The sequence below is a fragment of the Coregonus lavaretus genome (assembly GCF_964263955.1).
Source record: "Coregonus lavaretus genome assembly, chromosome: 15".
Classification (NCBI taxonomy): Eukaryota; Metazoa; Chordata; class Actinopteri; order Salmoniformes; family Salmonidae; genus Coregonus; species Coregonus lavaretus.
In genome coordinates, this window is record NC_140002.1 from 49,141,255 (window position 1) to 49,717,970 (window position 576,716).

General features: G+C 43.0%; 4 protein-coding genes across 5 annotated transcripts; 2 read left to right on the top strand and 2 right to left on the bottom strand.

Annotated features, from left to right (window-relative positions):
• Positions 1-63,057: 63,057 nt before the first annotated feature.
• alcama (activated leukocyte cell adhesion molecule a) lies at positions 63,058-139,295 on the top strand. Of its 2 annotated transcripts, XM_084178227.1 has the most exons (16): positions 63,058-63,323; positions 107,354-107,460; positions 113,174-113,393; positions 114,183-114,247; positions 119,056-119,143; positions 120,388-120,558; positions 126,284-126,408; positions 126,711-126,843; positions 127,664-127,776; positions 128,244-128,370; positions 128,730-128,851; positions 135,270-135,399; positions 136,698-136,727; positions 137,353-137,467; positions 137,781-137,898; positions 138,112-139,295. In XM_084178227.1, exons 1-15 carry the CDS (start codon positions 63,266-63,268, stop codon positions 137,863-137,865), a joined length of 1,689 nt encoding a protein of 562 aa, XP_084034353.1. In that variant the 5' UTR covers positions 63,058-63,265; the 3' UTR covers positions 137,866-137,898; positions 138,112-139,295. The 2 variants fall into 2 exon arrangements, with proteins under 2 accessions (XP_084034353.1, XP_084034354.1); XM_084178228.1 differs by lacking the exon at positions 136,698-136,727.
• Positions 139,296-144,047: 4,752 nt separating this feature from the next.
• Positions 144,048-345,904, bottom strand: cblb (Cbl proto-oncogene B, E3 ubiquitin protein ligase). Its single transcript, XM_084178229.1, has 19 exons — positions 345,777-345,904; positions 343,982-344,159; positions 343,369-343,619; positions 280,775-280,921; positions 232,960-233,116; positions 231,502-231,623; positions 225,233-225,370; positions 219,029-219,122; positions 207,428-207,553; positions 203,483-203,686; positions 181,330-181,518; positions 172,836-173,201; positions 165,542-165,633; positions 158,827-158,970; positions 158,366-158,430; positions 157,801-157,908; positions 153,575-153,724; positions 152,740-152,868; positions 144,048-146,270 (listed from the first exon to the last, which is right to left on the bottom strand). Exons 2-19 carry the CDS (start codon positions 344,147-344,149, stop codon positions 146,011-146,013), a joined length of 2,910 nt encoding a protein of 969 aa, XP_084034355.1. The 5' UTR covers positions 344,150-344,159; positions 345,777-345,904; the 3' UTR covers positions 144,048-146,010.
• Positions 345,905-400,075: 54,171 nt separating this feature from the next.
• On the top strand, positions 400,076-538,477 carry cfap54 (cilia and flagella associated 54; the record flags this gene model as incomplete). The annotated part of the gene is made up of 67 exons (XM_084178040.1): positions 400,076-400,224; positions 400,628-400,733; positions 400,950-401,093; positions 401,323-401,491; positions 401,659-401,717; positions 401,801-402,058; positions 404,521-404,622; positions 416,649-416,841; positions 418,751-418,849; positions 430,831-430,946; positions 431,220-431,337; positions 431,451-431,539; positions 431,640-431,777; positions 432,069-432,219; positions 432,412-432,611; positions 450,953-451,118; positions 451,365-451,460; positions 451,680-451,801; positions 452,329-452,520; positions 452,880-452,972; positions 455,896-456,081; positions 456,333-456,457; positions 456,622-456,769; positions 457,039-457,194; positions 457,500-457,622; positions 466,068-466,193; positions 469,212-469,344; positions 469,494-469,589; positions 470,381-470,507; positions 471,808-471,907; positions 472,025-472,119; positions 472,235-472,435; positions 474,444-474,628; positions 474,772-474,974; positions 475,226-475,435; positions 481,305-481,498; positions 481,753-481,888; positions 483,779-483,902; positions 487,665-487,820; positions 495,300-495,506; positions 496,177-496,264; positions 496,399-496,575; positions 497,775-497,841; positions 498,034-498,219; positions 498,402-498,488; positions 498,581-498,700; positions 498,818-498,871; positions 513,843-513,987; positions 515,465-515,661; positions 516,092-516,249; positions 516,368-516,497; positions 518,353-518,518; positions 521,448-521,608; positions 527,475-527,621; positions 527,890-528,016; positions 528,162-528,338; positions 528,467-528,575; positions 528,683-528,809; positions 528,907-529,008; positions 529,111-529,237; positions 529,501-529,653; positions 529,776-529,945; positions 530,153-530,278; positions 530,480-530,586; positions 530,925-531,087; positions 537,465-537,548; positions 538,162-538,477. 67 exons carry the CDS (start codon positions 400,076-400,078, stop codon positions 538,279-538,281), a joined length of 9,366 nt encoding a protein of 3,121 aa, XP_084034166.1. The 3' UTR covers positions 538,282-538,477.
• Positions 538,478-546,011: 7,534 nt separating this feature from the next.
• LOC311142799 (protein NipSnap homolog 2-like) lies at positions 546,012-572,326 on the bottom strand. Its single transcript, XM_084178480.1, has 10 exons — positions 571,817-572,326; positions 550,984-551,123; positions 550,754-550,799; positions 550,449-550,543; positions 550,294-550,364; positions 549,917-550,057; positions 549,804-549,835; positions 549,098-549,192; positions 546,647-546,730; positions 546,012-546,521 (listed from the first exon to the last, which is right to left on the bottom strand). The coding sequence occupies exons 1-10, from the start codon at positions 571,906-571,908 to the stop codon at positions 546,457-546,459; spliced, it is 861 nt and encodes a 286-aa protein (XP_084034606.1). The 5' UTR covers positions 571,909-572,326; the 3' UTR covers positions 546,012-546,456.
• Between the last annotated feature and the right edge of the window lie 4,390 nt (positions 572,327-576,716).

Genomic DNA, 576,716 nt, shown 5'->3' on the forward strand with positions numbered 1-576,716 from the left:
TGTTTGTTGGGCTCTCAACTAATCACCTACGGGTGGTTCGTTGACCAGCTCCATTATTGCAATAATTAATCGATATCAAATTTACATTTACATTTACGTCATTTAGCAGACGCTCTTATCCAGAGCGACTTACAAATAGGTGCATTCACCTTATAGCCAGTGGGATAACCACTTTACAATGTTTTTTTATTTTTTTGGGGGGGGGGGGGGGGGGTGGAGTAAGGGGGGGGGGGGGGGGGGGTAGAAGGATTACTTTATCCTATCCCAGGTATTCCTTACAGAAGTGGGGTTTCAAATGTGTCAAGATGGTGGTGAGTGACTCCGCTGTCCTGGCGTCGTGAGGGAGCTTGTTCCACCATTGGGGTGCCAGAGCAGCGAACAGTTTTGACTGGGCTGAGCGGGAACTATGCTTCCGCAGAGGTAGGGGAGCCAGCAGGCCAGAGGTGGATGAACGCAGTGCCCTCGTTTGGGTGTAGGGACTGATCAGAGCCTGAAGGTACGGAGGTGCCGTTCCCCTCACAGCTCCGTAGGCAAGCACCATGGTCTTGTAGGATCTGATGGTTCACAGCATCAAAGGCAGCAGACAGGTCTAGAAGGACAAGAGCAGAGGAGAGAGAGTTAGCTTTAGCAGTGCGGAGAGCCTCCGTGACACAGAGAAGAGCAGTCTCAGTTGAATGACCAGTCTTGAAACCTGACTGGTTTAGATCAAGAAGGTCATTCTGAGAGAGATAGCAAGAGAGTTGGCTAAAGACGGCACGCTCAATAGTTTTGGAGAGAAAAGAAAGAAGGGATACTGGTCTGTAGTTGTTGACATCAGAGGGATCGAGTGTTGGTTTTTTGAGAAGGGGTGCAACTGATGGAGATGGTCTGGAGAAGAGAGGAGGGGATAGGGTCAAGCGGGCAGGTTGTTGGGCGGCCTGCCGTCACAAGTTGCAAGATTTTATCTGGAGAGAGAGGGGAGAAAGAAGTCAAAGCATAGGGTAGGGCAGTGTGAGCAGGACCAGCAGTGTCATTTGACTTAACAAACGAGGATCGGATGTCGTCAACCTTCTTTTCAAAATGGTTGACGAAGTCATCCATAGAGAGGGAGGGGGGGGGGGGGGGGGGGATTCAGCAGGGAGGAGAATGTGGCAAAGAGCTTCCTAGGGTTAGAGGCAGATGCTTGGAATTTAGAGTGGTAGAGAGTGGCCTTAGCAGCAGAAACAGATGAAGAAAATGTAGAGAGGAGGGAGTGAAAAGACGCCAGGTCCGCAGGGAGTCAAGTTTTCTTCCATTTCCGCTCAGCTGCCCGGAGCTCTGTTCTGTGAGCTCGCAATGCGTCATCAAGCCACGGAGCTGGAGGGGAGGACCGAGCCGGCCGGGAGGATAGGGGACATAGAGAGTCAAAGGATGCAGAAAGGGAGGAGAGGAGGGTTGAGGAGGCAGAATCAGGAGATTGGAGGGAGAAGGATTGAGCAGAGGGAAGAGATGATAGGATGGAAGAGGAGAGAGTAGCGGGAGAGAGAGAGCGAAGGTTGCGACGGCGCATTACCATCTGTGTAGGGGCAGATGAGTAGTGAGTAGTGTTGGAGGAGAGGGAGAGAGAAAAGGATACAAAGTAGTGGTCGGAGACTTGGAGGGGAGTTGCAGTGAGATTAGTAGAACAACAGCATCTAGTAAAGATGAGGTCAAGCGTATTGCCTGCCTTGTGACTAGGGGGGGACGGTGAGAGGGTGAGGTCAAAAGAGGAGAGGAGTGGAAAGAAGGAGGCAGAGAGAAATGAGTCAAATGTAGACGTAGGGAGGTTGAAATCCCCCAGAACTGTGAGGGGTGAGCCATCCTCAGGAAAGGAACTTATCAAGGCGTCAAGCTCATTGATGAACTCTCCAAGGGAACCTGGAGGGCGATAGATGACAAGGATATTAAGCTTAAATGGCTAGTGACTGTGACAGCATGGAATTCAAATGAGGAGATAGACAGATGGGTCAGGGGAAAAATTGAGAATGTCCACTTGGGAGAGATGAGGATTCCTGTGCCACCACCCCGCTGACCAGATGCTCTCGGGGTATGCGAGAACACATGGTCAGACGAGGAGAGAGCAGCAGGAGTAGCAGTGTTTTCAGTGGTAATCCATGTTTCCGTCAGCGCCAAGAAGTCGAGGGACTGGAGGGTAGCATAGGCTGAGATGAACTCTGCCTTGTTGGCAGCAGAACGGCAGTTCCAGAGGCTGCCTGAGACCTGGAACTCCACGTGGGTCGTGCGTGGATAAAGATTGATTGTTTGAAGAAATGACAAAGTCTCTCTCACTTGATTAGAATTTCTTCGACAATATTTGGCAACCCAGATGGGATCCCAAACTCCATCTGCCGACGGCTCCTGAGGACCTAGGTTAACCGTGCACAGGGGCCACACCAAGTGGCTCAAGGAGCCCGCACTAATCAGGGACCTGCCTAAGATCAGAAGGAGGGTGTCGGCGGGTTGGATAAGGTGTCCCGAACAGAGACAGATAAATAGGGGGAGACTGACATTTCTTAAGGGAACTGCAATCTAATATTAACATCCAAATATGTGTGTACCGGATGAAAACTCTAATCTGTGTGAACTAGTTAAGATCATTTAACGTTAGCATCCAAACCTGTGGGAACTAGTTAAGATAATTTAACGTGAACATCCAAAGCTGTGTGTACCAGATGTATAACTAGACCCTGTGAGGGCTAGTTAAGGCCTAAAAGAGAAAGTCCTACATGGACTAGAGAAAGTGCTATAGAAATAAAAGACATCCAAAGCTGTGTGTATCGGATGTATAACTAGACCCTGTGAGGACTAGTTAAGGCCTAAAAAATATATTTTAGTAATGGATCAATTGGACAATAATGTCTGTAAGAAAAGGGGAAGGATAACTGAACTCTTAGAATACGAAGCCTGAAAACTACTGGACAAATGAAAAAATAATGACTGATGATACGCGGAAATTGGTTGAAGGACATTCTAAAAGTACTGACTTAAATTGCGCCTAAGATAAATCTAAAACTACTCTGGGAATGGAACGCGCGGAACGAGAAAATAATAGACGGTATGGATTTGCCTACAATAAAATAGAGAGAAAGATGGACTTTGAATTATTAACAACACAAGGACATTAGGCTGAAAGCTGAAGACGGATATCTCATTAACTGGGCTTGCGCGTGAAGTTCCATTTACAATTACAAGATGACAGACTGAATTGGCTGAACTGAGTGACGTTTATGGCGAAGGTATGTAGAAAATTACAATTAACAGCTTGGTGCAGTAGTGACTGCGGTGGGAAAATGATTTGTGGGTGAAATTAGCGGGTTATAGTTGTTTAAGGTTGTTTTAGATTTGTAAGGGAAATGTACTGCTTGAAAAGCATTTACTGCTGTTGTTTTTATTTAAGAGTGATGGAAAGTTTTTTTTTTTTAAATTGTTTTGAAATTATAAGTTTGAAGACTATTAGAAAATTAGCGTTGAAGTATATGACATTTGTTTAAGGGGAATTAATTTGGTATTGGAATGATTACGAGTACTGTTGTAACTCAGTGGACTCCTTTAGGCCTTCCTACATTTTATATGATCTAAAGTTACAATTGCTGTAGACTCTAGTTTTACAAAAGTATAACTAAGCTACTGACTGAAGGAGTTATGACTGATTTCCAACAATACCATTTTCTGTGCGCTGCTAGTTGTAGCAGTATAGTAACCGCTAACCTTTGCTTTCACAGCACTACAGGTGAAGACTTTAGAATTCTAAGTTAATAATATGCCATTTAGCAGACGCTTTTATCCAAAGCGACTTACAGTCATGCGTGGATACATTTTATTTTTTTGTGTATGGGTGGTCCCGGGGATCGAACCCACTACCTTGGCGTTACAAGCGCCGTGCTCTACCAGCTGAGCTACAGAGGACCACGTGATCCTGTATAAAGAGGACAGAGGACCACCAAGTTAAAAAATGTTAAGCTTTGAGCCTTGTGTAGAGGAGGCCTGTGTAGCACATTTGAAAAGGTGTTCTTGATGTAACTGATTCCTGGTTTTCAAGTGAGTTGACACGTGTAGTAAGAATACCTTAACTCTCGGGAACTGAATTTAAGTAGTGAGAATTGTGTTGACTGACCTTCGGAATTGAATTTAAGTGAACCAAATTTAATTAAAAATAGGCCTGGAATTAGTTAACTGATTGATCTAAGAGTTGACGGTTGTTAAGAAATTTAGATACCGTTAAAGAACTAAACAAATAAGGTACCCCATTAATTAATGTGTGGACGCACACAATAACAGAATGATTGTGAATGAATGAGTGCATAATGGAACTGTTAAACACTCTGATGGCCACAAGATGGCAATGAAGGACAAGTTAAAGTGGACTCCTGAGGGTTTGCAGACACTTGAGAAATTGAAACAGTTGTTAACCTCTTCTCCTTGTTTAGGTTGCCGGATCATTCTAAACCATTTAATCTATTTGTGTGTAAAGAAAATGGTTTTATGTAACCTGTCTTTATACAGGATCACAGTGGGAAGCAGTGGCCCGTTGCATACTACTCTAAGAGACTTGACAGTGTGGTGAGAGGGTTGGTGTGTTGCCTCAGAGCTGTAGCAATGTCAAGGTGCCATGTTCCTACCAACTGACGATGATGGTGAGCCCCATGATTGTGCTGTCCTAGTTGACCAGGTCTGTAAGCCATGCCCCGATTTATCTGATATGCTTTAATGAATGCAGATTTGGAACTATTTGTTGATGGTTCTGCTCAAAAATCACCTCAAGGCGAACCATTAGTGACTTATGCAGTAACTATGGCTGCCGCTACCTTAGAAAGTGCTATGCTACCACCCCATCTGTCAGCTCAGGCTGCAAAATAGTTTGCTCTTACTAGAGCATTTATTTTGGCTAAGAATAAAACTGTTACGATTTATACTGACAGCAGGTATGCATTTGGGGTTGTGCATGACTTCGGTACGCTCTGGAAGCAACGTGGGTTCCTCACCTCATCTGGTAAGACAATTTCACATTCTAAATTGGTTGAAAACTTGTTGGAGGCTGTCTCTGTTAAAAACATGTTTTCTTTACAGGATGTGTCTGACCTGCAGTTTACTGCAGGGCCAGTGGAATTTCATCTCTGGAACACAAAATGTATATGCGATTCACAGACTCAGCTGTGGATGGGCCCAAATGTTCTGCCGGGCCTTGCCTAGTAACTGTTTTCCCTATGTTGCTAAATTGGCAAATGGTCAAGACCATGTGTCAAAGAGAGGAGTAGTGGGAATTGTAAGTGGGAATTGTAAGAGTAGTGGGAATTGTAAATCATTTTTGGTTTGCTCCAGGTTTCTTCTGTATTTGCGGAGCAATTTTGTGCAAAATGTGTAAACCCCTTTTCCACAGAACAGATTGACACTGATGGGTGGCAAGGATCAAATGGTAAGCTACTGTGCTGCACAACAATGTTCTGAAGTCTATTTTCCCCAGGATAAAAGTGGCTTTGCCTGAACCAAAGGGAGGAGAGCTCACACAAATTGCAGCCAGGAGATTGGGTGGTCATCAAGGACCTCCGCAGAAAGACTTGACACCAACAGCGCTGGACTGGTCCATTCCAGGTGCTCCTGACGGTTGCAGAAAGGTCGACGTGGGTTCATGCTAGCCAATGCAGGAAGGTGCCCCACAACCCAGACGATGATGTACCAGCCGATGAATCATCATAGGCGACCCCAGTGGCCATGGAAGGACCAGAACCGGACTCTACGCATCATGTTTGTTGCTTTCGTGGTGAGTCTTCTCATTGCAGCTGTGGTATGGGCCCTGGGAGAAGTGGCCACAATGCAACTGAAGAATACGAGCATAGTCCCATGGCGGGACTTAAATAACAGCCACTCCAGCTCGAGCCAACGGCAGGCTCAGGACAGGAGTCCAGCAAACAATAGCCACCCCATTGTTTAAGAAGACGGAGATCGATGCATCAATGCGATGATTGTCCACTTTATACAGATGAAGAGTTTACTTCTGTATACATTTTTTATTGTTTAAATGATTCCCTTAAGAAGGTTTTGCAACATGTGAAGGTGAAGTTAATTGGAAAGTTAATTGGAAAGTAAGAATTCAAATGTTTTATTGTTTGGACTGATTATGTGTTTAAAAAATACTGGTAACAAATTCAAGACCAAATGTAATGTTAACTGTTGCCATGACCAGGGCCAGAATGCAGGTTGTGAAGGATTAGCTGAGCTACCCTTTACTGCTGAAGACAGTGATGTTTGACCTGTTACATACTTAGAGATGCACCTGTTGTAGACAGAGGTTTGCTCTGGGAGTGGAATATTGGCTGGACGCCCAGATTCTGTGGTTGTTATCTCCTAAGCAGGTGTTCTCTCCTAAGCATCCACACTCTGGGAGCAAACGCTTTTCTGAGAAAGGACAGTTAGAACTGTATATGATATGTGTAGAAGGTTAAAGGTTTTAAACTCCGTGGCACAACAGAAGCCATTTACAAATATAATGTACTAGTGTAAGAAAGCCCTCTCCTACAATGTTTAATATTCTGCTTGGTTGAAGTTTTGCTTCGATTATGACATAATTGGCTTACATTATGCATTATTACTTACATGCTTACTTGTAATTTAATATTAGGTTGAGATTAATCTCAAAAGGGAGGAATGTCGTGGCAAAATTACAACTTTTGTTATGCATATGTGCTGCTGTATGAGCCTTATATAGTTATTTACAATTTCCAACTGTCTGTTTGAATGTCTTGTAAGAGGAAGCTGGTGTTTTTCCACTCTGCTTCTGTTCAACTTGGTCACACAGCAGAAGATAAAGAGCCTCTGAGATTGACCACAGTGTCTCAGTCTATCCTGTTCTTCTCATATATTTCAAGGGCACAGCCGATACACAAAGCCACAAGAAGAAAACAAGGTAGCTTATGATGCCCTGATCTGCCGGGGAGGGGTGGAACCAGCCATGACTAAGCATTTTTAGTTCTACTATATAAGACATCAGCATTTCCTGTTTGTTGGGCTCTCAACGAATCACCTACGGGTGGTTCGTTGACCAGCTCCATTATTGCAATAATTAATCAATATCAAATAAAGATTGATTGTTTGAAGAAATGACAAAGTCTCTCTCATTAGAATTTCCACGACACTACTCTCCGGGGAAGTGGATATCACTACCTTGGAAAATTGTTAAAATTGACATATATTAGAGCCGTGAGTGAGGAACTCTAAACACTCTGGACACAGTCGAAAGAGGCACAGAAATAACCACCAATGAAATGTCATCCGTGGTTTCTAACACTACCGTAAAAGGGGGAATAGAAGAGGTAAACTATAGTAAAGCCATATAGGCACTAAAAGAAGCGCAAGGGCATTCTACCAATTCGGCTCAAATATGGGAAATTGGGCAGCATTTCCCTGCTGACGGAGAATTCCAATCTAATAAAGAATTCAGAGATGCTATTGTGAGTTGGCACAATGACATAAAAGAAAGATCAAAAGCTCAATACACCAGCATTTTTATGTTAGCGTTCTATCAACAGAAAAACAAAACCGATAAAACCAAAATTTGTAGCTGTACTCAGCATAAAAAAGACTGGGTATGTGAGTATGTTGATAGAATGTGTACGTATGCTTTGATGGTATGTTTGAAACCTGTTATCAAAACGGATATTGCGGGGGTAGTGGACCGGCATTTTTGATTGGGATGAAATAGTAAAGGGGGCTTTGAGAGTGGAATCCAATTCCGCTCACTTTGCAGCCTTGCATGTGGTTTTAACGGCCAAGAAAGACAAAGAACCAGGGAGGAAGGAGCAGTGAATCTATCCCCAGGTACAGAGCATCAGAGCCCTGTTTTAGGTGAGGGGCCGTTGGTCATTGGAAGAGTGAGTGTAGCAGGGCAAGGGAGCTTGAAATAGGCTACATTTACCCCAAGGGGAAAGTATTACATTCAGCAGGGTAACAGGGGCAGAATCAAAAGTGATACGACTACTACCCATGTCTCTGACCATAGGACCAGTAACAATACCCGGATAATGTTACATAGCGACGGGTGTGGAACTAATTTTGGGGTTGGAAGAATCTATGCGAAATGCCAGGGGAATGGATTCTAAAAAGGTAAGAAGTTAAAATTACCAGGCAAAACACTCCTTGCAAGCTTGTGAGACACTTTATTCCATCTTATTCTGAAATAGATTTATAGAATTGACGAAAGGGAGGAGGGGTCACGAGAAATTAGAGTGGAGTTAATATTGTGAGTAAATGTTTTGAAAAAGCAATCAGTTGTGTCAGGTGCCATCATTGGGGTTGCCAAACTTAAAATTACCTTTTTAAATGTTTGTTCATGAACATGAAGGACATTGTAGTGCGGTGGTTACGTAAACTCATGGGGGAAAAGAGAGACCAGTCATATACGGGAGTAAATCGTTAGACTCGGTGGCGAGAGAAAAGCCGCCGTGTCTAAGTGTAGTATAGACTACCTAAAGGGTACATAAATGTTGGGATGGATTAAAACACAAACGATGTATGAGTGGAGGGAGGACAGTGGACTTCCGGTGAACAGAGGTTATCATGTTTTGTTTTGTCTGTAATTAAAACTTTTGTGTTGCTGATTAAGATTTAGCATAGTTACTAACGAAATGTACAATTTCTCTTCTAGGAGAGGATGGGGTGTCTCTATCTCTCTCTTTGAAATGTTACCCGAGGCTGTTGTCTTGGGAGAGCAGTTAGTGAAATTCTGCAGTTTTATAAAGTATAAAGGTATCCAGATCCGGCCGTAGAGGGAGCTCCCAAATAAGTAAGACCTGGCCATTTGTTTGTTGTTGCTGTCCACTTTCTGGAGGACCGAGTTTTGAAATCAGTGGAATTAGAGTATGATAGCTAAGGAGATGGAGAAAACACCTGTCTCCGGATTACATGTGGTCCTCTGTAGCTCAATTGGTAGAGCATGGCGCTTGTAAAGCCAGAGTAGTGGGTTCGATCCCCGGGACCACCCATACGTAAAAATTTATGCACACATGACTGTAAGTCGCTTTGGATAAAAGCGTCTGCTAAATGGCATATTATTATTACATCTTCAGACTAAGGGCAACCTTGGCATTTGTGAGAGAGCGAGAAGCGTCCATCCATGTGTATGGGTAAGAGAGTCTAGCTAACTACATTTTCAGATATTACACGTTTCTAATTTTGTCAGAAAATAGGGCGAGTAAAATGGTCAGAGTGAGCGGTTTTCTCATTTATGTCTGGAAATAGCTAGCAAGCTAGCCAACGTTAGCCAGTTAGCTTGGGTGCTTGACTGCTGTTGTTAGGTCAGCTAGCTAACATTACGTGTTTGATCTGTGTAGTAATATTATTTGTATCTCAGCGCCATTTGCTTTGCTAGTTATAGCCTAACAGTAGCTAGCTAACATTGAACCTGGTTGGTTAGCTACCTTCAGATTCATGCAGGGTAGTAACATCATGAGTTGGGATTATGGTTCATTGTTTAGCTAGCTAGCTAGCAAGTTACATGTCTTAACAAAAGACTCCACTATGCAAGTAACCATTTCAATAGAATGTTAATTATGTCACTGCGACAACTGTTGATAGACGTAGATGGTAAATTTGCTCTGGCTATCTACTCCGATTTCAGAGCACTCTCGTCTGAGTGTGCCAGAGCGCAGAATAACAAATTTACGAATGCTTAACACCCGTTGAATATGGCCGGTGTCAGTAAACATTGGCAAAAAAGCGTAAATTGTTGCCAGTAGCAAAGTTGCAGTCACCAACTCTCTGGATAAGATAAAAACAGCCTAACCAGCTCTGCTAGGGCGAGTAAAATGGTCAGAGTGAGCTGTTCTCTTATTTGTGTCTGGAAGTAGCTAGCAAGCTAGCCAACGTTAGCCAGTTAGCTTGGGTGTTTGATTACTGTTATTGGGACAGAACGCTCGGATCAACCCTTAAAGAGATGGGTGGGGCTAAAGCTTAAGAGGGTGTGAACGATGCTGAATGAGTGTATGATATATCATTTTCTAGCTCTGAGTCTCTACTTTTATCCAATGTAAAAAACACAATTTCAAATTTTGCTACATAAGACCGAATCGAGCCAGTCGGTCACAATAGACAACAGACTTTCAGTACGCTTATAGGGAAGGACATTCAAAAAGCACGGCACTTACACAAATGACTGATGATTGGCCGAAAGAAATTGATTATAAAAAGATTGTGGGAGCTGTTTTGTTAGACTTCAGTGCGGCGTTTGACATTATTGATCATAGTCTGCTAATGGAAAAACGTATGTGTTATGGCTTTACACCCCCTGCTATAGTGTGGACAAAGAGTTACCTGTCGAACAGAACATTAAGGGTGTTCTTTAATGGAAGCCTCGCCAACATAATCAAGGTAGAATCAGGAATTCCCCAGGGCAGCTGTCTAGGCCCCTTACTTTTTTCAATCTTTACTAATGAAATGACACTGGTGTGTCTATGTATGCGGATGACTCAACACTTTACACGTCAGCTACTACAGTGAGTGAAATCACTGCAACACTTAACAAAGAGCTGCAGTTAGTTTCAGAATGGGTGGCAAGGAATAAGTTAGTCCTAAATATTTCAAAAACTAAAAGCATTGTATTTGGGACAAATCATTCACTAAACCCTAAACCTCAACTAAATCTTGTAATAAATAATGTGGAAATTGAGCAAGTTGAGGTGACTAAACTGCTTGGAGTAACCCTGGATTGTAAACTGTCATGGTCAAAACATGTTGATACAACAGTAGCTAAGATGGGGAGAAGTCTGTCCATAATAAAGCACTGCTCTGCCTTTTTATTAAACACTGTCAACAAGGCAGGTCCTACAGGATCTAGTTTTGTTTCACCTGGACTACTGTTCAGTCGTGTGGTCAGGTGCCACAAAGAGAGAACTCTGAAAATTGCAATTGGCTCAGAACAGGGCAGCACGGCTGGCCCTTAAATGTACAGCTAACATCAATAAAGAGAGCTAACATTAATAAAATGCATGTAAATCCATCATGGCTCAAAGTGGAGGAGAGATTGACTTCATCACTACTTGTTTTTGTAAGAAGTGTTGACATGCTGAATGCACCGATGTGTCTGTTTAAACTACTAGCACACAGCTTGGACACCCATGTATACCCCACAAGACATGCTACCAAAGGTCTCTTCACAATCCCCAAGTCAAGGCCAGACTATGCGAGGCGCACAGTACTACATAGCGCCATGGCTACATTGAACTCTATTCCACATCAGGTAACTGATGCAAGCACTAGAATCAGATTTAATAAACAGATAAAAATACACCTTATGGAACAGCGGGGACTGTGAAGAGACACACACACAGGCACAGACACACATACACATGATAAGACACACACTCTACACACACGTACACATGGATGTTGTATTGTAAATATATGATAGTGGAGTAGTGGCCTGAGGGAACACAGTAAATGTATTGGGTAAAGTGTTCTGAAATGTAATGTCATGTAATATTTGAAATTGTATACAACTACCTTAATGTTGCTGGACCACAGGAAGGGGTAGCTAGCTAGTAGCGCACCAGGCTGCAGAAGTTGTTTTTGTGAGCGCATAGCATGGTTTATCCTAACGGTACACCATGGGACTGTATGGGCGTGCATGTTCTGTAGGGAGTTCAAAGCGAGTCGAGGAGCCATTTACTGTGTACGCAGAGGGGACTTCTGCGGTCTTCCTCAGCCATAACCTGATGCTGCTTGGGCAGTATCACTGGGGGCAGACATTTCTAGTCATTGGGACTGTCTTTAGTTCACAAAGGCCTGTTTAATTGCTTGCGTATTTGAAAGACTTGATAATAATTGCATTATACTGACCTTAACACTGCTATGCATTGTCTATTCATTGTATAGGCTATAATGTTGTTACTTCTGCATACATTTTGATATGGTTAGACACACTGCTGTATATTTTTTTCTTATTTAGATATACATGGAAACGTGACGTTTCTTTTTCCGGGTGTGTCTTCTGTGGGGCTGGAATGTGATGCAATATATATAGGACTTTTGATGGGATGGTGATGGTGAGCTGGTGGTGAACTTTCGTTGGGGGTCGAGGGAATCGATTGGGTTAAAATTGACATTTGCAAAGGTCATTGTGGTTGGAAGTAGTTGCAGCTACATAATAGAAAGGGATGCCCATGTGGATACACCGTAGTGCTGTGATTAAGGTAAGGGTTGCATTTTTAGGGAAGTGAAATCAATTGCCTGTGCAAATACATACGGTCCTGTTCATTCAAAACCTCAAACTATAATTCCAAGATAAGACAAAAACAATGTTCTTCCCAAAGCACATTTTGTGTATTTTGGCACACACTGGTCACATTGCTTCACTGATTGAAATAAATCTAAATGTACAATCTCTCTGCAGAAGAGGCAGTCGTCAGGCATAACAATAGACCGGTAGAAACATTGTTCAAGTTTCAAGTTCCAAGTTTTAATGTCACATGCACAAATAACGTAAAATGCCTTTCTTGCAAGCTCTAAACCCAACAATGCAGTAATCTATATCAATGTAGTACTAAAAATAACATAAGGTAGAACAAAAACACACAACAAATAAGAATAAGAAATAAGAAGAACACGATAAGTAAGCGATATACAGGGTCAGTTCCAATCCCATATTTACAATGTGCAGGGATACTGCAGTGATAGAGGTAGATATGTATAGGGGTAAGGTGACTATGCATCAGGATATATGATAAACAGAGTAGCAGCAGCGTATATGATGATTGAGTGTGTGTGAGTCAGTATAAATGTGTGTGCATGTTATGTTTGTGTGAGCAAATGAAGTGTGTGTGTGTGTGTGTGTGTGTGTGTGTGTGTGTGTGTGTGTGTGTGTGTGTGTGTGTGTGTGTGTGTGTGTGTGTGTGTGTGTGTGTGTGTGTGTGTGTGTGTGTGTGTGTGTGTGTGTGTGTGTCTGTGTGTGTTGGAGTGTCAGTGTCAATGTTCGTGAGTGTATAGAGTCCCCACAGAGACAGTGCAAAAATAAAATACAAGGGTCAACACAGCCATTTTGTTAGCTATTTAGTTGTCTTATGGCTTGGGGGTAGAAGCTGTTAAGGACCTTCTACCCCCAGTACCGCTTGCCGTGCGGAAGCAGAGAGAACAGTCTATGACTTGGGTGGCTGGAGTCTATAACAATTTTCTGGCCCTTCCTTTCCATTGATCATCCTTGAGATGTTTCTCCACTTGATTGGAGTCCACGTGTGGGAAAGTCAATTGAGTGGACATGATTTGGAAAGGCACACACCTGTCTATATAAGGTCTCACAGTTGACAGTGCATGTCAGAGCAAAAACCAACCCATGAGGTCGAAGGAATTGTCCGGAGAGCTCGGAGACAGGATTGTGTCGAGGCACAGATCTGGGGAAGGGTACCAAAAAATGTCTGCAGCATTGAAGGTCACCAAGAACACAATGGCCTCCATCATTCTTAAATGAAAGAAGTTTGGAACCACCAAGACTCTTCCTAGAGCTGGCCGCCCGGCCAAACTGAGCAATCTGAGGAGAAGGGCCTTGGTCAGGGAGGTGACCAAGAACCCGATGGTCACTCTGACAGAGCTCCAGAGTTCCTCTGTGGAGATGGGAGAACCTTCCAGAAGGAACCTGCAGCACTTCACCAATCAGGCCTTTATGGTAGAGTGGCCAGACGGTAGCCACTCCTCAGTAAAAGGCACATGACATCCCGCTTGGAGTTTGTCAAAAAACTCTCAGACCATGAGAAACAAGATTCTATGGTCTGATGAAACCAAGATTGAACTCTTAGGCCTCAATGCCAAGCGTGTCATCTGGCACCATCCCTACGGTGAAGCATGGTAGTGGCAGCATCATGCTGTGGGGATGTTTTTCAGTGGCAAGGACTGGGAGACTTGTCAGGATCGAGGGAAAGATGAACAGAGCAAAGTACAGAGAGATCTTTGATGAAAACCTACTCCAGAGCGCTCAGGACCTCAGACTGGAGCGAAGGTTCACCTTCCAACAGGACAACGACCCTAAGCACACAGCCAAGACAACGCAGGAGTGGCTTCGGGACAAGTCTCTGAATGTCCTTGAGTGGCCCAGCCTGAGCCCAGACTTGTACCCGATCTAACATCTGTGGAGAAACCTGAAAATATCTGTGCAGCGAGGCTCCCCATCCAACCTGAAAGAGCTTGAGAGGATCTGCAGAGAAGAATGGGAGAAACTCCCCAAATACAGGTGTGCCAAGCTTGTAGCGTCATACCCAAGAAGACTCGAGGCTGTAATCGCTGCCAAAGGCGCTTCAACAAAGTACTGAGTAAAGTGTCTGAATACTTATGTAAATGTCATATTTCAGTTTTTTACATTTGCAAAATAATCTAAAAACCTGTTTTTGCTTAGTCATTATGGGGTATTGTGTGTAGATTGATGAGGGGGGAAAAACTGTTTAATACATTTTAGAATAAGGCTGTGACGTAACAAAATGTGGAAAAAGTCAAGGGGTCTGAACACTTTCCGAATGCACTGTAGGCATTTATCTTATCTAGGTGGGTGAGGGCAGTGTGGAGTGCAATTGAGATTGCATCGTCTATGGATCTGTTGGGGCAGAATGCAAATTGAAGTGGGTTCAGGGTGTCTGGGATGATGGAGTTGATGTGTGCCATAACCAGCCTTATAGTATTACTTTATACTATTCCAGGTATTCCTTAAAGAGGTAGGGTTTCAAGTGTCTCCGAAAGGTGGTCAGTGACTCCGCTGTCCTGGCGTCGTGGGGGAGCTTGTTCCACCATTGGGGTGCCAGAGCAGCAAATAGCTTTGACTGGGCTGAGCGGGAACTGTGCTTCCGTAGAGGTAGGGAAGCTAGCAGGCCAGAGGTGGATGAACGTAGTGCCCTCGTTTGGGTGTAGGGTCTGATCAGAGCCTGAAGGTAAGGAGGTGCTGATCCCCTCACAGCTCCGTAGGCAAGCACCATGGTCTTGTAGTAGATGCAAGCCTCAACTGGAAGCCAGTGGAGTGTGCGGAGGAGCGGGGTGACATGAGAGAACTTGGGAAGGCAGAACACCAGACGGGCTGCAGCGTTCTGGATAGGTTGTAGGGGTTTAATGGCACAGGTAGGGAGCCCAGCCAACAGCGAGTTGCAGTAATCCAGACGGGAGATGACAAGTGCCTGGATTAGGACCTGTGCCGCTTTCTGTGTAAGGTAGGGTCTACTCTGCGAATGTTGTAGAGCATGAACCTGCAGGATCGGGTCACCGCTTTGATGTTAGCGGAGAACGACAGGGTGTTGTCCAGGGTCACGCCAAGGTTCTTTGCACTCTGGGAGGAGGACACAATGGAGTTGTCAACCGTTCACCTTCCCAACCGTGATGGCGAGATCATGGAGTGAGATCAACCGTGATGGCGAGATCATGGAGTGGGCAGTCCTTCCCCTGGAGGAAGAGCAGCTCCGTCTTGCCGAGGTTCAGCTTGAGGTGGTGATCCGACATCCACTCTGATATGTCTGCCAGACATGCAGAGATGCGATTCGCCACCTGGTTATCAGAAGTGGGAAAGGAGAAAAAAGATGTCATTGTTTTCAATGAAGCATCTATGGAGAATTCTGCTGAGGCCGATGGAAAATACCATCCACTGCGGTGGCAGAAGGAATTTGCGGCGAGAGTTGAAATGTTAACTTTACCCATGTACTGCAGCATTAAAGGAAAACCAAATGCTGGCCCTCAAACAAGTCTTGACAAAAACAATTAAACTGTAACTAATGTTGATGGTTTATTCTCAGGATATATTTAGCAACATCACCTACAGTCTAGCTAAAATATTTTAAAGGCTCAAAGGGCTGTGTTTATTCAGCTTGGAAATTCTGACGTAAGCTAGCATGGTCTTCAAACTAGGTTGCCAGACAAACCGACAAGCAACATGTAGGGTTGTCCACAAATTATTGCCGTCATACTGTCCTGCACCCTCAGGTGAATGGAAATATGACAAGTCATAACAGGAAATAGGTGGTTGGTTGAGGGTGGCAGGGGGGCATGACATGACATGAAGGACATGTGGCAGCAGTTTGAACCCAGCAATGGTTTTGTTGTCTCATCTTACGCTAACCCTTACCTTAACCTCTAATAGTCTAAGTCATTTATCCTATTGATTTAGAATTTTAGGAACCCTTTAGGTATAAAACAATCTTTGATAAAATATTGAATTTGTCCTTTACTACTATAGCCCATAGAAACACATTGAATAACACATTCATAAATAGCAAAGAATAGCAAAGAAAGACTGTATACAAAAAATGTATGATAAGGAATAAGGTTTTGAAGTGTCTGTCCTATATCTAGGATATATAAGAAAGCTCAGGAAATATTTGTGTTTTTTTGGACACATATTTAACCCCTTATTTTTGTTGGCACAAAACTACCTCCATACTTCCATTTGTTTGTATGGGTTACCTTCAGACGAGTCCCGTGACACTTGTGGAGGTCGTAGAGCAAAACGGAGAACACCATCGTGAGAGTCTCCCCTTTCCATAGTGGTCATAATAGTTAATGTAGGCCAGTCTGTTCAGATGCTACAGACGTTTTAGTGAGAAGACCGATTTTCGGGATGTCTCACGGTCTGACAAACACCACTGTAGCTCAGCCACCTTCCACCGCAGATGCGGAAGGCCGACATAGGCGGGTGTGGTGGATTGAGACGCAGACCATGCTGATATCTCTAGCTTAACCTTTACCACTCGCTAGAATGCCTCAACCTGCTGCGCTTGCATGTAAATGTTGGAAGGTTTGTGATTCTGATAATATGAGCGTTTCTGAGGCTGTTTGAAATTGTTGGTTGTTAGATCAAGTTGACTCTTTACTTACAGCCAGAGAAGAATGTGCCAAGGCTCTGAGTTTGGTTCCTCTCAAGGGTTTTTATAGAGTTGTTCCTTTCCACTATGCTTGTGGGGTTCTAGGCAGGGTTACTTTAAAGCACTTTGTGATAACTGTTTGTGTAAAAAGGGCTTTATAATCAAATTTGATCAAATTTGATTGTATCAGGAAGGAAAGTACATGCGTACATATGCCATTGTTAATTCAGTTTTTCATGAAATTAAGAAGTTAAAAGTGCTAAATGCTTCATAATTGCATAGCTTATTCCACCGGTATTTAGTCTGGTATGATTTTAAGTGTAGCCAAAACAGCAGTCTGACTTTTTCCAGGGAACACCTTGACATGAGCAATTTGTTTTAGTAACCACGTTTCCATCTACAGATCTTATGGGGACATGATGATCGATGCTTGACTGCCGTTTGACAAATACTAATATTCTCACTTTTATCTATAATAATCTCATCATGTAGACTAGCCTACCCGCACAGCCTACCCACACTGTATCTGGGAGCTGTTGACTAGAGAGCACATTCCAAGACCAGAGTAGGCACATTTGCTATTTAACGTTTTGTGGCAAAACTATTGGTAGACTTAAAAATGCGGTACATGAAAATGTAAGCGAAAAAGTATCTCATCACACACTGATTTTTATTCGCAACAAGTCAGTTTGGTGGAAACACACCACTGGTGGGAAAATGCACATATTTTCTTCATGCAGATTTTTCAATATTCTAAAATCTGTCGCCAATTGGATGGAAACCTAGCTAGTGACTTTTTTAAGTCTATTTGCACCCATTATGAATACCATAGTAGAAGACACTCCAAAATATATGCATACTTGATTGCACATCTCCCTTACAAGTCACAGACAATACAGATCACTCCATAAACGCCTTAAGCTATTTTAAAATGCATGGCGAAATGAGATGAGATCATACTAAAGCTACGGTCAACCTCAAAGCCGTTCAGTAAAACGCCAACCAAGATCTGGGTGACCTTCCAATTTTCACGATAAACAGAGCCAAGGCTATATAAAATAACAATAAAACAACAATGGCAAAGCTGCAATTAATGCAAAGAGCTCAGATTAAATGTAAATTGCACATCACAAATAAATCGGCTTTCGCCAGGAATGGCAGCACTATTATGTAGCCCAGTGGAGGCTCCATCCTCCTCAGTGAATTTTTTTTTTTTTTTTTTATAGTGAAACATTAAAAAAGTTATCCTTTTTAGAAAAAACTAAACTAAATATATTCAGGTCACCAAATAATTGATTAAAACACACTGTTTTGCAATGAAGGTCTACAGTAGCCTCAACAGCACTGTAGGATAGCACCATGGTGTAGCCAGAGGACAGCTAGCTTCCGTCCTACTCTGGGTACATTAACTTCAATACAAAACCTAGGAGGCTCATGGTTCTCATCCCCTTACATAGACTTACACAGTAATTATGACAACTTCCGAAGGACGTCATCCAACCTATCAGAGCTCTTACAGCATGAACCGACATGTTGTCCACCCAATCAAAGGATCAGAGAATGAATCTAGTAGCATAAGCTACAGCTAGCTAGCACTGCAGTGCATAAAATGTGGTGAGTAATTTGTATTTGTATTTATTAAGGATCCCAATTAGCAGCTACTTTTCCTGGGGTCCAGCAAAGACAGAGAAAGACAAAAGTTGAACAGTTTTGAACAAATTAATTTATTCAAAAATGAAGGAGAATCAAGAGAGAGAGAGAGAGAGAGAGAGAGAGAGAGAGAGAGAGAGAGAGAGAGAGAGAGAGAGAGCGCTATATATATATATTTTTTAAAACTTTCACTTACCTAGCTAGCAAATGCGGCTAGCTAGTTTAGCCTACTCAAACACCTGGCCCAAACAGAGGGATGCTATGTGAGCTAGCTGGCTATGACTATCCAACACAACACTGGAACTCTTCCAAGTAAAGTTAAACTTTTTGGTTTTACTAATGTATTGCCACCGGGGCCCGCCGGTGTAACTGCTAAACTGCTTACTGCATGATTGTAGCAGGTTTACTAATGCATTAGTTATATTAGCTATGTTGACTATGATGTTACTTTAGCTAATATGGTGACAACGATGTAGGCTGTGTGTAGCGTTTATGATATGGTTTAGCTTGGAAAGGTTTTTTCGCCTGGTCACATGCAGCTGATGTGTTGTGCATTGAAGTCCACAAGCGAAGGGAAAAGGTGAGAGGAGAGCGCTTAGATGCGAAAAGGATTCCAACGTGGCTGCTATGAAAGTGAACTGTGTTCACATGTAATCAGGGGTGTATTCATTCCGCCGATGCTGTTGAAAAATTTTATTTAAACGGAAGCAAACAGAACGACACGGGGCTAAACATACCTGAATTTGTCCAAAAGAAACTCTCATTTGCAACTGTTCGACTAATGATTACACCCTAGATCAGCTAGATGCAGGCAAGAGTATGCAAGGCGGTATTGAATGTGTCACTGTCTGTCCATGTGTTACTGTCCGTCACCTCAAATCTTTCTCTCGACCTGTGTGCAATTACAGTGCCTTGCAAAAGTATTCATCCCCCTTGGCGTTTTCCTATTTGTTGCATTACAACCTGTAATTTAAATAGATTTTTCTTTGGATTTCATGTAATGGACATACACAAAATAGTCAAAATTGGTGAAGTGAAATGAAAAACATTAATAACGGAAAAGTGGTGCGTGCATATGTATTCACCCCCTTTGCTATGAAGCCCCTAAATAAGATCTGGTGCAACCAATTACCTTCAGAAGTCACATAATTAGTTAAATAAAGTCCACCTGTGTGCAATCTAAGTGTCACATGATCTGTCACATGTTCTCAGTATATATACACCTGTTCTGAAAGGCCCAAGAGTCTGCAACACCACTAAGCAAGGGGCACCACCAAGCAAGCGGCACCATGAAGACCAAGGAGCTCTCCAAACTGGTAAGGGACAAAGTTGTGGAGAAGTACAGATCAGGGTTGGGTTATAAAAAAAATATCAGAAACTTTGAACATCCCACGGAGCACCATTAAATCCATTATTAAAAAATGGAAAGAATATGGCACCACAACAAACCTGCCAAAAGAGGGCCGCCCACCAAAACTCACGGACCAAGCAAGGAGGGCATTAATCAGAGAGGCAACAAAGAGACCAAAGATAACCCTGAAGGAGCTGCAAAGCTCCACAGAAGAGATTGGAGTATCTGTCCATAGGACCACTTTAAGCCGTACACTCCACAGAGCTGGGCTTTACGGAAGAGTGGCTAGAAAAAAGCCATTGCTTAAAGAAAAAAATAAGGAAACATGTTTGGTGTTCGCCAAAAGGCATGTGGGAGACTCCCCAAACATATGGAAGAAGGTACTCTGGTCAGATGAGACTAAAATTGAGCTTTTTGACCACCAAGGAAAATGCTATGTCTGGAGTAAACCCAACATCTCTCATCACTCCGAGAACACCATCCCCACAGTGAAGCATGATGGTGGCAGCATCATGCTGTGGTGATGTTTTTCATCGGCAGGGACTGGGAAACTGGTCAGAATTGAAGGAATGATGGATGGCGCTAAATACAGGGAAAATCTTGAGGGAAACCTGTTTCAGTCTTCCAGAGATTTAAGACTGGGACGGAGATTCACCTTCCAGCAGGACAATCACCCTAAGCATACTGCTAAAGCAACACTCGAGTGGTTTAAGGGGAAACATTTAAATGTCTTGGAATGGCCTAGTCAAAGCCCAGACCTCAATCCAATTGAGAATCTGTGGTATGACTTAAAGATTGATGTACACCAGCGGAACCCATCCAACTTGAAGGAGCTGGAGCAGTTTTGCCTTGAAGAATGGGCAAAAATCACAGTGGCTAGATGTGCCAAGCTTATAGAGACATACCCCAAGAGACTTGCAGCTGTAATTGCTGCAAAAAGTGGCTCTACAAAGTATTGACTTTGGGGGGGTGAATAGTTATGCACGCTCAAGTTCTTGTTTGTTTCACAATATAAAATATTTTGCATCATCAAAATGGTAGGCATGTACAAACCCCCAAAAAAATCAAATTTAATTCCAGGTTGTAAGACAACAAAATAGGAAAAATGCCAAGGGGGGTGAATACTTTCACAAGCCACTGTACATTGTAAACTTTCATTCATAGGCTAGGTTGTAGCAACCTCATGATGGGTATAGCCTAAACCTATCGATGTTACATTGAACTGGGTGAATGGAATATGAATGACAGTCATCCAATATGCTGTAATAGAAATAAGGCCAAGTTCAATCATCTTAAACGACACCGACCGCCACTGATGTAGCCAATGAAGGGATGCATAGCAGCATTCTGACCCTGTCATTGGCGCTTGACTCGAAACAGTTATATTTTCATTATACGTGTGCCTTATCTAAATTATCACTCTCCCTGCAGTGTGTGAATGTTTGTTTGTGTGTGTGTATCTCCTGAGTGGCGCAGTGGTCTAAGGCACTGCATCGCAGTGCTAGCTGTGCCACTAGAGATCCTGGTTCGAATCCAGGCTCTGTCGCAGCCGGCTGTGACCGGGAGACTCATGGGCAGTGCACAGTTGTCCAGGGTAGGGGAGGGAATGGCCGGCAGGGATGTAGCTCAGTTGATAGAGCATGGCGTTTGCAACGCCAGGGTTGTGGGTTCGATTCCCATGGGGGACCAGTATGAAAAAAATAAAAAATAAATATATGTATTCACTAACTGTAAGTCGCTCTGGATAAGAGCGTCTGCTAAATGACTAAAATGTGTGTTTGTTGGTTGTTTGAGTGTATGTGTGTCTGTACGTTATATCCCCTTACTAATTTTGCTCAGACCAGGAAGTTGAAGATGGCGCTCATAAGATGTTACCGGGATGATGATCGGTTTACCCTGCAGTTCTTTCCTGATAAGTAAGAATCAGTCGAGTAGACGAGGTCTGGTCAGGAGCGGGGAAGCCCCCTGGGTTCTGGAGGGGGGGCTGATTACATGGAGCCCTGTCTTAGGCTGAGGGCTATTGGATGGGAGGAGATTTGTGCCCCCACAGGGTCTCTCTCTCGCCCAGAACCCATTTTTTGGTAGCTGCCAGGATGTTAACACCCTCTTCCCTCCCCCACCCTCCCTCTCCATCGAGGAGAGCAGAGATATCCATCAGCATGTTTAGACATCCACCCCATTTCTCTGTGCCATCTGCGTTCATTCCAGATGTGGCAGATGGCTTAAAGGATCACCAGAAATGCTGATGTCTACATACCTGGGACTTTCGCAAAGGAGTACTGGCACAACTCAATAGTTGTGTTTCAAGGTGATGCTCAGTCCATGGAAATACATGTCTCTAAGAGAAATACAGTGAGGATTCAGGGATACAGTGAGCTCCAAAAGTATTTCAGCGCTGTACGCCAGCACTGAATATGAGGTTAAAGTGCAGACTGTCAGCTTTAATTTGAGGGTATATGTTTCTAAACACTTCTACATTAATGTGGATGCTACCATGATTGCGGACAATCCTGAATTAATCGTGAATAAGGATGACTGAGAAAGTTAGACGCACAAATATCATACCCCCCCCAGAAAATGCTAACCTCCCCTGTTATTGTAATGGTGAGAGGTTAACATGTTTTGGAGGTATGATATTTGTGTGTCTGTAACTTTCTCACTCATCAATATTCACGATTAATTCAGGACTATCCGTAATCAGGGTAGCATCCACATTAATGTAGAAGTGATCAGAAGCATATTCTATTCTTATTTACAATAAAAGTGATTCCAAAATGACACTACATTATTTACCATTCATTTCTACTTGGCACTAAATAATCTGAAACACAACCAAAACAAACAGCTAATGAATCCAACAAGTTTGTAGTGTCATAAGCTTGAAGTAATAATTGTGTGCTAGGAATATGGAACCAAATACTAAACTTTTGACTACTTTAATACACATATAGCTGGATTTTAAAGAACTGATTGGGTCACTACTTGACACCAACAAACACCCCATAATATCTGGCCCTCTGCCCTCCCTTAATCGAGGCATTGAACGGTTCAGCAGACTTTTAGCCTTCCGTAACTGGCTACGAGACTATTGCAGGTCTGTGGGTGTTACATGTATTGACAATTTGGATACCTTCTGGAAACAAAGCTTGTTTCATAAGGAGGATGGGACCCACCCAAATCATTTGGTTTCCTGGATCCTTTCACAGCATTATAAGGCTGCATTGAGACAATGACTTATCAATGACCCAAGCCCAGCTCAGTTAATCCCTACAATTGTGTCGCTGAGTTGTCATAATGCTTCAGCAAATGTACATTATCAAATCAAATTAAATTGTATTTGTCACATGCACCGAATAAAACTGGTGTAGACCTTACAGTGAAATGCTTACTTACAAGCCCTTAACCAACAATGCAGTTTTAAGAAAAATAAGTGTTAAGAAAGTATTTACTAAAATAAACTGAAGTAAAAAGAAAAGGGAAAAAATGACAAAAAAAGAAGAAGATAAATAACAAATAATTAAAGAGCAACAATAAAATAAAAATAGCGAGGCTATATACAGGGGGTACCGGTACAGAGTCAATGTGCGGGGGCACAGGTTAGTCAACGTAATTGAGTTAATATGTACATGTAGGTAGTGGTAAAGTGACTATGCATAGATAATAAACAGAGAGTAGCAGCAGCGTAAAAATGGGGGGGGGAGGGGAGTCAATGCAAATAGTCCGAGTAGGACTTTGACTAGCTGTTCAGGAGTCTTATGGCTTGGGGGTAGAAGCTGTTAAGAAGCCTTTTAAACCTAGACTTGGCACTCCGGTACCGCTTGCCGTGTGGTAGCAGAGAGAACAGTCTATGACTAGGGTGGCTGGAGTCTTAGGAAAATGTTAGGGCCTTCATCTGACACCGCCTGGTATAGAGGTCATGGATGGCAGGAAGCTTGGCCCCAGTGATGTACTGGGCTGTATGCACTACCCTCTGTAGCGCCTTGCGGTTGGAGGCCGAGTAGTTGCCATACCAGGCGATGATGCAACCAGTCAGGTTGCTCTCGATGGTTTAGCTGTATAACTTTTTGAGGATCTGAGGACCCATGCCAAATCTTTTCAGTCTCCTGAGGGGGAATAGGCGTTGTCGTGCCCTCTTCACGACTCTCTTGGTGTGTTTGAACCATGAGAAATTAGTTTGTTGGTGATGTGGACACCAAGGAACTTGAAGCTCTCAACCTGCTCCAGTACAGCCCCTTCAATGAGAATGGGGGCGTGCTCGGCCCTCCTTTTCCTGTAGTCCACGATCATCTCCTTTGTCTTGATCACGTTGAGGGAGAGGTTGTTATCCTGGCACCACACTGCCAAGTCTCTGACCTCCTCCCTATAGGCTGTCTCATCGTTGTCGGTGTTCAGGCCTACCACTGTTGTGTCGTCGGGAAACTTAATGATGGTGTTGGAGTCGTGCTTGGCCATGCAGTCATGGGTGAACAGGGAGTAAAGGAGGGGACTGAGCACGCACCCCTGAGGGGCCCCCGTGTTAAGGATCAGTGTGGCAGATGTGTTGTTACCTACCTTACCACCTGGGGGCGACCCGTCAGGAAGTCCAGGATCCAGTTGCAGAGGGAGGTGTATAGTCCCAGGGTCCTTAGCTTAGTGATGAGCTTTGATGGCACTATGGTGTTGAACACTGAGCTGTAGTAAATGAATAGCATTCTCACATAGGTGTTCCTTTTGTCTAGGTGGGAAAGGGCAGTGTGGAGTGCAATAGAGATTGCGTCATCTGTGGATCTGTTGGGCGGTATGCAAATTGGGGTGGGTCTAGGGTTTCTGGGATGATGTGTTGATGTGAGCCATGACCAGCCTTTCAAAGCACTTCATGGCTACAGACGTAAGTGCTATGGGTCGGTAGTCATTTAGGCAGGTTACCTTGGTGTTCTTGAGCACAGGGACTATGGTTGTATGCTTGAAACATGTTGGTATTACAGACTCAGTCAGGGAGAGGTTGAAAATGTCAGTGAAGACACTTGCCAGTTGGTCAGTGCATGCTCTGAGTACACGTCCTGGTAATCCGTCTGGCCCTGCGGCCTTCTGAATGTTGACCTGTTTAAAGGTCTTACTCACATCGGCTACGGAGAGCGTGATCACAGTCATCCGGAACAGCTGATGCTCTCATGCATGCTTCAGTGTTGCTCGCCTCGAAACGATTATAGAAGTGATTTAGTTAGTCTGGTAGGCTTGTGTCACTGGGCAGCTCGCGGCTGTGCTTCCCTTTGTATAGTTTGCAAGCCCTGCCACATCCGACGAGCGTCGGAGCCGGTGTTGTAGGATTCAATCTTAGTCTGGAATTTACGCTTTGCCTGTTTGATGGTTCGCCTGAGGGCATAGCTGATTTCTTATAAGCGTCCGGGTTAGATTCCCGCTCCTTGAAAGCGGCAGCTCTACCCTTTAGCTCAGTGCAGATGTTGCCTGTAATCCATGGCTTCTGGTTGGTGTATGTACGTACGGTCACTGTGGGGACAATGTCATCGATGCACTTATTGATGAAGCCGGTTACTGATGTGGTATACTCCTCAATGTCATCGGATGAGTCCCGGAACATATTCCAGTCTGTGCTAGCAAAACAGTCCTGTAGCTTAGCATCTGTGTCATCTGACCACTTCCGCATTGAGCGAGTCACTGGCTTCCTGCTTTAGTTTTTGCTTGTAAGCAGGAATCAGGAGGATAGAATCATGGTCAGATTTGCCAAATGGAGGGTGAGGGAGAGCTTTGTACACTTCTCTCTTGTGTGGAGTAAAGGTGGTCCAGAGTTTTTTTTCATCTTGTTGCACATGTAACATGCTGGTAGATAAAACGTATTTAAGTTTCCCTGCATTAAAGTCCCCGGCCACTAGGAGCGGCGCCTCTGGATGAGCATATTGTTGTTTGCTTATGACCTTATACAGCTCGTTGAGTGTGGTCTTAGTGCCAGCATCGGTTTGTGGTGGTAAATACACAGCTACGAAAAATATAGAGGAAAACTCTCTTGGTAAATAGTGTGGTCTACAGCTTATCATGAGATACTCTACCTCAGGCGAGCAAAACCTCAAGACTACCTTAATATTTGATTTTGCGCACAAGCTGTTATTGACAAATAGAAACAGACCACCACCCCTTGTCTTACCGGAGGCAGCTGTTCTGTCTTGCCGATGCACGGAAAAACCAGCCAACTGTATATTATCCATGTCGTCGTTCAGCCACGACTCGGTGAAACATAAGATATTACATTTACATTTTAGTCATTTAGCAGACGCTCTTATCCAGAGTGACTTACAGTTAGTGCATACATTTTCATACTGGCCCCCCGTTGGAAACGAACCCACAACCCTGGCGTTGCAAGCGCCATGCTCTACCAACTGAGCTACAGGGGATTATTACAGTTTTTAATGTCCTGTTGGTAGGATAGTCTTGAACGGAGCTCATCCAGTTTATTCTCGAATGATTCACGTTGGCCAATAGGACGGATTGTAGAGGCGGGTTACCCACTCGCCGACAAATTCTTATAAGGCACCCAGACCTGCGTCCCCTGTATCTGCGTCTTCTGTTCACGCGAACAATGGGGATTTGGGCCTTGTCGGGTATCTGGAGTAACTCCTTTGCGTCCAACTCGTTAAAGAAAAAATCTTTGTCCAGTTCGAGGTGAGTAATCGCTGTTCTGATATGCTTAAGTGCTGCATTCGACACTGTTGACCATGATGTCCTTCTGGACAGACTTGAGAGGTGGGTTTGCCTGTCTGATCTAGTTCTAAATTGCTTTAGGACCTACTGAACCGGTCGAGAGTTTGTCACCCTTGTTTGTAGTTGTATTTGTATTTATTATGGATCCCCATTAGCTGCTGCCAAGGCAGCAGCTATTCTTCCTGGGGTCCAGCAAAATGAAGGCAGTTCATAAAATTTTAAAAACATTACAATACATTCACTGATTTCACAACACACTGTGTGCCCTCAGGCATGGGTGACCGAGCTGTGCGCCAGTAGCTCAAATAGACAGCTCGGTGCACCCAACATGTCAACACCTCTCATAAACACAAGTAGTGATGAAGTCAATCTCTCCTCCACTTTGCTGCCCTGTTCTGAACCAATTGCAATTTTCCTTTTTTGTGGCACCTGACCACATGACTGAACAGTGGTCCAGGTGTGACAAAACTAGGGCTTGTACGACCTGCCTTGTTGATAGTGCAGTTAAGAAGGCAGAGCAGCACTTTATGATGGACATACTTCTTCCCATCTTTGTTACTGTTGTATCAATATGTTTTGACCATGACAGTTTACAATCCAGGGTTACTCCAAGCACCTCAACTTGCTCAATTTCCACATTATTTATTACAATATTTAGTTGAACATAACTCAAAGATAATAGATAAACGTGGCATTCTAAAAGGTTTGATTTTGGGTCCGGTACTGTTCAGTTTATTTACAGTATGTTACAACTTGGCAGCGTTATCAGAAAGCACAGCATTGATTTTCTCTGCTACGCAGATGATACACAACTTTACATATCTGTGTCACCTGAGGATTTTAGCTCCACGGATAAATTATTAGACTGTATTAGTGATTTAAATACTCAGATGGCTCACAACTTCTTTCAGCTCAAGACAAGACTGAGGTACGTATTGTTGGAGCCAAAGCACAGAGAGAGAATCTTGCTGCACATTTTAATGCACGGGCAATAAAGATAAAAAACCAGGTTAAAAACCTAAGTGTCATTTTCGATTCTGAACTCAACTTCGAATCACACATTAGGAATTTGACCAAAATACTTTTTTACCACTTGAGGAACATTGCCAAGATGCGTCCGTTTCTCTCTCAGGCTGATACAGAGAGACTTATCCATGCTTTTATTACAAGCAGGATTGACTACTGTAATGCTCTCCTGTCTGGTCTACCCAAGAAAGCCATTGTTCAACTGCAAAATATACAGAATGCTGCAGCACAGTTATTGACCAAGACCACACATTACAACAGTTTTAAAGTTTCTGCACTGGCTGCCTGTGAGTTTTATAATTAATTTAAAGATTATATTGGTTTTTAAATCAATCCACGATTGTGCACCCCTATACATGTCAGACATGCTTTTAAGTTATGTACCCAGTAGGTCCCCCAGGTCCTCTGGCACTGGCCTTTTAACTATCCCAAAGCCTAAGACCAAGAGGCATGGAGAGACAGCCCCCAGCCTATGGAATAGTTTGCCAGGGAACCTGAGGGGGAACGAAACTGATCTTAAAACACAACTTTTTAGCTTTGCTTTTCCTTAGGGTGATTTTTAGTTGTTCAGTTTTTATTGTTATTCTTTAGTTTTTTATCCTCATGTTTGTTGAGTAGTAATTTTTAACTTTTTTGATTGTTTTTCATTGTTTTTTCCTGTGAAGCACATTGCATTAATTTCCATGGCTGAAATGTGCTGAATAAATAAAGCTTGATTTGATGACTACACAAGCTTCCAACTTACCAAACTTAATTGTTAAAGTATATTTTTTAAACCCGCTCACAGGGTTGGTTAACTCTTGAGGTTCCTCGGGTCTCCACCGAATGAGGTAAATCCACTTTTAATTTTAATGCACCTCATTGCTGGAACCAACTGCAAAACACTGCAATTGGATGCTCTGATGCCGCTTGGGATGTTAAAAATATTGATTGGGGAACTATTTGCAAATTAAATGTGGCTGTTTTTCTTGATTGTTTGTTGTGGTGTATTCTATACTGAACAAAAATATAAATGCAAGGTGCAACAATTTCAAAGATTTTACAGAGTTACAGTTTATAGAAGGAAATCAGTCAATTAAAATAAATAAATTAGGCCCTAATCTATGGAATTCACATGACTGGGCAGGGGCGCAGCCATGGGTGGATGTGGGAGGGCAAAGGCCCATCCCCTTGGGAGCCCGGCTCCGCTGGTCTGCTGAGGCTGACAGGGCCTTCAGTAACCTGAGGGTTCTGTTCACCTCAGCCCCGGTACTGGCCCATCCCGATCCATCACTACTGTTCGTAGTGGAAGGCACTGGCTCGAGGGTGTGAAACACCCTTTCCTCGTCTGGACGGACCACCGTAACCTGGAGTACATCTGGGCAGCGAGGAGGCTGGCCAGGCCAGGTGGGCCCTATTCTTCACCAATGTCACGGCTGTACGACACAGAGGAGAGGCCCATAGACAACACCCCCATACTCCCGGCCTCCTGCATTGTGGCGCCGGTAGTATGGGCGATGGACGCAGACATAGAGCAGGCGTTTCGCACAGAGCCATCTCCACCTCAGTGTCCAGCTGGGCTGCAGTACGTGCCGTCTCTTGTCCGTGACCGTCTGATCTATTGGGCACACACATCCCCCTCCTCTCGTCACCCAGGTATCGGTCGTACACTGCGTTGCCTGACCAGAAAGTACTGATGGCCTACCTTGGCTAAGGACGTGAGGGTGTATGTCTCCTCCTGCTCTGTGTGCGCCCAGAGTAAGGCACCTAGGCACCTCCCAGCGGGTAAGTTACAGCCCTTACCAGTTCCACAACGGCCATGGTCCCACCTGTGTATTGACTTTCTCACTGATCTTCCCCTCTCTCAGGGTAACACCACCATCCTGGTCGTTGTGGACCACTTTTCAAAATCCTTCCTCTGCCCGGTCTCCCCACGACCCTGCAGACTGCGGAGGCCCTGTTTACTCACGTCTTCCGGCACTACGGGGTGCCAGAGGACATAGTGTCTGACCGGGGTCCCCAGTTTACATCCAGTGTCTGGAAGGCGTTCATGGAACGTCTGGGGGTCTCGTCAGCCTGACCTCTGGGTTTCACCCTGAGAGTAATGGGCAGGTGGAACGGGTTAATCAGGATGTGGGTAGGTTCCTGCGATCCTACTGCCAGGACCAGCCAGAGGAGTGGTCGGTGTTCTTGCCATGGGCAGAAAATGCCCAGAACTCTCTCTATCACTCCTCCACTAACCTATCGCCCTTTCAATGTGTTTTAGGTTATCAGCCGGTTCTGGCACCGTGGCATCTGAGCCAGACCGAAGCTCCTGCGGTGGATGACTGCTCACGTTCACCTCCAGCGTACTGTGCGTCGCCAGAAGGCCAACGCTGACCGCCACCGCAGTGAGGCCCCGGTCTTGGTACCGGGTGATCGGGTCTGGCTCTCGACCCGGAAACTGCCCCTCCGCCTACCCTGCCGGAAGCTGAGCCCACGGTTTGTGGGGCCATTCAAAGTCCTGAGGAGGATAAACAAGGTTACATATAGGTTATTACTCCCTCCAGATTATCGTATTAACCCCTCGTTCCATGTGTCTCTCCTCAGGCCGGTGGTGGCTGGTCCGCTCTAGGAGTCTGAGGTGCGGGAGGTTCGAATAACCATGTCTGATTTATAGAAATGTATGTTCCAGGTGACACCCATCTGAATTTTTATTGTTATTTTAGGTAGTAGTCTGGAAAATGTTGTGTTGAAAGACATTGGTCCATAGATGCTATATATCAAGTTTTGCGCAGATCGGTCATTCTGGGCCAGTTTTAAGTGTTTTTCATAAAATGGCGGAAAATCCATCATGGCGGACCTTATGGATTCTTGAGGCAAATTTGTTCCTTGTGAGGACAGGGACCTATGTAAAACATTGTAGGACTCAAGTTTACGCAGGGGGAGGGGCATGACCTTGCAAAAATGTGCATGTTAAATCGATTGTTATATCCACCATGTAGCCAATTGGCATGGCATTACTTGGGTGGGTGTGGCCCATGGCCTTTTACCATCTTGCAAGGTTGCACTTTAATTTGCATTTTAATTTTGTCTCATGGAAGAAGAGGAATAATAATAACAATAATGAACGCCAACAATTAAAGCTGCTTTGCCAGGGTTCAAGCTGTACGTTGTTTCAGAAATATCAAGGACGTATAGTCCGTATTCACAGTTTTTCAGTAATTGCTTTAATTGTATTTTATAATGGTTCGGTACTAGAATTTTTGTTACATTCGGTACTTCTGTCAAATGTGTCTCGTGATTGAGAGGATCAAGTCTGTATCAGCACAGTCCCTTTATAGTACAAAGAGCCTGCTCCACCTACTCATTCATTGCTAGAGCTGTCTGGCCTGCATTAGCTCCCCAATCATGCTGCACAAACGTTAACAGACTTGAACAGTGCAACATGGCATGTAGAAATGTTGAAACTGTTAATTACTGTTCCCAAAAACAATGTCCATACAGGCTAGAACACTTTTACAATGCAAGATGATACCGGTAGCTTCTGGCATTAATTGTAGGCTAACTTTCCTTGCTAGCTTACAGCTGAATTCACTACCCTAGTACTTTGTTTGTGATATATTGCAAACCATAACGCAATATATGCTGATTTCAAAGCTGACTGTCACCAAAAACTTTATTAATTCACTTTATCTCCCTTGCCACCAAAAACTCATTCACTTCTTCGTCTTCCTTTGCCTCCCGTCTGGTTTCCACTAGATTCCACAGCCACAAATGCAGATTCCCCAGCCACATTCTGCCTTGCCAATGATGTCATTCATCTCTTAAAAAGACAGCGCACATTTTTCGAAAAGAAGATATTCCATCTTATATGTTGTCAATCAGTACAATAAAATATGTTCTCTTAGCAGTTGCCAATAAAATAAGTACTTGAATGAAAGGGAGTGTTTGTCATCTGTAGCCCCATGAAATCAGCTAAAACAAGATCAATAACTCAATGGACACACTCCTATTGAATAATATGCATTCACCTGTATTGTGAATAGACCTAGGCTACATTTTGATTCACCCAGTTTATCAATAGAGATTTACCATTCAAATAAATTATTACCATTATGTTGTTTTGTAATTAGATTGGTAAAAACAAAGTGAAATTGGTTGTATAATTGTTTCAATTAATGCATACATGGCTGTCTCAAAAAAAAGGAGATAAAGATGTTCAAATGTGACCGACCGGCTCGATTCGGTCTTATGTAGCAACATTTGAAATTGTGTTTTTTACATTGGATAAAAGTAGAGACTCAGAGCTAGAAACGTGAATATCATACACTATAGTTGAGGAACAATGGGAAAGTAATTATGCTTTGAAAGTTGATAAACTTTTAACAACACTTTTGAGAAAATGGCCTTTGAATGTTTTGGTACCTACTGGAGAGCTCTTTGTCTACACCCATTCAGCATCGTTCACACCATTTTAAGCTTTAGCCCCACCCATCTCTTTAAGGATTCACATGTGAGGCTATGTACTAAACAACCAAAGATTTCAAGACTAAAGGCTGGTTTATACTACGGGTGTGTTCGTAAATTTAATCTGGAGTGCCAGAGTGTGCTCTGGGCATTCCTAACCTTGTTGTCAGATTGGCCGTTCGTAAATTCAGAGCATTTTGGAGCACACACTGGACGTTCTGGCCGAAAAGTAGGGTTGATCCGAGTGTTCTGACCTAACAACAGCAGTCAAGCTGACCATTTTACTCGCCCTAGCAGAGCTGGTTAGGCTGTTTTTATGTTATCCAGAGCATTGGTGACTGCAACTGTGCTGCTGGCAACAATTAAATTACGCTTTTTTGCCAACGTTATTCTGCGCTCTGGCACACTCCGACGAGAGTGCTCTGAAATCAGAGTAGAGCGAATTTACCAGCTACGTCTATCGACAGTTGTCGCATTTACATCATAAACATTCTATTGAAATAGTTACTTGCATAGTGGAGTCTTTTGTTTAGACATGTAGCTAGCTAGCTAAACAATGAACCATAATCCCAACTCATAACGTTACTACCCTGCATGAATCTGCAGGTAGCTAACCAACCAGGCTATAACTAGCAATGCAAATGCTCTGAGATACGAATAATATTACTACACAGATCATACACGTAACATTAGCTAGCTAGCCATCCAGCTAACTTTAGCTAGCTAGCTAACAGTACACTTTAACTTGAAATGAAAACGACTTTCTGACCAAATAAGAAACGTGTAATATCTGAAAATGTAGCTAGCTAGACTCTCTTACCCTTATACATGGATGGACACTTCTCAGTCTCTGTCACAGATGCCATGGTTGCCCTTAGTTTGAAGATGTAATCCGGAGCCTTCTGTGTTCTCTTTTCTACTCCATCTGCATATTTGCAATCAAATACCAGAATTTTCTACATCTCCTTGGCTATCATACTCTAATTCCACTGATTTCAAAACTTGGTCCTCCAGAAAGTGGAGAGCAACACTTATGCAGTTCTCCTACGTGATATCTTTCAAAAAAGCTGATTACCTACACATACTGACCAGCTCATATTATAGACAGAAGCGTGCTACATGGCAGACCAATCCAAACTAATCTCTCGGCATGTCCAGCCCACTCATTATCTCAGTCAATCATGGCTAGCGGGAAGGTTGCTGTCTTTTTCCATGGCTAAACCAACTAGGCTCGTAATTTAACAATTGTATTCATATTTACAGATGGCATACATGTTTGTTATTAAGGCACATGAAAGTTCACATGTTCCAGAAGGCATTTCTGCCAAAAAACACATTTTGATAAAAATAAAAATTTTACGTTCAAATGCTGCTCCTGTGAAGTAGTGACGCGCGACATACGCCTAGTTTCCCGAAATGAGTCACAAATGTTATGATATTGAACGCAAAGATGCCCAACGATTGAACAGAGCAGCAGCTGAGTTAATCTGTCTGGATCAAGTGCATTCTGTGACTTTGGCTAATATCTCTTTTTTTGTGGTATTGTTTTGGTATTGAGTATCGTGATGGTATCGAGTATTGTGATACTAAACCTGGTATTGGTATCGAAGTCAAAGTTCTGGTATCGTGACAACACTACTTGGCGGGTAGCCCAACTCTTCTTAATGGCCTTTGATCGCTGTTTTCCTCGTTTATGCGGCATATAAGAAGAAATTCACCATAATTAGTCCACTGTCATTCAATACTGACAAGAAAAACAACAGAAGGAAATAGGATATTCAGCAACTCTTGGAGGACAGTGGAATTTGATAGAAGATATTATTTATAGCAAAAACTAAAATCAGCTATTGCTGCTCTTGGCATTCATCAAGGTATTTCAGAAACAGATGTTCACATTAGACTTCACACTGTCACGTTCGTTGAATGACGGGTCAGACCAAGGCGCAGCGTGACATGGTGGCCTCCTCTCCTAACCTGCAGATCCGCCCTTTCACGGCCTCCTGCTGCCTCGTCGTCCACACCGTGTGCCCCCCCCCAAATGTTTTCTTGGGGTTGCCTCTCGGGTCTCCGTTGTCGGCACTGTTGGTGCCGTTTCTCCTCTCCTACCCGGGCTTCCTCCTTCATCGCCTTCCGATAACGGACGGCCTCCTCCTCTGTAATTCTCCCCCAACCGAGGAGGACATCTACTAATGTTACCTCCTGTTGAGTCCCAGGCGTTTGCTCCTTCTCGGCACGCTGCTTGGTCCTTGTTTGGTGGGATCTTCTGTCACGTTCGTTGAATGACGGGTCAGACCAAGGCGCATCGTGATATGCGTACATGTTTATTAAACTTTAAACACACGACAAAACAACAAAGGAAACGAAACGTGAAGTCCAAGGTAGAACACACAACATACCTTACAAGGAACAAGATCCCACAACTAGACAGTGCCAATAGGCTGCCTAAGTATGGTCCTCAATCAGAGACAACGAGCGACAGCTGCCTCTGATTGGGAACCACACCGGCCAACATAGAACTATACATACTAGACAAGCCACATAGAAAAAGCACAACAAGGAATATATACACCCTGACTCAACATATAAGCGTCCCCTGAGTCAGGGCGTGACACACACGTGGAACTTATCAATGACTGTAATTGTATTGATGAATAAAATATGAAGTGTCACAGTTCACACATTAATATTCCATTCTAACATTCACTACACATATGAGTACCCAAGTAAAACATGTAAGTTAACATGCACATTATGGGCAAATGTTGGTGTATTTGTGTGTGGGTGTGTGAAAGTGTGTGAGTATTTTTTTTGTATTTATTAAGGAACCCCATTAGCTGCTGTCAAGGCAGAAGCTAATCTTCCTAGGGTCTAACAAAATTAAGGCAATTACATACACTTTAAAATAATACATGACATTACATTTCATAACACTTTACCAATACATTTAGTGTGTTCCCTCAGTCCACTACTCCACTATCACATATTTGCAGTACAGAGTGTGTGTCTTATCATGTGTATCTGTGCCTGTGTGTGTGTCTGTTCACAGTCCCCGCTGTTCTATAAGGTGTATTTGTATCTGTTTTTTTACCTGATGTGGAATAGCGTTCCATGTAGCCATGGCTCTATGTAGTAATGTGCTCCTCCCATAGTCTGTTCTGGACTTGGGGATTGTGAAGAGACCTTTGGTGGCATGTCTTGTGGTGTATGCATGGGTGTCCGAGCTGTGTGCTATTAGTTTAAACAGACACCTCGGTGCATTCAGCATGTCAATACTTCATTCAAAAACAAGTAGTGATGAAGTCAATCTCTCCTCCACTTTGAGCCATGAGAGATTTACATGCACATGATTAATTTTAGCCCTCCATGTAAATTTAAAGGCCAGCAGTGCTGCCCTGTTCTGAGCAAATTGTTATTTTCCAAGGTCCGTCTTTGTGGCACCTGACCACACGACTGAACAGTAGTCCAGGTGCGACAAAACTAGAGCCTGTAGGACCTGCCTTGTTGATAGTGCTGTTAAGAATGCAGAGGAGCGCTATATTATGGACAGACTTCTCCCCATCTTAGCTACTGTTGTATCAAAATGTTTTGACCATGACAGTTTACAATCCAGGGTTACTCCAAGCAGTCTAGTCACCTTAACTTGCTCAATATCCACATTATTTATTACACTATTTAGTCAAGGTTTAGGGGTTAGTGAATGATTTGTCCCAAATACAATGCATTTTGTTTTTGAAATATTTTGGAATAACTTATTCCTTGCCACCCATTCTGAAACTAACTGCAGCACTTTTTTAAGTGTTGCAGTGATTTCAGTCACTGTAGTAGCTGACGTGTATAGTGTTGAGTTGTCCGCATACATACACACACTGGCTTTACTCAAGGCCAGTGGCATGTCATTAGTAAAGATTGAACAAAGTATGGGGCCTAGAAAGCTGCCCTGGGGAATTCCTGATTTTACCTGGATTATGTTGGAGAGGCTTCCATTAAAGAACACCCTCTGTGTTCTGTTAGACAGGTAACTCTTTATCCACAATATAGCAGGGGGTGTAAAGCCATAACACATGCAGTCCCAGTCAAATGTTTGGACACCCCTACTCATTCAAGAGTTTTCCTTTATTTTTACTATTTTCTACATTGTAGAATTATAGTGAAGACATCAAAACTATGAAATAACAAATATGGAATCATGTAGTAGCCAAAAAAGTGTTAAACAAATCAAAATATATTTTATATTTGAGATTCTTCAAAGTAGCCACCCTTTGCCTTAATGACAGCTTTTCACACTCTTGGGATTCTCTCAACCAGCTTCATGAAGAATGCTTTTCCAACAGTCTTGAAGGAGTTCCCACATATGCTGAGCACTTGTTGGCTGCTTTTCCTTCACTCTGCGGTCCAACTCATCCCAAACCATTCCAATTGGGTTGAGGTCGGGTGATTGTGGAGGCCAAGTCATCTGATGCAGCTCTCCATCACTCTCCTTGGTCAAATAGCCCTTACACTGCCTGGAGGTGTGTTTTGGGTCATTGTACTGTTGAAAAAGAAATGATAGTCCCACTAAGTGCAAACCATATGGGATGGCGTATCGCTGCATCCCATATGGTTTGCGCTTAGTTTGACTATCATGCTGTTTAAGTATGCCTTGAAATCTAAATAAATCACTGACAGTGTCACCAGCAAAGCACCCCCACACCATTACACCTCCTCCTCCATGCTTCACAGTGGGACCATACATGCAGAGATCATCTGTTCACCTACTCTGCATCTCACAAAGACACGGCGGTTGGACCCAACCGTTGGACCCAAAAATCGCAAATTTGGACTCATCATACCAAAGGACAGATTTCCACCGGTCTAATGTCCATTGCTCGTGTCTCTTGGCCCAAGCAAGTCTCTTCTTATTATTGGTGTCCTTTAGTATTGGTGTCTTTGCAGCAATTCGACCATGAAGGCCTGATTCACGCAGTCTCCTCTGAACAGTTGATGTTGAGGTATGTCTGTTACTTGAACTTTGTGAAGCATTTATTTGGGCTGCAATCTGAGGTGCAGTTAACTCTAATGAACATATCCTCTGCAGCAGAGGTAACTCTGAGTCTTCCTTTCCTGTGGCGGTCCTCATGAGAGCTAGTTTCATCATAGCGCTTGGTGGTTTTTGCGACTGTACTTGAAGAAACGTTCAAAGTTCTTGAAATTTTCTGGATTGACTGATCTTCAATTCTTTAAGTAAAGATGGACTGTTGTTTCTCTTTGCTTATTTGAGCTGTTCTTGCCATAATATGGACTTGGTCTTTTACCAAATAGGGCTATCTTCTGTATATCACCCCTACCTTGTCACAACACAACTGATTGGCTCAAACGCATTAAGAAGGAAATAAATTCCACAAATTAACTTTTAACAAGGCACACCTGTTAATTGAAATGCATTCCAGGTGACTACCTCATGAAGCTGGTTGAGAGAATGCCAAGAGTGTGCAAAGCTGTCATCAAGGCAAAGGGTGGCTATTTGAAGAATCTCAAATATAAAATATATTTTGATTTGTTTAACACTTTTTTGGTTACTACATGATTCCATATGTGTTATTTCATAGTTTTGATGTCTTCACTGTCAGACCCCAGTGGCTTGTCATTGTTGATAGACAACAACAAAAAAATGCACTTCTTCCACACTCACTTTACTGAATTCAAAATTACAATGCTTGTCTTTCATAATTTTATAAATTAAACTTGGATGTGTAGTGTCAGTGTTTGTTGCTGGCATGTCATGCCTAAATTTGCTATTCTTGCCAATTTAAAAAATCATTAAAGTAATTGGCAATATCAGTGGGTTTTGTGATGAATGAGCCATCTTATTCAATGAATGATGGAGCTGAGTTTGCCTTTTTGGCCAAAATTTCATTTAAGGTGCTCCAAAGCTTTTTACTATAATTCTTTATGTCATTTATCTTTGTTTCATAGTATAGTTTCTTATTTTTATTCAGTTTAGTCACATGATTTCTCAATTTGCTATACGTTTGCCAATCGGTTGTGCAGCCATACGTATTTGCCATTCATTTTGCTTCATCTGTCACGGTTTAGGCCGAGGCTGCCTCTCTTCCTTGCTCGGGCAGGCTTCGGCGTTCGTCGTCTCCGGAATACTAGCTGCCACCGTTGCATGTTTCTATGTTCGTTTGCTTTTGTCTGATTGTCGTTACACCTGTTATCGTTTAGTGTAATTAGTGTCCTATAAGTTCTCGTTGTGTTTGTCTAGTGTTGTGTGTGATTGTTTTCACTGTCGTGCGCTTAGCTTTTGTATGTACAGTTTGCTCGGTTGAGCTGCTCTCCATTCTGTGTTTTGGAGTATTTTGTCGCACATATTTTGTGCGCCCGCTTTATTTCGCCTGTGTGCGGAGTTTCTCGCCTCAGGGCATTTGTTTTCGTGCTGTGTTTTGTTTCCAAACAACTAAAGTCTTTTGGACTTACTTTGTGCGTCCTGCGCCTGATTCCACCACCACACCCACCTACAGCTACACTGACATCATCCCTCTCAACCACACAATTTTGCAATTCCTTGTCAATCCACTGGGATTTTAACGTTTTTACAGTCATTTTCTTAATGGGTGCATGCTTATTAGTAACTGGAATAAGCTATTTCATAAATGTGTCAAGTGCAGTGTCTGGTTGCTCCTCATTACACACCACAGACCAACAAATATTCTTTACATCAACAACATTGGAATCACAACAAAACTTATTGTTTGACCTCTTATACACTATATTAGGCCTTTGGAACTTTGATTTTCCTAAATATGGCTACTATATTGTGATCACTACATCCGATGAATTTGGATGCTGCTTTAAGCAAATTTCTGCAGCATTAGTAAATATCAATGCATGTTGATGATTTCATTCCTGTGCTGTTTGTAACTACCCTGGTATGTTGCTTTTTCTTGAGTGGGCAGCTTGATGAAAGCCAGTCAATATTTAAATCACCCTGAACATATAACTCTCTTTTGATATCACATACATTATCAAGCATTTCACACATGTTATCCAAATACTGTCTGTTAGCACTTGCTGGTCTATATCAGCTTCCCACCAGAATGGGCTTTAGGTGAGGCAGATGAACCTGTAGCCATATTACTTCAACAGTGTTTGACATGAGATCCTCTCCAAGCTTTACAGGAATGTGTTTCTGAATATAAAACGGCAACACCTCCACCATTTGCATTTCTGTCTTTGCTGAATATGTTATAACCATGTATTGCTACCACTGTATCATCAAAGGTATTATCTAAGTGAGTTTCAGAGATTGTCAGAACAAGAATGTTATCTGTTACAAGCAAATTATTGATTTCATGAACCTTGTTTCTTAAGCTACATATGTTGACGTGGGCTATTTGTTTCACTTTTCTGGGATGCTTGATTCTTTTCATTGCTTTACTGGGAAGCTTAGCAGAAGTAGACATGCTCATGTTATTTATGTTAGTCAGGGTGAGCTGCACACAGCGTATTTCTTACTAGGGCACACTGCCTCAGTGCTAACAGTATAACTCTGCTTCATAGGCACATGATTACTGTATACAAAGCGGTAGGATCAGCAGAGGCATTCAGGGCAGTTAGAGGGACATACATTTGTGATGCGTGATTTGAAGGAGTCAGGCGCAGGAGGGTAAATCACAGTATACAGAGTTTATTCCCTAATCCAGCGTAACCAGTCCAGTGCGTAAAACAGGCGCACTGGAACAAACATGCACACTGGGAAAATACCCCGGCAATACAAAATACTAAGCTCAACCGAGCTACTAATCCTCACAATGAACAATCACCCACAAGAACAAGGGGGCAGAAGGAACACTTAAACATGTACTAATGAGGGGAATATGAACCAGGTGTGTGTAATTGACAAGACAAGACAAATGGAATGATGAGATATGGAGCGGCAGTGGCTAGAAGGCCGGTGACGACGAATGCCGAAGCCTGCCCGAACAAGGAGGGGAGGCAGCTTCGGAGGAAGTCGTGACAAAATTAGGTTACTTACATTGTGTCTTCCAACGCCGCTGGGATAATGTACATTTGCTGAAGCATTATGAGAACTCAGCCTTATAATGCTGTGAAAGGATCCAGGAACCCAAATGATTTGGGTGGATCCCATCTTCCTTATAATACGAGCTTTTTTTCCAGAAGGTATAAAAATTATAAATAAATGTTTCACCCACAGAGCTGCAATAGTCACGTAGCCAGTTATGGAGAGCTAAAAGTCTGCAGAAACGTTCAATGCCACGATTTAGGGAGGGCACAGGGCCAGATATTATGGGGCGTTTGTTGGTGTCAAGCAGAGACCCAATCAGTTCTTTAAAATCCTCACTGTTCTGAGCTGCCCTTCATAATGTCATGGAATCCCACATGAACTATGATAGACTCAATTTCCTGATGCAGGTTTAAAATGTTTTGGAGCAGCTTATTGATGTCCTGTACTCGTGCTCCTGGATAGCACAACATTTTTGCTCAAGGGACTGAGACATTTCTCCCCATTGAACTGCCCAATACAACGGCTGGAGAAGGGGATGGAGAAATCTGCCCATTCCTACGTCTCACACAATTCGTAGAACTTTTCACGGGCCCACGAGAAGCAGGATAGCATATGCCCGCAGCTCCCGGCGATTGGTCCAGACATCCCACAGCAGGCAGTGCCCCGTCAGATCCAGAGAGAGGGAAAGGAGCCGAACTCGACGACCAAGTCGCTGCTGGAGTCAGAGTAGTTGGAGTCAGCACAGCGGTCGCAGACACAGGCAGTCCCAGCGATGAAGGCGCAGGTAGATCAGGCACCAGGGCAGCGAAGCTATTCCTCATGTCAATCTGCTCCGGACCTCTCTCAGACACTCCAGTCCGCCTAGTAGCATGCCGCTGCCTTCGGTTTCCACGACTTGTGACATGGGACCAGCGCTGACAGGAAAAATCCTCTTGCTATTTTCCATCTTCTCCACTACAAGATGGAGAAGGAGAAGCAGAAGGAGACGACTTCCTTGGCAGGCAAGTTCCAGGTAGCACAGGCCATTCGGATAGGGCCAGATGAGAAGGTGGGGATACAGTACCAGTCAAATGTTTGGACTCACCTACTCTTTCAAGAGTTTTTCTTTATTTTCTACTATTTTCTACATTGTAGAATAATAGTGAAGAAATCAAAACTATGAAATAACATATATGGAATCATGTAGTAACCAAAAAAGTGTAAAACAAATCAAAATACATTTTATATAGCCACCCTTTGCCTTGATGACAGCTTTGCACACTCTTGGCATTCTCTCAACCAGCTTCACCTGGAATGCTTTCCAACAGTCTTGAAGGAGTTCCCACATATGCTGAGCACTTGTTGGCTCCAACCCAAGGTGTTACTAACCTGATTCATCTTATCAACCTGCTAATTATTAGAATCAGGTGTGCTAGATTAGGGTTGGAGCAAACACCTATAGTACGGTAGCTCTCTAGGAACAGGGTTGGGCAGTCCTGCTATAGACCAAAGCATGGCCGTTGCTGTGGTGAGAGAGAGAAGTGCCTTTATCTCTCACAGAACTATATAAGATTCACTTTCTATGATCTCTATCCCTCTCCCTGCAACTCATCTCTCCAGCGTTGCACTTCATCAGTTATTTCCTTATATAATCATAGCAGCGGGAAGGGTGCTGGAGGTGCTGATAAATACATTTAAATAAATTTGCTAAAGTTATAAAATTACCTCTGTCTGTACAGAAATAAATTAAATAATTCAGTATAGGCTACTACACCAGGAGTAGGCCTATAATTTAGCCACAGAGGATCAATAGTTGTAAAAATATATATATAGCCTAACTGTGGATTGTGTGTTGCCCAATCACAATGCATAGCCTGCAGTCGGGAACACGCAGCAAAATGGTCAGTCAAAACAGGCCTTTCGCAATATTTCAAATACAATCCGTGAAAACACAGGTTGGAAAGCAAATGGATCCTGATGAAACGCGAAGACTCTAATCTCTCTATAGGCTACCAAAATATTTGATCAATTTCCTAATTGAGCGAAAAGCATTATTTTACAAAGTAAAGCAAAAGAGATATAGGCTTTTGGCATAAGCGCATCGGCCATTGGCGGGAGTGAGCTGTGCATGATTGGGTGAGTCAGTTAAACTGGAAAGCTTTTTTAGGACTATACTTTCCTCCTCATATTGTACAATATGTACAGTCTCTTTGTACTCCTAGGCCTAGGCTATTGATGGATTCAAGACGAGGTCATTTTTATTGATCTCAGATTCTCAGTTTGTCAGTGTCATTTGTGCGGTATTAAAAAAGATTCTGCTGAAGTCTCCAGTCATGTAAAATGAAGTAGAATTGCATCAAATTAGGTTATAAAAGGCCACATTTTTCCAGGAGCCTAAGCAAAAAAGTTACAATCCCATGTGTGCAACTTCTGCAAGCGCCTCTACTCTACTGCTCTATGCCACTAAGCAAATTAGATAATATGCATGCAATGCTTTATTATAAAAGGTGTTTATTTTTTTTATGAGTCAATAGCAGATGCGCTCTGGTACCTCAGAGCCTTCTAGGTCATCCCCCTCATGTTCACTTTTTGTTCCGGCACCTCCTAACATACAAATTACAGTTTTTATGTCTCTGTGTCCAGTATGAAGGAAGTTAAAGGTAGGTTTGCGAGCCAATGCTAACTAGCGTTAGCGCAATGACTAGAAGTCTATGTGGGGGGAAAAAGTATTTAGTCAGCCACCAATTGTGCAAGTTCTCCCACTTAAAAAGATGAGAGAGGCCTGTAATTTTCATCATAGGTACACGTCAACTATGACAGACAAAATGAGGAGAAAAAATCCAGAAAATCACATTGTAGGATCTTTAATGAATTTATTTGCAAATTATGGTGGAAAATAAGTATTTGGTCAATAACAAAAGTTTCTCAATACTTTGTTTTATACCCTTTGTTGGCAATGACACAGGTCAAACGTTTTCTGTAAGTCTTCATAAGGTTTTCACACACTGTTGCTAGTATTTTGGCCCATTCCTCCATGCAGATCTCCTCTAGAGCAGTGATGTTTTGGGGCTGTCGCTGGGCAACACGGACTTTCAACTCCCTCCAAAGATTTTCTATGGGGTTGAGATCTGGAGACTGGCTAGGCCACTCCAGGACCTTGAAATGCTTCTTACGAAGCCACTCCGTTGCCCGGGCGGTGTGTTTGGGATCATTGTCATGCTGAAAGACCCAGCCACGTTTCATCTTCAATGCCCTTGCTGATGGAAGGAGGTTTTCACTCAAAATCTCACGATACATGGCCCCATTCATTCTTTCCTTTACACGGATCAGTCGTCCTGGTCCCTTTGCAGAAAAACAGCCCCAAAGCATGATGTTTCCACCCCCATGCTTCACAGTAGGTATGGTGTTCTTTGGATGCAACTCAGCATTCTTTGTCCTCCAAACACGACAAGTTGAGTTTTTACCAAAAAGTTCTATTTTGGTTTCATCTGACCATATGACATTCTCCCAATCCTCTTTTGGATCATCCAAATGCACTCTAGCAAACTTCAGATGGGCCTGGACATGTACTGGCTTAAGCAGGGGGACACGTCTGGCACTGCAGGATTTGAGTCCCTGGCGGCGTAGTGTGTTACTGATGGTAGGCTTTGTTACTTTGGTCCCAGCTCTCTGCAGGTCATTCACTAGGTTCCCCCGTGTGGTTCTGGGATTTTTGCTCACCGTTCTTGTGATCATTTTGACCCCATGGGGTGAGATCTTGCGTGGAGCCCCAGATCGAGGGAGATTATCAGTGGTCTTGTATGTCTTCCATTTCCTAATAATTGCTCCCACAGTTGATTTCTTCAAACCAAGCTGCTTACCTATTGCAGATTCAGTCTTCCCAGCCTGGTGCAGGTCTACAATTTTGTTTCTGGTGTCCTTTGACAGCTCTTTGGTCTTGGCCATAGTGGAGTTTGGAGTGTGACTGTTTGAGGTTGTGGACAGGTGTCTTTTATACTGATAACAAGTTCAAACAGGTGCCATTAATACAGGTAACGAGTGGAGGACAGAGGAGCCTCTTAAAGAAGAAGTAACAGGTCTGTGAGAGCCAGAAATCTTGCTTGTTTGTAGGTGACCAAATACTTATTTTCCACCATAATTTGCAAATAAATTCATTAAAAATCCTACAATGTGATTTTCTGGAGAAAAATAATCTCAATTTGTCTGTCATAGTTGACGTGTACCTATGATGAAAATTACAGGCCTCTCTCATCTTTTTAAGTGGGAGAACTTGCACAATTGGTGGCTGACTAAATACTTTTTTTCCTCACTGTATACCAATAGACTTCCAGTCATTGCGCTAACGCTAGTTAGCATTGGATCGAGAAACTACCTCTAACTTCCTTCATACTGGAAAGAGACATATAAATGGTATCCACAAGTTAATCTGACTCTGGGGAAGTAGATAAAGGGCCTCATTGCCCCAATCGCAAAGTATCCCTTGCTCATGGGCACAGACAGATTTTTCACCTTGTCAGCTCAGGGATTCAAACCAACAACCTTTCAGTTACTGCCCCAAATCTCTAACCGAACGGCTACCTGCCACAATACTATTGACTGCTCTGTTGGTCTTGTATAGTTGAAGACTGTATAGCCAACTCAGTGTTCAAAGGATGTGAGTGGGCAAGTGTGAGGCTGTTTTTCTTCCTCTTGTGTGTGGGTTTGCAGGCTAATTAGGAGATTAATGGTATAAAAGCTAGACTGGCAATTGCAAGCAACATGTTCTTCTCTACTACCACTATTGACTTTATACTTCTTACACTGTTTGGTAATATAAATTCTTGTTTATGTAGACCAGTGTGAAGTGTGCATCCCATACATTATATTTATATGGTGCTGCATCCACTCGTTCTAGACACTGTTTACCTAGCCAGCATGTCATCATTGTCAGACAAACTTGAAGGGGAGACTACAGTAGCCTGTTACATTATGGAGTGTAGGCAGGTTACTCAAAAATACAGTACGAAGGCTATTTATTTGCATCTTAGAGAGTAATATTATAAATATCCTGTGAGTAATATTAGCTTCAGAGAGCTTGTGTAACCGGTGTGAAATGGCTAGCTAGTTAGCGGTGCGCACTAATAGCATTTCAATCGGTGACGTCACTCGCTCTGAGACCTTGAAGTAGTTGTTTCCCTTGCTCTGCAAGAGCCGTGGCTTTTGTGGAGCGACGGGTAACGGTGCTTCGAGGGTGACTGTTGTCGATGTGTGCAGAGGGTCCCTGGTTCAAGCCCAGGTACGGGCGAGGAGAGGGATGGAAGCAACACTGTTACACTTGGACCGTCAGGTGTGGCAAGTCGTTTCCAGTTGATCCTGGGCATTGTGAAAAGTCTCCAACACACCCGGATTGATGAGTGACAAGAGATCGGAGTGTTTAGTTACACACACGCCATCTTCTGCCCCATTGTCAGTCTGATATTCTACCTTAGGGTTTCCCAAACTCAGTGCACATTTTGGTTTTTGCCATAGCTCTACACAGCTGATTCAAATAATCAACTTATCATCAAGCTTTGATAATTTGAATCAGCTGTGTAGTGCAAATATGAAAAGTTTCTAAACCCAGAGGTGCAACATCGCAAGACTTCCGGGAACGCTTGCGAAACAGACCAAGCTGACAAGTTGTTAATTTTCTCAAAATCTAAAGGCAAAACCTAGATTCGAGCCAATGTCTTAAGTAGTTGAACATTTTATTACTCCAACCTCATGAAAGTGACAAACTAACACGTTTTCATTTTTGTCAAAAACAACTTTATATCAAAGGAGTGCCTTTGATTTGTCGGCCCGGTGACGTGTTTCTGCGCATGAGCTTAGCTAGCCAATGTCGCAATGACATCGCCTACAAGCATTATCTGGGAATTCTATTGGAGAAGCAGTTTCTGCCGATCTTCACACTTTACTTTCTTTGGTATCACTTTATCAGAAGTATGTCAGCAGTAGTCTCCAGAGTGGCGCAGCGGTCTAAGGCACTACATCGTAGTGCTTGAGGCGTCACTACAGACCCGGGTTCGATCCCAGGCTGTGTCACAGCCGGCTTTGACCATGAGGCGGTGCACAATTGTCCCATCACGCTCTAGCAACTCCTTGTGGCGGGCAGGGTGCCTGCAAGCTGACTTCTGTCGCCAGTTGTATGGCATTTCCTCCGACACATTGGTGCGGCTGGCTTCAGCGAGCAGTGCGGCTTGGCAGGGTCGTGTTTCGGAGGACGCATGGCTCTCGAACTTCGCCTCACGGGAGTTGCAGTGATGGGATGAGACTGTAACTACCAATTGGGGAGAAAAAAGGGTAAAAGTATGGAAATTAAATAAAAAATATGCAGTTCATAAATACTTTCCCAAGGATAATCTGAAAAAGACACACAAGTGATAGTGGAGTTTTCTTTCGAAGCAGTTGCTTTGGGAATTCTGCACATTGTGCATCCTTGTACAACTGAGCTCATATTTGTATATGGTCTATGTTTTACATACAGTAGGATTCCTTTCCAATCATGAAGATAACTATTGATAATTGAAGAGAGTAGGATGCACATTAGTTACAGGGCTGCTCAGCTGTATACCAAAACAGTGTTTGGGTAACGGCTTTGTTATTGTTCCAACTGCAGATTGCCCCTTTAATAAAACAGTTCAGATACTACGTTCCATGAATTTCAATATCTGCCAGACCCATATGAGGCAGCAGGAGTGACTCTCCTTTTCTCTTTCTCTCCTGCCATTCCCCCGCCCCCTCTCACTGGGGATCACTCACTACGTACTGTTCTGGAGAAGCTTCTTATTAAAACACCCTTTTAGAGGCCATGGGTCCATCTGCATGAGCACCACGCACACGCTTTATGGCAGGTCACTTCACTCCATAAAGACAGCGAGAGCACCATCTAGATGCTGTCATAGCATTTTATGGACACATTAAAAAACTTGCCTTCTGTGCAGATGGAATAAATGTTATAAGAAAGGCCAGCGTGTGGGGGGGAAATATTAAAATATATTATCATCTCTTAAAGATCCCATCTTGACAGGGAAGGACAGACAGGTAAGCCTTATTTCTAGAATGCCCCTGACATGAGTACTTGAACGCAACATCCTTGGCCAGTGGCCGAGGATCCTATTTTACCTCTAAGCAACACATCTTTGGATAATAAATTGGTTAGAACATTCACACCAAATTGAAGTTAGATGATAGTGTAACTATTGCACTTTGCGTTCAAAGGCCTCTCAAATTGTGGGCGCCTGCAAGCTGACTTCGGTCGCCAGCTGGATGATGTTTCCTCTGACACATTGGTGTGGCTGGCTTCCGGGTTAAGCGAGCAGTGTGTCAAGAGGCTTGGCAGGATCATGTTTCGGGGGACGCATGGCTCTCGACCTTTGCCTCTCCCGAGTCCGTAGGGGAGTTGCAGCGATGGGACAAGACTGTAACTACCAATTGGATATCACAAAATTGTGGAGAAAAAGGGGTAAAAGTACAAAAAAATAAGTACGTCATCAATGATCAAGCTTCGTTTGATCTGCATGTGTGGCAAAATGCGAGATCCCACTGATTTCGCCGTGGTTCAGGTGCCTTCTTCATTTCCAAACTGCTTTAAAATACCGACCTCTACTGGACACCGTACTTACAAATATAGTTAGGATTTTGTACAAAAAGTTTCACTTGACCGGTAGCTTAGCAGGTAGAGTAGGGAACTATAAGGTCGAATCCTGTTGAAAGCACACTTCTTTCGAAAATTGTTTGACGTGAAACCACACTTTCTGCACTGTTGTTCAAATAATTTGTTTTATTTAGTATAGCTTCTGTTGTAAGCATCCTAAATAATGCCATATATTCAGTTTTAGAAAAATAGTAAACTTGAAGGCAAAAAAGGGAAGCATGGCGTAAGATGCAAAGCTGTTATTCCAACTGATTATATGCTGCATTCAAAACAACTGGGAGCTCGGAACTCTGAAAACTTTGACTTCAGACTTCAGTGCGTTCAAATCAACTGGGAATGCTTAAAAAAACGAGCTCTGACTGGGAAAATCGATTTTGAGCGGTCATCGTACTTGGAATTCCAACTCAGGAACTCAGGCCATTTTCTAGAACCTCGTATTTTTCCCAGTTCCCATGCTGCGTTCAAAACAACTCAAAATGTTTTTTTACATTTGTATTATTATTTTGTACCCCTTTTTCTCCCAAATGTTGTGAAATCCAATTGGTAGTTACAGTCTTGTCCCATCGCTGTAACTCCCGTAAGGACTCGTATTTTTCTGAATTCACAGTTGCACCATAAAGCCAACAACTTACCGCTGATAGATTGTAACTTCCATCAATGTAATTGTCTGCATCACTTCCAATCCAATGTTTTTATATATATATTCCCCTTTATTACTTTTCAACCCCGCCATCCTTTCCCTACTTGGGGTAAATTAGTGAACAACAATGCTTAGGCCTCTACTTCCAGCTTATACTTACTATCTATATTTTATGGACACAGTCAATTTTACAATAATTATATTTTGTTAGTTTTTTTTCCTGAACTTCTTCTACTTTCAACCTCTCCGATCATTTTCATGATGTCCATCCGGTTTGCTTCTATATGCCATATCATCACCAATTATGTTCTTTAATGCAAGGCCGACAGACAAGTTCCTTACTTTCTCCCCCTTCCACTTTCCTCTTCCATTTTTGCGGTAAGGCTGCAATTATTTGGTTGTAATTTTGGGTAGAGCAGACATTTCCACATGTTTTTGTTAGCTGCATGTGCGACATAACTCCACCAGTCCTACCGATGATATAATTTACGAAGATTATACCTTTTTTAAACATTTTGTCAAAAAATAAAGGTTTTTTGTCAATTAGTATATTTGAATTTAACCACAATATTTGTTGCATTATTTGTTCTGTCGTTTCTGGAGGATTACATTGAAATTGCAACCAACTTTCTATGGCTTGTTTTAGAAATAGTGATATTTGGGAGATGATTTCATTTTCAAATAACTGAAAGTGAGAGGTTGTAATCTGAATAAAGGGGAAAAGGCCATTCTTGAACATTGGGTGAGACAATCTGACTAATTTGCTAGAGAACCAGTTATGATTTAAGTATAACTTTTGTTTGACTGAAGCTTTTAGTGATAGGTCTAATGCTTTAATATTTAATAATTTCTGTCCTCCGAAATCATATTCATTATATAAATAGGCCCGTTTAATTTTGTCTGGCTTGCCGTTCCAAATAAAATGGAATATTTTTTTCTCATATAATTTAAAAAACTGTTCGCTAGGCGTAGGCAAGACCATAAGCAAATAGGTAAACTGGGATAATACTAAAGAGTTAATCAGGGTAATTTTTCCACAAATTGACAGGTATTTACCTTTCCATGGTAGCAAGATCTTATCTATTTTTGCCTACTTTCTATTACAATGTATTAGGATATGTATTCCGAGTATATCCACATCACCATCAGACCATTTTATTGATAAACTACATGGTAATGTAACATTTTTATTTTTTAGTATCCAATACGTAATATAGTACATTTGTCATAATTTGGTTGTAATCCAGAGAGGTTAGAAAATGTATCTAGATCCTCTATGAGGCTGTGGAGGGATTCTAGTTGTGGATTTAAAAGAAAACATGAATCATCAGCGTACAATGACACTTTGTTTTTAAGCCCTGGATTTCTAATCCTCTGATATTATTATTGGATCTGATTTTAATAGCTAACATCTCGATGGCCACAATAAATAGATATGCCGATAGTGGACAACCTTGTTTCACTTCTCTTGACAGTTTAAAACTTTCTGAGAAATAGCCATTATTTACTATTTTACACCTAGGGTTACTATACATGATTTTGACCCATTTTATAAGAGATTCTCCAAAATTGGAATGCTGATCTACCCCCCAAAAAAAATTAATAATAATAATAATAATAAAAATAAAAAATACAAATAAAAAACTTACCGCTGCGCCACAGAATTCTAATGCACAAGTGGAGATAAAAAAAAGTTTTTCTGATAATCACACGCTGCTATTTATTGCTGACCAGCAGATGTCACTAATGTGCATTGTGAACAGTTAATGAAGCTAAGAGTAATTAACCGTTTTTCGTCTCGTGCTGAAGCCTTCAGAAAACCTTGGTTTCCAATCACTACCTAGGTCGTCAATAGATACCACAGCCACAAAGTCAGAAGGCCCTCCTACTCGACCAATCAGACAAGGGAGTGTGATGACGTGTATGCCGGCTCAGAAGGTCCATCTAAGGGATAGGGTAACGACTGAGTTATGCTTCAGTAAGGTTGGCTTCTTAGCATTCAAGGCAATAGTTATCAACTGTACCGCAGAAGTGGAAAGTAAATCACAGAAAATAGATGTTGTGGTGGCAGCTGCAGAGAAGTACACTACATGGCGAAAGTATGTGTATACCTGCTCGTCGAACATCTCATTCCAAAATCATGGGCATTAACATGGAGTTGATCCCCTCTTTGCTGCTATAACAGCCTCCACTCTTCTGGAAAGGCTTTCCACTAGATGTTGGAACATTGCTGCGGGGACTTGCTTCCATTCAGCCACAAGAGCGTTATTGAGGTCGGGCATTGATGTTGTGTTATTAGGTCTGGCTCGCAGTCGCCGTTCCATTTCAAGGTGTTCAATGGATTTGAGGTCATGGCTTTGTGCAGGCCAGTCAACTTCTTCCACACCGATCTCAACAAATCATTTCTGTATGGACCTCGCTTTGTCATGCTGAAACAGGAAAGGGCCTTCCCCAAACATTTTTACATTTTAGTCATTTAGCAGACTCTCTTATCCAAAGCGACTTACAGTTAGTGAGTGCATACATTTTTCATACTGCCCCCCCGTGGGAATCAAACCCACAACCCAGGCGTTGCAAGCGCCATGCTCTACCAACTGAGCTAGCAAAGTTGGAAGCACAGAATCGTCTAGAATGTACACTGTAGCGTTAAGATTTCCCTTCACTGGAACTAAGGGGCCTAGCCCGAACCATGAAAAACAGCCCCAGACCATTATTCCTCCTCTACCAAACTTTACAGTTGGCACTATGTATGCAGTCGGGCAGGCAGCGTTCTCCTTGCATCCGCCAAACCCAGATTCATCTGTCGGACTGCCAGATGGTGAAGCGTGATTTATCACTCCAGAGAACGTGTTTCCATTGTTGCAGAGTCCAATGGCGGCGAGCTTTACACCACTCCAGCCGACGCTTGGCATTGCGCATGATGATCTTAGGCTTGTGTGCGGCTGATCGGCCATGGAAACCCATTTCATGAAGCTTCCGGCAAACAGTTATTGTGCTGACGTTGCTTCCAGAGGCGGTTTGGAACTTGGTAGTGAGTGTTGCAACAGAGGATAGACGATTTTAACGCGCTACGCGCTTCAGCACTCAGCGGTCACGTTCTGTGAGCTTCTGTGGCCTACTACTTCGCGGCTAAACCGTTGTTGCTCCTAGATGTTCCCAATTCACAATAACAGCACTTACAGTTGACCGTGACAGCTCTAGCAGGGCAGAAATTTGATGAACTGACTTGTTGGAGAGGTGGCATCCTATGACGGTGCCTCGTTGAAAGTCACTGAGCTCTTCAGTGTGGACCATTCTACTGCCAATGTTTGTCTATGGAGATTGCATGGCTACGTGCTCAATTTTAAACACCTGTCAGCAATGGGTGTGGCTGAAATAACAGAATCCACTCATTTGAAGGGGTGTCCACATACTTTTGGCCATGTAGTGTATTTGGTTATACGAGATTTGACTTCAGAAGAGTTACATGGTGTGTTGAGGGGTGCTGATCCCAGGCTGTTGGCATGGGCAGGAGCATGAGCAGATGGGGTCAAAGTAGTGGAATGGTAGTGGAATAGGGTAGGTGGCAACTGTTGAGAACTACCTGGGTGCATGAGATGTGACTGAAGAAGAGTTAAAGGGGTGGTGATTTATATTTTCATGAAATAGTGGTATATAAACTCAACAAAAAAAGAAATGTCCTCTCACTGTCAACTGCGTTTATTTTCAGCAAACTTAACATGTGTAAATATTTGTATGAACATAACAAGATTCAACAACTGAGACATAAACTGAACATGTGCCACAGACATGTGACTAACAAAAATTGAATAATGTGTCCCTGAACAAAGGGGAGATCAAAATCAAAAGAAACAGTCCGTATCTGGTGTGGCCACCAGCTGCATTAAGTACTGCAGTGCATCTCCTACTCATGGACTGCACCAGATTTGCCAGTTCTTGCTGTGAGATGTTACCCCACTCTTCCACCAAGGCACCTGCAAGTTACCGGACATTTCTGGGAGGAATGGCCCTAGCCCTCACCCTCTGATCCAACAGATCCCAGACGAGCTCAATAGGATTGAGATCCGGGCTCTTCGCTGGCCATGGCAGAACACTGACATTCCTGTCTTGCAGGAAATCACGCACAGAACGAGCAGTATGGCTGGTGGCATTGTCATGCTGGAGGGTCATGTCAGGATGAGCCTGCAGGAAGGGTACCATATGAGGGAGAAGGATGTCTTCCCTGTAACGCACAGTGTTGAGATTGCCTGCAATGACAACAACCTCAGTCCGATGATGCTGTGACACAACGCCCCAGACCATGACGGACCCTCCACCTCCAAATCGATCCCGCTCCAGTGTACAGGCCTTGGTGTAACGCTCATTCCTTCGGCGATAAACGCGAATCCAACCATCACCCCTGGTGAGACAAAACCGCGACTTGTCAGTGAAGAAAACTTTTTGCCAGTCCTGTCTGGTCCAGTGACGGTGGGTTTGTGCCCATAGGCGACATTGTTGCCGGTGATGTCTGGTGAGGACCTGCCTTACAACAGGCCTACAAGCCCTCAGTCCAGCCTATTGCGGACAGTCTGAGCACTGATGGAGGGATTGTGCGTTCCTGGTGTAACTCGGGCAGTTGTTGATGCCATCCTGTACCTGTCCCGCAGGTGTGATGTTCGGATGTACCGATCCTGTGCAGGTGTTGTTACACGTGGTGTGCCACTGCGAGGACGATCAGCTGTCCGTCCTGTCTCCCTGTAGCGCTGTCTTAGGCTTCTCACAGTACAGACATTGCAATTTATTGCCCTGGCCACATCTGCAGTCCTCATGCCTCCTTGCAGCATGCCTAAGGCACATTCACGCAGATGAACAGGGACCCTGGGCATCTTTCTTTTGGTGTTTTTCAGAGTCAGTAGAAAGGCCTCTTTAGTGTCCTAAGTTTTCATAACTGTGACCTTAATTGCCTAACGTCTATAAGCTGTTAGTGTCTTAACGACCGTTCCACAGGTGCATGTTCATTAATTGTTTATGGTTCATTTAACAAGCATGGGAAACAGTGTTTAAACCCTTTACAATGAAGATCTGTGAAGTTATTTGGAATTTTACGAATTATCTTTGAAAGACAGGGTCCTGAAAAGGGACGTTTCTTTTTTTGCTGAGTTTATGTGTAGGGTTAGTTGGTCGTGCATTTTTATTCCCTTTTAGGAACAGGAATAATGAAGACAATTTTACGTAGGTAGGCCGTGACTGGCCTCACATGTTAGTACAGTAGGTGGCGGTGTATGCACCTTTAAGTTGGATGCGATCCGCCAACCCAATCCCAAAGAAAAAGAAGAAGAATAAGGCCCGCCCTCCCAACCAATAAGATGAGGGAGTGTGATGACATGTTTTCTGGTACGTGGGAAACGCTTCATTTTCAAAATGGCATATCTCGAATTCAAGTTTGAGGACCAAACTAAATACATTCGGGTGTCACAGTGCGCAGCAGTTGTGTGAGAAACATGTGGGAGGTCGTAGGAGGAGTCATGGAACAAGAACAGGAATATTGGGACTAGGCCACAGAAACTTGGATTTCTGAGGAGGAATGGAGGTGGAAAAAGAGGAAGAGGAGGTTGAAGAGAATGAGGAAAGCAGAGGTTGGATTTGAATCTGAGGAAGATGGCAACAAAAATGGAGATGGGGTGTTGAAGAGATTGGTGTCAAGTGCAAACAGAGTGAGCCGTGCGCCAGACCAAGTTCTGGAGGGGAAATGGAGGTGAATGAGGGCAAGTTAAGTCAACAGTGAAGAGGCGTCTCCGGGATGCTGACCTTCTAGGCAGAAATGCAAAGAAAAAGCCATATCTCACTGGCCAATAAAAATAAATGATTAAGATGGGAAAAAGAACACAGACACTGGACTTTTTCTTTGCAATTCTGCCTAGAAGGTCAGCATCCCGGAGTTGCCTCTTCACTGTTGACGTTGAGACTGGTGTTTTGCGGGTACTATTTAATGAAGCTGCCAGTTGCGGACCTGTGAGGCATCTGTTTCTCAAACTAGACACTCTAATGTATTTGTCCTCTTCCTCAGTTGTGCACCGGGGCCTCCCACTCCTCTTTCTATTCAGGTTAGAACCAGTTTGCGCTGTTCTGTGAAGGGAGTAGTACACAGCGTTGTACGAGATCTTCAGTTTCTTGGCAATTTCTCGCATGGAATAGCCTTCATTTCCAGAACAAGAATAGACTGACGAGTTTCAGAAGAAAGTTATTTGTTTCTGGCCATTTTGAGCCTGTAATCGAACCCACAATTGCTGATACTCCAGATACTCAACTAGTCTCAAGAAGGCCAGTTTTATTGCTTCTTTAATTAGCACAACATTTTTCAGCTGTGCTAACATAATTGCAAAAGGGTTTTCTAATGATCAATTATCCTTTTAAAATGATAAACTTGGATTTGCAAACACAACGTGCCTATTGGAACACACGCCTATGTAGATATTCCATTAAAAATCAGCCGTTTCCAGCTACAATAGCCATTTTCAACATTAACAATGTCTACACTGTATTTCTGAGCAATTTGATGTTATTTTAATGGATAAAATAATTGCTTTTCTTTCAAAAACAAGGACATTTCTAAGTGACCCCAAACTTTTGAACGGTAGTGTAAGTAATTATAACGTCATAACGAGTCATGCAAAAAATTTACAGTTGAGAGGAATATGTTAGTTAATGTAGAGACAAACGATTCTGCATATTTCTTTTGTCATAAAGTTAATTTAGGAAACTCGCTATTTAACAAGCTAGGTGACTAGCTAACATTAGCCATCTAGCTAGCTTTATGGGTGTTGTGACATGAGCAGTGGTGGAAAAGTACCCAATGGTAATACTTTAGTAAAAGTAAAGATACCTTAATAGAAAATGACTCAAGTAAAAGTGAAAGTCATCCAATAAAAATCTACTTGAGTAAAAGTCTAAAAGTATTTGGTTTAAAATATCAAAAGTAAATGTAATTACTAAAATATACTTATCAAAAGTAAAAGTAAAAGTATAAATCATTTCAAATTACTTATAATATGCAAACCAGACGGCACCATTTTCTTATTTTTTTTAATTGACAGATAGCCAGAGGCACACTCCAACATTCCAACATCATTTACAAACGAAGCATGTGTGTTTAGTGAGTCCGCCAGATTAGAGGCAGTAGGGATGACCAGGGATGTTCTGTTGATAAGTGCGTGAATTTGACCATTTTCCTGTCCTGCTAAACATTCAAAATTTAATGAGTACTGTTGGGTGTCAAGGAAAATGTATGGAGTAAAAAGTAATAATATAATAATATAATATGCCATTTAGCAGACGCTTTTATCCAAAGCGACTTACAGTCATGCGTGCATACATTTTTTTGTGTATGGGTGGTCCCGGGGATCGAACCCACTACCCTGGCGTTACAAGCGCCGTGCTCTACCAGCTGAGCTACAGAGGACAAAAAGTACATTATTTTCTTCAAAAATATAAGTACAGATACCCCTAAAAAGTACTTAAGTAGTACTTTCAAGTATTTTTACTTAAGTACTTTACACAACTGGACATGAGTATGAAATTGTAATTCGTGTTGTTTAACCTCTTAAGGATCGGAGCCTTTTTTTCTATTTTCGCCTAAAATGACACCCAAATCTAACTGCCTGTAGCTCAGGACCTGAAGCAAGGATATGCATATTCTTGATACCATTTGAAATGAAACACTTTGAAGTTTGTGGAAATGTGAAATTAATGTAGGAGAATATAACACATTAGATCTGGTAAAATATCCTACAAACAAAAAAACATGCATTTCTATTATTTTTTTGGTTCCATCATCTTGAATGATGTTGTGTCTGCATGTATGTATTACAATTATACACTTCAACAGTGTTTACCAATCCTGGTCCTGGGACATCAATGGTTACACATTGTAACTATGCAATAAACTACAAACATGATTTAAGTAGTTAAAGGCTGATTTGTAATTCCTATATACAGAAACATAATTTTAAAAACAGTACACTACACTTCCTATACATCATGTAAATACTCTAAAACCGGTTCATCTCAATATCTAACTCCCTTCATCTGCATTGATCTGACACAGGATAGGTCAAATGAGAGACTTAATTTCAACCAGTAGAGAATGTGAAACGCTTTATTGAAAGAAGTTCATTATCCAAGTGTTATAAATACATAATATATGCATTATAAATATTATAATTGTAATATATTATAAATACAAGTTCAATCTGTACTTCACTGCACATCTGGTGTGCATTATAAAAACAGAGGTAGAAAGAGGAGGCGGGTAGAGAGGTGTAAGAAAGAGTGTAAAAGACAGAAAGGGAAAGAGGGAAGAACAGATGAGCAGGGAAGACAGAATATGATTAATGAATTACAGTGCTACCCTAATATTCTCTCAGTTCATCACAATTACATAATAGTGTCTCTAGCGGTGTCTCCTAACCAGCCTTGGGCCCTCAGTTGGCCCGAAGGTTATCTTAAGAGCGGGTGAGATGGTGATGACGGGACTGGGGGTTGGCATCCTCTCTCACATCAAAACATACCTGATGGAGAGAGAGATAGAATTAAAAAAACACAAGTCTTAATCATGCCAACACTGTCAAACATCAGGAGGTGAAATGCAAAACGGACCTTGGATCATTAACTCTGGGACTACTACATCTCTATCTGTATTTCAATTAATAATTCACTTTAATAATACTTCCTGTTGAACCGACCAAGTGACCTCTCACCTCTGATCATGTTGTGCCCTCTATGTGTCAGCCAGTTCAGATGCGGAAGGGTTCACCGACACATATATATATATATATAAGGTCCCGTGTAGCTCAGTTGGTAGAGCATGGCGCTTGCAACGCCAGGGTTGTGGGTTCGATTCCCACGGGGGACCGGTATGAAAAATGTATGCACTCACTAACTGTAAGTCACTCTGGATAGGAGTGTCTACGTAAATGTAAATATAGTTTTTCCGAGCCACGGCCTGTTCACCCCGCTATCATGCAGAAGGCGAGGTCAGTGCAGGTGCATCAAAGCTGGGACCAAGAGACTGAAAAACAGCTTCTATCTCAAGGCCATCAGACTGTTAAATAGCTATCACTAGCCGGCTACCACCCGGTTACTCAACCCTGCACCTTAGAGGCTTCTGCCCAATATACATAGACATGGAATCATTTTCCATTTTAATAATGGAACACTATTCACTTGAATAATGTTTACATACTACTTTACTCATCTCATACGTACAGTGCCTTGCAAAAGTATTCATCCCCCTTGGCGTATTTTAATTCCAGGTTGTAAAGCAACAAAATAGGAAAAATGCCAAGGGGGGTGAATACCTATTCTACTGTATTTTAGTCAATGCCTCTCCGACATTGCTCGTCCTTATATTTATAGATTTCTTAATTCCATTATTTTACTTTTAGATTTGTGTGTATTGTTGTGAACTGTTAGATACTACCACACTGTTGGAGCTTGGAACACAAGCATTTTGCTACACCCGCAATAACATCTGCTAAAAATGTGTATGTGACCAATAACATTTGATTTGATAACCTAGAGGATTTAGGGATGAAGTGAAGGAGAGAGACTGTTATTGAGAAAATAAGGTAGTTAAAGAGATAGTGTTCAACAGGAATCTTGTGTGGTCTCACCTGGTGTCCACACTAAGTGGCTGCAGAGTTATAAAAACAACAACAACACAGAGTTACATATGGAATAAACAAAACATACAGTCAATAACACAATAGAAAATCTATATACAGTCTGTGCAAATGTAGTAAGTTATGGAGGTAAGGCAATAAATAGGCCATAGTGCAAAATAATTACAATTTAGTATTAACACTGGAGTGATAGATGTGCAGAAGATGATAGGCAAATAGAGATACTGGGGTGCAAATTAGCAAAATAAATAACAATATGGGGATGAGGTAGTTGGGTGGGCTAATTACAGATGGGCTGTGTACAGGTGCAGTGATCGGTAAGCTGCTCTGACAACTGATGCTTAAAGTTAGTGAGGGAGATAAGTGTCTCCAGCTTCAGAGATTTTTGCAGAGGTGAAGATTTCCCGCACACGGATTGCCTCCCGTGCTGCGTTGTTGGCCCCCATTCTTGAAACATCCTGCAGAGTAGCAGACCTCTCCTCTGGCACACGGCGACGAGCTGCAGATCCCCTTCTGGTCCTCGTGTCCATCCTCATGAAGTTATGCAGGACACAGATAGCCTTCACACACCTGAATTCCCCCAGGAGGTAGTCCAGATGGCCCTGGTCACCCAACCTTGCAGTGCCCTACACAGTAACTGTAGGCAATCGTTTTGAAGGAATCTCCAGTTACAAGGTATCTATAGAAATATGGAAGATAATGTCATTATTATACTTTTACATCAACAGGTCATTGTGGATTACTAAAGTATAATATCCCTTATAACAAATAATGATAACATTGGATAGAAAGATGCATGTGCACACAAATGTGCATGTGTAGCATGTGACAACAGCAGGATCATACCAAGGATAGCATCAGAAATGAATACATAAATACCACTTGAAGCTTGGTGATGATGAGTTGATCATTTTAATCAGCTGTGTAGTGCTAAGGAAAAAACTAAAATGTGCACCCCTTTGAGTCCTCAGGACCAGGACATCTTCATCTGCAGACAGGCTTTCACAGCTCTCTGTATCTGAGGACAGAAAACATCAGAAGAAACAGACTTCATTATACTCAAATTAGACAGCACTGAATATTATGTTACTATTATCTCCGTCCTCACTTCTAAGGACTGGAACTACACAAAAGTACCTGCCCTATCCAGAACAGCCTACTCTCTCACTTTGACAGTTGGTGATGCTCTCCTTTCACCCTCCTCCATGGCTGTTAGCTAGCCAATTTTCCCCCAACATCGGACACCCCCTAACTTCGGACACTCTCTAGCGGTTGGAGGACTAAATCACCTCGAGCTCAACATTTAAATGGACTGGAAAATAACGGTAAGTTTTGCGACTAATGACACCCTTCTAGCTAGCTGACCACCAATTTTCAGTGCAATTTATGTAAGTTAAGTTAGGTTTTGAGAGTTTTCAAAAAAGTTATACAGTGGGGAAAAAAAGTATTTAGTCAGCCACCAATTGTGCAAGTTCTCCCACTTAAAAAGATGAGAGAGGCCTGTAATTTTCATCATAGGTACACGTCAACTATGACAGACAAATTGAGAAAAGAAATTCCAGAAAATCACATTGTAGGATCTCACCCCGTGGGGTCAAAATGATCACAAGAACGGTGAGCAAAAATCCCAGAACCACACGGGGGGACCTAGTGAATGACCTGCAGAGAGCTGGGACCAAAGTAACAAAGCCTACCATCAGTAACACACTACGCTGCCAGGGACTCAAATCCTGCAGTGCCAGACGTGTCCCCCTGCTTAAGCCAGTACATGTCCAGGCCCGTCTGAAGTTTGCTAGAGTGCATTTGGATGATCCAGAAGAGGATTGGGAGAATGTCATATGGTCAGATGAAACCAAAATAGAACTTTTTGGTAAAAACTCAACTCATCGTGTTTGGAGGACAAAGAATGCTGAGTTGCATCCAAAGAACACCATACCTACTGTGAAGCATGGGGGTGGAAACATCATGCTTTGGGGCTGTTTTTCTGCAAAGGGACCAGGACGACTGATCCGTGTAAAGGAAAGAAAGAATGGGGCCATGTATCGTGAGATTTTGAGTGAAAACCTCCTTCCATCAGCAAGGGCATTGAAGATGAAACATGGCTGGGTCTTTCAGCATGACAATGATCCCAAACACACCGCCCGGGCAACGAAGGAGTGGCTTCGTAAGAAGCATTTCAAGGTCCTGGAGTGGCCTAGCCAGTCTCCAGATCTCAACCCCATAGAAAATCTTTGGAGGGAGTTGAAAGTCTGTGTTGCCCAGCGACAGCCCCAAAACATCACTGCTCTAGAGGAGATATGCATGGAGGAATGGGCCAAAATACCAGCAACAGTGTGTGAAAACCTTGTGAAGACTTACAGAAAACGTTTGACCTGTGTCATTGCCAACAAAGGGTATATAACAAAGTATTGAGAAACTTTTGTTATTGACCAAATTCTTATTTTCCACCATAATTTGCAAATAAATTCATAAAAAATCCTACAATGTGATTTTCTGGATTTATTTTTCTCATTTTGTCTGTCATAGTTGACGTGTACCTATGATGAAAATTACAGGCCTCTCTCATCTTTTTAAGTGGGAGAACTTGCACAATTGGTGGCTGACTAAATACTTTTTTTCCCCACTGTATATGTACACATTTTGTGGAACTGCATATTGTAAAATTCGATTGCGCGACAGACCACACATCATTTAACATCCAACTAAATTGAAATAAATTGTAAGCGATAATTCATATCACGAAAACAGCTGAATGTTGTCAAGCTTTACCGTATCAAAATTGGAGTCCTCTGACGGAGGCGTTTTGCACAATCTGCAAAAATGTATTTGGAACTTTGAACCATTCACTTTTTGACACCTATCACTGTTGGCTATGTTTCAACAGCTACATAGAGGCAGTATTTAGTCAAATGTTACAATGTATGCATCAATATTAAACTAATTGGGACACACATTTTCATTACAGATAACATCAAACAAAAAACGTGGGTACACTTTCAGTTATTGTGAAAACTTTCATCACCTTTCAATGCCTTAGCTTTGAAATGTAAATGTTTATACATATTCAGATTGAGTTATCTTTCTTAAATGTGTATAGTATGCCAAGTTATTTAGCTACATGTATTAACACCACAGCATGAAGAAAGTCAAGAGGAAGCAGTGGAGTGAGGTGGACATGTTCCATGCCATGGAGGACTGCGGGGCAGGGATGGCTATCTGCCAGGCTGCCAAGGTTAGGCATCTTTTGTTTTTATGAATGTGTATGTGAATTTTATCTGCTAGTAACGGTTTTCTTTTCTTATCTACCAAGGTGCATGGTGTACCTCGGCAGACCCTGGCAGACAGGCTGAGCGGCCAGGTGACCCATGGTTGTCGCAGTGGACCACCCACATTGCTTGCACCAGAGGATGAAAATTATCTGGTGCAGTACTGTATCTACTGCGCCAGCCATGGGTTCCCCTTCACCAGACAGAGGCTGATGAAATACGCCGACAAAATACGCAGGTATTTAGGTGTTCTATGTATTTATGTATGTAGATTGGTGGACTGACTGTTCTCAATGTGTGTGATGTAAATGTTCTCAATGTGTGTATGGTGATGCCAAAACAAACATTTTCATCCTGGATGGACAATTATATATTCTATTCTATTGTAGGTTTCGGCACCCAGGGAAAACAATCCCGGTGGTGGGAAATGTTCAGGAGGAGGCACAAGAACCTGAGCATGAGGAGGCCGGAAACCCTGGACAGGGGGAGAGCTGAGTGTGCCACACGTCCGACGATGGACACCTTCACTTCTTATGAGAAGCACTTGGAGGAGAGTGGGTTGAGGGAGAAACCCAGACAAATCTATAACTGCGATGAGTCTGGGATTCGTATCGAACAGAGCAGGCACAAAGTGCTGGCTCCCCGGGGCGCAAAACACGTGTACCAGCAGGCTCCGGGGACCAAGGAGCACATCACAGTGCTGGCCTGCTTCAAATGCAGCTGGGAAGGACGTCCCCCCGTTTATCATCTACCCCAAGTGTTTCCCCGGTGGCCACTACACACTGGGAGGCCCCCCCCCCCAAGCCTTGTATGGACGGTCTAGCAGTGGCTACATTGACGGGGACCTGTTCAGGAAGTGGTTTCAGCACTTCATTAAGCATGCAGTGAAAGAGCGCCCTCTCCTTCTCCTGTTCGATGGGCACAAGAGCCACATGGACCCGGAGGTGCTCGCGGCGGCACTAAGGGAAGGGGTTATACTTCTTTGTCTTCCACCACACTGCACCCATGTCCTGCAGCTGCTGGACGTGGCATACTTTGGCCCTTTAAAGGTAGCTGGAGACCTTAGCCATTTTGACCACTCCTACATGGTAAACAAATCAGAATTTGCCAGAGTATTCCACTACCTGTACCAGCGATGCAAGGACATGCACTATGTGGTGGAAGGGTTTAAGAAGTGTGGCCTCTTCCCTTTTGACCCTTCAGCCATTGAAGGGTCCTGTTTGATGCCGTCTTGGACCCTACTGGGTCCCACCACCGCCTCTCCTGGAACCAGCAGCACTGTGCCGTCCATCAGCACCTCCTCCCCAGCGACCACAGGAAGACCCTCAGCCCCTGCTCCAGTCCCAGACCTAGCTCTAGAAGAGCACCCCCTAATAGAGGTAGCTGGTGATATTTAATTCACTTAGCTAGCTATACAGTACAGTATATAAAGTTGGCTAGCTAGCTACGTTAGCAGCTCATTTGAGATAGCCTGCACTGAAGATCGTGTTAGCTAATAATACATCGTTTTTTTTACATTTTCAGAATGTATTTACTTACTTGATTAGGTTCTCCCAGCCATGTGAACGATTGGAAACAGGGCAGCAACGTTTGTTGGTCACCAGAGCGTTTTAGAGCATATTACTATTTACCTGTGAATAAATTCATGAAATGGAGAATGGATTAAACTATTTACCCATTTAATAACCACACCTTCGTACAAACTTGCTATGCTAAATTCTTGACGCTCAATCAAACTGCTGCCATATGCTGTCAGCACGCCCACAAGTCACGTAGCTTGTGGCGAGCCACTCTGGGCGGCCTAAGCTTCACAGCTCCCCTCCCCTACACACACACACAAACACACAAACACACACACACACACAGCCCTCTAGCGAGATATCGCTCCGCTTCGTACTTTTACCTGCTCATTCATACGGATACACAGCGCTTCACTTGTTCCGGCTTTCCTGCGTCCGAGAAAACAATTCATAAGCGAGGAAAAATATATTATTATAGCGTCAAGCTATCCTACGAACTACACCATCCTCACGTTTTATTGAGTATCACAGGTAAATTCGAGAGGAAGAAATCTTGATATTTCGAAGGATGGATTCGACTGGCCACTTCTTGCTTTCTCTCGTCACTGCTGCGACGGTTCTACAAGGTATGTCGAGATTTATAAGCGATTTACAGATACAGAAGTTTCATCTTTGATATAGCCTATTATTAGACTATCAGAGCACAAACAACATTGTGTAATACGTTTTTGTCCAGGTGACACATTACATGTTTAATTAAAGTTCTGTAGTCAGATCATAAAATAATATTGCAATATAAAGTTTAAGTGCCATTGACATTCGTTTCTGAACTTTTAAATGAAACATTATTGATATGGCCTAATGATGATTAAAATGACGCTACGATGACTAGACAAAGTGATACATAGAAGAAGGTCAACCACCATTGAACACCAGCGGGAGTGCGTGTGTGTAGCCTGTATTGGAAGCTTATGTAGACTCGGCTACAGTCGACTAATGAAATGAACTTCTGAAACGAGACACACTCGTCACATGTGAGAGTTCACAACAATGAACAGTACCTAGTAATGCCTAATGCGACTTATTTCCTGGTGGACTGCTCTCATTCATTGTTGTCTATCCCCATGTGAACGTACCAGAGTTGGCTAGCGAATCTATTGATTCGTCACGATCTCAGCTTTCGTCTAATATAAAGTTTGACCCTCTGTAATGAACACAAAGTGGTTTTGTTTCACATCTTCAAATTGTGTTAAAGTTTTTTTTATTAACATTCGAAATAAATCGGTGTGTGTTTGTCATAGAACGATGGGACGACTTCCATATCGCTGTGTTGACTCTCTCGCCTTTGCATCTTGTTTGAGTAATATGTACTGTTCCGCCACAGATGGACTCCCGAGCCTCCAATGGCTGTACATATGTAACCCTATACCCCAGAGTCATTCGAGGCCAACTGAATTGAAGCAGGGATTGGCCCAACAGAAATCGATTTATAAACGAATTACCTTGATATGCCTTGATAAAACAATTACATTATAATGAATGAATCAACATTTAAGAGGTTTTAAAAGGAGACTTGTGTATAGGCACACTCCGATTTTAACAGCAAACAATATGATGAGGCATGTGATGTAATTGAAATTCAATGCTTAAGAATATAAATTACTACAGCAACCTAGTGTGTCATGGGGAAGAACCCATTCGAATTCGGTAGGCCTAACTCAGTGGCATTATCTGTCATTCCACACTCCTGCTGTTAACAGCACTGCTCTTTGTTAAAGGGACAGGGGGCTGTCTGGACATTGACTTATCTGGTTAATCATCTGACATGGGCACCGGAATTCTTTTGGTTTGATTTAAACCATGCTGAAAGCCACACCAGACCACTGATGACATGATGGATGATGTTTGTAGTTGGTATGTTGCATCCCAGAGAGTAGTTGCTCAGCCGAGCCTCTCAATAATAATAGAAAAATTGTCAAGTCATTGTACTTTTTTAAAAACTGAAGTTTCATGGCATACTGATCTGTTAAGTTAGAGTTGCATAGTGCCTTACAGTATGTATAAGTTCAAATGGATATTGGCTGTTACACTGAGGTGGTTGCATTTTCCATTGAAATTGAAAAAAGTATAAATCTACAATTCCTTTGGGATGTGTGTCAGTGGAAATATGTTCTATAACAGTCACAGGTGTCTCTTTCAATGTAATGGAATAAAACTATTCACTCGACAAGGCTGCTGGTGATATGTTGTAGCTGACAAGATAATGGGTGTGGTATCCAGCTGCGTTGTGCTGTACCTCCAATTGCTTTAGCCTCAGGTGGATGCTATCCACCTCGCCCAGACATGTAAAATGGCTTTTGTTTTCTGTTCCCGGAGGGAAATACCTCAGTATTAATGCCAAGCAGGACAGTGGGGGAGTTTCCATCAATCACAGGGGCAGTTCTTGTGATGGTGTGCTGGGTATTTTACCTTAAACTCCCAGCACCTCTTGGAAAGTTTAGTTTCTTTTTGAAGCACCCTCCTAAAGCGCTGTCTGTCATGGACCTTAGGTTGAGCTCCCTCCTGTATGGAGAAAGGCTGCTTGCAGTTAGTCCAAGTGCAGCAGGATTCAGCAGGCAGCCTTGTAAGCTAAGAGGTTGAGTGTTCAATTAATTCAACCTTTCCCTCACACTCATGATGTAAATACAAAAAGAGCGGTGCTCACTACCAAGCTTTTGCAGATTGTCTTTCCCAGCCACATTTATTTTGTCAGACTGTAAAATACCATGACTAATTGACAGGCATCTTTGTACCTTTCTGGCTAGGGCAGTGACCCTGACCCCTTGTGCTGCCGTTTTTAACAACAGCCTTCATGCAAGAAATAATCGTTTCTGGCCTCTCAAAGTTGTTCTATGTTATTAAACAATTGGGGAACCATAACCAACATGATCACTATCTTGTCGAAACACCACTATTGTCGTCATGCTCCTGGTAAGAAAGGGGAATAACTAAAGGAAACCCTCCCTCTTTCCTTCCCTTCATGTGAGCTAATGTATGATTCACCAGTAGCAGACTAGCAATGCACTTTGGTCTTTCATTCAGAGCGACAGTGATGTCATGGGTAAAAAGTCATTTGACTGCCTGGGAACGTGTGATGGTATCAAAGTGGGGAAGTGAAACACTGTTTGCTCAAGTTTCTCAGGAGACTAAGCGTTGCTTTGCTTAAGTCCACCATGCGAAGAAGCGACTCCGTGGGGAAATACAGACTCCAGGAGCAGAATGGAGGCAGTGGAATGTGCTCATGTTTTCATTCCACCTCATTTTGGTTTGAGGATTGAATTGCTTATGGGCAAAAAGGGACCTGCACTGTGTCAGACTCTTCTCAATACCCATTAGATTTTTAACTAGAAAGTGTGTGCATGGTTAAAATGGGGTTGGCAATTTCAATTTGCATATTCAATGCATTGTCTGAAGCACTGTTCAGGAAGACTGCAGGTGTTCGGAGTAAATGCTGGTTCTGATGACACGTCAAGCTCATGAATGGGTTAATTTATCTGTAATGTAAACTTAGAGACAGCAAACTTGATGTGGCTCAGTAACAATGAAAACAGTAATCGATTTGAAGCGAAGTCATTTGCCTGAGATGTTTCTACACGATTTAGCAATTACTCTCTTATTATCTAAGCAGCCATCGCTTGGGACCTGGCTGCCATTGATGGGGATCAGGGGAGGGGAGGGGAGAGAACCCCCTGGCCATCAGGGGAGGTGATGGGAGATAAACCCCTGGCCATCAGGGGAGGGGATGGGAGAGAAACCCCTGGCCATCAGGGGAGGGGATGGGAGAGAAACCCCTGGCCATCAGGCTTTTACAGCGAATTGCCTAGGACATGTCACGCACTCCTCCTGTTTGCCTCATCTGCGGTGATGCTCAACCGGTGCCCCCCTTCATCTGCGAATGGACTAATCTCAGCTCTGGTGAGAAGGGACCTCCTATCAGCATTGCCTTAAAACGACTTCTGGAAGATTCACTGAAACACAACTGTTTTTTTTTTATCCCTTTGAATGTTTGCAGTACACCCACCCTACCCATCAACGGCATATCTGGCAATTAAAACAATGTTTTCAGGGAGTTTATTATTATTTTTCTTCACAGAATGTTAGTCCAATGCTGTTCTATGGAAGAGGCTTAGAAATTGTTTTTTTGGGAGATTGGGTTAATAGTGCTTCTTGGTGGAGGATTTTAACCGAGAGTCAGCATTTGGATATGAAGAGTATTGTTCTCGAACTCTGAAGACGCAAGGTTGTTCATCCACACCTCCTCAAATCACACAATGGAGAGCAGTGTGTTGAAATATTCGAAAAGATAAATGGGAGACTCACTTGAGTCCTACACACGCAGTGCTTATCAGGTATTGTGGCCATCAATTACGGAAGTTTATAAAGTTTACTGCCTTCCTACTTGCAGCTGTCACCACACACCTTCTCGGACTGCTGTTATTAGAATTGGATTGTGAAAACCTCTGGGCGACCTGTCAGAACACACTTAAAAGGAAATCAATAGCTATCAACGACATCTTAACTGGACATGGACTCCCGTGCTGTCGGTGAGGGAAAAGGTGCTTACTTCTTCCTGGAGAGAAAAAAGTGGCGATTATCCCAGTCTTAGACGTCAATCAACGGGTGAGCTTGCTTTGAGCTGTTCTTGAAATGAGTGGGATTAATGAGGCACCTGATCCTAATGAGACTCTGACAGGCAGTCAACAGTATTGCTCTCTCTGTGTTCCATGTCATGTTGTCACAGTCTCAGCTGGCTAGCGAAGCACACGTTTCCAGCCTCAGGGCTGGAGTTCAGTTGAAAGCTTCCTACATGGAAGCTTCTAGTCAGTGGCTACATGCTTAAAGTGTCCTGCATCCAGGCTTTTAAAATTATATTTTAGCTTATTACAGGCTAGGTAATATACATGTATTGATGTTGCAGTCAATGCTGGGGTTGGAGGATTAGCATTGATCACTAAAGCACCCAATTACTTTGAACATACATTTATGGGGCTATAGCTGCTCAACTTAATGGCCCACTGGCACCGGCTGTTTGCTATTTTAGGTTGAATATGGTTCCACAAGGCTCGTGAATGAAGGGGACAATGCTTAGTCTGATTCATTTCAAAGGAATGGCTATAACACTGGTATTCATATCTCCTGCGTTTTCATATAGAGGAACTGTTGTTGCCTGCGACATTGCAAGACTCTTTTATCAGAAAATCGTGTTAAATGCTTGTCTTGGCATTTGCTGCATGTCTGACTTTAAGGAAAAAGGTCACAAATTGAATTAGATCCTTTTTTATCCAATCTAATGAATGATCTAATACTTTGAGCACATCAAAACAGTTTGCCATTCAAAGGCACACAGCCTTACTGCCCACTATGGAGATCTTGGAATAACTTTATTTCCCCCATTTGAAATGTCTTACTTTGATGTGTAGAAGACATGATCTGAATGATGATCAGACATACAGTGGGTATGAAATTATTGAAACCCTTGATAAAGATGAGCAAAAATGACTGTATAAAATACATAATTCAAATACTGAGCTATATTGTATGCCCCCTCAAAATTGGGAAATTATTTTATACTAATACAATTGCTCAGAGAAATATTTGGTTTAACAAGTATTTTTTTTCTCTCAAGGTAGGGGTCAAAATGATTGACACCCCTGTTTTCAATAACTTTCAATACCTCACCTTGCGAGGATAACTGCACTGAACCTCTTTCTAAAATGTTTTATGAGTTGGAGAACACATTGGGAGGGATCTTAGACCATACCTCCACACAGAATCCTTCTAGATTCTTGATATCCTTCATCTGCGATTATGGACTGCCCTCTTCAATTCAAGCCACAGGTTTTCAATGGGTTTCAAGTCTGGAGACTTAGATGGCCATTGCATTTTAAAAAATGTTTGTGTCCAATTAACAATTTATTTGTGGATTTTGATGTTTGCTTTGGGTTATTGTCTTGTAGGAAGATCCACTTGCAGCCAAGTTTCAGCCTTCTGGCAGAGGCAACCAGGTTTTTTGATAAAATGTCCTGGTGCTGTGTAAAGTTCATGATTCCGTTGAACTTAACAGTGGTCTTAGGACAAGTGGAAGCAAAATAGCCACATAACATCAATGATCTACCACCATATTTTACAGTAGGTATGGGGTTCTTTTCTGCTCATGCATTCTCATTTCGACTCCAAACCCACCACTGGTGTGCGTGCCAAAGAGCTCTATTTTCATGTCGTCCATCAAATGTAAATGCCTGGAGTTTGCTAAATGGCATTGGCTCTTGAATTGGAACCGGTGCTTTGTTCAGGTGACATGGAAATAGAGCTCTTTGGCCACGCCAGTGGTGGGTTTGATGTTGAAATTAGAATATCTAATACCTTTTTCCTTAACGTTAGACAAAGGATATCAAGGATCTGGAAGGATTCTGTATGGAGGAATGGTCTAAGATTCCTCCCAATGTGTTCTCCAACTCATAAAACATTTTAGAAAAAGGCTCCATGCAGTTATCCTTGCACGGTGAGGTATTGAAAACAGGGGTGTCAATAATTTTGACCCCTACCTTTTTGAGGAAAAAAAGTATTACTTGTTAAACAATCTCTTTCTCTGAGCAATTGTATTAGTATAAAATAATATCGTTTTCAAATTGTTTTGAACAGCTCAGTATTCTTTCATAGTCATTTCTGTTAATCTTTATCAAGGGTGTCAATCATTTCGAACCCCAGTCCACATTTCTTGATACTATCCTTAAAGCAGCAATATGTAATAGGGATGGGCATGAGTACTCAAACTGATGTCAAAACTCAGTCTTTGACGAGAGATCACTTTTTTTTCCAAATACTGTGTGACGACAAAGCTCTAGGCATGTCTTTCTCCATGCACACTCTCCCCCCAATTCGTGCTCTGTCATTGTTTTCATGGTGAGAATTGTTTGTGAATGTTGATGAATTCCCCGCTATACACTGAGTATACAAAACATTAAGAACACCTGCTCTTTCCATGTCGTAGACTGAGCAGGTGAATCCAGGTGAAAGCTATGATCTCTTATTGATGTCACTTGTTAAATCCAATCAGTGTAGATGAAGGGAAGGAGACAGATTTTAAAGAAGGATTTTTAAACCATGACAATTGAGACATTGCTTGTGTATGTGTGCCATTCAGATGGTGAATGGGCAAGACAAATATTTAAGTCTTTGAACGGGGTATAATAGGTGCCAGCTCATTATTAGGAAGGTGTTCCTAATGTTTGGTATACTCTGTGTATATCAAAGTATAACCAGTAGTAAATGTAGGCCACCGTTAATCATTGCCATTTCCCGATTTAATCTAGAATGTTTGGTTATGGTCATTTCTGTTCATTCAATATATTAATTCTGCATACCGTTCTCATTCTTGTAGTGAATTTGTATTTCTATTTATTAAGGATCCCCAAGGCAGCAGCTACAGTGCCTTGCAAAAGTATTTAGCCCCCTTGGCGTTTTCCCTATTTTGTTGCATTACAACCTGTAATTTAAATGGAATTTTATTTGGATTTCATGTAATGGACATACACAAAATAGTCCAAGTTGGTGAAGTGAAATGAAAAAAATAACTTGTTTCAAAAAAATTATACAAAATAAATAATGGAAAAGTGGTGCGTGCATATGTATTCACCCCCTTTGCTATGAAGCCCCTAAATAATATCTGGTGCAACCATTTACCTTCAGAAGTCACATATTTATTTAGATTGCACACAGGTGGACTTTATTTAAGTGTCACGTGATCTCAGTGTATATACACCTGTTCTGAAAGGCCCCAGAAGCGGCACCATGAAGACCAAGGAGCTCTCCAAACACAAAGTTGTGTAGGAATACAGATCAGGGTTGGGTTATAAAAAAATATCCGAAACTTTGAACATCCCACGGAGCACCATTTAAAATCCATTATAAAAAAATGGAAATAATATGGCACCACAACAAACCTGCCAAGAGGTGGCCGCCCACCAAAATTCACGGTCCAGGCAAGGAGGGCATTAATCAGAGAGGCAACAGACACCAAAGATAACCCTGAAGGAGCTGCAAAGCTCCACAGCGGAGATTGGAGTATCTGTCCATAGGACCACTTTAAACCGTACACTCCACAGAGCTGGGCTTTACGGAAAAGTGGCCAGAAAAAAGCCATTGCTTAAAGAAAAAAATAAGCAAACACGTTTGGTGTTCGCCAAAAGGCATGTGGGAGACTCCCCAAACATATGGAAGAAGGTACTCTGGTCAGATGAGACTAAAATTGAGCTTTTTGGCCATCAAGGAAAACGCTATGTCTGGCGCAAACCCAACACCTCTCATCACCCCGAGAACACCATGCCCACAGTGAAGCATGGTGGTGGGCAGCATCATGCTGTGGGGATGTTTTTCATCGGCAGGGACTGGGAAACTGGTCAGAATACAGGGAAATTCTTGAGGGAAACCTGTTTCAGTCTTCCAGAGATTTGAGACTGGGACGGAGGTTAATCTTCCAGCAGGACAATGACCCTAAGCATACTGCTAAAGCAACACTTGAGTGGTTTAAGGGGAAACATTTAAATGACTTGGAATGGCCTAGTCAAAGCCCAGACCTCAATCCAATTGAGAATGTGTGGTATGACTTAAAGATTGATGTACACCAGCGGAACCAATCCAACTTGAAGGAGCTGGAGCAGTTTTGCCTTGAAGAATGGGCAAAAATCCCAGTGGCTAGATGTGCCAAGCTTATAGAGACATAGCCCAAGAGACTTGCAGCAGTAATTGCTGCAAAAGGTGGCTTTACAAAGTATTGACTTTGGGGGCTGAATCGTTTTTTTGTCTTATTTCTTGTTTGTTACACAATAAAACATATTTTGCATCTTCAAAGTGGTAGGCATGTTGTGTAAATCAAATGATACAAACCCCCCAAAAATCAATTTTAATTCCAGGTTGTAAGGCAACAAAATAGGAAAAATGCCAAGGGGGATGAATACTTTTGCAAGGCCACTGTACTCTTCCTGGGTCCAGCAACATTAAGGCAGTTATGTACAATTTAAAATATTACAGGACATTACATTTCATAACACTTTTCACAACACAGTAAGTGTGTTCCCTCAGGCCACTACTCCACTATTGCATATCTACAATACAAAATCCATGTGTACGTGTGTGTATAGTGCATGTCTTATCATTTGTATGTGTACCTTTGCCTGTGTTCACAGTCCCCGCTGTTCCATAAGGTGTATTTTTATCTGTTTTTTAAATCTGATTCTACTGCTTGCATCAGTTACCTGTTGTGGAATAGAGTTCAATGTAGCCATGGCTCAATGTAGTACTGTGCACCTCCCATAGTCTGTTCTTGACTTGGGGATTGTGAAGAGACCTTTTGTTGGCATGTCTTGTGGGGTATGCATGGGTGTCCGAGCTGTGTGCTAGTAGTTTAAACAGATACCTCGGTGCATTCAGCATGTCAACACTTATTACAAAAATAAGTAGTGATGAAGTCAGTCTCTCCTCCACTTTGAGCCATGAGAGATTTACATGCACATTATTAATGTTAGCTCTCTGTGTACATTTTAAGGGCCAGCCGTGCTGCCCGGTTCTGAGCCAATTGACATTTTCTGAGGTCTGTCTTTGTGGCACCTGACCACATGACTGAACAGTAGTCCAGGTGCGATAAAACTAGGGCCTGTAGGACCTGCCTTGTTGATAGTGCTGTTAAGAAGGAAAAGCAGCGCTTTATTATAGATAGACTTCTCCCCATCTTAGCTACGGTTGTATCAACATGTTTTGACCATGACAGTTTACAATCCATGGTTACTATAAGCAGTTTAGTCTCCTCAACTTGCTCAATTTCCACATTATTTATTGCAAGATTTAGTTGAGGTTTAGGGTTTAGTGAATGATTTGTCCCAAATACAATGCTTTTAGTTTTGGAAATATTTATGACTAATTTACTCCTTGCCACCGATTCTGAAACTAACTGCAGCTCTTTAAGTGTTGCAGTGATTTCACTCGCTCTAGTAGCTGACGTGTATAGTGTTGAGTCATCCATATACATAGACACACTTTACGCAAAGCCAGTGGCATGTCATTAGTAAAGATTTTACTACACCCTCTGTGTTCTGTTACACAGGTAACTCTTTATCCACAATATAGCAGGGGGTGTAAAGCCATAGCACAAGTGTTTCCATCAGCAGACTATGATCGATAATGTCAAATGCAGCAGTGAAGTCTAACAAAACAGCTCCCACAATCTTTTTATCATAAATTTCTCTCAGCCATTCATCAGTCATTTGTGTAAGTGTCGTTTTTGTTGAATGTCCTTCCCTATAAGCGTGCTGAAAGTCTGTCAATTTGTTTATAATAAAATAGCATATCTGGTCAAACACCATTTTTTTGGCCAGAGGGCACACACTTTCTAGTAGGTTTAGATTGAAGATATCGCAAATAGGAGTGTCAATATCGTCCACTATTATCCTCAGTAATTTTCCATCCAAGTTGTCAGACCTCGTGGCTTGTCATTGTTGATAGACAACAATACTTTTTTCACCTCTTCCACACTCACTTTACAGAATTCAAAATAACAATGCTTGTCTTTCATAATTTGATCAGTTATAATTGGATGTGTAGTGTAAGAGTTTGTTGCTGGCATGTCATGCCTAAATTTGCTAATCTAAATTATTAAAGTAATTGGCAATATCAGTGGGTTTTGTGATGAATGAGACCTCTGATTCAATGAATTATGGTTTGCCATTTTGCCCAACATTTCATTTAAGGTGCTCCAAAGCTTTTTACTATCATTCTACACTGCTCAAAAAAATAAAGGGAACACTTAAACAACACAATGTAACTCCAAGTCAATCACACTTCTGTGAAATCAAACTGTCCACTTAGGAAGCAACACTGATTGACAATAAATGTCACATGTTGTGCAAATGGTATAGACAACAGGTGGAAATTATAGGCAATTAGCAAGACACCCCCAATAAAGAAGTGGTTCTGCAGGTGGTGACCACAGACCACTTCTCAGTTCCTATGCTTCCTGGCTGATGTTTTGGTCACTTTTGAATGCTGGCGGTGCTTTCACTCTAGTGGTAGCATGAGACGGAGTCTACAACCCACACAAGTGGCTCAGGTAGTGCAGCTCATCCAGGATGGCACATCAATGCGAGCTGTGGCAAGAAGGTTTGCTGTGTCTGTGAGCGTAGTGTCCAGAGCATGGAGGCGCTACCAGGAGACAGGCCAGTACATCAGGAGACGTGGATGAGGCCGTAGGAGGGCAACAACCCAGCAGCAGGACCGCTACCTTCGCCTTTGTGCAAGGAGGAGCACTGCCAGAGCCCTGCAAAATGACCTCCAGCAGGCCACAAATGTGCATGTGTCTGCTCAAACGGTCAGAAACAGACTCCATGAGGGTGGTATGAGGGCCCGACGTCCACAGGTGGGGGTTGTGCTTACAGCCCAACACCGTGCAGGACGTTTGGCATTTGCCAGAGAACACCAAGGTTGGCAAATTCGCCACAGGCGCCCTGTGCTCTTCACAGATGAAAGCAGGTTCACACTGAGCACATGTGGCAGACGTGACAGAGTCTGGAGACGCCGTGGAGAACGTTCTGCTGCCTGCAACATCCTCCAGCATGACCGGTTTGGCAGTGGGTCAGTCATGGTGTGGGGTGGCATTTCTTTGGGGGGCCGCACAGCCCTCCATGTGCTCGCCAGAGGTAGCCTGACTGCCATTAGGTACCGAGATGAGATCCTCAGACCCCTTGTGAGACCATATGCTGGTGCGGTTGGCCCTGGGTTCCTCCTAATGCAAGACAATGCTAGACCTCATGTGGCTGAAGTGTGTCAGCAGTTCAGGCTGGCCCGCCCGTTCCCCAGACCTGAATCCAATTGAGCACATCTGGGACATCATGTCTCGCTCCATCCACCAACGGAGTTGGCGGATGCTTTAGTCCAGGTCTGGGAGGAGATCCCTCAGGAGACCATCCGCCACCTCATCAGGAGCATGCCCAGGCGTTGTAGGGAGGTCATACAGGCACGTGGTGGCCACACACACTACTGAGCCTCATTTTGACTTGTTTTAAGGACATTACATCAAAGTTGGATCAGCCTGTAGTGTGGTTTTCCACTTTAATTTTGAGGGTGACTCCAAATCCAGACTTCCATGGGTTGATAAATTTGATTTCCATTGATAATTTCTGTGTGATTTTGTTGTCAGCACATTCAACTATGTAAAGAAAAAAGTATTTAATATGATTATTTCATTCATTCAGATCTAGGATGTGTTGTTTAAGTGTTCCCTTTATTTTTTGAGCAGTGTATATAATCATTTATCTTTGTTTTATAGTATAGTTTCTTCTTGTTTTTATTCTGTTTAGTCACATGATTTCTCAATTTGCAGTACGTTTGCCAATCGGTTGTGCAGCCAGACTTATTTGCCATTACCTTTGCCTCATACCTCTCAAACTTGCAATTTTTCAATTCCTCATCAATCCACAGGGATTTAAGTTTTTAGTCATTTTCTTAATGGTGCATGCTTATTAGTAACTGGAATAAGCAATTTCATAAATGTGTCAAGTGCAGCGTCTGGTTGCTCATCATTACACACCACAGACCAACAAATATTCTTAACATCAACAACATAGGAATCACTACAAAACGTATTGTATGACCTCTTATACACTATATTAAAACCTGAACCGGGTTTCAGGAACTGGTGACAGTTTTAAAGCTTTTTTTTTGAGTGGGCAGCTTGGGCTCCCGAGTGGCGCAGCGGTCTAAGGCACTGCATCTCAGTGCTTGAGGCGTCACTACAAACCCCCTGGTTTGATTCTAGACTGTATCACAACCGGCCGTGATTGGGAGTCCCATAGGGCGGTGCACAATTGGCCCAGCGTCGTCCGGGTTTGGCCGGTGTAGGCCGTCATTGTAAATAAGAATTTGTTCTTAACTGACTTGCCTAGTTAATAAAGGTAAAATAAATAAAAAATATACCTCTCTGTTGATATCACATACATTATCAAGCATTTCACACGTTATCCAGATACAGACTGTTAGCACTTCGTCTATAGCAGCTTCCCACCAGAATGGGCTTTAGGTGAGGAAATATCCTGTAGCCATATTACTTCGACCATATTTAACATGAGATCGTCTCTAAGCTTTACAGGAATGTGGTTCTGAATATAAAACTGCAACACCTCCACCAATTGCATTTGTCTTTTCTGTGTTTTTCTACCACTGTATAATCAAAGGTATGATCTAAATGAGTTTCTGAATATGAATGTCATCTGTTACTAGCAAATTATTGATTTCATGAACCTTGTTTCTTAAGCTACATATGTTAACGTGGGCTATTTTTAGCACTTTTCTGGGATGCTTGATTGTTTTCATCGCTTTACTGAAAAGCTTAGCAGAAGTAGAAATTCTCATGTTATTTATGTTAGTGCAGGGTGAGCTGCACACAGTGGACTTCCTACTAGGGCACACCGCCTCAGTGCTAACAGTATAACTCTGGTTCATAGGCACATGATTACTGCATACAATAGCTGTAGGATCAGTAGAGGCATTCAGGGCAGTTAGAGGGACATAAATTAGGTTAATTATATTGTGTGTACCAACGCCCCTGGGATAATGTACATTTGCTGACGCAATATGACAACTCAGCGAAATGTTCAATTAATGTTACACCCACAGAGCTGCATTAGTCACTTAACCAGTTATGGAGAGCTAAAAGTCTGCTGAAACATTCAACGCCACGATTTAGGGAGGGCACAGGGCCAGATATTATGGGGAGTTTGTTGGTGTCAAGCAGAGACCCAATCAGTTCTTTAAAACCCATCTTCAGCTGTTCTGAGCTGCCCTTCATAATGTCATGGAATCCCACATGAACTATGATGGACTCAATTTCCTGATGCAGGTTTTAAATGTTTGGCAGCAGCTTATTGATGTCCTGTACTCGTGCTCCTGGATAGCACAACAGTTTTGCTCCAGGGACTGAGACATTGCTCACCATTGACCTGCCCAATACAACGGCTGGAGAAGGGGATGGAGAAATCTGCCTATTCCTACATCTCACACAATTCGTGGAACCTTTCACGGGCCCACGCGACGCAGGATAGCATATGCTCGCAGCTCCCGGTGATAGGTCCAGACCTCCTACAGCAGGCAGAGCCCCGTCAGATCCAGTGGACATGTCACATTGTTTGGAGAGCTCACAAACTGTGCAGTAATAATGAAGTTATATTTACCAGTTTTATTTCAATTTCTTCATAGTTTTTTGTTTGGCGCACGTCTGGTTTCTCCATCTTGTCACTTGTGTGAACGTGCGCGCTTGAGTGTGCACAGATGTAGGCAACCTGGCCTGAGCGCCAGGATAGGTGGCAGTGTTAGAATTCAGAAATCTGCATTTTCAAAACGCAGACCAATAAACATTTTGTGTTTTTAAACCCTTTCATCTGCATTTCATATTGAAAGTCAAGTGTTTTTAAATTTGTATTTATTGAATATAGTGATCAGGGGCATGCAACTATAGTATTCCTTCAAAGAAAATACATTAGTGCAACACATTCATCAGAAAATTGCTTCATTTTAATCAGATGACAACAGAAGTGCAACGTAATTTGGCTAGGAGCCACACAAGTAAATTAGCTTATAATGAAAAAGCAAGTGGTGCGTTTCTATTGAACTGTCTCGTGTTGCTAAAAACAGCTGGACGTAATGACGTCACACCAAAAAAATAAAGAAATAGTGTGAAATAAAAATGAAGTGGTTGAAGTGTTTCCATTATCCATTTAGGCAAATTTCTCATTAATAAATTGGCGACAGCCTGTATACCCTCCCACCTATCTGTTTCATGTCTCAGGTAGCCCGCAAAAGCCTGCATGGATAGAATGCAAGAATTGATTTGCCATATTCTAATAATTCTCATATGCCAACGTATCGCCACGGTCCGTGCCTTGGCCACTTGCACTCCTGGGCCTAGTTTTTCAAAAATTATCTATCCAGATTTCAGCTATCGGATAGGATTAAATGCATATAACTATTTCTATTAGGGCTGTCATACGATTAAAATAATTAATGATGATTAATCGCATGATTTTCTGTAGTTCTTTAGATTAATCTTTTTTTTTTTTTTTTTTGTCAAATTTGGCCTGTAACAAGAAGTTGGTCCCATCTATCCTGCTAATTGGGCAAGTTTTGGAAAAGTTTTATTGTCTGAGAGAGGAAAATGCTGTAAATTACGAGGACTCTATGTATTTTGAAAGATGAGACGTTGAGGATTATAATAATTATATTAATAATAAATACCGCTTTGATGTCATACAAGCAAGCCAAATACCTGTGCATGGGGGCATTGTCATGCAAAAACAGGAAAGGGCCTTCCCCAAACTGTTGCCACAAAGTTGGAAACACAGAATCGTCTAGAATGTATGCTGTAGCGTTAAGATTTCCCTTCACTGGAACTAAGGGGCCTAGCCCGAACCGTGAAAAGCAGCCCATATTCCTCCTCCACCAAACTTTACAGCACTATGCATTGGGGCAGGTAGTGTTCTCCTGGCATCCACCAAACACATATTTGTCCGTCAGACTCCCTGATGGTGAAGCGTGATTCATCACTCCAGAGAACGTGTTTCCACTGCTCCAGAGTCCGATGGCGGCGAGCTTTACACCACTCCAGCCGATGCTTGACATTGCGCATCGTGATCTTAGGCTTGTGTGCTGCTTCTCGGCCTTGGAAACCCATTTCATGAAGCTCCCGACAAACAGTTATTGTGCTGACGTTGCTTCCAGAGGCAGTTTGGAACTCAGTAGGTAGTGTTGTAACTGAGGACAGACAATTTCTACGCGCTTCAGCACTCGGCAGTCCCGTTCTGTGAGCTTCGGTGGCCTACCAATTCGCGGCTGTGCCATTGTTGCTCCTAGACGTTTCCATTTCACAATAACATCACTTTTAGTTGACCGGGGCAGCTCTAGCAGGGCAGAAATTTGTCGAACTGACTTTTTTGGAAAGATGGCATCCTTTGACAGTGCCACGTTGAAAGTCACTGAGCTCTTCAGTAAGTCCATTCTACTGCCAATGTTTGTTTATGGAGATTGCATGGGTGTGTGCTCGATTTTATACACCTGTCCGCAACGGGTGTGGCTGAACTAGCCGAATCCACAAATTTGAAGGGGTGTCCAGATACTTTTGTATATATAATGTACCTGACGATAACTGACAACTGCGAGCGACAGCTGATGTCTGTGGTTTCTCAACGTGCCCCCTAAAAGCCAACTCTTACATGGCCAAAAATGCAGTAGTGTCGATTAGCTACTTGAGAACATCCCTGTTGCACAGTTTTAATACGCAGACCTTTGTCCATTACATGATTGATTGAGTTTTTTTCCTGGAAGCTTGAATCTGATATGGCAATGAAAAGGGTTCTTCAACAAAAAATCCACTACATTGTCGTTAGAGTTAGCTAGCCATTCTGGCGGAGAAAACTCCACTCTGGTAGCTAGCTACTTGCTACTAAAGTTAGCAATGCAAATTGAAATTAATTGAAATAACTTGACACAAAAGTAAAGTTCTAAAACCAAGAAAACAATTTATAATCTACTTCCTCCGTCTCCTGTAGTTTGAAGAAACTAATTTGAATTGAATAATATCCTATCTCCCTCTTTCCCCCCCAGTCGCCTTCCCTTTTTGTGATTGCACTCACATAGGCCCAAATTGATTTATTTACCAGCCAGAGGGGTCAAGTACAAAAGCTACATTGTTAGAAGTGCTGTGAATGCATAAACCCAGCATTGCAAATACGTGAGTTGTATGTTATTTTTATTTTACGGTGGAACCACAGGGAGGCATAAAGACGGTGGAGAAAGCAAAGAACCTCCCCTCGAGATGATCTTTATTGACTACTATGAGGCCTCCTGTAGGGCTTGGAGGGATAAGGTCCCAACCTAACCCCCTTGGCTTTGGAGGTTCCTCCAGAATCTTGTTGTTGATCAGCCTTTGACCACAAAACAGAAAATCAGATAAGTTCTTTGTCATGGCCATTAGCCTCTCCTGCTCTGATGTATTTCCAGGCTAGCTTAATCTTTGTATATCAAGCTGTGGCCTTCCGGACTTCTCCCCTTATTCAGGCCCCATTATGGATAAGTGAATGTAATTGAGCCCATAAAGGAGCTACACTGGCACTGTGGTGCTGGCCTATTGTGTGGGAGTGGAAATGACCCTTCAGACAAAAGACCTAAAGCATGTTCTCTGTGGTGCCTAACTGATGTGGTGGCAGAGAAAATGAAATGTGTTAGGTCTGGATGTCTTGCAATTTAACTGGGAGAGTGAGGTTAACGCACTACTGTGTGTGATTACCCTCTAGATTCAAATGAGTTGTGTGTGTGTGTGTGTGTGTTTTCTCAAACACACACCACACACACTCATATCCGACAAACAAGTTTAAGTACTGAAAATGGCACTCATTAATTTTCCTATTTTTCAGTGACGATTCATAATTGCCTTCCAGAGTGAACCTTTCGGTTATTGGCCCAATGGTCTTAACTGCTGGGCTACCTGCCGCCTGCCATAGCCTGGCATACATGTAGGTGCATTTTGAAAGCAGGGAGGAGATAATGCCCTCCCCTGGGGCAAATGTTTACCTCTAGGTGGACTGGAAGTACTTATTTTGGCCTTATTGGGGAAATACTGGAGATCATCTGTGTACCAGCCAAGATAACGCCAAGCTTTCGGAGAATAGCTTCACGGCTTAGGTATTTTAAACAGAAAGTCCTTCCTTCAGGAGCCAACCTTCTATTTTACTCACGGGAAAGACGTGTTAGCAGGAATGATGCTTACGAATCTCTTCCCTGGACGTGCACAAATGTTTCTTGAGGCACACCTTCCCCCTACAAAAGAAAACAGAGCGAAAATATTTTTCCAAGTGTGTTTTTCCGGAGATAAGAGAGACAAGTGTATTTTCATGGCAGTGCTATTGGGGGGGATATATCTCTCCCACCAGTTCGAGAGAGACACAATGGTTGTATTTGTTACAGTGAGCTCACACATGGCTCTTATGAGAGCAGTTTGGTCAACAGATAATGACATTGATCATCACAGCAACAGCGACACTTCCGCTGTAGCCTGAGTAAAAATACCTTTACAATGTGAGGTAAAGAAAAGGCTCTCTGAAAGGCCCCCATGCAGCCTTCATTTAGAAATGTGAAACAAAGGCTCCATAGTGAAGGTGGCAATTTTCTCTTTTGGTCTTTTAAACTTTTGGTTTTATGATCATAACATGGATGTAATGTTCCAGTTAATGTTTGTGTTTAGTTTATTTTTTATAAAAAGGTTGCTGCATTGGCCTTTGTAGCCCAAGGCTTAAGTTTGATATGTTGGAGTATCAGATGCCCTTCTTTAGCATAATGTATGGCTCTTTGAAGTCAGGGGCATATCAGGATGCAGGGGTCTGTCAAGATCATCAACTGGCCTCTTGATTTTAATGACCCAGAAATGGATCCACATTTCATATTCTTTTGAAGGAGCTCATTTCAGTGACACATTTCCCAACTCAGAGAAAATTATATAAGAAGAAGTGGTGTAAAATGCTATTCTCAAAGTCAACCCTCCCCTGCCATGTGAGTTAATTCACTTGTTCGCTCAATAATAATGGTGTTTTCTTGTGCTCTGTAAGTGAAAAATCAGTTGTCAGAACTGCCAACTATATCTTTGCTGTGTGTAAACATAGCAAATAATTGGACCTCCCATCAGACTAGGAGTCTACAGTCGTGATCAAATGTTTTGAGAATGACACAAGTATTGGTCTTCACAAAGTTCGCTGCTTCAGTGTTGTGATATATTTTTGTCAGATGTTACTATGGTATGCTGAAGTATAATTACAAGAATTCCATAAGTGTCAAAGGCTTTTATTGACAATTACATTAAGTTTATGCAAAGAGTCAATATTTGCTGTGTTGACCCTTCTTTTTCAAGACCTCTGCAATCCGCCCTGGCATGCTGTCAATTAACTTCTGGGCCACATCCTGACTGATGGCAGCCCATTCTTGCATAATCAATGCTTGGAGTTTGTCAGAATTTGTGGGGTTTTGTTTGTCCACCCGCCTCTTGAGGATCGACCACAAGTTCTCAATGGGATTAAGGTCTGGGGAGTTTCCTGGCCATGGACCCAAAATGTCGATGTTTTGTTCCCCGAGCCACTTAGTTATCACTTTTGCCTTATGGCAAGGTGCTCCATCATGCTGGAAAAGGCATTGTTCGTCACCAAACTGTTCTTGGATGGTTGGGAGAAGTTGCTCTCGGAGGATGTGTTGGTACCATTCTTTATTCATGGCTGTGTTCTTAGGCAAAATTGTGAGTGAGCCCACTCCCTTGGCTGAGAAGCAACCCCACAAATGAATGGTCTCAGGATGCTTTACTGTTGGCATGACACAGGACTGATGGTAGCGCTCACCTCATCTTCTCCGGACAAGGTGTTTTCCGGATGCCCCAAACAATCGGAAAGGGGATTCATCAGAGAAAATTACTTTACCCCAGTCCTCAGCAGTCCAATCCCTGTACATTTTGCAGAATATCAGTCTATCCCTGATGTTTATCCTGGAGAAAAGTGGCTTCTTTGCTGCCTTTCTTGACACCAGGCCATCCTCAAAAAGTATTCGCCTCACTGTGCGTGCAGATGCACTCACACCTGCCTGCTGCCATTCCTGAGCAAGCTCTGCACTGGTGGTGCCCCGATCCCGCAGCCGAATCAACTTTAGGAGACGGTCCTGGCACTTGCTGGACTTTCTTGGGCGCCCTGACGCCTTCTTCACAACAATTGAACCTCTCTCCTTGAAGTTGTTGATGATCTGATAAATGGTTGATTTAGGTGCAATCTTACTAGCAGCAATATCCTTGCCTGTGAAGCCCTTTTTGTGCAAAGCAATGATGACGGCACGTGTTGCCTTGCAGGTAACCATGGTTAACAGAGGAAGAACAATGATTTCAAGCACCACCCTCCTTTTAAAGCTTCCAGTCTGTTATTCTAACTCAATCAGCATGACAGAGTGATCTCCAGCCTTGTCCTCGTCAACACTCTCACCTGTGTTAACGAGAGAATCACTGACATGATGGCAGCTGGTCCTTTTGTGGCAGGGCTGAAATGCAGTGGAAATGATTTTGGGGGATTAAGTTCATATTCATGGCAAAGAGGGTCTTTGCAATTAATTGAAATTCATCTGATCACTTTTCATGACATTCTGGAGTATATGCAAATTGCCATCATCAAAACTGAGGCAGCAGACTTTGTGAAAATTTGTATTTCTGTCATTCTCAACTTTTGACCACGACTGTACTTGAATGGGAGGAATGGCTCCTCAGAATACCATGGCTCTCTACTTTCATTCAACTAATATTGGCATTCTCTCAACCAGCTTCATGAGGAATGCTTTTCCAACAGTCTTGAAGGAGTTCCCCCACATGCTGAGCACTTGTTGGCTGCTTTTCCTTCACTCTGTGGTCCCACTCATCCCAAACCATCTCAATTGGGTTGTTGGATGATTGTTGAGGCCAGGTCATCTGACGCAGCACTCCATCACTCTCCTTCTTGGTCAAATAGCCCTTACACAGCCTGGAGGTGTGTTTTGGGTCATTGTCCTGTTGAAAAACAAATGATATTCCCACTAAGCGCAAACCAGATGGGATGGCGTTTCGCTGCAGAATGCTGTGATAGCCATGCTGGTTAAGTGTGCCTTGAATTCTAAATAAATCACAGACAGTGTAACCAGCAAAGCACAATCACACCACCTCCTCCATGCTTCATGGTGGGAACCACACATGCAGAGTACCTACTCTGCGTCTCACAAATACACGGCGGTTGGAAGGAAAAATCTCAAATTTGGACTCATCAGACCGAAGGACAGATTTCCATTGGTCTAACGTCCATTGGGAAAGGAACAATGGGAAAGTAATTGATCTGAGTGTTCTGACCTAACAACAGCAGTCAAGCTCCCAAGCTAACTGGCTAACGTTGGCTAGCTTGCTAGCTACTTCCAGACACATGAGAGATTAGCTCACTCTGACCATTTTACTCATCCTAGCAGAGCTGGTTAGGCTGTTTTTTATGTTATCCAGAGCGTTGGTGACAGTAACTGTGCTGCTGGCAACAATTTAATTACACTTTTTTGCCGACGTTTACTGACACCGGCCATATTCAACAGGTGTTGAGCGTTCGTAAATTTGTCAGTTATTCTGCGCTCTGGCACACTCAGACGAGAGTGCTCTGAAATTGGAGTAGATAGCCAGAGCGAATTTACCAGCTACATCGCAGTAACATCATGAACATTCTATTGAAGTGGTTACTTGCATAGTGGAGTCTTTTGTTTAGACATGTAGCTAGAGCTAGCTAGCTAAGCAATTAACCATAATCCCAACTCATAACGTTACTACCCTGCATGAATCTGTAGGTAGCTAACCAACCAGGTTCAATGTTAGCTAGCTAACATTAGGCTATAATTAGCAATGCAAATGGCTCTGAGAAACGAATAATATTACTACACAGATCATACTCGTAATGTTAGCTAGCGAGCCAGCCAGCTAACGTTAGCTAGCTATCTAACAGTACGCTTTAACTTGAAATGAAAACCACTGACAAAATTAGAAACATATATATAATATCTGAAAATGTAGCTAGCTAGACTATCTTACCCGTATAAATGGATGGACGCTTCTCCCTCTCTATCACGGATGCCATGGTTGCCTTTAGTTTGAAGATGTAATCCGGTGACAGGTGTTTTATACAGCATAGTTGCAATCAAAGGCCAGAATTTTCTCCATGTCCTTAGCTATCATACTCTAATTTCACCGGGCCTTCCACTGATTGCAAAACTCTGTCCTTCAGAAAGTGGAGAGCAACACTTTGATATCTTTCAAAAAAAGCCACCTTAGAAAGGATTACCTACAAATACTGACCAGCTCATGTCATAGAAAGAAGCGTGCTACATGGCAGACCAATCCGAACTCATCTCTCGGCATGTCCAGCCCATCCATTATCTCAGCCAATCATGCCTAGCGGAAAGGTTGTTGTTTTCTTCCATGGCTAAACCAACTAGACTCGTAATTTAACAATTTTATTCATATTTACAGATGGCATACAAGTTTGTTTATTAAGGCAGATGAAAGTTCACATGGTCCAGAAGGCATTTCTGCCAAAAAAAAGCATTTGATTTTTAAAGAAAGTTTACATTCAAATGGCTCTCCTGTGAAGTAGTGACGCACTGCATCCCGAGTGGCGCAGCGGTAAGCAGTGCCTCACTACAGAGCCGGGTTCGATCCCGGGCTGTGTCGCAGCCGGCCTCGACCGGGAGACCCATGAGGCGACACAATTGTCCCAGTGTCGTCCAGGTTAGGGGAGGGTTTGGCCGGCCGAGATGTCCTTGTCCCATCGCGTTCTAACGACTCCTGTGGCGAGCCAGGCGCATGCACGCTGACACGGTCGCCAGTTGTACGGTGTTTCCTCCGACACATTGGTGCGGCTGGCTTCCGGTTTAAGCGAGCACTGTTTCAAGAAGCGGTGTGGCTTTGCAGGGTCGTGTTTTGGAGGATGCATGGCTCTCGACCTTCGCCTCTCCCGAGTCCGTACGGGAGTTGCAGCGATGGGACAAGACTGTAACTACCAATTGGATATCACGAAAAAGCGGTAAAAAGTACTGTATTTAAAAAAGTACGCGTGACCTACGCCTAGTTTCCTGAAACTAGTCACATTAGGAAGGTGTTCTTAATGTTTTGTACACTCAGTGTACGTGTACATGTCAGAGTGAGAGCATGTGTTGAGGTGACATCATTTGGGACAATGATATAAAGATGATAACAATGATGTGTTTATTCTACTGTTTTCAAATTAAATAATGTTTTGGTAAAATGTGGGGATTGCAATGCAAAACCAAGAAATTGCACTTTGATCTCAATTTATCGCACTCTTTCTGAAGGTGAGAATTATCACGTTTTCTTTGGGTTTTTTAAAGAAAATGTATTTACATAGGAGTGCTAGTTTGTCATGGTGCGATTGGACTAGGCATAGTACAATTCAGCATGCCTGAAGTCACCTTAGAACACGATTGTGTTTTTCATCCTCTGATTATTAAAATGATATTACTTTTGATTCCTTGATTTTTACACGGTCGGACACACTGTGCCAACATCATAAATTATACACAATGTCCACACCCGCTTTTTATGAGCAAGAGACCTTACATCTGTAAGACATGGAAAGCCAAAGAAGTGGGCCCCTTTCAAACCACATGCTTGTTACGGCCTCATTATGAGTGTGTTGCACCAAAGTCAGAGAAATTTCTCCTTGTCAATTATTCAAGAAATTTGATGAATCATTGCTGCATAATTTTCTCAGAGAACTCCTGTCTCAGTCCTGTCTCTGTAAATAGCTGGACTGAAACAAGAGCTTTATTGGAGGCTGTGTGTGGTTATAATCATCCTGTCACATTACTGTTGCGAAAGTCCCTTCAGCGTTTCAGCCACAAGCCTTGAACCATGTCTACATTGTAAACCTGTCACGCAGAAGAGGCATTTCGAAATAAGCGCCGTCACCTTTAGGATCCTTCTGGAAGTACCTTGGTTTACCCCATTGTCATCACCTTCCTGTCATGAGGCATGCCTTAAATGTGTCATCTAACCAGAAATACTTGTACTGCTACATTCTTGCCACCGTAGTCATGCAATCCTATCTTGTTGCTCATTTGACATGCCACTGGTCGATGTCCTCTTTCACTTTCCGCCTAAAACGGTATGTTAGAATGTGTAAGTACCAGTGCCGTTAGTGAAATTACTGACAGTGTTATTAAATGCAGGGCCAAAAGGGCCATGTTTTGGATGCGATGCATTGCACCTTATTTGCAATGTGAAAATTTGAGGTGCCTTTTGCAGATCTCAATCCCTCTTCGGGACTTGGCAGCCATAAATTTTTTTACATTTACATTTTTAGTCATTTAGCAGACGCTCTTATCCAGAGCGACCTTACAGTTAGTGAGTGCATACATTATTTTTTATATACTACAAAGCAGCACTAATGCGTTAGCCAGCTAATTTGCCAAAATATTATGAAATAACTAACATTTTTAAAAAGATAAGCTTGAACTGGGGATGGTCTAATTGACTCAACAACCAAAACGCATATCAAAGTTTAGCTTTCTTAATTAACCAGAAAATCTATTGTTATTTCTGTTGGTTTATCAAAGTTAGCTGGCTAACTCCTTGATCCTGCTTTGTAGTATACCCCTCTGGCCTGTCTTCCCAAGCTAGTTTGCTTATAATTAGTCCTGGCAGAGGCAATACATAAAACTATAAAGGGTTGCAGCGTGTGTGTGCATGTTTGTGTGTGGCTGGGTGCTATTAGTAATCACACATTGGAAAGCCAAAGACTCATGCTTTCAAGGCAAGACGTTTTGTTCGGCTCGCTTCCCTCTGAATCCTCCAATTTGGCCAAGAGACGATATGCTTGTTTTGCTAATGCTGGCCGTTTGTTTCTTGGGCTCCTTCTTAACAACTGAAGTGGTGCCACTGCTTTACATGGAGACTGCTCGTCCAAAGGTGGTTCAAGCTGGTAGAATAGTACTTCAAACACTCTGCATCCAACATGGAGAAAATGATGCTGTATTCTTAAGTTTGTAATTATCATCAGCAATTCTTCCCTAGAACATTGTGTGGCACAAAGTAATCTAGCGCTGCAGGCATTCATATTTTCATTTGCAATTGATACCAATTGAAGCCAAATTGATACCAATTGAAGCCAAATTGATTGATTGTGGGAGGCCCAGCTTTGTCGTGGAATAATATTCTGGTCAGCGTAAGAAGGTTTAGGTTTGAGTCCCATATCAAAGGCCGAGGCGCTCCTGTTATTTTTACACCTTATTATCTGTGACCTAATCCTTTTGTTGCACCAAATCGACATGGCCTTGTTTTTGTTGGGAGATACTGCAATCAGTTTGAGGACACGCATGAATGAAGAACTGGGTCTGGGATGAGATAAGAATGTGATTGATGGTCAAATGGGGATTATTAGTGAATGTGTGCCTGTGTGTGTGCGTGCATGGTTCTAAAGTAAGAATGAACTACTGCTAGTGAAGGCTCATATTTCCTCTCAAAATGTTAGCAACAATTAATTAACGCCATTAGTACCTTTTTTTTTTATCCAGCACAAATCTCAGTGTCTTCATATCAAATATAGCTCTACCTTGAATCTAACTCAAGGCCACTTCACAACTCATGTTATCCCACTCCGAGCATATCTTCCTCGCATTGTAAGATTCCAGGGAGTTTTGCTCAGTACAGAAATCAATGTGAATTTGTCACTCTCTCCTCTCTCTGCTTGTCTGAATGCATGGTGATGTCGTGAAAAGTTGAAGAGGATGAATCTATATGACTGGTGTGACAGACGGTGCAATCCCTTTTGAGCTTTTTCCTCACTGTTAGGTCAGCAGCAGACTCTGCCTGGTGCTCCGTCACTGAATCCTGTTTGCAAACCTAGAATTTAAAACTTGTTCCTGTCGACTAACAATGACTAGTGTTTCCACAGCTTCCAAGGGTTGATTCATATGTGTCGCTTCTCACTTTCAAAATCTTTCATTGGGAATGACACTTACCTGTATCAGTTTTTGGTATAGGTGTCTTTAGGATTGTATCGTAGACTCTCAATGAGCACGGTTACATGCACACAATAATGTGATTATTGTGGATAGTCAGGTTAATATAATAGTTTGTTTAAAACGTTCACATGCTTTGCAAGAAGAACGATTTCCCTAATAATCCTGTTTACATGGACACAGACTACTGATGGGACTTTTGATAAAAACAGAAAATCGCCTAATCAAAATAAACATTCTACCAGAGTGACCATGTTATTTTTGCGAATACTATTTGATTCAGAGTTTGGACATTTTTAAAGTTTGTGAAAACTATTTATAAGATGCATACTTTCAGTTTTTCCGAACTTACTTCACTGGCGCATAGGAGGGTAGCTTGAGTTACCCGGTGCTGGCACATGGGCAGAATAAATACACCACTGGAACGCCGATTAAGCTGTTTACATGTCCAAAAAATGTGTACGATTGCTCAGAAAACCTGGTGTTTTAATCGGTGTATGCTTACTTTGATTATGACCTTAACTCCAATTAAGATAAGCAGAGGAAGGTGTTTACATGACTAATGCCATACTCGGCTTTCTGCCATAATCAATTTAATATCTAATTATTAGTCTGCATGTAAACGTAGTCAATGCATCCGTTTGTCAAATATTTCAATAAAACTCTAAATTTGAGAGTCAAAAAGTCAAATGACAAAAGCCCCATAATGAACACTGTTTAGGCACATTCTATTTTGAATGTGCACTCGTGAAACACCTTGCGTCTGATTTTAAATTGAATAGATGCAGCACTTTTGAGTGATTCCCGTTGCAATTTATCGCAGACTGTTGGGGAATATGGAGGACTAAAAGTGCCACAATTAAATAAATAAATACACCATTAAATAATTACTTAAATGTGTCATTAATTAATTCAAATTAGAATTAAATACATAAATGTGTAATTAAATGTATCATTAATTAATTCAAATACCGATTCATTTTATGTAAAATACATATATAATTATTTCACTATTTACATTTACATTTCATGATCCTGCATTGCAGTGATTCATGAATTACTTAAAACTGTCAAACTGACCCATCAAAGTCAGTGGGCGGGGCTAACGCGAATCTAGTCTGATCCATTGCTTTGGTCTGAAGTAGAGTAGGCCAACCTGGATAGAGACAATGGAGGATCTCCGTGAACTTTCCAGGGAGTTGGTTAGAGACATTTTAAACTTAGCAGAGGATGTAGAAGCAGGACCTGCTGACATTATCCGGAATTGATTTGTCTTGGCTTGATGCAGAGGGTAACCAATCAGGCGTTAGGTTCCGCCTACCAACTTTTGATGGGTCAGTTTGACAGTTTTAAGTAATTCAGGAAGCACTCCAACGCAGGACCATGAAATGTAAATGTAAATAGTGAAATTATTATATATGTATTTTACATAAAATGAATCGGTATTTGAATTAATTAATGACACATTTAATAACACATTTATGTATTTAATTCTAATTTTAATTAATTAATGACACATTTAAGTAATTATTTAATGGTGTATTTATTTATTTAATTGTGGCACTTTTAGTCCTCCATAGGGGAAAACAGTCCTTCCTTTTAATTGACTCAGGCTTGTTTGACATAAACATACACATCTCATTAGCATATTTTCATGATATTGGGAGAGTGCCTTTGCATATAGCCTGAGTCACTGAAGAGTGGGAGCTAGAATATAAACCCACTCCTCATTACCAGAAACACCAACTCTCTCAACTTTGCTTCAACGTAATTTCATGGGGCGTTGGCAGAGCTTTTTCTCCCCATGTTCTCTTGTACGGTCCCGTGTGGCTCGGTTGGTAGAGCATGGCGCTTGCAACGCCATGGTTGCGGGTTCGATTCCCATGGGGAACCCAGTACGAAAAAAGTAAATCGCTCTGGATATGAGCCTTTGCTAAATGACTAAAATGTAAATGTATGATGTGAGGTTTGCATTGGGTGGTAACAGAGGCTCGGACCTAAGGGCTCTGGCAGAGCGGCTGGCCCTTTTCCCAGGGTCACTGTAGCTACACAGCGGGGGCCGGCTGCCATGACGAGGCCTCCACGGGTTTATCTCTGTCATTGTGAGCAGATGGCCCATTCCGACTGACCTCTGTTCCCTGATAAGGTATCGTCCGTGGGACTGGGGTAGGGGAAAATTTGGGGTGGTTGTGAGGTTATGGGGATTCACAGAGGTGGTTGTGGTGAGGTGGGTGCCGGTACTTTGGAGATTGGATGACCTCTGTCATGAACATGTGCGTGCGCACACACACACACACACACACACACACACACACACACACACACACACACACACACACACACACACACACACACACACAGGGCCTCTTTGGCTAGTGTCAGTCACACCTGTCCCCTCAATGCCCCTTGTCCAGACAGAGGTGGGCAGCTCAATTTAGAACTGAGGCCTGGACCACTATCAGCCAGACCTGACAACCCTGCTCACCTCCCCATACTGATTTCATTCATTGCGTCCAGGCAAGACATCCAGTCAGTCACACACCTCTCGTTGTTCCATCCTTGTCTTATCCGCTCCTTTATGGGCCTCAGTGACAGCATTGTCTGGGGCAGGGGTCATATTCCCCTCGTCATAACACCCTCCCTCTCTGCTCCCATTTGACCTCCCACTGTAAGCATGCCCTTGCTTTTGGATTGAGGCGTGAACAGACAAACACTCCCTGAAAATAGATTGAGATTGCATTTCTGGGTATAGATACTAATATTGTCTGCTTTTTCCCCAGCGCCGTTAGTTAATTTGATACGGAGAGTCATCGGATTAATCTGTGTCTGGATGACATTGGTTCTCATCTCAACGTTGGTGTGAAACCTGATTTTTGACCTTGGCCGCATGATCATAGGGGTTGGCTTTTGGAATCGTTAACTGTGGGGACTGAGTGATATCCCTGCTCAGACATTTGTCAGGGTGGGAACTCATTCTGGCATGGTCATCAATGTTAATCTTCTACCTGGGAAGCAGGGGAAAAAGACGTAGAGCTGTTCTCTCTACAGGACGTTTAATTCCATTTTCATTCCGCTAAGATTGATGTGGTCTCCAGGGGAAGATTTCTCAAAGTGACCCTCTCCACTCCCATTGGTAAAAAAATTCAAAATAAATAAAAGATAAACCAACAGACCCCCCCAAAAATCCCTAGTCTTTCAATTCTGGTTTTAGACCCTTGTTTGTTATCGGTTGTCAGGTCTTAAGGGCTGGAGATTCTTGCCGAGTTGATTTGAAGTCTGAGTGGGAGTTCTGAGGAGAACCATCCACAGTCCTGCCCACAATGACAAGTGCTTGTTCCTCAACATTTAGGCTCTGTTTAGGCTCTGTATCAACAGCACACAGCTCAAATAGGTAAAATAGACTGTGTTTGAACTCCCCCACCCATATCTCCCTCCTTCCGGCAAAGGGCCAAGTGTCTGTTTGACGATGAACATGTCAGCGGCTTGAGCACTCAGCCAGTGCAGGAAGCACTTTCACGTTTGCTGGAAAGCATCACTTGGCAGCCCATGCCCATTTAATATCCACTCATATAAACATGGAGCGCTAGCATGAGTGCTTTGGCCATCTCGATGCTCTCTCCCCTTCCCGTAATGGCCCCTCCCTGGGCGGATGCCCATGCGCACACATATACACACACACACACACGCGCGCGCGCGCACGCACGCACGCACCCACACACCAACAAACCCTAGTGTTCCCTGAGGAGAAGTTCCAGAGGAGAAGTTCCCAGGGTGTATGTGACTAATTAGAAGTCACCAACGAGACTGTATATATGGCTCTCCATAGAGACTGTTTGGGTAGCTTCTGAGGTAGATCGGAGGAAGGTTATGTAGCTAGCTATAGAGTTGTTCATAATTATAGCTCCAGATCAAGGCACTCACAACTTTCTCTACACCTCCTCCGCGGTATATATTAATCACATCCTGATATAGGCCCCTCTACTTCAAACTATCCTGACAAATCTGCGAACTGCGTGGTGCCGTGAGTGCATGCCACTGTGTCTCGAGGTGATAAATCAAAAGAAATGCTCAGAGTGTGTTCAACTTTGTTTTCCCCTCTCCTGTCTCCTCCTCTCTCTCCTGTCCTCCTCTGCGTCAGTTTCAAACACTCGCTGAAGAATTAGAGGCCTTCTCATCTCTCCGAATGGTAATTAGAGAGCATTCAGGTTTCTTATTTAATTTATAGGAAGTGAAGTGCAGAATGTGTCCCATTTTTGCATTTTGGTGCCTAGACATTTGAAGGCAACTTGCACTCCACAGAGTATGAATTAACGTGACATCTCCTGGGTATTCTACTACTCCTCATGGCGGGGGGGGGGGTGGGGGGGGGAGGAGCGAGGAGGTCACATCAGTGTGGGTTCTCTTAAGGTGTGTTTGACATGTTTGTGTGCACATATCCTGTTCAGGTGTGCTTGTGTGTATGCCCGTTGTGTGTGTGTGTGTGTGTGTGTGTGTATGTGTGTGTAGCTAACAAACCAAAAAATGATTCAGGAGCCATTGTGGTCCTGGTAATGGGGGAGGCTGACATTAGTTCACCATTATCCAGATTTAAGGTGCCAGGTAGAGACAGAGTGGCGCTGACGCAGCGGCCCTATGTGACTCAGCCCCAGCCCTTCCTAGTGCTTGGTACCAGTCTACAGCAAACACCAAGTGTTTTTTTAATCACTATCCTTCCCCCACCCTTGTCCTCCTGCTCCTCCGCCTCGGCTTCTAATTGCCTTTCTACCTCAGAATCTCCCACAGTAAGAAGAAAATACTATCTTGCCAATTTAGCAGAACGGGGAAGCAGCTAGGCCACAGGCGTTTTGATTAATGGTGGTGGATGCAGGCTGCCAGGGGTGCTGAGGTGTGTGTGCGTGAGAGTGCGTGAGCGACAGTTTATTTTGAGAGAGGAAGCAAAAGGAACTACCACAACAAGTCCATTGAAAGGGGATTATAAAAGCTGTGGATCAATTGCTCTTCCAAGTGCCGATTCATACCAGCAAAGCATGGGATTAGGGGAGGATCAAAGCGTTTAGTTTGGATTTAGGATTTGGTTATGAATGGACATGAGAGAGAGAGAGAGGCGAACCAATGGGAGGGCAGCGAAATGCACTCCACACTGTGGCCCCCACCGAGACAGAGCTAGCTTGGTGCTAAAAGAACCGCAAGCTCTCTCACCATTACTAACGGCACAGTCTTGACAATGCACTTATAAACCTAACCACTCTTTTTAACATTCAGAGCACCGGAACTACTAGAATGGCCATGACGGTCATTCTGAATGTTAATATTTCAATTGTGTAAATATTCCACAATAATAAATTACAAGATTAATGCATTTGTTATGTTAAAATATGTCATAAGAAACATCAGGACACCAAATGTAAATTCGAATCAGTCTGAAAATGTATTGATTGATCCAGAATCGCATAGATTGTAAATACTAAAATAAGACGATAGTGTATTTTCCGATTGTATAAGACAACAGTTGCCTGCCCAGCTAATGGCCCATCCAACTCCAATCTATACCTAAACTATAGCCTATTGAAACTAATTTCACACATATAATATTAATAATAATAATAATAATACAATAATAATAATAATAGATGTGGCCTAAAGAAAATATTAAATTGATAATAGTCTGATGGGTGACTTATCAATTGAGAATGAAGAGACTAATGACCAGCATTGACAAAGAAGGGAACGGAGCTTACCAAAAAGCATCCTACAGAGGTCCATGGAGGCCAGACGTTTTGATTGCAGGCTAGAAGGTTTCTAATGAACCTAGTTTTGCCAATGAACCAGAAAGAATTTGCGGCTGGTCTCTGTTTCAAAATAAAACTTTTTCCTAGAATAACTGTGGCTCCACGTGTTCCTCATGTGAGTACTGGTGATTTTATATTCCATTGTATTCTTCCTGTAAAATACTGTAGGCCTATTGTAAATGTGTATTTTAATGTAGCATCACCATCTTTATTGCAAAAACAAATACAAACATAACTTTAGACTACATATTAATTTGACATAGGCAATGAACTGTCAATTGATCAGCACAGCAATTGATAAAACAGGACCATGTTTGCAAAACAAGTGGTTCTGAGCTTATGTCAGTATTACACAGGTAAGCTAATGGTTACAGAAATAAGCAATGCAGACAGGCTCTATAGGCCTCTATATTATCTATGTGAGTGACAGTGTCCAACACACCACCACCTGTTGCTATGTTGGGCACCTACTGGCACAAAACGTTTTTTATGAGATTTTTTTTTTGTCTCAATAACTAAGTTTCCATCCACAGTTTTTATGCGAGAAAAGTCATACCGAAATTGAAAAAAATAAAAATAATATGACATCTGTGATAGAAACAGGAAGTTTCGGTACAATTTTATAAATGCAGACAGATCATTTGTTCGTTCGACATGGTAGGATCTTTTTGTGTTGGTAAAATTAATTATGCAAGAAATGGCGGCGAAAACGCCTTTATGCACAAATATTGATATAAAAACCATTATATCGAAGTAAACTTGGAGTCACGCGATGATATAGTGTGTGGTCCTACTACTACAACTCAGGAAACCATGCAGTTTATTAGGCTACAAATTAAATAAGTTATGATGGGGTGGTGAACGGGGTTATGATGGGGTGGTGAAAGTGCACGGTGATGAGCTTGATGCTCCTTTCCAATAAATATCGATGGTCTTATTCTGGTGACATGATGATCGATGCTTAACAGCCGTTTAACAAATAAAAATATTCTCGCTCTTATCCATACTAATCTCATGTAGAATAGCCTACCCGCACTTTATCTGCGAGTTGTTTGCTAGAGCACACATGCCAAGACCAGAGTAGGCACATTAGCTATTTAACGCAACAGTTTTTGTGACCAGAAAATCGGTAGAGTTGAAAATGCGATGGAAACACATTGAACTTTAGATATGTTCTTCATGTAGATTTTAGAATATACAGTTGAAGTCGGAAGTTTATATACACTTAGGTTGGAGTCATTATAACTTGTTTTTCAACCACTCCACACATTTCTTGTTAACAAACCATAGTTTTGGCAAGTCGGTTAGGACATCTACTTTGTGCATGACACAAGTAATTTTTCCAACAATTGTTTACAGACAGATTATTTCACTTATAATTCACTGTATCACAATTCCAGTGGGTCAGAAGTTTACATACACTAAGTTGACTGTGCCTTTAAACAGCTTGGAAAATTCCAGAAAATGATGTCATGGCTTTAGAAGCTTCTGATAAGCTAATTGACATCATTTGAGTCAATTGGAGGTGTATCTGTGGATGTATTTCAAGGCCTACCTTCAAACTCAGTGCCTCTTTGCTTGACATCATGGGAAAATCATAAGAAATCATCCAAGACCTCAGAAAAAAATGTTAGACCTCCACAAGTCTGGTTCATCCTTGGGAGCAATTTCCAAACGCCTGAAGGTACCACGTTCATCTGTACAAACAATAGTACGCAAGTATAAACACCATGGGACCATGCAGCCTTCATACCGCTCAGGAAGGAGATGCGTTCTGTCTCCTAGAGATGAATGTACTTTGATGCGAAAAGTGCAAATCAATCCCAGAACACCAGCAAAAGGACCTTGTGAAGATGCTGGAGGAAACTGGTACAAAATTATCTATATCCACAGTAAAACAAGTCCTATATCGACATAACCTGAAAGGCCGCTCAGCAAGGAAGAAGCCACTGCTCCAAAACCGCCATAAAAAATCCAGACTACAGTTTGCAACTGCACATGGGGACAAAGATCGTACTTTTTGGAGAAATGTCCTCTGGTCTGATGAAACAAAAATAGAACTGTTTGGCCTTAATGACCATCGTTATATTTGGAGGAAAAAGGGGGATGCTTGCAAGTCGAAGAGCACCATCCCAGCCGTGAAGTACGGGGGTGGCAGCATCATGCTGTGGGGGTGCTTTGCTGCAGGAGGGTCTGGTGCACTTCACAAAATAGATGGCATCATGAGGAAGGAAAATTATGTGGATATATTGAAGCAACATCTCAAGACATCAGTCAGGAAGTTAAAGCTTGGTCGCAAATGGTTCTTCCAAATGGACAAGACCCCAAGCATACTTCCAAAGTTGTGGCAATATGGCTTAAGGACAACAAAGTCAAGGTATTGGAGTGGCCATCACAAAGCCCTGACGTCAATCCTATAGAACATTGGTGGGCAGAACTAAAAAAGCGTGTGCGAGCAAGGAGGCCTAGAAACCTGACTCAGTTACATCAGCCCTGTCAGGAGGAATTGGCCAACATTCACCCAACTTATTGTGGGAAGCTTGTAGAAGGCTACCTGAAATGTTTGCCCCAAGTTAAACAATTTAAAGGCAATGCTACCAAATACTAATTGAGTGTATGTAAACTTCTGACCCACTGGGAATGTGATGAAATAAATAAAAGCTGAAATAAATAATTATCTTTATTATTATTCTGACATTTCACATTCTTAAAATAAGTGGTGATCCTATCTGACCTAAGACAGGGAATTTGTACTAGGATTAAATGTCAGGAATTGTGAAAAACTGAGTTTAAATGTATTTGGCTAAGGTGTATGTAAACTTCCGACTTCAATTGTATTTTAGAATAATATCTGTTGCCAATTGGATGGAAACCTAGCTAATGACATTTATTGCTACAATCAAGGTTTAAGGAAATACAGGCAGGCACCACATTACTACAAGACAAAACAGCACACTCAATGAAGCCCAAAGTTCTTGTAAGTATAAAGGCAAACCTTTCATATAATAATAAAAAAGCTTATGGATTGGGATAATGTCTTAGTGTGGTGTGTGACGAGTCCAATACTTGACCTTGTATGCAGTACAAATGGGAGCAGCTCCTCTAAGACTATGAATTAGCCTGTTTGAGGAGGTGTGAATCCTAAGCAACCTGCCTACACATTGTTTGAAGTACAGTAGATCAACATAGCTACTGTAGTAGGTCAAAGCAGCGAGCTGCCCAATGACGCGAGCCTACCAGACTAGCTAAATGCCTTCTATACTTGCTTCGAGGCAAGCAACACTGAACCATGCGTGAGAGCACCAACATTTCCGGACAACTGTGTGATCACGCTCTCAGTAGCCGATGTGAGTAAGACCGTTTAAACATTCACAAGGCCGCAGGGCCAGGTGGACTACCAGGACGCGTACTCAGAGCATGTGCTCACTAGCTGGCAAGTGTCTTCACTGACATTGTCAACCTCTCCCTGACCCAGTCTGTAATACCTACACTACCGGGTTAAAAGTTTTAGAACACCTACTCTTTATTTTTACTATTTTCTACATTGTAGAATAATAGTGAAGACATCAAAACTATGAAATAACACACATGGAATCATGTAGTAACCAATGGTATTTATATAAATAGTGAATATAACTGGTCCCAAAATCGAACCCTGTGGTACACCTTTATGTACGTCAAGAAATTCAGACTTAACCCTATCAATCACGATGGCCACAGTTCTGTCACTAAGATAATCATGAAACCATGAACAGGCATCAGAGCTCAGGCCTATCTAGGACAACTTATTCAATAAAATAGCATGATCAACAGTATCAAAAGCTTTTGGCAGGTCCACAAACAAACCAGCACAATTCGTTGTAGTGTCTAAAGCATCAATCATGCAGGTAAGATGTTCTGATTTGCTATATTCACTGAACAAAAATATAAATGCAACATGTTTTATGAGCTGAAATAAAAGATCCCAGAAATTTTCCATACACACAAAAAGCTTATTTTTCTCAAATGTTGTGCACAAATTTGTTTATATCCCTGTCAGTGAGCATTTATTATTTGCCAAGATAATGCATCCAATAAAAGGTCTCTCTAAAATGTGCAGTTTTGTCACATAACACAATGCCACAGATGTCTTAAGTTTTGAGGAAACGTGCAATTGGCATGCTGACTACAGGAATGTCCAGCAGAGCTGTTGCCAGAGAATTGAATGTTCATTTCTCTACCATAAGCTGCCTCCTATGTCGTTTTAGAGAATTTGGTAGTATGTCCAACCGGCTTCACAAACGCAGACCACGTGTAACCACGCCAGCCCAGGACCTCCACATCTGGCTTCTTAACCTGCGGGATCGTCTGAGACCAGCCACCCGGACAGCTGATGAAACTGTGGGTTTGCACAACCGAATAATTTCTGCACAAACTGTCAGAAACCGTCTCAGGGAAGCTCATCTGCGTGCTCGTCATCCTCACCAGGGTCTTCACCGGGCTGCAGTTCAGCGTCGTAACCGACTTCAGTGGACAAATGATCACCTTCGATGGCCACTGGCAAGCTTGAGAAGTGTGCTCTTCATGGATGGTTTCAACTATACCGGGCAGATGGCATTATGGCATTGTGTGGGCAAAGGTTTGCTAATGTCAACGTTGTGAACAGAGTGGCCCATGGTGTCGGTGGGGTTATTGTATGGGCAGGCATAAGCTATGGACAATGAACAAAATTGCATTTTATTGATGGCAATTTGAATGCACAGAGATACCGTGATGAGATCCTGAGGCCCATTATGGTGCTATTCATCCAACATAATGCACGGCCCCATGTCGCAGGGTTCTGTACACATTTCCTGCAAGATGAAAATGTCCCAGTTCTTTGATGGCCTGCATACTCACCAGACATGTCACCCATTGAGCATGTTTGGGATGCTCTGGATCTATGTGTACGACAGCATGTTCCAGTTCTCGACAGTGTCTGCGACGGCAGTGCTGACTCCAACTACTCTGACTCCAGCAGCGACTTGGTCGTCGAGTTCGGCTCCTTTCCCTCTCTCTGGATCTGAAGGGGCACTGCCAGCTGTGGGAGGTCTGGACCTATTGCCGGGAGCAGCTGGTGTATGCTATCATGCTTCTCGTGGGCCTGTGAAAGGCTCAACGAATTGTGTGAGACGTAGGAATGGGTCAGTTCAATGGTAAGAAATGTGTCAGTCCCTGGAGCAAAAACGTTGTGCTATCCAGGAGCACAGGACATCAATAAGCTGCTCCCAAACATTTTAAACCAGCATCAGGAAATTGAGTCTGTAGGATTCAATGACATTATGAAGGGCAGCTCAGAACAGCTGAAGATGGATTTTAAAGAACTGATTGGGTCACTACTTGACAACCACCAACGCCCCATAATATCTGGCCCTCTGCCCTCCCTAAATCGTGGCATTGAACGGTTCAGCAGACTTTTAGCTCTCCATAACTGGCTACGAGACTATTGCAGCTCTGTGGGTGTAATATTTATTTAAAATGTTGGCAGCAGCTAATGGGGATCCATAATAAATACAAAGACAAATATCCAGCAACTTCGCACAGCCATTGAGGAGGAGTGGGACAACATTCCACAGGCCACAATCAACAGCCTGATCAACATTATGTGAAGGAGATGTGTTGCGCTGCATGAGGCAAATGGTGGTCACACCAGATACTGATTTTGTTTTCTGATCCAAGCCCCTACCTTTTTTTAAAGGTATCTGTGACCAACAGATGCATATCTGTATTCCCAGTCATGTGAAATCCATAGATTAGGACCTAATGAATTTACTTCAATTGACTGATTTCCTTATATGAACTGAAACTCAGTAAAATCTTTGAAATTGTTGCATGTTTATTTTATAATTTTGTTCAGTGTAGTATCACAAAGAGCAGATTTCGAGGTCTCCAAAACGTTTATCTTTGCCAAATAACTCTCAAAATTGAAGAGATTAGCTCTATTTCAAAATATCACAACCACTGTTCCTTTGCGCTCCACACGTGAGCAGCAGCAGATCACCTACAGTAACATAAACTAATGAAAATACTATTGTGTTCTTTGAAAGCAATTTTTTTTCGTATTCTAATGTTACCCAAGTCTTTCATAAACACAACCAAAGGATAATTTTTCCGATAGCAGATATTAAATATTTATTTAACTTTTTAGAATGTTGCAGTCAAAATGGCTTCCAATTGGCGTAGTAACGGGGGAAGCGAGGCCCGGCAGTTTAAGTGTTAAAGCCTACATTTTGAATTCAGAAAATCCATAGCCCAATAAGTTAAGTAGACATGCAGGAAATTAGTCTTTCTTAACGCATGTTCATTTTGTGTGTATGTTTGTGCATAAACATCCACATTGCTAAGGGCAATTATCAAAAGCCAAATATCAGACACTATGCAGGGCACCGGGCAGGTTCTGTGCATTTGGAGGGAGGACATTTAGCATTCTTACTCTTGTGGTATAGACCTAGTTATTTTTCCTCCCATCTGTCTCTGGTTATGAGTAAACAAAACAGTGGGGATAATTACCTTCTGTGCCATTCGGCTACCAGCAATAAGTCTCAGGGCTTGATCACTCGCAAGGCAGTCATTTTCTGATGGCGCACACACACACACACTCTGCTATGGAAAGATGTGGGAAAGCGTTGATTTCCCCATTGGCGATACATTTCCAGCTCCATCTCGGGTGGGAGAAGCTCTTGCTCATTATGTGCGTCTGCTGCAATGCAAGGGGTGAGGACATTTCCAACAGCTCTGTTGTGCTTGTTGCTGTCGCTATGCCAATGGTCCAATGGGGGCCAGAGGAGGATTTTCAGATCTGCTGAAGTTAATTTGGATTGAGTGTTAGATATGAGTAATTACAGAGAGGACTGCAGGTTGGCTGGCTGACTGACTTGCTAGGGTCTCTCCGAGCTATGGGGAAATACAGGTAACTGCCAAAATAAAGGAAACATCAACATAAAGTGTCTTAAGGGCGTTGGGCCAGAACAGCTTCAATGCATCTTGGCATAGATTCTACAAGTGTCTGGAACTCTATTGGAGAGATGCAACAGCATTCTTCCATGAGAAATTCCATAATTTGGTGTTTTGTTGATGGTGGTGGAAAACTCTGTCTCAGGCGCCGCTCCATAATCTCCCATAAGTGTTCAATTGGGTTGAGATCTGGTGACTGAGACACACACACACACACACCATTTAAACCCCATGTGCTCCTTTGAGATCCCTCTTTCAACGTCACTGAGATCTCTTCTTCTAGCCATGGTAGCCAAAATAATGGGCAACTGGGCATTTTTATAAATGACCCTTTTGTTGATGAGATGTTAATTGCTTAATTAACTCAGGATCACATGTGTGGAAGCACTTGCTTTCAATATACTTTGTATCCCTCATTTACTCAAGTTTCTTTTATTTTGTGACCAACCTTAGCAATCCTCCTCTCTCTTAGTTTGATCTCAGCATCGAAAGCATGGCAGGGAAGAGGGTCTTTATGTCAGTAATGGTCTTGCAACCTTTGCTGAAAGATTTCTCTTTGTGGAACGGTTTGACCCTGCAGTATAGAGTGGATTATGTGAGTCTATTGGCAGCATGCAAATGAAAGTGGTTGAAACTACTTTGAATGTTGGAGGACCTGGAAAAACCCTAACCCTTAGAAATGTACATTGCAATGAAGTAGCCATAGTCTGACTACTTGGCACAGTTTGGTAATGTTGACCACCTTTGAAGATTCCTTACTGAAGACTAAATGTATTATAGTGCCATTATAACCATTCATGACTCCTGCCTGTTGTTTCAAATAAGATGCTTCTATAATTGTTTTGTGATAGTGTTTGGTAGAACAATATTCATGTTTTTTATATGTAATTTACTTCTGTAGCTAATCCCTTATTCCACATTGAGACAAAAACATTTTCTGACAGGTGAAGTTATTGTAAATGTTAGTCTCACACAAAGGATTTAGCTGTTGATATATTTTTTCACACTCCTTGAACACTTGAAGGCAGACTTTTATCTTCATTAGTGTTTTTAGTTATTTACACATCTGTACAACCACATGAAGGCTAACTTCCATCATATTTTGAGCCTGTAATTAAATTATTCAAAAGCTGTCAAAGGACATTTCTCAGTATCATCATTCTGAATAAGTTCTAAGAAATCACGAAACACGAATATTAGATGTGCATGGAATGAGTTAAACCCTTTAGTACTTTATACACATCCATATAGTTTACTTCTAATTTGACAGTAAAGAAAGATTGTCCACCAACACTTTCCTCATAGTACAAGTATAGTATGCGCTTGAGCGAATAGTTTAAAGGGTGTAGGCCATGCAAATAAACATCTGTTCCCTGGTCAAAAGCATTAATTTGTTAGGTTGTACAATCACCTGTACAAGATAAGACCATAGCACTTCTCAGCCAGAGCAAACCCACTGGGCACAGACGTCAGTTCAACGTCTAGTTTTGATTTACATTTGGTTGAGTTGTCAACTAATGTGAATTCAGCGTGAAATCAACAAAACATTTCACCATGTCATTGGATTTAGTTAAAAGTTAGGTAAAGAAATGACAAATGCCTTTAGGTTTATGACTTTTTACAAATCCTATTAGTTTTCCACGTTGATTTAACGTCATCACAGATTATTTTTGGTGGAAACATTTGATTAAACCAGTTTTAAACCAGTGGGAACAACTCTTGTTGCTGCAGGTCAGAAACAGTTGCCAGGGTTTGTTTGAAGAAGGGCGGTTACCAGTCGGAGAGCATTTTATTTTTATTTGAAGAGGCACACATTCATGGGTCACATGGGGCAGTAGGCTGACTGCACATACTGCTCAGATCATACTTGGAGGTTTTCCCTCCAATTCCAGACGGCTCAGCAGTGTGTTATCAGAGGCAGCTTCATTTAATTAAAGCAATATAACACACTGGAACATCTTAAATGCCTCACCCTTTGTGAATAATGCTTTGTTATTAGCTTCCCTCTGTCTAAAAATTGGCTATGCAGGGCATCTGATAACAGACTCCCACAGTTCCATACTAGACTTGCTCGAGGGATTGAGGGATCGTTAGTTTACATTGGTCAAGAACAATATAAGATAGGAGTTTCCCTGTGTTTTTGTGTCTTTCTCATGCCTAAGTAAACATAGCTTGTTGGTGGTGGATAAGAAGGAAGCGGTTCAGGCAAGCCTAGGTCCTTGGAGGGACTTGAGCCTGGTAAGATTGTGATGAAAAGGCCCTAGCGTAGGATTGCTTTTTCCGTCTCATTGCTAAAGGCAGGAGAGCATTGCCCTATCAATCCCACTGTGGAGAATGTTTGCCTTAAGCCGTCTCTGACTTTGCTGAAGGAAAGGCCCCCCCCCTGCATCCCCCTCTGCCATCTCCCCCTCCTTTCCTTCCTTCCGGGTGATTAGCTGTTGTCATGGTGTCCCTTACATGCCGCAGTAGAAGGCTATAAAGCTGTGCTACTGTTTTGTTTACCCAAACTGTCTGCTTCTAAAGCAAACAGCGTGCAAACAGCGTTCTCTAGACACAATACAGGCTAGTGTGTGTACACAGGGAGGCTCACACCTGGACTGTCAATAATAATTTTGGGGGTGCTTATACACTGAGTGTACAAAACATTAAATCTGCTCTTTCCATGACATAGACTGACCAGGTGAATCCAGGTGAAGCTATGATCCCTTATTGATGTCACTTGTTAAATCCACTTCAATCGGTGTAAATGAAGGGGAGGAGACAGGTTAAAGAAGGATGTTTAAGCCATGAGACATTTGAGACATGGATTGTGTATGTGTATATGTGCCATTCAGAGGGTGATGGCCAAGACAAAATATTTAAGTGCCTTTGAACGGGGTATGGTAGTAGGTGCCAGGCGCACCAGTTTGAGTGTGCCAAGAACTGCAACACTGCTGGGTTTGTCACGCTCAACAGTTTCCCGTGTGTATCAAGAATGGTCCACCACCCAAAGGACATCCAGCCAACTTGACACAACTGTGGGAAGCATTGGAGTCAACATGGGCCAGCATCCCTGTGGCTGTTCTGAGGGCAAAACACCTTCCTCAATATTAGGAAGGTGTTCCTAATGTTTTGTACACACACGTGGGTAATGGAAATGTGTTTCTTCCATATCCCAACTCCCCCTGAGACACCCAGGGTCACCATTACACAGCGCCACTGGAGCAAATAGGGTTAAGTGCATTGCTCCAGGGCACAGTGACAGATTTTTCAATTATCATCTCCGGTATTCAAACCAGCGATCTTTTGGTTACTGGCCCAACGCTTTAACCTCGAGGCTACCTGCCGCCCCTTTAATAGGGAATCCCCGGGTCTTGGATGAGACTGGGCTGTTCAAACCAGACCAGCATTCCCGGTTCACTACCTTCATCAAGTGCACCTAAAGTATTTGAAAGAAAACAACATAATAATAATAATAATAATAATAATAATATGCCATTTAGCAGACATTTGACCCAGGTCTGTAAAAATGTCAAGGTCTTCCATTTTGTGAAATAAATATAGTATTTTATTTTGTGTAAATGGAATTAGGAGAAAAACAATTGGTCAAGTTCCATTTGAGTCCCTCTCACATACACTCACTTTCAAAGGTTAGCGTCTTCTCAAATTCCAAGCAATAAAGTTTGATGTATATCTTTGACCCAAACAATGAACTTATTGAAGGGACCTTGAGTCAGACACTCAAACCACTTCCTCAAATGACTCTTGTGCTTTTTAGCAGTTATATTTAGAATACTCTTAACTCTATAAGCTCTGTGCTGAATTGTCTTGTACCTCGTGTCTTATATTAAGTGACCAAAATCACATGCGGCTATTTTTCAACAGCACCGTAATACACTTACGCATGGGATATTGAGGGTGTAAATAGAATGGGAACATGAGGCTACTTAGGCAAGTGCAAATGCCACTTTGTCTGTGTGCTGTTCATTTGTGTTGGTTGCCAATAGCTCACTGCTTTGGTATGACCAGAATTTGAACTCTGCCTCGCTCTGCTTCTTTGGCATAAAAGCTCAAAGACAGTAAGGGACCTATGGAAGTGGTTGGAGCGTGAAGATCCCTCCAGTCCTGCTCCCTCTGACCTGTCCCGTTCATCTCCTCTCCTAAAGCTGTCCTTCTCGCTGCCTGGCTGGGCCTCATTGTCACCATGGCAACCTCTACCATAGGTTCCGCTCTGTTTTCCTGGAAATAAATGGTTAGTGAAGGCAGTGTGACTCAGCTGCCTCGTCGGGGTGTTGGACCCTAGCTTACCACTGTCATATATTACTCACAGAGAAGCACTTTGAAAAGGAAAACATATGATCCACTGTTTGGTCAGGAAGTTCGTCACCGAAAGTGCAGCACTCCATCAAATACCCATATCCTTAGAATTCTTTAAAAAAAATTGTAAACCTCTTTATGTTACTCAGTTGCAGGACCCCTGCTTGCATTGTTCACCTTCCCAAACCTTTTCCAAGTGGCTTTGTTTTGCATGACCTTGTCCAGTTACCCCACAGAGATCTAAACCTATGAGATCCCCATAGAGCTCTAAAGAGTCTATTTATACTGAATTTAAAGGTGCTAGGATTTACACACATAATTTTTGCATTGAATTATATTGTTTCACAGATTGACTGATATTCGCCTATTGATTTCTATCGCTGGAGTGGCATCTGTTGTCAATCTGGGAGCAAAACAAAAGTTACAGGTCCACCCGCTTCAAACAGCAATAAAAACTATATTTGTTGTTATTGGAAAGATATTTCACAGGGATTTAGATGGTACAATGATTCCCTACACTATTCAGTGCATGTTTGCTCACATAAACTGAAATTGAGCAAACAGGGTAGAATGTTTGCAACCAGGAAATGAGCGATTTCCACTAGATAACACAGCCCCAAAGTCAGAACAGCTTTCCCAGTTTGACAACAGATGCCGCTCCGGCGGCGGGAGAAATCAATAGGCGAATATCACAGCCAATCACAACACTGGCGGGTAAGTAATACTGTGAAACACTATCATTCCACTATTAGCGCCAGATACACTACATGATCAAAAGTATGTGGACACCTGCTCGTCGAACATCTCGTTCCAAAATCATGGGCATTAATATAAAGTTGGTCCCCCTTTTGCTGCTATAACAGACTCCACTCTTCTGGGAAGGCTTTCCACTAGATGTTGGAACATTGCTGCGGGGACTTGCTTCCATTCAGCCACAAGAGCATTAGTGAGGTCGGGCACTGATGTTGGGCGATTAGGCCTGGCTTGCAGTCGGTGTTCCAATTCATCCCAAAGGTGTTCGATGGGGTTGAGGTCAGGGCTCTGCAGACCAGTCAAGTTCTTCCACACCAATCTCTACAAACCATTTTTGCACACGGGGGCATTGTCATGCTGAAAAAGGAAAGGGCTTTCCCCAAACTGTTGCCACAAAGTTGGATGCACAGAATCGTCTAGAATGTAATTGTATGCTGTAGCGTTAAGATTTCCTTTAACTGGAACTAAGGGGCCTAGCCCGAACCATGAAAAACAGCCCCAGACCATTATTCCTCCTCCTCCAAACTTTACAATTGGCATTATGCAAAACCCAGATTCTTCCGTCAGGCTGCCAGCTGACGAAGCACGATTCATCACTCCAGAGTCCAATGGCGGTGAGCTCTACACCACCCCAGCCAACGCTTGGCATTGCACATAGTGATCTTAGCCCCCTACGAACAGTTATTGTGCTGACGTTGCTTCCGGAGAAAGTTTTGAACTCGGTAGTGAGTGTTGCATCCGAGGACAGATTATGTTTTACGCGCTTCAGCACTTGGCGGTCCCATTCTGTGAGTTTGTGTGGCTTACCACTTCACGGCTGAGCCGTTGTTGCTCCTAGATGTTTCCACTTCTCAATAACAGCACTTAGAGTTGACCGGGGCAGCTCTAGCATGACAGAAATGTTATTAACTAACTTGTTGGAATGGTGGCGTCCTATGATGGTGCCACGTTGAAAGTCACTGAGCTCTTCAGTAAGGCAATTCTATTGCCAATGTTTGTCTATGGAGATTACATGGCTGTGTGCTCGGTTTTATACAGCTGTCAGCAACGGGTGTGGCTGAAATAGCAGAATCAGCTAATTTGAAAGGGTGTCCACATACCTTTGTGTATATATAGTGTATATTATGGACATTTTCTGAAATTACAATGCAATTTTCTCTGGAAAATACTATGTGTAGCACTTTCAACATATTCTTTCATTTTTTGTTTTTCAGTTTGTAGCACAGTAACTGTGATAGGCTTGTACGGAGCGACGATCGAAGTGCCATGCAATAATGGAGCTGCCAAGCCAGAGGATCTTATCTTCACTAAATGGAAATATGTAAGTAGTCTTTTTACTGTCCTTTGTCTCCCATTGACTGTTCCAGATACAGATGTAGGTGGAGGCATGACTACTCATCCAAACAAACGGATTTTAAATCAGCACATTTAACACACACATTCCACATGATTATCATACAAGAGAACGTGACAACAACAGTAATTCATAATTAATGAGGCGTAATTAATGAGGCGGTCTAGACAGCACAGGTAGGCCTAGAGACGGAACAGGTTTTTGGTGGTTGAAGCCCTGTTCCACCCCTTTGTATTGCAGTATTGTGGTCCTCTGTAGCTCAGCTGGTAGAGCACGGCGCTTGTAACGCCAAGGTAGTGGGTTCGATCCCCGGGACCACCCATACACAAAAATGTATGCACGCATAACTGTAAGTCGCTTTGGATAAAAGCGTCTGCTAAATGGCATATCATTATCATTATCATATCAGTCCCCCCCCCCCCCCCCAAAAAAAAAATATATATTTAAAAATACAAAAAAGTTACGTCTCATGATATGTTGTAATTCAATCCAAGACAATAACATACATATTGTTTTAAAAAATGTAGTCCAAAGTCAGTTTTATACACCTATTTCTATTAAGAAGTGGCTATCCCAAACCCTAACTCCTAAAATTCATGCTTGAAAATAAAGCAATTCATTATTTTTGTAATTTCTTAACACTATTATTTCAATAGAACATCTTGAGTTCTTCTATTATTACATTGAATGATAATGATCTAATTATTAGTTTTATTTTTAAACATTGAGTATTGAGATGCATAGCTAACAGGGGGGCTCCAACCTCTCCAACATCGACTTGGCCAAAACATAATGTCTATAATGTGCTATTCTGTACAGGACTGTACTCACCTGTTCTGTATTATACTCAAGTTTACTCTACTTGAGTTTCTTACAATTGAAGAAAGGGCCATTGGACTCTTGATCTAGTGGTCTTGGTCTTGAGACCACTCAAGACCACATCAATTTGGTCTTTAACTTGTCATGGTCTCAACTCACTGAGTCTGGGTCTGGATTCTGGGACCAATGCCCTAGTATAAATCTTGGTCTTGGCTACTGGATATTACCTTAGGGCTCAATTCAATCTGTAAAGCTGAAGAGTTACAGATTCCGTTATAGAAATGTGAAGGTAATTTCCGATTGAGCCGACATATGCAGTGTTTACCGTGAATGCAGTCTGCCTTTAAATTTCATTCAGCTGCAAAGCTGAACTTCCGCGATGTGGATTAAATAGAGCCCTTAGTCTTTTTTTTTTACCAACCATAGGCAACCCAATTTGAAGAAGATTATGCTCTCTGAGCGCATTGTCTGAGCAGTTCCAGCCCATAGGAATCCCCACCCAGTTTACTTTTAAATGGTGGAAGCCCTCAATGTCAGTCTGTACTAAAAGTAATTATATCCATCTAAAGTCCTCCATTTATCTCTGATTGAAACTTGACATAAGAAAAGCCTGTTATGTTGACAAAATAAAGTTGGGTAAAGTGAGAATTTAAACATCTAATAACATAATTTAATTAGATGCATAAGTAATTCAATCTATCAACAAGTTTCATATTCCTACAATCAACATTGAACATTTTACAGAGAACAATAGAGATTATATTTCTCTTAATTAAAGTCGAAGGTTTTTGAAAATCATTAAAACAATTATGTTTAGACTATGTTGTTAATTTGGTATGCAAAGATGTTTTTATTTATTAATCTGTAATGGAAGTTTTAATCAAATGATCGCTACGCACTGGGCACAGACGTCAGTTCAACGTCTAGTTTTGATTTACATTTGATTGAGTTGTCAATTACTGTGAATTCAACGTGAAATCAACAAAGAATGTCACCATGTCATTGGATTTAGGTTAAAAGTTAGTTAGATGAAAAAAAAGTCAAAATGCTATTACGTTGATGACTTTTTGCAAATCCAATGAGTTTTCCACTTTGATTCAACGTCATCACATAGATTTAGATTCAACCAGTTTTTGCCCAGTTGGTACTGTGCATGGTTCTGTCTTTATTGCTACTTTTTCACTATGTTTCGGAAGTGACAAATTTAGTGGGTTGGTAAGGAATTCAAGTAAATATTTCAAATATGCAATACAAACTAAGTGTGTGAGTAGTATATATGTCTACCGGACATAGTGTATGTTGGAAGGCATTTGTGCTGAAAGTTTGGGGAAAATACGTTTTTTTTAAATCAAACCCCCAATTTTCTTTATTTTATCACGAAGTATTTATGAAATACTTGAAATACTAAGAAAATGTATATATGAGTGCATTATAAGAAAAAATTATTTGCATTTTACCATGAATGTAATATCTGAATTCCCACCAAAATGCCAGAATGTGCCAGTAAAATGTTTTATGTGCTATAATAATAATTCAGTCAATATCTGATTTGATTTTCACTTGACAATTGAGGATCTTCTTTTATAAACATATACAGTACCAGTGAAAAGTTTGGACACACCTACTCATTCAAGGGTTTTTATTGTATTTTTACTATTTTCTACATTGTAGAATAATAGTGAAGACATCAAAACTATGAAATAACACGTATGTAATCATGTAGTTACCAGAAAAGTGTTAAACTAATCAAAATATATTTTATATTTGAGATTCTTCAAAGTAGCCACTCTTTGCCTTGATGACAACTTTGCACACTCTTGGCATTATCTCAACCAGCTTCATGAGGAATGCTTTTCCAAAAGTCTTGAAGGAGTTCCCACATACAGTGGTTTGCGAAAGTATTCACCCCCCTTGGTATTTTTCCTATTTTGCTGCCTTACAACCTGGAATTAAAATGGATTTTTGGGGGGTTTGTATCATTTGATTTACACAACATGCCTACCACTTTGAAGATGCAAAATTACAGCTGCAAGTCTCTTGGGGTATGTCTGGATTTTTGCCCATTCTTCAAGGCAAAACTGCTCCAGCTCCTTCAAGTCTGATGGGTTCCACTGGTGTACAGCAATCTTTAAGTCATACCACATATTCTCAATTGGATTGAGGTCTGGGCTTTGACTAGGCCATTCCAAGACATTTAAATGTTTCCCCTTAAACCACTAAAGTGTTGCTTTACCAGTATGCTTAGGGTCATTGTCCTGCTGGAAGGTGAACCTCCGTCCCAGTCTCAAATCTCTGGAAGACTGAAACAGGTTTCCCTCAAGAATTTCCCTGTATTTAGCGGCATTCATCATTCTTTCAATTCTGACCAGTTTCCCAGTCCCTGCTGATGTAAAACATCCCCACAGCATGATGCTGCCACCACCATGGTGTTCTCGGGGTGATGAGAGGTGTTGGGTTTGTGCCAGACATAGTGTTTTCCTTGATGGCCAACAAGCTCAATTTTAGTCTCATCTGACCAGAGTACATTCTTCCATATGTTTGGGGAGTCTCCCACATGCCTTTTGGTGAAAACCAAACGTGTTTGCTTATTTTTTTCTTTAAGCAATGGCTTTTTTCTGGTCACTCTTCCGTAAAGCCCAGCTCTGTGGAGTGTACGGCTTAAATTGGTCCTGTGGACAGATACTCCAATCTCCGCTGTGGAGCTTTGCAGCTCCTTCAGGGTTATCTTTGGTCTCTGTTTTGCCTCTCTGATTAATTCCCTCCTTGCCTGGTCCGTGAGTTTTGGTGGGCGGCCCTCTCTTGGAAGGTTTGTTGTGGTGCCATAGTCATTCAATTTTTTAATAATGGATTTAATGGTGCTCTGTGGGATGTTCAAAGTTTCTGAGAATTTTTTAAAACCCTGATCTTTACTTCTCCACAACTTTGCCCCTGCCCTGTTTCGAGAGCTCCTTGGTCTTCATGGTGCCGCTTGCTTGGTTGTGCCCCTTGCTTAGTGGTGTTGCAGACTCTGGGGCCTTTCAGAACAGGTGTGTGTATATATACTGAGATCATGTGGCACTTAGATTGCACACAGGTGGACTTTATTTAACTCATTATGTGACTTCTGAAGGTAATTGGTTGCACCATATCTTATTTAGGGGCTTCATAACAAAGGGGTTGAATACATATGCATGCACCACTTTTCCGTTATTCATTTTAAATATTTTTTTGAAACAAGTAATTTTTTTTATTTCACTTCACCAATTTTGACTATGTCCATTACATGAAATCCAAATAAAAATCAATTTAAATTACAGGTTGTAATGCAACAAAATAGAAAAAAGGCCAAGGGGAATGAATACTTTTGCAAGGCACTGTATGCTGAGCACTTGTTGGCTGCTTTTCCTTCACTCTGCGGTCCAACTCATCCCAAACCATCTCAATTGGGTTGAGGTCGGGTGATTGTGGAGGCCAGGTGATCGGATATAGCACTCCATCACTCTCCTTCTTGGTCAAATAGCCCTTACACAGCCTGGAGGTGTGTTGGGTCATTGTCCTGTTGAAAAACAAATGATAGTCTGACGAAGCGCAAACTAGATGGGATGGCGTATCGTTGCAGAATGCTGTGGTAGCCATGCTGGTTAAGTTTGCCTTGAATTCTAAATAAATCACTGACAGTGTCACCAGCAAAGCACCCCCACACCATCACTCCACACCATCACTCCCCCCACACATGCAGAGATCATCCGTGACCTACTATGCGTTTCACAAAGACACGGCAGTTGGAACCAACAATCTCAAATTTGGACTCATCAGACCAAAGGACAGATTTCCAACAGTGTAATGTCCATTGCTCGTGTTTCTTGACCCAAGCAAGTCTCTTCTTATTATTAGTGTCCTTTAGTAGTGGTTTATTTGCAGCAATTCGACCATGAAGGCCTGATTCACGCAGTCTCCTCTGAAAAGTTGATGTTGATGTGTCTGTTACTAGAACTCTGTGAAACATTTATTTGGGCTGCCATCTGAAGTGCAGTTAACTCTAATGATCTCATCCTCTGCAGCAGAGGTAACTCTGGGTCTTCTTTTCCTGTGGTCGGTCCTCATGAGATCCAGTTTCATCAACTGATGGTTTTTGCGACTGCACTTGAATAAACTTTCAAAGTTCTTGAAATGTTCTGTATTGACTGACCTTCATGTCTTAAAGTAATGATGGACTGTCGTTTCTCTTTGCTTATTTGAGCTGTTCTTGCCATAATATGGACTTGGTCTTTTACCAAATAGGGCTATCTTCTGTATACCACCCCTACCTTGTCACAACACAGCTGATTGGCTGAAGCGCATTAAGAAGGAAAGAAATTCCACAAATTAACTTTTAAGAAGGCACACCTGTTAATTGAAATGCATTCCAGGTGACCACCTCATGAAGCTGGTTGAGAGAATGCCAAGAGTGTGCAAAGCTGTCATCAAGGCAAATGGTGGCTATTTAAAGAATCTCAAATATAAAATATATTTTCCATATGTGTTATTTCATAGCTTTGAGGTCTTCACTATTATTCTACAATGTAGAAAATAGTTTTAAAAAATCAAGAAAAACCCTTGAATGAGTAAGTGTGTCCAATCTTTTGACTGGTACTGTACATAAAATACATTAACACAATTACTGTGAAGGCTACTCCTTCTCAAGGTCAACAGACCCCTTTCTGATTATGTTGTGGAAGTGCCAGCTCTGCCCCTTCAAAAGCTGTTCCATCTTATTTTATTAATGCACTGACTCGTGTACAAGTCTGTACAAATCTGGCTCAAGATTAAAGTGTCTGATGAATTACTGAAGTCTGACCGTGAAACTTAACGTGACTGTCCCCTGTGGCTTTGCTCAAATCAGGAGATGGACGACCACACTTCCGGAGACCTCCTGGTCAAGCAGGCGCACAAGGAGGAGGCCCAGATCAAGGCCATGGATGGCTACAAGGACCGAGTGAGCATCGCGGCCAACTCCAGCCTCATGATCCAGGGGGGTTCCCTGGTGGACCAGAGGACCTTCACCTGCATGGTTGTGTACGGCTCCAACCTGGACGAGCACCCCGTCGACGTCTTGGTCCACAGTAAGTAGTAGCTACATCTGGGTTATGTTCATTCTGTACAGAACTTAAGAAAATGGAATGGTAGCAACAAGATCTATCTCAAAGCTTCCCCTTGTTGTCAGAGTGCTCGTGGCGAGCTTGAGAAGCCTTTGAAAAGATCAAAATGAAAAATAGTGGGTGGATTGAAATCAACATTTAATCTCAGACCTAAAGTGGAAGCTGTGATGACACTTAATGTAAAAACATGCCTTCCTAGGCACTGGATGACAAAGTCTAGAAAAGTTACAAACTTTTGGATGGAGACACACAGGGAAAAGGTTTCACTTCACTGCTATAACAAACTTGTTCTCCCCTGGGTGGTCACTTCCGCCCCTGGGATAACCTATAGCTCATCAGCGTTGGGATGGGAAGAAGACCTTCAGCAGAAATTGAACAAACATTTCAATTGTCAGGTACTGGGCAGAAAAAGCAAATTCATGATCCTGATCGAAACATTGTCTTATGTGTGGGTCTCATTGAATCACAGAGGAGCATAACAGAGTTGCGGACATGACCTCTTTCAAAGTAACCTTCAGGCCTGGTTTCATGGGGTATGTCAGACACCACCCTGGAGGCAGGATGAATGTACAGATGGATTTATTGCCAATAGCACTAATTCTATGCAACTTGTTGTCATGCCGCCATATTGTCAACCAACCATAAGTCTACGTCATCCTCTCATTAGACTATGTAGTAGTATTACTGGTTAAATTTGAGCATTTTGAGTATAGCATTTACATTATTCATGGGGTTTGTTGTTTGTCTTTGCAGAGAAGCCGTTGCTACCACAGATAAAAGACAAAGCCAAAGAGCTGGAGAACGGCAAACTGACATCGGTGAGTAGAACACATTTAACACAGAACATAGTGGACTTCTGCCTCAACTCACCAACTATAAATACTGAACAAAAATATAAACGCAACATGTAAAGTGTTGGTCTCATGTTTCATGAGCTGAAATAAAAGATCCCCGAAATGTTCCATACGCACAAAAAGCTTATTTCCCTAAAATGTTGTGCACAAATTTGCTTACATCCCTGTTAGTGAGCATTTCTCCTTTGCCAAGATAATCCATCCATTTCAAGAAGCTGATTAAACAGTATGATCATTACACAGGTGCACCTTGTGCTGGGGACAATAAAAGGGCTCTCTAAAAGGTGCAGTTTTGTTACACAACACAATGCCACAGATGTCTCAAGTTTTGAGGGAGCGTGCAATTGGCATGCTGACTGCAGGAATGTCCACCAGAGCTGTTACCAGATAATTGAATGTTTATTTCTCTATTATAAGCTGCCTCCTACGTCATTTTATTGAATTTGGCAGTACGTCCAACCGGCTTCACAAGCGCAGACCACGTGTAACCACACCAGCCCAGCGACCTCCACATCCAGCTTCTTCACCTGCGGGATAGTCTGAGACGAGCCACCTGGACAGCTGATGAAACCGTGGGTTTGCACAACCGAATAATTTCTGCACAAACTGTCAGAAACCTTCTCAAGGAAGCTCATCTGCATGCTTGTCGTCCTCACCAGGGTCTTGATCTGACTGCAGTTCAGCGTCCTAACCGACTTCAGTAGGCAAATCCTCACCTTCAATGGCCACTGGCACGCTGGAGAAGTGTGTTCTTGACGGATTAATCCCGGTTTCAACTGTACCGGGCAGATGGCAGACAGCGTGTATGGTGTCGTGTGGGCGAGTGGTTTGCTGATGTCAACGTTGTGAACAGAGTGCCCCATTGTGGGGTTATGGTATGGGCAGGCATAAGCTACGGACAACAAACACAATTGCATTTTATCAATGGCAATTTGAATGAAATGAGCTACCGTGACGAGATCCTGAGGCCCATCAAATCAAGCTTTATTTATATAGCACATTTCAGACATGGAATGCAACACAGTGTGCTTCACAGGAAAAAAACAATGAAAATAAAAATGTTATATTTACTACACAACAAACATAAGAGGATAAAAAAAACAAAAGAATATGAACTAAAGGCTGCCTCGATGCTTCTTGATCCTAGGCTTTGGGATAGTTAAAATGCCAGTGCCAGAGTACATGAGGGACCTACTGGGTACATAACTTAAAAGCATGTCTGACATGTATTAGATATGTATTGGGGTGCACAATCGTGAATTGATTTTAAAAAAAACAATAGAAGAATCTTAAAATGTGTTCTAAAACTCAGAGGAAGCCAGTGCAGAGACCTTAAAATCGGTGTAATGTGTGCTCTCCATCTGGTCTTGGTCAGTACCCTTGCTGCAGTATTCTGTATGTTTTGCAGTTGACCAATGGCTTTCTTGAGTAGACCAGACAGGAGCGCATTACAGTAGTCAAGCCTGCTTGTAATAAAAGCATGGATGAGTTTCACTGTAACAAAATCGAACCTTGTGGAACACCACATGTGAAATGTATTTTCTTTGAGTTATGTTCACCAAGGGTGACAAAAAACTCTTGACCGGTTAAATAGGTCCTAAACCAATGTAGAACTGGACCGGAGAGGCCAACCTACCTCTCTAGTCTGTCCAGAAGGACATCATGGTCAACAGTGTCGAATGCAGCACTTAAATCCAAGAGTACAAGGACAGAGAGCTGTTTGGCATCTGTGTTGGCGCTAAGATCATTTACCAGGTTAACTAAGGCTGTCTCTGTGCTGTGGTGGGCCCGAAATCCAAATTGGGAGTTTTTCCAAAATATTTTAATTGACCGATTTTCTTGTATGAACTGTAACTCAGTAAAGTCATTGAAACTGTTGCAAGTTGCGTTTATTTTTGTTCAGTGTAGATGGAAACTGTTGGAGTCAGTCCACCAGAATGCAATGTACATTTAATATGGATCTAGAGTCACCTTTTTTATGACTATTCTCGCCTAACAATTGAAACATTATTGAAGAGCTTGAGGAAGTTTTGGTCTCTGTGTGTGAGAGAGAGGGAGAGCGAGAAGGACGTCTGCAATGATACCTCGTGAAAGGAATGAGGTGAGGCATGCGTGGTTCATACACCAATCTAATTACAGAAGTTAGAGTAAACATATGACCTCTGGCAAATTCTTGGAATGTGGAAGCTTTGAATGATGTGGAAATAGGTACTGTACTTCGCAACAACTGTATAAAAGAGGTTGTCCTTTTGTCTGAGAAACTTGGGTGCCAGAAGAATGGAATGAAATTCTAGTGCCTAGTTAGTATGACTGATAATAATATGGACTCTGTTTTGAGAGAACGCCCACTGAGGTATGTCATGTTCAAAGGGCTCTCTCTCACGGTCTCTGTCTCACTCTCTCTCTCTCTCTCACGCTCTCTCTCTTTCACTCTCTTTCACACTATCTCTCTCTCTCTCTCGCTCTCGCTCTCGCTCTCGCTCTCGCTCTCGCTCTCGCTCTCTCTCTCACGCTCTCTCTCACGCTCTCTCTCTTTCACTCTCTTTCACACTATCTTTCTCTCTCTCTCTCTCTCTCTCACTCTCACTCTCACTCACTCACTCACTCACTCACTCACTCACTCGCGCACACACACACACATGCACACACATACGGAATGCAGCGCCTTCTCAGACAGCTTACTTTGAGAGCAGTCCCTTCAAAGCCAAAACATTCCAGTTTCAGACTTGATATACAGTGTCACCAAGTGTGTGTCATCAAAAGATGACTGCCAAGTGAGGGATCACAGCCTCGACTTATTGCTGTCTAAAAATGGTATCCGCGTGGCACAGAAGATCGAGATCCCCACTGCCCTGTATAATGTCTGTTTTTTGTTATGGTCGGGTTTGTGTGAGTGTGGGTTTCTTTAGGACAGACAGTCACATTAATGACGCTGTGACCAGCAGCTCTGCCAGGTACAGCTAGCTCCTGTCTAACCGTGAAGGATCTAAAAAGTTCCACCGTGAGAGAAAAGTGAACCACTTAAGGGCACCCATGGGAAGACTAGCCCCTGTACCGGGCAGCACTGTAGGAGTGTGGCATGATGTATTGTAGCGGGATTCTTTTGGAGGGCCTTGTCCATTATCTGATGCAGGCGGCCCGCCCAGTGGGCCCCCCGCTTCCATCCTTTTGCCTCGCTCCTCTGGCGGAGGGTTCGCTTTCTCATGCCACCCCACACGCCCGAACCCATGCACCATCCGACATACCTACACTGCCGGTGGCTCACACAGCCTGCAAATACTCCTCAACCCACTTTGAGCTCTCTATCCCCCTGCCATGATATGTCCTTAGAGCAGTCTGACATTCCACTTTCTTACAAATTGAAATGTAATAGTAGGGGTGTTGATCAAAAAGGTAATCACAGCCTTACGTTGTGATAATAAAGAAAAGGATTGTTATTATAGACATATAGTGTGCTCCAGAAGTATTGGGACAGTGACAATTTGTTTTTGTTTTGGCTGTACTCCGGCATTTTGGATTTGAAATTATGCAATGACTATGAGGTTCAAGTGCAGACTGTCAGCTTTAATTTGAAGTTTTTGTCATCCATATCTGGTGAACCGTTTAGAAATTACAGCACCTTTTACACATAGTCCCCCCATTTTAGGGGACCACTTATATGTGTAGTAAAAAGTTAATATATCATAAGTACAAAATGCCAATCACCCCTGTTATTGTAATCGTGAGAGGTTAGCATGTCTTGGGGGTATGATATTTGTGCGTCTGTAACTTTCTCACTCATCATTATTCACGATTCATTCAGGATTATCCGTAATCATGGTAGCATCCACATTAATGTGGAAGTGTTTAGAAACATATTCTTATTTACAATTAAAGTGACTCCAAAATGGCACAATACATTATTTACTATTCAATTCTATTGGGCACAAATAATCTGAAACACAACCTAAACAAACAGCGAAGGCATCCAACAAATGTTTAGAGTCACAAGCTTGATGCGTGCTATCAATATGGGATCAAATACTTCACTTTTTACTATACATGTAAGTGAATTTGTTCCAATACTCTAAAAGAGCTGTAATTTATAAATGGTTCACCTGATATGGATGAAAGTACCCTCAAATTAAAGCTGACAGTCTGCACTTTAACCTCATAGTCATTATACTCACTGTATAAATGCATAAAGTCATAATCCACATTCCTACCGTGGTAGATTACCAGGAAATGGTCCAAAGTCATCTCAATGGGCAGATACACAGGTTCTACTCAAGTATGTGCAGATTATAGACTCTTCATATTGCCTGGAGAAGTGTTGAGCAGTCTCAGGAACTACATCAACATGATATAACAACCATATAACGTGGAAAGAATCTGGGTGTCTGAAACTATGACTCATCTTTTATCAGTGCGGTAGAAACTGTGTTATATGAAATGACACATGGAACAAGTATTTAAAGGACACTAAATGCGGTTCCTTTGTTCTCTCTGTTTCTCTAGTCATGACCCTGAATACTGTTTACTCTGACACGTATACAGTAACCACTGGGCTCCAGGAAAAGAGATTCAGCAATGAACTCTCAGTGCACCCATAAATAAACTGTACACTTTCACTTTAGTCTCTTCGGGCTGGTTACACGGACACAAATTTAGCCTTGTCCTCGATTAAAAAACGGAGAATCTACAATAAAACAGCTTAATCTGTGTCCAGGGGACCAGTTCTTAATGTAGCTGCTTTTGGTTTGATTTGTTATGTTGTTTTTTGTGTCTTTCAGCTAGGCGTGTGTATGGCCGCAGATGCAAACCCCGCCGCCGAAATCGTGTGGTCCAAAAATGGCAAGCTGCTGGTGGCTGATGGAAAGAGTATGTCATCACATCTTGTCCCACCAACAGCCGCACAAACAGTTACACAACAGTCAGACAACAATCTTTGAATCGTTGTTTTCATTTCAACAACTTCCTACTTGTGACACCTTTTGCAAGATTTATGTGAAAAAATCCACTTTGAATCTTTGTTTTCATATCTGTATTCCCAGTCATGTGAAATCCTTAGATTAGGACCTAATGAATTTATTTCAGTTGACTGATTTCCTTATATGAATTGTAACTCAGTAAAATCTTTGAAATTGGCCACTGGCTACTTTTGTAATACAGTAAATAGACTAAAGTTAAGGCTGTTTTACAAACTAATGTAACAGTATTTATTCAACTTTAAAATTAGTAACACATCCCTGGCCACATTTGGAGGTTACTGTAACAATAAATGTCTTATGTAATCATATGTTCAAGATAGCATGCAAATGTCGCAGGTCTGTGGAGATCTTCACAATTGCTATAATAATCTGTGCAGAATCTCAAATGGAATTACCCAATTGCACATGTACTTAAATAATCTAAATTGGTTGTGCTAGTAAATTAAGCACAGTGATGACACATTACGTTTTTGTATAAATAAACAAAATATCTAACATTGTAGAGGCGTCACTACAGACCCGGGTTCGATCCCGGGCTGTATCACAACCGGCTGTGATTGGGGAGTCCCATAGGGTGGCGCACAAATGGCCCAGTGTCATCCGGGTTAGGGGAGGGTTTGGCCGGTGTAGGCCTTCATTGTAAATAAGAATTTGTTCTTAACTGACTTGCCTAGTTAAATAAAGGTTACATAAAATAAATAAACAAAAAATCTGACATTGATTTTCCATTGGAATTTGGTTATGCTTTTAGATGGTTGAAAGCATAGTGATAACACTTCAGAAATTCAACACACTTTTAACTGTATTTTTGAGTGGGTGAAAATAGGTTGTAGTCTCATTGATCAACGTATCAACCAAATATTACCCAATTCTCCTTGTTGAAATGAGGTGGAAAAAGTCAAGGGGTCTGAATACTTTTCCGAAGGCACTGTACATAAAAAATAATAGGATAAAATATTCATCACATTTACTGACAGAGTCATAAATCTCAGTCTAGATTCAGGCTATCCCATCTTGTTACACTTCACCTTCAGACTGTCATTTGATTAATCTGTCAACTCTTCTGACCGTGGCAATTCTTACTACCAGTGACTCATCCTCTTATTTGTTTGCTCTGTTTGTTTGCACTCACAGCCATCATCATTACGCCCAGTGTGAAGGTGGATCCGTCGACGGGCCTGTCCACTACCACGTCTGGTCTGCAGTACACAGCGGTGAAAAGCGACATGGAAGCCAAATTCACCTGCACCGCCAAACACAGCCTGGAAACACAGATGTCCGCTCCCGAGATCTTCACCATTCACTGTGAGTGGACCGCACCGCCCCCTGGAGGTCTTTGACCTGCAGTACATGTACATAAATCTGTCACAGAATGATTGATAATCATGTATTAATATAGTCTGTCTTAGTTAGGATATTCAGCCCATGCTTTAATCAAACCTACAGCCCTGGGACGTGTCCAGTAGGCACAAAATTGAAGAAAATTGAGTATAATGGGAAAAGACCCATACGGGAGAAAAAATATAAAGTACCAGTCAAAAGTTTGGACACACCTACTCATTCAAGGGTTTTTCTTTATTTTTACTATTTTTTTTACAGAATAATAGTAAAGACATCAGAACTATGACATAACACATATGGAATCCTGTAGTAACCAAACAATTGTTAAACAAATCAAAATAAATATATTTTATATTTGAGATTCTTCAAAATAGCCACCCTTTGCCTTGATGTCAGCTTTGACCACTCTTGGCATTCTCTCAACCAGCTTCATGAGGTAGTCACCTGGAATGCATTTCAATTAACAGGTGTGCCTTCTTAAAAGTTAATTTGTGGAATTTATTTCCTTCTTAATGCGTTTGAGCCAATCAGTTGTGTTGTGACAAGGTAGGGGGGGGGTATACAGAAGAAAGCCCTATTTGGTAAAAGACCAAGTCCATATCATGGCAAGAACAGCTCAAATAAGCAAAGAGAAACGACAGTCCATCATTACTTTAAGACATGAAGGTCCGTCAATACGGAACATTTCAAGAACTTTGAAAGTTTCTTCAAGTGCAGTCGCAAAAACCATCAAGCGCTATGATGAAACTGGCTCTCATGAGGACCGCCACAGGAATGGAAGACCCAGAGTTACCTCTGCTGCAGAGGATAAGTTCAGAAGAGTTACCAGCCTCAGAAATTGTAGCCCAAATAAATGCTTCACAGAGTTCAAGTAACAGACACATCTAAACATCAACTGTTCAGAGGGGACTGTGTGAATCAGGCCTTCATGGTCGAATTGCTGCAAAGAAACCACTACTAAAGGACACCAATAAGAAGAAGAGACCTGCTTGGGTCAAGAAACACAAGCAATGGACATTCGACTGGTGGAAATGTGTCCTTTGGTCTGGAGTCCAAATTGGAGATTTTTGGTCCCATGAGATGTCTTCATGAGATGCGGTGTGGGTGAACGGATGATCTATGTATGTGTAGTTCCCACCGTAAAGCATGGAGGAGGAGGTGTTATGGTGTGGGGGTGCTTTGCTGGTGACACTGTCTGTGATGTATTTAGAATTCAAGGCACACTTACCCAGCATGGCTACCACAGCATTCTGCAGCGATATGCCATCCCATCTGGTTTGGGCTTAGTGGGACTATCATTTGTTTTTCAACAGGACAATGACCCAACACACCTCCAGGCTGTGTAAGGGCTATTTGACCAAGAAGGAGAGTGATGTAGTGCTGCATCAGAAGACCTGGCCTCCACAATCCCCCAACCTCAACCCAATTGAGATGGTTTGGGATGAGTTGGATGGCAGAGTGAAGGAAAAGCAGCCAACAAGTGCTCAGCATATGTGGGGACTCCTTCAAGACTGTTGGAAAAGCATTCCAGGTGAAGCTAGTTGAGAGAATGCCAAGAGTGTGCAAAGCTGTCATTAAGGCAAATGGTGGCTATTTGAAGAATCTCAAATATAAAATATATTTGGATTTGTTTAACACTTTTTTTGGTTACTACATTATTGCATACGTGTTAATTCATAGTGTTGATGTCTTCACTATTATTCTACAATGTAGAAAATAGTAAAAATAAAGAAAACTCTTGAATGAGTAGGTGTGTCCAAACTTTTGACTGGTAGTGTACAGTGGGGAAAAAAAGTATTTAGTCAGCCACCAATTGTGCAAGTTCTCCCACTTAAAAAGATGAGAGAGGCCTGTAATTTTCATCATAGGTACACGTCAACTATGACAGACAAATTAAGGGAAAAAAATCCAGAAAATCACATTGTAGGATTTTTAATGAATTTATTTGCAAATTATGGTGGAAAATAAGTATTTGGTCACCGACAAACAAGCAAGATTTCTGGCTCTCACAGACCTGTAACTTCTTCTTTAAGAGGCTCCTCTGTCCTCCACTCGTTACCTGTATTAATGGCACCTGTTTGAACTTGTTATCAGTATAAAAGACACCTGTCCACAACCTCAAACAGTCACACTCCAAACTCCACTATGGCCAAGACCAAAGAGCTGTCAAAGGACACCAGAAACAAAATTGTAGACCTGCACCAGGCTGGGAAGACTGAATCTGCAATAGGTAAGCAGCTTGGTTTGAAGAAATCAACTGTGGGAGCAATTATTAGGAAATGGAAGACATACAAGACCACTGATAATCTCCCACGATCTGGGGCTCCACGCAAGATCTCACCCCGTGGGGTCAAAATGATCACAAGAACGGTGAGCAAAAATCCCGAACCACACAGGGGGACCTAGTGAATGACCTGCAGAGAGCTGGGACCAAAGTAACAAAGCCTACCATTAGTAACACACTACGCCGCCAGGGACTAAAATCCTGCAGTGCCAGACGTGTCCCCCTGCTTAAGCCAGTACATGTCCAGGCCCGTCTGAAGTTTGCTCGAGTGCATTTGGATGATCCAGAAGAGGATTGGGAGAATGTCATATGAAACCAAAATATAACTTTTTGGTAAAAACTCAACTCGTCGTGTTTGGAGGACAAAGAATGCTGAGTTGCATCCAAAGAACACCATACCTACTGTGAAGCATTGGGGTGGAAACATCATGCTTTGGGGCTGTTTTTCTGCAAATGGACCAGGACGACTGATCCGTGTAAAGGAAAGAATGAATGGGACCATGTATCGTGAGATTTTGAGTGAAAACCTCCTTCCATCAGCAAGGGCATTGAAGATGAAACGTGGCTGGGTCTTTCAGCATGACAATGATCCCAAACACACCGCCCGGGCAACGTAGGAGTGGCTTCGTAAGAAGCATTTCAAGGTCCTGGAGTGGCCTAGCCAGTCTCCAGATCTCAACCCCATAGAAAATCTTTGGAGGGAGTTGAAAGTCCGTGTTGCCCAGCGACAGCCCCAAAACATCACTGCTCTAGAGGAGATCTGCATGGAGGAATGGGCCAAAATACCAGCAACAGTGTGTGAAAACCTTGTGAAGACTTACAGAAAACGTTTGACCTGTGTCATTGCCAACAAAGGGTATATAACAAAGTATTGAGAAACTTTTGTTATTGACCAAATACTTATTTTCCACCATAATTTGCAAATAAATTCATAAAAAATCCTACAATGTGATTTTCTGAATTATTTTTTCTCATTTTGTCTGTCATAGTTGACGTGTACCTATGATGAAAATTACAGGCCTCTCTCATCTTTTTAAGTGGGGGAACTTGCACAATTGGTGGCTGACTAAATACTTATTTTCCCCACTGTATATATTTTTAGAGAAACGTTTTTAGGTTACATGTGAAATATTTAAAATTGGCCAAATAATGTATGTTTTTTAAAAACAATTTAATACATGAATGAATGTATTTAAAATGTATATTACAGTATATGTTAAATGCATCCGAAAATGTATTTAATTTATTTCAAAGATTAATTCTGAAATGCGTTAAAGAATATATTTTCACATGTATTTATAAGACATATTTGTTTATTTTAATGTATGGCCATTATAAAAAAATTGGCCAAATCATACTGTAAGAAATTGACACTTTCTTAACAATGAAACTTTAGTACAATATCTCATGCACTTATGTCAGTCTCATTAACACTGCAGAACTGTCAGTGTACAACCTTGAACTTTAACCTCAGAACACAACATTACACATTAATTGGCGGGACAATCCGTCTCATGGGATGCCCAACAAGCCACACCTCCAAGTCTTTTAATATGCTGCCGCCGTACCAAAAGCACTAACATGCACTTAAATGACTAAAAAAATGACTACAAACATGATACATTATCAGTCATGTAGTGACCCCATGTCTTTCATGTGCATGCTCTCGTCAAGTGTGTTTATTTGTCATATTATGAGCCTTGCTACAAACGTCCGACGGGCAGAACTTAACGTGTACTGGGTTGTTCCATGAAATGAGTGCCTTTGCGTCCCTTTGATATGTTAAGTACAAATTATGCACCAATATTGAATTTTAAAATCCTGTTATATGAAGTGATGTGCCCTTTAATATAGACCACATGGACATTTCAATAAATCAGATTTTCAATATGAATAAAGATTTGCTAAAGTGCCAAAATTCTGCATTTTGAAATGTACCTCCGTAAATCCTCTGTGACTTCTAGGAAGATTTTGTACCACTAACCCCCCAAAATACTCCATGTTATCACCATCATTGTAAAGCCCTAGTTATTTCATTGCTTTGACATAGTTAGTTCTCAAGATAATTATTTATTAGTGATTCATGTACGTCTGTCCCTCATTTTAAGGTCAACCCATTACGTGAACTTAACTATTGTTTTAATATGGTGAAACTATTCCTTCTTAAATATTTATTTCAAAAGAAACATTGAACATCTAATAGTAAAATCATAGTGCAAAAGCAGGTGAGCTGGTTCTACTCTTTTTGGCCATTTTCTGGTGTTTTGTGGTGAAAAACTGAGTGGGTCGAGCATAATACGTCACAACACACCCTGTATACCTATAGATAGACAGACTAGAAATGTTTTAAGAATAAAATAAAAAAATGTGTGCGAAAAGTACAGTAAATGTAAAATGCACATACAATCAACAGTGTAATGTTTGGATTCAATCTTGTATCAGGTGAACTGTTGTCCTCAAATTTGGTCTAATAATTTTTCCATAATCTCCAAACCTTTCCCTTTCAATTGCTACCATGCTTATGCATTTCATATTTCTTCTGTAAGAAACATTTCAATTTAGCCTTATCCATATAGGCCAATGCCCAGGAGTGTAAAGGGTTAAAACTATTGAAATGATTTTTTTTCTAGTATGGGGACTGTCTATCTGGACATAAGAAATTCTCATTTTAGTTTTCACTTCCGACGAAATGGGAGTGTGTTTTTGTTAACTTGGATAGAACAGCTGTACTTGCTGTATGTAGTTTTAGAAGGTTATTAAAGCTCTTCAGTTATACCTTGAGCCCGTGGGAATCTCCTTCATGAGGTTAGTTTGAGGGGTTGATGGATCATTTGGGTGTAAGTTAAGCAGTGTGTATGTGTCGGTGCAAACTATCTTCTATTACGGTATGTGTGTTCTCACTCGTACAGTATTTGGACTGTACATGTTTGATATTTATTGCATGTGATCCAGGGTCACATAAGACCATCAGTAACTATTTTTGATGTATGGAATTTGAAACGCAACTCTTCGGGAATGCACTGTTGCGGCAGTTTGCTTATTTACAGTGTCCTGTAAGACACTACGCCGATAATTCAGTCTTTCTGGAGCATTGCACTCTGGGCACTGAGAGCGGAAAGCAGATGTGAGCTGCGCCTCAGGGTGCAGATTCAATACGACCCGCTTCGCCACCCCATCCAGTGACCAACGCCAGACTGACAGTCTGCCCGCCATCGCAAATGACTCGAGGCCCCCTGGGGGCCTTTTCAGATGACGCTGTCCTCTCTCTTTCTCTCTCTCGGCACTTGATCTCTCTTTCTCTTTCCCTCTCTCTTTCTCTGTCTCTCTATCCTTACTCTGTCTATCTCTCTCTTTCTCTCTCTGGACTCTCCACTCCCTTTATCCCTCTCTCCATCTGTCTTTTAGATCCAACAGAGAAGTTGAGCCTCCAGGTGCTGGCGAAGGCTCCCATCAGAGAGGGCGACAACGTGACGTTGAAGTGCAAGGCGGACGGCAACCCTCCTCCAACCAGCTTCAACTTCAGCATCAAGGCAGGTTTCCCTCTGTAATGTCTGGGGGATCAAGGATTGAGATACCAATATTTATATAGAGGATCTCTGGGTTCAATTGAATTGTTTGGGGTCAAGCCATGTGGACAGTACCCCACCGTTCGTGACAGAATCTGTCACCGTTTCCTTAACCATCCTTCACCCACCTCTCCCTGTTTCTCTCCCCTCTTTCTCCCTCGTTGCCTCATCACTCCTTGTCCCTTTACTTTCTTTCACTAGTGGCTGTCTGCCTGTCAATTTTGGGATGGTAACACAATGCAACCCTTTCCCCCTTCCCTCAACAGGGCCAGAAAGTGACGGTGAAAGACTCCGACACCTTCACTCTGACTGCCGTTACGCGTGACAACACCGGAGACTACAAGTGCTCACTGGTCGACGACGGCAAAATGGAGGCCTCGGAAAAGATCGTTGTGAGCTGTGAGTATAGACAACATATTTGTTGCGCTGTGGATTTAAACAAAGCTTCAAGGATAGTGTTGTGAGCACTCGCTGAGCCTTGAAAGGAGCGAGCAGACATCTTCAGTGTTTAAATCTCAGCAAATCTTTATTTTGCACTTCCTTAACAAGCTCCTTTATCCACTGTAAATGAAGTCACAGGAGCAAGGGAAGGTAATCAAATACATATTCAAGAGGATTAGCTGGGAGGGGAGTGCAGTTTGGGGGGGCAGTGGGAAGAACTAATTAGAATTTCTGACATCCATTGACCAGGCCTAACCGTTGGAAGGGAAGAGCCTAGGCAAAACACTGATAAGGCCACTTTCCAAAGCCCCCGCCTTCCTCCACACACACACACACACACATTTAATTACTCCCTTCTTCTGAGGTGTGTGGTTCTGCTCCTTAGATCAAAAGAGCCTGGCTAAGACTGTTATGTGAATATAGCCACATCCCCCGTCTCGCCACTCCAATGCATTTCATGCATCTTTAGCAAAAGCTTATTTCCCGCTCCTAACAACCTAAATTGAGTGTGTGAGGGGAAAGACAATAACTTTGCGGGAAGGAATCCTGGGAGAAGAGGGTTCTGAGGGAACGTGTCCTCCCTGAATCACAAAGTCACCAAGCTGTGGGACTGATCGTGGCACTGGGATGTCAACCCATACCCCCTGAGGTTTTGTGGCGGCTTTGTTACCAGTGATAAGCACTACAAATGAGTGTACAGGAATAGGAACTCTGAAAAATCCTTCCCCCTCTCCTCTCCGTTCTCTCCTCTCCGTTCTCTCCACCCCCCTTTCCCTAGACTTGGATCTCAGTCTCAGCCCAACAGGAAAGGTCGTTAAGATGGTCAGGGAAACCTTGGTGGTGAAAATGGAGCAGAACGCCTCCGGCGACGCTAAAGTGTCATGGACCAAGGTAAAAACATTTTATTTGCTAGAAGGCTGCATCGTTACTGAAATCCCATAACATCATACTAACAGTGACATCTTCAGTCGACAAAACAGCCTTTGCAGTATTCAAATTGCCCCAAAAAAGGGCTTGATTAAATCCGTATCGCGTAAGATCTGCGGTATAGTGCGATTGAAATGAAAAGGTAATTTCCGATTGAGCCGACATATACAGCGTTACCGTGAATACAGTCTCCGGGAACTCGGGAACATTGCCTTTCAATTTCAATCACCCTATACCACGGATCTTCCGCGATACGGATTGAATCGAGCCCTAAGTAACATTTTATAACAAAAGGACAACGCAGCGAGTTTGGAATACTACCCATGATTGCTGCCAGCGATACACAGCATAGATTAAGCAAATGTGTATGTATAAGCCAGGGTTTGACTGTTGCTTGATCTAATGAGTCTGGGTTCACTTCACTCTTCCAGGACAACAGAAAGCTGGACAAAGAGCCTAGGTTTGAACATGTGTCGTACGCTGATGCAGGGTTCTACGTTTGTGAGGTGTCCGTTGCAGGCATCAAGCGCAACCAGTCCTTCCAGCTGGTAGTAGAAGGTGCTTATCCCTTTTCTCTTCCTCTTTGACATTGGTTCCCAGGTTGACTCCAGTTTCAAAGGTAGCCGAATCTCAATCTGTTATGTATGCCTCAGTGCCAAATGAAATGGAAAGATAGGCACCATAGCATTTTTAGCATTTTCAATTGTGTCTATCTTTCCCATTCATTTGATTTAGTCTTGCACTCTGGATAAAAGCGTCTGCTGTCTAAAATGTTCATATATGTAAATGAGCCATATACTGTAAGTCAATTTATACACCAGATCTTGTGTGACATGGACTAATCTCAACATTAAACCACTTTCTGGGACTGAACTGAAAGCAAGTCATTCAGTAAGCTGGTGATGTGTGTCCAACAGGCACACCAGTCATCAAGAAGATGACTAAGCAGCGCAGCGAGGATGGCAGACACAAGGTTCTGACCTGCGAGGCAGAGGGCGTGCCCCGGCCCAGTGTCCAGTGGAGCGTCAACGGCACAAATGTAAGTCTGCCGTGTGTGTTTGTGATATCCAGACGAGTTTGTGCCACTGTAGTGATGTCCCACTAAGTGAAGCCTGTGAGTAAGCCTTGTCTGAGACAAACCGGCCCATAGTGGCAGGAGCCTATCTCTTGTTTCTGTAGCATGAGGCAGCTTGATGTACAGGACCGCTAGTGCCAAGCAAAGAGGCATCAGGTCGCATTTTTAAAGTCTTTGTAATGACTTGGCCGGGGATCGAACCCCCAACTTTTCAATCTCTGCCTATCATATCATTTAACTATACTGAACAAAAATATGAATTAAACATGCAACAATTTCAAAGATTTTACTGAGTTACAGTTCATATAAGGAAATCCGTCAATTGAAATAAATTCAATAGATCCTAATCTATGGATTTCACATGACTGGGAATACAGATATGCATCTGTTGGTCACAGATACCTTTACAAAAAAATGGGCCTCACAATGGGCCTCAGGATCTCATCACGGTATCTCTGTGCATTCAAATTGCCATCGATAAAATGTAAATGTATTCGTTGTCCATAGCTTATGCCTGCCCATAACATAACCCCACCACCACCATGGGGCACTCTGTTCACAACGTTGACATCAGCAAACCGCTCGCCCACACAAAGCCATACACGTGGTCTGCGGCTTATGGTAGAGAAATGAACATTACATTCTCTGGCAACAGCTCTGGTGGACATTCCTGCAGTCAACATGCCAACTGCACGCTCCCTCAAAACATGAGACATCTGTGGCATTGTGTTGTGACAAAACTGCACATTTTAGAGTGGCCTTTTATTGTCCCCAGCACAAGGTGCACCTGTGTAATTATCAGCTTCTTGATATGCCACACCTGTCAGGTGGATGGATCATCTTGGCAAAGGAGAAATGCTCACTAACAGGGATGTAAACAAATTTGTGCACAACATTTGAGAGAAATAATCATTTTGTGCATATGGACAATTTCTGGGATCTTTTATTTCAGCTCATGAAACATGGGACCAACACTTTACATGTTGCGTTTATATTTTTGTTCAGTGTATATGATATGATAAGCAAGTCGTGTCAGACACTGGCATCATTACTGACAAAAATGAGATGCAGTGCCCTCAGAAGTATTCACACACCTTGACTTTTCCACATTTTGTTGTGTTACAGCATAAATTTAAAATGAATTAAATTGAGTTTTTTGTCACTGGCCTACACACAAAACCCTGTAATGTCAAAGTAGAATATTATATTTCCTGAATTTTTTACAAATTAATAAAAAACGAAAAGCTGAATTGTCTTGAGTCAATAAGTATTCAACCCCTTAGCATAAATAAGTTCAGGAGTACAAATGTGCTTAACAAGTCACATAATAAGTTGCATGGACTCACTCTGTGCAATAGTGTTTTACATGGTTTTTGAATGACTACCTCATCTCTCTACCCCACACATACAATGATCTGTAAGGTCCCTCAGTCGAGCAGTGAATTTGAAACATAGATTCAACCACAAAGACCAGGGAGGTTTTCCAATGCCTCCCAAAGAAGGGCACCTATTGGTAGATGGGAAGTTGTTAATTACACTTTGGATGGTGTATCAATACACCCAGTCACTACAAAGATACAGGCGTCCTTCCTAACTCAGTTGCCGGAGAGGATGGAAACCGCTCAGGGATTTACAGAGTTTAAAGGCTGTGATAGGAGAAAACTGATGATGGTTCAACAACATTGTAGTTACTGCACAATACTAACCTAAATGACAGAGTGAAAAGAAGGAAGCCTGTACAGAATATAAATATTCCAAAACATGCATCCTGTTTGCAACAAGGTACGAATGTAATACATAAAGAAATGTGGCAAAGCAATTCACTTTTTTGTCCAGAATACAAAGTGTTATGTTTGGTGCAAATCCAATACAACACATTACTGAGTACCACTCCTCATATTTTCATGCATAGTGGTGGCTGCATCATGTTATGGGTATGCTTGTAATCGTTAAGGACTGGGGAGTTTTTCAAGATAAAAAAGAAATGGAATGGAGTGAAGCACAGACAAAATCCTAGAAGAAAACCAGTTTCAGTCTGCTTTCCACCAGACACTGGGAGAGGAATTCACCATTCAGCAGGACAATAACCTAAAACACAAGGCCAAATATACACTGGAGTTCCTTACCAAGAAGACAAAAATATCATAATTAAGTGATCTACGGAATCATCAACAGAGCCATCCATAATCCATCACTGAAGACAGCTGTGGAAGAGGTCAAATGGACCACAGACACACCCATGTCCAAAATGATACAAGGCTTAAACTGACCCAACACATTCCCCTATCCACAGCATAGACATACACAACTGACTTCAGTCACACATGACCATATTTTGCAGTTTTCTTAATTTTTTATTTTTATTTACTCAATAAAAAAAAAAAAGTTAATTAACTTCTTATATACCTTTTGAGTTTTATGAAATGGAAATGTGAAGTGCACATTTGGACTCACAGGTGTATTGGCTTACTTGTATGGCATCAAAGCAGTATTTATGGTAATCCTCAACGTCTCATCTTTCAAAATACATAGTCATCTTAATTTACAGCATTTCCCTCACAAACATAACATTTGCAAAAGTTGCCCAATTAGCGGGAGGGATGGGGGCTACTTCTTGTCGCATGCTCAGAATGGCTGTCAGTCAAAACCCATACAGCGCTGTGAAGCGCAGAGCCTGTGCTCTGATGTAATTTATAGCATCTTACTGTACAGCCACTGGGTTCCAATGTAGACGCTTGTAAGTCGCTCTGGATAAGAGCGTCTGCTAAATGACGTAAATGTAAATGTATTAGTGCCGAAATATGCTATGTTTAACCCGTACATAGCACATTGCTAGACAACCACTTTCAGGTCTTAGATTTTCAACTAGATTTATGTCAAAACGGTAACTCAGCCACTCAGGAACATGAACTATCTTCTTGGTAAGCAACTCCAGTATAGATTTGGCCTTGTGTTTCAGGTTATTGTCCTGCTGAAAAGTGAATAAATCTCCCAGTGTCTGGTGGAAAGCAGACTGAACCAGGTTTTCCTCTAAGATTTTGCCTGTGCTCCAATACGTTTATTTTTATCATGAAAAACTCCCCAGTTGTTAACAATTACAAGCATAACATGATGCAGCCACCACTATGCTTGAAAATATAGAGAGTGGTACTCTGTAATGTGTTGTATTGGATTTGCCCCAACAAGCCTACCAGACGAGCTAAATTACTTCTATGCGCGCTTCGAAGCATGCAACACTGAATCATGCATGAGAGCACCAGCTGTTCCGGACGACTGTGTGATCATGCTCTCCGTAGCCGATGTGAGTAAGGCCTTTAAACAGGTCAACATTTACAAGGCTGCAGGGCCAGACGGATTACCAGGATGTGTACTCAGAGCATGCGCTGATCAAATGGCAAGTGTCTTCACTGACATTTTCAACCTGTCCTGACCGAGTGTGTAATACATACATGTTTCAAACAGACCACCATAGTCCCTGTGCCCAAGAACACCAAGGTAACCTGCCTAAATTACTACCCACCCGTAGCACTCACGTCTGTAGCCATGAAGTGCTTTGAAAGGCTGGTCATGGCTCACATCAACACCATCATCCCAGAAACCCTAGACCCACTCCAATTCGCATACCACCCCAACAGATCGGCAGATGACGCGATCTCTATTGCACTCCACACTGCCCTTTCCCACCTGGACAAAAGGAACACCTACGTGAGAATGCTGTTCATTGACTACAGCTCAGCATTCAACACCATAGTGCCCTCAAAGCTCATCACTAAGCTAAGGACCCTAGGACTAAACACCTCCCTCTACAACTGGATCCTGGGCTTCCTGACTAGCCGCCCCCAGTTGGTAAGGGTAGGCAACAACACCTCTGCCACGCTGATCCTCAACACGGGGGCCCCTCAGGGGTGCGTACTTAGTCCCCTCCTTTACTCCCTGTTCACCCATGACTGTGTGACCAAGCACAACTCCAACACCATCATTAAGTTTGCCGACGACACAACAGTGGTAGGCTTGATCACCGACAACGATGAGACAGCCTATAGGGAGGAGGTCAGAGACCTGGCAGTGTGGTGCCAGGACAACATCCTCTCCCTCAACGTGATCAAGACAAATGAGATGATCGTGGACTCCTGGAAAAAGAGGGCCGAGCACTTCAAGTTCCTTGGTGTCCACATCACCAACAAACTATCATGGTCCAAGCACACCAAGACAGTTTAGAAGAGGGCACAACAACGCCTATTCCCCCTCAGGAGACTGAAAAGATTTGGCATGGGTTCTCAGATCCTCAAAGTTATACAGCTGCACCATCGAGAGCATCCTGACTGGTTCCATCACCGCCTGGTATGGCAACTGCTCGGCCTCCGACTGCAAGGCGCTACAGAGGGTAGTGCGTACGGCCCAGTACATCACTGGGGCCAAGCTTCCTGCCATCCAGGACCTCTATACCAGGCGATGTCAGAGGAAGGCCCTAAACATTGCCAAAGACTCCAGCCACCCTAGTCATAGACTGTTCTCTCTGCTAACGCACGGCAAGTGGTACCTGAGTGCCAAGTCTAGGTCCAAAAGGCTTCTTAACAGCTTATACCCCCAAGCCATAAGATTGCTGAACAGCTAATCAAATGGCTACCCGGACTCTTTGCAATAACCCCCCCCCCCCCCCCCTCCTTTTTACGCTGCTGCTACTCTGTCTATTAGCTATGCATAGTCACTTTACCCCTATCTTCATGTACATATTACCTTGACTAACCTGTACCCCCGCACATTGACCCGGTACCGGTACCCCCTTTATATAGCCTCGTTATTTTATTGTTATTCTTTTATTTTTTTACTTTAGTTTATTTAGTAAACATTTTCTCAACTCTTATTTTTCTCAAAACTGCATGGTTGGGTAAGGGCTTGTAAGTAAGCGCATGTGACAAATCAAATTTAATTTGAACATGTTATCAGGACAAAAAGTGAATTGCTTTACCACATTTTGTGCTGTATTTAGTACCTTGTTGCAAACAGTATGCATGATTTTGAATATTTTTGTTCTATACAAGCTTCCTTCTTTTCACTCTGTCAATTAGGTTAATATTTTGGAGTACTACAATGTTGTTGATCCATCCTTTGTTTTCGCCTATTACAGCCGTTAAACTCTGTAACTAAAGTCACCATTGGCCTCATGGTGAAATCCCAGAGCGGTTTCGTTCCTCTCCGGCAACTGAGTTAGTAAGGACGCCTGTAACTTTGTAGTGACTGGGTGTATTGATACACCATGCAGTGTAATTAATAACTTCACCATGCTCAAATAGATATTCAATATCTTTTTTTATTTTTTATCCCATCTACCAATAGGTGGCCTTCTTGGTTGAAAATGTGTTTGAAAATCATTGCTCGACTGAGGGACCTTACAGATAATTGTATGTGTGGGGTACAGAGATGAGGTAGTCATGCAACTTATTATGTGACTTGTTAAGCACATTTTTTTCTCCACTTATTTAGGCTTGTCCTACCTACCTACAGGTTATGGAACATTTGCTCTTTTAGTATTTGTCCAGTAGGTTTTACAGTCATGTCTGCAAAAACACTACAGTAAATACTACAGTAAAGTCTGCAAAAACACTACAGTGAATACTATAGTATATCAATATAGTCATACTATAGTATTTATACTCTAGTATACTATAGTATTTTTTCATGTGGGACATCCAAGAGAAGTTGGGCTAGACAATGACCTTTCCCATTGCAGATGTGAGGCGTTTTTCCTCTTCTTGCAGTTCCCTTTCCTAACTCTCTGGCAGAAATAGAAGCCGGTGACAGAATTCAGTAGTTGCAGACAGACAGCAGATTGTCCGCACTGTGCTTTCAGAAGTCTGATTGATTTGCACTGTAGTGTAGATACACTACAGTGCAAATCAATCAGACTTCTGAAAGCACAGTGCGGACAATCTGCAAGGATGGAGGGAGTTGTATGATTGCATTGAAGATGTCAACCATGGTATAGACAGTACAAGCTGTGTGGTGGTTTGAACATCTGGTGAATTTTCATAATCTTTCACTTCAGTTTAGTTAAGAATATTAAATAATATATTTCCCAGCATGAATTTAATAAAGTACTGCTGACTGGTAAGCAACATTTACCCCTAAAGTAAACCGTAATTTTAGAAGAAATTGTGAATTGTGCAAGGGTGCCAATATATTTGACCGCGTCTGTAGATTTAGACATTTGTTAAAAGTTTTAATATGTATGTTTTAATGTGGTGTTTTCAATAACAAAATAGTGTGTGTAGGCATACGTGCGTACCTGTTAGAAAAAGCGTGGCCGAAGTCTATTGTGGACTTTTGTTCATACGCCTGTGTGTGCTCCTTCTAAACGCCCCCCATGGCTTTGTTCCATCAGGAGGAGAGTTCCTATATCAATGGCAAGGCAACTCACAAGATCACGGTGGTGCCCACGGGAAACCTGACCATCACCTGCATCGCGACCAACAAGCTGGGAGATGACTTCATGGCCATCAACGTCTCCTCCTGTGAGTGCACCTGTGGCGACTGCAGCTAACAAGTGCCAAAAGCTAACCTAGAGTAGCCTACCTACACTAACTCCTGGTCACTTCTCTCTAATTGCTTCTCTCTAACACTAAATCATTGCCCTCTTCCCTCTTACATTGCTAACTTACAGTAGCCTACACCACATTCTTCCCACTTGACTAGTGCTAGCCTACAGATGAATGAACATATCAACTTTCCCAGTAGCTACTTCTCTTTCAAAAGAGTATAATACATCAGTTAATGAAATGTCTGTATACAGTTCATGGTTCTTATTGATATGCTTTATTATTTTGACTTTATCCGTAATGAAGGCTATAAAGGGACATGCTGGAGTAATAATAAAATAACAGATTTTCTATAGTAATACAAATCCTTTGTAAACAGGGCTTTATGGGGCCCTATTATGTATGATATTTGGGGATGGTATGCGGAAAGTCACTTACAGACTTTCCACTTACCTTGGTTGTCAGTTTTTGTAGATGCATTAGCCTATACAGTAGGTAAATAAGTAAAAACAAATCAACAACCGCCAAGGAAAGTGAAGGATCATTAATAATATTTTTATGAACTGCTCTTTAAACATAGATGATTAGATTCATGTCACCATGGTAGGTATGCTGAAGGCTAATGCTGGACTTTACAGATTATTTTAATCCACTGGACATTGTGCCATTGGCAGTTCCTTTCTCTCTCTTTCCCTCACTGTCTCTCTCTCTCTCTCTGCTCTGCATCGGTTTGGTTTGGTTGGGTTTGTCTTTGTCGAGCATAGAGTATGACAGAGGCCTCTAGTGGCAAAAGGCAGTTTTAGCATAGTCAAAGTAGTCAACTGGGTGAGGATTCCTATGGGTTGTAACCTCAATGGCGCTGCCCATGCTGTCACAGATGTTTAAATGGCACATACTGTCTATAAAGATGAGTCCTCTATCTATCTCTATGGTGTCAAGGTGCTAGACTGTCCCCCCTCATCTCTTCCTCTCGGGGTCAAGATGCATTACATTTCCTTCTCACTACTTCTGACAAAATGGAGTATTGTTGCTACAGTATTCAAAGCAAAATAAAAGTGCCTAATTTTCACTTGCTTGCTCGCTGAATCTACACGCTTCTCTCTGGCTGATATTTGGAATGGTTAGGGTTTGTTAGACTTTTTTCATCGCAATTTCAGCTCTTACAGTTTTTCTGCTTTTGAACTCATGGAAACAGTACACAGTTTAATTTCTATATGTAATTAATAATGTATAGTATTCATTGGAAGTTAATTTCATTTTAAATGTGATTTCAGTAATTAAGGAGGAAAGAATGCCAGGAAAAGGTAAGATGTCGTTATTTGGTTCCTTTGACTTTCTAGTGACTTGAAAATGGCTGGACAACTAATAAAATAATAAATAATTATAATAGATACCATTTAGCAGACACTTTTATCCAAAGTGCATACATACATTTTACAAATGGGTGGCCCTGGGAATCAAACCCACAATCCTGCCGTTGCAAGTCCAATGTTCTACAGACTGAGCCAACTACCAGGGTTGGTGTGAATTATATACTTTTTTTCCTTTTAAAGCAGATCATTTTCTATGAGTATTACTTCATTTGAAGTTAAGTTGACCCTGTTGACTATTGTGTAGAGGTGAAAGCATCTGGTATTGGATTACACTGTATCTGCTGATACCTAAACTCCTGAGAGCCTTGGTTGGCTTTGTTGACGCTCTTGGGGATTGAACAGCCTGGCATGACAAACCCTTCTCAAATGTCATCCCCAAAAACAACCAAACTAACAGCAGTAGTGCTCATTCAAACATGGCTCACACATCCTCATTTAGTTTTGCTTGCCCACTCATACAGTACTATTCATCTTTGTGTGTGTGTGTGTGAGATAAAGACAGAGAGTAGACAGTGTTTTTGGTGGTGCAGTATTTGACATGTTGTTTTGTTTGTAGGGGCACAGGATGATAGTTCGGACCAGGCTCTACTGATTGTGTTCATTGTTGTTGGGCTCCTCGTAACCGCCGCTGTTGTGGGGCTGGCCTATTGGCTCTACATTAAGAAATCAAGGTACACACTCACACACACGTATCATTATATTTTAGTTGTATAGTAAGATCATATTCCTGCCCAAAACAAAAAAGAACAGATTTGCATATGCACTTATCTTTTACAAACCTAAACATTGAGGGATGTAAATGTTGAGGACATAATGAAAAGGTATACTAAAGATTGAGAAAGTATAAGACATTGAAGTAAATGCAAACTTTGCACCTGGTGCATAGGCTTGGTAAGTCTAGGCCAAAGTGTAATGAAGTATATTACAATGAAGGAAGAATTACATAAAAATAGGAGTTTTAAGTAAAGTGAATCTCTTCTTCAGACAAGGGACCTGGAAAACAGGAGAGAAGGAAGCCGGAACGTCCGAAGAGAGCAAGAAACTGGAGGAGTACAACGCTAAGGTGTAGAGACAGCCTGGCTGTACTCGAGGGACGAAGAAGGTATGGACTGCATCACATTGACAATTCACTGAATTGATAATTTTTTGTAATATAATTTGACATTTACCTTGCCTTGATGGTGGCGAGACGACAAGTTTTTCTGTTGATCTTATTTTTATAGGACTCAAACAGACAGTTTGATGCTTGATTATTTTCTCATATAAAATGGTGAAAAGTCCTGTTAATAATGAGTGTATTGATTTCTATTTTCAGGAAATAAGTAGTTGAGAGAGGCCTTGACCTATTGGATGACACCGAAACGAAGACATTTGATTGGCTTCCAAATGAGCAGCATGTATTGCAGAATACTTTCTAATTCAGATTAACAGTCCCACCCACCGACCCACAGTCTCCGAGGGAAAAAAGCAAAACATTTTGTGTTGTGCATTGATTTTCAGTCTGCTTCTCATTGTCTTTTTGTGTTCCTGGTGAATGCTCAATTGTCTGGCGCGCAGTGATGGTGTGGTGGGCCTTCTCTTTTTTTCCAATTTTCATTTAGTAAAATAATGTCAAATTCACTGTACACTTTTTAGGGGAGCTAGCTGCTCAACACTGGACTACTGGTTGTGAGTGAGAGAAGAGACTTCACTGCTGTTACCCCTCTGTTCCTCGAGGTTACATTTCAAATCTTTGCATTTGATTCTTTTGAAGCTGTACCTTTTTTTGTTACTCCCGTAAATGTTCTTTGTTATCCCTCTGGGGGAAATTGGCAAATTGAAATGTTCGGAAATGTTGTATTTTCCATTTGGTGTGGCTGCCAATTGCAAGTCTCACCAATGAAATTAATAGGGGTTACACTTTCTGTTGTGCTGGACGATCAGGAATTGTCTGAATCACAAATACGAGTTTTATTTTAGTGCAACTTGTCTTAGCGTAAGGCATTGAGTCTCACTTACTAGCTACAAACTAAATAAGATGAGGAAAATGCCTCATCTCAATTTATAAGATACAGAATAACATTATTATTATTATTATTTATATATATATATATATATAGTACCAGTCAAAAGTTTGGACACACCTACTCATTCAAGGGTTTTTCTTTATTTGTACTATTTTTTTACATTGTAGAATAATAGTGAAGACATCAAAACTATGAAATAACACACATGGAATCATGTAGTAACCAAAAAAGTGTTAAACAAATCAATATATATTTTATATGTGGCTATATTTATATTCCTGTGGCTGTCCTCATGAGAGCCAGTTTCATCATAGCGCTTGATGGTTTTTGCGACTGCACTTGAAGAAACGTTCAAAGTTCTTGAGGTTTTCCGTATTGACTGGCCAAGAGTGTGCAAAGCTGTGATCAAGGCAAAGGGTGGCTACTTTGAAGAATCTCAAAGATAAAATATATTTTGATTTGTTTAACACTTTTTGGGTTACTACATGATTCCATATGTGTTATTTCATAGTTTTGATGTCTTCACTATTATTCTAGAATGTAGAAAATTGTAAAAATAAAGAAAAACCCTTCAATGAGCAGGTGTTCTAAAACTTTTGACCGGTAGTGTGTGTGTGTGTGTGTATTTATATGTATATACACAGTTGAAGTCGGAAGTTTACATACACTTAGGTTGGAGTCATTAAAATTTGTTTTTCAACCATTCCACAAATTTCTTGTTAACAAACTATAGTTTTGGCAAGTCGGTTAGGACATCTACTTTGTGCATGACAAAAGTACTTTTCCCAACAATTGTTTACAGACAGATTATTTCACTTATAATTCACTGTATCACAATTCCAGTGGGTCAGAAGTTTACATACACTAAGTTTACTGTGCCTTTAAACAGCTTGGAAAATTCCAGAAAATGATGTCATGGCTTTTGAAGCTTCTGATAGGCTGATTGACATCATTTGAGTCAATTGGAGGTGTACCTTTGGATGTATTTCAAGGCTTACCTTCAAACTCAGTGCCTCTTTGCTTGACATCATGGGAAAATCAAAAGAAATCAGCCAAGACCTCAGAAAAAGATTTTTAGACCTCCACAAGTCTGGTTCATCCTTGGGAGCAATTTCCAAACGCCTGAAGGTACCACGTTCATCTGTACAAACAATAGTACGCAAGTATAAACACCATGGGACCACGCAGCCGTCATACCGCTCAGGAAGGAGACGCGTTCTGTCTCCTAGTGATGAACGTACTTTGGTAAAAAAAGTGCAAATCAATCCCAGAACAACAGCAAAGGAACTTGTGAAGATGCTGGAGGAAACAGGTACAAAAGTATACACAGTAAAACGAGTCCTATATCGACATAACCTGAAAGGCCACTCGGCAAGGAAGAAGCCACTCCTCCAAAACCGCCATAAAAAAGCCAGACTACGGTTTGCAACTGCACATGGGGACAATATTGTACTTTTTGGAGAAATGTCCTCTAGTCTGATGACCATCGTTATGTTTGGAGGAAAAAGGGGTGGCTTGCAAGCCGAAGAACACCATCCCAACCGTGAAGCACGGGGGTCGTAGCATCATGCTGTGGGGGTGCTTTGCTGCAGGAGGGACTGGTGCACTTCGCAAAATAGATGGCATCATGAGGAAGGAAAATTATGTGGATATATTGAAGCAACATCTCAAGACATCATACAGGATGTTAAAGCTTGGTCACAAATGGGTCTTCCAAGTGGACAATGACCCCAAGCATACTTCCAAAATTGTGGCAAAATGTCTTAAGGACAACAAAGTGAAGGTATTGGAGTGACCATCACTAAGCCCTGACCTCAATCCTATAGAAAATGTGTGGGCAGAACTGAAAAGGCGTGTGCGATCAAGGAGGCCTACAAACTTGACTCCTTATTGTGGGAAGCTGGTGGAAGGCTACCCGAAAGGTTTGACCCAAGTTAAACAATTTAAAGGCAATGCTACCAAATACTAATTGAGTGTATGTAAACTTCTGACCCACTGGGAATGTGATGAAATAAATAAAAGCTCAAATAAATCACTCTCTACTATTATTCTGACATTTCATGTTCTTAAAATAAAGTGGTGATCCTAACTGACCTAAGACAGGGAATTTTTACTAGGATTAAATGTCAGGAATTGTGAAAATCTGCGTTTAAATGTATTTGGCTAAGGTGTATATAAACTTACGACTTCAACTATATATATATATATATATATATATATATATATATATATATATATATATATATATATAAATAATGACTCCGTTGGTTGTGGGTGTAAGTTTGGAACCAACAAACTGAATGCCACTAGCCTCAAATATGTCCACAAAATGCAAATCAGCTCACTATTACCTAATTGGTTGATGGAGTAATTATGCAAGACATTTGCAGGTCAGATTTGCCAACCAACCGTTCTGCACAAAAATGTAGCCACCTTTTTGTTTTTCTGAAAAGTTAAATTAGCCAGAGCCTTCATTTTGCCTGACTTGATGTTGTGAACTGATGTGAGAAATGGAGCATTTCATATGAATGTGCTGACATTTCCACCTCTGTTAAATCAGATATAGGCATGACACTAATATATGTTTTATTGTGCATCTCTCCCAGATTTCAGTTCAAACTGTGTTGTTGTCATCTCTGTTTTTGTTTCCCTCTCCTGTGTCATACTGTATTGAACGGCCATTTACTGTTGTATTTATTCATGGTTCTGTTTTGGCGTTTGAGGAGGTTTACTGTAAATACGTTGGGTGTGAATGCCCAGCTTGTGTTTTGCTCTATTTATACTGTGTGAGACATGTCAGGTTAGCTGCACTTCGGCATGTTTACTATATTCACCCATAATACATTTTGATTTCAACCTCGAATGTGCATCATTTAAACTGTTGAAAAGTACTGTATGGTGGATATGAGTTACATGAAGAGAGGCGTATAAAACAGTACAGATTTATGGTGTTTTATTTTTAGGGTCTGAAGGACTGTAATTTAAATGGTGAGGATGATGGTAAAAGTATAATAATAATATGCCATTTAGCAGACGCTTTTATCCAAAGCGACTTAGTCATGCGTGCATAGGGAAGTTGTGTTTTCATGCATTTTTTTCATTTCAAATAATCAGGTCAGCAGTGAAACCAAAGTGGGTAAGATGAGAAGGCCATAAAAGTATTGTAAATACTGACTTTTGTTTTTGTACTTTGTTGAGAATAAAGTGTACATTTTAATGATTGTTATTTTTCAAGGTATTTCAGCACCAATTTAAACAAAAACATTTCCATGTTTTGTTGTTTGAGATTCTTGCTGTAATTAAATGCGCTATACAAATTAAATGTTGTATTATTATTATGTCCAGTCACTGTTTGAACAAATAGCATTTGACAAGCAGATCACTTAGGAATATTTGAGAATTCCGGGTGTCTTTCTGGTCTATACAGTGAGGGGAAAAAAGTATTTGATCCCCTGCTGATTTTGTATGTTTGCCCACTGACAAAGACATGATCGGTCTATAATTTTGATGGTAGGTTTATTTGAACAGAGAGAGACAGAATAACAACAAAAAAATCCAGAAAAACGCATGTCAAAAATGTTATAAATTTATTTGCATTTTAATGAGGGAAATAAGTATTTGACCCCCTCTCAATCAGAAAGATTTCTGGCTCCCAGGTGTCTTTTATACAGGTAACGAGCTGAGATTAGGAGCACACTCTTAAAGGGAGCCAGAACAACATTATGCTTTGGGGATGTTTTTTGCTAAGGGGACAGGACAACTTCACCGCATCAAAGGGACGATGGACGGGGCCATGTACCGTCAAATCTTGGGTGAGAACCTCCTTCCCCCATTCTTGAGCCACTCCTTTGTTGCCTTGGCCGTGTGTTTTGGGTCATTGTCATGCTGGAATACCCATCCACGACCCATTTTCAATGCCCTGGCTAAGGGAAGGAGGTTCTCACCCAAGATTTGACGGTACATGGCCCCGTCCATCGTCCCTTTGATGCGGCGAAGTTGTCCTGTCCCCTTAGCAGAAAAACATCCCCAAAGCATAATGTTTCCACCTCCATGTTTGACGGTGGGGATGGTGTTCTTGGGGTCATAGGCAGCATTCCTCCTCCTCCAAACACGGCGAGTTGAGTTGATGCCAAAGAGCTCCATTTTGGTCTCATCTGACCACAACACTTTCACCCAGTTCTCCTCTGAATCATTCAGATGTTCATTGGCAAACTTCAGACGGGCCTGTATATGTGCTTTCTTGAGCAGGGGGACCTTGCGGGCGCTGCAGGATTTCAGTCCTTCACGGCGTAGTGTGTTACCAATTGTTTTCTTGGTGACTATGGTCCCAGCTGCCTTGAGATCATTGACAAGATCCTCCCGTGTAGTGCTGGGCTGATTCCTCACCGTTCTCATGATCATTGCAACTCCATGAGGTGAGATCTTGCATGGAGCCCCAGGCCGAGGGAGATTGACAGTTATTTAGTGTTTCTTCCATTTGCGAATAATCACACCAACTGTTGTCACCTTCTCACCAAGCTGCTTAAGGATGGTCTTGTAACCCATTCCAGCCTTGTGTAGGTCTACAATCTTGTCCCTGACATCCTTGGAGAGCTCTTTGGTCTTGGCCATGGTGGAGAGTTTGGAATCTGATTGCTTCTGTGGACAGGTGTCTTTTATACAGGTAACAAGCTGAGATTAGGACCACTCCCTTTCAGAGTGTGCTCCTAATCTCAGCTCGTTACCTGTATAAAAGACACCTGGGAGCCAGAAATCTTTCTGATTGAGAGGAGGTCAAATACTTATTTCCCTCATTAAAATGCAAATCAATTTATAACATTTTTGACATGCGTTTTTCTGGATTTTTTTGTTGTTATTCTGTCTCTCTCTCTGTTCAAATAAACCTACCATTAAAATTATAGACTGATCATTTCTTTGTCAGTGGGCAAACGTACAAAATCAGCAGGGGCAAATACTTTTTTCCCTCACTGTAGATATCTTTGCACCCTTCCATATTGTGGAACTAACACGTTTACAGAATTTAAAAAATGGTGTCTATGATCTATATACATTTTTTCATTTGGAATGTATCTACAAATATAGTTAGATTAAATTCATGACTAACGGAATTTGTGAAACATCACCACACTCTTGACTTTGCACTACTGACATTTATAAACCTACACTGGTTACAAGTGTTTTGTGGAAAAATCCTCCACCCTATAAATTTGTTTGCATACATCATGAAAGACCACAGACAACCCATGTTTATTACTGGCTTTTATAAAAACAAAAGAAATATAAACATGAACAAATCACTGGTTACTTTAATTACTGAACAATGAAAATAATATATCAAGTGAAGGCTTTCATAATGTATAAGTTAATTGCACACATCACAATGCTGAACACGTTCCACAACGCATTTTCGTCAAACAAAATTCATGGCAGGAGAGAGAGAAACAGAACAAGAAAACCTCACCTTCCAACCTAATGAAGGCCACTTCACTTCCCCCCTCCCTTTTTACGGGCCAGATTGATTAAAACAAAATCAGTTTGAGACTTTCAAGTTTAAAGATGAAAAATAATCAGACCAGTGCAAAATGAAGCTTCAAATTAAAATAGGTGAGGAGAAATAATGCAGTTATTGTATTGAAACTGACAAAGCCAGGGTTGGTAATAGACACAGGGGAGCACTAGGCCTCCTTTTTTATTAACAGCTTGTTGGGCTTTGTGTGGCATTCCTCTTGATATCGACTTGAAGCACTTTAAAATTCCTGATTGTGGCTAATGACGCAAGGGTCATATCAGGAGCAGCGTAGTTGCTCAGAGCTTTTCTCTGAACGACACCCATGTCAAAGCAATGCACTCTGGAAATCGAACGCACAGTTTGTCTCAGGTTGTGTGGGAATGCGTCTACATATTTCAGCATACAATAACTAGGCAACAACAGGATTTCAAAATGATTGTGTACTGTGTAATAGTGGTTGTCCTCTCCATTTGCGATCCACAAGAGTAGTCCTCCCAGGATTTAAATGCTTGACAAGAACCCCACTACTAACACAATGTATATTAATTAGTAGAACCAGTCAACACAAAGGTATTGGCTCTGTGGTGTTATTAGTACCTATCCTCCTCATTTTTGCACATCAGAAAATTAATATGTTTTTCTATAATGATCTGAGAGCAAAAGTGTACTAATAATGGTTTGGGCCTTGAGATGAATGTCTCGAATGCATGTGCCTCCTCAAGTTAACAAATACATTCAGTGGGGTTGTTGTCTTTCACTGAAGAAATCAAAACACACAAGTATGCACATGCACACACATACACACACAAACAAGGCTGCATCTGGTTTCATCTGTGGTTCTGAGACAAGAGGAACCGTTAAGGGCCATTTTACTGTCCCACCCCATTCCTTATTGTACATTCACCAGGTTGCTGCTGGAGGAAGGAAGTGGAGAAAGCATTAGTGGACCTCCAGAGTGGCCTAATGGTGCCTCTAAGAGCCTCTGCAATCAACCTGGGAGCCACTGGGAGTCAATAACACCACTCAAAAGCCTCTGTCTCTCCCAGTCTCTTCATACAACAACAACAACAACAGCAACAGTTCATTAAGACAGAATTCAGCTAGGGAACCAGCAGCACCATCTTAACTGGACTGCACACTAGTATACCTCTGAGAGATAGAGAATGATGGGATTGAGAGAGTCTGGTGGACGGGTCTTTAGGTGTGTTTGAGACAGATGGGATAAGGACCATAGGCAACAATGTCATTAAACATAGAAGAACTTGAGCCAAGGCCAGTTTGTTACAAACCCCCCACCCCTTATTGGCTGATTATGAAAGGCTGGGGGGCAGGGGGAAGGGGGATCAGCAGTAGTGGCAGGAGCAGAAGGGTAACGCAGGAGCCAGAAGCCAGCACTGGCAAAGCTTGCCTGAATGGCCGTTGACTGTAAACAACAAGCTTCTTTCTTTCACAGGATTAACAACCTGGTGACAGACGCTGTTCTCTGTCTCTGATTCGATTTAGCTTCGAACAAATAGTTGTGGATGGACTCACGATCTGTGGTAAAATGCAGTCCACGGATCAGCGTTTTCCAAGCTTACCATATTTTTTTGGTCAGAACGAACTAGCAAGGGAAAACTAGATAAAATAAGCCCTTTTCCTTCTACCCCAGCGCACACAGAGATACAAGATGTCTACTATTTGGGTCCCCTGCTCACAGCTATAGGTTGAGTCTAGGGGCCACTAAGGCAAACTCTCTGAGAATGTTCCGTGCCACGTCCACTTTGTTCTGAGCGATCATGAGTGCCCTCTTCACATCCTCGAAAGAATAGCCCTCTCCCATTAGTTTGGCGATTTTGGCGTCCGTACTCTCACTGGCCGAGTCCAGCCCATGATTCTTCCTCTGATGGATGTCTGGAGGGGTCTTCCGAGGGAGCGGCTTAGGCGGCCTGGCAGGTGCCTGCAAATAATCTATGGCCACTGCAAAAAAAAAATGAATGGATAAGTCAATGGATGATGGGTAGGTAAAAAGCTTATTTCAAGTGGCTTTTACCATAAGTAGCTTTAAGAGCTATTAGAAAAAGTTGAATGAATTATCAATAATGGATTCATGCATTTGTATTTGTATGTATTATTTATTATGCCAAGGCAGCAGCTACTCTTCCTGGGGTCCAGCAAAAATGAAGGCAGTAATATACACTATAATACAATTTTTAAACATTAAAATACATTTTACAACAGATGTTACAATAATTTAAGTGTGTGCCCTCCGGCCACTACAACACACAATTCAGGTGTACATGTGTGTAGTGTGTGTATGTTATGTGTGTTTGAACCTGTGTGTGTGACTTCACAGTCCTTGCTGTTCCATAAGGTGTATTTTTAGGTTTTTAAAATCTCTTTGTGGCACCTGACCACACGAGCAACAAAACTAGGGCCTGTAAGACCTGCCTTGTTGATATTTTTGTTAAGGCAGAGCAGCACTTAATAATTCACAGACTTCTCCCCATCTTAGCTACTGTTGCATCAATATGTTTTGACCATAACAGTTTACAATCCAGGGTTACTCCAAGCAGTTTAGTCTCCTGAACTTGCTCAATTTCCACATTATTATAGCTGACGTGTATAGTGTTGAGTCATCCGCATACATAGACACACAGGCTTTACTCAGAGCCAGTTGCAGGTAATTAGTAAAGATTGAAAAAAAATAAGGGGCCTAAACAGCTGCCCTGGGGAATGCCTGATTCTACCTGGATTATGTTGGAGAGGCTACCATTAAAGAACACCCTCTGTGTTCTGTTAGACAGATAACTCTAAATCCACAATATAGCTGGTAGTGTAAAGCCATGACATCAAATCAAATTGTATTTGTCACATGCACGAATATAATACAACAGTGAACATGCTTACTTACAAGCCCTTAACCAACAATGCAGTTTTAAGAAAAATAAGTGTTAAGTTAACAATAAATAAGTAAAAAATTAAAGCAGTAAAATAACAGTAAAGTAACAGCAGCATACTATGATCAATAATGTAAAAAGCTGCACTGAAGTCTAACAAAACAGCTCCCATAATCTTTTTATCATCAATTTCTCTCAGCCAATCATCAGTCATTTGTGTAAGTGCCATGCATGCTGAATGCCCTTCCCTATAAGCGTGCTGAAAGTCTGTTGTTAATTTATTTAATGTACATTTTATTGTATCTGGTCAAAGACCATTTTTTCTAAAAGTTTACTAAGATTTGGTAACATGCTGATTGGTCATCTATTTGAGCCTATAAAGGGTGCTTATATTGAAGAGACAGCAAATAGGATCGTCCGCTATCATCCTCAGTAATTTTCCATCCAAGTTGTCAGACCCCAGTGGCTTGTCATTGTTGACAGACAACAATAATTATTTCACCTCTTCCACACTCACCTTACAGTATTCAAAATTACAGTTCTTTCATTATCTGGTCAGTTATACTTGGAATTGTAGGTTCGGCATTTGTTGCTGGCATATCATGCCTAAGTTAGCTAATCTTGCCAATGAAAAAATAATTAAAGTAGTTGGCAATATCAGTGGGTTTTGTGATGAATGAGCTATCTGATTCAATGAATTATGGAGCTGAGTTTGCCTTTTTGCCCATAATTTCATTTAAGGTGCTCCAAAGATTTTTACTATCATTCTTTATATCATTTACCTTTGTTTCAAGGTATAGTTTCTTCTTATTTTTCTTCTGTTTAGTCACTTGATTAAAAAATGTGCAGTAGGTTATGCAGCCAGACGTACAGTGGCTTGCGAAAGTATTCAACCCCTTGGCATTTTTCCTATTTTGTTGCCTTACAACCTGGAATTAAAATGCATTTTTGGGGGTTTGTATCATTTGATTTACACAACATGCCTACCACTTTGAAGATGCAAAATATTTTTTCTTGTGAAACAAACAACAAATAACACAAAAAAACTTGAGCGTGCATAACTATTCACCCCCCAAAGTCAATACTTTGTAGAGCCACCTTTTGCAGCAATTACAGCTGCAAGTCTCTTGGAGTATCTATAAGTCTCTATAAGCTTGGAACATCTAGCCACTGGGATTTTTGCCCATTCTTCAAGGCAAAACTGCTCCAGCTCCTTCAAGTTGGATGGGTTCAGCTGGTGTACAGCAATCTTTAAGTCATACCACAGATTCTCAATTGGATTGAGGTCTGGGCTTTGACTAGGCCATTCCAAGACATTTAAATGTTTCCCCTTAAACCACTCGAGTGTTGCTTTAGCTGTATGCTTAGGGTCATTGTCCTGCTGGAAGGTGAACCTCCGTCCCAGTCTCAAATCTCTGGAAGACAAAACAGGTTTCCCTCAAGAATTTCCCTGTATTTAGTGCCATCCATCATTCCTTCAATTCTGACCAGTTTCCCAGTCCCTGCCGATGTAAAACATCCCCACAGCATGATGCTGCCACCACCATAATTCACTGTGAGGATGGTGTTCTCGGGGTGATGAGAGATGTTGGGTTTGCGCCAGACATAGCGCCAGACATAGCGTTTTCCTTGATGGCCAAAAAGCTCAATTTTAGTCTCATCTGACCAGAGTACCTTCTTCCATATGTTTGGGGAGTCTCCCACATGCTGCCTTTTGGCGAACACCAAACGTGTTTGCTTATTCATTTTTTTTAAGCAATGGCTTTTTTCTGGCCACTCTTCCGTAAAGCCCAGCTCTGTGGAGTGTACGGCTTAAAGTGGTCCTATGGACAGATACTCCAATCATTGCTGTGGAGCTTTGCAGCTCCTTCAGGGTTATCTTTGGTCTCTTTGTTGCCTCTCTGATTAATGCCCTCCTTACCTGGTCTGTGAGTTTTGGTGGGCGGCCCTCTCTTGGCAGGTTTGTTGTGGTGCCATATTCTTTCCATTTTTTAATAATGGATTTAATGGTGCTCTGTGGGATGTTAAAGGTTTCTGATCTTTTTTTATAACCCAACTCTGATCTGTACTTCTCCACAACTTTGTCCCTGAGCTGTTTGGAGAGCTCCTTGGTCTTCATGGTGCCGCTTGCTTGGTGGTGCCCCTTGCTTAGTGGTGTTGCAGACTCTGGGGCCTTTCAGAACAGGTGTATACAGTTGAAGTAGGAAGTTTACAAAAACCTTAGCCAAATACTTTAAACTCAGTTTTTCACAATTCCTGATATTTAATCCTAGTAAAGATTCGCTGTCTTAGGTCAGTTAGGATCACCACTTTATTTTAAGAATGTGAAATGTCAGAATAATAGTAGAGAGAATTATTTATTTCAGCTTTTATTTATTTCATCACATTCCCAGTGGGTCAGAAGTTTACATGCACTCAATTAGTATTTGGTAGCATTGCCTTTAAATTGTTTAACTTGGGTCAAACGTTTCGGGTAGCCTTCTACAAACTTCCAACAATAAGTTGGGTGAATTTTGGCCCATTCCTCCTGACAGAGCTGGTGTAACTGAGTCAGGTTTGTAGGCCTCCTCGCTCGCACACACTTTTTCAGTTCTGCCCACACATTTTCTATAGGATTGAGGTCAGGGCTTTGTGATGGCCACTCCAATACCTTCACTTTGTTGTCCTTAAGCCATTTTGCCACAATTCTGGAAGTATGCTTGGGGTCATTGTCCATTTGGAAGACCCATTTGCGACCAAGCTTTAACTTCCGGCCTTTCAGGTTATGTCGATATAGGACTCGTTTTACTGTGGATATATATACTTTTGTACCTATTTCCTCCAGCATCTTCACAAGGTCCTTTGCTGTTTTTCTGGGATTGATTTGCACTTTTCGCACCAAAGTACGTTCATCTCTAGGAGACAGAACGCGTCTCCTTCCTGAGCAGTATGACGGCTGCGTGGTCCCATGGTGTTTATACTTGCGTACTATTGTTTGTACAGATGAATGTGGTACCTTCAGGCGTTTGGAAATTGCTCCCAAGGATGAACCAGACTTGTGGAGGTCAACAATTCTTTTTCTGAGGTCTTGGCCGATTTCTTTTGATTTTCCCATGATGTCAAGCAAAGAGGCACTGAGTTTGAAGATAGGCCTTGAAATACATCCACAGGTACACCTCCAATTGACTCAAATTATGTCAATTAGCCTATGAGAAGCTTCTAAAGCCATGACATCATTTTCTGGAATTTTCCAAGCTGTTTAAAGGCACAGTCAACTTAGTGTATGTAAACTTCTGACCCACTGGAATTGTGATACAGTGAATTATAAGTGAAATAATCTGTCTGTAAACAATTGTTGGAAAAATTACTTGTGTCATGCACAAAGTAGATGTCCTAACCGACTTGCCAAAACTATAGTTTGTTAACAAGACATTTGTGGAGTGGTTGAAAAACTAGTTTTAATGACTCCAACCTAAGTGTATGTAAACTTCCCGAGTTCAACTGTATATACTGAGATCATATGACAGATTTGGACTTTATTTAACTAATTATGTGACTTCTGAAGGTAATTGGTTGCACCATATCTTATTTAGGGGCTTCATAACAAAGGGGGTCAATACAAGTTATTTTTTTCATTTCACTTCACCAATTTTGACTATTTTGTGTATGTCCATTACATGAAATCCGAATAAAAATCCATATACAGTGGGGAGAACAAGTATTTGATACACTGCTGATTTTGCAGGTTTTCCTACTTACAAAGCATGTAGAGGTCTGTAATTTATATCATAGGTACACTTTAACTGTGAGAGACGGAATCTAAAACAAAAATCCAGAAAATCACATTGTATGATTTTTAAGTAATTAATTTGCATTTTATTGCATGACATAAGTATTTGATCACCTACCAACCAGTAAGAATTCCGGCTCTCACAGACCTGTTAGTTTTTCTTTAAGAAGCCCTCCTGTTCTCCACTCATTACCTGTATTAACTGCACCTGTTTGAACTAGTTACCTGTATAAAAGACACCTGTCCACACACTCAATCAAACAGACTCCAACCTCTCCACAATGGCAAAGACCAGAGAGCTGTGTAAGGACATCAGGGATAAAATTGTAGACCTGCACAAGGCTGGGATGGGCTACAGGACAATAGGCAAGCAGCTTGGTGAGAAGGCAACAACTGTTGGCGCAATTATTAGAAAATGGAAGAAGTTCAAGATGACGGTCAATCACCCTCGATCTGGGGCTCCATGCAAGATCTCACCTCGTGGGGCATCAATGATCATGAGGAAGGTGGGGGATCAGCCCAGAACTACACGGCAGGACCTGGTCAATGACCTGAAGAGAGCTGGTCATAGTCTCAAAGAAAACCATTAGTAACACACTACGCCGTCATGGATTAAAATCCTGCAGCGCACGCAAGGTCCCCCTGCTCAAGCCAGCGCATGTCCAGGCCCGTTTGAAGTTTACCAATGACCATCTGGATGATCCAGAGGAGGAATGGGAGAAGGTCATGTGGTCTGATGAGACAAAAATCTATATTTTTGGTCTAAACTCCACTCGCCGTGTTTGGAGGAAGAAGAAGGATGAGTACAACCCCAAGAACACCATCCCAACCGTGAAGCATGGAGGTGGAAACATCATTCTTTGGGGATGCTTTTCTGCAAAGGGGACAGGACGACTGCACCATATTGAGGGGAGGATGGATGGGGCCATGTATCGCGAGATCTTGGCCAACAACCTCCTTCCCTCAGTAAGAGCATTGAAGATGGGTCGTGGCTGGGTCTTCCAGCATGACAACGACCCGAAACACACAGCCAGGGCAACAAAGGAGTAGCTCCGTAAGAAGCATCTCAAGGTCCTGGAGTGGCCTAGCCAGTCTCCAGACCTGAACCCAATAGAACATCTTTGGAGGGAGCTGAAAGTCCGTATTGCCCAGCGACAGCCCCGAAACCTGAAGGACCTTGAGAAGGTCTGTATGGAGGAGTGGGCCAAAATCCCTGCTGCAGTGTGTGCAAACCTGGTCAAGACCTACAGGAAACGTATGATCTCTGTAATTGCAAACAAAGGTTTCTGTACCAAATATTAAGTTCTGCTTTTCTGATGTATCAAATACTTATGTCATGCAATAAAATGCAAATTAATTACTTAAAAATCATTCAATGTGATTTTCTGAATTTTTGTTTTAGATTCCGTCTCTCACAGTTGAATTGTACCTATGATAAAAATTACAGACCTCTGCATGCTTTGTAAGTAGGAAAACCTGCAAAATCGGCAGTGTATCAAATACTTGTTCTCCCCACTGTAAATTACAGGTTGTAATGCAACAAAATAGGAATATCGCCAAGGGGGATGAATACTTTTGCAAGGCACTGTATTTGCCATTCCTTTTGCCTCATCCCTCTCAACCATAAACATTTTCAATTCCTCATCTATCCACAGAGATTTAACCGTTTTTTTGCATGCATTATTGTTGATTGTCTTTTAAATCATTCAAAAAGCAAAACTATTAAATCATTTAAAATCCTACAGCATGAAATGGCCCAAGGAGGTTGGGGTTGTTGTACCTTGGGTGGGGGGTAACTGGTCGTACTCCTGGGACTGCGATGTCCTGAACAGGCCATCCATGTTGTCCCCCATTTGTCTCCTCACAGGGGGCAGAGGGGCCACAGCGCTCAGCATATCAAACACAGTATCTGAAACCAAACCATTTACAACTGTGAGAGGAAAAGATTGGCTACACTTCAAACAATAACTGCATGTTTATCATCTATCCACGTAGAATTGTGGCCTTTTACTTTTTTTTTATTACAGTGGATGAGAGTGATAGATGCACAGACCTGGCAGATGTGCAGACAACGTGACACAGCGAGAGGAGCTGTGACCCACTGGTCTGGACATGCTGTCGCTATAATTCCATATTCCGTTCTCCTCCAAAGCGAATGCATTGATTGGTCTCAAATGTTTGTTTTTTCTGCAGGGTTGAGAACCCTTGTTGTTTGGATTTGAAAATCTAACAGTTGTAATGAATGGGGTGGCTGTGTGTGGGTGTTTGAGTGAGAAAGACAGAGGAGAACCAACCAGTAAAATCACAGCCCCATTCATTATCGAGGCTTCGTGCCGACAACATCAAAACTAACTCCCCAGACTCTGAAGTCAGGAGAACTTTGAGTTTAGTATCAGCCAGACTAAGTGATATGCATTTAATAGGATCAAGCTTTTTTAAAGGACAGTTGAATAGGGATAGGGAGACGGTAGATTTGTGGCCATTTGATGGATCTAACCCCTGCCACTGGGGGTATATGTGGTTCAGAGTCGGCAGTGTTATCACTAGACCAGATTCTGGCACTCAAACTGATTTTCTATTGGTATTCTCGAGTTTGGAGGGAAGAAACAGCTAACCTGGGGTTAACAGGATGTGGTCATGTCTGGAGGCAGGCCGGGGAGCTCGTGAGCAGGAGGGTGACGAGGAGAGGCCTGTGAAGCTGTGTCTGACGGGCGCAGGGGGGTGGGGCTGTGAGGGAGGCCGGTTGTTGAACAGCTCCTCTGGTGCTGAGACACAATAGAGAGAGGACAAGCAGATAATGACTGAGCACAATTGAGCTCTAGGACCAAATCTACCAGGGGGTAATTTATAAGCAATCCCCACTAAGGGGAGACAAACACCATTCCTAATCTAACAACCTCATACAGTTGAAGTCGGAAGTTTACATACACTTACAGTGAAGGAAAAAATAATTTGATCCCTTGCTGATTTTGTACGTTTGCCCACTGACAAAGAAATTATCAGTCTATAATTTTAATGGTAGGTTTATTTGAACAGTGAGAGACAGAATAACAACAACAAAAATCCAGAAAAACGCATGTGAAATCTTTTTTATAAATTGATTTGCATTTTAATGAGGGAAATAAGTATTTGACCCCTCTGCAAAACATGACTTAGTACTTGGTGGCAAAACCCTTGTTGGCAATCACAGAGGTCAGACGTTTCTTGTAGTTGGCCACCAGGTTTGCACACATCTCAGGAGGGATTTTGTCCCACTCCTCTTTGCAGATCTTCTCCAAGTCATTAAGGTTTCGAGGCTGACGTTTGCCAACTCGAACCTTCAGCTCCCTCCACAGATTTTCTATGGGATTAAGGTCTGGAGACTGGCTAGGCCACTCCAGGACCTTAATGTGCTTCTTCTTGAGCCACTCCTTTGTTGCCTTGGCCGTGTGTTTTGGGTCATTGTCATGCTGGAATACTCATCCACAACCCATTTTCAATGCCCTGGCTGAGGGAAGGAGGTTCTCACCCAAGATTTGACGGTACATGGCCCCGTCCATCGTCCCTTTGATGCGGTGAAGTTGTCCTGTCCCCTTAGCAGAAAAACACCCCCAAAGCATAATGTTTCCACCTCCATGTTTGACGGTGGGGATGGTGTTCTTGGGGTCATAGGCAGCATTCCTCCTCCTTAAAACACGGTGAGTTGCTGCCTTGAGATCATTGACAAGATCCTCCCGTGTAGTTCTGGGCTGATTCTTCATCGTTCTCATGATCATTGTAACTCCACGAGGTGAGATCTTGCATGGAGCCCCAGGCCGAGGGAGATTGACAGTTATTTTGTGTTTCTTCCATTTGTGAATAATCGCATCAACTGTTGTCACCTCCTCACCAAGCTGCTTGGCGATGGTCTTGTAGCCCATTCCAGCCTTGTGTAGGTCTACAATCTTGTCGCTGACATCCTTGGAGAGCTCTTTGGTCTTGGCTATGGTGGAGTGTTTGGTATCTGATTGATTGATTGCTTCTGTGGACAGGTGTCTTTTATACAGGTAACAAACTGAGAGAGTGTGCTCCCTTTAAGAGTGTGCTCCTTATCTCAGCTCGTTACCTGTATAAAAGACACCTGGGAGCCAGAAATCTTTCTGATTGAGAGGGGGTCAAATACTAATTTCCCTCATTAAAATGCAAATCAATTTATAACATTTTTTACATACATTGTCAAAGATTCCATTCACCCAAGTCATAGACTGTTCTCTCTGCTACCGCACGGCAAGTGGTACCGGAGCGCCAAGTCTAGCACCAAAAGGCTCCTTAACAGCTTCTACCTCCAAGCCATAAGACTGCTGAACCATTAATGTGTTTACACTGCTGCTACTTGCTGTTTATTATCTATGCATAGTCACTTTGCCCCTACTTACATGTACAAATGACCTCGACTAACCTGTACCCCCACACATTGACTCGGTACCGGTACCCCCAGTATATAGTGGGTTCGATCCCCGGGACCACCCATACACAAAAAATGTATGCACACATGACTGTAAGTCGCTTTGGATACAGTGGGGAAAAAAAGTATTTAGTCAGCCACCAATTGTGCAAGTTCTCCCACTTAAAAAGATGAGAGAGGCCTGTAATTTTCATCATAGGTACACGTCAACTATGACAGACAAAATGAGAAAAGAAAATCCAGAAAATCACATTGTAGGATTTTTTATGAATTTATTTGCAAATTATGGTGGAAAATAAGTATTTGGTCAATAACAAAAGTTTCTCAATACTTTGTTATATACTCTTTGTTGGCAATGACACAGGTCAAACGTTTTCTGTAAGTCTTCACAAGGTTTTCACACACTGTTGCTGGTATTTTGGCCCATTCCTCCATGCAGATCTCCTCTAGAGCAGTGATGTTTTGGGGCTGTCGCTGGGCAACACGGACTTTCAACTCCCTCCAAAGATTTTCTATGGGGTTGAGATCTGGAGACTGGCTAGGCCACTCCAGGACCTTGAAATGCTTCTTACGAAGCCACTCCTTCGTTGCCCGGGCGGTGTGTTTGGGATCATTGTCATGCTGAAAGACCCAGCCACGTTTCATCTTCAATGCCCTTGCTGATGGAAGGAGGTTTTCACTCAAAATCTCACGATACATGGCCCCATTCATTCTTTCCTTTAAACGGATCAGTCGTCCTGGTCCCTTTGCAGAAAAACAGCCCCAAAGCATGATGTTTCCACCCCCATGCTTCACAGTAGGTATGGTGTTCTTTGGATGCAACTCAGCATTCTTTGTCCTCCAAACACGACGAGTTGAGTTTTTACCAAAAAGTTCTATTTTGGTTTCATCTGACCATATGACATTCTCCCAATCCTCTTCTGGATCATCCAAATGCACTCTAGCAAACTTCAGACGGGCCTGGACATGTACTGGCTTAAGCAGTGGGACACGTCTGACACTGCAGGATTTGAGTCCCTGGCGGCGTAGTGTGTTACTGATGGTAGGCTTTGTTACTTTGGTCCCAGCTCTCTGCAGGTCATTCACTAGGTTCCCCCGTGTGGTTCTGGGATTTTTGCTCACCGTTCTTGTGATCATTTTGACCCCACGGGGTGAGATCTTGCGTGGAGCCCCAGATCGACGGAGATTATCAGTGGTCTTGTATGTCTTCCATTTCCTAATAATTACTCCCACTGTTGATTTCTTCAAACCAAGCTGCTTACCTATTGCAGATTCAGTCTTCCCAGCCTGGTGCAGGTCTACAATTTTGTTTCTGGTGTCCTTTGACAGCTCTTTTGTCTTGGCCATAGTGGAGTTTGGAGTGTGACTGTTTGAGGTTGTGGACAGGTGTCTTTTTTATACTGATAACAAGTTCAAACAGGTGCCATTAATACAGGTAACGAGTGGAGGACAGAGGAGCCTCTTAAAGAAGAAGTTACAGGTCTGTGAGAGCCAGAAATCTTGCTTGTTTGTAGGTGACCAAATACTTATTTTCCACCATAATTTGCAAATAAATTCATTAAAAATCCTACAATGTGATTTTCTGGAATTCTTTTTCTCAATTTGTCTGTCATAGTTGACGTGTACCTATGATGAAAATTACAGGCCTCTCTCATCTTTTTAAGTGGGAGAACTTGCACAATTGGTGGCTGACTAAATACTTTTTTCCCCCACTGTATATATATAATTTTTTGTGGTTTCTTGCATCAAACAACACAACATTTTCAGTCGCCTCCTTGTCTGAAGGACAAGTGGATAAACAGGTTAATGTCAAGCCCTGCATGTTTTTTTCAAAAGTCTCATGGAATGTAGGCCTACATTGAACACCACACATTGGCTGCTCCTGTAGGCTGAGTGATAGAACAGCTGTTTCCATGTTAAAATGTTATGGGATGCATTTTCTCTATTGTTTTTGATGGTAGGCCACTCTGGTAGGCCTACATTATGATCAAATAGCCACAGTAGCCTACTTGGCCACTGTTAAAACTGTAACTTAAAGTGGGTACAGCCTCAGTGTTTATAGTAAACGCGCGCTGGAAGTTGCACAGAATTTTCACAACGTTCAAGTTTGTGCTCAGCAGACCTGAAATGTGCTCAGTGCTGAAAAACATTTGAGGGAATATTGATTGTGATATACATTTTACTTACATTCATATATACATTTTAAATACCTTCCATGATATATATAATATTTCACATGTATCCTAAAATGTGTATCTAAAAATATATTTTAAATGTATTTTTTTCCCGTATGGGCTTCTATGTGTGTTTTTAAAGTTGTCTGAAAAACGTACCAAAAACCAAAGCTTACACAGCCCTGAGACAGACAGACAGACAGGCAGGGGTTAAAGGGTGGGGAGTGGTGGGGTGAGGGGCTACCTTGAGGGGGAAGTAGAATGTCGTAGTCTGAGGGCGTCCTGTTGTGGAAGGGACAGAGGGCGGCACGAGCTGCCCCAGAGAGCAACGCCTCCGATTCAAAATTCCCACCTGAGAATCACAAGGACAGGTTAACATGATCGGGAATGGCAGGCTAGGCACCCACTTCCCTATCCTCATAGAAACTCTATTTTAGGCCGGTACCTCCTCTTTCTATGTTTAAGATATTACTCTGTGGTCGTATTGGCCAAAGGACGGACACAAGAACACATTTGGGATGATAAGATAATGAAGATGACAATGAGCCCTAAGCATTAACAACACCATCAGCTTTGTTTTCCTTTACACAGAACACTTCCAGTAATATGCAGAGCCAACTACTGGTAGATCAGGTGTAGAACTTGACTCTGTCTACAGGTACTGTATCATGTATCATGATTTATTTTTTTGGCAGGGGGGTGGTAGATCAGCTTTAATATTGCAGATAGATTGTGGCTTCCGTCAATGTAATTGTCTGCATAATTTCCAATCATGTATTATGTATTGCTAAATGGGTCTTCAGCCTTACCATGCTCATAGGGCTTGTGCTTCTTTTCCCCTGCTGAGGACTCCGAGGAGCCATTCTCTAGATTTCTGGGGGGGGGGGAAAGGAAAGAAATAGAGGGATATTAAATTTTTTCCCCATTAACATTTGTCCATACATTGATTTTGGGGTTTTTACCAACTCAAGACTGTTTATACTGCACAGCACCCTAGGTGGTGGTTGTGCAACACAGCAGGTCGATCTTTGCTGAGTAATAGTTGAAATCCAGCTTGATCCAGGCATTCATTCTTCCCTTTCATGCTACTCCTACAAGTTCGACCAAATCTACATTTGGCAGCTTTTTCACTTATTTATTGTATCTCTATTCCAGATTAAAAGTATGTTTGCATCCCAAATGGCACACTATTCCCTATGGGCCCTGGCCAAAAGAAGTACACTATTAAGAGAATAGGGTGCCATTTGGGATGCATCCTCTGTGTTGGTACCTGTTAGGGATCCGGACGGAGATGCAGACTGGGGAATGGGGTAAGCACACCGGGTGGGATGAAGGGATCTGATACTCGTCTTCAACACGCTCTGTTGTTCCTCTCACTCTCCCAACGCCAGGTGCGGTGAAAGGATTGAGGTGTCTGGAAGACAAAGCAAACATTTTACATTTTAAGACCATACAGGTTTTAACAATAAAATATAGATTTTTCCTAGCAAACTTCCATTGTGCTACTAATAGTTTCTGAATATGTCTTCATCTTCAGTCATACCATTTAGGACAGTTAGTGAATGGACACCTATGGCAAGTAATGGTGCAATTCATATCCCATTTCATACAATGATGTATATATAAATTATGAATAGTGAATTCTAATTCAGCCAGCCACAAATATGGGAAGACTATGGCACTAACATCAATTTATAAGCAAATGCAGAATAGCTATATTCTGAAAGTGTCAACTAGAGAGCACTGACACAACAAATCTACCAGAAAACGATTAAATGGCTCTCACCTTGCAATCTAACCTTCACTACTTAAACCTGCTGTGATTAGTCCCAGTCAAGAGGAGAAATGTCTATTAGCGCTAACAGATTTTATTGGTGCTTATTTGGGAAATGACCTCAACAGTTCCATGGCTGTGTGTGTGTGTGTGAGAGAGAGTGTTTTGTGTGCACAGACGTGGAGGGAGACAGAGGGCTTCACCCTGTGGCCTTACTGTTCAGTGTCCAGCAGCTGCCATGATAGCTCCACTGCACTATTTGCCATAACATCCACTGTGCAACACAATAGAGAAATACCAAATCAAATGTGTTTGTCAGCTAAAGGGGAATTAGATATTCTGCAGCCAACATTCACAGAACCACTCTCAATCATTATATTTTACATTTAAGTCATTTAGCAGACGCTCTTATCCAGAGCGACTTACAAATTGGATGAACAGTGTCTGTCCCTTAGCTCCTCAGGGTTAATGGGAATAGCAGCAGACATTCATAAGCTTCACGTTGACCTTCCAGCAGAACTCAATAATACCACAGAAAAAAATAACATCATACACAATAGAATTCAACCACCTGGAGAGAGACAGCCAGCCTAGCGTTACCAACAGGAAATTAGATCAAGTGGCCAAGCAGTACCACAGGGAAAGGGGATACCTAGTCAGTTGCACAACTCAATGCATTCAACCAAAATGTGTCTTCCGCATTTAACCCAACCCCTGCCGCACCTAGGTCAGTAGGACACACGGTGTCCCAATTAGGCTTGGGCGGTATACCGTATATTCCGTATAATGGGTTATTTGGAAATAGCCACGGGATGGTTTTTCAATACTGTTAATACTATTTCTTTGAAGTTTTTAAAATAAATGTGAATATTTCTTGCTACTTTTTAAGTAAATCCCTCAAGTCAACTTATACGTTAGGAGATAAAGAAGATCGCATTCTTCATTTCACCTGTCACATAATGTTTAATCATGAAGCTTACCGGTAGTCCCCAGCCACGTGGTGTTTGTTCACAAGCACACAACGACGAAAGACCAGAGCCTTGTGAGTCACTCACTGTTGTTCAGCACAAGTCAGGTGATCTAGTTACAGTAGGGAATTTACAACTAAATGTTTGCCAGCGAGATATCTTATAACTATTAAGTTTACTGTCTAAAATGTGGCAAATGATTTGGTTTGCTAATTTAGTAGCTAGTTAGCTATCTAGCTAAGTGGCTAACTTCTTCCAAAATAAAGCTTTGCTTGGTAACAGCAGAAAATCCCTTCCCGGATCAAGAGCCTTGCTGGCTAATATTTGTTTTGTGCGGGCAGCAAACTGTGAGTAGCATTTTTTTGTTACTTGTATAACTTTTGCATTTAGTTAGCATTCTATATTGGTTTTTACATGTACTTGTTAGCATTGCTAACCTTCGGATTACAGAGGCAGAGTGGGGTTTGAAAATAGCGCTCCTTGTGTTCAGTGCCGGTATTACCGAATACGGCACAAGGTCGGTATGAAGGTATGATAATCTGGATACCGCCCAAGCCTAGTCTCAATACTCAACAGTGGCTTCCTCTCACTGGCTAGAACCTATCCTACTAGTGTCGGATCAAGCCGGGTGAAGAAAAGGAAAGAAGGAAAGGAGACAAGTAAAGGAGGCCACTGTAGAGTATTGAGATAAAGCCATTGCCTCATTTTCAGTTCTGGCTTGAAAGCATTTTAAACATGTGAGGTGGTGGTAGAAGGGGTTACATGATTTATCTTCAAATATTTTGATGTGCTACAAGTCCTGTATAACATGTTTCAAAGCTGTTGATAGACTGCTGCAGACAGATTGACTGAAATTCTGAATATAATAATAATAGTAAGTCTGACTATAGTATATAATATGAAATGTAACCATACTGGTAGTGGTCACCAACTGGTCGATCTTCAAGGCATTCCTAGTCGATCACCAACGATAAAGGCCTGTTGCCCTGTTGGTGGTAGGTGCACTTGATTCAGAAGCCCTGTTGGTGGTAGGTGCACTTGATTCAGAAGTCCTGTGCACCGGGCAGGCAAAGTATTCCCAGTTTGAACCATTTCATATGTCTAAAAATACAAACTCCGCCTACCTGGCAGACCGGGAGATCTGTGGCTAAATCGAGTGTGCCTACTGTGCTGGCCAATCAGATAGCTCAAATCACTGTGCAATCATAACTGGACCCTACAGCAACCATATCACAGTATTGGTACGAGGCCATTTGTATCAACTGCAAAGCACTGCAAGAGTGGAGGGGAAGAGGATGTAAGAGAAAAGGCCTTGGATTGGATGGATTTCCTGACTCCCTGATTAGGATAACATTTTCCCAGCATACACTACATGACCAAAGTATGTGGACATCTACTTGTCGAACATCTCATTCCAAAATCATGGTAATTAATATGGAGTTGGTCCCCCCTTTGCTGTTATTACAGACTCCACTCTTCTGGGAAGGCTTTCCACTAGATGTTGGAACATTGCTGCGGGGACTTGCTTCCATTCAGCCACAAGAGCATTAGTGAGGTCGGGGACTGATGTTGGGCGATTAGGCCTGGCTCGCAGTCGGCGTTCCAATTCATCACAAAGGTGTTCGATGGGGTTGAGGTTAGAGCTCTGTGCAGGCCAGTCAAGTTCTTCCACACCGATCTTGACAAACCATTTCTGTATGGACCTCGCTTTGTGCACAGGGGCATTGTCATGATGAAACAGGAAAGGTCCTTCCTCAAAGTTGGTAGCACAGAATCGTCTAGAATGTCATTGTATGCTGTAGCGTTAAGATTTCCCTTCACTGGAACTAAGGGGCCTAGCCCGAACCATGAAAATCAGCCCCAGACCATTATTCCTCCTCCACTAAGCTTTACAGTTGGCACTATGCATTCGGGCATGTAGCGTTCTCCTGGCATCCGCCAAACCCAGATTTGTCCGTTGGACTACAAGATGAGGAAGCGTGATTCATCACTCCAGAGAATGCGCTTCCACTGCTTCGAGGCTCGCAACACTGAACTGTGCATGAGAGCACCAGCTCTTCCGGACCATCACGCTCTCCATAGCCGATGTGAGTAAGATCTTTAAATAGGTTAACATTCACAAGGTTGCATGGCCAGACAGATTACCAGGACGCGTACTCAGAGCATGCGCTGACCAGCTGGCAAGTGTCTTCACTAACATTTTCTACCTCTCCCTGACCCAGTCTGTAATACATACATGTTTCAAGCAGACCATCATAGTCCCTGTGCCCAAGAACGCCATGGTAACCTTTCTAAATGACTATCGCCCCGTAGCACTCACATCTTCAGCCATGAAATGCTTTGAAAGGCTGGTCATGGCTCACATCAACACCATCATTCCAGTCATCCTGGACCCACTCCAATTTGCATACCGCCCCAACAGATCCACAGATAACGCTATCTCTATTGCACTCCACACTGCCCTTTCACACTTGGACTAAAGGAACACCTACGTGAGAATGCTGTTCATTGATAAAAGCTCAGTGTTCAACACCATTGAGCCCACAAAGCTCATCACTAAGCTAAGGTCCCTGGTATTAAACACCTCCCTCTGCAACTGGATCCTGGACTTCCTGATGGGACGCCCCCAGGTGGTGAGGGTAGGCAACAACGTAGAGCTCAGAGACAGGATTGTCTTGAGGCACAGATCTGGGGAAGGGTACCAAAACATTTCTGCAGCATTGAAGTTCCCCAAGAACACAGTGGCCTCCATCATTCTTGACTGGAAGAAGTTTGGAACCACCAAGACTCTTCCTAGAGCTGGCCGCCCGGCCAAACTTAGCAATCGGGGGAGAAGGGCCTTGGTCAGGGAGGTGACCAAGAACACGATGGTCACTCTGACAGAGCTCCAGAGTTCCTCTGTGGAGATGGGAGAACCTTCCAGAAGGACAACAATCTCTGCAGAAGTCCACCAATCAGGCCTTTATGGTAGAGTGGCCAGAAGGAAGCCACTCCTCAGTAAAAGGTACATGACAGCCCGCTTGGACTCTCAGACCATGAAAAACAAGATTCTCTGGTCTGATGAAACCAAGATTGAACTCTTTGGCCAGAATGCCAAGCGTCACATCTGGGGGAAACCTGGCACCATCCCTACGGTGAAGCATGGTGGTGGCAGCATCATGCTGTGGGGATGTTTTTCAGTGGCAGGGACTGGGAGACTAGTCAGGATTGAGGGAAGATGAATGGAGCAAAGTACAGAGAAATCCTTGATGAGAACCTGCTCCAGAGCACTCAGGATCTCAGATTGGGGTTCACCTTCCAACAGGACAACGACCCTAAGCACACAGCCAAGACAACGCAGGAGTGGCATCGGGACACGTCTCTGAATGTCCTTGAGTGGCCCAGCCAAAGGCCAGACTTGAATTCGATCTAACATCTCTGGAGAGACCTGAAAATAGCTGTGCAGCGACGCTCCCCATCCAACCTGACAGAGCTTGAGAGGATCTGCAGAGAAAAATGGGAGAAACTCCCCAAATACAGGTGTGCCAAGCTTGTAGCGTCATACCCAAGAAGACTCAAGGCTGTAATCGCTTCCAAAGGTGCTTCAACAAAGTACTGAGTAAAGGGTCTGAATACTTATGTAAATGTAATATTTCAGCTTTTTTTCTTCTAATAAATTTGCCAAAGAATTTTAAAAAAAAATGTTTTGCTTTGTCATTATTGGGTATTGTGTGTTGATTGATGAGGAAAAAAATATTTAATACATTTTAGAATAAGGCTGTAACGTAACAAAATGTGGAAAAAGTCAAGGGGTGTGAATACTTTCCGAATGCATATCTACCTCAATTATCTAAACTTTAAATATTGTTAATCATCAGTTATACTAGAGACATGAGAAGTGCCATAGTCTGGTTTATACACCAGAAGTTAATGGTTATCTGTAGGAGGAATGTATATGGTGGGGTCAATGAAGGTTGGATAGGAGCCAGGGGGCTTTGGAATGTACTGAGTAGAGGAGAGGCAATCACATGATTGCCGTCGCTGATACGGGTGGAGAGTTTTGGATTAGAGAGGAATGGGGTTGAGGTTAGGTCAGGTCACATTAAGGGAGAAGGAGCAGTTTATTACCCACATCACTTAACTTCCTGCCTAGCAATTAAGATGTAATGTATAGAGGAAAGGAGGAGTTCACCTAAATTGGAGTATATTTGTTTGGAACATGTTCTGTTGTCTTATGCAGCTGTGGGACCCAGTGGGTGAATAAAATTGGTTGAGCTTTACTAATCGTCCGTGAGTTTTACTCGGTTTGTTTAGAACCTAACACATCGACTCGGTACTGGTACCCCGTGTATATAGCCAAGTTATCGTTACTCATTGTGTATTTATTCCTTGTGGTATTATTTTCACTTTTCTTTCAATTTGTTCTACTTTTCTATTTTTCTCTCTCTCTGCATTGTTGGGAAGATCCTGTAAGTAAGCATTTCACTGTTAGTCTACACCTGTTGTTTATGAAGCATGTGATAAATACAATTTGATTTGAAGGTTAAAAGGTCCAATGCAGCCGTTTTTATCTCAATATCAAATTATTTCTGGGTAACAATTAAGTACTTTACTGTGATTGTTTTAAATTAAAATGGTCAAAAGGATTTAAAAAAAGAGTCTTAGCAAAGAGCAATTTCTCAACTAAGAATTTTGCTAGAACTGTCTGGGAGTGGTCTAGGAGGGGAAAACTGAAAACTAGCTGTTATTGGCAGAGGTTTGGAACTCTATTTCTTGTTGGTCTAGTAACTAATTTACCACCTGGTGATGTCAGCAGGCAGGCCAAAACTCCATCCCACCAATACAGGCAGAAATTTCAGGCAGTGTTTTCAAACAGCTCTTACACTAAAAGGGCATTATCATAATTTTCACAATTTTACAGTATTATTCCAACCTAGTGTGGAAATCTATATAAAACACAGGAAAATCACGTTTTTGACTGCAGTGGGCCTTTAAGATTTGTGGAGGGTAAGCTGAGCCTAGACCTGTGCCTATGTGTCACAGGGCCCCAGATTCACAAAACGAGACCATGCTTCTTGTACACAATGCACTGTAGACTGCCCTCAAATTGGGAAACGTAAATGGGTAGCCTATATTGTACACCCAAGATCAAGCTAGCCCTCAACACCACCAAAATATTTACAGACTACAGATTTTCTTAATTGTATATGTGTGTGTGTGTGTGTGTGTGTGTGTGTGTGACAGTATTGCAGGGAGAGACTCACTTGTGGCTGCTGGTGAGAGCGGGCAAGGGAGTGGAGTGTCGGAGAGGAGGGATGTCGTACTCATCACTGACATGGAGACCATTTGAGTAAGGCTGCAGACAGACATACAGACCAAGAGAGACACACAGACAGACAAGGAGGACACATCAGTATACAAAAGTACACAATAACAAAATCTAAGGTAATCCACTTATTTTCATTCATACATGCAATCTCCATGGACAAACATTGGCATTAGAATGGCCTTACTGAAGAGCTCAGTGACTTTCAACGTGGCACCGTCCAACAAGTCAGTTCGTCAAATTTCTGCCCTGCTAGAGCTACCCCGGTCAACTGTAAGTGCTGTTATTGTGAAGTGGAAACGTCTAGGAGCAACAATGGCTCAGCCACGAAGTGGTAGGCCACACAAGCTCACAGAACAGGGCCACACAAGCTCACAGAATGGGACCACCGAGTGCTGAAGCGCGTAGCGAGTAAAAATCATCTGTCCTCGGTTGCAACACTCACTACCGAGTTCCAAACTGCCTCTGGAAGCGACGTCAGCACAATAACTGTTCGTCCGGAGCTTCATGAAATGGGTTTCCATGGCCGAGCAGCCGCGCACAAGCCTAAGTTCACCATGCGCAATGCCAAGCGTCGGCTGGAGTGGTGAAAAGCTCACCGCCATTGGAGTTTGGAGCAGTGGAAACGCGTTCTCTGGAGTGATGAATCATCCTTCACCATTTGGCAGTCCGACGGACAAATCAGGGTTTGGCGGATGCCAGGAGAACACTACCTGCCCCAGTGCATAGTGCCAACTGTAAAGTTTTGTGGAGGAGGAATAATGGTCTGGATAATGCCCATGATTCTGGAATGAGATGTTCGACGAGCAGGTGTCTACATACTTTTGGTCATGTAGAGTAGATACCACTTTAGCTTCCAAACCTACTCAGCCAGGATTCAATCCCATTGCAGGTTATAGCAATTGCGCTTTTAAAGACAATTTCCGATTGAGAATTTACCAGGAATGAGATCTCCACGAACGTGGGAATATTATCTTTAAATGCCACAATGCCTATAACCCGCAATCAAATTGAATCCCGGCCTTAAACTGCAGGCCACAGTTTTTTCAATTGATGAATTTATCATAGTTCAAATAGAATTGACCTAGATGTCTTCTCGGGTCTAAAAAGTTGGAGTCTAACCCGAACGGACCAGAGGACAATCAGACCCGGACCAAAACGGACCTGAGAACAATCAGACCCGAACCCAAATGGACCCGACGACAACCAGACCTAGACCCGACCCGTACCCTAACAGGTCCGAGTCTAGACCAGACCCAATTGGACCCAAGTGACAAAAAATGCATGTTTATCAGCCTAGATAGAATTTTGGACCTGGTTCGGGTCTCAGGTATTCAGGTGAGGGGAAACCCATGAAGAGCTCTAAATTGACCAACCCTGGTGGAAATGTTACCAGAACTCTACACTGCAAAATTGGCTGGAGGTGGACTTCAGTCACAAAGCCTATGCAACATGCATGGGTCAGGCAGTATCTGGCTGCCATCCACACCAGGTCAGTTAGGGAAAGGCTAGCAGAGCGGGGCTATGAGGGCAGTAAATAGAGATAATATATGAGTGAGTGAGTGAGTGAGTGCAGTGTTTGGTTTTCGCCAGGCATTACTGGAACCATGTCGTCCAAAAAGTTATACTTTTGAATCATCTGTCCATAGAACGTTCTTCCAAGAGTCTTGATAATCATCCAGGTGCTTTTTGGCAAACTTGAGTCAACTTTTTGGACGAGATGGGTCCCATTATGCCTGGCGAAAACCAAACACTGCATTCCACAGTAAGAACATCATACCAAAGGTCAAGCATGGTGGTGGTGGTATGATGGTTTGAGGATGCTTTGCTGCCTCAGGACCTGGACGACTTGCCTTAATAGAAGGAACCATGAATTCTGCTCTGTATCATAGAATTCTACAGGAGAATGTCAGACTATCCATCTGTGAGCTGAAGCTGAAGTGCAGCTGGGTCATGCAGCAAGACAATAATCCAAACCACACATCAAGTCTACATGAAAATTCCTAAAAAGCAACACATTTGAAGTTTTGGAATGGCCAGACCTAATCCCAATTGAGATGTTGTGGCAAGACTTGAAACGAGCAGTTCATGCTTGAAAACCCACACGTCACTGAGTTAAAGCAGGTCTGCATGGAAGAGTGGGTCAAAATTCCTCCACAGCGACGTGAGAGACTGATCAACAACTACAGGAAGCATTTGGTTGGAGTCATTGCAGCTAAAGGTGGCACAACCAGTTATTGAGTGTAAGGGGGCAATTACTTTTTCACACAGGGGAATTGGGTGTTGCATAACTTTGTTTATGAAATAAAATGTAATTGTTGTGTTATGAATCAGTTATAGAACCCATTTCCCTTTATGGTTGTGAGGCCTGGGGTCCGCTCACCAACCAAGAATTCATAAAATGGGACAAACACCAAATTGAGACTCTGCATGCAGAATTCTGCAAAAATATCCTCAGTGTACACCAAATAATGCATACAGAGCAGAATTAGGCCGATATCCACTAATTATCAAAATCCAGAAAATTGCAGTTAAATTCTATAACCACATAAAAGGAAGCGATTCCCAAACCATCACCTAGAGAGATGAACTTGGAGAAGGGTCCCCTAAGCAAGCTGGTCCTGGGGCTCTGTTCACAAACACAAACAGACCCCACACAAATCATGAGAAAACAAAAAGAGAATTACTTGACACATTGGAAAGAATTCACAAAAAAACTGAGCAAATTTGGCCCAAAACAGAGAGTACGCAGTGGCAGAATACCTGACCACTGTGACCCAAACTTAAGGAAAGCTTTGACTATGTACAGACTCAGTGAGCATAGCCTTGCTATTGAGAAAGGCCGCCGTAGGCAGACCTGGCTCTCAAGAGAAGACATGCTATGTGCACACTGCCCATAAAATGAGGTGGAAACTGAGCTGCACTTCCTAACCTCCTGCCAAATGTATGACCATATTAGAGACACATATTTCCCTCAGATTACACAGATAAAAAAAGAATTTGAAAAACAAACCCAATTTTGATAAACTCCCATATCTACTGGGTGAAATACCACAGTGAGCCCTCACAGCAGCAATATTTGAGAAAAGGGCTACCAGTGAAGAACAAACACCACTGTAAATACAACCCATATTTATGTTCATTTATTTTCCCATTTGTACTTTAACTATTTGCACATTGTTACAACACTGTATATATACATAATATGACATTTCACGTATTTATTATTTTGGAACTTCTGAGTGTAACGTTTACTGTTAATATGGATTGTTTATTTCACTTTTGTTTACTATCTACATCACTTGCTTTGGAAATGTTAACATATGTTTCCCATGCCAATAAAGCCCTTATATTGAATTTTGAGAGAGAGAGAGAGAGAGAGAGATAATGGTGTTCCAAAAAAGGTCCAGTTGCCAGGACCACAAATACTAATTCCATCTAGTGAAATCAGTCTATATTAAAGCAGTGGAAAGTATAGGGGAAAGGTTTGGGGTAAATTTCATCTCAATTCCAATCACTGCATGAAGTAAATAGAAAAACAATCTATTTTGAGGGTTTTTGCCTCCAGTTTATCCTGTATTTCAATTGAAAAATTGTCTCCCGTAAAATGCTCTATCAATGGACAGTAGCTTACCCTAGCCCTCTCCTTGGGGAAGGGAAGAGCATCTCTCTCTCTCCCTCCCTCCCAGATGGAGCTTAGCTGACCCTTCCTCTCTTTGAGGAAGGGAAGGGAAGAGCATCTCTCCCTCCCTCCCAGATGGAGCGTAGCTGACCCTTCCTCTCCTTGAGGAAGGGAAGGGAAGAGCATCTCTCCCTCCCTCCCAGATGGAGCGTAGCTGACCCTTCCTCTCCTTGAGGAAGGGAAGGGAAGAGCATCTTTGTACTACTGCCACTCATCTATATACAGTTGAAGTCGGAAGTTTACATACACCTTAGCCAAATACATTTAAACTCAGTTTTTTACAATTCCTGACATTTAATCCTAGTAAAAAATCCCTGTTTTAGGTCAGTTAGGATCACCACTTTATTTTAAGAATGTGAAATGTCAGAATAATAGTAGAGATAATTATTTATTTCAGCTTTTATTTATTTCATCACATTCCAAGTGGGTCAGAAGTACACTCAATTAGTATTTGGTAGCATTGACTTTAAATTGTTAAACTTGGGTCAAACGTTTTCGGGTAGCCTTCCACAAGCTTCCCACAATAAGTTGGGTGAATTTTGGCCTGTTCCTCCTGACAGAGCTGGTGTAACTGAGTCAGGTTTGTAGGCCTCCTTGCTCGCACACACTTTTCAGTTCTGCCCACACATTATCTATAGGATTGAGGTCAGGGCTTTGTGATGGCCACTCCAATACCTTGACTATGTTGTCCTTAAGCCATTTTGCCACAACTTTGGAAGTATGCTTGGGGTCATTGTCCATTTGGAAGAACCATTTGCGACCAAGCTTTAACTTCCTGACTGATGTCTTGAGATGTTGCTTCAATATATCCATGTAATTTTCCTTCCTCATGATGCCATCTATTTTGTGAAGTGCACCAGTCCCTCCTGCAGCAAAGCACCCCCACTGCATGATGCTGCCACCCCCGTGCTTCACGGTTGGGATGGTATTCTTCGGCCTCCAAGCTCCCTCTTTTTCCTCCAAACATAACGATGGTCATTATGGCCAAACAGTTCTATTTTTGTTTAATCAGACCAGAGGACATTTCTCCAAAAAGTACGATCTTTGTCCCCATGTGCAGTTGCAAACCGTAGTCTGGCGTTTTTATGGCGGTTTTGGAGCAGTTGCTTCTTCCTTGCTGAGTTTTAATGACTCCAACCTAAGTGTATGTAAACTTCCGACTTCAACTGTATATTAGCCCCACCTGATAGAACCCAGGTCTTATTTCTCTATCAGCACTAGCCTAGTTAAAGTCATAACAAAGCTGCCTGAAGAACGAGGGGTCACACAAACTAGCCATTATCACTCCAATAAAGTCAGGACGGTGTCTCTTGCTGTGAGTCTTGGACATTTAACATGATTTGAACTCCAAGGACCTGCATATCAAACCCATTCAGAACAGTGGGTGTGATATTTAAACCCTGGTGTGAAGTCCCACCCCCTCATAAATCACAAGATTAGGCAACTAAGCATTTTTAGAGTTGAACTGTCCAGACCCACATCACCAGCCCCTCCCCACCAATACACATAGACACACAACCCCCCCTCCTGACTAGCCCATCACAACTTCAAGCATTCTCACTGGTTAAGGAATTTGGACAATGGGGGTATAGGCGTCATGCCCAGACGTCTCTGACCTGACAACCCCAGAGGCTCTAGCACTAGCCCTTGACCAGCACCCACACATAAACACAAACACTGATAGACACACACACGCAGAGAGACAGACAGATGCAAACTGGGGTGAAAACGTGTGGGTAAATAAAACATTCATGTTTTGTTTTATGTTGTATTATGTTTTAATCACCAAACAATTCTCAGGTTAGAATTAAATTGACCCTGCTCGTTTTAAATTCACAGCTCTGGTTATTAATAAATTGTCCAGACCCACATCAGTAGCCCTCCCCACCAATACAGGGGCTGCATGTAGCCCTGCGGTTAAGAGCATTGGGCCAGTAACTGAAAGGTCACTGGTTCGATCCCCGAGCCAATGTGCCCTTGAGCAAGGCATTCAACCCTAATTGCTCCAGTAACTCGCTCTGGATAAGAGCTTCTGCAAACATATGCACTATTTTTTTATTTTTTATTTCACCTTCATTTAACCAGGTAAGCCAGTTGAGAACAGGTTCTCATTTACAACTGCGACCTGGCCAAGATAAAGCAAAGCAGTGCGATAAAAACAACAACACAGAGTTACATATGGGGTAAAAAAACATAAAGTCAAAAAAATACAACAGAAAATATATATACAGTGTGTGCAAATGTAGCAAGTTATGGAGGTAAGGCAATAAATAGGCTATAGTGCAAAATAATTACAATTAGTATTAACACTGGAATGCTAGATGTGCAAGAGATTATGTGCAAATAGAGATACTGGGGTGCAAAAGAGCAAAATAAATAACAATATAGGGATGAGGTAGTTGGGTGGGCTAATTTCAGATGGGCTGTGTACAGGTGCAGTGATCGGTAAGGTGCTCTGACAACTGATGCTTAAAGTTAGTGAGGGAGATAAGAGTCTCTAGCTTCAGAGATTTTTGCAATTCATTGGCAGCAGAGAACTGGAAGGAATTGCGGCCAAAGGAGGTGTTGGCTTTGGGGATGACCAGTGAGATATACCTGCTGGAGCGCAGACTACGGGTGGGTGCTGCTATGGTGACCAATGAGCTAAGATAAGGCGGGGATTTGCCTAGCAGTGATTTATAGATAGCCTGGAGCCAGTGGGTTTGACGACGAACATGTAGTGAGGACCAGCCAACAAGAGCGTACAGGTCACAGTGGTGGGTAGTGTATGGGGCTTTGGAGACAAGACGGATGGCACTGTGATAGACTACATCCAATTTGCTGAGTAGAGTGTTGGAGGCTATTTTGTAAATGACATCGGCGAAATCAAGGATCGGTAGGATAGTCAGTTTTACGAGGGCATATTTGGCAGCATGAGTGAAGGAGGCTTTGTTGCGAAATAGGAAGCCGATTCTAGATTTAACTTTGGATTGGAGATTCTTAATGTGAGTCTGGAAGGAGAGTTTACAGTCTAACCAGACACCTAGGTATTTGTAGTTGTCCACATACTCTAGGTCAGACCCGTCGAGAGTGGTGATTCTAGTCAGGTGGGCGGGTGTCAGCAGCGTTCGATTGAAGAGCATGCATTTAGTTTTACTAGTGTTTAAGAGCAGTTGGAGGCTACTGAAGGAGTGTTGTATGGCATTGAAGCTCGTTTGGAGGTTTGTTAACACAGTGTCGATTGAAGGGCCAGATGTATACAAAATGGTGTCGTCTGCGTAGAGGTGGATCTGAGAGTCACCAGCAGCAAGAGCGACATTATTGGATTTTTTATACACACACATGGATTTTGTGTTGTAGATATGTGGTAGTAGAGTAGTGGCCTGAGGGCACACACTTAATGTGTTGTGAATGTTTTTTAAATTATATAACTGCCCTAATTTTGCTGGACCCCAGGAAGAGTAGCTGCTGCCTTGGCAGGATACAAATACAAATACAAATAATGATCATATAAAGCATGGCACTCTTGTGAATACACAACATGTGCTAACAGAACCCTAGTGACTCTTACCTTGGGGCTCTCCATGAGGGTCTCTATTCTGGGATGCAAGCCGCCAATGCCTGCATCCACCAAGGGGCAGCTGAGTGGTCTACCATTGACATCAGATGGGGCAGAGTGGGCCAGCTTGGGGGAGCGGTCAGCCCCTGTCCCCGTTTTGTGGGGGTCTACCTGGGGGCTCTCTTTGGGGCACCAGGCCTCAGGGGGTAGCACGGGGTCACAGGGCACGCCGTTGGTGGAGGAGGGGACCAAGGAGACACGTCCATCTGGTGGGATGGGTGGCGGGCGCTCGGGAGGTGGTGGGGCCGGAGGGTCCCTCTTGGGGGGCGGGGGAGCGGGCAAAGGCTTGTCTTGCTTTCTGGCCATCCCTGGAGAGGACTGGGGAAGGAGGGCATGTGTTCATTTTACACTACACAGAAATAAACAATGTTAAAGCAGGCTGACATATCAATCAAATGTATTTTATGAAGGAAGCATGTTGTTTTACTTCACACACACCACACACGCCTGCACGCACACACACACATCCTTTGTTTGTTTGCTGTTGTATTTGTGCTGTTGCTAGTGTCTTCTGTCTGTGTTATTTTTGTCTCACATTTTTTATTTTATTTTATCCCAGCCCGTCCCCACAGGAGGCCTTTTGCCTCTTGACAGGTTTTATTGTAAATGTGTTCTTAATTGACTTGCCTGGATAAATAAAGGTTAAGTAAACATTTTAAATAAAGCCCTTTTTATATCAGCAGTAATAATAAAGTGCTAACCTCAAAAGGTCTGGATTGAGACGCAGCCCATGCAAAAAACCCCAGATATCTCTAGTTTTAAAAGACGGATTTTGATGGGGATTTTTTTATTATGCTAATTCAATTTCTGCCCGGGCGCAAACATCGATTCTAGGGGTTACCCAGCCTGAAACCCCAAAGAGCAAGCAATGCAGAGGCAGAAGCTCAGTGGCAAGGAAAAACTCCCTAGAAGGCAGGAACCTAGGAAGAAACCTAGAGATGGCTCCGAGAGATGGCATCAACCAGCCATCTGAACTTCCCTAGCAGCACCAAAACATCCAAGTTGCAAAAAAACTTAACGGAGATCTACCTAACTCAGTGGAGACCGAAGGGATCTCCAGAATTAGCCATCCCTATGGTCTGGTGACTCGTATGTCTGTCATTTAACAATGAAGTAATGTATGGCGGAAGCTTTTTTGTATTTATTAAGGATCCCCTGTAGTGATAAAGTCAATCTCTCCTCCACTTTGAGCAATGAGAGATTTACATGCATATTATTAATATTAGCGCTCTGTGTACATTTAAGGGCCAGCCGTGCTGCCCTGTTCTGAGCCAGTTGTAATTTTCCTAAGTCCCTCTGTGTGGCACCTGACCACATGACTGAACAGTAGTCTAGGTGCGACAAAACTAGAGCCTGTAGGACCTGCCTTGTTGATAGTGCTGTTAAAAAGGCAGAGCAGCGCTATATTATGGACATACTTCTCCCCATCTTAGCTACTGTTGTATCAACATGTTTTGACCATGACAGTTTACAATCCAGGGTTACTCCAATCAGTTTAGTCACATTAACTTGCTCAATTTCCACATTATTTATTACATGATTTAGTTGAGGTTTAGGGTTTAGTGAATGATTTGTCCCAAATACAATGCTTTTAGTTTTAGAAATATTTAGTACTAACTTATTCCTTGCCACCCATTCTGAAACTAACTGCAGCTCTTTGTTAAGTGTTGCAGTGATTTCACTCGCTGTAGTAGCTGACGTGTATAGTGTTGAGTCATCCACATACATAGACACACTGGCTTTACTCAAGGCCAGTGGCATGTCATTAGTAAAGATTGAAAAAAGTAAGGGGCCTAGCTGCCCTGGTGAATTCCTGATTCTACCTGCATTGATCTATGAGATTTAAGAGAGGGCCAGCATAATTTCTGATACAGAATGCAGTGATGTGTAATGAACCTATCGCATGTAATAAAGCGTGATAAACTTTTCCTATAAAGGAAGCCCACTTCTTAACCAACTCATCAATACGTTTTTTGAAAGATAGCTTTTCGTCAATCCAGATCCCCAGATATTTATAAGCAGGGACACGATCAATCCAATAAGCATAAATCATTAGATAAATGTTTAAGCTTTTTGAAAAATAACATACACTTAGTTTACCTGCAGCACTTAACCCTTTACACTCGTGGGAATTGGCCTATCTGGATAGGACTAAATTGAAATGTTTCTTACAGAAGAAATATGAAACGCATACACATAACCGTGATAGCAATTGAAAGGAACAATTTGGAGATAATGGGAAAATGATTAGACCAAAAGGTGAGTACACAACAGTTCACCTGACACAAGACTGAATCCAAACATTACACTGTTGATTTTATGTCATTTGACATTTACTGTACTTTTCTCTGCATTTGTTGATAACGAAATCTGAAAATACTCTGGATACATTCAGTAACATGATAAGACTATTCCTGGAAAATGTGGGGTAGGTGCAACATAAGACAAAAACATTACAAGGGTTTGAGTAAGAGAACAAACTACTTTTTTCAATCTACTTTTTTGAGCGCTTCTAACTGTGCCATTGAGAAAATAGAGCAAGCACACTTGTAGTTGTTTTGTTTGGAACACAACCCTGCATCCCCGCCATCACACAATTACTGTTTTTGTTTACTTAATCCAAAAACAGGCCGTTATAAATCGCAATTTGGGTCAGGTAATGGTTGCATAATTGCAAAGCTTGTTCTATTGCCAACATCACTGGCTAAGTTAGAAAATATGATATTACAGTCACAAGTCAATTCAGAAAAACAGATCGTAATTTTTGCGTGCACAGAAAGGAGTCATGAGTACATTCAGGTGAATTTTCTTCACAATAAACAAACATAGGCTCATTCTGTTCAAAACAACCCAGGGTGTGATGCCATGCTCTACCCCTGTAGCTCAGTTGGTGGAGCATGGCGCTTGTAACGCCAGGGTTGTGGGTTCGTTTCCCACGGGGGTCCAGTATGAAAATGTATGTACTCACTAACTGTAAGTCGCTCTGGATAAGAGCGTCTGCCAAATGACAAAAAAATGTCAAATGTAAAAATGTAATCTTGTAACTGTACATCAAACATAGTGATAATAAACCTTAACACTGTATATGACATGAGTTTTATGATTTGGAAATGTGAAGTGCACATTTGGACTCACGGGTGTTTGGCTTGCTTGTATGTATTACATCAAATAAGTATTTATTATAATCCTCAACGTCTCATCTTTTAAAATACATAATGTAATCTTAATTTACAGCATTTCCATCATTCAGACAACAAACATTTTTCAAAATGTCCCCAATTACCGGGAGGGGTGGGAGCAACTTCTTGTTGCGCTCTGTGCTCAAGCTCAGAACGGCTGTCAGTCAAAACCCATACAGCGCTGTGAAGCGGAGAACCTGAGCTCTGACGTCATGTATAGCATGTGTCTGTACAGCCACTGCGTTCCAATTTAGGCGCTTAGTAGTGCCCAAATCTGCAATTTTCAATGCGTATACAGGTACGAGTGTAAAGGGTTAATGCAGGTAAAACTAAAACTAAGTACATGTTATTTTTCGAAAAGCTTAAAAATGTATCTGATGATTTATGCATATGTACATTGGATGCTGAAACCTTACCAATTTCAGTGCAACAAAGGCTTTCTGCAAAGTAAAAAAGGCAGATTGTAGTTCTGAAATAGCCTTGTCAACAGAAGAGGCAACAGAATACACAACAGTATTGTCCGCATACAAATAGAAGTTACCATTTCAGTAACACTTTTCTTGACACCAAGGGTCATAACACATGTTTATTTTCAATGTACAATCTGTAGAAACAATGAGAATAGAAAGGTTCAGAACTTTTGTAAAACATCACAGTACAGTTGAAAAATATATGGCAAATATAAATCCTATATGGATGGTGTTAAGAGATAGATGGGTGGTGTTGAATGGAGTTGAAGGATGGGACTAATAACAACTAACAACAACTAATAACAAGATAACTAATAATGTAAGCATACTGTGTCCATAATAAGTATATAGGCTGTAGGTTGGGAGCTTTTGTGAAAGAACACAGTTAGAAAGATATGGCATATAGAAGCAAACCGGAAGGAAATCATGAAGTTCAGGAGAAAAAACTAACAAAATATAATTATTGTAAAATTGACTGTGTCCATAAAATGTAGATAGTAAGTATAAGCTGGAAGTAGAGGCCTAAGCATTGTTGTTCACTAGTTTACTCCAATTAGGGAAAGGGTGGTGGGGTTGGAAAGTAATAAAGGGGAATATATATATATTTTTTAAGGATATGTACAGTGGGGAAAAAAAGTATTTAGTCAGCCACCAATTGTGCAAGTTCTACCACTTAAAAAGATGAGAGAGGCCTGTAATTTTCATCATAGGTACACGTCAACTATGACAGACAAAATGAGAAAAAAAAATCCAGAAAATCACATTGTAGGATTTTTAATGAATTTATTTGCAAATTATGGTGGAAAATAAGTATTTGGTCAATAACAAAAGTTTCTCAATACTTTGTTATATACCCTTTGTTGGCAATGACACAGGTCAAACGTTTTCTGTAAGTCTTCACAAGGTTTTCACACACTGTTGCTGGTATTTTGGCCCATTCCTCCATGCAGATCTCCTCTAGAGCAGTGATGTTTTGGGGCTGTCGCTGGGCAACACAGACTTTCAACTCCCTCCAAAGATTTTCTATGGGGTTAAGATCTGGAGACTGGCTAGGCCACTCCAGGACCTTGAAATGCTTCTTACGAAGGGCTAGGCCACTCCAGGACCTTGAAATGCTTCTTACGAAGCCACTCCTTTGTTGCCCGGGCGGTGTGTTTGGGATCATTGTCATGCTGAAAGACCCAGCCACGTTTCACCTTCAATGCCCTTGCTGATGGAAGGAGGTTTTCACTCAAAATCTCACGATACATGGCCCCATTCATTCTTTCCTTTACACGGATCAGTCGTCCTGGTCCCTTTGCAGAAAAACAGCCCCAAAGCATGATGTTTCCACTCCCATGCTTCACAGTAGGTATGGTGTTCTTTGGATGCAACTCAGCATTCTTTGTCCTCCAAACACGACAAGTTGAGTTTTTACCAAAAAGTTATATTTTGGTTTCATCTGACCATATGACATTCTCCCAATCCTCTTCTGGATCATCCAAATGCACTCTAGCAAACTTCAGACGGGCCTGGACATGTACTGGCTTAAGCAGGGGGACACGTCTGGCACTGCAGGATTTGAGTCCCTGGCGGCGTAGTGTGTTACTGATGGTAGGCTTTGTTACTTTGGTCCCAGCTCTCTGCAGGTCATTCACTAGCTCCCCCCGTGTGGTTCTGGGATTTTTGCTCACCGTTCTTGTGATCATTTTGACCCCACGGGGTGAGATCTTGCGTGGAGCCCCAGATCGAGGGAGATTATCAGTGGTCTTGTATGTCTTCCATTTCCTAATAATTGCTCCCACAGTTGATTTCTTCAACCCAAGCTGCTTACCTATTGCAGATTCAGTCTTCCCAGCCTGGTGCAGGTCTACAATTTTGTTTCTGGTGTCCTTTGACAGCTCTTTGGTCTTGGCCATAGTGGAGTTTGGAGTGTGACTGTTTGAGGTTGTGGACAGGTGTCTTTTATACTGATAACAAGTTCAAACAGGTGCCATTAATATAGGTAACGAGTGGAGGACAGAGGAGCCTCTTAAAGAAGAAGTTACAGGTCTGTGAGAGCCAGAAATCTTGCTTGTTTGTAGGTGACCAAATACTTATTTTCCACCATAATTTGCAAATAAATTCATTAAAAATCCTACAATGTGATTTTCTGGAAAAATAAATCTCAATTTGTCTGTCATAGTTGACGTGTACCTATGATGAAAATTACAGGCCTCTCTCATATTTTTAAGTGGGAGAACTTGCACAGTTGATGGCTGACTAAATGCTTTTTTCCCCCACTGTATGTAAGTGTATGTATGTATGTATGTATGTATGTATGTATGTATGTATGTATGTATGGGTATGTGTGTATGTATGTGGGTATATATGTGTATGTATATATGAATGTATATATATATATATGTATATATATATATATATATATGTATATATATATATATATATATATATATAACATGGGGGATTGGAAGTGATGCAGACTATTACATTGATGGAAGTTACAATCTATCTGTAATATTAAGCTGATCTACCCCCTAAAAAAAACCATCATACCATGTCATAATATGTCATAACAGCTGACAATGTGTCATAACCTGTTATAATATGGTCATAACACTGTCATGACCCATTTATTTACACCTGTTGTGACATATATTGCGTTATTTTATGGCTGGTTATGACACCTACATAAGAGTGTCAAAACTCGCATTGACCCAAATGGTCCCACTTTAAATTACGTTCAGCTTATAAAGGCTTCATAAAGCCTTCATAAGCATTACATAAATGTGTTACAAAACATAAATTACCATATGTCATTGTCATGATTTGCCCTCATGGGCTGAGGATCAAAGATGCCGGCTAGGCAAAGGTTTGAACACCCAGGAAAGTCCAGTTTTAAGACCGGTCGTAAATTCCTTGCAGAAACTTTCTTTTCCGTGCCATGCAGTATTGGGAGAGGGAATTTCCCTGTGAGACAAAGGAAGTCTTCCCGCCAAGACTCCAACATCCAAAAGTGGGATAATGAAACAATATTCCTAATTAAAAGAATGTGGGAAATGGTCGGTGGGGACTTAAAGAACAATCATGTCACCTTCATAGGATGCCACCTTTCCAATATGTCAGTTCGTCAAATTTCTGCCCTGCTAGAGCTGCCCCGGTCAACTGTAAGTGCTGTTATTGTGAAGTGGAAATGTCTAGGAGCAACAACGGCTCGTCTGTCCTCGGTTGCAACACTTCCAAACTGCCCCTGGAAGCAACGTCAGCACAATAACTGTTCGTGGTGAGCTTCATGAAATGGGTTTTCATGGCCGAGCAGCCGCAGACAAGCCTAAGATCCCCATGCACAATGTCAAGTGTCGGCTAGAGTGGTGAAAAGCTTGGACTCTGGAGCAGTGGAAATGCGTTCTCTGGAGTGATGAATCACGCTTCAGCATCTGGCAGTCCGACGGACAATTCTGAGTTTGGTGGATGCCAGGAGAACGCTACCTGCCCGAATGCATAGTGCCAACTGTAAAGTTTGGTGGAGGACGAATAATGGTCTGGGGATTTTTCATGGTTCAGGCTAGGTCCCAGAGTTCCAGTGAAGGGAAATCTTAATGCTACAGCATACAATGTAATTCTCAACGATTCTGTGCTTCCAACCTTGTGGCAACAGTTTGGCAAGGTATCTCAAGGTTCGATTTTGGGTCCAGTACTGTTCAGTTTATATATATTTCCCCTTGGCAGGTGTTATCAGAGAGCATTACATTGATTTTCACTGCTACACCACTTTACATTTCTGTGTCACCAGAGGATTTTAGCTCCACAGATAAATTATTAGACTTTATTAGTGATTTAAATACTTGGATGGCTCACAACTTCCTCCAGCTAAATCAAGACAAGACCGAGGTACTTATTATTGGAGCCAAAGCAGAGAGAGAATCTGGCAGCACATTTTAATAAAGATTAAACGGGAAATAAAGATAAAACACCAGGTAAAAAACCTAGGTGTCATTTTAGATTCTGAAATCAATTTAGAATCACACATCAGGAATGTGACCAAAATAGCTTTTTACCACCTGAGGAACATTGCCAAGAGACTCATCCATGCTTTTATTGCAAGAAGGCTTGACTACTGTAATGCTCTCCTGTCTGGTAAACATACAGAATGCTGCAGCACGGGTACTGACCAAGACCACCAGAGAACCTGAGGGATCCCAAAACTGTGTACATATTTAAAAGAGATTTTAAAACAATCATTTTTTAGCCTTTCAGTTTTATTGTTATTCTTTTGTTTTTTGTGTAGTAAATATTTCTGTTTTTATTTTTATTTATGTGTTTTCCTGTGAAGGGCATTGCGTTGCATTCATGTCTGAAATGTCCTATATAAATAAACCTTGAACTGAAAAAGTATAAAAACTGAAGCACTGTATCGCCAGTCAAAACTTTCTGCTTCCTACTTCCTGGTCGAATTCTGTTGATAGAGTGAGCTCGAAGGTGAGCCAAAAGACTTTGGGTCAGCACAATAGTATGAAAAGGGTTTCGGTGTGGAGTGCAAACATGCAGTTTCAGATTTTCACAGTATCCTGCAATCACACCTGCAACCCTGTAATAATAATAATATGCCATTTAGCAGACGCTTTTATCCAAAACTTTTATCCAAAGCGACTTACAGTCATGTGTGTATACATGACTGTACATGTGACTATTAAACAATCTGAATCTGAATCAATACCTCTTTGGTATGCTGAACGAGAAACAATAGGTCACACCAAACCAGTTTGAAAGGGGGTTTAGGCTGTACACCCCATAGACATATGGTACACCCTGACCCACCTTTGGGGAGCTGGAGGGGCTGGCGGAGGGGGATCGGATGACGCCCTTCTGGATGAGGTCCAGGCGAGGGGGGACGGGGGGCAGGCTGAGGTGCTGGATGCTCAGGGTCTCAGCGTGGGCTTTCCTCCTCTGGGCCACCGGGGAGGAGTTTGGTGACATCACAGGGGAGTTCTGCTGTTCGGCACACTGCTGATATGGAAAGAACAAAACAACAAGTTCAAGTTTTTAATAATACCCATGTGGCAGTCATAGACACTGAAATACAGTGGGGGAAAAAAGTATTTAGTCAGCCACCAATTGTGCAAGTTCTCCCACTTAAAAAGATGAGAGAGGCCTGTAATTTACATTTACATTTTAGTCATTTAGCAGACGCTCTTATCCAGAGCGACTTCCAGGAGCAATTAGGGTTAAGTGCCTTGCTTAAGGGCACATCGATAGATTTTTCACCTAGTCGGCTCGGGGATTAGAACCAGCGACCTTTCAGTTACTAGCACAACGCTCTTACCCACTAAGCTACCTGCCGCCCCTAATCATAGGTACACGTCAACTGTGACAGACAAATTGAGAATTATTTGCAAATTATGGTGGAAAATAAGTATTTGGTCACCTACAAACAAGCAAGATTTCTGGCTCTCACAGACCTGTAACTTCTTCTTTAAGAGGCTCCTCTGTCCTCCACTCGTTACCTGTATTAATGGCACCTGTTTGAACTTGTTATCAGTATAAAATACACCTGTCCACAACCTCAAACAGTCACACTCCAAACTCCACTATGGCCAAGACCAAAGAGCTGTCAAAGGACACCAGAAACAAAATTGTAGACCTGCACCAGGCTGGGAAGACTGAATCTGCAATAGGTAAGCAGCTTGGTTTGAAGAAATCAACTGTGGGAGCAATTATTAGGAAATGGAAGACATACAAGACCCACTGATAATCTCCCTCGAGCTGGGGCTCCACGCAAGATCTCACCCTGTGGGATCAAAATGATCACAAGAACGGTGAGCAAAAATCCCAGAACCACACGGGAGGACCTAGTGAATGACCTGCAGAGAGCTGGGACCAAAGTAACAAAGCCTACCATCAGTAACACACTACGCCGCCAGGGACTCAAATCCTGCAATGCCAGACGTGTCCCCCTGCTTAAGCCAGTACATGTCCTGGCCCGTCTGAAGTTTGCTAGAGTGCATTTGGATGATCCAGAAGAGGATTGGGAGAATGTCATATGGTCAGATGAAACCAAAATATAACTTTTTGGTAAAAACTCAACTCGTCGTGTTTGGAGGACAAAGAATGCTGAGTTGCATCCAAAGAACACCATACCTACTGTGAAGCATGGGGGTGGAAACATCATGCTTTGGGGCTGTTTTTCTGCAAAGGGACCAGGACAACTGATATGTGTAAAGGAAAGAATGAATGGGGCCATGTATCGTGAGATTTTGAGTGAAAACCTCCTTCCATCAGCAAGGGCATTGAAGATGAAACGTGGCTGGGTCTTTCAGCATGACAATGATCCCAAACACACCGCCCGGGCAATGAAGGAGTGGCTTCGTAAGAAGCATTTCAAGGTCCTGGAGTGGCCTAGCCAGTCTCCAGATCTCAACCCCATAGAAAATCTTTGGAGGGAGTTGAAAGTCCGTGTTGCCCAGCGACAGCCCCAAAACATCACTGCTCTAGAGGAGATCTGCATGGAGGAATGGGCCAAAATACCAGCAACAGTGTGTGAAAACCTTGTGAAGACTTACAGAAAACGTTTGACCTGTGTCATTGCCAACAAAGGGTATATAACAAAGTATTGAGAAACTTTTGTTATTGACCAAATACTTATTTTCCACCATAATTTGCAAATAAAGTCATTAAAAATCCTACAATGTGATTTTCTGGATATTTTTTTCTCATTTTGTCTGTCATAGTTGACGTGTACCTATGATGAAAATTACAGGCCTCTCTCATCTTTTTAAGTGGGAGAACTTGCACAATTGGTGGCTGACTAAATACTTTTTTCCCCACTGTACATGGATGTAACATTCATAACAGGGTTTTCGTTAGCCGGCCTTTGGCCTATAAAAATTATGAAACGCCAATAAATAAAACTGCCGCCGGTCAATTGTCCCAAAAAATCATAATAATCCCATTATAAAATATTTTGTTGCAGACGGGAGAACACAAGTGCCTGGATTAGGACCTGCACTGCTTCCTGTGTGAGGTAGGGTTGTACTATACGGATGTTTTAGAGCATGAACCTGCAGGAGCCGGTTACTGCTTTTATGTTTGCAGAGAACGACAGGGTGTTGTCCAGGGTCACGTCAAGGTTCTTTGCACTCTGGGAGGGCGACACTGTGGAGTTGTCAAACGTGATGGAGAGGTCTTTGAGCGGGCAGGCCTTCCCTGGGAAGAAGAGCTACATCTTGTTGAGGTTGAGGTGGTGGCCGACATCCAAGTTGAGATATCTGCCAGGCAAGCAGAGATGCGTGTTGCCACCTTGGTGTCAGAAGGGGGGAAGGAGAAAAGTAGTTGAGTGTCATCTGCATAACATTGATAGGAGAGACCATGTGAGGATATAACGGAGCTAAGTGACTTGGTGTATAGAGAGAAGAGGAGAGGGCCTAGAACCGAGCCCTGAGGGACACCAGTAGTGAGAGTATGTGGTGCAGACACAGATCCTCTCCACGTCAGCTGGTAGGAGTGGCCTGCCAGGTAGGATGCAATCCAAGAGTGTTCTCATCCTCCTAGATCTACCTGCTGCCTTCGACACTGTGAACCATCAAATCCTCCTCTCCACCCTATCATGGCTGGGAGTCTCAGGCTATGCACAGAGGAGAGAGTCAGCTTTGGCAGTGTGGAGAGCCTCTGTGACACACAGAAGAGCAGTCTCGGTTGAGTGACCCGTCTTGAAGCCTGACTGGTTAGGGTCAAGAAGATTGTTCTGAGAGAGATAACGAGAAAGTTGATCAGAGACAGCACGCTCAAGTGTTTTGGAAAGAAAAGAAAGAAGGGATACACGTCTACAGTCGAGTGTTGGTTTCTTGAGGAGGGGAGCGACTCGGGCCATTTTGAAGTTAGAGGGGATGCAGCCAGTGGTCAGGGATGAGTTGATGAGGTAAGTGAGGAATGGGAGAAGGTCTCCAGAGATGGTCTGGAGAAGGGAGGAGGGGATGGGGTCGAGCTGGCAGGTTATCGGGCGACCAGACCTCACTAGTTGCAGGATGTCGGGAGAAAGATGTCAAGGCGTAGGGTAGTTCTGAATAACCATAATCATAATGTGATTTCTGTCATTCTGAGCACTGTGGGTGGATGCCCTAATCAGGTTACGCACGCAATGCATATGGGACCGGTAATATTCTCAAATGTCCGTTAAATCAAAAGGCTGCCGGTCAAATGTCCGGCGCCACATTTTCCTAACAGAAACCCTGACTCATACACATAAAACAAGTTTTAAACAAGTGAAAGCTATGACATTACATTTACAGTTGGGTAGATGGACAGAAATGTGTTGATTGAGTGGCAAGGTATGGGTGACTTTTTCTAACTCTCAGTCCTGACCTGTGGAACACAGAGCAGCTGAGTACTGCAGGTTTACCTGCCTGTCACTTGTCCTCGACAGGCAGGTAACCAGTTTCCGAAGGGGGACTTGAACAACCATGAGTGAGGCACACCATCCTCAGAAGTAGACAACAGGGCGAGTCACAACCATACAGCCATGGTGTTAATGCTTCAGAAGACATGTCTGGTTTTTAAACAACCACCCAGATGTGCCTTAGGCAATAATGTTTTGCCAAATTGCAGTGTATGTGAATGTCAACATCTAAGATTAGCTATATTTGCTTAATAAACTTAAAAGCTTTCATTTCACAATTCATGCAAAGGTAACAATCTCTACTCATTCTGTCACTGTCACTCCACATTATTGTCCAGCAAAAAGTATAGTTTTTTTCTCTACTACAAAATGGGAAATCGAGAGAGGAATCAAGAAACCTTTACATTTCTAAATAGCACTAAATGCAGCAGTTAAGTGCTGAGGCAAACTCGGCCTTCAGGGGTTGGACGACACTTACTCTGTGGCTAATCAGCTAATTGTAGCATTAGCTATTCAATCACCAGAGTCTGTAGCATTGAACAGGATTCTTTCTCTTCCTGGCACAGCATGATGTTTCATGACATGACTAGTACTGATTAGAATCCTGAAATGTGGCATTTGTGAGATTGCGCTGACACTACATTTGTTTTTATACCAGACAGCAATTGAACTAACAGAATGCTTAGTAACCTGCATAAAAAAAATAACTATCCTCTGATTCAACGTCCTGCATATCTAGTTAGTAGATAAGTAGATAAATGGCAGTAGCCCATTTAATTAACTGCTGGGTCATTCTACTTGACAGCTCGTGAGTTAAGGTGAGTGAGCACTGAGGCCATAGCAGTGACAGTCACACTTTGTCCAAGATGACACATTAAGACCGTTCCACATTGGCGATAGCAAAGGGACATTTGAGAGGTTCTCGAGAGTTCTCGATTCTCGAGAGACAATACTGTTGTGTAAACTTGCGAAATTATCACATCTCGAGCTCCCCCCTCCAGTGTAAACAGAATTGTCTCGAACTCAATACTCCTACAGTATAAATAGTAATAGCAGAGCAATGTTTTCGAAACAGCTAAAAAAATTTACCTGAAAGTGTAGTAACATTCTGAAATTGTCGCAGCAGCTGCTGTCAGACGGCTGCACTGAGCCACTTAAAACTATGGAAGCCCATATCAGCCACCATGTTTTTTTATGCCGATATTATCTCAACATTTTTAGATATGTAAGTCAAAATGCTGAGATAGTAGATCATACAAATATAATGTTTTTTTCATTTGTAACATTGTCTGGTAATTTCAGAGGTGGCACCACAGGTCCCAGAGTGGTGGGGGGAAATTGTTTTCCTGGGGCCCAGAGTTTTTCCTTATCTGGTAGCCTAACCTAACCAGGTAAAACTCCAGGTATGACATAGTAATAAATCAGCTGTAAAAAACAGTTTTATATAGGCTGATGGGACCAGATTTCTTCTAATGGTTAAAAAAATGTAACTCCTGGAAAAAAACCCGGCCCTAGGGAGGATGAAAACATTAAAATCCTGTCAAACAAATCATGAGGCGACTCAGTCTAAACAACATTACTTTGTCCCTCTTTTCAACGCTTTTGTGTCAATATTTTTTATTAAACCAAGTCAAAAGTGCTGGGACAAATGCCGGCTCGCCACACGTTTGCTGGCAGCCCTGCTGTGCTGATTACTTTAACCCTAAAAAATGTAAGCAACTTTTGTGACGGTTTGGTGTGGTTTATTATTAGGCTTTGCTACTGCAGGCCTATGAAGGCAGTGCACACTGGCACTCCAACTGACTCTGATAGTTGAACTTAGCCACCTGTACAGCAGTAGTAGCCTATCTGACAAGTATAAAGAAATCCATGTCGATGTTGGGAATATGGCGCCAGCATATCTATATATTTCTCTTGGTCTCTCTAGGGCTAGGAATATCATTCAGTGGACGCCTAGGCCTATATGCATTCAATGCCCTGATGCACTTAGCGCTCAAATCTTTGGCAGCTGAACCATTATGGAGACAATTATTGTTTTAGGAAAGTAAAAAGCAATAAAACAATAGACTGTAATGTTGTTAATATGCTACACATCGAAAAAGTTTTGTTGTAATTTGTTATAGGTCGTTTTTAAGGACATGAAACTGTGGAACATTTGGCTAATATCACTTATTACATTTTGGCACTGGCAGCGCCCAGTTTGAGGTTTCTCTCTCTCTTTCTACTTTCGGATCTGAACGGGTCTCTCGGATCTGAACCAGCACAGGTCTGTTTGGGTCCTTTTCGGAACGGGTCTGACTGTCCTCGGGTCCATTCGGAATAGTTCTCTGTTTTTGAAAATGTATTTATGCATATTGGGTCGTGTGGGAAAGCCATGGATCCATTTCAGAACGGATCTAACTTTTCGGACCCGTGAAGACCTCTACTGCGAAGCAAGAACATCAACCGAACCCTTTCTCGGCTCGTGACATTCCCGCCGCTAATGTGAATTCAAAAGTGTTTATACATATTATGTCAATTGAATTTTCGTCCCAATAACTCTATTCAGTGAGAATAAGCCTTAACTAATTTAATGGGAGGGCATAGAGGAGGAGATGATGACTTTATCACTCAACTGATCTGAAATGTAATTATTGGGGGTAACAAATTATTTCAATACATTAACATAAGGTCAAAACCAGATCGAATCAACTGTGGAGGGCTGAAGGTCCTGACAGAGATCATTGCGGCACGGTAGGCATTTGTCATGCTGCGGGTGGGAGCGGGCGGTCAGACAGACGACTTTGGGATGAAAATATTTTTGTTGTCCCACAGATTATTTGGAAACGGTCCTCTTTCTGCTTTGTATATGTTAGCCTACCTATTGTATTAAAAACACATATTTTTTGCATTATTCACACACTCAGAATTCGCTGCTTCAACTTCAGTAGCCTACCTCTCCTCTCCTAGTTGGGCGTGCGAGTTAAAGTGGGCCTAGTATGTGTGGTCTCATTGAAATAGAGTAGGCTGCCTACATGGGCGGAGAATCACGTGCCAGTTAACTTGAATGTGAAATTAACTTAAATATGATTAGACTGTAGTTTACTACAGTGGCTGTAAATAAATATTGATAATGGAAAGAAGTGGAGGGCGCTCAACCAACGTGAGTCGAGGTGCAGTCAAATTGTTTTATCCTAATTGAAAAGGAAAAGGCACAACACGCGCATAGGTTGGGTTATACTGTTAGCACTGTGGCGGTGTGCCCTAGTAGGAAGTCCGCTGTGTGCAGCTCACCCTGCACTAACAAAATAACATGAGCATGTCTACTTCTGCTAAGCTTCCCAGTAAAGCAATGAAAACAATCAAGCATCCCAGAAAAGTGCTAAACATAGCCCACGTTAACATATGTAGCTTAAGAAACAAGGTTCATGAAATCAATAATTTGCTAGTAATAGATTACATTCATATTCTGACAATCTCTGAAACTCACTTAGATAATACCTTTGATGATTCAGTGGTAGCCATATATGGTTATAACGTCTACAGAAAAGACAGAAATGCCAAAGGTGGAGGTATTGCCGTTTATATTCAGAACCACATTCCTGTAAAGCTTAGAGAGGATCTCATGTTAAATACTGTTGAAGTAATATGGCTACAGGTTCATCTGCCTCACCTAAAGCCCATTCTGGTGGAAAGCTGCTATACAGTGAGGGAATTACGTATTTGATCCCCTGCTGATTTTGTATGTTTGCCCACTGACAAAGACATGATCAGTCTATAATTGTAATAGTAGGTTTATTTGAACAGTGAGAGACAGAATAACAATAACAAAAAATCCAGAAAAACGCATGTCAAAAATGTTATGAATTGATTTGCATTTTAATGAGGGAAATAAGTATTTGACCCCTCTGCAAAACATGACTTAGTACTTGGTGGCAAAACCATTGTTGGCAATCACAGAGGTCAGACGTTTCTTGTAGTTGGCCACCAGGTTTGCACACATCTCAGGAGGGATTTTGTCTCACTCCTCTTTGCAGATCTTCTCCAATTCATTAAGGTTTCGAGGCTGACGTTTGCCAACTTGAACCTTCAGCTCCCTCCACAGATTTTCTATGGGATTAAGGTCTGGAGACTGGCTAGGCCACTCCAGGACCTTAATGTGCTTCTTCTTGAGCCACTCCTTTGTTGCCTTGGCTGTGTGTTTTGGGTCATTGTCATGCTGGAATACCCATCCACAACCCATTTTCAATGCCCTGGCTGAGGGAAGGAGGTTCTCACCCTAGATTTGACGGTACATGGCCCCGTCCATCGTCCCTTTGATGGGGTGAAGTTGTCCTGTCCCCTTAGCAGAAAAACACCCCCAAAGCATAATGTTTCCACCTCCATGTTTGACGGTGGGGATGGTGTTCTTGGGGTCATAGGCAGCATTCCTCCTCCTCCAAACACGGCGAGTTGAGTTGATGCCAAAGAGCTTGATTTTGGTCTCATCTGACCACAACACTTTCACCCAGTTCTCCTCTGAATCATTCAGATGTTCATTGGCGCTGCAGGATTACAGTCCTTCACAGCATAGTGTTACCAATTGTTTTCTTGGTGACTATGGTCCCAGCTGCCTTGAGATCATTGACAAGGTCCTCCCGTGTAGTTCTGTGCTGATTCCTCACCGTCCTCATGTTCATTGCAACTCCACGATGTGAGATCTTGCATGGAGCCCCAGGCCGAGGAAGATTGACAGTTATTTTGTGTTTCTTCCATTTGCGAATAATCGCACCAACTGTTGTCACCTTCTCACCAAGCTGCTTGGCGATGGTCTTGTAGCCCATTCCAGCCTTGTGTAGGTCTACAATCTTGTCCCTGACATCCTTGGAGAGCTCTTTGGTCTTGGCCATGGTGGAGAGTTTGGAATCTGATTGATTGATTGCTTCTGTGGACAGGTATCTTTTATACAGGTAACAAACTGAGATTAGGAGCACTCCCTTTAAGAGTGTGCTCCTAATCTCAGCACATTACCTGTATAAAAGACACCTGGGAGCCAGAAATCTTTCTGATTGAGAGGGGGTCAAATACTTATTCCCCTCTTTAAAATGTGATCAATTTAAAAAAAAATTTACATGGATTTTTCAGGATTTTTTTGTTGTTATTCTGTCTCTCACTGTTCAAATAAACCTACCATTAAAATTATAGACTGATCATGTCTTTGTCAGTGGGCAAACGTACAAAATCAGCAGGGTATCAAATACTTTTTTCCCTCACTGTAGACCACCAAGTGCTACCAGTCAGCATCTGGATAACATGTGCGACATGCTTGATAATTTATGTGATATCAACAGATAGGTATATTTTCTGGGTGATTTAAATATTGACCGGCTTTTAGCAAGCTGACCACTCTAGAAAAAGCTTTAAACTGTAATGAGTGCCTGCAACCTGGTTCAGGTTATCAGTCAACCTACCAGGGTAGTTACAAACAGCACAGGAATGAAATCATCAACATGTATTGATAACATCTTTACTAATGCTGTAGAAATGTGTTTTAAAGCAGTATCCAAATCCATAGGATATAGTGATCACATTATAGTAGCCATATCTAGGAAAACCAAAGTTCCAAAGGCTGGGCCTAATATAATGTATAAGTGGTGATACAATAAGTTTTGTCTTGATTTCTATGTTGTTGATGTAAATAATATTTGTTGGCCTGTGGTGTGTAATGAGGAGCAACCAGATGCTGCACTTGACACATTTATGAAATTGCTTATTCCAGTTACTAATAAGCATGCACCCATTAATAAAATGACTGTAAAAACGGTTAAATCCCCGTGGATTGATGAGGAATTGAACATTGTTATGGTTGAGGGGGATGAGGCAAAAGGAATGGCAAATAAGTCTGGCTGCACAACCGATAGGCAAACGTATAGCAAATTGAGAAATCATGTGACTAAACTGAATAAAAATAAGAAACTATACTATGAAACAAAGATAAATGACATAAAGAATGATAGTAAAAAGCTTTGGAGCAACTTCACTGAAATTTTGGGCAAAAACGCTAACTCAGCTCCAGCATTCATTGAGATGGCTCATTCATCACAAAACCCAGTGATATTGCAAATTACCTTAATTATTTTTTCATTGGCAAGATTAGCAAACTTAAACATGACATGCCAGCAACAAATGCTGACATCCAAGTATAACTGATGAAATTATGAAAGACAACCATTGTAATTTTGAATTCCGTAAAGTGAGTGTGGAAGAAGTGAAAAAAAGATTGTTGTCTATCAACAATGACAAGCCACCAGGGTCTGACAACTTGGATGGAAAATTACTGAGGATAATAGTGGACGATATTGCTACTCCTATTTGCCATATCTTCAATCTAAGCCTACTAAAAAGGAGGGAAGCAAAAGTAATTCTGCTACCCAAGAATAGTAAAGCCCCCTTTACTGGTTCAAATAGCCGACCAATCAACCTGTTACCAACCCTTAGTAAACCTTTGGAAAAAATTGTGTTTGAGCAGATACAATGCTATTTTACTGTAAACAAATTGACAACAGACTTTCAGTGATACAAATGACTGATGATTGGCTGAGAGAAATGTATGATAAAAAGATTGTGGGAGCTGTTTTGTTAGACTTCAGCGCGGCTTTTGACATTATCGATCATAGTCTGCTGATGGAAAAACGTATGGGACAAATCATTCACTAAACCTTAAACCTCAACTAAATCTTGTAATAAATAATGTGGAAATTGAGCAAGTTGAGGTGACTAAACTGCTTGGAGTAACCCTGGATTGTAAACTGTCATGGTCAAAACATGTTGATACAATAGTAGCTAAGATGGGGAGAAGTCTGTCCATAATATAGCGCTGCTCTGCCTTTTTAACAACACTATCAACAAGGCAGGTTCTACAGGCTCTAGTTTTGTCGCACCTGGACTACTGTTCAGTTGTGTGGTCAGGTGCCACAAAGAGGGACCTCGGAAAATTACAATTGGCTCAGAACAGGGCAGCACGGCTGGCCCTTAAATGTACACGGAGAGATAACATTAATAATGACTCAAAGTGGAGGAGAGATTGACTTCATCACTACTTGTTTTGACTTCATCACTAAGTGTTGACATGCTGAATGCACCGAGGTGTCTGTTTAAACTACTAGCACACAGCTCGGACACCCATGCATACCCCACAAGACATGCCACCATCTCTTCAAAATCTCTTCAAAATCCCCAAGTTAAGAACAGACTATGGGAGGCGCACAGTACTACATAAAGCCATGGCTACATGGAACTCTATTCCACATCAGAAAAGCAGTAGAATCAGAATAAAAAAACGGATTAAAATACACCTTATGGAACAGCGGGGACTGTGAAGAGACACACACACAGGCACAGACACACATACACATGATAAGACACACACACATACACATGGATGTTGTATTGTAAATATGTGATAGTGGAGTAGTGGCCTGATGGAACACACTAAATGTATTGGGTAAAGTGTTATGAAATGTAATATCAAGTAATATTTAAAATAGTATATAACTACCTTAATGTTACTTGACCCCAGGAAGAGTAGCTGCTGCAATGGGGATCCTTAATAAATACAATGCAAATACTATGGTGAGCGATCGTTGCACCTTTTCATTTTCAGTAAGTATTGACTACCCATTTATTTGTCTCTGCCTTTAAATCCTCCTCCTAAAAGTTAGGCTATATCCTATAAGACTATGCTAAACGTAGCAAGTGTTGCTGTCGTCATTCTTGCTGCTTCATGTTCAGTAGCCATACGTGCGAGATCAGGTGCGTGAGGGGTCTAAATTAAATTAAAACATTATTTTCTTTAGGAATGTAGTGGAGTAAAAGTAAAAGTTGTCAAAAATATAAATAGTAAAGTAAAGTACAGATACCCCAAAAAACTACTTAAGTAATACTTTAGAGTATTTTTACTTAAGTACTTTACACCACTGCCTATATGGTGCAAAATTGCTGGGGCCATGGCTGGCAAGTGAGCTGCGCCACATACTCCTAAAATAACATTGCTGGACTGCGGTTGGGTTTGGGACCAGTTCTTGCGGTAGCGGGTGGGAGTAGGACAGAAAGCCAGCAGGTGCGGGCGGGGTGCGGTATGAAAAGCTGTGGGTGTGGGCGGCAGCAGGATGAAGAAATCAGTCCCGCGCAGACCTCTATCTCATTGTTCTTACATCATTAAAAAAACAGTTATAACACATTAGTATGTCATTGATGCCTAAAATTAGTCTTTAATGCTACATAATTTTGCAATAATCAAACTAGAAATAACAAAACAAGCAGTAACAGCTTGATATTCACCACAGCAGGTGCCCCCTCAGAATGGTTTTCAATTTAAAAAAACAGAAAGTCTCTCCACTTCCTTTTGTAGGCTGCTGGCTGGATGTCCTTTGGGTGGTGGACCATTCTTGATACACACGGGAAACTGTTGAGCGTGAAAAACGCAGAAGCGTTGCAGTTCTTGACACACTCAAACCGGTGCGCCATACTACCATACCCTGTTCAAAGGCACTTAAATATTTTGTCTTGCCCATTCACCCTCTGAATGGCACACATACACAATCCATGTCTCAATTGTCTCAAGGCTTAAAAATCCTTCTTTAACCTGTCTCCTCCCCTTCATCCAGACTGATTGAAGTGGATTTAACATCAATAAGGGATCATAGCTTTCACCTGGATTCACCTGGTCAGTCTGTCATGTAAAGAGCAGGTGTTCCTAATGATTTGTGTATATTATCCATGTCCTTGTTCAGCCATGACTCTGTGAAAGATAGGATATTACAGTTCTTTACGTCCCGTTGATAGGATAGTCTCGAACAGAGCTCGTCCAGTTTGTTCTCCAATTACTGTACGTTCGCCAATAATCGTTTCATCAGGAAGTCGGCCTCTCTTACGCAGCCTGTTTCTTTTCCGTGTCTCTGGGATTAGGGCCTGGTCCAGGGTGTGCAGTACGTCCTGCGCCTCCGACTCGTTGAAGTAGAAAGCTTTGCCAAAAATGGAGGTTAGTGAACGCTGTTCTGATGTCCACAAGCTCTTTTCGGGCATATGAAATTATGGTGGATACATCATGTACAAAATAAGTTACGATCAGCGCAAAAAAAACACACAAAATAGAAGAATTGGTCAGGAGCCTGTAAAACGGCTTCTATCCAATGCAGCGCCATTACTCAAAACAGCTCTTTCATTTCCTTTTTCTCTGATATAAAACTAAATCATATTTCAGCAAATGGAAAGAAAAGTGTGCCTTCAGATGGAGTCGGTAAAGATCATAAAGTGGTACCTCACAGTGTCTTTCAAGGTCTGTTTCTTGGAACATTGTTACGAAATTAGACCTTCATCAGACCACAGTGAAAAGGTCAGCTGCTGAGAATAAGATGGATGAGCTTCGTTCGAGAGTCTCCTATCAGAGAGACTGCAATATTTATTCTTTGGAGAGACGTGGCTGGATGACTATGTATGTATAACTCAGTGGTTTCTCCAAGCAGCGACACGATCGGATGAAGGTGGATTCGGGCAAGTCCAAAGGGGGATGGGTGTGCCTCTTCAAAAACAACAAATTGTGCTCTGCTTCCAGTGTGAAGGAGATCTCTAGCTTTTGCTTAACTGATATAGAATACCTCATGGTAAGCTGCAGAAAGTTTTATCTACCAAGAGAGTTCTCAACCGTATTCATCACCGGCTGTCTACATCCCTCCACAAGCCAACACCACTATGGCACTTAATGAACTGTACGGGGCCATAAACAAACAAGAAACCACTCACCCAGAGGCAGTGTTTCTGGTGGGAAGAGACTTTAACGCGGGGAGACTAAAAACCATTCTACCACACTTTTACCAACGTCTTCTGCGCCACTAGGGACGCTAAAACTCTAGACCACTTTTATTCTACCCACATAAACGCATGCAAGGCCCTTCCTCATCCTCCCTTTGGCAAATCTGAACACAACTCTATTCTCCTGCTTCCTGTTTACAAACAAAAGCTCAAACAGGAAGTACCAGTTACACGCTTAATATGGCAGTGGTCTGATGAAGCAGACGCGAGGATACGAGACTGTTTCGCTAGTACACACTGGGATATGTTCCAGGATTCATCCGATAGCATTGAGGAGTTTACCACATCAGTCGCAGGTTTAATCAATATGTGCAGTGACTATACGAATGTATCGAACCAAAAAACCATGGATTACAGGCAATATCCGAGCTGGGCTAAAGGCTAGAGCTACCGCTTACAATGAACGTGACACGGACATGATACAAGAAAGACCGCTACGACCTCCAACGAGACATCAAACATGAAAAAGTACAATATAGGAGGAATTTGGAATCCTATTACTTCGGCTCTGTCGCTCATCGTATGTGGCAGGGCTTGAAGATGATAACGGATTACAAAGGGAAACCCAGTCATAAGATGCCTAGTGATGCAGGAATACACCACTGAGTCTTGCGTGAAAGCCCCTGTTGTTCCGAATGACTGTGTGATCTTGCTCTCTGTGGCCGATGTGAGTAAAACTTTTAAACAGGTCACTCGCAAGGTCGCCGGGCCAGACCGAATACCAGGGCGCATTCTCAAAGCATGTGCAGACCAGCTAGTAAGTGTCTTCTGTGACATTTTTCATCTCTCCTTGTCCCAGTCTGTAATCCCAACATGTTTCAAGCTGACCACCATTGTCCCTGATCCCAAGAATTCCAAGGTAACCTGCCTAAATCACTATCACCCTGTAGCTGAACACCTCCCTCTGCAACTGGATCCTGGACTTCCTGACGGGCTGGCCCTAGGTGGTGAGGGTATGCCTCCGCCACGCTGACCCCTCAACATGTGTGCTTAGTATTCCCTGTCTACCCACGACTGCGTAGCCACGCACGACTCCAAAACCATCATCAAGTTTGCTGAAAACACGACGGTGGTAGGCCTGTTTACTGACGCCGATGAGACAGCCTACAGGGAGGAGGTCAGAGACTTGACAGTGTGGTGCCACAACAACAATCTCTCCCTCTATGTCAGTAAGACCAAGGAGCTGATCCTGGACTACAGGAGAAAGAGGGGAGAGCACGCCCCCATCCACATTGACGGGGCGGTAGTGGAGCAGGTACAGAGCGTCAAGTTCCTTGGCATCCACATCATTAAGGACTTAACATGGTCCACACACACCTGCACAGTAGTGAAGAGGGCACGACAGCGCCTCTTACCCCTCAGGAGGCTGAAAAGATTTGCTATGGTCCCTCAGATCCTCAAAAAGTTCTACAACTGCACCATCGAGAGCATCTTGACTGGCTGCATCACCGCTTGATATGGCAAATGCACTTCCCTCGAACGCAAAGTGCTACTGAGGGTGGTGCGGACAGCCCAGTATGTCACTGGGGCCGAGCTCCCTGCCATCCAGGACTTCCATATCAGGCGTGTCAGAGGAAGGCCCAAAAAATTGCCTTTTTGCACCAACTCTTTTATCTCATCACAGACGCTGCTGCTACTGTTTATTATCTATCCTGTTGCCTAGTCGCTTTATCCCTACCTATATGTACATATCTACCTCAATTACCTCGTACCCCTGCACATCGACTCGTTATGGGTACCCTGTGTATATAGGCAAGTTGTCGTTACTCATTGTGCATTTATTCCTCGTGTTATAATTTCTCTCTGCATTGTTAGGAAATCCTACATGTTGCTTACGAAGCATGTGACAAATACCATTTTATTTGATTCTTGTGTATTTTATTCCTTGTGTTACTATTTTTATTTGTATTATTATATTTTAACTTATTTCTGTCCCTCTAATCAGGGGAATGGGACCACAGGTGTTTGTGTGGACTCTCTGGCCAAATTCTCTGCCTAAAATGTAATTCCTGAAGAATGTGTCTCAACTCCTGAAGTAGTTGTGAAACAAAGATATTGTAAGTCATGCACAAATGGCAGATCGAAGGAATGCAGCCTAAGAGGCATGTCGGACCGCAACGTAAGTTGTCTGACTTTAGGTTTTTGGTAGCACTTTATAATAACTCCACGTAATAAAGCATTTATAATGGATTAGTAAATTGTTTATTTATAATTTATGAATCATTACTCCATTCATAAGATATAGGTCCTTATAAATCATTCACTAATCATTATTCAAGTATTTTTGTGGGGCCTCATCTAACGTGTGGACTATTTATACTTTATAAATAGTGACCAGTGTCATTTCTGACAAAAGATGGACATGCCATTCGTAGCAGTACCTGATGCTCCTTAAGATCTGAAAATAGTGTGAGGGAAAATGTTATGTTTGTGCTTTTCTAATAACCAATTCGACTGGGTTCATGCAAGTGACTGATTGATCGTGCATGAGAGGGATCCTCACTATCAGTATAAGCAATTTGGCAGTACACCCAGAACATTGCTGTATTGGAACCGAAAGGGGTATCTCAGTTTCAAGGTCTCAGCTTGGAGAGAAGAAGCCTTGTGAGGTATTGTTCAGTCACGTGCAGGAACCAAAGATAATTATGAACAATGAATCATGTAAATCATGCTAATATAACTTTTATGTATAGCCGTGTATAAACTAACTAACGGGACTGCCCCGGCAGAGCTCCCGACCGACGTGTACTATGGTGCATTAAGTTTGTTGGAACCTCTCCAGCTTGCTGATAATAAAGAATGATTCATTTAATATTGACTTCAGGTGTCCCTGGTGGTAATTTCGACGACAATAGCCTAAAACATATCAATGGTAAAAGAATAAGCACACAACATAATATGTTAAAGGATGCGTGCTGGGCAGATATCTCAGCTTGGATGTTGGCCCACCCCCTCAAGCTCAACAAGACAGAGCTGCTCTTCCTCCCGGGAAGGCCTGCCCGCTCAAAGACCTCTCCATCATTGTTGACAACTCCATGGTGTCCCTCTCCCAGAGTGCAAATAACCTTGACGTGACCCTGGACAACACCCTGTCATTCTCTGCAAACATAAAAGCAGTGACCCACTCCTGCAGGTTCATGCTCTACAACATCCGTAGAGTACGACCCTACCTCACACAGGAAGCGGCGCAGGTCCTAATCCAGGCACTTGTCATCTCCTGTCTGGACTACTGCAACTCGCTGTTGGCTGGGCTCCCCGCTTGTGCCATCAAACCCCTGCAATTTATCCAGAACGCTGCAGCCCGCCTGGTGTTCAACCTTCCCAAGTTCTCCCATGTCATCCCACTCCTCCACACACTCCACTGGCTACCAGTTGAAGTTTGCATCCACTACAAGACCATTGTACTTCCTCTTCAAAGAGTCTCTTAAATAATCCCACAGCACCCCACCCCCTTCCCCCATTTTATGAACTAACACTCACACTTGACTTTTATTTCCCCTTACTAGCTCCGATTTTGCTGTTAGCTACGTTATTGAGGAAAACTGTACTTACTATACCTGTGATATGTGGTTGTCCCACCTAGCTATCTTAAGATTAATGGTCTAACTGTAAGTCGCTCTGGATAAGACCGTCTGCTAAATTACTAAAATGTAAAATGTAAATATTAAACATTGTATTCACAAAAACTGCTTACCTTAAAATGTTTTGATAATTATCACAGAGTGATAAGAGGAGGGAATGTGAGGGAAAATGTTATGTTTATGCTTTTCTAATAACCAATTCGACTGGGTTCATGCAAGTGACTGATTGATTGTGCATGACAGGGATTCTCACTATCAATTTGGCAGTATGCCCAGAACATTGCTGTATGGGAACCGAAAGGGGTATCTCAGTTTCAAGGTCTCAGCTTGGAGAGAAGAAGCCTTGTGAGGTATTCGTCAGTCACGTGCAGGAACCAAAGATAATGATGAATAATGAATAATGTAAATCATGCTTATATTACTTTTTTGTATAGCCGTATATAAGAGAACTAAGGGGACTGCCCCGGCAGAGCTCCCGACCAATGTGTACTATGGTGCATTATGTTTGTTGGAACCTCTCCAGCTTGCTGATAATAAAGAATGATTCATTTAATATTGACTGCAAGGATTTGAGGAAGAGTTATAAATGTGACTGTTTTGCTAATGTTGTCAAGCTCGCGAATGCCAACTAATTATAAAATGGAGAAAGGAGATGGAGCCTACACACAACAGCTGGCCATACTTGACAGTTTTTGTCTCTAGTGGATTTTTATTCCTTCATTACTACTGATATGTGATTGAGGTAGGGGGGGGCTGAGAGTTTCCATTTGCGAGGGTGGAGACTTCGCAAACCAGAACTCCCAATTTCTAACATGTATGGACCCAGAACGTAATCACGCAGCTGACCAAATTATGCAAGATTTTAGTTCTGGGTTAACCAAGATTAGACTCATCTAAAGAGTGACTGCAATCCACACTTTGGTTTTGGTAGAAAAGTCACTGTCAAGAAACACTTATGTTAGCATTTTTGGACTAAAACATTATTTTACTCAGCATCGAACGTGTCTGAAGTCACACATCACACTATTACAACAGCTTGACTGTTTTGGAATAAAATATATTTTCTAAAACATCCTCTTTATTGTATGCTTCTTGTTTAACCATTGATATGTTCAAGGGGCCATTTTGAGACCTTAAGGAGCATCAGTTACTGCTGGAATGTCTACCAATGGCATATCCATATTTTTGTGAGAAATTACACTGGTCATTGAAAACATTTATAAACTAAAAATATCCCACACTTTAAATGAGACTAGGGCTGTTGCGGTGACCGTATTACCGCCACACCGGCAGTCACTAGTCATGAGGGCAGTCAAATTCCGTTTAGTCACGGTAATTAGGCTTCTCCAAGCTAAACAATTGTGCTATTGTGTGTGGGTTTTTTTCCGCATTATTTGTAACTTATTTTGTACATAATGTTTCTGCCAGAGCTTCTGGATATCAGGACAGCGATTACTCACATCACTTCAATGAGTCGGACGCGGAGGATTTTCTTCAGACACCCGACCAGGCCCAAATCCTCGTCATTTGCATGAGAAAGAGACAGAGATATCGGGTGCCTAGTAAGGATCCGACGGTGAGTGTGTAATCTGACTCTACCATTAGTCCTATTAGCCAACGTACAATCATTGGATTAGAAAATAGACAAACTAAGATCACGGATATCCTACCAACGGGACATTAATAACTGCAATATGTTATGTTTCACCGAGTCGTGGCTGAACGACGACATGGATAACATACAGCTGGCGGGTATACGCCACATCGGCATGATTAAACAGACCCACTCCAATTTGCATACCGCCCCAACAGATCCACAGATGATGCAATCTCTATTGCACTCATCACTGCCCTTTTCCACCTGGACAAATGAAACACCTACGTGAGAATGCTATTCATTGACTACAACTCAGCTAAGGACCCTGGGACTAAACACCTCCCACTGCAACTGGATCCTGGACTTCCTGACGGGCCGCCCCCAGGTGGTAAGGGTAGGTAACAACACATCTGCCACGCTGATCCTCAACACGGGGGCCCCTCAGGGGTGCGTGCTCAGTCCCCTCCTGTACTCCCTGTTCACCCATGACTGCATGGCCAGGAACGACTACAACACCATCAATAAGTTTGCCGACGACACAACAGTGGTAGGCCTGATCACTGACAACAATGAGACAGCCTATAGGGAGGAGATCAGAGACCTGGCCGTGTGGTTCCAGGATAACAACCTCTCCCTCAACGTGATCAAGACAAAGGAGATGATCACTAGTCTACTCCAATTAGGGAAGGGATGGTGGGGTTGGAAAGTAATAAAGAGAAATATATATATATTTTAAAAGGATATGTATGTATATATATATATATGTATATATATGTGTATATGTATGTATGTGTATGTATGTGTATATATATATATATATACAGTGGGGAAAAAAAGTATTTAGTCAGCCACTATTTGTGCAACTTCTCCCACTTAAAAAGATGAGAGAGGCCTGTAATTTTCATCATAGGTACACGTCAACTATGAAAGACATATTGAGGAAAAAAATCCAGAAAATCACATTGTAGGATTTTTTATGAATTTATTTGCAAATTATGGTGGAAAATAAGTATTTGGTCACCTACAAACAAGCAAGATTTCTGGCTCTCACAGACCTGTAACTTCTTCATTAAGAGGCTCCTCTGTCCTCCACTCGTTACCTGTATTAATGGCATCTGTTTGAACTTGTTATCAGTATAAAAGACACCTGTCCACAACCTCAAACAGTCACACTCCAAACTCCACTATGGCCAAGACCAAAGAGCTGACAAAGGACACCAGAAACAAAATTGTAGACCTGCACCAGGCTGGGAATACTGAATCTGCAATAGGTAAGCAGCTTGGTTTGAAGAAATCAACTGTGGGAGCAATTATTAGGAAATGGAAGACATACAAGACCACTGATAATCTCCCTCGATCTGGGGCTCCACGCAAGATCTCACCCCGTAGGGTCAAAATGATCACAAGAACGGTGAGCAAAAATCCCAGAACCACACGGGGGGACCTAGTGAATGACCTGCAGAGAGCTGGGACCAAAGTAACAAAGCCTACCATCAGTAACACACTACGCCGCCAGGGACTCAAATCCTGCAGTGCCAGACGTGTCCGCCTGCTTAAGCCAGTACATGTCCAGGCCTGTCTGAAGTTTGCTAGAGTGCATTTGGATGATCCAGAAGAGTATTGGGAGAATGTCATATGGTCAGATGAAACCAAAATAGAACTTTTTGGTAAAAACTCAACTCGTCGTGTTTGGAGGACAAAGAATGCTGAGTTGCATCCAAAGAACACCATACCTACTGTGAAGTATGGGGGTGGAAACATCATGCTTTGGGGCTGTTTTTCTGCAAAGGGACCAGGACGACTGATCCGTGTAAAGGAATGAATGAATGGGGCCATGTATCGTGAGATTTTGAGTGAAAACCTCCTTCCATCAGCAAGGGCATTGAAGATGAAACGTGGCTGGGTCTTTCAGCATGACAATGATCCCAAACACACCGCCCGGGCAATGAAGGAGTGGCTTCGTAAGAAGCATTTCAAGGTCCTGGAGTGGCCTAGCCAGTCTCCAGATCTCAACCCCATAGAAAATCTTTGGAGGGAGTTGAAAGTCTGTGTTGCCCAGCGACAGCCCCAAAACATCACTGCTCTAGAGGAGATCTGCATTGAGGAATGGGCCAAAATACCAGCAACAGTGTGTGAAAACCTTGTGAAGACTTACAGAAAACGTTTGACCTGTGTCATTGCCAACAAAGGGTATATAACAAAGTATTGAGAAACTTTTGTTATTGACCAAATACTTATTTTCCACCATAATTTGCAAATAAATTCATTAAAAATCCTACAATGTGATTTTCTTGATTTTTTTTTTCTAATTTTGTCTGTCATAGTTGACATATACATATGATGAAAATTACAGGCCTCTCTCATCTTTTTAAGTGGGAGAACTTGCACAATTGGTGGCTGACTAAATACTTTTTTTCCCCACTGTATATATATATGCGAGAAAGAAAAGAAAAAAAAAACATATGGGGGATTGGAAGTGATGCAGACAATTACATTGATGGAAGTTACAATCTATCTGCAATATTAAAGCTGATCTACCCCCTAAAAAAAAAGGAAAAAAAAGAAAAAAGGAGAAGATTGTGGTCCACAGGAAAAAGAAGTGGACCAAGCACGCCCCAATTCTCAGCGACGGGGCTGTAGTGGAGCAGGTTGAGAGCTTCAAGTTCCTTGGTATCCACATCACCAACAAACTATCGTGGTCCAAACACACCAAGACAGTCGTGAAGAGGGCACGACAAAGCTTATTCCCCCTCAGGAGACTGAAAAGATTTGGCATGGGTCCTCAGATCCTCAAAACGTTATACAGCTGCACCATCGAGAGCATCCTGACCGGTTGCATCAATGCCTGGTATGGCAATTGCTCGGCCTCCAACCGTAAGGCACTACAGAGGGTAGTGCATACGGCCCAGTACATCACTGGGGCCAAGCTTCCTGCCATCCAGGACCTCTATACCAGGCTGTGTCAGAGGAAGGCCCTAAAAATTGTCAAAGACTCCAGCCACCCTAGTCATAGACTGTTCTCTCTGCTACCGCACGGCAAGCGGTACCGGAGCGCCAAGTCTAGGTCCAAAAGGCTTCTTAACAGCTTCTACCCCCCCAAGCCAAAGGACTCCTGAACAGCTAATCAAATGTCCCCCTCACCCCATCCCCTCTTTTTCGCTGCTGCTACTCTCTGTTTATTATCTATGCATAGTCACTTTAACTCTACCTACATGTACATATTACCTCAATTACCTCGACTAACCTGTGTCCCTGCACATTGACTCTGTTTAAAGGTTGTTTATAAATGTGTGAATAACTAGGTTCCTAGCATTTACAAATCTGGGAGTAATGATTAATAAAAGATAAAGAAACAATTTACTTATCCATTATAAATGCTTTATTACGTGGAATTATTATAACGCGCTACCATGATTTTTAAATCCTCTATAATGTTTTATGTGTGTATTTTGTTGTACTCACATGGCTGAGGCAACTCTATATGTATTTTACATTTCTCAAATAAATTAATTAATTCATACAATTACGTATTATAATAATTTAATAAAAGTGATAGTAAATGGTGTGATGTACCTTCCTGATGGAGGCCAGTCCATTCATGACCAGACAGTCCTCTTTGTCCTCATCCAGGTCTTCCAGGTCCAGTATAGGCGAGCTAAAGTGATCCAAGAAGAAGCACTTAGCCCCCGTGTTGCGCGGGTCAAAAGGGTCCACGATGATAGGCTCTGTGCCTTTGATCTCACACCGGCAGAAAGGACACCCTTGTCCGTCCGACTCCTGTCGAGAAACGCACATCAAGCTTTACTACATTTGCAGCTAAAAGATGCATTGCAGCATATAGGCCTACATACATAAGTAAGTAAGTAAATTAATCAAATATTCAAATAAATGCAATCCCACATGCATGTGCCCAGTGCCAGTGGAGACTATACACACTCAGGCATACAACACACATGCACGGACACACACACACACACAAACGCACACTTGCTTGGACCATGCGATTGGCACTAAAAATACAATTAATAAAAGGCTTCCATCTTTCATGATGAGGTTTCCCTCTGCTTCAACTTTCGTGAATCAAAGGGAGGCGATATTTACAAGAACAAAAGCCTGATTGTGGCAGCCATCTATCTGGTTGGGAACTTGCGAAAGGCATCAAAGCATTTTTGGAAACCTAATCCAAATTAGAGTGGGAGGCCGCTCAGGCACATTCAGCATCGGCTGACAATGAGAACCATTGTTTCTGGTAGTATAGATTCCCTGGTTTTCCCGAAATACTGGTTGGAAGATTCCCAGAATCAGGCGTGAATAAGCAGGAATTCCGGAATCCTCCAATCAGGATTTCTGGAAAACCAGGGAATTTATTGAAAGTTCCTGGAATTTTGCAACCCTAGGTATAGTAAATGCAGATGATCCCAGAGTCATATGACATTTAAGTTTTGGTCCTAGGTTAGATATCAATCTGATCAATCAAATCAGAAGATTCAGAGTTGCAGAGCCATGTATGTACATACTGTACATTATGGTAAATGTGTAAAATCGTATGCATCACTGCTCTCGGCCAAAAACACCCACATCTGATCACAAACACGTCCTTTCCAAAAACAGAATGGCCATTCAAACCCTACAGGGCCCACCCCTTCTGCCTTAAGAAACTTTCTTAAGTTAAAATACCAGGATGTGTTCAAGAATCTTTGAGTAATGGCAGATGTTTTCAATTTCTTTTTATAAGAAGTAGTACCACAAGTCCTTGTTGAGTAGGCTAATGTAACGAGGGAACCCCACGTATTTGACTCAACTGGAACATATCCGGGGTTGTTAGTTAGTCATACAATAGCGAGAATGGAAGTTCCCTCTGTGACTTCCACGGCCCACACATGACATCACTGCGCTGACACACATCCCGGCAACCGTAGATAGGAAAGGTAGGGCTCGGTCACATGACACATCACATCATCATAACAGGAAATGTGACAAAGACACACACACACACAGACACGTGCCCTTAGGCCCACCTCAGATGGAGCCATGGGAATCACTGGTAGAGCCATAGACATAGAGAAACAGAAAGGGACAGGCTAAGCCATTCTACCATTCTAAAACCATCACCAACTTGACATCAACCATACATAGGGCCCTATAAAAATCGGTTGAATTTGTCTGATTCTGTTTATTTTCTCCCAAATTTCGATTTCTCTGTTTTTCTCTGTTTTTTCAGATTTCCAGTCTCAAAATCACACTTTTTTAATAGAAAAACAAAATAGGATGTTCTAAGTCCACAACAATGCTTAAACTACTTCCGGAGACCACTTTTGAGGTCTGTGAAAAATCTAATACATTTGTGTAGTTACCCTTTAATTCAACTGTGCACCAGCCAGAGACTGTTGTTTGGTTAGCGATGGAAAATACGAATCACTGATGTATTTTGTTAATGTCTTATGATAATATTTGGCAAATTAAAGAATGTTCTAATAAGTCAATACATTTAGTTAATTTCCTACTAAAAGTGAAATACATTTTTCAATATTGTTGAATTCCATTTTAATGTCTGGATTCCGTGATTCCGTTCGCATTCTTTGTAAAGCAGATTTTATAGGGCCCTACATACAGGGAGGAGATGGGTAAGGCTTGTGTTCTGAAACAGAACAAAACTAACTGTGTCCAAGATCCTTTCTTATGTATCTCCTGCATTACCAACTTCATATGTTCATATTACAGTATGCACACATGATATATAGCTGTCTGTTTGTGATGTGTATAGTATCTATAGATGTGTATCTGTAGTTACTGTATATCAGGACCACCTCCATTATGAAAGGGTTCTTAACACACGTCCCTGAAAGAAATAAACAAATGAATCCACCATGAATATATGACACCCAACAGTGCAAAAAAGTGCCTCCTGTAAGCAAGTTTGTGTTTCTGCTGAAGATCAATAAGATGACACAATAGATAGATCTGTTGACTTGAGAAAAGCAGCACAGATGTCCCACTATGGGAGGAGGCCAATAGTGACTCATTAGGACAGTAATTACAAACATACACACATTGCCATCCCATCTGACACACACACACACACACCAATGTTCCATCCAAACAGGGTTGTGCCTTCTCTGCAGATGTACCACCTACTAGGGATGAATATTTTCAAGAACATCTACCAAGTTTCAATACTGGGAATAATTCCTATTTATCCTGGAAATGCCCATTTAAAGCGTTTAAAATCAAGATATGGTCACTATGCCAAGGTTCTCTCCAAATAAGAGGGGCGCTGCGCCACCTTGTCGGCTTGGCTACACCACTATGTCAAGATTTCAGAGCAAATTAAACTGATATTTACTAATGATAGTAACTATCTTTGATCGGCAGCGCATTTCAGCAGTAGGCTCTCAATGCACAAGAGCGCACTCCGAGTATAGTGCTGTCTAATCATTCTTACTCAGCCAAACAAAAGTGAAATGACCAAAGTTGCTAAACTTGCTAGATAACCTCCTTCAACGAATTACAGAATCGCTCCTATATTTGGCTAAATCGAGTTGATGATTATACAGATAGCAGATCAGCTCATGAATAACGTGGAGATGAAGAGTGGAAATAGTTATAGCAGTATTTTGACAGGCATACACAAGAGACGTGCTCTGATAATGCAACCTATGGATTACAGAATAGTTAGGAATTTTCATGCGAGACAGGAGTCAAGATTTTGGGTTTCAGTGGGATTGGGATTGGGACTGGAAAGGAAAATAGCCTAGGCTCTAGGACAGGAGAAGATAGAATATTCCCTCATGACTCTCAGAATTTTTAACAGACTTCATGTGACAGTGAATTGTGCATAGGCCTATCAAATGTGTGACTGCCTGAAGATTCACAATGACAGCTCAAAGAGGCACACATTATTTTATAGGCTATACTGTAGGGGTTTCCTGTAGGGTTTATTACCGGCATTCAGGTCGCGTGTGCAGTCCGGCAGTATCAATTATGCATGCACTTTGAATTTATGCCGACTTTGTGTGATGTGAAAGGTTTCCATGCGAAAAGCTGTTTGGATAATGTAATATTTTATTTGTTGCTAATCTGATGCTGCAAATGTTGTGAAGGGCCTGCATTAGTGCCTACATTGGATATTTTTTTTGTGATTTCAAAGGTCTTTATTTTTTCGGGAAATGTAAAGAGTGTTCCCGGGACAGTCCCGGGATTCCGGTTACCCATGTTAATCCCTACCACCTACTGTATTCAAAAGCAAATAACACTAAGTAGGCATACAGAAAACTGTTAGCAAAGCATTAACAGTAGAAACACAGAAATGCCTTGTTTGTATCACAGATGCTCAAATAAATTCAGCCTCAATCGGATAAATAAGGCAAAGGCTGTTTGGTTTTTTGTGCACTAGCAATTGGCATACATGCAATGCCAAGAGAGATGGTGTTAGTTTAACATGATCCATCCCTGTCATGCAAACCTGAGATTCAAACCCTAGTCACACTGCAATGCACCGTTAACATTTGATTTGATTACCTGCCAGGCAGTCAGGCAGGAGGTGCACATGAGGTGTCCGCAGGGCTCGATCTTTACATCCTTGTCGTTCTCGGCGCAGATCTTGCACAGCTGGAAGGTGGAGCCCATCTCGCAGTAGAGCTCGTACTGCTCCTTTAGGACCAGAGAGGGATCAGTTATAAGGCAGCACACACAACTCATGAATTCAAATTAGACATGAAGCAGAATGTGAATTGAATTTGAATTAAAGGAAGTTAATTTGAATCAAGTGAGACATTCAGTGCATTCGGAAAGTTTTCAGACCCCTAGACTTGTTCCACATTTTGTTACGTTACAGCCTTATACTAAAATTGATTAAATCGTTTTTTTCCCTCATCAATCTACACACAATACCCCATAATGACAAAGCAAAAACTGGTTTTTATAATTTTTTGCAAATTTATCATTAAAAAAAACTACGGAAATATCACACTTACATAAGTATTCAGACCCTATACTCAGTACTTTGTTGAAGCACCTTTGGCAGCGATTACAGCCTCAAGTCTTCTTGGGTATGACGCTACAAGCTTGGCACACCTGTATTTGGGGAGTTTCTTCCTTTCTTCTCTGCAGATCCTCTCAGGCTCTGTTAGGTTGGATGGGGAGCGTCGCTAAACAGCTATTTTCAGTTCTCTCCAGAGATGTTCGATCGGGTTCAAGTCCGGGCTCTGGCTGGACCCCTCAAGGACATTCAGAGACTTGTCTCGAAGCCACTCCTGCGTTGTCTTAGCTGTGTGCTAAGACAACCCCAGTCTGAGGTCCTGAGCGCTCTGGAGCAGGTTTTCATCAAGGATCTCTCTGTACTTTGCTCCGTTCATCTTTCCCTTGATCCTGACTAGTCTCCCAGTCCCTGCCGCTGAAAAACATCCCCCACAGCATGATGCTGCCACCACCATGCTTCACCGTAGGGATGGTGCCAGGTTTCCTCCAGACGTGACGCTTGGCATTCAGGCCAAATAGTTAAATCTTGGTTTCATCAGACCAGAGAATCTTGTTCAGCTGGAAGGTTCTCCCATCTACACAGCGGAACTCTGGAGCTCTGTCCGAGTTACCATCGGGTTCTTGGTCAACTCCCTGACCAAGGCCCTTCTCGCTCGATTGCTCAGTTTGGCCCGGTGGCCAGGTATAGGAAGAGTCTAGGTGGTTCCAAACTTCTTCCATTTAAGAATGATGGAGGCCACTGTGTTCTTGGGGACATTCAATGCTGCAGAAATGTTTTGGTACCCTTCCCCAGATCTGTGCCTCGACACAATCCTGTCTCGGAGCTCTACGGACAATTCCTTCGACCTCATGGCTTGGTTTTTGCTCTGAAATGCATTGTCAACTGTGGGACCTTATATAGACAGGTCTGTGCCTTTCCAAATCATGTCCAATCAATTGAATTTACCACAGGTGGACTCCAATCTCAAGGATGATCAATGGAAACAGGATGCACCGGAGCTCAATTTCGAGTCTCATAGCAAAGGGTCTGAATACTTAAATAAGGTATTTCTGTTTTTTATTTGTAATAAATGAGCAAAAATGTCTAAAAACCTGTTTTCACTTTGTCATTATGGGGTATTGTATATAGATTTGTTTTTGTTCGTTTTTTTATCAATTTATGAATATGGCTGTAACGTAACAAAATGTTGAAAAAGGGAAGGGGTCTGAAAACTTTCCGAATGCACTGTATAGCTCAGCGAGTGAGACATGAAGCTGAAGGTCTCATTCCTTAGACAAATATTTTATTAAAATTATCTGCCACTTGTTACTGCAAAGAATACAGATACCATTTCAAATATTAGCTTGATTACAACTCAAACATGTCACACAGTATTTTTTGTTGTTGTCATGAGATTGGGTTAATCCCTTCCATTCTGTAGTGTTTGATCTATTCTGGGAAATGTATTTTATTTTATATTCAATAACATGGAAGTGAGTTATGAATTATTATAACCTACAAAAGGATCGTAGAATATTTCCAGCCTACTGTAATTATTGAAAATTCATGGGAGAATGAGTCTTTAAAAATCTAATGTTTCATCCATATGTTTTACATAGTATAGGTCACCATGTGACCAATTTCATAGAATATCGTCAAATTAAATTCTACTGCCTTTAATTTTTTCCTACACAGTTTAACATAAAATCAAATCCAATTTTGTTTGTCACAAGCACCGAATACAACAGGTGTAGACCTTACCGTGAAATGCTTACTTACGAGCCCTTAACCAACAATGCAGTTCAAGAAATAGAGTTAAGAAAATATTTACTAAATAAACTAAAGTAAAAAATATACAATAAAATCAAAAAGTAACACAAGAACATTCCTAACCATAACGAGACTATATACAGAGGGTACCGGTACCAAGTCAATGTGCGGGGGTACAGGTTAGTCGAGGTAATTTGTAAAGTGACTATGCACAGATAATAAACAGCGAGTAGCAGCAGTGTAAAAACAAAGGTGGGGGGGAGGGGGTCAATGTAAATAGTCCGGGTGGCCATTTGATTAAATGTTCAGCAGTCTTATCAAATCAAACTTTGTCACATGCGCCGAATAAAACAGGTGTAGACCTTACCGTGAACTGCTTACTTACAAGCACTTAACCAACAATGCAGTACAAGAAAGGGTTAAGAAAATATTTGACAAATAAACTAAATAAAAAGATAAGTAACAATAAAATAAAAATATAGAGGCTATATACAGGGGTTACCGGTACCGATTCAATGTGCGAGGGTACAGGTTAGTCGAGGTCATTTGTACATGTAGGTAGGGGTAAAGTGACTATGCTTAGATAATAGACAGTGGGTAGAAGCAGTGTAAAAACAAATGGGGGGGGGGGGGGGTCAATGTAAATAATCTGGGTGGCCATTTGATTAATTGTTCAGCAGACTTCTGGCTTGGGGGTAGAAGCTGTTCAGTAGCCTTTTGGTACTAGACTAGGCGCTCCGGTACCGCTTGCCGTGCGGTAGCAGAGAACAGTCTATGACTTGGGTAACTGGAGTCTTTGACAATTTTGTGGGCTTTCCTCTGACACCGGCTAGTATATACAGTTGAAGTCAGAAGTTTACATACACCTTAGCCAAACACATTTAAACTCAATTTTTTTTTACAATTCCTGACATTTAAACCCAGTAAAAATTCCCTGTTTTAGGTCAGTTAGGATCACCACTTTATTTTAAGAATGTGAAATGTCACAATAATACTAGAGAGAATGATTTATTTCAGCTTTTATTTCTTTCATCACATTCCCAGTGGGTCAGAAGTTTACATACACTCAATTAGTATTTGGTAGCATTGCCTTTAAATTGTTTAACTTGGTCAAACGTTTCGGGTAGCCCTCCACAAGCTTCCCACAATAAGTTGGGTGAATTTTGGCCCATTCCACCTGACAGTGCCGGTATAACTGAGTCAGGTTTGTAGACCTCCTTGCTAGTACACGCTTTTTCAGTTCTGCCCACACATTTTCTATAGGATTGAGGTCAGGGCTTTGTGGTGGCCACTCCAATACCTTGACTTTGTTGTCCTTAAGCCATTTTGCCACAACTTTGGAAGTATGCTTGGGGTCATTGTCCATTTGGAAGACCTATTTGCGACCAAGCTTTAACTTCCTGACTGATGTCTTAAGATGTTGCTTCAATATATCCACATAATTTTCCTTCCTTATGATACCATCTATTTTGTGAAGTGCACCAGTCCCTCCTGGAGCAAAGCACTCCCACTGCATGATGCTGCCACCCCCGTGCTTCACGGATGGGATGGTGTTCTTCAGCTTGCAAGCACCCCCTTTTTCCTCCAAACATAACGATGGTCATTATGGCCAAACGGTTCTATTTTTGTTTCATCAGATCAGAGGAAATTTCTCAAAAAAGTATGATCTTTGTCCCCATGTGCAGTTGCAAACCGTAGGCTGGCTTTTTTATGGCGGTTTTGGAGCAGTGGCTTCTTCCTTGCTGAGCGGCCTTTCAGGTTATGTCGATATAGGACTTGTTTTACTGTGGATATAGATACTTTTGTACCTGTTTCCTCCAGCATCTTCACAAGGTCCTTTGCTGTTGTTCTGGGATTGATTTGCACTTTTTGCACCAAAGTACGTTCATCTCTAGGAGACAGAACGTGTCTCCTTCCTGAGCGGTATGACGGCTGCGTGGTCCCATGGTGTTTATACTTGCGTACTATTGTTTGTCCATATGAACGTGGTACCTTCAGGCGTTTGGAAATTGCTCCCAAGGATGAACCAGACTTGTGGAGGTCTACAATTTTTTTTCTGAGGTCTTGGCTGATTTCTTTTGATTTTCCCATGATGTCAAGCAAAGAGGCACTGAGTTTGAAGGTAGGCCTTGAAATACATCCACAGGTACACCTCCAATTGACTCAAATGACATCAATTAGCCTATCAGAAGCTTCTAAAGCCATGACATCATTTTCTGGAATTTTCCAAGCTGTTTAAAGGCACAGTCAACTTACTGTACTTAAACTTCTGACCCACTGGAATTGTGATACAGTGAATTATAAGTGAAATAATCTGTCTGTAAACAATTGTTTGTGTCATGCACAAAGTAGATGTCCTAACCGACTTGCCAAAACTATAGTTTGTTAACAGGAAATTTGTTTAGTGGTTGAAAAACGAGTTGTAATGACTCCAACCTAAGTGTATGTAAACTTCCGACTTCAACTGTAGGTCCTGGATGGCAGGAAGCTTGGCCCCAGTGATGTACTGGGCCGTACGCATTACCCTCGGTAGCGCCTTACGGTCAGATGCTGAGCAGTTGCTATACCAGGCGGTGATGCAACCGGTCAGGATGCTCTCGATGGTGCAGCTGTATAACTTTTTGAGGATCTGGGGACCCATGCCAAATCTTTTCAGTCTCCTGAGGGGGAAAAGGTTTTGTTGTGCCCTCTTCACGACTGTCTTGGTGTGTTTGGACCATGATCATTGGTGATGTGGACACCAAGGAACTTGAAACTCTCGACCCGCTCCACTATAGCCCTGTCGATGTGAATGTAGTCCATTATCAGCTGCTGTGTCTTGCTCACATTGAGGGAGAGGTTGTTGTCCTGATACCACACTGCCAGGTCTCTAACCTCCCTATAGGCTGTAATCATTTAGGCAGGTTACCTTCGCTTCCTTGGGCACAGGGACTATGGTGGTCTGCTTGAAACATGTAGGTATTACGGACTCGGTCAGGGAGAGGTTGAAAATGTCAGTGAAGACACTTGCCAGTTGGTCCGTGCATGCTTTGAGTACAAGTCCTGGTAATCCGTCTGGCCCCGCGGCTTTGTAAAGGTTGACCTGTTTAAAGGTCTTGCTCACATCGGCTACGGAGTGCGTTATCACACAGTCGTCCGGAACAGCTGGTGCTTTCATGCATGCTTCAGTGCTGCTTGCCTCGAAGCGAGCATAAAATACATTTAGCTCGTCTGGTAGGCTTACGTCACTGGGTAGCTCGCGGCTGGGTTTCCATTTGTAGTCCGTAATAGTTTTCATGCCCTGCCACGTCTGACGAGCGTCAGAGCCGATGTAGTTGGATTCAATCTTAATCCTGTATTGACGCTTTGCCTGTTTGATGGCTCGTCTGAGGGCGTAGCGGGATTTCTTATAAGCGTCCAGATTAGTGTCCCGCTCCTTGAAAGCGGCAGCTCTAGCCTTTAGCTCAATGCAGATGTTGCCTGTAATCCATGGCTTCTGGTTGGGATATGTCACTGTGGGGATGACATCGTCAATGCACTTACTGATGAAGCAAATGACTGAGGTGGTATATTCCTCAATGCCATTGGATGAATCCCGGAACATATTCCAGTCTGTGCTAGCAAAACAGTCCTGTAGCATAGCATCTACGTCATCTGACCACTTCCGTATTGAGAGAGTCACTGGTAGGTATCCCGAGTGGCGCAGTGGTCTAAGGCACTGCATCGCAGTGCTAGCTGTGCCACTAGAGATCCTGGTTCGAATCCAGGCTGTGTTGTAGCCGGCCGCGACCGGGAGACCAATGGGGCGGCGCGCAATTGGCCCAGCGTCGTCCAGGGTAGGGGAGGGAATGGCCGGCAGGGATGTAGCTCAGTTGATAGAGCATGGCGTTTGCAACGCCAGGGTTGTGGGTTCGATTCCCACAGGGGGTATGAAAAAATAAAAAATAATGTATGCACTAACTGTAAGTCGCTCTGGATAAGAGCGTCTGCTAAATGACTTAAATGTACTTCCTTCTTTATTTTTTGCTTGTAAGCAGGAATCAGGAGGATAGAATTATGGTCAGATTTGCCAAATGGAGGGTCGAGGGAGAGCTTTGTATGCGTCTCTGTGTGTGGATTAAAGGTGGTCTAGAGTTTATATTCCCTCTGGTTGCACATGTGACATGCTGGTAGAAATGAGGTAAAACTGAAGTAAGTTTGCCTTCATTAAAGTCCCCGGCCACTAGGAGAGCCGCTTCTGTATGAGCATCTTCTTGTTTGCTTATGGCCTTATACAGCTCATTGAATGCGGTCTTAGTGCCAGCATCGGTTTGTGGTGGTAAATAGACTGTTATGAATAATATAGATGAGAAGTCTCTTGGTAGATAGTGTGGTCTACAGCTTATCATAAGGCACTCTACCTCAGGCGAGCAATACCTCGAGACGTATTTAATATTAGACATCGCGCACCAGCTGTTATTGACAAATAGACACACACCCCGCCCCTCGTCTTATCAGACGTAGCTTATCTGTCCTGCCGATGAATGGAAAAACCCGCCAGCTCTATATTATCTGTGTCGTCGTTCAGCCACGACTCAGTAAAACATAAGATATTACAGTTTTTTATTACATTTACATTTTAGTCATTTAGCAGACGCTCTTATCCAGAGCGACTTACAGGAGCAATTAGGGTTAAGTGCCTCCCGTTGGTAGGATATTCTTATGGCTTGGGGGTAGAAGCTGTTAAGGAGCCATTGACCCATGGCCCTTCTTACCAGTTCTTATTAGAACTGCAAATTAAGCAAAAATTACCACAGTCATCAAGCTAGGTAAGAGATCATTATTAAAAATGTTTAATTGACAGATAAAAGACCGAACTAGAGCAAAGGTAATTGAACTCCTATAAAAAGCAAGACTTTATGTTTTTTTTATGTAGACTTTCTCTATATAAAACATCATCAAACTTAGTTAGCCAGACAATATTTCAAGTTTCTATGAATATATAGTTAGATATCTTAACCTTTTCAGCTTTAATATTGCATATAGATTGTGGCTTCATTGTCTGCATCATTTCCAATCTCCCATATATACAACATTTTATAAATATAAATATATATATATATATATATATATATATATATATATATATATATATATAGTACCAGTCAAAAGTTAGGACACACCTACTCATTAAAGGGGTTTCTTTATTTTTACTATTTTCTACATTGTAGAATAATAGTGAAGACATCAAAACTATGAAATAACACATATGGAATAATGTAGTAACAAAAAAGTGTTAAACAAATGAAAATATATTTTATATTTGAGATTCTTCAAAGAAGCCACTCTTTGCCTTGATGACAGCTTTGCACACTCTTGGCATTCTCTCAACCAGCTTCACCTGGAATGCTTTTCCAACAGACTTGAAGGAGTTCCCACATATGCTGAGCACTTGTTGGCTGTTTTTCCTTCACTCTGCCGTCCGACACATCCTAAACAATCAAAATTGGGTTGAGGTCGGGGGATTGTGGAGGCCAGGTCATCTGATGCAGCACTCCATCACTCTCAAATGATAGTCCCACTAAGCCCAAACCAGATGGGATGGTGTATCGCTGCAGAATGCTGTGGTAGCCATGCTGGTTAAGTATGCTTTGAATTTTAAATAAATCACAGACAGTGTCACCAGAAAAGCACCCCCACACTATAACACCTCCTCCTCCATGCTTTATGGTGGGAAATACACATGCGGAAATCATCCGTTCACCCACACCGCGTCTCACAAAGCCATGGCGATTGGAACCAAAAATCTCAAATTTGGACTCCAGACCAAAGGACAAATTTCCACCGGTCTAATGTCCATTGCTCGTGTTTCTTGGCCCAAGCAGGTCTCTTCTTATTATTGGTGTCCTTTAGTAGTGGTTTCTTTGCAGCAATTCGACCATGAAGGCCTGATTCACACAGTCCCCTCTGAACAGTTGATGTTGAGATGTGTCTGTGACTTGAACTCTGTGAAGCATTTATTTGGGCTACAATTTTTGATGCTGCTAACGCTAATGAACGTATCCTCTGCAGCAGAGGTAACTATGGGTCTTCCATTCCTGTGGCGGTCCTCATGGGAGCCAGTTTGATCATAGCGCTTGATGGTTTTTGCGACTGCACTTGAAGAAACTTTCAAAGTTCTTTAAATGGTCCGTATTGACTGACCTTCATGTCTTAAAGTATTGATGGACTGTCGTTTCTCTTTGCTTATTTGAGCTGTTCTTGCCATAATATGGACTTGGTCTTTTACCACATAGGGCTATTTTCTGTATAACCCCCTACCTTGTCACAACACAACTGATTGGCTCAAACGCATTAAGAAGTAAAGAAATTCCACACATTAACTTTTAACAAGGCACACCTGTTAATTGAAATGCATTCCAGGTGACTACCTCATGCAGCTGGTTGAGAGAATGCCAAGAGTGTGCAAAGCTGTCATCAAGGCAAAGGGTGGCTACTTTGAAGAATCTCAAATATAAAATATATTTTGATTTCTTTAACACTTTTTTGGTGTTATTTCATAGTGTTGATGTCTACCCTCAACCTCTCCCATCTATCTCTGAAGACCATCCAGTTTTGATTTTTATTTGCCATATATTTTTCAACTGTGCTGTGATGTTTCACAAAAGTTTAGACCCTTTTGTATTCTCATAGTTTCCACAGATTGTAAATTAAAGATAAACATTTTTGCTAAGAGTATTATTATATTATTGATCGATTGAATATGACTTTTCAGATCACCCAACAGTGCTATTTGCAGAGTTAACTCCAGGTAAATGTTGCAATTCTTCAGCCATTCCTGAACCTGCGACCAAAAACAAGCTACATATAGACAGTACCAACACAAATGATCTAATGATTCTGTCTCTTCGCAGGTAAAATCTGCAGAGCTGAGATGGTTGTATCCTTGATTTAACATTCTGTTGGTTGCAAGAATTTTGTAGAATAATCTAAATTGAAAAACTCAAAGTTTTGAATCCGGCGTTGTTTTGTGTATCTGTTCATAAACCATGTGCCATGGAATCGGTACATCGAAAATCTCTTCCCAACTATTTTGCAATCTGTATGGCACAGCTGTCAATTTTTGGTCCTTAAATTAAAAACTGGTATACTTTTTTATTTATCACAATCTTCTTTAACGCAGGACCGACAGACAAGTTCCTTACTTTCTCCCCATTTTTTCATTTACCCAGAAAGTCATCTATGGGGCCAGGATAGACAGTCATCCATGGTTCAGATTTGTTTCAAACGCCACTGCCAACTTGAGTGAACTGTAGCCAAAATAACCAAAAAACTAAGGGTGATAGGGGCAAGCTCACCACGTTCAAAAGTTGTGGCCTAATCACGTCCAAGTAACTTCAAACCAAGTCCTTGAGTTGATTTTGGTCATGTAATTTTGAACATGGTGAGTTTGCCCCCCCCATAGTTTTTTGGTTACGTTAGCTCAAATTGAACAAGATATAGTTTCATAACCTCAGCATATTATCGATCAAATGATGTGCTCAGAACAGAAGTTACATAGGCCTTTATCTGAAGGAGGAGTTATTGATGTTGGTCTATCAGATTTGACAAGCTCTGATTGATAACCACTTTTTAAGGGATGATGAGAGCCAGAAGTAGATGTGGTAGACCTTTACAATGTTGAAGTACAGTGAATTCCTCGGAATACTAAGTGTTTTCTTTATTATATTACTTCCTTGTTTTAAGATAGTGATAACATGGACCATCAGACTAATCTTCTTCTCTATTTTAGGACTCTTGGGGGTATCCGAAACGAATGTGTAAAAAGTATTTTATGAACATTTTGAATCTGGCCTTATGTCAAATCAGGTAATGCCAAATGAAGTATGCTTTGAAGTGATTGAAATGCATCAGACAATAATTGGAAAGTTCAGGAAACCCATAAATGTCACCGAGTTAAAGCAGTTCTGCATGGAAGAGTGGGCCAAAATTCCTCCACAGCGATGTGAGAGACTGATCAACAACTACAGGAAGCATTTGGCTGCAGTCATTGCAGTTAAAGGTGACATAACCAGTTATTGAGTGTAAGGGGGCAATTACTTACTCACACAGGGGTATTGGGTGTTGCATACTTTTGTTAATTAAAAAAATGAAATAAGTATCAATATTTTGTGTTATTTGTTCACTCAGTTTCTCTTTATCTAATATTAGGTTTGGGTTGAAGATCTGATAACATTCAGTGTCAAAAATATGCACAAATCTGAAAGGGATCAAATACTTTTTCACGGCACTGTATGTTCCTGAGAGTCTTAGCTTTCAGGGTTGGGATCATAATTGCCATTATAAAACTGGTTGTTTGGATCGTGGATGCTGATTGGAGGAGCAACGTTCCAAGCTGAGCTGTATTGTCCGTCACAGGCGCACTATGCCTACTAACAGTTCCATCTGAATTATCACTGCACCTCCATAAGAATTTGACCTCCATAAGTGTGCAGCTAGTGGACTGTCATTCCAGGTGGAATGTTTGACGTGACGGAGTTAGCTGAAGTTGACAAGCTAGCTAGGAAGTGAAAAGAACGTTTGTCAGCCTGCATAGCAACCACTTTCGTTAGAATGGACGACCAGTCCTTTAACATGCAAAAATAATTAATGACTGGAGTGTGTCTGTAGCAACATGACCAAACAAACTAAATACCAGATTCTGTCCGGACTATGTCCTCTGGTGGAATAATTAAATTGTATGAATTTACTTATCAAAATAAAGTTTTTAATGAACATGTGTCATTCATTGTTGTTTTAATATGGTGGTAAATGTTTTATAAAAGCAATAAGGCACGTGAGTCAGTGCTGTTTCATGAATACAGTCACAGGTAAATTGGTTTACTGGCCCTCCGCTTTCACATCGGGCTGGACAATGCCATTTACCTGTAACTGTATTCAGGATAAAGCACTCCATCTTGTGCCTTATTGCTTAAATAGCCCGTTCCAACGCTACAGCCAAATTCATAGGAAGAAGATCACAATTGCATTCAATTTATTTCCCCCAGTCATTGTGTGCGATTTTGTCAAAAAAAGTGTTAGCTTCAGTGATGGGTTCATAATATATAAATAGCCCAAACCATTCAAACGCTAGAGACAAATTCATCGGAAGAAAACAAATTCAACATGCCACACTGGCTTTAGAAAACAATGGTCCTAAAGCACATCGGCGCCACTTTTTGTATCACAGTGAAATTATAAAACTGGGGGGGGGGGACAAAAATGCAATTTCAGAATGTGGGGGGGACATGACCCCCCCGTCCCGTCCCCCTGTCCCTAGTGAAAGTTGCGCCCCTGCATACACACAGACTGCAGTTGCAGACATAACCATATTTTTTTTTTCTTTCTCTCTCTCTCTCTCTCTCTCTCTCTCTCTCTCTCTCACACACACACACACTGACCTGTGTGACTTTAATGTGATCATGGGTAGTGGGTTCACACAAGCCTGTGAGGTCAGGGTTGTAGCTGCGTCCGTCAGGAAACAAGTAACTGAGGACAGAAGAGAGACAGCTTAGATATTACAGCATTCCTCACAGATTGCTGACAAAAACTAAGAATGACACAGAGATGTCACAGAAGGCACAACAAGCTAAATTTAGTTACACTTTAACATCCATTGTCAAACATCTTCATAACACAGTCATACAAATGACATTGCATGGCATCTCAAATTAGGACCACTTTAAAAGAGACTGGGCATTGTCATGACACAGAATACTTTTTCAATACGTTTCATGGAGCATGGCACATGAATGCATTTGTAGGTCATTTGTTTCTGCAATTTGTATTTTACCCCGATAGCTTTCTTATGACAGCACTAGGAAGAGTGTAATGGCTGTGCACTTCAAATTAAGTGCTACCTCCAAATTGAGTCCCCATGGTCTGACTGCCTTGTCCACCGACAGACAGGCATTGAGCCTAATGTGCTTTCATGCATAACTGTATCCCAGGAATCCTCCATTAGAATATTTGCAGAAGTGGGCCACCTTTGCTCGTCTCCCAATGGCGCTCTGAACCGAAACCACGCAAGTGTGGAGAGAGAGATCAAACGACATTTACAGAGGTAATCATCCCTTGTCGCTTGAGCAGTCAAGACAGAGAGGAAATAAGAAAGTGAGTAAATTGCTACATCTCAGTTCTCCTCCCTATTAAAACAGAGACGAGAGAGGATCGAGGGATTACAGCCTGGATTATTGATCCGTTAAACTGCCTTCATTAGTGTGACTTGCTTTAGCAGTCACATTAAATCTTTCACTTATTTCTGACATTTTAGGGCGGCAGGTAGCTTAGTGGGTAAGAGCGTTGTGCCAATAACCGAAAGGTCGCTGGTTCTAATCCCCGAGCCGACTAGGTGAAAAATCTGTAGATGTGCCCTTAAGCAAGGCACTTAACCCTAATTGCTCATGTAAGTCTCTCTGGATAAGACCGTCTGCTAAATGACTAAAATGTAAAATGTTATAGGTCGTTATCAATAAAACTTCACAATAAGGTGCAGAGCAATCGATTTACCTGCTGGGAGGCAAGGAGACTCCCTGCTCCACTAAAACCATTGACAACTGCGTGCTGTTTTCAAGGGATTGTTAAATAAATGTTAACTATTCGTTTGTAATATCATCACATCTTGAAGAGCATAGTCAGAACTACAAAATGCAGATTATTCCATGCAAAACAATTGCACACATTTAGCTCTATCAGAGTTATACAGTAAACTCCAAAAGTATTGGGACAGTGACAATTTTTGTTGTTGTTTTGTCTCTGTACTGCAGCACGTTGGATTTGAAATGATACAATGACTATGAGGTTAAAGTGCAGACTATCAGCTTTAATCTTAGGTTATTATCATCCATATCGGGTGAACCGGTTAGAAATTACAGCACCAGTGGCCGGCAGTGGAAGAAGATGGAAGGAGATGGATTTTGACCGACATTCTGCAAGTTTTCTCATCGATCAAACATTTGATCTCAATACAGTTTTCTGTTCCCAAAACTAGAATATGCTAGAACAGAGTGGACTAAGTTTTGTACCCTTTACCCTTTGCCAAAGTTGTAAAAAAAATGTTGTTGTTTAGAAGGAGTGCAAAGGCGAATTGAGTTATTGCACACGCGCACTTCACAGAGTAGGCGTTCTCTAACGGAAATATGCAGATGCATGCTAGAATGGGCCAATAGGATCTCACTAGCTTGTGCTTGGCTCTGCCAACCTCCTTGCTTGATCACGTCTGCCATACTGATCCTCAACACTGGGGCACCTCAGGAGTGTGTGCTTAGTCCCCTCATGTACTCACTGTTCACCCACGACTGCGTGGCCAAACACGACTCCAACACCATCATTAAGTTTGCTGACGACACAACAGTGTTAGGCCTGATCACCGACAACGATGAGACAGCCTATATGGAGGAGGTCAGTGATCTGGCAGTGTGGTGCCAGGACAACAACCTCTCCCTCAATGTGAGCAAGACAAAGGAGCTGATCGTGGACTATAGGAAAAGTCGGGCCGAACAGGCCCCCATTAACATTGACGGGGCTGTAGTGGAGCGGGTTGAGAGTTTGAAGTTCCTTGGTGTCCACATCACCAACAATCTATCATGGTCCAAACACACCAAGACAGTCGTGAAAAGGGCACGACAACACCTTTTCCCCCTCAGGAGACTGAAAAGATTTGGCATGGGTCCCCAGATCCTCAAAAGGTTATACAGCTGCACCATCGAGAGCATCCTGACCGGTTGCATCACCGCCTGGTATGACAACTGCTCTGCGCTACAGAGGGTAGTGCGTACGGCCCAGTACATCACTGGGGCCAAGCTTCCTGCCATCCAGGACCTAATATACACTAGACGGTGTCAGAGGAAACCCCAAAAAATTGTCAAAGACTTCAGTCGCCCAAGTCATAGACTGTTCTCTCTGCTATCGCACGGCAAGCGGTACCGGAGCGCCAAGTCTAGGGCCTAAACACTTCTTAACAGCTCCCGAGTGGCGCAGCGTTCTAAAGCACTGCATCTCAGTGCTTTGAGGTGTCACTACAGACCCCCTGGTTCGATTCCAGGCTGTATCACAGCCGGCCGTGATTGGGAGTCCCATAGGGCGGCGCACAATTGGCCCAGCGTCGTCCGGGTTTGGCCGGTGTAGGCCGTCATTGTAAATAAGAATTTGTTCTTAACTGACTTGCCTAGTTAAATAAAGGTAAAATAAAAATAAATAAATAACCCCAAGCCATAAGACTGCTGAACAATTAATCAAATGGCCAGCCAGACTATTTACATTGACACCCCCCCCTCCTGCTGCTACCCGCTGTCTATTATCTCTGAACATTCAGAGACTGAACGCAAGTGTATCGTGGTCCGAGGAACAACAAATGCGGTCCTTGAGTGACAGGGGGCGGGGCTAGGTCTGTGTGGAAAGTGTCATGGAGAAAGAGAGAGAGAGAGAGAGGAGAGAGATGACTCAAGTAGCAAAATAAACTATAAAAATTGACGTTACACACGGCGTATCACATTTAACAAACCAAACCGGTCCGTGCATCAATACCGGTATATCGTAAAATACTGTATACCACCCAGCCCTAGTCGCTTGTTTGTATCAATTGCAAAGACATTGGCAACTTTTTATTTGTAGTCACCTTTGCTCAGAAGTTATTGTGGTCACATAGAGACAGATAAACCATGTGATTCTATGTTTTGCGGAGATCTTATGTGTATAAAGTGACGAGGGAGCACAGAAAAGCATCTAATGACGCACTTAGCTGGTCAGAGGCAAGCGTTAGATTACGAACGTTTTCAAGTGCAACATTAATAACAATGGTTTTGGGAAACAGCTTGGAGATTTAACAATGCTCCTAAGAAGGATCTAACGATGAACTTAGCCTTTAGATGATTTTGGGAAACCGGACCCACGTAAATATGGCTAGTTAACAAGCTAACTTTCAGGGGAGAAACTACATGGCTATATAGAAATATTGTTTGATTTGCTTGCCATATATAGTGGTGATGACAGAAGTCCGACTGACAACTTTACCAGGACAAAGGCCTTGCCAATGTCAAGCTCTTTAAATCTCTGATGAAGCAAGCTAAATTACACGTTGTTTGCTTTGCTAGCTAGCTACAAGCCAAATGGATAGGCTAACCTACACGTATTTGAAATTACACTGATGTTTACTGATCAACAAAAGCATGCAGTTATAATAATATGCCATTTAGCAGACGCTTTTATCCAAAGCGACTTACAGTCATGTGTGCATACATTTTTCTGTATGGGTGGTCCCGGGGATCGAACCCACTACCCTGGCGTTACAAGCGCCGTGCTCTACCAGCTGAGCTACAGTTACAGTTATACAGTTACTAGCTGTATAAATCTGATGATAGAGCTAAATGTGTAATAATCGGAAATGTGTTGTTCTGACTATGCTCTTCAAGAGGTGATGATATTAAAACCAAATAGTTACAACATTTATTTAACAATCCCTTGAAATACGTGTCAATGGTTTTAGCAGAGCTGGGGGTCTCCTTGCCCCCTAGCAGCCAAATCGAATGGTCTGCACCTTATTGTGACGTTTTATCGATAACGACCTATAGTTAGTGAGTGTGATTTGTAATTTCCTACTGTTGAATAATAACTGCCATGGAACTTCTAAGTAGATATGTAAAAAAATATGAAAAATGCAAGTAGTTGAATCTACACACAATACCCCTTAATGACTAAGATTATTATTATTTTTTTAAAATATTTTTACTAATGTATTTTTTTTACTGAAATATGACATTTACATAAGTATTCAGACCCTTTACTCAGTACTTTGTTGAAGCACCTTTGGCAGCGATTACAGCCTCGAGTCCTCTTGGGTATGACGCTAGAAGCTTGGCACACCTGTATTTGGGGAGTTTCTCCCATTCTTCTCTGCAGATCCTCTCAAGCTCTGTCAGGTTGGATGGGGAGTGTCGGCGGCACAACTATTTTCAGGTCTCTCCAGAGATGTTCGATCGGGTTCAAGTCTGGGCTCTGGCTGGGCCACTCAAGGACATTCAGAGACTTGTCTCAAAGCCAGGTGAACCTTCGCCCCAGTCTGAAGTCCTGAGCGCTCTGGAGCAGGTTTTCATCAAGCATCTCGCTGTACTGCTCCGTTCATCTTTCCCTCGATCTTGACTAGTCTCCCAGTCCTTGCCACTGAAAAACATCCCCACAGCTTGATGCTGCCACCACCATGCTTCACCATAGGGATGGTATTTGCCAGGTGATGTACGGTGCCTGGTTTCTTCCAGATGTGATGCTTGGCATTCAGGCCAAAAATGTTTCGCATGGTCTGAGAGTCCTTTAGGACTCCAAGCGGGCTGTCATGTGCCTTTTACTGAGGAGTGGCTTCCGGCTGGCCACTCAACCATAAAGGCCTGATTGGGGGAGTGCTGCAGGGATGGTTGTCCTTCTGGAAGGTTCTCCCATCTTCACAGAGGAACTCTGGAGCTCTGTCAGAGTGACCATCAGGTTCTTGGTCACCTCCCTGACCAAGGCCCTTATCCCCCGACTGCTCAGTTTGGCCAGGCGGTCAGCTCTAGGAAGAGTCTTGGTGGTTAGAAATTTCTTCCATTTAAGTATGATCAAGGCCACTGTTTTCTTGGGGACCTTCAATGCTGCAGAAATGTTTTGATATCCTTCCCCAGATCTGTTCCTCGACACAATCCTGTCTTGGAGCTCTATGGACATTTCCTTCGACATCATGTCCAATTAATTGAATTTACCACAGGTGGACTCTAATAAAGTTGTAGAAACATCTCAAGGATGATCAATGGAAACAGGATGCAACTGAGCTAAATTTAGAGTCTCATACAAAAGGGTCTGAATACTGATGTAAATAAGGTATTTTGTTTTTTATTTGTAATAAATTAGCTAAAATGTCTAAAAACCTACTTTCACTTTGTCATTATGGTGTATTGTGTGTATATTGATGAGGAAAAAAATTAATGTAATCCATTTTAGAATAAGGCTGTAACGTAACAAAATGTGGAAAAAGTGAAGGGGTCTGAATACTTTCCGAATGCACTGTACACTGTGAAATCTGTTGTAAAATGTATTTATAGTTAAAGAATTGTATTATAATGCACTGTATATTACTGCCATAATTTTTACTGGACCCGAAAAGCTACTGGGGATCCATAATAAATACAAATACTAAAATATATGTGAAAATACTAAAATACACAGAAAATAAGTATTTAAAATAAAATTATTAAATATGCATGTATTTCAATTAGGGCTGTCAAATGATAAAAACATTTAATCAATTTAATCGCAGGATTTGCTGTGTTTAATCACAAATAATCGCAAATTCAAATTTATCTCAAATTGAGCTGTAATTTAAGCTTTTTTATACAAAAAGCCTTACAAGAATATTCACGTCTTGATTTTGTCCAAAATAACGGTTATCAAAATCAGGTAATTTGATAAATCAACTTGTTTTGACATTGCATTGTTGTTTTTAGCTGTATAGATTATGTATTTTGGATGTTTTCAGTATATCTTGAACGCTTCTAGATGTATTTTATTAGAATTTAGATGGAATGCAACTTGTGCTACAGAAAAATACAATGCTTAATTCCCAGGTTTTTACGTACAAGCCTTCCCTGCAGCCGTCGATGAGGGCCTGGAAGAGGGGCTTGTTGTGGGGGATGGTCTGCAGGATTTTCCCGTCGTTGGTGACGTAGCCAATGGCCCACTGGCCCAGTCGTGTGCAGCTTTGTCTGAAGATGTAGCTAGAATGAGAGATGGGGAACAGGGAGGTCAGACAAATCAAACATTTAGCAGTAATATTGTCGCTGTCGGATGGAAGCCGTTTTTCAAGAACTGAAAAAATATACTTTATTATTTCAACATGAACACAGCATCACAAAAGTTAATAATTTGACAACATTCTGGGTCAGATATTCACACGTCACTAAATAATTGCTGTTTTACCAACAACAAAAAATATGTTCAATTGGAATTACACGTTTTGAGCACATTCTATTTGGTGATATATGATTTGATTATCATTGATTAGAACAGTGAACGCGTCGCCATTTTTTGCGTTAATTCTCCATGAATTGAAATATTATTTTATATGTGTATTTATCTTTTATTAGTAAAGAAGAAGGTAAACACTTTATCTGAATTAAAACCAGCCTGTCCGCTTACTTTACCCTGCTGCTTCACTCGTTCTCCCAAATGACTACCGCATACGGTGGTGTATAGCCTAATTACACAGTCCCTTCTTGGCACAGGATTAATTAAATATATCAACTGATCTGTTTGTGTGTGAACAAACAGAATGAAACAGCTTGACATAAAAGATAGAGGATGAATAACTCTGATCAATGGTTGAACTGTCTCCATCAGGCTACATTATGTGATAAACCCCATTATGTGATACAGCCCAATCACCTTCAGCTGACTTGTCTTCCAGCAAAGGTAGTGTCCAATGAAACCTGACATCAAACAAAGTCCATAGGCTGTACAGTTTCAATTACGGTCTTATTCAAAGTTAACTTACAGTGGGGGAAAAAAGTATTTAGTCAGCCACCAATTGTGCAAGTTCTCCCACTTAAAAAGATGAGAGAGGCCTGTAATTTTCATCATAGGTACACGTCAACTTTGACAGACAAAATGAGATTTTTTTTCTCCAGAAAATCACATTGTAGGAATTTTAATGAATTTATTTGCAAATTATGGTGGAAAATAAGTATTTAGTCAATAACAAAAGTTTCTCAATATTTTGTTATATACCCTTTGTTGGCAATGACACAGGTCAAACGTTTTCTGTAAGTCTTCACAAGGTTTTCACACACTGTTGCTGGTATTTTGGCCCATTCCTCCATGCAGATCTCCTCTAGAGCAGTGATGTTTTGGGGCTGTCGCTGGGCAACACGGACTTTAAACTCACTCCAAAGATTTTCTATGGAGTTGAGATCTGGAGACTGGCTAGGCCACTCCAGGACCTTGAAATGCTTCTTACGAAGCCACTCCTTCGTTGCCCGGGCGGTGTGTTTGGGATCATTGTCATGCTGAAAAACCCAGCCACGTTTCATCTTCAATGCCCTTGCTGATGGAAGGAGGTTTTCACTCAAAATCTCACGATACATGGCCCCATTCATTATTTCCTTTACACGGATCAGTTGTCCTGGTCCCTTTGCAGAAAAACAGCCCCAAAGCATGATGTTTCCACCCCCATGCTTCACAGTAGGTATGGTGTTCTTTGGATGCAACTCAGCATTCTTTGTCCTCCAAACACGACGAGTTGAGTTTTTACCAAAAAGTTCTATTTTGGTTTCAACTGACCGTATGACATTCTCCCAATCCTCTTCTGGATCATCCAAATGCACTCTAGCAAACTTCAGATGGGCCTGGACATGTACTGGCTTAAGCAGGGGGACACGTCTGGCACTGCAGGATTTGAGTCCCTGGCGGCGTAGTGTGTTACTGATGGTAGGCTTTGTTACTTTGGTCCCAGCTCTCTGCAGGTCATTCACTAGGTCCCCCCGTGTGGTTCTGGGATTTTTGCTCACCGTTCTTGTGATCATTTTGACCCCACGGGGTGAGATCTTGCGTGGAGCCCCAGATCGAGGGAGATTATCAGTGGTCTTGTATGTCTTCCATTTCCTAATAATTGCTCCCACAGTTAATTTCTTCAAACCAAGCTGCTTACCTATTGCAGATTCAGTCTTCCCAGCCTGGTGCAGGTCTACAATTTTGTTTCTGGTGTCCTTTGACAGCTCTTTGGTCTTGGCCATAGTGGAGTTTGGAGTGTGACTGTTTGAGGTTGTGGACAGGTGTCTTTTATACTGATAACAAGTTCAAACAGATGCCATTAATACAGGTAACGAGTGGAGGACAGAGGAGCCTCTTAAAGAAGAAGTTACAGGTCTGTGAAAGCCAGAAATCTTGCTTGTTTGTAGGTGACCAAATACTTACTTTCCACCATAATTTGCAAATAAATTCATAAAAAATCCTACAATGTGATTTTCTGGAGAAAAAAATTCTCAATTTGTCTGTCATAGTTGACGTGTACCTATGATGAAAATTACAGGCCTCTCTCATCTTTTTAAGTGGGAGAACTTGCACAATTGGTGGCTGACTAAATACTTTTTCCCCCACTATATTTACAAAAATATATATGGGGGATTGGAAATGATGCAGACAATTCCATTGATGGAAGCCACAACCTATTTGCAATATCAAAGCTGATAAAAAAAAGAAGACCCTATTCACTTCCAGTCATTCTTACCGCACAATCACCAGATGACCTTCGGACGAGTCCTGCAAAGCTTGTGGGTGTCGTAGACCAAAACGGATGACATGTTCATGAGAGTTTTTTTATTATAGCTCAAACCGTTCAGACTTTACAGACATTTTCATGAGAAGACCTGTGAAGAGTTAAGCACACCGAAGGGACCGACTTCAGATGGTAGACTAAACCATTCCAACGTTTCTGCAACTTCCTCCCCCTAACAAGCAACGTTTGAAATATGTTCTACCCTCTTGTGGCTTTGAGTCAGTGACTGGCAAAAAAGGTAGTTCTATAATTGTGGTCCTCTGTAGCTCAGCTGGAAGAGCACGGCGCTTGTAACGCCAGGGTAGTGGGTTCGATCCCCGGGACCACACATACACAAAAAAAATTATGCACGCATGACTGTAAGTCGCTTTGGATAAAAGCGTCTGCTAAATGGCATATTATTATTATATTACATAATTAAGAACAGTATCTTGCAGGATTCGTAGTTGGAATTGTAAGAGTTCGGACGACACGTTCGGGTTCGTGAGAGTCTCAGCTTTTCAGAACCGGTTTTGTGAGAAGATCTCTTTTCGGGGCGTTTGCAAATAGTCCGGGTAGCCATGATTAGCTGTTCAGAAGTCTTATGGCTTGGGGGTAGAAGCGGTTAAGAAACCTTTTGGAACTAGACTTGGCGCTCCGGTACCGCTTGCCGTGCGGTAGCAGAGAGAACAGTCTATGACTAGGGTGGCTGGAGTCTTTGACCATTTGTAGGGCCTTCCTCTGACTCTGCCTGGTATAGAGGTCCTGGATGGCAGGAAGCTTGGCCCCAGTGATGTACTGAGCCGTATGCACTACCCTCTGTAGTGCCTTGCGGTCGGAGGCCGAGCAGTTGCAACCAGTCAGGATGTTCTCGATGGTGTAGCTGTAGAACTTCTTGAGGATCTGAGGAGGTGTTTAGTCCCAGGGTCCTTAGCTTAGTGATGAGCTTTGAGGGCACTATGGTGTTGAACGCTGAGCTATAGTCAATGAATAGCATTCTCATGTAGGTGTTCCTCTTGTCCAGGTGGGAAAGGGCAGTGTGGAGTGCAAAATATATTGCATAATCTGTGGATCTGTTGGGGTGGTATGCAAATTGGAGTGGGTCTAGGGTTTCTGGGATAATGGTATTGATGTGAGCCATGACCAGCCTTTCAAAGCACTTCATGGCTACAGACGTGAGTGCTACGGGTTGGTAGTCATTTAGGCAGGTTATCTTAGTGTTCTTGGGACTATGGTGGTCTGCTTGAAACATGTTGGTATTACAGACTCAGTCAGGGACATGTTGAAAATGTCAGTGAAGACACTTGCCAGTTGGTCAGCGCTTGCTCGGAGTACACGTCCTGGTAATCTGTCTGACCCTGCGGCCTTGTGAATGTTGACCTGCTTAAAAGTCTTACTCACATCAGCTATGGAGAGTGTGATCACATAGTCATCCGGAACAGCTGATGCTCTCATGCATGCTTCAGTGTTGCTTGCCTCGAAGCGAGCATAGAAGTGATTTAGCTCGTCTTGTAGGCTTGTCTCACTGGGCAGCTCGCGGCTGTGCTTCCCTTTGTAGTCTGTAATAGTTTTCAAGCCCTGCCACATCCGACGAACGTCAGAGCCGGTGTAGTACGATTAAATCTTAGTCCTGTATTGACTCTTTGCCTGTTTGATGGTTCGTCGGAGGGCATAGCGGGATTTCTTATAAGCGTCCGGGTTAGAGTCCCGCTCCTTGAAAGCGGCAGCTCTACCCTTTAGCTCAGTGCGGATGTTGCCTGTAATCCATGGCTTCTGGTTGGGGTATGTACGTACGGTCACTGTGGGGACAATGTCATCAATGCACTTATTGATGAAGCCAGTGACTGATGTGGTGTACTCCTCAATGCTCTCGGAAGAATCCCGGAACATATTCCAGTCTGTGCTAGCAAAACAGTCCTGTAGCTTAGCATCTGCGTCAACTGACCACTTCCTTATTAACCGAGTCATTGGTGCTGCCTGCTTTAGTTTTTGCTTATAAGCAGGAATCAGGAGGATAGAGTTATGGTCAGATTTGCCAAATGGAGGCCAAGTAGAGCTTTGTACGCGTCTCTGTGTTTGGAGTAAAGGTGGTCTAGAGTTTTTCTTCCTCTGGTTGCACATTTAACATGCTGGTAGAAATTAGGTAGAACGGATTTAAGATTCCCTGCATTAAAGTCCCCGGCCACTAGGAGTGCTGCCTCTGGATGAGCGTTTTCCTGTTTACTTATGGCCTTATACAACTAATTGAGTGCAATCTTAGTGCGTGCATCGGTTTGTGGTGTTAAATAGACAGCTACGAAAAATATAGATGAAAACTCTCTTGGTAAATAGTGTGGTCTACAGTTTATCATGAGATACTCTACCCTCAGGCGAGCAAAACCTCGAGACTTCCTTAGTATTAGAATCTATGCACCAGCTGTTGTTTACAAATATACACAGACCGCCACCCCTTGTTTTACCAGAGTCAGCCGTTCTATCTTGCCGATGTAGCGTATATCCTGCCAGCTGTATGTTATCCATGTTGTCGTTCAGCCACGACTTGGTGAAACATAAGATATTACAGTTTTTAATGTCCTGTTGGTAGGATAACCGTAATCTTAGGTCGTCCAATTTATTTTCAAAAGTTTGAACATTGGCTAATAGGATTGATAGAAGAGGCAGTTTACACGCTCGCCGTCGGATCCTTACAAGGCACCCCGACCTACGTCCACGATATCTCCGTCTCTTTCTCATGCGAATGACGGGGATTTGGGCCTTGTCGGGTGTCTGTAGTATATCCTTCGCGTCCGACTCGTTAAAGAAAAAATCTTTGTCCAATACGAGGTGAGTAATCGCTGTCCTGATATCCAGAAGCTATTTTTGGTCATAAGAGACGGTGGCAGAAACATTATGTACAGAATAAATTACAAATAACGCGAAAAAACACACATAATAGTACAATTGGTTAGAGGGCTGTAAAACGGCAGCCATCTTCTCCGGCGCCATCTTCTGTACTGTTCTGTACTGTACTGCACAGTACAGTACAGTACAGTACAATAGCCTTGTTGTTATCAGCTACCTGGGCGTAGATTTATATCTTCCTGCAATTGTAATGTAACCACCAAGTGGGACAGCAGACAGACAATGCAGCAAGTGACAAGAGGAGATTCATTCGTTAATTAACTGCACAGAACAATTGGCCCTTCTAGAATCATTTGCATCAGTTGGTCCTACTCCAATGCAAAGCAATGTTGAATGATGTTGATGCAAGGTATTCTGCAATACATTGGGCTAGATTCAGAATTAGCTAATTTACTAACATAGTACTATTATAAAAGATAAACAGAAACACAATTATCCATATCTAGACTGCCCACATGCCAGGGGCTTTAAAAAAAGAAAATGTTTCCTTGTCACAGCCAAAAATTCAGGCAGAAGTAGTCCGTCTGAGAGTAAATCAAGAGGCCCGGAGAATCAATCACAGATAAACAGATGGACAGGAGTGTAAACCTGTTTCCGGTAAGACCCCAACATACCCTAACCACATATACGAACGCACACACATGCACACACGTTTACACATGCACACCAACACTCCTTCCTGTGGCATGTACATACCTGCCGGGTTTGTTGATGTACTTCTGTAGCCGTGCCTTAACCTCATCGTAGGTCAAGAAAGCCATGTAGCCAGGGTGAGTCACAGCAAGGAAGTTCCAGTTTCTCAGGATGGAGCCCCATGGCTGATAGGGAGGAGAGAAGAAGGAGAGGAGTCACACACACACACACACACACACACACACATACTTCATTTGGATCAACAATGAAACATTGTGCATGCAAGGACTCCTAATTCTTGGAGGTCACAGATGTGTGGATCCACTTGAATAACACAATAATTTAAGTGACGCACACACACACACACACACTTTATTACATCACAAGATGAGGAAACATCAGATTCCATCCTGTCTTCCATTCTTACAGTGTCCTAAACCAGGGTCACTTGTACAGAGTATGAATCTACTCAGAACTTCAAGGGCACTATTTCTTGGAGCCGGGAGAAAACCCAATTACTGATAGTATAGTGCACATAGAAGGGCCTCCCGAGTGGCGCAGCGATGAGATAAGATCATAATTGGATATGACAAAAAAGCACAAAACAATTGTGCAAAAGAGTCAGAGAGAACCCAATCCTTTGCTGTACATCAAAATGCCCTTCAAGGTCGGATGAAAAGTATCTTAACAGTTGAAATAATTCCCAGAATAGTACTGGTCAGGTGTTGCATATGCTAGAAATTGCAGATCAAGGACGTTAAGGGGGGGGGGGGAGTGGGGAGTGGGGAGTGGGGGGGACAAAAGCAATAAAAGAAAAATCAGTGAGGTTCAAGTTCTAGGTGCAGTCAAATTATTTTTTCTGAGTCTCTTCAGTGTGATGTGCCAAATGGCCACTGTGTAAATTTTTTTTTGTGAGCTAGGTAAATAAACATCTAATGACTCTGCATGCTTTCTGTTACTTTACTGTTCATTTCCATCTCACTGTGAAACTGCATTGAGTTTCCATGACTTGCTGGACCTTATTTATAAAGCACTGTGGCCTTTTTGTCTCAGTTGTGGTCACTCCTCATGGCTAGTTAGTGTGCCAGCTCCCCGTGGATTCACAGCCAATGAATCAGCTGAACACGGCCAAACCACGGGGGCGGGGGGGGGTTTAGCCTAACTGAGTGAGACTCACTCAACGACAACCCCCCCCCCCCACCCGTCATGAAGTCATATCTATTCAAAACAATGCTACATTTTTCAATAGTCCCTGGCTTTGGTGGCCCAATGGAAGTACATCAAGCTGATGGAAGCTCTAGGGGTTACAACATTAGCACGTGATAAAATAAATAATACGAGTGTGTTCCACAGACATGGGTTACATGTTTGAGTTTGAGCTATATCCATTCTCGTTTTGCTTGATGAAATGAGGCGAGGGAGAGTTTTCCTGTAAATGAGACAATACACCCACGCCAGAATTCTACTAAAAGAGAAAAATAGATGTAAAAAAGCCGGAGAAAATGAACAAATGAAATTTACCTGGAAGAGCCTGGTGAAGATGTCGAACTCAAAGACAGATATGTAGTCGTTGCAGGTGAGGTCGATGGTGGACTTAAGGGCCATGGCCTCCAGGCCAGAGCTGATGTGATGCACTTCGTGAAGGCACTGTCGGAACACTTTCCAAGGCACGATGGTCCTGGAGGGCACAACCAGACCACAAGCCAAAAGTCAGTGGTGCTAAACAACTGTCTAAAGTCACCAAAGTAACCCTGGTGGTAGCTCATAATAAGAATCACATTTTGTTATGTTACAGCATGAATTCAAAATGGATTAAATATATTACATTTTCCTACCTACACACAATAACACATAATGACAAAGTAAAAAACATGTTTTTAGACATTTTCGCAAATTCATTGAAAATTAAATACAGAAATATCTCATTTACATAAGTTTCAGCACCTTTGGCAGAGATTAATGCTGTGAGTCTTTCTGGGTACGTCTCTGAGTTTTCCACACCAGAATTGTGCAACATTTGCCTATTAATATTTTCAAAATTCTTCAAGCTCAGTCAAATTGGTTGTTGATCATTGCTAGACAACCATGTTCAGGTCTTGCCCTAGATTTTCTAGTAGATTTAAGTCAAAACTCTAACTCAGCCACATTCACCGGCTTCTTGGTAAGCAACTCCAGTATAGATTTGACCTTGTGTTGTAGGTTATTGTCCTGCTGAAAGGTGAAGTAATCTCCCAGTATCTGGTGGAAAGCAGACTGAACCAGGTTTTCCTCTAGGAATTTGCCTGTGCTTAGCTCCATTCCGTTTATTTTTTATCCTGAAAAACTCCCCAGTCCTTAACGATTACAAGCATACCCATAACATGATGCAGCCACCACTATGCTTGAAAGTATGGAGAGTGGTACTAAGTAATGTGTTGTATTGGATTTGCACCAAACATAACACTTTGCATTCAGGACAAAAAGTTAATTGCTTTGCCATACATTGCTTTTGCAGTATTACTATAGTTCCTTGTTGCAAACAGGATGCATGTTCTGTACAGGCTTCCTTCTTTTCACTCTGTCATTTAGGTTGGTATTGTGGAGTAACTACAATGTTGTTGATCCATCCTCAGTTTTCTCCTATCACAGCCATTAAACTCTGTAACTGTTTTAAAGTTACCATTGGCCTCATGGTGAAATCCCTGAGCGTTTTCCTTTCTCTCCGGCAACTGAGTTAGGAAGGACGCCTGTCTCTTTGTAGTAACTGGGTGTATTGATACACCATCCAAAGTGTAATTAATAACTTCACCATGCTCAAAAGGATATTCAATATATATTTTTTTACCCATCTACCAATAGGTGCCCTTCTTTGCAATGCATTGGAAAACCACCCTGGTCTTTGTGGTTGAACCTGTTTGAAATTCACTGCTCGACTGAAGGACCTTACAGATAATTGTGTGTGTGGGGTAGAGAGATGAGGTAGTCATTCAAAAATCATGTTAAACACTATTATTGCACAGAGTGAGTCCAACTTGTTAAGCACATTTTTACTCCTGAACTTATTTAGGCTTGCCATAACAAAGGAGTTGAATACTTCATTTCTTATTAATTTGCAAACATTTTGAAAAGCATAATTCCACTTTGGCATTATGGACTATTGTGTGAGACAACAAATCTCAATTGAATCAATTTTAAATTCAGGCTGTAACACAACAAAATGTGGAAACGGTCAATGTGGAAAAAGTGAATACTTTCTGAAGGCACTGTATCAATAAATCCAGAACAGATGAAGGATGTATATCTGCTTGACCACTTTAAAAGAGTAGGAAGCAGGGCCCTCATTTATCAATCATGCGTAGGCACAAATCTGTTCATAAACCATGCGTGGGATCATTTTCACGCAAAGTTTGAAATGTATCAATATGAATGTTTGCTTGAAAGTGTGCGTAAATTTACGCACAGCCATGACAATGCGTACACACAGTACCAAGTGGTGGAATAAAGGAACTGCTTGTCAAGTGTAGAATGGGGAAAATATGCTGTGTGAATGTGTAATGTGGGAGTAGCAATTAAAAAACAAAAGATTTGCCAGTAGATTGTCGACTTGATTCATGATGATGTTGTTTTGAGCCCCACCTGTTTAGCGGGGGAAAAAAACCCCACCTTTAATATGTGTCGCATATCAGTTTGCAAACAATGTAAAAAAATATATATAATTGTTAATAAAGCTGCATACAAACTTGGTCTCTTTATTGCTTTCTTGAGTAAGGCAGCTCCAAAATGCAGGTGTTTCAGCCTAGCTCAGTGCTTTCTGTGGTAGGGGCAGCCAGCGGAAAATACGGCGCATAGGGCTTGATAATGTTCTCTAGTTGCGCCGTGATTGGGTAATGTTCTCTAGTTGCGTCGTGATTGGCTCAGTGTTCTGTCACTCATGGGGACACTACTTCACCGCCAAATCTAAGGGTAGAGCTAGAAAATTCTAGCCCCTTGGGTGCTGCCATAGCGTTACATTAGAAGTGCCCATCCAAGAAGGCTCAAGGTCATTGACCACAGATAGAATGACGTCAAATCACATTATATCTACAGTACCTTTGATTGGACTGATCATGTCAACATCATACTTTCAAAATCTTAGCTAGCAAGCTAGCAATCATCATCATGAATCAAGTTGACAATCTACAGGCAAATATTTTTCAATCCTTGACATATGAAGATAAATAATGAAGAGAAACTACAGATAAAACGTATTGGTGCTCAACGTACATGTCTCTCCATCACGTGATAGGGTCTTTCTCACAGGCTACAAGTGAAGACAGACACATCGGGGACGGAACTGCATGCGTCCAATTCGAGGTGCATATTGAAGATATTGGAAGAACTGACCACATTTACTTTTCATCAGCGAACAAGATGAGTAGGCCTAACGAACAGCAAAAGCACTAGCTTATGTCAATCTACTATCCTCCATAGTACAAAAGTCGACCTATTCTATTCTGTGCGAGAAATACATATTCCAAACATAGTCTGGGACAGTTGTGGGATGCGATAGATCACAAATTAATACAACCACTTGCATCAAAAACATTTTTTCCGCAATGTGGCTGAGGCAACAGATCAGAACGTTTAGCTTAAAATGTTGATAAACTATTAGGCTATTTCTTCACATCATAAGAGCAGCAATGTGCACGTGGTAGTAGGCTATAAGCGTGAATGTTCCATTTGCAGAAAACACCAATATCAAAAATGACCGCAAATGCAATTATGCATGTAATGCTTTTATTATAAAGGTACATTTTTATGGTGAAAATTATCTTCCCCAAACTTGAAACTCACGTGCTGCTTATGTATGCCAGTTAGGCTCTACACCCCTTGTAAAGTGGATTCATGTGCTTAATTTTAGGAAGTTATTTGGCCACTTTAGTTGTGACACAAACCTTATCAAAACATATAGGCCTATGGGCTAGACTACATGCAGTGGTCTAAGGCATTGCATCGCAGTGCTAACTGTGCCACTAGAGATCCTGGTTCGAATCCAGGCTCTGTCGCCGCCGGCCGCGACCGGGAGACTCATGGGCGGCGCACAATTGGCCCAGCGTCGTCCAGGGTAGGGGAGGGAATGGCCGGCAGGGATGTAGCTCAGTTGATAGAGCATGGTGTTTGCAACGCCAGGGTTGTGGGTTCGATTCCCACGGGGGGCCAATATAAAAAAATAAAAAAATAAATATGTATTCACTAACTGTAAGTCGCTCTGGATAAGAGCGTCTGCTAAATGACTAAAATGTAAAATGTAAATGTAATGTGTGTGACTATGATTAGAAACATTTGCAAAAAAAGGCATTGTTTCTTATGCTGGGCATCATTCACAAGTGATAATATATAATTCACAAGTGATAGGCTAATATTGTCACCCATCAGACTATTCTTGATTTCATCTTGCCTTTACTAACACTCGTCCGCTGCCTCCGCATAACCATTCCCTGCCACGGCGCTAAGGATTCTAGCTACTAGAGGAAACCAATCACGTTGTGATGGAGGAGCTAAGACAGCTGTTGGAGGAACGGATCAACCGCTTAGAAGATTTAGTCACCAGAGCGCTCCTCCGGTCGGACTGTGGGTCTTGTCCGGTAGGTGAATCAACAAATGCTAAGGCTAATATAGCAAAACAAGCTAACCTAAGGCTAGAGAGCTCTAAAGATTTCCCTATACTTGATAGAACGCAGTCAAAACTGGTGAACAGATCAGAGCAATTTCAGAGCAAACGGCTGAATGAGACGATAACACAGCTTGAAAAACGTGAGAGTGAACAATTCATTGACTCTGTAGCAGCTACTCTAGGGGTCGAGCTACCAAATGCTAACGGACAGACACAGATTGGTATACAAGGGATTACTTAAAATTTTGACCACTTGGTCACGGACCTGGCTGACACTCTCCCCTGGACATGTGCTAATGCCACTGGAATAACCGCAGAGGCTTTCAAACCAGCCTTTCCCAATGACACATCTTATTGGCATAGCACCGGGGCTAGACCGAAGGCATCAACTCCAGCGGGGACTTGGTCTGAAGTTGTGCGCTGCAGAGGCAAATCCAGCGAGAAATCAAATTAGAGAGCACCAACCCTCAATCCACCACCTGAATTTACACTGCAAAACAGGTACGAACCACTGACTCGGATCGAAATGTGTGTAAATGAACCTAGGGAAGCTAATTACAACACTAGCATTAGGGCTAATCAAAATCTAAGAAATAGCCCTAAAACCACTGATAGGATGAGGGAAAGAAGAAACTTTGCTAACTCCACGTTTGATAAGCCAGATACTACATTGATTGGGGATGACATAACCATGCATATCAGAATGGCAAAGACTGAAAATCTAACCATGGCTGACACATCGGTCAGAGAGCTAACAGAAATGTTGCCAGTTATTCTCTCTACACATCCAAGCAACATGCAGATTATTATCCACACTGGGTCTTTTGACATTCTACAAAGGAAAACTGGCTCTGAGATCCTGAAAAATGATTTTTCTATGCTACTGAAGAAAATAAACAACTTTCAACAACATGTTTTCATCTCAGGCCCCATTCCAACCTTGGGGAAAATAATTTAATATTTTAGCAGACTCCTTGGGCTAAATACATGGTTGACATCGGCATGCCTCAATCATGGGATAGGGTTTATTGACAATTTCAATATTTTTTGAACTGTCAAGACCGCTTTAGACCTGATGGGGTTCATCCAAACATCATGGGATGCCGGCTGCTTGGTGCCAACATACGTCATGCTCTTGGAATGCCATTCACAAACAAGATCAGCATGAAGGACATTTCTCATAGGCAGAGTATCCACCCCCCCTCTCTTGTCCCTTTAACTAAAATCACCCAGTGCTTTCAGAAGTTGTCCTTGTCCCAAACAGGGGCACAACAACTCCCCTCCCCCCCAAATAACTTTTTGCACTACTTTACACTTTTGATCTCACTCAACATGTGAAAGAGCCCACACACACTCAAGGCCACATTTTAGATCTGGTTATCTCTAAAGGTCTCGATATTTCCTCTGTTATGGTTAAAGACATGGCCCTGTCTGATCATTTCTGTGTCTTTTTTGAATCACTTATCACCCCGAATATTCCAGTAAACTCAGTTTCTGTTAAGAAAAGGTATATTAATGAGAGTACCAATGCTCAGTTTATGGAAGCCATAGCTATCTCTCCAATAATAAGTGCTGAGTCAGTTGATGTACTCCTGGATAATTTTTATGCCAAAATATTGAATGTCATGGATCGTGTTGCACCGGTAAAGGTAAAGAAAACTATGAGCAAACAGAAAACACCATGGAGAACCACCATGATGGTAAGCGCCCTGAAAAGAGAATGTAGGAAAGCGGAACGTAAGTGGAGGAAAACTAAACTTCAAATTCACTATGACATCTATAAACAAAGCCTTGGTAGCTTCAACAATGAGTTACGCAGGGCCAGACAGCAACATTTATCGGGAATGATCAACAAGAATATCAACAATACCCGCACTCTATTTGTCATGGTCGACAAGCTTACAAACCCAATAAAGCAGATACCATCAGAACTCATGTCCACTGTGAAATGTAATGAATTTGCGTGTTTCTTTAGTGAAAAAATTATAAGTATACAGTGGGGAAAAAAAGTATTTAGTCAGCCACCAATTGTGCAAGTTCTCCCACTTAAAAAGATGAGAGAGGCCTGTAATTTTCATCATAGGTACACGTCAACTATGACAGACAAAATGAGGAAAAAAAATCCAGAAAATCACATTGTAGGATTTTTAATGAATTTATTTGCAAATTATGGTGGAAAATAAGTATTTGGTCAATAACAAAAGTTTCTCAATACTTTGTTATATACCCTTTGTTGGCAATGACACAGGTCAAACGTTTTCTGTAAGTCTTCACAAGGTTTTCACACACTGTTGCTGGTATTTTGGCCCATTCCTCCATGCAGATCTCCTCTAGAGCAGTGATGTTTTGGGGCTGTCGCTGGGCAACACAGACTTTCAACTCCCTCCAAAGATTTTCTATGGGGTTGAGATCTGGAGACTGGCTAGGCCACTCCAGGACCTTGAAATGCTTCTTACGAAGCTACTCCTTCGTTGCCCGGGCGGTGTGTTTGGGATCATTGTCATGCTGAAAGACCCAGCCACGTTTCATCTTCAATGCCCTTGCTGATGGAAGGAGGTTTTCACTCAAAATCTCACGATACATGGCTCCATTCATTCTTTCCTTTTCACGGATCAGTCGTCCTGGTCCCTTTGCAGAAAAACAGCCCCAAAGCATGATGTTTCCACCCCCATGCTTCACAGTAGGTATGGTGTTCTTAGGATGCAACTCAGCATTCTTTGTCCTCCAAACACGACAAGTTCTATTTTGGTTTCATCTGACCATATGACATATGACATTCTCCCAATCCTCTTCTGGATCATCCAAATGCACTCTAGCAAACTTCAGACGGGCCTGGACATGTACTGGCTTAAGCAGGGGGACACGTCTGGCACTGCAGGATTTGAGTCCCTGGCGGCGTAGTGTGTTACTGATGGTAGGCTTTGTTACTTTGGTCCCAGCTCTCTGCAGGTCATTCACTAGGTCCCCCCGTGTGGTTCTGTGATCATTTTGGGTGAGATCTTGCGTGGAGCCCCAGATCGAGGGAGATTATCAGTGGTCTTGTATGTCTTCCATTTCCTAATAATTGCTCCCACAGTTGATTTCTTCAAACCAAGCTGCTTACCTATTGCAGATTCAGTCTTCCCTGCCTGGTGCAGGTCTATAATTTTGTTTCTGGTGTCCTTTGACAGCTCTTTGTTCTTGGCCATAGTGGAGTTTGGAGTGTGACTGTTTGAGGTTGTGGACAGGTGTCTTTTATACTGATAACAAGTTCAAACAGGTGCCATTAATACAGGTAACGAGTGGAGGACAGAGGAGCCTCTTAAAGAAGAAGTTACAGGTCTGTGAGAGCCAGAAATCTTGCTTGTTTGTAGGTGACCAAATACTTATTTTCCACCATCATTTGCAAATAAATTCATTAAAAATCCTACAATGTGATTTTCGGGATTTTTTTTCCTCAATTTGTCTGTCATAGTTGACGTGTACCTATGATGAAAATTACAGGCCTCTCTCATCTTTTTAAGTGGGAGAACTTGCACAATTGGTGGCTGACTAAATAATTTTTTTCTCCACTGTAAGACGGACCATCAAAACCGCTCAGTCTAAAAAGGACTCTGTACCGTCACCACGACCACCAAGACGTAACTTGGTAATTATGTCGCATTTTAATACAATTGATCAAAAATCCCTAGAAGAAACAGTTCGACATCTTAAAGCTTCCACTTGCTGTCTCGACACATTGCCATCAGACTTTTTTTAAACAATTTTTAACTCTATAACAATGGACTTACAGAAAATAGTTAATAGCTCTCTGCAATCAGGCATTTTCCCAACGTCTCTAAAAACAGCTGCCATTAAGCCCCTATTAAAAAAAGAGAACACTGGATGCATCTATAATGAACAACTATAGACCTGTATCAAATCTCCCTTTTATAGCCAAGATCATTGAGAAGGTTGTCTTCAATCAACTCAGCAATTTTGTGACCTCATGCGGTCTCTTAGACCAATTTCAGTCAGGTTTCTGACCTCACCACAGTACTGATTAAAGTTTTAAATGATATACGGCTGAATACTGATTCTGATAAAGTAACAGTTCTGGTTCTATTAGATCTCAGTGCAGCATTTGACACTGTCGATCATGGAACACTTATAGATAGGCTGGAAAAGTGGGTAGGACTCTCCGGGACAGTCCTTGATTGGTTCAGATCTTATCTAGATGGCCGGAGTTACTTTGTCACCATTGGTAATCATGAATCTGATAGGGTGGCTATGACATGCGGAGTTCCACAGGGATCAGTTCTCGGACCGATTCTGTTTAATCTCTATATGCTACCTCTGGGCCAAATTTTACAGAACAACAACATTAGCTACCACAGCTATGCTGATGATACTCAAATATATATGGCTCTCGAACCGTATGACAACAGCTCAATAGACTCTCTGTGTCACTGTATAGAGCACATAAATACCTGGATGAACCAAAATTGTCTACAATTAAACCAAGATAAAACTGAGATTATTGTGTTTGGCAACAAAAATAAAAGAACAAGTATTAGTACAGAGCTGGATTCTCGGGTCCTTAAAACCATCGATCAAGTGCGTAATCTTGGTGTTCTGATAGACTCAGACATCACATTTAACAGTCATATCAAAGCGGTCACCAAAACAGCATTCTATCATCTAAAAAATATAGCCAGAATCAAAGGCTTGGTGTCCCAAAAAGATCAAGAGAAGCTCATCCATGCTTTTATCTCTAGTAGGGTTGACTACTGTAATGGCCTCTTAACAGGACTCCAGAAAAAGACTGTAAAAAAGCTGCAGCTAATTCAGAATACAGCTGCTAGAATGTTAACCAGGACCAAGAGAACGGAGCACATCACTCCGGTTCTTAAATCTTTACATTGGCTTCCAGTCAGTTACAGAATTGATTTCAAAGTGGTGCTTTTAGTTTATAAATCTTTGAATGGTTTAGGACCCGAGTACATGTCTGATATGTTTGAAGAATATAAACCGAGCAGGGCTCTTAGATCCATGAACACAGGTCAGCTAGTAGAGCCCAGAGCCCAAACTAAACATGGAGAAGCTGCGTTTAGCACTGATGCTGTACACAACTGGAATAAACTACCAAAAGATCTTAGATGTGCCCCAAACTTATCCATTTTTAAATCCAGGTTAAAAACGCTTCTCTTTTCACGTGCCTACGACTGAGCACTTAAACTTAACCACACTGTTTAGCCTTATAGCTTCCTATGTTCTTATACCATTTTTAATTTTTAATTTTTATATGTTTGTTTTTTTATTGTATTTTTATTATTATGATGTTTTCATTATTTTTGATAAACATCTTTGTAAAGCACATTGAATTGCTTCGATGTATGAATTGTGCTATATAAATACACTTGCTTGCTTGCTTTACATATACTAAATAACATATGTGTGAAATTTGTTTTGATTTAGAATGGACCATTATCATGCACCTGTCTCGAAACAGGGGCAGCGAGAAAACATACTTGTCATCTATAAATAGCGAATGAAGGACGCTTTTCCCGTGGTTCATTTTCATGCCAGCCAGGTAGGCTATACTCTTGTTGTGGTCCTCTGTAGCTCAGCTGGTAGAGCACGGTGCTTGTAACGCCAAGGTAGTGGGTTCGATCCCCGGGACCACCCATACACAAAAATGTATGCTCGCATGACTGTAAGTCGCTTTGGATAAAAGCGTCTGCTAAATGGCATATTATTATTATTATTACTATTTGAAAAGAGAAGCAATGTGCTTAATATTAGGAAATAAATATAGTAGGCCTAGCCTATCGAAAGCTGATGGGATCCCCCTCTTTTTAATAGAGGCCATCACTCTTTTCTCACGCAATTGCATAGCCTATAGAAATGTTGCGCAACATGAGCACATGGACTCTCATGAAGTGTTTGATTTTCAATTAAATTTGCATTGATGTCAGAGTGATTAGAACAGGGGTGTCAAACGTCCGGCCCGCGGGCCGGATCAGGCCCGCAAACGGGTTTAATCCGGCCCGCGAGATTTTGTAAAGTATAAAAATGCGCTGCAATTTTTCAATAAAATAAACTGCTGTTCCAATTGCGTCCACTGGATGGCGCAATAGCAATTGTGTTAAGCAAGCAAACTGTTTATACCGGGGCAGAGCAAGTAGGTCAAGCACGTGCAGCCAGTCCGGATGAGCTACTTTGTTTTGCCCGCGATATTTATTACGGCTTCTACTTTTAACATTATGTGCTTTGGCACCCTCATTGCCCCAATATGTCTCTGTCAAAAAAGAGAAAAGTGGACGCAGAGTGCAGAGTGTTCCAAGAAAAATGGTCATCCTCCTATTTATTCACGGAATTGAATGGGAAAGCTGTATGTTTGGTGTGTTCACAGCATGTTGCAGTGCTGAAAGAATATAACCTTCGTCGCTACTATGTGAGTCTTCATGCCGACAAATATGACAACTTTCAAGGACAGCGGAGAAGAGAGAAGGTGAATGAACTGTTGGCGGGTCTGAAGAAACAGCAGTCTGTGTTTACTTACAGCCGAGACATCAGTGACGCTGCAGTGAAAGCTAGCTACCTCATTGCTAATGAAATCGCAGTGGCTTCAAAACCATTTAGTGAGGGTGAATTTGTAAAAACATGCATGATGAAGGCAGCGGAGATTGTGTGCCCTGAAAAGCGTCAGGCTTTGTAAATATCAGCCTGACAAGAAATACAGTTGCAGACAGGATTTCCGATCTTTCAGTGGATTTGGACAGCCAGTTGAAGCAAAAAGTAAAGTCATTTATTGTGTTTTCGGTTGCAATTGATGAAAGCACGGACATTACAGATGTTGCACAACTGGCCATTTTCATCCGCGGAGTTGATGACACATTGACCGTCACCGAGGAGTTCGTGGAGTTGGTGCCGATGACAGATACAACGACAGCAGCTGATATTTTCACCGCACTCGTCGGCGCGCTGGACAGGGTCGGAGTGGACTGGTCCCACGCTGTCAGCCTGGCTACAGATGGTGCGCCCTCAATGATCGGGAAAAAAGCAGGCGTTGTGACAAAGTTCAGAGAGAAAGTGCAATCCGCAAATGGAGGACGTGATTTTTTTACTTTTCACTGTATTTTGCACCAGGAGGCTTTGTGTTGCAAGTCATTAAAGATGGATAACGTCATGAAGGTGGTCATCCAAACTGTTAATTTCATCCGATCCAGAAGCCTGAATCACCGTCAGTTTGACAGCCTTCTCAGAGAGAAAGACCACATCTATGGCCTGCCATACCACACTGAGGTAAGATGGTTAAGCCGAGGTGCTGTGCTGAGGCGTTTCTTTGATTTACGAGAAGAAATTGAACAGTTCATGGAAGAAAAGGGCAAACCAGTGTTAGAATTTCATTCCGCAGAATGGATGCAGGACCTTGCATTTATGGTGGATGTTACAGAGCACCTGAATAACTTGAACAAACAGCTGCAAGGGCGCAACAAAGTTGTCACGCAGTATTATGACAGCATACGTTCTTTCAAGTTGAAGCTGTCATTGTGGGAGACGCAACTCGCCGGTGGTGATGCAGCTCACTTCCCCTGTCTGAAAAATGTGTGCGCGACCCAACATGTGGCAGACATGAAGAGGTTCAAAGATAAAATAACGGGACTGTTACGGGAGTTTGTGCAACGCTTTCAGATTTTTGGTGAACTGGAGAAAGACATCAACGTTTTTTGCTCGCCATTCACCGTGAATCCCTCTGATCTGCCCGTCAGCATCCAACTTGAAATAATAGACTTGCAGTGTGACTCGGATTTGAAGGGCAAATTTGCCGCAGCTGGCTTGGACACATTTTATCAGAATCTCTTGCCAGGTTACCCCAACTTGACAGCCCTCGCTGCAAAACTGTTGTGCATGTTTGGAACCACATATCTTTGTGAGCAAGTTTTCTCTGTAATGAGCATAAATAAAACAAAGCTGCGCTCAAGGCTCACGCACAAGCACTTGAATCACATCCTGAAGTTGGCTGCCACTCAGGATGTGACGCCTGATATTGATGCGCTGGTGAAAGCTAAAAGATGCCAGGTATCAGGAGTCAAATAAACTATGCAACCCCACTTAAAGTGCTGCATGAGACACCCTGATATAGTTCTGTGATCTGTGATATACTTCTGTGAATCACTGAGGCATTGTGTGTTTGTGTTCTTTGTCCTCAGAACTTTCAAATAACTTGAGGTGTTTTATGATTAATAGTGATGTTGTGCTTTTGGACACACTGTCCTCAGGCTCCAGCTTTATGTTTATATGTTTTTATGTTGATGTGCTATTGTTTTTAATTGATTTTATTTTATTTGTATATTTAACCTATTCTTGACTCTGTGGTTCTTACACTTGTTTGGGGAACAGGATTTCATTATTTGTATCTACATTTCTGCCTGAGAAATGACACCCTTATATAGTTCTGTGATCTGTGAAACAGTTCTGTTAATCACTGAGGCATTGTGTGTTTGTGTGTTCTTTTTCTTTAGAATTTTCAAATAAACTTGAGGTGTTTTATGATTAATAGTTATGTTGTGCTTGTACTATTTTGGACACACTGTCCTCAGGCTCCAGCTTTATGTTTTATGTTGATCGTATTAAAACAAAGAAAACAATCTGAAGTTGTTGTTTTTAAGTTATATATACCATGATTTTACCGGTCCAGCCCACTTGGGAATAGATTTTCCTCCATGTGGCCCCTGAGCTAAAATGAGTTTGACACCCCTGGATTAGAGGGACAATAGAGTGCTGAGTACCAGGCAGTTTGCAAGTTTCGTAGGCTAGTAATGACCATCAGCAGCAGCAGAGCTTGCAGAAGCCTAATTACCGTGACTCAACGGTCACGTGGAACTTGACTGCCGTCATGACCCGTGACCGCCAGTGTGGCGGTAATACGGTCACCGTAACAGCCCTAGTGGAGACCCGAGGAACCTCAAGATTTAACCCTGTGAGCGGGTTTGGTAACTCATGTTTTTATACTTCAACAACGAAGTTAGGTAAGTCGGAAGCTTGTGTAGTAGAGCTTTGTAAACAAAAAGGGAATAGTGAAGTGATCTACGGGACTTTAATGAGGACCAGCCAACCTTCTGATACAGGATGCAGTGATGAGGATTACAACTGTCACATGTGATAAAGCGAAGGGCGCTATGGTAGATGCCATCAAAAGGTTTAAAAGTAGTGGCTGCTGAATTCTGGTAAATTGTGTCACCATAATCAAGAACTGGCAGGAAAGTTGACTGTACAATCTGCTTCCTGCTGTTTAGGGAGAGGCAAGTACGATTTCTAAAAAAGAAGCCCACTTTAAATCGTAACTTTTTAACTAGGTCATTGGTATGTTTTTTAAACGTTAAATCCTTGTCAATCCAAAAGCCCAGATATTTATAGACGCGAACCCGATCATTAGCTGGCTGGCTATCTTGCTGGCTAAGATAACTGCATGTAACTGTTGAGATGGGGTTATGTATTTCCAAAACTTTGGTTTACTTTATTGTTGCTCAATTCACTATTAAAGCTGTAAATTAGCTAACTAGGTGTTTATAGCCACTGGCTGACTCATGCAGCGCTAACGTGGTAGGGCTGGAAGGGCTAAGGTGTTTATAGCCACTGGCTGACTCAGGCACTGCTAACGATTTGGTTTAATTTGAAGTTATACATTGAAAATATTTCTGTCAGAGTTTACATTGTAGGGTCATCTTAATGTTATATCGCCCCTAAAAAAAAATCTGAATTCTGATCGGTGTAATAACTCGAAAAATTTAAAATTGGGATGTAACTTTGTAACTTTGGGTCTTTTGATGCGTATACTAATGCAAATCCATATGTTACATGTGGTAACATTTTTGACACCTTCACCTTAAACTTTTACTGCAGTAGGAGAAATCAGGGTCACACAGAGTGTTTCTACGTAGTCTTAAACAAATCTACTTTGAAACAAAAGTATACACCTCACACACATGATTATGGGCTTAACAAAAAGAAGACACCTGTACCATTTCAGATATAGAGTTCAAACGTATTCAAGTTTGAGTTTGCATCCCAATATTACACTTTATATACAGTACCAGTCAAAAGTTTGGAAACACCTACTCATTCCAGGGTTTTTCTTTATTTTTACTATTTTCTACATTGTAGAATTAATAGTGAAGACATCAAAACTATGAAATAACACATATAGAATCATGTAGTAACCCAAAAAGTGTTAAACAAAATCAAAATATTTTATATTTGAGATTCTTCAAAGTAGCTACCCTTTGCCTTGATGACAGCTTTGTACTCTTGGCATTCTCTCAACCAGCTTCATGAGGTAGTCACCTGGAATGCATTTCAATTAACAGGTGTGCCTTGTTAAAAGTTAATTTGTGGAATTTCTTTCCTTCTTCGTGCGTTTGAGCCAATCAGTTGTGTTGTGACTAGGGGTGGTATACAGAGATAGCCCTATTTGGTAAAATACCAAGTCCATATTATGCCAAGAACAGCTCAAATAAGCAAAAAGAAACGACAGTCCATCATTACTTTAAGACATGAAGGTCAGTCAATACGGAACATTTCAATAACTTTGAAGGTTTCTTCAAGTGCAGTCGCAAAAACCATCAAACGCTATGATGAAACTGGCTCTCATGAGGACCGCCACAGGAAAGGAAGACCCAGAGGATAAGTTCATTAGAGTTAACGGCACCTAAGATTGCAGCCCAAATAAATGCTTCACAGAGTTCAAGTAACAGACACATCTCAACATCAACTGTTTAGAAGAGACTGTGTGAATCGAATTGCTGCAAAGAAACCACTACTAAAGGACACCAATAAGAAGAAGAGACTTTCTTGGGCCAAGAAACACGAGCAATAGAAATTAGACCAGTGGAAATCTGTCCTTTGGCCTGATGAGTCCAAATTTGAGATCTTTGGTTCCAACCGTCGTGTCTTTGTGAGACGCAGAGTAGGTGAATGGATGATCTATGCATGTGTGGTTTCCACCGTGAAGCATGGAGGAGGAGATGTGATGGTGTGGGGGTGCTTTGCTGGTGACACCGTCAGTGATTTATTTAGAATTCAAGGCACACTTAACCAGCATGGCTACCACAGCATTCTGCAGTGATATGCCATCCCATCTGGTTTATGCTTAGTGGGACTATCATGTGTTCTTCAACAGGACAATGACCCAAAACACACCTCCAGGCTGTGTAAGGGCTATTTGACCAAGGAGAGTGATGGAGTGCTGCATCAGATGACCTGGCCTCCACAATCACCCAACCTCAACCCAATTGAGATGGTTTGGGATGAGTTGGACCGCAGAGTGAAGGAAAAGCAGCCAACAAGTGCTCAACATATGTGGGAACTCATTCAAGACTGTTGGAAAAGCATTCCTCATGAAGCTGGTTGAGAGAATGCCAAGAGTGTGCAAAGCTGTCATCAAGGCAAAAGGTGGCCATTTGAAGATTCTCAAATATAAAATATATTTTGATTAGTTTAACACTTTTTTAAATACTTAACTCAGCAAAAAAAGAAACATCCTCTCACTGTCATCTGCGTTTATTTTCAGCAAACTTAACATGTGTAAATATTTGTATGAACATAACAAGATTCAACAACTGAGACATAAACTGAAGAAGTTCCACAGATTTGTGACTAACAGAAATTGAATAATGTGTCCCTGAACAAAGGGGGGGTCAAAATCAAAAGTAGCAGTCAGTATCTGGTGTGGCCACCAGCTGCATTAAGTACTGCAGTGCATCTCCTCCTCATGGACTGCACCAGATTTGCCAGTTCTTGCTATGAGATGTTACCCCACTCTTCCACCAAGGCACCTGCAAGTTCCCGAACATTTCTGGGGGAATGGCCCTAGCCCTCACCCTCCGACCCAACAGGTCCCAGACGTGCTCAATGGGATTGAGATCCGGGCTCTTCGCTGGCCATGGCAGAACACTGACATTCCTGTCTTGCAGGAAATCATGCACAGAACGAGCAGTATGGCTGGTGGCATTGTCATGCTGGAGGTTCATGTCAAGATGAGCCTGCAGGAAGGGTACCACATGAGGGAGGAGGATGTCTTCCCTGTAATGCACAGTGTTGAGATTGCCTGCAATGACAACAAGCTCAGTCCGATGATGCTGTGACACACCGCCCCAGACCATGACGAACCCTCCACCTCCAAATCGATCCCGCTCCAGAGTACAGGCCTCGGTGTAATTCTCATTCCTTCGACGATTAATGCGAATCCAACCATCACCCTTGGTGTGACAAAACCGCGACTCGTCAGTGAAGAGCACTTTTTGCCAGTCCTGTCTGGTCCAGCGATGGGGGGTTTGTGCCCATAAGCAACGTTGTTGCCGGTGATGTCAGGTGAGGACCTGCCTTACAACAGGCCTACAAGCCCTCAGTCCAGCCTCTCTCAGCCTATTGCGGACAGTCTGAGCACTGATGGAGGGATTGTGCGTTCCTGGTGTAACTCGGGAAGTTGTTGTTGCCATCCTGTACCTGTCCCACAGGTGTGATGTTCGGATTTACCGATCCTGTGCAGGTGTTGTTACACGTGGTCTGCCACTGCGAGGACGATCAGTTGTCCGTCCTGTCTCCCTGTAACGCTGTCTTAGGCGTCTCACAGTACGGACATTGCAATTTATTGCCCTGGCCACATCTGCAGTGCTCATGCCTCCTTGCAGCATGCCTAAGGCACGTTCACGCAGATGAGCAGGGACCCTGTGCATCTTTCTTTTGGTGTTTTTCAGAGTCAGTAGAAAGGCCTCTTTAGTGTCCTAAGTTTTCATAACTGTGACCTTAATTGCCTACCGTCTGTAAGCTGTTAGTGTCTTAACGACCATTCCACAGGTGCATGTTCATTAATTGTTTATGGTTCATTGAACAAGCATGGGAAACAGTGTTTAAACCCTTTACAATGAAGATCTGTGAAGTTATTTAGATTTTTACGAATTATCTTTGAAAGACATTGTCCTGAAAAAGGGACGTTTCTTTTTTTGTTGAGTTTCCATGATTCCATATGTGTTATTTCATAGTTTTGATGTCTTCACTATTATTCTACAATGTAGAAAATAGTAAAAATAAAGAAAAAACATTGAATGAGTAGGTGTGTCCAAACGTTTGGTACTGTACGTCACAGAAGACTGAAATATAACAAAACCATTTGACATAGAAACACTGGAGTTTTGGCTGGGTTTTTGAATGAATGTGAATTATGAATTATTAAAAATATTAATAATATTCCACTCATGAAGCCACTAGAGGGCGATTTGGTAATTTGCCTGCAGTAATGGACTACGTCGTCATCTCACTAAACATACTATGTGAGGAGAGGGTTACCATAATCAGGGGTGAAAGTAAAGCGGTACGGTCCGGTACGGCGTCCTGGCAAAATATATAGTGGGGGTACGCCGTACCGGTAAAATGTGAGCCTATCACAATTAATACAACTGCCCAATAAACTATAGGCTATTACACCATAATTTAACATTACTGCATGCCAGCCACATGGAAAATCTGAGAATTGACTGGAAACCGGGAGGTATACGCTCCAAATTGCGTTGTGGTTTGAGGAGAACACTTACATTTTGTCAAGGCGGAGACGCTCGCGGACAAGGCAGAGATGAGTGGCCGAGACGAGACGCTGGTCGTGGACAAGAGTGGATGAATCAATTCAGGCTACAAGTGTAAGCCTAATGACAATCGCAGAATGTCATTACAATACACATAGGTGTTTTGTAACAGATGTCTCTTTCCATTCATTAGATGGATGTCATATTGTATGTGTCTCCCCTTTTCGTAGGCCAATTATATGGATCAGACAACATCGTTTTTATTGATCTGTTTGTCAGTGTCAGCAGAGTAGGCTATCCTTTAATTGTTGTAGTACAGAAGAAATGCATGCACACACATGGGTGTCCCCCACCTGTAAGAAATGAAATCTACTTTCACCCCTGACCATAATAAATTGATTGATACATCCATTTTTTGACTTTTAAATTAATGGTATAGCCATTGAACTGATAAATAAATGCCTCACGAGCTTAGTTCAACTGCCTTGCTCCATCACCACCATAGCTTGTTTTACTTTACCAATGTCGTTGTAAACAAACAGTGTATACGGTCAGTCCTTGCATCCAAAGTTCCATCAATGAATTTGAGAGGGATTTTTTTCTCCAGCACCACCCCTCACTGCTTACCAAAAACAAAATGAGGGGAATGTGGTCATCCTAAAAAACTAAAAGTAAAATTCTGCATGCTGAACACTATGGCTGTCTCTTTAGAACAACATAATGGAAAAACACCAGTCACCTATGACCTTTCTAAATCAGCCAGCAATAAAACAAAGGGAAACAAAACTGTGAGGTAAAACGGCTGCGTGCTGTGAGACAGACAGAAAGGTGCACTTCCTGTCACAAGACAAATAACTCTGAGTGTAATAGATACAGAGTTGTGTGAGCATGGAAAAGATAGTTCACAATATACCCTATAAAACCCTCAAGGGAAGCCAAGCATTAATTTAATCGCACACAAGATAGTAATGCTCACTCCTTTTGAGAGCGTTTACACCACAAACAAATGTAGGTTTCGGTGGTTGGCCCCTTCAGTTAAGCGTCTAGGGGAATTGGAAGCTAACTAGACAACGTCACACCTACACTGAGCCTTTTGTCACGAGTAGCCCTGTTTATAGCACTGTTACATGGTGGATTATAAAATATCAGATCGCTGTCATTCAATACAATGGCTTGCGAAAGTATTCACCCCCCTTGGCATTTTTCCTTTATTGTTTCCTTACAACCTGGAATTAAAATTGATTTTTAGGGGGTTTGTATCATTTGATTTACACAACATGCCTACCACTTTGAAGATACAAAATATTTTTTAATTGTGACACAAACAAGAAATAATACAAAAAAACTGAAAACTTGAGCGTGCATAACTATTCACCCCCCCAAAGTCAATACTTTGTAGAGCCACCTTTTGCAGCAATTACAGCTGCAAGTCTCTTGGGGTATGTTTCTAAAAGCTTGGCACATCTAGCCACTGGGATTTTCGCCCATTCATCAAGGCAAAACTGCTCCAGCTCCTTCAAGTTGGATGGGTTCCGCTGGTGTACAGCAATCTTTATGTCATACCACAGATTCTCAATTGGATTGAGGACTGGGCTTTGACTAGGCCATTCCAATACATTTAAATGTTTCCCCCTAAACCACTCGAGTGTTGCTTTATCAGTATGCTTAGGGTCATTGTCCTGCTGGAAGGTGAACCTCCATCCCAGTCTCAAATCTCTGGAAGACTGAAACAGGTTACCCTCAAGAATTTCCATGTATTTAGCGCCATCTATCATCCCTTCAATTCTGACCAGTTTCCCAGTCCCTGCCGATGAAAAACATCCCCACAGCATGATGCTGCCACCACCATGCTTCACTGTGGGGATGGTGTTCTTGGGGTGATGAGAGGTGTTGGGTTAGCACCAGATGTAGCGTTTTCCTTGATGACCAGAAAGCTCAATTTTAGTCTCATCTGACCAGAGTACCTTCTTCCATATGTTTGGGGAGTCTCCCACATGGCTTTTGGCGAACACCAAACGTGTTTGCTTATTTTTTTCTTTAAGTAATGGCTTTTTTCTGGCCACTCTTCCGTAAAGCCCAGCTCTGTGGAGTGTACGGCTTAAAGTGGTCCTATGGACAGATACTCCAATCTCCGCTGTGGAGCTTTGCAGCTCCTTCAGGGTTATCTTTGGTCTTTGTTGCCTCTGATTAATGCCTTCCTTGCCTGGACCATGAGTTTTGGTCAGCGGGCCTCTCTTGGCAGGTTTGTTGTGGTGCCATATTCATTAAATTTTTTAATAATGGATTTTAATGATGCTCCGTGGGATGTTCAAAGTTTCGGATATGTTTTTATAACCCAACCCTGATCTGTACTTATCCACATTTTGTCTTTGACCTGTTTGGAGAGCTCCTTGGTCTTCATGGTGCCGCTTGCTTGGTGGTGCCCCTTGCTTAGTGGTGTTGCAGATTCTGGGGCCTTTCAGAATAGGTGTATATATACTGAGATCATGTGACAGATCATGTGACACTTAGATTGCACACAGGTGGACTTTATTTAACTAATTATGTGACTTCTGAAGGTAATTGGTTGCACCAGATCTTATATAGGGGCTTCAAAACAAAGGGGGTGAATATATATGCACGCACCACTTTTTCGTTATTTATTTTTTAGAATTCTTTGAAACAATTTGGATTTGGACTATTTTCTGTATGTCCATTACATGAAATCTAAATAGAAATCCATTTAAATTACAGGTTGTAATGGAACAAAATAGGAAAAACGACAAGGGGGATGAATACTTTTGCAAGGCACTGTATCTATTACATTTTTTATAGGTGGTAGGCTATTCAACTTCAACGGTCGGTGGAAACTTGATTATGCTGCAGGAACCCATTTGGATAACAAAGGGTGTTATCAAATAACACATACACTACCGTTCAAATGTTTGCGGTCACTTAGAAATGTCCTTGTTTTCGAAAGAAAAGCAATTTTTTTGTCCATTCAAATAACATCAAATTGATCAGAAATACAGTGTAGACATGGTTAATGTTGTAAATGGCTATTGTAGCTGTAAACGGCTGATTTTTAATGGAATATCTACATAGGCGTACAGAGGCCCATTATACATTTACATTTACATTTTAGTCATTTAGCAGACGCTCTTATCCAGAGCGACTTACAGGAGCAATTAGGGTTAAGTGCCTTGCTTAAGGGCACATCGACAGATTTTTCACCTAGTTGGCTCGGGGATTAGAACCAGCGACCTTTCGGTTACTGGCACAACGCTCTTACCCACTAAGCTACACAGCAACCATCAGTCCTGTGTTCCAATGGCACGTTGTGTTTGCTAATTCAAGTTTATCATTTTAAAAGACTAATTGATCATTAGAAACCCCTTTTGCAATTATGTTAGCACAGCTGAAAACTGTTGTGCTGATTAAAAAAGCAATAAAACTGGCCTTTTTGCGACTAGTTGAGTATCTGGAGCATCAACAATTGTGGGTTCGATTACAGGCTAAAAATGGCCAGAAACAAATAACCTTCTTCTGAAACTCGTCAGTCTATTCTTGTTCTGCGAAATGAAGGCTATTCCACGCGAGAAATTGCCAAGAAACTGAAGATCTCGTACAACACTGTGTACTACTCCCTTCACAGAACAGCGCAAACTAGAAAGCCATATCTCAGACTGGCCAATAAAAATAAAAGATTAAGATGGGCAGTCTGAGATATTGCTTTTTCTTTGCAACTCTGCCTAGAAGGTCAGCATCCCGGAGTCGCCTCTTCACTGTTGACGTTGAGACTGGTGTTTTGCGGGTACTATTTAATGAAGTTGCCAGTTGAGGACCTGTGAGGCATCTGTTTCTCAAACTAGACACTCTAATGAATTTGTCCTCTTGCTCAGTTATGCACCGGGGCCTCCCACTCCTCTTTCTATTCTGGTTAGAGCCAGTTTGCGCTGTTCTGTGAAGGGAGTAGTACACAGTGTTGTACGAGATCTTCAGTTTCTTGGCAATTTCTCGCATGGAATAGCCTTCATTTCTCAGAACAAGAATAGGCTGACGAGTTTCAGAAGAAAGTTATTTTTGAACCTGTAATCGAACCCACAATTGCTGATGTTCCAGATACTCAACTAGTCTCAAGAAGGCCAGTTTTATTGCTTCTTTAATCAGCACAACAGTTTTCAGCTGTGCTAACATAATTGCAAAAGGGGTTTCTAATGATCAACTAGCCTTTTAAAATGATAAACTTGGATTAGCAAACACAACGTGCCATCGGAACACAGGATTGATGGTTGCTGATAATGGGCCTCTGTACGCCTACGTAGATATTCCATAAAAAAATCAGCCGTTTACAGCTACAATAGCCATTTACAACATTAACAATGTCTACACTGTATTTCTGATCAATTTGATGTTTTTTAATAGCAAAAAAATGTGTTTTTCTTTCGAAAACAAGGACATTTCTAAGTGACCCCAAACTTTTGAACGGTAGTGTACAATTCTAAACCCCAACTCCCACACTTCACCACTCCCCCGCAAATAATAATAATAATAATAATAATAACTAATTAATTTTTTAAATAAATAAGCCAGGGATAGCCGCAGCCATTGGGGCAAGTCACGACAGAATTGTCACCAGGAGTCTGTTCTGATGTTTATGATCACAGGTGTCATTTTCAAATTAGTGGCTAAGTGAGTGACAATTAGGCCATGCCAGGCTTTTGAGGGACACTAAGATGATGAAACCCAATGCCTTTGAATACTCTGGGTCGCATTCAGTCAAGGTTCCCTGGGGCAACTTCAAAATAAAGTTAGGTAACATATGTCACCATCAGCATCACATTTCACTTTTCATAAAGCAGTCTTTTTGGGATATGAAACATAGTGGATAATGTCACATTTGGCAAATCGCCCTACACAAGGCCCTGCTATGTGGAAGTGATTAAGTGTACTGTAGTGCCTTCAGAATATATTCACACCCCTTGACCTTTTCCATATTTTGTTGCGTTACAGCCTGAATTTAAAATTGATTTAATTTAGATGTTGTGTCACTGATATACACACAATACCCCATAATGTCAAAGTTAAATGTTTAAAATTACAAAAAAATGAAAAGCTGAAATGTCTTCAGTCAATGAGTATTCAACCCCTTTCTTATGGCAGGCCTAAATAACTTCAGGAGTAAACATTTGCTTAACAAGTAAGATAATAATTTGTATGGGGAAGCAGACATTGAATATCCCTTTGAGCATGGTGAAGTTATTAATTACATTTTGGATGGTGTATCCATACACCCAGTCACTACAAAGATACAGATGTCCTTCCTAACTTTGATCAATTGACGGAGAGGAAGGAAACCGCTCAGGGATTTCAACATTAGGCCAATGGTGATTTTAAACCAGTTACAGAGTTAAATGGCTGTGATAGGAGAAAACTGAGGATGGATCAACAACATTGTAGTTACTCCACAATACCAACCTAAATGACAGCGTGAAAAGAAGGAAGCCTGTACAGAATACAAATATTCCAAAATATGCATCCTGTTTGCAATGAGGCAAATAACTTTTTGTCCTGAATATAAACCATTATGTTTGGGGCAAATCCAACACAACACATCATTGAGTACCACTCTTCATATTTTCAAGCATGGTGGCGGCTGCAAGATGTTATGTGTATGCTTGTCATCGGCAAGGACTAGGGAGTTTTTCAGGATAAAAAGAAAAGGAATAGAACAAAGCACAGGCAACGTCCTAGAGGAAAACCTGGTTCAGTCTGCTTTCCAACAGACACTGGGAGACAAATTCACTTTTCAGGAGGACAATAACCTAAAACGCAAGGCCATACTGTATATACACTTGAATTACTTACCAAGACGACATTTAATGTTCCTGACTCGCCAAGTTGACTTAAATCTGCTTGAAAATCTATGGCAAGACTTGAAAATGGCTGTCTAGCAATGATCAACAACCAACTTGATAGAGCCTGAAGAATTTTTTAAAGAATAATGGGCAAATATTGTACAATCCAGGTTTGCAGAGCTCTTAGAGACTTGCCCAGAAAGACTCACAGCTGTAATGGCTGCCAAAGGTGATTCTAAGATGTATGGACTCAGGGGGATACATATCTAATCAAATATATATTAGTGTTTTATTTTCAGATATATAGGAAAGTGTCATCTTTGTCTTAACTCGAGGACCAGGGAACAGCTTTGATTGAAGAGAGCCTTGAGTCTCATTGGTCCAATATACCTAATCTGCTCAGGGCAGAGAGAAGGGGAACAAGCTAATCTAGGGGGTTCACACTTCAGTGTTGGGACCTGAACGTGGAGCGTGTACCATTAACACATCAACATGGTGGCTTACTGTGTGATTTGCAGCTATTATTAAAGATGTAAACACCTCACACAACGTCACTGTCTGTCTGTCTGTGTTGTGTGTGGGTGTGTGATACAGTAAGAGAAAGACAGAGAGGAGGGGGGGGGGGGGGGGGGGGGGGTAGACTAGACCCATTCCACAGAATTGAACTGTCAAAAACAAGATACAGCACACCTTGCTTAGTTGCTGAAATTAGCTAAACAATTGTCTTGATGCACTACTGCTCCACATGCCTAAAATAGCTGTATAATTGCCCCAGTGTTAGTCTTTACACGTTTGATGACGGATCACCACCTCAAGCTGAACCTTGGCAAGACTGAGCTGCTCTTCCTCCCGGGGAAGGACTGCCCGTTCCATGATCTCGCCATCACGGTTGACAACTCAGTTGTGTCCTCCTCCCAGAGTGCGAAGAGCCTTGGCGTGACCCTGGACAACACCCTGTCATTCTCCGCTAACATCAAGGTGGTGACCCGATCCTGTAGGTTCATGCTCTACAACATTCGGAGAGTACGACCCTGCCTTACACAGGAAGCGGCACAGGTCCTAATCCAGGCACTTGTCATCTCCCGTCTGGATTACTGCAACTCGCTGTTGGCTGAGCTCCCTGCCTGTGCCATTAAACCCCTACAACTCATCCAGAATGCCGCAGCCCGTCTGGTGTTCAACCTTCCCAAGTTCTCTCACGTCACTCCGCTCCTCCGCACACTCCACTGGCTTCCAGTTGAAGCTCGCATCTGCTACAAGACCATGGTGCTTGCCTACGGAGCTGTGAGGGGAACGGCACCTCCGTACCTTCAGGCTCTGATCAGTCCCTACACCCAAACGAGGGCATTGCGTTCATCCACCTCTGGCCTGCTGGCTCCCCTACCTCTGCGGAAGCACAGTTCCCGCTCTGCCCAGTTAAAACTGTTCGCTGCTCTGGCACCCCAATGGTGGAACAAGCTCCCTCACGACGCCAGGACAGCGGAGTCACTCACCACCTTCCGGAGACATTTGAAACCCCACCTCTTTAAGGAATACCTGGGATAGGATAAAGTAATCCTTCTACCCCCCCCCCCCCCCACCCAATTTTTTTTTTTTTAATAATAAGAATAATAACATTGTAAAGTGGTTATCCCACTGGCTATAAGGTGAATGCACCAATTTGTAAGTCGCTCTGGATAAGAGCGTCTGCTAAATGACGTAAATGTAAATGTTTGTACAAGGCATGGCAATTTTGTACTTGGAAAAATGCAGCAGAGGGTTTCTGAGATGCGTTTGTTTGTGTTCAAAATATCCCATATTTCATTTTGGTATATGGGGTTTGCTTGGGAGAAAATGCAGGTGAAGTGAAGAGGACAATTGTGTTTCACACACAAACACAGAGACACACACTATAGAAAACTATTTTACACTCCTAAACACTTTCTCTCAGCCCTCTCAAACTCTGAGAGACTTTTCACCTAGCAGAGAGCAGAGGTACTGGGGTGGGCTTTCCATTGTTTACAGGACACTCGGCCCCCCAACTTTCACACCTTCTGCTAGGGACAACTCTCTCCTGACCTGTGTCATGTGACCTGGTCAGCCAATTCTAGCCTAGGGTTGGAGACCCCACTCTGTCTCGGTACGCTTCAGTTGTTTCCAGGAGGGCAGGTTGAGACAACCGCTGTAAACTCCTGTCCTCCACCTCAACTAACATCTGGAACCTTCCACATTCATAATCCTGCCTCAAGACTTCCTTACTGGTGTTTAGTGCGTCACTGAACCTGTAAGTGGACTTGGTTAGGGTTCATGTACATATTTAATCTGTATTCATGTCATAGGCACTTATTATCATGTTAGTATATGCTTATACATGTCTCATTCAATGTCTATATGCTAGTAATTCACGTTTATCTGGCCCTTATGGCATAGTCCCGTGTACTTTACATGTTCAGGCCATGAGGTATATTACCTCCCCATTACTTGGGTCAAGATGGCTGCCAGCCAGTCATTGTTTACACACACGCAATATGGCCGACCACCGACGTCATCACGTCCAATCACTTCCTGGCCACAACTAAGATGGCTGCTGTTCACTTATTAGCATTGCTAGCCATAGCATGCTAACCCACTAGCTGATAACCATAGTGCTAATGTTGCTATGCCGACCTACAATAAGTATTCAACCCCTTTTTATGGACACACTCTGTGTGCAATAATAGTGTTTAACATGAATTTTGATTACTGAACATCATCTCTACACCCCACACATAAACTTATCTGTAAGGTCCCTCATACAATGTGATTTTCTGGATTTTTGTGGATTTGCTTGTTGTTATTCTGTCTCTCACTGTTCAAGATAAACCTACCATTAAAAATTATAGACTGATCATTTCTCTTGTCAGTGGGCAAACGTACAAAATCAGCAGGGGATCAAATACTTTTTTTCCCTCACTGTATATATATATATATACAGTGGGGAGAACAAGTATTTGATACACTGCCGATTTTGCAGGTTTTCCTACTTACAAAGCATGTAGAGGTCTGTATTTTTTATCATAGGTACACTTCAACTGTGAGAGACGGAATCTATAAAACAAAAATCCAGAAAATCACATTGTATGATTTTTAAGTAATTAATTAGCATTTTATTGCATGAGCATAAGTATTTGATCACCTACGCAACCAGTAAGAATTCCGGCTAATTCCGGCTCTCACAGACCTGTTAGTTTTTCTGTAAGAAGCCCTCATGTTCTCCACTCATTACCTGTATTAACTGCACCTGTTTGAACTCGTTACCTGTATAAAAGACACCTGTCCACACACTCAATCAAACAGACTCCAACCTCTCCACAATGGCCAAGACCAGAGAGCTGTGTAAGGACATCAGGGATAAAATTGTAGACCTGCACAAGGCTGGGATGGGCTACAGGACAATAGGCAAGCAGCTTGGTGAGAAGGCAACAACTGTTGGTGCAATTATTATAAAATGGAAGAAGTTCAAGATGACGGTCAATCAACCTCGGTCTGGGGCTCCATGCAAGATCTCACCTCGTGGGGCATCAATGATCATGAGGAAGGTGAGGGATCAGCCCAGAACTACACAGCAGGACCTGGTCAATGACCTGAAGAGAGCTGGGACCACAGTCTCAAAGAAAACCATTAGTAAAACACTACGCCATCATGGATTAAATTCCTGCAGCGCACGCAAGGTCCCCCTGCTCAAGCCAGCGCATGTCCAGGCCCGTCTGAAGTTTGCCAATGACCATCTGGATGATCCAGAGGAGGAATGGGAGAAGGTCATGTGGTCTGATGAGACAAAAATAGAGCTTTTTGGTCTAAACTCCACTCGCCGTGTTTGGAGGAAGAAGAAGGATGAGTACAACCCCAAGAACACCATCCCAACCGTGAAGCATAGAGGTGGAAACATCATTCTTTGGGGATGCTTTTCTGCAAAGGGGACAGAACGACTGCACCGTATTGAGGGGAGGATGGATGGGGCCATGTATCGCGAGATCTTGGCCAACAACCTCCTTCCCTCAGTAAGAGCATTGAAGATGGGTCGTGGCTGGGTCTTCCAGCATGACAACGATCCGAAACACACAGCCAGGGCAACTAAGGAGTGGCTCCATAAGAAGCATCTCAAGGTCCTGGAGTGGCCTAGCCAGTCTCCAGACCTGAACACAATAGAAAAATCTTTGGAGGGAGCAGAAAGTCCGTATTGCCCAGCGACAGCCCCGAAACCTGAAGGATCTGGAGAAGGTCTGTATGGAGGAGTGGGCCTAAATCCCTGCTGCAGTGTGTGCAAACCTGGTCAAGACCTACAGGAAACGTATGATCTCTGCAATTGCAAACAAAGGTTTCTGTACCAAATATTAAGTTCTGCTTTTCTGATGTATCAAATACTTATGTCATGCAATAAAATGCAAATTAATTACTTAAAAATCATACAATGTGATTTTCTAGATTTTTGTTTTAGATTCCGTCTCTCACAGTTGAAGTGTACCTATGATAAAAATTACAGACCTCTACATGCTTTAGAGATAGAGAGAGAGAGAGAGAGAGAGAGAGAGAGAGAGAGAGAGAGAGAGAGAGAGAGAGAGAGAGAGAGAGAGAGAGAGAGAGAGAGAGAGAGAGAGAGAGAGAGAGAGAGAGAGAGAGAGAGAGAGAGAGAGAGAGAGAGAGAGAGAGAGAGAGAGAGAGAGAGAGAGAGAGAGAGAGAGAGATAATGGTGTTCCAAAAAAGGTCCAGTTGCCAGGACCACAAATACAAATTCCATCTAGACACCGTTGCCCTAGAGCACACAAAAAACTATACATACCTCGGCCTAAACATCAGCGCCACAGGTAACTTCCACAAAGCTGTGAACGATCTGAGAGACAAGGCAAGAAGGGCCTTCTATGCCATCAAAAGGAACATAAAATTTGACATACCAATTAGGATCTGGCTAAAAATACTTGAATCAGTTATAGAACCCATTGCCCTTTATGGTTCTGAGGTCTGGGGTCCGCTCACCAACCAAGAATTCACAAAATGGGACAAACACCAAATTGAGACTCTGCATGCAGAATTCTGCAAAAACATCCTCCGTGTACAACGTAAAACACCAAATAATGCATGCAGAGCAGAATTAGGCCAATACCCGCTAATTATCAAAATCCAGAAAAGAGCCGTTAAATTCTATAACCACTTAAAAGGAAGCGATTCCCAAACCTTCCATAACAAAGCCATCACCTACAGAGAGATGAACTTGGAGAAGAGTCCCCTAAGTAAGCTTGTCCTGGGCCTATGTTCACAAACACAAACAGACCCCACACAGCCCCAGGACAACAACAACAACAACAACACAATTAGACCCAAACAAATCATGAGAAAACAAAAAGAGAATTACTTGACACATTGGAAAGAACAAACAAAAAAACAGAGCAAACTAGAATGCTATTTGGCCCAAAACAGAGAGTACACAGTGGCAGAATACCTGACCACTGTGACTGACCCAAACTTAAGGAAAGCTTTGACTATGTACAGACTCAGTGAGCATAGCCTTGCTATTGAGAAAGGCCGCCGTAGGCAGACCTGGCTCTCAAGAGAAGACAGGCTATGTGCACACTGCCCACAAAATGAGGTGGAAACTGAGCTGCACTTCCTAACCTCCTGCCAAATGTATGACCATATTAGATACACATATTTCCCTCAGATTACAGCGATCCACAAAAAATTCGAAAACAAACCCAATTTTGATAAACTCCCTTATCTACTGGATGAAAAACCACAGTGTGGCATCACAGCTGCAAGATTTGTGACCTGTTGCCACAAGAAAAGGGCAACCAGTGAAGAACAAACACCATTGTAAATAAAACCCATATTTATGTTTATTTATTTTCCCATTTGTACTTTAACTATTTGCACATTGTTACAAAACTGTATATATACATAATATGACATTTGAAATGTCTTTATTCTTTTGAAACTTCTGAGTGTAATGTTTACTGTTAATATTTATTGTTTATTTCACTTTTGTTTACTATCTACTTCCCTTCTTTGGCAATGTTAACACACGTTTCCCATGCCAATAAAGCCCTTAAATTGAATTGAAAAATTGAATTGAAATTGAATTGAATTGAATTGAGAGAGAGAGAGAGAGAGAGAGAGAGAGAGAGAGAGAGAGAGAGAGAGAGAGAGAGAGAGAGAGAGAGAGAGAGAGAGAGAGAGAGAGAGAGAGAGAGAGAGAGAGAGAGAGAGAGAGAGAGAGAGAGAGAGAGAGAGAGAGAGAGAGAGAGAGAGAGAGAGAGAGACACTACCGTTCAAAAGTTTGGGGTCACTTAGAAATATCCTTGTTTTCGAAAGAAAAGCAATTTTTTTGTCCATTAAAATAACATCAAATTGATCAGAAATACGGTGTAGACATTGTTAATGTTGTAAATGGCTATTGTAGCTGGAAACGGCTGATTTTTTTAACACAACGTGCCATTGGAACACAGGACTGATGGTTCCTGACAATAGGCCTCTGTACGCCTATGTAGATATTCCATAAAAAATCAGCCGTTTCCAGCTGATCAATTTGATGTTATTTTAATAGACAAAAAATGTGCTTTTCCTTCGAAAACAAGGACATTTCTAAGTGACCTCAAACTTTTGAACGGTAGTGTATATATGTATATATATATATATATATATATATATATATATATATATATATATATATATATATATATATATACAGTGGGGAGAACAAGTATTTGATACACTGCCGATTTTGCAGGTTTTCCTACTTACAAAGCATGTAGAGGTCTGTAATCTTTATCATAGGTACACTTCAACTGTGAGAGACGGAATGTAAAAAAAATCCAGAAAATCACATTGTATGATTTTTAAGTAATTCATTTGCATTTTATTGCATGACATACAGTGGGGGAAAAAAGTATTTAGTCAGCCACCAATTGTGCAAGTTCTCCCACTTAAAAAGATGAGAGAGGCCTGTAATTTTCATCATAGGTACACGTCAACTATGACAGACAAATTGAGAGAAAAAAAATCCAGAAAATCACATTGTAGGATTTTTTATGAATTTATTTGCAAATTATAGTGGAAAATAAGTATTTGGTCACCTACAAACAAGCAAGATTTCTGGCTCTCACAGACCTGTAACTTCTTCTTTAAGAGGCTCCTCTGTCCTCCACTCGTTACCTGTATTAATGGCACCTGTTTGAACTTGTTATCAGTATAAAAGACACCTGTCCACAACCTCAAACAGTCACACTCCAAACTGCACTATGGCCAAGACCAAAGAGCTGTCAAAGGACACCAGAAACAACATTGTAGACCTGCACCAGGCTGGGAAGACTGCATCTGCAATAGGTAAGCAGCTTGGTTTGAAGAAATCAACTGTGGGAGCAATTATTAGGAAATGGAAGACATACAAGACCACTGATAATCTCCCTCGATCTGCGGCTCCACGCAAGATCTCACCCCGTGGGGTCAAAATGATCACAAGAACGGTGAGCAAAAATCCCAGAACCACACGGGGGGACCTAGTGAATGACCTGCAGAGAGCTGGGACCAAAGTAACAAAGCCTACCATCAGTAACACACTACGCCGCCAGGAACTCAAATCCTGCAGTGCCAGATGTGTCCCCCTGCTTAAGCCAGTACATGTCCAGGCCCGTCTGAAGTTTGCTAGAGTGCATTTGGATGATCGAGAAGAGGATTGGGAGAATGTCATATGGTCAGATGAAACCAAAATAGAACTTTTTGGTAAAAACTCAACTCGTCGTGTTTGGAGGACAAAGAATGCTGAGTTGCATCCAAAGAACACCATACCTACTGTGAAGCATGGGGGTGGAAGCATCATGCTTTGGGGCTGTTTTTCTGCAAAGGGACCAGGATGACTGATCCGTGTAAAGGAAAGAATGAATGGGGCCATGTATCGTGAGATTTTGAGTGAAAACCTCCTTCCATCAGCAAGGGCATTGAAGATGAAACGTGGCTGGGTCTTTCAGCATGACAATGATCCCAAACACACCGCCCGGGCAACGAAGAAGTGGCTTCGTAAGAAGCATTTCAAGGTCCTGGAGTGGCCTAGCCAGTCTCCAGATCTCAACCCCATAGAAAATCTATGGAGGGAGTTGAAAGTCCGTGTTGCCCAGCGACAGCCCCAAAACATCACTGCTCTAGAGGAGATCTGCATGGAGGAATGGGCCAAAATACCAGCAACAGTGTGTGAAAACCTTGTGAAGACTTACAGAAAACGTTTGACCTGTGTCATTGCCAACAAAGGGTATATAACAAAGTATTGAGAAACTTTTGTTATTGACCAAATACTTTGCAAATAAATTCATAAAAAATCCTACAATGTGATTTTCTGGATTTTTTTTTCTCATTTTGTCTGTCATAGTTGACGTGTACCTATGATGAAAATTACAGGCCTCTCTCATCTTTTTAAGTGGGAGAACTTGCACAATTGGTGGCTGACTGAATACTTTTTGTCCCCACTGTGTATATATATATATATATACATACACACACACACATTTTTTTTTATAGATCATGCCTCTCCCTGAACAGCGGGAAGCAGATTTCCCAGTCAACCTGCCTGCCAGTTCTCAACTATGGTGACACCATCTATCAGAATGCAGCAGTAACTACTCTAAAACCTTTGGATGCAGTTTACCACAGGACTCTTCGCTTTATCACAGGTGACAGTTTTAATACTCATCACTGCATCCTGTATCAGAAGGTCGGCTGGACCTCACTAAAGTCCCGTAGATCACTTCACTATTTTTTTTGTTTTTTTACAAAGCATAAGCTTCCAGCATACCTCACTTTTAAGGTATAAAAACACGAGGCACTAAACCCGTTCACAGGTCCCTCTATTCTCCATGGAGCTAGGAAAATCCACCTTCAGTTTTCATGAACCCCCTCCTCCCTCTGTTTTGGAATGGCCTGCAAGGCTCTTTACATTTTGATTCCCTGGTGTCTCTAGGGCAGATAAGGACTCTGGTGATGAATGTGTTAAATGAGCACTATAATTGTTTTGATTGAGTATAAAATGTGTCTGTATTGTTGAGATTGTGGTGCAGAAATGGTAAATTATAGTTTTGTTTGTTTTTATTGATATTGGGAAAATATTTATGAATTGTTGTCCTCTGGGCACCATTGGAAATGAGACCCTGGTCTCAATGGGTTCCCCTGAATAAATAAAGTTACAAAAATAAAAATGTGCCTGTGAGCCTGCATGGTTGAGCATGTAAATTGAGGTTTACAGTAATATTGCCTTGGTTTTAAATTAAACTCTCATGTTTAATGATAGAATGGCCAATTTTCTCTCTTCTAGGCAGTCTGAAAATAATCAACATCTACAATACAGTTGTGTGTTAGTTTCTAAAACAGTCATATGCAGACACAGTAATGTCTGCCCCCACACGCTCACCCACACCCTAAGAAAACACTGACTGTAGAGGAGTACTCATGAAGTATGAGTCAAAGCAGAAAAAGAACAAGGAGGGTAAATCACCCAAATCTATAGCGATGTTTTCACTGTGTACAGTCCCAGTACATAGATCATCTGTTACCATACCATTTCCACCTACCAAACAAATTCCACTGGGAAGAAAAAATAAAGTATTTTTTTAAGCAATGATTGTGAGGCAAGTCAACCATTTAACTAAAGACTGCGTTCATCATAGTCATCTACTCTGCCAAAACATAAATGAATAGTATGAGAGTCCCATTAGAATATGTCCTAACATTGTGAGCATCTCTAATACTTTTCAGAGAGCAGTGAAATAGACCAGGATCGATTTGAGGGCTAAAAGCACAGTGGGGTCTAATGGGCACAATGCAGTTTGCATTTTGAGTAATAGAGCCAGGTGACACACACACGTACACACACTCAAACCCAAGGGCCTCTCAATGGTAATTGCAGGGACGAGGAGGGCAAATCATTTCACGCTCAGCTCACTTGATAAATGTATGTTGGGGTGGAGGGTTTATGGGGTCAAACAATAGTACAGTATACACATCACCACTACTAATAAGACACCATTTTGTAGTGCACTAAACACATTTCTATTACTAACCAAAACACCGCTCTGTAGTGCACTTAACACATTGTTACTATTGACCAAGACACCACAATGTAGTAGGGGTGTGAACGTCTAAACGTTTGGTATCCTTAAAGGGAAACTTCACCGTTAGACACTATTTGGGGTGTTTTTCCAGTCTCCCTACATAACTATGAGTGATGAGACGGTGTTTCAGACATAATTATGCACTATATTATGCACTATAGCTGTATTTTAGCATTTTCACGCCGGGAGAGGTCAACCAAGGTTGTCACTGGTTGACTGATTGACAGGGAAGTCATATTGAGACTAGGGTCTGTTTTACAGATGATCCCTGCATAAATACATCAAACATATACCATTTTTATTCACCTTTATTAAACAGCGAGTCGCGTTGAGATAAAACTATTTTACAAGAGAGCCCTGTATAAGTTTACAAATAAAGCCCAATACATTAAAAAACAAATGATATAAATTAAACACAAATTATATAAAATAAAAACAGCCATACATATACTGTACATTACAAATAAAACAAACTATAATAAAACACAATAAAATACACAACATTACATTTTGTCACGCCCTGGCTCTGGGGACACTGTTATGTTGAGCCAGGGTGTGTAGTTCTATGTATTCTATTGCTATGTTGGGAGTTCTAGTTTGTATTTCTATGTTGGCCTGAGTGACTCCCAATCAGAGGCAACGAGTGTCAGCTGGTGCTGGTTGTCTCTGATTGGGAGCCATATTTAAACTGTGTCTTTCCCTTTGTGTTTGTGGGTTTTTGTTTCTAGTCTGTTTATGGTAGACCGTGAACTGTCACGTATCGTTTGTTGTTTTGATCGTGTCTCGTAATAAAGAGTATGTTTGCCTGCAACGCTGCGCCTTGGTCCTCATCTGTTCCTGACATTCGTGACAGAAAAAAACCACCACAACTGGACCAAGCAGCGAGTCGAGGAGCCATCGCCAGGGAAATCCCTAGCAGATCTCCGTGGCAGCCTCGACTGGGTCAAGCCGAGTGAAGAGCAGAGAGAGTGGACTTGGGAACAATGGAGGAAGAGCTTCGACTGGGTCAAGCCAATTGAGGAGCTGAATAGCGGGAGTTGGAGGCAGAAGAGCGAGAGTTGGGCGAGAACTATAGAGGCCTGGCCCACGGGGAGGAGAGACCCCCAGACAATTTTTAGGGGGGGGCTCACGACGTCGGGGCAGCAGGAGGCCGCGATAGAGCGGTCCAGCGGGTTGGCAGAGGAGGCCGCCAGGTTACGGGGGCCACTGGTAGAAGAGGGGATGGAAGGTGTAGAGGCACGGCGAGAGGTACTGGGGTGTGTTACCAGTCCGGTCCGGCCCGTTCCAGATCCCGGTGTAGGGCCAGTGGTGTGTGTCCCCAGTACGGTCCGGTCTGTTCCTGCTTCCCGCACCAAGTCAGTGGTGCGCTTCGTCAGCCCGGCTCGGCCCGTTCCTGCTCCCCGCACCAAGTCAGTGGTGCGCTTCGTCAGCCCGGCTCGGCCCGTTCCTGCTCCCCGCACCAAGTCAGTGGTGCGCTTCGTCAGCCCGGCTCGGCCCGTTCCTGCTCCCCGCACCAAGTCAGTGGTGCGCTTCGTCATCCCGGCTCGGCCCGTTCCTGCTCCCCGCACCAAGTCAGTGGTGCGCTTCGTCAGCCCGGCTCGGCCCGTTCCTGCTCCCCGCACCAAGTCAGTGGTGCGTTTCGTCAGCCCGGTTCGGCTCACTCCTGCTCCTCACACCAAGCCAGTGGTGTGCGTTGTCAGTCCAGCACGGCCCGTGCCTGTTCTCCACACCAAGCCAGTGGTGGGCGTCGTCAGTCCGGCACGGCCCGTGCCTGTTCCACTGGTGCCTGGTTCGGCACTGGTCAGATGTTTTACGCCGGAGCTAGAGCAATCCGCTCCATCAGTGTGCAGTCCAGCTCCGGTCAGCGGGGCCAGACCGGACCAGGGGTACTTTGGGGGGTTGGAGAGGGAGTGGGGATCAGGCCCGGAGCCGGATCCGCCGCCAAGGCGGAGTGCCCACCCGGTCCCTCCCCTGTGGTATTTAGTTGGCGCGGTCGGAGTCCGCGCCTTTAGGGGGGGGTACTGTCACGCCCTGGCTCTGGGGACACTGTTATGTTGAGCCAGGGTGTGTAGTTCTATGTATTCTATTGCTATGTTGGGAGTTCTAGTTTGTATTTCTATGTTGGCCTGAGTGACTCCCAATCAGAGGCAACGAGTGTCAGCTGGTGCTGGTTGTCTCTGATTGGGAGCCATATTTAAACTGTGTCTTTCCCTTTGTGTTTGTGGGTTTTTGTTTCTAGTCTGTTTATGGTAGACCGTGAACTGTCACGTATCGTTTGTTGTTTTGATCGTGTCTCGTAATAAAGAGTATGTTTGCCTGCAAAGCTGCGCCTTGGTCCTCATCTGTTCCTGACACATTTAAAATGCCTGAAAGGCACCAAAATATCTAACTGCAAGGAATTCTTCATATTGTTCCACACATAAAATTAATCAATTAAGTTATGTACAGAGGAAGTTTCTGCAAGACTGCTTTGTAAATAAATAAGAGAGCGCAGCTCTCTTCTTACAGACAGAGAGGTCCATCCCACATTTTACTACAGAATACGACGATGAGTCCTAAAACCATCCCCAGTGATAAAACATATTGCTGAATGGAATACTGAGTCTAATGGTTTCAAAACATATAAATAATGTCACCATAGTCTATTACAGGGAGAAGCGTTATTTGAACAATCTTCCTTATATTTTCAGAACTGAGGCAGGATAAACAATCAAGATCTCAGCTTCTTTGTCAAATTTCAAAGTGTGTTTCAAAAATCAATCCAGATACCCAAGTACTTATAGTAACTCTCACAATTTGGGCTCCATTTGGAGTGCAAATACGCAGGTCCTCAGAGTCAACATTACGAGACCTAGAGAACAGCATAAACTTGATTATATTTGTATTTAACAGTAACTTAAGATCAGTAACTGATTTTTGGATTGAGTCAAAATCATACTGAAGGTCACGAATGGCCTGCTGCACTGAAGAGGCACAGGAATAAATAATTGTGTCATGAATGTTACAGATGTTAACAGTATTTCCAATATCATTTATATACAATGTGAACAACAATGCCACAACAATTTTACCCTGGAGTACCCCTTTAAGCACTTCAAGAAATTGGGTTTTAACCCTGCCTATCATAATAACTTGGGTTCTGTCACTAAGATAATTCTGAAACCACAAACAGGCATCAGTGCCAAGGCCTAACACAGACAACTTACTCAATAAGATAGAAAGATCAACTGTATCAAAAGTTTTTGACAAATCTATAAATAGGGCAGCACAATTCATCTTAGCATCCAAAGCATTGACAATATCATTTACAACTGATGTGGTTGCAGTAATAATACTGTACCCTGGTCTAAACCCTGATTGATGTACATTCAAAATACAGTTCACATTCACCAAGGAGTAAATAATCTTAGCTAGACAAGGAAGCCTTAATATGGGACGATAGTTGTCAAGATCACAACAATCACCTCCGTTATGTAGTGGCAGCACACAAGCTGATTTCCACACTTTAGGAATATTTCCAGATAACAGTGTTACATTAAAGATGTGGGTTATTGAGCCAACAATGAGGGACTCTGCACACTTGAGCAGACCTGGATCCAAATGGTCGGCCCCTGTAGATTTCTTAATGTCTAATGCCAACAACACTGCTAAATAGCAATGCACCCATTTCTCAATTGCCTAAATAGCTACCAATCAGCTAACGAGCCAGTTTGTCTAGCCTTGGCCCAGGCTTTATTTTTATTTCGTACCATGGATTAGTTCCGTTTTTGACTCTGAGTAAAAATGTATCTTCACAATTATACAAGGGTCAGAGTTTTTCAATGTGGTATCTCTAATGCAAGCAATTTGCACAAAAAAAAAGAAAGCACCACTAGCCAAATACTTATGGGGACAGTTAGTCAGGATAAGGTGAATCAATGAGGATTTAGCTATTTTTTAACGAGTGGGTTTCGTTATCAGCTGAGTCAAGTTGAACTCAAGACAGATATTCTTAAACTGATCTGAGGCATGTGTAAGCCAATCAAGATTCAGATCTAACACAACCAGTTCAGATACTAGAAAGGGTGTAAAGAAAATCAGAAATAATACCAACAGCCTCCGCCGAAGCAGCTGGGGTACGGTAGACAGCAGCAATAAATATATGCATATTTTGGCATACGGCCACTTTTATAACCAACAGCTCACATAGTTTAGAGACAGAGATACTAAGAGAGCATGACGCCATAAGAGAAGATCTTACATAAATAGCCACCCCTCCCCCCTTTTTTTGTCTATCACATCTGAAAGTGTTGTAGTCTCCCGAGTGGCGCAGTGGTCTAAGGCACTGCATCGCAGTGCTAGCTGTGCCACTAGAGATCCTGGTTCGAATCCAGGCTCTGTCGTAGCCGGCCGCGACCGGGAGACCCATGGGGCGGTGCACAATTGGCCCAGGGTAGGGGAGGGAATGGCCGGCAGGGATGTAGCTCAGTTGGTAGAGCATGGCGTTTGCAACGGCAGGGTTGTGGATTCGATTCCCACGGGGGGCCAGTATGAAAAAAAATAGAAAATAAAAAATTATGTATGCACTCACTCTGGATAAGAGCGTCTGCTAAATGACTAAAATGTAAAAATGTAAAATGTAGTCCGCAACGTCCTTATCCCTAATCAAATTATTCATCCAGGTCTCTGAGATAACAAGAATGTCTGGGCTAGTGTCATGCACCCAGAAAGTCCAGTTTAGACATCAGGCTTTGCACATTTATATGTACCAGTCCAAGCCCTCTGCGAGATTTGAAAACAGCAGGAGTATCCATGGTGACACAAGAGTCAATAGAACTGGATGAGCTAGCCACAATACGCTTCCTTATTGGATTCAAAGTTGCAGAGCTAATAGTAGAATTCAGGTAAATGTGCACAAGATTATTATTAACAATACCCCTATGCCTATGAGCACATGTAGCAAAATGATAGCTTGATATAAAGCTATTAATAGCATAGGTGGAGCTAACAACTGTGGATTCCTTAAGGGGAGCCCACAGAGCTATCAATGGACATGTAATTAACAGGCACAGAATTACGATTTCCAATACCACTATCAACATACAGTTGAAGTCGGAAGTTTACATACACTTAGGTTGGAGTCATTAAAACTCATTTTTCAACCACTCCACAAATTTCTTGTTAACAAACTATCGTTTTGGGAAGTCGGTTAGGACATCTACTTTGTGCATGACACAAGTAATTTTTCCAACAATTGTTTACAGACAGATTATTTCACTTATAATTCACTGTATCGCAATTCCAGTGGGTCAGACGTTTACATACACTAAGTTGACTGTGCCTTTAAACAGCTTGGAAAATTCCAGAAAATGATGTATTGGCTTTAGAAGCTTCTGATAGGCTAATTGACATCATTTGAGTCAATTGGAGGTGTACCTGTGGATGTATTTCAAGGCTTACCTTCAAACTCAGTGCCTCTGTTTGACATCATGGGAAAAACAAAAGAAAACAGCCAAGACCTCAGAAAAAATATTGTAGACCTCCACATGTCTGGTTCATCCTTGGAACAATTTCCAAATGCCTGAAGGTACCACGTTCATCTGTACAAACAATAGTACGCAAGTATAAACACCATGGGACCACGCAGCCGTCATACCGCTCAGGAAGGAGACGCGTTCTGTCTCCTAGAGATGAATGTACTTTGGTGCGCAAATCAATCCAAGAACAACAGCAAAGGACCTTGTGAAGATGCTGGAGGAAACAGGTACAACAGTATCTATATCCACAGTAAAACGAGTCCTATATCGACATAACCTGAAAGGCCGCTCCGCAAGGAAGAAGCCACTGGTCCAAAACCGCCATAATAAAGACAGACTACGGTTTGCAACTGCACATGGGGACAAAGATTGTACTTTTTGGAGAAATGTCCTCTGTGCTTCCAACTTTGAGGAAGGCCCTTTCCTGTTTCAGCATGACAATGCCCCCGTGCACAAAGTGAGGTCCATACAGAAATGGTTTGTCAAGATCAGTGTGGAAGAACTTGACTGGCCTGCACAGAGCCCTAACCTCAACCCCATCGAACACCTTTTTGATGAATTGGAACGCCGACTGCGAGCCAGGCCTAATTACCCAACATCAGTCCCCGACTTCACTAATGCTCTTGTGGCTGAATGGAAGCAAGTCCCTACAGCAATGTTCCAACATCTAGTGGAAAGCCTTCCCAGAAGAGTGGCGGCTGTTAAGGGGGGACCAACTTCATATTAATGCCCATGATTTTGGAATGAGATGTTTGACGAGCAGGTATCCACATACTTTTGGTCATGTAGTGTATTTTGGGTATAACGTGCATTTGAAATAGAGACCTATGTCTCAATACATCTTCCCTGTTAAAATAAAGGTTAAAACATGTTTTTTTGTGTTCTTTTTACCTGTCTTCTCCGTTCCACAAATACTGAATCTTTGGAGTCGATTCCTAGCAGAATCTAATCTTTACAGTCACAAATGGGAGTCGACACCGGGAGTCGACATGCAAGTAGTCGATTAATCAATTATTTTGGAGTCGACTCCACCAGTAAGTCATCGTCGTTAACAGTTGGAAAAAAGGCAAATGACAGCAGCGAAGTCCGGTATGGCAATACTTTGAGAAGTTAAATGAGAAGGAAATGTAAACTTTGCGATGTGGAATTGAGGTACAGTAATTTACATTTGTGAGGCAAAATGACAGTACAGGGACAAAGTGGAGTCGCAATTCAACAGCTCAGACACGAGACTCCAGACAATCACGGATTATAAAGGGAAAGCAAGCCACGACACCGACGCCTCCCGGGAAAAGCTGAACACCTTCTTCGCCCGCTTCGAGGAAAACAACACCGAGCCGCCGACTTGGGCCCCCGCCGCTCACGAGGACAGTGTGCTCCCAATCTCCGTGGCCGACGTGAGTAAGACATTCAAGCGTGATAACCCTCGCAAGGCTGCCGGCCCAGACGGCATCCCAAGCCGCGTCCTCAGAGCTTGTGCAGAACAGCTGGTGTTTACGGACATAATCAATCTCTCCCTATCCCATTCTGTTGTTCACACTTGCTTTAAGACGTCCACCATTGTTCCTGTACCCATGAAAGTGAAGGTAACTGAACTACACTGAACAAAACTATAAACGCAACATGCAACACTTTCAAAGATTTTACTGAGTTACAGTTCATAGAAGGAAATCAGTCAATTGAAATAAATTCATTAGGCCCTAATCTATGGATTTGATACCTTAAAGATACCTGGTCACAGATACCTAAAAAAAAAGGTAGGGGCGTGGATCAGAAAACCAGTCAGAAGCTGGTGTGACCACCATTTGCCTAATGCAGCGTAACACATCTCCTTCACATAGGACAGTGCCTACCCCTACCTCGGATGCATCCACCTCCACTACAAACAGCAATGATGGATCAGGATGGGCCATTACCGGGGCTGAGGTGAACAGAGCCCTCAGGTTACTGAAATCCCTGTCAGCCTCAGCAGACCAGCGGAGCCGGGACAGCCCACCCTTCAACAGAGAGGTGATGGGAGCTGTGACCTTGCCAAAGCCCCGGATAAACCTCCAATAGTAATTGGCAAAGCCAATGAAGCGCTGTACCTCCTTCACCGTGGTTGGAGTCGGCCAATTACGCACGGCTGAAATGCGGTTTCCCTCCATCTCCACACCTGAGGTGGTGATGTGGTATCCGAGGAAGGAGACGGACTGTTGGAAGAACAGCACTCTGCAAACCAGGGACACATGCTCGGCATGCGTAGCAGAATACACCAGAATGTCATCGATGTAGACCACCACACCGTGACCAAACATGTCCCGAAACACCTCATTCACAAAGGACTGGAAGACTGATGGAGCATTCATCAACCCGTATGGCATCACCAGGTATTCATAATTCCCCATGGTTGTGCTAAATGCTGTCTTCCACTCGTCCCCTTCCCGGACACGCACCAGGTTGTACGCACTCCTGAGATCTAATTCCGTGAAGAAGAGGGGTAGAGGGTAATTATAGCGAATGGTAGTTTGATTAAGTGCACAGTAACCAATGCAAGGGCACAGACCTCCGTCTTTCTTCTTCACGAAAAAGAAACTCGAAGAGGCGGGTGAAGTGGAGGGACGTATGAACCCCTGGCGCATGGACTCGGAGACGTATGTCTCCATAGCCTCGGTTTCAGCCTGCGACAGGGGATATACATGACTCCTGGGAGGCACAGCGTCTAACCGGAGGTTTATCGCGCAATCCCCCGTCCGATGGGGTGGTAATTTGGTCACCTGCATTTTGGAAAATGCGTGCGCCAAATCGAGGTATTCGGGGGGAATGTGCACGGTGGAGGTAGTGTCTGGACTTTCCACCGTGGTTGCACCAACGGAAACAGCTAGACACCTACCCTGACACTCTCGCGACCACCCCGTGAGAACCCTCTGCGGCCATGAAAAGGTGGGGTCGTGTAGTGCTAGCCAGGGAAGGCCCAACACAACAGGGAAATCATGGGACTCAATAATAAAAAAGGTGATTTGCTCCCTATGGGTCTCCTCTGTGTAATCATCGTGACTGGTGCTGTAACTTCCCTAACCCTAATGGTCGACTGTCAACTGCTTTGATGGGCAATGAAATGGACAAGGGAACCAATGTAATACCTAGACTATTAGCTAAAGACCTGTCCATAAAGTTCCCAGCTGCGCCTGAATCGACCAGTGCCTTACACTGGGGAACTACCGTGTAATCAGGGAAGTTGACGTGGATGGTGAAATGCGCAGCAGAGGGCTCTGAACGAGTGTGGCTTTGCGCTACCTGGGGTGACGCGAGAGTGCCATGCCTGCCGCCTCCAGACCCAGAAGAACTCTGACGACAGCGTGCAGCAGAATGTCCTCTCTTGCCACAAGAGTAACACTGGAGCTGTCGTCCTCCGTTCACCCGGATCGCTGCACCACCCAGCTCCATCAGAACGTGATCCGGGTTGAAGGGGGGTGAAACGGGCAGGCCCCTTCCAGGACGTCCTCTCGAAGCCATGTCCACCAGTTGGTTGAAGGTCAACGTGGCATCCCGGCAGGCTAGCTCCCTTCGGACATCCTCACGCAGGCTGCATCGGAAGTGGTCGATGAGGGCCCACTCGTTCCACCCAGACCCTGGATCCGGTCGCTCAGCTGGTTCCCGCAGGGTCGGGTCCTCTCTTCTCCAGGCGCTGGACGACCTGGAGAACCCGATCCATCGCTTCGCCCAAGCTGGCTCACATGTTGGCATGCCCCCGGACCCGCTCAATAACTCCAGGCATATAGCGCTCCTGCTGACTCCATGCTGTTGGGTGTGTGAATCTTTAGCGGGTGATTTGGACGGAGTCAGGCGCAGGAGGGTAAATCACAGAATAAATGGTTTATTCAGCAAATACTGCGGTACACAGCAATGCGTAAAACTCTACAGTGCGGTATAACGGCGCACTGGAGAAAACAAAGCACACGGGTGAATATCCCGGTGATACAATACATAAGCTCCACCGAGCTATCGTCACCTCCACATGAAAACAATCACACACAAAGACATGGGGGGCAGAGGGAATACTTATACAAGGACTGATGAGGGGATATGAACCAGGTGTGTGTGAAAACAAGACAAAACAAATGGAATGATGAGATGAGGAGCGGCAGTGGCTAGAAGGCCGGTGACGACGAACGCCGAAGCCTGCCCGAACAAGGAGAGGAGGCAGCTTCGGAGGAAGTCATGACACATATCACCACCAACTTACCAGACACGCTAGATCCACTACAATTTGCATACTGCCCCAACAGATCCACGGACGACGCAATCGCCATTGCCCTTCACACTGCCCTTTCCCACCTGAACAAGAGGAATATCTATGTGAGAATGCTGTTAAATCGACTACAGCTCAGCCTTCAACACCATAGTGCCCTCCAAGCTCATCACTAAGCTCAGGGCCCTGGATCTGAACCCCTCAATGTGCAACTGGGTCCTAGACTTCCTGACGGACCGACCCTAGGTGGAAGGTAGGCCACGCTGATCCTCAATACGGGGGCCCCACAGGGGTGCATGCTCAGCCCCCCCTTGTACTCCCTGTTCACCCATGATTGCTTGGCTATGCAAGTCTCCAAAGTTTGCTGACGACACAACAGTTGCAGGCCTTATTACCAACAACGATGAGACAGCCTACAGGGAAGAGTTGAGATCCCTGGTGGAGTCGTGCCAGGAAATCAACCTCTCCCTCAATGTCAACAAAAGGAAGGAGCTGATTGTGGACTACAGGAGACAGCAGAGAGAGCATACCCAGATCTACATCGACAAGGAGCAGGTCAAAAGCTTTATGTTCAGAGGGTAAAAAACTTCACATCACTGAGGACCTGAAATGGTCCCTCCACACCGACACTGTGGTGAAGACAGCTTGGCCCCTAAGACCCTCAAGAACATAGAGAGCATTCTGTCGGGCTGTATCACCACCCGCAACCACAGGGCTCTCCCTAGGGTGGTGCGGTTAGCCCAACGCATCGCCGGGGACACACTGCCTGCCCTCCAGGACATCTACAGTACCCGGTGTCACAGGAAAGCCAAGAAGATCATCAAGGACCTCAGACACCCAAGCCACAGCCTGTTCACCCTGCTACCATCTAGCAGGCGGAGATAGTACAGGTTAGGTAGGCTTGGGAGGTATACCGTACATACCGTTAACCGGGGTATTTGGAAATAGCCACGAGATGGTTTTTCAATACGGTCAATAGCGTTAAAACTATTTATTTGAAGTTTTTCTAAACATGTTAATATTTGTAGCTACTTTTTAAGTAAATACCTGCAGTCAACTTCTGCAATATGTTAGAAGATAAAGCAGATCGCGTTCTTCATTTCACCTGTCACATTATTTTACATTATGAAGCTTACCGTAGTTCCCCAGAACAGTTGAACCAATCACATGTTTGTTTGTAAATAGCACAACTGGAGAAAGCGGGAGCAGGTGAGTCCAGCTGTGTATTGACAGGGGTAGCATTTTATATTGAAAGTCAACAGAGGTTTGTTTCTTCAATAGATTGATCAGGGACGTGCAACTATAGTTTTCCTTCACAGAAAATACATTAGTGCAACACATTCGGCAGAAAATAGCTTGATTTTCATCAGATGACAACAGAATTGCAAGATATTTGGCTGGCAGCCACACAGGTAGGCTGAATGAGCTTACAATGAAAAAGCAAGGTATTTTTGCAAAGCCTATGCATGGCCATCATATTTCTGTTTATCATAGAAAGAATGTAGTCAGCTACATTTCCTAATGTTTTGCATAAAGTGAATCTAGCATTTTACCAGAGAAGAGTAGGCTGGCTACACCGAGAGAAGTACCGGATAAAAGTAGCTACATATCAGTCAGAGCACTGTCTGCTGATAGAATGCCTGTTTGTGAATTCTCATCCGAGTAGAGAAGTGCAACTGAAGCACAAAATTAATCTGATGCCCAGCAGAAATCACAATAAGAAGCATTTTAGATCTGCATTTACAAAACGCAGCAAGATATTTCTCATGTTTATATTTTTTTCCTGCGTGAAAAACAAAGAATCCTGCATTAACGTGAACCCTAAGTTTAACTTGCTAGTTATCTAAGTAAGAGGCTGAATTAATGACAGGCATCATATTGTGTTGGCTTTCTGCCATGTTTGAGAAGTCAAAGCCCTTTGGATGAGTTATCTGTACAACTGCCACTGCTATCTTTTGATTTCCTTGCATTTTTTCTCCTCTCTGTTCTTGGCCCATCTGCTCCTCCTCCATCTTCTCAGAGCAGAACAGGCAGGCCCGTTGCCCTTGCGACTCCAGACAGACACAGTGTGTTTACATGCTGCTCCAGAGCCAGTACTGTTCATTTACACGTCTCTCGTTCACATTCACTTTTAAATGTCCAAACACACCAAAAATGACAATCGGTAGCTCCTACCTATATATGTATAACTTTATGAGCTGGAATGGCTGTCCTTGCAATTTTTTTCTTTTTTCGTTTGCACTTGTTAGCATATGTAGCTAGCAGCCTCCATCAAAATTCGCTATGACTTGTGCTAATTTTGTTACCATTCTCGTAATAGAGGCCCAATGGGCTTCTTATGCGTTTTTTGGCACCCCCTTGTGTACTAAACTGGTAATACCGTAAATCCTGGGATGAGAGAAGGACGGTATGACGATATGAAAATGTGGATACCGCCCAAACCTAGTACAGTTGCATCAAAGCTGGAAAAGAGAATGAAAAACAGCTTCTATCTCCAGGCCATCAGACTGTTAATCAGTCATCACTACCTGGCCTCCGCAAGATTATTCTGTTCAAATGTAATTTGATCTCTGAAAAATTTAACTAATTGATTACTCACTTCATATGTACATACTGTATTCTCGACATAGCTCATCCTATATAACTACTGTTGTACATACCTTTTTCCAACGTATATATTGTTCACACTGTCTATACACACCATGTATTTATATCCTGGAGTCTGACATTGCTCGTTCTGATATTGCTCGTTCTGATATTTCTTCTTCTTTTTTGGGGGAGATGATTTGTGTATTGTATTGTTAGATATTTACTGCACTACTGAAGCTAGAAACAAAAGCATTTCACTGCACCTGCTATAACATCTGATAATCTGTGCAACAAATAACCTCTGATTTGATTTGGAACCAGCACACTAAGCACATCATCACTACTAACAAAGACACTTCTTTGTAGGACATCACACACATCATTATTACTGACCATGACCAAGACACTTTGATACACATTCTGGATTAATTGGCTAAACAAAAGCTAATCAAGCTAGAAAAGTGAATTTCCTGAAGAAAATGTAGTGTGCTTGCTAGCTTGATTTAAAGTATTTATGGTTTGAAACATTTTTAAAATGTTAATGTTGTTTTAATGTTTGCAGCTGAAATGGTTAAAAAGTGGTAGCATTTAAAATGTCTACTGTGACAAGGTAGGGGTGGTATACAGAAGATAGCCCTATTTGGTAAAAGACCAAGTCCATATTATGGCAAGAACAGCTCAAATAAGCAAAGAGAAATGACAGTCCATCATTACTTTTAGACATGAAGGTCAGTCAATACAGAACATTTCAAGAACTTTGAAAGTTTCTTCATGTGCATTCGGAAAAACCATCAAGCACTATGATGAAACTGGCTCTCATGAGGACCGCCACAGGAAAGGAAGACCCAGAGTTACATCTGCTGCAGAGGATAAGTTCATTAGAGTTACCAGCCTCAGCAATCGGCAATTAACGGCACCTCAGATTGCAGCCCAAATAAATGCTTCAAGTAACAGACACATCTCAACATCAACTGTTCAGAGGAGACTGCGTGTATCAGGCCTTCAAGGTCGAATTGCTGCAAAGAAAGCACCACTAAAGGACACCAATATGTCATACCAAAGAAGATATGCAGAAACTGCTTCGCCAATAGAAATCCCCATTCACGGTTGTAGGCGATGTCATGGTGACATTAGCTAGCTAAGCTCATGCGCAGAAACACCTAATTGGGTCTAACTGTCGTCTCGAGCCAAACTGCGCAAATATTGTTTTTGACGAAAATGAAAACGTTGCCTTCAGCAAGCACATCTAATAAATATAGTTGCAAGCAGCAATGTCGGGGTTCAACCTGTGGGCGCACTGTGCCACCATCAGCAAAAATTGGACACATCGCCCTAGGATGAGCTACTTCTGTACTCCTTACCACGCTTGGCAAATATCAGAACTCAAAATCAACCAGATCATGCAATATGCTTTTGATGTATATTGGACTATTTTTTTAATGATATTGACTACTTTACACGTATTCTTGTCCTGAACCGCTGGACCCAGTCTCCTTTTCACCTCATTTAACAACTGATTTACTTCACAAAAGGCTAATCTCAATAGGTAGTCCAGGTATGTCATGACACAGCACAAGTGGGGGGGGGGGGGGGGGTGAGCCTTTCCTCTTTTGTTCTATATTGCTCCTCTATTGTTCCTCAAGCAAGGGGGGAGGCCGATGACATCACGGATTCCCATCAGACCAAATCTTTGAATGCCCTACTCCTTGAAGTTTGAAGTTAAAAAAACACAATTTTGCTCAAAGCATTACCAATGGTAAGATTTCAGTCACCAAATTGTTGCTATAGGTACACCACATTGATGGTGGATGAGATTTTGATGTTTTATGTATTTGAACTGATAACTTGCAAACAACCACATAATAATATAAGGATGAAACATACTTTTCTCCAAAAAATCTCCTCCAGAATTCGCCGGCGTCTGCTTTGGTGATGCGGAACGTGTCTCCATGGAACTGGCCCCCGGGAAAGATGGCCTTGATCTCTGCCAGGATGTGGCTGAAGATGAGTGAGAGCTTGGTCAGGTTCCGCCTGTCAGTAGAAACAGAGAGATGAGTAACCCTGTAAAATATTAACATGAATAACCTTGTCTGAGACTTGAACCCTGGTCGGTCACACTTACATGGTAAAATTATGATTACATAATAATGACCAAACAATCAATTTTGTGGTAGCCTACTACTAGGTAGTAACTCATTGCATTTAATTCTTAATACCAGAAAGTAAATACCAGAAAGTACCCATTGTTTCTACACAATATCTCAGAAAATACCAGCTGAAACAGGACTGTAACACAATGTATTCCATTTAACTGACTAATGATGGATATATGACAAGATGTCTCCTCAGTTGGACAAAATCTACATTTTCAGACCTCAAAAGTGGTGTAGTGCCAGGATGAGTCCACGTCCCACACCATCAGTTGTGTATATCCACCTACAGTATCCTGTATGCCTCAACCTAAAATGATTGTAAAAGATAGGTCCTGAATAAAATGTGTAAATTATCTTTCCCAATCATTGAGGTTGAGACATTGAACTACACAATATTGGAACCATGGAACCACACAACCAATGGCATAGGACCTAGAGTTTTTAGTTCTGAAAACATAGTTTAATTTTGGATCAACTATCACTTTAACAATCAGCATTGGCAAACCATGACATAAACTCGGCACTACCACTCTCCACAACCCCTCTGTGAGCTAAGAACAGTGACAAACTTCTTTCAAATGTTAATATGCCTCAATCCGCACAAGTTTAAGCGGTGCATGGCTAATGTTTGCAATCTTATCCGCTGCCTAAAGGGCATGCCGGAACAGGGTAAATATGCAGAGCCGTGCACCGTAATGGATGACAGTGTCTAACAGCATCTGCCTTTGCAACAGCATGCCGTGGAGCCTATGTGAAACTGAAAAACAACAAGTCTCCTAGTCCAGTCTAGGACTTCAGATGAGGTACTTACATGGCCCAAGTGAGAGTAGAACATCAGCAATGTGGGAAAACACACAGATCATTACAGTGTCATAGAAGGTTACTACCCTACCCGCAGTGCTCTTGTGGGCCACATCCAACAACATGCTCCTGAATGGGAAAAAGTATGTGAAAATTCAGATATGTTTTTCTAGAGACCATTCATAACCTGCACCACTAATTCTAAGAGGACAGGAAGTACCAGTGGTAACAACAACCAAGTATCTTGGTTTTCATCTAGACTCTAACCTCAGTGGTGACACACATGTGGAGCAGTCAGTGAGGAAGGCCTCAAAACGCCTGCACTTTTTGACTGTTCTTGCCAGAAATGGCCTTCCCACTGCAGATCTTGTCACAGTATACACTACACTGGTCAGGCCTTGTCTGGAATACGGGGGGTGCTGTTAATTGGATTCAGTAAAAAGCAGCAGGCCCAACTAGACAGGGTGCAGAGGAGGGCCTTGAGGATCATCTCCAGAGGTGGAGCAGTCCAACCACAGCTCCTATCACTGGCGAGAGCAGGCTACAGTGCACCTGGTGAAGGACATGCACACTCTTGACCATCCACTGAATGACCTGCTCCCTCCAAAAAGAGGTAACTGCACCACCAGGCTCCTGAGAAACAGCCAACGAACTGTCATGTATAACTGCCCGTACGAACCACCTGCAAAATGCCACTCTACCCACTGCTGTCAGACTGTATAATAACTCAAGCTCTTAAGTGGTTTTCCCCAAAATTCTATTTTTTACAATCACATTTTAATATTTCAATTTCCATCATGAAAAATGTCCTGTAATGTTTCAAGTGTTCTGTATTTTATTTATGTCATGTATTATGTGTTATGTATTTTAAATTAGTGTTTTGCAATTATTAGTAATGTAAATTCTGCATTTCTTCAGTTTTGTCTGTGAGCAAGAATAAATAAACTCAAACTCAAACCAACTCAAAAGTAAGAATGTAGGGAGGAAACTACCTCTTACCATGTACATAGGTGGAACCTGACCAACTTCTCAGTGAGGGATTAGAGAGTGGGAAGGTAAACACAGCAACACTGTGAAAAACGCCTCAAATGACACTCAATTAGGCAGGGGGACTTTGTCCAATGTGGGTGTAAGCGGGACAGAAAAAGAGGAGAGAGGGAAAGGGACAAATGTTGTGAAGTACACTGCCAACATATCCACCTAAATATTATATCTAAAGAATATACTCTCACCTCCGAGGTCTGCAATATACAAGGCAAGCTTGTTGAGCAAAGCAGAGTCATGAAGATTGTAGACCAGTGTTTCCCCGACCATTGTACATGTACATGTACATGAGTGAAAGAATAATACAGTTGGTTAGCACAGTAATATCTAGCAATATTCCAGGGAAACAGCCAGAATTGTCCATACAATATTTGTGTCCTTGCACTCATACTAATAGTTAGACTAGTCATGACTGGAATGTGAATGTCCTCCTGCAAATGGGACCATTATGGCAGGGACACCTTGTCACGAGTCAAGACAAAAACAGAGGAAAGAACACACCTGGGTCGTTCCACGAATAGAGTGCATTTTATATGCTTGTGACATAATGTGTGTACATTTTGATAAAACACTCAATTTAAATTGGTTCACATTCATTTTCTCTGAAAATCCCAATTTTGGCATGTTTGTCCGACTTCTATTAAGATTTTAACACATTACAGATTAAATAAATTATGATGAAGTGCAAGGTGATGAGCTTGATGCTCCTTTCCAATAAATATCGGGGGTATTATTCTGGTTACATGATCATCGATGATTGGCTGCCTTTTGTCCATAATAATCTCCCATAATAATCTCATCATGTAGGCTATACCCACACTGTATCTGCGAGCTGTTGGCTAGAGCGCACGTGCCAAAACCAGAGTGGGCGCACTCGCTACATAATGCAAAACAAATTTGTGAAAAAAACATTAGTAGAGTTGCAAAAGCGATGGAAACGCATTGAACATGGGAATTTAACAGCAAAAGGTGTTTTTTCCTGAAAAGAAACATTGAACATCAAATAGTCAATAGTCAAATCATAGTGTAAAAGCATGCTGATCTGGTTCTTCTTTTTTGGCCATTTTCTGGTGTTTTGTGGTGGAAAACTGAGTGCGTTGAGCATAAAACATCAACGCTGTCACCCATAGATGGATAGGCTACAAATGTTTTAACAAGTTACATTTTTTTAGTTAAGCTTGCATTCATTTGCCCCTCCTTGTTTGTCACAACACACTTTAATTTCCACTGTCACAAGGCGAGTTATAGCTGATTTAGACTGCCAAACCCTGTTACGGTCTTTGTCACTCTAATTGTCACTTTTATAGTCATTTTTCTTAATGTAACCTCTGGAGATGGAAAAACATGTTTGTTATGTAAATTGGAGGTTACAATTATTTTTGTCAAAATTACATTACCCAAAAGGAACTGTTCGTGAATGACACATCTGCATTTGAGGGAAACAATTATGGAAGAAAGTATATAGTCAAAAATTATGTGGCCTAGGTTTTGAACACACATTTGATTATCCATCTGCAATATCAGTGGGTTAAAAATAAATCAAATAAGTAATCAAAAGGACAATAGACAACAACATGGCAAAACTGCACACACATTTTTGTCTTCTGTTCCAAAACATTTTAAAATATGATTTGTTGCGTGCGTAATGACCATGACCCTGCTTGCAGGGTACATGGAGCACAGATGGCAAACAGAGCAGAGCCCATGACCTCCTCCTACTCTAATACCACATATCTAGAACACAAATTTCATGTGTACATGTGCGTATAGTGCGTATGTTATTGTGTGTTTGTATGCATGTGTCTATGTTTGTGTTGCTTCACAGTCCCCGCTGTTCCATAAGGTGTATTTTTATCTGTTTTTTAAATCTAATTTTACTGCTGTCATGAGTTACTTGATGTGGAATAGAGTTCCATGCAGCCATGGCTCTATGTAGTACCGTGCGCCTCCCATAGTCTGTTCTTGACTTGGGGACTGTGAAGAGAGCTCTGGTGGCATCTCTTGTGGGGTATGCAGGATAATGACCCTAAGCATACTGATAAAGCAAAACTTGAGTGGTTTAAGGGGAAACATTTAAACGTCTTGGCCTAGTCAAAGCCCAGACCTCAATCCAATTGAGAATCTGTGGTATTACTTAAAGATTGCTGTACACCAGTGGAACCCATCCAAGGAGCTGGAGCAGTTTTGCCTTGAAGAATGGGCAAAAATCCCAGTGGCTAGATGTGCCAAGCTTATAGAGACATACCCCAAGATACTTGCAGCTGTAATTGCTGCAAAAGGTAGCTCTACAAAGTATTGACTTTGGGGGGGTGACTAGTTATGCACACTCAAGTTTTCTGTTTTTTTTGTCTTATTTCTTGTTTGTTTCACAATAAAAATAATTTGCATCTTCAAAGTGGTAGGCATGTTGTGTAAATCAAATGATACAAACCCCCCAAAAATCAATTTTAATTCCAGGTTGTATGGCAGCAAAATAGGAAAAAACGCCAAGGGGGGTGAATACTTTTCGCAAGCCACTGTATGGCTACTATATTGTGATCACTACATCCGATGGATTTGGATACTGCTTTCAAACACATTTCTGCAGCATTAGTAAAGATATGATCAATGCATGTTGATGATTTAATTCCTGTACTGTTAGTAACTGCCCTGGTAGGTTGATTGATAACCTGAACCAGGTTGCAGGCACTAGTTACAGTTTGAAGCTTTCTCCTGAGTGGGCAGCCTGATGAAAGCCAGTCAATATTTAAATCACCCAGAAAGTATATCTCTCTATTGATATCACATACACTACCGTTCAAAAGTTTGGGGTCACTTAGAAATGTCCTTGTTTTCGAAAGAAAAGCAATTTTTTTGCACATTAAAATAACATCAAATTGAATAGAAATACAGTGTAGACATTGTTAATGTTGTAAATGGCTATTGTAGCTGGAAACGGCTGATTTTTAATGGAATATCTACATAGGCGTACAGAGGCCCATTATCAGCAACCATCAGTCCTGTATTCCAATGGCATGCTGTGTTTGCTAATCCAAGATTATCATTTTAAAAGGCTAGTTGATCATTAGAAACCCCTTTTGCAATTATGTTAGCACAGCTGAAAACTGTTTTGCTGATTAAAGAAGCAATAAAACTGGCCTTCTTGAGACTAGTTGAGTATCTGAAGCATCAGCAATTGTGGGTTCAATTACAGGCTCAAAATGGCCAGAAACAAATAACCTTTTTCTGAAACTCGTTAGTCTATTATTTTTCGGAGAAATGAAGGCTATTCCATTTGAGAAATTGCCAAGAAACTGAAGATCTCTTACAACGCTGTGTACTAATCCCTTCACAGAACAGCGCAAACTGGCTATAACCAGAATAGAAAGAGGAGTGGGAGGCCCCGGTGCACAACTGAGCAAGAGGACAAATACATTAGAGTGTCTAGAAAAAAGGTGCTTCACAGGTCCTCAACTGGCAGCTTCATTAAATAGCACCCGCAAAACACCAGTCTCAACGTCAACAGTAAAGAGGCGACTCCGGGATGCTGACCTTCTAGGCAGAGTTGCAAAGAAAAAGCCATATCTCAGACTGCCCATCTTAATCTTTTCTTTTTATTGGCCAGTCTGAGATATGGCCTTTTCTTTGCAAATAACTGTCGGTCTCACGGTAATTGACCGTTAAGTGACATAAACACGTTTAGCATCTCCTGGCTTCCACGCATAGCCTACAAGCCACTGATGCAGACCTTTGAAACATCTACATTTAAAAAAGTCTAATAAGTCCATTTAATATAGCCTACACTATCACAATAAATCCATTATTTATTTTAGACAGGTCGAAAGAAACATGATATGAAGAAAATCTAGTCTATTTTAGAAGAACAGGATAGCATACTCTGAGTTGTCCTTATGTGTCACGCCCTGACTCTGGGGACTCTTATTTGTTGAGTCAGGGTGTGATTTTCTATGTTGTATTTTCTATTTTCTAGTTTGTGATCTAGGTTTTGTAGTTCTATGTTTGGCCGGGTGTGTTTCCCAATCAGAGGCAGCTGTCGCTCGTTGTCTCTGATTGGGGAGCATACTTAGGCAGCCTATTGGCAATTAGGTGTTGTGGGATCTTGTTCCGTGTGAGGTTTGTTGTGTGTTACCTTTGGACGTCACGTTTCGTTGGTTTATTAAGTTTAAAATAAACATGTATGCATATCACGCTGCGCCTTGGTCTGACCCGTCTATGAACAAACGTGACATTATGTTAGGCCCTGATATGGCTATGCCATATGGCTATGGGCTACACTAGTTCATTTAACAGACAATATTTGCTTAGAATTCCATGGCATTACTTTTTATTATGTTATAGTATAAAGAATACAATTGAACATAGCTTAATAAATAGAAAGGATATTTTTCCAAACGATTTCAAAGGAAGTGCGCCCATGCGGCTATTCTGTGATGAGCGGTTAACAAAGAAACTGGTTCTCCTATATATTTAATTTAGAGTTATTTATGCAACTTTGATTGTGATACAAACGTTGGGCTATATGTTTTGATTTTTAATACATTCTAAGGCTGCATGATGATTTGAAAAAAGTTGAATGAAATGCATGAGCTCTGATTTGTTTCTTGTTCAAGCTACAGACACTTCATTAGTCTCTCATTCACAATTTGACAACCACTTAATAATATTCTTACCAGGCCTCGAATTTCCTGGCGGCATCCCCCTTGTGTGGCTGTAATTCCCCCTAAAAATCGATGCCTTTTGCGGCCAAAGTGGCCATTGTGCCCTTGGGCTGAATATAATAATTATAATTCCCTTCTCCCGGTTGCCGTGCTCCGAAGCACCTCTCACTCACATGGCTCTCTCAATTCTTATTAGCCAATGCCCATCATGTGATCAGGTCCTTCTCACAGGCATTTCAGCTAAGAATTAGGCTACAAGTGAATGAACACAGACACATCAGGGACACAACTGCGCGCATCCCTCTTATCGAATTCCGAAGCTCATATTGAAGATGTTAGAACTGTCCACATTTAGCCTACTTTTCGTCAGCCAAAAAGATGTCAATCTACTATTTTTTTAATTTTTTAATTTCACCTTTATTTAACCAGGTAAGCCAGTTGAGAACAAGTTCTCATTTACAACTGCGACCTGGCCAAGATAAAGCAAAGCAGTGCAATAAAAACAACAACAAAGAGTTACATATGGGGTAAACAAAACATAAAGTCAAAAATACAACAGAAAATATATATACAGTGTGTGCGAATGTAGTAAATTATGGAGGTAAGGCAATAAATAGGCCATAGTGCAAAATAGTTAAAATTTCGTATTAACACTGGAATGATAGATGTGCAAAAGATGATGTGCAAATAGAGATACTGGGGTGCAAATTAAATAACAATATGGGGATGAGGTAGTTGGATGGGCTAATTACAGATGGGCTGTGTACAGGTGCAGTGATCGGTAAGCTGCTCTGACAACTGACGCCTAAAGTTAGTGAGGGAGATAAGAGTCTCCAGCTTCAGAGATTTTTGCAGTTCGTTTCAGTCATTGGCAGCAGAGAACTGGAAGGAATGGCGGCCGAAGGAGGTGTTGGCTTTGGGGATGACCAGTGAGATATACCTGCTGGAGCGCAGACTACGGGTGGGTGTTGCTATGGTGACCAGTGAGCTAAGATAAGACGGGGATTTGTAGTGAGGGCCAGCCAACAAGAGCGTACAGGTCACAATGGTGGGTAGTATATGGGGCTTTGGTGACAAAACGGATGGCACTGTGATAGACTACATCCAATTTGCTGAGTAGAGTGTTGTAGGCTATTTTGTAAATGACATCGCCGAAGTCAAGGATCGGTAGGATAGTCAGTTTTAGGAGGGCATGTTTGGCAGCATGAGTGAAGGAGGCTTTGTTGCGAAATAGGAAGCCAATTCTAGATCTAACTTTTGATTGGAGATGCTTAATGTGAGTCTGGAAGGAGAGTTTACAGTCTAACCAGACACCTAGGTATTTGTAGTTGTCCACATACTCTAGGTCAGACCCGCCGAGAGTAGTGATTCTAGTTGGGTGGGCAGGTGCAAGCAGCGTTCGGTTGAAGAGCATGCATTTAGTTTTACTAGTGTTTAAGAGCAGTTGGAGGCTATGGAAGGAGTGTTGTATTACTATCCCCCATAGTACAAAAGTTTACCTATTATTTTGGTCAACTTGTCCTTCTGTGCACAGTTGTGGGATGCGATAGATCCCATATTAATACAACCACTCGCATAAAAAAAACGATTAAAAGCAATGAGGCTGATGCAATAAATCAGAACATTTAGCTTAAAATGTTGATGATAAACTATTAGGCTATTTCTTCACATTATAAGCGCAGCAATGCGCACACAGCAGTAGGCTATAAGCACGAATGTTCCAAAATGCTATCAATTAGCGGGAAAACACTGTCCTCGAAAGTGACTGCAAATGCGATTATGCATGCAATGCTTTACTATAAAGGTGCATTTCTATGGAGAAAATTATCATCTGGGCCTCCTGAGTGGCGCAGCGGTCTACAATCTTGTCCCTGACATCCTTGGAGAGCTCTTTGGTCTTGGCCCTGGTGGAGCGTTTGGAATCTGATTGATTGATTGCTTCTGTGGACAGGTGTCTTTTATACAGGTAACAAACTGAGATTAGGAGCACTCCCTTGAAGAGTGTGCTCCTAATCTCAGCTCGTTACCTGTATAAAAGACACCTGGGAGCCAGAAATCTTTCTGATTGAGAGGGGGTCAAATACTTATTTCCCTCATTAAAATGCAAATCAATTTATAACATTTTTGACATGCGTTTTTCTGGATTGTTTTGTTGTTATTCTGTCTCTCACTGTTCAAATAAACCTACCATTAAAATTATAGACTGATAATTTCTTTGTCAGTGGGCAAACGTGCAAAATCAGCAAGGGATCAAATACTTTCTTCCCTCACTGTATCTGATCCAGAGGGGAGATTTATTCTGATAACTGGGTCACTGTATGAGCAACCAATTACTATCTTAAATATATATGCCCCTAACACAGATACTCCTGCTTTCATGTCAAAAATTATAACCCTGTTCAATGAGCATTGTGTTTCCTTTGGAGTGCTGGCTGGAGATTTTAATTGTACCCTCAACTCAAGACAAAATCATCTCAAGTCCCCACCTATACATACTACTCCAATGTCCATAACACCTACTCTCGCATAGATTGCATTTTTATCCCAAAGAATTTCATACATTTGTCACTTGTACAATCGGACCCATAGCACTTTCAGATCACGCCTTTGTCCGACTCCGCTTTGACCTCTGTAAAAACATCCCGATGTCAAAGAGCTGGAAATTCAACACCTCAATGTTATCAAACGAAGCATTCCATACATTGGTTACTACATGGATAGACAACTACACACAAGACAACAAAGACCCTCCTGTTTCTCCGGCCACAATGTGGGACACCGCCAAAGCCACACTAAGAGTTCATCTAATTGCATATGCTTCCTCTAAGAAAAAAACAATGGAAGCACACAGGTTAGATCTTGAGAGGGAGCTGAAACGCTGCGAAAAAGTACATAAACAATCCCCAGACAGCTCCTCCTGGAGTAAACTTAAAGCAGCCAAAGCCAAACTAAAGTTGGACTATACTATATCAGTAATCCTTTTACACCCCCCCTCCCCCAGTGGTGGTTGTCCCACTGGCTATCCTAAGTTGAATGCACCAATTTGTAAGTCGCTTTGGATAAGAGCGTCTGCTAAATTACTTAAATGTAAATGTACTCGGGAGATAAGAAAATGTGTTTTCCTTACTAAACAGAAATACCATGAGTATAGCAACAGGCCTAGCAGATTGCTTGCATACCAATTTTAAAAAGAGCAGTCAGAGCGTACAATCATGGCGATCCGAACAGCAGATGACGAGGTCACATATAAGATGCAATTTACTTTTCGTGATTTTACTGCAAACTATATACTTCTGACAGAAAACATACGGATGCAGAACTCCATTCCTTCCTAAAGGGAATCTCGCTACCAAAACTATCAATGACCGACCAAGAAAATCTCAACTCCCCCTTCACTCCTGAGGAGGTCCTAGAGGCAATTATCTCCATGCCACCTAACAAGTCCCCAGGACCAGACGGATTTCCAAGAGAGTTCTACAAAACGTTTTGGCTCCAGCTTAGCCATATTTTCATGCCAATGCTGGATGATTTTGGCAAAAACGGAGCTCTCCCAGACTACGTACACAGCCCACATTACAGTGTTGCTCAAAAAAGACAAGGACCCTCTATCCTGCTTGTCCTTCCGGCCCATAAGCTTGTTGGATTTCGACTACAAAATAATTACCAAATTGCTCGCAAAAGACTAAACACTCTTCTTCCCAAAATAATCAAAGCGGACCAAACTGGATATATTAGAGACAGGTACTCTTCTGATAACATTCGCCGTCATTTTGATATTATAGATCAAGTAAACACACAGAAGACCCCTTGTCCTGCTGGCTTCACTAGATGCTGAGAAGGCGTTCGACAGGATGGAGTGGAGCTTTCTGTTCTCAGTCTAAAAGTTCAATGCGGGCCCAAACTTTATTAAATGGATTAAGTCTCTATATTCTCATCCAAATGCCATGGCGACTACTAACGGTCTGAATTCTGACAGATTCCCTTTGGGACGTGACACAAGACAAGGATGCTCGCGGTCCCCCCTGCTCTACTTGTTGGGGGCGGAGTTGATAAGGAGCAATCAAAGTACTATGGGTGTTTCTGCAGGTGGCCTTCAGCACAACATTTCGCTCTACGTGGATTACGTCTTGCTCTACATATCCAAACCTGAGAAATCCCTCCCATTTTAGACACAATTGCTTAGTACGGCAAGTTTTCAGGATATAAGATACATTTTAACAAATCCATTGTTTGCCCTCTCAATCTTACACTCACCAGCTCTATGAAGACACTCTGTTTGTTCGAATGGAAGACACAGGGATTTCAATACCTTGGGATCTTTGTAACACCAGATCTGAATTGCCTTTTCAAGGAAAATTGTCTCCCACTCCTGGATCGAATCAAGAATGATCTCCGAACCTGGATCTCCCTCCCAATTAGCTTAGTCTGAAGAATCAATGTTATCCGTATGAACGTCCTCCCTAGATTGAACTATTTATTTCAGATGCTCCCATTTTATCTCCCAGTTTCTTTTTTCAAAACAACCAACCAAAGCATCACCAAATGTATATGGGGCAATAAAAAACCTAGGATCAAGTTCTCGACTCTATCGGAACCTGAATCCAAGGGTGGTCTCTTGCCCTTCCCTGCCTACTGTACTACTGGTCTGCCCAAAACTACAACATGCTAACATGGATCACAAACAGACAAGACTCAATGTGGATTCAGATAGAGGCCCAATCCTGTGGTTCATTGCCCCTAAACTCAATTATATTCATTAATAACTTTAGTGAAGTGGGCAACATAGCCACAACCTTTGTGATTTACAGCACCCTACTTTGGAAGGACTGTAAGAAATACCTTGGCATTTCCTCCCAGATATGCTCTCAGTCGCCTATTGTATGCAACCCAGACTTGCCAAAAGCCCTGAGTGATGCCAACTTTAATCTTTGGCATACTCTAGGCATCAGGATCTTTTCAGACCTGTTTCATCAGAACATAACTACACTGAAATCCTTTCAAGAGCTCTGCAGTGAATTCAAATGTGCCAAGAAATAAAATATCTTCAAATGAGACACGTCATTTCCTCATTCACTTCCAAGGGGAGGTTTAGAGCTCAGCTGAATGAAGTTGAGACCCTTCATGCTACAGCACAATCCATCAAAGACAAAATCTCCTATATCTATAGACTCCTTTCTGAGAATGTGGGCTCCTCCTTTACTCCTTTGAAAATAATCTGGGAAAAGGACCTACGTCTGACTATCAGTGATGAGTTATGGGCGGATGTTTGCGACAGGGTATACTGCTCCTCTACTAATGTAAAAATGAAAGAATCTAATTACACTTTTTATTGCACCCCAGCGAGACATAGAATGAATACAGACATTTCTCCTGATTGTAAAATATGTACCTCCGAAAGTGGAACCTATATGCATGTATTCTGGAGTTGTAGAGAAATTGCCAGATTTGGGCAATCTATACATACTGCTGCACAGAAAATATTAGATGTACAGTTTGATATGACCCCATGTCTCTATCTTCTTAATGCCCAGCAGGACTTTGTTCTTGATCCAGACAGAGAACATGTGTTTATGACCATCATGGAATTCTAATTCTTCTACTACATTTAAAATGTGGATTGACCAGATTGTTGATTTTCTTCCTCTTGAAATGCTCACTTATGACCTCCGCAAGAGACAGCCCAGGTTTGATAGACTCTGGTCTCCACTACTCAACTATATTTCAAATTGGACAGAGTGAATGGGGTAATTAGGGAAATGGGTGTATATACATGTTATATAAGGTGCTGTAAAAACTAATGATTTGCTCATTGTCTCAGCTAAAGCTGGAAATAGCTAACATGATCACAGATAGTGCTGCTGCAATTTTGTTGTTTGTTTTGTTTTATATTTTATTTTATTATTTATATCTGCCACATACAGTGGGGCAAAAAAGTATTTAGTCAGCCACCAATTGTGCAAGTTCTCCCACTTAAAAAGATGAGAGAGGCCTGTAAATTTCATCATAGGTACACGTCAACTATGACAGACAAAATGAGAAAAAAAAATCCAGAAAATCACATTGTAGGATTTTTTATGAATTTATTTTCAAATTATGGTGGAAAATAAGTATTTGGTCAATAACAAAAGTTTCTCAATACTTTGTTATATACCCTTTGTTGGCAATGACACAGGTCAAATGTTTTCTGTATGTCTTCACAAGGTTTTCATACACTGTTGCTGGTATTTTGGCCCATTCCTCCATGCAGATCTCCTCTAGAGCAGTGATGTTTTGGGGCTGTCGCTGGGCAACACAGACTTTCAACTCCCTCCAAAGATTTTCTATGGGGTTGAGATCTGGAGACTGGCTAGGCCACTCCAGGACCTTGAAATGCTTCTTACGAAGCCACTCCTTCGTTGCCCGGGCGGTGTGTTTGGGATCATTGTCATGCTGAAAGACCCAGCCACGTTTCATCTTCAATGCCCTTGCTGATGGAAGGAGGTTTTCACTCAAAATCTCATGATACATGGCCCCATTCATTCTTTCCTTTACACAAATCAGTCGTCCTGGTCCCTTTGCAGAAAAACAGCCCCAAAGCATGATGTTTCCACCCCCATGCTTCACAGTAGGTATGGTGTTCTTTGGATGCAACTCAGCATTCTTTGTCCTCCAAACACGACAAGTAGAGTTTTTACCAAAAAGTTATATTTTGGTTTCATATGACATTCTCCCAATCCTCTTCTGGATCATCCAAATGCACTCTAGCAAACTTCAGACGGGCCTGGCCATGTACTGGCTTAAGCAGGGGGACACGTCTGGCACTGCATGATTTGAGTCACTGGCGGCGTAGTGTGTTACTGATGGTAGGCTTTGTTACTTTGGTCCCAGCTCTCTGCAGGTCATTCACTAGGTCCCCCTGTGTGGTTCTGGGATTTTTGCTCACCGTTCTTGTGATCATTTTGACCCCACGGGGTGAGATCTTGCGTGGAGCCCCAGATCGAGGGAGAATATCAGTGGTCTTGTATGTCTTCCATTTCCTAATATTTGCTCCCACAGTTGATTTCTTCAAACCAAGCTGCTTACCTATTGCAGATTCAGTCTTCCCAGCCTGGTGCAGGTCTACAATTTTGTTTCTGGTGTCCTTTGACAGCTCTTTGGTCTTGGCCATAGTGGAGTTTGGAGTGTGACTGTTTGAGGTTGTGGACAGGTGTCTTTTATACTGATAACAAGTTCAAACAGGTGCCATTAATACAGGTAACAAGTGGAGGACAGAAGAGCCTCTTAAAGAAGAAGTTACAGGTCTGTGAGAGCCAGAAATCTTGCTTGTTTGTAGGTGACCAAATACTTATTTTCCACCATAATTTGCAAATAAATTCATAAAAAATCCTACAATGTTTTTTTCTGGAATTTGTTTTCTCAATTTGTCTGTCATAGTTGACGTGTACCTATGATGAAAATTACAGGCCTCTCTCATCTTTTTAAGTGGGAGAACTTGCACAATTGGTGGCTGACTAAATACTTTTTTTCCCCACTGTATGTGAATGTGAAATGTGTTTTGTTTGTTGATTGAAAAACAAGAAAACTTAATAAAACGTTAAGTTATATATATTTGTTTTTAATTAATTGGTGCATTTTCCCCCATATTCCATTCAGTTCACTTTATTTTTATAAGATATTACACTTGATCTTTCTTGAACAAGTTCCTCCATTTATTTTGGTTTTTCTTCTACCTTATTATGTGCCTCTATGGTACAGTTTTTATTGATATCTATCTGTACTGTTATTCCTTCCATTTCCTTTATTAATATGGACTCTTTTCACCTAAATTGCTTTTGTTTTAGAAATGAGTACTGCATGTATACCACCCCTACCAAATAGGGCTATATTCTGTATACATTTACATTTTACATTTTAGTCATTTAGCAGACGCTCTTATTCAGAGCGACTTACAGTTAGTGAGTGCATACATTTTCATACCACCCCTACCTTGTCACAACACAACTGATTGGCTCAAGAAGAAAATAAATTCCACAAATTAACTTTTAACAAGGCACACCTGTTAATTGAAATGCATTCCAGGTGACTACCTCATGAAGCTGGTTGAGAGAGTGCCAAGAGTGTGCAAAACTGTCATCAAGGTAAAGGGGTGGCTACTTTGAAGAATCTCAAATATAGAATATATTTTGATTTGTTAAAAACTTTTTTGGTTACTACATGATTCCATTTTGTCACGGTTCAGACAGACGACCAGAGGACCACAATTGCGTCACACCAGAAAGTTTATTAAAACTTAAGGGAAAAGGGAAGTAGGGAGTGAGTGAAGGCTCCAGGGGTAACAGGGATCCCGTCCAATGTGCTGGGTCTGTGCCCCCCCCAGTGGCAGCGATGCGTCCTATGACGCCGGTGGTGGGTGGTCCAGAAGTCCGGGATTGAAGAGTAGTCAGGAGTCGTTATGGCAGAAAGCAGGTCTGGTTTTCCTGGGGCAGAAGAGTATCCAAGGATCAGGCAGGTCCGGGGTCACAAAACAAGGGTGAGCCAGAAGCGTGAGCAAACAGGTTCCGGGTGTGAGCTTTGCAGACGATCTGACAAAGGAGAGCTGAAAGACAGGGCTTTAAATACTGGGAGAGGTTAGTGGGTAATGCAGCGCAGCTGGCAGAGTAATTAGAGCAGAGCAGAGCAGGGACAGGTGGAGCTAGTTAGGCTGAGTAGAGAGAGTGGTGAGCAGAGTGGAAGATAGTGGAAACAAATTAAGGTGGTAACCCGGTGGAGTGAGAGGGCTCATGACAGAACCCCCCCCCCAAGGGACGGCCCCAGAAGTCCCAAGAGCAACACCACGCCGGGCGGGAGGAGGGGAGCCGGAGGAGGGCTAGAACTCCTCCGAACGGTCCGAGTGAACGTCCTCATCCTCGGAGGAAGCCGGAGGGCCGTGGTCGGGAGATGGGACAGGTCCCGAGACAGGATCAGGCACAGGACAGGAAGCCGAGCGGGCAGGACGGTTAGGGACCCCTCTGGGGCGGCCCCTACGGATTGCAGGTTGATCAGGATGCCGTTGGTGGAAGGCGGTGATGAGAGTCCTATCCACAATCCGACTAGCTGGCACCCAGGTCCTTTCCTCAGGTCCATAACCCTCCCAGTCAATGAGGTACTGGAGACCCCTACCCCTCCGTCTGGACCGAAGCAGGCGGCGGACGGTGTAAACCAGACCACCATCGACGAGCCGTGGAGGAGGAGGACAAGGCGCAGCAGGGACCAGCGGACTCTCATGAATGGGCTTAATCTTAGACACATGGAAAGTGGGGTGCACCCTCATGGAATTAGGCAGTTGGAGCCGGACAGCAGTTGGGCTAATCACTCTTATAATAGGGAATGGGCCAATGAACCGAGGTGCCAGCTTTTGCGACTCCACCCTGAGTGGCAGGTTCTTCGATGACAACCACACCCTTTGACCAACATGGTAGGTGGGAGCAGGAATTCTCCGACGGTTGGCCCCGGTAGTGTAGCTGGCAACGGATCTGAGGAGTGTGGCTCGGGCTTGTGACCAGGTGCGGCGACATCGACGGGCAAAAGCAAGTGCAGATGGGCAAGTAACCTCTCCTTCCTGGCTGGCAAATAGAGGAGGCTGGTATCCATAAACACATTGGAAAGGGGACATACCGATGGCAGAGCAGGTCAGAGAATTGTGTGCGTACTCCACCCATGTCAATTGCTGCGACCAGGAGTGGGGGTTGCGTGAAGTCATGCATCGCAGTGCCTTCTCGAGCTCCTGATTTGCCCGCTCTGACTGCCCATTGGATTGGGGATGGAATCCGGAAGTCAGACTGACTGTGGCTCCCAGCAGGTGACAGAACTCCTTCCAAAAAGCGGAGGAGAATTGTGGACCACGGTCAGAAACTACATCCTTTGGCAGTCCGTGGATCCGGAAGACGTGTTCCAGGACCACCTGGGCGGTCTCCTTGGCGGTTGGGAGCTTGGGGAGGGGAATGAAGTGTGCCATCTTGCTGAATCGGTCAACTATGGTGAGAATGACGGTCATGCCACTTGAAGGGGGCAGCCCCGTGACAAAGTCAAGGGCGATGTGAGACCAGGGACGTCTGGGCACAGGCAGGGGCTGCAGCAATCCGGCTGGGGGCTGGCAGGACGACTTGTGTTGGTTGCAGATGGGGCAGGCTTGGACGAATTCCCGTACATCCTTTCTCAGAGAGGGCCACCAGAACCTCTGGGCGAGCAGGTTGTAAGTGCGGGTGGAGCCAGGGTGACAAGCTAGGCGGGAGTCATGTCCCCACTGAACGACCTGGGACCTCAGGTTTTCGGGGACAAAAAGGCGGTCAGCTGGGCAAGTGCTGGGACCTGGCTGGTTACGGAGAGCTTCCAGCACCTGTTCCTCAACATCCCAGGTCAGAGCTGCTACGATGCAGGGACTTGGCAGAATCGACACAGGATCCTTGGAGGGGGTGTCATCCTTCTGGAATTGACGGGAGAGGGCGTCTGGCTTGGTGTTGCGTGATCCAGGCCGGTATGACAGAGTGAAATTAAACCTGGTGAAGAACAGGGCCCAGCGGGACTGCCTGGAGTTCAACCGTTTGGCCGTGCGGATGTACTCCAAGTTCTTATGATCGGTCCAAACGAGAAATGGAATGGTGGACCCCTCCAGCCAGTGACGCCACTCCTCCAAGGCAAGCTTCACAGCCAGCAGCTCTCGGTTCCCTATGTCGTAATTGCACTCAGAGGGGGACAACCGACGTGAGAAAAAGGCACAGGGATGGAGCTTCCTATCCTCCGCAGCCCACTGAGAAATCACAGCACCAACTCCCACATCCGAGGCGTCCACCTCCACAATGAATTGCCGGTCCACATCAGGCATCTGGAGGATGGGAGCGGAGGTGAACCTTACCTTGAGGGTACTGAAGGCTTTGTCGGCTGCTGGGGTCCAGGTGAAGGGTTGCTTGGTGCTGGTTAGAGCAGTGAGAGGGGCAGCAACGGTACTGTAGTTCCGGATAAACTTTCTATAGAAGTTAGCAAACCCCAGAAACTGTTGCAGCTTCTTTCTGTTCTCCGGAACTGGCCATGAAGTGACTGCTGATACTTTGGCAGGATCCATTTGGATACTTCCCTCTGCCACTATGTACCCCAGGAAGGCCACTGTCTTGACGTGAAACTCACATTTCTCTGCCTTGGCGTAGAGGGAATTCTCCAGAAGACGATGAAGGACTTGCTGGACATGGCGGGTGTGTTCAGACAGGTTTCTGGAGTAGATTAAGATGTCATCCAGGTAAACGAAGACAAACTTGTTTAACATGTCCCGCAGTACATCATTCACTAGAGCCTGGAACACAGCAGGAGCATTGGTGAGGCCAAAAGGCATAACCAGATACTCGTAGTGGCCTGTTGGTGTATTGAATGCGGTTTTCCATTCATCTCCCTCCCGGATCCGCACTAGGTGGTAAGCGTTTCTGAGATCCAACTTGGTAAAAACAGTGGCTCCCTGGAGCAACTCAAAAGCGGAGGTGAGCAGAGGCAGAGGGTAACGGTTTTTCACTGTGATGTCGTTGAGTCCCCTGTAGTCGATGCAGGGGCGAAGAGATCCGTCCCTCTTCCCCACAAAGAAGAAGCCAGCACCAGCAGGAGATGAAGATGAACGGATTACTCCTGCGGACAGAGAGTCATTGATGTAGTCCTCCATGGACTTTCTTTCAGGAGCAGACAACGAATAAAGACGGCCCTTTGGAGGGGCTGTTCCAGGGAGGAGGTCGATGGCACAGTCGTACGGTCGGTGAGGGGGCAGAGATGTGGCTCTTGCTTTGTTAAACACTTCTCTGAGACCATGGTAGCATTCTGGGACATTGGAGAGGTCAGGAGCGGAGTTAGTAGGTACTGGCCGAGGGGGTAGTGCGGCAGCAAGCAGGCAGGTTCGGTGGCAGTCCTCTCCCCACTCCCTGATCACCCCGGTCACCCAGTCGAGCTGAGGGTTGTGCCGGCGGAGCCATGGGTAACCCAGGATGAGGGGTTGGCCTGGAGAGGGGAGCAGGTGAAACTGGATAGTTTCTTGATGGTTTCCGGACAGACCCATCGAGACCGGGGCCGTGACATGAGTGACCGACCCGAGTAAGTGTCCGTCCAGTGCCCGGGCAGGAATAGGAGGTGTCAAACGGAGGTTCTCCAGTCCCAGTTGGCGTGCCAGCTTGATGTCCATTATGTTGGCTTCGGCACCAGAATCCACCAGAGCAGCCAGGGTGTGAGTTGAGTCAGAGAGGCGGAGGTGAACTTGCAGCAGGGGTTTGCGGTCGGAGGACTGGATGGTCATTGAGCTCAACCGGACTCCCCCTATGCCCGGTGAGCTTCGGCTTTTAAAGGGCAGGTTACCACACGATGTCCATCACCTCCACAATAGAGGCAGAGGTTTGAGGTGAAGCGGCGCTGGCGCTCTGCAGGAGTGAGAGAGGCTCGCCCAATCTCCATAGGCTCAGACTGATCAAGCTGACTTGGGTGAGTGGCAGTAGATGACAGGAGCCCAGTCGGATCTCTCCGAATGCCGGTAGTTGGTGGACCTTGGCGCCCCCTCTCACGACGACGGGTCTGTATCCTTCTGTCGATCCGGACAGTCAGTGCGATGGCTTCATCAAGAGTGGAAGGCAGTTCATGGGAGACCAACTCGTCCTTGATATAGTCAGCCAAGCTATGGAAGAACGCGTCCACCAACGATGGTGTGTTCCAAGAACTTCGTCTTGCCAGGGTTCGGAAGTCGATGGAATGGTCTGCGACTGTACGTCTGCCTTGTCGAATACTGAACAGTTCACGAGACGCCTCTGCGGTTGGTGAATCCAGGTCAAACACCTTCAGCATCTCCTCAGCAAACAGGTCGAAGGTTGCACATGCGGGGGTTTGACGTTCGAACTCTGCTGTTCCCCAGAGTCGAGCTCGGCCCGTCAGGTGAGTGATGGCATACCCAACCTTAGCCCCCTCCGTGGCGAAGGTCCTTGGCTGCAAGGAGAACTGAAGTCGGCAGCTAGTCAGGAATGGCCGGACCTGGGTAGAATCGCCGTTGAACCGCTCGGGGTTACCAATCTTGGGTTCCGGAGCAGCGGCTGCAATGACCGGGGCAGGTAACTCGGAGGCAGGGCTGGTGGGCAGACTGCCTGGAAACGGGCCGGTGGGCGGAGTGGCTGGGGTAAGGTTGGTGAGGAGTTGGATGATCATGGCGAGTTGTTGTTGCTGCTGCTGGAACTGCTGCTGGTGCTGCTGGAACTGCTGATGCTGTTGGTGGCCGACCTGAAGCAGAGAGGTGATGTCGCCGCTCATGCGGGCTAGCCCTCTCTCAGTGTGTTCCAGGCGTAGCATGGCAGTGGGTTGCTCAGGTTCGTCGGTTTCCATGTCGGGGGAAGTGTGCGCTGAGTCCATGATGGTCAGATCGTACTGTCACGGTTCAGACAGACGACCAGAGGACCACAATTGCGTCACACCAGAAAGTTTATTAAAACTTAAGGGAAAAGGGAAGTAGGGAGTGAGTGAAGGCTCCAGGGGTAACAGGGATCCCGTCCAATGTGCTGGGTCTGTGCCCCCCCCAGTGGCAGCGATGCGTCCTATGACGCCGGTGGTGGGTGGTCCAGAAGTCCGGGATTGAAGAGTAGTCAGGAGTCGTTATGGCAGAAAGCAGGTCTGGTTTTCCTGGGGCAGAAGAGTATCCAAGGATCAGGCAGGTCCGGGGTCACAAAACAAGGGTGAGCCAGAAGCGTGAGCAAACAGGTTCCGGGTGTGAGCTTTGCAGACGATCTGACAAAGGAGAGCTGAAAGACAGGGCTTTAAATACTGGGAGAGGTTAGTGGGTAATGCAGCGCAGCTGGCAGAGTAATTAGAGCAGAGCAGAGCAGGGACAGGTGGAGCTAGTTAGGCTGAGTAGAGAGAGTGGTGAGCAGAGTGGAAGATAGTGGAAACAAATTAAGGTGGTAACCCGGTGGAGTGAGAGGGCTCATGACACATTTGTGTTATTTCATATGTTTTTTTCACAGTTTTCACAGTTTTAATATCTTCACTATTATTCTACAATGTAGAAAATAGTAAAAATAAAGTAAAACCCTTGAATGAGTAGGTGTCTCAAACTTTTGACTGCTACTGTATATATATAAAAATATTGCGCATCTTAATTTCCACAATTAACGAATAATATGCGTAATAATTTAGGCAGTTCATGTGAAGGATTGTTACCTATAACCAGGATTTCCATTACAAAAATTACATTTTTGGCAAGCAATTATTATTTTAGCAAACAGTTATTGTGATTCATCCAATATTGTCCCTAATGTCATTACCCCATAGCAATAGATGTGGGATCCATACACACACACACACACACACACACACACACTTGACCCCTTTCCACCACAAACAACCACAAGCTCAGATGTTCAACAGTTGTTCCATCCCCGAGCCCAACTCAAGAAAGGACTTGATGTGCGAATGCATATACAGTTGCAGCTGTTTGAGAAGGCATGCAAAATTGAGCAAAAATTGGGAGATTTTATTAACCAATGTGAATTCCTAGCCATGGGTTACTGCAGCTAGTGTTACCAGCACTGCCACTACCTGGGTGGGGGCACCCCACCGGAATCCCCACCGGCTAGGTACAAGGTCGTCAAGGTTCTCATTAGCAGCTATGAGAAATTCCTTGTATATTATGCCCACCCATTACATTTTAGTCATTTAGCAGACGCTCTTATCCAGAGCAACTTACAGTTAGTGAGTGCATACATTTTTCATACTGGCCCCCCGTGGGGGGCTTTGGCTTTGACCAACCGTGCCAGGCAGGCTCAGAATCTTGAGGGGGCGGTGCTGCTGTAGTGGCTCTCTGACCGCATTCATCTTTCTGTTTTTGCTGCGTATAGGCTACTTACAGTAGGCCCATAAAACAGATAAGGACTTCTCTTTAGCAGTGGTGGAAAAAGTACCCAATTGTCATACTTGAGTAAAAGTATAGATACCTTAATAGACAATTACTCAAGTAAAAGTGAAAGTCAGCCAGTAAACTACTACTTGAGTAAAAGTCTAAAAGTATTTGGTTTTAAATATACTTAAGTATCAAAAGTAAATGTAACTGCTAAAATATGCTTTAGTATCAAAAGTAAAAGTAAAAGTATAAATCATCTAAAATTCCTTATATTAAGCAAAGCAGACCGCACCATTATCTTGTTTTTTTAATTTTCGGATAGCCAGGGGCACACTCCAACGCTGACATTATTTATAAAATATGCTTTTGTGACTCGTTTCAGGAAACTAGGCGTATGTCGCGCATCACTACATCACAGGAGAGCCATTTGAACGTAAACTTTTTTGTTTATATCAACATGCTTTTTTGGCAGAAATGCCTTCTGGAACATGTTAACTTTCATGTGCCTTAATAACAAACGTGTATGCCATCTGTAAATGCGAATAAAATTGTTAAATTACAATTTTAGCAATGGAAAAAGACTGCAACCTTCCCGCTAGCCATGATTGGCTGAGATAATGAATGGACTGGACATGCCGAGGGATGAGTTCGGATTGGTCTGCCATGTAGCATGTTTCTGTCTATAATATGAGCTGGTCAGTATGTGTAGGTAATCCTTTCTAATGCGGCTTTTCTGAAAGATATCGCGTAGTAGAACTGCATAAGTGTTGCTCTCCACTTTCTGGAGGACAGAGTTTTGAAATCAGTGGAATTAGAGTAAGATAGCTAAGGAGATGGAGAAAATTCTGGCATTTGATTGCAAATATGCAGACTGCGTAGAAAAGAGAACACACAGAAGGCTGTTGTATAAAACACCTGTCTCCGGATTACATCTTCAAACTAAGGGCAACCATGGCAACCGTGACAGAGAGGGAGAAGCGTCTATCCGTGTATATGGGTAAGAGAGTCTAGCTAGCTACATTGTCAGATATTACACGTTTCTAATTTTGTTAGAAAGTCGTTTTCATTTCAAGTTGTACTGTTAGCTAGCTAGCTAGCTAATGTTAGCTGGCTGGCTAGCTAGCTAACGTTACGTGTATGATCTGTGTAGTAATATTATTCGTATCTCAGAGCCATTTGCATTGCTAGTTATAGCCTAATGTTAGCTAGTTAACGTTGAACCTGGTTGGTTAGCTACCTTCAGATTCATGCAGGGTAGTAACGTCATGAGTTGGGATTATGGTTTATTGTTTAGCTAGCAAGCTACATATCTAAACAAAAGACTCCACTATGCAAGTAACTATTTCAATAGAATGTTTGATGTCACAGCGACAACTGTCGATAGACGTAGCTGGTAAATTCGCTCTGGCTATCTACTCCGATTTCACTCTCGTCTGAGTGTGCCAGAGTGCTGAATAACTGACAAATTTACGAACGCTAAGCACCTGTTGAATATGGCCGGTATCAGTAAACGTTGGCAAAAAAGCGTAATTAAATTGTTGCCAGCAGCACAGTTGCAGTCACCAACGCTCTGGATAACATAAAAACAGCCTAACCAGCTCTGCTAGGGCGAGTAAAATGGTCAGAGTGAGCTGTTCTCTCATTTGTGTCTGGAAGTAGCTAGCAAGCTAGCCAACGTTAGCCAGTTAGCTTGGGTACTTGACTGCTGTTGTTAGGTCAGAACGCACGGATCAACCCTCAGCCAGAGGGTCCAGTGTGCGCTCTGAATTTACGAACGGTAGTACTTTAATGTATTTTTACTTAAGTACTTAACACCACTGCTCCTTAGTGTATGGGTCGCTCAGGTGGGTGTCTAGGGTATAGGGTTGGGGACCATTCCATCATGATAGGACAATAAATAAATAAACTATATTTATAATTTATTTTAAAGTGTATATCCATTATCTGTACAACATTTAAGCTCTCTCTCACAACCCCTGCTCGCAGACACACATGGGCTCTGGGATTTGCAACCATTTTCCTTTTTAACTCACTTAACTCCACACTTTTCCAAACACAAAAACCCACACCCTACCTTCCATCACAATACACCCACACATACCCACATACTGTGCCTTCTATGTCCTCTGTTTGCTGTGTTTTTATCCCTACCATGTTGATTACTTTTGTGTTCCAGTTCCTTATATTTTAAGATGTATTATTTCGCTAATTGTCCTTTCTTCTAATGCTGTCTTATCTATTTATAAAATACTATAAATAGAAAGTAAAATACTCATTATTTTACAACATTCTTTATCTTGAATGGAATAGTGTAGTTGTAGTTTATTTCTTTATCAATTGTTGTATTTAATTGTTTTTATTTTGTTATTACAATCCCTACCATGGATAGTATTGGGTGTTCCATTATTCAACTCCTCTATGGAAACTTTCTAGTATTTAGAATGGCCATGGAGTAGTCTTGGTGTCTCTGAACATTTGGTTATCAATATATACAGTGGGGAGAACAAGTATTTGATACACTGCCGATTTTGCAGGTTTTCCTACTTACAAAGCATGTAGAGGTCTGTAATTTTCAAAAATCCAGAAAATCACATTGTATGATTTTTAAGAAATTAATTTGCATTTTATTGCATGACATAAGTATTTGATACATCAGAAAAGCAGAACTTAATATTTGGTACAGAAACCTTTGTTTGCAATTACAGAGATCATACGTTTCCTGTAGGTCTTGACCAGGTTTGCACACACTGCAGCAGGGATCATCCAGAAGGCGAGGTCAGTACAGGTGCATCAAAGCTGGGACCGAGAGAATGAAAAACAGCTTCTATTTCAAGGCCATCAGACTGTTAAATAGCCATCACTAGCACATTAGAGGCTGCTGCTGCCTATTGAAATCACTGGTCACTTTAAGAAATGGAACACTAGTCACTTTAATAATGTTTACAGTCACTTTAATAATGTTTACATATCTTGCACTACTCATCTGATATGTATATACTGCATTCTATTCTATAATATTCTACTGTATCTTAGTCCATGCCGCTCTGTCATTGCTTGTCCATATATGTATATTTTCTTAAATTCCATTCCTTACTAGTTTTGTGTGTATTGGGTATATGTAGTGAAATTGTTAGATATTACTTGTTAGATATTACTGCACTGTTGGAGCTAGAAGCACAAGCATTTCGCTACACCCGCTATAACATCTGCTAAACACGTGTATGTGACAAATACAATTTGATTTGATTTGATTTGATTTATAGATCAAGCTCAAAGATCTCCTCTGTCTGAGAGCCAGATGAGGTTAAAAGTTAAGTCGGTGTAAGACAAAGCTTTACCATCACTGTCGCGGTGACACCTGCGTTGGTGTAGCTTAACAGTCAACGTGATATTTTCCTGCTTTCCTGTCACCTGTGAGACAACCCTACCCAGTCTCTGTGACTAGCATGTTCCCATCTAGGTCACTGCGACATACATTCCCCCCTATGATGACAGGGACAACATACAGCCTTTTTTGCAGCCATCTTGAAACACATCTGAGGTCACCCTATGCATGTGAAATGAGGGTGCTGACATTTGTGGTAGCACCTCCCAACCCAACCCTCACCGGGAGTGCACATTATCCTATGGTGGCGAAAGTGGATGTCCGCCACAGGACACTAATGGTCTTGCCCAGGCCTATCACGACCCACTGCCATCCTGCAAGCTGCTGCCGCCGCCACAGCGAGCCACGGGCAAGGAGTGTAAAAGGGGACAGGTTTTGAAAATGTTTACATTTCCTCCTTTTCATTGCTTCTCCAGATCGTCATTATCAGCAATTATTCAATCAATTGTTAATCTTTGCAGAGGAATAGAAAAACATGCCAGTCCATTAAAGGGGAACAGCAAGAGAGAGAAGAGGGGAGCCGAGAGGGAGAGACTTTTAAACAGGCAAAGGAAATAGTTGAGTGCATTCTAAGACAAATACAATAAATATTGAGCATGTTAGAAAGAGGGAGAAATGGAGACAAGAGGAGCCCATCTCCAATAGTTTTTTATCTCCATTGTCTGCCTGGACCACTGGACCTTTAATGGGGGTATGAAGAGGAAATCACTGGGTTTTCTCTCGCTTGAAATCAATACACCTCCACCAGACCAGACAAAAGCACTCCCTCACACAGTTATATAGTGCCACATGTCAACTGGCTAACTCATAGATACACCTTGAAATAAGTCTTACTCTTGTATTTTAGGGAAATCTAGTCCCCAGTACAAATGGGCATTATCATCAACAGTGGTGTGCAGATCAGGCATTTCAGATTTCCATCATAGTTGAGTTCTGACAACATGGAGACATCCGTGTGATGACGGACACATGGCAACACAATATGTTCACCCATTTCCGGCTCATGCAAATAACTTGCTCTCAGATGCTCAGGGCATATTAAGAAACATGCAAATCCTTTCAACATATTCATACACACACAAAATATTTGTTTAAAAACGATGCCCTCATTTTGGTCACGACAATGACACAGTAAATAAAATGTTGAATACAAACACATCCCAAATACTAACTGTCAAATTCGGCAACAATGACAACAACATGATTATCACTTTTTATGTTGGTGCTTTTCTATTTACCAATTTCTGTGTTCTATGTTTGTGCTTTTCTAATAACCGTTTTTTGTGTTCATGCAAGTGACTGATTGAACGAACCCTCACTATCAGTATCTGCAATTTGGCAGTACGCCCAGAGCCTTGTTTGAGATTGAAAGATATCTCAGTTTCAAGGTCTCAGCTTAGAGAAGAAGCCTCGTAAGGTATTGGTCTGTCACATGCATGACCCAGTATTGGTCGGTCACATGAATGAAGCAAACGTTAATGATGAATTAATTATGAATAAGCTAAATCATGCAAATATGACTTGTCTGCAGTATATAAGGGAACTAACAGGACTGCCCCGTTAGAGCTCCTGACAGACGTACATCTATGGTGCATCACGTTTGTTGGAACCTCTCCAGCGGGCTGATAATAAACAATGATTCAGTTAAGATTGACTTCGAGTGTCACTGTGTAAGAATTTCCACGACAACGAAATTAATCAATCACATTGAAACAAAATGGGGCTAGTTTGCTTATGTGTGTGTGTGTGTATTAAAGCTATTTGTGCCAAACCATGCTAAGTGCCATCCTAATTGAAGACGGGGAGAAGGTAGGATGGTCCCCAAGGGCGATGGATAGATGGATGGGTGGGTGATGCTGGCTGCCCCACAACTCCCTGTCCAACCCTCACCATATGTTTGACATTTCAAGCTCATTACATAAGCTGTGACAGAGAGTGCAACCATGAAAGACATGCTTGGGAATGCTCACTGTATGCCTTCTTAGAAATTTGTTGACGTTTCATTTGCTTCTCCATTCATTAACACAAAAGGGGAAGACGTGTCATAAACACTACATGCTCATGGCTTTATTGATTAAATAACTGAATACTGTCCAAATGTAATCAGGTGTGCTCTAGATACTGTCTTCAGAGGAATTGGATAGAGCAGGGATCAACAACTAGATTCAGCCGCGGGCCACCTTTCCTCAGAGGGATCTACATGTAACCCAAAAGGGTTCTACCTGAAACCAAAAAGGGATTTCCTATGGGGACATCCGAAGAACCCTTTAGGAAACCTTTTTTCTAAGAGTGTATACGATCATGTGTCTCTCTATTATGCGAGGGAATACTTGGGAACAGATTTCCAAACTTAAAATCCCTTGGAGCTGATTTTCCGGTATTTTTAAGGACAGACCTCTCCCCATCTTTACAACCATTGAATCTATATGTTTTGACCATGACAGTTTACAATCTAAGGTGACACCAAGTAAATTAGTATCCTCAACTTCTTCAACAGTCATACCATTCATTACCAGATTCAGCTGAGGTTTAGAACTGTTCAGGACCAGTTTATTACTGGCCACCCTTTCCAAAACTGACTGCAACTCCTTGTTTACATTTACATTTACATCATTTAGCAGACGCTCTTATCCAGAGCGACTTACAAATGTTAAGGGTCAATAATACCAAAGGCTGTACTGAAATCTAACTGTCATTTGTGTCAGTGCAGTACATGTTGAGTGCCCTTCTCTATAAGCATGCTGAAAGTCTGTTTTAATTTGTTTACTGAGAAGTAGCATTGTATTTGGTCAAACACAATTTTGCTAAGAGCTGGCAGCAAGCTGATAGGTCTGCTGTTAGAACCAGTAAAGGCTGCTTTACCATTCTTGAGTAGCGGAATGACTTTGGCTTCCCTCCAGGCCTGAGGACAAAGACTTTCCTCTAGACTCAGATTAAAGATATGACAGATAGGAGTGGCTATAGAGTCAGCTACCATCCTTGGTAGCTTTCCATCTGTTGTCAATGCCAGGAGGTTTGTCATTATTAATTGATAACAATATTTTTTCCACCTCTACCACACCAACTTTACAAAATTCTAACTTGCAATGCTTTCTTTCATTATTTGTTTTTTTATACATGAGTACGATGGCTTACTGTTTGTTGTTGGCATTTCCGGCCTACGTTTGCCCACTTTTCCAACGGAGTAATCATTTAAATAATAATTGGTTTTGTGATGAATAAGCCATCTGATTCAAAGAAAGATGGAGAATAATTAGTTTTTCTGCCTATAATTTCAATTAAAGTACTCCAAAGTTTTTCTCCATCATTCTTTATATCATTGATCTTGGCTTCATAATACAGCTTCTTCTTCTTTTTGTTGAGTTTAGTCACACCATTTCTCAATTTGTAGTAAATCAGCCAGTCAGATGTGCAGACAGAATTATTAGCCACTCCATTCTCACCATCTCTTTCAACCATACAGTTTTTCAATTCCTCATCAATCCATGGAGCCTTAACAGTTCTAACAGTCAGTTTCTTAACAGGTGCATGTTTATCAATAATTGGAAGAAGCAGCATCTGGATGCTTCTTATTAATCACATCAGACCAACAAATATTTTTAACATCATCCACATAAGAGTCACAGCTAAATATTTTGTATGATCTCTTATACACTATTTTAGGCCCAGCTTTTGGAACTTTCCTGGATATAGCCACTATATTGTGATCACTGAATCCAATGGGTACGGATACAGATTTAGAACGAAGTTCTACAGTATTAGTAAAATTGTGATCAATACATATGGATAATCTTGTTCCTGTAGTGTTTGTAAACACCCTGGTAGGTTGATGAATAACCTGAACCAGATTACAGGCACTGGTTATAGTGAGAAGTTTCCTCTTGAGCGGACAGCTTGATGAAAACCAGTCAATATTTAGGTCCCCAAGAAAGTAGACCTCTCTGTTTACATCACATACACTATCAAGCATTTCATACATTATTTAGATACTGACTGTTAGCACTTGGTGTCCTATAGCAACACCCCAAAAGAAAAGGCTTTAGATGTGCCAGGTGAACCTGCAACCACAACACTTCAATAACACTTGACATAAGATCTTCTCTAAGCATTACAGGGATATGGCGTTGAATATATACAGCTACACCTCCCCCATAAGCATTTCTGTCTCTTCTATAGATGTTATATCCTTGTATTGCTACTGCTGTATCATCAAATTAATGATCTAAGTGAGTCAAAAAAATTCCTCATATATGAATGTTATCTGATATTAGCAAGTTATTGATTTCATGAACCTTATTTCTAAGGCTACATATATTAATATGGGCTATTTTCAGCCCTTTCCTGGGTAGTTTATCAGAGATAGAGATAATATGGAAAAGAGCAAACAAAGCATGAGAAAAAATATACATTCAGCACCCCCTGTGGGTGTGCTCCACCTCAATCTTCCTGTGATCAATCTTCAGTTTCTCCAAGATCATTTCCCTCACTTTGTCCTCAGACTCCTTCCAGGTCTCGTGGAGATTCTGGAATTCCGTCCACAACCATGTTATTCCACCTTGATTGTCCCTCGAGATAATCAGATTTCTCCATCATTGTTATCATGGACTCACACACAGAAATTATGTCCTCTCTCAATGACTTACAGATTGCTGTCATCTTGCCGTTCTCCTGTTTAAACTCATCGAGCGGACCCTGGGAGAACTGCATACTGTTCTTCAGGTCCTGGACCTCTCTGGTCAGATCATCCATTCTTTTATTAGTTGACTCCACCAGCATTTGGACAAAACACTTGAAGTTATTTTCTTGTTGTTGTAACAACTGCTTGTAGAACTATTTTTGTTTGTATAAAAGATCCTTCACCTATGATAGAGAGACACCACTGTCCTCAACGGTACTCCCCCTGGCTTTGGTCTTTATCATGGTAGCAACATAGTCTACGCTGTTACTCCTCGCAGTTCCAGACAGGACAGGTCGCAGGGTAGATTGAAAACAACAACAACAACAAACAGCAGGGGTCTAGACAGCCACAAGCCCGGGACAATCCGCCGTCCCAGCCACAATGGGCCCTCAAGAAAACCCAGCTAGCTTGATAGGTAGCTAGCTAGCAGCTAGGCTAGTTGCTACGCCAAATAGCTCCTCAGACCTGGCCTTGGTCGGCAGGATCACTGGATAGATGGTAGCGGTCCCAGCAACTGATGCCAACCGCGTCATGGGATCCAAACTCAAAAGGTAGCTAGCTAGTAACCAAACTTTTACAATAGACTTTCAAAACTTCCCAAAATAACAAACTTTCCAAAACAACAAACCGAGCTCTCCCTCGTTCCGAGTTCAAGAAGAAGTGACGACAGTTGTGAGAGAAAGACAATAGTGAGAGCGAGAACGAGAGAGAGAGAGAGAGAGAGAGAGCGAGAGAGAGAGAATATCAATGTGAATGAAGAAACAAGGCCTTTATATATGCATAATTAATAAGAAGTCACTACGCCGCCACAGCAATTAGCTATCTGCAGGGGGATGTGCATGGTTGAATAATTTCTGTATCAGATATACTTCAAAGGCCTCTGTCAGTTGTTTTGGTCAATGTGAATATGAACTTAAGATGAACACATACATGGTGGTTAGGTTAGGTGACCCCGCTTAGCTTGAGATAGACAAAAAAACTAAAACATGGATTCTGTTTTGCAATGAAGAGGAGAAAGACAGTGTTTGTGTGCGGCCATGTTGACTTTTACCCCCAAAGGTATTATAAGGACCCAGAAAACATGGGCTGTCATATTGCATACCTCTGAATAATGAGGATGAGCCAATGATTTTTCATTGGTAGTCATCTGTTGCCAGATGAATGACAACGAATTATGATTGTCATTCAAAATAAAAATGGTTCATCTTTTCATGTATGCTACTCCTCTAACAATAGTTGACTTGAACTGTACTTTTGACGGAAATAATCGGACAATGATGTAGGGCATATACCATTTCAGCCATGTTCATGTGTCTCAGTGTGTTCCCAGCCTTTCCTAAAAAGCTGATGCTAATACTAACAAGCCCCATATTGTTGGGTTGTCCGGGTGCATACTTCCTATCCGCTGCACTCAAATGATAATTTTTGTATTTTAATAAAAGCGAACTATCCCTTCAAGAGCCACCCACACAGAAATATAGAATCTACAAAGTACAACAGCAATGTGGCGGGTTCAAGCGAGTCGTGACTCGACTCGTGACTCGAGTATAAAGGACTTGGACTCGAACACTAAGGTCTTAGGACTCGACTCGGACCCGAGGTTTAGTGACTTGACTACACCTCGGCTTACAGTAGCAATTTGACTCAACCACCTCTTTGAAAGTGAGAGTTTAAATCATCAACAACTGCAGGAGCATCAGACAGTGAGTTATTCCTCACTAACTGCTTGGATGTGCCACTCTGAAATTCAATCTAGGACTATTGTCTTTGAATCATTCTGAACTATTTATTAATTGAGAACTATTTATTCATTGCTCTCTTTTATCCACATATTCATCTGTGACTGAGCTGTAAAACCTCCTCTAATTCAAACACAGAGGATGGCAGTTTATAGGAGGCTAATTGTCAGCAAGAGAAATGGATCCAAAAGATATAGTAACTTTCTTCCTCTGACAATACTCAAGGAAAGGGGAGTATCAGGTCATCAGTGAATGTTCACTGAGGGGGAAGCTTTCATGGATTTTCAAGAGAAAATGCAACTACTGCAAATGCAAAGGAGAGAGAGAGGGCATTAGGAAGTGTAGGGAATTAACAGGATATAATTTTCACAGCCTGAATTCGCAAAGAAAACAACACCTCCACCTGCCTTGATGTGATAGGAAATCAAGTAATAATGCGCCTGCCAGAAATACCTGTGAATTATTGTTTGGTAATGTAGGTCTTCAGTTGAGTAAGAGATCTAGAAACAACACTATTATTTTCTCTTCAAAACCCCAACACATAATAACCTTGAGAAGGAGGGAAATTCTAGTTCACTCCATTGATCAAAAACATAAAGTTGGTTAATCAGAAGTGAAGCCTGGTGTCGAATACCATGTCAACCAGTGTAGCACAATACAACAGTGTAGCACAAAGTAACGTATTGGGACCATGAAAGATGTGCTAATCATGTTGATAGAATGTATGGGAAATACATTAATAGTATTTTTGGTTAGAATATCAATGATATATGAAAACTATGAGTTGTTTGACCAAGTTCATTCATGAAAGCCAAGGTCTAGAGGTATGGATGGATAGGTGACAACTTGTAATGATGTGCAAAGGTGAGAGGAGGTGGAAAGCAGTGGAGGAGGGAGTGAGGGAGGGAGTGAGGGAAGGAGTGAGGGAGGGAGTGAGGGAGGGAATGAGGCTGGGGTTGCCTGCTGCAGTCATCAGATGGCTTTGGTGAGAGTGAGTAAGTGGGAATGTTTGGGAAAGTGCTGTTGTTCCCTACATGGCTGGAGGGAGTAGGGACACTCATTCCTTAGGCCTGGGCCCGTTTCCACAAAGCATCTCAGAAAAGGTCCTAGGAATCCTGTTAAAACCAGTTTTAAGACAACAACAAAAATCCCAGCTCAAAGTAGGTTTTAGGATGATGTTAAGACACTGCTCAGACAAACTTTGAACCAGGAGTAAAATCAACTCATAAAAGTTTATCTTAGCTGGTAATCACAAAAGTTTGAGCTCCCGCAAAGGAAAGATAGTGATGATACTCATTGACATGTTGCAAATGATGGGGAATAACCAATCGCAATGAGGCATCGCCAGCTGTGATATTTGTAGCACACTTCAGACAACGAGGGTGAATCAAATGTTGCAATGGTAAAACGTTGGATAGAATTTTTGCCAATCACTTTGCCTACTCTCAATTCTTGCCTAATACGTTGGCATGCATAACCTTTTTTGTTACCAATTCTGATATTTTGAATAATGTGATCGGCATTTTGCACTGAATCGTACAGTATAATGGTTTAAAAGCTGAATTTTTATAATATTACCGGTATATCCACACACTCATCACTCCCGTTAAACAACTCTAAATCGCTTTGAATTGGCACAGTAGTTACTTGCCGATAATGTTGCATAAAACGTTTGAAAGGTACAGTGGGGAAAAAAAGTATTTAGTCAGCCACCAATTGTGCAAGTTCTCCCACTTAAAATGATGAGAGAGGCCTGTAATTTTCATCATAGGTACACGTCAACTATGACGGACAAAATGAGAAAAAAAATCCAGAAAATCACATTGTAGGATTTTTAATGAATTTATTTGCAAATTATGGTGGAAAATAAGTATTTGGTCACCTACAAACAAGCACAATTTCTGGCTCTCACAGACCTGTAACTTCTTCTTTAAGAGGCTCCTCTGTCCTCCACTCGCTACCTGTATTAATGGCACCTGTTTTAACTTGTTATCAGTATAAAAGACACCTGTCCACAACCTCAAACAGTCACACTCCAAACTCCACTATGGCCAAGACCAAAGAGCTGTCAAAGGACACCAGAAACAAAATTGTAGACCTGCACCAGGCTGAGAAGACTGAATCTGCAATAGGTAAGCAGCTTGGTTTGAAGAAATCAACTGTGGGAGCAATTATTAGGAAATGGAAGACATACAAGACCACTGATAATCTCCCTCGATCTGGGGCTCCACGCAAGATCTCACCCCGTGGGGTCAAAATGATCACAAGAACGGTGAGCAAAAATCCCAGAACCACACGGGGGGACCTAGTGAATGACCTGCAGAGAGCTGGGACCAAAGTAACAAAGCCTACCATCAGTAACACACTACGCCGCCAGGGACTTAAATCATGCAATGCCAGACGTGTCCCTCTGCTTAAGCCAGTACATGTCCAGGCCCGTCTGAAGTTTGCTAGAGTGCATTTGGATGATCCAGAAGAGGATTGGGAGAATGTCATATGGTCAGATGAAACCAAAATAGAACTTTTTGGTAAAAACTCAACTCGTCGTGTTTGGAGGACAAAGAATGCTGAGTTGCATCCAAAGAACACCATACCTACTGTGAAGCATGGGGGTGGAAACATCATGCTTTGGGGCTGTTTTTCTGCAAAGGGACCAGGACGACTGATCCGTGTAAAGGAAAGAATGAATGGGGCCATGTATCGTGAGATTTTGAGTGAAAACCTCCTTCCATCAGCAAGGGCATTGAAGATGAAACGTGGCTGGGTCTTTCAGCATGACAATGATCCCAAACACACCGCTCGGGCAACGAAGGAGTGGCTTCGTAAGAAGCATTTCAAGGTCCTGGAGTGGCCTAGCCAGTCTCCAGATCTCAACCCCATAGAAAATCTTTGGAGGGAATTGAAAGTCTGTGTTGCCCAGCGACAGCCCCAAAACATCACTGCTCTAGAGGAGATCTGCATGGAGGAATGGGCCAAAATACCAGCAACAGTGTGTGAAAACCTTGTGAAGACTTACAGAAAACGTTTGACCTGTGTCATTGCCAACAAAGGGTATATAACAAAGTATTGAGAAACTTTTGTTATTGACCAAATACTTATTTTCCACCATAATTTGCAAATAAATTCATTAAAAATCCTACAATGTGATTTTCTGGAATTTTCTTTCTCATTTTGTCTGTCATAGTTGACGTGTACCTATGATGAAAATTACAGGCCTCTCTCATCTTTTTAAGTGGGAGAACTTGCACAATTGGTGGCTGACTAAATACTTTTTTTCCCCACTGTACCCTTTGTTGGCAATGACACAGGTCAAACGTTTTCTGTAAGTCTTCACAAGGTTTCCACACACTGTTGCTGGTATTTTGGCCCATTCCTCCATGCAGATCTCCTCTAGAGCAGTGATGTTTTGGGGCTGTCGCTGGGCAACACGGACTTTCAACTCCCTCCAAAGATTTTCTATGGGGTTGAGATCTGGAGACTGGCTAGGCCACTCCAGGACCTTGAAATGCTTCTTACGAAGCCACTCCTTCGCTGCCCGGGCGGTGTGTTTGGGATCATTGTCATGCTGAAAGACCCAGCCACGTTCCATCTTCAATGCCCTTGCTGATGGAAGGAGGTTTTCACTCAAAATCTCACGATACATGGCCCCATTCATTCTTTCCTTTACACGGATCAGTCGTCCTGGTCCCTTTGCAGAAAAACAGCCCCAAAGCATGATGTTTCCACCCCCATGCTTCACAGTAGGTATGGTGTTCTTTGGATGCAACTCAGCATTCTTTGTCCTCCAAACACGACGAGTTGAGTTTTTACCAAAAAGTTATATTTTGGTTTCATCTGACCATATGACATTCTCCCAATCCTCTTCTGGATCATCCAAATGCACTCTAGCAAACTTCAGACGGGCCTGGACATGTACTGGCTTAAGCAGGGGGACACGTCTTTCACTGCAGGATTTGAGTCCCTGGCGGCGTAGTGTGTTACTGATGGTAGGCTTTGTTACTTTGGTCCCAGCTCTCTGCAGGTCATTCACTAGGTCCCCCCGTGTGGTTCTGGGATTTTTGCTCACCATTCTTGTGATCATTTTGACCCCACGGGGTGAGATCTTGCGTGGAGCCCCAGATCGAGGGAGATTATCAGTGGTCTTGTATGTCTTCCATTTCCTAATAATTGCTCCCACAGTTGATTTCTTCAAACCAAGCTGCTTACCTATTGCAGATTCAGTCTTCCCAGCCTGGTGCAGGTCTACAATTTTGTTTCTGGTGTCCTTTGACAGCTCTTTGGTCTTGGCCATAGTGGAGTTTGGAGTGTGACTGTTTGAGGTTGTGGATAGGTGTCTTTTATACTGATAACAAGTTCAAACAGGTGCCATTAATACAGGAAACGAGTGGAGGACAGAGGAGCCTCTTAAAGAAGAAGTTACAGATCTGTGAGAGCCAGAAATCTTGCTTGTTTGTAGGTGACCAAATACTTATTTTCCACCATAATTTGCAAATAAATACATAAAAAATCCTACAATGTGATTTTCTGGATTTTTTTTCCTCATTTTGTCTGTCATAGTTGACGTGTACCTATGATGAAAATTACAGGCCTCTCTCATCTTTTTAAGTGGGAGAACTTGCACAATTGGTGGCTGACTAAATACTTTTTTTTCCCACTGTATATCATTTTTACAGAACACAATTAAATGCTTTTAATTGCCCACTTATAGGTATGACCAATTTAGGCATATTTATTAACAACGTGATATTCTGCTTAAGATAACATGATGTACTGTAGGTTCATTAAATAATCGAAAGAAAAATATGTGGTTATTTATTAGCCTAGTGGTTATAAGTATTTATAAGTATTTATATATATATAAATGAATTAGGAATTAAGCGCAAGAGGTACATAGGTCATGTAGGTCTAGATTATTTATGGGTTGATCATATAGAAATATCAAAAGATTCTTTCAACTCCAAATAAAATCAAATTGTATTTGTCACATACACGTGTTTAGCAGATGTTTTTGCGGCTGTAGCGAAATGCTTGTGCTTCTAGCGCCGACAGTGCAGTAATATCTAACAATTAATATCTAACAATTTCACAACATACACCCAATACACACAAATCTAGTAAGGAATGGAATGGACGAGCAATGACAGAGCGGCATGGACTAAGATACAGTAGAATATTATAGAATACAGTATATACATGAGTATATGAGTAATGCAAGATATGTAAACATTATTAAAGTGAGTAGTGTTCCATTTCTTAAAGTGGCCAGTGATTTCAATTGGCAGCAGCAGCCTCTAATGTGCTAGTGATGGCTATTTAACAGTCTGATGGCCTTGCGATAGAAGCTGTTTTTCATTCTCTCGGTCCCAGCTTTGATGCACCTGTACTGACCTCACCTTCTGGATGATAGCGGGGTGAACAGGCAGTGACTCGGGTGGTTGATGTCCTTGATTATCTTTTTGGCCTTCCTTTGACATCGGGTGCTGTAGGTGTCTTGGAGGGCGGGTAGTTTGCCCCTGGTAATGCGTTAGGCAGACCGCACCACCCTCTGGAGAGCCCTGTGGTTGCGGGCGGTGCAGTTGCCGTACCAGGCGGTGATACAGCCCGACAGGATGCTCTCAATTGTGCATCTGTAAAAGTTTGTGAGGGTTTTAGGTGCCAAGCCAAATTTCTTCAGACTCCTGAGGTTGAAGAGGCTCTGTTGCGCCTTTTTCACCACACTGTCTGCGTGGGTGGACGACCATTTTAGTTTGTCAGTGATGTGTACGCCAAGGAACTTGAAGCTTTCCACCTTCTCCACTGCACCCTCCTATCCCGTCAATGTGGATAGGTGGGTGCACAATAGGCAGTTGCCTGCTTATGGTGCAGGAATCACTGACTCGCTGTCTTTTCCTATGATCAAGACACCTGCTGGTAATGCGTAACTGGTTAGAACAGCTCATGAGGTGTCCTAAATATCTGTCGACTAGTTGTGATGCTTATGACTAAAGAGGTTTCATGCATAGCTTACATTTTTACCCATAAGAGTAGGAGTAAAATGTCTCCATGCACAGCACTTATGAGAAATTGTCTACTCTGAGATGCTTTGTGGATACGGGTGCCCTGGTCTCAGTGCACTGCGACCATGGTGCCTTAGTCAGAGTGCGAGGGAGGGAGTGAGTAAGAGGAGCGTCTGCCTCTATGCATCCTGGGCCCTGGCTGCTGGCTTCTGGCTGGGCTCGCTCACTTCCACTTCTGGTCCCACACTTCCTCCCCAGAAGCAACAGGTAAAGTACATTTCAAGAGACTTTTAGGATAGGTGAACGTCATCACTAAATTCTGCCCACTATTCTTGTCAGCATTCAAATGACATGGATCGTAACAACAATCCTTGCTGCTGTAAAATATTGTGTTCTCTTGTGCACAAAGCATTGCTAATATGCTTAAATATAAACTACTTTGAAATGAAGTAATTGAGAATCAGCTTGGACACAACACAGGAAATGACATCAGTCCTCTCAGGATTACAAGTCAGAATATCTGAAAGCCCAGTCTACAGAAGGGAGTAATATTCACCATTCTGAGGATATCCTGATGTAAGGGATATCCTTAAAAGGAGTGATTTGACATCACTTCCACACCATTATTTCATGAGTGTGCACTGGCTTTCTTTAAAACTGAGAAATGATCCTCTGTGGAGCTGTCTACATTCTCCTAAAGTTGAATCCATCTGGCTACTTCCTATATTTGTGACAGTTACTTAAAAAATAAAATGATTAACTTGTCAAGCCAGTTTTTAAGACTTCAAAGGGTTATTCCTAGCAGGCTATTTCAAGTAGCGTATTTGTAACTCGAAAGTCTGGTGTTGTTGAAACCTTACAGATAGACGCAGTCACACAAAGTCCTGGATCAGTAAAATACTGTAATTCCACTGGCTCCCTATTGAAGCCAGGATTGACTACAAGCCCAGCATACAAAGCCCTCAGTACTGTGGCATCCTTATAACTTTCCCATCTCCATCAGCCATACCAGCCTAGGGCAGCCAAGGTTCTCAACTGCTGGGTACCTCTGTATTTTCAAATGAAACCTCCATATTATTGAAGCATTCTCTCAGATGGAACCAAGTCTCTCTCTCTCTTATTATCCTGTCCTGACATGTATTACTCATGCACACGTTAACCGCTGTTTTCTTATTCTGCATGTCAGCAAAACATTCAACATTTTGGCTAAATATCACAATAATTCGGGAAATGAGAACAATGTGACTAATTTAGTCACTGATAAAGAAATTCACCCTGTCAGCTGCTGTCAAGTCCTGTTTTAACCGAAGCGTTGTGGATGTTGTCACGTGACCATGAACTAATAATCTGGATTCTAAATCCTTAACCAAAGTCAAAAGGTCCACAGAAGTCAACCTTTAATGGCCACATTTTAACATTACAATGACAATCAGCAAAAGCGGTCAGACATTCCAGGAAAAGTATACCATGTAAATACCAGGATGTGTTATGGGCACAATGTCAACAGAATGCTGTATAGCAGGAAAAAACACCCTGCTAGGAGAGGAACTTACACCACAATGGCCTTCTCAGATGGACAAAACTACTGTAGGATTTTCACATGATCCCCAGCATTTGGCATATACATAGTCAAACTATATGCATCAATGTTCATGGTCACCTCAACATGATATGTAATTGTCAACAGCATGTTAATGTTTTCCATCCTGACTTGACACGCACACAGACAGACACAGACACACAGACACACACACACAGACACACACAGACACAGACAGAGTAGGGGTGGTGGTTTATACTGTATAAGGCAATTTCATAGTCTGCTGTGAGAGAGGTCAATACAGATAGCAAGTTATTTTCCCCCACAGCAACATTCTGCTTCCTGGCAAAAACACAGCACTTTAAATCCAGCCGATTGTGAGGCAATTACTTTAGGAAGCTGCTAAAGGCATGGTTGTCAAACTGGCAATAAAATGTCTTAAGTTACTGCAGCTCACAGAATAAATCATTTCACATGCACTAAATTGTGGAAGAGCAAAAGAGAAGTCCTCTTTAGATGAAGTACTGTATACTTATAGCATTGGGATTATAAATGATACACTACTACACTACATGACCAAAAGTATGTGGACACCTGCTCGTCAAACATCTTATTCCAAAACCATGGGCATTAATATGGAGTTGGTCCCTCTTTGCTGCTATAACAGCCTCCGATCTTCTGGGAAGGCTTTCCACCAGATGCTGGAATATTGCTGTGGGGACTTGCTTCCATTCAGCCACAAGAGCATTAGTGAGGTTGGGCACTGATGTTGGGCGATTAGGCCTGGCTCGCAGTCTAAGTTCCAAATCAAAAGGTGTTCGATGGGGTTGAAGTCAGGGCTCTGTCCAGGCCAGTCAAGTTCTTCCACTCCGATCTCGACAAACCATTTCGTATGGACCTCGCTTTGTGCACGGGGACATTGTCATGCTGAAACAGGAAAGGACCTTCCCCAAACTGTTGCCACAAAGTTGGAAGCACATAATCGTCTAGAATGCATTGTATGCTGTAGAATTAAGATTGCCCTTCACTGGAACTAAGGGGCCTAGCCCGAACCAGGAAAAACCGCCCCAGACCATTATTCTTCCTCCACCAAACGTTACAGTTGGTACTATGCATTCGGGGAGGTAGCGTTCTCCTGGCATCCGCCAAACCCAGATTCATCCGTCGGACTGCCAGTGTGATTCATCACTCCAGAGAACGCGTTTCCACTGCTCCATAGTCCAATGGCGGCGAGCTTTACACCACTCCAGCCGACGCTTTGCACATCGTGATCTTAGGCCATGGAAACCCATTTCATGAAACTCCTGACTAACAGTTTTTGTGCTGACGTTGCTTCCAGAGGCAGTTTGGAACTCGGTAGTGAGTGTTGCAACAGAGGATAGACCATTTTTATGCGCTACGTGCTTCAGCACCAGGCAGTCTGGTTTTGTGAGCTTGTGTCACCTAGACATTTCCACTTCACAATAACAGCACTTACAGTTGAACGGGGCAGCTCTAGCAGGGCAGAATTTTACAAACTGACTTGTTGGAAAGGTGGCATCCTATGACGGTGCCACGTTGAAAGTCACTGAGCTCTTCAGTAAGGCCATTCTACTGCCAATGTTTGTCTATGGAGATTGCATGGCTGTATGCTCGATTTTATACACCTGACAGCAACAGGTGTGGCTGAAATAGCCGAATCCACTAATTTGAAGGGGTGTCCACATACGTTTGTATACAACAAAAATGTTGTATAGCCCACGTGTTGCAAGTTTACTTTCCTTTAAACCAGCAGTTCCCAACCTGTGGTCCGCGGACCACTACTGCAGGTGGTCCACAAATTATTTGGGGATTTTTTGTGTGAAAAACTATAATAGTTGGGATTAGTAATGATATTATGACAAATTTTATACATTACTTATCACAATGCAAATTATTTAACAAACATCAATCTGTAATAATAGAGTCCTTTCATCTGTTAAATTCACTGGTAAGTTTGACTCCCTTTAAGATTTGTTATTTTAAAAGATTTCGCAATTCTTTCCCGGCCCCGGGAAAAGAAAAGGTTGGGAACCGCTGCTTTAGACTTTAAAGATACATTTTAAAAGCCAAGGTGATCTTAGTTGGGTATCATTCCATCAGAGAGAGAGAGAAAACTATAACATTAAAGAAGTCAAGCCTAAACATTCATAAAATACAAGTGAGCTAATTGTTCTCAGACATATCTGGACTTCTATTTGACAACAATTGGCCACCATGACCTTGATTTAGATTGAGCTGTATTTTTGACCATATTGTTAATTCCTAAGTATGTATAAAATCAGGTTCACAGCCCTCCACAAAACTACAACAAGAATGGACGACACATTTAACATTTAACAGTGCCTTCAGAAAGTATTCACACCCCTCGACTATTTCCATATTTTGTTGTGTTACAGCCTACTTCAGATGACTACTTCATCTCTATACCCCACACATACAATTATCTGTAAGGTCCCTCAGTCGAGCAGTGAATTTCAAACACAGACTCAACCACAAAGACCAGGGAGGTTTTACAATGCCTCGCAAAGAAGGGCACCTATCGGTAGATAAACATTTATTTCTACGGACATTGAATATCCCTTTGAGCATGGAAAAGTTATTAATGACACATTGGATGGTGTATCAATACACACAGTCACTACAAAGATACAGACATCCTTCCTAACTCAGTTGCTGGAGAGGAAGAAAACTGAGGATGGATCAACAACATTGTAGTTACTCCACAATATTAACCTTATTGACAGAGTGAAAAGAAGGAAGCTTGTACAGAATACAATTATTCCAAAACATGCATCCTGTTTGCAACAAAGCACTAAAGTAATACTGCAAAACAATGTGGCAAAGCAATTCACTTTTTGTCCTGAATATGTTTAGGGCAAATCCAATACAACACATTACTGAGTACCACTCTCCATATTTTCAAGCATAGTGGTGGCTGCATCACGTTATGCATATGCTTGTAATCGTTAAGGACTGGGGAGTTTTTCAGGATAAAAAAATAAACAGAATGGAGCTAAGCACAAGCAAAATACTAGAGGAAAACCTGGTTCAGTCTGTATTCCACCAGACACAGGACAATAACCGAAAACACAAGGCCAAATCTACACTGGAGTTGTTTACCAAGAATACAGTAAATGTTTCTGAGTGGCCGAGTTACCGTTTGACTTACATCTGCTTGAAAATCTATGGCAAGACCTGAAAATGGTTGTTTAGCAATGATCAACAACCAATTTGACAAAGCTTGAAGAATTTGGTATAAAATAATGGGCAAATGTTGCACAATCCAGGTGTGGAAAGCTCTTTGAGACTTACCCAAAAATACTCATAGCTGTAATCGCAGACAAAGGTGATTCTAACATGTTTGATTCAAGGGATTGAATACATATTATATTATACATATATATGTGTTTTTTTTTTTTTTTTTTGTAAAAATGATTAAATTTTTCTTACACTTTGACGGAATATTTTGTGTAGATCTTTGACACAAAATGACAAATCCATTTTAATCCCACTTTGTGACACAACAAAATGTGTAAAAAGTCAAGGGGTGTGAATTTAATACTTTCTGAAGGAACTGTAGGCAGACAATTTGAATAGCTATTTAACAAATATGCTAATCATATTAGCCAGAAAGACACAAATCAAATCAAATGTTATGTGCCACATGCGCCGAATACAACAGGTGTAGACATTACAGTGAAATGCTTACTTACAAGCCCTTAACCAACAATGCAGTTTAAGAAAAAAATAAAAATAGCAAATACTTAAAGAGCAGCAGTAAAATAAAATAACAGTAGGGAGGTTATATACAGGGGGTACCGGTACAGAGTCTATGTGCGGGGGCACCGGCTAGTCGAGGTAATAGAGGTAATATGTACATGTGGGTAGAGTTAAAGTGACTATGCATAAATAATAAACAGAGTAGCAGCAGCATAAAAGAGGGGGTTGGGGTGGGGTGGGGGGGCAATGCAAAAGTCCAGGTAGCCATGATTAGCTGTTCAGGAGTTTTATGGCTTGGGGGTAGAAGCTGTTATGAAGCCTTTTGGACTTAGACTTGGCGCTCCGGAATGCTAGTAGCCCAGAGATTCCACTCAGAGAGATGATAATAAGCTTACAACAGCAAGGGGGAAATATGGCGCACCTATTCACTGTACTGTAATTACAGTATGAGAGTAAAAAATATACTTTACTTCCAGCAGAACTGTTCTGGTGATTCTCCCTCACTGGTGTATGTGATGCTGCTTCTCTTCCCCTGGCCGGGGATCAATAATAGAGCTGCAGGAGAAAGGATGGAGGAGCATATCCACTCAGGATGGGAGGCTATGTTTCTTAAAGTGAGAGACTGACAAGCTGAGTGCTGATGTCCCCGTGAGCACACAAGAGTCGAGACAAGTCATGGCCGAGGCACTTTGCTGCCAGAGACTTGTGTTACTGTACGTGGGCATTTAGTAAAAAAAGGTTGGCAGCAAAGTGGAAATAAATCTGCCTAGTTAAGAGCAAACTTATTGAGAACTTAGCTTCCTCTAGACTCCAGATAAAATAAGGCATCTTATGAGCAAACGGAAAGAAGAGAGCTAGATCTTAGAACACCTATCTTGTTTTGAAAGGGCCTTTAGCCTTTAGGAACGGTAGGAAGTGTAACCTTAAACAATTAAAGGGTAGGAAGCATTCGTTTTTACTCACCAATGTCACGATCGTCTAATGAGGGAGACCAAGGCGCAGCGTTGCGGGTGAACATATTTATATTTATTACTAGATCACACGATCCAAACAAAGAACGAAACGTGAAGTCCTTCGATACCAAACCAAAAGGAACAAGAAACCACAAAACACAAAGTGCAAGACAAACAGTTAAATATGGCTCCCAATCAGAGACACCCAGCTGACACTCGTTGCCTCTGATTGGGAGTCACTCAGCCCAACATAGAAAATTAAACATAGACTTACACACCCTGGCTCAACATAACATAGTCCCCAGAGCCAGGGCGTGACAGTACCCCCCCCCAAAGGCGCGGACTCCGGCCGCGCCAAACAACCACAACAGGGGAGGGACCGGGTGGGCACTCCGCCTCGGCGGCGGATCCGGCTCCGGACATGACCCAGGCACGGGTTGTGCTTGACTGACGACGCACACCCCTGGCTTGATGCGTGGAGGAGGAACGGGCCGGACCGGGCTGACGAAGCGCACCCCTGACTTGGTGCGGGGAGCAGGAATGAGCCGGACCGGGCTGACGACGCACACCACTGACCCGGTGCGGGGAGCTTGGACGGGCCGGACCGGGCTGGCGACGCGCACCACAGACTTGGTGCGGAGAGCAGGAACGGGCCGGACAGGGCTGACGACGCACACCACTGGCTTGGTGCGGGAAGCTTGGATGGGCCGGACTGGGCTGGCGACGCGCACCACAGACTTGGTGCGGAGAGCAGGAACGGGCCGTGCCGGACTGACGACGCACACCACTGGCTTGGTGCGGGAAGCTTGGATGGGCCGGACTGGGCTGGCGACGCGCACCACAGACTTGGTGCGGAGAGCAGGAACGGGCCGGGCTGGGCTGTCGACGCACACCGTAGGCTTTGTGCGTGGAGCAGGAACAGGCCGGGCTGGGCTGTCGACACGCACCACTGACTTGGTGGGAATGGCAGGAACAGGCCGGGCTGGGCTGTCGACGCGCACCACTGACTTGGTGGGAATGGCAGGAACAGGCCGGGCTGGGCTGACGACGCGCACCACTGACTTGGTGGGAATGGCAGGAACAGGCCGGGCTGGGCTGACGACGCGCACCACTGACTTGGTGGGAATGGCAGGAACAGGCCGGACCGTACTGGGGACACACACCACTGGCCCCACGCAGGGATCAGGAACGGGCCGGACCGGACTGGTAACACACCCCAGTACCTCTCGCCGTGCCCCCACACTTTCCCTCTCCTCTGTGCCCAGTGGCCCCGCTAACCTGGCAGCCTTCTCTGCCAACGCTTTGCACCGCTCTAACCCGTACACCTGCTGGCCCGACGTCGTGAGCCCCCCCCTAAAAATTTCCTGGGGGTCTCTCCTCCCTCTTGCCAGACTCGCAATCATCTCCTCCCACGTCCATCCTCTCTCCTCGTCCCGCTGCTTGATCCAGTCGAGGTTGCCACGGAGATCTGCCAGCGATGGCTCCTGAACACGCTGCTTGGTCTGGTTAAGGTGGTTTCTTCTGTCACGATCGTCTAATGAGGGAGACCAAGGCGCAGCGTTGCTGGTGAACATATTTATATTTATTACTAGATCACACGATCCAAACAAAGAACGAAACGTGAAGTCCTTCGATACCAAACCAAAAGGAACAAGAAACCACAAAACACAAAGTGCAAGACAAACAGTTAAATATGGCTCCCAATCAGAGACACCCAGCTGACACTCGTTGCCTCTGATTGGGAGTCACTCAGCCCAACATAGAAAATTAAACATAGACTTACACACCCTGGCTCAACATAACATAGTCCCCAGAGCCAGGGCGTGACAACCAATGTATTTGTATTTATTATGGATCCCCATTAGCTGCTGCCAAGGCAATGTATGTGTTTGATACAAGGTGTTTTTGTATCTGTTTTTCAAATCTAATTTTACTGCTTGCATGAGTTACTTGATGTGGAATAGAGTTCCATTTAATCATGGCTCTATGTAGCCTCCGATAGTCTGTTCTGGACTTGCGGACAGTGAAGAAACCTCTGGTGGCATGTCTTGTGGGGTAAGCATGGGTGTCCGAGCTGTGTGCCAGTAGTTCAAACAGACAGCTCGGTGCATTCAACATGTCAATACCTCTCACAAATACAAGTAGTGATGAAGTCAATCTCTCCTCCACTTTGAGCCAGGAGACATTGAAATGCATATTATTGATGTTAGTTTGCTGTGTATATCCAAGGGCCAGACATGCTGCCCTGTTCTGAACCAATTGCAATCTTCCTAAGTCCCTCTTTGTGGCACCTGACCACACAATAACAGTAGTCCAGGTGCGACAAAACTAGGGCCAATACGACTTGCCTTGTTGATAGTGCTGTTAAGAAGGCAGAGCAACGCTTTACTATGGACAGACTTCTCCCCATCTTAGCTACTGTTGTATCAATATGTTTTGACCATGACAGTTACTCCAAGCAGTTTAGCCACCTCAACTTGCTCAATTTCCTCATTATTCATTACAAGATTTAGTTGAGGTTTAGAGTTTAGTCAATGGTTTGTCCCAAATACAACGCTTTCAGTTTTTAAATATTTCGGACTAACTTATTCCTTGCCACCCATTCTGAAACTAACTGCAGCTCTTTGTTAAGTGTTGCAGTCATTTCAGTTGCTGTAGTAGCTGACGTGTATATTGTTGAGTCATCCGCATACATAGACACACTGGCTTCACTCAAAGCCAGTGGCATGTCGTTAGTAAAGATTTAAAAAAGTAAGGGGCCTAGACAGCTGCCCAGGGGAATTCCTGATTCTACCTGGATTATGTTGGAAAGGCTTCCATTAAAGAACAACCCTCTGTGTTCTGTTAGACAGGTAACTCTTTATCCACAATATAGCAGGGGGTGTAAAGCCATAACACAGCAGTTTTCCAGCAGCAGACTATGATTGTGGTCCTCTGTAGCTCAGCTGGTAGAGCACGGCGCTTGTAACGCCAAGGTAGTGGGTTCGATCCCCGGGACCACCCATACACAAAAATGTATGCACGCACGACTGTAAGTCGCTTTGGATAAAAGCGTCTGCTAAATGGCATATTATATTATATTATTATATCGATAATGTCAAAAGCTGCACAAAACAGTCCCCACAATCTTCTTATCATCAATTTCTCTCAGCCAATCATCAGTCATTTGTTTAAGTGCTGTGCTTGCTGAATATCCTTCCCTATAAGCGTGCTGAACGTCTGCTGTCAATTTGTTTACTCTAAAATAGCATTGTATCTGGTCTAACACCATTTTTTCCTAAAGTTTACTAAGGGTTGATAACAGGCTGATTGGTCGGCTATTAGAGCCAGTAAAGGGGACTTTACTATTCTTAGGTAGCGGAATGACTTTTGCTTCCCTCCAGGCCTGAGGGCACACACTTTCTAGTAGGCTTAAATTGAAGATATGGCAAATAGGAGTGGCAATATCGTCCGCTATTATCCTCAGTAATTTTCCATCCAAGTTGTCAGTCCTCGTGGCTTGTCATTAATAGAGAACAATCATTTATTCACCTCTTCCACAATCACTTTATGGAATTCAAAATTACAATAATTGTCTTTCATAATTTGGTCAGATATACTTGGATAGGTAGTGTCAGCGTTTGTTGTTGTCATGCCTAAGTTTGCTAATGTTGCCAATTAAAAAATAATTAAAGTAGTTGGCAATATCAGTGGGTTTTGTGATGAATGAGCCATCTGATTCAATGAATGATGGAGCTGAGTTTGCCTTTTTGGCCAAAATTTCATTGAAGGTACTCCAAAGCTTTTTACTATCATTCTGTTATTTATCTTTGTTTAATAGTGTAGTTTCTTCTTTTTTTCTTCAGTTTAGTCACATGATTTCTCAATTTGTAGTATGTTTGCCAATTGGTTGTGCAGACAGACTTATTTGCCATTCCATTAGACTCATCCCTCTCAACCATACAATTTTTCAATTCCTCATCAATCCACCGGGATTTAACAGTTTGTATACAGTTGTGTGTATAGTGCAAAGCCAATCTAATTCATATTGTGGAATAAATCAACTTGTTCAACTGCCGAAGACCACTCTTATGCAATTACAGATGCTCAAACAGAACACTCTTATTTCCATTTTTAGACAAACATTGAAGACAAAGGAGATGATTGTGGACTACAGGAAAAAAAAGAGGACTGAGCACGCCCCCATTCTCATCGACGGGGCTGTAGTGGAACAGGTTGAGAGCTTCAAGTTCCTTGGTGTCCACATCACCAACGAACTATCATGGTCCAAACACACCAAGACAGTCGTGAAGAGGGCACGACAAAGCCTATTCCCCCTCAGGAGACTAAAAAGATTTGGCATGGGTCCTCAGATCCTCAAAAAATTCTACAGCTGCACCATCGAGAGCATCCTGACTGGTTGCATCACCGCCTGGTATGGCAACTGCTTGGCCTCCAGTGCAAGGCACTACAGAGGCTAGTGCGTACGGCCCAGTACATCACTGGGGCAAAGCTTCCTGCCATCCAGGACCTCTATACCAGGCGGTGTCAGAGGAAGGCCCTCAAAATTGTCAAAGACTCCAGCCACCCTAGTCATAGACTGTTCTCTCTGCTACCGCACGGCAAGCGGTACCGGAGTGCCAAGTCTAGGTCCAAAAGACTTCTCAACAGCTTCTACCCCCAAGCCATAAGACTCCTGAACAGCTAATCATGGCTACCCGGACTATTTGCACTGCCCCCCCACCCCATCCTTTTTACGCTGCTGCTACTCTGTTAAGTATTTATGCACAGTCACTTTAACTCTACCCACATGTACATATTACCTCAACTACCTCAACTAGCCGGTGCCCCCGCACATTGACTCTGCAACGGTACCCCCCTGTATATATAGCCTCCCTACTGTCACTTTATTTTACTTCTGCTCTTTTTTTTCTCAACACTTTTTTTTGTTGTTGTTTTATTTTTACTTTTTTGTTTAAAATAAATGCACTGTTGGTTAAGGGCTGTAAGTAAGCATTTCACTGTAATGTCTGCACCTGTTGTATTCGGCGCATGTGACCAATACAATTTGATTTGATTTGATTTGATTTAATATATTATGCTAGCAAGCGCATATTTTTGTACTTGTATTTATTATATATCCCTATTAGCTGCTGCCAAGGCATATACAGTTGAAGTTGGACGTTTCCATACACTTAGGTTGGAGTCCTTAAAACTCGTTTTTCAACCACTCCACAAATGTCTTGTTAACAAACTATAGTTTTGGCAAGTCGGTTAGGACATCTACTTTGTGCATGGCACAAGTAATTTTTTCAACAATTGTTTACAGACAGATTATTTCACATATAATTCACTGTATCACAATTCCAGTGGGTCAGAAGTTTACATACACTAAGTTGACTGTGCCTTTAAACAGCTTGGAAAATTCCAGAAAATTATGTCATGGCTTTAGAAGCTTCTGATAGGCTAATTGACATCATTTGAGTCAATTGGAGGTGTACCTGTGGATGTATTTCAAGGCTTACCTTCAAACTCAGTGCCTCTTTACTTGACATCATGGGAAAATCAAAAGAAATCAGCCAAGACCTCAGAAAAAAATGTGTAGACCTCCACAAGTCTGGTTCATCCTTGGGAGCAATTTCCAAACACCTGAAGGTACCACGTTCATCTGTACAAACAATAGTACGCAAGTATAAACACTATGGGACCACGCAGCCATCATACCGCTCAGGAAGGAGACGCATTCTGTCTCCTAGAGATGAACGTACTTTGGTGCGAAAAGTGCAAATCAATCCCAGAACAACAGCAAAGGACCTTGTGAAGATGCTGGAGGAAACAGGTACAAAAGTATCAATATCCACAGTAAAACGAGTCCTATATCAACATAAGCTGAAAGGCCGCTCAGCAAGGAAGAAGCTACTGCTCCAAAACCGCCATAAAAAAGCCAGACTACGGTTTGCAACTACACATGGGGACAAATATCATACTTTTTGGAGCAATGTCCTCTGGTCTGATGAAACGAAAATATAACTGTTTGGCCATATTGACCATCGTTATGTTTGGAGGAAAAAGGGGGCTGCTTGCAAGACAAAGAACACCATCCCAACCGTGAAGCATGGGGTGGCAGCATCATGCTGTGGGGGTGCTTTGCTGCAGGAGGGACTGGTGCACTTCACAAAATAGATGGCATCATGAGGAAGGAAAATTATGTGGATATATTGAAGCAACATCTCAAGACATCAGTCAGGAAGTTAAAGCTTGGTCGCAAATGGGTCTTCCAAATGGACAATGACCCCAAGCATACTTCCAAAGTTGTGGCAAAATGGCTTAAGCACAACAAAGTCAAGGTGTTGGAGTGGCCATCACAAAGCCCTGACTCAATCCTATAGAACATTTGTGGGCAGAACTGAAAAAGCATGTGCGAGCAAGGAGGCCTACAAACCTCACTCAGCTACATCAGCTCTATCAGGAGGAATGGGCCAAAATTCACCCAATTTATTGTGGGAAGCTTGTGGAAGGCTACCCGAAACGTTTGACCCAAGTTAAACAATTTAAAGGCAATGCTACCAAATACTAATTGAATGTATGTAAACTTCTGACCCACTGGGAATGTGATGAAAGAAATAAAAGCTGAAATAAATCACTCTCTACTATTATTCTGACATTTCACTTTCTTAAAATAAAGTGGTGATCCAAACTGACTTAAGACAGGGAATTTTCACTAGAATTAAATGTCAGGAATTGTGAAAAACTGAGTTTAAATGTATTTGGCTAAGGTGTATGTAAACTTCTGACTTCAACTGTACGTTTGGCTGAGGTATCTGCAAGTGTGTTTTCAGGCAGTTTGACAACTAACCAAACTGAAATTGAAAACCAACCCAAACCATCACAGTCCTATCTATTACCTGTTTAGTGTTTTTTTTTTCTTCACATCTTGAGGCAGTGGAGTCAGGCAAGGGGATCAGATGGCCAGATATGAGGTGCAGGGGGTGGGGTATAAGGGTAAAAATATACCAGGCAATTCCAGAGAGACGGATCTAAACTTTGCCAAACAACAACCATTGATTTCTGAGTTTAACAAACCATACAACTCTATGCACAAGGACTACTTTTAACAATTTCCACACAAAAAAAATTACAAATACACATTTTGTGGAAGAACTGTGCAAATGCAAACTTTGTTGGTACTCATTGGTCCTTTTCGATGGACATATCACAATTGCTCGTGTGAAATGGACAGACTCTCAGCAGATCAGCCACCACAAAGAACACAGCATGTTGCATAGGGACAGAATCAGTCAACCTCCTTCATAGATGTAAAGACTTTGCAGCCCATATTTTATTTTCTATTGCTCACGTCACTGTCTATCGTGCCTTGGCTGGAACCAATCTATTGACATGACACACCTTCTTGATCAAAATAAAGACAAAGAGAATGCCTCTCTTTTACCGTCGACTCCCCAGGGAAAGCTTTCTGCAACAGCTGCTGTCTTGATGAGTATTGATCGTGACTTTGCGTTATATTTTTCTTCATCCCCAACATACTGTACATTCCAGTGAGTCCACACAAGTCGAGATAATGCTTTAACCAAAGGCCCATGAGACAAAATAAGTTATTCTCAGGTTTCAAAGACTAACGTTTGGAGTGCTACAGAAATCATGATGACATCCTCCCACATGAGGTATGAATACAAGAGGAACCCACAGTACCTGAAACTGAGGACACTGAGAGAAATTGATAGAAAAACGCGTAGGGCAGGGGGGAGGGGGGCGTAAGATAATGAAAGAGAGAATGCTAGAAAAGCCCAAAAAGGAAGAGGGAGGGAGAACCGATGTTCATGACACTCAGAAACCCACCAGCATGAAACAAATAAACCTTGTCGTAAATAATTAAAGGAATATTCACATGTGCTTCTTCAAAATGTGTCTACAGTGTGAGCTTTTGTATTGTGGTCGATCTAGATGGCTTCCGCAAAGGCAGACAGCCCTTTGGGAAAAAAAGAAGCAGGTGGGTGGCTGATGATGGGAGGGGGAGGTGTTTGGGTCTTTAAGGGGAGGGAGGCACCAGTCCCTCAGGGTCTAGAAGAAGAGACAGATCAGAGGCCCAGTACAGCCCCATCTTTGTGATGTGATCATTAAAGAGAGTGAATGCAAAAAGAAAGCTACGGCTTTTCTACTCCCTCCATTAACTCCCTCTCTGCCTCTGAAATATTAAAGAAGAATAAAAACAGCACAAATGGCAAAAAGAGAAATCTTATGAAACCTCTGTCTTAGCTATTTTAAAAGTTTAAAATAGACTAATCCATGTTGATTGTGACAGGCATGTGGTCCTCCAGCATATTGCGATTCTGTGGAACAAAATGTGGGATGGGCCTGGCTACCCTATCCCGGTGTTGTAAACGATGTCTCATTATCATCACTGACTGCCACACCACTCTTCTTCTGACATTGACCAGTTGTGCATAAAGGGTGTGGCCATTGAACAAGTTGAAGAAGCTGAACTCCTAAGAGTAACATTGATAGTTATCATGGTCAAGTCATTTTGACAAAGTTGTTGTGAAGATGGGGAGAGATATGTCTGTTATAAAAAGATGTCCTGTGTTTTTGACACAAAGATCACCTATACTAGTAGTTAAGGCGCTGAACTTGTCCCATCTTGATTAGCGTCCGGTAATATAGTCAAGTACAGTAAAAAAATACTAGCAAAGCAGCAGCTGGCTCAAAACAAAGCAGCACGCCTTGCCCTTAACTGCACACACTGAAATAACATCAACAACATGCATGATAGTCTTTCATGGTTGAGGAGAAATTGACCACTTCTCTTTTAGTATTTTTAAGAAATATTTGTGTGTTGAAAATGTCTAACCACTTGTATAACCTATTTGCATACACTTCAAGCAGACATGCATACCTACCCCACCAGACATGCCACTATGGATTTATTCACCGTAACCAAAACAAAAACAGATTTAATGCGTCGCTCGGGTATGTATAGAGCCATGTCATCGTGGAATGCTCTACCACCAGCGGTTCCTTTAAAGTTTAGCTTTAAAAATTCGATTAAAAAACATATTGTGTCACAGTGCCTATCTAATTTAACTATCCTATATACAGTGGGGGAAAAAAGTATTTAGTCAGCCACCAATTGTGCAAGTTCTCCCACTTAAAAAGATGAGAGGCCTGTAATTTTCATCATAGGTACACGTCAACTATGACAGACAAATTGAGAAAAAAAAATCCAGAAAATCACATTGTAGGATTTTTTATGAATTTATTTGCAAATTATGGTGGAAAATAAGTATTTGGTCACCTACAAACAAGCAAGATTTCTGGCTCTCACAGACCTGTAACTTCTTCTTTAAGAGGCTCCTCTGTCCTCCACTCGTTACCTGTATTAATGGCACCTGTTTGAACTTGTTATCAGTATAAAAGACAACTGTCCACAACCTCAAACAGTCACACTCCAAACTCCACTATGGCCAAGACCAAAGAGCTGTCAAAGGACACCAGAAACAAAATTGTAGACCTGCACCAGGCTGGGAAGACTGAATCTGCAATAGGTAAGCAGCTTGGTTTGAAGAAATCAACTGTGGGAGCAATTATTAGGAAATGGAAGCCAGGGACTCAAATCCTACAGTGCCAGACGTGTCCCCCTGCTTAAGCCAGTACATGTCCAGGCCCGTCTGAAGTTTGCTAGAGTGCATTTGGATGATCCAGAAGAGGATTGGGAGAATGTCATATGGTCAGATGAAACCAAAATAGAACTTTTTGGTAAAAACTCAACTCGTCGTGTTTGGAGGACAAAGAATGCTGAGTTGCATCCAAAGAACACCATACCTATTGTGAAGCATGGGGGTGGAAACATCATGCTTTGGGGCTGTTTTTCTGCAAAGGGACCAGGACGACTGATCCGTGTAAAGGAAAGAATGAATGGGGCCATGTATCGTGAGATTTTGAGTGAAAACCTCCTTCCATCAGCAAGGGCATTGAAGATGAAACGTGGCTGGGTCTTTCAGCATGACAATGATCCCAAACACACCGCCCGGGCAACGAAGGAGTGGCTTCGTAAGAAGCATTTCAAGGTCCTGGAGTGGCCTAGCCAGTCTCCAGATCTCAACCCCATAGAAAATCTTTGGAGGGAGTTGAAAGTCCGTGTTGCCCAGCGACAGCCCCATAACATCACTGCTCTAGAGGAGATCTGCATGGAGGAATGGGCCGAAATACCAACAACAGTGTGTGAAAACCTTGTGAAGACTTACAGAAAACGTTTGACCTGTGTCATTGCCAACAAATGGTATATAACAAAGTATTGAGAAACTTTTGTTATTGACCAAATACTTATTTTCCACCATAATTTGCAAATAAATTCATTAAAAATCCTACAATGTGATTTTCTGGAAAAAAAATTCTCATTTTGTCTGTCATAGTTGACGTGTACCTATGATGAAAATTACAGGCCTCTCTCATCTTTTTAAGTGGGAGAACTTGCACAATTGGTGGCTGACTAAATACTTTTTTTCCACACTGTAATACACAAAATTAAATATATTTAAGAAAAGCAATTGCATTCGGCAACGTAAAAGTCTCCAGTCATAGAATGCCTGAAAGGCACCAGAATATCTCATTGCAAGGAATTCTGCATATTGTTCCACACATAAGGGGCAAATAAACTAAAAGCAGATTTTCCCAATTCTGTGGAGACCAAAGGGATCTCCAGAGTTATCCATCCCTGAGAAGGGGTTTGGTAATTTGTACGTCTAATATTAATCAATTAAGTAATGTAGAGTGGAAGTTTCTGCAAGACTGCTTTGTAAATGAATAAAAGAGAGTGCAGCTCTCTTCTTCCCACATGTTTGTAAAGAAGTACCCTGCCCTGAACCTTAGTCACTGTTCTAGCCGGCTGCCACCCGGTACTCTACCCTGCACCTTAGAGACTGCTGCCCTATATACATAGTCATTGAACACTGGTCACTTTAATAATGTCTACATACTGTTTCACCCACTTTATATATAAACTGAGTGTACAAAACATTAGGAACACCTTCCTAATATTGAGTTGCACCCCCCTTTACCCCCAGAACAGCCTCAATTTGTCGGTGCATGCTCTACAAGGTGTCGAAAGAGTTCCACAGGGATGCTGGCCCATGTTGACTCGAATGCTTCCCACAGCTGTGTCAAGTTACTGGATGTCCTTTGGGTGGTGGACCATTCTTGATATACACTGGAAACTGTTGAGCGTGAAAAACTCAGCAGCGTTGCAGTTCTTGACACACTCATACGGGTGCACCTGACCCTACTACCATATCCCGTTCAAAGGCACTTAAATCTTTTGTCTTGGCAATTCACCTTCTGAATGGCACACATGCACAATCCATGTCTCAAGGCTTAAAAATCATTCTTTAACCTGTCTCCTCCCCTTCATCTATACTGATTGAAGTGGATTTAACATCAATAAGGGATCATAGGTTTCACCTGGATTCTCCTGGTCAGTCTATGTCATGGAAAGAGCAGGAGTTTCTTTGAGACTGTTCTCAAAGAAAGGGGGGGTGCAACTCAATATTAGGAAGGTGTTCCTAATAATTGGTATACTCAGTATCCTATAGAACTTATTTTTCTGGATTATGTGTTAGTTATTCTTTTGTATTTCTAGGTAGGTATTACTGCACTGTTGGAGCTAGAAACAAGCATTTCGCTGCACCTGCAATAACATATGCAAATCTGTGTACGCGACCAATAAACTTTGATTTGATTTGATGCTGAAGTACTGACATTTAGGAGCATGACTTTAAATAGAACCATAAGGAAACCTGTAGGAAATGTTATGCTGAAGTACTGAAATTCCCACAGAAGAACGTTGCTTCTTAACGTTCTTGGAACAATTTGAGAACATTGCCGATGTCTAACCAGTGGAGAACATTTCTAGAACATGACCAAAACTTATTTAAATGCTGAAATTAAATGCCACCATGTTTTCACTTTTAGCGTCTTCTAAATGACTAAAATGTAAATGTAAATGTAGGGAACATTCTATTAAAGTAATGAAATACCAAGATAATTCCGTTTTTTTTGTCAAGTTCCTTAAATGTGCCAAGAATGTTCCAAAGCCAAGTAACTATCCTGCACCATTCCCAGAAAGTTGTGGGAAGGTTGTATGCAAAATAACCATAGGACAACCACGCTCTCACCAAGCTCTAAGACACATATGGTTCTCAGAACGTTATGTGCTAGCTGGGAGTTTTCTTTACCCAGCCAGCCAGGTGCTTCCTGTTACACAATTGGTTCTTGTTCGCAGAGGTTGAAGATATACCCGACTTTATGTCCCTGCAATGGAGCACCTAACGATCAAGACGTTACACTCACTTGGCAGACTCAGGGTTGCTGTATGTTTGAAAGCTGCAGGTTTGAACAGTAGCATCCAAAAATGTCTGAAAACCTATTTCTTCAAAGCGCACCTTGGTTGAACCCCCTGGCACCCCCACCCCCACCAAACAAAATAATATTAACTTACTGTTGCAGTTGTAAATCGGTCTGAACAGGTGTGCAATAGTGCTTGTTGATGTTATCGTAAAAAAAAAAGATGTAGCACACTAACCACTCAGCCAGTGCTTAATTTGTCAACCGGGAGGTGCCGGAACAAAAAGTGAGCGTGAGAGGGGGTGACCTGGGAAGCTCTGAGGTACCGGAATGTATGATAAAAATCGCCTTTATAATAAAACATTGCATGCATATCATCACATTTGTTGCACACATGGGGAACATTTTTAGTAATTTCATGCAATTCTATGTCATTTTACACGACTGGAGATTTTGGCGTTTCTTTTTTAATATCCCACAGATGATCGAAATGACAGACTACTTTGACACTAAGAAACTGAGATAAATAAAAAGTCCTAAAAAAGCTTTCCAGTGATGCGCAGCTCACTCGCTGGTGATGGCCGATGCGCTCATGCCAAAAGCCTATCTCTCTCTTGTTATACTTTGTAAAACAATATTTGGAATTTGATCAAATATTTTGGTAGCCTACAGCACACAGATTAGTCTTCTCTTTCAGCAGGAGCCATTTGCTTTCCCGCGATTGTATTTGAAATATTGCGAAAGGCCTGTTTTGTCTGCATACAGATTTGCTAAGCAGTGGAGTGTAACACTGGTGTTAAAATTGCAAAGCAGAATTTGCGTGGCTCAACCCACTGGAACGTTGTCAAGGAGGGCAGTCACGTGTGTTGCGAAGCAGAGGATCACTGGTTTGAGCCCCGTATGGGACAGTTAGCAGCACACTGACCCGCGATTCAAAATAATTGCTCCTGGTTTTCCCCCCAAATGTAATGACTATCAGGGTCGAGATTGAAGCATGTATGAGAGCATCAGCTGTTCCGGACGACTGTGTGATCACGCTCTCCGTAGCCGATGTGAGTAACACCTTTAAACAGGTCAACATTCACAAGGCCGCAGGGCCAGATGGTTTACCAGGACGTGTACTCTGAGCATGCGCTGACCAACTGGCAAGTGTCTTCACTGACATTTTCAACCTGTCCCTGACTGAGTCTGTAATACCAACATGTTTCAAGCAGACCACCATAGTCCCTGTGCCCAAGAACACTAAGGTAACCTGCCTAAATGACTACCGACCTGTAGCACTCACGTCTGTAGCCATGAAGTGCTTTGAAAGGCTGGTCATGGCTCACATCAACACCATTATCCCAGAAACCCTAGACTCACTCCAATTTGCATACCGCCCCAACAAATCCACAGATGATGCAATCTCTATTGCACTCCACACTTCCCCTTCCCATCTGGACAAAAGGAACACCTACGTGAGAATGCTGTTCATTGACTACAGCTCAACGTTCAACCCCATAATGCCCTCAAAGCTCATCAATAAGCTAAGGACCCTGGGACTAAACACCTCCCTCTGCAACTGGATCCTAGAATTTCTGACGGGCCGCCCCCAGGTGGTAAGGGTAGGTAACAACACATCTGCCACGCTGATCCGCAACACGGGGGCCCCTCAGGGCTGTGTGCTCAGTCCCCTCCTGTACTCCCTGTTCACCCATGACTACATGGCCAGGCACGACTCCAACACCATCATTAAGTTTGCCGACGACACAACAGTGGTAGGCCTGATCACCGACAACGATGAGAGCCTATAGGGAGGTGGTCAGAGACCAGGCCGTGTGGTGCCAGGATAACAACCTCTCCCTCAACGTGATCAAGACAAAGGAGATGATTGTGGACTACAGGAAAAAGAGGACCGAGCAAGCCTCTATTCTAATCGACGGGGCTGTAGTGGAGCAAGTTGAGCTTCAAGTTCCACATCACCAACAAACTATCATGGTCCAAACACACCAAGACAGTCGTGAAGAGGGCACGACAAAGCCTATTCCCCCTCAGGAGACTGAAAAGATTTGGCATGGGTCCTCAGATCCTCAAAAAGTTATACAACTGCACCATCGAGAGCATCCTGACTGGTTGCATCACTGCCTGGTATGGCAACTGCCCGGACTCCGACCGCAAGGCACTACAGAGGGTAGTGCCAAGCTTCCTGCCATCCAGGACCTCTATACCAGGCGGTGTCAGAGGAAGGCCCTAAAAATTGTCAAAGACTCTAGCCAATCGTCATAGACTGTTCTCTCTGCTACTGCACGGCAAGCGGTACTGGAGCATCATGTCTGGGACCAAAAGGCTACTGAACAGCTTCTACCCACAAGCCATAAGACTCCTGAACAGCTAATCAAATGGCTACCCTGACTATTTGCATTGTCCCCACCCCCTCTTTTACGCTGCTGCTACTCTCTGTTTATTATCTATGTATCTATGCATAGTCACTTTAACTCTACCTACATGTACATATTACCTCAATTACCTCGACTAACCCTGCACATTTACTTTGTACCGGTACCTCCTGTATATAGCCTCGCTACTGTTATTTATTGCTGCTCTTTATTTCTTAGTTACCAGCTTTTTACTTATTTTTCTTCAAACTGCATTGTTGGTTAAGAGCTTGTAAGGTAGCATTTCACTGTAAGGTCTACTACACCTGTTGTATTCGGCGCATGTGACAAATAACATTTGATTTGATATGATCACTAAAATCACACAGTTTGTATTCAGCCGCAAGACATTGTATTGACACAATCCTATTTGATGTAGAGACTGGTTGAATTGATTAGTAAAAGCCACTTGTTTTCTCAGTGTTATCAATTGTGGTGTCACATGGGGTGTCTGACCAAAGATGGCCGCCAGGTACACCTCCCATAACCCTTTGTGCTACAGGTCACCTGACCTCGTTATGGGCTAAGTTGGCAGCGCCTGTGCAGCACTGAGAGCTTGGCACCAGGACCCTAGCATGGCCTGCTGATGGCTCTCCACAGCTCAATGAACTTTAGTGTTTGAGTCAAGTGTTGATGATTAAGTAATTTTATGCTCAGACACAGCTAGGCCTTTTTATTGGAAGTTTAATCATGTACACTATATATGCAAAATGTATGTGGACACCCCTTCAAATGAGTGGATTTGGCTATTTCAGCTATACCCGTTGCTGACAGGTTTATAAAATCGAGCACACAACCATGCAATCTCCATAGACAAACATTGGCAGTGGAATGGCCTTACTGAAGAGCTCAGTGACTTTCAACGTGGCACCGTCATAGGATACCACCTTTCTAACAAGTCAGTGCGTCAAATTTCTGCCAGGCTAGAGCTGCCCCGGTCAACTGTAAGTGCTGTTATTGTGAAGTGGAAACGTCTAGGAGCAACAACGGCTCAGCCACGAAGTGGTAGGCCACACAAGCTCACAGAACGGGACTGCCAAGTGCTGAAGCGCGTAGCGCGTAAATATCGTCTGTCCTTGGTTGCAACACTCACTACCGAGTTCCAAACTGCCTCTGGAAGCAATGTCAGCACAATAACTGTTAGTCTGGAGATTCATCATGAAATGAGTTTCCATGGCCGAGCAAGCCTAAGATCACCATGCGCAATGCCAAGCGTCGGCTGGAGTGGTGTAAAGCATGCCGCAATTGGACTCTGGAGCAGTGGAAACGCATTCTCTGGAGTGATGAATCATGCTTCATCATCTGGCAGTCCAACGGACGAATCTGGGTTTGGAGGATGCCAGGAGAACGCTACCTGCCCCAATGCATAGTGCCAAGTGTAAAGTTTGGTGGAGGAGGAATAATGGTCTGGGGCTGTTTTTCATGGTTCGGGTTAGGCCCCTTAGTTCCAGTGAAAATACATCTTAATGCTACAGCATACAATTACATTCTAGATGAATCGGTGCTTCCAACTTTGTGGCAACAGTTTGGGGAAGGTCCTTTCCTGTTTCATCATGACAATGACCCCATGCCCAAAGGGAGGTCCATACAGAAATGGTTTGTCGAGATCGGAGTGGAAGAACTTGACTGGCCTGCACAGAGCCCTGACCTCAACCCCATCGAACACCTTTGGGATGAATAGGAAGGCCGACAGCGAGCCATGCCTAATCACCCAACATCAGTGCCCAACCTCACTAATGCTCTTGTGGCTGAATGGAAGCAAGTAATGTTCCATCATCTAGTGGAAAGAGTGGAGGCTGTTATCACAGCAAAAGGCTACCAACTCCATATTAATACCCATGATTTTGGAATGAGATGTTCGACGAGCGTGTATTTCTATGTTTTTCATTTAAAGCCTTTCTTTTTCCTGAAACCTGTTATCATCCTGCCTATTCATGGTCCTTGTGTGTTTGGTCAACCCCTACACCACACAATTGTCAATTAGTTCACTAATAACTGTAGATAATGCAGTGAAGGCACAGAAAAAGTCCAGATAAATAATCTAGCATTTATGAGAGGTAACATCTCACTTGACACAGATGTCAATTCAACGTCTATTCCACGTAGATTCAACATAATTTCATTGAAATTACGTGGAAACAACGTTGATTCAACCAATGTGTGCCCAGTTGGATGCACAAATGAGCTGTTTTTGCGTAGCACATATCATACGAACTATTAAAGTGGGTGAAACTGCTCATACGTGGTGGACCATTGGCTCAAACCAGTATTTCCTTCCCCTAGTTAGGCCAATATTCCCAGTCACTGTCAGTAGAACTCTACATTTAAGACAAAATATCCACAGGAAAGTATTATTAAACCAACGTTTCAAAACGCTGGCACTTACGGGTTTCTTTCTGTCATCTGAGGCATGAGCACATGATGTAAAGACGTGCACGAGCTCTTCTAGTGTTAACCACACTGCATACATGTAATGTGCCTACAGAAAGTATTCACACCCCTTGACTTTTTCTACATATTGTGTTACAGCCTGAATTAAACATGTATTACATTTCGATTTTTTGGGTTACTGGCCTACACACAATACCTCATAATGTCAATGTGGAATTATGTTTTTAGACATTTTTACAAAGCAATAATAAATGAAAAGCTGAAATGTCTTGAGTCAATAAGTATTCAACCCCTTTGTTATGACAAGCCTAAATAAGTTCAAGAGTAAAAAATGTACTTAACAAGTCACATAATAAGTTGCATGGACTGATTTTTGAACATGATTTTTGAATGACTATCTCATCTCTGTACCCCACACATATAATTATCTGTAAGGTCCCTCAGTCGAGCAGTGAATTTCAAACACAGATTCAACCACAAAAAACAGGAACGGATTTCCTATGCCTTGGTAGATCGGTAAAAATAAAATAAGCCAACACTGAATATCCCTTTGAGCATGGTGAAGTCATTAATTACACTTTGGATGGTGTATCAATACACACAGTCACTACAAAGCTACAGGTGTCCTCCCTAACTCAGTTGCCGGAGAGGAAGGAAACCTCTCAGGGATTTCACCATTAGGTTAATGGTGACTTTAAAACAGTTACAGAGTTTAATGGCTGTGATAGGAGAAAACTGAGGATGGATCAACAACATTGTAGTTACTCCACAATACTAACCAAATTGACAGACAGAGTGAAAAGAAGGAAGCCTGTACAGAATAGAAATATTCCAAAACATGCATCCTGTTTGCAATAAGGCACTAAAGTAAAACTGCAAAAAATGTGGCAAAGAAATTAACTTTATGTCCTGAATACAAAGCGTTATGAATGGGGCAAATCCAACACAACACATCACTGAGTACCACTCTTCATATTTTCAAGCATGGTGGTGGCTGCATCATGTTATGGGTATGCTTGTCATTGACAAGGCCTAGGGAGTTTTTTATGATAAAAAGAAACAGAATACAGCTAAGCACAGGCAAAATCCTAGAGGAAAACCTGTTTCAGTCTGCTTTCCAACAGACACTGGGAGACAAATTCACCTCTCAGGACAATAACCTAAAACACAAGGCCAAATATAAACTGGAATTGCTTACCAAGACGACATTGAAATGTTCCTGAGTGGCCTAGTTACAGTTTTGAGTCAAATCAGCTTTGAAAATCTATGGCAAGACTTGAAAATGGCTGTCTAGCAATGATCAACAACCAACTTGACAGAGCTTGAAGAATGTTTAAAATAATAATGTGCAAATATTGTACAATCCAGGTGTGCAAAGGTATTAGAGACTTACCCAGAAAGACTCACAGCTGTAATCGCTGCCAAAGGTGATTCTAACATGTATTGACTCAGGGGGTTAAATACTTATCTAATCAAGATACTGTATATTAGTGGGGGGGTTTTTTAGTGTTTTTTTTAACAAATGTTAGAATTTCTCTGCCACTTTGACATTAGAGTATTTTGTGTAGATCGTTGACAAAAAATTACAATTAAATCATTTTTAATCCCAACTTGTAACACAACAATGTGGAAAAAGTCAAGGTGTGTGAATACTTTCTGAAGGCACTGTATTTCCATCATGTGAGCATGCCTCAAGTAATAGAAACAACACCAATAGCAATAGTAACATTAACAGATATTCACCAAACAGAGGCTAATTTACACTCAAAACACACACAGACCTTCTTTTCCTTACCTGTCCTGGGATTGCTCCTCATACATCCTCTCCTTGCCTTCTTTGAAAAGCCGGATAGCCCTTTTCGATTTCTTCATTAGGCTATCAATGTAGACCTTAAAGTAATCATTCTCGCTGAGCTGAGTCAGTCTCTGGCTCTCCTCATATTTGCACTGTATTAGCCGCAGATGCTGGTACGTGTCAGGTAAGATATCCAATATGTATGGGGGGCTGTTTTTCAGCTGTAGTCTAGGGTTCTGACAGAGACGAACCTGCAGAGAGAAGTTTGCAATGCCATCAGTTATTAGGAGGATAGTTCAGACACGTAAAATCTCTTTGTTGCGTTCTACCTATAACTACTGAGCTACAATTGCGATTTCCTTGTGACATTTGACTCAAGTTTATCCAATGTATAGAATCTTAACTCAAATAAAAACATTGTATTTTGACCGATGCTTAAAACCAAATGATTAAACAACCCCTAATTTGCCTACACACATAGGGGGAAAGGCAATTTAGGTTTACATTATTGAAACTGGAAAGCATTCAATCAAATAGGGAGGAAAAGTCAGTCTACTGCAGGTATAAGCTCATTAGAAGCATAAATTATGCAATTGAATTGAAACAAACGTACCACTTTGTCCATAAGTTTCCACGTTTTTTCAACTGTTCGGCGGTCAGCAGCAGCCTGTTTTGGTGGTCCGACTGCATCCTGAATGGCATCAATAATGCCTAAAATCCGACCTTTGCGTTGGTTTGGTCCGCGTCCACCTGGATTACGGCCACTTAGAGCAGTTGCCATTGTCTATACACTGAGATAAATACACATACTCTTAGGGTCTACAGGATGGTAACACTTTACTGCAGGTATTATGCATTATGATGTGGTTATAATCCTGTGAGTCTTGTCATCCCCTTGTTACAGTATGTCTTAATATCATCTCATAATGGCCCCGTAAAATGAACACACATTTTCAATCAATTAAAAATGGGATTCGAAAAATAACAAAACATGGCCCCGTTTTGGTATAAAGCGGAGGGACGGGCCAGGGAAATGTAAGCCCTCAAGTGCATAGACCACGCTCTAGATGCAAAGACTGACAGTCTGTAACATCCACTCATATTTTTAAACATAACATTGTTTGTTTACGTTCTTATTTTTGGTAAACAATGGAGTATTAAAACCTTGTGTTTTGGGTTATGATAGAGAAAGACAGTTGTCCTAAGCTAATGGGGCATTTATAATCTATATGCTTCAATTACCAATAAGTATATATCAATAATTGAAATGAAAATTGAAATGAACAGATTCCCAGATCTGTAGATTTTAATATTTTGATACATAGAGAGACTTTACATATCATAAACCTTATAATAATTGGCTCATACTGCTTATAACAAATGATAAAGCATGGTTTTAAGAAAAGTGTTACAATCTTGCAAGATGCCACCAATGCCAAAGTACAGCGAAAGTCAACCATGCATATTAGAAGACCTAGTAGGCTTTACGTTAGTCTATGTGAAGTAGCCAAAGCTATTATAATATAACAATCTATGTCACATAAAGAGGCATGCCAGACAAATGACCTACTGCTGAAAACTTCAATTAAAGGCCCACTCCTTAACTTGGAAAACAAAAAAACGATTCGCCATAAAGCTGAGGGATGGAGCTGGAGAAATGTAAGCAATCGCAAATTCATAGATGGCTATGAATGCAAGGACTGGCAGTCCATGAGGTAAACATGAAAGTTTCAACCATATTTTGAAACTACCCTCTGGGCACAGACATCAATTCAACGTCTATTCCACGTTGGTTCAACGCAATTTAATTGAAATGACATGGAAACAACGTTGATTCAGCCAGTGTGTGCCCAGTGGGTAGCTAGCTACATTGTATGGTTGCAAAGGTTATTTTATTTGTTTAAAGCCATAATATTTTGGGTTATGATGGTGTTAGACAGTTGAACTAAGCCCATTGAGAATGTATAAATGATGGGGTTAAGACAGTTGAGCTAAACTCATCGAGCATTAACTAGTAGGCTATTCAATAGTCCAAATGGGTATATCATTAGGCTAATTTAAATGATCAAAAACGGCACAGAGTAGGCCTTTAAGTTTTATTTAATCAGCAAATAGAAAGAGTAGATTTCTATTACACGAAATGAAAGTAGACTAGCTCCCAATTCTGACAAAAGTGTGGTGACTTCGTGTCTTTATCGTATGCAACCGCATTCATGAGCGCATTTGACGTTCACAAATGCATAGGCTGTATCAAACTTTAAGACTACAAAATAGTCCCGTGTAGGCTATAATAAATTCAAATAGGCAACATAAGACAGTGGTTTCGTAAAGCGTAGTGCTATGACTTGTATTGATGATCGTGATAATAATGTTTTGAAAAACGACAGAAAAAGAAATCCTTGACTTACTGCGCACGACGCAGGAGAACGTCGACGGAATGATCCTGTTTCGAGGCTTGTGGAATAAACAACCCGACTGAAATGACAAATGGAGAGGAAATGTACGTGGAAACTACCACAGATCGCTTGTGACGGTCATTCGTTATCAATCATCCCACTTTTTGCTTTTCCAAAATCAATGTTTATAGATCAAATCCAATTTTCCCGAACTGAAGCGGCCAGTTGGCTGGTTGTGGAAACGTAAAATGGTTGTGGGCGACATAAATGATTATACGTCCCACTCTTCCCTGACATCCACTAGGAGCTGTAACTCTTAGCTGGATGCTGGATGTTACATCCAGTATAGCATCCAACTCAGAGTTACATCCAGCATCCGGCTCAGAGTTACATCCAGCATCCAACGTCCGGCTCAGAGTTACATCCAGCATCCAGCTCAGAGTTACATACAACATCCAGCATCTGTCACAGACTTATATCCAGCATCCGTCTGATAGTTACATCCAGCATCTGGCTCAGACTTACATCCAGCATCTGGCTGAGCGTTAGTTACATCCACCATCCGGCTGAGAGTTACATCCATCATCCTGCTGAGAGTTATATCCAGCATCCGGCTGAGAGTTACATCCAGCATCTGGCTTAGCGTTACATCCAGCATCCAGCTAAGAATTACATCCAGCATCTGGCTCAGACTTGCATCCACCATCCAGCTCAGAGTTACATACAGCATCCCGCATCTGGCACAGACTTACATCCGGCATCCGGCTGAGAGTTACATCCAGCATCTGGCTGAGAGTTACATCCAGCACCTGGCTCAGACTTATATCCAGCATCCGGCTGAGCGTTATATCCACCATCCGGCTGAGAGTTACATCCACCATCCTGCTGAGAGTTATATCCAGCATCCGGCTCAGCGTTATGTCCAACATCCAGCTCAGAGTTACATCCAGCATCCGGCTCAGCGTTATGTCCAACATCAAGCTCAGAGTTACATCCAGCATCCGGCTCAGAGTTACATCCAGCATTCGGCTCAGAGTTATATCCAGCATCCAGCTCAGAGTTACATACAACATCCAGCATCTGTCACCGACTTACATCCAGCATCCGACTGAGAGTTATATCCAGCATCTGGCTCAGACTTACATCCAGCATCCAACATCCGGCTCAGAGTTACATCCAGCATCTGGCACAGAGTTACATCCAGCATCGAGCTGAGAGTTACATCTAGCATCCAGCTCAGAATTACATCCGTATCCGGCTCGGATTTACATCCAGCATCCGGCACAGAGTTACATCCAGCATCCGGCTCAGCGTTACGTCCAACATCCAGCTCAGAGTTACATCCAGCATCCGGCTCAGCGTTACATCCAGCTTCCAACGTCCGGCTCAGAGTTGCATCCAGCATCCAACGTCCGTCTCAGAGTTGCATCCAGCATCCGGCTCAGAGTTGCATCCAGCATCCAGCTCAGAGTTACATACAACATTCAGTATCTGTCACAGACTTACATCCAGCATCTGGCTCAGACTTACATCCAGCATCCAGCATCTGGCTGAGCGTTACATCCACCATCCGGCTGAGAGTTACATCCATCATCTGGCTCAGAGATACATCCAGCATCCAGCTGAGAATTACATCCAGCATCCGGCTCAGACTTGCATCCAACATCCAGCTCAGAGTTACATCCACCATCCAGCATCTGGCACAGAGTTACATCCGGCATCCGGCTGAGAGTTACATCCAGCATCTGGCTGAGAGTTACATCCAGCATCTGGCTCAGACTTACATCCGGCATCCAACATCCGGCTCAGAGTTACATCCAGCATCTGGCACAGAGTTACATCCAGCGTCGAGCTGAGAGTTACATCTAGCATCCAGCTCAGAATTACATCCAGTATCCGGCTCAGACTTACATCCAGCATCCGGCACAGAGTTACATCCAGCATCCGGCTCAGCGTTACGTCCAACATCCAGCTCAGAGTTACATCCAGCATCCGGCTCAGAGTTACATCCAGCATCCAACGTCCGGCTCAGAGTTGCATCCAGCATCTGGCTCAGAGTTACATCCAACATTCGGCTCAGAGTTACATCCAGCATCCAGCTCAGAGTTACATACAACATTCAGCATCTGTCACAGACATACATCCAGCATCTGGCTGATAGTTACATCCAGCATTTGGCTCAGACTTACATCCAGCATCCAGCATCTGGCTGAGCGTTACATCCACCATCCGGCTGAGAGTTACATCCGTCATCCTGCTGAGAGTTATATCCAGCATCCGGCTGAGAGTTACATCCAGCATCTGGCTCAGAGTTACATCCAGCATCTGGCTCAGAGTTACATCCAGCATCTGGCTCAGAGTTACATCCAGCATCCAGCTGAGAATTACATCCAGCATCCGGCTCAGACTTGCATCCAACATCCAGCTCAGAGTTACATCCACCATCCAGCACAGAGTTTCATCCAGCATCCAACATCCGGCTGAGCGTTACATCCAGCATCGAGCTGAGAGTTACATCTAGCATTCAGCTCAGAATTACATCCAGTATCGGGCTCAGACTTACATCCAGCATCCGGCTCAGAGTTACATCCAGCATCCAACGTCCGGCTCAGAGTTGCATCCAGCATCTGGCTCAGAGTTACATCCAGCATTCGGCTCAGAGTTACATCCAGCATCTGGTTCAGAGTTACATCCAGCATCCAGCTGAGAATTACATCCAGCATCCGGCTCAGACTTGCATCCAACATCCGGCTCAGCATTACGTCCAACATCCAGCTCAGAGTTACATCCAGCATCCGGCTCAGAGTTACATCCAGCATCCAACGTCCGGCTCAGAGTTGCATCCAGCATCTGGCTCAGAGTTACATCCAGCATTCGGCTCAGAGTTACATCCAGCATCTGGTTCAGAGTTACATCCAGCATCCAGCTGAGAATTACATCCAGCATCCGGCTCAGACTTGCATCCAACATCCGGCTCAGAGTTACATCCACCATCCAGCACAGAGTACATCCAGCATCCAGCATCTGGCACAGAGTTACATCCGGCATCCGGCTGAGAGTTACATCCAGCATCCGGCTGAGAGTTACATCCAGCATCTGACTCAGACTTACATCCAGCATCCAACATCCGGCTCAGAGTTACATCCAGCATCCGGCTCAGAGTTACATCCAGCATGCAGATCAGAGTTACATACAACATCTAGCATCTGTCAAAGAGTTACATCCAGCATCCGGCTGAGAGTTACATCCATCATCCAGCTCAGAAATACAGGCCACCTCAACACAGCTCAACCAGACCCGGCCAGCCTCAGCACAGCGCTACCAGACCCGGCTCATCACAGCACAACTCAACCAGACCCGGCCAATCACAGCACAGCCAGACCCGGCCAATCACAGCACAACTTAACCAGACCCAGTCTATCACAGCACATTTCTACCAGACATGGCCCATCACAGCACAGCTCAACCATTCCCGGCCCGCCTCAGCACAGTTCTACCAGACCCAGCCCATCACAGCACAGCTCTACCAGACCAGGCTCACATCAACTCAGCCCAGCTCTACACAGCACTACCCTAGGGTCTGGCAAAACACTGTTGAGTGTAGTGCACCACATGATGCAGTCCACACCATGTATCATTCACATCATCAGCCTACATATGCTGAGAGTTTGGAGCTTCGCCAGCCACACTACCCTCCACACCACCCTCCTCAATTCCTCCCACAACCTCCTTCCCAGGCTAGTTTTGGTTACCCTCCCTACTCCCATCCCCAGGACAGGCCTGGGACACTCCTGCCCCACATGGCAGCCCGAATCCTGCAACTGGAGCCACACCGAGACCACCTGTGCACAGCCTCACAGTCCGATGAGGGGAAGCTCTGAGGATCTGAACTTGAGGTAGAAGCCACCGGAGAGGGAGACAGAACAGAGGACGAAGGCGTAGGTACCTCCAGATCCGATCTCGAATCGGAAGCCCCCAGGGAAGAAGGTGCCGGAACCTCTCGATCCAGGGCAGCGAAGCTGTTTCTAGTCTGTGTCCAGTCCAGGCTTACCTTCGTCAAGGAGGCCCCCGTTGCCAGAGGTTGATGTTTTCAACTTCCACAGCGAGTGACATATCTCCATGGTTGGTTGGTAGGATCGAGAACAGCAACGTCCACCAAGTCATCCAGGATGACTACTAACTCCATTCCCTTTGGGGAGGGATCCCTGCAGAGTACCGGCCAGTCGGCTGTGGAGAGCTGACACGGCGGCGACACTTCCACCAGGCCAGAGCGGCGTCCGGCTACTGGGGTAGAAGATAAAGAAAAAGTAGGCGGGCGAGGATTCCCCAGTAGCTTGTGTAAATTCGCTACATTTTGCTAAGAGTAGCCACTTCGCCCCTTTAGTCCTCCGCAAGCAAACAGTTTCTACATTGAAAGTCTGGGCAGTCCACATTGTCCTGGAATAAAGCAAAATAAACACAGCTCCTTGAGCATTGAAAACGTTTGTTAGCGTCCTCCATTTAAGGCTACAGGCTAGCTAGGCAAGCTAAGCTTGCTGGGCTTCCGTGTCTACTTGACAGGGAATTCTCAACTTGTCCAAGAGAGAATTACACGGCTATCAAAAACGTCAGGCCAAGGTAAGCCTACACCAAACACACAATTAATTTGTCAATTAAATGTAGCCAATTTATTCATTACTAAATTTAGCTGTTAGATAGTTAATCGAGAGATTCTTACCTTTGCCTTGATTCGGCTGTCTCGTCCAGATCATCATGGCATTTGTAGTTCTTTATGATAGCCACACTAGCAGCTAATTTGCATTTCATTTTGGGGGGTAAATACAGGCGAATATATTGATAAAAGTCAGATTGTCCTATAGAGATTTAAACGGCTGTCAAAACGTCATGCCAGGGTAATCCTACACGAAACACAGCCCTTATTTTAAGTGTTTCTAAAATCCCCTATGGGAAAAATTAACAGTGGAAAAACGATTGGAACCATTTCCTTGTTTGACCGTTAGGTTTTATGGGTATTATGACTCATACTGTGGTAGTCTATAAGTATGATGATTTAAGTATATGCACTTTGGATGGTGTCCATATTGATCATGCCCATGCTTGCTTACAAATATCTGGCCATCTGGATAGATGAAAAGCTATCTTTTAAAAAGTATATTGACAAGTTAGTTAATAAGCTGAGAATAAAAATGGGCTTCTTCTATAGAAATAGGTCCTGCCTCTCGCTAAATAGTAGAAACCAGATTATTCAGTCGACGTTCCTATCGGTCCTGGACTATCTCAACATGGTCTATATGAACGCAGCTGACACTTCATTAAAGCTGTTAGATGCAGTTTATCATAGTACTCATCACTGCATTCTCTACCAGAAAGTTGTTTGGCCCTCTTTGATGTCACGTAGATTGATACATTGCTATGTTTTCATTTATAAAGCCCTTTTACAAAAATGCCCACTGTACCTAACATCATTACAAAACTTTAGACATACGAGTTACCACACCCGGTCTCAGGGATGGCTATCTCTGGAAATTCCTTTGGTCTCTACTGAGTCAGGTAAATCAGCTTTTAGTTTTCTTGCACCTTATTTGTGAAACAATCTTCTAAATGTTCTTAAATCTGATGTTCTGCTGCCTCGACGGCAATTCAGAAAGCTGATTGAGGACCTTATTACTGATGAATGTATTTTTATGACTGTGTTTTTCTTTCTGCTTGCAATTTGTATAAAAAAAATATGTATGTATTTTCAGTAATTTATATAATTCAGGGCTCATATGTAAAAGAGACCTTGGTCACAGTATGACTCCCTGATAAAATAAAGGTTCAATAAACATCCAGCTCACTATGAGCTGGATGTACCACACTTCAAAATGAGAGTCCCTGATATGTCATGCCAAAATAAAAGTCCTGCCTGCATAACTGATTTAAAAATAAGAGTCCCTTGCTTTGTCATGCCAAAATAAAAGTCCTGCATTTCCAATTTCAAAATAAGAGTCCCTCGATTTGAAATGATAAAATAAAAGCCCTGCAATTTCAGATTTCAAAATAAGAGTCCCTCAGTTGGTCATGCCAAAATATGTCCTGCAATTTTATATTTCAAAATAAGAGTCCTCGATTGAAGCTGCTGGCTCACCATCAGCCTCAGTCATGACAAAATGAAAGTCCTGCGATTTCCAATTTCATAATAATAGTACCTTGATTTATCATGTCAAAATAAAATGCTGGCATTTTCCGATTTCAAAATAAGAGTGTCAATTTCATGACAAAATAAGTCCTGCATTTACAATTTCAAAATAACAGTCCCACGATTTGTCATGTATGTTTTTTAAATGTATATTTTATTTCATTTCAATAGTAATATAAAACCCCAGGGGAGAATGTCAAAAAATGATTTGTCAAGGCACAGATATAAATGTTTGTTAGCCCAACTTATGTAAGGTTGCCTCTGCAATGCATTCAGCTTCAAGTGTTTGTGCCAGACAAGACTAACCTAGAGACAGCAGTGAGGATTTACAAAATCATATCAGGAAAGGGTAACAAAACATGTAGTCAACATGTAATTAATCATTAGTTTATGATAAAAGCTTCAATCAACCAATCACTTTATTCACTGTTTTTAGTCTATCTTGTGAGGGATAGTGTTGTGGTGGTTTCCGTTTAATAAACACCTGTCAAACAGATAGCCTCTTATGTAATTGTGCCATTTGAAGCATTTGGGTCAGGCAGGATCCGTCACAGCAGTGTGTGTCTTTTCCTGTCAGTGTGGAGACGGTTGTAGACAACATGGACCATATCTGCAGCCACCTCTTCCAGTTCAGCTTGAGTTGCATGGCCAGGCACGATTCCAACACCATCATTAAGTTTGCCGACGACACAACAGTGGTAGGCCTGATCACCGACAACGATGAGACAGCTTATAGGGAGGAGGTCAGAGACCTGGCCGTGTGGTGCCAGGATAACAACCTCTCCCTCAACGTGACCAAGACAAAGGAGATGATTGTGGACTACAGGGAAAAAAAAGAGGACTGAGCACGCCCCCATTCTCATCGACAGGGCTGTAGTGGAACAGGTTGAGAGCTTCATCGACAGGGCTGTAGTGGAACAGGTTGAGAGCTTCAAGTTCCTTGGTGTCCACATCACCAACAAACTATCATGGTCCAAACACACCAAGACAGTCGTGAAGAGGGCACGACAAAGCCAGGAGACTGAAAAGATTTGGCATGGGTCCTCAGATCCTCAAAAAATTCTACAGCTGCACGATCGAGAGCATCCTGACTGGTTGCATCACCGCCTGTTATGGCAACAACTCGGCCTCCGACCGCAAGGCACTACAGAGGGTAGTGCGTACGGCCCAGAACATCACTGGGGCCAAGCTTCCTGCCATCCAGGACCTCTATACCAGGTGGTGTCAGAGGAAGGCCCTCAAAATTGTCAAAGACTCCAGCCACCCTTATCATAGACTGTTCTCTCTGCTACCGCACGGCAAGCAGTACCGGAGTGCCAAGTCTAGATCCAAAATACTTCTCAACAGCTTCTACCCCCAAGCCATAAGACTCCTGAACAGCTAATCATGGCTACCTGAACTATTTGCACTGCCCCCCCACCCCACCCCATATTTTACGCTGCTGCTACTCTGTTAATTATTTATGCATAGTCACTTTAACTCTACCCACATGTACAGTGAGGGAAAAAAGTATTGGATCCCCTGCTGATTTTGTACGTTTGCCCACTGACAAAGACATGATCAGTCTATAATTTTAATGGTAGGTTTATTTGAACAGTGAGAGACAGAATAACAACAAAAAAATCCAGAAAAACCCATGTCAAAAATGTTATAAATTGATTTGCATTTTAATGAGGGAAATAAGTATTTGACCCCTCTGCAAAACATGACTTAGTACTTGGTGGCAATACCCTTGTTGGCAATCACAGAGGTCAGACGTTTCTTGTAGTTGGCCACCAGGTTTGCACACATCTCAGGAGGGATTTTGTCCCACTCCTCTTTGCAGATCTTCTCCAAGTCATTAAGGTTTCGAGGCTGACGTTTGGCAACTCGAACCTTCAGCTCCCTCCACAGATTTTCTATAGGATTAAGGTCTGGAGACTGGCTAGGCCACTCCAGGACCTTAATGTGCTTCTTCTTGAGCCACTCCTTTGTTGCATTGGCCATGTGTTTTGTGTCATTGTCATGCTGGAATACCCATCCATGACCCATTTTCAATGCCCTGGCTGAGGGAAGGGGGTTCTCACCCAAGATTTGATGGTACATGGCATCCCCATCGTCCCTTTGATGCGGTGAAGTTGTCCTGTTCCCTTAGCAGAAAAACACCCCCAAAGCATAATGTTTCTACCTCCATGTTTGACGGTGGGGATGGTGTTCTTGGGGTCATAGGCAGCATTCCTCCTCCTCCAAACACGGCGAGTTGAGTTGATGCCAAAGAGCTCAATTTTGGTCTCATCTGACCACAACACTTTCACCCAGTTCTCCTCTGAATCATTCAGATGTTCATTGGCAAACTTCAGACGGGCCTTTATACGTTGCAAACGCCATACTCTATCAACTGAGCTACATCCCTGCCGGCCACTCCCTCCCCTACCCTGAATGACGGGTCGCCAATGGACCATGTACCAGTGTAAGTTGTTAAAGTACTTTGTGAATTTCACCAGGTTCATATAAATTGTTAATATAGCATGTTGATTTGTTATTATGCATCCTGGGAATAGGGGAGTGTGTTCTTACGTTTTGCCCTGCGTGCTCGTGCTCAAATAATTTTGATGCACTATTAGTGGTAAGCACTTTTATTTCTGTCGTCTTCAGAAAAGCTTGATTCCTTTAAGCACAAAGTCATACACACAGTGTTTTGTTCATTAATAAAGTTGTATATTTAGAGTTTACTCATAGGTGGATGGTATTGTTAAGATGTAATTGTACTTTTCAGGATGATATTAACATTCTGAATTCAACATGTGGTTACTAGCTAGCTAAGGTATTGTATGTGCGAATTGTGGCTAGCTCCTCGACTGATCCCAGTCCTTTGTATTGTGCGTCTATGTTGTAGAAAGAGGCGACAATGGGCAGAACATATTTGTGCTCTACAAATGTTTTGTATTTTCTTTTGTATGCAGGTATGTGGTTTTATCTATGTAAAATGTATGTTATGTGTTGATACATTATAAGGAGAGGCTGTACTCATTTTTGTATTCCAAAAATAATTTTTATGCACTATGAGAGAAAGAGGCGACAATGGGCAGAACATATTTGTGCTCTACAAATGTTTTGTATTTTCTTTTGGATGCAGAGAGAATTCTGATTCATTAAAACAACCTGTCTCCGAAGTCCACGTCTATAGTCCAAATCAATCACACACAACGCAGAGCTACAGCGGTGCAGTACAGCACCGGTCACACCAGGATGTCCGGTCTGTCCCGGTTTGAATGCTGGCCACTTTACCCAGGAGGTCATCGTCCTCTCATCTTCACTGGAGGACGACTCCTTGTCATCATCTGCACTGAGGGGTTGAACAGGAGGGGCCCTCAGTCAGAAACTTTACAGGTCAGAAGCGACACTCTCGGTCAGAACCTTTATTCTCAGTATAGAGCTCAATATAAACCGGATAGTTTGGATACTGGATGCTGATTGGCTAAAACAGCATTTAGCCGTGTATATGTGAGACCGTATATAGACGTTGAGCCTTTTCACCATGATATCATTGTGACTTTTCGCTTCGGGGAGTAGGGCTACAGGGCAAATCAGAAAGGGTTTGGTCATGGTAGTTAGCGGAAAAAATGGCGGGAAAAAGGGAAAAGGTTTTTAAAGAGGATTGCTAGCTGAGCTGAGCTGAGCTGGGAGGAGGTCGTCGGGTAAGCTTGGCGTCGGGTAAGTTTGGCTTTATACATAGCTTGGGCTTTGTCGAGTAAGGCTTAAACTATGTATTTAGATTGTAGTTAGGTATTGTAGGTAGGTATCGTGGGTTGTTGTAGGTAGTTGTTATATGTAATTATTGTAGGTTAGTATTGTATTCGGCGGTGCCGGGTGTAGCACGAAGCTAGCTAGCTAGCTAACTCACCACCTGGACTAGCTGGCGAGTAGCTATTAGCAACGGTATAGTTGTTTCACGCCTGAGAGTGCCTGTAATTACGCCAGCTGGCTGCCTACAATAATTACATACAATAACTGCCTACCATTCAGCTGTTTTCTAACCTCATTGTCTGAACCGTTAACGTTAGGTAGCAAGTGGCTACTGTGCTTGAAAATTAGCAAGCTTGTTGCAACCTGGATAGCTACTTGTAAACAATAGCTGGAACGACCGAGCGAACAAACGCGAACTGGCTGAGTCAATTCAGTGGCTAGCTTTGCACTTGGCTAGCTAACAGTAGCTGCTAGGGGTAAGTCATAACCTACACTTGTGTTTTGTTTTTTACATATTGATAGCCCGAGTCGCTCAAGGAATTCGGGACATGGGTGACTAGTTAACGTTAGTTTGGCTCTCTCTGTGTGTTCGTGCCGTGAAAGGAGGGGTTCTTCTTTGTCTGAAAGCAATGGCTAGCTAGTTTGCTAACTATTCTAGCTAACTAACTGGCTTAATAAGTTGACGACGGACTCGCTCAAGCTGTCGGGACTAACCCACAACGTTAGACACGGACACGAACGATCTGCTTGTGTGTTGATACACTGGTGGTTGTTGTGGCTGAGTATTGACGCTAAACCCTGCTGCTGGAGACCGGCATGCTAGCTGGCTGTGGCGTCTTATGACGAGGTGCCCGGACGTTTTTCACAGAATAATACTGCACCTAGTTAGCTAGCTGAATAAACTAGGTTAGTCTATTCCTAGAAAACATTGAACCGCTGTAGTTTACAACAATTATAGTTTCTGAGGTGGAAGTTGGGAGAGTTATATTTGGGAGTTGTGGTGAGGGAGGCCCCGCTCTCTCCTTTCCCAGATGTTTAGTTCATTTTATTCCGATCTCCTCTGCATTATTGTAGCCATCTGCTGCAGCCTGTCAACTATGCCTCTGCCTATCCCTGTTCTCTCCTCTCCGCACAGGCTACACAAACGCCTCACACCGCGTGGCTGCTGCCTCTCTAACCTGGTGGTCCCTGCACGCACGACCCACGTGGAGTTCCAGGTCTCAGGCAGCCTCTGGAACTGCCGTTCTGCTGCCAACAAGGCAGACTTCATCCCAGCCTATGCTACCCTCCAGTCCCTCGACTTCTTGGCGCTGACGGAAACATGGATTACCACTGAAAACTCCTCGTCTGACCATGTGTTCTCGCATACCCCGAGAGCATCTGGTCAGCGGGGTGGTGGCACAGGAATCCTCATCTCTCCCAAGTGGACATTCTCAATTTTTCCCCTGACCCATCTGTCTATCTCCTCATTTGAATTCCATGCTGTCACATGATCGCTTGTGACGGTCATTCGTTATCAATCATCCCACTTTTTGCTTTTCCAAAATCAATGTTTATAGATCAAATCCAATTTTCCCGAACTGAAGCGGCCAGTTGGCTGGTTGTGGAAACGTAAAATGGTTGTGGGCGACATAAATGATTATACGTCCCACTCTTCCCTGACATCCACTAGGAGCTGTAACTCTTAGCTGGATGCTGGATGTTACATCCAGTATAGCATCCAACTCAGAGTTACATCCAGCATCCGGCTCAGAGTTACATCCAGCATCCAACGTCCGGCTCAGAGTTACATCCAGCATCCAGCTCAGAGTTACATACAACATCCAGCATCTGTCACAGACTTATATCCAGCATCCGTCTGATAGTTACATCCAGCATCTGGCTCAGACTTACATCCAGCATCTGGCTGAGCGTTAGTTACATCCACCATCCGGCTGAGAGTTACATCCATCATCCTGCTGAGAGTTATATCCAGCATCCGGCTGAGAGTTACATCCAGCATCTGGCTTAGCGTTACATCCAGCATCCAGCTAAGAATTACATCCAGCATCTGGCTCAGACTTGCATCCACCATCCAGCTCAGAGTTACATACAGCATCCCGCATCTGGCACAGACTTACATCCGGCATCCGGCTGAGAGTTACATCCAGCATCTGGCTGAGAGTTACATCCAGCACCTGGCTCAGACTTATATCCAGCATCCGGCTGAGCGTTATATCCACCATCCGGCTGAGAGTTACATCCACCATCCTGCTGAGAGTTATATCCAGCATCCGGCTCAGCGTTATGTCCAACATCCAGCTCAGAGTTACATCCAGCATCCGGCTCAGCGTTATGTCCAACATCAAGCTCAGAGTTACATCCAGCATCCGGCTCAGAGTTACATCCAGCATTCGGCTCAGAGTTATATCCAGCATCCAGCTCAGAGTTACATACAACATCCAGCATCTGTCACCGACTTACATCCAGCATCCGACTGAGAGTTATATCCAGCATCTGGCTCAGACTTACATCCAGCATCCAACATCCGGCTCAGAGTTACATCCAGCATCTGGCACAGAGTTACATCCAGCATCGAGCTGAGAGTTACATCTAGCATCCAGCTCAGAATTACATCCGTATCCGGCTCGGATTTACATCCAGCATCCGGCACAGAGTTACATCCAGCATCCGGCTCAGCGTTACGTCCAACATCCAGCTCAGAGTTACATCCAGCATCCGGCTCAGCGTTACATCCAGCTTCCAACGTCCGGCTCAGAGTTGCATCCAGCATCCAACGTCCGTCTCAGAGTTGCATCCAGCATCCGGCTCAGAGTTGCATCCAGCATCCAGCTCAGAGTTACATACAACATTCAGTATCTGTCACAGACTTACATCCAGCATCTGGCTCAGACTTACATCCAGCATCCAGCATCTGGCTGAGCGTTACATCCACCATCCGGCTGAGAGTTACATCCATCATCTGGCTCAGAGATACATCCAGCATCCAGCTGAGAATTACATCCAGCATCCGGCTCAGACTTGCATCCAACATCCAGCTCAGAGTTACATCCACCATCCAGCATCTGGCACAGAGTTACATCCGGCATCCGGCTGAGAGTTACATCCAGCATCTGGCTGAGAGTTACATCCAGCATCTGGCTCAGACTTACATCCGGCATCCAACATCCGGCTCAGAGTTACATCCAGCATCTGGCACAGAGTTACATCCAGCGTCGAGCTGAGAGTTACATCTAGCATCCAGCTCAGAATTACATCCAGTATCCGGCTCAGACTTACATCCAGCATCCGGCACAGAGTTACATCCAGCATCCGGCTCAGCGTTACGTCCAACATCCAGCTCAGAGTTACATCCAGCATCCGGCTCAGAGTTACATCCAGCATCCAACGTCCGGCTCAGAGTTGCATCCAGCATCTGGCTCAGAGTTACATCCAACATTCGGCTCAGAGTTACATCCAGCATCCAGCTCAGAGTTACATACAACATTCAGCATCTGTCACAGACATACATCCAGCATCTGGCTGATAGTTACATCCAGCATTTGGCTCAGACTTACATCCAGCATCCAGCATCTGGCTGAGCGTTACATCCACCATCCGGCTGAGAGTTACATCCGTCATCCTGCTGAGAGTTATATCCAGCATCCGGCTGAGAGTTACATCCAGCATCTGGCTCAGAGTTACATCCAGCATCTGGCTCAGAGTTACATCCAGCATCTGGCTCAGAGTTACATCCAGCATCCAGCTGAGAATTACATCCAGCATCCGGCTCAGACTTGCATCCAACATCCAGCTCAGAGTTACATCCACCATCCAGCACAGAGTTTCATCCAGCATCCAACATCCGGCTGAGCGTTACATCCAGCATCGAGCTGAGAGTTACATCTAGCATTCAGCTCAGAATTACATCCAGTATCGGGCTCAGACTTACATCCAGCATCCGGCTCAGAGTTACATCCAGCATCCAACGTCCGGCTCAGAGTTGCATCCAGCATCTGGCTCAGAGTTACATCCAGCATTCGGCTCAGAGTTACATCCAGCATCTGGTTCAGAGTTACATCCAGCATCCAGCTGAGAATTACATCCAGCATCCGGCTCAGACTTGCATCCAACATCCGGCTCAGCATTACGTCCAACATCCAGCTCAGAGTTACATCCAGCATCCGGCTCAGAGTTACATCCAGCATCCAACGTCCGGCTCAGAGTTGCATCCAGCATCTGGCTCAGAGTTACATCCAGCATTCGGCTCAGAGTTACATCCAGCATCTGGTTCAGAGTTACATCCAGCATCCAGCTGAGAATTACATCCAGCATCCGGCTCAGACTTGCATCCAACATCCGGCTCAGAGTTACATCCACCATCCAGCACAGAGTACATCCAGCATCCAGCATCTGGCACAGAGTTACATCCGGCATCCGGCTGAGAGTTACATCCAGCATCCGGCTGAGAGTTACATCCAGCATCTGACTCAGACTTACATCCAGCATCCAACATCCGGCTCAGAGTTACATCCAGCATCCGGCTCAGAGTTACATCCAGCATGCAGATCAGAGTTACATACAACATCTAGCATCTGTCAAAGAGTTACATCCAGCATCCGGCTGAGAGTTACATCCATCATCCAGCTCAGAAATACAGGCCACCTCAACACAGCTCAACCAGACCCGGCCAGCCTCAGCACAGCGCTACCAGACCCGGCTCATCACAGCACAACTCAACCAGACCCGGCCAATCACAGCACAGCCAGACCCGGCCAATCACAGCACAACTTAACCAGACCCAGTCTATCACAGCACATTTCTACCAGACATGGCCCATCACAGCACAGCTCAACCATTCCCGGCCCGCCTCAGCACAGTTCTACCAGACCCAGCCCATCACAGCACAGCTCTACCAGACCAGGCTCACATCAACTCAGCCCAGCTCTACACAGCACTACCCTAGGGTCTGGCAAAACACTGTTGAGTGTAGTGCACCACATGATGCAGTCCACACCATGTATCATTCACATCATCAGCCTACATATGCTGAGAGTTTGGAGCTTCGCCAGCCACACTACCCTCCACACCACCCTCCTCAATTCCTCCCACAACCTCCTTCCCAGGCTAGTTTTGGTTACCCTCCCTACTCCCATCCCCAGGACAGGCCTGGGACACTCCTGCCCCACATGGCAGCCCGAATCCTGCAACTGGAGCCACACCGAGACCACCTGTGCACAGCCTCACAGTCCGATGAGGGGAAGCTCTGAGGATCTGAACTTGAGGTAGAAGCCACCGGAGAGGGAGACAGAACAGAGGACGAAGGCGTAGGTACCTCCAGATCCGATCTCGAATCGGAAGCCCCCAGGGAAGAAGGTGCCGGAACCTCTCGATCCAGGGCAGCGAAGCTGTTTCTAGTCTGTGTCCAGTCCAGGCTTACCTTCGTCAAGGAGGCCCCCGTTGCCAGAGGTTGATGTTTTCAACTTCCACAGCGAGTGACATATCTCCATGGTTGGTTGGTAGGATCGAGAACAGCAACGTCCACCAAGTCATCCAGGATGACTACTAACTCCATTCCCTTTGGGGAGGGATCCCTGCAGAGTACCGGCCAGTCGGCTGTGGAGAGCTGACACGGCGGCGACACTTCCACCAGGCCAGAGCGGCGTCCGGCTACTGGGGTAGAAGATAAAGAAAAAGTAGGCGGGCGAGGATTCCCCAGTAGCTTGTGTAAATTCGCTACATTTTGCTAAGAGTAGCCACTTCGCCCCTTTAGTCCTCCGCAAGCAAACAGTTTCTACATTGAAAGTCTGGGCAGTCCACATTGTCCTGGAATAAAGCAAAATAAACACAGCTCCTTGAGCATTGAAAACGTTTGTTAGCGTCCTCCATTTAAGGCTACAGGCTAGCTAGGCAAGCTAAGCTTGCTGGGCTTCCGTGTCTACTTGACAGGGAATTCTCAACTTGTCCAAGAGAGAATTACACGGCTATCAAAAACGTCAGGCCAAGGTAAGCCTACACCAAACACACAATTAATTTGTCAATTAAATGTAGCCAATTTATTCATTACTAAATTTAGCTGTTAGATAGTTAATCGAGAGATTCTTACCTTTGCCTTGATTCGGCTGTCTCGTCCAGATCATCATGGCATTTGTAGTTCTTTATGATAGCCACACTAGCAGCTAATTTGCATTTCATTTTGGGGGGTAAATACAGGCGAATATATTGATAAAAGTCAGATTGTCCTATAGAGATTTAAACGGCTGTCAAAACGTCATGCCAGGGTAATCCTACACGAAACACAGCCCTTATTTTAAGTGTTTCTAAAATCCCCTATGGGAAAAATTAACAGTGGAAAAACGATTGGAACCATTTCCTTGTTTGACCGTTAGGTTTTATGGGTATTATGACTCATACTGTGGTAGTCTATAAGTATGATGATTTAAGTATATGCACTTTGGATGGTGTCCATATTGATCATGCCCATGCTTGCTTACAAATATCTGGCCATCTGGATAGATGAAAAGCTATCTTTTAAAAAGTATATTGACAAGTTAGTTAATAAGCTGAGAATAAAAATGGGCTTCTTCTATAGAAATAGGTCCTGCCTCTCGCTAAATAGTAGAAACCAGATTATTCAGTCGACGTTCCTATCGGTCCTGGACTATCTCAACATGGTCTATATGAACGCAGCTGACACTTCATTAAAGCTGTTAGATGCAGTTTATCATAGTACTCATCACTGCATTCTCTACCAGAAAGTTGTTTGGCCCTCTTTGATGTCACGTAGATTGATACATTGCTATGTTTTCATTTATAAAGCCCTTTTACAAAAATGCCCACTGTACCTAACATCATTACAAAACTTTAGACATACGAGTTACCACACCCGGTCTCAGGGATGGCTATCTCTGGAAATTCCTTTGGTCTCTACTGAGTCAGGTAAATCAGCTTTTAGTTTTCTTGCACCTTATTTGTGAAACAATCTTCTAAATGTTCTTAAATCTGATGTTCTGCTGCCTCGACGGCAATTCAGAAAGCTGATTGAGGACCTTATTACTGATGAATGTATTTTTATGACTGTGTTTTTCTTTCTGCTTGCAATTTGTATAAAAAAAATATGTATGTATTTTCAGTAATTTATATAATTCAGGGCTCATATGTAAAAGAGACCTTGGTCACAGTATGACTCCCTGATAAAATAAAGGTTCAATAAACATCCAGCTCACTATGAGCTGGATGTACCACACTTCAAAATGAGAGTCCCTGATATGTCATGCCAAAATAAAAGTCCTGCCTGCATAACTGATTTAAAAATAAGAGTCCCTTGCTTTGTCATGCCAAAATAAAAGTCCTGCATTTCCAATTTCAAAATAAGAGTCCCTCGATTTGAAATGATAAAATAAAAGCCCTGCAATTTCAGATTTCAAAATAAGAGTCCCTCAGTTGGTCATGCCAAAATATGTCCTGCAATTTTATATTTCAAAATAAGAGTCCTCGATTGAAGCTGCTGGCTCACCATCAGCCTCAGTCATGACAAAATGAAAGTCCTGCGATTTCCAATTTCATAATAATAGTACCTTGATTTATCATGTCAAAATAAAATGCTGGCATTTTCCGATTTCAAAATAAGAGTGTCAATTTCATGACAAAATAAGTCCTGCATTTACAATTTCAAAATAACAGTCCCACGATTTGTCATGTATGTTTTTTAAATGTATATTTTATTTCATTTCAATAGTAATATAAAACCCCAGGGGAGAATGTCAAAAAATGATTTGTCAAGGCACAGATATAAATGTTTGTTAGCCCAACTTATGTAAGGTTGCCTCTGCAATGCATTCAGCTTCAAGTGTTTGTGCCAGACAAGACTAACCTAGAGACAGCAGTGAGGATTTACAAAATCATATCAGGAAAGGGTAACAAAACATGTAGTCAACATGTAATTAATCATTAGTTTATGATAAAAGCTTCAATCAACCAATCACTTTATTCACTGTTTTTAGTCTATCTTGTGAGGGATAGTGTTGTGGTGGTTTCCGTTTAATAAACACCTGTCAAACAGATAGCCTCTTATGTAATTGTGCCATTTGAAGCATTTGGGTCAGGCAGGATCCGTCACAGCAGTGTGTGTCTTTTCCTGTCAGTGTGGAGACGGTTGTAGACAACATGGACCATATCTGCAGCCACCTCTTCCAGTTCAGCTTGAGTTGCATGGCCAGGCACGATTCCAACACCATCATTAAGTTTGCCGACGACACAACAGTGGTAGGCCTGATCACCGACAACGATGAGACAGCTTATAGGGAGGAGGTCAGAGACCTGGCCGTGTGGTGCCAGGATAACAACCTCTCCCTCAACGTGACCAAGACAAAGGAGATGATTGTGGACTACAGGGAAAAAAAAGAGGACTGAGCACGCCCCCATTCTCATCGACAGGGCTGTAGTGGAACAGGTTGAGAGCTTCATCGACAGGGCTGTAGTGGAACAGGTTGAGAGCTTCAAGTTCCTTGGTGTCCACATCACCAACAAACTATCATGGTCCAAACACACCAAGACAGTCGTGAAGAGGGCACGACAAAGCCAGGAGACTGAAAAGATTTGGCATGGGTCCTCAGATCCTCAAAAAATTCTACAGCTGCACGATCGAGAGCATCCTGACTGGTTGCATCACCGCCTGTTATGGCAACAACTCGGCCTCCGACCGCAAGGCACTACAGAGGGTAGTGCGTACGGCCCAGAACATCACTGGGGCCAAGCTTCCTGCCATCCAGGACCTCTATACCAGGTGGTGTCAGAGGAAGGCCCTCAAAATTGTCAAAGACTCCAGCCACCCTTATCATAGACTGTTCTCTCTGCTACCGCACGGCAAGCAGTACCGGAGTGCCAAGTCTAGATCCAAAATACTTCTCAACAGCTTCTACCCCCAAGCCATAAGACTCCTGAACAGCTAATCATGGCTACCTGAACTATTTGCACTGCCCCCCCACCCCACCCCATATTTTACGCTGCTGCTACTCTGTTAATTATTTATGCATAGTCACTTTAACTCTACCCACATGTACAGTGAGGGAAAAAAGTATTGGATCCCCTGCTGATTTTGTACGTTTGCCCACTGACAAAGACATGATCAGTCTATAATTTTAATGGTAGGTTTATTTGAACAGTGAGAGACAGAATAACAACAAAAAAATCCAGAAAAACCCATGTCAAAAATGTTATAAATTGATTTGCATTTTAATGAGGGAAATAAGTATTTGACCCCTCTGCAAAACATGACTTAGTACTTGGTGGCAATACCCTTGTTGGCAATCACAGAGGTCAGACGTTTCTTGTAGTTGGCCACCAGGTTTGCACACATCTCAGGAGGGATTTTGTCCCACTCCTCTTTGCAGATCTTCTCCAAGTCATTAAGGTTTCGAGGCTGACGTTTGGCAACTCGAACCTTCAGCTCCCTCCACAGATTTTCTATAGGATTAAGGTCTGGAGACTGGCTAGGCCACTCCAGGACCTTAATGTGCTTCTTCTTGAGCCACTCCTTTGTTGCATTGGCCATGTGTTTTGTGTCATTGTCATGCTGGAATACCCATCCATGACCCATTTTCAATGCCCTGGCTGAGGGAAGGGGGTTCTCACCCAAGATTTGATGGTACATGGCATCCCCATCGTCCCTTTGATGCGGTGAAGTTGTCCTGTTCCCTTAGCAGAAAAACACCCCCAAAGCATAATGTTTCTACCTCCATGTTTGACGGTGGGGATGGTGTTCTTGGGGTCATAGGCAGCATTCCTCCTCCTCCAAACACGGCGAGTTGAGTTGATGCCAAAGAGCTCAATTTTGGTCTCATCTGACCACAACACTTTCACCCAGTTCTCCTCTGAATCATTCAGATGTTCATTGGCAAACTTCAGACGGGCCTTTATACGTTGCAAACGCCATACTCTATCAACTGAGCTACATCCCTGCCGGCCACTCCCTCCCCTACCCTGAATGACGGGTCGCCAATGGACCATGTACCAGTGTAAGTTGTTAAAGTACTTTGTGAATTTCACCAGGTTCATATAAATTGTTAATATAGCATGTTGATTTGTTATTATGCATCCTGGGAATAGGGGAGTGTGTTCTTACGTTTTGCCCTGCGTGCTCGTGCTCAAATAATTTTGATGCACTATTAGTGGTAAGCACTTTTATTTCTGTCGTCTTCAGAAAAGCTTGATTCCTTTAAGCACAAAGTCATACACACAGTGTTTTGTTCATTAATAAAGTTGTATATTTAGAGTTTACTCATAGGTGGATGGTATTGTTAAGATGTAATTGTACTTTTCAGGATGATATTAACATTCTGAATTCAACATGTGGTTACTAGCTAGCTAAGGTATTGTATGTGCGAATTGTGGCTAGCTCCTCGACTGATCCCAGTCCTTTGTATTGTGCGTCTATGTTGTAGAAAGAGGCGACAATGGGCAGAACATATTTGTGCTCTACAAATGTTTTGTATTTTCTTTTGTATGCAGGTATGTGGTTTTATCTATGTAAAATGTATGTTATGTGTTGATACATTATAAGGAGAGGCTGTACTCATTTTTGTATTCCAAAAATAATTTTTATGCACTATGAGAGAAAGAGGCGACAATGGGCAGAACATATTTGTGCTCTACAAATGTTTTGTATTTTCTTTTGGATGCAGAGAGAATTCTGATTCATTAAAACAACCTGTCTCCGAAGTCCACGTCTATAGTCCAAATCAATCACACACAACGCAGAGCTACAGCGGTGCAGTACAGCACCGGTCACACCAGGATGTCCGGTCTGTCCCGGTTTGAATGCTGGCCACTTTACCCAGGAGGTCATCGTCCTCTCATCTTCACTGGAGGACGACTCCTTGTCATCATCTGCACTGAGGGGTTGAACAGGAGGGGCCCTCAGTCAGAAACTTTACAGGTCAGAAGCGACACTCTCGGTCAGAACCTTTATTCTCAGTATAGAGCTCAATATAAACCGGATAGTTTGGATACTGGATGCTGATTGGCTAAAACAGCATTTAGCCGTGTATATGTGAGACCGTATATAGACGTTGAGCCTTTTCACCATGATATCATTGTGACTTTTCGCTTCGGGGAGTAGGGCTACAGGGCAAATCAGAAAGGGTTTGGTCATGGTAGTTAGCGGAAAAAATGGCGGGAAAAAGGGAAAAGGTTTTTAAAGAGGATTGCTAGCTGAGCTGAGCTGAGCTGGGAGGAGGTCGTCGGGTAAGCTTGGCGTCGGGTAAGTTTGGCTTTATACATAGCTTGGGCTTTGTCGAGTAAGGCTTAAACTATGTATTTAGATTGTAGTTAGGTATTGTAGGTAGGTATCGTGGGTTGTTGTAGGTAGTTGTTATATGTAATTATTGTAGGTTAGTATTGTATTCGGCGGTGCCGGGTGTAGCACGAAGCTAGCTAGCTAGCTAACTCACCACCTGGACTAGCTGGCGAGTAGCTATTAGCAACGGTATAGTTGTTTCACGCCTGAGAGTGCCTGTAATTACGCCAGCTGGCTGCCTACAATAATTACATACAATAACTGCCTACCATTCAGCTGTTTTCTAACCTCATTGTCTGAACCGTTAACGTTAGGTAGCAAGTGGCTACTGTGCTTGAAAATTAGCAAGCTTGTTGCAACCTGGATAGCTACTTGTAAACAATAGCTGGAACGACCGAGCGAACAAACGCGAACTGGCTGAGTCAATTCAGTGGCTAGCTTTGCACTTGGCTAGCTAACAGTAGCTGCTAGGGGTAAGTCATAACCTACACTTGTGTTTTGTTTTTTACATATTGATAGCCCGAGTCGCTCAAGGAATTCGGGACATGGGTGACTAGTTAACGTTAGTTTGGCTCTCTCTGTGTGTTCGTGCCGTGAAAGGAGGGGTTCTTCTTTGTCTGAAAGCAATGGCTAGCTAGTTTGCTAACTATTCTAGCTAACTAACTGGCTTAATAAGTTGACGACGGACTCGCTCAAGCTGTCGGGACTAACCCACAACGTTAGACACGGACACGAACGATCTGCTTGTGTGTTGATACACTGGTGGTTGTTGTGGCTGAGTATTGACGCTAAACCCTGCTGCTGGAGACCGGCATGCTAGCTGGCTGTGGCGTCTTATGACGAGGTGCCCGGACGTTTTTCACAGAATAATACTGCACCTAGTTAGCTAGCTGAATAAACTAGGTTAGTCTATTCCTAGAAAACATTGAACCGCTGTAGTTTACAACAATTATAGTTTCTGAGGTGGAAGTTGGGAGAGTTATATTTGGGAGTTGTGGTGAGGGAGGCCCCGCTCTCTCCTTTCCCAGATGTTTAGTTCATTTTATTCCGATCTCCTCTGCATTATTGTAGCCATCTGCTGCAGCCTGTCAACTATGCCTCTGCCTATCCCTGTTCTCTCCTCTCCGCACAGGCTACACAAACGCCTCACACCGCGTGGCTGCTGCCTCTCTAACCTGGTGGTCCCTGCACGCACGACCCACGTGGAGTTCCAGGTCTCAGGCAGCCTCTGGAACTGCCGTTCTGCTGCCAACAAGGCAGACTTCATCCCAGCCTATGCTACCCTCCAGTCCCTCGACTTCTTGGCGCTGACGGAAACATGGATTACCACTGAAAACTCCTCGTCTGACCATGTGTTCTCGCATACCCCGAGAGCATCTGGTCAGCGGGGTGGTGGCACAGGAATCCTCATCTCTCCCAAGTGGACATTCTCAATTTTTCCCCTGACCCATCTGTCTATCTCCTCATTTGAATTCCATGCTGTCACAGTCACTAGCCCATTTAAGCTTAATATCCTTGTCATCTATCGCCCTCCAGGTTCCCTTGGAGAGTTCATCAATGAGCTTGACGCCTTGATAAGTTCCTTTCCTGAGGATGGCTCACCCCTCACAGTTATGGGGGATTTCAACCTCCCTACGTCTACATTTGACTCATTTCTCTCTGCCTCCTTTCCACTCCTCTCCTCTTTTGACCTCACCCTCTCACCGTCCCCCCCTACTCACAAGGCAGGCAATACGCTTGGCCTCATCTTTACTAGATGCTGTTCTTCTACTACTCCCCTCCAAGTCTCCGACCACTACTTTGTATCCTTTTCTCTCTCCCTCTCCTCCAACACTACTCACTCTGCCCCTACACAGATGGTAATGCACCGTCGCAACCTTCGCTCTCTCTCTCCCGCTACTCTCTCCTCTTCCATCCTATCATCTCTTCCCTCTGCTCAATCCTTCTCCCTCCAATCTCCTGATTCTGCCTCCTCAACCCTCCTCTCCTCCCTTTCTGCATCCTTTGACTCTCTATGTCCCCTATCCTCCCGGCCGGCTCGGTCCTCCCCTCCAGCTCCGTGGCTTGATGACTCATTGCGAGCTCACAGAACAGAGCTCCGGGCAGCTGAGTGGGAATGGAAGAAAACTAGACTCCCTGCAGACCTGGCATCTTTTCACTCCCTCCTCTCTACATTTTCTTCATCTGTTTCTGCTGCTAAGGCCACTTTCTACCACTCTAAATTCCAAGCATCCGCCTCTAACCCTAGGAAGCTCTTTGCCACATTCTCCTCCCTGCTGAATCCCCCCCCCCCTCCTCCCTCTCTGTGGATGACTTTGTCAACCATTTTGAAAAGAAGGTTGATGACATCCGATCCTCGTTTGTTAAGTCAAATGACACTACTGGTCCTGCTCACACTGCCCTACCCTATGCTTTGACTTCTTTCTCCCCTCTCTCTCCAGATAAAATCTTGCGACTTGTGACGGCAGGCCGCCCAACAACCTGCCCGCTTGACCCTATCCCCTCCTCTCTTCTCCAGACCATCTCCTGTGACCTTCTCCCTTACCTCACCTCGCTGATCAACTCATCCTTGACCGCTGGCTATGTCCCTTCTGTCTTCAAGAGAGCGAGAGTTGCACCCCTTCTCAAAAAACCAACACTCGATCCCTCCGATGTCAACAACTACAGACCAGTATCCCTTCTTTCTTTTCTCTCCAAAACTATTGAGCGTGCCGTCTTTAGCCAACTCTCTTGCTATCTCTCTCAGAATGACCTTCTTGATCCAAACCAGTCAGGTTTCAAGACTGGTCATTCAACTGAGACTGCTCTTCTCTGTGTCACAGAGGCTCTCCGCACTGCTAAAGCTAACTCTCTCTCCTCTGCTCTTGTCCTTCTAGACCTGTCTGCTGCCTTTGATACTGTGAACCATCAGATCCTCCTCTCCACCCTCTCCGAGCTGGGCATCTCCGGCGCGGCTCACTCTTGGATTGCGTCCTACCTGACCGGTCGCTCCTACCAAGTGGCGTGGCGAGAAGCTGTCTCCGCACCACGTGCTCTCACCACTGGTGTCCCCCAGGGCTCAGTTCTAGGCCCTCTCCTATTCTCGCTATACACCAAGTCACTTGGCTCTGTCATATCCTCACATGGCCTCTCCTATCATTGCTACGCTGACGATACACAACTAATCTTCTCCTTTCCCCCTTCTGATAACCAGGTGGCGAATCGCATCTCTGCATGTCTGGCAGACATATCAGTATGGATGACGGATCACCACCTCAAGCTGAACCTCGGCAAGACGGAGCTGCTCTTCCTCCCGGGGAAGGACTGCCCGTTCCATGATCTCGCCATCACGGTTGACAACTCCGTTGTGTCCTCCTCCCAGAGTGCGAAGAGCCTTGTCGTGACCCTGGACAACACCCTGTCGTTCTCCGCTAACATCAAGGTGGTGACCCGATCCTGTAGGTTCATGCTCTACAACATCCGGAGAGTACGACCCTGCCTTACACAGGAAGCGGCACAGGTCCTAATCCAGGCACTTGTCATCTCCCGTCTGGATTACTGCAACTCGCTGTTGGCTGGGCTCCCTGCCTGTGCCATTAAACCCCTACAACTCATCCAGAATGCCGCAGCCCGTCTGGTGTTCAACCTTCCCAAGTTCTCTCACGTCACCCCGCTCCTCCGCACACTCCACTGGCTTCCAGTTGAAGCTCGCATCTGCTACAAGACCATGGTGCTTGCCTACGGAGCTGTGAGGGGAACGGCACCTCCGTACCTTCAGGCTCTGATCAGTCCCTACACCCAAACGAGGGCACTGCGTTCATCCACCTCTGGCCTGCTGGCTCCCCTACCTCTGCGGAAGCATAGTTCCCGCTCAGCCCAGTCAAAACTGTTCGCTGCTCTGGCACCCCAATGGTGGAACAAGCTCCCTCACGACGCCAGGACAGCGGAGTCACTCACCACCTTCCGGAGACATTTGAAACCCCACCTCTTTAAGGAATACCTGGGATAGGATAAAGTAATCATTCTACCCCCCCCCCCCCTTTACTCCAACCCCCCCATTGTAAAGTGGTTATCTCACTGGCTATAAGGTGAATGCACCTATTTGTAAGTCACTCTGGATAAGAGCGTCTGCTAAATGACGTAAATGTAATATAAATGTAAAGAAGAATGGTAGGAAATGTAAGCAAAGTGAGCTGAAGACAGGAGGAGAAATGGAAGTGAATGAGGGTGAAGTATCGGAGGTGGTAGGTGTGGTGAAGTGCTCGGAGCCAGAGGCTTGCACAGAGGGTCAGGATAAATAGTCTGTGACAGTAGGAGTGAAGTTTTTGGAAAAGGTGGATCCTTGCCTTTTGGCTGATCCATTTGTGGTTTCAGGGTGGGTGAAAAAAGCATTGGGTATAGTGGAATCGGTGAGGGTAAGCATAAGTGGTCTAGTGATAATTGTTTGTGTTTCTATTGGGCAGAGGGAGAAGGCGCTCAGAGTTAAACAAATGGAGGAAAGAATTGTGAATTGTTTCGCTCTCAAGAAAAGGGCACCATTGAAAGGAGTGATTACTGGGGTAGCAGTAAATGTAAAAGTGGATCAACTGAAGGGGAAGATTCCCAGTGTGTGTGATGCTCGACGTTTGGTGCGACGCAAACAGGGTGGCAAGAGTGGGAAAACAGAAGAGTCATTGTCTGTTCTTTTGAGTTTGGAAGTTGAGTCTTTGCCTGACAAAGTGAAGTTAGGATATATAAATTATCCTGTACGAGCTTATGTGCTGAGTACATTACGATGTTACAGGTGTCAAACTTATGGGCATGTGGCAGCAGTGTGTAGGAGGGAGGTTCCAAGGTGTGAGAAGTGTGCAGGAGACAAAGGAATGTGAAGCATTTGGGAAAGTTGTGGTATGTGCTAATTGTAGGGGTGGCCATGGGGCTGGGGATCAGACATGTCACGTGCAAGAGAAGCAGGTTGAAGTTTCCAGGGTAAGAGTAGAGAAGAAGTTGTCATATGCTGAGGCAGTGAAGAAAGTAGAGGAAGAGGGATCAAGGAGGAGGGGGGGGGGGGGTTGTGAGAGTAGGAGATAGAAAAAGGGATACATTGTGGAGCTGAAAGTCATTCTACGGGGCTTTTATGTTTCTTGAGAAACATGAATGGGGAAGAATATGGGATTAGCAGCTACGCTGCCGCTGGACTCAGAGCTGGTTTTAAACGACATATCAACGACCCCCCTCTCAGTCTGTCATGGAGTAACGTTATACAGAAGGACACCGAATTCACAACGAGCAACAATGTGTCTGTTGGCGTAATTAAAAAGTTGAGTAAAGAGGGGTGTGACAAAGCTGCCCACCAGTGAATGGATACATACAGTGGGGAAAAAAAGTATTTAGTCAGCCACCAATTGTGCAAGTTCTCCCACTTAAAAAGATGAGAGAGGCCTGTAATTTTCATCATAGGTACACGTCAACTATGACAGACAAATTGAGAAAAAAAAATGCAGAAAATCACATTGTAGGATTTTTAATGAACTTATTTGCAAATTATGGTGGAAAATAAGTATTTGGTCACCTACAAACAAGCAAGATTTCTGGCTCTCACAGACCTGTAACGGCTCCTCTGTCCTCCACTCGTTACCTGTATTATTGGCACCTGTTTGAACTTGTTATCAGTATAAAAGACACCTGTCCACAACCTCAAACAGTCACACTCCAAACTCCACTATGGCCAAGACCAAAGAGCTGTCAAAGGACACCAGAAACAAAATTGTAGACCTGCACCAGGCTGGGAAGACTGAATCTGCAATAGGTAAGCAGCTTGGTTTGAAGAAATCAACTGTGGGAGCAATTATTAGGAAATGGAAGACATACAAGACCACTGATAATCTCCCTCGATCTGGGGCTCCACGCAAGATCTCACCCCGTGGGGTCAAAATGATTACAAGAACGGTGAGCAAAAATCCCAGAACCACACGGGGGGACCTAGTGAATGACCTGCAGAGAGCTGTGACCAAAGTAACAAAGCCTACCATCATTAACACACTACGCCGCCAGGGACTCAAATCCTGCAGTGCCATACGTGTCCCCCTGCTTAAGCCAGTACATGTCCAGGCCCATCTGAAGTTTGCTAGAGTGCATTTGGATGATCCAGAAGAGGATTGGGAGAATGTCATATGGTCAGATGAAACCAAAATAGAACTTTTTGGTAAAAACTCAACTCGTCGTGTTTGGAGGACAAAGAATGCTGAGTTGCATCCAAAGAACACCATAACTACTGTGAAGCATGGGGGTGGAAACATCATGCTTTGGGGCTGTTTTTCTGCAAAGGGACCAGGACGACTGATCCGTGTAAAGGAAAGAATGAATGGGGCCATGTATCGTGAGATTTTGAGTGAAAACCTCCTTCCATCAGCAAGGGCATTGAAGATGAAACGTGGCTGGGTCTTTCAGCATGACAATGATCCCAAACACACCGCCCGGGCAACAAAGGAGTGGCTTCGTAAGAAGCATTTCAAGGTCCTGGAGTGGCCTAGCCAGTCTCCAGATCTCAACCCCATAGAAAATCTTTGGAGGGAGTTGAAAGTCCGTGTTGCCCAGCGACAGCCCCAAAACATCACTGCTCTAGAGGAGATCTGCATGGAGGAATGGGCCAAAATACCAGCAACAGTGTGTGAAAACCTTGTGAAGACTTACAGAAAACGTTTGACCTGTGTCATTGCCAACAAAGGGTATATAACACAGTATTGAGAAACTTTTGTTATTGACCAAATACTTATTTTCCACCATAATTTGCAAATAAATTCATTAAAAATCCTACAATGTGATTTTCTGGATTTTTTTTCCTCATTTTGCCTGTCATAGTTGACGTGTACCTATGATGAAAATTACAGGCCTCTCTCATCTTTTTAAGTGGGAGAACTTGCACAATTTGTGGCTGACTAAATACTTTTTTTCCCCACTGTATGGTATGTAACTGTTAGTTAGCTAGTTAAATCATTCTAATGTATCCTGACAATATAACCGGTCATTTTGTAGGCCTAACATTGTTTTTTCTTATACGTTTCAAGGTACACAAAAGAGCCGATGGGAGTGAACACCCTCGTAACAATGCTGGCAAAGTACTGCAAAATAGCTGGCTCGTCGCAGATTTACATAAACCACTGCCTCCGAACCACCATGATCCAGAAACAGTCGGATACTTGACTAAAGGCACGAGAGCACAGATTCGCAACCTCTCTTCAAAGTTACTGGAGGCCAAATCTGAAAGCGGTGGAGCACTATTCTCTCTGACAACACAGCAGCAGCTCCCCCAGCTAAAAGAACGGCATCCATTTCCAGCAGCGTGGAGCCAACAACAAAAGATAACATGGGACAATGTTTTAATTCATGCACAATAAATGGCAACATTCAGATCAACATTACAAAATAATTGGCATGCTCGGTTTTTGCATACATTTTTGCATACATTTAATGGTTATGTTGCATAGCAATGAGACTTTTGTCCGGACTACTTTTTCTGGTGGAATGTATTTATTAAAGCAACATTTTCAATTTAGATGTGTAGTGACTTGCCTTACTGTGTTGGCAGCCAGTTTATAAAGCAATAAGGAAACTTGGGGGTTAGTGGTATATGGCCTATATACCACGGCTAAGGGCTGTATCCAGGCACACCGCGTTGCGGCGTGGATAAGAACAACCCTTAGCTTTGGTATATAGACCATATACACCCCCGGGCCTTATTGCTTAAATAGAAGCTCAGCGCTATATCAATCACAAAGGCCAATACTGGAGCCAGTTCCAAATGTTCAACCATAAACAGTCATAACATTTTGTGCATCGTTATCATAATTGGTCATGGGAACATGTCCATCTAACTACAGTCATGGTCAAAAGTTTTGAGAATGACACAAGTATCGGTCTTCACAAAGTTCGCTGCTTCAGTGTTATGAGATATTTTTGTCAGATGTTACTATGGTATACTGAAGTATAATTACAAGCATTCCATAAGTGTCAAAGGCTTTTATTGACAATTGCATTAAAGTTAATGCAAAGAGTCAATATTTGCAGTGTTGACCCTTCTTTTTCAAGACCTCTGCAATCCGCCCTGGCATGCTGTCAATTAACTTCTGGGCCACATCCTGACTGATGGCAGCCCATTCTTGCATAATCAATGCTTGGAGTTTGTCAGAATTTGTGGGTTTTTGTTTGTCCACCCGCCTCTTGAGGATCGACCACAAGTTCTCAATGTGATTAAGGTCTGGGGAGTTTCCTGGCCATGGACCCAAAATGTTGATGTTTTGTTCCCTGAGCCACTTAGTTATCACTTTTGCCTAATGGCAAGGTCGTCACCAAACTGTTCTTGGATGGTTGGGAGAAGTTGCTCTCGGAGGATGTGTTGGTACCATTCTTTATTCAGGGCTGTGTTCTTAGGCAAAATTGTGAGTGAGCCCACTCCCTTGGCTGAGAAGCAACCCCACACATGAATGGTCTCAGGATGCTTTACTGTTGGCATGACACAGGACTGATAATAGCGCTCACCTTGTCTTCTCTGGACAAGCTTTTTTCAGGATGCCCCAAACAATCGGAAAGGGGATTCATCAGAGAAAATGACTTTACCCCAGTCCTCAGCAGTCCAATCCCTGTACCTTTTGCAGAATATCAGTCTGTCCCTGATGTTTTTCCTGGAGAGAAGTGGCTTCCTCGCTGCCCTTCTTGACACCAGGCCATCCTCCAAAAGTCTTCGCCTCACTGTGCGTGCAGATCCACTCACACCTGCCTGCTGCCATTCCTGAGCAAGCTCTGCACTGGTGGTGCCCCGATCCCGCAGCTGAATCAACTTTAGGAGACGGTCCTGGCGCTTGCTGGAGTTTCTTGGGCACCCTGAAGCCTTCTTCACAACGATTGAACCTCGCTCCTTGAAGTTCTTGATGATCCGATAAATGGTTGATTTAGGTGCAATCTTACTAGCAGCAATATCCTTGCCTGTGAAGCCCTTTTTGTGCAAAGCAATGATGACGGCACGTGTTTCCTTGCAGGTAACCATGGTTAACAGAGGAAGAACAATGATTTCAAGCACCACCCTCCTTTTAAAGCTTCCAGTCTGTTATTCTAACTCAATCAGCATGACAGAGTGATCTCCAGCCTTGTCCTCGTCAACACTCTCACCTGTGTTAACGAGAGAATCACTGACATGATGTCAGCTGGTCCTTTTGTGGGAGGGCTGAAATGCAGTGGAAATGTTTTTTTGGGATTAAGTTAATTTTCTTGATAAAGAGGGACTTTGCAATTAATTGCAATTCATCTGATCACTCTTCATGACATTCTGGAGTATATGCACATTTCCATCATAAAAACTGAGGCAGCAAACTTTGTGTAAATTAATATTTGTGTCATTCTCAAAACTTTTGATTAATATGGAGTTGGTCTCCCCTTTGCTGCTATAACTTCCTCCACTCTTCTGGAAGGCTTTCCACTAGATGTTCGAACATTGCTACGGGGACTTGCTTCCATTCAGCCACGAGCATTAGTTGAAGTCAGGCACTGATGTTGGGTGATTAGGCCTGGCTCTCAGTCGGCTTTCCAATTCATAGCAAAGGTGTTAGATGGAGTTCTGTGCAGGCCAGTCAAGTTCTTCCACACCGATCTCGACAAACCATTTCTGTATGGACCTCGCTTTGTGCACGGAGGCATTGTCATGCTGAAAAAGGAAAAGGCCTTCCCCAAACTCTTGCCACAAAGTTGGAAGCACAGAATTGTCTCGAATGTCATTGTATGCTGTAGCCTTAAGGTTTCCCTACACTGGAAATAAAGGGCCTAGGCTGAACCATTATTCCTCCTCCAACTAATTTTACACTTGGCCCTATGCATTCTGGTAGGTAGCGTTCTCCTGGCATCCACCAAATCCGGATTTGTCCGTTGGACAGCCAGATGGTGAAGTGTGATTCATCACTCCAGAGAACCCGTTTCCACTGCTCCAGAGTCCAATGGCGGCGAGCTTTACACCACTGCAGCCGACGCTTGGCATTGCGAATGGTGATCTTAGGCTTGTGTGAGGCTGCTCGGCCATGGAAACCCATTTCATGAAGGCAGTTTGGAACTCAGTAGTGAGTTTTGCAACTGAGGACAGACAATTTTTACACGCTACACGCTTCAGCACTAGGCGGTCCCGTTCTGTGAACTTGTGTGGCCTACCACTTCTCGGCTGAGCCGTTGTTGCTCCTAGACATTTCCACTTCACAATAACAGCACTTACAGTTGACTGGGGCAGCTCTAGCAGGGCAGAAATTTGACGAACTGGCTGGTTGGAGAGGTGGCATCCTATGACTGTGCCACTTTGAAAGTTACTGAGCTCTTCAGTAAGGCCATGTACTGCCAATGTTTGTCTATGGAGATTGCATGGCTGTGTGCTCAATGTTATACACCTGTCAGCAACGGGTATGGCGGAAATAGCCGAATCCACTAATTTGAAGGGGTGTCCACATACTTTTGTAAGGACAGGGCCTTCAAGGAAAAGTATTCAGACCCCTTGACTTTTTCCACATTTACATTACAGCTTTATTCTAAAATTGATTAAATTGTTTTTTCCCCCTCATCAATCTACACACAATATCCCATAATGACAAAGCAAAAACAGGTTTTTAGAAATGATTGCTAATTTATGAAAATAAGAAAACTGAAATAATACATTTACATAAGTCTTCAGACCCTTTACTCCGTACTTTTTTGAAGCAACTTTGGCAGCGTTGACAGCATCGAGCCTTCTTGGGCATGAGACTACAAGCTTGGCACTCCTGTATTTGGGGAGTTTCTCCCATTCTTCTCTGCAGATCCTCTCAAGCTCTGTCAGATTGGATGGGGAGCGTTGCTGCACAGCTATTTTCAGGTCTCTCCAGAGATGTTTGATCGGCTTCAAGTCCGGGCTCTGGCTGGGCCACTCAGACATTCAGAGACTAGTCCCGAAGCCACTCCTGCAATGTTTTGGCTGTGTGCTTAGGATCGTTGTCCTGTTGGAAGGTGAACCTTTGCCACAGTCTGAGTTCCTGAGCGCTCTGGAGCAGTTTTTCATCAAGGATCTCGCTGTACTTTGCTCCGTTCATCTTTGCCTCGATCCTGACTAGTCTCCCAGTCCCTGCCGCTGAAAAACATCCCCCACAGCATGATGCTGCCACCACCATGCTTCACCGTAGGGATGGTGCCAGGTTTCCTCCAGATGTGACACTTGGCATTTTTATTTAATCCATTTTAGAATAAGGCTGTAATGTAACAAAATGTGGAAAAAGTCAAGGGATCTGAATACTTTCCGAAGGCACTGTAAGGGTATAAGAGAATGGAGTTGAGCGTTCCTCAGCTATACATAATGATGGCAAAGTTGTTTTCTACTAATTAATTGTCTACTTTATTAATGTCATGACACTGTAGAGGTGGCGCAGCCTGAGGTATCAGAATATTTGTATTTATTAAGGATCCCCATTAGCTACTGCCAAGGCAGCTACTCTTCCTGGGGTCCATCAACATTAAGTCAGTTATGTACAATTAAATATATTACATGACATTACATTTCATAACACTTTACCCAATACATTTAGTGTGTTCCATCAGGCCACTACTCCACTATCACATATTTACAATACAACATCCATGTGTATGTGTGTACACTAACACAGAAGCCCCCAAACCAGAAACCCCTACTTCAGACATCCTCGCCACAGAGGAACCCAGACGAAACCCTCCACCAGAGGAGCAGGTAGTCACGACTATAGAGGATGATAAGTAGGAGGTCCAGTCCATAGTTACCGTGCTGGAGGAGGAAAAGGAAGGTAGAGCGAGAAGCACCATTTCCCAAGAAAGCCTTGACTACTATGGCCTGTCTTCCTTTTCTTGCTCCTGCTCAGCCTCCCTCCAGGAATACCTCCTCCACCAGTGTTCCGTGCAGAGGAACTGCACCAGCCAGGAGAGGGAGCCAGAGGCACCCCCAGCACTAGGAACCGCCACCACCCCGTCACAGCAGCTTCCCATGGCCACCCAGACCCCCCAGCAGCCCCACACTCGGGGAACAGCCCCAGGAGAAAGCACCCAGCATGGCCCACTGACACCCCACCACATTTTCCATGGGTTGAGACTGAAGCAGTGGGAGAGGGAGAGCACTGCCCCACCTGGATTCCAGCCAGACCTCCACCCTGCCCGGACCCAGCTCCATTGACACCGCCACCCCTGCCGTGGAGCCTCCACACCATGCCTCCTCCAAAGACCTGCCCGGCAAAAAACACCCCGTCACCGTTGCAGAGATGAGCTGGGAGGAGAACAGACGGCCTGCTCCCCAGTGGCCCAGTGGAGCAGAGCTGGGGAGCCCCTCTAGAGAAGAGGCCCTGTCTGGAGGTCCAGCCTGCAGAACAAGACAACTTCCCGGTCATCCACACCCCACGTGGCCCATCCATTCCCCCCTGCCCTCCCCGTCTCAACACCCACAGAGATCCTCCTGAAATGTTGAAATAGCCAGTGCTTTCAATTCCATTTGAACACAGTCAGATGAATGTTTAGATGGTGATGTTTTGTCTTTTTGTTATTGTATTGAAGGTACCGAAGGCAAATGAAGGAGATGAAGAGGGGTTTCAACATAACCATCATCAAACTGCACAACACGTCCAGGATAGCAGAGGAGCAAGTGAGGAGTGGAGGGAGACCTACAATGTGTTTGTTTAAAATGTTACATACATACTACGTAGCCTATCTTAAGATGGAGTCTCAGACCAGTTTGATACAGTTTTTACATTTTGAATAATACAGTAAGAATGTCAAGGCTGTCTTGTGAAAGGCTCTGGTGGGATGTTAATCACTCACAATGGAAGGCAAGCTGTGATTGGCAATGTATGGGAATGGGGCTTGTGAGTGTTTGTGATTGGCCAGCTCATTAGTTTCCTGTCTCCCTATAGGACCAGAGACAGATTGAGTCCATCCAGTCATGACAGGGCCAGCTGGAGGACGTCACACAGCTGGTGCTCAACCTGTCCGTCAGTCAGCCAGCTGCAGAGCCAGGTATACTACATACCTTATTGAATACAATTAAATTGCCAAAATGATATAGCCTAATTAGCCTACTCTGTCTATACAGAATAAATAAAATCATTTAAGGTTACTAAAGCATGACTTGGCCACAGAGGATCATTAGGTTTAAAATAAGTTGTGGGTTGTTTTAAATCACATTGCCTACAGTCAAAAGGAAAGGCAGTGAGCACGGCAAATACCAAATACAGTTGAAGTTGGAAGTTTACATACACCTTTGCCAAATACATTTAAACTCAGTTTTTCACAATTCCTGACATTTAATCCTAGTAAAAATTCCCTGTCTTAGGTCAGTTAGGATCACCACTTTATTTTAAGAATGTGAAATGTCAGAATAATAGTAAAGAGAATGATTTATTTCAGCTTTTATTTATTTCATCACATTCCCAGTAGGTCAGAAGTTTACATACACTCAATTAGTATTTGGTAGCATTGCCTTTAAATTGTTTAACTTGGGTCAAACGTTTCGGGTAGCCTTCCACAAGCTTCCCACAATAAGTTGGGTGAATTTTGGCCCATTCCTCCTGACAGAGCTGTTGTAACTGAGTCAGGTTTGTAGGCCTCCTTGCAGGTTATGTCGATATAGGACTCGTTTTACTGTGGATATAGATACTTTTGTACCCGTTTCCTCCAGCATCTTCACAAGGTCCTTTGCTGTTGTTCTGGGATTGATTTGCACTCTTCGCACCAAAGTACGTTCATCTCTAGGAGACAGAACGCGTCTCCTTCCTGAGCGGTATGACGGCTGTGTGGTCCCATGGTGTGTATACTTGCGTACTATTGTTTGTTCAGATGAACGTGGTACCTTCAGGCGTTTGGAAATTGCTCCCAAGGATGAACCAGACTTGTGGAGGTCTACCATTTTTTTTCTGAGGTCTTGGCTGATTTCTTTTGATTTTCCCATGATGTCAAGCAAAGAGGCACTGAGTTTGAAGGTAGGCCTTGAAATACATCCACAGGTACACCTCCAATTGACTCAAATGATGTCAATTAGCCTATCAGAAGCTTCTAAAGCCATTACATCATTTTCTGGAATTTTCCAAGCTGTTTAAAGGCACAGTCAACTTAGTGTATGTAAACCTCTGAGCTACTGCAATTGTGATGAATTATAAGTGAAATAATATGTCTGTAAACAATTGTTGGAAAAATTACGTATCATGCACAAAGTAGATGTCCTAACCGACTTGCCAAAACTATAGTTTGTTAACAAGACATTTGTGGAGTGGTTGAAAAACAAGTTTTAATGACTCCAACCTAAGTGTATGTAAACTTCCGACTTCAACTGTACATTTTACCTCAATTACCTCGACTAAACGGTGCCCCCGCACATTGACTCTGTACCGGTATCCCCTGTATATAGCCTCCCTGCTGTTATTTAATTTTACTGCTGCTCTTTAATTATTTGCTATTTGTTACTAAACCTTTTTTTTTTTTTTTTTTTTTTTTTTTACTGCATTGTTTGTTAAGGGCTTGTAAGTAAGCATTCCACTGTAATGTCTACACCTGTTGTATTCGGTGCATGTGACAAATACATTTTGATTTGATCTTGTATGCAAGAAGGCACTGAAGTAAAACTGCAAAAACAGCAAAGGAATACACCTTTTGGCCTAAATGTTTGGGGCAAATTCTACCAAACACATCACTGAGTAACTATGTAATTTTCAAGCATTTTAGTGGCTGCATCATGGTATTGGTATGCTTGATGTCGGCAAACACTGTGGAGTTTTTCAGGATAAAAATAAATGTGATAGAGCTAAGTGTGACAACCCACTTCCACGTTGTCTCTGTACTACTGTACTGTTTGTTGCTGTCACGACTTCCTCCGAAGCTGCCTCCTCTCCTTGTTCGGGCAGGCTTCGGCGTTCGTTGTCACCGGCCTACTAGCCACTGCCGCTCCTCATCTCTTCATTCCATTTGTTTTGTCTTGTTTATTACACACACCTGGTTCATATCCCATCGTCAGTACCTGTACAAGTGTTCCCTCTGCCCCCTTGTCTTTGTGTGTGATTGTTTATTGTGGAGGTGAGAGAAGCTCAATGGAGCTCCTTGTATTTTGTATCGCCGGGAATATTCCCTGTTTTCCTTGTTGTTTCCAGTGCGCCTGTTTTGTGCACCTGAGTGTTTTGACGTATTACTGCGTAACTCTGTGCTTCTGAATAAATACTGTTATTCTGTGATTTACCCTCCTGCGCCTGACTCCTTCGAAATCTCTCATCACAGTTGCTACTTGGCTACCTGCCAAACTTTTTCGCTTTTAACTCTTAATAACTATACTGAACAAAAATATATATGCAACATGTAAAGTGTTGGTCCCATCTTTCATGAGCAGAACTAACAGATCCCAGAAATGTTCCATACGCACGAAAACCTTATTTCTCTCAAATTCTGTGCTGAAATTTGTTTACATCCCAGTTAGTGACCATTTCTCCTTTGCCAAGATAATCCATCCACCTGACACATGTGGCATATCAAGAAGCTGATTAAACAGCATGATCATTACACAGGTGCAGGACAATAAAAGGCCACTGAAACGCGCAGTTTTATCACACAACACAATGCCACAGATGTCTCAAGTTTTGAGGGAACGTGCAATTGGCATGCTGACTGCAGCAATGTCCACCAGAGCTGTTGCCAGAGAATGTAATGTTCATTTCTCTACCATAATCCGCCTCCAGCGACATTTTAGAGAATTTGACAGTACGTCCAACCGGCCTCACAACCGCAGACCATGTGTAACCATGCCAACCCAGGTCCTCCACATCCGGCTTCTTCATCTGCAGGATCGTCTGAGACCAGCCACCCAGACAGCTGATGGAGTATTGCTGTCTGTAATAAAAATTCATTCTGATGGGCTGGGCCTGGCTCCCAAGTGGATGGGCCTATGCCCTCCCAGGCCCACCCATGGCTGCGCCCCTTCCCAGTCATGTGAAATCCATAGATTAGGGCCTAATGAATTTATTTCAATTGACTGATTTCCTTATATGAACTGTAACTCTGCAAAATCATTGACCTGTTGCGTTTATATTTTTATTCAACTTTTTCACCCCGGACGCTTTATCTGGACATCAATTTAGATCTGAAGGACCTCCTCCGGGCAAAAAAAAGCTTAGTAACATTATGCCTTCTCATTGCAGTCGCTGTACTCTTAATATACAGGAGCAGTGGCGACCCGTCATTCAGGGCAGGTCGGACATGTTATTGACATTAACACGTGTCACATATCAGTTTGCAAACAATGTAAAAAAAAAACAATCTTTACGTTAATAAAGCTGCATACAAACTTGGTCTCTTTTTGGCTTTCTTGGGTAAGGCAGTTCCAAAATGCAAGTGTTTCAGCCTAGCTCAGTGCTTTCTGCTGTTGTGGGGTAAGCAGCTGAAAATACGGAGCGTAGGGGTTGGTAATGTTCTCTAGTTGCGCCGTGATTGGGTAACGTTCTCTAGTTGCGCCGTGATTGGCTCAGTGTTCTGTCACTCATGGGGACACTACGTCACCGCCAAATCTAAGGGTAGAGCTCAAATTCAAGCCCCTTGGGTGCTGCCATAGAGTTCCATTAGAAGTGCCCATCCAATAAGGCTCAAGGTCATTGGCCACAGATAAAATGACGTCAAATTACATTATATCTACCGTAGCTTTGATTGGACTGATAATGTCAACATCATACTTTCAAAATCTTAGCTAGCAAGCTAGCAGTCATCATCATGAATCAAGTTGACAATCTACTGGCAAATGCTTTTTAATCTTTGTCATATGAAGAGAAATTATAGATAAAACGTATCGGTGCTCATCGGCCATTGGACATAGACATTACACAACAAGTTGGAAATCGCAAATTCAACAATGAGTGGTTTGGAAGGAATTAGTGGCCAACTGCAAGCATTGCAAAGCAATCACTAGCCTGCTATTCAGTGGAGTGGGTTTGTGGTTCCATGACTTCTGCTGCGCTCAAAACAAATGGAGACTCAGAACTGGGAAATCTGACTTCAGTGAGTTCAAGACAACTGGGAACTCGGAAAAAAATATGTTATGAGCGGTCATCCAACTCGGAATTGCAAGTGGGGAACTCAGGCCTCTTTCTAGAGCTCCAACCTGAAGATCACTGACGTCATCATGATTCGACATTGTTTTTTTCTGAGTTCCCAGTTGTTTTGAAAGCACCATAAATCCAGAGAATTCCAGACTTTGATGACAAAATTTGCCCACGAAGGACCACTGCGCCACCTTCCTGTTCAAGTGAGCACAACAAGGTGAGTCCAAAAATGTATTGTATGCTGCTGCATAAATTATGTAATATGCCAGGGAGATATATATTCTGTAGCTAAGAAAGTAATACTAAGTGTATGTTGTGTAGTAAGTCCCTTTTCCCCCTCTTAATTTCGCCTACTGTTCTGACTTGATGGTGCACATGTAGCCTATAGCCTGTTTTAGGGAAATGTAATCATTGAATATTGTAAGCGCTTTCATTGTCTGCTTATATGCCCCCTTTATTTATCCTACGGTTCTGACTGTACAGGGAGAATACTGTAAGAACGGCCCATGTTCTGAATTCTGTCGCTGTACATTTCAAAAGTGCTGAACAAAGTTATATTGACTACGTCCGTCCTAGCTCGCTCATTAATGTCTTAATCGAAAATACAGATTGCCTCTTATCTGCTCGTCATTCCCTTATGCCTTAGTTTGTACATCTCAATTGTCAGTAGAAACCACATTTGTTTAAGCAAGTCAGCCATATCAGCTCTGTTTTTTTTTTTTAAGGCAGTAAATGTCGCTGCCAGACAAGGCTCCGCTGATAGCCAGGTGTAGCAGTGGTAAGGTGTTGGGACTGCTGTTGGGACAGCTTTATGTAGGCCCTAACAGTTTGTGGGCACCGTCTTGTCACCGTTATAGTGCAATTAATGTATTGTTTAGCGTTGTGTTGTGTAGTGGTTTTGCTGGCATGCATAAAAAAAATAGAAAATAATTGTTTGCCCCACCAAGATTTACATGCTAAAATCGCCACTGTACAGGAGAACTATTGCTGTATGGTGAGGATAGTCAAGTTGCACACTCGGCTTCAGACGCAATCGTTAGGCAAGGGCAATTTAAGTGTAGGAAAGGATGATGCAGCGTCTGTGCCACCAGCAAATACAGGTAGTAGTGTTAATCCCCCTGCACAGTCCTGCAGCCAAACAATTGTCTCATGGCTTCTGGAAAGAAATGCTGTCAGCATGCTCAACCGGTGTCACTCATTCAGCCAATATAAACTTTCAACCGGTTTTCCCCACTAAGCAACAAGTCGGAGTCAGAGCCCAGCCTTCTCAGGTCTCTCCTCCACCCGTTACGGGGTCTGAGCCCCCAAGCCTCCCACCATTAGTTCTGACAAATTGAAAACCCTAGTCATTGGAGACTCCATTACCTGCAATATTAGACTTAAAAATAATCAATAATCAAGCGATCATACATTGTTTACCAGGGGGCAGGGTTACCAACGTAAAGGCTAATCTGAAGATGGTGCTGTGGCTGAGGCTAAAACTGGATTTGTGTAGATGGTATAGAGATATTGTTATCCACGTTGGCACCAACGATGTTAGGATGAAACAGTCAGAGGTCACCAAGCGCAACATAAATTCAGTGTGTAACTTAGCTAGAAAGATGTGTTGGCATTGAGTAATTGTCTCTGGCCCCCTTCCAGTTAGGGGAGAGATGAGCTCTACAGCAGACAACTCAATCGCTGGTTGAAAACTGTTTTCTTCCCCTCCCAAAAGATAGAATTTGTAGATAACTGGCCCTCTTTCTGGGACAAGCTGGAGAGGTGCTCTCATATCTATCAACATAGACAGGGCTCTAACTCCTCTAGTTCCACAATGAGATAGGGGGCAGGCTGTTAGCCAGCCTGCCAGTTTAGTGGAGTCTGCCACTAGTACAGTCAGTGAAGTCAGCTCAGCTTTCCCCATTGAGAACATGTCTGTATCTCAATCTAGATTGGGCAAAACTAAACATGGCAGTGTTTGCCATAGCAATCTCACTGGAATAGACCTCCTCCATTACTGTCATTATTGAAAGAGATTGTGATAATAGGACTACTTAATGTTAGATCCGTCACTTCCAAGGCAGCCATAGTCAATGAACTAATCACTGATCATAATCTTGATGTGATTGGCCTGACTGAAACATGGAGCCTGATGAATTTACTGTGTTAAATGGGGCCTCTCCTCCTGGTTACACTAGTGACCACATCCCCCGCGCATCCCGCAAAGGCGGAGGTGTTACAAACATTTACGACAGCAAATTTCAATTTACGAAACAAAATGACTGCATTTTCATCTTTTGAGCTTCTAGTCATGGAATCAATGCAGCCTACTCAATCACTTTTTATAGCTAATGTTTTCAGGCCTCTTGGGCCGTATACGGCTTTCCTCGCTAAGTTCCCTGAATTCCTATCAAGCCTCGTAGTAATGGCAGATAATATCGAAATATTTGGTGACTTCAATATTCACATGGAAAAGTCCACAGACCCACTCCAAAAGGCTTTCGGAGACATCATCGACTCGTGGGTTTTGTCCAACATGTCTCTTGACCTACGCATTGCCACAGTCATACCGTGGATCTAGTTTTTTTCCCATGGAATAAATATTGTGGAGCTAAATGTTTTTTCTCATAATCCTGAACTATCGGTCCACCATCTTATTACGTTTGCAATTGCAACAAATACAGTGCCTTGCAAGAGTATTCATCCCCCTTGGCGTTTTTCCTATTTTGTTGCATTACAACCTGTAATTTAAATTGATTTTTATTTGGATTTAATGTAATGAACATACACAAAATAGTCCAAATTGGTGAAGTGAAATGAAAAAAATAACTTGTTTCAAAAAATTATAAAAAATAAATTACGGAAAAGTGGTAAGTGCATATGTATTCACCCCCTTTGCTATGAAGCCCCTAAATAAGATGTGATGCAACCAATTACCTTCATAAGCCACATAATTAGTTAAATAAAGTCCACCTGTGTGCAATCTAAGTGTTAAATGATCTGTCACATGATCTCAGTATACAGTGGGGGAAAAAAGTATTTAGTCAGCCACCAATTGTGCAAGTTCTCCCACTTAAAAAGATGAGAGAGGCCTGTAATTTTCATCATAGGTACACGTCAACTATGACAGACAAATTGAGAAAAAAAATCCAGAAAATCACATTGTAGGATTTTTAATGAATTTATTTGCAAATTATGGTGGAATATAATTTATTTGGTCAATAACAAAAGTTTCTCAATACTTTGTTATATACCCTTTGTTGGCAATGACACAGGTCAAACGTTTTCTGTAAGTCTTCACAAGGTTTTCACACACTGTTGCTGGTATTTTGGCCCATTCCTCCATGCAGATCTCCTCTAGAGCAGTGATGTTTTGGGGCTGTCGCTGGGCAACACAGACTTTCAACTCCCTCCAAAGATTTTCTATGGGGTTGAGATCTGGAGACTGGCTAGGCCACTCCAAGACCTTGAAATGCTTCTTACGAAGCCACTCCTTCGTTGCCCGGGCGGTGTGTTTGGGATCATTGTCATGCTGAAAGACCCAGCCACGTTTCATCTTCAATGCCCTTGCTGATGGAAGGAGGTTTTCACTCAAAATCTCACGATACATGGCCCCATTCATTCTTTCCTTTACACGGATCAGTCGTCCTGGTCCCTTTGCAGAAAAACAGCCCCAAAGCATGATATTTCCACCCCCATGCTTCACAGTAGGTATGGTGTTCTTTGGATGCAACTCAGCATTCTTTGTCCTCCAAACACGACGAGTTGAGTTTTTACCAAAATTTCTATTTTGGTTTCATCTGACCATATGACATTCTCCCAATCCTCTTCTGGATCATCCAAATGCACTCTAGCAAACTTCAGATGGGCCTGGACATGTACTGGCTTAAGCAGGGGGACACGTCTGGCACTGCAGGATTTGAGTCCCTGGCGGCGTAGTGTGTTACTGATGGTAGGCTTTGTTACTTTGGTCCCAGCTCTCTGCAGGTCATTCACTAGGTCCCCCCGTGTGGTTCTGGGATTTTTGCTCACCGTTCTTGTGATCATTTTGACCCCACGGGGTGAGATCTTGCGTGGAGCCCCAGGTCGAGGGAGATTATCAGTGGTCTTGTATGTCTTCCATTTCCTAATAATTTCTCCCACAGTTGATTTCTTCAAACCAAGCTGCTTACCTATTGCAGATTCAGTCTTTCCAGCCTGGTGCAGGTCTACAATTTTGTTTCTGGTGTCCTTTGACAGCTCTTTGGTCTTGGCTATAGTGGAGTTTGGTGTGACTGTTTGAGGTTGTGGACAGGTGTCTTTTATACTGATAACAAGTTCAAACAGGTGCCATTAATACAGGTAACGAGTGGAGGACAGAGGAGCCTCTTAAAGAAGAAGTTACAGGTCTGTGAGAGCCAGAAATCGTGCTTGTTTGTAGGTGACCAAATACTTATTTGCCACCATAATTTGCAAATAAATTCATAAAAAATCCTACAATGTGATTTTCTGGATTTTTTTCTCTCTCAATTTTTCTGTTTTTTCCCCACTTTATATACACCTGTTCTGAAAGGCCCCAGAGTCTGCAACACCATTAAGCAAGGGGCACCACCAATCCAGGCTCTGTCGCAGCCGGCCGTGACCGGGAGACTCATGGGCGGCGCACAATTGGCCCAGCGTCGTCCAGGGTAGGGGAGGGAATGGCCGGCAGGGATGTAGCTCAGTTTTGTGGGTTCGATTCCCACGGGGGGCCATTATAAAAAAAATATATATGTATTCACTAACTGTAAGTCGCTCTGGATAAGAGCGTCTGCTAAATAACTAAAATGTAAAATGTAAAAATGTAAGCGGCACCATGAAGACCAAGGAGCTCTCCAAACAGGTCAGGGACAAAGTTGTGGAGAAGTACTGATGAAGGTTGGGTTACAAAAAAATATCAGAAACTTTGAACATCCCACGGAGCACCATTTAAATCCATTATTAAAAAATGAAAAGAATATGGCACCACAACAAACCTGCCAAGAGAGGGCTGCCCACCAAAACTCACACACCAGGCAAGGAGGGCATTAATCAGAGAGGCACCCTGGATGCAGTCACACATCGAAAAAAAAAAATATGTGTCACAAGAAATGAGCTCCCTGGTATATAGAAAATACACGAGCCCTGAAACAAGCTTCCAGAAAATTGGAACGGAAATGGCGCTCCACCAAACTGGAAGTCTTCCGACTAGCTTGGAAAGACTGTACAGTGCAATATTGAATAGCCCTCTCTGCTGCTCGGTCAGTCTACTTTTCCAACCTGAATGAGAATAAAAACAATCCAAAATGTATTTTTGATACTGTCGCAAAGCTAACTAAAAAGCAGTATTCCCCAAGTGAAGATTGCCTTCACTTCAGCAGTGATAAATTCATGAACTTCTTAGATGAAAAGATCATGATCATTAGAAAGCAAATTATGGACTCTCCAAAAGTCAGTTGTCCTGAGTCTGCACAGAACTGCCAGGACCTAGGATCAATGGAGGCACTCAAGTTTAATCCTGTATCTCTCGACACATTCACGAAAATAGTCATGGCCTCTAAACCTTCCAGCTGTCTACTGGACCCTATTCCAACTAAACTACTGAAAGAGCTACCTCCTGTTCTCCGGATGGGTACCAAACTCACTAAAAGTGTCAGTAATAAAGTCTCTCCTGTAAAAGCCAAACCTTGACCCCAGAAAATTTCTGCAACTAAAATCGGCCTATATCGTATCTCCCATTCCTCACCAAGATTTGGGAAAAATCTGTTGTGCAGCAACTCACTGCCTTCCTGAACACAAATAATGTATACAAAATGCTCCAGTCTGGTTTTAGACCCCATCATAGGACTGAGACTGCACTCGTGAAGGTGGTAAATTACCTTTTAATAGCATCAGACCAAGGCTCTGCATCTGTCCTCGTGCTCCTAGACCTTAGTGCTGCTTTCGACACCATCGATCACCACAATCTTTGGAAACACTAATTGTTTTTGCCTGGTTTATATCTTATCTGTCGGAAAGATATCAGTTAGTCTCTGTGGATGGTTTGTCCTCTGACAAATCAATGGTACGTTTCGGTGTTCCTCATCAGGACCACTATTGTTTTCACTATATATTCTACCCCTTGGTGATGTCATTGGGAAACACAATGTCAACTTTCACTGCTATGCGGACGACACAAAGTTGTACATTCCGATTAAACATGGTGAAGCCCCAAAATTGCATGTTTCAGACATAAGGAAGTGGATGGCGGAAAATGTTTTACTTTTAAACTCGGACAAAACAGAGATGCTAGTTCTAGGTCCCAAGAAACAAACAGATCTGCTGTTTGATCTGACAATCTTGATGGTTGTACCATTGTCTTAAATAAAACGGAAGGACCTCGGCATTACTCTGGACCCTGATCTCTCTTTTGACAAACATATCAAGAATATTTCAAGGCCAGTTTTTTTCCATCTTCGTAACATTGCAAAAAACTAACTTTTTGTCAAAAGATTATGCAGAAAAGCTAATCCATGCTTTTGTCACTTATAATTTAGATTAGACTGCTGCAATGCTCTACTCCCCGGCTACCCAGATAAAGCACTAAATAAACTTCAGTTAGTGCTAAATACGGCTGCTAGAATCTTGAATAGAACCAAAATATTTGATCATATTACTCCAGTGCTAGCCTCTGGCTTCCTGCTAAGGCTAGGGCTGATTTCAAGGTATTACTGCTAACCTACAAAGCATTTCATGGACTTGCTCCTACCCATCTCTCCCATTTGGTCCTGCCGTACAGTGCATTCGGAAAGTATTCAGACCCCTTGAGTTTTTCCATATTTTGTTACTTTACAGCCTTATTCTAAAATTGCTTAAAAGCATTTTTTTAATGCAATTTACACACAATACCCCATAATGACAAAGCGAAAACAGGTTAAGACATTTTTGCAAATTTGTTTAAAATAAAAAAAACAGATACCTTAATTAAATAAGTATTCAGACCCTTTGCAATGAGACTCGAAATTGAGCTCAGGTGCATCCTGTTTTCATTAGTCATCCTTGAGCGGTTTCTATAACTTGATTGGAGTCCACCTGTGGTAAAGGCAATTGATTGGACATGATTTGGAAAGGCACACACCTGTCTATGTAAGGTCCCAACGTTGACAGTGCATGTCAGAGCAAAAACCAAGCCATGAGGACAAAGAAATTGTCTGTAGAGCTCCGAGACAGGATTGTGTTGGGGCACAGATCTGGGGATGGGTACCAAAACATTTCTGCAGCATTGAAGGTCCCCAAGAACACAGTGGCCTCCATCATTCTTAAATGGAAGAAGTTTGGAACCACAAAGACTCTTCCTAGAGCTGGCCTCCCAGCCAAACTGAGCAATCGGGGGAGAAGGGCCTTGGTCAGGGAGGTGACCAAGACCCCTATTGTCACTCTGACAGAGCTCCAGAGTTCCTCTGTGGAGATGGGAGAACCTTCCAGAAGGACAACCATCTCTGCAGCACTCCACCAATCAGGCCTTTATGGTAGAGTGGCCAGACGGAAGCCACTCCTCAATAAAAGGCACATGACAGCCCGATTGCAGTTTGCCAAAAGGCACCTAAAGGACTCTCAGACCATGAGAAACAAGATTCTCTGGTCTGATGAAACAAAGATTGAACTCTTTGGCCTGAATGCCAAGTGTCACATCTGCAAGAAACCTGGCACCATCCCTACGGTGAAGCATGGTGGTGGCAGCATTATGCTGTGGGGATGTTTTTCAGTGGCAGGGACTGGGAGACTAGTCAGGATCGAGGGGAAAATGAACGGAGCAAAGTACAGAGGGATCCTTGATGAAAACCTACTCCAGAGCACTCAGGACCTCAGTCTGGGGCGAAGGTTCACTTTCCAACTGGACAACGACCATAAGCACATAGCCAAGACAATGCAGGAGTGTCCTTGAGTGAACAAACCAGAGCCCGGACTTGAACCTTATCGAACATCTCTGGAGAGACCTAAAAATAGCTGTGCTGCGACGCTCCCCATCCAACCTGACAGAGCTTGAGAAGATCTGCAGAGAAGAATAGGACAAACTCCCCAAATAGAGGTGTGCCAAGCTTGTAGCGCCATACCCAAGAAGACTCGAGGCTGTAATCGCTGCCAAAGGTGCTTCAACAAAGTACTGAGTAAAGGGTTGGAATACTTATGTAAATGTCATATCAGTCATATTTGCAAAAATGTCTAAAAACCAGTTTTTGCTTTGTCATTATGGGGTATTGTGTGTAGAATGATGAGGGGCAAAAAACAATTTAATCCATTTTAGAATAAGGCTGTAACGTAACAATATGTGGAAAAAGTCAAGGGGTCTGAATACTTTCCGAATGCACTGTACATACGTACACGTACGCTCAGTCTAGACCTTTAAGTCTTTACTGAATCTCTTCAGTAGGTCCTATGATTGAGTGTAGTCTGGCCCAGGAGTGCAAAGGTGAACAGCAAGGCACTGGCGTGAGGAACCGCCCATGCTGTCTCTGTCTGGCCAGCTCCCCTCTCGCCACTGGGATTCTCTGCGTCTGACCCTATTAAGGGCTAAGTCACTGGCTTACTAGTAAAAAAAAGTAACACAATAAAATAACAGTAACCAGCCTTTATTCAGGGGGTACCGGTACCGAGTCAATGTGCGGGGGTACAGGTTAGTCAAGGTAATTGAGGTAATTTGTACATGTAGGTAGGGGTAAAGTGACTAGCACAATTGGTTAGGAGCCCATAAAACGGCAGCCATCCCCTCCGGCACCATTCTCAACAATGATTAAGAGTTATTTCCAAGCAGTCTCTGGAGCCAAACCCTTTAACGACAGTCTTGACTACTTTGCGATTGCATTGGGCAGACCCCCCCAAAAAGCCTAGGGGGTTACCCTCCCCCTTACTCCCTCAGGTAAGTATTGGGCATGTGAAAGTGACACACTGCAACACACTGCACACTGAATTATTCTGATATGGCACTGCAACATATAAGGTATGACAGTGATTAATCAGTTGTAAAAATATTTTATATGAGCTATGATGGGCCCAGGTTTTCCTAATCAGGTCATGTGGGTTTAAAAAAAAACTCCTGGCCCTGGGGAGGATAAAAATCCAGTCAAACTGCAGCAACCTTATACTTGTTCATATTCATTCGTTATATTTAGACTAGACTAACAGGGGGTTTCCTCTACCAAGACACAGAGATAACAACTGATAGACAATAGAACTCACAGGACTGAGTTTGCTTTATGCATGTTTGCATCATGCAGGCCTATGCAACTGTAGGCCTAATTTAAAATGTACTCACAGTCTATGTCATCAGTCTGTCATCACTATTATGTTGATTGATTAATTCCAATTAATAATTTGGGATTGAAAATGTATAGGTAATCTAGCCAGCCCAACAAAATTTGATAATATTCACATTTTCTCCTGACAAACAAAATGGACTATAAATACATAACGTTACCGATTTGTTTACCCTGACCAGATGGACAAAGAGCGCAACACATACACACTGAACTATGCTCAACTCTCCTGTGCTGGTTCAGCCAGCCTTCCAGAAGCTTTGCCTTCACACAGCCTATCAGCCCGCTCTGTGGTCTCCACATGGTCCTAAATCCAGCCATCAGAACACTCCAAACAGCCTACCCTACTGTTCGGAGGCGTCCGCATGGTCCTAAAGCACACCATTGCCACATTTTGAATCACATTGCAATGATACAACTGGGGGAGACAAAAATGCTATTTCAGAATGTGGGGGGACATGACCCCCCGCCCCAGTGAAAGTTGCACCCCTGACAAAAATACATACAGTTACACATGTGTTTTTTTATGTTGTGGCTATTGTAATCTAATCATCTCTAAGGAAAAGAAAATGGGCTGAGACAGTGAAAACTGTCATTTATTTTCAGTCAAAGGTTCTTCTACAGATTTTATATGTTCCGCCTCTTGCAATTACCTTAGGGAGCCCCCCTAGATTTGACTCCAAATCCATTATGGCTGCCACAATACCATTAAATGGTGGTTTAATCACCTGTATAGATACGTTCCCTTTCAGTTGGTCACTCGGTATAACATACTATGGAGAGTCAACGACCAATCCTATTCACCTTAAGCAAACTGAAATCACGCCCAATGGATGCTGAGTCTGCCCTCGGAAGCCCCACCTTCCTGGCTATAATACATGGGTTCAACGTCCATTGGGCGTCGGGCTGACTTTGTGAGGAAGATTGAGGCTGCTGGCGAAAGGCCTCCGGTGAGGCAACCTCAGGAATGGCGTTGTCTGAGGCCGACGGAGAGCAGCAGCGGTGGTCGTAGTTGATAGGGGCGTCATCCCAGCCGAGTGAGGCTCATTCTGCTTTCTCTGGCAGTGTTCAGTCCTGATTCCGGGGGTGATAATAGTATACCTGGTTGGTTCTGCAAGGTTTTCAGAGTGTGAATCAGATGACATCAGTCCGGGGCAGCCTGAAGCCCTGGGTTTGGAGTGGGAGAGTCAACCATTGGTGGTTAATGTGCCTTTGTTGAGGCTGTGTCGTATGGCAGCTGATCACCTGGGGGTGGATTGGCCATCTTCTCCCCCTCAGCCGAGTTCCTCCAGGTTTGGGGGAAGGTTTTTACATCCTGTCCCTGCAGTGGTGAAGCGTTTTTACATCCTGCCGCCCAGGAGTGTATTGTTTGCAATGCTCTTTGCAAATAATTACATCATAGACATCCTTATGAATCTAAGCATGGCACTTTCAAAAGTTACCTTACCACCCAGACAGAGGCTCTACCGACGCAGAAAAATGTAAGCTTCAACTGCTGGCTACTCGTCCGTTGTATAAACCAACAACAGAACTGCTTCCCTAAAAGCTGCCTGGGTTTAAACAAACATCTTCTCTTTTCAGAAAGAGAAAATCTCAATTAATAGGGATAGAATAGCAAAGTCCATTTTGTTTATCTCCTCGAATATTATAGGCTGCAGCTCAGCTTCAGAATGTCATAGAGAGGAATCAATATATCCCCACATGCATCGGACTCACGTCTTTCGCGGGCATTTTAGAGCTTGTTTCTACCATAAGGCATCACCGAGTTAAGCATCCTTATAGAACGCTTGATATAATTTGGATACGTTTTATGCATTTATTTCAAAATATAAAGCAAACAATAGATATCCTTTTTGCCCTTTTCTTTAACAAAGGGTATGTGATACCCTCACTCAATTCGAGCCCTGGTTTTAACCAAACACACCAAGCCCTTCCCAGGCACGGTGGTATTTAATCAGTGCATGCGACAGTATTGGAGTATTTGGCTATACCGACATCTATGGATAGCATAATTGTGTCTGTCAAACAGGTAGGCTTACCAATTATTTTTTGGAATAGGAAGAAATAGGCTCCAATTATACAGTTGAAGTTGCAAGTTTACATACACTTAGGTTGGAGTCATTAAAACGTTTTTTTCAACCACTCCACAAATGTCTTGTTAACAAACTATAGTTTTGGCAAGTCGGTTAGGACATCTACTTTGTGCATGACACAAGTAATTTTTCCAACAAATGTTTACAGACAGATATTTCACTGTATCACAATTCCAGTGGGTCAGAAGTTTACATACACTAAGTTGACTGTGCCTTTAAACAGCTTGGAAAATTCCAGAAAATGATATCATGGTTTAGAAGCTTCTGATAGGCTAATTGACATAATTTGGAGGTGTACCTGTGGATGTATTTCAAGGCCTACCTTCAAACTCAGTGCCTCTTTGCTTGGCATCATGGGAAAATCAAAAGAAAACAGCCAAGACCTCAGAAAAAAAAATTGTAGACCTCCACAAGTCTGGTTCATTCTTGGGAGCAATTTCCAAATGCCTAAAGGTACCACGTTCATCTGTATAAACAATAGTACGCAAGTATAAACACCATGGGACCACACAGCCTTCATACCACTCAGGAAGGAGACGCGTTCTGTCTCCTAGAGATTAACGTACTTTGGCGCGAAGAGTGCAAATCAATCCCAGAACAACAGCAAAGGACCCTGTGAAGATGCTGGAGGAAACAGGTACAAAAGTATCTATATCCACAGTAAAACGAGTCCTATATCGACATAACCTGAAAGGCCACTCAGCAAGGAAGAAGCCACTGCTCCAAAACCGCCATAAAAAAGCCAGACTACGGTTTGCAACTGCACATGGGGACAAAGATTGTACTTTTTGGAGAAATGTCCTCTGGTCTGATGAGACAAAAATAGAACTGTTTGGCCATAATGACCATCGTTATGTTTGGAGGAAAAAGGGGGTCGCCTGCAAGCCGAAGAACACCATCCCAACCGTGAAGCACGGTGGTGGCAGCATCATGCTGTGGGGGTGCTTTGCTGCAGGAGGGACTGGTGCACTTCACAAAATAGATGTCATCATGAGGAAGGAAAATTATGTGGATATATTGAAGGAACATCTCAAGACATCAGTCAGGAAGTTAAAGCTTGGTCGCAAATGGGTCTTCCAAATGGACAATGACCCCAAGCATACTTCCAAAGTTGTGGCAAAATGGCTTAAGGACAACAAAGGCAAGGTTTTGGAGTGGCCATCACAAAGCCCTGACCTCAATCCTATAGAAAATCTGTGGGCAGAACTGAAAAGCCGTGTGCGAGCAAGGAGGCCTACAAACCTGACTCAGTTACAACAGCTCTGTCCGGAGTAATGGGCCAAAATTCACCCATCTTATTGTGGGAAGCTTGTGGAAGGCTACCCAAAACGTTTGACCCAAAATAAACAATTTAAAGGCAATGCTACCAAATACTAATTGAGTGTATGTAAACTTCTGACCTACTGGGAATGTGATGAAAGAAATAAAAGCTGAAATAAATCATTCTCTCTACTATTATTCTGACATTTCACATCCTTAAAATAAAGTGGTGATCCTAACTGACCTAAGACAGGGAATTTTTACTATGATTAAATGTCAGGAATTGTGAAAAACTGAGTTTAAATGTAGTTGGCTAAGGTGTATGTAAACTTCCGACTTCAACTGTATATCCTAACGTGACTTTGTCTGGTAGAGACTCTGACTCAAAACTCAAAAGGACTGACAGTGACTCCCCTGTTTTACCACACTCCCCACCGGGTCTGCGTCGCACCAAACTGTGGGCATCACAAATGGCAGGAATTTTGAACTTCAATTGCTCCACCTCCAACCTTAACGCTACCCCAGAAATCACTCCATTCAATGGTGCCCTGTTCCTAAGAGCAAAGAAAAAAACAGATCTTGACCCAAGTTGCGTGACACGGAGCGGATCGCCTGCTCCCTCTGGTCAGAAGAAACACACACAAATATCACAAGTCCACTAGAGGTTACCTTCACTGATTCAACTGCACCCAACTCTTTTCTCACCCACCCTGAAACCACAAATGGATCCGCCAAAAGGCAAAGGTCCACTTTCTCCAAAAATGTCACTCCTACTGGACCAGATTCTTCTTTATCGTGTCCAATGATGCCAAGCTCGGGTTCCAAACTCTTCACCACACCTTCCACCTCACTTAACTTGCCCTCATTCACTTCCATTTCACCTCCAGAACTCAGTCTGGTGCATGGCTCACTCTGTTTGCACTTCACACCAATCTTCTTTGACACCCCATCTCCATTTTTATCACACTCAGATTCAAATCCAACCTCTGCTTTCCTCATTCTCTTCAACCTCCTCTTCCTCCTTTTCCACCTCCATTCCTCCTCAGAAATCCAAGGTTCAATGTCCCTGTCCCAATATTTCTGTTCTTGTTCCATGATTCCTCCTACAACCTCAAGTCTCTCAGCGAAGCAGCAGCACACTGAGCAAAAAAGCTAACAACAATTGTTTTAGTGCTAGCAAAACGCAGCCAGCCATGTGGACGATTGGAGGACTTCCACCAGACTGACTCTGGTCTTCCAACATGGCGCCTGGTGTGGTTGCGAGGTGATTTGTGACTCAACTGCAAGGCTTCTATAGTGTGCTACTGCAGAAACGCCCCCCCTCGAGCACCCAATTGGTTCCTGCATGATTATTAAAGGTTATATTAAAAAATCCAGTGTTTCTATGTCAATTTTATTTATTTATATTTCAGTCTTTTGTCATGTACTGTATGTATATAAAGTGTATTACTAGGTTGAAAACTAAATTTTGTAAATCAATTCCAACTCTATATCTGACATTGTCATAATTTTCCTTCAATTCGCAACAGGCTGGATGTATCTCACCAGAGAAAGCATCCAAGCGAGTGAAACAGCGCCCCTCTGTCTCTGTATGTGTAGACCATCTATCTGATGCGGTCTGGTCATAAAGAGTATGACAATGTTGCGTCAGTAGCATTGAACGCAAGGTAAACCAGCGAGCATTTGGCATACCTTGATTTTAAAAAAGTATAAAATAATAGCCAATCAGCGTTGAGCTAAACTGAGTGAGCTCAACTGTGAATGGTCCTGGCCCACCAGAGTGCCAAGGGAAGCCAATTTGGATTTGTCTTCACTCCTATCACAGAGAAATACGTCATCGATAGAAACAACTTGAATTGTTGCATCTCGTTGTGTTGTTGTCCTCTGGGGGCTAGCTAGCTACAATTGGCCGTTCCTAAATTAGCCATGGATGGAGATAGGGATTTGGACTGGTTTTACTTAATTCTCTGTCCTGGCCAATGATTATAATGGCGATTTTGATCCAACCATAAAATACATTGTGCCCCTGGACCAAGAGGATGGAAGTTCAATATGTAGCTAGATGTAGAAGGATAATGTTAACTAGCTAACGTTGCCACAGGTGGACTCCAATCAAGTTGTAGAAACATCTCAAGGATGATCAATGGAAACAGAATGCACCTGAGCTCAATTTCGAGTCTCATAGCAAAGGGTCTGAATACTTATGTAAATAAGGTATTTCTGTATAAATAATAAATAAAAAAAATCTAAAAAACAGTTTTCGCTTTGTCATTATGTGTGTAGATTGATAAGAAAATGTTTTATTTAATACATTTTAGAATAAGGCTGTAACGTAACAAAATGTGGAAAAAGTCAAGGGGTCGGAATACTTCCCGAATGCACTGTATATCCCGGTCGCAAGGCATATGAACTAACAGGGAATACCCTTACGAAAAAAGATTGCAGTCAGAGTGCAGTATAACTGCAGTATGCTGCAAATACTGCGTTCAATATAACACCTTTTTTTACTGCAGTAATTTTGCAGTGTAACTGCAGTTAGAGTGCAGTATAACTGCAGTTCAACTGCAGTTCAACTGCAGTGCAGTGTTATTCTGCAATTACTGCGTCCAAAATACCACAGTCGACTGCAGTTACTGCACTTTTACTGCAGTTTCAAAACTGCAATCTTTTTTTGTAAGGGTAGAGCAAACAATGCAATTATCACAACACATATGTTGTAATATTGCTTTTTCTTCTGGTTTCGCTCCCCCGCTGATTCTACCCACACACCACTACTGGACATGGTACAGGTGTCTTCTTTTTTTTTAAAGCCCATAACCATGTGTGTTAGGTGTATACTTTTGTTTCAAAAGACTACCAAGAATCACTCAATTGCACCCTTCTCACAAATCCTGCGACCAGTGATATATATATTTTTTAAACTCCTCCCTCAACCGGGATCGATCAACTTCACGTTTTTCTGCTTAGGCCTGGAAAGGCTATAAGGACATGCCTGACGCCCAAACCGATAGTTCATTTAAGAATGTATTAAAATTAGGTTACGGTTAGGGTAAGTGCTAGGGTCAGGGTTTGGGTTAGGGTTAAGGTAAGAGTGGGTTTGCTAGTCGGTTTAAGCGGCAGCTGTGTCCATATAGTCTCTCCCCTTCGCCAACCACCTTTGATTGAGAAACACTCTTTTCACACCACTTCGATACCGAAGTGACTTTTTTGTAGGTTAGGATAATTAATACAGCGGGTTAGCGAAAATGATCTCCTGCTACGAAAATCAATTGGTATAGAAGGGGCGTGAAAAGTGTCCTATCTTTGATTAGGTCATGGGATGAGAGGGTCGGTTTTTGGTGTCCAGCAGATGGCGACAATTCCACAGTAAATGAGGATCGCTACCATGACAACCACTCAAGCCACTCTCGTACGGTGCAGTTTGTTGTTGGATGTGAAGCAGTGAAGCAACTTTTCTTGACCAAAATGGAGCCACTGCCAGCTTCATTTTACGGGAAAATTAATAAAAGAAACCCAGTAATATCAGCGTTTGATGGAGACATAAAGAAGTTTATGTCATTTATTAAACGAATTAGTACTTTGCCAACCTACGACCACAACTCCTACGCAAGAGGGTGAGACATTTCCTGGCTATATCCAAATCAAGTGTCACGTCGTTAGCTAACGTTAACGTAGCTAACGTTAGCTATCTTATTCTTGTTTGAAAACTAGGCCTAACGTTAGCTAGCTAGCAGTAACTTCAGTTTACTTGCAAGCTAGCAGCCTGCTATGTGAATTTCTCCAGCCAGAAGAGGACTGGCCACCCCTCAGAGCCTGGTTCCTCTCTTGGTCTCTTCCAAGGTTCCTGCCTTTCTTGGGAGTTTTTCCTACCCGCTGTGCATCTACATCTGCATTGCTTGCTGTTTTGGGTTTTAGGCTGGGTTTCTGTATAAGCACTTTGTAACATCTGCTGATAAAAAGGGCTTTATAAATACATTTGATTTTATTCTTTTCCTCCAATGTATGTAACGTTAACAGTGCCAAAACTCTGTTTGAGATATGGAACAAGTACAAACCTCGACTACCAACCAACTACTATGAAGAACACATGCTGCAAATGGCAGATTTTCTTTTTGGCATCAAGGTTTGTTTGCATTCCTTTCTTCTCTCATTACTCACTCACTCACTCACTCACTCACTCACTCACTCACTCACTCACTCACTCACTCACTCAGTCACTCACACACACAGCTAGCTACATATATTTGATTTGACCGCAAGGATTCCCTGCCACACCCAATCCGTTGTATTACTTTCTTCTCTGTTAGTTCAAACTCCGTTTTTTTTTCTCTCTCTCCAGTTATACAGGCTGGGTCAATGGCAGGGCTACAGTCGCTACCTGCAGCAGTTCAGCACTGTGACCATAGAGGACATTAGGGATGTTGACCACTTCAGGACCTCCTTCTTCCCCAAGGGGTTCGACACAGACCAAGCCAAGCTGACGGTGAGGACAGTGTGTGTGTGTGTGTGTGTGCTTGTGTGTGTGTGTGTGTACGTTTGTGTCTGTGTTTGTGTCCTTGTATCCGTGGATCTGTGTTCAGAATGAAACAAAGCAGACAAGAACACATCTCACACAATGGGCTTGCCGTTTATGTTGTCATTGTTGTGACTGTCTCTACCCTCCACCTCTCTCTGTGTCTTACGTGTGTGTCTGTGGCCTGTGTGGCTGTTAGTTCCGGGCTCTGCAAGGCTACTGCCTGTGTGCCTTCCAGCTGGAGAGGGAAAGAGGGAGCCAGCCCACCCAGGAGGGGGTCCAGAGACTCCTCAGCATCCTGGGGTTTGTCAGGATCATGATGCAGGCCGTGCTTCCCCACGAACATCTCTGCTGGCTTCTTTACAATGGTACAGTAATACAGGAGCAATTACAGTGGTATAAGCAGGATATTGGCTGAATCAATGATGTCTGAAGTTGTCAGTTGTGGTTCAGTGTTGTCTCTCTCTCTCTCTCTCTCTCTCTCTCTCTCTCTCTCTCTCTCTCTCTCTCTCTCTCTCTCTCTCTCTCTCTCCAGGTTCACTCTATATCTACAACATCTGTAGATACCTGATGTCCATGAGCCGCGCTGCACAGGTGCACAGTCTAACAATTACATTTATTTCCATGGTGCATGTGATTGTTGGTAAATGCGTCTGTTGTCCCTTCCTCCCCCCCAGGCTATGGAGTTCCTGCTGTGGGCCTGTATCTGTCTGGAGACCTCCATCCCACTGACGACTGCCAGGTTCCTGGCCTGGAGGGCCACTCTGTACTGTGCTGTGTGCCAGTGCTACTACGACAGCCAAGCCCATGTTCAGGCAGAGGTGTTTGCACGGCGAGCCCTGGGTAAAGTCAGTGAGCTGGGCAAGCTGGAAGAGATGAGTGGTCTACCCTCTACCACTGAGACTCAGAGAGCATACAAAGTGGCCACCATTAAGGTATGGGACAGGTTGATTCAAAACATTGAAAGTTTTGTCCAGTGTCTATCTACATACAGGTCCTAAGTAGGGATGTGACAAATGGAAACAATTTCTTAACGTTTCATCTTGACCTCATGGCCTTAATAGCAAAGACACACATAAACTATGCCATGAAGACCAGATAAACAGGATTCAATAAAATGACTAGTACAACAGGCATGAATTACTAGCATATACAGTGCATTCGGAAAGTATTCAGACCCTTGCCTTTTTCCAAATTTTGTTACGTTACAGCCTTATTCTAAAATTGATTAAATAAAACATTTTCCTCATCAATCTACACACAATACCCCACAATGACAAAGCAAAAACATGTTTGTAGAAATTTTTGCAAATGTATTACAAATAGAAAATGGAAATATAATATTTGCATAATTATTCAGACCCTTTACTCAGTATTTTGTTGAAGCACCTTTGGCAGTGATTACAGCCTCGAGTCTTCTTGGGTATGACGCTACAAGCTTGGCACACCTGTATTTGGGGAGTTTCTCCCATTCTTCTCTGCAGATCCTCTCAAGCCCTGTCAGGTTGGATGGGGAGCGTCGCTGCATAGCTATTTTCAGGTCTCCAGAGATGTTAGAATGGGTTCAAGTCCGGGCTCTGGCTGGGCCACTCAAGGACATTCAGAGACTTGTCCCGAAGCCACTCCTGTGTTGTCTTGGCTGTGTGCTTAGGGTTGTTGTCCGTTTGGAAAGTGAACCTACGCCCCAGTCAGGTCCTGAGCGCTCTGGAGCAGGTTTTCATCAAGGATCTCTCTGTACTTTGTTCCTGACTAGTCTCCCAGTCCCTGCCGCTGGAAAATAAATAACAGAAATACCTTATTTACATAAGTATTCAGACCCTTTGCTCTAAGAGTGGCACAGCAGTCTAAGGCACTGCATCTCAGTGCTTGAGGTGTCACTACAGACCCCCTGGTTCGATTCCAGGCTGTATCACAACCGGCCGTAATTGGGAGTCCCATAGGGCGGCACACAATTGGCCCAGCGTCGTCCGGGTTTGGCCGGTGTAGGCCGTCATTGTAAATAAGAATTTGTTCTTAACTGACTTGCCTAGTTAAATAAAGGTTAAATAAAAATAAAATAAAAAAGACCTGAAATTGAGCTCAGGTGCATCCTGTTTCCATTGATCATCCTTGAGATGTTTCTACAAGTTGATTGGAGTCCACCTGTGGTACATTACATTGATTGGACATGATTTGGATAGGCACACACCTGTCTATATAAGGTCCCATAGTTGACAGTGCATGTCAGAGCAAAGACCAAGCAATGAGGTTGAAGGAATTGTCCGTAGAGCTCAGAGACAGGATTGTGTCGAGGTACAGATCTGGGGAAGGGTACCAAAAATGTCTGCAGCATTGAAGGTCCCCAAGAACACAGTGGCCGCCATCATTCTTAAATGGAAGAAGTTTGGAACCACAAAGACTCTTCCTAGAGCTGGCCGGCCGGCCAAACTGAGCAATCAAGGGAGAAGGACCTTGGTCAGGGAGGTGGCCAAGAACCCGATGGTCACTCTGACAGAGCTCCAGAGTTCCTCTGTGGAGATTGCAGAACCTTCTAGAAGGACAACCATCTCTGCAGCACTCCACCAATCAGGCCTTTATGGTAGAGTGGCCAGACGGAAGCCCCTCTTCAGAAAAAGGCACATGACAGCCCGCTTGGAATTTGCCTAAAGGGACCTTAAGGAGTCTTAGACCATGAGAAACAAGATTCTCTGGTCTGATGAAACCAAGATTGAACTCCTTGGCCTGAATGCCAAGCGTCACATCTGGAGGAACCCTGGCACCATACCATGGGTGAAGCATGGTGGTGGCAGCATCATGCTGTGGGGATGTTTTTCAGCGGCAGGGACTGGGAAACTAGTCAGGATCGAGGGAAAGATGAACGGAGCAAAATACAGAGAGATCCTTGATGAAAACCTGCTCCAGAGCGCTCAGGACCTCAGACTGGGGTGGAGGTTCACCTTCCAACAGAAAAACGACCCTAAGCACACAGCCAAGACAACGCAGGAGTGGCTTCGGGACAAGTCTCTGAATGTCCTTGAGTGGTCCAGCCAGAGCCCGGACTTGAACCCGATCGAACATCTCTGGAAAGACCTGAAATAGCTGTGCAGCGACGCTCCCCATCCAACCTAACGTCATAACCAAGAAGACTCGAGGCTGTAATCGCTGCCAAAGGTGCTTCAACAAAGTACTGAGTAAAGGGTCTGAATGCTTATATAAATTTGATATTTCATATTATATGTCTAAAAACCTGTTTTTGCTTTGTCATTATGCGGTATTGTGTGTAGATTGATGAGGGGAAAAAATCAATTTAATCCATTTAAGAATAAGGCTGTTTTAGAATAAGTCAAGGGGTCTGAATACTTTCCGAATGCACTGGCCTATAACCACATGAATGTTCTTTTATTCTACTCATCTACAGCTATCTACAATGGTGTTTAAACGGTCGGTGTATGAACCCAGGAGGAAACCTAAAGGCCTCTTCAGATCCAAGCAGAAGAGTAACCTCAAGGAGATTCAGAGCGTAAGCACTGCAATTGTATCAATCCCCCAAAATCCTGCTTTATCCAGGTATTGTGAAAACAGCCTAGTACTCCAATTCTGACTCATGTATTTCTCTCTCTCTCTCAATTCAGTGGTGCTTTATTGGCATGGGAAAAATATATGTTTACATTGCCAATGCAGGTGAAATACAGAATAAACAAAACTGAGAAGAAACAAATGTAGCAACATCAACAAAAAACGATTTGAGATTAACAGTAAACATTCCACTCAAAAAGGTTTAAAAAAGATAAAGACATTTCCAGTGTTATATTATGAACTATGTACAGTGTTTTAGCAATTTGCAAATAGTTGTAGTACGAATAGGGGGGGGAAGATAAATAAACAGATACAGTGCATTCGGAAAGTAGTCAGACCTCTTGACTTTTTCCACATTTTGTTATGTTACAGCCTTATTCTAAAATTGATTAAATTGTTTTTTTCCCTCATCAATCTACACACAACAGCCTCGAGTCTTCTTGGGTATGACGCTACAAGATGGCACACCTGTATTTGGGGAGTTTCTCCCATTCTTCTCAGCAGATCCTCTCAAGCTCTGTCAGGTTGGATGGGGAGCGTCGCTGCACAGCTATTTTCAGGTCTCTCCAGTGATGTTCAATCCAATTGAAGTCCGGGCTCTGGCTGGGCCACTCAAGGACATTCAGAGACTTGTCCCGAAGCCGCTCCTGTGTTGTCTTGGCTGTGTGCTTAGGGTCATTGTACAGTTGGAAGATGAACCTTCGCCCCAGTCTGAGGTCCAGAGCGCTATGGAGCAGGTTTTCATCAAGGATCTCTCTGTACTTTGCTCCATTCATCTTTCCCTTGATCCTGACAAGTTTCCCAGAGCCTGCCACTGAAAAACATCCCCACAGCATGATGCTGCCACCACCATACTTCACCGTAGGGATTGTGCCAGGTTTCCTCCAGATGTGACGCTTGGTATTCAGGCCAAAGAGTTCACTCTTGGTTTCATCAGACCAGAGAATCGTGTTTCTCATGGTCTGAGAGTCCTTTAGGTGCCTTTTGGCAAACTCCAAGTGGGCTGTCATGTGCCTTTTACTGAGGAGTAGCTTCCGTCTGGCCACTCTACCATAAAGGTCTGATTGGTGGTATGCTGCAGAGATGGTTGTCCTTCTGGAAGGTTCTCCCATCTCCACAGAGGAACTCAGGAGATCTGTCAGAGTGACCATCGGGTTCTTGGTCACCTCCCTGACCAAGGCTCTTCTCCCTCGATTGCTCAGTTTGGCCGGGTGGCCAGCTCTAGGAAGAGTCTTTGTGGTTCCAAACTTCTTCCATTTAAGAATGCTGGAGGCCACTGTGTTCTTGGGGCCTTCAATGATGCAAAAATGTTTTGTACCCATCCCCAGATCTGTGCCTCGACACAATCCTGTCTTTGAGCTCGACGGACAATTCCTTCGACCTCATGGCTTGGTTTTTGCTCTGACATGCACACCTTATATAGACAGATGTGTGCTTTTCCAAATCATGTCCAATCAAGTTGTAGAAACATCTCAAGGATGATCAATGGAAACAGGATGCACCTCAGCTCAAATTCGAGTCTCATAGCAAAGGGTCTGAATATTTATGTAAATAAGGTATTTCTATTTTTAAATTTGCAAACACAGCTTTGTCATTATGGGATATTGTGTGTAGATTGACGAGGACAATTTTTTATTTAATCCATTTTAAAACAAGGCTGTAACGTAACAATGTGGAAAAAGGGAAGGGGTCTGAATGCTTTCCCAATGCACTGTAAGTATATGTGCCATTTACAATGTTGTTTGTGCGCCACTGGTTGCCCTTTTCTCATGGCAATGGGACACAAATCTTTCTGCTGTGATTGCACGTTGTGGTATTTCACCTAACATTTATTTTTCAATGTTGGATTTGTTTTCAAATTCTTTGTGGGTCTGTGTGATATGTGGGAAATATGTGTCTCTAAAGTGGTCATACATTTGGCAGGAGGTTAGGAAGTGCAGCTCGGTTTCCACCTCATTTGTGGACAGTGGGCACATATCCTGTCTTCTCTTGAGAGCCAGGTCTGCCTATGGTGACCTCTTAATAGGAAGGCTATGCTCACTGAGTCTTTACATAGTCAAGGATTTTCATAATTTTGGGTCAGTCACAGTGCTCAGGTATTCTGCCACTGTGTACTTCTGTGGCGGTCGGTGCCATTTAAGATGAGGGAGAATGAATATTTTTTTTATGAACATGGCCTTATTTCTATTACAGATTTTTGGAAGACCCATTATGAGGTTGCTACAACCTAGCCTATTAATGACAGTTTACAACGTAGGTGCACAGGTCGAGATACATTTTTAGTACCGGTAATCAAGGTGACAGACAGTGACACATTCAAAACCACCTTGCACACTCTTGCCTGCATATAGCTGATCTAGGGTGTAATCATTAGTCCAACAGTTGCAAACAAGAGTTTCTATTGGACAAATGTTTATCCCCGTTTCGCTCCGCTTGCTTCTGTTTAAGAAACGTTTTTCAACAGAATCGGCGCAATGAATACACCCCTGATCACACGCAAACACAGTTCACTTTCATAACAGACACAAACAGCTCATTGTATATATGTGACCGACCACCTCGATTGGGTCTTATGTAGCAACATTCGAAATTGTGTTTTTTACATTGGATAAAAGTAGAGACTCAGAGCTATATAATGGTATATCATACACAGTTGAGGAACAATGGGAAAATAATTCTGCTTTGAAAGTTGATAGTTGAGGCCATGTGCTGAACAGGGTGAGTAAGGTAGCGTAGTAAACAACCAAAGATTTAAAGACTAAAAGTGGTGAAAGTAGTAGCCTACAATAAGGAAAAACTCCAGGTTAAAATAAACTTTATCTAGTCCTTGGCCTATATCCTAATCTGACGTTGGTGCAGGTCATGTTCTTCACATTACCATCTCTGGTAAACACACACTATATCAAATAAAATCCAAATGTATTTGTCACATGCACAGGATACAGAAGGTGTAAACGGTACCGTGAAATGGTTACTTGCATAGTAGCAATATCAAAAATAGAATGTGTCCAGATAAAAATATTATATAATTATTAGATGATGCTTACCCAGTCACGCTTTTCTAAATTGATGGGTCGTGAAATAAATGCTATAACCACCCCCCAGCCACATCTAGCTAAGTGGATGGGTCACTATTGTCTAGACATATGCACATGGTAGCAAGGTTGATGTACACATACTGAGCGGCTCATGTTATAGACAGAAGCGTGCTACATGGCAGACCAATCCGAACTCATCTTTCAGCATGTCCAGCCCATCCATTATCTCAGCTAATCATGGCTAGCAGGAAGGTTCATGTCTTTTTCCGTGGCTAAACCAACTAGGCTCGTAATTTAACAATTTTATTTGTATTTACAGATGTCATACAAGTTTGTTTCTTCAGGCACATGAAAGTTCACATGTTCCAGAAGGAATTTCTGCCCAAAATTGCATTTTGACTCTTAAATCCCTCTCCTGTGAAGTAGAGACGTGCGACAGACGCCTAGCTTCTTGAAACGGGTCACATATAATTCCTTCTCGCATATACAGTGGGGAAAAAAAGTATTTAGTCAGCCACCAATTGTGCAAGTTCTCCCACTTAAAAAGATGAGAGAGGCCTGTAATTTTCTTCATAGGTACACGTCAACTATGACAGACAAAATGAGAAAATAAATTCCAGAAAATCACATTGTACGATTTTTAATGAATTTATTTGCAAATTATGGTGGAAAATAAGTATTTGGTCAATAACAAAAGTTACTCAATACTTTGTTATATACCCTTTGTTGGCAATGACACAGGTCAAACGTTTTCTGTAAGTCTTAACAAGGTTTTCACACACTGTTGCTGGTATTTTGGCCCATTCCTCCATGCAGATCTCCTCTAGAGCAGTGATGTTTTTGGGCTGTCGCTGGGCAACACGGACTTTCAACTCCCTCCAAAGATTTTCTATGGGGTTGAGATCTGGAGACTGGCTAGGCCACTCCAGGACCTTGAAATGCTTCTTACGAAGCCACTCCTTCGTTGCCCGGGCGGTGTGTTTGGGATCATTGTCATGCTGAAAGACCCAGCCACGTTTCATCTTCAATGCCCTTGCTGATGGAAGGAGGTTTTCACTCAAAATCTCACGATACATGGCCCCATTCATTCTTTCCTTTACACGGATCAGTCGTCCTGGTCCCTTTGCAGAAAAACAGCCCCAAAGCATGATGTTTCCACCCCCATGCTTCACAGTAGGTATGGTGTTCTTTGGATGCAACTCAGCATTCTTTGTCCTCCAAACACGACAAGTTGAGTTTTTACCAAAAAGTTCTATTTTGGTTTCATCTGACCATATGACATTCTCCCAATCCTCTTCTGGATCATCCAAATGCACTCTAGCAAACTTCAGACGGGCCTGGACATGTACTGGCTTAAGCAGGGGGACACGTCTGGCACTACAGGATTTGAGTCCCTGGCGGCGTAGTGTGTTACTGATGGTAGGCTTTGTTACTTTGGTCCCAGCTCTCTGCAGGTCATTCATTAGGTCCCCCCGTGTGGTTCTGGGATTTTTGCTCACCGTTCTTGTGATCATTTTGACCCCACGGGGTGAGATCTTGCGTGGAGCCCCAGATCGAGGGAGATTATCAGTGGTCTTGTATGTCTTCCATTTCCTAATAATTGCTCCCACAGTTGATTTCTTCAAACCAAGCTGCTTACCTATTGCAGATTCAGTCTTCCCAGCCTGGTGCAGGTCTACAATTTTGTTTCTGGTGTCCTTTGACAGCTCTTTGGTCTTGGCCATAGTGGAGTTTGGAGTGTGACTGTTTGAGGTTGTGGACAGGTGTCTTTTATACTGATAACAAGTTCAAACAGGTGCCATTAATACAGGTAACGAGTGTAGGACAGAGGAGCCTCTTAAAGAAGAAGTTACTGATCTGTGAGAGCCAGAAATCTTGCTTGTTTGTAGGTGACCAAATACTTATTTTCCACCATAATTTGCAAATAAATTCATAAAAAATCCTACAATGTGATTTTCTGGATATTTTTTTCTCATAGTTGACGTGTACCTATGATGAAAATTACAGGCCTCTCTCATCTTTTTAAGTGGGAGAACTTGCACAATTGGTGGCTGACTAAATGCTTTTTTCCCCCACTGTATCTATGCCCTCTCCTCCTTTCACCTTTTCCCTTCGCTTGTGGACTTCAGTGCACAACACATCAGCTGCCTGTGACCAGCCCAAAAAACCTTTCCAAGCCAAACCTTCTGTCATGAGCCTCTCACTCCACCGGGTTACCCTTTATTTTCTTCCACTCTGCTCACCACTCTCTCTACTCAGCCTAACTAGCTCCACCTGTCCCTGCTCTGCTCTGCTCTAATTACTCTGCCAGCTGCGCTGCATTACCCACTACCTCTCCCAGTATTTAAAGCCCTGTCTTTCAGCTCTCCTTTGTCAGATCGTCTGCAAAGCTCACACCCGGAACCTGTTTGCTCGCGCTTCTGGCTCACCCTGGTTTTGTGTTCCCGGACCTGCCTGATGTTTGGATACTCTTCTGCCCCAGGAGATCCAGACCTGCTTTTTGCCATAACGACTCCTGACTACTCTTCGATCCCGGTAACTCTGACCAGCCTTCTGCCTTGCTACTACGTATTTGGATTTCCCTTGAACTGTACTGCTGCCTTGTTTCATCCGCCCTGTTGTGTCTGTGTCTCCCCCCCCCAGGACTTCTGGACCACCCACCACCGGCTTCATAGGACGCATCGCTGCCACTGGGGGGGGGCACAGACCCAGCACATTGGACGGGATCCCTGTTACCCCTGGAGCCTTCACTCACTCCCTACTTCCCTGTTCCCTTAAGTTTTAATAAACTTTCTGGTGTGACGCAATTGTGGTCCTCTGGTCGTCTGTCTGAACCGTGACAGTACGATCTGACCATTATGGACTCAGCGCACACTTCCCCCGACATGGAAACCGACGAGCATGAGCAGCAGTTCCAGCAGCAGCAACAACAACTCGCCATGATCATTCAACTCCTCACCAACCTTACCCCAGCCAGTCTGCCCACCAGCCCTGCCCCCGAGTTACCTGCCCCGGTCATTGCAGCCGCTGCTCCGGAACCCAAGATTGGAAACCCCGAGCGGTTCAACGGCGATTCAACCCAGGTCCGGCCATTCCTGACTAGCTGCCGACTTCAGTTCTCCTTGCAGCCAAGGACCTTCGCCACGGAGGGGGCTAAAGTTGGGTATGCCATCACTCACCTGACGGGCCGAGCTCGACTCTGGGGAACAGCAGAGTTCGAACGTCAAACCCCCGCATGTGCAACCTTCGACCTGTTTGCTGAGGAGATGCTGAAGGTGTTTGACCTGGATTCACCAACCGCAGAGGCGTCTCGTGAACTGTTCAGTATTCGACAAGGCAGACGTACAGTCGCAGACCATTCCATCGACTTCCGAACCCTGGCTAGACGAAGTTCTTGGAACACACCATCGTTGGTGGACGCGTTCTTCCATAGTTTGGCTGACTATATCAAGGACGAGTTGGTCTCCCATGAACTGCCTTCCACTCTTGATGAAGCCATCGCACTGACTGTCAGGATCGACAGAAGGATACAGACCCGTCGTCGTGAGAGGGGGCGCCAAGGTCCACCTACTACCGGCATTCGGAGAGATCCGACTGGGCTCCTGTCATCTACTGCCACTCACCCAGGTCAGCTTGATCAGTCTGAGCCTATGGAGATTGGGCGAGCCTCTCTCACTCCTGCAGAGCGCCAGCGCCGCTTCACCTCAAACCTCTGCCTCTATTGTGGAGGTGATGGACATCGTGTGGTAACCTGCCCTTTAAAGGGCCGAAGCTCACCGGGCATAGGGGGAGTCCGGTTGAGTTCAATGACCATCCAGTCCTCCGACCGCAAACCCCTGCTGCAAGTTCACCTCCGCCTCTCTGACTCAACTCACACCCTGGCTGCTCTGGTGGATTCTGGCGCCGAAGCCAACATAATGGACATCAAGCTGGCACGCCAACTGGGACTGGAGAACCTCCGTTTGACACCTCCTATTCCTGCCCGGGCACTGGACGGACACTTACTCGGATCGGTCACTCATGTCACGGCCCCGGTCTCGATGGGTCTGTCCGGAAACCATCAAGAAACTATCCAGTTTCACCTGCTCCCCTCTCCAGGCCAACCCATCATCCTGGGTTACCCATGGCTCCGCCGGCACAACCCTCAGCTCGACTGGGTGACCGGGGTGATCAGGGAGTGGGGAGAGGACTGCCACCGAACCTGCCTGCTTGCTGCCGCACTACCCCCTCGGCCAGTACCTACTAACTCCGCTCCTGACCTCTCCAAGGTCCCAGAATGCTACCATGGTCTCAGAGAAGTGTTTAACAAAGCAAGAGCCACATCTCTGCCCCCTCACCGACCGTACGACTGTGCCATCGACCTCCTCCCTGGAACAGCCCCTCCAAGGGGCCGTCTTTATTCGTTGTCTGCTCCTGAAAGAAAGTCCATGGAGGACTACATCAATGGCTCTCTGTCCGCAGGATTAATCCGTTCATCTTCATCTCCTGCTGGTGCTGGTTTCTTCTTTGTGGGGAAGAAGGACGGATCTCTTCGCCCCTGCATCGACTACAGGGGACTCAAACGACATCACAGTGAAAAACGGTACCCTCTGCCTCTGCTCACCTCTGCTTTTGAGTTGCTCCAGGGAGCCACTGTTTTTACCAAGTTGGATCTCAGAAACGCTTACCACCTAGTGCGGATCCGGGAGGGGAGATGAATGGAAAACCGCATTCAATACACCAACAGCACTACGAGTATCTGGTTATGCCTTTTGGCCACACCAATGCTCCTGCTGTGTTCCAGGCTCTAGTGAATGATGTACTGCGGGACATGTTAAACAAGTTTGTCTTCGTTTACCTGGATGACATCTTAATCTACTCCAGAAACCTGTCTGAACACACCCGCCATGTCCAGCAAGTCCTTCACCGTCTTCTGGAGAATTCCCTCTACGCCAAGGCAGAGAAATGTGAGTTTCACGTCAAGACAGTGGCCTTCCTGGGGTACATAGTGGCAGAGGGAAGTATCCAAATGGATCCTGCCAAAGTATCAGCAGTCACTTCATGGCCAGTTCCGGAGAACAGAAAGAAGCTGCAACAGTTTCTGGGGTTTGCTAACTTCTATAGAAAGTTTATCCGGAACTACAGTACCGTTGCTGCCCCTCTCACTGCTCTAACCAGCACCAAGCAACCCTTCACCTGGACCCCAGCAGCCGACAAAGCCTTCAGTACCCTCAAGGTGAGGTTCACCTCCGCTCCCATCCTCCAGATGCCTGATGTGGACCGGCAATTCATTGTGGAGGTGGACGCCTCGGATGTGGGAGTTGGTGCTGTGATTTCTCAGTGGGCTGCGGAGGATAGGAAGCTCCATCCCTGTGCCTTTTTCTCACGTCGGTTGTCCCCCTCTGAGTGCAATTACGACATAGGGAACCGTGAGCTGCTGGCTGTGAAGCTTGCCTTGGAGGAGTGGCGTCACTGGCTGGAGGGGTCCACCATTCCATTTCTCGTTTGGACCGATCATAAGAACTTGGAGTACATCCGCACGGCCAAACGGTTGAACTCCAGGCAGTCCCGCTGGGCCCTGTTCTTCACCAGGTTTAATTTCACTCTGTCATACCGGCCTGGATCACGCAACACCAAGCCAGACGCCCTCTCCCGTCAATTCCAGAAGGATGACACCCCCTCCAAGGACCCTGTGTCGATTCTGCCAAGTCCCTGCATCGTTGCAGCTCTGACCTGGGCTGTTGAGGAACAGGTGCTGGAAGCTCTCCGTAACCAGCCAGGTCCCAGCACTTGCCCAGCTGACCGCCTTTTTGTCCCCGAAAACCTGAGGTCCCAGGTCGTTCAGTGGGGACATGACTCCCGCCTAGCTTGTCACCCTGGCTCCACCCGCACTTACAACCTGCTCGCCCAGAGGTTCTGGTGGCCCTCTCTGAGAAAGGATGTACGGGAATTCGTCCAAGCCTGCCCCATCTGCAACCAACACAAGTCGTCCTGCCAGCCCCCAGCCGGATTGCTGCAGCCCCTGCCTGTGCCCAGACGTCCCTGGTCTCACATCGCCCTTGACTTTGTCACGGGGCTGCCCCCTTCAAGTGGCATGACCGTCATTCTCACCATAGTTGACCGATTCAGCAAGATGGCACACTTCATTCCCCTCCCCAAGCTCCCAACCGCCAAGGAGACCGCCCAGGTGGTCCTGGAACACGTCTTCCGGATCCACGGACTGCCAAAGGATGTAGTTTCTGACCGTGGTCCACAATTCTCCTCCGCTTTTTGGAAGGAGTTCTGTCACCTGCTGGGAGCCACAGTCAGTCTGACTTCCGGATTCCATCCCCAATCCAATGGGCAGTCAGAGCGGGCAAATCAGGAGCTCGAGAAGGCACTGCGATGCATGACTTCACGCAACCCCCACTCCTGGTCGCAGCAATTGACATGGGTGGAGTACGCACACAATTCTCTGACCTGCTCTGCCATCGGTATGTCCCCTTTCCAATGTGTTTATGGATACCAGCCTCCTCTATTTGCCAGCCAGGAAGAGGAGGTTACTTGCCCATCTGCACTTGCTTTTGCCCGTCGATGTCGCCGCACCTGGTCACAAGCCCGAGCCACACTCCTCAGATCCGTTGCCAGCTACACTACCGGGGCCAACCGTCGGAGAATTCCTGCTCCCACCTACCATGTTGGTCAAAGGGTGTGGTTGTCATCGAAGAACCTGCCACTCAGGGTGGAGTCGCAGAAGCTGGCACCTCGGTTCATTGGCCCATTCCCTATCATAAGAGTGATTAGCCCAACTGCTGTCCGGCTCCAACTGCCTAATTCCCTGAGGGTGCACCCCACTTTCCATGTGTCTAAGATTAAGCCCATTCATGAGAGTCCGCTGGTCCCTGCTGCGCCTTGTCCTCCTCCTCCACGGCTCGTCGATGGTGGTCTGGTTTACACCGTCCGCCGCCTGCTTCGGTCCAGACGGAGGGGTAGGGGTCTCCAGTACCTCATTGACTGGGAGGGCTATGGACCTGAGGAGAGGACCTGGGTGCCAGCTAGTCGGATTGTGGATAGGACTCTCATCACCGCCTTCCACCAACGGCATCCTGATCAACCTGCAATCCGTAGGGGCCGCCCCAGAGGGGTCCCTAACCGTCCTGCCCGCTCGGCTTCCTGTCCTGTGCCTGATCCTGTCTCGGGACCTGTCCCATCTCCCGACCACGGCCCTCCGGCTTCCTCCGAGGATGAGGACGTTCACTCGGACCGTTCGGAGGAGTTCTAGCCCTCCTCCGGCTCCCCTCCTCCCGCCCGGCGTGGTGTTGCTCTTGGGACTTCTGGGGCCGTCCCTTGGGGGGGGGGTTCTGTCATGAGCCTCTCACTCCACCGGGTTACCCTTTATTTTCTTCCACTCTGCTCACCACTCTCTCTACTCAGCCTAACTAGCTCCACCTGTCCCTGCTCTGCTCTGCTCTAATTACTCTGCCAGCTGCGCTGCATTACCCACTACCTCTCCCAGTATTTAAAGCCCTGTCTTTCAGCTCTCCTTTGTCAGATCGTCTGCAAAGCTCACACCCGGAACCTGTTTGCTCGCGCTTCTGGCTCACCCTGGTTTTGTGTTCCCGGACCTGCCTGATGTTTGGATACTCTTCTGCCCCAGGAGATCCAGACCTGCTTTTTGCCATAACGACTCCTGACTACTCTTCGATCCCGGTAACTCTGACCAGCCTTCTGCCTTGCTACTACGTATTTGGATTTCCCTTGAACTGTACTGCTGCCTTGTTTCATCCGCCCTGTTGTGTCTGTGTCTCCCCCCCCCAGGACTTCTGGACCACCCACCACCGGCTTCATAGGACGCATCGCTGCCACTGGGGGGGGGCACAGACCCAGCACATTGGACGGGATCCCTGTTACCCCTGGAGCCTTCACTCACTCCCTACTTCCCTGTTCCCTTAAGTTTTAATAAACTTTCTGGTGTGACGCAATTGTGGTCCTCTGGTCGTCTGTCTGAACCGTGACACCTTCATATCATGACTGCTAACCGCTTCACACAGCCTACATCGTTGTCACGTCACAGTCAACATAGCTACTATAACTAACGCGTTAGTTAACCCGCTACAATGATGCAGTACAGTGTAGTCAGCAGCAATCAATTTAGCAGTTACACCGGCGGCCCCGGTGGAAATAAATTAATAAAACCATAAGCTTTCCTTGACTTGGAAGAGTTCCAGTGTTGGATAGCCATAGCCAGCTAGCTAACATAGCATCCCTCAGTTCATGCTGCAAGAGTTCTGATAGGTTGGAGGACGTCCTCCGGAAGTTGTCATAATAACTGTGTAAGTCTATGGAAGGGGGTGAGAACCAAGAGCCTCCTAGGCTTTGTATTGAATTCAATGTATTCAGAGGAGGACAGAAGCTAGCTATCCTCCAGCTACACCATGGTGCTACTCTACAGAGTGCTGTTGAAGCTACTGTAGACCTTGATTGCAAAACAGTGTGTTTTAATCAATTATTTGGTGACGTGAATATATTTAGTATAGTTTTATCTAAAAAGGATAACTTTTTTAACGCTTCACTATTTACATTTTTCTGAATTCACTGAGGAGGATGGTCCTCCCCTTCCTCCTCTGAGGAGCCTCCACTGGTGTACTCTATGTTTAGGGCCAGATAGCATTCCAATTTGCTCAGTTCTTTGGTTGATTCTTTCCAGTGTTTCAAATAGTTATCTTTTTGCATTTTTTGCTTTGTGTTGCTGTCCTGGGGCTCTTTGGGGTCTGTTTGTGTTTGTGGTGGAATGTTTGGGCTTCGCTTCCTTTTAGGTGGTTGTAGAAGTTAACAGCTCTTTTCTGGATTTTGATAACTATAGTCATAATCTATCTATCTCGCTCGCTCTCTCTCGCTCTCTCTATCTCTCTTGCTCTCTCTATCTATCTCCCCCCTTCCCTCTCTCACTCCCCCTTCCCTCCCTCCTCTCTAGATGCCGTGGCCTCGAACTCCTACAGAGCGAGTGTTGATGGAGCTGTTTGAGGGGAACGCTGCCCAGTTCCTGGCGATAGTGGAAGCTCTGTGGGACACCTCCCGCCGCCCACTACAGACAGGCATGCCTGAGGAGCCAGAGATACAGGAGGTCTCCCTGGAACTCATGTCTGCAGGCATCAGTATACTGTCTGGTTAGTACTGTACTTACAGTGCATTCAGAAAGTATTCAGACCCATTGACTTCCACATTTTGTTACATTACAGCCTTATTCTAAAATTGATGAAATACATTTTTTTCCTTATCAATCTACACACAATACCCCATAATGACAAAGCGAAAACAGGTTTATAGACATTTTTGCAAATAAAAATAAAATAAAAAACAGAAATACCTTTGGTATGAGACTCGAAATTAAATCAGGTGCATCCTGTTTCCATTGATCATCCTTGAGATCTTTCTACAACTTGATTGGTTGGAGTCCACCTGTGGTAAATTCAATTGATTGGACATGATTTTGAAAGGCACACACCTGTCTATATAAGGTCCCACAGTTGACAGTGCATGTCAGAGCAAAAATCAAGCCCTGAGGTCGAAGGAATTGTCCGTGGAGCTCCGAGGCAGGGTTGTGTCGAGGCACAGATCTGGGGTAGGGTACCAAAAATGTTTTGCAGCATTGAATGCCCCGAAGAACACAGTGGCCTCCATCATTCTTAAATGGAAGAAGTTTGGAACCACCAAGACTCTTCCTAGAGCTGGCCTCCCAGCCAAACTGAGCAACCGGTGGAGAAGGGCCTTGGTCAGGGAGGTGACCAAGAACCCGATGGTCACTCTGACAGAGCTCCAGAGTTCCTCTATGGAGATGGGAGAACCTTCCAGAAGGACAACCATCTCTGCAGCACTCCACCAATCAGGCCTTTATGGTAGAGTGGCCAGACAGAAGCCACTCCTCAGTAAAAGGTACATGACAGCCCACTTGGAGTTTGCCAAAAGGCACCTAAAGACTCTCAGACCATGAGAAAGAAGATTCTCTGGTCTGATGAAACCAAGATTGAACTCTTTGGCCTGAATGCCAAGCGTCACGTCTGGAGGCAACCTGGCACCATCCCTACGGTGAAGTATGGTGGTGGCAGCATCATGCTGTGGGGATGTTTTTTAGTGGCAAGGACTGGGAGACTAGTCAGGATCGAGGGAAAGAGAGATCCTTGATGAAAACCTGCTCCAGAGCACTCAGGACCTCAGACTGGGGCGAAGGTTCACCTTCCATCAGGACAATGACCCTAAGCACACAGCCAAGACAATGCAGGAGTGGCTTCGGGACAAGTCTCTGAATGACCTTGAGTGGCCCAGCCAGAACCCGAACTTGAACCCGATTGAACATCTCTGAAGAGACCTGAAAATATCTGTGCAGTGACACTCCCCATCCAACCTGACAGAGCTTGAAAGAATCTGCAGAGAAGAATGGGAGAAACTCCCCAAATACAGGTGTGCCAAGTTTGTAGCGTCATACCCAAGAAGACTCGAGGCTGTTGTGTGTAGATTGATGAGGGAAAAAAACAATTGAATCAATTTTAGAATAAGGCTGTAACTTAACAAAATGTGGAAAAAGTCAAGGGGTCTGAATACTTTCCGAATGCACTGTATCTGTTTATTTATCTTCCCCCACTATTCGTACTACAACTATTTGCTATAATCGCTGCCAAAGGTGCTTCAACAAAGTAAAGGGTTTGAATACTTTTGTAAATGTGATATTTCCGTTTTTTATTTTTAATACATTGCTTTTTAATACATTGCTTTGTCATTATTGGGTATTGTGTGTAGATTGATGAGGGGGGAAAAGTATTTAATCATTTTTAGAATAAGGCTGTAACGTAACAAAAAAAGGGGTCTGAATACTTTCCAAATGCACTTTATATAACCATTATCCAGGTTAGTCTCATTGAGATTAAGAATCTATTTTGCAAGAGAGATCCTTTAGCCCACACACTCATAGGCTAGCTTCATTAGACTACGCATCATTAGTCTCACAGTGGCTGTTGGACAAGACTACAATTGATTGGACTTATTGAGATTTGATGCTGTTTCCCTTCATTGTATGTTTAGGAATTGGAGGCTCCACTGAGCGAGCCAGGGATGACACTCTCCCCACCTGTTTAAATGCAGTGACAGCCAACGTTACTCTGATGGACATGGCTGCTGCTGGTGAGAACTTTGGAGTACTGTCTTTCCATATTAGCTAGTATTGCGCTGAAGGGGAAGTTTACCCTAAATCCAAAATTGCCCACTTTTCCTAATGTTACACTGTCTGTTGGTTTTTTAACAACAAACTATAACTAGATTTATTTTAGGCAAATCTTTAATTTCGACTATTGCTCATCCTAAACGTCATAATTTGTCACGACCGCCGAGTTTGGCATGTCTCCCAGACCTTTGATTCCCACAACGCATTGCGCCCAGATCCCTCCACCCCCTCGAGCTATCGCCTAGTAATTTGAAGTACGCCCATCAAGCTTGTTTGTGTCTGAACAGGTAGCCAAACCCATGTCTTTTTGAGCAGCAGACAAAGTTGCTTCATCAATAAACAAATTACATTTATAAAGTTCACCAAATTATTATCTAACCCTGTGGTATTCTCAAGTGTACAACAAGGAAACAATTTAAAAAACGATTTAACTGTATTGAGCTATTGAACTTGTGATTAGGGTGATTGCGAAACAACACACTTCAGTTACTTATTTTTGTTATTATTCCCACAGCAACTCCTACAGGTTTTATGCAAAATATACAATTTTAATTTCATAATGTGCAGAGAGGATTAACTTGAGTTGCTTACATTTACATCTTTGATACTCATCATACTTTTTGAAATATAATCAGTTAAATATTCAAATTTTAACATGGAGGTCTATGGTGACCAAAATATGCAATTTTTGGAACACTGGTATTCGTACACCTTTTACCACCTTAGAGCTGATGTCCGCACCCTCGCGGAAATACAATTAGCATAATAACAAAATCCCCATCAAAATCGGATCTGTTTAAGCTATAGATGTTTTTTTTGCATGGGCTGTGTCTCAATCCACCGCATACGCCAATGGCGGCCTTCCACATCTACAGAATCCAATAGCTAAATGATCCTTGCATATCACCATCTTAAAACAACTCCATATGTTATCATTCCCCCGCCTTAGACTCTTAAGGATTAAGATACACACTCCAAACCAACTTTAAAATGAGCAGAACACTCCAAATGACAAACTACTGAACCACACAACTGCTGACCACAACTGCTGACCACAACTTCTGACCACAACCACACAACTACTGAACCACACAACTACTGACCACAACCACACAACCACACAACTACTGACCACAACCACACAACTACTGACCACAACCATAACTACTGACCACACCCACACAACTGCTGACCACAACATTTAACATTTACATTTTAGTCATTTAGCAGACGCTCTTATCCAGAGCGACTTACAGTTAGTGAGTGCATACATTTTCATACATACACAACCACACAACTACAGACCACAACCACTACTGACAACAACCACTGACCACACAAGTACTAACCACAACTACTGACCATAACCACACAACTGCTGACCACAATAACTACTGACCACAAAAACCACTAACCACAACTGCTGACCACAACTACTGACCACTGCTGACCCCAACTATTGACCAAAACTACTAACCACAACTGCTGACCACAACTACTGACCCCAACTATTGACCAAAACTACTAACCACAACTGCTGACCAGAACTACTGACCACTGCTGACTCCAACAACTGACCACAACTACCGACCACACAACTACTGACCACAACTACTGACCACAACAAGACAACTACTTACCACACAACTACTTACCACAGCCACACAACTACTTTCCACAACCACACAGCTACTGACCACGACTACTGACCACAACCACACAACTACTGACCACAACCACACAACTACTGAACACACTACTACTGACCACAACCACACAACTACTGACCACAACCACACAACTACTGAACACACTACTACTGACCACATCTACTGACCACAACCACACAACTACTGACCACAACCACACAACTACTGAACACACTACTATTGACCACAACCACACAACTACTGACCACAACCACACAACTACTGAACACACTACTACTGACCACAACCACACAACTACTGACCACAACTACAAAACCACACAACTAATGACAACAACCACATAACAACTGACAACAACTACTGACCATACAACTACTGAACCACATACCTACTGACCACAACCCCACAACTACTGACCACACAACTGCTGAACACAGCTACTGACCACAACCACAAAACTACTGACCAAAACTACTTACCACACAACTATGGAACCACACAACCACTGATCACAGCCACACAATTACTGACCACAACTACTGACCACAAGCACACAACTACTGACCACAAGCACACAACTACTGATCACAACCACACAACTACTGACCATAACCACACAAGTACAACAACTACTGGTCACAGCCATACAACTACTGACCAAACAACTACTGACCACAACAAGAAAACGACTTACCACAACAAGACAACTACTGACCCCACAACTACTGACCATAATCCCACAACTACTGACCACAACTACTCACCACAACTACTGAACACAACCATGTACCTGCTGACAACAACCACACAACTACTGACAACACACCTACTGACCACAACCACAAAACTACTGACCACACAACTACTGACTTCAAGTACTGACCACAACCACACATCTACTGACCACACAACTACTGACCACTACGACTGACTACAACCACACAACTACTGACCACAACAATACAAGTACTGACCACAACCACACAACTACTGACCACAACTACTGACCACAACAATACAAGTACTGACCACAACCACACAACTACTGACCACAACCACACAACTACAACAACTACCAGTCACAGCCAGGATACACACACACGGTATAGGTTATTGATTAGAAACTGAATATGATGATGACAGGTCCCTAGCGGACTAACACAATATGACACTTGTTACAAAAGATGGAGAGTTAAAGAAAGAGAGATAGAGCGAGAGAGGAAGAGAAGCAACACTTGGAACTACAATTCTGAGTGGCGCAGTGGTCTAAGGCACTGCATCGCAGTGCTAACTGTGCCACTAGAGATCCTGGTTCGAATCCAGGCTCTGTCGCAGCCGGCTGCGACCGGGACAATTGGCCCAGCGTCGTCCAGGGTAGGGGAGGGAATGGCCGGCAGGGATGTAGCTCAGTTGATAGAGCATGGCGTTTGTAACGCCAGGGTTGTGGGTTCGATTCCCACGGGGGGCCAGTATAAAAAAAAAAGATATGTATTCACTAACTGTAAGTCGCTCTGGATAAGAGCGTCTGCTAAATGACTAAAATGTAAATGATACATTTGGGAATTACTCTCATAGTAATCCTAATACCTTGCTCCGAACTGCCAGCCCTTTTCGGTAAGAAGTAATGCATATATTTACGTGTTGAAAGTCTTCGTCGTGTATCTCCGTTGGATCCAGGCCTTCGTGGAAAGGGTTCGATTGGGCCTTTTCCTTCGGATGGGCCTTCTACTTTGTTCTCAGGTGTAAGGCTTTGATTGTCCACAAGAGGACACAATGTCCTTCTTCTTAGTTGTCTGTTTACTTTCACTCGTTCTGGAAGTGGTCTTCTGAGGACGGCTAATGCCTTTATACCATTTTTAATGACATCACTAAATATACATTAATTTTCCATATTCCATTTCTCATCATTCCCAACATTCGGATGTTGAAATATATTGTCCCAGTGTTCATTGTTGGATGTTGAAGTCTTTGGGTGGCAAAACCTTCGGTAACAAAGGGAGAGTTATTTCCCAATACTGAGGAGCAAAGGGAGAGATTCCCCTCCTGCCTAATTTACGACCGAGTGTTAAGGTGTCAAAACAGTAGCTAAGATGGGGATAAGTCTGTCCATTATAAAGTGCTGCTCTGCCTTCTAAACAACACTATCAACAAGGAAGGTCCTCCAGGCCCTAGTTTTGTTGCACCTGGACTACTCTCCAGTCATGTGGTCAGGTGTCACAAAGAGTGACTTACCACAACTACTGACCACAACCACACAACTACTCACCATAACTATTGACCACAACTACTGACCACAACCACACTACTGACCACAACCACACCACTACTGATCACACAACTATTGAACCACACAACTGCTGACCACAACCACACAACTACTGACCACAACCATACAACTACTGACCACAACCACACAACTACTGACCACAACTACTGACCACAACTACTCACCACATCCATACTGTAGGGCCCAAATAACCTGCAAAACAACCACACAACTACTGACCGCAACTACTGACCACAACAATGACTGACCACAAACTACTGACCACAAAAACTACTAACCACAAGAACTGACCACAACTACTGACCACAATATCTACTGACCACAGCTAATGACCAGAATTACTGACAACAAATACGGAAAACAACTACTGACCACAATCACACAACTACTGACTACAACTACTGACCACAAATACTGACAACAACTACTGATCACAGCCACACAACTACTGACCACACAACTACTGACCATAATACTACTGAACCACACAACTACTGACCACAACCACACAACTACTGAACACACAACTACTGTCTTATGTCTCTAGTGCTTTTAACACAAACTAACTAGCTAGCATGCCATCCTTCAATCTAATCTAGAAATATAGCTAGATTACTAGCAACAAAAAATAATGTTTTCACTTTGGGACAATGTAAACACACACCATTTCACCCGGTGCTGTCTAAACACTCAAGACTCCATGGCTTAATGGTAATTACAATGTCTTCCACCCCTACACACCAAGGTTCAAATCCTGCCGGCGTTCCAATTCATCCCAAATCTGTTAGATGGGGTTGAGGTCAGGACTCTGTGCAGGCCAGTTAAGTTCTTCCACACCGTTCTCGACAAACCATTTCTGTATGGACCTTGCTTTATGCGCGGGGGCATTGTCTTGCTGAAACAGGAAAGGGCCTTCCCTAAACTGTTGCCACAAAGTCTTCTAGAATGTCATTGAATGCTGTAGCGTTAAGATTTCCCTTCACTGGAACTAAGGGGCCTAGCCCGAACCATCAAAAACAGCCCCAGACCATTATTCCTCCTCCACCAAACTTTACAGTTGGAACTATGCATTGGGGCAGGTAGCATTCTCCTGGCATCCGCCAAACCCAGATTCGTCTGTCGGACTGACAGCAACGACTGGGATGCTGACGGGAGAGGTTGTGTTTTCTCTAGCAGGAGGTAAGCTTGGCTTCTTATATGGTGTTGAGTAAAGCTTAAACCATGTATTTAGATTGTAGGTAGGTATTGTAGTTAGGTATTATAGGTAGTTTACTCAGGTAGTTATTGAAGGTTAGTGTAGGTAATTATTGTAGGTAAGGACTGTATTCGGCGGACCCCGGCGAAGCACGAGGCTAGCCTACCCACTACTTGGACCAACAAAGCTAGCTAGCTAGCGGGTAGCTACCGGTAACTTTTAGCAACTGTGGTTAGCTGTTTCCAATGTTATTTCACGCTTAAGAGTACCTGTAATTGAGCCAGCTAGCTGCCACCTTCAGCTGTTTTTCTAACCTCATTATCATTAACGTTAGGTGGTTGGTAGCTGCTGTACTTAATTTCGGCTACTGATTGCAGTCTGCCAGTTTGGCTTTATACATAGCTTGGGCTTTGTCGAGTAAGGCTTAAACTATGTATTTAGATTGTAGTTAGGTACTATAGGTAGGCATCGTGGGCTGTATATTATTAAGTAGTATAGGTAGGCATCGTGGGCTGTTGTGGGTAGCTGTTGTGTAGTTATTGTAGGTTACTTTTGTATTCGGCGGTGCCGGATGTAGCACGAAGCTAGCTAGCTAACTCACCTCCTGGATTAGCTGGCGAGTTGCTATTAGCAACGGTTGCAACTAAAAACAATATCCTTTTAGCCAGCTACATTCGTTCGCAGCGACGCCGTTTTTCAAACAAAGTCAACACAGTAGCCATTGCTAGCCAGCCAACACTACCAGCAGGCCGTGGTAGCTAAATACAATATCTTTGTGCTAGCTACCCAACGTTTAATCGTTGCTGCGTTATGAAAGGTAAGCTTGGCTTCTTATATGGTGTTGAGTTAAGCTTAAACCATGTATTTAGATTGTAGGTAGGTATTGTAGTTTGGTATTATAGGTAGCTTACTCAGGTAGTTATTGAAGGTTATTGTAGGTAATTATTGTAGGTAAGGACTGTATTCGGCGGACTCCGGCGAAGCACGAGGCTAGCCTACCCACTACTTGGACCAACAAAGCTAGCTAGCTAGCGGGTAGCTACTGGTAACTTTTTGCAACTATGGTTAATTGTTTCCAATGTTATTTCATGCTTAAGAGTACCTGTGATTGAGCCAGCTAGCTGCTACCATTCAGCTGTTTTTCTAACCTCATCCGAGGCATTAACGTTAGGTGGTTGGTAGCTGCTGTACTTAATTACAGCTACTGATAACAGTCTGCTGTAGTTTACAACAATTCTAATTTCTAAAGTGGAAGTTGGGAGAGTTTTACTCGGGTGGTTCAGTGAAACAATTATAGTTTCTGAGGTGGAAGTTGGGAGAGTTATATATATATTTTTTTTTTGGTGAGGGAGGCCTGCTCTCTCCTTTCCCTGATGTTTAGTTCATTTCATCCCGATCTCCTCTGCATTATTGTAGCCATCTGCTGCAGCCTGTCAACTATGCCTCTGCCTATCCCTGTTCTCTCCTCTCCGCACAGGCTACACAAACGCCTCACACCGCGTGGCTGCTGCCTCTCTAACCTGGTGGTCCCTGCACGCACCACACACCTGGAGTTCCAGGTCTCAGGCAGCCTCTGGAACTGCCGTTCTGCCGCCAACAAGGCTGACTTCATCCCAGCCTATGCCACCCTCCAGTCCCTCGACTTCCTGGCACTGACGGAAACATGGATTACCACTGAAAACACTGCTACTCCTACTGCTCTCTCCTCGTCTGACCATGTGTTCTCGCATACCCCGAGAGCATCTGGTCAGAGGGGTGGTGGCACAGGAATCCTCATCTCTCCCAAGTGGTCATTCTCAATTTTTCCCCTAACCCATCTGTCTATCTCCTCATTTGAATTCCACGCTGTCACAGTCACTAGCCCATTTAAGCTTAATATCCTTGTCATCTATCGCCCTCCAGGTTCCCTTGGAGAGTTCATCAATGAGCTTGACGCCTTGATAAGTTCCTTTCCTGAGGATGGCTCACCCTTCACAGTCTTGGGGGATTTCAACCTCCCCACGTCTACATTTGACTCATTTCTCTCTGCCTCCTTCTTTCCACTCCTCTCCTCTTTTGACCTCACCCTCTCACCACCCCCCCCCCCCACTCACAAGGCAGGCAATATGCTTGACTTCATCTTTACTAGATGTTGCTCTTCTACTAATCTCACTGCAACTCCCCTCCATGTCTCCGACCACTACTTTGTATCCTTTTCTCTCTCGCTCTCCTCCAACACTACTCACTCTGCCCCTACACAGATGGTAACGCGCCGCCGCAACCTTCGCTCTCTCTCTCCCACTACTCTCTCCTCTTCCATCCTATCATCTCTTCCCTCTGCTCAATCCTTCTCCCTCCAATCTCCTGATTCTGCCTCCTCAACCCTCCTCTCCTCCCTTTCTGCATCCTTTGACTCCCTGTGTCCCCTATCCTCCCGGCCGGCTCGGTCCTCCCCTCCAGCTCTGTGGCTTGATGACTCATTGCGAGCTCACAGAACAGAGCTCCGGGCAGCTGAGCGGAAATGGAAGAAAACTAAACTCCCTGCCGACCTGGCATCTTTTCACTCCCTCCTCTCTACATTTTCTTCATCTGTTTCTGCTGCTAAGGCCACTTTCTACCACTCTAAATTCCAAGCATCTGCCTCTAACCCTAGGAAGCTCTTTGCCACATTCTCCTCACTGCTGAATCCCCCCCCCTCCTCCCTCTCTGTGGATGACTTTGTCAACCACTTTGAAAAGAAGGTTGACGACATCCGATCCTCGTTTGTTAAGTCTAATGACACTGCTGGTCCTGCTCACACTGCCCTACCCTATGCTTTGACTTCTTTCTCCCCTCTCTCTCCAGATAAAATCTTGCGACTAGTGACTGCAGGCCGCCCAACAACCTGCCCGCTTGACCCCATCCCCTCCTCTCTTCTCCAGACCATCTCCGGTGACCTTCTCCCCTACCTCACCTCGCTGATCAACTCATCCTTGACCGCTGGCCATGTCCCTTCCGTCTTCAAAAGAGCGAGAGTTGCACCCCTTCTCAAAAAACCAACACTCGATCCCACTGATGTCAACAACTACAGACCAGTATCCCTTCTTTCTTTTCATTCCAAAACTATTGAGCGTGCCGTCTTTAGCCAACTCTCTTGCTATCTCTCTCAGAATGACCTTCTTGATCCAAACCAGTCAGGTTTCAGGACTGGTCATTCAACTGAGACTGCTCTTCTCTGTGTCACGGAGGCTCTCCGCACTGCTAAAGCTAACTCTATCTCTTCTGCTCTTGTCCTTCTAGACCTGTCTGCTGCCTTTGATACAGTGAACCATCAGATCCTCCTCTCCACCCTCTCCGAGCTGGGCATCTCCGGCGCGGCTCACTCCTGGATTGCGTCCTACCTGACCGGTCGCTCCTACCAAGTGGCGTGGCGAGAAGCTGTCTCCGCACCACGTGCTCTCACCACTGGTGTCCCCCAGGGCTCAGTTCTAGGCCCTCTCCTTTTCTCCCTATACACCAAGTCACTTGGGTCTGTCATATCCTCACATGGCCTCTCCTATCATTGCTACGCTGACGATACACAACTAATCTTCTCCTTTCCCCCTTCTGATAACCAGGTGGCGAATCGCATCTCTGCATGTCTGGCCGACATATCAGTATGGATAACGGATCACCACCTCAAGCTGAACCCTGGCAAGACGGAGCTGCTCTTCCTCCCGGGGAAGGACTGCCCGTTCCATGATCTCGCCATCACAGTTGACAACTCCGTTGTGTCCTCCTCCCAGAGTGCGGGACAACCCCCTTTCGTTCTCCGCCAACATCAAGGCGGTGACCCGATCCTGCAGGTTCATGCTCTACAACATTCGGAGAGTACGACCCTGCCTTACACAGGAAGCGGCACAGGTCCTAATCCAGGCACTTGTCATCTCCCGTCTGTATTACTGCAACTCGCTGTTGGCTGGGCTTCCTGCCTGTGCCATTAAACCCCTACAACTCATCCAGAATGCCGCAGCCCGTCTGGTGTTCAACCTTCCCAAGTTCTCTCACGTCACCCCCCTCCTCCGCACACTCCACTGGCATCCAGTTGAAGCTCGCATCCGTTACAAGACCATGGTGCTTGCCTATGGAGCAGTGAGGGGAACGGCACCTCCGTACCTTCAGGCTCTGATCAGTCCCTACACCCAGGCGAGGGCATTGCGTTCATCCACCTCTGGCCTGCTGGCTCCCCTTCCTCTGCGGAAGCATAGTTCCCGCTCAGCCCAGTCAAAGCTGTTCGCTGCTCTGGCACCCCAATGGTGGAACAAGCTCCCTCACGACGCCAGGACAGCGGAGTCACTCACCACCTTCCGGAGACATTTGAAACCCCACCTCTTTAAGGAACACCTGGGATAGGATAAAGTAATCCTTCTACCCCCCCCCCCCCAAAATAATTGTAAAGTGGTTATCCCACTGGCTATAGGGTGAATGCACCAATTTGTAGTCGCTCTGGATAAGAGCGTCTGCTAAATGACGTAAATGTGCCCTTGAGCAAGGCACTTAACCCTAATTGCTCCTGTAAGTCGCTCTGGATAAGAGCGTCTGCTAAATGACTAAAATGTAAATGTATGGTGAAGCGTGATTCATCACTCCAGAGAACGTGTTTCCACTGTTCCAGAGTCCAATGGTGGCGAGCTTTACACCACTCCAGCCGACGCTTGGCATTGCTCATGGTGATCTTAGGCTTGTTTCCATGGCTACTCGGCCATGAAACCAATTTCATGAAGATCCCGATGAACAGTTCTTGTGCTGACGTTGCTTCGAGAGGCAGTTTGGAACCGAGGACAGACTATTTTTACACGCTTCAGCACTCGGCGGTCCCGTTCTGTGAGCTTGTGTGGCCTACCACTTCGCGGCTGAGCCATTGTTGCTCCTAGACGTTTCCACTTCACAATAACAGCACTTACAGTTGACCAGGGCAGCTCTAGCAGGGCAGAAGGTTGACGAACTGACTTGTTGGAAAGGTGGCATCCTATGACAGTGCCACGTTGAAAGTCAGAGCTCTTCAGTACAGGCCATTCTACTGCCAGTGTTTGTCTATGGAGATGGCATGGCTGTGTGCTCGAATTTGTCAGCAACCTCTCAGCAACGGGTGTGGCTGAAATAGCCAAATCCACTAATTTGAAGGGGTGTCCACATACTTTTGTATATATATAGTGTATCTAAACAATATAGGCCCATCACTATGTAAACTTCTTTCAGTACCATTAATAATAATACTTTCAGCCAGCCGAGCAAGCACACAAAGTTTATACTCAAACTTCCTTTTCTAGTTTATTTTACACAAGCCAGTTTTCTTAGCAAAACACTGCTTGCTTTGAAGCCTGAATTAGGATAGGGAACGACATCGCCAGTGCTATAGAGCTGCAGATTATTTAGCTAAATAGGGGCATGAAAACTATCATTGGGTGAAGATCAACTACAGCAATTCGCATGCGTTAATCGGGTAATAAAAATACTGTGTTGTGCTCAAGCAACTAAATGCAGCTTGCAGCAGCCTCCTACACTATTGCTCTGTAACTTCTAGACCGCGTTGAGCTGCGTGTGTTTGTTCCCAGGGTCCAGGGGAGAGAGGGAGGGAGAGAGGGGGTAGCCACACTACTATAGCAGTCACAATGCAGTGTGAATTCAAGCGGATCAGCATTTCAAAGTGTGTTGCATTATGGGGATAAAAATGGTCCTTTTTGTGCCTACATGTCGACTGCATGAACTTGACCAAAAACCATGTGATCAAAGGTCATGAAGTTTTGATTGAAGTCGACTGCAAGTTTCTGCTTGGTCGCGTTCCCCTGCTCAGACGTTGTATGCATCAACCAATGGTTGCGTGCCACGTCATCGACTGTGCCTTCGGGCACCGGATTGCTATAACATATGATGTGGTTAGCTGATACGTAAAATATCTATCCAGGCGTTGTAAGATCTGGCATTCGTCAGCAACGCCAGGGCAGAGGAACGCGCCCATTGTGTCCTTCACCAACTCCATCTTGAAGCCATCGCCTGCAGTGTGGGAGGCTCTATCGTCAACCAATCATTAGGGTGTTTTTGTTTGACTCATGGAAACGTGACCAAAGACGTGACTGAAACAGGAACCAACTTTGCCCCGATTCATTGGATATATACAAATGAATGTGATATTTGAGTCTCTCTCTCACCATTTGATTGTACAATGTAGACACATACAGTATAATTTCAGTTTGTGAGTGTGTGATATGGGGGTTGGAGAAATGTTTATTTCGACATTATAAAGGAAATATTTTATAAATAGCCTGGTTCCTCTCTAGGTTTCTTCCTAGGCTTTCGCCTTTCTAGGGAGTTTTTCCTAGCCACCGTGCTTCTACACCTGCATTACTAGCTGTTTGGGGTTTTAGGCTGGGTTTCTGTACAGCACTTCGAGATATTAGCTGATGTAAGAAGGGCTATATAAAAAATAAAATTGATTGATAAACACTGGCAACTACGTTAACACGGCCATGAGGATTCAACATATTCTACATTGGTCATGTTCGTGTGGGTCAAACCATTTTTTTTGCTAGAGCAATCAAGAAAGAACTGAAAAGCTACTAGGAATTGAAGGCAATTTCCAAAGCACCTACATGTGGCTTCTAGCAAGATATCTAAAATATGTGAATGTTGTCAATAATGACATTTGGTGATAGTATTAGTGGGTTGATTTGAATACATATAACATTTTTTATTTAAAACTGGATAGATGTTTTTAATTGACTGTAACTTGTCTTTATGGATAAAGTGACAATGTTGTTGAGAGGACTATCCTGCTTTGCTTTGTACCCCCAGGGGAGAACAAGGTGTCTGTGGATGCAGCGGTGAAGTTTGTCAAGCTGCTGTTTCGGTATGAGCAGTGGGACATGTACTGTATCCTCTCTGACACACTGCAACACACCGTGCTGCCTGTAAGTCACAACACACCTCTACTGAGACTGGTTTCATACAATTACGTCGTATCAGTTTCATACACAGTTGACTAACTAAGCCAGAAGTGTTCTGGATTTGGATCGATGAAATCAGCATATACTGGGTGAAAACATTTGGGTCAGAAGAATCATTGTGTCCAGATAAACATGATCCTACTGTGGCACCCACTGTAATGCTTGTGGAGTGAGAATGGCTAGATTCCAGTTATAATACACAGTTCTAATGACCGACGTGTGTGCGTGTGCGGACAGAGAATGGAGGGGAGGACTTTCAGGAAGTCAGAGCTGGAGCTGAGCCTGCTGGACTCCATGGAGCGCCTCATGTCTACACAGAAGATCAGACTCAACACCAAGGACGACACTGTGTCTGGTACTCTGGCTGTCGATACTTCTGTCAACTAGCTGTAGAACTATTGAAATGGCATATAACAAAAGAGTGCTGGACAGTGATTTAAGATGTTTGTTGTTGTGGTGTCTCCACAGAGAAGGACAGGCAGCTGGGAGTGGTTATGAGTGAGGAGTTTGTTGGTCTGGTGCAGGCCTTATACAGCTGTGTCTGTGGTTCAGCACAGGTTAGACAGTGCTCTGTAGCATCCTATAGGATCTATCTTTTCCATATTGAATCAGTGACTGCTTACTGAATACCTGTGTGTATCCTTCATCGTTGTACAGGACGTGCAACCCGACAGAGACCTGGTGATGGACATAGTGCTGTATCTCTGGTCTAAATGTAAGATGGTGTTCCAGAGAGCCCAGGTTCGACACTGGGACCCCATACGCTTCCTGGGCAAGATGGAGAACCTGGACAAGGTACAGTAGCTCTACACAAATCAGTCACTGCAAATATGTACTTTACATGAAAGCTACTTATTTCATAATGTGTTATACTCTCTGTCTCTCCCTCTCGCTCTCGCTCTCGCTCTCGCTCTCGCTCTCTCTCGCTCTCTCTCTCTCTCTCTCTCTCTCTCTCTCTCTCTCTCTCTCTCTCTCTCTCTCTCTCTCTCTCTCTCTCTCTCTCTCTCTCTCTCTCTCTCTCTCTCTCTCTCTCTCTCTCTCTCTCTCTCTCTCTCTCTCTCTCTCTCTCTCTCTCTCTCTGTGTAGTGGGTGTGGACCCTGTCTGTGCTCAGTGAGGTGGCTCATGTGTGTGAGCTGGCTGACTCAGACCCCATGGTGTTAGCTGAGATGACCATCAGGCTGGCCATGGTGATGGAGAGCACTGCCGACTCCACTGTCCACTCAGGCAGGAAGACAGATAGCTAACTGTTACTACCACCACTACCACACTGAGGCTCACACTGATACCCTATTTGCCCTATATGATCAAAAGAAGTGCACTATATTGAAATAATGGTCTCATTTGAGATTTTCCCTGACTCTTCTCCAATGTCAGTGTAATTAGGCCCATGGATCTGCAGTGATTTATTTTTCCCATGTTGTCCCACAGCCTCAAGCGAAGACAACAGCGTGGAGTCGACACCCATAGAGAAAAACACGGACACTTTTTCAATGTTCAAGAAGTCGACAGCGGAGCAGCTGCAGTCAGTGTGGGACGTGGTAGAGAGAGGTCTGGAGGGAGTGATCAGAGGCTGGACCAGACTACTGCCCTGTGACGGATCAGCCATCTCTGACACGGTCTTCATGCAGGTAAGACCTCACCTTAACACCTAATGTTATCTCCTCTCCTGCACAGCCAAAAAGTACACACTTACAGAGTCTTAAAAAGTCTTACATTCATTCATCTGATTTAAAGGCCTTAATAGGTCTTAAAATGTCTTAAAGTTTCCAAAGGTCTTAAAAAACCACAACAACAAAAGACAAACAATTGAACATCAAATAATACTCGAGGCGCATTTTCAAGATGTTAGAGCGCTATCCACATGTGTGCCTCTGTGTGTGCACGTTATTTGCGTGTACGAGTGCGAGTCGGGCCATTGCCAGAGGAGAGAGCAAGGTAGATTATACAATTTGATAGACAAGAACACTAACTAGAGCTGGGACGATAAACCAAAATGGCAGACACGGATCATTGCCCTCTTCTTACTGAAACAATTTTGCTTATGGGGGGGAGCGGCTAATGGTAGAGAAATGAACATTTAATTCTCTGACAACAGCTCTAGTGGACATTCTTGCAATCAGCATGCCAATTGCATGCTCCCTCAAAACTTGAGACATCTGTGGCATTGTGTTGTGTGACTAAACTGCATATTTTAGAGTGGCCTTTTATTGTCCCCAGCACAATATCCTAGACGCCCACCTGAGCGACCCATACACCAAAGAGAAGTCCCCATCTGTTTTATGGCCCTGCTGTAAGTTGCTTATATGCAGCCAAAACAGAAAGATAAATGTGGTCAGAGACCTACTAGAGCGGCAACGCCCCCTCAAGATTCTGAGCCTGCCTGGCAGGGTTGGTTCTACAAAGCCAGAGCCCCCTGATGGGAGAGCATAATATACAAGGAAATTCTCAAAGCTGCTAATGAGAACCTTGATGACCTTGTACCTAGCCGGTGGGGATTCCGGTGGGGTACACTCAGGTAGTGGCAGTGCTGGCAACACTGGCTGCAGTAACCCATGGGGAGGGGGTCACACTCGGACAATCAGAGAGGGAGCATATTATTGTGGCCCTGGTGGCACAAAATAATGAAAGGTCAGACTGCATGGAGATGCTTGAGAAAAATGGTTACCAAGGGGGACCAGAGTGTTTGTGTTTCAGGGGAAGAGGGTGGATCTGATCTCCATCACCTAGGACTTGACATAGGTTAATCAAATGTCAAATGTCAATTTTTGCTAAATCTCGCATGCTTTCTCAAACAGCTGTAACTGTATATGCATTCGTAAATCAGGTCCTTTCTTGAGTTGGACTCTGGGATGTAACAACCGTTGAGCATCTGAGCTTATGGTTGATTGTGTAGGAAAGGGGTTGAGTGTGTGTGTGTGTGTGTGTGTGTGTATCCCACATCTGTTGCAAGGGGGTAAGGATGTTAGGGAGAATATACAGTGAGGGAAAAAAGTACATTTATCATAATTTGGTTGTAATCCAGAGGTTAGAAACTGTACAGTGGGGGGAAAAAGTATTTGATCCCCTGCTGATTTTGTACGTTTGCCCACTGACAAAGAAATTATCAGTCTATAATTTTAATGGTAGGTTTATTTGAACAGTGAGAGACAGAATAACAACAAAAAAATCCAGAAAAACGCATGTCAAAAATGTTATAAATTGATTTGCATTTTAATGAGGGAAATAAGTATTTGACCCCTCTGCAAAACATGACTTAGTACTTGGTTGCACTTGTTGGCAATCACAGAGGTCAGACGTTTCTTGTAGTTGGCCACCAGGTTTGCACACATCTCAGGAGGGATTTTGTCCCACTCCTCTTTGCAGATCTTCTCCAAGTCATTAAGATTTTGAGGCTGACGTTTGGCAACTCGAACCTTCAGCTCCCTCCACAGATTTTCTATGGGATTAAGGTCTGGAGACTGGCTAGGCCACTCCAGGACCTTAATGTGCTTCTTCTTGAGCCACTCCTTTGTTGCCTTGGCCATGTGTTTTGGGTCATTGTCATGCTGGAATACCCATCCACGACCCATTTTCAATGCCCTGGCTGAGGGAAGGAGGTTCTCACCCAAGATTTGACGGTACATGGCCCCGTCCATCGTCCCTTTGATGCAGTGAAGTTGTCCTGTCCCCTTAGCAGAAAAACAACCCCAAAGCATAATGTTTCCACCTCCATGTTTGACGGTGGCAGGGGCGGTGTGTTCAATAGGGCGATATGGGCGACGCACTGCCAAACGGGAAAAGGAAGGGATTTTTTTTCTAATCAATTATATCACGGCAACAGTAGTTATCAGTGTTGTAATCTAGACGTCTGATCTGCCACAGTGCCACACTGCCACTAAATGTCAAATCAGGCTAAAGTCGTGCTTCAAATGGCTCCCCCCCCTTTTGGGGCGATTTCAGTCAGGTTGAAAATCGCCCAGAAGTCTGTCATAGACTCCCATGTAAAATCTATTTTTTTCAAATTTCAGAGCTTTCAATACAATCTCTATGGGTGTCTGAGGGCTTGCACTTACGCGCTTTCGTCATACATAACGTAACCATGAACGTAACTAAGAAAAGAGCGGGTAGCCTCATCAATCAATTCACGTACTACTATCAAGATGGCTATAGCGTTCAGTGCAACTCGATTGTGTCTTTGAAAGAAGTTCCTTTTTGTCGGCGAACAAATGAAGATAAATTGGCAACGAAACAATTAGGACCTCCCAGACCAAATTTAATAATTCAACAGGTTTCTACTAAAGGCGGAAAGTCCTACACCCGAGGATTTTCCAAAAATTGGTACGAACGAAAAAAGACATTGCCACTCAACTGGATGAGGGATACAGGCTAGCTGTCCGCCGCCACAACGATGAGGTTAGTGTTGATAATCACAAGTTTACTGGAGAACTGAGACCAAGTAGAGACTTTGGACAGGGTGGATATGGTATAATAAAGGCAGTTTATTCAGAGGTAAAGATATCTGGAATCGCGTGCACGGACCCGTTCGTCAAACTCTTAGGGAGCTATACATTAAGCCCCATTACTTACCATATCAGATAAGAGAAATTGCTGCAGCTACATATATTTTACATCCTGGCCCTACATAGTTCACTATTTGCATCACTTACCAAAATATTACATGTGGTCATATATGCTTGGAAAGTGGAGATGCCATAGAACGTCAAAAAAGTAAACATTGCTGGAGACACATTGCCGTTTTGGAGAAGACATCGCGTTTGCTAGCGAAGAGATTTGTTGTGGCAAATGAACTTGGGCTGGGAATTGCCAGGAACCTCACGATAAGATATATGCATTGCGAGTCTCATGATTCTATACGTATTGCGATTCGATACTGTGATTTTATTGCGCACCATATGTCTGTTGCAGAGGGATCAGAAAGCCATGAGAACGAGTTTTGATCAGTCATGGAAATAAAAGTGCTGAAAACAAATTGGCTCCCAATGTGAAAAGATTGAGAACAAGCTATGAAGGAACAATAATGGTGTTTTGGTGCAGGTACAGCCAACTAGCGCTAAAATATTGCGATATTGTCAATACAGTATATCGTAAAGTATCACTATGTAACTCGATTTCTTTCACCCCAATCCCTCAAATTAACGGTAAATAACTGAATTGTTTGCCCCACATTTAGCTAAGATGATTAGCTAGCCAGCTAAAATGTTTTATTTAGTTAGCAGTCGCATCTACAATAGTTTACTGTCAATAACATGTCTCCAAAAATGACGTGGTGTCTCCAATTGTGTTGACATTTTACAATTGCGATGCGCATCCATGAGTATCCACTTTCTGTAGCTCAGCTGGTAGAGCACTGCGCTTGTAACGCCAAGGTAGTGGGTTCGATCCCCGTGACCACCCATACACAAAAATGTATGCACGCATGACTGTAAGTCGCTTTGGATAAAAGCGTCTGCTAAATGGCATATTATTATTATTATTATTATTATTATTATTATTATTATTATTATTATCTGAAGAGAGCCCCGAAACATTGTGTGCAGACATTTTATGCAATAAATGAAGTAGGTTGAATCTAGTAGTTCTGATCTTCTGATTGGTCCTGATGAGTTGGGCGAGGTCCCCTCCAGGCTAGTGTCACTGTTGCATTGGCTCTGAGTCGGGTTCTCTGTCTTCAAATGTTCAGCCTAAGAGAGGGGATTTTTGTGTGTGTGTGTGTGTGTGTGTTTAACAGTGATGATGTGTGTGTGTGTGTGTGTGTGTGTGTGTGTGTTTAACAGTGATGATGTGTGTGTGTGTGTGTCCTAAGAGCAAGAACTCGTGAGTTGGAAGAACTGAGAGGCCTATGGCGTGGGTGTTGTCCTTGGCCACCTGCTGACAAGGCTGACAAGATAGGACCCTTTTGTCCATTGTTATTGGATAGGAACAGAACTTATAACCAGCTCCTGACCTAAATAGATCTTAGCACAACATTTTACTCAACATATCATATTCCATATTCACTATAACAAATATATTTACTACGACATTAGCAAGAACCGCCACATCCTCAGCCGGCTAATCCAGTGTGTGAAGTTTTGCGGAGTGTTTGAGTTAGCTTTGCGAGGCAAAGATGAAACTGAGGGCTCCACCAACCCTGGTAAGCCAACACTTTTGAGATCAGTCAATAAATGCTTCTGGTATTGACTTATATGCTGCCCCTGTCTTCATGTTGTTGCTGGACATATCTTTTTTAAAATGTGTGTAGGTCACCTAAATCATCAGAAAAATTGCCCCCCCTGAGAATTTTTTCAGGAGCCGCCACTGGACGGTGGGGATGGTGTTCTTGGGGTCATAGGCAGCATTCCTCCTCCTCCAAACACGGCGAGTTGAGTTGATGCCAAAGAGCTCGATTTTGGTCTCATCTGACCACAACACTTTCACCCAGTTCTCCTCTGAATCATTCAGATGTCCATTGGCAAACTTCAAACGGCCCTGTAGATGCACTTTCTTGAGCAGGGGGAACTTGCGGGCGATGCAGGATTTCAGTCCTTCACGGCGTAGTGTGTTACCAATTGTTTTCTTGATGACTATGGTCCCAGCTGCCTTGAGATCATTGACAAGATCCTCCCATGTAGTTCTGGGCTGATTCCTCACCGTTCTCATGATCATTGCAACTCCACGAGGTGACATCTTGCATGGAGCCCCAGGCCGAGGGAGATTGACAGTTATTTTGTGTTTCTTCCATTTGCGAATAATCGCACCAACTGTTGTCACCTTCTCACCAAGCTGCTTGGCGATGGTCTTGTAGCCCATTCCAGCCTTGTGTAGGTCTACAATCTTGTCCCTGACATCCTTGGAGAGCTCTTTGGTCTTGGCTATGGTGGAGAGTTTGGAATCTGATTGATTGATTGCTTCTGTGGACAGGTGTCTTTTATACAGGTAACAAGCTGATATTAGGAGCACTCCCTTTAAGAGTGTGCTCCTAATCTCAGCTCGTTACCTGTATAAAAGACACTTGGGAGCCAGAAATCTTTCTGATTGAGAGGGGGTCAAATACTTATTTCCCTCATTAAAATGCAAATCAATTTATAACATTTTTGACATGCGTTTTTCTGGATTTTTTTGTTGTTATGTCTCTCACTGTTCAAATAAACCTACCATTAAAATGATAGACTGATCATTTCTTTGTCAGTGGGCAAACGTACAAAACTGTACAGTTTCTAACCTCTGGATTACAACCAAATTATGATAAATGTACTTTATTACGTATTGGATCACTAAAAAATACAATCTTTACATTACCATGTAGTTTACCAATAAAATGGTCTGATGGTGATGTGGATATACTCGGAATACATATCCCAAATGAAATAAATGATCTCACTCCAATAAATTTTACGCAAAAATTAGAATTTTCCAATTTAAATTATTAAACAAAATTCTTGCTATCAGTAGTATGTTATTTATATGGGGGATACAATCTTCCCAGCTCTGCAGATTTTGCTGCGAAGAGACAGAATCATTAGATCATTTGTTTTGGTACTGTCCATTTGTAGCTTGTTTTTGGTCACAGGTCCAGGAATGGCTGAAGGATTGCAATATTTACATGGAGCTAACCCTGCAGATAGCAATACTGGGTGATCTGAAAAGTCATAGTTAATCGATCAATAATATAATAATTATTTTAGCAAAAATGTTTATTTTCAATTTACAATCTGTAGAAACAATGAGAATAGAAAGGTTCAGAACTTTTGTGAAACATCACAGTACAGTTGAAAAATATATGGCAAATAGAAATCCAATATGGATGGTGTTAAGAGATAGATGGGAGGTGTTGAATGGAGCTGAAGGATGGGACTAATAACAACTAATAACAACAAGATATCTAATGTAAAGCATACTGTGTCCATAATAAGTATATAGGTTATAGGTTGAGAGCTTTTGTGAAAGAGCACAGTTAGAAAGATATGGCATATAGAAGCAAACCGGATGGACATCATGAAAATGATCGGCGAGGTTGATGGTAGAGGAAGTTCAGGAGTAAAAACAAACAAAATATAATTATTGTATAATTGACTGTGTCCATAAAATGTATACAGTATGTATAATCTGGAAGTAGAGGCCTAAGCGTTGTTCACTAGTTTACTCCAATTAGGGAAGGGGTGGTGGGGTTGGAAAGTAATAAAGGGAAATATATATTTTTTAAAGGATATGTATATATATATGTATGTATATGTATTTATATGTATGTATATGTATTTGTGTGTATATATATATATATATATATATATATATATATATATATATATATATATATATTAGTATGTATATGTGTGTATATATATATATATACAGTGGGGAGAACAAGTATTTGATACACTGCCGATTTTGCAGGTTTTCCTACTTACAAAGCATGTAGAGTTCTGTCATTTTTATCATAGGTACACTTCAACTGTGAGAGACGGAATCTAAAACCAAAATCCAGAAAATCACATTGTATGATTTTTAAGTAATTAATTTGCATTTTATTGCATGACATAAGTATTTGATCACCTACCAACCAGTAAGAATTCCGGCTCTCACAGACCTGTTAGTTTTTCTTTAAGAAGCCCTCCTGTTCTCCACTCATTACCTGTATTAACTGCACCTGTTTGAACTCGTTACCTGTATAAAAGACACCTGTCCACACACTCAATCAAACAGACTCCAACCTCTCCGCAATGGCCAAGACCAGAGAGCTGTGTAAAGACATCAGGGATAAAATTGTAGACCTACACAAGGCTGGGATGGGCTACAGGACAATAGGCAAGCAGCTTGGTGAGAAGGCAACAACTGTTGGCGCAATTATTAGAAAATGGAAGAAGTTTAAGATGACGGTCAATCACCCTCGGTCTGGGGCTCCATGCAAGATCTCACCTCGTGGGGCATCAATGATCATGAGGAAGGTGAGGGATCAGCCCAGAACTACACGGCAGGACCTGGTCAATGACCTGAAGAGAGCTGGGACCACAGTCTCAAAGGAAACCATTAGTAAAACACTACGCCGTCATGGATTAAAATCCTGCAGCGCACGCAAGGTCCCCCTGCTCAAGCCAGCGCATGTCCAGGCCCGTCTGAAGTTTGCCAATGACCATCTGGATGATCCAGAGGAGGAATGGGAGAAGGTCATGTGGTCTGATGAGACAAAAATAGAGCTTTTTGGTCTAAACTCCACTCGCCGTGTTTGGAGGAAGAAGAAGGATGAGTACAACCCCAAGAACACCATCCCAACCGTGAAGCATGGAGGTGGAAACATCATTCTTTGGGGATGCTTTTCTGCAAAGGGGACAGGACGACTGCACCGTATTGAGGGGAGGATGGATGGGGCCATGTATCGCGAGATCTTGGCCAACAACCTCCTTCCCTCAGTAAGAGCATCGAAGATGGGTCGTGGCTGGGTCTTCCAGCATGACAACGACCCGAAACACACAGCCAGGGCAACTAAGGAGTGGCTCCGTAAGAAGCATCTCAAGGTCCTGGAGTGGCCTAGCCAGTCTCCAGACCTGAACCCAATAGAAAATCTTTTGGAGGGAGCTGAAAGTCCGTATTGCCCAGCGACAGCCCCGAAACCTGAAGGATCTGGAGAAGGTCTGTATGGAGGAGTGGACCAAAATCCCTGCTGCAGTGTGTGCAAACAAACTGCTTTTCTGATGTATCAAATACTTATGTCATGCAATAAAATGCAAATTAATTACTTAAAAATCATACAATGTGATTTTCTGGATTTTTGTTTTAGATTCTGTCTCTCACAGTTGAAGTGTACCTATGATAAAAATTACAGACCTCTACATGCTTTGTAAGTAGCAAAACCTGCAAAATCGGCAGTGTATCAAATACTTGTTCTCCCCACTGTATGTATATATATATATATATATATATATATATATATATATATATATATATATATATATATATGCGAGAAACAAAAACATATGGGGGATTGGCAGTGATGCAGATAATTATTTTTTTAAATTTTATTTAACCTTTATTTAACCAGGTAAGCCAGTTGAGAACAAGTTATCATTTACAACTGCGACCTGGCCAAGATAAAGCAAAGCAGTGCGATAAAAACAACAACAACACAGAGTTACATATGGAATAAACAAAATGTACAGTCAATAACACAATAGAAAATCTATATACAGTGTGTGCAAATGTAGTAAGTTATGGAGGTAAGGCAATAAATAGGCCATAGTGCAAAATAATTACAATTTAGTATTAACACTGGAGTGATAGATGTGCAGAAGATGATGTGCAAATAGAGATACTGGGGTGCAAATGAGCAAAATAAATAATAATGTAAATAACAATATGGGGATGAGGTAGTTGGGTGGGCTAATTACAGATGGGCTGTGTACAGGTGCAGTGATCGGTAAGCTGCTCTGACAACTGATGCTTAAAGTTAGTGAGGGAGATAAGTGTCTCCAGCTTCAGAGATTTTTGCAGTTTGTTCCAGTCATTTTCAGCAGAGAACTGGAAGGAATGGCGGCCAAAGGAGGTGTTGGCTTTGGGGATGACCAGTGAGATATACCTGCTGGAGCGCATACTACGTGTGGGTGTTGCTATGGTGACCAATGAGCTAAGATAAGGCGGGAATTTGCCTAGAACTGATTTATAGATGACCTGGAGCCAGTGGGTTTGGCGACAAATATGTAGTGAGAGCGTACAGGTCACAAAGGTGGGTAGTATATGGGGCTTTGGTGACAAAACGGATGGCACTGTGATAGACTACATCCAATTTGCTGAGTAGAGTGTTGGAAGCTATTTTGTAAATGACATCGCCAAGGGCATGTTTAGCAGCATGAGCATTAATGGAAGTTACAATCTATCTTCAATATTAAAGCTGATCTACCCCCCCCCCCCCCAATAAAAAAAATATAATAATTATATATATATATATATATATATATATATATATATATATAAAATAAGGGATTTTCTTTATTTTAAATATTTTCTACATTGTAGAATAATAGTGAAGACATCAAAACTATGAAATAACACATATGGCATCATGTAGTAAACCAAAAAGTGTTAAACAAATATTTTATATTCTTCAAAGTAGCCACCCTTTGCCAACTCCTTTGCCACACTCTTGGCATTCTCTCAACCAGCTTCACCTGGAATGCTTTTCCAACAGTCTTGAAGGAGTTCCCACATATGCTGAGCACTTGTTGGCTGCTTTTCCTCCACTCTGCCGTCCGACTCATCCCAAACCATCTCAATTGGGTTGAAGTCGGGGGACTGTGGAGGCCAGGTCATCTGATGCAGCACTCCATCACTCTCCTTCTTGGTAAAATAGCCCTTACACAGTCTGGAGGTGTGTTAGGTCATTGTCCTGTTGAAAAACAAATGATAGTCCCACTAAGTCCAAACCAGATGGGATGGCGTTATCGCTGCGGAATGCTGTGGTAGCCATGCTGGTTAAGTGTGCCTTGAATTCTAAGTAAACCACAGACAGTGTCACCAGCAAAGCACCCCCACACCATAACACCTCCTCCTCCATGCTTTACGGTGGGAACTACACATGCAGAGATCATCCGTTAACCCACAACGCGTCTCACAAAGACACGGCGGTTGGAACCAAAAATCTCAAATTTGGACTCCAGACCAAAGGACAGATTTCCACCAGTCTAATGTCCATTGCTCGTGTTTCTTGTCCCAAGCAGGTCTCTTCTTCTTATTGGTGTCCTTTAGTAGTGGTTTCTTTGCAGCAATTCGACTATGAAGGCCTGATTCACACAGTCACCTCTGAACAGTTGATGTTGAACTTGAACTCTGTGAAGAATGTATTTGGGCTGCAATTTCTGAGGCTGGTAACTCTAATGAACTCATCCTCTGCAGCAGAGGTAACTCTGGGTCTTCCTTTCCTGTGGCGGTCCTCATGAGAGCCAGTTTTATCATAGAGCTTGACGGTTTTTGCGACTGCATTTTAAGAAACTTTGAAAGGTGTTCCGTATTGAGTGACCTTCATGTCTTAAAGTAATGATGGACTGTCATTTCTCTTTGCTTATTTGAGCTGTTCTTGCCATAATATGGACTTGGGTCTTTTACTAAATAGGTCTATCTTCTGTATACCACCCCTACCTTGTCACAACACAACTGATTGGCTCAAACACATTAAGAGGGAAAAAAAATCCACAAATCTCTCATCTACAATGTTTGTTCGGTTACGGTCATTTCTGTTCATCCATTCAATATATTATTATTCCAGTCTTTTACCGTTCTCATTGTTGGAGTGTTCACATTGTTTGCAGAGCGCACAACCTATGCTACACTTTTGAGAAACAAGTTTTGGTTTATTTCATTCTGTTTACAAGTTGTCAATTTAGTCATTGTCTTTTGTTTGGAGCGCTCCTGTCAATGTTGAGTAAGGAAGCACACCTGATTATGCATAGAAGTAGGCCTATAGGCTACCTGGCCTGTGTGCAAATGTAGGCATAGGCCTATAAATGTGCCCATTTGGGTATCTGATAGTATTTCTGATTGGCTTAAACGCACTACCACTAATGAGCTGTAGAGCTTCTCAAAGTAATGTTTTCTTCACCTCAAACAGCAAGCAAACAAATTCAGTTTTTACATCCATTGAGAATGACAGTAGTTCCTGAATATATTTGAAAATTCTTTCCAGCTCTCTCCCTTTCGATAACCACTCAGCATGAAAGGTAAAAATGTCATGCTCTGATCCAGTGGAAATGTCATAAAATAGGCCTACCTGATTACTTATTTTCCCTTGCGCAAATGGCCTACAGCCGTGTCTGTCCCGAGCTCACTGATGCGGGAAACTCTGACGGCACAGAATATTTTATGCAATGTTGCAAGTTTGCTGGCGAGATTTGGGCCGGACCCAAGTTAATAGTTGATACAAGTTCATTGCAGACAGGCCTTGCGTAACCATAACTGGCACACAAATTGGTACAAATGGGAAGATACATTGGCATTCCACATGAGAAAGGTTGCCAACTCCTCGTGTAGCAACTTCAGGAGAGTAATGGCAGAATCTGCGAAAGCCAGTAGGCGCGGGAGGAGGATGGTCTGTCTGTTTTCTGGTTATCTTGATCTCTGGCTCCCCTTGAGTCATGTGGGTCTTATTTCATCAAATAGTGCACTAAAAGCATCAGACAAGCTCAATGCATAAGTACACTATATATATATACAAAAGTATGTGGACATCCCTTCAAATTAGCGGATTTGACTATTTCAGCCACACCCGTTGCTGACAGGTGTATAAAATTGACCATGCAATCTCCATAGACAAACATTGGCAGCAGAAAGGCCTTACTGAAGAGCTCAGTGACTTTCAATGTGTCACCATCATAGGATGCCACCTTTCCAAAAAGTCAGTTTGTCAAATTTCTGCCCTGCTAGAGCTGCCCCGGTCAACTGTAAGTGCTGTTGTTGTGAAGTGGAAACGTCTAGGAGCAACAACGGCTCAGCCGCAAAGTGGTAGGCCATACAAGCTCACAGAACAAGGCCGCTGAAGTGCGTAGCGTGTAAAAATCGTCTGTCCTCGGTTGCAACACTCTCTACTGAGTTCCAAACTGCCTCTGGAAGCAACGTCAGCACAACAACTGTTTGTCGGGAGCTTCATGAAATGGGTTTCCATGGCCGAGCAGCCGCACACAAGCCTAAGATCACCATGAGCAATGCCAAGTGCTGGCTGGAGTGGTGTAAAGCCTGCCGCCATTGGACTCTGGAGTAGTGGTAACGCGTTCTCTGGAGTGATGAATCACACTTCACCATCTGGGAGTCCGATGGACAAATCTGGGTTTGGCGGATGCCGGGAGACCTCTACCTTCCCGACTGCCTAGTGGCAACTGTAAAGTTTGGTGGAGGAGGAATAATGGTCTGGGGCTGCTTTTCATGGTTCGGGCTAGGCCCCTTAGTTCTAGTGAAGGGAAATCTTAACGCTACAGCATACAATGAAATTCTAGAAGATTCTATGCTTACAACTTTGTGGCAACAGTTTGGGGAAGGCCCTTTCCTGTTTCAGCATGACAATTCCCCTGTGCACAATGCGAGGTCCATACAGAAATGGTTTGTCGAGATCGGTGTGGAAGAACTTGACTGGCCTGCACAGAGCCCTGACCTCAACCCTATCGAACACCTTTGGGATTAATTGGAATGCCGACTGGGAGCCAGGCCTAATCGCACAACATCAGTCCCCGCAGCAAATTTCTTCCCAGAAGAGTGGGGGCTCTAATAGCAGTAAAAGGGGGGACCAACTACATATTGATGCCCATTATTTTGGAATGAGATGCTCGACGAGCAGGTGTCCACATACTTTATGTAATGTAGGGTATATAGTTGATTTGATTAAAACACAAATATACACTACCAGTCAAAAGTTTGGACACACCTACTCATTTTTTTTTTACATTGTAGAATAATAGTGAAGACATCAAAACTATGAAATAACACATATGGAATCATGTAGTAACCAAAAAAAGTGTTAAACAAATCAAAATAGATTTGATATTCTTCAAATAGCCACCCTTTGCCTTGATGACAGCTTTGCACACTCTTGGCATTTTCTCAACCAGTTTCATGAGGTAGTCACCTGGAATGCATTTCAATTAACAGGTGTGCCTTGTTAAAAGTGAATTTGTGGAATTTCTTTCCTTCTTAATGTGTTTGAGCCAATCAGTTGTGTTGTGACAAGGTAGGGGGGGTATACAGAAGATAGCCCTATTTTGTAAAAGACCAAGTCCATATTATGGCAAGAACAGCTCAATTAAGCAAAGAGAAATGACAGTCCATCATTACTTTTAAGACATGAAGGTCAGTCAATATGGAACAATTCAAGAACTTTGAAAGTTTATTCAAGTGCAGTCGCAAAAACCATCAAGCGCTATTATGAAACTGGCTCTCATGAGGACCGCCACAGGAATGGAAGACCCAGAGTTACCTCTGCTGCAGAGGATCATTAGAGTTACCAGCCTCAGAAATTGCAGCCCAAATAAATGCTTCACAGAGTTCAAGTAGAAGACACATCTCAACATGAACTGTTCAGAAGGGACTGTGTGAATCAGGCCTTCATGGTTGAATTACTGCAAAGAAACCACTACTAAAGGACACCAATAAGAAGAAGAGACCTGCTTGGGCCAAGAAACATGAGCAATGGACATTAGACCGGTGGAAATTTGTCCTTTGGTCTGGAGTCCAAATTGGTGATTTTTGGTTCAAACTACCGTGTCTTTGTGAGACGTGGTGTGGGTGAACGGATGATCTCCGCATGTGTAGTTCCCACCGTAAAGCATGGAGGAAGAGGTGTTATGGTGTGGGGGTGCTTTGCTGGTGACACTGTCTGTGATTTATTTAGAATTCAAGGCACACTTAACCAGCATGGCTACCACAGCATTCTGCAGCGATACACCATCCCATCTGGTTTGGGCTTAGTGGGACTATCATTTGTTTTTCAACAGGACAATGACCCAACACACCTCCAGCCACGAGCTGCCCAGTGACACAAGCCTACCAGATGAGCTAAATTACTTCTATGCCCGCTTCGAGGCAAGTAACACTGAAACATGCATGAGAGCATCAGCTGTTCCAGATGACTGTGTGATCATGCTCTCCGTAGCCGATGTGAGTAAGACCTTTAAACAGGTCAACATTCACAAGGCCTCAGGGCCAGACGGATTACCAGGATGTGTACTCCGAGCATGTGCTGACCAACTGGCAAGTGTCTTCACTGACATTTTCAACCTCTCCCTGTCTGAGTTTGTAATACCAACATGTTTCAAGCAGACCAGCGTAGTCCCTGTGCCAAGAACACTAAGGTAACCTGCCTAAATGACTACCGACCCGTAGCACTCACATATGTAGCCATGAAGTGCTTTGAAAGGCTGGTCATGGCTCACATCAACACCATTATCCCAGAAACCCAAGACCCACTCCAATTTGCATACCGCCCCAACAGATCCACAGATTATGCAATCTCTATTGCGCTCCACACTGGCCTTTCACACCTGGACAAAAGGAACACCTATGTGAGAATGCTATTCATTGACTTTGAGGGCACTATCGTTCAACACCATAGTGCCCTCAAAGCTCATCACTAAGCTCAGGACCCTGGGACTAAACACCTCCCTCTGCAACTGGATCCTGGACTTCCTGATGGGCCGCCCCAGGTGGTAAGGGTAGGTAACAACACATCCGCCACGCTGATCCTCAACACTGGGGCCCCTCAGGGGTGCGTGCTCAGTCCCCTCCTTTACTCTCTGTTCACTCATGACTGCTTAGCCAAGCACGACTCCAACACCATCATTAAGTTTGCCGACGACACAACAGTGGTAGGCCTGATCACTGACAATGATGAGACAGCCTATAGGGAGGAGGTCAAAAACCTGGCCGTGTGGTGCCAGGACAACAACCTCTCCCTCAACGTGATCAAGACAAAGGAGATGATTGTGGACTACAGGAAAAAGAAGAGGACCGAGCACGCCCCCATTCTCATCGACAGGGCCGTAGTGTAACAGGTTGATAGTTTAAGTTGCTTGTTGTCCACATCACCAACAAACTAACATGGTCCAAACACACCAAGACAGTCGTGAAGAGGGCAAGACAAAACCTATTCCCCCCAAGGAGATTGAAAATATTTGGCATGTATTTTCTGTTACAGGCTAAAAAACAATGTTAATAAAGTTATTCTTTGTTGTAAGTTGATCTTTATTTTTTATTTTTTTGTTTTCTTTAATGTTAATAAGGATACAATGTTATGCAGAGGTGTACTTATAACAATTTTATAGACAAATGATACTATTTACAGTCGCGGCGGAGAGTTGGGGGGCACGAAATGTTTACTTCTTCCTAGGGGGGGCGTAACAGAAAATAATTGAGAAGCACTGGATTAGATGTTGAGGAGTCTTATGGCTTGGGGGTATAAGCTGTTTAGAAGCCTCTTGGACCTAGACTTGGCACTCCGGTACTGCTTGCAGTGCGGTAGAAGAGAACAGTCTATGACTAGGGTGGCTGGAGTCTTTGACAATTTTTAGGGCCTTCCTCTGACACCGCCTGGTATTGAGGTCCTGGATGGCACAAAGCTTGGCCCTAGTGATGTCCTGGGCCGTACGCACTACCCTCTGTAGTGCCTTGCGGTCGGAGGCTGAGCAGTTGCCATACCAGGCAGTGATGCAACCAGTCAGGATGCTCTTGATGGTGCAGCTGTGGAACCTTTTGAGGATCTGAGGACCCATGCCAAATCTTTTCAGTCTCCTTAGGGGGAATAGGTTTTATCTTGCAAAAGGAAGAAGAATGCCCATGGCCCTCTGCCCTAAGAGTGGATACTGCCTCTCTACACTCAATTCACTCAGTGTCTGTGATGTGAACCTCAGTCTCAATGTGGAGTCAGACGTCATATCAATGAACTGGTCCTCCTCTGCAGAGCTGAAACCAGTTGGAGCTGGTGCATTGAAAGGATCTCTCACCCAGTCATATTGGGAACTGTTTTCAGGGAAGTACTTTTTAAAGAATCCCATCAGTGATGAAATATGCTCCTTAATATATGGAATCACTGAGGTGGCATCATAGTCAGTAGTGTCAACAAATTCATGCAGGTTCTCAAATGAATCAGTATTTCCTTCATCAAGTCGCCTGCCCCACATTGCAAGCTTTCGAGTGAAAGAGCTGATCTTGTCTGTGACCTGAGGGAGGTGTTTATCTTTCCCTTGAAACTGTATATTTAGTTCATTTAGCTTTCCAAATATGTCACTCAGGGAGGCCAGTTTTGCCAGGAAGTTCTCATCACAAAAATTTTCTGCGAGGTCATACTTGTGCTCCTGCTCCGAAAACATTCTTATCTGCTCTCTGAGCTCAAAAACTCGGGACAAGACTTTTCCTTGTGACAGCCACCTTGCTTCACTGTGAAACAGCACAGCTTGATGTTCAGCTCCCATCTCCTTACAGATAGCAGAGAAGACTCTTGTTTTTAGTGGTCTGGTCTTTATAAAATTGACTACACCTACAATGTCAGTCATAACCTCACTTAATTCAGAGGAAAGGTGCCTTGATGCCAGTGCTTCTCTGTGTATAACACAGTGTGTCCACTCAGCATTAGGTGAGGCCTTCTTGATGAGTGCCGGAAGTCCTTTTCTCATCCCTGCCATGGTCTGTGCACCATCACTGCAAACACCAATGCAGTTCTCCCACTTTAGCCCATTCTCAGTCAGGAAGCAGTCCAGCATTTTGAATAGCTCTTCAGCTGTGGCTCTGTCTCTGACATATTTACAAAAAAGTAGATCCTCACACAGGGAGTTTGTCATGTCAAAACGTACATAAGCGATAAACAAACAGTCTTTGTTGCTGTCAGTTGCTTCATCGAACTGTAAGGCAAAACGTTTGTCTTTGAGTTTATCTACCAGCTGTTCTTTAAGATCGTTAGCAATGTCATTTATACGTCTGGCGACAATGTCATTGGACAGAGGGATAGTTTTTATTTTTGCAGCACTTGCGTCATCCAGCATGACAGAGACCATGTCTAATGCTGCAGGCAGTAACAGCTCCTCTGCTATGGAGTGTTTTTTTTTGCACTGAGCAATTTGGTACGCCACCTTATATGATGCTAACAGCTCGCTGGTTTACTGAAGTAGCATTCACAAAGCGGGACGATTGTTGGCAATATTCGGCACGTTTTCGCTGAAAAAACTCAAGCGGCTTATCAGTGTGATTGGGGTGTAACGTCTTTAAGTGACGCCTTAATTTATTTGGCTTCATGCTGTCTGCTGCCAACATTTTTAGACACAGTAAACATACCGGTCTTTCCTCGTCTCCCACCGTAGTCACAGTGAAGCCAAGCGCTACATACGCTTCGTCATATTTCCTCGTCTTAGCTTTCGGGAGACTTACGTTTGTCTCATTATCTCCGTCTCTCTCCGCCTTTCTTTTCATCCCTGTTGAATATTTTTCCATGGTGTCTCTTAAGGGTTTGTCATCTGCACTTCATATCTCCTGTTCTGTGCTGTGTGCTCTTGTTCGATGCAAAAAAAAAACTACTCCCTGTGGTAAAAAAAAGCATGTTCCACGGGGTCACACGCGCCCCCCCTGGCATTGCTCCGAGCCCCACCAGGGGGGCGCGCCCCACTATTTGAGAAGGACTGATCTAATCAAATGGCTACCCAGACTATTTGCATTGCCCACTTGACACAACTGTGGGAAGCACTGGAGTCAACTTAGGCCAGCATCTCTGTGGAACGCTTTCGACACCTTGTAGAGTCCATTCCCTGACGAATTGAGGCTGTTCTGAGGGCAATAGGGGTGGGGTGCAACTCAATATTAGGAAAATGTTCCTAATATTTGGTATACTCAGTGTATGCGCTTCATATTCATCTGTAAAATGTCAGCGGAGCACTGAGCGTACCGCAAGCTTTTTATTTTCAAAGCCTTTTACATTTAATTCAGCTCATGTCATGCTATTTTAGCTTTTTGCGACACGCAGAAACAACTTTGAAGACAACCACCACAATGTAAAATCCTAAAAAGTTGCGCCGAGAAAGATGCACCGCGCTGTCAACAGAGCTCAGAGCTCGGTGCCATACACAAAAAAAAAAAAAATGTATGCACGCATGACTGTAAGTCGCTTTGGATAAAAGCGTCTGCTAAATGGCATATTATTATATTATTATTATTTATTATCGGATGTATTGGGTAACGAAATCCAACTTTTTGGATATACTGTTAATGAACGATTTAGAACATGAATACTCATATTTGCCTTGGTAAAATATATGTTATAAATGTCATCACTAAAGCGCGTTTACACCCACTCTGGGCACAGTGGGTGGACACCCTACTACCTGATAGAAATGATAATCATGTGTTATTGCATTGCTAGACTAGTGCTTTCACTAGGTCTCAAAGTGCTTTGCATTGTAAAGAGGTAACTCTACACAACCACTTCTGAGGTGACAGCTATTTTGGCCCATGTCTCTTACCACACATCATTCTCTATTTACAGAAGTTTGCTGGGCTGGCCATGCGTTCCCCTGCAGGAGGAGGGGACGGAGAGAGGGTGAAGAGGCCCTCCCTGTCTCTCTCTCTCTCTCTGATCCCAATGGACCTGCATCTGGAACTGCTGTCTGTCCAGCACAGAGTCTCCCTCAAGCTGCTCAACACCTGCCCAGGTCTGTCAGCAAGGCCTCCAGACACATCCCAGAATTCTTTTCTGTCATTTTTTCCCACAGATTAACCAGGATTTCCTGCTTTCCAAGACATTATCCGCTATTTCATAATCATTGAAACTTGCACAAAACCAAACCTGTATCCCCCTTTTCTTGATAGTAATTGTTGTGCTCATCATCACATATCTGCCTCCCTCTCTTCCCCTCGAACCGTCCCCTTTGTATGCTGTGTTGTGTACCTTCCCTTAGCTGAGCTGCAGCAGCATGCTGGTGACAGTAGGAGAACTATGAGGCCCCCTGGTGGTGTGGAGACACCTGAAACCATGGCTAACAGAGCCAGAGGAGGTGAGACAGAGCCCTCACCCCTGGCCCTGCACTCCATACTGTACATGGCTGCATGAGGTTCTCAGCATTGACACAAGCAGTTGTGTATTTCAAGCTGATATTGTGCTCAAGTTTGATTACTTCATGAATCAGTATTTAGATCATGAATTAGTTATAAACAGAAGATATTGCCAATTATTGTGATAATGATTGTGTGGTCCCTAAAACATCTGTCTACAGAGTCAGTGCTTCTGGAGCGGATCAGAAAGAATAAGATCTCCATAGCTCTGTTCCTGGTCCAGAAGGCTCTGCTGTCCCACAAGAAGGACCAGAACAGCAGCGCCACCAAGAGGCTGCTAGAGGTAAAGACACAGAAAATGACACTGAAAATGTCCATTGAATATCATGTTGATTTTGATTTGATTTATTAGGATTCCCATTAGCCGATGGCGACAGCTAGTCTTACTGGAATCTTACTGTTGATATGACACATTATGATTGGAGACACATAATATACCAAATGCCATTCTATAAAAACGCTTGGCTTGTCCATCATGTTGATATGTACATTACAAGCGAATGACTAATGCCTTTCATTGGTATACACCAGGACTGCCCAACCCTGTTCCTGGAGAGCTACCGTCCTGTAGGTTTTTGCTCCAACCCTAATCTAGCACACCTTATTCTAATCATTAGCAGGTTGATAAGATGAATCAGGTTAGTAACACCAAGGGTTGGAGCAAAAACCTACAGGAGGGTAGCTCTCCAGGAACAGGGTTGGGCAACTCTGGTACACACAATAAATAGCTAGTTGTGCTAGCCTTATTTGAGTTTTGCCCACCATTGAGGTTTTCACCCATTCCCTGTATTCTCCCTGTGTTGGTCACAGGAGGCTGTTGTCCTGATAGAGAAGGCAGAGGTGGAGGAGAGGAAGCTGTTCAGCTCCTCAGGTTCGTCGGAGAGGAAGGAGGGAGGAGGAGAGGAGAAGAGAAACACTAGACCTCCTCCTTCTCCTATCCTCCTGTCCCGTACCTACCACTCCATGACCTTCACTCCTGCACCCTATGCCCTGGAGGAACAGGTGATAGGACATCTACAATAAGCAGATACTCCTGTCCAGAGCAATCAGTGTGTAGACTACAGTGTGAGGATGGTGATAATTAGGATTGGGATCATGAGGATCATATCCAGAGCAACTCTCACTCGAAGTACAGTCTGAAGTAGGGGCAGTAATGTTCTCATGCTACTCTCATACTGTAGCTGGGAGGAATGACATACTGTATGAGTTTGTGGGTGCTATTTTAGCATAAGGATATTATTTATGTATTTTTATTTTAGCAGGGATTCATATGATAGTATGATAGTGTTTTACTGTAAGGATAGTATGATAGATCATATTATATAGACAGTAGCATGTTGTCTCTCCATGGTGTGGTGCAGGTGTGCTGGTACCATATCTATGCACGTGAGGCTGAGGGAATCAACCTGAAAGTCAGACTAGGAGACAACAACCTGGTGGGCACTGGAGACGAGGTAGGTTACTCTACATAATGTCTACTGACACCTACAGTCGTGGTCAACATTTTTGAGAATGACACAAGTATTGGTCTTCACAAAGTTTGCTGCTTCAGTGTTTTTAGATATTTTTGTCAGATGTTACTATGGTATACTGAAGTATAATTACAAGCATTCCATAAGTGTCAAAGGCTTTTATTGACAATTACATTAAGTTTATGCAGAGAGTCAATATTTGCAGTGTTGACCCTTCTTTTTCAAGACCTCTGTAATCCGCCCTGGCATGCTGTCAATTAACTTCTGGGCCACATCCTGACTGATGACAGCCCGTTCTTGCATTATCAATGCTTGGAGTTTGTCAGAATATGTGGGTTTTTGTTTGTCCACCCGCCTCTTGAGGATTGACCACAAGTTCTCAATGGGATTAAGGTCTGGGGAGTTTCCTGGCCGTGGACCCAACATGTCGATGTTTTGTTCCCCGAGCCACTTAGTTATCACTTTTGCCTTATGGCAAGGTGCTCCATCATGCTGGAAAAGGCATTGTTCGTCACCAAACTGTTTTTGGATGGTTGGGAGAAGTTGCTCTCGGAGGATGTGTTGGTACCATTCTTTATTCATGGCTGTGTTCTTAGGCAAAATTGTGAGTGAGCCCACTACCTTGGCTGAGAAGCAACCCCACACATGAATGGTCTCAGGATGCTTTACTGACACAGGACTGATGGTAGCGCTCACCTTGTCTTCTCCGGACAAGCTTTTTTCCGGATGCCCCAAACAATCGGAAAGGGGATTCATCAGATGACTTTACCCCAGTCCTCAGCAGTCCAATCCCTGTACCTTTTGCAGAATATCAGTCTGTCCCTGATGTTTTTCCTGGAGAGAAGTGGCTTCCTTGCTGCCTTTCTTGACACCAGGCCATCCTCCAAAAGTCTTCTTCTCACTGTGCGTGCAGCTGCACTCACACCTGCCTGCTGCCATTCCTGAGTAAGCTCTGCACTGGTGGTGCCCCGATCCCGCAGCTGAATCAACTTTAGGAGACGGTCCTGGCGCTTGCTGGACTTTCTTGGGCGCCCTGACGCCTTCTTCACAACAATTGAACCTCTCTCCTTGAAGTTGTTGATGATCCGATAAATGGTTGATTTAGGTGCAATCTTACTAGCAGCAATATCCTTGCCTGTGAAGCCCTTTTTGTGCAAAGCAATGATGACGGCACGTGTTTCCTTGCAGGTAACCATGGTTAACAGAGGAAGAACAATGATTTCAAGCACCACCCTCCTTTTAAAGCTTCCAGTCTGTTATTCTAACTCAATCAGCATGACAGAGTGATCTCCAGCCTTGTCCTCGTCAACACTCACCTGGGTTAATGAGAGAATCACTGACATGATGTCAGCTGGTCCTTTTGTGGCAGGGCTGAAATGCAGTGGAAATGTTTTTTGGGGGATTAAGTCATTTTCATGGCAAAGAGGGACTTTGCAATTAATTTCAATTAATCTGATCACTCTTCATAACATCCTGGAGTATATGCAAATTGCCATCATAAAAACTGAGGCAGCAGACTTTGTGAAAATTAATATTTGTGTCATTCTCAAAACTTTTGACGACGACTTTACACAGCAAGTTCTCACTTTGTCTGCTGCCCTCTTCCGGTACACATGTTATATTGCCATAGGTATGCATTACAGTTCTGTTGTCTTTCAATGCAGCCCCCACCAATGTTCCCGAAATGTGTTTTTGGCACTGGGCAAATATTTGGTCTGCTGAGCGCAAACTTGAACTTTGTAAAAAATGTTGGCCCTCGTTTACTGTGAACACTGAGGCTGTACCCGCTTTAAGTTACAGGTTTAACAGTGGCCAAGTAGCCTACTGTGGCTATTTGATCATAATGTAGGCCTACCAGAGTGGCCTACCATCAAAAACAATGCTACAGTAGCAGCAAATGTGTGGTGTTCAATATAGGCCTACATTGCATGAGACTTTAGAAAAAAAAACATCCACTTGTCCTTCAGACATGAAAATGTTGTTGTTTGATGCAAGAAACCACCTTACAAAATTCAATTAATTATTATTCCCATACCATTATTACAGAGAATCAGACAAATTATGCTGCCCTCTGCCTATTGGCTTCGTAGCTTATTCAAGACTGTCTCAAAATACAACCCTGCCCCTTTAAGACAAAAAGCTCTTCACCTGACTTGCTTTTCAAAGATGGCTAGAGATGTACACATTTTGTGCTCTTGTAGGAAGCAGCTGCTCCCCTATTGTTGACTAGAAATGAGCTATAACTGGGCTAATAACTCAATAACTAGCAATGAATATGAACAAATGTGCACAGGTGGCTACATGCAGCTCTCGCTTTGATCTCAAAACAAGCGCATCTATTCGCGACCGCTCATGCTGTAAAAATAGTCCAGTTCAAAGTTATGGCAGATCCATATATGGCAATGGCTATTTTCATATTATGGCGCACCGGTCTGTGTAGAGTAAGGCCTGAGTCGTGCATGTCAATGCAATAGAATCCTACTCCAATTCGCTCTGCCTACAAGAAAATCTCTTGCACAGTTAGTTTAGCATACTAAATCTTGCGTAGTTCATTTTGCTTCGATATATTACTTTGAAAGTGGCTAATATTGCGTCGATTCGAGCACACTCCCACAGTAAAGTTAAACGTTGATAGTGTTAACTAAAGGGGAAAACTCTAGAAAGTTGAGTGAAGTTCAATCTCGTGCTTCTCTGCGTGGGCTGATATTTATTCTGTGCAGTAGTCCAAGGGGAGCTGCGCACCCATGCACAGCTTAGAGGGAACATTGGCCCCCACTCATTATTCCCAAGACATCTGCACTCATGGTTGGGCTAGCTAGTTTCATAGAAATAGAATGAATAGATTTTCATTATATTTCAACGGCTAGACTTTTCTTAAACTCTGTGTCCCTGTGTTTCTGCCCAGGTTCCTGCATCAGGGGAGCGACTGCTACGAGTGGAATGCTTGGAGCCGAACCAGAAGTATGTGTTTGCTGTAGCAGCCTATGACGCCGGGGGTAAACTGGTGGGCAATGCCATTGGAGAGACAACCAGGCCGCTGCTGGCCTCCCTGCCTCTGCCGCTGCTCACCACCTGGGCACACCTGGCACAGGTACTGAGGAAGGAATCCTAACTCGAGATACACACTCACATATTTATCATGTAACATGATATTCAAATCCTGTAGCTGTGTTTGTCAATCAAAGACTTGAGAGAAGGTTTGTGTTATAGCTACACACACATCTCACGTTAGGATTCTGCCCTATATAAGGTCACGGATGTATTGAGTGTGCGTGGGTTACTGTATGGATAATCTGGTGACTGTAGAACCCACTCTCCCTGTCTGTTTTGTGTCCCATGCAGGCAGCGTACCAGACAGGGCAACATGCTCTAGCCAAGAGAGCCTGCAGTGAGCTGTGGAGCCACTTCACCCAGCCTAAAGGTCTTCAGGAGCCAGGGGCCACTTTAGACGGGCTAGCTCAGACCGGGTGAGGACAACACACTGAGGATATGTGTTTGTTTGAGATACTTATTCCCTCACATTCCTTTCTTTCATGGCTCTTGTTAATCTGTCCCCTCTTTCACTCGATTTCCTTCTCCTTTTCTCATCCCCCCCCCTCCCCCTCTCTTCTCTCTCCCTCCTCCTCTGCAGGCTGCGTTTGGAGACTCTGCAGCGCTCCTCTCCTCTCCTCCTCCACCTCTTCCTCTCCTCCATCCTTATGCAGACAGAGATCCACATCCAGGAGGGTGTGCTGTTCTGTGACACCCTCAGTGACAGGGGACCACTCATTTGGGGACAGGTAAGTGCACTAAGGCAGTGTTTCCTAAATGGATGGATCCTTTAGGGTCATGGCTGTAAACTGGGTTCTGGGTAAGAATATTTGTTTATTTTACTTGGTGCGTCATAAGAAAAAGAGAAAGTCCAAGAGTCCCAGCGTGGGAACCACATGTGGTATTTAGATTTTTCAGAATGTAATATATGTGACTCTGAGTGAGAAGCAAGCATGACAGTGAGAGATGTTAGAGAGGGTGGTATGATGGCAGCTGTGTTTACTTTTACCCCCTCCAGGAGGCCAGGTTGGCAGAGTGTGAACGGATGCTGGTGGCCATAGACCTGGCTCTGTGGCTGAATGACAGCAGCACCGCCCTGCAGGCCGTGGTGGGGTGTTATGGCCTGCTGGCCCCGCTCATGTTTCACCAGATCCCAGCAGAGCCTGTTTTACAGGTACAACCTACTGCGCTCCTGATTGACTCTTGACTCTTAATGACTCAGTGAAGTATCAAAGGCCTGTTTCCTGGACCCAGATTAAGCCTATTTGTGTACTTCTAAAGCACCTTCGATGTAGATTCTCCATTGAGCATGCTTTTTAGTCCAGGGGTAGGCTTAGATATGTGTGAACTGTTATTGTTTTTGGAAAAATGTTGCCTATTGTGTGTAAATTATTGCTTTACTATTATGATTATCACACTGCTGTGCTGATCTTAGGTGCCTGTAAATGTGGGTGTAAACAACATTTATGTCTCTTCCAGGTGCTGATGAAGTGCCTGGCAGTGCTGACAGAGATCTCAGGAGTTGTCAAACAGAAACGCCAAGCCACCACCTCAGAGTCTCTCCTTCACATGATAGCCTGTATAACATATTATGTTGCCAAGGTAACCGTGTGTTTGCGTGTCTGTGTTAGGGTATAATATTTTCCTGAGAATCTACAAATTTTCCTTCCAGAGAAAACTGCAAGAAATTACCGGGCATCTCTGTATTCCCGTTCAAACCGAAAGGGCTATTTAAAAGCATACAATACCATCGGAAAATAAATCGGAAATGATTATACCACCGTAAATGGAGACATGAACATGTCGTATTTGTTGCAATTTGATAAACTCAAAGTTCTCTCAAAGTCACCATACTATTTTGTTGGTGTAGCCTATTCATGTAGGCCTATGAAGCACTGTTGGCCAACTGGTAAAATATTATGAGGTCTAGTGAAAATTACATTGTTTTAACCTACCTTTGACTGAAAGATGTCACTTATTGGCCCTTTTCCCTCCCCTTGCACCTGGCTCTCGAGGGAATTTGGGAAGGTTGTGGCTGTTTTAGGGCTGACCCCATTTAGTCAACTGGTCGATTGTTTGGTCGATAGGCTGTTGGTCGACCAAGATTTTTTTAGTCGAGCAGTCTAAAATATATATCAATTTTTTTATGGCACATGAGACACCTGTCTGATTCACGCCTGTCTGAGTGGACTAATCCATTGCGGAGGCCGCGGGGATGGCACACCAGTATCACCAGGAGGTCATTACCCTCAATTACCATAATTTCTAACCTACAATGTTTGTTTGGTTACGGTAATTTCTGTTAAATTTAATATATTAAATATATTATTATTACAGTCTTTTAATGTTCTCATTGTCGGAGTGGACACGTTGTTTGCGGACCGCACAACCTAGGCTACACTTGTGAGCTACAAGTTTTGGTTTATTTCATTCCATTTAGGAGTTTATTCATTGTCGTTTGTAGCGCTCCTGTCAATGTTGAGTAAGGACGCAAACCTGATTATACATAGAAGTAGGCCTAGGGTATCTGGCCTGCGCGCAAATGTAGGCCTATAAATGTGCCCATTTGGGGATCTGATAGTATTTCTGATTGTCTTAACTCACCACCACTGTGGAACTTCTCAAAGTAAATGTTTCATCACCTCAAACAGCAAGTAAACTTAGTCTGTTTTTACATCCATTGAGAATGAAAATAGTTCCTCAACGTAGCCTATTTGAAAAATATTTCCACCTCTTCTTTCGATAACCACTTAATGTGAAAGGGGGAAAAAATGTCATGTTCTGATCCGGTGGAAATGTAATAAAATAGGCCTACCTGATTACTTCTTATCCCTTGTACAAATAGCCTATAGCTGTGTCTGTTCGGCGCTCACTTGGAGCTGGAAACTCTGAGGGCCCAGAATATTTTATACAATGTTGCAAGTTTGCTAACACAAGCTTCAGACATAACCCAAGTTAGTAGTTGATACAATGTTCCAGGTTCCTTGCAGACAGGCCATGCGTTGCCAATGTGATTTATAGGATATTTATTTTTATTAGGATATTTTCTACCTGCCTGCTGCAATGTTTTTATTTGTTGGCTTTATGTAGGCTGTTTTTACATAGTTGGCAATGGCAATAGAAGTTACTTTTAGAATGTTGGTTAACCACATGATAATGATTTTGAGATACAAATACTTTATTATAAATTAAATTAAACTGTTCCACGAAAATGTAAATATAAAAATCATAACTGGCACGCAGATGGGTAGAAATGATAAGATAAATTGGCACTCCAAATGGAAAAGGTTGCCGACCCCTGGTGTAGCCTATTAGGTGCGTAGCAGCAGGAGCGTAACAGCAGAATCTGCAAAGGCCAGCAGCAGCGGGAGGAAGAGGGTCGGGAACATGTTATTATTTTCTGGTTAGGCTATCTTGATCTCTGGCTCCCTCGATTCATTTGTGTGTCTTAATTATTTAATCACAGTGTGCTTAAAGCATCAGACAAGCTCAGTAGCCTGCATATAGTTGATTTTATTAAAACACATAGGGTGTGTCAATATAGGGAAAAATACACTTTTTGAAATGTCGCCCTTTAGGCTGTTTTTACTTTATGATAACTTGCTTATTGTGGTGACATTATCACAAGGAACATCAGATTGTCCGCTAAACAAACAGATAATCGGCCTAGGCTATCGGAGATTCAGCACCATGGATAGCGCTGTTGATTAATTGGCTTGAATCTGACCAGTAGCCCACTGTGCGCTCGCTTTTGTTAGTGTAACATCATGGAACAATGTTGCAAATGTCTATTTCCTTTGTGGACAAAGTGTATCTGCCGTTTTGTGATTAGCAACAGTTTATATTTTGACCCTTTGCTAGTACGACACGTTAGTTTGGAGATTTGAATGTGAGCTGGAGATTGAGATTAGACATTGTCTACTGTAACTGTGTCGAGAGGTCACGTGTAGCCTGCACATAGCCAATAGTAAGCAATTACATTTATAGAAGCCATGCAAGTATCCTAAGGGATGTTTTCTATTGGGGAATTATGTTGAGTAAATATGGTAGGCTGCTAGCATTGTGATGACTGGTCTAGAGGTCTTCACGGTCCAACAGACCCGAAATTCCGAGATCCGACACGGGACCGACCGGGTCCGGGTTCTAAATTCTGACTTTGGTCTCGGATCTGGGTCGATTCTGATATAATTGCCTCGGGTCTTGGGTATGTGCAATTCAAATTGATTTACCGGCTGAACCCGATTGGACTCGTCTTCTGTTAATTGAATGTGTGTGAGGTGATGAGAACTGCACAAGCTTGTTATCTGTGTCAGCCAATTGCAAGTCAATAAACGTATAGCTTATTTCCAGCTGAAACTGGTTCCGGCTGCTCACCTCACGTGCGCCTGCTGCTGAGGAGAGAGACAGTGAAAGGAGCCTCGGCCTAGGCTACTATTGATTGCGAAGATGGAGGCCTTTTTCATTGAAGTAAAGAGAAAGTTAGAGGAGAAAGAGCATAGTGAAAAGAAGCCGCATTTATTTTATCATTATTATTATTGTATATCATTAGTAAAGTGTTTATTTTATTTTGTTGTGACATTTTCGATGGCTAAATTAAGTTCAAACTGTCTTTTTAATTTTGTGCTCCGTATTTAGTTTAAGATAGGTTAAAAGTAGGCCTGTTGTAAAGTAAATATATAAACTTTTATGACATTTTAAACCAGATCTTTAAATATGCAACAAGTGTATCATTCTGTTGAGCCATTTTCTTTGGACCAACTGCAATTTGTCTATGTCCTTCTTTGCCGCACCTGACCACACAACTGGACAGTAGTCCAGGATGCAACAAAACTAGGGCCTGTAGGACCTGTCTTGTTGACTTAGATATCAAGAAAGCAGAGCAACGCCTCATCATGGACAGACCTCTTGCCATTTTAGTAACCATTGAGTCTATGGGCTCTATTTTAACAAACCTAACGCAATGGTAAATGTAAGCGCAGGCGGTAGCGCTATGGGTTTATTTTTGCTATTTTCACTATCACATTTATCAGCACACTTGTTTGCGTGAAAGGGCTGGGTTTTGATGAATAAACAAGTTGTGGGTGTGTTTTAAGGGTACACCTCAAATATTTCCACTGCACCCATCTGAGCGCAAGCGAGCTGATATAAGACAGGTAAATTGCCGAATCTGGCATTAGGGCTGGAAAATGCCAGTGGCGAAATTACAAACTAACGTGCGTTTGACACTAGCTCCACCTTAACGCCAGCCGAAAATAGAGCCCTATATGTTTTGACCACGATAGCTTCCTATCTAGGGTGACACCCAGCAGTTTAGTGTCTTCAACTTGCTCAATAGCCACATTATTCAATAATAGATCCAGATGAGGTTTAGGGTTGAGTGAGTGACTTGTCCAAAATATTTGCTTTTAGTTTTTCAGATATTTAACACCAGCCTATTGCTAGGTACCCAGTCTAAAACTGACTGGAGCTCTATATTAAGGGTGTCAGTTATTTATTTTACTGTTGCAGCCGACATGTATACTGTTGAGTAGTCAGCGTGCATGGACACACAAGTTTTATTCAAGGTCAGTGGAAGGTCATTAGTAAACACAAGAAACCATAATGGTCCAAGCCGGCTGCCTTGCGGTACACCACACTCAACCGAATTTGCATTAGAGAGGCTTCCATTAAAGAAAACCCTCTGTGTTTTATTGGATAGGTAACTGTCCATCCATGATAAGGCAGAGGATATTAATCCATAACACCTACATTTTTTTCAGAAATACAGTATGCTATGATCAATGATGTCATAGGCTGAACTGAAGTCTAACAAAAGAGCTCCCACAATCTTCTTATGATCAATTTCTTTCTGCCAATCGTCAGTCATTTGATGCTGAAAGTCTGTTGTTAATTTGTTTTCTGTAAAATAACATTGTATTTGGTCAAACATTTTTTCCCCAAAGTTTGCTAAGCACAGGTAACAGGCTGATTGGTCTGCTGTTTGAACCATTAAAGGGTGCTTTGATATTTTTGGGCAGTGGAATGACCTTTGCCTCCCTCCAGGCCTGAGGGCACACTCCATCTAGGCTTAGTTTGAAGATGTGGCAAATGGGAGTCGCAACCTCAGTAATTTACCATCCAGGTTGTCAGTTCCAGGTGGTTTGTCCTTTTCATGTCTTCCACACTAACTTTGCGGAATTCAAAGCTACAGTGCTTGTCTTTCATTATTTTGTCCGTTATGCATGAATATGAAGGCTTAGCATTTGTTTGCTAATCTTGTCAAAAAAAAGTTATTAAAGTGGTTGGCAATATCAAAGGGTTTTGCTATGAATGAGCCATCAGCCTCAATGAAGGATGGAGCTGAGTTAGCTTTTCTGCCTAGAATTTCATTTAAGGTACTCCTATCATTCTTTATTTCATTAATCTTTGTTCCATAGTATAGTTTCTTCAGCTTTTTGTTTAGTTTAGTTGCGTGATTTCTCAGTTTACTGTATGTTTGCCAATCTGCTGTGTTGCCAGACTTATTTGCCATTCCCTTACCCTCATCCCTCTAAGCCATACAGTTTTTCAATTCATCATCTATCCATGGGGATCTGGCAGTTTTAACAGTCAGTTTCTTTATGGGCACATGCCTGTCAGTAACCGGAAGAAGCAATTTCATAAATGCTTCAAGTGCAGCATCAGGATGTTCCTCATTACACGCATCAGACCAACAAATATTTTTCACATCTTCAACATAGGAATCATTGCAAAACCTCTTGTATGATTGCTTATACACTATTTTAGGTCCAGTCTTTGGAACTTTGGTTTTGATAGATATGGCTACTATATTGTGATCACTACATCCAATGGGTGTGGATACTGCTTTAGAGCAAATTTAGTAAAGATGATTTTTAAAAGACAGCTTTTCATCTATCCAGATTTAGCATTTCTGATTTGTCTTACACAATGATTCCTCAGTTGCTTAAAAGCTTGCCAGTCCAGGCCTAAGCCTTGACCCAAACATCATCTCTTTTATGAATTACTTCTGATCATTCCGGAGTGTACCAGGCATTTGATCTACCTTTAATCCTTAATTTTTTGAAGGGAGCATGATTATCCACAATAGTATTGAAGACATCTTCAAAAAGGCTCAAAGCTAAATCAGATTCAGGGATAGCTGAAATACAATCAAGGTCAATAAAATAAAGGTACAATTTTTTTTTTTAAAGCCTGTTCACTGAAGTTTTTAAAGTTCCTCTTTGTGATGACACTTAGATTTTGGTAACTTTGATTTTTGTATCTCTAACACAAACAACTGGGCAATGGTCACTAATGTCTTGGGTGAAGACACCAGTAGAAACATATTTTTCTGGTGTATTCATGAGACTCTCTCTAAGCTTTACAGGAATATGATTGACCATGCAGATAGCAGAGATGGCCATAGAGGAGCCAGATTGTCACGCCCTGGCTCTGGGGACTCTTTAATGTTGAGCCAGGGTGTTAGTTCCTATGTTTAGTTGTTCCTTGTTTTCTGTCTAGGTCGTTTAGATCTATGTTGGCCAGGGTGGTTCCCGATCAGAGGCAGCTGTTGCTCGTTGTCTCTGATTGGGACCCATACTTAGGCAGCCTGTTTTGCACAGTTGATTGTGGGATCTTGTTCTGTATAGGTTTGTGTTGGTTAACCTTTAGACTTCACGTATCGTTTTGTTGTTGGTGTAAAGTACTCATTAAAAGATGTACGCCTATCACGCTGCGCCTTGGTCTGCCTCTTACAACGATCGTGACAGAAGATCCACCAAAATAGGACCAAGCAGCGTGTGCAGGAGCAAACGCCGGGTATGGAACAGGAGGTTACTCTGGTAGATGTCCTCCTCGGTTGGGGGAGAATCACAGAGGAGGAGGCCGTCCGCTACCGGAGGGCGATGAGGGAGGATGCCCAGGCAGGAGAGGAGAAGCGGCGCCAACCGGGCCGTCGTCGGACAGGCGAGAGGCAACCCCAATACATTTTTTGGGGGGGGCACACGGTATGGACGACGGGGCTGCTGGAGGCAGCTACAGGGCGAGGTTGCGGACTAGGAGAGGAGGCCACCAGGTTACGGGGGCCATTGTTCATGAGGGGGAAGGAGAGTGTAGAGGCACGGCGAGAGGAACTGAGTAGGCAGCAGAGGGAGCGGAGGTTTATGAGGAAACCCAGTCCCGCTCCTCGCACCAAGCAAGTGGTGTGTGTCACCAGTCCGGTCCGGCCCGTTCCTGATCCCCGCACAAGGCCAGTGGTGTGTGTTCCCAGTACGGTCCGGCCTGTTCCTGTCCCTCGCACCAAGCCTGTGGTGTGCGTCGCCAGCCCGGTCCGGCCCGTTCCTGCTCCCCGCACCAGGCCAGGGATGCGCGTCGTCAGTCCGGCCCGGCCTGTCCCTGTCCCTCGCACCAGGCCTGTGGTGCGCGTCGCCAGCCCGGTCCGGCCTGTTCCTGCTCCCCGCACCAAGCCAGTGGTGCGCGTCGTCAGCCCGGTCCGTTCCTGCTCTCCGCACCAAGCCAGTGGTGCGCGTCGTCAGCCCGGTCCGGCCCGTTCCTGCTCCCCGCACCAAGCCTGTTGTGCGCGTCGCCAGCCCGGTACGGCCCGTTCCTGCTCCCCGCACCAGGCCAGGGGTGCGCGTCGTCAGTCCGGCCCGGCCTGTCCCTGTCCCTCGCACCAGGCCTGTGGTGCGCGTCGCCAGCCCGGTCCGGCCTGTTCCTGCTCCCCGCACCAAGCCAGTGGTGCGCGTCGCCAGCCCGGTCCGGCCTGTTCCTGCTCCCCGCACCAAGCCAGTGGTGCGCGTCGTCAGCCCGGTCCGTTCCTGCTCTCCGCACCAAGCCAGTGGTGCGCGTCGTCAGCCCGGTCCGGCCCGTTCCTGCTCCCCGCACCAAGCCTGTTGTGCGCGTCGCCAGCCCGGTACGGCCCGTTCCTGCTCCCCGCACCAAGCCAGTGGTGCGCGTCGCCAGCCCGGTCCGGCCTGTTCCTGCTCCCCGCACCAAGCCAGTGGTGCGCGTCGTCAGCCCGGTACGGCCCGTTCCTGCTCCCCGCACCAGGCCAGGGGTGCGCGTCGTCAGTCCGGCCCGGCCTGTCCCTGTCCCTCGCACCAGGCCTGTGGTGCGCGTCGCCAGCCCGGTCCGGCCTGTTCCTGCTCCCCGCACCAAGCCAGTGGTGCGCGTCGTCAGCCCGGTCCGTTCCTGCTCTCCGCACCAAGCCAGTGGTGCGTCGTCAGTCCGGCACGGTCCGTGCCTGTTCCACCTGTGCCTGGTCCACGCCGGAGCCAGAGCAATCCGCTCCACCGGTGTTCAGTCCAGCTCCGGCCAGCAGGGCCAGACCACGAGGGCGAGAGAGAGAGTGGTGGTCATGCCCGGAGCCAGATCCGCCTCCGAGGCGGAATGCCCACCCGGCCCCTCCCCTGTGGTGTTTGGTTGGCGCGGTCGCAGTCCGCGCCTTTGGGTGGGGGGGGGGGGGTACTGTCACGCCCTGGCTCTGGGGACTCTTTAATGTTGAGCCAGGGTGTTAGTTCCTATGTTTAGTTGTTCCTTGTTTTCTGTCTAGATCGTTTAGATCTATGTTGGCCAGGGTGGTTCCCGATCAGAGGCAGCTGTTGCTCGTTGTCTCTGATTGGGAACCATACTTAGGCAGCCTGTTTTGCACAGTTGATTGTGGGATCTTGATCTGTATAGGTTTGTGTTGGTGAACCTTTCTTATCATTTAACAGTGCCATTTCACGTCACACTGTTTTTAACAATTATTTATTATAATTTACTGGTTTCTTGCAACCTTATTTATCTCTGGAAACGAAAATGAGTTTGGGCGGGAAATCTCGGTAACTCGGTTCCTCGGTTCCTGCTATTAAACCCTAGTGTGTGTATGTGTGTGAAAAAGAGGAAGAGCTGGTGAAGGTTTTGTGCAACTGCCCCGAAATGTTTGTAAGGATACAGCTGTGTGTCCCGTTTTGATCCTTCGAGCTATATACAAACCAAAGAGGTAGAGCTGGAAAAGGTTTTAACACAGTGTGTGTGTGAGTTCCATTCATCTAGATCTATTAAGACCAGTCCTCTACTAACCCATAGGCCCTTCGCACCCTGGAGAAGCACCGTGTGGCAGCAACAGTGATCGAACAGGGAAAGAAACTCCTCCATGAGGTCCTGGAGACCGTGCAGGGACCCAGCAAGCCCCCGCCAGTGGAGCCAGACGGGGTATGTACTGCACTGTAACCTATACTGCCTTTTAATCAATTACTCTTCAAAGCACACCTCCATGTACAGCCCAAGCAGGGCATAAAGTGAACACCCGCCAAATACCGGTAGATTTTGGTATTGGGGGGTAAGAATGTCTATTTCACCAGCCACGTTGGCGGGTGGTCAATTTGCAGGGATCTACAGTGTGAGTGTTCTGCCCTCACAATGTGTAAACCACAAAGCTTGGCAGACAGCTTACATTTTCCAATAAAGAATCAGGAGGCACTGGTACCTTTTAAGAATCTTTAGTAGAATATATTTTGTTTTGTAAAACTGTAACAGATACAGAAAGGAGAAAATGTATTAGAAAAGTCACTATATACATTCACACAACTGGATACAAATAAAGAACAGCATTTCTATCACGAACTAGCAACAAGAAAACAAGCCTAGCTAGCCAACATGATGACAATTTACATCACAGGAAAGGTGCCACAAAACATATACACACAATCTAAGTGTCCATATAGCTTAATAACTATGCTTTAACTCTGTCACAAGAGATATCTGAACACTTAAAATAGCTAGATACATCCAAACCCAAAGAAGCTCAATTCTGTCACGAAACGTTAGCTAGCATGCTAACACACAATGTTAAGTGAATGGGCGATAGTTAGCGCAATTAGCTTAGCATCATCGGAAATTACAAAACTAGAATAAACATGTAAAAAACATAAATATTCTAGAAACACAATTTGAATTAGCAAAAGCATGTTCTAATAACAAAATAACTTACAGACTTATCTTTAACCAAGGCCTAGTAAGATGGAAAAATAGAGCTTGTCTGTCTGTTGCTGTTGCTCCGATTGTTCTGACAGGAAATAGCTCTGAACCGAAGGTTAGCATATTAAAAGCTACAGTACCCAATTTCGCCACTAGATGACAACATAGGACAATATAATACTTTGTACAGAAGTACAGCTATCAGAACAGTGATCATTACAGTCGCATTTGCTAATAAAAATAGAGTCAAAAGTCAAGTAGCTGTTTTCAAAGTATTTCTGCAGTTTTTTTTTTTTGGAAAGTTTTGTTCAATAGAAATACGTATCCTATATCCCACCTCGTGCAGCATCAATGCCTGGCTGGTGAGCTGTGCGCAATGTGAGTGAAGTGCTGATAGATACATTTTTGGAGGCATAAAAGTTGGTATAATTTACTCGAAAGCCTACATAGTGAGACTTTGTCCTTGTGTTTCTTGGCTATTTACATTGTTTTGTTCATACAGTGAGGGAAAAAAAGTATTTGATCCCCTGCTGATTTTGTACGTTTGCCCACTGACAAAGACATGATCAGTCTATAATTTTAATGGTAGGTTTATTTGAACAGTGAGAGACAGAATAACAACAAAAAATCCAGAAAAACGCATGTCAAAAATGTTATAAATTGATTTGCATTTTAATGAGGGAAATAAGTATTTGACCCCTCTGCAAAACATGACTTAGTACATGGTGGCAAAACCCACAGAAGTCAGACATTTCTTGTAGTTGGCCACCAGGTTTGCACACATCTCAGGAGGGATTTTGTCCCACTCCTCTTTGCAGATCTTCTCCAAGTCATTAATGTTTCAAGCCTGACGTTTGGCAACTCAAACCTTTAGCTCCCTCCACAGATTTTCTATGGGATTAAGGTCTGGAGACTGGCTAGGCTTCTCTAGGACCTTAATGTGCTTCTTCTTGAGCCACTCCTTTGTTGCCTTGGCCGTGTGTTTTGGGTCATTGTCATGCTGGAATACCAATCCACGACCCATTTTCAATGCCCTGGCTGAGGGAAGGAGGTTCTCACCCAAGATTTGACGGTGCATGGCCCCGTCCATCGTCCCTTTGATGCTGTGAAGTTGTCCTGTCCCCTTAGCAGAAAAACACCCCCAAAGCATAATGTTTCCACCTCCATGTTTGACGGTGGGGATGGTGTTCTTGGGGTCATAGGCAGCATTCCTCCTCCTCCAAACACGGCGAGTTGAGTTGATGCCAAAGAGCTCCATTTTGGTCTCATCTGACCACAACACTTTCACCCAGTTCTCTTCTGAATCATTCAGATGTTCATTGGCAAACTTCAGACGGGCCTGTATATGTGCTTTCTTGAGCAGGAGGACCTTGCGGGCGCTGCAGGATTTCAGTCCTTCACGGCGTAGTGTGTTACCAATTGTTTTCTTGGTGACTATGGTCCCCACTGCCTTGATATCATTGACAAGATCCTCCCGTGTAGTTCTGGGCTGATTCCTCACCGTTCTCACGATCATTGCAACTCCACGAGGTGAGAGCTTGCATGGAGCCCCAGGCCGAGGGAGATTGACAGTTCTTTTGTGTTTCTTCCATTTGCGAATAATCGCACCAACTGTTGTCACCTTCTCACCAAGCTAATTGGCGATGGTCTTGTAGCCCATTCCAGCCTTGTGTAGGTCTACAATCTTGTCCCTGACATCCTTGGAGAGCTCTTTGGTCTTGGCCATGGTGGAGAGTTTGGAATCTGATTGATTGATTGCTTCTGTGGACAGGTGTATTTTATACAGGTAACAAGCTGAGATTAGGAGCACTCCCTTTAAGAGTGTGCTCCTAATCTCAGCTCGTTACCTGTATAAAAGACACCTGGGAGCCAGACATCTTTCTGATTGAGAGGGGGTCAAATACTTATTTCCCTCATTAAAATGCAAATCAATTTATAACATTTTTGACATGCATTTATCTGGATTTTTTTGTTGTTATTCTGTCTCTCACTGTTCAAATAAACCTACCATTACAATTATAGACTGATCATTTCTTTGTCAGTGGGCAAACATACAAAATCAGCAGGGGATCAAATACTTTTTTCCCTCACTGTAGATGACATTTATTTTTTATTTTATGCCCCTGTTCCGAGACAGGAATTGTCCAGCGGCAATTACATTTATCTGCTTTTTTTGGTTGTTGGTCAAAAGCCGGCAATTACCGGCTAACGGAAACCCTGGTGTGTGTGTGTGCGTGTGACCAGATTGAGAAGCAGCTGAAGAAGGCAGGCAGCATCCAGGGAGAGGAGGAGCAGAATGAACAGATGAAGGCTCTGGAGGGCAGTGCCATGAAGAACAAGAGGACTGGAGCCTTCATGCAGCATGACAGCTCAGCGTGGAGCAGGGGTATGAGATACTGCAGGCTTTTACTGTCCTGTTTGTAATATTGTAGACATTAAAACAAATTCCTATCAACCGTTGTTGATTGGCAATATTCTATTATATGTGTATCATTGAATATTGATTGATTATATTCTATTCTACGCTATTCTTAGCGGTGGCCCATACTCATGAACTGACTGGACAGGAGGACCCCATTCTGCTGTACCCCATCGTCACCAACAGCCCTCTGAAGGCTGCTTTCAAAGATTGTACGTATTTATTAACCCTAGCTCTGTCTTCCCTAGGTGTTTACTAAATGTACAGTGCCTTCAGAAATTATTCACACCCCTTGACTTTCTCCACATTTTATATGCTTGTCATCAGCAAGGACTAGGGAGTTTTTTTTACGATTAAAAGAAACGGAATAGAGTTAAGCAAAGTCAAAATCCTAGAGGAAAACCTGGTTCCGTCTGCTTTCCAACAGACACTGGGAGACAAATTCACCTTTCAGCAGGACAACAACCCAAAACACAAGGCCAAATATACACTGGAGATGCTTAGCAAGACAACATTGAATGTTCGTAGTTTTGACTTAAATCGGCTTGAAAATCTATGGCAAGACTTGAAAATGATCTGTCTAGCAATGATCAATAAGCAATCTGACAGAGTTTGAATAATGATTTTAATAATAGTGCAAATATTGTACATTCCAGGTGTGCAAAGTTCTTAGAGACTTACCCAGAAATACTCACAGCTGTAATCGCTGCCAAAGGTGATTCTAACATGTATTGATTCGGGTGTGAATACTTATATAAATGAGATATTTCTGTATTTTATTTTCATTAAATGTGTAAAGATTTCTAAAAACATGTTTTCACTTTGTCATTATGAGGTATTGTGTGTAGGTGGGTGAGAAAAAATATATTTAATCCATTTTGAATTCAGGCTGTAACACAACAAAATATTGAATAAATCAAGGGGTATGAATACTTTCTGAAGGCACTTTGTGTATGTGTCTGTATGTACTGTATTATCTTTGTGTATTTGGCGTGTGTATCAGTGATGAAGTTCAAACGCAAGGCGTGCTTCATGGAGTTTGCCGTGCTGCTGCTCCAGAGGACCATGCAGGAAGACCATCTAGAGCTGGTCCTGCAGTGGGGACACGACATATTTGGCTGGCTTAGCAGGTACTGTATAGTTCCGCCCTGTAAGTACTATAATCACGTTTTAGTTAATACCTATTCGATGTAAAGTCCCCTGTTTAGTGGACCTGTGTGGTTCTGGCACCGGTTCTGACCTACATTTCCGCTTATAAATCGATCTGTGGACACCGTAGGATTCCCACGGACACAGGAGTATGTCTCTTCTGCCACTTGAAGCTGGGCTGTCCCTCCTATCATTTCATTCGCTCCTCTGACTGTCCATCAACTCCTGGCTGAACCCTAACTAACAACACAAAAGCCTGGAATCCTTACATACTATCGCAGCAGGAGAGAGTGGTTTCGTCCGTTGTAGCACATTCAGAGATCGATTTATAATTCATCGATTTTAAACAAAAAAAACACTTTCTGTTTGCCATAGACAGACAATTTTAACATGAGATGAAAGGCGAGTTTCTAGTGAGTTTAGAAAGCCAGGCTAGAGCTCTGTGAGACGTTCACAGCGATGGGGGCAGACGTTTTGCACATTTTCTCTAACACCAAATATACAAATAATTATGTATTTTACAGTTATAAGGAAGGTGAAATCTTATAGTAAGTCAATTTATAAATGTATTTTACTATATTTAGAAAACATATAAGTAATTTCAAACCTTAATTATACAGTTTTGTTGAATAGGAAATACATCATATTAAACATTTCATATTTTCATTATATTTCTACTGTGTACTCCTCAAAAGTGACTACACCTCAGCAATGTATAACTATTTTTACCAGAAAGGGGATAAAAATAGTTATACATTATTTATTTGTATTTGTATTTATTAAGGATCCCCATTTACTCTTCCTGGGGTCCAAACACATTAAGGCACTTACATTACATATAAAACAAACGATAAAACAGTACATCATACAACATTATTACACCACTACATATCTACAATACAAAATGTATAAAACCACCATACAACAATATTACAATGTAGGTGTGTGTAGAGTGCGTGTGCTAGCGCTTGTGTGCGTATTGTGTCTGTATCTTTTTGTGGGTCTCTTCACAGTCCCCGCTTTATGGCCCTATCATGATGAATAATTAATTTGGGGATTACGTAGATTACATTTTGATTATCTTTAGTTACATTTAAGAGGTTAAAGAATGATGTAGTTTATGGAAAGGCCTGTTGTGTCCTTGAGACAGTGCCGGTACAGTATGTTGTTGTTGTTGTTTGAGGGCTCTGAGTTATATACCAAGTGACAGACCAGGAAAAACACTAGCGGGGTCATAGTCAGAACCCAACTGTATGTGATGTGATGTGGTGTGTGTGACAGGAGGGATGAGGGACTGACAGGGCCTAAGAAGGGCCCAGGGGACAGATCAACCTCAGGGAAAGAACTGAAGAAGTTCTCCTCTTCCGTCATGGAGTACAAGGTGAGCTCAGCTAAAATCTTTCCCTTTCCTTTTCTGTCCCTCCACTGAAGCTATTGCAGAAGAATAGTGTGTGGATACAAAGAAATAAGTCTGACAGCTGTTTGCTGTCCCCTTTAGAAGAATAAAGCCAGTACATTCTGGAGTGACAAGAAGAGGAAAGAGTTTCTCCAGAAGAAACAGCTGACTGCTCTGAAAGCACAGAACACAGAGAGGTGGGTATAGTACGTACTTTTACAGCAACTGTCTCTCTTTGTGTTTATGACCAATTACCGTCCAACTTTTACCCCAATTGCCTGAGTGTCTCACATCTGTGTGACTGTGTGTCAGGGAGTATAAGGCGGTGGAAACCATGCTGAACCAGCTAGCCCCCCTGGTGCGCCGTCACCAGCGTCGGAGGTGTCTGAGACAGGTGTGTTCTGAGGAGTGGCTGTGGAGGTGTCACCTCAACCTTAGCACCGCCAGGGCTCACCTGGGACTACTGAGGAGGAGCCTGGAGAACCACCAGGGCCTTGGGGCCTTACAACACAGGTAGATATAGACACAGACACACGCATGCATACACACACACACACACATACATACAGATCACTGTTTCCCACATATACAGTTGAAGTCGGGAGTTTACATACACTTAGGTTGGAGTCATTAAAACTTGTTTTTCAACCACTCCACAAATGTCTTGTTAACAAACTATAGTTTTGGCAAGTCAGTTAGGACATCTACTTTGTGCATGACACAAGTCATTTTTGCAACAATTGTTTACAGACAGATTATTTCACTTATAATTCATTGTATCACAATTCCAGTGGTTCAGAAGCTTCTAAAGCCATGACTGTGCCTTTAAACAGCTTGTAAAATTCCAGATAATGATGTCATGGCATTAGAAGCTTCTGATAGGCTAATTGACATCATTGGAGTCAATTGGAGGTGTACCTGTGGATATATTTCAAGGCCTACCTTCAAACTCAGTGCCTCTTTGCTTGACATCATGGGAAAATCAAAAGAAAACAGCCAAGACCTCAGAATTTATTTTGGGGACCTCCACAAGTCTGGTTCATCCTTGGGAGCAATTTCCAAATGCCTGAAGGTACCACGTTCATCTGTACAAACAATAGTACGCAAGTATAAACACCATGACAACACGCAGCCGTCATACCGCTCAGGAATGAGACGTGTTCTGTCTCCTAGAGATGAACGTATTTTGGTATGAAAAGTGCAAGTCAATCCCAGAACAACAGCAAAGGACCTTGTGAAGATGCTGGAGGAAACAGGTACAAAAGTATCTATATTCACAGTAAAACGAGTCCTATATCGACATAACCTGAAAGGCCGCTCAGCAAGGAAGAAGCCACTGCTCCAAAATCACCATAAAAAAGCCAGACTACGGTTTGCAACTGCACATGGGGACGAATTCCGTACTTTTTGGAGAAATGTCCTCTGGTCTGATGAAACAAAAATAGAACTGTTTGGCCATAATGACCATCGTTATGTTTGGAGGAAAAAGGGGGTCGCTTGCAAGCCGAAGAACACCATCCCAACCGTGAAGCACGGGGGTGGCAGCATCATGCTGTGGGGGTGCTTTGCTGCAGAAGGGACTGGTGCACTTCACAAAATAGATGGCATCATGAGGAAGCAAAATTATGTGGATATATTGAAGCAAGATCAGGAAGTTAAAGTCAGTCAGGAAGTTAAAGCTTGGTCGCAAATGGGTCTTCCAAATGGACAATGACCCCAAGCATACTTCCAAAGTTGTGGCAAAATGGCTTAAGGACAACAAAGTCAAGGTATTGGAGTGGTCATCACAAAGCCCTGACCTCAATCCTATAGAAAATGTGTGGGCAGAACTGAAAATGCATGTGCGAGCAAGGAGGCCTACAAACCTGACTCAGTTACAACAGCTCTGTCAGGAGGAATGGGCCAAAATTCACCCAACTTATTGTGGGAAGCTTGTGGAAGGCTACCCGAAACTTTGACCCAAGTTAAACAATTAAAAGGCAATGCTACCAAATACTAATTGAGTGTATGTAAACGTCTGACCCACTGGGAATGTGATGAAAGAAAGAAAAGCTGAAATAAATAATTCTCTCAACTATTATTCTGACATTTCACATTCTTAAAATGAAGTGGTGATCCTAACTGACCTAAGACAGGGAATTTTTACTATGATTAAATGTCAGGAATTGTGAAAAACTGAGTTTAAATGTATTTGGCTATGGTGTATGTAAACTTCCGACTTTAACTGTACATGCTGTACCCTTGTCACGCTATCATTCCCTCCAGATTGTACTGTGCTGGCTCAGATGTCTTCTTTTCACAGTCACTGTCCTTTCCAGCACGATTCTCAGAGTGTAGCTAAAAGTGAGCTGAGCTAGCCCTATTACATATCTGGTGCCAGCTCACTTTCAAGCGAGTTTAGGAGAATAGTTAGCTACATTTCTGTGTTTTATTGATTGTACGTATATGAACAAAAATGTGCATGTAAATTTTACAACAAAGACAATTGACCATGACGACATTTTTGTTCTTGTGCTTGTAGCTACAGCCAGCTGCCTCTGTCGTTGTTCTCCCTGGCCCACTCTGGTACTCTGGTGAGGTGGAGGAACATGCCTCAGCACATCGGAGTCCCTGACCTGATCCCCCCGCCCCCCAAAGCCACGACCCAGCCCTGCCTTAGAACCTACCGCAGGGCCATCCTCCACAAGGCCAAGGAGAGTGGACAGGGTAAGGAAATAACTGAAGTAGCTAACTGTCCTCAACACACACACACTCTCTCCCTATCTCTCTCTCTCTCTCTTTCTTTTGACACATCAGAGGACAAAAACATTCTTCCTTTCTTTCACTCTTTCCCTCTCTCCTCCCTTCAGCTGCCACCACCACCAGTGGAGAGGACTTCAACACGACAGAGAGCAGTGAGCAGGACAGTGAGCAGGACTCTCCCCGTGCCCAGCCGGCCGTGGACTCGGACTGTAGTGAGCCCTCAGTGATGACCACCTCCCCGACCAGACGCACCGCCACTCAGCTGCTGGAGTCACTCAACAAGGCTGCCCTGCACCTCCGCAGAGCCATGGTACCTGATACACACACACACACAGACACGGATGCATACACACACACACACAACACACACACATACAAACAGGCCCCCCCAAAAAAATATGCAGCATACCCGCGCACATACAAACACTCCAAAATGTAAACCGTATCTTCCGTGCAAACCACATCTGTATTGATGTTGAGAGCGTAATGTGTATGGCCATAACCTGTATATTGGAATGTTTGTGTATGGTATTTCTGAACGGTATGTGTGTGTGTTAACAGGTACTTGCCCATCGTGGGGGCCACTGGACAACGTTGCAGTGTGTGTGTCGGACACTATGGGACCAGGGCTGTACCATCACTCTGCTAGTAGACAGGGGTGCATCCATGGAGCCCCCCATCCCTTTAACATTGGACCAGCTCTACACTGTCCTCACCCCTTTGTTTGCGCTGGCTACAGACCTCCTCATGAACATGATGGAGAGGATGCAGGTCTCACTTTATCCCTTTACTCTTACAGTCCCATGCTTTTGAGCATAGATAGATTATTGGGGGGAAGGGTGCAACTCAATATTAGGAAGGTGTTCCTAATGTTTGGTATACTCAGTGTATGTTTTATGCAAAAAAAAAGAAGGGAAATTATATTATTTTATACTAATTGCTTAGAGATGGAAATGTTGTTTAACAAGTAATACATTACCGGTCAAAAGTCTTTATTTTTACTATTTTCTACATTGTAGGATAATAGTGAAGACATCAAAACGATGAAATAACACATATGCAATCATGTAGTAACCAAAAAAGTGTTAAACAAATCAAAATATATTTGAGATTTGAGATTCTTAAAATAGCCACCCTTTGCCTTGATGACAGCTTTGCACACTGGTGGCATTCTCTCAAGCAGCTTCATGAGGTAGTCACCTGGAATGCATTTCAATTAACAGGTGTGCCTTCTTAAAAGTTTAGTTTGTGGAATGTTTTACTTCTTAATGTGTTTGAGCCAATCAGTTGTATTGTGACAAGGTAGATAGCCCTATTTGTCCATATTATAAAGAAAAACCCTTGAATGAGTAGGTGTTCTAAAACCTTTGACCGGTAGTGTATATGTACTGAACAAAAATATAGACACATCATGCAACAGTTTAAAAGATTTGACTGAGTTACAGTTCATATAAGGAAATCAGTCAATTTAAATACATTCATTAGGCCCTAATCTATGGATTTCACATGACTGGGAATACAGATATGCATCTGTTGGTCACATATACCTTTAAAAAGGTAGGGGCGTGGATCAGAAAACCAGTCAGTATCTGGTGTGACCACCATTTGCCTCATGCAGTGCGACACATCTCCTTTGCATAGAGTTGATCAGGCTGTTGATTGTGGCCTGTGGAATGTTGTCCCACTACTCTTCAGTGGCTGTGTGAAGTTACTGGATATTGGCGGGAACTGGAACATGCTGTCATACATGTCGATCCAGAGCTTCCCAAACATGCTCAATGGGTGACATGTCTGGTGAGTATTCAGGCCATGGAAGAACTGTGACATTTTCAGCTTCCAGGAATTGTGTACAGATCCTTGCGACATGGGGCCGTGCATTATCATGCTGAAACGTGAGGTGATGACGGCGGATGAATGGCACGACAATGGGCCTGAGGATCTCGTCATGGTATCTCTGTGCATTCAAATTGCCATCGATAAAATGCAATTGTGTTCGTTGTCCATAGCTTATGCCTGCCCAGACCATAACCCCACTGTCACCATGGGGCACTCTGTTCACAACGTTGACATCAGCAAACAGCTCACCCACACGACACCATACACGAACGTGGTGTGCGGTTGTGTGACCGGTTGGACGTACTGCCAAATTCTCTAAAACGACGTTGGCCTCTACTTATGGTAGAGAAATGAACAATACATTTTCTGACAACAGCTCTGGTGGACATTCCTGCAGTCAGCATGCCAATTGCACACGCCCTCAAAACTTGAGACATCTGTGGCATTGTGTTGTGTGACAAAACTGCACATTTTAGAGTGGCCTTTTATTGTCCCTAGGACAAGCTTCTTGATATGGCTTCGTGATTATTGCAGCTCAATGGGTGTAACTTCTTTTTGACAATTTCGATGCCTTTTGGAAACAAAATACGTTTTATAAGGAGAATGGGATCCACCCAAATCATTTGGGTTCCTGGATCCTTTCACAGCATTATAAGGCTGCGTTAAGACAATTACTTATAATAATAATAATAATAATATGCCATTTAGCAGACACTTTTATCCAAAGCGACTTACAGTCATGTGTGCATACATTTTTACGTATGGGTGGTCCCGGGGATCGAACCCACTACCCTGGCGTTACAAGCACCATGCTCTACCAATTGAGCTACAGAGGACTTATCAATGACCAAAGCCTAGCTCAGTTAATCCCTACTATTGTGTCGCTGAGTCATCATAATGCTTTAGCAAATGTACATTATACCAGGGGCATTGGTAGACAAAATGTAAGTAACCTAATTTATGTCCCTCTAACTGCCCTGAATGCCTCTGCTAATCCTACAGCTATGGTATGCAGCAATCATGTGTCTATGAACCAGAATTTTTTATTATTTTTTTTTTTTTTTTTTCACCTTTATTTAACCAGGTAAACCAGTTGAGAACAAGTTCTCATTTACAACTGCGACCTGGCCAAGATAAAGCATTAGAGTGCTGTTAGCACTGAGGCAGTGTGCCCTAGTAGGAAGTCCACTGTGTGCAGCTCACCCTGCACCAACATAAATAACAGGAGAATGTCTACTTCTGCTAAGCTTCCCAGTAAAGCAATGAAAACAAGCAAGCATCCCAGAAAAGTGCTCAAAATAGCCCACGTTAACATATGTAGCTTAAGAAACAAGGTCCATGAAATTAATAACCTGCTAGTAACAGATGACATTCATATTCTGACTATCTCTGAAACTCACTTAGATAATACCTTTGATGATACAGTGATAGCAATACAAGGTTATAACATTTACAGAAAATACAGAAATGCCGGTGGTGGAGGTGTTGCTGTTTATATTCAGAACCACATTCCTGTAAAGATTAGAGAGGATCTCATGTTAAATACTTTTGAAGTAATATGGCTACAGGTTAATCTGCCTCACCTAAATCCCATTCTTGTGGGAAGCTGCTATAGACCACCAAGTGCTAACAGTCAGTATCTGGATAACATGTGTGAAATGCTTGATAATGTATGTGATATCAACAGAGAGAAATATTGACTGGCTTTCATCAAGCTGCCAAGTCAAGAAAAAGCTTCAAACTGTAACCAGTGCCTGCAACCAGGGTAGTTACAAACAGCACAGAAATGAAATCAACATGTATTGATCACATCTTTACTAATGCTGCAGAAATGTGCTTGAAAGCAGTATCCAGATCCATTGGATGTAGTGATCACAATATAGTAGCCATATCTAGGAAAATATAGTGTATACGAGGTCATACAATACGTTTTGTAGTGATTGCTATGTTGTTGATATAAGGAATATTTGTTGGTCCATGGTGTGCAATGAGGAGCAAACAGACGTTGCACTTGATAATTTATGAAATTGCTTATCCCAGTTACTAATAAGCATGCACCCATTAAGAAAATGACTTTAAAAACTGTTAAATCCCAGTGGATTGATAAGGAATTGAAAAATGGTATGGTTGAGAGGGATGAGGCAAATAAGTCTGGCTGCACAACCGATTGGCAAACATACTACAAATTGAGAAATCATGTGACTAAACTGAATAAAAAAAGAAGAAGAAACTAAACTATGAAACAAAGATAAATGACATAAAGAATGATAGTAAAAAGCTTTGGATCACCTTCAATGACATTTTGGGAATAAAGGCAAACTCCGCTCCATCATTCATTGAATCAGATGGCTCATTCATTACAAAACCGACTGATATTGCCACAAGAGTAGCAAATTTAGGCATGACATGCCAGCAGCAAACACTGACACTACACATCCAAGTATATCTGACCAAATTATGAAAGACAAGAATTGTAATTTTAAATTCCGTAAAGTGAGTGTGGAAGAGGTGAAAAAATTATTGTTGTCTATCAACATTGACAAGCCACCAAGGTCTGACAACATGGATGGAAAATTACTGAGGATAATAGCAGACGATATTGCCACTCCTATTTGCCATATCTTCAATTTAAGCCTACTAGAAAGTGTGTGCCCTCAGGCCTGGAGGTGTATAGGATCCGTTACCTATGAATAGTAAAGCCCCCTTTAATGGCTCAAATAGCAGACCAATCTGCCTGTTATCAACCCTTAGTAAAGTTTAGGAAAAAAATGTGTTTGAGCAGATACAATGCTATTTTAGAGTAAACAAATTGACAACAGACTTTCAGCACGCTTATAGGGAAGGACATTCAACAAGCACAGCACTTAGCCAATCATCAGTCCTTTGTGTGAGAGAAATTGATCAATAAAAAAGATTGTGGGGGCTGTTTTGTTAGACTTCAGTGCGGCTTTTGACATTATCGATCATAGTCTGCTGCTTATGTGTTCTGGCTTTACACCCCATGCTATATTGTGGATAAAGAGTTACCTGTCTAACAGAACACAGAGGGTGTTCTTTAATGGAAGCCTCTTCAACATAATCCAGATAGAATCAGGAATTCCCGAGGGCAGCTGTCTAGGCCCCTTACTTTTTTTAATCTTTACTAACGACATGCCACTGGCTTTGAGTAAAGCCAGTGTGTCTATGTATGTGGATGACTCAACACTATACACGTCAGCTACTACAGCAACTGAAATGACTGCAACACTTAACAAAGAGCTGCAGTTAGTTTCAGAATGGGTGGCAAGGAATAAATTAGTCCTAAATATTTCAAAAACGATGTGCAAATTGATCAAGTTGAGGTGACTAAACTGCTTGGAGTATCCCTGGATTGTAAACTGTCATGGTCAAAACATATTGATACAGCAGTAGCTAAGATGGGGAGAAGTCTGTCCATAATAAAGTGCTATTCTACCTTCTTAACAGCACCATCAAAAAGGCAGGTCCTACAGGCTCTAGTTTTGTCGCACCTGGACTACTGTTCAGTCGTGTGGTCAGGTGCCACAAAGAGGGACATAGGAAAATTGCAATTGGCTCAGAACAGGGCAGCACTGCTGCCCCTTGGATGTACACAGAGAGCAAACATTAATTATATGCATGTCAATCAATACTTGTATTTGTGAGAGGTATTGACAAGTTGAAAGCACCGAGCTGTCTGTTTAAACGACTAGCACACAGCTCAGACACCCATGCATACCCCACAAGACATGCCACCAGAGGTCCCTTCACAGTCCCCAAGTCCAGAACAGACTATGGGAGGCGCACAGTACTACGTAGAGCCATGACTACTTGGAACTCTATTCCACATCAGGTAACTGATGCAAGCAGTAGAATCAGATTTTAAAAAGAGATAAAAATAGACCTTATGGAACAGCGGAGACTGTGAAGCAACACAAACACAGGCACAGACACATGCATACACACACATGATAACATACGCACTATACACACACGTACACATGGATTTTGTGTTGTAGATATGTGGTAGTGGAGTGTGGTCCTGAGGGCATACACTTAGTGTGTTGTGAATTCTGTAATTAATGTATTGTAATGTTTTTAAAATTGTGTAACTGCCTTAATTTTGCCGGACCCAGGAAGAGTAGCTGCTCAGCTAATGGGGATCCATAATAAATACAAATATGGATAGATTATCTTGTAAAAGGAGAAATGCTCACTAACAGGGATGTATACAAATTTGTGAAAAAATTTGAGAGAAATAAGCTTTTTGTGCGTATGGAAAATGTCTGGGATCTTTTATTTCAGCTGAAAGATGAAACATGAGACCAACACTTTACATGTTGCGTTTATGTTTTTGTTCAGTGTATATATATATATATATATATATATATATATATATATATATTCTATTTTTTTTCAAAAAGGTAGGGGTCAAAATGATTGAAAACAGGGGTATCAATAATTTTGCCCCCTACCTGTTTGAGAATTTGTTTTAATTACTTTTAAAACTAAATCTCTTTCTCTGAGCAATTGTATTAGTATAAAATAATATAATGTCCCCATTTTTTTCCATAAAATATAGCTCAGTATTTGAATTATTTATTTTATACAGTCATTTTTGCTCATCAAGGATGTCAATAATTTCGGCCCCTACTGTATATACATATGTACAGTGCATGAGAAACACCCTTCATGTTTTATACAAATCTTTAACTTGAGTCCAAATATAATTACATTTTTGACACCACTATTATACCATGTGAATAATTTTACTTTTGTGTGTCTGTTTCCCTCCATCCGTCCCTAGCTCTGGCAGGTGTTTGAAGTGGAGGATGAGGAGATGGAGGCCAGCATGCACTTCTCCGCCCCGATGGATGACGGTACCTTGGTGGACCTGAGATGGATCAGGAACCTCACCCTTCACACCCTTGAGCTGCTCTACCTCGAGGCTCGCTGGGAGACTCTGGCTCACCTCGCCCTGCTCTTCAACTCACACACACGGTAGGTAACACCCCCCCCCCCCCACACACACACACACACACACACACACACACACACACACACACACACACACACACACACACACACACACACTCTCGCTCTCTCTCTCGCTCTCGATACACACACACACACCTGACCCTGCTCTTCAACTCACACACACGGTAGGTAGCTTCCATCCTCTCACAGGGAGGTGTGTTTGTGTGCGTCTGCCTGCCTGCCAGTACTGTCTCTGTCCTATGTGTTGTGCATCCCAGAGAGTGCTACACCCACATGATCACTCCTATCCTGGTCCATGCTCAGAGGAGACTGCTGGAGAGGATCAGCTACTTCGGAGGACCTCCGGTCCCTCAGCCACACCTCATAAAAACGCAGAACGTCACTGGAGAGAAGGTTAGAGGGAATATACACAACCTTTTACCACCCAATGAAATACAAGGTGTCATACTTGACCTTTTTGAGGAAAGTAATAATACAGGGCAGTTACAGTGGGGGAAAAAAGTATTTAGTCAGCCACCAATTGTGCAAGTTCTCCCACTTAAAAAGATGAGAGAGGCCTGTAATTTTCATCATAGGTACACGTCAACTATGACAGACAAATTGAGAAAAAAACATCCAGAAAATCACATTGTAGGATTTTTTATGAATTTATTTGCAAATTATGGTGGAAAATAAGTATTTGGTCACCTAAAAACAAGCAAGATTTCTGGCTCTCACAGACCTGTAACTTCTTCTTTAAGAGGCTCCTCTGTCCTCCACTCGTTACCTGTATTAATGGCACCTGTTTGAACTTGTTATCAGTATAAAAGACACCTGTCCACAACCTCAAACAGTCACACTCCAAACTCCACTATGGCCAAGACCAAAGAGCTGTCAAAGGACACCAGAAACATAATTGTAGACCTGCACCAGGCTGGGAAGACTGAATCTGCAACAGGTAAGCAGCTTGGTTTGAAGAAATCAACTGTGGGAGCAATTATTAGGAAATGGAAGACATACAAGACCACTGATAATCTCCCTCGATCTGGGGCTCCACGCAAGATCTCACCTCGTGGGGTCAAAATGATCACAAGAACGGTGAGCAAAAATCCCAGAACCACACGGGGGGACCTAGTGAATGACCTGCAGAGAGCTGGGACCAAAGTAACAAAGCCTACCATCAGTAACACACTACGCCGCCAGGGACTCAAATCCTGCAGTGCCAGACGTGTCCCACTGCTTAAGCCAGTACATGTCCAGGCCCGTCTGAAGTTTGCTAGAGTGCATTTGGATGATCCAGAAGAGGATTGGGAGAATGTCATATGGTCAGATGAAACCAAAATATAACTTTTTGGTAAAAACTCAACTCGTCGTGTTTGGAGGACAAAGAATGCTGAGTTGCATCCAAAGAACACCATACCTACTGTGAAGCATGGGGTGGAAACATCATGCTTTGGGGCTGTTTTTCTGCAAAGGGACCAGGACGACTGATCCGTGTAAAGGAAAGAATGAATGGGGCCATGTATCGTGAGATTTTGAGTGAAAACCTCCTTCCATCAGCAAGGGCATTGAAGATGAAACGTGGCTGGGTCTTTCAGCATGACAATGATCCCAAACACACCGCCCGGGCAACGAAGGAGTGGCTTCGTAAGAAGCATTTCAAGGTCCTGGAGTGGCCTAGCCAGTCTCCAGATCTCAACCCCATAGAAAATCTTTGGAGGGAGTTGAAAGTCTGTGTTGCCCAGCGACAGCCCCAAAACATCACTGCTCTAGAGGAGATCTGCATGGAGGAATGGGCCAAAATACCAGCAACAGTGTGTGAAAACCTTGTGAAGACTTACAGAAAACGTTTGACATGTGTCATTGCCAACAAAGGGTATATAACAAAGTATTGAGAAACTTTTGTTATTGACCAAATACTTATTTTCCACCATAATTTGCAAATAAATTCATTAAAAATCCTACAATGTGATTTTCTGGATTTTCTTTTCTCATTTTGTCTGTCATAGTTGACGTGTACCTATGATGAAAATTACAGGCCTCTCTCATCTTTTTAAGTGGGAGAACTTGCACAATTGGTGGCTGACTAAATACTTTTTTCCCCCCACTGTACAATGTCAGGGCACTAATCCATTCCTAAGGCTTAGTGTGGACTAGAGGATGACTCTGCTCCTATGGGGTATGGTTTATAATGAATACTGTAGGGACAGAATTGAGACCACTGCTGTGTGTTAGGATGCTGTTTGTGTATGTAGAGTGGGTGTATAGTGTGCGGATTGAATAGTCTCTACCCCTGTGTGTCAGATCACCTGTAAGAACTATGCAGGGAGACAGCTGCTGAATTGCTGGACTCCCCCTGCTGTGCCAGCCCCCAGGCGGGGGTGCAACACTCCCACCAACCCAAACGCTGAGCTCCTCGAACTCTCTGGTATGGGAATCCAGTAGCAGCTGGAAATCAGTCAATCAATTAATCATATTTTATTGCTATAAGTCGATAAGCCTTGCACTTTTATTGATATAGGCCAACCTTATTATGCTATTCATTCCAGGGCTCGACATTAACTTTTTTTATCCACTTGTCCTTCGGACAAGTCGGACAGATTTTTTACTTCTCGAAAAGCTCAAGTCACTTGTCCCCCCAAAAATGTAAATGGTCTGTAACACCATTTGTACATCATTGTATGATTCAAGGAACCACTTTACAAAATAAAATGCATTAGTATCTTTTTTACCATAGAGAATCAGACAAACATGTAGGCTACACTCTGCCTATTGGCTTCTGATGCATATTCAAGGAGAAGTGGGTAGCTGCATCCTAATGTGGTGACCAGAGTATGGGCGAGTGGGTATGTCGAATGGAAAGTAGTGGGCGTGTCGAAAGGAGTGGGTGTGTTGAAAGGAAAGTAGTGGGTTTGTCGAAAGGAGTGGGTGTGTCGAAAGGAAAGTAGTGGGCGTGTCGAAAGGAGTGGGTGTGTCGAAAGGAGTGGGTGTGTCGAAAGGAAAGTAGTGGGCATGTCGAAAGGAGTGGGTGTGTCGAAAGGAAAGTAGTGGATTTGTCGAAAGCGCTCTGATATAGGTGAGACAGTTTTGATTGAGCAGTGTTTTTGGGGTTTTTTCACGCAACTATCGTACATTAAGCTACCGTACCGCAAGAGTTTGGACTTCTGTTTTTAAGCCAGAGGATGAGTCTGAGTCTTTTTTCACTGTTTTACACAAATAATTGTACTTTTCCAGTTATAAAACTGACGATTGTTTATTTTTGATTAAAAGTATTGATGATGGGTGTACTGTTGCTTCATGCGTTGTATGTGTGTGCTTACTGTGACTGTCACCCTGATATTGGATACAAGGTAGCTACTTCCCACACCGTTGCCAGACAGTAGTGCTTGTCAAGTGGAGCCGAAGAGCACTGGGTCTCGGTGTTGTTGCCGTTCATGCCCTATCCATTGAGTAGTAGACTGTATGTATGTGACATCTAGATGGCTATTAATATTAGTTATTTCTTGTGTAGGCTGTTATCCTACTTAAAATAAAATAATGTGAGAGAAAAAAATGGCCACGTTAGATACCGCCGGTGACACGTGATAGCCAGTAGGAAGCACTTCAAGTCGGTAGGCATGTCGATACAACACCGGTGCACTGGTCGCCGGCTTATCGACTCATTGTGCAGCCCAATCAGCCACGGTAATCAGCCTGTCTCAAAATACAACGCTGCCCCTTTAAGGCTCTCCTGGAGGATGGTTGGCCACCCTTGGTAGCCTATAAAATATTGCAACATTACAATTTCAAACAAGTACTTTTTATGTCTTTATAGAATAATTCCATCCAGGGCTCGAAATTAAGGGCGTCCCGTCGTCCCTGGGACGATAATAAATATGTCTACAGTTCAAAACAGACTCTGGGACAGTTCTGGGACGACAGATCCTAAATTTAAAAAAGCAATGAGGCTGATGCAACAGATCCAACATGGTTCAAATTGTATTTCTTCATATTATAAGCTCAACAATGCGCACATGGCTGTAGGCTACGTGGGAATGTTCCAAAATGCAATTAGCGGGAAAAGGCATTTCTCAAAAGTGCGAGCGGTTTCATGTAACAGAGATGAAAATATCCATTAGAAATTAAGAAAGAGGTGAGATCTTACTAGCAACTAGCATGGGTTACTTACAGTGCCTTCAGAAAGACCTGTTGACTTTTTCCACATTTTGTTACGTTAAATAAATACAAATCCTCAGCAATCTACACACAATACCCCATACTGACAAATTGAAAACAGGTTTTTAGAAAATACCTTATTTACATAAGTATTCAGACCCTTTGCTATGAGACTCGACAATGAGCTCAGGTCTATCCTGTTTCCATTGATCATCCTTGAGATGTTTCTACAACTTGATTGGAGTCCACCTGTGGTAAATTCAATTGATTGGACATGATTTGGAAAGGCACACACCTGTCTATATAAGGTCCCACAGTTGACAGTGCATGTCAGAGCAAAAACCAAGCCTTGAGGTCGAAATAATTGTCCGTAGAGCTCCGAGACAGGATTGTGTCGAGGCACAGATCTGGGGAAGGGTACCAAAACATTTCTGCAGCATTGAAGGTCCCCAAGAACACAGTGGCCTCCATCATTCTTAAATGGAAGAAGTTTGGAACCACCAAGACTCTTCCTAGAGCTGGCCTCCCGGCCAAACTGAGCAATCAGGAGAGAAGGGCCTTGGTCAGGGAGGTGACCAAGAACCCGATTGTCACTCTGACAGAGCTCTAGAGTTCCTCTGTGGAGATGGGAGAACCTTCCAGAAGGACAACTATCTCTGCAGCACTCCACCAATCAGGCCTTTATGGTAGAGTGCCCAAATGGAAGCCACTCCTCAGTAAAAGGCACATGACAGCCCGCTTGGAGTTTGCCAAAAGGCACCTAAAGACAAGATTCTCTGGTCTGATTAAACCAATATATATACCATCCCTACGGTGAAGCATGGTGGTGGCAGCATCAGGCTGTGGGGATGTTTTTCAGCGGCAGGGACTGGGAGACTAGTCAGGATCGAGGCAAAGATGAACAGAGCAAAGTACAGAGAGATCTTTGATGAAAACCTGCTCCAGAGCGCTCAGGACCTCAGACTGGGGTGAAGGTTCACCTTCCAACAGGACAACGACCCTAAGCACACAGCCAAGACAACGCAGGAGTGGCTTCGGGACAAGTCTCTGAATGTCCTTGAGTGGCCCTGCCAGAGCCTGGACTTGAACCCGATCAAACATCTCTGGAGAGACCTGAAAATAGCTGTGCAGCAATGCTCCCCATCCAGCTTGAGAGGATCTTCAGAGAAGAATGGGAGAAACTCCCCAAATACAGGTGTGCCAAGCTTGTAGCGTCATAACCAAGAAGACTCGATGCTGTAATCGCTGCCAAAGGTGCGTCAACAAAGTACTGAGTAAAGGGTCTGAATGATTATGTAAATGTAATATAACAAAACGTAACAAAATGTGGAATAAGTCAAGGTGTCTGAATACTTTCTGAAGGCACTGTATATGACTAATGAACTTAAACGTTAATTTGAAAACCAATAGAACATAAGAAAAGTGCTGGTTTCAATCGCATATTAAGTGTTTATAAAACAATTTAAGGTTATGGTTAAATAGTTTCAAAATGCTGACCGCCTCTGCTCAGATTCAAGGTGGGTGATGTGTGGTGCACAACAGGCATGTTCCTTCACTCTCTGGTCTTTTGACGTTAATGTTAATCATCCTTCATTATGTTTGTCTAACATCACTGGCATTTAGCCTAAATATATGTAAATAAAAGTCACATTAAAGTTTGGCTACATTTTCTGGATGTCAGCATCGGTTTGGACAGCAGGCTGTAGCCAATATGTACTGTATATCACCTACACTTTGACATGTAGACTTTTTTACTTACAGTATGTACATGAAAAATAGATTTGAATATTATTCCAATGTTTGCCTCTCTGATCCAATTCTTTTCGGAGTAATAGATTGAAATTGAGAATTTGTTGTGATTTTTTCTTTTTTTGTCCATTCGGAAAATTCTTTATTTTTTTTACTTCTCCCGGACAAGAGGACAAGCGTTAATGTCGAGCCCTACCTTCAACCATTCCTTTTTTAAATAACTCATCAGTCATTCTGGTCTATGGGTATATTGGTGTGTTACAGTGTGTGTGTTTGTCTGTTGTAGAGGTGCGCCGGGCCATGTGTGTGGTGTGTGTTCCTCTGGATGTGGAGGATACACTGTGTTGTTTCAGGGAGGCCCTGGAGAAGGGCAATCACTCTCTGCGGATCTTCCAACACAGTCGCACACTGCTGCTACTGCTGCTGGCACACACACAGCCCTGTGAGTACATCCTATCCATCTCAATTTGCTGTGTGTTTGTGACTGTGGCCTTTAATCAATTAGATTTGCTCACCTCCTGCGTCCTCTCTCCTGCGTCCTCTCTCCTCCGTCCTTCTCGCCTCCTTTTAAAAAAGGTCAAAGTTAATCGAGGAGAGTCAGCGAGTGAACGTGGATGGAAATGCACTTGAAATGAGACGGTCCTTCTCCACTCGCGCATCATTAGGCAAATTACGTTTACAGGGGTGTAGCAAAACAAATGAAGTTAGTTGTGCAAGACATTTTATAGATAAAACAATAAATAGCGTATTGTTTTTAAATGTGTGCATGTTTTACTCCTTTGTCGAAACAAAAGCTGATTCAAAGGGGATGTGGCAGATTTAAAAAAAATTCTGCTGTAGGATACACATTAATATCCTCAATGAATGGTGGCTATCTTCTGTTTGCCTACTAGCGAATGACACACTCCTCGACCACTCAACCACTTATCGGTTTCTGGGTCACGGAAGAGAGAGGACGGAGGACTGTCTATTGCCCAAATGAGAAAACCCCTGTGTGTTGCTCAGTGGCAGGAGGAGGAGAAAGAGAGAGACAGCAGCAACCAAGCCGACTCGCATTAGTTACCAACTTTTTGCTGCCAAAGCTAGGTTATTTATCATCCAATCTGATTACATAGTATCTGTTTTGACTGCATCAAACCGAGAAGAGAAGCTAGTTAAGCTAGCTAGCTAGCTGGGTTGGCTAATCAAATCTAGATAGGCTGCGCTTTCCCCCGTCCTGCACAATAACAACAGCAGCTCTATTCAATGTATTAAGAAACAGCCTACCTGTTGGCTCTTGGTCGTTGAAACATATCCTTCTCATTTAACTTTTAATTCCGTCATTTTAATTGCATCTTCCATTGATCACCTAACTTGCTTGCCACAACACACACAGAGCCAGAGGCTAGTGCCGCTTTGATGGCTTGGGATTGGCCGACAAAAACAAAAAGCTACACGCGCCACTCGTGAAAAACACGCGCCTCTCTCGGGTTCGTGTGGACCTGTGAAGAACCCTACTGTGTATACTTTTTCAACTGTAACCATTTGCATGAATTAACATACAGTACCAGTCAAAGGTTTGGACACACCTACTCATTCAAAGGTTTTTCTTTATTTTAACTATTTTCTACATTGTACAATAATAGTGAAGACATCAAAACTATGAAATAACTCATGGAATTGTGTAGTAACCAAAAGAGTGTTAAACAAATCAAAATATATTTTATATTTGAGATTCTTCAAATAGCCACCCTTTGCCTTGATGACAGCTTTGCACACTCTTGGCATTCTCTCAACCAGCTTCACCTGGAATGCTTTTCCAACAGTCTTGAAGGAGTTCCCACATATGCTGAGCACTTGTTGGCTGCTTTTCCTTCACTCTGCGGTCCGACTCATCCCAAACCATCTCAATTGGATTGAGGTCGGGGGATTGTGGAGGCCAAGTCATCTGATACAGCACTCCATCACTCTCCTTCTTGGTCAAATAGCCCTTACACAGCCTGGAGGTGTGTTGGGTCATTGTTTTGTTGAGAAACAAGTGATTGTCCCAGTAAGCCCAAACCAGATGGGATGGCATATCGCTGCAGAATGCTGTGGTAGCCATGCTGGTTAAATGTGCCTTGAATTCTAAATAAATCATTGACATTGTCACCAGCAAAGCACACCCACACAATCACACCTCCTCCTCCATGCTTCATGGTGGGAACGACACATGCGGAGATCATCTGTTCACCTACACTGCGTCTCATAAAGACACAGCGGTTGGAACCAAAAATCTCAAATTTGGACTCCAGACCAAAGGACAGATTTCCACCTGTCTTATGTACATTTCCCATGTTTCTTGGCCCAAGCAAGTCTCTTCTTCTTATTGGTGTCCTTTAGTAGTGGTTTCTTTGCAGCAAATCGACCATGAAGGCCTGATTCACGCAGTCTCCTCTGAACAATTGATGTTGAGATGTGTCTGTTACTTGAGCTCTGTGAAGCACTTATTTGGGCTGTAATTTCTGAGGCTGGTAACTCTAATGAACTTATCCTCTGCAGCAGAGGTAACTCTGGGTCTTCCATTCCTGTGGCGGTCCTCATGAGAGCCAGTTTATCATAGCACTTGATGGTTTTTGCGACTGCACTTGAAGAAACTTTCAAAGTTCTTGAAAGGCTAACTTTTAAACATTCAGGCTATCCTAACTTCAAATTCTTAAAAATGTTTATCAACTATATCTACACTGAGTTAAGGACTCAAAACATTAAGGACACCTGCTCTTTCCATGACATAGACTGACCAGGTGAATCCAGGTGAAAGCTATGATTCCTTATTGATGTCACTTGTTAAATCCACTTCTTTCAGTGTAGATGAAGAGGAGGAGATAGTGTATTTTAACACCAATAAACCCATTCATTTAAAAATGAATTTAGTATATGTCAATCTAGCAAACCAGGCAACTAAAAGCAACTTTCTAAACAATGTTTTGGTTCGTTTCTAGCTTGTTAGTTCAAATAATGACCATATCATTTAGCTGACAACATCTTAAATGCAGCTAATTTGTATTCATTATTACAGGAAAATAAACTCACAACAAGATAATTATTTACAAGTTAATGGCGAGCTAATTACAGAAAATAGCTTACGGTTGTGAGTGTGACGAAATAAAAGCAGGGCATTCTACCGGAGAATTTTAGAACTTGGACACTGTCTCGTTGGCCTAACATTATATCCTAATTTGACTTTGGTGCAGGTCATGTTGTTCTTCACATTACCGTCTCTGGTAAACACACTATATCAAATAAAATCTACATTTTTTTGTCACATGCACAGGATACAGAATGTGTAAACGGTACAGTGAAATGGTTACTTGGATAGTGGAGTCTTTTGTTTAGACATGTACTAAACAATGAAACATAATCCCAGCTCCTAACGTTACTACTGCATGAATCTAACTAGGTTCAATGTTAGCTAGCTAGCTAACATTAGACTATAACTAGCAATGCAAATGGATTTGAAATATAAATAATATTACTACACAGATCATACACGTAACGTTAGCTAGCCAGCCAGCCAGCAAACGTTAGCTAGCTAGCTAACGGTACGCTTTAACTTGCAATGTCAACGACTTTCTGACCAAATTAAAAAAAAAAACGTATAGTATCTGAAAATGTAGCTAGCTAGACTCTCTTACCCATATACAGTGGCTTGCGAAAGTATTCACCCCCCTTGGCATTTTTGCTATTTTGTTGCCTTACAACCTGGAATTAAAATTTATTTTGGGGGGGTTTGTATCATTTGATTTACACAACATGCCTACCATTTTGAAGATGCAAAATATTTTTTGGGGTGAAACAAACAAGAAATAAGACAAAAAAAACAGAAAACTAGAGCGTGCATAACTATTCACCCCCCAAAGTCAATACTTTGTAGAGCCACCTTTTGCAGCAATTACAGCTGCAAGTCTCTTGGGATATGTTTCTATAAGCTTGGCACATCTAGCCACTGGGATTTTTGCCCATTCTTCAAGGCAAAACTGCTCCAGCTCCTTCAAGGAGCTGCTGTACAGCAATCTTTAAGTCATACCACAGATTCTCAATTGGATTGAGGTCTGGGGTTTGACTAGGCCATTCCAAGACATTTAAATGTTTCCCCTTAAACCACTCGAGTGTTGCTTTAGCAGTATGCATAGGGTCATTGTCCTGCTGGAAGGTGAACCTCCATCCCAGTCTCAAATCTCTGGAAAACTGAAACAGGTTTCCCTCAAGAATTTCCCCGTATTTAGCGCCATCCATCATTCCTTAAATTCTGACCAGTTTCCCAGTCCCTGCCGATGAAAAACATCCCCACAGCATGATGCTGCCACCACCATGCTTCACTGTGGGTATGGTGTTCTCGGGGTGATGAGAGGTGTTGGGTTTGCGCCAGACATAGTGTTTTCCTTGATGGCCAAAAAGCTAAATTTTAGTCTCATCTGACCACAGTACCTCCCACATGCCTTTTGGCGAACAACAAACGAGTTTGCTTATTTTTTTCTTTAAGCAATGGCTTTTTTCTGGCCACTCTTCTGTAAAGCCCAGCTCTGTGGAGTGTATGGCTTAAAGTGGTCCTATGGACAGATAATCCAATCTCTTCTGTGGAGCTTTGCAGCTCCTTCAGGGTTATGTTTGGTCTCTTTGTTGCCTCTCTGATTAATGACCTCCTTGCCTGGTCCGTGAGTTTTGGTGGGCGGCCCTCTCTTGGCAGGTTTGTTGCGGTGCCATATTCTTTCCATTTTTTAATAATGGATTTAATGGTGCTCTGTGGGTAGAGCATGGCGCTTGCAACACCAGTATGCAACGCCAGTATGAAAAATTTATGCACTCACTAACTGTAAGTCACTCTGGATAAGAGCGTCTGCTAAATGACTAAAATGTAAAAATGTAAAATAACCCAACCCTGATCTGTACTTTGTCCCTGACCAGTTTGGAGAGCTCCTTTGGTCTTCATGGTGCCGCTTGCTTGGTGGTGCCCCTTGCTTAGTGGTGTTGCAGACTCTGGGGCCTTTCAGAACAGGTGTATGAGATCATGTGACACTTAGATTGCACACAGGTGGACTTTATTTAACTAATTATGTGACTTCTGAAGGTAATTGGTTGCACCAGATCGTATTTAGGGGCTTCATAGCAAAGGGGGTGAATACATATACACGCACCCCTTTTCCATTATTTATTTTTTAGAATTTTTTGAAACAAGTAATTTTTTTCATTTCATTTCACCAATTTGGACTATTTTGTGTATCTCCATTACATGAAATCCAAATAAAAATCAATTTAAATTACAGGTTGTAATGCAACAAAATAGGAAAAACGCCAAGGGGGATGAATACTTTTGCAAGGCACTGTACATGGATGAACGCTTCTCCCTCTCTGTCACGGATGCCATGGTTGCCCTTAGTTTGAAGATGTAATCCGGAGACAGGTGTTTTATACAACAGCCTTCTGTGTTCTCTTTTCCACTTCCTCCGCATTTGCAATCAAACGCCTGCATTTTCTCCATCTCCTTAAGTATCATACTCTGCTTCCACCAGGTATTCCACTGATTTGAAAACTCAGTCCTTTTTGTATTATCTTTTTTTTTAAAGCCACGTTAGAAAGAAGGACCTACACATACGAATGACCTACACATACTGAGTCTTATGTTATAGACGGAAGCATGCTACATGGCAGATCAATCCGAACTCATCTCTCGGTATGTCGAGCCCATCCATTATCTCAGCCAATCATGGCTAGCGGGAAGGTTCCTGTCTTTTTCCGTGGTTAAACCATCTAGGCTCATGATTTTACCATTTGATTCTTATTTAGAGATGGCATACGCGTTTGTTATTAAGGCACATGAAAGTTCACATATTCCAGAAGGCATTTCTGCCAAAAAACGTATTTTGATAAAAAAAAGTTTCCTGAAATGAATCACAATTGAGACATGGATTGTGTACAGTGCATTCGGAAAGTTTTCAGACACCTTCCCTTTTTCCACATTTTGTTACGTTATAGCCTTATTCTAAAATGGATAAAATAAAAACAATTAGTCATCAATCTACACACAATACCCCATATTCACAAGCAAAAACAGGTTTTTAGAAATTTTTGCAGATGCATTAAATATAAACAAAAGACATAACTTATTTACATAAGTATTCCGACCCTTTAATAGGAGACTCAAAATGTAGCTCAGGTGCATCCTGTTTCCATTGATCATCCTTGAGATGTTTCTACCTGTGGTAAATTCAATGGATTGGACATGATTTGGAAAGGCACACACCTGTCTATATAAGGTCCCACAGTTTACAGTGCATGTCAGAGCAAAAACCAAGCCATGAGGTTGAAGGAATTGTCCGTAGAACTCAGAGACAGGATTGTGTCGAGGCACAGGTCTGGGGAAGGGACCAAAACATTTCCGTGGCATTGCAGTTCCCCAAGAACACAGTGGCCTTTATCATTCTTAAATGGAAGAAGTTTGGAACCACCAAGACTCTTCCTAGAGCTGGCCGCCCGGCCAAACTGAGCAATCGGGGGAGACGGGCCTTGGTCAGGGAGGTGACCAAGAACGAGATGGTCACTCTGACAGAGCTCCAGAATTCCTCTGTGGGGATGGGAGAACCTTCCAGAAGGACAACCATCTCTGCAGCACTCCATCAATCAGGCCTTTATGGGAGTGTGGCTAGACGGAAGCCACTCCTCAGTAAAAGGCACATGAAAGCCTGCTTGCAGTTTGCCAAAAGGCACCTAAAGACTCTCAGACCATGAGAAACAAGATTCTCTGGTCTGATAAAACCAAGATTGAACTCTTTGGCCTGAATGCCAAGAGTCACGTCTGGAGGAAACCTGGCACCATCCATACGGTAAAGCATGGTGGTGGCAGCATCATGCTGTGGGGATGTTTTTCAGTGGCAGGGACTGTGAGACTAGTCAGGATCGAGGAAAATATGAACAGAGCAAAGTACAGAGAGGAGATCCTTGATGAAAACCTGCTCCAGAGCACTCAGGACCTCAGACTGGGGTGAAGGTTCAACTTCCAACAGGACAACGACCTTAAGGACACAGCCAAGACAACGCAGGAGTGGCTTCGGGTCAAGTCTGCAGAGATAAATGGGAGAAACTCCCCAAATACAGGTGTGCCAAGCTTGTAGCGTCATACCCAAGAAGACTCGAGGCTGTAATCTCTGCCAAAGGTTCTTCAACAAAGTACAGAGTAAAGGGTCTGAATACTTATGTAAATGTCATATTTCATTTTTAATTTTATTTCTAAAAACCAGTTTTTGCTTTGTCATTATGGGGTATTGTGTGTAGATTGATGAGGGGGGGGAAACAATTTAATCAATTTTAGAATAAGGCTGTAACATAACAAAAAGTGGAAAAAGTCAAGGGGTCTGAATACTTTCCGAATGCACTGTATGTGTGCCATTCAGAGGGTGAATGGGCAAGACAAAACATTTAAGTGCCTTTGAACGGGGTATGGTAGTAGTTGCCAGGCTCACTGTTTTGTGTCAAGATCTGCAATGCTGCAGGGTTTTTCATGCTCAACAGTTTCCCGTGTGTATCAAGAATGGTCCACCACACAAAGGACATCCAGCCAACTTGACACAACTGTGGGAAGCATTGGACTCAACATGGGCCAGCATCCTTTTGGAACGCTTTTGACACCTTGTAGAGTCCATGCCCCAACAAATTGAAGCTGTTCTGAGGGCAAAAGGTGGTGCAAGTCAGTATTAGGAAGGTGTCCCTAATGTTTTGTACACTCAGTGTATATAAATTAGCGTAAATTAGCGTAAATTATACACCAGGTTCTCAGCTTAGCAAATCCTAATGAAGACAATTTACAGTTGCTACACTATTTTTGTGGAAAAGTATTCTTTGTCTTAACTGATTTCACTGCATGCTTGAAACTATGCCTATGAAACTGACATCTGTGTCTTTGTGCCAGTGTTTGAGGTTCCATTCTGTAAGGAGAACAGTAGCCAGGCTCAGGGTCATGGCAGGGTGGACTTTAACGTGACGGTGTGCACTGCCCCATCCATCGGCCCTCCAGACCTGACCACTGAGGACTACAGCACCCTGAGTTCTGTCTACGGCTGCCCTCTGGCCCCCAACCAGATACACACCGTCATCAACTCCTATAGCAACTCCATACGTAAGAGACATTACCCATATATCACTTATTTTTTGCCACATTTTTGTGATATCCAATTGGTAGTTTACGACCTTGTCTCATTGCTGCAGCGGGCTCAAAGGTTGAGACATGCGTCCCCTGAAACATAACCCACAACACTGCGCTGCTTCTTAACACACTGCTCGCTTAACCCGTAAGTCAGCCATACCAATATGTCAGAGGAAACACTGTTCGACTGACGACCGAAGTCAGCTTGCAGGCATCCGACCCGTCACAAGAGTTGCTAGAGCGCGATGAGCCAAGGAAGCCCCCCAGGCCAAACCCTCCCCTAACCCGGACGACGCTGGGCCAATTGTGCGGCACCCTATGAGGCTCCTGGTCACGGCCGGCTGGGACACAGCCCCAGGCAGTAGTGGCGCCTCAGCACTGCGATGCAGTGCCTTAGACCGCTGTGCCACTAACATAGCTATAGTCAAGGTCACGCTGTTACTCTTCACCACTCTATTGCTGTTCACTAGTCTACCCGTTAGCCTCACAAAACCAGTAACTGTCATCAGACCCATATTCCACTTGTATCCGCAAAAAAATGGTTGTGATTGATCTGTCTGATTGTGCTGGATATTTGTTTCTGGGTGTGTTTAAAAAAAAAAAAAAAAAAAAAGTTTCATGATGATTTTTTACCTCAATCTAGAATACCTTCAGGCCAACAACCATGACTCTCTCAGGGTACAGGCTCTACATGACCTGGGAAACCTGCACTATTATAATGGAAACAGAAGGTAAGATAAGACCGTACTCATAATGTACAGTACTATTTGTATTGTGTTTAATTTGTATGTCTACATGATTATATATAAAATTGTTAAATACCAAAGTTTTTTCTGATTCTGTGTGATTCTGCTTGTAACCCAAGGGCAGCTCATTTCTACTGGAGCCAGGCAGTGGACTGTGCCCTGCAGAGCTCTGGGGTGCTAGACTCATGGGACGGGGTGTCGTGGGGTACAGGTTCCCTCCAACACCAACCCACCCTGAGGCAGGCTGGAGTCTGGGGCTGTCTGCAGGGAGCTTTACTGACCGCTAAGATCGCACAGTGAGTCTCTGAGTAAAGTTTGTACCAACTTTAGTAGCTAAGTACAGTATACAGTGCATTCGGAAAGTATTCAGACCCCTTGACTTTTTCCACATTTTGTTACGTTACAGCCTTATTCTAAAATTGATTAAATAAATAAAAATCCTCATCAATCAACACACAAAATAAAAAAACTGAAATACTTTATTTACATAAGTATTCAGACTATGAGACTCGAAATTGAGCTCAGGTGCATCCTGTTTCTATTGATCATCCTTGATGTTTCTACAACTTGATTGGAGTCCACCTGTGGTAAATTCAATTGATTGGACATGATTTGGGAAGGCACACACCTGTCTTTAAAAGGTCCCACAGTTGACAGTGCATGTCAGAGCAAAAACCAAGCCATGAGGTCGAAGGAATTGTCCGTAGAGCTCCGAGACAGGATTGTGTCGAGGCACAGATCTGGGGAAGGGTACCAAAACATTTCTGCAGCATTGAAGGTCCCCAAGAACACAGTGGCCTCCATCATTCTTAAATGGAAGACATTTGGAACCACCAAGACTCTTCCTAGAGCTGGCCGCCCGGCCACACTGAGCAATTGGGGGAGAAGGGCATTGGTCAGGGAGGTGACCAAGAACCCGATGATGGGAGAACCTTGCAGAAGGACAACCATCTCTGCAGCACTCCACCAATGAGGCCTTTATGGTGGAGTGGCCAGACGGAAGCCACTCCTCAGTAAAAAGCACATGACAGCCCGCTTGGAGTGTGCCGAAAGGCACCTAAAGTACTCTCAGACCAAACAAGATTCTGGTCTGATGAAACCAAGAATGAACTCTTTGGCCTGAATCCTAAACCTCACGTCTGGAGGAAACCTGGCACCATCCCTACGGTGAAGCATGTTGGTGGAAGCATCATGCTGTGGGGATGTTTTTCAGCGGCAGGTACTGAGAGACTAGTCAGGATCGAGGGAAAGATGAACGGAGCAAAGTACAGAGAGATCCTTGATGAAAGCCTGCTCCAGAGCGCTCAGGACCTCAGACTCGGGTGAAGGTTTTCAATAAACCTGTTTTTGCTTTGTCATTATGGGGTATTGTGTGTAGATTGATGAGGGGAAAAAACGATTTAATCAATTTTAGAATAAGGCTGTAACGTAACGAAATGTGGAAAAAGTCAAGGGGTCTAATGTCACCGTGACCTCATTATGTTTTGACCAACAGGTATGCCTTGACCTCTAATATCAGTCAGCGCACAAAATGCTGCCTCCTATCTGCCCAGCTTTTCAAGGTATTGTCTGTGTTTAACATGTTGTGTTTGTACTAGCACATCTTGTTCATCTAATAAACTTGATCAATACCATGATTAGTTGAATTAGATTAGTGCTTGGCTGGAACAAAAGCCTGCCCACCCTGTATGTCTCCTGGACCAGGGTGACCACCGGTGTAGTTAGTCATGTCCTGTGTGTGTCTATTCCACCAGTGTCTCCTGCGTGCCTCCCTGCCCCACCCACAGAGTGACCTGCAGTACTCATCCTATACTGTAGGAGAGGAGCTGGTTCCTGGTCTGGACCTGTTCTCTGAACCGGACCGAGGACACCTGGGAACCACTGTGTCCAGCCTGGACTTCCTCTGCCACTGGCTCTACACCTCAGGACACCATCTCACAGTACATACACAGACTGCATCTGAAATGGCTATTTTCTATTTAGTGCACTACTTATGAGGCATGACTGGCAATGTATTCTTCTTTTTGATTTTGAATTAACCAAGCATCTGACCAGGGAGTTTAGTAGCCATCTCAAGAAAGTTAGCTATTGGTTTCCATGACTCTGTGTTCTGCTGTTACAGGCCCTGCCTATGCTGGCTCTCTACCTGCATTTTGTGGGGACTGTGTGCCGAGACCCACACCTCACCATTAAAGGAAGGATACTGAAGGTTGGTATGAATACCTCAGTTACATGTGATTCCACTGTATGTACTGTGTATGTGTGTGCCCGTTAGGATATGTGTATTTCTACTGTGTGCAGGTGAAGGTGCTGACAGAGCTGGGGCAGTACTGTCAGGCCATGAAGGAGACATCCCAGATGACTCAGGGAGAGGAGATCCCACTGCCCCATGGATGTTACAGCGGCATAGAGAAACATGTGGTACTACTGACACACACACACACACACACACACACACACACACACACATTCTCACACAGTTAATACAGCATGTTCTTTGAACAGAATTTGTATATGATTGATTTTATTGATCTACAGACATTCAGAAAGTTCTTCACCAACAAGTCTCTCATGGACTCTGCAAACATGCAGGTAGGGTAAGGTTGTAGTAAAAAAATGTGTTATAAAAAAACATATTTTTTAAACAGTTTTCATTGTATGGCTCTAACATTGTGTGTGACTGTGTATCTGTGCCCTGTGTTCTGTACTGTGTGTGACTTTAGTGTATCTAATGGTAGTGAGTAGTAGGGGTGTAACGGTACACATGTAATATCCTGTTAAAACCCCCTAGAGTCGATGTCCGCGCCCCCCCGTGGAAATCTAATTAGCATAATTTAACAAATCCCCATACAAATCTGTTAGTTTAAGCTATAGATATTTGTTTTTTTGCTCTGGATGCGTCTCAATCCACCGCATCTGCCAATGTCGCACTTACGCATCTGCGGTGAAAGGTGACAGAGCCAAAGACGTGTTTATCAGGCCATGAGACATCCCGAAAATCGGTCTTCTCACATAATCGTCTGTAGCTTCTGAACGGTTTGGCCTACAAACTATGACCCACTATGGAAAGATGAGACTCTCATGAACACGATGGTGTTCTCCGTTTTGCTCTTCGACCACCACAAGCGTCTTGGGACTCGTCTGAAGTCGGTACAGCAAATCTGCCAATTTCTGTGTGTAGCGTCCCAACTAAAATGACCCCTCTGTGGAAAAGCGAGACTCTCACAAACACGTAGAGTACCAGTCAAAAGTTTGGACACACCTACTCATTCCAGGGTTTTTCTTTATTTTTACTATTTTCTACATTGTAGAATAATAGTGAAGCCATCAAAACTATGAAATAACACATATGGAATCATTAGTCTCCCGAGTGGCGCAGTGGTCTAAGGCACTGCATCGCAGTGCTAGCTGTGCCACTAGAGATCCTGGTTCGAATCCAGGCTCTGTCGTAGCCGGCCGCGACCGGGAGACCCATGGGGCGGCGCACAATTGGCTCAGCGTCGTCCAGGGTAGGGGAGGGAATGACCGGCAGGGATGTAGCTCAGTTGGTAGAATATGGCGTTTGCAACGCCAGGGATGTGGGTTCGATTCCCATGGGGGGCCAGTATAAAAAAATGATGTATGCACTCACTAACTGTAAGTCGCTCTGGATAAGAGCGTCTACTAAATGACTAAAATGTAAATGTATTAACCAAAAAAGTGTTAAACAAATCAAAATATATTTTATATTTGAGATTCTTCAAAGTACCACCCTTTGCCTTAATGACAGCTTTGCACACTCTTGGCATTCTCTCAACCAGCTTCATGAGGTAGTCACCTGGAATGCAATTCAATTAACAGGTGTGCCTTGTTAAAAGTTGATTTGTGGAATTTCTTTCCTTCTTAATGCGTTTGAGCCAATCAGTTGTGTTGTGACAAGGTAAGGGTGGTATACAGAAGATAGCCCTATTTGGTGAAAGACCAAGTCCATATTATGGCAAGAACAGCTCGAATAAGCAAAGAGAAACGACAGTCCATCATTACTTTAAGACATGAAGGTCAGTCAATCAGGAACATTTCAAGAACTTTGAACGTTTCTACAAGTGCGGTCACAAAAACCATCAAGTGTTATGATGAAACTGGCTCTCATGAGGACCGCCACAGGAATGGAAGACCCAGAGTTACCTCTGCTGCAGAGGATAAGTTCATTAGAGTTAACTAAATAAATACTTCACAGAGTTCAAGTAACAGACAGATCTCAACATTGACTGTTCAGAGGAGACTGCGTGAATCAGGCCTTCATGGTTGAATTACTGCAAAGAAACCACTACTAAAGGACAACAATAAGATGAAGAGACTTGCTTGGGCCAAGAAACACGAGCAATGGACATAAGACCAGTGGAAATCTGTCCTTTGGTCTGATGAGTCCAGATTTGAGTTTTTTGGTTCCAACCGCCGTGTCTTTGTGAGACAGAGTAGGTGAACGGATAATGTCTGCATGTGTCGTTCCCACCGTGAAACATGGAGGAGGAGGTGTGATGGTGTAGGGGTGCTTTGCTGGTGACACTGTCAATGATTTGTTTAGAATTCAAGGCACACTTAACCCGCATGGCTACCACAGCATTCTGCAGCGATACACCATCCCATCTGGTTCGGGCTTAGTGGGACTATCATTTGTTTTTCAACAGGACAATGACCCAACACACCTCCAGGCTGTGTAAGGGCTATTTGACCAAGAAGGAGAGTGATTGAGTGTTGCATCAGAAAACCTGGCCTCCACAATCACCCGACCTCAACCCAATTGAGATGGTTTGGGATGAGTTGGACCGCAGAGTGAAGGAAAAGCAGCCAACAAGTACTCAGCATATGTGGGAACTCCTTCAAGACTGTTGGAAAAGCATTCCATGTGAAGCTAGTTGAGAGAATGCCAAGAGTGTGCAAAGAATCTCAAATATAAAATATATTTTGATTTGTTTAACACTTTTTGGGTTACTACATGATTCCATATGTGTTATTTCATGGTTTTGATGTCTTCACTATTATTCTACAATGTAGAAAATACACTGCTCAAAAAAATAAAGGGAACACTAAAATAACACATCCTAGATCTGAATGAATGCAATAATCTTATTAAATACTTTTTTCTTTACATAGTTGAATGTGCTGACAACAAAATCACACAAAAATGATCAATGAAAATCAAATGTATCAACCCATGGCGGTCTGGATTTGGAGTCACACTCAAAATTAAAGTGGAAAACCACACTACAGGCTGATCCAACTTTGATGTAATGTCCTTAAAACAAGTCAAAATGAGGCTCAGTAGTGTGTGTGACCTCCACGTGCCTGTATGACCTCCCTACAACGCCTGGGCATGCTCCTGATGAGGTGGCGGATGGTCTCCTGAGGGATCTCCTCCCAGACCTGTCTGTGGTACAACGTGGCGTAGTTGGATAGAGCGAGATATGATGTCCTCAATTGGATTCAGGTCTGGGGAACGGGCGGGCCAGTCCATAGCATCAATGCCTGACACACTCCAGCCACATGAGGTCTAGCATTGTCTTGCATTAGGAGGAACCCAGGGCCAACCGCACCAGCATATGGTCTCACAAGGGGTCTGAGGATCTCATCTCGGTACCTAATGGCAGTCAGGCTACCTCTGGCGAGCACATGGAGGGCTGTGCGGCCCCCCAAAGAAATGCCACCCCACACCATGACTGACCCACCGCCAAACCGGTCATGCTGGAGGATGTTGCAGGCAGCAGAATGTTCTCCACGGCGTCTCCAGACTCTGTCACGTCTGTCACTTGTGCTCAGTGTGAACCTGCTTTCATCTGTGAAGAGCACAGGGCGCCAGTGGCGAATTTGCCAATCTTGGTGTTCTCTGGCAAATGCCAAACGTTCTGCACGGTGTTGAGCTGTAAGCACAACCCCCACCTGTGGACGTCGGGCCCTCATACCACCCTCATGGAGTCTGTTTCTGACCGTTTGAGCAGACACATGCACATTTGTGGCCTGCTGGAGGTCATTTTGCAGGGCTCTGGCAGTGCTCCTCCTGCTCCTCCTTGCACAAAGGCGGAGGTAGCGGTCCTGCTGCTGGGTTGTTGCCCTCCTACGGCCTCCTCCACATCTCCTGATGTACTGGCCTGTCTCCTGGTAGCGCCTACATGCTCTGGACACTACGCTGACAGACACAGCAAACCTTCTTGCCACAGCTCGCATTGATGTGCCATCCTGGATGAGCTGCACTACCTGAGCCACTTGTGTGGGTTGTAGACTCCGTCTCATGCTACCACTAGAGTAAAAGCACCGCCAGCATTCAAAAGTGACCAAAACATAAGCCAAGAAGCATAGGAACTGAGAAGTGGTCTGTGGTCACCACCTGCAGAACCACTCCTTTATTGGGGGTGTCTTGCTAATTGCCTATAATTTCCACCTGTTGCCTATTTCATTTGCACAACAGCATGTGAAATTGATTGTCAATCAGTGTTGCTTCCTAAGTGGACAGTTTGATTTCACAGAAGTGTGATTGACTTGGAGTTACATTGTGTTGTTTAAGTGTTCCCTTTATTTTTTTGAGCAGTGTAGTAAAAATAAAGAAAAACCCTTGAATGAGTAGGTGTGTCCAAACTTTTGACTTGTACTGTACATGTTGGTTGTTTTGCTCTAGGACGCTCACAGGCCTCACAAGACTCGCCTGAAGGTCCTCCGGTACCAGTTAAAAAAATGTATGAAAGTATACAGTGCATTCGGAAATTATTCAGACCCGTTGACTTTTTCCACATTTTGTTACGTTACATGCTTATTCTAAAATTGATTAAATTGTTTTTTCCCCTCATCAAACTACACACAATACCCCATAATGACAAAGCAAAAACAGGTTTTTAGAAAGGTTTGCAAATTTATTAAAAATAAAAAACAGAAATACCTTATTCACATAAGTATTCAGACCCTTTGCTATGAGACTCGAAATTGAGCTCAGGTGCATCCTGTTTCCATTGATCAATCCCTGAGATGTTTCTACAACTTGATTGGAGTTCACCTGAGGTAAATTCAAATGATTGGACATTATTTGGAAAGGTACACACCTGTCTAAATAAGGTCCCACAGTTGACAGGGCATGTCAGAGCAAAAACCAAGCCATGAGGTCGAAGGAATTGTCCGTAGAGCACCGAGACAGGATTGTGTCGAGGCCCTGATCTAGGGAAGTGTACCAAAACATTTCTGCAGCGTTGAAGATCCCCAAGAACACAGTGGCCTCCATCATTCTTAAATTGAAGAATTTTAGAACCACCAAGACTCTTACTACAGCTGGCCGCCCGGCCAAACTGAGCAATCGGGGGAGAAGGTACTTGGTCAGGAAGGTGAACAAGAACACGATGGTCACTCTGACAGAGCTCTAGAGTTCCTCTGTGGAGATGGGAGAAGCTTCCAGAAGGACAACCATCTCTGCAGCACTCCACCAATCAGGCCTTTATGGGAGAGTGGTCAAACGGAAGCCACTCCTCAGTAAAAGGCACATGACAGCCCGCTTGCAGTTTGCCAAAAGGCACCTAAAGACTCTCAGACCATGAGAAACAAGATTCTCTGGTCTGATGAAACCAAGATTGAATTCTTTGGCCTGAATGCCAAGCCTCACGTCTGGAGGAAACCTGGCACCATCCCTACGGTGAAGCATGGTGGTGGCAGCATCAGGCTGTGGGGGATGTTTTTCAGCAGCAGGGACTGGGAGACTAGTCAGGGTCGAGGAAAAGATGAATGGCACAAAGTACAGAGCGATCCTTGAGAAAACCTGCTCCAGAGCACTCAGGTCCTCAGACTGGGGTGAAGGTTCATCTTCCAAGAGGACAACGACCCTAAGCACACAGCCAAGACAACGCTGGAGTGGCTTCGGGTCAAGTCTCTGAATGTCCTTGAGTGGCCCAGCCAGAGTCCGGACGTGAACCCGATCGAACATCTCTGGAGAGACCTGAAAATAGCTGTGCAGCGATGCTCCCCATCCAACCTGACAGAGCTTGAGGGGATTTGCAGAGAAGAATGGGGGAAACTCCCCAAATACAGGTGTGCCAAGCTTGTAACTTCATACCCAAGAAGACTCAAGGCTGTAATCACTGCCAAAGGTGCTTCAATAAAGTACTGAGAAAAGGGTCTGAATACTTATGTAAATGTGATATTTCAGTTTTTTATTTTTAATACATTTGCAAAAATGTCTAAAAAACTGTTTTTGCTTCGTCATTATGGGGTATTGTGTGTAGGGGTCTGAATACTTTCTGAATGCACTGTATATGGAGACAGTTTAGTGCCCAAAATAAGGAGTTAAATACATGTTTAAAAAAATAGCTTATGTTTCATAGAACAAACTCACTTTGGATTTTTTTGGGGACTATCTGTTGTTCTATGTAGTGAATCTGTTATTCAATGCGTTTGTATGGGCTAATAGCAGTAAGGCATTTTTGTATATATATTTTTTTATACTTGAAGGGGTCTTAAAATTCCAAATCAAATAGCTAAATGATCATTGCTATGACCTTCTTAAAACAATTCCATATAGCTTAGTAGAACCCTTCCCGCTGAAGTCGGAAGTTTACATATACCTTAGCCAAATACATTTAAACTCAGTTTTTCACAATTCCTGACATTTAATCCTAGTAAAAATTCCCTGTCTTAGGTCAGTCAGGATCACTACTTTATTTTAAGAATGCGAAATGTCAGAATAATAGTACAGAGAATGATTTCTTTCAGCTTTTATTTATTTCATCACATTCCCAGTGGGTCAGAAGTTTACATACACTCAATTAGTATTTGGTAGCATTGCCTTTAAATTATTTAACTTGGGTCAAACGTTTCGGGTAGCCTTCCACAAGCTTCCCACGATAAGTTGGGTGAATTTTGGCCCATTCCTCCTGATAGAGCTGGTGTAACTGAGTCAGGTTTGTAGGCCTCCTTGCACTCACATGCCTTTTCACTTCTGCCCACAAATGTTCTATAGGATTGAGGTCAGGGCTTTGTGATGGCCACTCCAATACCTTGACTTTGTTGTCCTTAAGCCATTTTGCCACAACTTTGGAAGTATGCTTGGGGTCATTGTCCATTTAGAAGACCCATTTGCGACCAAGCTTTAACTTCCTGACTGATGTTTTGAGATGTTTCTTCAATATATCCACATAATTTTCCTTCCTCATGATGCCATTTATTTTGTGAAGTGCACCAGTCCCTCCTGCAGCAAAGGTCCCCCACAGCATTTTGCTGCCACCCCCGTGCTTCACGGTTGGGATGGTGTTCTTCGGCTGGCAAGCACCCCCTTTTTCCTCCAAACATAACGATGGTCATAATGGCCAAATATGTGCAGTTGCAAACCGTAGACTGTCTTTTTTATGGCGGTTTTGGAGCAGTGGCTTCTTCCTTGCTGAGCAGCCTTTCAGGTTATGTCATTATACAGTGAGGAAAAAAAGTATTTGATCCCCTGCTGATTTTGTACGTTTGCCCACTGACAAAGAAATGATCAGTCTATAATTTTAATGACAAGTTTATTTGAACAGTGAGAGACAGAATAACAACAAACAAAATCCAGAAAAACGCATGTCAAAAATGTTATAAATTGATTTGCATTTTAATGAGGGAAATAAGTATTTGACCCCCTCTCAATCAGAAAGATTTATGGCTCCCAGGTGTCTTTTATACAGGTAACGAGCTGAGATTAGGAGCACACTCTTAAAGGGAGTGCTCCTAATCTCAGCTTGTTACCTGTATAAAAGACTCCTGTCCACAGAAGCAATCAATCAATCAGATTCCAAACTCTCCACCATGGCCAAGACCAAAGAGCTCTCCAAAGATGTCAGGGACAAGATTGTAGACCTACACAAGGCTGGAATGGGCTACAAGACCATCGCCAAGCAGCTTGGTGAGAAGGTGACAACAGTTGGTGCGATTATTCGCAAATGGAAGAAACACAAAATAACTGTCAATCTCCCTCAGCCTGGGGCTCCATGCAAGATCTCACCTCGTGGAGATCTTGTCAATGATCTCAAGGCAGCTGGGACCATAGTCACCAAGAAAACAATTGGTAACACACTACGCCGTGAAGGACTGAAATCCTGCAGTTCCCGCAAGGTCCCCCTGCTCAAGAAAGCACATATACAGGCCCGTCTGAAGTTTGCCAATGAACATCTGAATGATTCAGAGGAGAACTGGGTGAAAGTGTGGTCAGATGAGACCAAAATCAAGCTCTTTGGCATCAACTCAACTCGCCGTGTTTGGAGGAGAAGGAATGCTGCCTATGACCCCAAGAACACCATCTCCACCGTCAAACATGGAGGTGGAAACATTATGCTTTGGGGGTGTTTTTCTGCTAAGGGGACAGGACAACTTCACCGCATCAAAGGGACGATGGACGGGGCCATGTACCGTCAAATCTTGGGTGAGAACCTCCTTCCCTCAGCCAGGGCATTGAAAATGGGTCGTGGATGGGTATTCCAGCATGACAATGACCCAAAACACACGGCCAAGGCAACAAAGGAGTGGCTCAATAAAGAAGCACATTAAGGTCCTGGAGTGGCCTAGCCAGTTTCCAGACCTTAATCCCATAGAAAATCTGTGGAGGGAGCTGAAGGTTCGAGTTGCCAAACGTCAGCCTCGAAACCTTAATGACTTAGAGAAGATCTGCAACAAAATCCATTTTTTTAAATATTTTTTTTTACAAAATCCCTCCTGAGATGTGTGCAAACCTGGTGGCCAACTACAAGAAATGTCTGACCTCTGTGATTGCCAACAAGGGTTTTGCCACCAAGTACTAAGTCATGTTTTGCAGAGGGGTCAAATACTTATTTCCCTCATTAAAATGCAAATCAATTTATAACATTTTCGACATGCGTTTTTCTGGATTTTTTTGTTGTTATTCTGTCTCTCACTGTTCAAATAAACCTACCATTGAAATTATAGACTGATCATTTCTTTGTCAGTGGGCAAACGTACAAAATCAGCAGGGGATCAAATACTTTTTTCCCTCACTGTAGGACTCGTTTTACTGTGGATATAGATACTTTTGTACCTGTTTTCCCCAGCATCTTCACAAGGTCCTTTGCTGTTGTTCTGGGATTGATTTGCACTTTTCGCACCAAAGTACGTTCATCTCTAGGAGACAGAACGCGTCTCCTTCCTGAGCGGTATGATGGCTGCGTGGTCCCATGGTGTTTATACTTGCGTACTATTGTTTGTACAGATGAATGTTGTACCTTCAGGCATTTGGAAATTGCTCCCAAGGATGAACCAGACTTGTGGAGGTCTACAATGTTTTTTCTGAGGTCTTGGCTGATTTCTTTTGATTTTCCCATGATGTCAAGCAAAGAGGCACTGAGTTTGAAGATAGGCCTTGAAATACATCCACAGGTACACCTCCAATTGACTCAAATGATGTCAATTAGCCTATCAGAAGCTTCTAAAGCCATGACATCATTTTCTGGAATTTTCCAAGCTGTTTAAAGGCACAGTCAACTTAGCGTATGTAAACTTCTGACCCACTGGATTTGTGATACAGTGAATTATAAGTGAAATAATCTGTCTGTAAACAATTGTTGGAAAAATGACTTGTGTCATACACAAAGTAGATGTCCTAACCGACTTGCCAAAACTATAGTTTGTTAACAAGAAATTTGTGGAGTGGTTGAAAAATGAGTTTTAATGACTCCAACCTAAGTGTATGTAAAATTCCGACTTCAACTGTATTAGAAACACTATGGTTTAATTCAGTTTGATGTTGAGTCTATGTTGTTTTTGTATCGCAAACACTTATTTTTTTATTTTATGTCCCCATTTGAAAGAGATACTACAGGGCAATAATTTGAGTAATGTTGGTTGAATTCTGTTATGTACTTTCCACTTCATTATTTTACTCTCCTGTGCATGTGAACTGTGCATGTGACCTTGGTGACTTGGCTAGATTAGCCAATCATAAGGCTTGTTACATTTTGGGCCAATCCAGGGACTTTGGGTTTTTGGGGCCACGGGACTCTACACTGTTGTTGTTGTCGAGTTTAAACTTTATTTTAATATCTGAATATAACATTTATTTAGAGCAGAAATACTTTTACTTACCTTACAAAAAAGTATAGTTAAAAAGTGTAGTCTGTTGGATTTACGGGATTCAACTATGTCTGTGTTGGATAGAGGCTCCAGTCGTTTTGTTTCAAAGGCAGGAATTCGTTTTTATAGCATCCCAACTGTGCGAAAACATGAGGGAAAAGAAACTGAGGAACTGAGCGAGCGTACTGTTTGTGGCTTGCTAGAATCAACAGAAAAGATGTTCAGCCTACCAAGCTTAGTGAAGTGTGCTCAGAGCACTTTGTAACAGGTAATCTAACCATATAGTTGGTAGGAAACATTTGTAGACAAGCTGGCATGGAAGGTTTCCGAAGATGGCGGCGAGTGCAGACAGGATTTTATCTTGCTCCGAGTAACCTTAACTTTTATCCATCTCAAATTTACTTAAATGTAACAAAACCTGGTTTATAGTAAACACAACAGAGAACAACGCTTAGTAGACCGCTAATTTGATCTGAAACTTGGCAAAATGGGAGAAAAAAAGAGCAAAGGGAGGAGAAGGCAGTTGCTAGCTGACCACTCATACACCGGTGAGAAAATCCTCAGGAGAAGAAATGGAGGAATCTGGACATTCGGTTGATTCAGAAACTCCAGCCAATAGTCCTGCACCCAAAAACACACAGAAAGAATTGTCTTTGCGTGAACTCCAGGTCAACATAATCGATGCTGTCACTGCAAAGATAAACGAAAGAGCCGATGGTCTGGAGAAAATGATAAGCGAAAACACATAAAAAATCGTTGACCTTGAGACATCTCTGAATCATGCATATGAGAGTATAGAAGAGCTTAAACGTGCAAACACTGCAAACTCTGATAAATGCACTGCACAGGAGAAGACTATCGCCGACATGCAAGAGTGCTTGTCGGCAGCATAGCGATACCGGAGAAGGTGGGGGGCTACGGCTTTACGGTGTCCCCGAGGACCAGGGTGAGAATGTGAAGGGCATAGTAAGTGACATCTGTAACCGTGTGGCTCCGGACTTCCCCGAAGGATATATAGATATGGCTGTGGATGTCGCTCATCGTATTGGGAAGAAGCAAGATGCCATCGGCAGCCGCTCGATCATCATCCAGTTTACTTTCCACACAGCGAGAGATGCAGTTTGGAAGAAAGCAAAGGAAAGCGCCTTTCTGAAAGAGAGAAAATGTAGATTCGGTGAGGACCTGACTGCAGCAGACAAGGCAGCAAAGGCAAAGTTGTGGCCTCTCGTCCAACAGGCCCGAAATCAAGGAAGGGGTGCAAACTACAGGGAAATCAGAGCCTTTTTCGCCGATGGAAAATACATTTGACCGGGTTGATTTGCTCCGCCGGTAGGCTTAAAAGGTAGCCCATTCCCCACAACAAACTGAGAGTTCTAGTTTTGAATTCTGGTGTTATGGTTTACAAGTTAAGAGTTATGTTAATACATATATGAAGCACCTTTTATAGAGAGGGTAGAGTTGAGATTGCATAGGATTTTCCTTTCTATTTTGTATATATGGATTTGAAGTTTATGTCAATCAATGCCAGGGGGATAAGGAAAGCTTCTCTTTTTTTGTAAGAACTGCAACGCAGATCTTGTATTCGTTCAAGAAACAAATTCATGCAAAGAGGATTATATAAAAAAAAATTATCAGTGGGACAGTGACATTTTCTTGGCCCACGGAACTAATAATTCATCTGGGGTTGCAATTTTAGCACACAATTTCAAAGGGACATTTTTGTTTACGGTCATCAACCACATGGACAGATTATTTGTGTTGTGTAATGTATATGGATACTGTTCTAGTCCTCCAAATAACTTACTTCTAGAGGAAATTGAGGAAATTCTTAAAAGTCTTCTGAGAAAATTTCCATCCAGTCAGATTATAGTTGGTGGGGATTTTAACATGGTTTATTATAATGAGACTGATAGATTGCCCCATAGGCCTAACATTGGTGTGAACAAATTGGTGAATTTCTGCCAAAGCCTGGACTAATTGACATATGGAGAGTTGAAAACCCTGGAGAGAAACAGTACACATGGAGTAATAGAGATTGTTCACTACAATCAAGAATTGACTTGTGGGTGATAACCTCTAGTCTTGAGCCCAACACTGTAGAGGTAAAAATACTGCCTGCAGTCCTGACGGATCATAAAGTCATATGGCTGACTGTAGGAATGTGCAGTAATGATGATAAGAAATAATCTGGTGGTTATTGGAAATTGAATAACTCATTGTTATTGCATGATGATTTAAAAAATGTGATTAAGAATCTAATTTCTGTTTACTGGAATTTAGCTACCTCTAATGCAGAATATGGGAAATATTGGGAACTGCTGAAATTTAAAATCCGCTCAGCCTGTATAACTTACGGGAAACGGCTTGCTTTAAGAAGGAGATGTGAGGTAGCTGACCTCTCTAAGAAAATTGCTGATATCACAGAGATTGAGCATCTTGGTCTTAATGAAAAAAAAAACTAAATGGAATGATTTACAAAATCAACTAGATACATAAGATCCAGAAAACAATGGCTTATAAAAGTCAAAAAGAACATTAGATACTTTTTTAATTTGGAAAAGAGGAGAGGGGAACTCCACATACTTCGGAAATTTAAGAGGATAGAGAGTTGGTATCAGACTTTACCACTAAGTTTTATGAGAATCTTTACTCCTTAGATAACAGTTTGAGTGACTCTAAGGATCTTCTTGATTCTATAGAGAATGTTAACTCTGTTAGTGAAGAATTCAATCGGTCTTGTTGTGAACATTTATCCGTTATGGACATCCAATATGGGGTTGCTCAATTAAAAAATAACAAGTTGTGATGGATTAACCTCTGAATTTTACAAAACCTTCTCTGAAGAAATAGCACAATTCTTACTTGAAACCTTTAAAGAGGCTATAAAGAAGGGAGAACTACCTGCCTCTCTGAAACAAGGGGTTATTACTCATACCTAAACCACAAAAGGATCTCTTAATTATTGACAATTGGCATCCAATCACACTCCTAAATAACGACTACAAAATTATAGCCTCAATCTTTGCGAAAAAGTTGTGCTTGAATGATCTGATTGATGAATGTCAATCAGGGTTTATGAAAGGGTGCCATATATCTAATAATCTGAGGCTGGTGTTAGATTTGGTTAAATATTGTGATCTATTGGATGACTCCCCTGTCATCTTATTTTTGGATTTTCAGAAAGCATTTGATACCATAAGTCACAATTTTATCTTTGATTGTCTTAAGCATTTGAAGTTTGGTAATTTTTTTGTTGACGCTATTAGAACTCTGTATAATGGTAGCAATAGCTGTATCAAACTCTGTCATGGAACATCCTCAAGGTTTAACATTTACAAATAAATACGACAAGGTTGTCCGATCTCACCTTTTTTATTTCTCAAACCTTATGCTCATTAGTTTATCAAAGTCAATTTGAAGGGATTACATTCCAGGCCAGAGAGATCAAGATATCCCAACTGGCGGATGACACCTCACTTTTTTTGAAAAATGTGTCACATTCTAGACGATTCTGTGCTTCCAACTTTGTGGCAACGGTTTAGGAAAGGCCCTTTCCTGTTTCAGCATGACAATGCCCCCGTACACAAAGCGAGGGTCTATACAGAAATGGTTTGTCAAGATCGGTGTGGAAGAACTTGACTGGCCTGCACAGAGCCCTGACCTCAACCCCATTGAAACCTTTGGGATGAATTGGAATGCCGACTCTGAGCCAGGCCTAATCGCCCAACATCAGTCCCCAACCTCACTAATGCTCTTGTGGCTGAATGGAAGCAAGTCCCTGGAGCAATGTTCCAACATCTAGTGGAAAGCCTTCCCAGAAGACTGGAGGCTGTTATAGCAGGAAAGTGGGGACCAACTCCATATTAATGCCCTTGATTTTGGAATGAGATGTTCGACAAGCAGGTATCCACATACTTCTGGCCATGTAGTGTATATCACAGAAGATTGAAATATAACAAAACCGTTTAACATGTAAACACCGGATTTTCTGCAAAAAATAATTACGTTTATTAATTATGAAATTATTTTAAAAAATTATAACATTCCACCGATGAGGCCGCTAGAGGGCACTTTGTTCATTCCACTGCAGGAAAGGGTTACAGATGACTGAGATCGGTTCTTTTAAAGAGGACTATATGTGAAAACAAACTAAGAAGAATAGGGGATTTCAGCACCTTGTGAATGTGCTCGAGCGACGTTACGACTTCTCGCACCCATTACAGCAAACAGGTAGTATTCGCCCTACATAAGCAAGCTAAATCTGAAGTTGTCAATGAATTAGCCAATGCACCCTGTGTTGCGCTTACTACAGATGGATGGACCTCCAGGGCTACAGAGAGCTACTGAGTGACAGCCCATCACATTACCACTGTGCTACAGACATACCCTCTTTATGAGAGTCACACAAGTCCACATCTTTTTCTCTTTGTAAGAAAATATTATAGCATAGGCCAATACAATGTCTGAGCCATGTTTACAAATTGATTTCACAAGCATATTGCACTTAATTTTTGTGTTGTTGATGAGTAATCGTGTGTTTTCATGTAAGAAAATACAGTGTTGGTATTCCTGATTTTTATCCTCTCATCAGGCATTGTATGACTTATGATCATATATTGGATTCAGGAATACCAACACTTTGTATTTTCTTAAATAAACAAAAAATAACTACTGTAATTTTTGGTATTTCATTTTCCTGCTGTACCGAAACCGAATCGAACTGTGACCCCAAAACCGTGACCCCAAAACCGCAATACGTACCGAACCGTGGGTTTGGTGAACCATTACACCCCTAGTGTGTAGTATGTGTATCTGCAAATTTTTGTATCTGCAAAAAACAGTCCACTGGCGCTCAGCCAAGGATCATGCACCTGACCCGTGGTATATTTAGCCCCGGTCTCCCCTATGTATTCATCACCAATGGCCAGTGCTAACGCACATAAACCATGCCAGTGCTAAAAATTCTGGTTCTAAAATGGTGGAGTTCACACATTTTTGGGATTTGAGATTTAACACTAGAAAGCCCTGTGACCCTCCTCTTTTAACAGTGGCCATCAAAACTGCTTTCAAAGGTGTGTTTCACCGCGACTGCATTAAGAATATTGTACAATGACTGGGCGTGCATGTTTCTTTCCCTGTGCGGGATATTAATACGAGCTGACCAATTGAATAGGTCAACTATTCTACTATGGGGTTGCTGATGCTTACTCGTATTGTTGGCTGAGGAAAATTAAATGTGGACAACAATCTTTCATTAGATCATTAAAAATTTGCATAATCAAAGGTACCAGATGTCAGCTCCGCCTGGCTCTCATTTGGATCATAGGTGCCGCGTCTCGGCCCCGGCGGGACCCGGACCAATTTAACCTCTGATGGTAGTGTATGTATCTGATGGTAGTGTGTGCATCTGATGGTTGTGTGTGTGTTTATCTGACTGTAGTGTGTGTGTCTGCAGTGTATCTTATGGTAGTGTATGTTTGATTGTCTATCTGTATCCTATGTTCAGGCCCTGGAGGACTTAGTGAACCGTCGTCTGGGCACAGAGGCCAGTGTTCTGTATGGCTCCAGACTGAGCAGGCATCTCACCCTGGCCAGAGTACAGCTCATACTGGCCCTCAGCTCCACCATACACTCCCTGCCTGAACCCCAAGGTAACAATACGGTAGTCACTCACTCTAACAGATGTTTTTTCCTCCAGATTTTATTTTTAACCTTTATTTAATCAGGGAGTATGCTAAGACCACAGTCTCTTTTGAAGATTAGCCCTGCATGAACAACACATCAATAAACAAGAATTACACTATACATAGCCTATCTACACTGAACAAAAATATAATTGCAACATGCAACAATTTCTAAGATTTTACTGAGTTACAGTTCATATAAGGAAATCAGTCAATTGAAATAAATTCATTAGGCCCTAATCTATGGATTTCACATGACTGGGAATACATATATGCATCTGTTGGTCACAGATAAAGTAGGGGCGTGGATCAGAAAACCAGTTAGTATCTGGTGTGACCACCATTTGCCTCATGCAGTGCGACACATCTCCTTTGCATAGAGTTGATCAGGCTGTTGATTGTGGCCTGTGGAATGTTGTCCCACTACTCTTCAGTGGCTGTGTGAAGTTGCTGGATATTGGCGGGACCTGGAACATGCTGTCATACATGTCGATCCAGAGCATCCCAAACATGCTCAATGGGTGACATGTCTGGCGAGTATGCAGGCCATTGAAGAACTGAGACATTTTCAGCTTCCAGGAATTGTGTACAGATCCTTGCGACACGGGGCTGTGCATTATCATGCTGAAACATGAGGTGAGGGCGGCAGATGAATGGCACGACAATGGGCCTCAGGATCTCATCACGGTATCTTTGTGCATTCAAATTGCCATCAATAAAATGCAATTGAGTTCGTTGTCCGAATCTTATGCCTGCCCATACCATAACCTCACCGCCACCATGGGGCACTCTGTTCACAAAGTTGAGATCAGCAAACCGCTCACCCACACAACGCCATCTGCACGGTACAGTTGAAATCGAGATTCATCCGTGAAGAGCACACTTCTCCAGTGTGCCAGTGGCCATCAAAGGTGAGCATTTGCCCACTTAAGTTGGTTATGACGCCAAACTGCAGTCAGGACAAGACTGGTGAGGACAATGAGCACCCATCTGAGACGGTTTCTGACAGTTTGTGCAGAAATTCTTCGGTTGTGCAAACCCACAGTTTCATCAGCTGTCCGGGTGGCTGGTCTCAGACGATTCCGCAGGTGAAGATGCCTGATGAGGAGGTCCTTACACGTGGTTACACGTGGTCTGTGGTTGTGAGGCCGGTTGGACGTACGGCCAAATTCCCTAAAAATCGATCCACTTATCTCTTTCATCAGTATATTGCCATTAGAATTAACTGGTGGACATTTCCCCCTTAATGTTTGTTTATGTCTGTCTCGTTCACATCCCTGCAGCTGTATGATCCCACTGCTAGTCAGGGACATAAAGGAGATTCAAGACTTGTTTCCAAGAGGATCTAGAAAAACACTGATGTCTTTTGATTAACACTTCTGAACAGTAATGGCATGGGGATGCACAGTAGGACTGTTTAATATTGTTTGTTGATATTCTCCAGATATCTCAGATGGGGCGGTGCGTTGCAGTGTTGTGAGGAGGACATCCAGTACCCCAGGTATCCCTAACTCTCCCTCCGGAGAGAGGGATAGTGACAGTGACAAGTCACACGGTGGCTCCCCAACCAGGAAGACCAGGGAGCCCAAAGGACTGCACCTCGACCCCCAGAAAGACAAGCTCACCCTCAGCAAAGTCAAGGTTTGTGTGTCTCTGGTTGTGTGTCTCTGTGTAGAGTGTACATTAGGTGAAATAGAAAGTCATTAGGTGACATTTGTTTTAGCACTTTCACCTTTTTGTATTCTTCCGAGGATGGATTAAATTAAGTATATATTTGCATCTCGGCCTTCTTGGATTTTTCCTTTTCATAGTTTGAGTGTGAATACCTTTTGCACTCTACATTAGGTGACACCCACCAAACCTGCACCAGTCATGTTTTTTAAAGTAATTTTTTAACGTTTTACTCTTTAAGAATTGCATTATCTGATTGATTCAGCCTGAAGTCAATGTGGAGAAGAGCATCTGTTAAAATGCTCAAATATAACTTGCAAGAGTTTTCCATACTTGTATTTTCTGTCTGTGTGGAGACACTGCGTCTACCTCCAACCCTAACCTCTCCACTCCCCTGTAGGCGTTACTGCTGAGAGAGGTGTGTCGTCACCTGAGCCCCCAGCTGCAGCTCTGTCTCTCCTCTCAGCCCAACTCTGACCCTGAGGAACTGGAGCTGGCTATAGACACCTACCTGCTACTGTCTAACCTCTACCTGCAGCAGGGCAAAACCGCTTACAGGTGAGGTACAGGGCTATGTCCTGTGTGTAAATGTGTTTGTATTCATCTATCCATTCCTCTATCCACCCATCCATCCATCCAACCATCTATCAAAATGATGTCTGTTTATTCTTTGCAGTGCTGACATGGCAGTGTCTGCTATGAGTCTGCTCCAGAACTCTCCCATCACTCTGAGGGGAAGCCCCTCCCCTGTCCACAGACCCCTCTCCTCTTCCCTCAGAAGACAGTCCAGACCTAAGAGTGAACAGGTACCTACAATCACCTCGTAATTACCTCTCTTAACTGTACCGTAAAATGCTTTTTGCACAGCTAGATCTTTCAGAATTGTCTTTTGACCCACAAAAATGAAGTGATTTTCTTTTGTTTTATGTCATGACTCAAAAGAAACCATTTGGTTCCATTTGGGAAATTCGGTTCCTTATATTCCCCCTGCCACTTAGACCCAGCCAAGACCTAGAGGTAGCTGTGTGTGTACAGTGCCTTGCAAAAGTATTCATACCCCTTGGCGTTTTTCCTATTTTGTTGCATTACAACCTGTAATTTAAATTGATTTTTATTTGGAATTCATGTAATGGACATACACAAAATAGTCCAAATTGGTGATGTGAAATGAAAAAAATAACTTGTTTCAGAAAATTCTAAAAAATAAATAACGGAAAAGTGGTGCGGTGCATATGTATTCACCCCCTTTGCTATGAAGCCCCTAAATAAGATCCGGTGCAACCAATTACCTTCAGAAGTCACATAATTTGTTAAATAAAGTCCACCTGTGTGCAATCTAAGTGTCACATGATCTGTCACATGATCTCAGTATATATACACCTATTCTGAAAGGCCCCAAAGTCTGCAACACCACTAAGCAAGGGGCACCACCAAGCAAGCGGCACCATGAAGACCAAGGAGCTTTTCAAACAGGTCAGGGACAAAGTTGTGGAGAAGTACAGATCAGATTTGGGTTATAAAAGAATATCAGAAACTTTGAACATCCCACGGAGCACCATTAAATCCATTATTTAAAAATGGAAAGAATATGGCACCACAACAAACCCGCCAAAACTCACGGACCAGGCAAGGAGGGGATTAATCAGAGAGGCAACAAAGAGACCAAAGATTACCCTGAAGGAGCTGCAAAGCTCCACAGCGGAGATTGGAGTATCTGTCCATAGGACCACTTTAAGCCGTACACTCCACAGAGCTGAGCTTTACGGAAGAGTGGTCAGAAAAAAGCCATTGCTTCAAGAACAAAATAAGCAAACACGTTTGGTGTTCGCCAAAAGGCATGTGGGAGACTCCCCAAACATATGGAAGAAGGTACTCTGGTCAGATGAGACTAAAATTGAGCTTTATGGCCATCAAGGAAAACGCTATGTCTGGCGCAAACCCAAAACCTCTCATCACCCCGAGAACATCGGCAGGGACTAGGAAACTGGTCAGAATTGAAGGAATGATAGATGGCGCTAAATACAGGGAAATTATTGAGGGAAACCTGTTTCAGTCTTCCAGAGATTTGAGACTGGGACAGAGGTTCACCTTCCAGCAGGACAATGACCCTAAGCATACAGCTAAAGCAACACTTGAGTGATTTAAGGGGAAACATTTAAATGTCTTGGAATGGCCTAGTCAAAGCCCAGACCTCAATCCAATTGAGAATCTGTGGTATGACTTAAAGATTGCTTTACACCAGCGGAACCCATCCAACTTGAAGGAGCTGGAGCAGTTTTGCCTTGAAGAATGGGCAAAAATCCCAGTGGCTAGATGTTCCAAGCTTATAGAGACATACCCCAAGAGACTTGCAGCTCTAATTGCTGCAAAAGGTGGCTCTACAAAGTATTGACTTTGGGGGGGGGTGAATAGTTATCCACGCTCAAGTTTTCTGTTTTTTTTGGTCTTATTTCTTGTTTGTTTCACAATAAAATATATGTTGCATCTTCAAAGTGGTAGGCATGTTGTGTAAATCAAATTATACAAATCCCCAAAAATCAATTTTAATTCCAGGTTGTAAGGCAACAAAATAGGAAAAATGCCAAGGGGGGTGAATACTTTCGCATGCCACTGTATCTGTTGTTGTGAGTGTGTGTGTGTGTGTGTGTATCCCCTCCCCAGGGGGGTATGAGGGAGGCAGAGCACCATGCCCCCAGCCCACAGCCAGGTGACTGTCCCCAGGCAGTAGAGGCCAGAGAGAGGATGGAACGGTCTCTGTGGCTCCGCTGTAGACTGGCTGTGGTACGCAGTCTGGTCGCACACATCCCTGGCACTGCCATCTACCCAGGTACTTGTGTTTGTGTGTGTGTTGCACCTCAGGGCTCGATAGTAACACCTGTCCGCTTGCCCGGGGCAAGTAAAAAAATATATAGTTGCACAAGCAGATTATAGATTTATTTTGTCCGAATAAAAAGTAAAAAGAATCACGCAAAAATCACAATATCAACCAATTATGATACACCGATCAGAATTGGATCAAAGAGTCTTCCGAATGAGATGTGTTAATTATTGTAGGCATGCATTGACAGGCACAAGCTGTCTTTCAATCATGCAGTCGTGAGATGCGTTTTTGAGATCAAAGCCAGCTTAGCTGCGTGTGCACATGTTGATATTCAATTGCTAGTTAGTGAGTTATTTGTCCAGTTATAGCACATTTTTGGTCAGCAATGAAAATCCTGGAAAAGTCATGGTGTACATCACCTGCGTGTGTGCCAGTGGGTGTTGCCAGAGGAGAGAGAGAGCGAGAGACATTGCTCAGCATGTAAAATAATGATATAGACTAGCCAATTCAAAACATATTGTGTAGTTTGGCTGGTTAACTATTTAGTGAGTAGCATGGATTAATGTCACTGTCATGTCTGATGTCCTAAAATTACTTTCCACCGGCACTCGTGTATAACCGCAATTGGCCAACACGCAGTTGATACGGGTGCTCGTGTATAACCGCAAATGGCCAACACGCAGTTGATCAAGCCAATGCTGAATACTCCGGTTATTCAACCGTCTCTCAAGCGCTCAAAATTGGCTAGGATTCTCCTTTATTCAATACTGGCCATGTAATTCTGACAAAGTTAAAATAATATTATTAGAATAGCCTAATTGACAAGTTGCTTAACTCCTATTCTGTCAAGATCTCCCCTGAACACTGAATATTTTAGCCTTACAAATAGATAAATATCTTAGTTAGGTACCTCGTCCACTGTGGCCATTTAATCCCTGGTTCATTGAATGAGGGAATTATTTTATAAAAACAAAAGTATTTGGTTGTAAATGTAATGTTGCAGGGTGGCCAACCATCCTCCAGGAGAGCTACTGGGTGTGCAGGCTTTTTCTCCAGCCCTGCTCAAACACACCACATTGTAAAAAATCAGCTGCTCAACAGCACCTTGATAAGCTGACTGGTGTGTTTGAGCAGGGTTGGGTCAAAAGCCTGCACACCCAGTAGCTCTCCAGATGGAGGGTTGACGACCACACGTGTTTGATACAGTAGCCAATTAGTGCAGTATTTTACTTTGTGGGGAGTTAAGTGTCTTTCTCAAGGCCACAATGGCAGGAGATATAATAAATGGCATCAGAGACCAGCAGCCTTCCATTGTCAATACCAGTGATAATAATGAATGTTATTTTGTGAAGTGGTTCCTTGCATCATACAACACCTTTTTGGCCCATGGTGCCCAAGTGACTTGGCTCAGGCAAGTAAAAAATCAGTCCTACTTGTCCGAAGGACAAATGGCTAAAAAAGTTAATGTCAAGCCCTGCACCTCATATCGACTTACACTCCACCTCTTTATTTTATAATATTGTTGCTCTGTATGTGTATGGTACATTTTCCCCGAAATACAGTGCATTCGGAATGTATTCAGACCCCTAGACTTTTTCCACATTTTGGTACATTACAGCCTTATTCTAAAATGGATTACATCATTTCCCCCCCCTCATTAATCTACACACAATACCCCATAATAACAAAGCGAAAACAGGTTTTAAGATTTTTTTGTAAATTTACAAAAAATAAATAATAATAATATTTACATAAGTATTCAGACCATTTGCTATGAGACTCGAAATTGAGCTCAGGTGCATCTTGTTTCCATTGATCATCCTTGAGATGTTTCTACAACTTGATTGGAGTCCATCTGTGGTAAATTCAATTGATTGGACATGATTTGGAAAGGCACACACCTGTCTATATAAGGTCCCACAGTTGATAGTGCATGTCAGAGCAAAAACCAAGCCATGACGTCAAAGGAATTGTCCGTAGAGCTCCAAGACAGGATTGTGTCGAGGCAGAAATCTGGGGAAGGGTACCAAAACATTTCTGTAGCATTAAAAGTCCCCAAGAACACAGTGGCCTCCATCATTCTTAAACGGAAGAAGTTTGGAACCACCAAGACTCTTCCTAGAGCTGGCCGCCCGGCCACACTGAGCAATTGGGGAGAAGGGCCTTGGTCAGGGAGATGACCAAGAACCCGAGTTTATCTGTGGAGATGGGAGAACCTTCCAGAAGGACAACCATCTCTGCAGCACTCCACCAATCAGGCCTTTATGGTAGAGTGACCAGACGGAAGCCACTCTTCAGTAAAAGGCACATGACAGCCCACTTGGAGTTTGCCAAAAGGCACCTAAAGGACTCAGACCATGAGAAACAAGATTCTCTGGTCTGATGAAACCAAGATTGAACTCTTTGGCTTGAATGCCCAGTGTCACGTTTGGAGGAAACCTGTCACCATCCTTACAGTGAAGCATGGTAGTGCAGCGACGCTCCCCATCCAACCTGACAGAGCTTGAGAGGATCTGCAGAGAAGAATGGGAGAAACTCCCCAAATACAGGTATGCCAAGCTTGTAGTGTCATACCCAATAAGACTCAAGGCTGTAATCGCTGCCAAAGGTGCTTCAACAAAGCACTGAGTAAAGGGTCTGAATACTTATGTAAATGTGGTATTTCAGTTTTGTATTTTTTATAATTTTGCAAAAAAGTTCTACAAAACAGTTTTTGCTTTGTCATTATGGGGTATTGTGTGTAGGTTGATGAGGGGAAAAAAACAATTTAATGCATTTTAAAATAAGGCTGTGACGTAACAAAATGTGGAAATAGTCAAGAGGTCTGAATACTTTCCGAATGCACTCTATGTATCTTACAAAAGTCTGGACAGGTTACATTTAGGTATGTGTGTGACTTACACTATCCTGTGTGCGTGTGCATGTGCGTACGTAGGTATGGACAGCAGTGTGGTGGCCACAAAGCTGTTGAAGGAGGGTCTACAGGAGGCTGAGGTGTGGGGAGACCCAGACACCAGAGCCCTGTTTCTCCTCCAAGGGGCTAGACTGGACACACACAGAGGACTGCCCCGCGAGAACAGCACCTCACTGCTACAGGTAGCTAACAACCACACACACACACACACACACCTTACTGCTACAGGTCACACATTCTTATTGATATCTACAGTGAGGGAAAAAAATATTTGATCCCCTGCTGATTTTGTACGTTTGCCCACTGACAAATAAATGATCAGTCTATAATTTTAATGGTAGGTTTATTTGAACAGTGAGTGACAGAATAACAACAACAAAAATCCAGAAAAAACGCATGTAAAAAATGTTATAAATTGATTTTCATTTTAATGAGGGAAATAAGTATTTTACCCCCTCTCAATCAGAAAGATTTCTGGCTCCCAGGTGTCTTTTATACAGGTAACGAGCTGAGATTAGGAGCACACTCTTAAAGAGAGTGCTCCTAATCTCAGCTTGTTACCTGTATAAAAGACACCTGTCCACAGAAGCAATCAATCAATCAGATTCCAAACTCTCCACCATGGCCAAGACCAAAGAGCTCTCCAAGGATGTCAGGGACAAGATTGTAGACCTACACAAGGCTGGAATGGGCTACAAGACCATCACCAAGCAGCTTGGTGAGAAGGTGACAACAGTTGGTGCGATTATTCGCAAATGGAAGAAACACAAAATAACTGTCAATCTCCCTCGGCCTGGGGCTCCATGCAAGATCTCACCTCGTGGAGTTGCAATGATCATGAGAACGGTGAGGAATCAGCCCAGAACTACGCGGGAGGATCTTGTCAATGATCTCAAGGCAGCTGGGACCATAGTCACCAAGAAAACAATTGGTAACACACTACGCCGTGAAGGACTGAAATCCTGCAGCGCCCGCAAGGTCCCCCTGCTCAAGAAAGCACATATACATGCCCGTCTGAAGTTTGCCAATGAACATCTGAATGATTCAGAGGAGAACTGGGTGAAAGTGTTGTGATCAGATGAGACCAAAATGGAGCTCTTTGGCATCAACTCAACTCGCCGTGTTTGGAGGAGGAGGAATGCTGCCTATGACCCCAAGAACACCATCCCCACCGTCAAACATGGAGGTGGAAACATTATGCTTTGGGGGTGTTTTTCTGCTAAGGGGACAGGACAACTTCACCGCATCAAAGGAACGATGGACGGGGCCATGTACAGTCAAATCTTGGGTGAGAACCTCCTTCCCTCAGCCAGGGCATTGAAAATGGGTCGTGGATGGGTATTCCAGCATGACAATGACCCAAAACACACGGCCAAGGCAACAAAGGAGTGGCTCAAGAAGTAGCACATTAAGGTCCTGGAGTGGCCTAGGCAGTCTCCAGACCTTAATCCCATAGAAAATCTGTGGAGGGCGCTGAAGGTTCGAGTTGCCAAACGTCAGCCTCGAAACCTTAATGACTTGGAGAAGATCTGCAAAGGGGACTGGGACAAAATCCCTCCTGAGATGTGTGCAAACCTGGTGGCCAACAACAAGAAACGTTTGACCTCTGTGATTGCCAACAAGGGTTTTGCCACCAAGTACTAAGTCATGTTTTGCAGAGGGGTCAAATACTTATTTCCCTCATTAAAATGCAAATCAATTGATAACATTTTTGACATGCGTTTTTCTGGATTTTTTTGTTGTTGTTATTCTGTCTCTCACTGTTCAAATAAACCTACCATTAAAATTATAGACTGATCATTTCTTTGTCAGTGGGCAAATGTACAAAATCAGCAGGGGATCAAATACTTTTTTCCCTCACTGTATACACACTCTCACATTACAATAGTGCTGTCACGATACCAGAATTTTGACTTTGATACCAATACCAGGTTTAGTATTTTTCCAAAATGATACTCGAATCCACAGCAAAAAAAGAAAGCGAGGATAACTTTTTTGTAGAAATACTGTGAGAAGGTAAGTTCTCATTTCCACAGAAATTTCCCTAATAACATATTGGTAAAAATATTTTAGACGGACTCTTTACCATTGCCTAAACATGGTTCATATTATCAAGCAGGTGTGTTATTAGCATTAAGCATTGTCGTCTGTAGCCTAACTGATGCAGCATAATGGCAAAATAAATAGGCTGAAGTATGCATTAGGCTTTGAGTGAGTTAAAGTGAGTTTTTCCCCTAGTCATTTCTCAGTCAATACTCATATTACGGAATGAAATTTGGCACACCGGTTCCCTAAATGGTCAGCAGATGGCGCCGCGATCCGCTCGCTAGTTTTCTTGCTGGAAAGATGTATTGAGATTTTCCATTCTCCCGTATGTATTTTCGAAGACATTTAAGAAAATCCACTATATTGTCAACAGTGACACTCAAATGACCAAGAAAGATTACATATCAGAAGTGCCTTCCGTTCGAATATAAGAGGAAGGTGTTGTTGATGTAATTAAAAAACATTTTTTATTTTACAGGAAAGAATGAAGGTAAGCTAACTAAATTAACAAAATTACATGGGGGCTAACAGGCTAATATTATTTATTTTTTTGAAGGTGAAACAGAAAAAGATAGACAGCATTAGGATTACAGATCATACAGTCTAATTCAAAGTGAGAAATGCAGCATGCCCTCATTGAAAATCTATATGTTCTATGTACCGAGCTGTTACGCAAAGCTGAAACCTAGCCACTCTCCTCTCCTAACAACATTACCTAGCTACACAACGTTATATCCCGATGTCATTGACACTCAATATATTTTTGTTCTCAGCTACATCTAAGCCATCAAAATTGAATTCAAGCCAGATAGCATACATTATTGAAATTGTATCGGTTTCATTAGTTGACGTTGAAACGTCAGTTGCTTGCTAGCCAGCTAGCTTGCTTGCTAGCCAGGCTCCCGGGTTCATTTCTCTTCCGAGCAGCCCACTTATGGCACAAGTATGCTAACTATCTAGCTAACTCGTTGTACCTGGACAACATTGACCCTCAACATAATTATTTTGTTCAATTATCTCAGCCATAGTCACAGTTAAATTCAAGGCAGATGAACTATCTAACAGGCATGAGCTCAGATCGGCTAAAAACGTTCATTTTGTTTAATCTAACCTACCTCTCAACTGTACGTAGCTAGCTAGTTAGCTACGTTAGCTAATCAAAACGATGCTCTTAAATGACATATAATAGCATAATGCCGTGACAGTTTCATCAAACGTAAGTAGAACGTTATAGCTATATCTATTCTTACCTTGATTGTCGGTATTAGCTACTCTTTGGCCATATGTCCAATATTATTTGGAGTCTCATCACAAAATCATACATAGATGGCTGTTAACTTATGTTGCAGTATCTTAGCCTGATTTATCCTGACTTTCTGGCAATTGTGTAATCAGGGCCCCGGTTCTAGGCATAAGTGACATAAGCGGTCGCTTAGGGGTCCCGACCCAAAACATTTGATGTGCCCTTGAGTAAGGCACTTAACCCTAATTGCTCCTGTATGTCGCTTTGGATAATACCATCTGCTAAATTACTCAAATGTAAAATGTAGGTCGGGGGCCCCCCAAACCAAATCTCGCTAAGGGCCCCAAAAGGCTTCATAAACAACTTTTGAAATGCAAGCAACAGGTGATGAGACCAGTTACAGAAAGTATTACAATATCGAAACATAAAAAATATATATATATTTCACTCAAGTCAACCTTCCAAACATGATTGTAATACAATCATCAGTACTATTCACATTAACCTACTGGACCTCCTTAGCACAAACAAGAACATGAAACAAAGATTCTTCACTTTATTTTAAATGATGATGTAATGGTGAATGAATCACACATTGTTGAATGTGGTAGCTGCAAGCCGTCTCTGTTTACATCCCTCTCAGTCCAGTCACCAATGACTGCTATAGTAGAGGAAGAGGGGTTACAATATAAAAGGGTGGGGGGGCTAGATGGAGGTTAAGATCTCATGGAGTGTTACCCTTTTGTAGTGTATTAACCAGATAGTTATTAGAATCAGGTGCGCTAGTTTAGGGTTGGAGAAAACCTACCATTCGGTAACTCCAGGAGAGCCCTGTATCAGATCAAGCTGTTGATTCCATCTCGATCTGGTCATCTTCATCGTGGTACTCCAGCACTCAGGGGCCTGATTGGTCTCACACCTTTTCCCCAGCCCCAGCTAACTAAACTAATTACATTCTGAGGACTAGAGTCCTCTAGAGAATCACCTGGAAAACATAAATCGTGTCACAATTACTTTGTTTGCAAACTGTAGCAACACTGAAACGTTTAAAAAACCAAGCAATGCTCTCATATCTAAACTACATGATTGTGGTCGGCAAAGAAAGCTAACAGGTACACCTAACAAACATTCAATGAAGTATAGTTAATGTGTTCACATAGTTGGATCATGTCTACGTACGGTAGCCAGGTAGAGGTGAGGTGGGGGGAATGTGATTAGTCTATACAGAACAGTGTTTCTTAATCCTGTTCTTGGGGACCTAGCACTACACAGCCCATTCAAATGATCAACTTATCAAGATGATTTGAATCAGGTATGTAGTGCTAATGCAAAAACAGTGTATCTTCCTCCACTGTCCATCTCCCACAATGGGCTTAAACCAGTGATCCTCTGCTCGCAAACACACGTGACCATCCTCCTTGACAACATACCAACAGTTTGAGCTACCCTAAAGGTACCGATTGGATGGCTCCATCCGCGACATTGAGTTTACGGAACATTTTTAACTCTGTTACACTAATACATGATCACATACAAATGTTTATGTCTGTCATTCCTCTCGTGACCCACCTGCCCTCGGCACTACTCATGCATGTCGACTCTCTCTTAGACCATGGTACTGTAATTGTACTCCTCAGTTTTGCCTTCATCGTTCTTCAGTGAGACGAGGTGGTGGTACTGGGGGGTCATCATTTAAATTGAATTAATTAGATTAGAATTTGGGTGTGTTGTCCTGCCTTCTGTTTTCCTGCAGCAGGGTTCAAAGTCATGCTAATTCAGGTTGGGGGTGAGTTCCCTCTAGAATTTGGTTAGAAGGGCACTGAATTCGCTCATACTTTGAGAATCTTGTTAGAAAGCCTGTGTGTATTCCTCGTTTATAGAGTAATTATTTGATTGACTACACGTTCATAATTTTGTACGTCTATTGGTAAAGATCATTTACACTATAGGCTACTCATAGAATTATACAGGATTTAACTTTACATCTCTGGCTAAGATAGACTTTATAAATTAAAGCTTAGACTATGGTTGCTATTAACCGCTCATAAGTGCCATAAGCCTTTTAATAATCACAAAGTCAATGCACAACATTTTCTTATCAGAATGTATGGCTCTCTCCCTGTTGCACTCGCAACTTGATTGCGCCTCGAGAGGAATATTTATTTCTCACATGGAACGCACAACAACAAGCTGACTAGGTAAATAGTTAAACTATTCTACTATGGGGTTGTCGGATTTTGCTGTTCGTTACTCGTTTTGTTGGCAGAGGCCCTATAACTCTGTTTTCTCCCCCACTCCTTGCGTTTCAAAAGTGGCTTGCGCTATGTCAGCTGACTCACCATTGCATGCCCAAGAGCAGGTAGCTAGCTAGCCTACTATAAGAAACCTAGCCTACTACTGCGAATTTTGTAGTAGGCTTGAGAAAATTCGGACAAATTACTAGACAGATGTGATTCTCTCAGTCAGTATACTACATGAGACACATTTGATTGAAGTACCGAAATTAACAAAAAATGCTAGTACCGAACCGTTTTTCATGTTGTAGTATCAGAAACTTCGGTCAAACGTGCAACACTACATTACGATTGATCAAATCTGTAGTCTGTATAATATTGTCTAGTCTGTGTAAAAATCTTTCTATAATTCCATACCGACCACTCAGTCACTTACAGTACATCATATTTATACACACATTCTTTACTAGTGTATACACTAATCTACACATACAAGTAGACTTATGAATGTGTTGTGTACTACAGGAGGCAGTGAGTCTTCTGTCGGGTCACTCCTGTCTGCCTCCTGGCTCCAGTGTAACGTTGGCCCAGGCCACTCTACTGCTCAGTGATCTGAGAGGGACAGGCAGCCAGGCCCTACACCTCCTCACACAGAAACTACTACAGCAACAGGTCTGTCAGACATAGTCCCTCCAACTTCTCTTTCTCCCCTCATGACTCCAACCACGGTCTTATTTTCTGAACTTTTTTTCTGAACCACAACAGGCTCGATTCGAAGTATGGTTAACTCAGAAAAATTACAAATAAATCCTTGTCTCTCCTCTCCACCACTCTCTTGTTCATTATTTCTTTGCATTGTCCCTCGATTAACTTACCTGACTGCCTGTATTACAGTCGGAACACAGATTTTTCTTAATGTGTGTGTATTGTCTCTTCTCAGCTGTGTGTGTTGGGGGAGAGTGTGTCATTGGGAGAGAGTGGCAGAGTAATCCTCCCTCCAGCCCCTGGTCTCTCTAACATCTACCTCCCACATCTCCCACTACTGGCCAAGGCCACAATGCGCCTGGGTATGATTCATACTGTACCACAGTTCTCAAACGTTTCAACCCAGTAACTGTAATACACATAGGTCCTTGAAGATGCCAGACCTACCTGTATGTGGACCTATCTTATGAACAATCACTTAATCAGTCTCTCTATCTGTTCTTACAGGTCACTGCTTGGCTGTACAGGCCATGACCAGCGCCCCTGCCTCCAGCGTGTCTAGCCCCACAAGCTCCTCTACCCCCTGGGTGTGTGCTCAGGAGGTGCTGCAGTCAGCCCTGCTCCTTTCCCAGGCCTGTGCTACCAGAGACAGACAGCTGGAGGCTGATATCCTCTACTGCAAGGGTAAGACATTTATTTCCAACCTTATTCAATCACGAGATGAGATATGTATGTGTGCATATGTGTATCAATCTGCTCATTGAATGTCAGAGTGACCTTAGTTGGATGATCTTTGGTGTGTGTGTGTCCAGGGATGGTGGAGCGCTGTCTGATGTCTCTCAGTGACTTCCAGCCTCAGACAGTTGCAGTGACACTACTGGAGAGCATCAATATCTCTCTGTCCCAGAGTCACAATCTACAGTAAGTCACCTACAGTAGTGTGTATGGTCATCTTTGAGAGTAGTATACGGAACTCCTCAAACACCAGTGTGCTTGTTTGACTGAAGCATGTGTGTTGTGTGTGTCAGGCTGATCCGTAAGTGTTATCTGGAGATGGCCTTAGTGTACCTGCACCAGTGGGAGCAGAGCAGCCCAGCACCTCAGGACCAGCAGAACCCCGTCCCACCTTCACCACCTAAAAAGGCCATACTGAAGGTACCTGTTGTGCTTCCGCAGGGCAGTATTTTTCTATTGAGAGGAGTATGTATGTGTATGCCTGCATCATGGCGTGTGTGTGTTTGTCTCTTTTCAGCCTCCAGGTTGGAAGCGTGTCAGGACTACTCTGAACAGAGGCCTGACTCCAGGGGAGGCCTACTTATTGCTCTACTGGGTCTCTGTTAGAGCTGCTACTAAGGTAAATAGACTGAACACACACAAACACACACACACACACACACATACACACACACACACACACACACACACACACATACATAATGTTGTGTGTGTTCCTCAGGCGTCTGAAGCCATGTCCACATGTAGCCAGCTGTGTGGTAGTACCGGAGCTAAAGGAGGACACCTGCCTCTCATCTCCCTCAAGGTCCTGCCTGACTTTGCCTCCAACGACCTGCTCAACCCCTGTGGTAAACAAACATCCCCCACTACACTACCACCACTACTACCATTATGTCCTTTAGCCAGGGCTACATCTAGTCTTACAATAACAGCCATTATAAAAGTCGTGTTCGTGTTAGATTGTGATCTACATCGTTAGTAGTTCTGTAATGTTCTCTCCTCTTTATGAGGAAAGGAGATATCATGCCTTGTTGGGTGCCTTTATGGAAATCGTAACAGTGCTGGTTACCATATTTGTAATGTCTGTCTGTGTGTTGTGTGACTCTACCAGGAGGGATAGACGTGATGATGAGGACTGTCTCCAGCCCGTCTCCAGAGCTTGATCCTGGGCTGAGCAGCAGGAAACGCTCCCAACTCACATGGGTCCACCTGTCCCGCTACTACAAACACCTGTTCAACCTGCAGCACATCGCCATGCGCCCAGGTACACTACACAGAGCTGTGTGTGTGTGTCACAGTAAATCATTTTGTTAACTGACGTTCAGAGATGTTTATCTCTGTGTGTGCCTGCGTGCTTGCCTACGTGTGTGTGTGTGTGTGTTCCAGTGGTGCCCCAGTGTGTGGAGGGCCTGGTGTCCCAGTCAGAAGACAGTAGTTTGGCGCTGAGGTTGGTTCAGCTCCAGACCTTCTTCTGTTCCCACATGGTGGCCTACAGAGAGTCCTGCTGCGCCCCTGAACCACCCACTGAAATCATCATGCAGCCACAGATTATACAGGTACACACACTAATAGACAGTATGGGCTGAATCCTAAAGAGATGCATGCATATACTGTACCATGGCTTGTATTGGGATGTTTATTCAAGTTAGCCCTGGCTTCTTCACCTTGAATCTGAAGGCTGCCTTCTGGGGTTATCCACAGTTGAGGTGTGAATTGAATGCTGTTGTATGTTGATGCTGTTTGTGTGTGTGTGTGTGTTAAAGATGTGTCCCACAGTGAGAGGTACTATGGGAGCTCAGATGTACCCCTGGTCCTTTGCTGACAGGAAGCAGCTGTGTATCCAGTGGCACCGGCCTGCTCTCAGCCCCACCCAGGAAGACACGGACACGGTACAATACACAACACACACACACTCTCTTCATCCAACCACACACAGTCATCAACCATAAAATTAGCTAGCCTGGTCTCAGATCTGTTTGTGCTATCTTACCAACTCCTAGTCACTGATTGTCACGCCAAACAGGTTGGTAACCACTGCCTTACAGGGTTGTCTTTGACAGTGTTTCTCCGTTTCTCTCTGTGTTCGTCAGGTCATGCTGCTGTTTGGTCTGAACAAAGTGCCACTGTCGGCCATGAGGGCAACAGCCTGCGCTGTCATAGAGCTGCAGTGTGGACAGAAACTCGTCAGCATGGCAAAGTAGGTAACTGCTTTCCATGTACAGCAGCCTAGGTGCTAGGGGCGAGATGGAGCTATCACCATATTGTAGCGTCTAACGAGTGGCTAATATGGTTAGTTTAGGAGCTGGAAGTGGATATGGGACTGGCCACATCTGTATCCATTCTCTCTGTAATAATTCTTACAGTATCTCTTACAGTATCTCTCCCTAAACCCTTTTGTCTTATCTACTTCAGTTGAATTCACTAACCGTATTTAACTATGAAGAACAGCATCTAGATTAAATTAATCTTATATAGCTAACTAAATGTAATGTAACCTCTGTGACCACCAGCACCACCCCATGTGTTCTTCTCTAGACTGTGCACGGTCCATGCTCAGCTGGCCTCAGCCTGTGTTGGGGGTAACGTCTCCTCTCCACCTGCTGCCAGTAGCGCTCCCTCCTCCCCCAGCCCCAAGATGGAGAGGCAACGCCGCACCAAGATCCCAGACAAGGCTGTTACCTCCAGCCCTCACATACAGGTCTGTGTGGTACTGGTTACGGCTCTGACACGCCTTATTCCATGCCTTATATCCACATTCACACATGTTAACAGTGATGGAAAAAGCACTCAACTGTCATACTTGAGTAAAAGTAAAGATACCTTTTAATACACTGAACAAAAATAAACGCAACAATTAAAATAAATTCATTATGCCCTAATCTCTGGATTTCACATGACTGGGCATACAGATATGCATATGTTGGTCACAAATACCTTTTTTTTTTTAAAGTAGGGGCGTGGATCAGAAAACCAGTCAGTATCTGATATGACCACCATTTGCCTCATACAGCGTGACACATCTCCTTCGCATAGAGTTGATCAGGCTGTTGATTGTGGCCTGTGGAAAATTGTCCCACTCCTCTTCAATGGCTGTGCGAAGTTGCTGGATATTGGCGGGAACTGGAACACGCTGTCATACACATCGATCCAGAGCATCCCAAACATGCTCAATGGGTGTCATGTATGGTGAGTATGCAGGCCATGGAAGAACTGGGACATTTTCAGCTTCTAGGAATTGTGTACAGATCCTTGCGACATGGGGCCGTGCATTATCATGCTGAAACATGTGATGAATGGCACGACAATGGGCCTCAGGATATCGTCACGGTATGTATCTCTGTGCATTCAAATTGCCATTGATAAAATGCAATTGTGTTCATTGCCCGTAGCTTATGCCTGCCCATACCATAACCCCACCGCCACCATGGGGCACTCTGTTCACAACGTTGATCACACGAAGCCATACACGCTGTCGGCAATCTGCCTGATACAGTTGAAACTGGAATTCATCCATGAAGAGCAAACTTCTCCAGTGTGCCAATGGCCATCGAAGGTGAGCATTTGCCCACTGAAGTCGGTTACGACACCGAACTGCTGTCAGGTCAAGACCCTGGTGAGGACAATGAGCACGCAGATGAGCTTCCCTGAGACGGTTTCTGACAGTTTGTGCAGACATTTTTCGGGTTGTGCAAACCCACAGTTTCATCAGCTGTCTGGGTGGCTGGTCTCAGACGATCCCGCAGGTGAAGAAGCCGGATGTGGAGGTCCTGGGCTGGCGTGGTTACACGTGGTCTGTGGTTGTGAGGCCAGTTGGACGTACTGCCAAATTCTCTAAAACAACGTTGGAGGCGGCTTATGGTAGAGAAATGAACATTCAATTATCTGGCAACAGCTCTGGTGGACATTCCTGCAGTCAGCATGCCAATTGCATATTCCCTCAACTTCAGACATCTGTGACAAAGGAGAAATGCTCACTAACAGAGATGTAAACACATTTGCGCACATTTGAGAGAAATACTGTAAGCTTTTTGTTGTTATGGAACATTTCTGGGATCTTTTATTTCAGCTCATGAAACATGGGACCAAGACTTTACATGTTGAGTTTATATTTTTGTTCAGTAATGAAGGTGTGGCGGAGGTGTCTCTACAGATACACTGTATTCAAACCTTGACTTAATTCCCTAATAATTCCACCAACTTTACGAGTGAATAAAGTCTAGCGAACCTACCGATTCCAAGTGGAAAAAATATAGAAATAACACCATTCTCCATGAACTGTAATTTATAACTTGATAAGAACTGTTGGTAAGAGCTAGGTAAATAAGTGATCTGTTTGGATAAGGGAATTGTAAATATTAATGACACTTGTTTTAGATATATTTTACCTTATTGCTGGAGACAAATGTGAAACCAGTCATATGGCAGCAAACTGAAGCATATCAACATTCCCACAATAAAGTTTATGAAATGCTGTGTCATTATGCAGAATTTAAATTGTACAGCCTATTAACTTGCATGGATGGGCACTCTCGAATGTCTACGCTGACTTTCTCTGTTTCCTATTTCCATCATGTTAAATATCACTATCAGTATCAACTGTCAGTAGGCATAATAATAACACATATTCAACTGCCAATTTACTGGTACACTACATGGTATGTGGACACCATTTCAAATTAGTGTTTTCGGCTATTTCAGCCACACTGGTTGCTGACAGGTGTATAAAATCGAGCACACCGCCATGCAATCTCCATAGACAAACATTGGCAGTAAAATGGCCCGTACTGAAAAGCTCAGTGACTTTCAACGTGGCACCGTCATAGGATGCCACCTTTCCAACAAGTCAGTTCGTCAAATTTCTGCCCTGCTAGAGCTGCCCCGGTCAACAGGCCTTTATGGTAGAGTGGCCAGACGGAAGCCACTCCTCAGTAAAAGGCACATGACAGCCTGCTTGGAGTTTGCTAAAAGACCCCTAAAGGACTCTCAGACCATGAGAAACAAGATTCTCTGGTCTGATGAAACAAAGATTGAACTCTTTGGCCTGAATTCCAAACGTCACGTCTGGAGGAAACCTGGCACCATCCCTACGCTGAAGCAGGGTGGTGGCAGCATCATGTTGTGGGTATGTTTTTCAGCAGCAGGGACTGGGAGACTAGTCAGGATCGAGGGAAATATGAACAGAGCAAAGTACAGAGAGATCCTTGATGAAAACCTGCTCCAAAGCGCTCAGGACCTCAGACTGGGGTGAAGGTTCACCTTCCGACAGGACAACGACCCTAAGCATACAGCCAAGGCAACGCAGGAGTGGCTTTCGGGACAAGTCTCTGAATGTCCTTGAGTGGCCCAGCCAGAGCCCAGACTTAAACCCGATCGAACATCTCTGGAGAGAAAATAGCTGTGCAACGACACTCCTCATCCAACCTGACAGAGCTTGAGAGGATCTGCAGAGAAGAATGGGAGAAACTCCCCAAATACAAGTGTGTCAAGCTTGTAGCGTCATACCCAAGAAGACTCGAGGCTGTAATCGCTGCCAAAGGTGCTTCAACAAAGTACTGAGTAAAGGGTCTGAATACTTATGTAAATGTGATATTTCCGTTTTTTATTTGAATTTATAAAAACCTGTTTTTGCTTTGTTATTATGGGGTATTGTGTGTAGATTGATGGGGGGGGGGGGGGGGGGGGGCAATTTAATCCATTTTAGAATAAGGATGTAACCTAACAAAAGGTGGAAAAAGTCAAGGGGTCTGAATACTTTCTGAATGCACTGTATATTTTGTGCGTCAAGGCTCTCCAAACCAGTTTTTTTAATGATTCATACATACTTTCCTAACCTTAAAATTTGCCTAAATAATCTACCAGTTGGTGTTGGAACTATATTTAGATGGATTTCTTTCAGTGATCCCTATTTTCTGAACCCGTTCTCTCGATGTATTCTAGTCTGTCGACACAATTCTAATTAAAAGGTATACCGTATTTCAAGGGATGGCTTAAGATACATTTACTAAAAACCCTATTTAATGAAAACTCCACAAGAAAATATGTTGGCCAGCAAGTGGGAGGGTTTTCAGTGGTTGAATGACATTTATTTAGTTTGCGCAAGGGAACCATGCCTGCAAAGCCCGTTACGCACCTTCATAAGGTAAGTATGAATACAAACTGCTGAGAAGTGCATAGGAAATTGGAATCGGGCCCAAAATGCATAGTATTTTTGAAGGGGGTCTGAATACTTTCCGAATGCACTGTATTATTATATCTGACTAACATTTTAGAACCTTATAGTCCCACGGTCTCGATTTGTAATTGAACAAGTCATTGCATATATATATATACAGTGGGGAGAACAAGTATTTGATACACTGCCGATTTTGCAGGTTTTCCTACTTAAAGCATGTATAGGTCTGTAATTTTTATCATAGGTACACTTCAACTGTGAGAGACGGAATCTAAAACAAAAATCCAGAAAATCACATTGTATGATTTTTAAGTAATTAATTTGCATTTTATTGAATGACATAAGTATTTGATCACCTACCAACCAGTAAGAATTCCGGCTCTCACAGACCTGTTAGTTTTTCTTTAAGAAGCCCTCCTGTTCTCCACTCATTACCTGTATTAACTGCACCTGTTTGAACTCGTTACCTGTATAAAAGACACCTGTCCACACACTCAATCAAACAGACTCCAACCTCTCCACAATGGCCAAGACCAGAGAGCTGTGTAAGGACATCAGGGATAAAATTGTAGACCTGCACAAGGCTGGGATGGGCTACAGGACAATAGGCAAGCAGCTTGGTGAGAAGGCAACAACTGGAAGAAAATGGAAGAAGTTCAAGATGACGGTCAATCACCCTCGGTCTGGGGCTCCATGCAAGATCTCAACTCGTGGGGCATCAATGATCATGAGGAAGGTGAGGGATCAGCCCAGAACTACACGCAGGACCTGGTCAATGACCTGAAGAGAGCTGGGACCACAGTCTCAAAGAAAACCATTAGTAACACACTACACAGTCATGGATTAAAATCCTGCAGCGCACGCAAGGTCCCCCTGCTCAAGCCAGCGCATGTCCAGGCCCGTCTGAAGTTTGCCAATGACCATCTGGATGATCCAAAGGAGGAATGGGAGAAGGTCATGTGGTCTGATGAGACAAAAATAGAGCTTTTTGGTCTAAACTCCACTCGCCGTGTTTGGAGGAAGAAGAAGGAACCCCAAGAACACCATCCCAACCGTGAAGCATGGAGGTGGAAACATCATTCTTTGGGGATGCTTTTCTGCAAAGGGGACAGGACGACTGCACCGTATTGAGGGGAGGATGGTTGGGGCCATGTATCGCGAGGTCTTGGCCAACAACCTCCTTCCTCAGTAAGAGCATTGAAGATGGGTCGTGGCTGGGTCTTCCAGCATGACAACGACCCGAAACACACAGCCAGGGCAACTAAGAAGTGGCTCCGTAAGAAGCATCTCAAGGTCCTGGAGTGGCCTAGCCAGTCTCCAGACCTGAACCCAATAGAAAATCTTTGGAGGGAGCTGAAAGTCCATATTGCCCAGCGACAGCCCCGAAACCTGAAGGATCTGGAGAAGGTCTGTATGGAGGAGTGGGCCAAAATCCCTGCTGCAGTGTGTGCAAACCTGGTCAAGACCTACAGGAAACGTATGATCTTTGTAATTGCAAACAAAGGTTTCTGTACCAAATATTAAAGTTCTGCTTTTCTGATGTATCAAATACTTATGTCATGCAATAAAATGCAAATGAATTACTTAAAAATCATACAATGTGATTTTCTGGATTTTTGTTTTAGATTCCGTCTCTCACATTTGAAGTGTACCTATGATAAAAATTACAGACCTCTACATGCTTTGTAAGTAGGAAAACCTGCAAAATTAGCAGTGTATCAAATACTTGTTCTCCCCACTGTGTATGTGTATATATATATATATATATATATATATATATATATATATATATATATATATATATTTAGTTGTTTTACTTGATTTGAAAAGAAGCGTGTGACTTGACTTGCTCTTAGAATGTACGACTTGGACTTGACTCGACCCCTTCTACTTGGGATTCGACTTGAGACTCAGACCTTGTGACTTGCTTGTAACTCTAATAATAGTGACTTAGTACTCAAGGGATATTCAAAGTGGAACGTGCCGTTAAGCACCTAAAGAGTTGTCAATGCACCACACTGTCAGCAGCACTTATGTAATCGGACATCATGGGAGAGCTCAAGACCGAGATCTCTGTCAGATTTTCTTATAGTTGTTTCAGTTGTTTTAGTAAATTGAATCGTGTATTTTGCAATTAACAATGTCTTATTTTTTAATCACATTATTATTTGGCCTTTGTAGTTCAGCAGCCTATATTGAAATGTAACTGTTCAACCAAAAATGTGTAGAGGAGAAATGCATACACATTATGATAATAAAGAAAGATGTATAAATAATGTCCAAGTGAACTATCGAAATGTCTGATGAATGCAAAAAAAAAAGTATCAAAGGAACATTGTCCATAAATCAAAACCAAAATGTAGGCAGCTTTATGAAACAAAATATACAGTTTGTTTGGAAAGTATTCAGACCCCTTGACTTTTTCCACATTTTGTTACGTTACAGCCTTATTCTAAAATGGATTTTTAAAAATATATACATTTCTCATCAATCTACACACAATACCCCATAACGACAAAGCAAAAACAGTTTTTGTTTTAGTTTTTTGCGAATGTCTTGCATGAAGAATTGCATGAAATGCGTTTATGAAAGGCCAACATTTTCCCGGACCCTAGGCTACTATACATTTTCCCCATGTGTGCAACTTCTGTAAGTGCCTCTAATCTACTGCTCTATGCCACTACGCAAATGCGATGATATGCATGCAATGCTTTATAATAAAGGTGAATTTTTTTTTCCCTCATCTGTTCTGGTACCTCAGAACTCCCCAGGTCACCCCCCTCTAACACTCACTTTTTGTTCCGGCACCTCCCGATTTACAAATTAAGCACTGGTCAACAGTACATGTCAGTGAATCTGTGTATTAGTGAGGACATGTTTTGTGTGTTGGTTGATTGTTTCAGATGCTACAGGAGAAGACCAGGTACTGCTGTGCTGCTATAAAGGATTTACTACAACCTGGTTCAGAGGCAGCTGTTCTCACTGAGGTAAGCTAAACACACCACACACTGATTCAACACCCCCCGAAGTTCACATACTTGTGTCGTGGAAATTACCACTAAGGACTCAAAGTCCAAGTTAAATGAACAGATCTTTGTTATCATGGCCAGAGAGGTTATAACAAACTTAATGCTCAGAGTAAAAGTCTGTCAGAAGCTCTGAAGGGATGCTCTCCCTTCAGCACTCTTTATACTCATGCACAAACGAGGCGTCTCTGCCTTCAGGGTGAAATAGGCTGATCATAACCTTGCACACACAGTTTCTAGGCATTGGGCCAAAGTAACAATGTGTTCCCTTCTTTCTGTTCTTCTATCAATCCTTTCCCTGAGAGCAAAGTCACAGAACATCCTAACACAATAACAAGAAACAATACACTACATGTAGTCACGCATTTGCAGAGACATAGAAAACACTAGAAATGTCCACTACACTTGGACAAACCTAAAACGTACAGTACTGTAGATGCTTACTATGGCTTGAATGTGTGAAACATTTGATCTTATGCCTCTTCCATGGCATTTATATAACCCTTTTACCCTGTTAACTTTGATAGACATGCAGATATTACTTGTGAAATGATTCCCTCTCTCTGTGTGCCAGGTTCCGTTTGAGGCCAGCCTACATAGTCTGTGTGATCTGGAGCGCTGCTTCAACCCAGCCAGTGGAGCCATTGTGGAGGAAAACACACTGATAACATGGCTCATGTCCCTGCTAGTCTGATACCCTATCCGGTCTATGGACCAGCACAGCACCATAGAAAAAGACAAACCCAATGACATGAATCAAATGGCCAAGACCAAAGATAGCATACTGCACCTACCTAGCTAAGTGACTTCATCAGACTCTTTCACTCTGAAATAAATGAGCATGGATAAAGATGATTTTTGTAAAAACTAAATTAAAGTGCTTACATTTTAATTTCTTATTCTTTATTCATGTACAGTCGTGGTCAAAGGTTTTGAGAATGACACAAATACTAATTTTCACAAAGTCTGCTGCCTCAGTTTTGATGATGGCAATTTGCATATACTCCAGAATGTCATGAAGAGTGATCAGATGAATTGCAAAGTCCCTCTTTGCCATGAAAAAAAACATTTCCACTGCATTTCAGCCCTGCCACAAAAGGACCAGCTGCCATCATGTCAGTGATTCTCTCGTTAACACAGGTGAGAGTGTTGACGAGGACAAGGCTGGAGATCACTCTGTCATGCTGATTGAGTTAGAATAATAGACTGGAAGCGTTAAAAGGAGGGTGGTGCTTGAAATCATTGTTCTTCCTCTGTTAACCATGGTTACCTGCAAGGAAACACGTGCCGTCATCATTGCTTTGCACAAAAAGGGCTTCACAGGCAAGGATATTGCTGCTAGTAAGATTGCACCTAAATCAACCATTTATCGGATCATCAACAACTTCAAGGAGAGAGGTTCAATTGTTGTGAAGAAGGCGTCAGGGCGCCCAAGAAAGTCCAGCAAGCGCCAGGACCGTCTCCTAAAGTTGATTCAGCTGCAGGATCGGGGCACCACCAGTGCAGTGCTTGCTCAGGAATGGCAGCAGGCAGGTGTGAGTGCATCTGCACGCACAGTGAGGCGAAAACTTTTGGAGGATGGCCTGGTGTCAAGAAGGGCAGCAAAGAAGCCACTTCTCTCCAGGAAAAACATCAGGGACAGACTGATATTCTGCACAAGGTACAGGAATTGGATTGTTGAGGACTGGGGTAAAGTCATTTTCTCTGATGAATCCACCTTGTCCGGAGAAGACAAGGTGAGCGCTACCATCAGTCCTGTGTCATGCCAACAGTAAAGCATCCTGAGACCATTCATGTGTGGGGTTGCTTCTCAGCCAAGGGAGTGGGCCCACTCACAATTTTGCCTAAGAACACAGCCATGAATAAAGAATGGTACCAATACATCCTCCGAGAGCAACTTCTCCCAACCATCCAAGAACAGTTTGGTGACGACCAATGCCTTTTCCAGCATGATGGAGCACCTTGCCATAAAGCAAAAGTGATAACTAAGTGGCTCGGGGAACAAAACGTTGAAAGGGGGAGAGGAGGGAGACCCATGTACCCCGCTTCAATCAAGCAGGCTTCCGTCACTTACTTAGCTTCAGTCATCCCCAAGATTGAAGCGGGAGACAAATCCAGCTATGGCCTCCTCCTTGTTAGGCCTCTCACTCTGGGCAGACAGGGGTCCTGGGATGGACAGCTTGCAAAGCTTCCCCACATACGGCGCTGCATCAAGGGTGACCTCATTGAAGAGGAGATCCAGGAGCCTGTCTACGTAGCCTGTAATGTTTCTGAAAAGGGAAATGTTTGTTAAATGGGTAGTGAATTCGTTTATGTAGTGATCTACTCATTCTACAATGTGTTTTTTGGTATTTTTGAAGTTCTCATTTTGAAATATGCAATATTTGGTATTGCAATTTTTTGTGAAACTTTTCAATGTTAGTATTTGGAATGTGTGTGCCTGAAATGCTCAATTTATTTTAAATGAATAACTATGACTTAAAGTATGTTTGGTCTGTCTTTACAGGCTTCACAGCATATCCCCCCTTTGCCTTGGGAAAGCTGATTTTGTATCACAGCATTCCTGCTGCGGTGGTTGCCTGGGAAGATGTGCAGACAGGGTAGATGTTGAATTTTCTAAAATGGCTATCATTACAGCTTACATTACAACAAAGCCGTATGATGCGGTTGTGATGACGGTTGTAAGGCGTTACATATTTAAATGAGTTAGCTACGATTAGAAGACGTTACCATTGGTGTATAAAATGACCGGCATTACGTGACGTTGCATAATGCTGATGAGTTCGTTGGCTGACATAATTGCAAGAGACCTGAAAGTTCTAAGATGGCGACGGAAGAGGACTATTGGGGCAGGGACACAGAAAGGAGGATTTCTGAAGAGGATGGGGGAGGAAGAAGAGAATGCAGAAAGCTGAGGGTGGAGTTGGCAATAAAAATGGAGATGGGGTGTTGAAGAGATTGGTGTCAAGTGCAAACAGAGTGAGCCGTGCGCCAGACCGAGTTCTGGAGGTGAAATGGAAGTGAATGAGGGCGAGTTAAGTAAGTTGGAAGTTGTGGTGAAGAGCTCGGAGCCCGAGCCTGGCATCGATGGACATTATGAAAAAGAATCTGGTCCAGTACAAGTTAACTTTTGGGAGAAAGTGGATCCTTGCCTTTTGGTGGATACATTTGTGGTTTCAGGATGGGTGGGAAAGGAGTTGGGTGCAGTTGAGTCAGTGAAGGTAACCTGTAGTGGACTTGTGATATTTGTTTGTGTTTCTTCTGTCCAGAGGGAGCGGGCGCTCCGTGTCACGCAACTTGGGTCAAGATCTGTTTCTTGCTTTACGCTTAGGAATAGGGCATCATTGAAAGGAGTGATTTCTGGGTTAGAGGAGGTGGAGCAATTGAAGTTTAAGATTCTTGGTGTTTGTGACGCCTGCCGTTTGGTGCGGCGCAGACCCGGTGGTGAGCGTGGTGAAACAGAGTCACTGTCAGTCTTGAGTTTTTACCCGACAGTCATGTTAGGATATATCAGGTATCTTGTTAGAGCTTTTGTCCCGAATCCAGGTGCAACGTTTATGGTCATGTTGCAGCAGTGTGTAGGAGGGAGATGCCAAGATGTGGGAAGTGTGCAGGAGGGCATGGGACAGAGGATTGTGTAGTTTCGGTGGATGAAATTATGTGTCAACTGTACGGGGTGCTGATGTTGCTGGGGATCGGAGGTGTCTGGTGTGAGAGAGGCAGGTTGAGGTGGCCAGAGTCAGAATAGTGCAGAAGGTGTCATGCTGAAGCAGTGAAGAAAGTAGAGATGGATGGGTCAAGGGTGAGGGATCTGAAGAGGATCCCTGTGAGTAGTAGATCTGTGCCAGCACAGAGGGATAGGCCAACGAGTGATATATGCTTCAGGAAGATTGGATTCTTAGTGTTCATAGCAATAAGCGTAAATCACAGAAAATAGATGTGGTGGTGGCAGCTACAGAGAAGTATTTGTCTATATGAGATTTGACTTCAGAAGAGTTACAGGGTGTGTTGAGTGGTGGTGTCCCGTTCTCTTAGGTCATTGGCATGGTGCAGGAGCAGATAGGGCCAAAGTAGTGGAATGGGGTAGTGGGTTTTTAATGAGTGTATTGTTAGTTGGAAGGTTTTTTTTTATAATTTTGGTGTATAGGTGTGGGGTTAGTTGGTGGTACAATTATTATTTATTTTTTGGCTCTTTTAAAAAAAATCACAAATGTAATGTGAATAACCACACAGTAGATGGCGGCATGCACAAACAAAATGTGCGAACGCCATGATACCAAAGAAGAAGATGTTGCATGATTTCAGAAGTAATACCTGCCTCCTGAATCCAAGTGTTTGACATGGGGGGAGAAACTTTGTCAATGTACCAGCTACAGTCATTTTTCATACTTATTTCAACCTACTATGAACTGGTTTTTATCAAAATATCCAATTTGATGAAAAACATGATTTTTACTCTTTGGGACCTTTAAAGACAACAGATCACACTTTTTAATGTAGTGTTACTAGTATTATCTCCACCACATCCTGTGATATTTATGGGATGTAGTGCTGAGAGATTAACCAACATTTATGTTATTTTTCGGTTTAAAAAAAACGAATTGGTTTATTTGAATTCCATTTCGTTTGGGGTTTTTCTGTGAGCTCAATGTGCACATCCCACAGTTTCTCGAGAGATAAATCAGATCCAGCCTGAACTGTGCGATGTAGTAGGGAGTTGTAGTTTCCAGCAGGCCAATATTCTACAGTTTAGCACATAAAACGTGGCAATTATCTACAATAACCATAATCCATTGTGCATCTACTTGTCCGGTCTGTGTTTTAAGCCTGCTATGGGGAAGAGAGAATAATGGGGGATCGTGAGGTGATAAAGAGAGCACCTGTTGCTTCGCGAGATATCTCTACCTGAAAATACACGATCTAAGTGACAGTTTGTATTCAGTGGTCATAGTATGCCTTATTTACTTTGAAGAACTACAAAATAGTGATGTTGTCAGACAGCGTAGGCTGAAGCTCTATAGAGATGATGACTTGGAATGAAATAATGAAGTCATCAAATGAAAGAAATGTAATATACACAACTGAAATATTTTAGTAAAGTATTGTGAATAAATTATGGTTAATAAGTGATAGGCAGTAATGTGCAGTCACTACCATCATTGGACTTTTACAGTACATTCGGAAAGTATTCAGACCCCTTCCCTTTTTCCACATTTTGTTACGTTACAGCCTTATTCTAAAATTGATTAAATAAACAATTTCTCATCAATCTACACACAATACCCCATAATGACTAAGCAAAAACAGGTTTTTAGAATGTTTGCAAATGTATTAAAAATAAAAAACGGAAATACCTTATTTACATAAGTATTCAGACCCTTTGCTATGAGACTCGAAATTGAGCTCAGGTGCATCCTGTTTCCATTGATCACCCACAGATCTGGGGAAGGGTACCAAAACATTTCTGGAGCATTGAAGTTCCCAAGGACACATTGGCCTCCATCATTCTTAAATGGAAGAAGTTTGGAACCAACAATACTTTTCTTAGAGCTGGCCGCCTGGCCAAACTGAGCAATCGGGGGAGAAGGACCTTGGTCAGGGACAAGAACCTGATCAGAGCTCCAGAGTTCTTCTGTGGAAATGGGAGAACCTTCCAGAAGGACAACCATCTCTGCAGCACTCCACCAATCAGGCCTTTATGGTAGAGTGGCCAGACGGAAGCCACTCATCAGTAAAAGGCAAATGACAGCCCGCTTGGAGTTTGCCAAAAGGCACCGAAAGAACTCTTAGACCATGAGAAACAAGATTCTCTGGTGTGATGAAATCAAGATTGAACTCTTTGGCCTGAATACCAAGCGTCACGTCTGGAGGAAACCTGGCACCATCCCTATGGTGAAGCATGGTGGCAGCATCATGCTGTGGGGATGTTTTTCAGCGGAGGAACTGGGAGACTAGTCAGGATCGAGGGAAAGATGAACGGAGCAAAGTACAGAGAGATCCTTGATGAAAACCTGCTCCAGAGCGCTCAGGACCTCAGACTGGGGCGAAGGTTCACCTTCCAACAGGACAACGACCCTAAGCTCAGCTCTACTGGGATGCCTTCATTGGTTTTGTGAGGAATATGGTGAGACAGAAGGTGACGGAGAGGTGTTCATGGTACGTCACCAGTTTCACAAAGCTGCTGAAGGAATTGAAGAAGCACTCTTTATACAGTGGGGGAAAAAAGTATTTAGTCAGCCACCAATTGTGCAAGTTCTCCCACTTAAAAAGATGAGAGAGGCCTGTAATTTTCATCATAGGTACACGTCAACTATGACAGACAAATTGAGAGAAAAAAATCCAGAAAATCACATTGTAGGATTTTTTATGAATTTATTAGCAAATTATGGTGGAAAATAAGTATTTGGTCACCTACAAACAAGCAAGATTTATGGCTCTCACAGACCTGTAACTTCTTCTTTAAGAGGCTCCTCTGTCCTCCACTCAGTACCTGTATTAATGGCACCTGTTTGAACTTGTTATCAGTATAAAAGACACCTGTCCACAACCTCAAACAGTCACACTCCAAACTCCACTATGGCCAAGACCAAAGAGCTGTCAAAGGACACCAGAAACAAAATTGTAGACCTGCACCAGGCTGGGAAGACTGAATCTGCAATAGGTAAGCAGCTTGGTTTGAAGAAATCAACTGTGGGAGCAATTATTAGGAAATGGAAGACATACAAGACCACTGATAATCTCCCTCGATCTGGGGCTCCACGCAAGATCTCTCCCAGAACCACACAGGGGGACCTAGTGAATGACCTGCAGAGAGCTGGGACCAAAGTAACAAAAGCCTACCATCAGTAACACACTACGCCGCCAGGGACTCAAATCCTGTAGTGCCAGACGTGTCCCCCTGCTTAAGCCAGTACATGTCCAGGCCCGTCTAAAGTTTGCTAGAGTGCATTTGGATGATCCAGAAGAGGATTGAGAGAATGTCATATGGTCAGATGAAACCAAAATAGAATTTTGGTAAAAACTCAACTCGTCGTGTTTGGAGGACAAAGAATGCTGAGTTGCATCCAAAGAACACCATACCTACTGTGAAGCATGGGGGTGGAAACATCATGCTTTGGGGCTGTTTTTCTGCAAAGGGACCAGGACGACTGATCCGTGTAAAGGAAAGAATGAATGGGGCCATGTATCGTGAGATTTTGAGTGAAAACCTCCTTCCATCAGCAAGGGCATTGAAGATGAAACGTGGCTGGGTCTTTCAGCATGACAATGATCCCAAACACACCGCCCGGGCAATGAAGGAGTGGCTTCGTAAGAAGCATTTCAAGGTCCTGGAGTGGCCTAGCCAGTCTCCAGATCTCAACCCCATAGAAAATCTTTGGAGGGAGTTGAAAGTCTGTGTTGCCCAGCGACAGCCCCAAAACATCACTGCTCTAGAGGAGATCTGCATGGAGGAATGGGCCAAAATACCAGCAACAGTGTGTGAAAACCTTGTGAAGACTTACAGAAAACATTTGACCTGTGTCATTGCCAACAAAGGGTATATAACAAAGTATTGAGAAACTTTTGTTATTGACCAAATACCTATTTTCCACCATAATTTGCAAATAAATTCATTAAAAATCCTACAATGTGATTTTCTTGATTTTTTTTCTCATTTTGTCTGTCATAGTTGACGTGTCCCTATGATGAAAATTACAGGCCTCTCTCATCTTTTTAAGTGGGAGAACTTGCACAATTGGTGGCTGACTAAATATTTTTTTTCCCCACTGTATGTATCTATCATCATTAATTCAATTTAGACTCACAAATTACCAAACCCGGTCTCAGGCTTGGATAACACTGGAGGCCCCATCGGTCTTCCACAGAGTTGGTTAAAGATGCTTTTCAGTTTTTTTGCGCCCTTTATGTGGAACAATTTACAGAACTCTCTGAAATGAGATGTTCTGTACCCCCTTGGTCAGGTCAGAGTAATGATCGGAGGGAGACTTCTACATTGATAAATGTGTCTGTTTTGTAATTGTGTATATTGTACGTGTTTTATGTATTTATGCAGGGCTCATCTGTAGCGACCATCGCCTCAGTATGACTTCCCTGTCAAAATAAAAGGTTATCTTTTTTATAATACATAAATATTCTGGTTTGAGGCAGGGCTCTCCAACCCTGTTCCTGGAGCGCTACCCTCCTGTACATTTTCACTCCAACCCCAGTTGTAACTAACCTGATTTAGCTTATCAACCAGATAATTATTAAAATCAGGTGCGCTAGATTATGCTTGGAGCGAAAACCTACAGGACGCTAACTCTCCAGGAACAGGGTTGGAGAGCCCTGGTTTAAGGTCTGTTTTTTAAGTTATTTACCAAGACCACAGCGTTATTCCTCTCCAATTTTAATGAAGATCTGAGTAGCAAAAAGAGTTTGAGAGACTTATCTTTCATCAGAAGTTTAATTCAATATGTACAACTAATCTTAATAAAGCACTGCATTTCACATTTAATACATTGACAAACCGTTCCTATCCCGTCCCCCTATCTAGCAGTATGGGACAGTCCAACTAGACATTTACAATTAATGATAAAATCTCCATGTCTGGTCAAAGCCCTACTATCTACATTCTGTACGCATGTCATTTTGACTGTTTTTAACCGAAGACATTTTATGCCCACACAGGAAAGACAAAAACAAAAAGGATATCAAAGTGAAACCAGAAGTCTCAAGCATGTGGATGTCATTGCTGAAACTCCTGGAAGTACAGTGAGAGCACACTCTGTTGGTCAGTTACGTTCTCTATGTTTCAGTGTGGTGGTGGGCTTGGTAGTCGGGATCTCCCCTGGGTGCTGGCAGGGGTAGGGGTTACTTCAGAGGGGAGGTCTTACTTCAGAGGGGAGGTCTTCATGGGGATCATTATTCTGGACTCCATGTGCTGAATCAGCGGAACTGACAGAGGAGAGGAATGAAGAGGGTCACAAACATATTACTACACTTTCAGCGCTTCATATGTTAGCTTGAAGAAGGATGGACAGAGAGCAAGAGTGAGATGCACAGAAAGACAGCCAACTGACCTGTGTAATAGACAACCTCATCCCAGCCGTCATGTTGCCAAGCTGCGTTCCTGGTGTCTTCTCTCGACTGGAGGTCTTTGTAGGCTAGAAACAGACAATACACAGAAAGCATTCATATCAAAGTCACTGAGAAATGTCCATGCTGTATAGTTGATTTGTTATTTTGTTGATACTGTATTTTGTTGAGTACGTACAGTGTATGTACAACTCAACAAAATAAGGCATTAATTCAAACCAGACATGTTGGATAACCCATCTGAAACTATAATAATTGAGTTGGTGCAAAATGTGTCCCAGGTACATTTCCATGTCACCCAGTGTTACTTAATCCTGGTCCTGGGGACCCAAAGGGGTGGACATTTTAGTTTTTGCCCTAGTACTACACACCTGGTTCCACAAAGTCTTGATGATTAATTGATTATTTGAATAAGGTGTGTAAAGCTTAGGCACCAGGATTAAGAAACACTGCCCTAAATCAGGGTTTGTTCTGACAGTGGCAAGTCAAATTCAAGGACTTAAGTACTTTTTCAAGCACTAATAATTATTTTCAAGGACCAATTTGTAATAGTTCATATTGTGCAATTGTTTCTAGTCGTCACTACCTTCCAAGTTCTACTCAATAATATGTTGTTTCAGTACTTATTTACTACATACATGAATGGTAAGTCAGTACTGATGATTTTGTAATTTGACTAGTGATGAGCACTGATGACATGCCTACTAGTGAACAGACATTTCCTATTCGCATTACTACACAATTCCAGCTTAATGACTGTTTTTATTGGGCATTTGGGAATCTACTACTTAATAGCTACTAAAAAGGGTCTTGCTTCTGACTGGCAGCTTTAGTGTTACCGGTCGGGAGAACTATGTGAGGAAAAACGGCACGTGAACAGCTACCAGAACGGCAGGAGCACGGCTGCCGCTTGATAAATCGGAATATCGCAGGTGCCCCGTGAATAAGGCGATTGGCAAAAAAAGCTCTGGAGTTTGTTGCAGAGAAAAAGTTACAACGTAGAACTAGCACCAGCGCAGGATGCAGCGTTGTGTCTTTCCCCCTTCATGTGGCTCTTCAGGGCCAATTCACCCATGCTCGCAATGTTAAAGTCTGACGCATTTTTTGCAAAAAAGGTCAGTTCTGTGCCTGGCTGAGTGGCAGTGTGGGTGGAATGAGCGAGCTCGCCTGGCGCCACAGCGCGAAATACGTGAAGAAAAAACTCAGTAGTCATCCTGGAAATTAATTAATAAGACCAATACATATTTCTAAAATGTTCTCCTCATTTTAACCTCTTTAAGGATCGGACCCTTTTTTTTTCAATTTTCGCCTAAAATGACACCGAAATCTAACTGCCTGTAGCTCAGGACCTGAAGCAAGGATATGCATTTTCTTGATACCATTTAAAAGGAAACACTTTGAAGTTTGTGGAAATGTGAAATTAATGTAGGAGAATATAACACATTAGATCTGGTAAAAGATAATACAAACAAAAAAAAATTGTTTTCTATTTCCTTTTTTCATCTTTGAAATGCAAGAGAAAGGCCACAATAAAATATTGCAGTTTAGGCACAATTTAGATTTTGGCCACTAGATGGCCAAACAGTGTGTGTGCAAAGTTTGAGATTGATACAGTGAAGCGTTGCAATACAGATCTATTTTGTATCAAGTCTGGCCAAATGTGCCGAATTAGTCAATTGATGCATTTTCAACTACATAACTATAGAGAACATACAAAAATGATATGGTAATACAAAATGTAAGTTTATACACTTCCAGGAATGTCATACATGATGGATCATTAGCTTGTACACTAACTTTCACACATCTAGATGGCCGGGCGGGGTGGGTGGGTGCGGAGCCAGAGAAAGCAAGGGTTCAAACTGTAGAACCCAGTTCTTACATTTGAATATAAAAATTGATTTTATCAAACAAAACTATGCTACATTTTATCTCTGGGACCCTCAGGATGACAAATCAGAGCAAGATTACTGAATGTAAGTACATTATTTACCTTCAGAGGTGAATGTATCAAATCAGTTGCCGTGATAAGTTTTTTGTTGTTGTGCACTCTCCTCAAACAATAGCATGGTATTTTTTCACTGTAATAGCTACTGTAAATTGAACAGTGCAGTTAGATTAACAAGAATTTAAGCTTTCTGCCCATATAAGACATGTCTATGTCCTGGAAAGTTTGCTGTTACTTACAACAGTCATGCTAATCACATTAGCGCACGTTAGCTCAACCGTCCCGTATACGGGACACCGATCCCGTAGAGGTTAGTTGAAGTACCAACTTGAGAAAATGTCTGATTTTCAAGGTATTCCAGTACTTGAATTTCAGAGTGACAAATTCAAGTACTTTAAGCACCTCAAGCACCTTGTGCGAACCCTACTAAATAAACTGTAGAGAGCGGTGATAGAGAGGGGTCATTCTTGTGGTTGTCTCGTCTTACCCCAGAGGTGATGCACCATGTAGAGGCTGCCGATCTGCGAGAAGAACCCTCCCACAGCCTCACTGTTCTGCTGCCGGAACTCTATGGCCCGAGCCCTGCCATACACAAGGAACACACGCTGATGTCACATGACACACAGCAGCCAATCAAAACAGCCTTATGACAGCATTTGTTCATCCTGCGCTTTATTAAATAACTACAACAGAGCACAGAGAGAATGCTGATGATACCTTTTGCTGAACACACTATCTTGCTTCAGACAGATTTTTTTTAAATTTCACCATTGAGTTATCGATTTCATGTTTGAATCAATGCAATGCTTTAATCATCCAATTTCCTGCATCGCTGTTCAGTCCCCCACGTAAAAGGATTTGACAGGCAGATTGTACCTTATTGTTGTTCTGTCATTTCAATTCTGTCAAACAGTGATTTGAATTGACAAATTACAGCAGGCATATTCTACTTAAAGTCGCCATATCGAATAATCACTTCATAATAACCCCTCGTCCATTTTCAGTCATGCTCAAGACGTCATGCAACGGAAGTGCAGGTCAGAGGTACCGTACAGGTGTATCAACTACATGATAGAAGGAACCAAGTGACATTGTCTCTACCAGTGTCTAGGAAAAGTGACATTGAATAAATTAAATGAAAAGGAGGACATTTATGCAAAACCTACAAAACAATAAGAAAAAAGATGCCTTACCAGTAGTTTCCCCACTCAATCATAGTTCCAGGCTGAAAGAAGAAGAGAGAATGAGTATTATATAGAGTGAGTGAGATGAAGTGAGACAGAGAGATGGAGAAAGTCAGTCTAACCCTGAGCTGGTATGAGCGGAGCTCATAGATGTTGGGTCCTGGGCGGGGGGTGGGCTCGTTCCAGAAGCTGAACTCCAGCAGCAGCTGGTTACGACGAGACAGCAACATCTTCCCCCGCTCATTCCTGTACTCCATGAACTCCTACAAAACCACATGTAATGGTTCAAGAACTGGAAAGGAAATGCACTCCCAAATCTGGATATATGCAGGTTTGTTGTAATGTATACCTAACATGATTCAAAAGACGAAATTCCTGCAGACTGCTTCTTTCAAAGTAATAAGTAGACCACAGTATTGTAAGTACTGTGCGGGAATTTCTTACTTTTCATTATAGAAACCCTATATAGTGACATTTGTGAGCCAACTTTCCTACTAACCTTATTTTGCCGGAGTTTGTTCATGACCTCTGTCAGGGCTGGGTAGCCTCCCCGATATCTCCACAGGTGAACTGGGACACAGAGAGAGGAGGTGAGTGTGTGTGTGTGCATGTATATGAGTGTGTCTCTGTATGTGTGTGTATGTGTGTCCTTACCTGCCTGGTCCTGCTCTCCATACCATGTGTTCCAGGTGCCAAGCAGCTCACAGGGGTAGTGAGAGTCAGCGTTGATGGAGGGCAGAACCTCCTCACTGAGGACACGCATAACAAAACAAAAATGAAATATTCGTTGACAATCCTACGAACAATCCCTGTAAACATTGGTGACTCTGTCCTAACCTTTTCACACACATCTTCGAAAGCATTTACTACAGACTCTCCATTGTCTAACAATGCTGCTGTTCGAGTGTTATTTGCTTTTAAATAAAGATGGAGTTTGGTTGGAGGTAGGGGTATCTTACCAAAGTTTGTTGTAAGCATCAAGGCACTCGGGCTTGACATTGTGAACTGTAAAAGAAGAGAAAGAGTTTAAGTATGTAACAGTGTGGCAGTGGCCTGGGGAAAAAGTCTAACACCTTTCAATCTATGTTAATCCTGTGTTAAAAAACCCCACAATGAAGCCATTGTAATGTAGACACACAGGCGTCACAACCAAACCCTTGAGTGTGTGTGAGTGAGAGAGATAACCTACACTGTATTTTGTAGAGGTTGGTGTCTTCCTTCTTAGCCAGTAGTTGAGAGTGGGCATCCTTTCTGGGGTCGACCTTCCTGACGAACAGAGACTTGAACCAGCTGTCCTCACGGTTCCTATTGGTGGATGCTGATAGACTCCTGGACAAGACGTAAGACAGCGTTAGGACACCATATATATTTTTTAAAAATCTTTACTTATCCAGGATAGTCTCATTGAGATCAAATCTACTTTTCAAGAGAGACTTGGTCCAACCAAGACAGCAGCAGTTTTCCCAAAATGGCATTATATATCATATTATACCAATGTTTAAGCATACAGTGAGGGAAAAAAGTATTTGATCCCCTGCTGATTTTGTACGTTTGCCCACTGACAAAGAAATGATCAGTCTATAATTTTAATGGTAGGTTTATTTGAACAGTGAGAGAGACAGAATAACAACAAAAAAATCAAGAAAAACACGTCAAAAATGTTATAAATTGATTAGCATTTTAATTAGGGAAATAAGTATTTGACCCCTCTGCAAAACATGACTTAGTACTTGGTGGCAAAACCCTTGTTGGCAATCACAGAGGTCAGACGTTTCTTGTAGTTGGCCACCAGGTTTGCACACATCTCAGGAGGGATTTTGTTCCAATCCTCTTTGCAGATCTTTTCCAAGTCATTAAGGTTTTGAGGCTGACGTTTGGCAACTCGAACCTTCAGCTCCCTCCACAGATTTTCTATGGGATTAAGGTCTGGAGACTGGCTAGGCCACTCCGGGACCTTAATGTGCTCTTCTTGAGCCACTCCTTTGTTGCCTTGGCCGTGTGTTTTGGGTCATTGTCATGCTGGAATACCCATCTACGACCCATTTTCAATGCCCTGCTGAGGGAAGGAGGTTCTCACCCAAGATTTGACGGTACATGGCCCCGTCCATCGTCCTTTTGATGCAGTGAAGTTGTCCTGTCCCCTTAGCAGAAAAACACCCCCAAAGCATAATGTTTCCACCTCCATGTTTGACAGTGGGGATGGTGTTCTTGGGGTCATAGGCAGCATTCCTCCTCCAAACACGGCGAGTTGAGTTGACGCCAAAGAGCTCGATTTTGGTCTCATCTGACCACAACACTTTCACCCAGTTCTCCTCTGAATCATTCAGATGTTCATTGGCAAACTTCAGACTGCCCTGTATACGTGCTTTCTTGAGCAGGGGGACCTTGCGGGCGCTGCAGGATTTCAGTCCTTCACGGCGTAGTGTGTTACCAATTGTTTTCTTGGTGACTATGGTCCCAGCTGCCTTGAGCTCATTGACAAGATCCTTCCGTGTAGTTCTGGGCTGATTCCTCACCGTTCTCATGATCATTGCAACTCCACGAGGTGAGATCTTGCATGGAGCCCCAGACCGAGGGTGATTGACCGTCATCTTGAACTTCTTCCATTTTCTAATAATTGCGCCAACAGTTGTTGCCTTCTCACCAAGCTGCTTGCCTATTGTCCTGTAGCCCATCCCAGCCTTGTGCAGGTCTACAATTGTATCCCTGATGTCCTTACACAGCTCTCTGGTCTTGGCCATTGTGGAGAGGTTGGAGTCTGTTTGATTGAGTGTGTGGACAGGTGTCTTTTATACAGGTAACGAGTTCAAACAGGTGCAGTTAATACAGGTAATGAGTGGAGAACAGGAGGGCTTCTTAAAGAAAAACTAACAGGTCTGTGAGAGCCGGAATTCTTACTGGTTGGTAGGTGATCAAATATTTATGTCATGCAATAAAAAGCAAATTAATTACTTAAAAATCATACAATGTGATTTTCTGGATTTTTGTTTTAGATTCCGTCTCTCACAGTTGAAGTGTACCTATGATAAAAATTACAGACCTCTACATGCTTTGTAAGTAGGAAAACCTGCAAAATCGGCAGTGTATCAAATACTTGTTCTCCCCACTGTAGCAGGGGGTGTAAAGCCATAACACAAGTTTTTCCAGCAACAGACTATGATTGATAATGTCAAAAGTCGCACTGAAGTCTAACAAAACAACCCCCACAATCTTTTTATCATCAATTTCTCTTAGCCAATCATCAGTAATTTGTGTAAGTGCTGTGCTTGTTGAATGTCCTTCCCTATAAGCGTGCTGAAAGTCTGTTGTCAATTTGTCTACTGTAAAATAGCATTGTATCTGGTCAAACAATTTATTCCAAAAGTTTACAAAGGGTTGGTAACAGGCTGATTGGTCAGCTATTTGAGCCAGTAGCAATGACATGGCTCTCAGAATGTTTAGCGTTGGACCGAGCTTTAAAATTGAATAGACTCTGTTGAATGAATGATGTTAAAAGCTGCTTGATCGTTTTCAAAAGCCAAAGTTATTATTATTATTATTATTATTATTAAAGTCAAACTGCTGCCACTTGAGAAGAGAATAAAAATGTACATCAGCGGTCTCAATATGTCTTTAGGAAGCTGTGCATCTTTTTTGCATTCCAAACCTTTCACTACTTGCCGAAATTTGTAAGGATTACCCAGATTATCAGCAGTATATTTGAGGTAGTGGTCTGCTTTCAGCTCATAGAAACACCCTGATTTAGAAGGTGTTTAAAAGCTATCCAATCATGAGCTGAATCAGACCCTCTTGCTTTAGCTCACATAGCATTTAGTTTCCTTATGATTTCAGCTAGTTAATCTGAGAACCAAGGGTTGTCTCTGCCATTAATTCTGTATTGTTTGAAAGGGGCATGCTTGTTGCATACATCCTGGAATGCTTTGTGGAAGTAAGAAAATTCTAATTCAACATCAGGGATGAATTCAACTCTATTCCAGGCAATGTCAAAAACATAATGTAAAAAACCCAGAATATCAAACTGCTTCCAGTTTCTTTTCATGATGATACGTGGAGGTAGTTTAGGAATTTGACCATCCCTTACACAGGAAACAGCACAGTGATCACTTAGGGTATATCATTAGCAAAAACATCAGAAGCAAGTTGGTTAAAATAAGATCAAATCAAAAGAGGATTTCAGAGGACACTGTGCATTCACAACTTTGTTACACTGTTAACAAAATGTGGAAAAGGGGGTCTGAATACTTTCGGGTTGCACTGTGTAACAAACAGTACCAGTCAAAAGTTGACACACCTACTCATTCAAGGGTTTTCTTAATTTTTATTATTTTCTACATTGTAGAATAATAGTGAAGACATCAAAACGATTAAATAACACATATGGAATCATGTAGTAACCAACAAAGTGTTAAATCAAAATATATTTTTGATTTGAGTTTCTTCAAAGTAGCCACCCTTTGCCTTGATGACAGCTTTGCACACTCCTGGCATTCTCTCAACCAGCTTCATCAGGTAGTCACCTGGAACGCATTTCAATTAACAGGTGTGCCTTGTTAAAAGTTAATTTGTGGAATGTATCATTTGTTTTTCAACAGGACAATGACCCAACACACCTCCAGGCTGTGTAAGGGCTATTTGACCAAGAAGGAGAGTGATTGAGTGCTGCATCAGATCACCCGACATCAACCCAATTGAGATGGTTTGGGATGAGTTGGACCGCAGAGTGAAGGAAAAGCAGCCAACAAGTGCTCAGCATATGTGGGAACTCCTTCAAGACTGTTGGAAAATAATTCCAGGTGAAGCTGGTTGAGAGAATGCCAAGAGTGTGCAAAGCTGTCATCATGGCAAAGGGTGACACTTTGAAGAATCTAAAACATAAAATATATTTTGATTTATTTAACACTTTTTTGGTTACTGATTCCATGTGTGTTATTTCATAGGGTCATGTAATCATCTAGCGAATTATGGGCGCTACACACTTAAGCAGACCAAGATCCAATTGGTCGGCCCCTGTGGACTTCTTGTTGTCTATTGCTAGCAAAGCATCCAGGACTTATTTTTCTGTAAATGGCCTAAAAGAAAAGCTTTGACTATCATTTCTCTGATCATTCAGCAAGTTTCCCCTATCAGCATCCAGCCCAATATCATTGTGAATAGGCTTAGAAGTTATTTCAAAGAGATAGCCCGCTGAAATAAAATGGTGATTAAATGCATAAATTCTGGCTTTATTTTTGTAATCCAGCCAGGATTAATTTGTTGTGGCACAGAGGAGGAAGTAGAACCCTTCAGGGATTTTACAGTTTTCCAGACTTTAGCCGGGTTACCATTACAATCCGAAAGAAAGAGTGGTTACATAATAATCAGATTTAGCCTTTCTGATTTGTATTACACAATGATTCCTCAGTTGCTTAAAAGCTTGCCAGTCCGGGCCTAAGCCTGTGTTCCTGGCCTTGACCCAATCATAATCTCTTTTATAAATGACTTCTGATAATTCCGGAGTGTACCAGGCATTCGATCTACCTTTAACCCTTTTTTGAAGGGAGCATGATTATCCACAATAGTATTTAAGACATCTGCAAAAAGGCGCAAAGCTAAATCAGGTTCAGGGATAGCTGAAATACAATCAACGTCACTAAAGACCATGTAAAAAAGCCTGTTCACTGAAGTTTTTCAAGTTCCTCTTTGTGATGAGACGAGGCTTAGATTTTGTATTCTTACATCTCTAACACAAACAACTGGGCAATGGTCACTAATGTCTTGGGCGAAGAGACCAGTAGAAACATTTATCTGGTGTATTCATTCAAATAAGATCAAATCAGGTGGTTGCAGGCCATATCTGATGGTTGATATTGATATAGTTGGTATGGCTATATGATTGCATAGAACTGCACCATTTGGTCTATTCCTATTAGTAATAAAGGAAGGAGTAGAAATTGGAATTACTTTTCCAAGGTTAGCGCTATAGGACCTGAGGCCACAACCTATGTCAATATGTGACCCGTTTCAAGAAGTAGGCGTATGTTGCACGTCACTACTTCACAGGAGAGGCATTTGAACATAATACATTTCTTTGGGCAGAAATGCCTTCAGGAACGTGAACTTTCACGTGCCTTAATAACAAACTTGTATGACATCGGTAAACACTAATAAAATTGTTCATTTACGAGCATAGTTTGTTTAGCCACGGAAAAAGACAGGAACCTTCAAGCTAGCCATGTTTGGCTGAGATAATGAATAGGCTGGACATGCCCAGAGATGAGTTTGGATTGGTCTGCCATGAAACGTTTCTGTCTAGAACATGAGCAGTGTTGCTACTGCTCTCAACAACTTTGCTGCCCTGAATTTAGCAGGCGCTATCGACAAAGATCAGTGGGAAAAAGTTGGCTTTCTTTCTGCACACGGTCAGTGTGAACCAGAGTGACTTGACACAACGGGCCAAACAAGCTGTAGCTAGTTACAAACAAAACGGAAAAGACACAGGACGTCTTACTTAGTTACAGTGGTTCCAGTCTGCCGTGAAGCGTTCATCCATGTATACGGGTAAGAGTCTAGCTACATTCAGATATGTTTCTAATTTTGTCAGAAAGTAGTTTTCATTGCAAGTTAAAGCGTACTGTTAACTAGCTAGTGAACATTATGTGTATGATCTGTGCAGTAATATTATTAGTATTTTAGAATCCATTTGCATTGCTAGTTATAGCCTAATGTTAGCTAGCTCGCTAACATTGAACCTAGTTGGTTAGCTTTAGACTGCAGATTCATACTACAGCGTTTCATGCATGGTGGCTAGCTATGACAATCCGTTTGTACTGCAGCTATGAGTAGGGATAATGGTTCATTGTTTAGCTAGCTAGCTAGCTACATGTCTAAACAAAAGACTCCACTTCGCCAGATGATTACATGACCCATCAAGTTAGCCAAGTGTGTCTGGGGGTGATTACGGCCATCTATTGTATTTCATTAACATGTGTTTCTAGACAATAGTGACCCATCCACTTATCTAGATGTGGCTGGGGGGTGGTTATAGCATTTCTTTCACATGACCCATCAATTTAGATAAAGTGTGTCTGGGTAAGCATCATCTAATAATGATAAAATATTTTATCTGGACATTTTCTATTTTTGACATTGCTACTATGCAAATATCTAAGTAACCATTTCACTGTAACGTTTACACCTTGTGTCGTGTTCATGTGACAAATAAACTTATATTTGATATAGAGATGGTAGTTTGAAGAACATGACCTGCACCAAACTGAGGAACCTGTGATTGTCACAAAATCATCTCACCTTGCAGGGACGTCATGTGTCAATCTATAGAAAGCATTTAAAGTGCCCTCTATGTCCCAGTCTATGAAGTCAAATGCATTTCGAAACGCATTGTGGACACTGTGCAAGGAACATGTTCCAATGGCAATTAGCCCTCTGTCTGTGGCTTCTGCAAGGACATTAGATGTGAATTCTCTGTAAAACTTGTGGTTAACATTTGGTCCATCCATCAAAATTTGGAGGAGGTGAGACATGTTAAGTTTATCATCTGTCGACTCTGTGAAGTGAGAAAGACAGTCCTTAGCTGTGCTATGTCCCATGAAGGATGAGTCCAGGTAGTGTGGTAACCTTGTTGGTTGTGGGGTCTAGAAACCTTACATGGACAACCATTTGCATGAGCTGAAGTGGTTTGTTCAGCGATTCATCAAAAATCAGCACATAACCATTCTTCTGCAACTTGTCCAGGAGGTGGTGCCGAAAGTAAGGTGCAAGAGCATTACTGATCATGTAGGCCATCTTCTTCTCCCCACAGGTACAGTGGGGGAAAAAAGTATTTAGTCAGCCACCAATTGTGCAAGTTCTCCCACTTAAAAAGATGAGAGAGGCCTGTAATTTTCATCATAGGTACACGTCAACTATGACAGACAAAATGAGGAAAAGAAATCCAGAAAATCACATTGTAGGATTTTTAATAAATGTATTTGCAAATTATGGTGGGAAATAAGTATTTGGTCAATAACAAAAGTTTCTCAATACTTTGTTATATACCCTTTGTTGGCAATGACACAGGTCAAACGTTTTCTGTAAGTCTTCACAAGGTTTTCATACACTGTTGCTGGTATTTTGGCCCATTCCTCCATGCAGATCTCCTCTAGAGCAGTGATGTTTTGGGGCTGTCGCTGGGCAACACGGACTTTCAACTCCCTCCAAAGATTTTCTATGGGGTTGAGATCTGGAGACTGGCTAGGCCACTCCAGGACCTTGAAATGCTTCTTACGAAGCCACTCCTTCGTTGCCCGGGCACTGTGTTTGGGATCATTGTCATGCTGAAAGACCCAGCCACGTTTCATCTTCAATGCCCTTGCTGATGGAAGGAGGTTTTCACTCAAAATCTCACGATACATGGCCCCATTCATTCTTTCCTTTACACGGATCAGTCGTCCTGGTCCCTTTGCAGAAAAACAGCCCCAAAGCATGATATTTCCACCCCCATGCTTCGCAGTAGGTATGGTGTTCTTTGGATGCAACTCAGCATTCTTTGTCCTCCAAACACGACGAGTTGAGTTTTTACCAAAAAGTTATATTTTGGTTTCATCTGACCATATGACATTCTCCCAATCCTCTTCTGGATCATCCAAATGCACTCTAGCAAACTTCAGACGGGCCTGGACATGTACTGGCTTAAGCAGGGGGACACGTCTGCACTGCAGGATTTGAGTCCCTGGCGGCGTAGTGTGTTACTGATGGTAGGCTTTGTTACTTTGGTCCCAGCTCTCTGCAGGTCATTCACTAGGTCCCCCTGTGTGGTTCTGGGATTTTTGCTCACCGTTCTTGTGATCATTTTGACCCCACAGGGTGAGATCTTGCGTGGAGCCCCAGATCGAGGGAGATTATCAGTGGTCTTGTATGTCTTCCATTTCCTAATAATTGCTCCCACAGTTGATTTCTTCAAACCAAGCTGCAGATTCAGTCTTCCCAGCCTGGTGCAGGTCTACAATTTTGTTTCTGGTGTCCTTTGACAGCTCTTTGGTCTTGGCCATAGTGGAGTTTGGAGTGTGACTGTTTGAGGTTGTGGACATGTGTCTTTTATACTGATAACAAGTTCAAACAGCTGCCATTAATACAGGTAACGAGTGGGGGACAGAGGAGCCTCTTAAAGAAGAAGTTACAGGTCTGTGAGAGCCAGAAATCTTGCTTGTTTGTAGGTGACCAAATACTTATTTTCCACCATAATTTGCAAATAAATTCATAAAAAATCCTACAATGTGATTTTCTGGAATTTTTTTTCTCATTTTGTCTGTCATAGTTGACGTGTACCTATGATGAAAATTACAGGCCTCTCTCATCTTTTTAAGTGGGAGAACTTGCACAATTGGTGGCTGACTAAATACTTTTTTTCCCCACTGTATATGACTTGCCAATAGCACTGTCCGGACACATAAAGGGGAAAATTGCGGCATTGTCCTCTGCACTTTTGCAGGAGTAGTGGGAGACGAAACTCTTCATTGTCCATAGGATCTCTGTGCGCCATGAATCGTTGTTTCAGACCCATGAAGAGAGGTTTGTGGAGGATTCTGAGAGCAAGAAAACAAATAGCAATAATTAACTTTTCTTGTGGATGGTCTTTCTGAAAAGACATCCACAACACCTTAAAAACAATGAAATTCAGCTCATGTTAGGTTGTTTTTGTAATGACTATAATAATAATAATAATAATAATATGCCATTTAGCAGACGCTTTTATCCAAAGCGACTTACAGTCATGCGTGCATACATTTTTTGTGTATGGGTGGGTCCCTTTACTTGACATTTACACAGTGTACAAAACATTAAGAACACCAACTATTTCCATGACAGACTGACCAGGTGAATCCAGGTGAAAGCTATGGTCCCTTATTGATGTCACTTCTTAAATCCACTTCAAGTCAGTTTCGATGAAGGTGAGAAGACAGATTAAAGAAGGACTTTTAAGCCTTGAGACAATTGAGAAATGGAGTGTGTATGTGTGCCATTCAGAGGGTGAATGGGCAAGACAAAATATTTAAAGTGCCTTTGAACGGGGTATGGTGGTGCAACTCAATATTAGGAAGGTGTCCTTAATGTTTTGTACACTCAGTGTATAGCCAACTACCTCTTACATTTCATCTTCAACCCTTAAACCCATAGCCTATGCTACATATTGCATGTATTTTCACATCCCCTTCAAACCAATGCCAGTAGCTATATTATCATTGAACAGACATACCATATATAAAATAGAACAACAATGGTAATTAAAACCATGGTTTCAAGTTATGTTTATTAAAAATGTCTTGCAAGATAGCTTGCTAACATTTAGCTAGCTAGCTGACTACTCAATGTTAGTTAGCTAGCTTGCTATTTTAGCCAAGTTGGCTAACGTTTGCTGGCTAGCATCATTTCGTCCAAATCATTCAACACACTCACTCTCCCAGATCACCTGCCTTGAAGTAGGCAAAGATAAAGTGCTATAGTTATCTAGAAATCGTTTAATACTTCAGCTCCCTTAGCTAAGAGAACTAACTAACTAGCTAGCTTCAGCTGGTAAACTCTGGTTTGCTTACGTTAGCTAGTAGTTAATTCTAATTCATACTTGAAACATTTCTTTACCTGTTGGTCTGGTTGTGCTGAAGCTCTGGAGGTTGTTGCAGAGAAAAAGTCACAATGTAGAACTGGCGCCAGCCTGGGCTGCAGCTTTGTGTCTTTCCCGCTTCATGTGGCTCTTCAGGGCCGATTCACCCATGCTTGCAATGTCAAAGTCTTTGACACATCTTTTGCACCTTGCACGGTGTGGGTTGGTTGGGTCTGGAAAACCCATTCATAAACATCAATATCCTGCCAGGCAGGGTTGAATCTACATTTTCCTGGCATTTTAGCTGTCGTTGTGACGTTTGGCGGCGCCTCATCAGTTAGTTCTGTACCTGCCTGGCTGAGTGGCAGTGTGGGTGGAATGAGCAAGCTCGCTTGGCAACCAGAGCGCGAAACACGTGAGATTTTTGCTTTTGTAAGACCAATACATTTAAAAAATATTTTTCATATTAACAAATTGTATCATTTTCTGTTCTCCTCTCATTTTAATTAAAGTACTTTTCAAGTACCAACTTGAGAAAATGTCTGAGTTTCAAGGTATTAAAGTACTTGAATTTCAGAGTGCTAAATCCAAGTACTTCAAGCACCTTGTGCGAACTCTGCGCACACCAATACACCGATTTGAGAGTCAAACTATCACTTAATTAACAGCCAACCATTGTCAGTGTTGATATCCAATGCCGGGTCGTGATTTGTTTAAGTTAAATAACAAAGCAACTGATTTGTTTCTGCCCCGTTTCAGCAGCCTCTCAGAATCTCCATCCGATATTCTAGAATTTAGATGACTGTCTTAAACTAATTATCTTCTAACCAGTGATGTAAATATTATTTTCAGATTGAAATATCTCACGTTTCCATGTGGTTTTTAAGGTGTGGTAGTTTCAAAAGCGCATACAACCCCATTTCCCCCCTAACCGATACGAGTGATTTATTGCCACTTGTCAAAACAGGGCTTTGGTGCGTGTGAAGTTTATAAGGTGCTTGTTTAAAAAAATACAAGTAATATGATTACTACTGTTGCACATGTGTGTGTAGATAGTACATTTTAGGGTTAGGTTTTCAATATATCACAAACTGTTTCTGCATATTGGTTATTGATTTGGACACAATAATACTGTTTTGACATTCAGCTATTTATCAAAATGTCTTGTCAACAGGAAGCAGCGGTAAAATAATTTTCAGCTTAAGTTTTAGGAATATAAAATGGACCTTTCAACATTAATTTCCAATGGTGTTGTACTTAAAATCTAGTAAAAACTGCTGAATGAGTCCAAAAACGTGCTGTGATTGATAGATGTTTTATGATATCAGAAATCACCAAAACGGGTTTGCCTTTTCTTGGACACATGGGAAAATGGATTGGAACAAACCCTGTAAAGGCGACTATAGAAGTGGCCTAGTTAAAGTGTTGGCACATCGTTTAAAGCCACCACAGTAACGTTAGCTCATCTCAACAAAGTTTACTGTCTGTGACAACTTCATAGAGGAAATACAGTAGACATTAATTTCACAGATAGAACAAGGAGCCAGATGTTTCACCGGATGTATAAATCTGAAGCATCCGGTTGGAATTTCCACTCCCCACCAATTATGGTGAGGAGAGGAAGCCCAGTGGCCGGCAGTGGTAATGTATGGAGTGAGATTGAACTGGGCCGACATTCTGCTGATTTTCTCATCAAAGAAAAGCCTGATCTCAATACAGTTCTGTTCCCAAAACTAAAAGATGTTACGTACAGAGTGCACTAAGTTTTGTAGACAAGACTGTTGGCCAAAGTAAAAAAAAAAAAAAAAAAAAAAGTCATTGTTTACAAGGAGTGCAAGGGCGAATTGAGTTATTGCACACGGGCACTTCACAGAGAAGGCATTCCCTAACGGAAATATGCTAATATATGCTAGAACATGCCAATAGGATCTTGCTAGCTCGTGCTTGGCTCTGCCAACCTCCTCGCTTGTTTTGCCCACTGCTTCCATTGAAAACGACACAGATGAACTATCTTTGGTTAAATATCTTTGTTAATATCATTGAATATAGTTATGAACACAGATGCGACGTACAAAACAGTAGTAATGTATTTATGACCAGTGTTGGGGTACTCAGATTACTTTGTGGTAACGAGTAACTTAACACGTTAGATTTTACATTTAAGTAATCAGTTAGTTACTTTTCAAATAAGCAAATTGTTACATTTAAATTGTTTCCTTTTTTCCCGTTTTTTTCTTTCTGTTTCTTCAAGAACGTTGTAGAAGGAAGCTAGCTAGCAAGATGGCATAAACAACAGCCTTTACATTGTGGAAGTATTTACATGATTTTGAATTGGTAGAAGAAAAGGAGAAAAAACATCATAAAATGCAAACTGTGCCTCTGGGATAAGCACTTGTAAACTGCAAAGAACTCAACTTCAAATATCAAGAAGCACCTTCTGGCCAACAAAGCTCCACAAGACTGGTGGAGAAAGACCCACGCCAGCCGATTGCCGTTGATGCTTAGGATGACATGGCTTCTGCTCCAAAACAGCAAATGCTAGATTTCTGTTGGGTTAAACCGGTCCCCCGAGAGAACTAAATGAACTTGTAGCTGGCTATGTTGTGGAGGAGATCTTTCTGTAAGATTATAAAGAAGATCCCTATGACACGTAACAGGGAGGGGACAGTGTCTGACAGATAGACATTTGCTAGCTACCTTGACAAAGCCTATTCAGAGATGGAGACAGAACTGCAAACAACTTTGATGGCTTGGAATACGTTTCAACCACAGCTGACTTGTGGACAGCACACAACACAATGTATGGGAATGACAGCCCACTGGATCCATCCCTCTACTTTGCAGCACGGGAAAGCTACGATTACATGCAGAAGAGTCAGGGGAAGACACACGTATGATACGATTGCTGGTGCTAGAGGCGTCAATACAGACTCTGGTTCGATCCTGGGCTGTATTACAACCGGCCGTGATCGGGAGTCCCATAGGGCGGCGCACAAATTGGCCCAGCGTTGTCCGGGTTAGGGGAGGCCGGGGTAGGCCGTCATTGTAAATAAGAATGTGTTCTTAACTGACTTGCCTAGTTAAATAAAAGGTTAAATAAAATAAAAAAAATAAAAAATAGAGCAGATTCATTCACATATGGCCTGAGTCAAAAAATGACTGCCACCGTCACTGACAACGGTTCCAATTTTGTGAAAGCATTTAAAATGTTTAAGGTTGACGATAAAGAGGAAGAGAAGAGTGAAGATGTTACCTTTGCGGATTTAGATTGAGTGCTCACCGGTGGTTGCGACATGGATTCCAACGACGACAACCAACTGATTGTTCTCCCGCCACATGACAGGTGCGAGTCCCACACCCTTAATCTTATATCAAGTAATGACGTGGACAAATGGCTGAAGGCAAATGGTGATTGAAAAGCTGTGTACAGGAGCGCCACTGGAAAGTGTTCGGCCCTGTGGACCAAGGTTAGTCGATCAACGGTGGCATCAGAGAGCTTGGAGGAGTATAGCAGGAGAAAGCTTCTGGTACCCACTACGAGGTGGAACTCATTTCACAATGTCCTGTGCAGGGTCACTGACATGCCCATAGCGGACTTGAGTCACATTTGCACCGGACTGGGCATCAAGTGCATCACAGACAGAGAATACCAGTTCCTGAAAGAGTGCGGCCTGGTACTGAAGCCGCTCTCGATGGCCTTGGATATCCTTCAAGGGGAAAACAACGGCATTTATGGTACTCTACAGCCAACACTTGAGGTCCTGATGGCTAAAACCGTGGCATTGAAGGACAACCGTATGACAGCTGGCCTCCCAGATGCCATAGTCCAGGTACGCAGGTTTTTGTTCATTCTAATAGGCCTATTCAATAACAATTGTGCCTCAGCACACCTCATTGTTCTTTCCCACAAGGTATATTTTTGTTTCTTCCATTATCAATTTAGTATTTAAACGTTTCAACCTTGACATAAGAGACACACGCACATCTAGGAAATCGAACGGTTTTATAAAGTTTTGTAATTTATTTGATGTAAATCTAATCTTGCAGGCCATCAAGACTGAGGCTTTGGCTGGCTGCGGTGACGCTTCCCAAGTTCAAGATGTGCACTCTCCGCTGAGGAAACACTGCACGAACCACCAGCGCCTCCATCACGTGCCTGCGAGAATGACTTTTTTTGCATTTGAGTTGGACAACACTCACGACGACGGTGGAAACTGAGATCACTGAGAATCTGAAGTCAGCTACAGGGACAGATCCATTGAAAAAATTTCCCAGGATCAAGCAGACTTCTTTAAAAGTCAACACTCCCAACACCATCCAGTGTGCCTGTGGAGAGACTTTTCAGCCTTGGTAGTCTTGTCCTGACTCCAAAGAGGAACCAGCTCTCTGACAGACGCTTTGAGAGACTCTTCCTCCTGCGTTATAATCGCTACTTTGGAGGAAAGCAGTGAAATAACCAAGGTCAGGTCAGGTGTGAATGTGATTGAAGGTGAGCTGCCAGTTTTATTTTGACTTTGAGTCATGAATGTTGCAACCTAATGTGTAGGCCTAGGTTTTCCTTTTGAAAAGGCCTATTGCTAACTCACAACATAAGTTTTCATATCGTCACCCAGTTTGTATCGGTTTGTAAAACAGATTGGTAGCCAGTTCTTTTTGTATTTGAGCGGTGTCCAGCTGTAAAACAGATTGGTGGCCTCCTTGTAATTTAATAAAATAATGATTAAAAAAAAATCTTTATTAAAGGAATTGTAAAGGAGATATTGTGTCTGTCAATATTACTTGAGATACCATAGCCCAGAGCTACACATAAGATTGCAGCTCAAGATGCTCAAGATGACCTGTCCCAGGTGCTGAACCCGGCGCGGACCTTTGAAATGTGTAGATTTTTATTTTGTAGCCCACTTTGTGATTTTCACCACCTTTGGTCAAGTTTGTTTGACTTCCATGCGTCTTTAAAGATTGTATGTAATTCCTTTGATAGTGTGCCATTTATTTCAATGCATTGTGTTTAGGATTTATCTGAAAGTATGCATTCGTGGTCAGTAGTTATTTTAATTTTCATGTCAACATTTCAAGTCAGGCTTGTTGTGACTTAATAGCCTGTATTTGGTGGCTTTAATATGTACAGTGCATTCGGAAAGCATTCAGACCCCTTCCCCTTTTCCACATTTTGTTACAGCCTTATTCTAAAATTGATTAAATAAAAACATTGTCATCAATCTACACACAATACCCCATAATGTCAAAGTGAAAACAGGTGTTTTGACATGTTTGCAAATGTATTAAAAATAAAAAACAGAAAAACCTTATTTACATAATTATTCAGACTATGAGACTCAAAATTGAACTCAGGTGCATCCTGTTTCCATTTATCATCCTTGAGATGTTTCTACAACTTGATTGGAGTCCACCTGTGGTAAATTCAATTGATTGGACATGATTTGGGAAAGCACACACCTATCTACATAAGGTCCCAGAGTTGACAGTGCATGTCAGAGAAAAATCCAAGCCATGAGGTTGAAGGAATTGTCCGTAGAGCTCCAAGACAGGACTGTGTAAAGGCACAGATCTGGGGAAGGGTACCAAAATATTTCTGCAGCATTGAATGTCCCCAAGAACACAGTGGCCTCCATCATTCTTAAATGGAAGAAGTTTGGAACCAACAAGACTCTTCCTAGAGCTGGCCTCCCGGCCAAACTGAGCAATCAGGGGAGAAGGGCCTTGGTCAGGGAGGTGACCAAGAACCCGACGGTCACTCTGACAGAGCTCAAGAGTTCCTCTGTGGAGATGGGAGAATCTTCCAGAAGAACAACCATTATAGAGTGGCTAGACGGAAGCCACTCCTCAGTAAAAGGCTCATGACAGCCCGCTTGGAGTTTGCCAAAAGGCACCTAAAAGACTCTCAGACCATGAGAAACAAGAAACCTGGCACCATCCCTAAGGTGAAGCATGGTGGTGGCAGCATCATGCTGTGGGGATGTTTTTCAGCGGAAGGGACTGGGAGACTAGTCAGGATCGAGGGAAAGATGAACGGAGCAAAGTACACAGAGATCCTTCATGAAAACCTGCTCAGGACCTTAGACTGGGGCGAAGGTTCACCTTCCAACAGGACAACAACCCTAAGCACACAGCCAAGACAACGCAGGAGTGGCTTCAGGACAACCAGATCCCGGACCTGAAAATAGCTGTGCAGCGACGCTCCCCATCCAACCTGACAGAGCTTGAGAGGATCTGCAGAGAAGAATGGGAGAAACTCCCCAAATACAGGTGTGCCAAGCTTGTAGCATCATACCCAATAAGACTCGAGGCTGTAATCACTACCAAAGGTGTTTCAACAAAGTACTGAGTAAAAGGGTCTGAATACTTACAGTATCTGTCAAAAGTTTGGACACACCTACTCATTCAAGGGTTTTTCTTTATTTTTACTATTTTCTACATTGTAGAATTATAGTGAAGACATCAAAACTATGAAATAACACATATAGAATCGTGTAGTCACCAAAAAAAGTGTAAAACAAATCAAAATATATTTTATATTTGAGATTCTTCAAAGTTGGTGGTGTGATGGTGCTTTGCTGGTGACACTGTCGATTATATATTTAGAATTCAAGGCACACTTAACCAGTATGGCTACCACAGCATTCTGCAGCGATGCGCCACCCCATCTGGTTTGCGCTTAGTGGGACTATCATTTGTTTTTCAACAGGACAATGACCCAAAACACACCTCCAGGCTGTGTAAGGGCTATTTGACCAAGAAGGAGAGTGATGGAGTGCTGCATCAGATGACCTGGCCTCCACAATCACCCGACCTCAACCCAATTGAGATGGTTTGGGATGAGTTGGACTGCAGAGTGAATGAAAAGCAGCCAACAAGTGCTCAGCATATGTGGGAACTCCTTCAAGCCTGTTGGAAAAGCATTCCAGGTGACTACCTCATGAAGCTGGTTGAGAGAATGCCAAGCGTGTGCAAAGCTGTCATCAAGGCAAAGGGTGGCTATTTGAAAAATCTAAAATATATTTTGATTTGTTTAACACTTTTTTGGTTACTACATGATTCCATATGTGTTATTTCATAGTTTTGATGTCTTCACTATTATTCTACAATGTAGAAAATAGTAAAAATAAAGAAAAACCCTTGAATGAGTAGGTGTCCAAACTTTTGACTGGTACTGTATGTAAATGTCATATTTCCGATTTTATTTTTATACATTTGAAAAACATTCTAAAAAAACTGTTTTTGCTTTGGCATTATGGGGTATTGTGTGTAGATTGATGAGAAATGTATATATTTTTAATCCATTTAGAATAAGGCTGTAATGTAACAAAATATGGAAAAGATCAAGGGGTCTGAATACTTTCTGAATGCACTGTATATTTATTTTCATAAAGCTGCCTAAATGTTGGTTTTGATTTATGGACAATGTTCCTTTGCTACTTTTTTTTTTGCATTCATCAGACATTTCGATAGTTTAATATGGAATTTCTCTTGGACATGGGATATTATTTATACATCTTTCTTTATTATCATAATGTGGATGCATTTCTCCTAAAGTATTTAGTCAGCCACCAATTGTGCAAGTTCTCCCACTTAAAAAGATGAGAGAGGCCTGTAATTTTCATCATAGGTACACGTCAACTATGACAGAGAAATAGAGCGAAAAAAATTCCAGAAAATCACATTGTAGGATTTTTAATGAATTTATTTGCAAATTATAGTGGAAAATAAGTATTTGGTCAATAACAAAAGTTCCTCAATACTTTGTTATATACCCTTTGTTGGCAATGACACAGGTCAAACGTTTTCTGTAAGTCTTCACAAGGTTTTCACACACTGTTGCTGGTATTTTGGCCCATTCCTCCATGCAGATCTCCTCTAGAGCAGTGATGTTTTGGGGCTGTCGCTGGGCAACACAGACTTTCAACTCCCTTCAAAGATTTTCTATGGGGTTGAGATCTGGAGACTGGCTAGGCCACTCCAGGACCTTGAAATGCTTCTTACGAAGCCACTCCTTCGTTGCCCGGGCAGTGTGTTTGGGATCATTGTCATGCTGAAAGACCCAGCCACGTTTCATCTTCAATGCCCTTGCTGATGGAAGGAGGTTTTCACTCAATATCTCACGATACATGGCCCCATTCATTCTTTCCTTTACACAGATCAGTCGTCCTGGTCCCTTTGCAGAAAAACTGCCCCAAAGCATGATGTTTCCACCCCCATGCTTCACAGTAGGTATGGTGTTCTTTGGATGCAACTCAGCATTCTTTGTCCTCCAAACACGACGAGTTGGGTTTTTACCAAAAAGTTCTATTTTGGTTTCATCTGACCATATGACATTCTCCCAATCCTCTTCTGGATCATCCAAATGCACTCTAGCAAACTTCAGACGGGCCTGGACATGTACTGGCTTAAGCAGGGGGATTTGAGTCCCTGGCGGCGTAGTGTGTTACTGATGGTAGGCTTTGTTACTTTGGTCCCAGCTCTCTGCAGGTCATTCACTAGGTCCCCCCGTATGGTTCTGGGATTTTTGCTCACCGTTCTTGTGATCATTTTGACCCCACGGGGTGAGATCTTGCGTGGAGCCCCAGATCGAGGGAGATTATCAGTGGTCTTGTATGTCTTCCATTTCCTAATAATTGCTCCCACAGTTGATTTCTTCAAACCAAGCTGCTTACCTATTGCAGATTCAGTCTTCCCAGCCTGGTGCAGGTCTACAATTTTGTTTCTGGTGTCCTTTGACAGCTCTTTGGTCTTGGCCATAGTGGAGTTTGGAGTGTGACTGTTTGAGGTTGTGGACAGGTGTCTTTTATACTGATAAGTTCAAACAGGTGCCATTAATACAGGTAACGAGTGGAGGACAGAGGAGCCTCTTAAAGAAGAAGTTACAGGTCTGTGAGAGCCAGAAATCTTGCTTGTTTGTAGGTGACCAAATACTTATTTTCCACCATAATTTGCAAATAAATTCATTAGAAATCCTACAATGTGATTTTCTGGATTTTTGTGTGTACCTATGATGAAAATTACAGGCCTCTCATCTTTTTAAGTGGGAGAACTTGCACAATTGGTGGCTGACTAAATACTTTTTTCCCCCACTGTACATTTCAATATAGGCTGCTGAACTACAAAGGCCAAATAATAATGTCACTCAGAGACTCCTGAGTGGTGCAGTGGTAACTGTGCCACTAGAGATCCTGGTTCGAATCCAGGCTCTGTCGCAGCCGGCCGCGACCGGGAGACTCATGGGCGGCGCACAATTGGCCCAGCGTCGTCCAGGGTAGGGGAGGGAATGGCCGGCAGGGATGTAGCTCAGTTGATAGAGCATGGCGTTTGTAACGCCAGGGTTGTGGGTTCGATTCCCACGGGGGGGGGCAGTATAAAAAGATATGTATTCACTAACTGTAAGTCGCTCTGGATAAGAGCGTCTGCTAAATGACTAAAATGTAAAAATGTAAATGTAATGTGATTAAAAAAATAAGACATTGTTTATTGCAAAATACACGATTCAATTTACTAAAACAACTATAAGAAAATCTGACAGATCTCGGTCTTGAGCTCTCCCATGATGTCCGATTACATCAGTGCTGCTGACAGTGTGGCGCAGACAACTCTTTAGGTGCTTAACGGCACGTTCCACTTTGAATATCCCTTGAGTACTAAGTCACTGTAATTAGAGTTACAAGCAAGTCTCAAGTCACAAGGTCTGAGTCTCAAGTCAAATCCCAAGTAGAACGGGTCGAGTCAAGTCCAAGTCATACATTCTAAGAGCAAGTCAAGCGCTTTTTTTCAAATCAAGTAAAAAAAAAAATATATATATATATATATATATATATATATACATACATACACACACGCAATGACTTGTTCAACTACAAATCGAGACCTTGGGTCTATAAGGTTGACTTTTTTGTTTAAAAAAAATGTTAGTCAGATATAAAAATACAGTGCATTTATTACAAATACAAAACTGAAATAGAACATTTACATAAGTATTCAGACCCTATTTGCTATTTTATTAGGATCCCCATTAGCTGTTGCGAAAGCAGCAGCTACTCTTCCTGGGGTCCACACAAAACATGACATAATACAGAACATTACTAGACAAGAACAGCTCAAGGACAGATCTACATACATTTAAAAATGGCACACGTAGCCTACATATGAATACATACACACAAATTATCTAGGTGAAATAGGGGAGAGGCGTTGTGCTGTGAGGTGTTGCTTTATCTGTTTTTTAAACCAGGTTTGGTGGTGCAATATGGAAGGGAGTTCCATTCAGTTTCACACTAGACCCACCAAAACCTCACTGTGCTAGCTCACTGGACCTGTGTTGATTGACAGTTGGTCCAATCAGAGGGCAGAGTGTGTTTCACTAGCCAATCAGTTATTTGCAATCGCTATACTGTCTGTGGCTGCGTGGAGAGTAGCCTAATCCACGGAGAATCTGTGCCACAAAATGAGTGACAAAACGTTACAAATAATTTCAAGTCATCAGTCTCAAGTCAAAGTCGAGTCCCGAGTATTGAGGCTCCATGTCGAAGTCAAGTCTCAAGTTATTTTATACCATGTCGAGTCTCAAGTCATCAAACGTGTGAGTCCAAGTCATGTGACTCGAGTCCACACCTCTGGTCCTAAGCAGGCGAGCCATTCTAAAGTAGTGTGCGCCCTCTACTTGGCATAACAAAGACCATCACGCGCAAGGCATTTGAGGGTTTTCTGTTTTTGGTAACGCAAAAGTAATGTGACGACTTACTTTTAATGGCAGTCACCTTATGAGTTACTTTTAAAAGTAACGTTCCCCAACACTTTATGACCTTGAAAGAGATGTTGATTGGATTTCCTTGTATGCTACAAATTTACTAATACGCAGCCAACTAGCCTGCAGTGTAATTACACGGGCAGATTTTCTGCAAATAGTTGTCATGTGCACTGATTTGCAACGACAGAACAAGTATTATATATAAACTGTGCAAAACACATTTAAAGTGTCGATACGTTGCAAGTTATTTGCAATAGTTTTGTAGAAATGTCCTACCAAGTCATGAACAACCTTTTATTAGTGTTAAGCTACTAGCTTAGCCTTAGTTAGCTGGCTATCCTTCGCATCCCAGTGTCAAAAGGGGTGTATTCATTACAACGATTCAGTTGCAAATCATTTTGCAACAGAAACTGCTTACGCCAAACGGAAAACGTTTTTCAACGAAAACGAGAGTTTCTATTGGATAAATTCAGGTAGGTCCCTCCCTGTTTCGTTTCGTTTTACTCAGTTTGTTTCCGTTTGATTCTTAAAAGGTAAACAGTTTCCGTTAAAATTAGATAGCTAGCTAACAAAGTTAGCACTATAGCACTGGCTTAGTGGGAAGGGTGAAGAGTTGTTAACTTCTAAAATAAACGATCAAATGCATATTTACTTTCAATTTGACTTTTCTCATACAAATATCCAACTAACCTGATTGAAAGTATGACTTGTCCGTTCGTCCAGACTCCATTTCTCGTCTGTTTTAGGCAGTTTCCCACATTCTGAAGGACTCGGGTCGCCATCTTTCCCTGGCCTGATTGAGTACTTGCCAGAGAAGAGGAGGCGAACCGAGAGGGACAACCCGTTCTTATGCCGCGTTCATATGCTAGTCGGAACTAGGAAACTCGGAAATGTTCAAGTTGCTTACTGGTTGGTTCAACGAATCAACAAGTCGGACATTTCCGAGTTTCCTAGTTCCGACTAGCATTTGAACGCGCCATTATTATACCTCAGCGGGGATAACTGGGGCCATAACTGTCTTCTCCAGCAGGTAGCGTATTTCGTTTTTTTTCCGCTCACCCAAGCGATTCGTTTTTGTATGGAGGTCAATGAGTGTCGAATTTGGTTAACAAAAATGTTATGGCTTATTTGCTAGAGGTGGCTTATTTGATCGTTTAGAAGTTTCGTAATGCTTACGTTGTTAGTTAGTCACGAATTACCACAGGCACAAAGTCATAAGGCCCGCCTACTCGACCAATCAGATGAGGGAGTGTGATGACGCCTATGCCGGTTTACGGTTCTCGGGCAACGACCAATCAGACGGGGGGGGGGGGGGGGTGTTGACGCGTACAGCGAAAATACTTTTTTTAAGCGCACGCTTAAACAAGCAAGGAGGTAAGCACGAGCTAGCGAGATCCTATTGAGGCGTTCTAGCATGTATTTCCGTTAGGGAACGGAAGTGCGCGTGTGTAATAACTAATTTAGCCTTTGCACTCCTAAACAACGCAATTTTTTTGACACTTTGGTAAAGGGTAAAGTCTACAAAACAGTCCACTGTGTTCGTAACAGTTTTGGGAACAGAAACCTGTTTTGAGCTCAAATGTTTCATCAATGAGAATGTCAGCCAAAATCCATCTCGTGCCATCTTCTCCACTGCCGGCCACTGGGCTTTTCTCTCATTACCATATTTGGTAGTGAGCGGAAACACCAAGCGGATGCTTCACATTTATACATTCAGTGACATATCTGTGGTAAACCCGTGTTCATATGTTAGTTGGAACTAGGACATTTTCCGCGGCACGTTCAACGAATAACTAGAACCAGTTACCAAGTCGGAAATGTCCGAGTTTCCTAGTTCCGACTTGTAGTTGAACGCGGCACAAGTCTATTTTTTTCTCAGGTCTATGCAGAGCATTGCTGATAAAATAAGCGAATAAATTGCGTGGGTAATTTGTAGAAAAGGAATTGTTATGATCTTCCCTATGCTAAGTAGACCAAAGATGTAGTTTAAAATGTATTGGGCTGTAAACTAAGGTTTGTCAGTCAAATCTGTGTTGATTTCGATCACTGGCATATAGCGTAGGCAGGGAATGGCTGGGAAACTCAAGACCCCGATTTCAAGAGAGGATACTGTTTGTGTAGAAGAACGAGACTTGGTTGTTTATAAACAACTCGGGTTTATTAGCTACAACAGTGGTTCCCAACCAGGGGTAATAGGACCCCTGGGATTACGTGAGAAGATGCATGAGACCATAGGCCTACTTGTAAAAAGCACATGATGGGGTAATTCAGGAGTACTCCGGGCAGAGCAAAATTCTGTGGTGGTACAGTAAACGAAAAAGGTTTTTGTGAGCTCGCAAAGCAACGACAGTTTAGCATAGGTATGGTGGCTCCCATAGGACATATGTTTTCACACTTGGTCCCTTCCAAACAATTTTTGTGAACTCAGTGTCGTTTTCTTAATTTTTTGTGCAGTGTGAACACTCCAAAGGAACTCAGACCCCCCAAGAGCCCCAGAAGCGTACCGAACTGAGACCATCTCGAGAGGTGGTCTGAGTTCGGTTCACTTCAATTCCGCGTTCCGGTTCCCTTTTTTAGGGCAATGTGTTTAGCTCCCCATGTTCGCGTGTCAATACACACTAAACAACTACCATAATTTCTCACATTGGTGCCACAAAAGAGAGAAGATGATGTGCAGGAAAAAATTTGTGGATATTGATTAGCGATTGTCAAGGATGCACATACAGTGGAGAAAAAAAGTATTTAGTCAGCCACCAATTGTGCAAGTTCTCCCACTTAAAAAGATGAGAGAGGCCTGTAATTTTCATCATAGGTACACGTCAACTATGACAGACAAAATGAGAAAAAAAAATCCAGAAAATCACATTGTAGGATTTTTAATGAATTTATTGGCAAATGATGGTGGAAAATAAGTATTTGGTCAATAACAAAAGTTTCTCAATACTTTGTTATATACCCTTTGTTGGCAATGACACAGGTCAAACGTTTTCTGTAAGTCTTCACAAGGTTTTCACACACTGTTGCTTGTATTTTGGCCCATTCCTCCATGCAGATCTCTTCTAGAGCAGTGATGTTTTGGGGCTGTCGCTGGGCAACACAGACTTTCAACTCCCTCCAAAGATTTTCTATGGGGTTGAGATCTGGAGACTGGCTAGGCCACTCCAGGACCTTGAAATGCTTCTTACGAAGCCACTCCTTCGTTGCCCGGGCGGTGTGTTTGGGATCATTGTCATGCTGAAAGACCCAGCCACGTTTCATCTTCAATGCCCTTGCTGATGGAAGGAGGTTTTCACTCAAAATCTCACGATACATGGCCCCATTCATTCTTTCCTTTACACGGATCAGTTGTCCTGGTCCCTTTGCAGAAAAACAGCCCAAAAGCATGATGTTTCCACCCCCATGCTTCACAGTAGGTATGGTGTTCTTTGGATGCAACTCAGCATTCTTTGTCCTCCAAACATGACGAGTTGAGTTTTTACCAAAAAGTTATATTTTGGTTTCATCTGACCATATGACATTCTCACAATCCTCTTCTGGATCATCCAATTGCACTTCAGACGGGCCTGGACATGTACTGGCTTAAGCAGGGGGACACGTCTCACACTGCAGGATTTGAGTCCCTGGCGGCGTAGTGTGTTACTGATGGTAGGCTTTGTTACTTTGGTCCCAGCTCTCTGCAGGTCATTCACTAGGTCCCCCCGTGTGGTTCTGGGATTTTTGCTCACCGTTCTTGTGATCATTTTGACCCCACGGGGTGAGATCTTGCGTGGAGCCCCAGATTGAGGGAGATTATCAGTGGTCTTGTATGTCTTCCATTTCCTAATAATTGCTCCCACAGTTGATTTCTTCAAACCAAGCTGCTTACCTATTGCAGATTCAGTCTTCCCAGCCTGGTGCATGTCTACAATTTTGTTTCTGGTGTCCTTTGACAGCTCTTTGGTCTTGGCCATTGTGGAGTTTGGAGTGTGACTGTTTGAGGTTGTGGACAGGTGTCTTTTATACTGATAACAAGTTCAAACAGGTGCCATTAATACAGGTAACGAGTGGAGGACAGAGGAGCCTCTTAAAGAAGAAGTTACAGGTCTGTGAGAGCCAGAAATCTTGCTTGTTTGTAGGTGACCAAATACTTATTTTCCACCATAATTTGCAAATAAATTCATTAAAAATCCTACAATGGGATTTTCTGGATTTTTTTTTCTCAATTTGTCTGTCATAGTTGACGTGTACCTATGATGAAAATTACAGGCCTCTCTCATCTTTTTAAGTGGGAGAACTTGCACAATTGGTGGCTGACTAAATACTTTTTTTCCCCACTGTAAATTCCAAAATAACAACCGTAAAATATGAGTTTTGTACTGACACGACGTAAAGATGAATTGTTTGCAATATCTATAGGCAAAGAGAGCTTCCTACAATGTTTATTCGATTGTGGGGTTTGAATAGTGTGAGAAAACATACAGTGGGGAAAAAAAGTATTTAGTCAGCCACCAATTGTGCAAGTTCTCCCACTTAAAAAGATGAGAGAGGCCTGTAATTTTCATCATAGGTACACGTCAACTATGACAAACAAAATGAGGGAAAAAAATCCAGAAAATCACATTGTAGGATTTTTAATGAATTTATTTGCAAATTATGGTGGAAAATAAGTATTTGGTCAATAACAAAAGTTTCTCAATACTTTTGTTATATACCCTTTGTTGGCAATGACACAGGTCAAACGTTTTCTGTAAGTCTTCACAAGGTTTTCACACACTGTTGCTGGTATTTTGGCCCATTCCTCCATGCAGATCTCCTCTAGAGCAGTGATGTTTTGGGGCAGTCGCTGGGCAACACGGACTTTCAACTCCCTCCAAAGATTTTCTATGGGATTGAGATCTGGAGACTGGCTAGGCCACTCCAGGACCTTGAAATGCTTCTTACGAAGCCACTCCTTCGTTGCCCGGGCGGTGTGTTTCGGATCATTGTCATGCTGAAAGACCCAGCCACGTTTCATCTTCAATGCCCTTGCTGATGGAAGGAGGTTTTCACTCAAAATCTCACGATACATGGCCCCATTCATTCTTTCCTTTACACGGATCAGTCGTCCTGGTCCCTTTGCAGAAAAACAGCCCCAAAGCATGATTTTTCCACCCCCATGCTTCACAGTAGGTATGGTGTTCTTTGGATGCAACTCAGCATTCTTTGTCCTCCAAACACGATGAGTTGGGTTTTTACCAAAAAGTTCTATTTTGGTTTCATCTGACCATATGACATTCTCCCAATCCTCTTCTGGATCATCCAAATGCACTCTAGCAAACTTCAGACGGGCCTGGACATGTACTGGCTTAAGCAGGGGGACACGTCTCGCACTGCAGGATTTGAGTCCCTGGCGGCGTAGTGTGTTACTGATGGTAGGCTTTGTTACTTTGGTCCCAGCTCTCTGCAGGTCATTCACTAGGTCCCCCCATGTGGTTCTGGGATTTTTGCTCACCGTTCTTGTGATCATTTTGACCCCACGGGGTGAGATCTTGCGTGGAGCCCCAGATCGAGGGAGATTATCAGTGGTCTTGTATGTCTTCCATTTCCTAATAATTGCTCCCACAGTTGATTT

Bases quoted from the DNA above. Each gene is read 5' to 3' on its own strand.
- cblb (XM_084178229.1), bottom strand. From the start codon at position 344,149: ATGGCAACTGCTCTAAGTGGCCGTAATCCAGGTGGACGCGGACCAAAC. The intron at 280,922-343,368 runs GTAAGGAAAAGA...TTCTACTGACAG, and splicing joins GAGGAGCAATCCCAGGACAG to GCGGAACCTGACCAAGCTCT. The intron at 225,371-231,501 runs GTATGTACATGC...CTCTCATTCTAG, and splicing joins TACATCAACAAACCCGGCAG to CTACATCTTCAGACAAAGCT.
- LOC311142799 (XM_084178480.1), bottom strand. From the start codon at position 571,908: ATGGCGACCCGAGTCCTTCAGAATGTGGGAAACTGCCTAAAACAGACG. The intron at 550,544-550,753 runs GTAAGATACCCC...GCGTGTCCTCAG, and splicing joins GATGCTTACAACAAACTTTG to TGAGGAGGTTCTGCCCTCCA. The intron at 550,058-550,293 runs GTTAGTAGGAAA...GTGGTTTTGTAG, and splicing joins ACAAACTCCGGCAAAATAAG to GAGTTCATGGAGTACAGGAA.
- alcama (XM_084178227.1), top strand. From the start codon at position 63,266: ATGGATTCGACTGGCCACTTCTTGCTTTCTCTCGTCACTGCTGCGACG. The intron at 128,371-128,729 runs GTGCTTATCCCT...TGTGTCCAACAG, and splicing joins CTTCCAGCTGGTAGTAGAAG to GCACACCAGTCATCAAGAAG. The intron at 135,400-136,697 runs GTGAGTGCACCT...ATGTGATTTCAG, and splicing joins GGCCATCAACGTCTCCTCCT to TAATTAAGGAGGAAAGAATG.